At 45.1% G+C, this 576,716-nt stretch overlaps 2 protein-coding genes across 2 annotated transcripts; one reads left to right on the top strand and one right to left on the bottom strand.

Annotated features, from left to right (window-relative positions):
• Positions 1-449: 449 nt before the first annotated feature.
• Positions 450-50,748, top strand: GAP43 (growth associated protein 43). The gene is made up of 3 exons (XM_034060046.1): positions 450-550; positions 28,149-28,776; positions 50,483-50,748. Exons 1-3 carry the CDS (start codon positions 521-523, stop codon positions 50,569-50,571), a joined length of 747 nt encoding a protein of 248 aa, XP_033915937.1. The 5' UTR covers positions 450-520; the 3' UTR covers positions 50,572-50,748.
• Positions 50,749-77,195: 26,447 nt separating this feature from the next.
• LSAMP (limbic system associated membrane protein) lies at positions 77,196-375,205 on the bottom strand. Its single transcript, XM_013128443.3, has 7 exons — positions 374,705-375,205; positions 232,864-233,096; positions 183,397-183,522; positions 103,596-103,730; positions 99,721-99,841; positions 98,621-98,769; positions 77,196-78,786 (listed from the first exon to the last, which is right to left on the bottom strand). Exons 1-7 carry the CDS (start codon positions 374,857-374,859, stop codon positions 78,689-78,691), a joined length of 1,017 nt encoding a protein of 338 aa, XP_012983897.1. The 5' UTR covers positions 374,860-375,205; the 3' UTR covers positions 77,196-78,688.
• Between the last annotated feature and the right edge of the window lie 201,511 nt (positions 375,206-576,716).

Consider the following 576,716-nt stretch of genomic DNA (forward strand, 5'->3'; position numbering starts at 1 on the left):
CCGGGATGTGTGTGTGTGTGCGTGCCTGGGTCCCCTCCTCACCCTGCATGTCCCAGTCACACCCCCCAACCCCCCGCAGGCTGCAGTGTCCCCTCTCCTCTGTGCGGTGGGGAAGTCGTTGGGTAATTGGGTCCAGATTGGAGGTTTTAATTATTCATGAGGCTGGCAAGGGACTTGGGGGGGGGGGGGGGGGTGATGGGGAGGTGGGGGTGGGGTGGGGAGGTGACGAGTCAGGGAGAGCTGGAACAATTCTGGGAAGGGTAGGGAGGGAGGGAAGGAGGGAGGGAGGGAGGCAGCGTGTGCATGTGTGATGAGCAATAGCTGTGGACCTTACAGTTGCCGCTAACTGCCCTGGTGTGTGTGTGAGTGAGTGTATGTGTGTGTGAGCGAGAGAGAGGAGAGACAGAGAGAGGGAGGGAGGGAGGGAGCGGAGAGGGTGGGGGGGAGAGATAAGAGGCAGAAGAGGAAAAGGAGAGAGGAGAAGGAAGGAAGAAGAAGGAAGGAAGGGGACAATACGATCATGCTGTGCTGTATGAGAAGAACAAAACAGGTAGAGGCGAAGATTCCTTTTTGTGTGTTTCTTAAGGCATCTCCCGGTTGGCCGTGGGGTGCGTGGCTGCCTGAGCATGCGAGGGGCTGGGGCAGGGGCTGGGGTAAGGGCTGGGGGAGGAAATTCCAGCTGCTTTCAGCAGACAGGCGTCTCTTTTGCGATCCTTCAGCATCTTGCGACTGAAGGCTCCTTTCACACCCTGCAACGTGACTGTTCTGCCTTTTCGGGGCTGGTGATGTGGGGAAGGGGGGTGGCCTACGTCCACATTTGGGGAGCTACCAGGATCCCCCCTCTATTCTTCTTATTTCTTAATAGTGGGCACTTGTATTGCCTGAGGTTTTCTGTCTGTGGGTTCTGAGGGTGTGGATGCTGGGGGGGGGGGGGGGGGGGGGGGCGGCTGGCAGGAAACGTGATGAGATCTGGCTCTACCTTGGAGATAAAGGAAGCAATTCTTCATCTTATGCCAAAACCAAGGAAAGGATGCCCTGTGAGCCTTGATCCCTGGTCAGCACACTCGCTATTGCTCCTGGCTCCGATGAATGGGAGATGCTTTATGTGCATGTGCTCGCAGCACAGGTGCATTCCTGTTTTGTGTTACAACAATCCAAGCAAGAATTAACCCGAAGCTTTCATTTCCAACCTATGCTATAGTGAAACATGCGATTAATTCCTAACAACAGCATTAGCCAGGGGAGGGGGAGAGTCACCCCCTTTGCCATACCCTTCGTAGTACAACCAGTTAGACAACTGTGCACCAGCTGGTAAAGAGACAGAGGACCACGCCTCTGTTAGCTCCGAACTCGGGTGGGATAAGTGCAGCTCTGGTGTGAACCTGTTGGAAACCGGTTCATTCTCTTTAATGGTACCACCTGGCTTTTGCTGTGAGGGAATTGGGGTGATGACAGGGTTTGGGTGGTGGCTAATGTTCAGTGCCACATGTTTTATATGCAAAATGATCATGAAATTGATAAAAAGCTACTTGGATCATTCCTCCCTCTCCCTTCCCCCTTTTATTCTGTGTGAAAACCCAAACCTGCTCCTGATTAAGAGAGCCTATTTTGGCTGAACCTCTTGGACTTCCTTGGGAGGATGCTGGATTTATGCAGTTGGAACTTTGAGGCAGGAATATCTTTGTAAGGCATTTTGGCAACTTCCCCAGATTGCAGATCTGTGGATAGTGACAAGGAGCTTTGATTCTTGTTCTGAGCGCAAAACTTAGGTACAACACAGTATTGGTTACTTTCTCTATGTGTACGTGTCTGTATCTCTTACAATATAGCACTGCAGTATGCTGGAGCAATAGCCTAACACAGATGTGAGTAACTCCAGTAGAACAACACTGCGTTGAAAGAAACCCCAGGTTAAAGTGTGTTTCTGAATGGAGACGTGTGTGTTAGCAAACGAAGGAGCGATTCTGTACAATACTGGGGAGGGGCAGGTGAGCAGGATGGAATGAGCTCCTGCGTCATCCTCTGGTTTTTCCCCCATGCAGGTCTTTCAGATGCTTTACAATTAACGATACACAAAATCAGGAGGGAGGTGGGGATGGCTGGAGGATGGGGGGGGACAACACGTTGCAGCCAGCCAGCAAAGCACGTTCCTCTGGCAGATATGGGATGAAAGAGCAGAGGAGGAGATGGAAAGGCAGACAGGGAGGCAGTGACAGAGCAGTGGGTGGAGGTGCACAGCACATTTTAAACCAAGTAGGGAGCTCTGGGATTCTTCAGTCAGAAGAGAGCTATTGGGAAAGGGGGATGATTTACCCCATGCCACCACAGGTTGAGCATCAGAGCTCCTGAATCTGTTCTTTACACCCTCGTGGGGTTTACTCCTGTTGTTCTGTATTCTGACACATGTAGAACTGCATGGCATGCGGGTCTCTCGGTCGCACTCTCTTCCCACTCCGCACGTTAATCCACCGCATGGTACACACCCCTTTGCGTGTGCATGTGCAGCACGCATCCCCCCTTGCTCGCATCGGTACTACACATACATGCACACACAGGCACTGCTTCACACATGCTTCCTGATCCTTACTGCAGCCGTGCAACCTGAGTGTGCCAGCCCGTGTGTGGATGCTGCTTGGGCTCAGAGCCCCAACTCCTGCTCCTGTACCTGAACACACAGCCCAGTCACCAAGCTGGCTGCATAGCAGTTGGCTCAGCAAAGCTGGGGATATACCAGAGGAAGCTTGAATTTGGAGAGGATAAAAGGACCTCGGTTTTAAGCTTGTGCTCTTTCTCTGTCCCCACCCAGACCTTTCACAGAGAGAGAAGGATAGAATGGGCTCTTCAGCACAGGCAGGAGTTCCCTTCCCAAAATACAGACAGCTCTACTCGAGTTATTTTGCAGGGGAAGCCCCTGGTATCCCGCCTTTCTGGCAGCTAAACAGCAAAATGTGGTAATTGCAGGCTTGGGTGTGGAAGGAACCTCTTCACATTGGTGTCTAGGTGTGCCTGTGTGCGTCTGTCCTCCCACCCCTCAAAGAGATGCGTTCACACTCTCAATACCTTGCAGATTATGTGGGTGAGATGCCAACGTGAAGAATGAAGTAACTGACTGTGCCCACCCATGAGAGATGTAGATAGCTTGGTGGTGTCATTTCTGCCTACAGCTGATTGCAGCTCTGAATCTGGACCCACAAAATGCTCAGCTAAAAGGTGCAGAACCGAAAGGCTGGGTCAGAATTGGGTTTATTGGATGTACTGGCAGTGAGAGATGCAGTCGGCAATACGCAGGGCTGGGTCGCTAGATAGGTGGCTAGAGATGCAAGTGTTGCATGCACCGCATACTAGAACAGATGGACGTTATGGGGGCATGTGCTCAGTATTGGATTGCATGAGTGATTAAACAATAACCCGCAAGCAGGTTTCCCACTTGTGGGTGAGATGAGTCCCATTCATCACCAGCCATATCCGACGGCTTCCCTCCTGCTCCGTCCTCTCCTCCTCATGCCAGCGGCTGCAAAGGTTTGAACCTGCCACACCCAGCAAATCAAAGCAGGGGAAGAGGCAGTCTGCGTTTCTTTCCCCTTCCACACGAGCAGCATGAATAAACAGGGCTGTACCTCTGAAGATGTGGTTTAATGCAAGCAGGGAAGGAGGAGAAAGCATTAGGGAACTATTGTAGCGATTACAGGCAGCCAGTGAGGTGTCTTGTCATGCCAGGAACTGCAGAGGTGTGCAGGAAGGAGGAAATGGAGAAAGAGAGAGGGAAGATGCACACAGAGTTAAAGGTTTTCCTCGCCTCAGGATATTAAAATGTCTCAGACCTCATTCAGTATAACTTCATTATGCTGCACAATCCAGATGCTTCAAAACTTGAGAGCCATACCTTTAAACAGGGAGAGAGGAAAAGGGGTGTTTTAAAGGAAAGGTGTCCATCCACACCCCTCCTCCCTCCACTTGCCAGCGTGGCGTAAATCACCACAGACCATTGACTGGAGGGCAGAGGCACTTCATCTGCACCTCGGGAGTCTCGCTGCTGCCTCCGTCTTTCCTAAAGGCACCCAGTGCTTTTTGTGCTTCTTCCAGTAAGCAATTGCTGCTGCATGGAAGTTTAATTACCCCAGGTCCTTGCTCGTGCTCTTCCTGCAGCCATACCCTTGGGGTTTCTCCTGAGAACCGTGTCTCCAGAGAAACACCCATCTCCCCATCCTCCTCTGCTGCCTTTGCAGCCTATTAGAGACATTGATTTCTCCTAGATCACATAATGTAACTGTTCTTAATGGCACAGACAAGCCCCCTCCTAGGGAACTAATTGCAGGCAGAGTTTCCAGGAGGAGAAGGACAATGGTAATGCTTAGTGGGAAAGAAACCAGTCTGTTGATCTAAATTGCCTATTGTCACTTGCTCCTGAATGAGAGTCCCAGTAAAAAACTCTGTCAGGCAGCACTCACTAGTATGCAGAGACATCCCTGGTGAGAGGGATGCACTGAATCTCATATCTGCTGGGTACCAGGTGCAGCCGAAGGAACCAACATGTATTGTCTAGGGCTTGTCCTGGCCCAGTGCTGAGGAAGGCCAAATGATCTCAGAGCTGCTTTTGCCTCAGGGTAAGAAAACGGGCTCTAGCTCCAGGTTCTGCTCATGCCCATGCATGAGAGGATGGCCATTGCTTGGGGATGAGGGATGAGAGGGACCCATTCTCCAGGCTTTGACTGACTTAAAAGGAGAAAGCTCAAAGAGGTTTCACCTGAAGTCTGCTCTCATTTCAGGCCAGCTGATTCTGTGGTGCCACCCCAGGATCTAGTAGCCATATTTCCCTCTTCCCTTTTCCCAGAGAGCAGGAATTCCCCACTGCTGCCAGCTACCAAGTTGCAAGGTCTTCTTGTGCTATTGGGAAGGTGAACTGGGTCCTTTGCCTGTTGCAGATGAAAGGAGGCTGATGGTCTTACATGACGTACATGTGGGATGTGTATACCTGCTGGAGGTATGTGCTCCTCTCAATGACCCCCATCTGCTCCACATGCAGAGGACATGGGGTATGAGGGGGCTCTGCCTACTGTGTACCAAGCAGGCATGCATATGCCTAGGGATTGGTGTTTTAACAGGTAAACCAGCAGGCATAGTCTGAAGTTTCCCTCTGCTTCTGGCTGAGACAGTATGAAGCAGAAGCACCACATGTATATAACTTGAGACCTCTGCATGCTCCCAGTAGGCTGGTGCTGCATTACTGGCTGCCACTTGTTCATTCCATGAGTTGCATGGACTACCTTCTCTCCCCCTCTTCTGATGTCCCCTCCTCCTGCACGTAAATGACTAGCATCTCTTTCATTGCATTGGGCTTCTTCCCTTCAAAAGGAGGGCTTTATTTGGATTTGAAAATGAATGATAACTCTGATGACAGTTCCAGGCTAGAGACATGAGGATGGGAAACCTTTTGGTGGCAGATCTCTGTGTTAATGCCTCTTGGAAGTCACTATGTAACTCCCCTATTTGCTACGAGTCTGACAAGTCTTAGCGATAGATTTGGCAGCAGTCCCTACCTGGCTGCATCTGCATTTTGAAGACCCAGTGTTCACCTTTAAGGAAGCAACCATAGCCCAGTCAGAGCCCATAGGAGAGGTCAATCATCCAGAAAGGCCCAGTGGAAGCTGCACATGCTTTGCTGGTGAACATACTAGAATACCTTGCTGTGGGAATACCAGAGCAGGTATGTGATTGAAACACCTTTCAGCATCTGAAGTCCAAAGCCGAAGTCTGGAATCCATCCACATTCATTTACTCTGTAATTCTAAGTTCTTCCTGAGCACACCGGGAGGTGACATGTAGCCTCAGAGCTCTGATGGCCTCATATGGAGAAGGTGTTTATATTTCCTTAGGGCTCTCTCTATCACCTGCCGAGCGTGTGTGTAAAACTCCATGGCTTTTCATGGTTGCCAGCACCACAGGCCAGTAGTTAGTGGGTAGGAATTGTTTTCAGGAGAGCTGGTTTCTCTTCTTAGCAGTGCTATTAACCTGCTTTCTGACTTGAACTAAGCACAGTTTCTCTGCCTGTCATGGCTGCCTCTGCAAGATGCTGCTTCAATCTGGAATCTAAAAGTGTGTGAAATAGAAAGGATTCATATGCCCTCAGGTGAGAGGTGCTTTAGAAAAGAGAAGCATTGCTTTACCCATCCTCAGTCACTCCTGCAGCGCTGGGATGTTTATTAGCCACTTGAGTTCCTTTAACAGAAAACATTGATTTTCTTCCCAGACACAGGCTTTATTACTATGGGCCCGAGCCTGAGAGTAGGTCTACAACTGAAGTTTTCTCCCAGCTATCCACCACTTTGCTAACTCCTCCCCTAACATCATAATAATCCAGCCTGTAGCAACCTACAATATGTGTATGGGTTGTAATGAAAAGAGTGGTTTGTTTTTACTATGACAAGAGGAATTTGGAGTTATGGAGTTATGCTGATCCTGCTCTCTCTGCCTGTTACTCATTTTGTCTCCTTTGCCCATCTGTTCTGCTCCTCGCCTTCCTCCTGCTCCCTTGACCATCCAATCCTGCTGATGCTGCTTCTCTCCTTCAGCTGGGTACCAACCCTCTTTTGGGCTGTGCTTCTTGGGGACTCCTGCCAGCAGCATCAGCCACTACCCCTGGGGTCTGACTCCTTTCACCTTTCCTGGTGCTGGTGTCAGATGGGAAGCTGGAAAACTATATGGGTTCTTCCTTTGTACTTCCAGTTGCTTTTGTGACTTCCTCAGTTCTCCTCCACTTGGGCAGCTGTTGCACATGTGCACCTGTAGACTGAGACAGCAAAGTGGTGCATCCTCACCTATCACCTGTGGCTGTTAGCAAAGGTAAAAGGTTGCCGAGCCTTAACTGGGGAAGAGTATGGCTGCTACAGGAGTGATGGATGTGGTATAGACTAGTATCACCATTCCTGCTTTCTTGAGTGGCAGATTGTGCTTCAGCCATTTTGTTGGTCCAATAGAGGATGTCATGAGCCTGCCTTCCTCCCACTGGGGTTGCTTGGCTTCGATGCCTTGAAAGGGGAGCCAGGATGTACTTATATTCATTTGAATTATAACCAGTAAATGTCAGTCCCATTCATTACTCATGTTCTGAAATTTCTTGAATTAATTCCAGCCATAATTCCAGGATATCTCTATTTATAGAGAGCTGGGACATCTCACAGTATTTAAACATTCTCTTAGTAGGAGTGCACCTTTCTGTAAGGGCTGGGGAATAGCAAAGCTAATGGGCCATAAGAGAATCCTTCTCACATGGTTTGAATGCACCGAAAATTTAGTGATGCAGGGGAATGTGCTTGGATGTGAACCTAGCTCTGAAGCTAGTTTTATTCTACTCTTCCCATAATTGCCTGAGAGTGAAATTGTGGTCTCGGGAACTTCAGGGTGTTTTTATGAATGGGGGTGGTTTCTAACAATGGGTGAGGTCTAATTTATAGTTTCAATTACTCTTGTAATTGTTAAGACTATTATCATTCGGCATCCGGTTCATCAGACTATTGAATGGTGTCTAATCCATTTCTTTTATTAATAGTATCCAATGACCTTATAAATCTGCAATGTTAAGTACTCAAGGGCAGGCAGGTTGGGGCAGCATGGTACCATGCTTTGCTCTTTTGCACAAGATGCCAGCCATTTATATAAGTCCAAATTGAAACCAGCAAGAGGTAAACCACAATGGTTTTCAACTGACCATTGTTCTCCTTGTATCATCCTTTCTTCTGCCTGCTTTAGCAGTAAGATATTCAGTGGTGGATTTATAAACAGTGATGGGGAACTAAGGCAAAGGGGCTGTTAGAAGCTGGGCCAAAAGGAGGGACACTCAAGAGGGACACTTCAGCATAGGTTGGAGAGCTACACTGAAATGGTGTTTCTGTTCCACAGAACTGGGGGCACCTTTCTTAGGGTCAAGGCTTTCATTCCTAGCTTGTTATACTAGCTTGGAGTAGTCAGGCTGGCAGCTTGCAAAGACCTGGATTGCACAGGCTGAGTTGGGATCTGTCAGAATAGACACTTTGCCTGATCAAAGAGGAAAACCAGTGGTTTTAACCCTTTTGTTTCCCATGTAAGAGCCAGAGAAGCTTCAAGCCCTACACAGAGTTTTGAGGACAGACACAATTGGTATTTGATATTTGCCATTAAGATTGCAGTCAAAAGCATGATAAGGATGCAACCAGTCCCACCTAAAGCACAGGATCTTGTAAATGGCCTTTCCTTAAACTCCAGTCAGAATAGCAGCCGAAATAGATTAAATCCTAAAGAAAGGACAAATGGAAGAAGGAAAAAAGATCCCCACCCCCAATAACTGAAGAACTGAAGCTGAGAACTCCATGAGGTAAATGGAAAGCAGATAACTTCCAGAGGATAGTTAGCAAAGTTAATATGTGAATCAATACCTGAAGCTCCCTCTTACTTGATAAAACTACATATGCAGCAAAAAGAACCCTCTATTATGATGCTAGTGTACAAGACTCTGTGGAAGACAAAATAATGGACAAATTAATGCAAAATGAGCCCTAATGACTTACAGGAACTTTTAGCAACTCTTCCTTTAAAGGTTCAGTTAATTCTTGCTTGTGGTCTTTGTTTTCTTCATATGATTTCACAGTTCAGGAAGAAATACCATAAGACAATGCGTTATCTTGTAGAATTCCATTACTTTTAATTAGGGTATGACTGACAAGGAGTCTGAAAAGTATCACAGTATTTTACCATTGCTCTGAGCTGAGAAATAAAGGGTTGTTGGAAGTTGAGCTACCTTCTTGGAGGTGCCTGTCATAGGCTGTAGAACTTCCTTCCTTTCTAACTGTGGAGGTGCCTAACGTCACCTGTAAAGTCCCCTAAACATTTAAAGGCTGCTTTTTGGCATGCCTAGGTGATCCTTAGGTTGGTTCACAAGCAATGGCCAGCTCAATACTTCCTAATCAGCTAAGCTACCATGGGATCCATAAACCAAGTGTTTTTCCAGTTGCTTTCCCTGTGCAGCCAAAAGAGGTGAATTTGTCACAGCACACAGGTCAAGTGTCTGCACAGAATGCATCCAAGAGGAAGGGAATGTACTAGCTTCCTTTTATCTGGAAACATTCTGATTTGAGTATTTACCCAGATATGTGATGAATATATATATATCTTTACCCCTAAAAAACAATTAATAGGAGCCACAAAGGAGGAAGGGCAGGATCTGGGGAAAGGGCAGAACAAGTCACAATGTACTGGTGTCAGAACAGGGTTGTTTCAAATCATCCTAGCTTATTTACAAAGCTTATGGAAGCAATCTCTGTACCATGAGCTTTGACTGCTTTGAAGACTCATGAGGGCTGGATGAGGTGTCAGAAGGCTGAATAAGAACAAGGAGAAGATAAGAAATTGCAGACTACTTCATTTCTGGGGAAAAAAAATGGTGGAAATAATCAAATAAAGATGATTAGGAGCCAGCACAGATCTGTCAAAAATAGATCATGTCAAACTAATTTAGCTTTCTTCTATAACGAGCCTCGTGGGTACAGGGGAAGTAGTTGTCATACCTTGTCATTTGTAAGGATTTTGACATTATCTCACAGGCTTTTATCATAACTGAACCAAAGAAACATGGTCCAAAGGAAAACATTGCAGCATTGATGCAGAACTGGTGTAGATAATCCTACTCAATGGTTTTCTACCTAAACAGAAGATTCTATCGAGTGAATTGCCACAGGTTTGAGCTGTGTCCTGTTGGTGTTTTGTGTTTCCATTAAATACATTGTACTTTACATTTTAGTTTCAACCTGATGGCTGTCTAGAGAAAGTGCTTTCTGAACTCTGCAGGTGGCATAAACCAGGTATAGGCTGGTGGAAATTACTGGAATTCAAGACAAACTTGTCAAGCTGAGGACCTGGTTTGAACAGCATTATAGCGAATGTTAAGTGCTCCCCATGGGAATGATTAATGGAGCCAAGAGGTCAGCTAGCTGTCTTTCAGAAGGGGAGACAGTCCCTGGAGGACCAGAAGTTCAGTGTTAGTCTAGAACATCATTCTGATGTCAAAATGGAAAATGTCCTCTTACATTTGTTGTGCAAATGGGAGTATAGTCTGTAAGACACATGTAATAAGCCTTCAGCTCTGATGAGCACATGTAAGTCTCAGCTGAAATGGCATGCCTTAGTCATGTACTGAATGTCATGCCTTAGTCTCGTACTGTGCTCTAAGGAAGTGTGGTCCAGTGAGATAGAGTGGAGACTGGGATAGTGAGAATTGCTGGAGGTCAAAGGAAAGGCTGAAATAATTAGGGTTGCTTAACATAAAAGGAATAAGACTGAGAGGGGTCAGATGCTAGTGTGGCAACTGCAAGAAATGGGAATAATCTGTTCTTCCTGCCCAAGGGGGATAAAACAAGTAGTGGTCTTTAATGGGATGTCAGAGTGATTCAGACTAGAGTTTAGGAAGAGTCTAAAAGGATTGTGATGGCACTGGAATAGATTGAGGAAACTATAGCAGCTTCAATCACTGTAGGGCTGTAGGATGTACTTCTGGAGCAGAGGATGGACTAAGTAGTCTCTTGTATGCTCTTAACACTATTTTGTGTGATTAATATCAAATATTCACTGAAGCAGGAACTGGACCCAGTTTGTCCTCTTGAAGATGAGTACTTAACCAGTACTCTACAAAGCTATATTTACTTCTGTGCTCTCTCTTAAATAAGCCTTGTACTTATTTAATTCTTCCATGAAAAAAGCCTAAGAGCTTAAGCAGGAAAACCTAGGAGCAGCTTACTCTAAACAGTCTTCTGTGGGAGGAAACTGAGACTTGAGATCTTTTCAGATACAGGAGACAACATCTCCCATAATTCAGGGAAGCTAGTGTCTCCACTGAGATACTAGGTGAGTAACTACCTACTGCATGCTGTCAGAGAGGAACCTCAGTTGTCTCCTTCTGGGCAGGGGTTCAGAGCTTGGAGTCCAGAACAGAAGATGCCTCTTTGATAATCAGAACAAGATGCCCAAACCCAAAGGGTTTAGATGGTGCTCTGTCTTTGGTAAATGCAGGTTCAAAAGGCATTTATTTAGTGTATTGTGATGTTGAGGTGCCTAGTTTGCCCCATGTTTTCTAGTGGACTTAAGACTATGGTTTCTGCAAGGCATCTCACCTTCTTCCTATACTTAGCTCCAGCATCCATCTTCCCAACACAGACATCTGCTGGAACTCCACACTGAGGTTCCTTTATCATCATACTCAGGAGAGAATTATTACAAGGGATTTATCAGTTGGTGGTTTCTTCTACCTACCTCACAAGAACTGTCTCAGCGCATTTATATGGCAGTCACTCAGAAATTCCCAACTGGAGTACTGTATCCCTACCAGCACTCACCTTCAGTGCTTAATCCCCTCTGCTCCCATTATGATGTGTCCCAGCGGTTTCTGGGAATACTTGAATAAAACATGCTGGGATATAATATTCACCTTCACTGGATATATTTTCATGCAGCAGAAGAGCTATTGCTGCATCAGAATATAGAAGAACTAAAGCTGACCCATGGTATTTTCCATTATCATGTGCTGAGTCCATACAGCTCTCAGGAAGATATCTTTTGTTTGGTTATTCCAAAGCCTTTACACAACACAAAAGGGGGAACAAGACACCCTGCCTATAGTAAGGATTACCCAACTTTTGGGGGATGAGATAAATTGTAATAGTCAAAGGCAGTCTTTTCAACTGAGTCAAATTTTGCTGAGCTTTCCCTGTTTGGACAGGAATTTTCTTGGTAGGGGTCTTCTTCAAATAGATGCTGTGGGGGTTTAATTTGTTATTTGACTGTATCTGTTGAGATCAGAGGAATAAAGCTTTGAGTGGAAAGAGTTTAACGCCATTTAATAAGCAACGGTTGTACCTTTGTAATGTAAGGAAAGAGAATGCCACTTCAATTTCAAATGATGAAATTTCCTATTTTCTTCCTTTTTAGTTTATGTATTTAAAAGAAGAGATTGAACACTTCTGTTAAGCATACATTGAATTTTCAAAGTCAAACACTTAAAATACAGAATTAATTAAGAGTTGCCTGTTCATTTTTAGTTTATCTTCTTTCATGTATAAGCAGAATGATGTGGTCCTTAATTGTAAGATCAAATGCTGGTATATTTTCAATAGGATCTCTGTCATTCATTGCACAGAATGGAATATACTTAGGGACTGAATGAGTTTTGCCATAAACGAAGGTGTTTTCTATAGGTCTCCTATTTCATTTACTGCCAGTGATGAAGGTTATGTATTGAATTAGGCAGGGGACTGTTCAAAACCAGAAGAATGGTCTCATGTTTTGGCAATTGAATGCTGCCTTGAAGAATTAGGCTTTTTCCTGCCTTTTGCCATGAGTTCCTATGTGATATGAAAAAGCCACGTAAATGAGGTTTTCCATGGGTGGCCACTAATTGGTGTGTTCTCATTTTCTGGGTTCGCAGCCTGAGCCACCTGGGGTCTGACTTGCACAAGCGCAGAGCTGGTGTTGAATGGAGTTCTGCTCTCAATGCACACAGAGCTGGGAAATGCTAATCTAAGGCATTGCAAATTAGGGACCAAAAATTAGTGGGTGCTCTGGCCATTGGGACCTTAGCCTCTTTGTGTCTGATTTCACTGCCTGTAAAATAGAGATAACAACCCCACCTACTTCCCTGGCAGAACATCCATAAAGACTCCTGAAGCATGTTATGGCCAAATAACACCATGAGGAAATAGTATTCCGCGTTCAGTGGTGGGTTTGAATGATGTGTGGCAAGTAAGGCACTTTGCCATGCCTGAAATTAGGATAATGGAAAATACCAAGTCGCTACCCACTCAGTGAGCTCTGTCTATCCTTTATAGTAACTGGAGTGCGGGAGACTTGCAATAAAAAGGAGATACGATAAAGGCTATTATAAGGCATATACAAGGAAGTCAAAGCACAAGGTTTCAGAGGTAGTCTCCATTTTATGTTTTCTGCTTCAGCCTTTACCATGAGCCCAGAAAGATACTTGTAAATTGGGCTTTTTATGTAATATGAGTCACACTCCTTTGTACTGGTGACTATGAACAATGGGTTGCAAAAGAATTGGGCATAAAGGGGCCAAATGTGTTATCACTGAAACGACTACTACACTTGTCACTGGTGTCGGAAGATGTCAGCTTAGATCCTTAACAAATCAAGCCTACCACTCTTGTTATTACTCCCTTTGTATGTGAGGAAACTGAGGTACAGAAGAAAGTGGAATTATCAGCTGAAGTCATTCTGCTTGTTTTCTCTACATACAACCAATAGCTTTTAAACCAGTATTCACATGATAAATGAATCTAGAAACAGCAGGAAAAGTACAGATTTGTTCCTCTCTTCTTCCCTTCTTGCTCCTCACCTGGAAGAAACAGCTTGACAAATGCAAATAGTTTGCTTTGTTTGCCAGTTGCTTTGTGCTTGTGGGAGTGCATCTGCCTACAGGATTCCATGGGAGTTTCTCCCAAGGAAGGGCTGAGCTGGAGCATTGAGGGAGCAAGCGGGGCTGTGGTACCATAGGTCCTTATGTCCTGAGCTTGGTGTTGTTCTCTTGAAGGTTAGGCTCTTGGTTGCTGCCTTGAAGGATCTCCAGGTGGGGAGGTTGTGTATGGGAGAGGCAGTCTGGAACATAAGCTCCAGACCAGGATGGGCTTAAGAAAGAGATCGAGGCCTTGAGATTGGGCATAACAGGGAGCCTGAGAAGAGGCAAGAACATGGGTGATGCGGAGTCATACACCAGAGGTTTCTCCCTAGTCTGAACACACTGTTGTTATTGTGGACACTATGAATGTCTGTGTTGCCTTCCTCAAACCTCCTGTGCCCAAAATGGGTCACAGTTTTCTGGCCAAGCACGGCTGGGAATTTTTCCCACCATTGCTCCATATGTTCTCTGCTGATGAACTGGTATGTTGACTCCTAGGCCTCTGTTTCCATGAATTACCTCCAGAAAACAGTTTACTACTCCCAGGGGGGCACAAAGCAGTCTAATATGCTCAAGGGAGAGTTTTTCTTAGCAGAGCCTGAAATGGAAATACAGAAATCCCAGTACAGAGATTGAGAATTCTTGGGGAAATAAAGCAAGAGCATTCTGTAAGCATGGAAAAAGAGTTGTGCCTACATCTGTTGTTCTGAGGTGTCCCAGCATGGAATGACACTGTAAACCCACCAAATCTAATTGTTAGTTATGACTTGAAGCCTATGCCTTATGAGAATACCCTGTCTCCTATTTTGAGGACCTTCTGCTGAGATCGCCCTCCATGACAGCTTAATAGACCTTCCTCCTGCTCCTCTGGAGTTCAACATCTGGCTGTTTGATGCAGAGCTGATGGTCACAAGGTGATCCACAGAGGTACTTCATGGAGGTAGCCAAAAGAGGAGGTCCTGTTGGCAGGTCTGGAGGAAGGATGCTGTCCCTCTGCCAGTTAGAATGGAAGTGGAGAGGCTACAAGTGTAGGGAAGAAAGAGACTTCATTGCAAAGCAAAGGTGTGCTCAAACCTGGTGCATGTTTGGTAGTGGAAATGTAGGTCTTGTGTTGGCATTAGCGATGTGGTGGGGATGCTGTAGTCCCTTCTGCTCCCAGATCAGATGGGGTTTCAACCTACCCCTGGTCAGCCCTTACTTCTGGCTTTGTTACAGAAGAAGTGCACGCTGCTACAGCGCAGGGCTTGCTTTCTTCTCTTTATCTTCTGTGGGTTTGACCTGTCCCTGCAGAGAGCAAAATGTGCTCCTAATTCCTCTGCCTGCTCATATCCAGCCCCATTCAGTTCCATCTTTCGCATGTGAGTCACTGCATCTCAGCTTCACATAGTATCATCAATGCTGATATTCCCAACCTGTAATTTTTCACCTTCTCTCTTGCATACTTGCCTCTCAGCTTTTCTTGCTGTCAGGCGCAGCAGACAACAGAGCGTGCTGAGTACCTCTGAGGATACCATACAGAGCGATTCTGCTGCTTGGGAATCTGTGTGTGAGCAGCACAGAAGTGCCTGGAGAAGCTAATCAGAATTGGAGATGGGCACTGGGTTTAAACAGCACAGGTTTCAAGTACTGGGGTGTAAACAGGAGGCCAGTTTGCTGCCAGTGGCAGTGGAGCAGCATGCAGTTACACAGAGCATAGCAAAGTGCTGAACAGGATTTCTGTCATTCCTCTGCTCCACTTTTACCAATGCCCTGTGCTTCTGCCCTGCAGCAGCCCTGCCATCCCAGCTCTGATGTCTCAGGGTAGCCACTGAGTTACTTGAAAAGTAGGCGAGGATATAACTGATCCTTTGAACAAAGTAGTTCTCTGTTCAGTAGCTTTTTGTACATATTAAATGATTAAATCTTTAGGGGGCTTTTCCCTGATGCAGTAATTGTGCACTCATTAAATTGCCAGATAAAACTTACCTTCTATTAATCTATTTTTGCTAAGAAAAACGTTTCATTTTCCACTGATAATCCTGCTTCGCCTAATTCAAGGATGGCCAACTTGTGGCTTTGAAGCCACAGGCAGGTACTGAGTGATTGAAGCATGACTCCCACAGGGAGGAACATCATATTACAGACAGCACACTGATAATGTTGGGACTGCTTTTACATCAGTATCTCCATGTGGGAGGAAGATCTCAGGGGTAAAAGTTGAATTGTCCCACATTACTGCTCTAGTGGAATGTGTTCCTCCTGCCCATGGCAGGGGGCTGGAACTGGATGAGCTTTAAGGTCACTTCCAACCCAAACCATTCTATGAGTCTATGATTTTATAAACTATATTTATGCTGCAGCTAAACATGTGGTGGTGTATGTGTGAAAAGGACCACAGAGAAACTAAATTAGAAGGAAGTTACTAAGGCTGCTAAGTCAAGTATTAAACAACTAGCCAGTGTTGGAAATGCAGTTGCCAGTGCAACCTGTGGTCTCTTCTAGTCAATGTATTTCCATACACTTCTAATAACAGGAACACATCTGATTTTATTTCCCAAGGAATTTCTACTTCATTTAGGGCCACGGAATGGACAATGTTCACTTAATGAGCAGTTGTTCAATATTTTGTTCTCTCATAATAAGTCAGCGTGTGACCCCATCGTTTCATTCAATAAATACTATTCAAACTGCTCTGAAATCAGAAATGCTCATTTTCTCCTGGGCTTTTTGTCATTCTGAGCACATCCCTAACACTACTTAGTAAATCTTTGCAACACTCATGTGGAGATAACTGAATATGTTACTCTGGTTTTGCAGATGGGCAACTGAAGCACGAAGAGGGGGTTTGGTGAGCAGGACTCCCTATTTTTATGTACTGAATTTGAGGAGGAGAGGACCTGACTTTTATGAGTAGTATTTTATGTTCAATTGCACGTATCTGAAAACATCTCCTGTTACTGTCAGCTGCAGCTCTGAGTCCTCAGCACTGCTCCAAATCAGACTCGAGGTGTCTGAAGGCAGCAAAGATGTAGAACATTCCACAGGAAATCACGCTGTGAAAAGTATGGGCTGGGATGACAAAGGAATTTGGCAGCAGAGGTATGGCAGTGCTGTAGGACAGGTGTCTGTCAGCTGAGATCCTCTGTTCTCTTTCACCAAGCCTCTCCCCTCCTGCATTTTAACTTTTGAACTGCAGAGAATTGGGCCAAGATCTTAATGTAATACCTTTATACCCCTGAGTTTCCTAAGCTCCAAATACCCAATTTCCTACTAACACTTTAAGTCTTCTTTAATCTCCTTTATTTTACTCTTCAGCGGATACTTACAAGCCTAGTTCCAAACAGTGGCAGGGTGGTATCACAAAATTTACAGAACTGTCTTAACAAATCAGATTTATATAGGCAGGAGCCCAGCAGCATTTTCCAAAGAGCCTTGCTGCCTAATTCACACTGCTTTCAATAGGATTAAGGCAAGCAGGCATTTGTCAAGATCCCACCATTCGTTCCTTAAAACCTAGCCCTTTAATTCCTCTTTCAATCAAGTTTTATGTTGAGCCACTGGAGCTGAGGCATAGGAATGTATACTGAAATGTTAATAATTCATGAGTGTTTGTAAAGTGCTGTGAGAATACAATCTAGAAGGCAGGCATCTTGGGGGAATGTGTTATATTTTCTTCAGGCTGCAAAATAATTGCTTCTGCAGCCAAAGCAAAATACAGGTGGAAACCTTTTTCCTCTGCTTTGCACTGAGATCAAAATGTTAGTTACCTGAAAGCCCCAGTAGGTGCTCCAATTCTACACTGAGTACTCTCAGATATTGCTAAGGCTTAGGCAGATCCCAAAACCTTGAGTTAGTGACTGAATTTAGAGAGCACAGAAAGTGTCTGTGGATTCATAACCCATTCTTTCTGGAAGGGATCAAATGAGTCCTGTTGGATTTCATCTGTTTGAAAATATTCTGTATCTAGGCTTCGCTTCTGCTTTCTTTTCAGCAGGATTTAGTGAATTGGTTATGCAAACTAACTTAAGGCAATGGGTTTCTTGCAAATTGCTCACTTACTCCACTGTGTTTATGACACGCAGTTTGTGATAGTTCCACAAGATGATTTCCTGTCTCTGACTGGGGAGAACGAAATAAAGAGATACTGAAAAAAAGAAAAGAAAAAGAAATCCACACTCCTGGGCTAACATTTTAGATACTTCTAAAATCATTCATTGTAATGGAACATGCATGATTTGTGTCTATTTTGGTGGCTGAGGGATCGGTTCATCTGAAAAGTAGAGTACAACTAATGGCATAACCTGGCCACATAAAGTTCAAATTTGCATACCATAATCTTTGCTTCATTTGAGCAGACCTATAATTTGCTTAACTATGTGTTTTATAAAGGACTTATTGTTTTATTGTTAATGGGTCAATAACTTGGACACAGGAAGTCCTGTGACTTCCTGAAGAACCAGGAATTATGTTTTCCTGCAAAGAAATAGCTGTCTTTTAGATGGTGCTAGGAGAAAGCTTTCTGGTTCCCGTAAGTATCTGAACTGTTTTTCCTGTGTAAACCAGTGTGCTGCATGTGCTTTTCCTTGTGTTCAGCACACTCCATTGTCTTGAGTCCTATTGCTTGCTTCATTGCTTCCTTTCCCAGCACCACAAGGGAGATATATTGCAAGGATGTAGAAATAACAACGGTTGTCATCATCATAAATCCTCATGCATTTGGCTCTTCCTTCATCTGGAAGCTCACCATTAGGAGCCAGATGGAAACTCTTGGGGAACCTCTAAAAAGTGTTTGGGATCCTTCCACTCCATCCTTCTCATCCCACCTGCTCCAGCTACCCAACTTTTTGACAACCCCAGCTAACTCCTAAATGTCATGAATAACATTTGGGGGATGCTGACAGGAAATGGAGCAGACTCAGGACTCTGTTCAACAACCTGTGTGGATTGATGTCAAGACACCTGGCCATCCCTAAGGTCCCCTCATCTTTCTTTTCTTCTTTTTTCCCCTAAGTGCTCAGCTATTTCCAGCACCATCTAAGTTCGTGGCTGCAGCTTTTCCTACTGCCTTTGGGAGTGTGATCCGCACATTGATTTATTTTTAGCTGTATTGCTAATTATTATTTTTGTGAGTATAGTGTTTCATTATTCATTAAAGCTGGGGAGACGTTTTAGTCATTCCTCTGTAGAGCGAATGTAAATTCTGTAACCAAAGTAAGATCTCTAAGTAGGGCTGAAGAGAGCTGGGAAGAGTCATCTGGCAAAGAAGGATGGTATGAGAGCTATTATATATGAAGGAGTGTTACTAAGAGAGCGGAAACAAGCTGTTCTCAAGATATATGATATAAGGAGGAAGTTCTTTACTGTGAGGGTGGTGAGGCACTGGAACAGTTTGCCCAGAGAAGTGGTAAATGCTCCATCCCTGGCAGTGTTCAAGGCCAGGCTGGACAGAGCCTTGGGTGATATGGTTTAGTGTGAGGAGTCCCTGCCTATGGCAGGGGGGTTGGAACTGGATGATCTTAAGGTCCTTTCCAACCCAAACCATTCTGTGATTCTATGATTCAACATGGATGAGATGCAGATGGCTGGCTGAAAAACTCTTCAGTTCACCAAAGGTATCAACTGCCAGAGAAACCCAGAGAATCAGCTTTGGGGGTAATGTCCACAAACTGGTTACAAGCAGTGCTCTTGCAGGGTGGGTTAGATGGAGGGAGTCAGCCCTGCTGCAGAGCACAGGGAGAGCCTGGAGGACCCTGGAGTTCTATAATGATTTGCTTTTCAGTGGGTGACAAAGCTGTGCTGTCTGAACTGGCCCTTGGTAACTGCACATTGTCTGGTGTTAGGTCATCTCTGCATACTTCCCAGTGCTTTCTGCCTGGCTTTGCATGGCATCCTGAGGGAAGAAGGTTCCTATTCCAGAGACACACAAGTCCTTCTCAGGATGAAAACTCACTTTCCATATCACATCTGCAGAAGGCTATATAGAAGTGGAATAAGCTTTGTGCACCCTGCCTGCCCACCCATTCCCTCATCCTCACCTTTTCCCTCTCCTTCTCTGCCAGGAGGGCTGCTGCACAAAGCCCTCCACAGGGGGATGTACAGTATGGCTGTGCTGCAGATGCAGCAGATATGGAGTGGTCTAAACTCTGTGCCTGGGGAAGAAGCATTACAATGTGCAGTGCTTTAAGGCTTCCTGACTGAAGAATGGGATAAAGACTTCATGACCAAGATGTTTGAAGCTTATTGAAGCCCCTTTTTAATAACAACTTAAAGATACAACAGGCAGCTTAGGAAAAGCTCTGGGTGACTACTTAAATGTGGCTGTGATCTACTAGCCCTTATAAATGGTGAGTCCAAACACTTGTGGCTTTTTTTCTCCTAGTGCATCTATTCAACATGCTCTTTTTGGCTGGAGGTCTTTATAACATTAAGTTAACAGTGTCCACAAAGGGTCTACAGCAGCATGTACTGCAGGCTTGCCTCCCCTCTCCTGCTTTTTCAATAGGGCTGTATACATTGGAGGAGCAAAGCAGGAAACAAAACGGCTCGAAGCCACATGTGCATTTCCCATAGCTCAGTGCCAGTCTCTAGAATAAGTGATTAAGCCCTGAGGCTACTGGGTCTTGTGTTCAGCTGCCTGTGGCCCCAAAGGATCTTTCCAATCAAAGCCATGTCTGTGCTTTGGTGACAGCCCTACCTGAAGGATGGGAGGGGGGTATAGCACATTATGGAGTGGCAGCTGAAATCACAGCCCTGATTCATCAGTTTTATGGTGCTTGGAAAGCACTGAAGTTATACAAACAGGGCATGGTTTCAAGCAGCCAAGCCCAGGTTCTTGGGTGAAAGAAGCTGTGTCATACAGGTCTTCTCTGGAGAGCTTCTCACGTTCTGATAGACACTTATGCCTCCCCACTGCTATCACTGCCAGCCCAGTGCTCATGGAAATGACAGCTAGGATGGTGCAGTGAGGTGGCATGGCACTGCCAGCACCACTTTCAGCTGTGGCACAGTCAGTCATGCAGACCTGCTCACCTATTTAGCTGCCTGTTTTGGTATCTCCTGCTGTCACACTCTTCAGATGTGGATCAGTAATTTTCTCTCTCCTTTGCACAATCCCTTCCTCTGTATCACATCTTTGTTCTTGTGCCTCTTATTTATTTGCCTCTCTTCCATTCAGTGCCTTGGCTTTGCACAGGTTTTACCTCTTTTGGTTCATTTCTTCCTCCCTCTTTTCTACTTTCATTCCTTTCCCTCTCTGCTTTGAGCTCTATCTTTTCCTTCCCTTAACCTCATACATTACCAGACCTCTCAGTGTCTCTTTTTGCCACCCTGGGTTTCATTCCCACATATGCCCACCTCTGCAGTGGTCAAGCCTGGGGATATTCTGGGTGGGAAAGGTGCAATAGCAGAGCAGCTTTCCAAGGCACTGGGAATTAGTGGCTTGCTTTCCCTAGTTGCTGGGGATGTTTGACTCCAATGAACTTGCAAATGCTTTCTCAGAAGATAAATTGCCCCATTTCCAGTGACAGAAAGTAAAATGTAATAATAATAATTACTAATAATAGCATTAACAACAATAGAGCAAATACAGCCCTGAGCTTACCATCAAGCAGGGAGGGAGTTGATACTTAGCTCTGTCATCACTAGGTTGAGAGATTTCGTGGTGTTTGTTGGCAGCCATTACCAGAATGAGGTACCAGAGGAGACTCAAGGTTAACAGGCAGGTTAAAAAGAAGGTTCAGAGACTGGATGGACTTGGGGCTTGAGCCTGTCATTGTTATCCTGCTGGCTGCAAAAACCCTGGGCAAACCAGCAAGGAGCACAAGCAGATACTGAGCTAGTGACAGGGCCTCAGTCTAGTTGCCCATGGACTGATGGTTCCAGCACAAAATTCCTCATAATTCCTAGGTGCAATAGGGAAAGATCAAGGTGACCACAGAGACCAGCAGTGGAAGGGCTTGCAGAATCCCTGCCTGCAGTTTACTCTGGCTGGGGAGAAGTAGGGATGTTTCCCATAACCTGAGCTGGGTGTAGCTCTGTGTTCCCAAGGAGGGAATGGGGCAGGACCTGCAGGACACAAGATGCTGTTTCTTGTGGAAATGGCTCCAGAGACCTTGCATAAGCCTGGACTTTGGGGAGGTTCTGCGCCAGATCTCAAGGAAGCAAGTCTGGCCCTTGGCTGCAGCAAGAACAGAAGCAAATGTGTCCAGCCCCCATGGGGACGTGTTATTAACCTCTGGAGCCACTAGATGTGTATCACAATTCCTTGAACATTTCTGTGGAGTTCAAAACTAAGCAAGCAGGAAAATAGAGCGAAAAAGAAAAGGAGGAGTGGGAGCGAGATCAATAATTCAGGGTTCCATTACCTGCCCATGGGATTCAGACTCTCAAACTGTCCAAACTGCCCCAAACGGGACCACACAAACCACATAGTGTGAGCCTAGATAAACCTTCTCTTTAGTGCAGTGATATCCAGACTTGTGTTTCTGTCTGAGCCCATCTGCAGCAGAAACCATGTATTTATTGAATGAGCTTTTCTAATCAAAGCATAGTTCAGTGGAAATTTTTCACCTGGTCCCTTTGCTGAATTTCTTCAGCATGGTCTATTTTTGGGAGTGGATGCACACTGTCAGCTTGGATACCTTCCTGCTTCATTTCCAGGCTTTGGTCCCTTGATGCGAACGCCTGCTGGCTGGCTCCTTCTGGAGTGACACAACTATTTCCCTCCCAAATGGAGACTAGGCACAACTGACAGCACAGTATGCACCAGGATCCAACATGAAGCAAAAGCATGGATGTTGATTGTGCTGAACACCCAAGGCCTACAACACAGCCCACACAGACCATGAGCACTCAAGTGCCCTCACATGCTCGGGCCATACCCCAGGATATACACATGCTCTTGACATTAACTATAAAAGCACTGCCTTGGCATACTGCAACCCTGTCCTGCCCCTGAGACTTTGGGTGCTTTGAACGGAATGACGAGGGGTTGGAACTGGATGGTCTTAAAATCCTCTCCAACCCAAACCATTCTATGATTCTATGTAAAGGCAGCACAGGGAGTACTGGGAGCCTTTCTCCTTTTAACCACTGCAGCTTCACGATGTAGAAGGCACCCTGGTTGATCATCAGCTTAGCAGAAGCAGGGTGACAAATAGAAGGGAGAGTCAGAAAGCAGGTGAGGAGAATGTAATGGATTTATTGAGAATGCCTCCTGAAAATAGCTAAATAGGTCTAGCTTAGATTATTTACTACATCTTTTCTGAGTCACTGTACACAAGTAAATAAAATCCATCCATTTGCCTGACATCAGGAGCTGACTCCATTCCAGGCCCATAAAATGGAGGGGAAATTTCCTACATGTGAGAGGATCTTGTAGAGGAAATGGTGGAAACTCCAATGTTACAGGATTTGAAACTGGAAAGCTGAAACCCTGCTGGTTACACTCTGGGGAACCACCGTGCACAAGCCTTCAGAGGGTTGAATTAACCTTTTTTCTCTTAAGGGTGTTTTACTCACTATCACCATACTCATCCTAGGAATAAAAAGGAACTCTGTTTGCTTCCTCTCCTCGCAGGCAGGTTGTGCTGAGAAATGCCATCCTGCAGCCAGGTGTCTTCACACCATTTAACTGGGTTACAAAAAGCTGTTCTCTGTGCTAAATCACTTCCTCACTTCCCAAGGCGTGAATGCCTTTTCTCTCTCTCATGTGTCCATGCTTTACTCCTTCTGGGGAGACAGCTGGTGTAGTTTACTTTGATGCATTCTGCTCCTTAAATGCCTTCTCTGAGACAAATCAGGTCACGTCGAGCTCACAAAAGCATCCAGGTGACTCAATCCTGTGAATCCAATGGGAGTCAGGTGCCTACATTTCTTTGTGACTTTGAGTAACATCAGTAGGAACATGCATTTGCTGTAGTCAAGGTTAGAGTATGGGCTGGGATGCACCTTAACCTCACAAGTACCACAAGTTGATTCAGTGCTAATTCACCTAGCTAACTGAAGGAAAGATTTCCATACCTTAATGCATGTGTCATGAGAAAGGGATGACTTTAGGTCCCTATGTCTTTGCATGGAGAACAAGGGTTGGTTTTTTTATCTTAATAGTTGGGTATCATTGGTTATGAAGTTGGGTTTTGAAGCGGCTTATTGATAACTGTCACTGGTCCTATGGATGTCAAGGCCCTGGCCAATGCTAATGCCTCCTCTGGTAAAAGCTGTGTAAATCCTAAATCTGGAGTTGTGGCACACAGGTTTCAGAATACCAGGAGACAGCAATGTGAATGGAAGGGATGTGGGATTTGGTGTTACGTTAAAGAGGAGCTCCTAGATAAGGACAGAAAGGAGCGGGATATCAGTGATGACTGAGTGTACAGCAGCTGGATCCTGGGATGAACATTAAAGGAGGTTGGTACATGCTGTACATTGATAGGCAGAGAAACACCAGGAAAGGAGATCTATAAGGACAGAGGAGATAAGATAATACTGAAAGACCTTTTAATGGAACAGTCAGTTCTTTCTTGATCTCTCCATCTCAGCATCCCAAATACAAACCTATTTAATTATTTTTCCAAGGATGGGCAATGAGGTACATCACAAGAAACAAGTATGCAAACAACAAGCAAAGACCAAGCAATCAGTCCCCTTCCTTCTTTCTCTTTGCCTGTGTGTGGCTGAAAACATATGGAATATCTGGAAAATATCTAGTTTCTTCATTTTTCCTTTCCTGATGTACCAGTAAGTGGGACATTTAGAAGGGCCTGAAGGCTATAGTAACACTGTCTTCATTCTTTGCCATATTTTGACCCCTCTGTAAGCTGTGGGCTTGGAGATGGAAGGTGGAAAGGTTGCCAGAGATCAGAAGTCTTCTTAGGGTCATGGCTTCATGCCATTTCTATCTTCCTGGTACCTAAAACCTAACTTGTAAACACTGATGTCGTATCTCTTACTCTGCACTGTGTGACAGCAAAGGGAAGTCTCATAGGAGCTGTCTGCCTGGGAAAGGGATGTCCTAGAAACCTGGAGGTGTGGCAGACAAGCAGATGGAGATGGTGAGGGGATCATCCCTCTAGAACTGGAAAGATGTTGTGGGCTGTGTAGACAGAGACATCAAAGCTTAGCAGTGTGTTCATGAAGGCAAAGCTTTGCACACTGGCTTCAATGGGGATGTGGAGATGCTCCTGAATACATATGTCCATTTATACATCCATATAGCTATGTACCCACCCACCTCAGTGATTTCAACTCTTCTGCCATGGAAGAGTCTGTGATTTGTTCCACAATAAATGAAACAGAGGATATTTGCTGCGTGTAAAATGACAATACATTGAATACAGACTCACAATATCATGAATATGGCAATGCTAATGACTAGCATGAATTTACTTTACACATAAATGTGTAAATGAAGGGGGGGGGGGTGATGAAATACTAGTATATAAAACTTAATCTTACCAGATCTGATTCTTGGCTGGGAGCCCTGGTTTCTGTACAAACACTAGTAATAATTGTCACTTGATTCCAGCCACAGTACTCCAGCCAAGATGTCATACACGCATGGCAGATAGATAAGACAGGCAGATTTCTTGTTTTCCACTAAGATGCTTTTGAATACACCCTGGCAGGGCTGACTCACCCTTTTAGCTTTCCAAGGAAGATAAATCGCTTTCTAGGAGCTTCACTATATATACAGGTTATTTTTGAGCAGCTTCCTTAATTAAAGCTTATCTAATGTGTGCATAATCCACAGATGAAGAGCCTTTGTCTGTGTGAGCATAAGTTTGCCTCTGAAACAATCTGTTTCTCACCCAGCCCATTGTTATACAACATGACACACATACTGAAAGGATACCATGTCCTACCCCAGAAGTAGATGCAGGCCAGTAGCCTGAAGTCATTTCAAATGCTTCAGTGAGGAAGGACTGAATAGAAATGGGGCTGCTGAGGGCCACAGTTGGCACAGACAAACTATTAGTACATTTCTTTCATCCATGATCTTAAACTCCACCTCTGCCCCAGCTTCATATTTCTTATCTTTTACATCTGAAATTATGCTGAAAGTGCCCTGTTGGAAATCCATTTTATAGCTGCAAACCTTGTGATCTGGCAAGGACTCAAACTGATGTCATCCCAACTGGGATAAGAGGACCATGATGTCATCGGAACAGCAAAGGAGACTTTTAGCTCTATAATGCAGTAGGTGTGGGTGAGAGGTTTCAGTCTGGCCTCCCTGGAGGGAAGGAATGCTCTCCCATTCCCTGCCAGGTACAGGGCTGGCTGGCAGTCACAGGTCTCTGCAAGTTCAGCTTGGGTAGCAGGATGCTTGGTTCTTGCTGTGCTTCTTCCTGTGCCAAGGCCTCCTGTTAGCAGTGGGAAGCAGATAAACCTCAGAGCTTCATAGCCCAGGTACCAGGTAACACCTCTGGAGGCAGAGGCTTGAATTCAACACTTCATAATAGCTTCCCTGGTTGGCACAGGGAGGTATGTGGGATGTGAGAGGTACAAGGCCAGTGGCAGGACAAATCTCCCTTCAAGTCAATGGTTTTCATTTTTACTCAGGAATTAACAGTTTTGTCACATTCACTGATGGTTTTGCAGGAGGAGAGCATATGAGCCTGGACCTTTAGGGTCTTGCAGTCATGTCTAAACTGTCCAGTCTCCCAGTCCTGCTGCTGTTTGAAACTGGTTACAGTCCTTAGTCAAAGCTAGGGGATCCAAGTGTTACTGCCTGGAAGTACCTAGTCTGTCTCCAAATTGCTATGGCTACAGAGCTTTCCTTAAACCAGCTAGTCTGGGTATTCGTAGTTATGTTGGCACAGCAACACAGGACTTATTACAAGCTGCAAAACTCACCTAAGGAGCAGGATGGATGAGCCTGTGCAGAGCTGCACTACCCTGGCTGGATCACAGCTCTTCTGTGAACATGCTGGTTTAAAGGTACTTCCAATTAGTTTCCATCCCCTTGTACTGAAATAGGCTGGAAAGCTTGCCCCGCATGCTGAATAATACAGTGCAGAGTTAGCTGTGTAAGTAAAAGATGTACATGAAGGGTTACAGCATGCCAGCATCTGCATTGTCTTTACACATTACCATCGTCTGTTTCCTGACATGATGAGATGAACATGAAAGCCTGCTTTCCATACCATGTCACTTAATACACTTGGGGAAGTGCAGACATAACTGCTTGTCTGTGCCCCTTTGATAGGTACAACAACCATTTTGTCCCTGGGCATGGTGAGGAGCATGAAACCTCCTTGTGCTGAATTCTGTGTATTAATATCAGTTGCATATTCACTCACATTCTTTACTGTTAGGGTGGTAAGGCACTGGAATGGGTTGTCCAGGAAAGTTGTGAATGCTCCATCCCTGGCAGTGTTCAAGGCCAGGTTGGACAGCACCTTGGGTGATATGGTTTAGTGTGATATGTCCCTGCCCATGGCAGGGGGCTTGGTTGGAACTGGATGATTTTAAAGTCCTTTCCAACCCTAACTATTCTATGATTCTATGAATTCATATATAGCCTTTCCCCTCTCGCTGCTCTTCTAGTCCTGGCCCTTTCCCCAGATGGTTCCTCTCAGTTGTGATGGCCTAAGGAGTGGATTCCTCTTTCCACCCAGGAGTAAATCCTTGCTGTCTTTCTCAGCCAGCTCTTCTCCTTCTCTTGTGACCTGAGCCAGTATTGGAAACCAGGTGCAGACAGCAAAAAGGCCAGTGGTTCTGCTTCCCTGTATCTCCTTTGAATGCTTCCCAATGGGAATATTAATAGAACAGTGTCCTGTCAATATGCAGCTGAACTGTTGCTTGCCCAAGGGCTGCTAAGTTACTGGGGTGAAGCATAGTATGTCCTGTAGATTCAGTGGGGGTTGGCAAGCTGAAAGTTATCTAACTGCAGCAGACCAGCATGAGGAACAGGCTCTGCTTTGGTTCCATTTAAGACTCTAATGCATGGCTTATGTTTAAAAAACGTGGCGAATGCCTGTTCTTTGTTGCAAGGCTGAATTCCTCCAACAGAGAAATAATAATCATCTGCTGAGATTGGGAACACTGATATCCATCTGCCTATTATTCCCTCATTGAAACCATGAGCAGGGAGTGAAGTGCTTGGAGTGCTTGCAAAGCAGGGTGTTTATGAGGAGTATATGCTGTGAATATGTGTGTATGTCTGACAGCACGCAACTGCAGTGGGGCAGGCAGCAATACTAGTCTCTGTTGGCAATCCCAAGCCAAAAAGCTATAAAGGACAAAACACTCAGTGTTATTAGAGTCACACACCTGTGAAACAAGGTGTCATTAAAAAGAAACCAAGACTTGAAGGCAAATCAAACTTGGTTTGGAAGGACCATGTGAATTCCCCTTGGCAGAGTGTTTTGTAAAGGAGTAGGGGATAAAAAATCAGTGTATTTCAAAATGGATGGGAAAATAAATCATGGGGGTAAAGACAAGGGAGCTGGTACAAGCCTTTCCACAGAGCCAAGGTGCTCTCAGCGTTGCTGGCAGAAATGATGATGTGCTTTAAATCCCTTTTACAAACCCCCTGTGTCTGTCCAGCCCTAGGATGGAATTAGAGCCACTTGGCTTCGAACCCATACCAAATAGAAGGCTGCTTTGAAACGTGTCACTGGGTAGCAGGAGGAGAAGGTGGGACATTCCTAGTAAAACCAGAGCCTGAGCTGCACCTGGAGAAACCTTAACTCATCTCCCTGTTTTCTTCTTTGCTCTCCTCCCTTGTTCTTCTTCAAAGGTTGAAAAAAATGAGGACGGGGACCAAAAGATTGAACAAGATGGCATCAAACCAGAAGATAAAGCTCATAAGGCAGCCACCAAAATCCAGGCCAGCTTCCGCGGACACATAACAAGGAAAAAGCTCAAGGGGGAGAAGAAGGGAGATGCTCCAGCATCCGAGACTGATGCCGCTGACAAGAAGGAGGAAGGTCCCGCCGGTGGAGCGGCTGAGAACAAAGAGACCGAGGCTCCCACTGCCACAGAAGCTGCCACTGCTGACAGTGCCCAGGTGGAGGAGGGCAGCAAAGACAGCAGTGCACCAGCGGAGGAGAAAAAAGGGGATGGAGCCGCCGATACGGGCTCAGAGCAGCCAGCCCCGCAGGCTGCCGCTCCTGCTGCCTCCTCCGAGGAGAAGCCTGCTGCTGCTGCTGCCGAAACGGAAAGTGCCACTAAAGCTTCCACTGATAACTCGCCGTCCTTGAAGGCTGATGAAGCCCAAGACAAAGAGGAGCCTAAACAAGCCGACGTGCCTGCTGCTGACACCACTGCCACCACCACCACCCCTGCCGCAGAGGATGCTACTGCCAAGGCAACAGCGCAACCCCAAATGGAGACAGTGGAGAGCAGCCAAACCGAAGAGAAGACAGGTGAGTGGATGTCTCGCTTAGGGAATGGGGATCTTCACAAATGGATACCTCCCCTGGTCTCTTCTATGTCTGGTATGAGACAGTTCTCATACTGCAAGAGGCTATTTAGTCTTGCTGGTGGGATGATCAAGTAGGGTCTTTTTCCTATCTTGTGAATGGATGAGATTCCTGGCAAACCATATCTTAGTCAGGAATGTGTTGTTATCAGCATTGCTTATAATTCCATCCACACAAATACTTATAGTCTCTGCACTTGAAGTAGCCCATTACAGCCATAGTTGCATGAAGCTTTTAAGACCTGTCAGCTGGGTCAGACCCTCATGGTAAGAGGATAAGTTATGGAAAGGGAAGATTAAAGGCTCTGACAGCTCAGTGAGTGAGGACAGAAGAGAACATTGAGTGCAAACAGTCACTCTAGGAGATGTTTTCAATACTTTGTTCTTGCCTGAGTGCAATGCTGCTTAACTAGTTCCCCTGGGAAGAGGTGGAAAGTTTTGAGAGGCAAAAGTGAACATTTTTGACAGAGGCATAGTGTTTACAAACCATAAAGAGCTTGTTTTGAATTGCGATACTGAGCTGGGTAGAAAATGCATCAAAGACTTGAGGATACTTTTGCTCTTGTTTTTTTACCTTCCTCACATTGTCAAAGAAAGACAAGGTAAACAACACAATAACATCAAAGGTAGGCACCACATGTGCAGAGGCAGTGTCAAGTATAACTGGCCTCCACATTCATGAGACATTCAGCTGTATAGGTCATTCTTGCATTTATTAGCTTGTTGGGGTAAAAATGGGATATATCACCTTGATATTCCTAAACAGCCTGATGTAAATATTACAGAGCCTTAGCATCCAATCTTGCACTTACTGGTGTTTCTCCATTATTTCATTTGGTCCACCACTTTTTTCCCCACAAATAACAATTCCTATTCTCTAAGCTTCATAGCTAATTTGGGACTTCAGGCGACTCTGTTCCTGCTCAACAAAGGGAACAGATAAGAAAGAACAGTTATCCAAAAGGACAGATAAGTACTACAAAAGGAGTTCATGTAGAACATTTATGATTTAATATATGGACAAAGGGAGCAGCCATCAAGAGCATGAGTCTGAACTGAATGTACACAGTAACAAAGAGTTACTGGTTTTACCTCCATTCATGTAAACATCTCTAGAGATAAGCCATGAAGTTGCATTGTCCAAGTTGGCTTTTTGCTGTCCAGGTCTCCAGCCCTTTGTTCTTCCTTTGTATGATGAGCTGAGTGGCAAGATAAATGCAGTGTGATTTGTGAAATCTAATTTGTCATGTTGCGTGCTGTACTTGCATTGTTTTTATACCTGGGCAAAGGTATAAACATCAATGGCAAAAATAGGACAGAGGGAATCAGTGCTTTGGGGTTCTCTGTGAACAGGATAATGAGTGATAATTAACTGTTATTTCAAACCTGGGATGCCTTATTCCTAAACAGGAATAGTGATTCTGCTTTGAATTAACATTCTATTTTTATTCAGGTTTATGTGCTCTAATGGATAGAGGTAGGAAATTCATAGTAGCAGCCTATTTAATTTGCTTAATGTTACCTCGTTTGAGTCACCAGTCATCAAAGAATGGTTTAGTTCTATGCAGTAATCTAAATTATTTGCAGGTATTTTCCCCATGCTCTTGTTGGCTTTAAAATCATCTGAAGTGGCTGACCATTCATGGCCACATCATTTGAAGTAGCTATTTAAATGCACGATTTCACATGCATTTGCACATGATACTGTTACTTATGTAAATATCTGGCCAACAGAGTTAAGTTGGAAAGTCTACAATCAAATATATATTTTAAAATGAGTTTTCAGTGATTGTTTGAGTGTTCAAGGCCAGGATGTGCATCTCTTTATACTTATTCAATATGCATGCAGGGATACTCAAGCTTGCCAATGTTTGCAGAAGGCAAACATGGCAAGTGTGTGGCCACAGTCAAACTGATAGTCTCTTTAAAATGTTAATGGATATAGATTTTTTTCCTATCCCAGTATGATACCAGCCTTCCAATCACAAACTCAGACAGCTGGGTAGGTGCCCCCAGAGCCATCCAAGAAAGGAATGCAAAAAAGATTGAACAGGCCTTCTTGTCCACCTGAGGATGCTGGGTTGTGTTCTGCAACACACTTAGCAGAACACACAGCACAATGTCCAGAATAGTAAGAAGCTGCTTTCTCCTTAAAGAATATCTCACAATAGAGCATCATCACAGTACAGAAGTTCCCAAAGAGAGGAAATATTTCCTGACAGAAAGGCTTTATTGTCTTTTCCCTATCTTAATCCTATTTCTCCCTCTCATCTCTTTAAATATCCCTGTTTCTCTTTTGGTACTTCCTCTTCCCATAGACTAAAAGATGTATCCATGTCTTGACCCTTCTCCCAGTCAAAACACAGCACTGGTGGTTGCCGGTATGACCACAGTGATCAACCATAGAAGAGGGAGGGCGACCAAGCATCTGCCACTCCAGTGGTCCTCCAGCCTGGGGGCAGATCCTCTTTCAGCTCCATCAGTCCCCTTGGCTTTCAAAGGTCACCTCTTACTGTTCCTGTGATCGAAGACTGGCACAGTAGTATGCGGTGTCAGGATGCCAAAAATAAATCAAATTGGCTCTCATCCAGTGTCATGGGTTAGCTGATTGCCATGGCATGCTTGGCTGCTACACCCATGAGGCGTGCTGGCCTTGCTACTTGAGTGCAGTGATGTTCATTGCATTTACTACAATGGCTCTATGGTGTTAGCCATGGGTATCTTTGGTGCAAACACAAGCAAAAGGGCAATTCATTTCTATTCAGAAGAGATTCTTGCCTTCATCTAAGGGTGGGATGAAAAAGAAAGAAGAAAAGAAAGGAATTACTAACTAGATAGAGAAATGCATGATTTTTAATGGTCAATATTTAGTGTTCATGGAGCTGGCGAGAGGCTGGTTGATTCTTTATACCAGTTGCTAACTGCCCTGACAGCCCTCAGCTCTCCTTGTTCAGTTCCACATACTATACCTGTCTGTTGGTAATATCTTAGGAAACCAGTATTAGTTTATCTGGAACCTCAGGCATTCCCAGTTGTACAGTAGGGCAGATTCTAAGCCATCCTTGATGTATCAAGAAGTAGATGGGATAAGGGTATGGATTCCAAAGTGGGCTTTCTTCAGTGGCAATGAGGGATTGATGTAAGAAGGAAAATCTCTTCATTCTTTTCACATCTTTTGAGTGACTCTATGCCAGAAAAGTGTTCTTTTATCTGAGCATCCACGCCAAGACTTAGATTTATAGGGTTTCTTGTTACGATCCAGTGTTTGCCCCTTTGGTGTTGGTATTCTGCTCTGAGAGGCTCCTTTAGATGTCAACCTGCTCAACAGGACAAAATTCAAAAGTGGCAGGAGGGAATTTGTACGTCACGTATGGATGAGGAGGTATGATTTATTCCAATCTAGAGTGCATTGGCTTAAATCTGGAGAGGCTCCATCAAAGTCACTCTAAAGAGTCTACATTAATGTGGCTTTGAAGTGAGACTGGCATCCAGCACAGCAGACTATAGAAGAAGATGGGCTACTGTGTTCCTTATGGGCAGGAGAGGAGGTAAATGTCACCCAGTGTTAGATTCTCTTTGTACTTCCCCAGGTTATCGAGTCTCACCTTCAAATTTGGCTAGCTCTCACATCAAAAGCACTCTCAGATTGTCAGGTAAGAATACAACAAAGCCCAGAAATGTGAAAGAGTAAATTGTGCCTAAGGAAACAAATGGATCTTCTTTTGTTGGGAAATGAGGGATGCTTTCTCCCACTTGACGAAATAGCTTTACAATGGAGCAGTTTCACAGATGAAATGAAAAATCAGCCAGATGACAATTGCTTTGCATGTAAGCGGGCCAGCAGTTCCCCCAGGGCCCTGTATCCTGCAAGCGAGGTGCACTGGAAGGCACCATCTTCTCTTTGCTTCCTTAGAGGGAGCAAGTCCCTATGGATCCTTTTTTATGGCTTAGAGTTGAATCAGCTCTTTGTTTTCAGTTCAATCAGCCTATTGATGGAAGGACAATACTTGCTTCACCTAGGGAGCACTGGTTGTATAAAGATTTGGAAAGGGAGACTGTCTATTGTCAGGTGCCAGCCAGACGGTACAGCCTGTGCTCTGGAAGAGGACTGTGGTTGTGTAAGTGGAATTCTAGCCTTGGCCCATGGGTAGCTGGCGTGAGGCAGAACATCCTCACTGCCATCCCTGCTTCATAAGAGCTTATCTCTGTTGCTACACCTGGCAGCTGAGGAAAGCAATGCAAATACAGTACTCTTCCCATGACTGCCCCAGAGGGAACAACTCTAAGCAAGCGTGCCAGCAGTTTCTTGTCTGTAGTACTACTCCAGCAACAAAGTAAGACTATGAATGATATTTAGGTTACCTGCAATGTGCTGAAAAGTGTCAAAGTGTGTGCTCTGTCCTCAGTTGCTCTGAAATTTTTAATCTGTGCATTGTGTCTGCAAGGGAATAGGAGCCTCATGTCTGAGTCCAAGTGTTTTATATCCAAAGACCATTGTGACTAGCAACTCACCTAGATAAACTTACCACTTTACCTTATCTGCATCAGCCAGGTTGTACTGGGCTTTGAGCAACCTGGTCTACTGGAAGGTGTCCCTGCCTATGGAAGGGGGTTTGAAACCAGATTTTTAAGGACCCTTCCAACCCAAACTATTCTATGGTTCTATGGGCATAAGCACTGCATGTGTATTTCACAGCCTGCTTTGCACACGAGGATCAGGGGGAGGAAAGTGGAACGTCACGGTTTTCCAGAGAACAGGAAACTTACACCCTACCTGCTCCAGGTGCAGGATTTCTTCCTCTGTTGCAGTGAAATAATGTCTCTGGCCCCATCTGTGCATCAGGACTGCTATTTTCTAATGAGATGCAGTTTGCCCCATATAGTTGGGAACTGAATTAGTGGGCTAGTGGTGGAGCAGAATCTGACCTCTTTTGGTGAACTCTAAGGTGGCACTAAGCATATTTACCAATGATTTACTGACTCTGGAAAAGGCCTTTTGAGGAGAACAAGTTAACTATTGGTTTGCACCAAGGAGGTACCAGTTCTTAGGTGATTTCAGTAAGAAACTCATGGACACTCAAGGCTGGCTAAGTGGTTTATTTTATGAAGGATGGAAATTATAGGAGAGGTGACAGCAATCCCTTCTATTGCTGAGAACCATGGCTGCTGCTGTACTAACCATCCCCTCTTCATTGATCTCAGCACACTGCACAGGGTTCCTGTTGATGGGGAGTTGGCAGGCCTCACTCTTCTTCATATCTTTATATTATTCTTCCAGCTGCACAAAGCTATCAGTCTTGAACCTGTACAATAATAGATATACCAGGGTTCACTGAGAACATTACAGTCTGACATATCTCTAGAGGACCAAGCTCTCACAAGCAGTACATACAGGTGTTGTTTAAGGACATGCATAGTAACATCGTGGTATGTGCTCATGTTGTAAGGTGGTCACTCATGCTAATACATGGCTCTCTACATCCAGTACTGATAGTTAAACTCTGCCTAGATTTTGCTTAAAATCACTGTCTCCTTGTTACAATATTTTCCATAGTGGCCCACTACAAGTGTACTCAGGTCATCTTCACCCAAATTCCCATATGGAAGGAAGGCTTTCTGCTGTAAATGATAACCAAATCTTCTACTGAGAAGGGCTCACATATAGCAGACCAGGCAATGAAGTTTAAGTGGCAGCTGTTTGCTGTAGCTGTGCTCTTCACCACCACCAGTGTCATCTCTTTACACTAGGATCAAATAGGCTGAACTTTTCAGGTAGATATAAGCTTGCAGAGTATCAGCTGGGATTTACAGCTCCAAAGAGCAGTACTTTGAAGGCAGCAGTGCTGACTCTGTGGTACAGATGACTGCCATGTGCAGAGGGAAGGGATTGGGAAAGTTCATCAGGTCAGCACAATCAGATTAGTCAGACATTCCTCAGGAGCTGTGTAATAGGTGCATTAATACTGGATTATCAGTGGCAGTGCAGTGATCACTTCCAGTCTCTGTGGCAGCTCCATGGGCTCTGGCAAGGTAAAGTTGTACTCCCAAGGGTCCATGCAAATAACTAGTAGAGGAACATAGAAATTGCCAATGCAAGTCAGATCTAACATCCATTTATTGTACTTCTCACAGAGGCTAGCACCAAATACTGCTATGGGCAGATTTGAGGTAAACTGTTTCTCTACTAGGACTCATCCCTATCCTAGGATTTAGTTTAACAGTTAGAAGCATGATGGATTATTTCTTTTGATACTAATTGTAACTGTGGCATTATATGATATGTATATAAATGCACAGTATCTGATTGACTGTCAACAGCTTCCCCAGCTCCAACCAACTGTACAATGATCAGAAAGTTCAGCAATAAATTGGCCACCACTGCCTTGAGTATCTTTCTGTACTTGTGTTATGTTACAGAGAGAGCAAAAGCTTCTGATAGCCCTACTTTATGCCACTGATTATTGTATATAGCCTCATATAGTATAAACATATTAACAGAGGGCATAGTACTGTAGCCCTTGGTGATCATCTCTTTCCTGAAGAAAACACAAGCAATGCTTTCAATTGCTTTTTATATTAAATGATTCCCATGCTTTTTAGCATCTATTACTTTTGCCTGCATGCCTTTTAAATCTGCAGATGTCCTTTATGAGACAGGGTGCCAAACACTGTACACATTAGTCCAGAAAAGGCTGTACATGCCTTTCCAGAAAGGCAGTATTTCTTCTGTTTTGCTCCTCATCCCAGTCCTTACGCACACCAACATCTTTGCTTTCTGAAAACAGCTACCCAACAAGCACTGATGACTGTAGTGACATTCAGGTCCATTGTGGAGTTGGGAGTTCTCTTTTTAAAGGCACTGCACAAATACCTTATTCAGACCTATGATGGTTTATGAGACTGGCAGTGGCTAAGAGAATTAAAGGAAGCATAAGCAGTAACAGGAGGCTTGCAAGGCAAGCATCAGCTCTGTGGGATAGGTTCCACCTCCAGTTCTGGACCTCCAATAGACCTGTGAAAGACCAACTTGCACAAGCCCAGTTTGAACAGTGTCAATATATTTCTCATGACTAAATTAATGCTGAAGCATGCCTTAAAGGAGGGCTCCCTCATTCCCTAGCTTTCCTCTCTGCTGGCACTGACTGTCTTTCAGGGAGAAAGTAGAGAATACACTTGACAATAACGTATGGGGGACACTGAACAGTTCTGCTGTTGTGTGCTTAGCTGTTCTCTGAAGGGGAGTCTGGCCTTGTTTTGCAGTTTACCAGAGCTGTGACTTTCATCCTAGTTCTGTATTCCTTGCTAAGGGCTCTATTTGCATACCCCTAGGTCTGTACTGTGTAAAGACCCTTGCCTTTATCATCACCAAATATATACATATAGATGTGTGTGTGTATATATATATATCAGGAAGAAGTTCTTTACTGTGAGGGTGGTGAGGCACAAGCACAGGTTGCCCAAAGAAGTGGTAAATGCTCCATCCCTGGCAGTGTTTCAGGCCAGGTTGGGCAGATCTTTGGTCAATATGGTAAAGTGTGAGGTGTCCCTGCCCAAGGCAGGGGATTGGAACTGATGTTAAGGTCCTTTCCAGCCCAAACCATTCTATGGTTCTAAACATGAATGTGATCTGTGGAAGTGTTTCTTTTTTCTCCCTGTGTCTTTAGCTACATCATGTTCAGCACAGGACACTAGAACAGAGCTGAAATCTCAGCTGAGGTCCTGGCAGCCAGGAGCCCATGTTGGACACCTGCCCTGTGCTGGGTTGCAGGGTAGTCAGGAGAAGAGCTACATAAACCTGGACAGAGTCCAAAGATGTAAAGGAAAATGCTTTCCTCCTAATCGCAAGAAAAGTGAGACTCAAGGCTTCATGTAAATAAGTCTTAGATAAAGGTCATAAAGTCCCAATTACCCAGTGTTCAAAGGACCACGCATTTTCCAGCTGTATCTTGAGGCAATAGCAAACGAGTCCTCTTTTCATTATGAAAGATAGCAGAAGGTGGAAGACACTATCCAACCTCTCCATCTTCCTTCAGCAAAACACAGTAATTGGGTATGTTAGTAATGATAACCGGACATTACCTGTAACCTACAGGGCTTAATGAAGAAGAAAATCTCTCTGACATTTGGAAGAGCATCCAAATCCCAAGGCTAAAAGTGCAGTGCTGCAGAACCATAGCTGATAAAGCATTGCATGTACAGGGAAAGGGATGGGAGGGCAGGAGCGAGAGCTGTGACCAGCTTGCAGGAGCATTCCCCAGTGCTGCTTGCTTTGGCAGAACCATCTTAGCAGCTGTGAAGGATGATTCAAAGACCTCACTGGATAACCATTTGAAGAGATGGATCATGGAATGAAGTAAAAGCATTTTAAAGTTGGGGTGGTGGAAAGTACTTTTAAAAACCCCTTTGCTTTGTTGTTGAAAGCTTTGGACACCCATTGATTTGGAAATGACACAAGCCTCTCAGAGGGAGGTGTGAATGCAAGTTCATGTGGACTAACTCCATAACTGCTGAGATTTTAGATAAGACCCCATCCCCTGAGTGTGGGCTTAGATATGAAAGGGTATTTATGCCACCTTAGACATCCTGTGTTACCTATTCCAGAATTTCTCTTCCAAATTCCCCTTCTTCCTCCCCTCTTTTCCAGTCAATTTGAAGGCAATGTTTGCCCTTTAGCTGAAATATAAGCCTCACCAATTTATGTAAGGCTAAGATTTCACCTGTGATTTCAGCATCAGTGTCATAAGCAATTCAGAGTAATCTTCAGTCAACAGTGCTGAAACAAGGGCTATGCCACAGGAGACCGAGCCATGGGCTGGAGCCTGCCCTGCTGTACTTCAGAAAGATGTGTGAGTTGAAGAGGTCTGTGGTCCTCATCTTTGACCTGCTCACAAATTGTCTGTATGTTTCTTCCCCTGTGAGAGACTCAGTGCAATATTGTAATGTTGGTGTTTTGCTTTCCCTTGTGGTCAGAAGGGATGGAAATCTGCCTCATTCACAGGGTCTGCTCAGAGGGCTGCTCTGAGGTTATCTTCAGTAGGGCTGCTACAATTTACACTTGCAACAGTTCTGTCTGGCCCTTTGTCTGCATGCTGGTACGCAGGGAATTCAGATGATGAAAACAGAGGGAAAGGAAGTAAATTCTCTATTGCCAATCAGTGATCAGGTATGAGTGCCACCTGCATCTACTGACCTGGTATCACACCTTGGTCCTACATCTGTCCCGGGGTACAGATATAGATTAGACCTAGACATTAAGGAGAAGCTCTTCACTGTGAAAGTGCTGAGGGGCTGGCACAGGTTGCCCAGAGAAGCTGTGGCTGCCCCATGCCTGGCAGTGTTCTAGGCCAGGTTGGACACAGGGTCTTGGAGCAACCTGCTCTAGTGGAAGGTGTTGATGCCCACAGCAGGGGATTGGAACCGGATGAGCTTTAAAGTCCCTTCCAACCCAAGCTATTCCATGATTCTATGACATGCAGTGTGCTGCAGATTTGCAAGTCAATAGGACTGGTGGGTTTTTGAGCCATCGTCAGTAGTGTAAACTGTTTTGGCATGTGCCTTTAGGTTTATTTTTGAGGATCAAAAGACCTACCAGTGTGACCAAATAAGGTGCCAGGCACTGGGACTGAGCTTGAACTGTTGTCCATGATACAGCCTCTCCCAAACACACCTGAAGCCCAGGAGGAAGGAAGGGGAAGGAACTGCACGGCACTGCTGCTGTGCAGCATCACTCCTCTGAATGAGCAGCAGAGCTTGGTCTCAAGAGATACTAAGCCAGCACTGTTCGCTGCACTCAATAGACACAAAATGAGACAGAAAACCTTTCTTTGTGCCTCAAGCTAGAAGCCTTCTTCATGGCTGAAGCAAAATGACTGAGAATGATGGATAGAGTCACTGATTTTCACATCAGTGGGAAAATTCCAGCTCTTCCTAACTGATGTAGCATGCAACTACTTCTTGTCCTTATTTCTAGCAAAACACATACACGTGTTTCTACCAGAGGAGTCCAGCCTAGTTGCAGTTCAAGCCACCTCCATAGAGGGCTTTGAGTCCTGCTCAGCTGGAATATTTCTGGGAAACTCTCTTATTCATTAAAGAGCCTTTTAATTTGTCAAACCCAAACATAATGTACCAGTACCAGCAATAATGGGGTTCGTACATTAAAGAAGTAAGAGAAACCTTTGCCAGCTTTTAGAGCAGTTAGCACATGAGGGTCAGGTACTCCCTGAATGAGACAGAAAACAAAATGGGCTCTTGCCTTACCCTAGGAAGCTGAAATCCAATGAGCTTTGCAAGCAAACCACTGGGCTGCTGGACAAAGTCTCCTCTGATCCCTCCTGCTGAAGCTGTTCCACTTTGTATGAATCATTTATTGCTTGCTGGAGCTGGAATGTGGAGGTTAGTCTCCCCCATTCCAGATGAATGCCCTCACTGCTGGTCTACAGAGTCAATGTTTTCCTCTGGCCCAATGCATATTTAATGTTTTATGGAAGTGGAACAGCTCCAGCAGGAGAGGAAGAGCGAGAGGGACATGTTCATTCATGTGAATATCTTATGACATTGCTCTGCAACCAGCAGGCAAGACCCAAGCCAAGGACCTTAACAGCAAATAAAGTCAGTTGGAGCACCAGGGGAGACAACATGAGCATGAGATGGTGCAGTGCCACTTCCTGTGCCGCAGTGCAATTGTGGAGCAGCTCAAGCCTTGGGTTCATGACTTAGATAAGGCTCTATTCTGTGACAGCCATTGTCAGATAATCATAGAACAATTTGGGTTGGAAGGGACCTTCAAAGCTCATCTAGTCCAACCCCCTGTCATGAGCAGGGACATCTTCATCTAGATCAGGGTGCCCAGAACCACATCCAGCCTGGACTTGAATGTCTCCAGGGATGGTGCATCCACCACCTCTCTGGGCAACATGGCCACATGCCCCCATGACATGACCATCTCTACACAGGGCATGGGACTGCTTTCCTGCACCTCTATGAGTTCTCCCCAGCATTTGCAGCTAACCTGCCTGGTGCACTCATATCAAGGCCAAAATCATTACCTACCTGATTGAATTGGAAAGTGCCTCCAAAGCTAGGAGAAGTCTGAGATTTAACAAATAAATAGGTAACTAAATCCCAGATTTGAATCAAAATCAGAATTACTTTCATAGGGAAGACTGCCATTGGCAACAAGAGCACTAATGGAGGGGTTTCCAGGCAGCTCCCTCCTCCCTTCCCATTATGCATCTCAGCTCTCTAAAGCAGAGCTCTCCTATGCCCTCCTTTTCCCAAGGGCTGAGCACTTACTGGGTAAACATCATCACACCTCTGGTCAGAGAGGTTTCTTGGGGTGGAATGAGTAACTGTGCAGTCAGACCTCACACTTTAAGTCAAGCTGGCACTGAAGGGATGCGGTGACAGACCAAGAAGGCTCTGGCCTTTGCAGAATGAACTGGGGAAGGTGTCCAGCTTCCCACTCCATTTTGCAGGATGGGTGCTGTCACTCCTGATCTTTCCATCCCTTGGAGGGCTGTGATTAAGCAGTCCCAAAGAGGGGACTTCAGGCAGGGCTACTTCGCACCAGCAATGCCACTTCATGTTGTGATCATTTCCCCATAGTTCAAAATGCCTCTTCCTTATGTCTGTGCGGTCATAAGGGCTCTGTGATGACCTCCTCCTGTTGAAACAAAAAGCAGAGGCACCCAGGAGCTTTGGTGGGTACAGCATTAAGCCTGACCTGCTTCCTATGGAGCAGCAGCTGTGTTTCAGTGCTCACTTTGCACAAAACACATTGGGATCTACTTCTGTGCACCCCATCTGTGCATATGGGAAATATTAGTAGTATCTTTGATGCAAAGAGCTGGTGGTGTTGATGTTGTCACTGCTGGGGACAGTTATCAACAAGATGGCTGTGGAAGGCCTGGCAACAGGCACTTGATTTAGTTCAGTGTCCAATTTGCAGAGCCTCAGTGCATGATGATGGACAGAAACAAATGTTCTCTAAATGAGATTTCTCCTCCATTTAAGCACAAAACAGGAGGATGGAAAAGAGAAAGGAAAAGAGACATTTTATATCTCCTCCTTGATTGTAATTCCCTGCCTTCAGCTAGATCAATATCATTTCTGCTGGAGATGGAGGCTGCCCCTGGTTTCCATGGCAATCTGGTTGTTGGAGGCTTGCAGGCTCCATGAATCCCCAATTTATCAGCCTTCTAGGCTTTAATAATGGAGACCAGCAGTCAGGCAGCTTATGAATGGCACATGTCTTTTGGGCTGGGGGAAGGGAGGTGTGTAGTAAGGGCTGCAGCAATTTGTTTTCCTGCCACTGCCATCTGAAGGGGGAGGAGTACAAAAGGAGAAGCAGTGCATCAATCCTGGAGGCACTGATGGAATTCCTACACCTTTTTGCTGCAGTTATGGAATATTCCCTCCCATGGCCTCTTTTTCCTGGTCAACTTTGCCAGTGCAAAGAGCCTCGGAGCTGGTCCCGTGTGGTGAAGTGGGAGCTGTAGATGGAGAACCCAAAGGTTCTAGCACTCTGCGTGTTTCCTTCCTCTCCGTAACCCTCTGTGTTTCAGGATCAGCACTGCATAAATGCCAGCAGTCTTCCATGGCTTTGGGTTCATTTTTATCCCCCTACTGATCCTACCACGATTGCCAGGCTGGAAGATGGGCAGACCTCTGAGGATCTGATCTGACCTTCAGACTTCTGTGCATCTGCCAGGCCCCTCCAAACCCAAACCCCCATTCCCAAAGTGCTGTAAGCTTCATTCCCTGAATTAATTACTTTGCCAGAAATGTCCTGGCTGTACAGGAATCACTATCAGTCACTTCAATAAGGCTGCATTTTTCTCTCCTCAACAGGGTATTTCCATCTCTTCCTATCTTTCCTCTGTTTTCTCCCCACCCTTACAAGGCTAAAGAATAAATGGATGTGTCTTATAAAGACGTTGTTCTGCTGTACTCTCAAATGGTCTCTGTTTCTAAACCATCTTCCAGAACTTAACCCAGCAAAGATGGGAAAAGATAGGTGACATGAAAGAATGTTGTTGCATGAGATGGAGAATTCCTGTTTTCTAATGCATATGCCAAGAGCAGCTGCCAACCGCTACACTCCACAGCTGGAAGCAAGTAAAAACCTCTATATTCAAGCTGTTTGAATCACAAGGTATTTAAGGAATTAAGAGTACCCTTTCTGGTCTGCAGGACCTATGTGAAATCAACAGGGGCAGAGGAGAAGAGTAAAGAACAACTTGTGGGATATTTCTTCTTAGTTTTTCCTTGGGTGATGAAATGAATGGGTTTCTTCTACCTGTGATGGCTGGGGAGGAGGATGAGGTATTGAGGAGATTGCTGGATTCATGGAATTTCTGTGTGCAGAGTGGCTGGTTGAGATGCTGGAATGAAAAGCCAAGGGAACTCATCCTTCTGGGTACACCACAGGCTTTTGTGTGACCACAGCCCAGGTCTTTATACTTTGCTCAGTATGACACCTCATATGCAGATTAAAAGCTCTTGCTTTCTTCACTGGGATGTCACACGGATAAAATCCCTCCATGACTGTGAGTTAGGCCATTGTTGTGGTGACAAAGACCAGATAAATACGTTGCTGGCTGCCTGTAACAACTGTGGAAAGTCACAATGGAGACAGCTTTTGATGTTCACAAAGGGTTCATCATAAAGGTCTGGTCTGGATATTATATCCATGTTTTATCTTATATATCCAGTACAATCTGGATATTGTACCCAGAAAGACCAGTACACTGCCCTGCTGGAAATTCAAGCAGTGGACAATGAAGAACTGTGTGGTCTGAGTGTCTGCAGAGGCATCTTTGACTCTGGTTCACCCTCACTGGGGAGATGAAGAGGCCGGTGCTTGGAACCTCTCCCAAAGGGAGCTTTTCTGCTCCAGCAGGCAGTGAGCAACTGACTGTGAATCAGAGCATCTCTGACCCCAGCTCATAGCTGGGCAGACCCTGCACAAGTCACTTCCCATTTCTCCAAGCTTCCTGGCTATAAAGACCAGGGAGTCTGTCGAGGTCAACACCTTTGACATGGTTAGCAGGAGGCCACTCAATACCAGTGCGAAACATCTGCCTCCAAAGCATCCTCATCCCAAAGGGGCTCTTTCACATCCTGTTTGGCCACTGTACTACACAGCCCACCACTTTCTGGTGCAACAAATCATCCCCGTGGAAACACCATGACAGATGACGCTGCTGCCAGTTGAGAGCATCCTGTCGTCCCTGAGCTGCATTTGCATGTAGCAGTGATGGTGGCCAAGAGAGAGGCATTGTTAGAGATCTCACTGTCTGAAAACCTAACCACTCTAATCCATTTAGGCTTCTTCCAACCCTAAGTGGATTGCGCTTACCCAGTTATAGGTACTGTACACAGGAATTCTGGGCCAACAGTGGTGGTAATAGGCAGGAATAAATGACCAGCCAGCAGTTGGCATGCCATTTGTCTCAGCCTTCAGGGCTGGCTGCATCCATAGGTGTGGGAAGGAAACAGCAGTGGAAGAAAGATGGAGAGCAGCTTGTTTCCCATTCTGCAGGAAGGAAACCTCTTTGCAAATGCAGCTGTAACAGGGTTAACACCTCACCTTCACAAGAAACATCCTCATTCTTCTCTCTCCACCCTCTTCCTCCACCACTCCCATTTCTCTGGAGACCTCACTGCTCCCTCCCATCAGCCAAACTTGGGGAGTTTCCCTGGCAACCCAGCAGCTGGTGTCTAGACACCGTGAAAGATGCTTTGCAATGGAGCTACCAGCCTGTCTCCCCCCTCCCCACCGCCACACACCCTGAGCATCTCTCCCACCACTCCCTCCCTTTCCATCCGCTGCACATGCGGATGCCGATGCAGGATGCGGAGAGTTCTGTGGTGATGCTGGGGGAAGAAAGGCATGGGGCAGGAGGTGAGGGAGAGGAAATCCCTAAGCTGCTGGCTTTTCAGCTTGACAAAGCGCAAAGGTAGCTGGGGTGACAGAATTGGGGCTTGCTGTCCTCTGAGGGGTTAGCAGGATCAGTAAGAGAGACCACAGTCCAAGCTTGGACCAAAGGCACCAGCCATGGCATTGACAGAAGTTGCTTTTTTTCATCTCTGCTACAGCAGCTGAGGTTGGCACTGAAACAAAGATGAGGTAGTCAAGTAATAGGAGACTCAAACTACCATATATTGTGGCTGTACCCACCTTTTTATTGTCACCTTAACAGGCTTCGTTGCCTGCTTCTTTCCACTAGTTACCTGGCATCCTCCCTAGACCTCCTGCCTACCTCTTGCCATGGGGGCATCTCTCTGCGCCACCCTGTTGCAGGGTTTGCCAAGGGTATGCAGATTTGTAGTGACTGAGGGCTGATACAAGTGAGTCCCCTGGAGCAGACACAGCCCCTCACCTGAAATACCCAAATCCTTCATTTCTCAGTGCTTTGCTGGGCCAGCAGAAATCTGCTGGTTCTGAGAAGCAACGAGTGGGGAGGGCGTAGGATTTTAGCACTGCATATGATGCGTCATAGGGCAGACTGCAATGGGCTAACTTGGATCAGGAAGAGGACTGTGTAAGCAACAGCTCTGAACCTGAAGTGCATCTCATTTCAGCAGTCTCAGACCTACCATCGTCTGCTTGGAACTGACTTTTGGCTGCCTAGAAGGACAGATGGATTGGGACAGATGAATCAAGCTGTGAAGCCTGGATCCAAATCTGGATCCAAATGTCATTATAACTAGGAGAGTCTCAGGTCAGGGATTTTAAATGGGACCCTCCAGTGCTCCTTACGCTCCAAAAAATGTCTCTAAATGAAGTCATCTATGGGGCAGACGAGCTCTGCTTGTAACAGTGAAGGAAAACCTGTATTAATATTTGGGAACTAAGAGGAGACCCAGATGAGGCCCAAGTTTTCAGTTCCTTCTCTGACCAAGCTGTAGTTGGCAGAGGACAGAGGGAGAAAGCAGTGAGCACAATGAATGCTAAAGAAAAAGCAGCTTTATATGTAGGCAATACTTTAGCATGAAGGCATGGGAGAGCTGTAGCTGCACAAGCAATATTAGCAATAATTATGCAAACAGTGGGAAAGCAGCAAACACAAAATCCCTGCATCTGTAGCAGAGTCCCAGTGTTGTGCAATTTCTCTTCTCTTGGCATTGGCCGCGGTAATTTAAAGGTCTGCAGTGGAACAGAGACAAAAAGGAAAACAAAACCCAAGCCACCAGCCACAAAAGAAATGATCAGCAGAGAGGTTGCTGCTACTGCGGTCATAAGCTGATGTCTGCTCTGATTTAATTAATCTTGGCAAGTCAGACGGGAGCTGGGCAGGTCCCAAGAGGCAGTGTTTTACCCGGAAATCCACTCAACCTAATTTCACTAATGTAGGGCAGTGGAGAGCCTTGGAGATGAGCCTGCACGCTCAGCCATTAGAGCACAGCATAGGCAAAGGCAGCTGGAAGTACCACCATCCAGCAAGGCTGCTGCTTGCGTGTCTGCTTCAGCTTCACAACAACCAGAGCTGCGTATGGTCAAGGTGTTTGCTCCGCAGCAGGGTTCACAGACATGAGTCTCACCCTTTCCAGGATATAAATGGAGTGCTGAGGGGCAGGAGCTCTCTAAAGACCCTCTTTCAGCAGGGATCTATAGTTCACTTCCATATCGTTTCTCTTACATGGGCAAGGCAGTTCATTGCAAGTACCAGTTAGAGCTGCAGGTATAAAGCACGTCTCTGATTCTTCAGCTGGGAAGCAAACATCCTTCAACCTCTCCCACCACGCAGATGTATTGCTATAGCAATCCTGCAGCCACAGCTTAAGGTTTGTCTGGGGCTGCCCAGGTTTCTCAGCTTGGCTGCCCCATCCAGGGTGCTGGATTGAGGTGAGGTGGTGGCAGTTTGGCTCACAGATGCCTGTCTTCTAGGCAGAATTATCACATGCTATGGGATAATTTGGATTGCAGCAGGGATTTCAAAAGACTGGAACAAAAGGCAAAGCTGCAAAATGAACTAAAATCTCCAGGCTGTGTCTGAGGTGGGGACAACAGGGCTGGAATAACCAGGAATAGTGCAAGTGATAACTGATGTGCATTTAAACAACTGTGAGGATGATGACTGTAAGCACAAACTAGGTGGGTTTTCTTGTTGGTCATGTTTTGGGGGAGTTTGGAGGGGGTTTAGTTATTTGACCTTATCTTTCAAGACAGATTTCATTTTGGCCCCTCCTCAAACTTCTTCTGCTTCATGTTACAGCCCACTCTCCCCTCCTGTTCTGTTTCCTCCATGTATTCATAGGCTGTGTTCTCATTCTGGGAGTTCAGGCCCTTCCTTTTGCTCTGTGGCTGGAATGCTCCAGAACAAATGTGGATATCTCCACTTTGTCTTGCTAAAGATGTAGGTGTTCCCATGCTGCAACTCCTCGTGTCCTAAAGCAGGCATTTAAATAGGTCAGGTTAAGAGAATCCTAGAAATACCATGTTTATTCACCCTACTGAGAAGGGGAGCAGAGGGTGAGGGATCAGCTGGAGATACTTCTGCTTAGGTGAGATGTCCTTGCACTCCAGCTTTCCCTTTCTGTCATCTCTTCACATGCATTTCAGTGCTGCCCAAGTCCAGGTCCCTCTTAAGCAATAATTCACTTCCTCCTGCTTGTTCCATCCATTGCAAGTGCACACGGGGACTCTGATCTTGCAGGGGGACATTTCACTGTGCTGCCACATTCACAAGGGAGGCAGCTTTGGAGAAGTGGAAATTGGCCACCCAGGATGAGACACTCTTGTTCCTCAACCTTTTCACACCTATTCCAACAAAGTGCAAAGTGAATGTTAAATGCCAAAGCCTGTGTAGTCCTATCTGTGTAACTGTATCTGTCCACTACAAACCAATGGATGCAAGAGCCCAGAGTTCAAGGAAGGGGGAAATCAAGACTAGTGCTGGGTAAAAAGCAATGTCAGAAATATCCTGTCTGATGTATGGAATCCCCAGGATAGAGATCCACTCATCTCCCCAGGGATACATTGCCCTCCTTTGCTGAGACACTGAAAACTAGGCTGGAGAAAACCCCAGAGAACACGCTGCAGACATAGCCTGTATCAAACAAACTGGTGACGACTGAGTGTCACAGAAACTGTCTCACCTCTCCTCCTGCATCAGAACCTGGCCCTGATGTCAGTAGGGTTCAGCTGCATCGCTCCCATCACACAGAGAGAATCCCCTTTTCATTGCTGTGGTTTAGCAGTGCCACAGCTTGAACTTTATTTATTGTGTTGAATTTTTTATGCTTTGTGATATTACTTCTTGGTGAAGTTCATTACTGTACAATAACACCAGGCTGCTTTCTTTTCCCTCATCTCAAAGATCAATGAAATGTTGTTAAAGCTGCTAGGGAATATGACATAGCTTAGCAGGGTGTAGCAGTGCATGGAGTATTTCCTCTTACTGCTTCCACACCATGCAAAGAGTAAAGAAGGAGAGTGGCTGGCTGAATTTTCTATGATAATTCCTATTCAGAAAGGTTTGTATATATCTTCTTTATATCCAGGACATCCACAGCCATGAAATTTTGCTCTAGTTTGCCATGTATCCAGCATCTGGTTTGTATTCCTCTCTGTTGACTTGAATATGTAATGAAGTGACTTTAAAGCCTTCCTGCTGCTCCATGACCTCAGAGTCAGCCCAGGCTATTTCAGCCACGCCATGGCAGAAATCAGTGCAGTCCCTGGGCTGCTTCAAGCAGAATTGTCTGCCTCCCACTAACTGCAGGCAGTGAGGGTCCCTCTGCCAGCCAGGGATGTCTAGGCGCCACAGGCACCGACTGGAATTAGATTTGCCACTGTGGTCAGCCAACAAGGAACAGAACATGGCAGAAAATTGTGTTCCAGCCTGCCTGATTATCCTAAGAGCAGGAATGGCACGGGAAACATCAACAGCATGAACCCTATGTCACTGAGGTTGCCAGTCCCCCCACTTTGAGTGCAATCAGATTGCCTGCACATCTCACTATGGTAACTGTCAAGAGGCCACTGTAGGAGCCAGCCCCTGCTTTCAGGTAGTGATGGGACAGGGGGGCCATCTGTGTGACTTAGAGGTTTGTATGTGTTGGCCAAGGCACTCAGTATCACAGCAGGTATGCAGGACCTCCCTTTGTCTATCCCTGCATTACAGGCCCTTCTGTTGTGCTGTCCTGAGGAGGCTGTGGGACTGTGGGCTAAAATCCATGCATATTTTCAGGACGAAGACACCGAGTTTTAAACATAATTAAATATAATGTCAGGACTTGTGTTCCTGAAGTTCCTTTGTTGCTCTCTCATTCACCTTGCATTTGCTCTGCATTTATGTGCAGAAGAAGGCAGAAATTCTGCCCTGCTAGCAATATCAGAGCATTATAGAAAAGCCTGCTTTGCTGCTGGCTAACAGTAGTGTTTTGACTCAAATATATGGGTAAGATGGTCAGGATTCTACTGTCAGCTTCATAATTCATTGTGTCCCCTGCTATAAATGCATTGGAGAAGAGCAGGATTGAAAGGACTCCTTTCACAGTGGACTCTGATCAACTCATTGAGGAAAATAAAACTAGGCAAGTTTGCCTGCTTTTGCCTTGCAAGGATACTTGCATCCTATTGTAATCAGTAGTCTGTTTTGTCTGGTTCATGGTTGTAGCTGTACAGGAGTCCATTCATACATCCACACAGCCACAGGAAGAGCAGCATTCTGTTTAGGTATTCAGTGTCAAGGGAAAGAAAGTGTACAGATGTTTCTGCTGGCAGGGGGCTGCAGATGCAGGAGCACATGCCATTGGGATGTTCCCACAGACTTTTTCCTTTAGGAAAATCAACAGTCGGAGTTTACTAGGACAAGAAGTATTTGAAGGTCCAGAGGCAGAACCTTTAATGAAGATGATTCAGAGTAGGAAGTTACACACATCTTAAAGGTGATCCATATGGAAGTGGTGCCTGGGAGCATATTTAAAAGACAGGCTAAAGAGCTGAGGGGGAGAAGGAAGCAGGAATGCATCATCTACTGCCAATGTTGGAAGGAAATACAAGTCTGCCATCTGATGGCATCGAATGGACCAGGCCAAAACACACAAACGGTGTCAGGAAGGAAAGTTTCACATCCCAATTCGCATTCTCATGAACGCTAAACATGGGTGTGAGGATGCTAAAGCCTCACAAACTAAACATTGTCTTGTGAACATCCATATTGTTAAGCTGACAGCCTGGGCCATGGTGTGATTTTGAATACACCAACTAGCTTTGCCCCAGACACTGCCACCCTGTTCTGGAGAGTAAGAGGGTTTAGCCATATGGACATGAGCTGTGTGGTGCCAGCTGGCCTTGGGGCCAAGAGAGCAGTCCCTGGCCCATTTCATTTGCTGGTATAACATAATCTGATAGCTCATCAGAGACACCAGGAACGGTCCAGGGACCCACAGTCCTCTCTGGATGACCACTGGAGATACAGCGATGCTATGGAGGTATGGTGAATGCCAGCACTGAGGTATGTGGCATAGCAATCTTGTGGTCTGTTCCACATCACCCAGCCCTTCAGCACTTGTTTCTTTTCCCTCTTCTTTAGCCCAAGTCTGGAGTGATGCTGCTTGCTTGGCCTCTCCATAGTCAGTACCATTCCTACAGTGTGTGCAGAAGGGGGACATCAGTGAGAAACAGGGGGAGATGGCAATGGAGCAGACCAGCCACTACAGTGCACTAAGACCTTGTGCATTAATTGACTTAAAGCCCTGCAGCCCTGGGTGAACCACCACCTTCTGTAAAAAGCAATCCAGAGGATGCATAGACCAGTGTACCCTGATCTAAAGATGATGATTGCTGGTCAGCAGGAACTCAAACACAAATCCATCCTGCTGCAGTCCAGGGGACATGGTGTCTCAGGCTGGATAAACCCTACCTCTAGCATAAGGGCTGCTCCTTTCATGTGCCTTGGATTTGTCTTCCCTCCAGTTCTGATCCTCTGTCTGACTCATTGTTGTGGGATTGTTGCTAGCATTCATTTTAAATCCTCATGTGAACAGTGTGCCAGAACAAGGTGTCTGATCAACAGACCCAGACTCCAGTTATTACACTCATTACTTCCCCTGCTGCCTTAAGAAGGAGAGCCCGGAAAACCAGAGATGTGACAACCTCCCATATGAAGGTTCCCATTCTTGAAGGCTAGAGATATTTCTCTAGATGTCTGTTCAGTGTAAGAGAAGTCCAAGTTACAGGTTATAACATTTTCCCTTTGGGTCTTGAAAGCTTCACCTGTGTGTAGAGCTTTTAAGTCTTGGCTGGGAGCATCTGTAGTGGTAATTCAGGGCAACAATTCAACAGAGGCTGGCTCAGTCAGTGGGTGCAGTAACAAGGTGTATGATCTAGCTGGTTAGCCAAGAGCCTCATCAGTGCACCAGATGAAGTGAATGGTGGTTACTTGCGACAACAGCAGCGAGCTAGGCACATGCTTTCTGATGGGAATGGAGGGGTTTTGTGGGAGCCACACACTTGCCTGCTGGGTTGACCCCTGGTATGTTCCTTTGTTCATCAGGAATGGCAGGGACTTTGAGACACGGGTAACTGGGGAGAGGCAAGCCTGAAGCCATGCAGTCCATCATGCAACGGCTGTATGCGCATGCAGGATGCTCTAGATCGTGGCTGACTAACCCTGGACCATCTCTTTCCCCACTAGATGCTGTAGAAGAAACCAAACCTACTGAAAGTGCCCAGCAGGAAGAGGTGAAAGAAGAAGAGAGCAAGGCGGACCAAGAAAATGCCTGAACATTAAGAAATGACTCCCCATTGCCCCTCCCTCCCTCCCCCTATCCTCTATCCTTCCTTCCCACCCCAATCTCAATCTTCCCCCCTCCCGCTCACATCCGTGAGCCTGTCCATCCCTTTCCCATTCCCACTGAAAACCCTTTTTCTCTCTGTGTGGCAAACATTTAAAGAAAAAAAGAGAAAAAAGAAAAAAAAGAAAAAAAAATGAAAAGAAAAAAAAAAGGCAGGAAAAATCCCAGTCAAAACAGTGTGGCTTAAACATTTCTTTGTTCCTTGGTGTTGTTATGGCGAGTTTTTTGGTAATGATGATCCAATCATTTTGGGAAAATTCTTGCACTGTATCAGAGTTCCTTGACCTGGCGCGTGCGTGTGTCTGTCTGCCCACCGCGAGCGCTCCCTCTCTTTCTCTCTTTCCTCTCCTTCTCCCCCTCTTCTCCAAGTGTGTGTGCGTGTGCGTGCAATGTTCCGTTCATCCGAGGAGTCCAGACTTTACCGAGTGAGTTCAAACAAAAGAGGGGGGAAAAAAGAAAAACCAACAATAAAAAAAAATCCTTTTCTTCCTTTTTCAATGCGATGGAATGAACGAAAAAGACCAAATCCAACCAACCAAATCGTACTAAAACCCCAGTTTGTTTTCAGAACTAGAACAACAACAAAATAAGCAATGTGCCAACTAGCGTACTGCTTGGCTCCAGGCTCCTTTTTCAAGCTGAACAATAATGATAATAAATGAGAATAATGAGAATTAACACCACCGTGTCGCATTTCTATGCTGCCGTACGCCCTGCTGGCCTCTGCAGGCTTTGGTGGGCCACTTCTGCGTGGCCCCACTGTGCTCCTTGGCCACTGGTCAGGGACCAACCGCTCTCCCTTGGCACTACTGAAGGGAATTTTAAGGGAAGCGGGCTTGGATTTGGAGTGAGGCCTTAGCATCAACTGATATAATAATGAAAGTAGCAAAATCAGTTTTAGGAAGGAACTAAATAAGAAGCCTTCTAGGAGACCTCTAAGCCCTGATTTGGAGAACCATGGTGACCTTGGAGGATGAGCCAGCAGAGGGACCAGCTTTGGTCCATGCCGAAGGTCCAACCCCTGCCAAAAGGTGCACTAAGGGCCATGAGGGGATGGACCTGAAGCAGATAGGCTGATGCTCACCCCGTTGGGCTAAAGTTGAATAGCATAGCATGGCCCTCCAAAAGTGTTCTGTTTGGCATAATAAATTGGGCCAATGCATTGAATAAATAGCCAGTAGTGGGCAGGACAAGGTCTGGTAGTGTAAGACCCAGTCAATGGCACTTTGAGAAATACCTCATTCCTGCTCCCTGGAGAAAGCCGGGATGGTTCACCCAGAGGCCATGGCTCTTAGCTGTCATTCATGGCCTTCCTCTGTAGCTAAAGCTAAAAGCATGGTGCAGGCAGAGCACCACTATTGCTTTCCACGGGGTGCAGGATGTTCCCTGGTGCATGCCAAGTGGACACCCATTAACCCCAGCCTGTCCTGATGGAGGACTGACAGTCATTGGAGTCTGCTGCTCTGTTTATGAGCTGCCAGGGTGAACAGTTAAAATGTATTCAATAATAACTGGGCTTTTATGAAAGCTTTTTGCTCTTTCACTGCCCAGATTATTATCCTGTGCTTTCCCACCATGGTTTCCTGGCCGCACTGGCAAGGATTGCCATATGATGCTGCACGGCCACCACTAAATTGGCCTCACGGCAGTAACACCAAAAAGATGGGTCTGCTGACAGCCCCAACATCCCTTGGTGGCTGATGCTTGGAGTGGCAGCCCTGTGGCCTTCAGAGGACTGGTTGCCTTTCCCTGCACTACGTGTTTGTTCTCCTCCATCTCTTTGTTGGAAATAGGGAGAAAACGGTGTCTCCTCAGAGATGATCAGTTCGAACATAGACCGCTCACTGGAAGTGCTGTCAAAATGCATCAGGATTTGTTTCCGTGTGCTTCCTGGTGCTGTGTAGGAAGAAGAGAGAGGGAGAGAGGGAGGACTTTTAAAAAGAGGGGGAAAGAGAGAGTGGGAGAGAGATTGGACAGAGGTTTTTAAAAACAGGGATTACAGAGAGGAGGGGGGGAAGATTTTCGAGTGGATAGATGGATGATAGGGAGAGAGAGGGGAGTATAGCTAGAGTAAGAAAGAATAGAGTGAAAAAGATGAGAGAGAGACAGGAAGAAATTAGCTAATATGGAGCAATAGATGATTGATAGAGATAGTGAAACGTAGCTAGCTAAAGTAGATTAGACAGACTAAATAGGTAGAAAGATGGGCTGACTGACAGATAGGTATTGTGTCATACTTCATAAACAATATATATGCTAATATTCCCATGTCATGATGGGTGGTAAACCCTGAGACACCTTCCAGCCTGACCTCAATTCAGCAAATGTAGCGCGGACATCAGGCACTGCTTGGACCGTATGTCAGGTCTCACCCCCCTGCCTGCTTCTGTGCGGATGTGGCAGGGGGGTGGATGGTGTTTGGGGAGGGAGAGCGCTCTGATGGACACGGGGATGAGGTGTAGGTAGGAGAGGTGTAGAGTATGTTTGCTGTTCATAGCACACAAGGTGCCCAAGCCCAGCTCGGTCGCTGCAGACATCTTGTGTCTCTAGCACGGAGTGTAGAGAACTAGTTCAGTTCTCAGCATCCATGGGAGAGGTGTTTGGGAGGAGGCAGGAAGGAGGGAGCATGGTTTTTGTTTGGCCTCATCTCCTGTCATGACCATTCACAAGAGTTTTCTTATAAGGGCTGTCTCACCTGATCCTGCACAGATCGCGTGGTCTCCCTGCTCTTCTCACTTCAGACCCAGAGCTTCTCATCTTCCCTCCACTTTACTAGTTTTAGCTTTATAAGGAATACAAAACTGCCTCTCATGTCTCCTGGACATAGGCCTTCCTCCCTCCTCATAAACCAGAACCATTTGTCTCTCCTGGGGATGTTTTACCTTTGTGTTTCCCATGTTGCCTCCCCTTGGCTGATGGTTAGGGCATCACGCGTGTGTTTTGTCACCGTTCGTAACAACATACTCTGCCGTGTTGCTTAGAGAACAAAGGGTTGGGGTTTGTGTTTTGGTCTTTCCCCCCCCCCGAAGAGAACAGGGTATGTGGTTACCAGCTGCAAACCTAAGTAATCTAAATACTGATTCCTCTCCCTTGGTTCCAGTTTAAAATTACTAGCTGTAACCAGGCACTTCCCTATCTTTCTTATTGTGCCGTGTCCTGATCCAGCCAGAGTCAGGGCAAAGAGAGCGTGAGAGAGAGTAAATAGGCAAACCCTGCCTTGAGCAGGCACTGGTTTAATGTGTAATACACAAGATTTGTATAGGAAGCTGGGCTGTCTTCAGGGTACAGGAAGGGAGCAGAGAAAAGCGTTTGGATTTGCTTGTGTTGCCTCTTCAGCCAGGTTTGAAAGGCTAAAAGGATGTAGCATGGGACGGAAACTGGAAGGAGAACAGGGGTATTTGAGGAACGATTTTTCTAGCAGGATACCAAGTGAGCTGAGAGCAGCACAAGAGGCAGGAGGTCCCAGAAGTAAGGAGCGGAGCAAAGAGTATCCAGTAGGGTAGCTGGAGCTCCTGATGCAACAACCAACACCAATTCGCCAGGGAGTATAGATCTAATCCTCTCTCCCTGAAGGGGATAGCTTTGCTCTGTGGTTGTTAGTTTATATCTGGAGAGGGAAGGGCATGTCAGAATGACTCACGCTGGGAATATGGTGCCTGACCTCATGTACAGTGCTGTGGAAATTCAGAGTCCAAGGGGATTTGTTTTCCATGCCCCTGTACTAAGATACACTTGCGATCCACATCTATCCTGAATGCTCATACCAGCTGTAGGCCAGCTCTTGACGTTTCACCTCATCTAGACTAAGCCTTGGAAAAGTGCAAAAAACCCCAACCTAACAACACCCCCATCAATGCAGTAGATCGTTTGCATGGATCCAGTCTGCTTTGCAACTCTTGTGGCATCCCCAGACTCTGCATTGGTAGCAAACCCACAACCCTTGTGATAGTTGCGTCAGCCGGGATGCTCCACCGTGAGCCACATTCCAAAGGGAGGGGAAGGGCATCCTGCTGAGATCCCTTCAGACCCAATGTTTTCCAGCCCCAACCCCTAATGCAGCCCTGTGAGAAGCCTTAGCAAGAAGGAGCTCACCTGTAGTGACAAACGCTGTCACTTTGGGAACGTGTTAGTCTAAAGGAAATAAGTGGCCAGGACTGGAGAAGAAGGGTTTAGGAAGACAGGAAAGAAGATAAAATAGAAAGAGGGAGTTCATTCCAAGCTCCCCATGGGAGTGATTTCTGGCTTTTCCGAGGTCTCCGAATGGCAAAGTAGCACGTGAGGCTTTCTGTACTGAAGGTCTGGTGTTTGGCATAGGTGTCTTAGGAAGCAAACAGCGTGGCTGTGGTTTGCAGAGGTGGAGGGAAGGGTCTTGAATGAATGTTGTTGTGGCCCCTCTTGGCTCAGATGCCCTCTTGGTGGCCACGTGCAGCTCAGTGATGAGGGGGTTGGTGTGGTGGGTCCTCTTCCAGGCCTGTGCTCAGATTCCCTCTGTTCTGCATTGCCACATTAGCACTTTCACTGGATATTTAGAGCACCTCAGGACTGGTTCTCCTCTCGCTCACACCGGGGTAACTCAGGAGTCGCTCCACTGGAACCAGTGGTGTTAATCTGGTGTGAAACGAAGGCGAGAGGAGGATTCAACTCCTCGCGGGGGGGGATTTTCCAGGTCCCCGAGGGGGAAAGCAAAATCAATGGGAGTTACATGTCTAACTGCCACTTGTGCCTGTGAAAGTCTGCCCCTTATCTACCTATATGTATATAGGGTACAGTTTTCAGGATAACCTAAGTGACATGGGCACATGAGAGCACACACGGCTTTCAAAGAGACGTAAGCTCCTAAGGCCCAGATGCTGAAGGATGCTGAAGGATGCCCAGACTCCTCTCTGCAGCCAATCTGGGGTCTCAGGCCAAAATGGGACTGAAGACCATGTGTCATTTAGGTGGTCCTGAAAGCGCTACCCTCTATCCATTCTTCAGGGTGTTGATCTCAGGTCATGTGCGAGCCTGCATTCTTACCTACAATGCTTTATTACTACATTCCTCTGTTGAGCAATACTTGGAAGAAGAGGTGAAGGTCGAGATTTGCAGAACAGGCTATAGTGACCCCAGTGGCTCACATCTGGAGTGCCCAACTTGAGAGACACCTCGCTGGGGCCCAATCCATAGGTCCTCTCTATACTCTGACCATCCAGATTCATGTAATACACACCCAGAACCACTGGTCACTTCCAAAGTAAGATCCCAGCCTGAGACCTAGACTACTCTCACTAAAGAAAATCCTAGGTGAACCGTTCATCCAATAGCTTGTTTTTTCTGCTCATGCCTGTTCCCAATGAATGAAACGCATCCCTGTGCATCACCTAAGCCCTATTTTGAGGAGTTACACTGGCATACAGCTGAAGTAACACAGTAGTAAATTGGGGCCTGAAGAAGGTGGCTACAGCCTAGAGAGTATCAAGAACTGTGACGTGTCTGGAAGCTAAATGAGAGCAGAACTTGACGATTAGAGCGGCCCATTTCCGATGCTCTTGTGTGAGGATCTGGAAAGAGTCTCTCACTCATTGTACTTGTGCATTATGAATGTGTCCATCTGCAGAGATCTAATGTACACATATGTCCTGAATATTGTCCTAAGGTTGCAAGCTTCAAAAATGAGCAGAAAACATTCCCGAGAAGTGAGAATAATACAGATGTCTGTATCTGAAAAATTGGTTCAAATAAAGTCTCTCACTTATAGATACGTGTAGTTGTGTGCAGTTATTTGCTCCTGGAATGGAAGTCTATCCCTTGTACTGTATTTCAGTGCTTTTAGGAAATAACCTCATTCGCTTCTCCCTTGACCTTCTCATTCAAGTCCTATTACTGTGGGAAGAAACACTTTCCACTTATAAGTCCCATTACTGTAGAAAGAAATACTTGTTACCTCTTCTGTCTGGGTGAAAAGCTCTGTTAGAATGAAAAGGTGAAGTAAAACACCTCATATGCTTTTACTGTTGTTAAATACCCATTGAGGTGGAAGGCACAGGCCCGACGTGGTCGCTCCATGCAAAAGTGCTTGGCATTTATGCTATAAGTAACAGACTTAACATAACCACAGATGCTCTTGACCCAGGCAAGACTGAACAGTAGCTCACTGGGGCACTCCAGAAATATTTGAGATAGGAATATATATTTCAGCACCTAAGGAATCCCACCATTTGCCCTCAGTATCAACTTGGTGCCCACTGCAATGAAACACACAGCAGCACTTGCTGCCCAAGCTGTGCTAGGCTGCTGACTTAACGCTGTGCTGTATCTATGAGCAGCTCAAGAGCTGCTCTGAAATCAAGCCATTTTAGCACATCTATTCATCCCAGGAAGCTCTGCAACCACTATTTAGCAATCACTTGCCACTCATTGCTGAAATACAGCAGCTGGCTTAGCAAGGGCCCAGGAAAATTCCTGATGAGGCTCCAAGGAGCTGCTTGGGAAACAGAGCAGACCCCAGCACCTCGCATGGGCTGCGGACTAAGTGCCAATTTACAACTGAAAACGACACAATTAGATGGCTGTATCCTTGCCTGTAATCATCCCTTGCCCCGTGGCTCCTCCAGAAGAGGCGTGGGCTCCAGCTTGTGTGCAAACAAGTAGTTAGCATTCAAAAATCAAGTGGTTTCAATTAACCACGTTGTTAGATTGCAGGGCTGGAGCCCTGGCAGGCTGGATGCGCTTCAATGGGGCAGAGCACCTGTAAAGGGACCAGCCAGGGGCCTCCCTCCCAGGCTGTGTTGGGGTAGCAAGGCTGCCTTGCACTCTTATCCCCTATGGAGAAGAGAGGAGCCAGGAGGCTGAATGCTTGTCCCATGGCACGCTGAAACACCCAGCCCAATTTAATCTCTGCCAAGGCTTTCTTAGCAGGCACAAAACCAAGCTCCTGGTGGGTGATTTCCAGTGCCATGTTCTTGACACTGGGAATACACTCACACTGGGTGTCTGCCCCATCACTGCCTCTCTGCCCCCATGGACTCCCTTCACATTGCACTCATGGGATGCACTGACAGCCTTTCCCTAGTGAGTGATGTGCTTCTGATTCCTATGGTGGTCCATTGGCTTAGTGACACTGTGCTGGGGGAAAACACAGTGGGAATTCCAGGTTTTCCTGGTTTTTGACAGCAGATTTGCCACCTTCACTGCTCTGCTGGGTTGCTGGATAAAGACCGGTGCTTCTCATACCCTCACTCAACTTTCTAAGCCTGCTATCCTCTATCCAGCATGAAGTACCCTGTAATAGCCCCTGACAGTCTCCTAATCTCCTGCACTTTGCCCTGTTTTACTGTATGCAGTCTGATGGGCTGCTGCCCTCTGAAGATGAGCAGACAAAGGAAATGACACACTTCTGTCCCTAAGATACCTTCTGTTCATGAAAAATGAAATGATTTTTCTCCATTTAGGGCCTCTTTTGTTTATTAAAGAGAAAATAGATTTCATTTTGCTCATCACAGAATGGTGAACATGAGTAGTAATGGAGGCAAAGAAGTAAAAGCCCATTTCTCTCAGAGGAGCCCTGCTGGCTGTAGCTAAGAGGTAGTGGCTTGTACAAGACAATGCCATAGCTGCAGAAACAGCCTTGGGGTACTTCAGCCTCAGTAGATGAACCAACCTACAACCCAAACTATGAGCTGGGTACAGGTAGAAAGGTGCTGCTCTGTGCTTAGTTTAATTATGGCAGCTGATTAAGCACGTTATCACTAAATGTAATTAGCACTTTGGGAGCAGTGAGAGGATGCTGAGCCAAGATGATCTGTGGTGGGGGAGAGGAAGGGTGGTATAGGTCAATACTGGCTGGATAACAAGGATGGGTTAATTGGGGTGAACTGAACACTGATGGTGAGGTCTCTACTGAGCCCATGATTATCGGGTTTTCGTCTTGAGACAGTCATGTTCTGAAGGGTTTTGTGGTCATCCTCAGGACCCAGGGAGAGAAAACCAGTTTCTCTTATTAGAGAAAAGGTCTAATGGAGAAGATTCCATTTCCCCCTCTATTGGTGTTCCTATTCTTGGCCATATATCAACCCGCAGTCTGTGGTTTAAGTTTCAGTGAGTCCCATTCTACTCCTGCCTATGCAGTGGCTCCTGTTTAAGCTCAGGGATGAATTCAGTGCAGGTGCTGTGGGGCAGAGTCTTCTTCCTTGTGTTTGCCCAGGGTCTGAGGCTTTCCTTGTGGGGTCTTTCATTCTGAGACAGACCTGAGTGATTTAGGAACAACACAGCCAAAGCTATGAGACTGACAGATTTAATGATGGCCTAAGCGGGTGCTGGTGTCTCACAGGGGAGACTTTGATGACTTCGGATGTGGAAACACCAGCACCCAGTGAAAGGTTGAGCATCAGCACTTTGGCTTCCTGACCAAAAGAAAAGCAAAGAGATAAGAGATCTAAGGCATGGGTTGCACCCTCAGCATCCTCCCCATGCAGACAGTGCCAGACACCCCACAGGGCATGTTTTGAGGGTGAGGAAGGTGCCCAGCCTGTGGTGGGAGGATGCTGGGACAACTGTGCTGTGGGTGCTGCCTCCCAGCCCCTTGCTGGCAGAGAGCCCATTAATAAGGCTTTCCAGCCTGTCACTTCCACGCTGAATCCTTTGAAAGCCACGCTCCTCTGGGCCCATTAGAGGGAGGAACTGTCTCTGCTGAAACATATGGGGCTGTCAGGCTCTGTCTGGCTGTTGCTCTGAAAGCTGCTGCTGATGTAGCTGTTTGCTGACAGCAGGCTAAAAGCCGTCTTGAGGAGGCTGTGAAGTAGGATGGGGGCTTGGGAAGGGGCTGGGAGGACATGTCAGGTGAGCTGGGAGGGATGCTGGTCAACAGAGTGCTGGTATAGGATGGGCTGCAAGGGGTTAAAAGCCAGCCAAAGGGCTGCTGAGCTTAAAGATCCCTGTTCCCAGTGTGTGACAGTGGGAAGAGGTACCTCTGACGACAGCTGGAATAAGCTGAGTGGTGAATATTCCACAGCAGCAGAAGCCAGGGCTGACAGCAGAGTTGTTTGGGCTTGTCTGGGGAAGGGGGGGATGTCAGCAGTGCTGGGTAGCTCTATAGGGATGGTGCAAGAAGCAAAGCATCATGCGGTTGCACAGCACTGGAGTTTCTCATTAGCAACCCCCCCCCCCCCCCCCAGCTCCATTTGCAATGACTGAAGAGGATTTAATGGAGTCCCTTGACTTTTTCCTCTGAAATATTCATAGGTTTTAGCAGCCCATTTCATGCTCACCTCCTCCTCCATTAGAGAGCATCGAAGAGGGACTGGTGGGAAGTGCCCTGGTGCAACTGGGGAGGCAGATAAAGGGACCTGTGGCTCTGGGGAGTGACCCACTCCTGTGCTGCTCCCTGTCCCCCTTGCCAGCCCTGCAAACCTACTGGGCAGCATGCACAGGGGGTGATGAGCACAGTGGGAAAGAAGGGAAGCCAATTAATCAGAGAGCCCTATGTGGAGCTGCTGCTCCCACCCCTGTCACACACATCCACAGCACGTCTGCCTCCCTGCCCGTCTGCATCATCTGCAAGGGCAGGAGCTCTGTGTGAATCCCACAGGCTGATGAAAAATGCCTGGAGGCAATTGATTTCCTCCTTGCTTTAGCACTCATTCCCTGTGCTAGGATACAGGGACAGCCCAGAGCTTGAAAAGACTGTGTGGAAGCATGCTGGGTTTTGGATGCTCTGTCTGCAGGGCCTGACACAGCAAAGGGCCTGCTGGCAAGCGTGGGGGAAAGGTGTAATAAATAATGCCATTGCATTCTGCTGTATGGAATGTCCCTAAAGATCAGGTGGATGTCAGAGCATCATCTGCATAATCTCTGCTTTGCACAGAGTAAGAGCAATGCATCAGGGCAAGCCTCCCATGCTCGTGGCACATCCCACCACCTAAAATAGATGCTTCTCAGGTATATATATTTCTATTTCCTTGTTTTCTGTCTCTCCTGTTTGACACTTCCCAAACCTGTTAGGTACTAAACCAGGGCTCTATCAGTCTAAATAATGGACATGTCCTCACCAAAGCCCCAGAAACAAACAGCTCTGAGATTCCGGGTGTGGGCAGAGGTGCAACTCTCTGCTTCAGCTTCAAAACTCTTCTGCAGCAGCCACACTCCCTAAAGCTTGCAGCTTAAACTTGTATCAAGGACCCCATGGACTACAGTGGGATCTGGATAGTGCCCTAAGAAAACAAACTGTTCCTGTGGCAGTGCTATCACAGTAAGAAGGATAAGAGATGCTCAGCAAGGGGCTCCCAAGTCCACTTTGCTCCTGTCTGCATCAATAGAATGTTTTGGATGAACCAAAAGAGCAAAATCTTCATGCTAACAAGTTATTCACTCTGGCTGACAGAGACAGGAAGGGGGGTTATAAATGTACAGACTCCTCTGGTTTGCCCTGCTGGGTTAAAAACCAGAGCAAAGTCACAGATGCAACAGCACCTATTTGTTCTTACTCTCGAAGCACTTGTCAGGCTGCTTCCCCTTCCTCCCCATCCACACACACACACATGCCCCAGGAATCAGATGTTCATGTAAGTGATTGAAGGATGCTCCATGCCTCTCTGAAGTGATAATCAACATGCCCAGAATCAGCTTAATTACTGAGCATTCATCACACGCCCACAGGCAGCTCCATGCAGCATCTCTATGAATGAGTCTGCTGGTTCTGCCTCTGCTGCCAGCCCCTGCTCATGATCAAGAACTTGGGTCTTTACATCTGAGCTGTTGGGTTGTCTGCTTGGATATTTCCAGAGAGGGAGAGAGAAGTTCATAAAGAAGCAGCAATATGTAGGCAGACATATGTACATAAGGTCTTAGGGTGAGACTTGGCCAACTATGACTTTTTCAGCATTCTCTATGCAGGATAGGCACGAGTGATCCTAGATTTAACCAATCCAGGTCAGAGGTTTAAACCTATCAATCATGTCCATAGTCTGGCAATTAACTCTATCAAGTATCTAAGTACCAAGAAGGGTGAAATTATGATGTTTTGCTTTACATGCATTGCACCCTGACACATGGAGGTGCTCAGCAGATAGTTACTTGCAGAAGAACTGCTTGGTTTAGCTGGGGCAGTCAGAAAACACACTGCTGAGGGAAGGAAAGACAGTGCTTTCTGAGGCAGCAAAGTGCATCTCCTGGGGGAAAAAGCACCATCCATGGCTCATCAGAGCTTCCCTGAAGGGTCTTCTGGACTGAGGCTGTGGGGATCTGCAAAGATCATGGTCGTGCCTTCACTTTCTATTCAGTGCCACTTTATATCAGCCCCACAGCAAATCTCATTCCTATAACTTCTCAGGGTACTATATGCAGGTAGAAGTAAGATGAAGGCTCCCCATCATCTCTCCGTATTTACCATCTGCCCTTGTTAGCTTGACAAGGTCTGGGCTCTTCACACAACTATAGCTGTCTTCATTTGCTTTGCTGTATCACTGCACTAGTAAAATCCAAACGATGACCCTATCCCAGTGTTACACAGACTGTTACCCATGCCAAGACTAAAGGACTGTCTCACATTGCTGGGGATGCTTCCAGACCTCAGATGTCTGACAGCCTTGGTAGCATCACAGTAGTTCTATCACTAACAGTGTCATCACAACCCCTGGAGCACCATGCAAAGGATGAGCATTGCAATGAAGGGTTGTGGAGGCTTAGACCCTCCAGACAATCTGTGATACCTACCTCCTGGTTGTGCAGCCCAGGGGCGCAGGAAGAGGCAGAGCACACGACTGAGCTCATCTCTCAGCACTTCATGCAGATCAGATCAATAACTATTCTGCTCCCAAGTATTTATTCTGCAGGGAAGAGGATGGGAATACGACTCCTTTAAGCCTTGTTAAAAATACATGCCATGAAGACAGCTGTCTTGTAAGGGTAAAAGCATCTCCAGGGATGCTCTCTGGGGGATGCTCTGTAAGCAAAACACCCAGCAGGGAAAAGGCTTCCAGGACTGCCTCTGTAGGTGAACACTCTGCTAAGGGGAATGCCTTGGGAGAGCACACATCCGCGCAGGCTCCTACTCCTGTCTTTTCCAAATAGCACTTCCCATCCTTATGGCTCTGAATAAACCTGCTGCAGTCACACAAAACCTGCATGTGTACGCTAAGGGTTTCTGTCAGTTCATCCTTACCAAGCTTGTAAGGTCACATTATAAACTGGAAACACCTTTTCAGCTCACTCAGCTCCTCCTTGCCTGGGCAGCCTTTGGCATGTGGTGATACGATAGCTCGTGTGATAGAGAAGGAGAATGAGTGTTTTAGGAGGCCTTTGCATAGGATCATATGGAAACAACCATAGAAGGCATAAGGAAGGCAATCAGTGACTGGGGGTGTACCCCTTGCATCGTGCTGGGGTAAAGGGGACTTAGAGGTGGCAGCACTCCAATAGTGCTGCAGGGTTTGGAGAGCCATTCGGTCTGCATGTCAGCCACAGCAAAGCATCCCTGTGCTGCTCAGAGCAGATCAGCCCTGCTCTCTGCTGCTCTGGAGGCTGCTGGAGGGGAAAATTAGATTTGCCTTTTGTTCAGCAAGCCTCATGGAAAGGCTCAGCTCAGCAGCTGGTTGAAAAGCAGAACCTGCCCATGGTGCATGCACACGGGTATTGGGTTGAGAGGGGCCCCGCGATCTCTACCTTCTCCCCATCAGCTGACTCTGATAGCTCATGCTGGTGTAAAAGCGTTGTATCCCCACCACAGAGACATCAGCCTCCCTCAGCAGCTGCCCTGCTTGTATTGGAGAAGACATACTTTTAAATGATGGAAGAGATCCTTGGGGTCCATCCTTTGCTAAACCAGGCTCAAGGCCCTTTGTGCATGCATGAACAGCCTTGGCTGACTGTGGATGCCCCTCTCCCATTCTCATCCCACCAGAGAATGTCACGGCACATCCTGACAACACACAGCTAAAGAAGGGGCAGGTTGCCCTCCTCCTTTCCTCACACTGTATTCTGGCTGACCACCTCAAAGGCAGCTCCTGTAACATCTTCTGTCTGAAGGTTCTGATGCTGGAGCAGCATTGACATTTGTGTTCCTATAAGATACTTTTTCCATGAAACATTTTTTTTCCTAATCTGTGGGACAGATTGGAATCTGACAGGTTCAGCTGTCACTGGATGAAGGGAAGAGCAGAAGCATCAATTTTTAGGAGAACTATCTTAAACTCTGTGTAGGATTCTGATTTAGTAGTAAAAGCAAAGTGCTGTTTGAGCTGATATTCCATTATCCTGTTTGCAGTACACTCTAATAGCATCTTTGTTCATGAAACAATTCAGCTTCAGTGTTGAACTATTTGTTTTGCTCTAGAGCAGCTTTTGACATGCAATGGTTTTGCCTTCCTGCATACCTGTGTGCACCACTTCTCCAGGCTGCCAGCCATGTATTTGTGTGTTGGCTCCTTAGGATGTCCTGTCTCTCAACAGTGCGTTAGTTCATTGTGAACACTTGTTTCTTTTCCATCTTCTGGACTAGCAGAGGGCAATGTGAGCAGTTGATAGGCAACGAAAAGAGAGAAAACACATAAGGCTAGGAAAGGGTGGGAGCTGGGATGGAAACTCATCTTCTGTTTCCACCCGACCAGGTCCCAGTGACCCATTACAAGTGCGTGACTTGCCTGGCTCTGCAGCAACCACAGCATGCAGTCTCACTGGAGACAGCCTGACTTCAGCTAGAAACCCTTTGTTCTGCCCTCACCCGCAGAGCCAGCCTGTCCAGATGCACAGCATCTGCCTGCACACGGTGAGGGTTGAGCTTCCAGCCCATCACAAGCAGAGATGCAATGATCCCATTGCACTCATTCCTGGAAATCACATCCATTCTTGTTGGAGATGATAATAAAGGGCCTCATTCTCTACTGGTATTTTCTCAGCACCTCTGCAAGGTGAATGCAAAGCGCTGTCAAATCCCAAGGGTATCATTCCATCCCTGCTCTCCAGTGGCATAATAGATAAATCACCCTTGACAGTGAGTTCAGCCTGATTTGTCTCCCCTCTCTACTCCCTTCCTATCAGACACTGCAGCACCTCCCTGCCTCCCAGCTCCCCCAAGATGCGCAGCTACTTCTAGACAGCCTCTTTCTACACCACTGTTAAGTTACTGAGCAGCTGAGATAAAAGGTTCTCACCTTCATAAATAATCAATGTGGGCCAAATGGCTCATGCTTGCTCGACAAAATCATGCACTAGAAATGGGAATGGAAGAGACAAACACTAAGGCTGCAAGGAGATTAACTACCTAACAAAGGTGGAAAGGAGATTTGAATAACAGAATAACAAGTGAGTAAGAGTAGAAAACAAGGGAGCTGAGCACCCATCAAACGCTTCATATGTACCCACGGTTCTTTTATCTACATGGGTGAATCCCTCCTGTTTGGTAGGTCCTGCATGTAATAACTCAGATGTAGGAGGGGACTCAGTGTCAGTAAATCAGTGCTGATTTTCACCATGTGGGTATCTGCCCCTTAAGGAGGTGTCTGTGCCTAGTACCCAAATTGCACAGTAATTGCACTAATCCTTTCAGGTGACAGAGATGCTGGGTGAGCACAAACAGTGCTATTGTGTCGTTTCTATTGGGGATATCCACAGGCATTGGTAATGAGCATACACAGAAAAAAACAAACCCAAAAGACTCATGCTTGATTCGCCACTAAATAACCTCTCACACCAAGCTGGCACTGTCCTTCTGAAGTGAGGCTGAAATGATGCAGATCTGGCACAGTTAGCTCAGGAGGTATCCCTAAGGACTAATCTCTGTGTGGTATGAATCCCTACTGTTTGTAAGCACCGTACAGAAGCTGCTACCACAGCAAGAATCCACAGAAGAGGCTTCCCACTCCCTGCATCACTGCACTGAACACACAGATCCAGGCCTGGTGCTGGCTGCAGAAGGATGCACAGGGCAGTGCACAGGCTCCCTCCCCATGACACGTGCCTGCTCCCACCCTTGATAAGCTTCTATCTCTTAGGGCAGGGGGGCACAAGGCTGGAAACAAACCACATGTCACAGAGTCAGAGCAGGAGAATGCAATGGCACTTGCCTGTGTTTCAGAGATGGGCAGGGACAGAGTTGAGCAATTCATTAGGGGAAATTGCCCAACCAGCTGAAGAACAGGACTGTTCCCTCTGGTACACATGCAAAAACCATCTTACACAGCTGATGTCCTTGTGCCCTGAGCCAAAGCCTCTCTGACCCTAACCGTGGTCGGTCCATCCCAGTTTCTCTGTCACATGAAGCTGAGCACATTGGCTTTTGGCCGCATGAGTAGTGATGATTCCCTACTCCTGTTCACCTTCACTGCTGTTTGTTGCAGATATGAATTCAAAAAGGTGAGAGGGAGGATAGCATCAAAGCAAAGGCACCATCCTGCTCTGAATACATGTTTTCTCAGCTCTAGTATTTACTTAAGGGGAATCACTGAAGCGCAGGGGGGAGAGCTCCGATGGCACAGTGAGCAAGGGAGTCTGTGACAGCCCATGGACTCCTTGGGAGATGAAGTTTCATTGCTCCCGAGTTAACCTCCTGAGCTTCTCATTGCAAATCTGTCTCATTCAGTGCCTCTTGAAATGAGTTTCCATTTGTCTTTCTGATACTAATTTTCCCTCATTTGCCACATGGCAACCATCATTAGGGGCATAAAGTGCTTCCGTTGTCCTTTTTCCCTTTCTTCACTCACTCTCTTTGCTGCCTCATGGTTTGTTAACTCTGCTGTCAGTCAGTTGTAATCAGCTCCTCTTGTTCTGGTGTGGCTGCCTCAGGATGTCCCATCCCTCCACTGCCAAAGGACACATCGCTTGCCTGGGGCAGGGGGCCAGGGATGTGCTTTAGAGCAGTTGCAAGCCTTTATTTGAGTGTTACAGCCCCTTCTCAGAGGTATTTGGTCTCTTTCCTTATTCCATTTCAGTTAGCTGGTGGGGGTAACAAGAGCAGCACAGAAAGGCTTTGGACAACATTTAAAATGCCCTCTGATTATATGCTCATTGCTTTCATGGTGATTTGGGGTTCACTTGGAGCCAAGACCTGGCCCTCAGCTGCATGCTCCTTACAAAGAGGGGATCAGCTGTGCCCCCTCAGGAAGTGAATCCCCTCTGCAGCCAGCAGCACACCCAAAGCACACCAAGAGGTGCAGCTTCCTGTGGAGATGCCCTGCTCCATCATCCTCAAGGAGACGGCATCCCAAAACCACACTTGCACATCCATCCCTCCCGCAGCCACTTGCTGCCAGATCACTTGGCAGTAAAAGGCCTGATTGGGCTCAGGCATATGATGACATTTCTGTCCCACTAGCAGAGCACACAGCACTTATGGTGCCGGGTAGCAGGGCCATGTCAGCTGGAGCCCCATCCTGCAGCGTGGGAGGCTTGCCCTGATGCCTGTCAGCAGCTCTGCTGTGCCAACCACCACCCTGCAAAAGCCTGGCAAAAGAGCAATGTACCACTATGAACAGGAGCAACTCGCTCCAAGAGCACAGCACTGTCCTCATCCCCACCCTGTGAGGGGATGGGAACAGCAACACTGCCTCAGATGCACTGAGAGAGGCCCCATGCATGGGTACCAGGGATGGAGCTTGGGTACCACTAGCAGCTGCCTTCAGCAATGGACCTATGGACATCTGAGCTTCTGTGCCATGGAGAAGAGCTTTGAGCAGGCAGAGGTTGTGCTGAAGGCTCTGTGGTGGAAGGAAGGTCTCAGGCTGGGTAAGGTAACATTCATGGAAAGATATGATGGGCTCAGCCCTTTCTTCACAAGCCAGACAACCAACACACAAGCACTGGTGGTCAGCAGCCAGTACGATGGTCTGGGAGAGGTTCTTCATGGCTGGAGAAGTCCTCAGGCCACTCTACAAAGGGGTGATGAACCCACAGACAGGCACAGCAGCCTTTATTTGAGAAAGCTTCCCAAAACACATTGCACAGAGGATGCATAGTGTAATCTCAAGCTGCTATGGCTGAATGTAGTGTCTGTGTTTTGTGTTACTTGTGCCAACTGAATCTTCCAGTTCAGTTCTAGAGATCTTCCAGTAATGATAGTTGTGCCACCCTTACATCCAGAGACCCATCTGCCTTCTTTTATGACCTAGGTTATGCTGCTACTTTGCTGCAGGCTGTGCCACCTCTTTGTATGCTGCTGGATGGTGCTGGCTGCCATACAGCCAGGTAGAGGCAGGGCTCCCATCATCAACCTCAAAGAGGAACTCCTGCTTCTCTGCCAGGATCTCTGATGGCTCCTCTGCATAACACTTAGAGAAAGAGGGTTTGGACATGGCATATGGCTGAGCAGGAAGGGATGGGGAAAGCCCAGCTGGACTCAGAGGTTCTCCCCATGGCGGTGTCACCTTGCTTACATGCCTAGGGCATGGGGAGGGATGGGTTGCAAGGAGTACACCTGGTGACTCTTTGGTGGAAGATCCTTGCAAGATCCTTTGGCCTGAAAACAAAATAACTGCTCTCATAACTGATCCTGATTGTTCCACTTGCTTGTAGTGGGGATTAGGTGATTATTCCCCTTAAAAATGTCAACGTTAGATAAAGTGCATAGCTCAATTCAGGGATCTACCAGAAACAAGCCTGCACGACTATCAGAGGTACAAGTGATCACATAGAGCTGAATGCAGGAGTGGGACTGGAAGCCAAGTATCCTGTGAGGGACTGAAGCTTTGCCTTGTGCATTCCCACTGACGCCCATCTTGGCAGCATCCTTGAGGGATTCAGGCCCTGGAAGTGATTTCTCCATTGGTAGGACTGGGTTGCAAGCTAAAGAAACAGTCTTGGAAGCTGGGCTCCAAAAGATGGAAAACCCAGATCCATATGCTGGGCTGGTGGAAGTAGGTGGGACCATCTACTGCTACCAATGACTTCCACAAACTCTCCCATTGTCACCATAGGCATCAGGTCCCAGGCACAGAGCTGGATAAAGAAAGCAGCACCAAAGGAAGGGGTAAGAGCAGGTCAATGCAGAGATGTGATTTCCAAACCACACCTAAAGGGCACCTTGCTGCCATCCATCCCATTTTGGAGCAGCTCACATCTGGCAGAGTAGCATCATTTCTGCTCAGTGTTTTGCATTTTAGCTGTCATATTTTAAAGGACATAAATCAGATTTATGACCAAGGTTATTGGAATGTCCGAGTGCTCTATTCTGCATTTCAATTAGCATCTTCCTCTCAGAGACAATGCTTCCCACATTCATTCCTGTAGGTTCCCGGTCACTCCAGCATTCTTAAGCTAACCTGGAAAGGCTTTGAAGAGAAGTAGTAAATGTTCTCCTATCTATTTCATATACTATGAAAGTATTAACCATCAGAAAGCACTGTGTAAAGCTCATACTCTCCAGTGTGATCCCCAGTTTTCATGGACATCACACCTGCCATGTGTGGACAGTGGACACAGACAACAGACCAGTAATAAGGTTTTAGGTACAGGAATCTCTCTGGAAGCAGCTCATTGCAATTTCCAGCTCTCCTATGTACCCCATGCCTTTTAAATACGCACCTCCATGCTCCTGGGATGCTTGGGTCTGGATTTTGTGGTAAGTTAAGTTGTGACATTTGCACTGATTTATAACCTAGCTCAAAGTGCCACATTTTGAGAAATCTTATTCAAAATAATCCTCATTTCACATCACAAGGATCCAAATACAGGTTCTCTGAAACAAATACACTGCTTTGGGATTCCAGCTGCTGCTGGACACACGGATGAACCCTGTCAACCTTAATAGTGCCAACAATCTGATCAGGTGTTTTGCCCATTGCAGTTTATGTCTCTAAACCCAGCTCTTCTCCTGTTCTGACAGTGCCTGCTTTGCAAGCAAAACCCAGACTTGGCTGAACTGTGAGGCAATTTTATGGCTGCACATTTTCCTGTGGCCTTTGAGCACGATAACCCTGAAACTCATTTCCAATTGCAACTTAGCTGCGTTTGAGCATAGTTTGGCAGAGATGAAAGATGAAGAACACAGTCCCTGGAACACCTCCTCACTTTTCATACTCTTCCAGAAGTTCTGACTTACCCTAAGTGCCAAGAATTTAGCTCCTCATTTACCAGTAGATCTGCATCACTGCTAATATTTTCCTATGCACCTTTTCCAGTGACAAGGGGGTACCTCTGATAACTCCTGCTACAGATAAAGTTCTTCATGGTAGCAAACACAGCAATTAATGCTAATGAGTCTGCTGTTAGCAAGCCATACTATTGGTGTTATGCTCACACCTCACCAAATGCTAAGCTTCAGTTTGTTAAGCAGATGCCAGTGTTAACAGCCAAATTCTCTTCCCATGGATAAGCTAGTGTTAGTTAAATGTGCCATTAAAGATGATAACCATTGCAAACGTTAATGAAATAGAGGTTGTGTCTGCCAGGGGTTTTCTTGTCTTTTTTAGTGTCGGCTTTAAGGTGGTGGAGGTGAAAAGGCACAAGCAGCTTTTCCACCTGTGTTCAGAGCAGAATGGAGGTGGAACTCTGTAAAGCTGATGACATCCATGAAGAGCACAAGCAGTGTGGTTTGTTTCCACTCAGCAACTGGACAGTAAAGCCTATTATTGACCTTCATACCCATACAGAACACTGACACCCTAGTCTGGGGCTGCCCCACCAGCTCTGCCTGTGGTCCCCCTGCTCCATAAGCCCCTGGCTCTCCCGGTGCCATGGAAGAGAATGGTGATGACGGAAGAGGATTCAGTTTCAAATAGCAGATGTGTGACAAGTACTAGCACTGTTCATGTTCACAGTCCTGCTTATGCCTAGCACTTACTGATGTACCTCTGCTTAGCATGCTGGTGGTGCTGGGCTTCTGAGAGCAGGCTTTATTTGATTTCATGCAATGTAAGAAACAAGTATGTACTCTACTGAAAAGCAGGCTCTCGTTGTCCTATGTGTTATGTTCCAGAAACCAAATGAAATACACTTTTTCATAGAATATACTTTTATTTTTATGTAGGTCTCAAGTCTTCACCCCAGCAAACTGTAAATGGGCAGTAGAAGAGAAGGTGGAAGGTGAAACAGAGGCAGTGAAGCCACCACACAGATGCTGGGCAGAGCAGACCCAGCAATAAGAAGCCCTGTTCTTTCCACCCCAGCAATGTGTGAGGATGAGACCACCTTGCTCACAGAGCTGCCCTGTGTAGTCTCCTGCTGCTGCTTCAGTGTTAGGGTTGTTGATGTCCTTGGCTCTCTGTCCCTCATACGCACCATGCAGAGATATCCCAGGTGATGCTTCCTCCTTTCACCAGACTCCCTAGATCCTGTTTCTTGGTTTCTTCCCCTTTGGTTGTGTTTCCTTGTAACACAGCCCTGGCTACTCTGCTGCTCCTTTATAGAATCATGGAATAGAATCACAGAATGGTTTGGGTTGGAAACAACCTGAAGATCATCCAGTTCCAAACCCTGCCATGGGCAGGGACACTTCACACTAGACCAGGTTCCTCCAAGCCCCATCCAGCCTGGCCAGGGCCTTGAGCAACCTGCCCTTCTGCTAAAATCTTCCCTTCAGCAGCATCCTTCCCTTCTCTCTTCCTCCTAACCTATTCTTTTCATGCCTGCCTGTGCCCGTGGTATTATTCCTGCCCCTCTCTCCCTTGCCCTGGCTGCCCTTGTTCCAAGCCTCAGGCCCTCTCCATTCCCGTTTTCCCTTTCTCTCAACATTAAAACCTCTCCAGTGCCGTGTCCTGCTCTGTTTTCTTGGCCAGCATTTCCTGCCTCCTTCCCCACTTGCCTCCTCCTCCATCACCACCATTGTGCTCTGTCTTACAGTGCTCTTCTCCCATGTGCTGCTCAGCCTCAGACAACCCTTTTCATATTCCTCCTTGCTCTTCCCTTCATGGACCTGCAACCCTGATCTCAACCTCTTCCTGCACACACTCAGAATTACACCATTTAATTAAGAACAAGTGGCTAATTGCAAGAGCTAAAGGCTTCAGGGCTGGACACTGCAGTTTCACCCATGCCACCAGCTGTGAACAGCCTCTGTATCCCTCCTCTCCCAATTCACACCAGTCTGCTCCATTCACCCCCAGGAACCAGTCTGCTCAGGGTGACCCAAACCCAAACCCCTTCCCCCTGCCCTGCTTGCAGCCCTGCATCACCTTGCCCCTCCAAGGCAGGTGAGGGAAGGGGCAGCCTGGCCCACATCCCAGAGGTAGGCTGGGAAGTCATCACTGGGCACAACCAGAGAGGAGACCAGGCAGGGTGTGTAAGGAAGGGAGGAGAAATGAAGAAACAGGACGTCCTTTTCACGTTTATTTCATTTTTGTATTTTTTTGTTCTTTTTTTCTTTAAGATCACAGAAGAGCAGAGCATTCATACATGTAAAGAAACAGAAACGAGAGAACAGAAGTGAAATACATTGAGAAAAGAACAAAATAAAAAGCTTCTTTGTTTCTTTGATTTCTCCCATCGCTGGGTTTTGTTCCTCCATTTGTCGGGTCGGTTTTGTTTCTCTGATTGGCTCTTTTACACACACACTTGCGCTTGTTTCCAGTTTTCTTCCACAAAAAACCAAACCAATGGCGAAAAAGAAAAGGGCCGTTTTCTCGTTTCATTAAAGAGAAGTTCAGCTCATGTCTACAGTGCTGGGGAAAAATATATATAAAGATATAGATATATATATATATTTATATGTATATAACACTGTTAATGAGGAGAGTTCTAACCACCCCACCGTGTAGCAAGAAGAAGGGACTGGCCTTCGTTCTCAAGGTCTAGAGAATGGAACTTGGCTCCAGCTGGGAAAGTTGAATGACTTTGGGAGGCGACGGTGGCACCAAGGAGGCAGGTTCCTGCTCTTTGCCCCCTCCTCCCTTTTCCTGGCACACACCTGTGCTCCCTCAGGAGGTCCCCATGTAGCTGTGTGGGCAGGCAGAGCCATGGGAGCAAGTGCAGGAGCATGTGTCTGGCTGTGCGTGTGTGATGGAGGGCTAGGGATGGAGAGCACCTGTATGGTATCCATGAGGACTCCTGTAGCGTGGGTGCAGTAGAGGGTGTGCGTGTGTGCCTGTGTGTAGCTGAAATGGGGAGCAAACACCGTAAGTCTGGAGGACAGCCCCACCTGGGAGGTGCTCTCCTCACTGGTTGGCTCCTCGGTGGTCTCGGTCCTCATCTCCATCCTATATGTATGGAAACATCCACACTCCTATTCCCAAGGCATGGCTGGGGACACCTCAGTCTCATGCTGCATTGCTCACCAAGGCTCCTCACAATGTGATGTGCACATCCCAGGGGCAAGGAGGTGAGTGCCTGATGCATCAGGAGCATGGGCAGGGAAGGGAGGCTCTGCCCTCTCTGGGAATGGCCTTTCTTGGATGTGATGTCTGCCCCAGGGACCCCTGCTGTGCATGCAGCCCTACCACCCCTGCTGTGCTCATGTCCTCCTGTCCTGCACTGCCCCTTCTTCCTCCACTGCCTGGGCACTTCTACAAGGCTTACAAGCTGTGTTAGCTGTGGCACCATCTAACCTGAGCCTGCAACAAGTGAATGACCCTTTGCTTGCCATCTGTCTGGGCTAATTAGAGCTGCTCCTCTTCCTCAAGCGCTGCCTTGGCTGGTCTCCTCACACACATCACCCCAAGCCACAGAGACACAGAGGACCATACCAACATACCCTCACCAACCTGACTTCTGCTTTCCTGTTATGGTGAGTGAATCAACAAGCAAACACCACGTACTGCCCTAGTGGGAGCCAACAAGCAATCACAATTCAGGGAGGCTGTAGGAGCTGCCTGAACATCATTCTATCAAGTTACAGGAAGGAAAAGAGAAAAGGGTTTTAATGGTGTGACACAGCTTAGTCAGCAGGAGTCATGCTGTTAATAAAGGTCTTCTGGGCATCCCATTGGAAATGAAGCCATCGTAGGACTAGCATTGAGAGGCCATGGTCTCCTTGCTGGTGAACATGGGAGTTCTGTGCGTGGGTGATGGACTGCACTTATTCCTACCCTTTCCCACTGGCATCTTGGAAATTACCATCCAGTTTCTCCATCACTTCCCTGCCTGAGGTTCTGTTCTTTCCATGGGATGGTTTGCTCCCAGCATCCATAACTCAATTAAGTTTTGTCTGCTGGAGTCAGAGAAGCAGTAAGATTGTGCAGAGAGAGACTGAGAGAGAGGACTGGTCACCCCCGAGCATCTCCTCTGTAGGACTGTCTTGGTCGGCCATCCTTGGTGTCAGTTGCTACATCACATCAAGCACCATGATGATTTGGGCTGCGGGTGAGTGTGCTTGGAGGAGAGGAAGCAGAGGTGTGAGAGGGGTTGGGGGGAGAAGAGCTGTTTCCCTGTGCCTGTAGGTTCCCTCTTCAAGGAAGGGAGAAGTGGTAAAGCACTGCACAAAGATTGAGCTGAAACATCTCCCGGTGGCAGGGCTGCAAAGGACTCTCAAGTAGCTCCTCCGACTTCCCAGATCCTCTTCCCCAATGCTTTTGACTCATGAGGACTTGCTTGCTGCTGCTCCCTCATATTCCTTCCAAATGTGCAGCTCCCACTCAGCCTGGAGACCATGTGGCTACTGATGGTGACTTTGTCCATGCTATGAGCTTGCACTTTCACGATGCGATTGCTCAGAGGGGTGGCCTGAGGGCATGGTCTGGATGCACCTGGAGCTAAGAAGAGCTGGTGGGGCTTGGATATACTTGGACCAAAAGTGGGGCAAGCAGCAGTACACGATCTGCCCAAGCGGTGAACAGTCAGTGGTGTGAGAAAGGTGCGCGGACAAAGACTTTAACTCTCGACACGATGCATGTCACCAATGAAATCTTCATGAATGGCACGTTAACATGCACTTGGTGCTAGCATGGGGCGACACAACTTCACTGGTGAAGGAAGCAGGAGGGGAGGAGGAGGGGAGTGCATCACTGAGCAACATACCCGCAACTGCAGGGCTGCAAGCAAACAGAAATCAACACAACTGCCAAGATAGATAAAGGTGCCGGCTGGAGCGTCCCACGTCGCCCTTCCCAGCCATTCAGAGACAGGCGTCTGCTTCGATTTCCATCTGACCAGACACACGCTCCAAGCAACATGCTACAGTCATGCATGGAGTTCATGTGGCTCAGGGTGGCTGCGTTTCCCCTGTCCAGATCCTTTCAGAAGGACTCGCCTTCACCCCTCCTCTCGGCCATCTGAAAAGGGTTAGAAATCTGCTAGCAAGTATGGGGCCATATATTAAATCTAAGTCTTTGTTCCTCTGCTTGGACATTACCAGACATTTCATGTAACTCTTGTAATATTTACAAACCAGTAGAAGAAATACAATTATTATTTTTTTTCCATTTTGTTCATTTCTTTTTATAACACTAAATGTTAAATCTCCATCAACCAAACACAATTACACTTACAAGCTCAAGGAACTGGTGTCCCGTTCCAAACCCCCATCTCCCCCAGTCCCTAACCAGCTGAGAGGCAGCAGGAAGCAAGAGCCAGCTTTTGGGGAGGGTATGGGGAAGATAGGTAACAACATGAATGCAGAATAGAGGCGAGGAGGAGAAACAGCATCAGAGAAAAGGGCCTGAGACATGAGAAGAATCTTTGCAACATCTCCATCAAAGAAAGAGAATGGGGAAAATGTGTGACCTTGCCTGTGTTTCCTATGTTCATCTGGGCTCTCCTCTGGAGAGATGCTTTGGGTGATCCCTGCCTGTGTTCAGAAGGAACAGGGGGATGCTCAGAGCATCCCATGATACAGGATTAGCTTCTCAGAGTGAGTCAAGCTCCATCCTACCCATGATTCCCCCAGCCCTGCTACAGGAACAGACATCTCCAGGAGCTGGGCTCCCAGCACTGCTGCAGATAACAGGCAACACTTGCACTGGTGGCTGTTCTCAGACAGGTCTGCAAGTAACTGGCTTTAACCCTGTTTCACAGTGATGTGGCCAGGTCCTGCAGGCAAGACCAGATCCCACCACTGGGGTTGTGGCTGTCTCCTCTAGCTAATAAGCAGATGGCTTCAACAAAACAGGTGTCCTGTTTCCAGCAATACATTTCCCTTTAGCCATAAGTGATGGGTAAAACAATATCCCCCCCCTAGATTCTTCAGGACAGAAAAGAGGTGGGACAATGAGGTGCCAGAACCTGTGACCACTAACACCCAAGGGCTCTGATTTGTGTGAACCCACTGCCTAGGAGGGACACCACAGCAACAAAACCACATGCAAAGGATGACACACAAGACAGACCCTGCAATAGCAACCAGGCTGACATCAAAGAGAAGCCCAAACCTAAAGAAGATGGTGGAAGCCAGCATCAGCTCATGGCTGTGCCAGGGGGATAAGAGTCCCTGTTGCAGCAGGAACCATCTGTAGTTGGTACTAAGACACTGAATATCATGACCCTCTTGAGAAACAGGCACAAGGGCTGGAGCCTGAAGGATACAGGCAGTTTCTTCCTGGTCTGCAGCATGACAGCCTCCAAAGGAGATGCTCAAGTCCCATCAATGACTGCCCTATAAGGGGGGAGCTGCCCCTGGATACATTGGGTTTTCATATTTCAAGCACCACTTGTCCAGCTCTCCCCTCTTGCACCAAGGCACAAACACCCCCAGGTATGGCTTTGGGGCCTGGAGGAGCAGTGGGGACACAATTTACCACCATCAACCCACAGCAGATCTGCATCACCCAAACTTCAGTGTCTTGTGTCAATCTCTAATGTTTCCTCGCCCATTCTGGCTGCCTGTGAGCACCTCTTGACTGCCTGCTTAATTGTGCACCTGCTGCAGCCCAAAACAGCTGAGCTCAGCAGAAAGAAGGCAATACTGCAGCACAAGGTGTAGGGATAGGCTCACAGGCAGCAATTCCCACTTTCCTTCCTGGTAGGAAGGAAAACACCCAATGGGCATCTCCTCCCGCAAACCCAGAGCCTTCAGGAGCATGCGAGAACCAAGTTTGATGGTGCTTGGAAGCTCAGTAGTGCCAAGCAGCTGTAAAACACCAGTGGGATGGTCACTGGGTTTGCATGAGCTAACTCAAGTTCCTCCCTTCACATCCTTCCCCCCAAATCCAAGTGGCTGCCTGATAAACCCTGTGTTTTACTGTCTTTGCTGATGTGGATGCTGGGGCTCCTGGCTGGCCAGGAAACACAGGAGTCTTGCACACATGCATTGGTGTGTATGGGTGCTGGCTTCTCCTCTCCCACTGTTTGCTCTGGCTTCTAAAGCCAGGAGCCATCACCCAGCATCTTAACCCTGTTTCTCACAGCCTGTTCTCTCCCTCTCCTTGCTGAGAAGCCACTGCAGCATCTGATTCTGCTATGGGAAGGGTGATGGCAAGAGACAGACCTCCCAGCAAGACCAGCACCCTTCAGAGGAGAAAGACCAGGGGGAATTGTGCTGCCTACTTCTTTGCTGCACCACTTTAACCTCCTTCTTTATAAGCCCAGGATTTCGGACCTGACATTTGTTTTTCTTCTTACATTCATGGGTCCTGGACATTTTCTGACCCCATTTGTTTCAGATGTGAAATCTGTGAAGTGAGTAGTGGTGTACAATACACACACACATACACACACACACTCATTCACCCTTACACAGCATATATTCCCTTTTAAAACAGGAGAGCAGTAAGAACAACAACAAAAGAAAGGGTATCAGCTCTATTTCTGCATGACTACCAAAATGGTTAGGAATGACCAGATTGTGGTTCTCACGCTGAGGCATCATTCCTATGCACACACTACACCTAAGGAATGGCTGCTCCAAGGTCTCATCTCTCCCATCCCACCAACCTAGCCTCCCCTTCCCAGAAGGGTTGGGTGGCTGCATCCTGTATTCTGTTGTGCTGCAGGCCAGTCCTGGTTTCTTCTGCTTATGTGGACAAATGCACAAGTGTGCACATCCCAAGCGCATGTGCAAGCACTCATGTGTAGTTGCTATGCTGGTACTTGAAGGCTGAGAGTCAGGCAGGTTGCAGGTGGGAGAGAAAACAAGGCTAAGCAAGGGTGCAGCCTGACTCTTGCAAGCAAGGTGGCCAGGAGTCTAAAAGCCAGTGAGGATGCTGGAGAGGCCACAACATGGGAACCTGTGCTGGAGCTGCCCCTCTCTCCTCACCCTTCTTTGCCCTTCTCTTAGCACCTTGTCTCACACTCACAAGGCAGGACATTATCTACAGCAGGATGAGCATATGTACACGTGGACTGCTCCTTTTGCATGCTTGGAGAGAGCAAGAGAAAGAGAGAAAGAGGGAAAAGAGGGAGTGAGAGGCACACATACACTCATGCACACACGCACACAGGCAGGCATACAAGGGAGAAAGACACTTGGTTGAATTGAGGCAGAGGGAGAGGAAGAAGGTGAAAAGCAAAGTATGTCATCAGTGGAGTTGACACAGCTTTAGTTCAGGCCAGCAAGCGTGATGGTGCATGAAGGAGGGGACAGGAAAGGTGTTTAGCAAGGGCTGGGTGCACAGGAGCGCAGGGTGAAGCGAGGAGAGGAAGGGGTTTTTCACAGGACACCAGTGTGCAGAGAGCTTCAGGTGATTTGCTCTGGTTTGTGGCTTTTTTTTGTCACTTTTTCTTGTTTTTCAAAAGTATGAACTGGCCGAGCATCAGCTCACAAAAATGACCCAGGGCATCCAAAAAGTGAAGTGGCTATAGACAGCAAAGCATAGACCTCTTTCCGCAACAGAAAGAGGAAGGAAGGAAGGTAAGGGAGTATGGAAAAGAGGGAGGAGGAGAGAAAAGAAAAGGGATCTTCTGTTAGACTGGCTCTGTGGGTGTCGTTGGATTGTTTTACATTGCAGCATCCTCCAGCGGCACGATCCTTGCTGGCGCTCTGCTCTCTGCCTTGCTTTGTGTTGTCTCCGAGGTGGTTGGTGACTTGACAGCCGGCTTGTCAGGTTTGGGGTTAAATGTTGCTGAGTCTTCTTTGCTGTGATTTTTCCTCTCCCCCCTCTTCGCTCCTGAACACACAAAAGTTGTGAAAGAAACAGTCCTCTCTCTCCCCCCCACCCCTTTTTCTCTCTCCCCTCTTCGCTCTGTCTCCTGTTTTGTTTTGTGTGTTGTTGTTGTTGTCGTGTTGTTGTTGTTTTGTTTTTTAATTATTATTATTATTATTATTTTAATACTGATTTGTATTAACATTTGCTGAGTAGGCAGAGCAGGGACGCTGCCAGCAGCCACAGTGGGACGGCCAGACTCATGGAGCCGTTGTCTACTCTCCCTGTGCCGGGTCCTGCAGGGTGCGAGAAGGGAGAGAAAAGAAGACAAGATTACACATGGGGCTGGGTGAGATGAGGTAAAACAGGATCACAGTGCTTTGCTCCTGTGGCTGGGGCATAGCACCTTCCTTCTAGGTGAGGCTCCATCCAGCCCATCCGCAGGCTCTTGCAGCCTCATCATCCTCAGTCTTATGCTCCAACCCCCCCTATGTAGCACCCAGGAGGAAGAAACAGGGCCTGGAGCAAGCAGGAAGGCTCAACCCTGGCTGTTCACCAGCATCCATTTAGAGACACTGTCCTGCACACGCAGGGACACGGCTCATACCTTCACATATCTCATCCCCTGCCACCAGCCCTGCACCTCCCTGCTCCACCACCTTCCCATTGGGATGCCAGGGCTCGTTGTCATTCTGTGCGGTGGCCAGTACCTGTCTGCAGTCAGACACGGGCTCCACAGGGGCTGATTCATCACAGCGTGCCCATCAATAAAACATGGGCCCTAGAACTGGCCACCAACCCTCCCAAGGGCTGCACCGTAATTATCTGCTTCTCCATCGGGGTGGAGGAAGGCTTTGCTGTTGTGTGTGTGGCCCCTTATAAGTGGTGAGGGTGCAGGGTGTGCCAAGGTGGGTGGTATTCCTAAGGACGGGAATCACATACACTGAGGTCTGTCAGAGGGGGCTGGGAGTAGCGCTCTGCCGCAGCAACAAATAACACAGCCTCGCTCCAGGAATATTAAGTGCTAACACTCCTGACATCTTCTCATTCATCCTCCCATTTATGGGTTCCCTTTTCCGGATGGCTTTAAAGGCAGCGATGCTGTTTGACATTCACCCTGCGATACCAAGCCTCAGCAGCCTTCTCTTTATAACAGGGCTGGGAGGTGTACGTGGCCATGGTTTTGTGAATACGTGCTCACTGTGTGTATGCATATACACGGGTGTATGCACATATGTACATTTATATGTACTTCTGTAGGTGTGGATGTATGTATTTATGTGTGTTTGTATATGCATATGTATATGCTTATATACGTGTGCATGCACATGTATACATAAACATCTATCTATATGTGTACATATATGTGTATGTGTATGTATATACTTATATATGTATGCATGTGCAGTGTTTTACACAAAAGGAGTGCAGGAAGATGCTGAAGTTTGGAGATGGAGAGATTTGGACTGACCCAGCTCTGGAAGAAAGCAGGCATGTTTACACCAAGAAAAGCTACTCCTAATGGTAGTTGGGGCCAAAATGAAGAGGCCCTGTTCTGGAGGACCCCTTGGGATGGAAATGCAGTTTCTCCCTCTCAGAACCTGTAGGGTTTACAAGGCAAAGAACCGCTCTCTGCTGGATGCAGCGCTGGTGCTTTGTGCCTTGCTCAGCAGCACAGTGGTTGTTAAACTCTAGCTGGTGACTAAAAGGCAGCAAATCCAAGCAGGGTGTCCCCAGAGCCCCTGAAAATCTGTAGTGCTTTCATTTGTGGGATTCCTTCCTAATGTAGCCCATCACTTACTAGATTGGCTGTTTGTGCCCCCATTCTATTCTGCCATTAGTAAGTATGTGCTGAACTGTGTGGAAAACTTATATTCCATCTATGGCTTCCTTTCTCAGTCCCTGCTTGTCTTCTGTGGCCTGTCACACACATCCTACAACACTGTTTTCTCACTCCTTGTTTGGGTGACAGGAACTTATTCACCCCTCTGAGCTCAGGAACCAGTTTAAATTCAGCTACTACAGTTACCTGACCTGTGCTTCAGAGGAAGCATCTTTCATGGTCAAGTAATTGGAGGGAGGTTGTTTGGGACCATTTACATCCCATATTGGCAGTGAAGTCCCAAAATATGACTCCTCTGTCCCAAAATATAATATGGGTTCAGCCACCACATTTTCACTGTTTGGCTGAAATGCTATTTGTCTATCACACACATGTATGTAACATACATACATGGCAACCATCCCACCCTTTCCCACTTTTCTTGGGTACATACATGCAGTCATAGCAAAGACACATGTACCTATGGAGGCAGGCAATGCAAACCTAGCACAGCACAGGGAGGGGGTGTTTGATCTCGGTTGGCCATGGTTTGGGGATCAGTGTGCTTGGTAAGGGATAGAGGTATGGTATGGTGTGGGATGGGATGGGATAAGATGGATGAGATAGGATGGTAAAGAGATGAGCATCTGCAATACCTACATATAAGAGGTGGCATGGTGTGATGAAGGGCCTGGGGACCACAGGGGACCACAGTGGTTCAAAGCTGGTGCAGCCCTGCACATAACCCTGGGGGGGGGCTGCATGTAATCCCTGCTTCTTACAATAGAACCAGCTAACATATGTGCCACATGTGCTATGGTTACTGTCATGTGTGCTCTAAAAACGTGGCAAGGTTATAGTTCAGTGACGATATAAAAACCTGTATACTTTGAGAATTAATTCTCAGGTGGTTTGGGGGAAACCTGGTTGCTCAAACCTGAGGGAAAAAACAGCAAACCCAAGAAAAAAGGGTGAAAATGCTTGAAGTAAATTAAATATTCAGCAAAGGGCAGGAGCACCTCTCCTGTGAAGCCAGGCTGAAGAGAGTGCTCTGGGGAGACCTTATAGCAGTTCCAGTGCCTAAAGGGGGCTGAAGAGGAGCTGTTTAGAGGGCATGAAGGGACAGGACAAGAAGGAATAGCTTTAAACTGACAGAGGGGAGACTGGGATATTGGGAATAAATTCTTCCCTGTGAGGACGCTGAGGCGCTGGCACAGGCTGCCCAGCGAAGCTGTGGATGCCCCATCCCTGGCAGTGCTCAAGGCCAGGTTGGACACAAGGGCTTGGAGCAAACTGGCCTATTGTGAGGCATCCCTGCCTATGGCAGGGGTTGGAACTGGATGAGCTTCAAGGCCCTTTCCAGCCCAAGCCAGTCTGTGTTTCTATGACCTGTCAGTACGATCTCACGCAGCAAGTACCATCCCTTCTGAACTCCATCTCTTTCAGCCTCCCTCCCCATCCCCACCTCTGCACTACCACGCTGCGACAGCCCATGTCGGCGCGACGGCTCCTGCGCGCGTCCTGCGCGTGTGCACGTGTGCGCGCAAACCCGCGGCACGCGCGTCCACCCCCGCCCAACGCGCCGCGGCGGCGCGCACGCACGCGCGCTCCCGCCAGCACGGAACCCGCATCCCCGCCGCTCCCGGGGCGCGGCACCGCGGTCTTTACCGCCCCCTGGCGGACGCAGCCGCACAGCCGCAGGCAGCGCTCATACCGGGGAGACACCCCCGGTGCGATATGGGTGCCCCCCAGCACGGTCCGGCACCTCCATCCAAGAGGAGACCCCTTCAGCTCCCATAACCCGGAGCCCGTGCCCTGGGAATGGGCTCTGCGCGCTGGGGTCCCCGGCTAAACATCCCCCCACGAAGTGCGTGAGCACACGGTACCTTTAAGGGTGTCTCTTGCCCTGCAGCCAGAGAAGGAAGTTTGGTTTATGATAGTGATGAGTTAATAGGGATATCTGGCAGCTTTTCACTATGGGGCCCTAGACCCCACAAGTCACATCACATGAATCAAATCCAGAAGGAGCAGGCTGAAAGTTGGCAAGGGGAAAAACAACTGCTCTTTCTCATACCGTCCGGTATGGATGCAGGTGGAGCTCTGCCACGGTGCCCAGCTGTGCTGCAACAGCCTCACGGGACACTGCGCCCATGTGTCCTAGGGTTTGTCCGTGCCATGCATCCAGACCGGGTGAACTGAGCTGGTTCCTGGCACCCTTCACTGAGAGCTGTGGCTCTCTCAGGGCTGAGGGGGCCATGTGCAGGGTAAACCCTTCCTTCCACTCAGCATGAAGCAGAGGAGCTGCTGCATGGGCTCATGTGGAGCGTGATGCTGTGAGAGCTTCACCAGCCTCATATGTTGCAGCCAAGGTTGCCTGACCTTTCCTATTGTAACTCCCTGTGGCACTTCACAGCATCAACAGGGAGGGTGGAACCGTCCCATTCTTGGGATGGTTTGATGTGCTTGGCAGTACAAGAGCTGCAGCTAAAACACTTCTGGTGCATCAGAGCAAGGCTTGAGGAGGGGGAAAATGTTTGTTTCTGTTGTAAACTAAAAAGCAAGCCAGTGACTGTCCCTCAGAACACTTCTGCTGATGCTCTGGCTCAGCATCTTGCAGCAGTGCAGAGATTTGGTCTTCCAGAAGGGGAAATGGCTACACAGAGCTATCTGACTTAAACACCCTATGGGGAGGGGGTCCCCACAGGCTTCCCAAGTCTTGATTGACTTCCTTGGGACCACCTCTGGGTTAGGACTTGGGCCCCTCACAGGTTTTAGGCACCTCCATACAACTGGCACAGCACTGCTGGGCTTGTTTCACTACAGAGGATGTACACTGATAGAATGGTCTGGGTTGGAAGGGACCTTAAAGCTCATCCAGTTCCAACCCCCAGCCACAGGCAGGGACACCTCGCACTAAACCAGGCTGCTCCAAGCCCCATCCAACCTGGCCTTGAACACTCCTTGCTCTGCAGCCTCCTCTGCTGACTACAGCAGAGCCAAGCTAAAGGAACTGCTCAGAGTGGGAGCTTTTCAGGTCCCTTCCAATCCAAACCAGCCTGTGATTCCACATAAGCATTCAGGTAGGACAGGCAATGGGAAGGGGTCCTGGAAGAAGGGGAGATGAAGAGAGGAAATTAAACCCTGATCAGGCATAGGGAAGCAGGGATGGTGGGAGAGAGGCAGGTACAGAGGAATAATGGTGTTTATGGGAAAAGGGAGTAAAGAATTGCCAGGAATGGAATGGCAAGGAGCCAGTGCCAGCCCAGGCCAGACCTGCAAGAGGAGTGGGGCTTCCGACAGAGCTGTTTCAGCACGATGTGGTGCCAGATGAGCCTCAGATGCCAACAGACAACAGCAGGCACGGTGTGAAGGGGTGCTGCGAGCTCTGCAGCATGCAGGCGAGCCACACTCACCCCGGGGTGCCCTGTTCCAGCTCCGTGCCTGGCACCCCTCGGTGCTGCGGGGCAGGGCAATGATGGGTATGCAGCCCCACTCGGCCCTGCCGGGCCTCGAACCCGCGGCCACGGCGCCGCTTCCCCGCGAGGTGGCAGCCGAAGGCCGAGGAAAGCGGAACCTCCCGGCGCTATCGGACCCGCTGGATGGGGCGGGGATAGGCACAGTGTGTGCCCCCCCCACGGGGTTACAGATGGGACTGAGGCCCCCAGGAGGCAGGGACAGGTTGGGGGAGCTTGTTTGTGAGCACAGGATCCCAGACTGGTTTGTGTTGGAAGGGACTTGAAAGCTCATCCAGTTCCAAACCCTGCCACAGGCAGGGACACATCACACTTAGAGCAGGTTGCTCCAAGCCCCAGCCAAGCTGGCCTTGAGCACTGCCAGGGATGGGGCAGCCACAGCTTCTCTGGGCACCCTGTGCCAGCGCCTCAGCACCCTCACAGTAGAGATTTTTTTCCACGATACCCAGTCTAAATCTCCCCTCTTTCAGTTTAAAGCCATTCCCCTTGTCTTAACATCTCCTGCCCTTCTAAGTCCCTTTCCAGACTTATATTCCCCCTTTAGATAATGGAAGGCTGCTGCAAAGTCTCCCCAGAGCCTTCACTTCTCCAGGCTGCAAAAATCCAGCTCTCTCAGCCTCTCTTCATAGGATAGGTGCTCCAGCCCCCTGATCATAGAATCATAGAATAGCTAGGGTTGGAAAGGACCTTAAGATCATCTAGTTCCAACACCTCAAACTAGACCATGTCACCCAAGGCTCTGTCCAGCCTGGCCTTGAACACCACCAGGGATGGAGCATTCACAACTTCCCTGGGCACTCTTGTGCCAGCACTCACCACCCTTACAGTAAAGAACTTCTTTATATCTAACCTGAATTCCCCGTTTCAGTTTGAACCCATCACCCCTTGTCCTATCGCTACAGCCCCTGTGAAGAGTCCCTATCCAGCATCCCTGTATGCCCCCTTCAGATACTGGAAGTCTGCTCTGCATGGCCTCCTCCGGACTCACTCTAACAGCAATGGGAAGGCAGGAATGATGGCAAACCAAAGCAGAACTGGCCTAATGATCTCTCAGGTGCCTTCCACCCTGGATGGCTGCAGACTCCACACTGTTGACAGGCTGACTCTACTTACAGTGAGGGCTGGAGTCCTGCTTCTTGAGCAAAAAAGAGGCCCCAAAATGAGGGAGAAACAACAAAAAAAGCCCCCAGACCTTAAAGGAGAAGCTGCAAGGGGAAGGGGATGTGCACCGTATGGGTATCTCCATGCAGTCTCACTCCTTGGGGCCTGGAGGGGTCTTGGGTTTTACATTTGCCAGCTCCTCCATAGGAAATCATTTTTCCATCCCGTTGACTCTCTTGCCAGGGCTTCGGAAGATGAAATCTTTATTATCATGAAGGCTTAAAAGGGAGGAATACTGTTAATTCCATTTTCAAGGTCATACTTTGAAAGTTATTAATTTCTGCCTTCCAGGGCTTTGCACTCTACTCTGAGGCTTTAGGGATTACCAGCTTCTACTTACTAGGGTTCATTTGGGGCTTTACTCTTACTACGTTCCTGTTCTCCCCCCTTCCCTTTGAGGAGAAGTCATGATTTTTCACTCGCTGTTCTTAATGTTGAAACTCTTCTGTTCATTACCTGCTCATATCCCATTCTTACTACAGGCCTGCTCCTGTAATTAAAACTGAGCTGTGACTACAGTGGCAAAAGGTTGGCTTTTCCAGAGGTGGAAGCACCACTGTGTAAACTAGGGAGGATGCCCTCCAGCAACTCTCCAACAAGATTAAGGAAACATCTCTGGTGTCTATCCATCTTAGCACATGGCTTAATGTATCTCAGCATTCACTCATGCTCTTTTCTTTTAGCGCTGAACAGCTCTTCCCCATGTTTTGGAGCTCATTCATGGTGTACTAAGTGTACTCATCCATCATACCTCATGTCTCAGTGAAGATGCATGCTCACCCATCCTTCCCTATGGTTTAAAGAATATCCCTCAATTCGTATTCCTTAGTGTCTTTCTGAGAAGGTCACTGTGTTCAAGAGCTGGCTGCTTGCACCACTTATCCCAGACACTACTCCTAGTCTAGAACTGAACTGTCATCCTGGCTAGTGAGGCTGGTGGTGGCTAGGAGACCATCTATGTTTCAAGGTTAAACAGATCTTTCATCACCATATCTGTCCTGTAGATGTCAAAACGTGTTTTAAAACACTTGCCCAACTACCAGTACAAAATCAGTCACTTAAAACTGCTTTGTTTTCAAACCATTCACTGAAGACTCTCAATATACAAGTAAAACCACCAAGGAAACACATAGCACAGACTTTTCCAGGGGCCATCACAGGGAAGATCTGAACTTTTGTGCTTTGCACTTTCCTAGGACAGAGCAATCCCCCCCCCCCATCACATCTCCAGCACATGCAGGGCACAGCAGACCAAGGGTGATGCCAGCACATAGTGTGGTGTCTCAATAGGAACAAACAACACAGCCCCCCTCACTCAGAGCACACACAGCCCAGGGAAGCAGGTTTGCTAACTGGAAGCTTTGGAACCTCTTGAAAAATTACTATTTCCATCAGCTTTCTGCCTGTGTGTTTCCCCACTTCATCCCTGCCATGGTTTTCCACAGGCTTTGCTGGGTATTTGGCATGGGAAAGATGTAAATGGCTGTGGACAGCAATGAAGAAGGAGGGGATGCACCAAGGGGTGACTGGAAACAAGACTGGAGCAGCAGAACTGAACTTCTGAACAATACATGTATCATGGCTATAAACAAGCCTGTGTGCTTCTCTCAGTGTTCAGTGAATCAGAGGTGTCATGAGACTCAAGCTGGGCCCACGTACTGATGTCTGTCTCTAAAGCATGTAGTGTAGGTAAATACTACTTTGTGTCCATACCACAGCACAGATGTATGTATGTGCAATTCCCAGTCATCCTGCAGAGCAAGCATGGCTTTAATGCCTGGTCCAGGCATGGCAAAAGCCGGAGCAGAAAGCCACAGTGGCTTCCCGCAGTCCCTTTCCCAGATTAGTAATGGAAAAGGGAAAAGATAATAAAGCTTACACAGGCAGCTGGGCTGGATGAGTCCGGGGGGTACAAAAGGTGATGTGGCTCAGGAGTGTATTTGTGGATCAGTGTGCATGTAACACCTACCATAGAGGCTGCCCGACCGGACCAAGCCGAAGCTATGCTGGTTATGGAACATCCTTCTCCATGGCCTGAGCCCTTGCTCCTGTCCATGCATCCATGCTCCGTATCACAGAGGGACATGCAGGTGATGGTGGGGAAGGGCCAAGCACTTTTGTCCTTTGCTCACCAGACCTTTCCCTTTTACAGGGGAGCTCTGCTGACAGACCTGCTTGCCCACAGGAGGGAAGGCATGCCAGGAGCACTCTGCTTTTCCTGCAACCCTGATTTCTTTGGAATGGTTGGAGTTTATTCCTGTGCACCCTCTCCCTCCCCAGTCCCGCACCTCCCTTCTCCCGGCTGTTTTTGTTTTTAAGAGAGAGCGCTTAGACAGCTGTATTAATCATGCAAGCCCAGCCATGTGTAATGTGCTTTATCAACAGCAGAGCAGACACTGAATGGCAACCGGTTCACAAGTGGGCCCGGTGCAGTGCCTGAGCTGGGAAGATAAACCTGCTGCTTCCCAAACCAACTTACCGTCATGGGTTAGTGGATGGAGAGACTGTTCACTTGGGACAATAACCAGAGGGGAGGCCAAGTTGTTAGGCACATTCTTGAGTGGTTTACACTGGAAATGGAAGGGGGGGGGAGGAGGAGGAGGAAGGTGGGAATAACTCTTTGGTCGTTTTATCTCAGGGGTTGGAGCAATTTTTTTGTGTGTGTAAGGATTAAATCAAGGTAACAGTGGCTATTCTCCATCCTCCTCCTTGCTGCCCTCCACACTTCGGATCCAGTCAGCAATGGCAGCTCAACACACAAAGGGAGGAGAATGAGAGCAAGAGACCAAGGATTCAGATACACCTGCTGTGCAGTGGGTATAAGTTGCCTTCATCGCCTCTAAGAAGGAAGGTTTAGTTGATGGCTTCAGAAACTCATCTGACCCAGAGATGATATCAGGCTAGGAGTGTCCCCTGGGCTGGGCATATCTGGCTCAGGATGGTTACAGCCTGCCTGGGCTCTGCTCTGCAGGGTAATCTGTCCATGCTCCAATGCTGACACTATCAGCATCGCTACCGGACAACTGATTTTCCACGGCGGTTGCTCTTCCATGGCTTTGTTTCTAATCTCTGCAGTGCAGTCGCCTGTTTCCTCTGCCACTGGTCTCACCGGCCTCCAGTCTCCCACCTCACTGCTGTGCCCTCACCTCTGTTCTGCACGCATGCAAAGTGACTGAAGAGACCTTGGAATGCATTCCCTATCCCAGTGCAAGGGCCCAGCTTGGAGGAATGTCTTTCTGGGACACCCAGCCTCTGTTCTGACCCTCTGCTGCTGCTCTTCCTCACCTGCTGAATTCTCCACAGTATTGCTACGGGAGAGGGTTATGCAAATCTATGCAACCCAGGGCTCATTTTGGAATAAATCAATCTAAATTAAAATTAATGAACAAAAAGTACAGAAACAGATCAAGCAGTAAAACCATTCTCTCTCTTCCCCCTGTGTCTCTCCTTCTTTGAGAAAAATGGTTTCTTTTATTTACATTTGTGTTGTTTTGTTGTTGTTTTTTTGGGGGGGGGTGAATTATGGATTTTAATTTTTTTAAAGCAATCTCAGCAAACAGAATCTGTTGCTATTCAGAAAACCCCATTGAGCAATGTTAATAGCTGTAGTAACAAACAATTCTTGCTATTTCTCTTTTCATGCTGTTTCCAGCTGCATCCTTACTACCCCTTTTGGAAAACACTGTCGTCACCTCTGGCTTCAATTTGATTCACTTTAAACCACACAGTCAAAATAAGATACATCACCCCCCTTCCCTGTTACCTATGAAATAGCAAGAAACAATATGCTGTTGGCCTTGTGCCTTTACCCTCTCTTGTCCTTCCTGTTCCCTTGGCCTGAACCCCCACTGTCTGTACCCAATGCAGTCCCAGCCCTCAGTGCCTGCAGACCTGCAGAGATGGACACTGACCCAAGCAGCAAGAGAGGCTTGGCCTGCCTGAGCATTGACCCTGCTCCTCACCCTCCCCTTCACTCACCAAATAGAGAATGAGCTCTTTGCAGAACCTGGCTTGGTATCACAGGTGGAAAAAGCAAGGAGAGCTGTGAGTTATGCTTCCCATTGACAGCCAAGGGAGTTATCAGATGCTGATGCTCAGGGCTCAGCCGGCTCTTGCGGAAGAGAGGTGTGCTACAAGAAGTCAGACACACAGCTGAACTATGCCCCCTGAATGCCTCAGAATTTATGGACATACCAAACTTGCACATGGCTCCAAACATGCCCTCCTGCACTTGGTCCCTATGGCCATTACTCTTCTCTGCTAGTAGTTTTTATATTAGGATCACAATAGAACAACATTGGCTATTTTGGGCTCTTTAGGTTGCAGTTTCCCCAGCTCTGCTGAATAGTTCACAGGCTGCTAAGACTTGGGTTTTCACCCCTTCCTGGAGCCCATTTGAGAAAGCTCCCTCTGGCCTCAGTGGAGTCCAGAGATGGACAGGTTCTTTAGTTGGCCATTAACTAAAGAACCTATTGGTCCTTTAACTGGCCACACTATACTGCAAGGGCTGGTTTCTGTGGACTGTTCCTACACCCCTGCCTAGTCAGCAAGCCTCAAACCATAAAAAGTTAATCCTTTATAACCTGTCCTCTCTGATGTATCACCCCATGCTCCTCTCCTTAGTTTCAAAACATTCATCCTTTTGCCAAAGTGACATGGGATCTGCCTGCTCAGCAAAACTGACAGGGCCATGCACTAGGGAAAGGGGAGCAGAGATGGATGGAGGTGACCACTGCAACAGATGAGCTCTCTTCTCCAACAGCTCGGACTTCCATCGGAACGGGAGAGGACTGAGAAGGTATTAGAAAGAAAGATGCTCTCTATTCCCCGCTCTGGTCATCAGACCCAAATGAACATCTCTTTTCTCCCTTCCGCCAGCTCCCACCCACCCGGTGAAGGCATTAGTGACAGTACAGGCTACGCAGGCTACAGCTAAATGGAGACTAGCTACAATCTACAGCCATACAGGGTCATTCTCCGATCAGTGTGTGTTTTGGCAGCAAGACAGGCCTGCTCATTCTCCTTTTCCCTCCCCCTTTGCTAATTACTAGCACGGTATTGTTATAAATCTTCTTGGTGGCCCCAAAGGTTGGCATGCTTGATGCAAGCAGTTCTGGATATGCTGGGAAACACACCATCCCCATTTGCAGAGCTCTCAGGGCATTCAAGCTAAGCACACTGAGAAAGCTCTCATCACAGAACTCCTGTGAGGAAGACTTACGGGTTTTGAAGCCCAGGGGTCTGGCTAAGCCATTCTGGTGCTGGCACTAGGTGTTAATCATGGAGAAGGGAGTCTGTGTTCAAAGGGCTGAGGACAAGCGACAATGAAGGACAGAGATGGAGCTGGTGCCATAACTGTGACAGACTCCTTTTGAGGTTCAGCAGTGATCCTTGTTGGCAGGTATGGTGTGGAATGAGCAAATTTTCCTTTTCCAAAAGAAAAACCCTTGTGAAAAGCCACCTGATGATGCAGTAAGGCCCCCTGTGTGAGAGCCGGCTCTTGTGTCATCCCATTATAACATAATGTTACAATGCAGACAGGGAGATGTGATGATGTAGCATCATCCCAGAAGACATTTCAGGGCATTTTGAGTGCCCTGCTGCAAAATCAAGGAGACTGGAAAATGTACCAAGGACAATTCAGTTGAGAGCTGAATCAGCTGGGCTCCACTGGCCTTTTAGGAAACTGCCTCATCAAATTCAAGCCCCATGTGTTTAGTTGAATGGGCTGCTTCTGAGTCTCCAGCCTGCCTGAAAGCAAGATGTTTCCACAGCAGCTAGCTAATGATAGCAATGCTTAGGCTGATTACAGTGCTCTTCATCCCAGAGCACCTTCCTTTTAAATCAATGCTCAAAACCCAACAGGGCAGGGAGGTGTTACCAAGGCTTAAGAGAAATGGAAATTGAGGGAGAAAGAGGGTGGAGGCTGTGATTCTGGTCATTGAGGAGAGGCTTATTTGGAGCTGAGGACTACATCTCATAGGGAGAACAAGGTTTGACAGGAAAACTTTGTGCCTTAAGTTTCTTTGAAGGGGGACAGCAAAGTAAAAGGGAATGTTGAGGTAAGCACCAATGTCTGGCAGTTTGATTAGGAGGGGTATTTGGCATGGAAATCCTGCCCTTGCTCACTTGCAGGCTTTGCTTTATCATTTAGCTTAATGGGCTGCTAATTCAAACGCAGATGTAAAGAGGGCTGGCTATGAAAAAAATGAACACTGCCTGCCTGGGGAATTTAAGGATATATAATAAAAACCATCGTAAAAAAAGGGAGCCCTGGGTTTTCCATCAGACATATCTGCCATTGAAAATTCTGCTTAAAAAAGAACACCCCAAACTGGACTCCTCCTCAAACCCTTACATCCCAAACAGCCTCAGCAGCTTCAATTTCATATCCAAGCACAAGTTTCATTTGCAAAACGCATGATAATGGTGTTTAATTGGATTTATTTTTCCACACTATGGTCCCAATGGCCTACTTTACTCCTTTTCTCAGCTCCTTGAATGTTATTTACAAATCACTCTCTGGGATTTAATTTTAATGGTAGCTTGATTTCTCTCTTCTCCCCCCCTCCTTTTTTTTGTAGGTACTTTTCTTTAATTGTATTTGTGGATTTGCCTTTTAAAGAGGCAATTGTGACTACAGCATGAGCCTGAATAAGTTGCCAAGAGCTGAGCTGGATTTGCAAAAGGCGGAGTAGTTAAATGGAGCTGGTGTAACACCCAGCATTTATTGTTCTTTTCATGGGAGTACCTGCAGGTGCTTTACTCAGGCAGGTGCTCTGGCAACACAAAGTGGGTTCCTAATAACACTCTACCTCAAAGCTCTGCACAGACATTAACTGTTCAGGCCTCTGAACATCCCATGAGTTGAGTGCATCTTCATCATATGGCAGTGAAGCAAAGATATGACAGGGCTCTAGGCCAAGGTTTTTTAAGTGAATACAGGGACTGGCTGCCTTGTTGTTGGTTTAGTGTCAAACATTGCTTTCAGACACTGGAGCCTGCTTTTTGGACGTGCCCACTTCTCCATGCTCTTGCAGAACCTCAGTGTTGCATCCAAGCATTTCAAGTCATGCTGCATGGACCAGAGACATGCTTGGGCATCACAGAGATGGGAAAAATACTCAGACCCTGTTTTGCCTTCTTGCCTTGAAATAAAGCAGACATTAACACCTCACCCGTGTATCTCTTTCCATACTTTCTGCCTCAAATGCGGCACGATGTGACTGGCAGGCTTGGGGGGGAATGTGACAGGGGAACAGGAAAGCAATGTGCTTCACTGTGAGCAGTTTGTACACCTAAAGTGAGAAAACCACCTGGCTGTGTTTCAGTTTTTACCTTCTCATTTGTCCCTTCCACTGTCTGCAAAAGTTTAGGTCTGCCTATGCTGTTGAGCCAAATACGTGAGCAAAGACAGCTTAGGACAGGAACATGTACTTGGAGTAGGTCTATGGGCAAACTGAACCTCACTGAAGACTGTCCAGACCTGGTGAGGACACAATGTCATGGCTCAAAGCTTGACTAAAGGTTGTTGCCGTTTAGTTGATTGGCTTTTGAAGAAGAAAGGGGGAAGGATGAGGGAAGTGAGCAGAAAAGACCAAATGACATGTAGACAAGGGAAAGCTCTTATTTCCCTGCATTTCTGACCTGTTTTGCCCATCGCTAGCTCTGCGCATTTGTCAGGATGATGGAGAATGACCCGGCTAACAAGCTACTTCAACATAAAACAGATACTGACCTGGAAAAGGGTTGGGGAGTGTGGGTAAAACTCGCTCTAAGGGGGGAAAAAAAACCAATAAGCAACATGCAGGAGAAAAGGACAAGCCACTCTTCACAGCAAGCAAGCAGCAGATACAAACCTGATGGAGTTGTCCATCCCTGAATTAGATGAACTAGGTTTTATATACAAAGCATTTTGCTAGCAACACACCTAATACACATCTACATCCCCTGAGACTGAGAGTCAAAGAGAAGTCATTTGAAAAACTAAACAAACAATATCCACACAGCTAGAGGGATTAAGCACCTGCAGTGAAGGTAATTGGAGCTGATGGGCCATATCTCCCCTCTGACTTTCAAGACCACTCATGTCATCACACTACAGCTCCTCTTAGCTACACCTCTGGCTGGAAGCTAGTCTTGGCAGAGGTGACTTGTGGAAGTCCTCCATGGGGAGGTGCTGCCTCCCTAGAACGTTATCCACAATGGATTCCTTGCCCCTGAGGATCTGGTTGTGGGAACAATGAGGGTTCCTCATTGAGACTCCTCAAGGGCACCCTGCTGCTTTCGAGCTGTTGTCTTGTGAGAGGAACACAGGTTTTGCAGACTCATCAACCTCGAGTTGCACTCTGCCTGCTGTTTTGTTTATAGGGTTTTTGCAGTGCGTCCTTGTTACACGTCACAGCAGGACTTTGTTATACATCACTGCTGGCTTCACGCTTTGCTTCTTCCACACAAGGATCTCAAAGGAATTGCACAGACACTGATGGAAACTGGTGTCAGAGACCTCAGTCTGAGGCTAACAGTAGTGTTAACTCCATTTTACAGGTTGTGCAGTTGATGCACAGAGCAAGGAAGCAATTTGCCCAGGGTCAATGCTGAACTGTTGGCAGAGCCTGGTGCAGAACCAAGACTGACTCTCATCACTGGGTCTCCTTTCATTACCCTCAGAGCTTGCTGGATGCCTCGTACTGACTGAGACAAGTTCCTAGTCATGGACTGTTCATTAGGTAGACATTTAGCTGTAGGCATATGCCACTATGCACCAGCTGACAGGCCTGGGGCATAGAGTTGTCTGCTGGCTTACCTGTAAGGAGTGTGCTGACTGCTGATGGACATAGGGGCTTGGCAGGATACAATGGCAGTTTGATCAAGGCCCAGCTATTTGGAGGCCAATGCTCTTTATGCAGCATCCTTGGTGCAAAGATCTCATTTCTGACTTAATGGGGATGTAACAGGTCAGGCCCACCCCTGTGACACTGGCACATCTCCTGCCCTCTGGTCTCATGGTGGTAATGGAGCTGTTTGAATCCACAGCAGGCACCAGAGGAGATTGTCTCTTGCCTAGGAAATACACAGCTAGCCTGGATCTCTGTGTTTATGTAGCAACAGGGGACTATTGTTCTGCGAAAGCAGGCTGTTGTGCTGACATGACTTCCTTGTTATTTAGTTTGTTTAAATAACTCAACTCCCCTTTACCTTCTTCCTGCACAGCAGGCTGCAGACTGCACAGCATAAGCAGTTAAAGCAAAGCACTACGGCCTCATTATCATGCTGCTTTCTATTCAAGGACTCTGCTTCTGTTCCCTTCACCTGCTGCGCTTTGCCTTTATTGCTCCACCTTGGCTCATTAGCTGTGTCTCAGCCTTGCCCTGTCTGGCTGTCACCCCAACCACTTGCCCCCTTCTCCTGGGTCTCCCCCATTACTGACAGCCCTGGAAAAACATGGGGGTTGCACTAAGAGCAACTAAGAGAGGTTGTGGCCACAGGGATGATCCAAACCTCAGCAGCAACCACCATAAGCAAATGCTCAGGTGCCATGAAGCATGGGCAGAGAGTTAGGAGAAGGGATGGAAGTGTGTGCTGTGTGCACCAGGGCACTAAAAGATGATGACAAATTAGAGGCAAGTGCCAGCTCTTCTTGGGAACATGTCTCTTGCTGCAATCAGAGCTGTGGGATTGTAGTGATGACTCTACCTGAAGCCTCTCAAGGAGGAAAGGGTGGCATCCTGTCTGCTGTTGTTTCTAATTGGCATGGGCCTTGCCAAATGCTGCTTCACCTCCACGTTTCCTTACTCCCTGAAGGGTGCAGAGGATGCAAGCCATAGAGGACACAGCAGGGGACCTGCTGAGGTGGCAGTCTCCTGTAATTGAGACAACTTAGCCAGCAGAACTGCATGAGGATGTGTGGCACTGCTCTGTTGTCTTCCATCTTATCCTCTGGGATAGGCTAGCTCTGTGGGAAGCAGGAGTCAGCTCATTTGGAAAAGCTTTCCTTTCTTTTCTCTGCCTTGCTAGTATGCACCAGGTGCTTCTGTGATGCTTCTATGCCTGCTTCTATAGACCTCTGTGTGTGTGCTTGTGCATCACACGGGTGTATGTGCACGTATACATACTTACACACCCATAAACCTGTATTTCTATCTGCTTGTACAGCAGATGTATATCTGGTACATATATACACTTCTTTGTAGCATGGGTTAAGATACAAATTGTGACTTGCAGTCACATACATTACATAATGCTTTTCACAGCACTCTGTCAGCTGAGTGGAATGAAGAGAAGCAAGTTCCCTCCCTCCTAAACACACTCAGGAACAAAACCCTTTCGCTTCGGTTGTGGCACTACTTTTCACCTCTGTTGCTCTGCAATGGCAGCCCTGGCTTGGCTTTTCTGTCAGGTAATCTGTTTTACTGCCCCTTTCCTAGGGCTCACTGTGTTTTGTGCTCTTGCAGAACTGAATCAACCCATTCGCTAATGCTGCAAACCACGGGCTTGCCTCCCAACTCCTTGTGTGAAATGACTTCCCTCTTGCATGGGCTCTGGCAGTTGTTGAGCCTGGCCATGAACTAATTCAGCTCATTACAGCACAAGAAAATGCTTGGTGGCATTTTGGGCAGTGGTTTAGCAGGCTGAACTGGCTCAGTGCGATGCCCATTGACTACCAGAACAAGGGAAACAACAAAAGCACCTGGCAGAGGGGAGGGTGCACAAAAGGAGTGAGGAGGAAGGGATGGCAGCAAGCTACTAGATCACTTGTATCACCAGAGTGTGCCTTAGTACCCTCTGTGCAAGCATATTCCATATTGCTGTTGGAGAAGGGTTCCTGGGTAAGACAGGCCTTTGGTATGGCCATTTTTATGTTGTTGTAAACTCCAGGAGTGAGGGGTATAAATCTCTCAACCTACAGCAGGCAATCCTGCAGCTACATCCTTTAAAGAAGATCACTAGCTATCTATTCATACAGCTCAAGGGAGCTGCTTTTGTATTTTAATGCATCTCCTATCTATGGCATTGACATCCAAGGCACTCAGTCTCTCCCAGAGTTTTTCAGTGCTGGCTGAGATTTCCTGGAACAGTAGTTGCCCATTTTCCTCTATTGCTAAACTGTTCTTTACATCATTCTGCTACCCCCCCTTTTGTCCTGCACCTCAGGCAAAGCTGCCAATGCCTCCTTATTAAGTCTCTGGTTGTTCCTTTACTCCCGGGTGACATTCTTTTCTGTGCTCAATAGGACACTGAGGAACCATCACTGTATCTACCTCCTTAGTGGGATGTTGCCCTATGGTGAGCTTGCTTTTTATTTGGAAAAGAAACAAAATCTCTGGTTCTAAGGATGAAAAACACTCCCAAGTATCTGAATGTCTGTTGTACCTTGCAAACACTTGGCACTGCTTTATTTTTCTCCCTAGGTGTGTAGCTGGGGATGTGTATTACCTGTTATTTCAGCTACTGCGTGAGCACTACAGCATTTTTTCCATCAGGGCTTATGCTGCTTTCTTTATGAGGCTGGATTCCCTTCACTTAGGTGATATCTTAACCATAGAAATACCAGCTTCAGTCTGCCTGAATTTACTTTCATTTCTCTCTCTTTCTTTTTTTCCACACTAACTAGAAGGAGAACAGAGATTTCTGCAATAACAGGAAGCAATTGCACACTCAAGAAACACGGATTAACTAAGGAACAAATATAAAAGTTAGGAACAGTCCACTGAAAACCATCAGATTTCTTTGCACCTCCATTCTTCCGGCTCTTGTATTTTCCAGCATAAACAGGACTTGAATTTCTTAGGTGAAAATGATAACCAAAATCCAACAGCTTGAAAGGAGGAAAGTTTTCTTCATACACATCAAAAGGGGACTAAATAGGACACTCTCTGTTGCAAGTTATCTTTTATAGTTGCCACATTTCCTCTTGGAATAGTCAACAGCAACTTGGCAAGATCTCCCTGGGTATCTCACAGGTTCTGCCGCTCATTTTACAACCATGGGTAAATCACTTCTTCACTCTGTACCTTCGTTTCCTACTGCAAAATGGTGCTAATAACACCCCTTTCTAAACAGCTTCTGATGTTAAAATATTCGTTGCTAGCAAATCCTTTGAGATCCTTTGAGGTGAAGTTCTGAAGTCATGCAAAATGCTTCTCCAGCAAAACCAGCCCCCCAGCTAAAACCATGTGTGCACACATACATTATTGAATCTCGTCTCATATTTTGTTTCAGTGATGCATTTCAGCTCATCTGTGTAACAGGAACCGAAAGAGAGGGCCAAATTTAGATTTCAGCCACAAATAATGGATGCTAAACTTAGCATTATATTAATATCAGCAAGAACAAATCTGGAGTAGTTGAAAAACTGTGTTCCAGATTGCTGCCTGAGGATTTTATTTGAATCTCACGACAGTCACAAGACCAGGGTGAAAAGACTTTCAAAGTCTAAATTTGCTTTGTGTGCTGCAGTGCTACAGGAAATCAAATATCTGCTCTTTTATGGTAATATTTGTGCTTTAGAAAAGAAGTCCCACCAAATACACCCAGATTTTGCAAAACTTCAAACTGCCATGAAATGAATCCAGAGGTGGTAAATAAGGAATGACAATGAATTTATCCCTTTGTGCTACATCTGTTAAAACATAACCAAACCAAACCATTGTTTTTCTGATGCTTAATCTGACCACACAGAGCAGAAACTGGACTAAACTGTGTCACATACTAAGACTGCTTTACACAGCTTAGCTGTTTTCCTGTTTCAAAGGACATTCACGTCATGGCCTGAGTGTTTTAGTTCAGCCCTAACACAGCCCTCAGTCACTTTTCTGACTCTATGTCCATTCATGTGAAGGGGTCATTCCGCTGCAGTCTATTTCTTGTGGCAATAACAACGTGTGATCCACGTTGAGCCCAGGTTTTGGACCTGGAGTTGGGAACTGCGTCTTGAATACACCACAGTGTGTACCTGTGCTTGGTTGGTAGGTGAGGGGCTCCTTTAGGGTCAGGTTTGAATCAGAACCAGCAGGTAACTGCTCTACACTTTGGTCTAGTCCCAGCTTCTGGCTGTTTACACTTACTATGACCAACTCAGTAATTGAAAGGTAGCAGAATGAGATTTTATTCCATATTTCATCTGCTGATTACCTTTCCCCCCATGTTCCCTGCGGTATGCCCTGTTAAATCATTCTGTCCTTTCCCACTTCTTCCCCTTCCACTTTCAAACTCATTTCTCTTTTCCTTGACTCTCTCTTGCTCTCCTCAGGCTCAGTGGCTAGTTCTCTCAATCTCTCTGCATTACTTGTCATTTCTCAGCTCTCACAGACCCTCCGAGCCCTGACCTTCTGTCTCCTTATTAAAGGGGCTGTCATTATGAAGGGGTTTTTGTTTCCAGTCTTAAAACAAACATGTTTGTATTATTTTAATGAAATCTCATTTCAGCAAAGAAAGTCAATCAAAGGGCTTGACTGTAAACCTTTTAATTTGGCTGTGTTTGTGCTTCATGGCATGTATGAACATGTAGCTATCTGAAGCAGAGCACTGAAAGCCAGTTCAGTGCTGGTGGTTTAGGGTAGAGTGAGGATGGCAAGCAGATGCTTTCCTGGGTTTTGGTCACTGTGTGCTTCCTACACAGCCTGGTCTTTGTGAGGGCAATTGGAACCTCCCTTCACCCTCTCCCATACTTACTGTAAAGGTATAGGCTGGCATTTGTGACTCCCAGCTTGTTGGCAGCCACGCAGGTGTAGTTCCCATAGTGTTCCTCAGTGACGTTGGCCACCATCAGCAGAGACTGGGTCCCCGTGCTCTTTATCTCCAGACCATTGGCGCTGTTTATCCTGGGAAGGCAGGAGAAGAGGGATGTAGTGCAATGGCAGTTGTGTGTTGGGAAGGAAATCACTGCTCAGCAGGCAGTAAATCAAAGTCATTCAGCTTAGCTGGCAGGTGTGCATGGAGGGAGGCAGGAAGGAGATGTGAGAAGGAGGAGACCAAAGAAGGCACTGATGGAAAACAGGAGAAGGGAATGAAAGGAAGACAGAGTGCAGTAGGGTGAAATGCTACCAGAGGAGCAAGAAAAGACAAGGGAACAGGAGGAAGCCTTTCCTCAGCACCAACTTACACTTGGAAATGAGCACACAGCATGGCCAACTAAGGGCTAGTCACAGCTGGCCAAGGAGTTTTTAGTGGAACACACCAATTCACGTGTTCCAATATGTGCATATACCAAAGCTGAGTCACCCCTGAACCTGTGCACATTGGTCACGCTAAAAACCAGAATAATAATACAACCTTCTTAATGCCAGGCAGATGCTCAGGTACAAGGGACAGATCCCATTTCTCTCTTCATTTTCTCTCATAGACAAACCTGGGTGGCTCAGGTCATATAGATGGGAGAATCTTCTTACACCTCAGCAGCTCCTTCCCTTACATGAAGGGCACCTAGAGGGGCATTACCTACTTGGAGACTAACACTGCCTAGTTTCTGTCTGTATTATGGTCCATTTAATACATGAACATCATCAGGAAGAAAGAAGTATTGATATCTTAATTGTGTATTGGCCTGTAAGTGACTAAAGACACGAGCTCCATCCTCTACATACATTTCCTTCAGCATCCCTAGCACAGAGAGGGATTTCCTCCTCTTGGCTCTGCTGAGTCTGATGGGACCATCGTGACTTTCATGGTTTGTGAAGAGTAATTTGTTTGAGGAAAAGAGCTGGTGAGGACCATAGGTAGTTCCCTAAGGATCTGAAAAGGAGAGGGGAGGAGAGGGGAGCTAAAGGTCTTACCTGGTATCATCTCTGTACCACTCGAAATCAGGTGTGGGCACTGCTGACGCCTCGCACCGGAGTAAGGCTTGTCGTCCTGTGGCCGCTTCATTGCTCTTGGACTCTGTGATGGTGGGAGGGTCTGCAGGAAGGAAACACACGGTCACATCACACACTTCCATGTGGAATAAAACACTGATACTGTGAAAGGGCTGGCTTCTCATGCAGATTATTCGGGCCACTGGAGGCCCATGGATGCTGCTTGCAGTGGCGGATGCTTCCTCTGCTCCTCTGTAGAATACCTGCTCTTTGAACTGTCTCTAATACACCACCTTAGCATCACTCCTTATGTGTGCTTCCCTTCAGCAATGCTGAATAAAGTGGTGTCATAAATGCACAGGCATACACAGGTACAGTTAAGGTTAATGATGGACTTCTGCAATTTATGAATATTCACCTATGGATGTCTGGTTCACATGTGCTCATCAGAAAGAAGACTTCATCAAGGGTAAAGGAAGACAGCAAAAGTAAAAGCAATAAAGTAGGAAGTTAACACTAGCTTGCAAAATGTTTTCCATACCACCTCTGTTGTCTAATGCAAAAACTATAATAAGAAAGAAAAGGGCTGAGACAACATGTATAAGATAAATACATTCATGGTTTCAAAAGGAAGAGCTTTATTAGGATCGGTGGATGTGCCTTTGAGAGCCAGACCACTTGTTGAGACATTCTTCTGAGGTGTCTAAGGTTATAAAACCTGCCCATGCTTCCTCAAAGGCTCCAAGAGGGCTTGCTTGTGGTTGCTCTGGGTAAAGCTTGCCTTCAGCCCACCACAGTGCTCCAACCTCTTCTTACTTTGAAGCCTGGTAGCTGCTCCATGGGCAAATATCAGTGTGCTCCTTTGGAGCCAAGTCTCAAGGCTGGCTGGGTGGCAGGAAGAGGAAGCACCAACACCTTCACCCCCAGCCCCACATTCAAAAAGTTAAGTGACAAGCTTTATGTGTTAAAATGCACATTCTTTAATACCTGTCTGCTGAAAGGGATCACGGAATAAGTGCCTTGTCTCTCATCACAAATACTTGCATACCCTGAGATTACGGGGTTGCAACTCAGACAGCTACAGCTGAGCCCCAGTTACCATAAAGCACACTCTGCATTTACAGAGCACAGCTCTGCTCTTTGTATCCGTCCCAGCAATGAAAGGCTGAATAAAGGAATCAAAATGGATTGTCTCAGTCAAAGAAAAAAATAATTCTGTCTGGAAAATATATGGGAAGAAGTTTGTTTGTGAGCACATTAACCATCTCAGTGTGATCCCTTTCCTGACCTTAATCGGGATTTTATGCAGGGCTTTAGGGATATTGCAGTGCGCCCTCTAACATCATAAATATTAATAAGTGTACATAAATAGGATCCTACATTCACAGGCTGCGGGTTCACGTAAATATTTTAATTTGGGAAGGAGGAGGGGTGATAAAAGGATGGTGAAGGTGATTTTTTAAGCATCTTTCTTCGATTTTTTGGTTCGAGCTGTATATCTTCTTGCCATCTGCAGTGAGACAAACCTTTTCCATTTTACTGGAGCCAGCACAGAAGTGAGTCACTACATGAACAGGCACCTTTCTATGGGCCTGCAAAATGACCTCAGCAGGCCCCTTCCTCTTGCTCATCCATAGACACCCTGCTGGGATGTTTAAAAGACAGCCCACAGGGGTAGCCAGGGTGCACCTCAGCCACCACCGCTCTTGTTAGGGCACTGCTGCAGCCCTCTCCCAACAGACAAGCAGGCATTGACCTGCTCTCAGGAAGCAGCCACTCTGTGTTTAGCTGTGTGCTGCTGGGGAAGCCAGGAGTGGGTTCCCTTCAGCTCTTTCCCCTCTCCAGGCCTCAGTTTCCCTGTTTGTGATGTGCAAGGGCCATTACTCGGGAAGCCTGAAGGTGGTAGTGTGAGACCAAAGCAAGGCGAGGATGCTCTCTCCTGCATTCCTGGCTGATGAGCTATGTGCTATACAGTCAGCCAGTGATAAGAGATGGCCAGGCAGCTCCTGAGGTTGGGTAGGTCCCATTTTTGAATCTTACTGTAGTTTTCCCACTTTCTGCTGCTTGTGGTGTAGTTTGAGGAATCAAGATAAGGAAAGATGTATGCAAATACCTTGTTTCATTCCCCAGACAGAACTGATTCAGTTTTCCTGTGTGTGGCCTCCTGACCTCTCAGATATTTCCCCTTTGTTTTGAAATAAAAGCTTTGTCCTGAAGGAATCTCTAAGTTGCTGACAATACAAAGCAGGCCACATAATATTACAATACCCTCCCATATTATATTTTCATATATTCCAACAGCAAAAACGTTTAAGATCTTACTGTAACATGGTTATTATGAGTTGAAACTAAGTCAAAATCAAGCATTCTGACTTGATGCAAACAATCTGTTTCAGTCCCGTTAAAAGCATCATTGAAATTATGTTTCACAGAAATATTTGAAAATATTAATTGGTTCTCATGGAATGTTCTTGGGTTCACAAACTCAGCCGGTTTTGACAGGAAAAAACCTCTCAGCAGTTGTAGTGCAGAAAATCTGTTACTACAGTTTCACATCAATGCCAAATCTGGCCCATGAAGCAGCTGGTATTAAATCACTGCCACCCACTATCTAAGGGAGTTGTAACAAACTCTGTGCATTCTGAAGATGCTGCAGGGAGCCTATAACCTTGACTTCTGAGTGAGACAGACAAGTTGATATGATGTGATGGCCCAAAGGGAAAGAACGAGACAAAGAGCAAGACTGGTATTAAAAGGTGTTAAATTCACCTTTTAATGTGCTAGCAAATTAGACTGGGATGGGCTGAAACACTTGCTGCCATTAGGTGTGTGCCCTAACCCGCTCTCAGGAGTGCTATTCATGTATCAAGGCCATGCATATGTACCCTGAAACATGTCTGTAACCATCTCCAACTTCAGTTTAAGTTAATACTCTGGTGTTTAAACTGAAGAAGGTCAAGAGAGGATATACCTCCCATTCATCCATCCCTGCTGCAGTGGTATTAGCCTCCAAGCAACGAAACAGAGAAGGGAGATGGGGATATTCACTTTAAATCACTCCAGTGCTAAATATGAGCAATACAAATATGGAGGTGGACATAGACACATGTAGGATTATAAGAGTAATGGCAGTCTGAAATATTGTGTGTCCATGTGAGAGGAGCACACCAGCAGAGGGAAATTAAGCCCATATGGGGGATGGAAAGAGTGCCCTACTCATACAGCTAAGGATCTAAGCCACATAGCTAACTGTGCCTCTGTGTGGTGGATTGCCATATCCTTTAGTCAAGCCCCTTTCTGCATTGGTGCACAGAGAGTCTTTTAGAGGGCTTTATGCTAATAACCTCAAACCAGCATGAAAGTCAAGTTTTTTGTACCCTCTCATTAACACATGCCCCTTCCACACATGACTCCAAACCCTGAGCTATGATACCGTTGGGCTGTGATACCCCTGGGCTGTGATCCCCATGCATGCACTGCTGAGATGGCTGTGTTCAGGCAGGCATGTGTTCACTCTGAGCTGGCTGAACCCTCCCTTATCTCTCTTTGCTGCCTTGCTGAAGCTTCTTTTCACGCTACTGTTCTCCCAAATACCAGTGAGTGAAAACAAGGCATCGCCAGTGTTTCTGAGGGGAGAGGCAGGGACAACTCACAGCTCCTCTCTTTTTGTGTCTCTTTCTCCCCTTTTCTTTCTTTTCTTATATATTACCAGGTTTAAAGCACAAACTATCCCCTATGATGTGTCTGACTGCAGATAGTTTCTTTAGCATCCCTCTCTCCCAGTTCAGATCATATAATATAAACCCAGATAAGGTAAAGCTGTCCCTGCTGACCCACTCCAGTTGTGATGTACTCACAGTTCACAGTGACCCGGACTTGCTTGACGTCTGCTGAAGCAACCTCATTGGCAGCTTTGCATTCGTACTTGCCCGATTGCTCTCGCGTGATCCCTAGGATCTCCAGATACTCTTCCTCGCCTTCAAACTCTCTGCCTGATAGGACAGAAAAATACAGATGGTAGCACTGTTAGGCACTGAGATTTGGGAAGCCTTCTGCTTAATCGCTATGGAGGAACAATCACAGCACGGATTCTGCAAATACATAACAGTTATGAATGATTCTGAAGTTATTTCAGAAGCTGTATCAGCAGGATAATAGTGTTTAATTTAGTTATGGAAAACTTGGGTTCTGGAAATCTGGAAAGAAGCACATATATGGTACCCAAGCTTTTCATCTCACAGCCTGGCCAGGCCAAGCAGCAAAATCTCTACTGCGTAAGAGTAGGTTCCTTGTTGTGACGGCCAAGAACTGGGGACCAGAAAGGCTGGTTTAGGGCCAGATGGGTCCTCAGATGTGATGGTGTATTGTCAGCACCCTTTTCTCCATGGCAAAGCTGTCTCTCAGAGCAACCAGCACCCTGATGTGCCATGGATCAGATCCTGTTAAACACGGCCAAACTGAGAAAAACAAAGTGTACACTGATCTGCAGAGAGTAATAATCACCATGAATCCCTGGTCTACTGTACATATGCAATGACATATTTAAGCCTTGCTGCCTCGCTAACGCAGTTTTGAGAGCCGTGGCTTGACCATCGGGGTTACAGCTCAGGGCAGCACTCAGGGGAGGGCTGTGGCCTTGCCTTTAATTCACTGTGTGACCTTGGGTGAGTCGTTCCCTCGCTCTCCCTCTGTCAACTGCTGCTAATAGCCCCCTTCTCCTATCACCTCCTGGTCAGAAAAAGGCAGTGAGATTAATGCATGTAAACCGCATTAGAATCGCTGCATGAAAAGCGCCAGGGAAGCGTGAAACATTAGGAGCAGTATATCTACCCTATTCCTTCAGGAAGCAAAGTAAAGGCTTTTCCTGGAAAGAATGTGAACCACATTAGCAGCAGTGCAAAGGGAGATGCTTCTCTCCGCCGGGAGGGCTGCAAGCGGTGGTCTGCAGCATGCAAAGCCACAAGCCCCAATTGCATGCCTGTGTATGTTCAGAGAAAGCATCCCCTAGTCTTCAAAAGGCTTAAAGCCAGATTTCAAAGCAAAACAAGAAAAGGTCAGCTCACACCGGCTCCCATTCAGGTTTCTCAGAGAGTGGTCAGGTTTTCCAAAGCAACTCTCTGCCCAAAAGACATTTTCAGTTCGATAGGTGCCAAGCACTTCTGAAACCCTGCTCATTTTGTGTATGTGCTTAGAGTTGATAGATGGAGTTCAGATAGTGCCTGTGAATACAGGACTGTTGCCTTGGCTCTGCAACACTGCATGAAAGCAGTGGGTAAGCCCCGTCTCTGGAGCTCAGGCTGCAGTGAATCCCACCACACAGGCACAGGCTTGCTGCAGTGCGCTGGCCAGGTCAGGCTGGTGATGCTCGCAGCATGCATTTTCCTTCTGCATCAGAGGCAGGCACTCCAGCCACTTCAGAATCTGCTCACAACTCTGTCCCTTACACAAGTATTTTTGCCTTTTCTATAGTTTTTCTTTTCCCCAGGCAATTTTCAGAGCCATTCCAGGGGAAAACCACCCGCTGTCATGGAGGCTCAGCGTGAAAACAGCTGTGTACCTATTAAACTTATATAAAGACAATAAAGACAATGTTTCCCCTCTCTTTCAGTGGGGCTGTCCAGCAGTCCCTTTTCCAGCTCCTACCCAATGTTCAGGTGAGTGGAATTCTCATTGCTATGTCTAAGCCTTATAACTTTTGTGATGCAGTTCTCACATTCCCTAACAGGCTTTATTGAGTGATAGCAATGTATTTTACAGGGTAGGGAAGCAAAGTTGATTACTGATGCCTACCCTGTGCTCCAGGACACAGGTCTGTGCACTGGGGCTGACACTATGGAGTGTCAGTGCGGAACGAAGGAGGGTGGGATTTTCACAGGTACTTTTATCACTGCAACTCATGAATATCTTAGGGAATCTTCATCCCTGTAGGAGCAGGGTTAGGTGAGTCACAGTACTGGAAGGGACTTCAGTCACCATCCAGCCAATTTCCCCAGCCTCAAGGCTGGACACATAGGTCATGTCAGGGAGACAGCCATCCTCTGCCCTGCAGCCGCTCCAGACAATCTGTTCCTGTGCTTTGCCGTCCTTACCACTGGAGCAGTTTCCCTGAAGTTTGACCCGAGCCTCTCTTGCTGCAATTTAAAGCTATTATTTTTGTCTTAGCCACTACAGACAAAAAGAACAAATCATTCCCTCCTTCTCTGCAATAGCCTTTTATCAACTTTTAAATCACTTATGTTCCTCCCTCAGTTGTCATCATTTTTTTCCCCTCCTTTCTTTCTTTGGCTGAACATTGCCAGGGTCTTTCAACCTTCCTCTGTAGGTGAGGTTATTTTAGACCGTAGATCATTCTTGTTCCTTGCTTTTAGACCTCTCTGACAAGTTCGCATTTTTCTGCAAGTGCAATACCCCAAACTGAACACAGCGTTTCAGATGAGCTCTTATCATGGCTGAACACAGGTGAAGGATTGCATTGTGGCTTCTGCACTGTGCCGCTGTCTGCACAGCCAATATATTGTTTGTGTTCTTGCCAGAGCATGATTCATTTTTGGTTGGGAACTCTTAATTCCCAGATCTTCTTATCACATATTGCTACCTGCTAATAACGCTCTTTGAAAATCCCACTCCCAATTTGAGCTGACAACCAACACTTCCTTCCTTTCACAGCAGCGCTCCCAGTTGGTAGGTCAGCCAGTTGACTGGAAAGTTAATCAGACATCAGGGAAAGACTCACAAAGAAAAGGTTAAAACATAATTTGCCTCTGCTTTGCAAATCATTTGCTCTGCAGTTCTGCCTTGTTTATACACAGGGTTCATTCCAAGTGGGACTTGCTTCTCCTGCAATTTGCCCTTGTCACAAGACTGTCATCGTAATGAAAAGAGGGTTGAGGGTGACTTAACCAGCTCTAATGGAGTGGCACCCTCATTAAGGGTGCTGTTAATTCTGTCTGTCAGAGAACCACATCAATGGAGCTCCAAAGTGTCTTACAAGGGTACATACTTTCCTAAGGGAAGATGTTTTTCAGCTTCTCCCCTGCATATGTACATGCACTTAAAGTCTAAACCATGTACCATCTCCAGCAAGAGAGCTTTGACAGCTATGGGCAACCCTTCTCAAGGCATAGAATCACAGGATGGTTTGGGTTGGAAAGGACCATAAGATTACCCAGTTCCAGCCCTCTGCCGTGGGTAGGGGTGCTTTGCACCAGACCATGTCACTCAAGGCTCTTCCAGCCTGGCCTTGAACACTGCCAGGGATGGAGCATTCACAACCTCCCTGGACAACCCCTTCCAGTGCCTCACCACCCTTGCAGTAAAGAACTTCTTCCTTATATCCAACCTAAACTTTCCCTGTTTAAGTTTCAACCCGTTACCTCTTGTCCTATCACTACAGTCCCTAATAAAGGGTCCCTGCCCAGCATCCTTGCAGGCCCCCTTCAGATACTGGAAGGCTGCTCTGAAGTCTCCACACAGCCTTCTCTTCTCCAGGCTGAACAGCCCCAACTTTCTCAGCCTGTCTCCATACAGGAGGTGCTCCAGTCCCCTGATCATCCTCGTGGCCTCCTCTGGACTTGTTCCAACAGTTCCATGTCCTTTTTATGTTGAGGACACCAGAACTGCACACAATACTCCAGGTGAGGTCTCACAAGAGCAGAGTAGAGGGGCAGGATCACCTCCTTTGATCTGCTGGTCATGCTCCTTTTGATGCAGCCCAGGATTTTCTGGGCTGCGAGCACACACTGAAGCTGGCTCATGTTCATTTTCTCATTGACCAACACCCCCAAGTCCTTCTCTGCAGGGCTGCTCTGAATCTCTTCTCTGCCCAACCTGTAGCTGTGCCTGGGATTGCTCCGACCCAGCTGTAGGACCTTGCACTTGTCATGGTTAAACTTCATAAGGCTGGCATCAGCCCACCTCACAAGCATGTCAAGGTCCCTCTGGATGGCATTCCTTCCCTCCAGCATATCAACCGAACCACACAGCTTGGTGTCACTGGCAAACTCGCTGAGCTGCTGGTTTGCACAGCAGAGCTCTCTGGGAACGAGTGGAAGGGAGGACTTCTCTTTCCAAGGGCATGCCAAAGACATGAATAGGCCTATTCAGCTCCTCATTCCCCTGCTCCAGGAGACACATACAACCTTAACACTTCAAGGAAAGTTTCTGTGACAGTCTCTTGCTGAAACAGTGGTAGTACTATTCTTGTCCCTGCACTGGTGACCTGTTTCAACCCTGGGCATCAACATCTTGCTACACGACCTCAACTACTCTTGCGTGCAAGAAAGACCCTTTTGCTTGCAGCCCTAACTAACGCAGCCCAAATGTACTCTAAGAGTACATTAACCATTTGTAACAAAAAGCATTTATGTGAAATTGAGGTGTCATAGTACAGACCAGGGAGAGGAAAGATGTATCACAGCGTGTTAGAAGAATGTCAGGTTGTGATATCTTGCACAGCGCTGTAGAGATGTTTTCACTAATTCACCTTGGCAGCCAGATTAGGTGAGTCATATTAACTGTAACCTCTAAGAAAAAAGTGGGGCAAGGGGAGTAGGAACAGGGCTTTATACATTGAGCAAATTCACTAATGTTTCTGAGCAGCAGCCAGCTTTGGCAGGGAGCTGATGGCTGTCACTATGCAGTTTATCAAAGCAGAGAGAGAAAAGGCTTGGACAATGCCCTTTGGTACAGATAACAATGAACATATTCTATTAGGTGAAGAGAGGGACTGCGAGCTCCTGGCAAGCGAGCCACTCCATTTCCATTAAGAGAAGACGTTTGCCTTGAGCATGCTATCCAGGGATGAAATCCTGACCCTACAGCCAGACCTTCCTTGATGACAAGGGTTATCTCCTGCCTTGTCTAGCCTGCTTTGTCTGGTTCAGTACAACTCCTTCCTAGTGAAGGCCTTTCCAGGTTTCCTTAGGGCGACAACTCCTCGTGCAGCACAGCTCTTCTCATCCCAAAGCATCCCTTCCCATAGCAACCTTCTTCCCTGCAGGTTTTTTTGCCTTTCACATGTTCATAGCTAGAGCTTCGTTCGCTGCTGCAGCCCCATTAAACACTGTCTTGCCAAGCTGTAGCTCTTTAACTCTGCCCCAGTAAATCAGAAAGAGGAGCTTTCTGCTCTGGAGGCTGGAGATAGAGACTATGAGCCTTGGAGGCTTGACAATCAAACCAAGAGGGAACGACCCCGAGCAGAGCGAGCCAGGCGCCTGCTGCTGCTCCGAGCTGGCAGAGCCCTTTCTGCAGAGGGATCTGCAGCAGGCAGCTTTGATGTGTGCAGGAGGAAGGCTTTGAAGGTCCGCTTGCCTCAGCCACATTTCCCATCCCCTGGCTTCCTAATTGGACACAGTCAAGTAAATAATGAACCCAATCAGCAAACCTGCTTGGCAATGCTTGCCTGCTGGCAAGAAGTCCCTCTTTCCCTCCACCCTTTGGAGATAGCCTTGTACAACCCTATGGGCTCTGTATATCATCCCCTGCTGACATGCACACCTGCCCATGCTCAATGTATATATTATATATATATGTTTATATATAGATACATATTTTATATATTATGTATTTTATGTATATAAATCCCACTGCTGTGCAGAAATAGAGACTTACACACACCCATATTTATGGGTCTTTCCCACCTCCACTCAAACGGCCCATTCACTGCCACACATGGTCACTCTTTCCTCAAAAGCTAAACTCTCCTTTCTAAAATGACACACAGGCAGATGAAACACCTCTTGTATTGTGTGCAGACCACTCTTTCAGGTTGGCAAGGGATCAACGATGCTTTCAGCCTTATGCTCTACCAGAGGGGTCTTTCTCTTCATGCTCTGGTTCCTTACCATCTCCACGTGGAAGTTAGTCTGCAGGGTGGTAGCTACATTCTATAATCCATAGAATCATAGAATGGTTTGGGTGAAAGAACCTTAAAATCATCCAGTTCCAACACCCTGCCATGGGCAGGGAGGCTTCACACTAGACCATGTCATCCAAGGCTCTGTCCAACCTGACCTCGAACACTGCAAGTGATGGATTCTGCTCCCTCCTCTTCTGTTTGTGCATCCATCACTGTGCTCCTTCTCCTGTAGAAATCCCTTTAGTTCTCTTTTATTTCTTTTTTTAATATTGTTGTGGTCTAAACTAAACTTTAGTTCAGACTCACTGGAAGTATCTGTTTGCATTTGGTATGTGGAGAAAGAGATCAGATAACCCTGCGTCTGTGTTTGTTTTCCCTCTAAGCCTCTTTGTAGTTGTGGAGAAGGGAGAGCAGAAGGGGTTATGCATCTTTGTTGGGCCCTCCCCTGTCTCAAACAAGATGCAGGGAGATAAGAAAGATTGCAAATCAATAAATGCCATTTGAAGTTTTTTGTGTGTAGCAACTTCCAGTGCTGAACTGCAGTTTTTGTTCTCTCTGCGCTCTCCATTTGTTGTTTAAGGGTTTGCTCACCTAACTTTCTTCCTTCCCTCCTTCCCTCTGCACCTTACATTCCCCAAGAACAGGCTTCTGAAAGACAAAAATAGCTGAGGGAGCCTTTCACATACTTGTTTTGTTTTACCTCCAGCTGGGATCTTTATTTAGTTTTTTTAATTCAAAACTTTGAAGATCTCATTTATCAGCCTCTGTCTCTTCAGCCATCACAGATTCCAATGAGCTTGGCATTTTTTTTCCTGTCCCTTAGTTGAAGAGCCTTGTTTTTAGCAAAGAGATCAGTGGAGAGCAGCAGATGGTGGATGAGCAAAGGGAATGATACAGTGAGGAAAGAAGGCAGATAAGCTAGTGTGGGGCATGGGATGTGGTGAGAATGGGGAAAGCTTGAAAGCAGGAGGAAAATAGATGGAGGATAAATAGAGGGGGGATTAAAAGAGGAACGGTGCTGGGAGAGAGAAATGCAAACAAAGTGAGATTCTTCAGTGACTGAGATAAAGAGTAAATGGTAGTGAGCTACTGACAAAGAGAAATGCACTGAGACAGAGCAAGTAAGAAAGACGGGAGGTGAGACGGTGGCAAACAGAGAGACGTATGGCATGGAAAGAGGCACAGACGCCCCTTGTGTAAAGGGAGCCATGAAATAACAACTGCCAGAGGGACAGGAACAGAGGGGTCACATGCAGCAAGGCAGTAATTACTCTGTTTAAGCAGCAAGGCACAGCAGGGTATTTATTGTTTAAGCTGGCCTCATGCCTCCCATGCCCTCAGGTCTGTAGCTATTACACATAAACCAAAAAACTAGTGTGTGCCAGGGAGGGCTCTGGCCCGGCTCTGGCTTCATGAATAAGAATGAGTCAGATCAGGAGGAAACACCCTGGCATGGTTTCCCTTGGCCTTCACAGGACCGTGCTCATCCTCAATCTCATTTTCTCCTTATGTGCAAAGCTGGCTGCTGTGCCTCCCGAGCCAAGCACTGTGCCTAAGGTGGCCCACAGCACGAGTGACTGTTGGCATGGACAGGGTTAAGACAGACTGGGATCTTTATGGTTACTTTTCCCCCCCCCAGACCCACACATTTAGCATGCAAATAAAACCCTCCAGGTAGAAAACACCCTCCCCACACTGAGCACCCATCACTGTGCTCTCTCTCGAGGGACATCACAGACCGCTTGGGACCACTCACTATCACTGATGTCTCTGCACAGGAGCTGGAGGCCAAGAGCTGACAGGTCAGACACAACTTGCATCCTGGCCATGGGTGCTTGAAGCAGCCACAGAAGGTCTGCAGCATCTCCAGATTTCCATTCCCTCTTCACTCATATTCATAAATGACCACTGAATGTCACCTCGCTCTCTCAAATACAGAGTGTGGGCATGGAATTGTGTGCAATATACTGCTGCATCTCAGGAACTGATTAGATTTCGCATTCCAAATCCACATGAAAGAAAGGGAGCCACTCCCTATAATAAAATCCAACCTTGCTCCAGGTCAAAGGCTTCTGTTTGACCAGTGGTTTTCTTTTGCTTTTTCTGAACCAGAAGAAACAATTAATGTTCTGCCTCAACTTCTGATATAATTGCAGAAAAATTATTTCATGACAAAGAAAATTACTTTTTTCCTTTTTTTTCCCCCAAATTACTGACTGAATTTAACCCAGATTTGCTAACTCCTTTTTAATGAACACAAACAGCATGTTCCGGATAGATGAATTGCTCTTGAACAAAACTTGGCTGTGATGCCAATGTGTAAAGTAAATTATGAACCATGAGGAAAATTTAGTCATCTAATGTCACAGCTATAATATTACACTCCCTGAATGCCACAATGTCAGTTGTCATGACTATGCCACCAAAACATCAAACCTTCCTTCTACTGCCAAGAAAATGACATATAAACATGAACAAACCAATGCTTGAGGTCTGCACCCCCAAATTTCTGTCTTCTGAAAGTTACTCTGTGACAATGTAAGGAGAAGGTATCATCAGCTAGATGAGTCACTAAGATGACACCAGGTCTTTTGAGTGTCTTAAGAAGGCTGGGGTTGGTAAATACTCAATGGCCCCATGCTGGAGCAGCAGGTAGAGCAGGTTGGAAGCAGGAGCTCTGACAAAGCATCACATCCCATTCACTGGGGTTGTTTGGTGTGCACACATTGAAGCAGCACAACAATCCCTCGCTCCCAGCACTGTGGTCAGGGAGCTGTGGCATCTTCCCCCACCACCTACCCAGCTGAGAGGGGGAGCAGAATCAATTGGTGTTTGTTTCTCACTGTGTTCAGCTGATAGCTGATGCTTAGGACTAGGTTTTCTTTCATGTCATGGAAACCTATGAAAGGCAATTAAAATACGACAGCAAGCAGTCAACCGTTACAGTCTTCGGTGACTCTGTCAGTTGATTTCCCTCATTAGGCCTCATATACTCCTTTCCCTTCAGATTCTCACATTTTGGTGCTATCACCATTGCATTTGAAGACAAGTTCTTCCTCACAAATGCAAGACCAAAGGAAAGAGCAATAGTAACAAGCTCCATTCGAGGCAAGTTCCACAAGAAACCTGGCTGAACCATACTGCTTCTGTCCAGCCGATGAAGAGCAGAGAAGGACTGCAACGTAGTACCTAGTTTAATTCCACAAATCATCACATCACCTTAGGGAAACCTCATGTGATGATGCTCAGTGGTACCAACTGTGTCTGTTTGTCTATCTAGGCACTATAGGGTTGGTCTATGCTTGGTGGCATCTTTAAGAATCCTTGTTATGTTCCATACAAGAGTCTTGTGTCTCCCATAGAGCAAGAAGTGCTCAATATACTACTGAGCAAGAATCAAGTGGCTCACTTCCATAGACATCTATGAAAATGTTGCCCTGTTTTTAAAGATAATGGGTTTGTTCCCTTCTGTCTTATGTCCAATCATACTTCTTGGGATGAGGAGAAAGAATGAAGCCAGAACTTCAACCCGACTTAAAGATTTAGAAACAAAATTAAAGAAGACCCCAGAGATTCAACTTAGCCCATAGAATTCCATCCGTTCATGTTTGAAACCTGGGAAAAGGCTTTAAAAATTACAAATGGGCCCAAATTTACTTGAAATGGGTCAGAGCAAAATCTTGGAAGATTGCACATTGCTGTGGCTCATCCTCTGCAAGCTGGAGCCGAACATTTCATGGCCAGATCACACAACCCCTCAACCTCCTGTGCTTCTGCAAGACGGCAATTCCTGCAGCTCATCCCTGTTTTCAGGGAGGCTACCCTGAACACCATGTTCACAACTAACACCTAAAGACCAAGATTTCCATATCAGCCTGGGCCTTGCCACTGATCTGTTCCACAGCTGTAATTTTCAACTGAGAAAATGAGGTCAAAGAGTTAAGCCACCCCTCAGCAAGATTTACCCTTTCAAAAGCATGTCAGTGTGTTGTGATGCCTGCCGCCAATGTTTGTATAGGTGGATTAGCTCCCTGAAAGAGCATTCTGTTTGCTTTTCTGTTGGCCCCTCTCCTTGCTGCAGTGCTTCTCAATTAGGTCCAGCACAGTGGACTGCCTGACACCACCCCCTTTAGCTGCTCCCAGTGGCAGGAGCAAAGGGATATACTCCAGGGAGCCCAACAAGGGATCAGGAGATGAGGCTGAATGCCTGGGTTTAGGATTGAGCAGGCAGGAAGCATTGCCAGGTATCAAGGTAAGGATCACAGAGGGTTTGAGGCAGGATGGGGTGTGCTGAGAATATATTGTATTGGCTCACACACTGCAGGGACTTTTGATCAATTGGGCTGGCTCTTGTGATATTATCATCTGAGCTATCTGAGGTTGATTCATAGTGATAGTGGTCCAGATAAATGATTGCTTCAGTCCAGGATGTTTAATTCCTATGCTGTTAGCCACTCCCTTGCTTTCCAAAGAATAAGGAGACTTGCAAGGCGCTGCCTGCAAAGGAGAAGGAAGGCTTTTCCTCAGTGACTAATATTGCAGCGTGTAGAGTCCTACAGGGGAGGTACTCAGAGAGGAAATACAGGCTCTGATTTTGAGCTCTTTTAGCTCCCTGGTGCAACATCTACTATTGCAGGTGCAGCTGCTGGTCACCAGCACTATTGCAAACCATGACTGTGAGGCAGGGTGTCTCCACCAGGGATATGGAAAGAAGAGAGGGATCATCAGAAAGGGAGAAGACAGAAAATGATGAGTAGAAGAAGGGTTCAAAGCAGCTCCTTTCTGACTTCTTCCAGCTTACTCCATGAGGAGGGGTCTGAGGGCAAACCAAAACAGTATTTCATTGCCTTTGTCCTAACTCCTAATACTCTTCCTTGTGATGCTTACAGAAAACTTCCAACAGCTAACACTGCTTGCATGAGAAGACCATGGCAAAACATGTAAATCAAAAGTGTCTCAATGGGCTTTACCTCTCTGTATCTACCTGTTACTGTCATGGACAGGAATCCACTTACTTCTGCCCTCCTGACTCCCCAGATACATGTATCTTGCTCTGACAGGAGCCCCTATCTCCTATTGGTAGCTCAAAGACCCAGGAAAGCATGGAAAGCCATCTATTTTATGTTGAGGACTCATTGGCTGCTATCTACAGAGCTCCTGAAGAGACAGGAGTTTCTTCATTAGAGCGCCTTGGCGACTGCACACTAGTGAGAGTTCTTCTGTAACTGAAACAGCAGTTGTTCCAATTAAGTCAACACAGAACAGGCCACCTTAATCACCAGCACGATTTCATCTTCCTTAAGGAGAGAGGGGAAAGAGGAACCTCTGATAAGAGAGAAGGAAGAAGAAGAGAAGTGCCGAGTCCATTTGCTCCCGGTTCCTCAATTTAGAGCACTAAGGGATGTCTCTCATCTCTCTGTAGAGATTAATGTGAGCTTCCGAGGGCATATTTTATTAAATGGTTATATAATAATTAATGCTTGAAAGCAGGGTTTCCAAAAGCCACTAAATGCTTTAAAAGGACAAGACCCGGTGGCTTTCAATGGCATTTGTGCTTGCGAGTCACTCAGGTGCACTGGAAAACTTCACCTCTACTCCCTTATTCAAATCAGTGCCTCATTTACTCCATCAGCATGACCTTGCCAGGCTATGTGAAAGAAACTGGTGGCAGAGGTGAAAGCCATGAGCCCTCTAAGGAGAGGGTCCATGTTTCCTCAACCCTGGTTGGAGGGAGGGCCTGAATGAGAAATCCATCAGCTGAGGAGCAAGTACCCAGACACCAAGGACGCATGAAGAAGTAACAGGATGGTAATTCCCATCCTGCCTGTCCCAAAGCCTGCAGCAGGGATGCACACCCAGCCCTGAGATGAGGCATGCCGGCAGGCCAGGTAGAAATGCTGCTGGCAAGCTAGGAGGCCAGTGGGCCAAAGCTTAATAGGAAAACAGCAGTGATTTGTCTTCACCACTATTTATGTTTCAAGCACGACAGCTTGTCAGTGGTAGTGAGTGCTGCAAAATTTACTGCTCCTCCGATCTCTGCCACAGTTGCATGCTTGACAAGTCACTTCATTTGAAGGGCTCGGTGTTGGGCTGGGCTTTCCTCCCCCATGCTCTCCTTCAATGAAAGCCACAAACCAACTGCTTTTACACTGCAAACTCTTCCCCTTGGGGGCTATATTATCAGGGTGTGAGTTTAGAGGAGAGGGATGTTCCAGTGTATTCATTTTTAACCCTGATACACACCAGCCATTTTCCAGGCCACTTCAGTGCAGACATGTGTCTGACAGACATGACTGAACCAAACTAATAATAGCTGGGCTTCAGAGCTGGGCAATTGGAGAACATGGGAGTGTGCTGAGCACCAGTGGGTACCAGCAGGGCTTGTGGGTGAGAGCTGCTGAGCATCGTAAAGAAAGCAATGCAAGAGCTCACAGGGATGTGAGAGGAAACACAGGTGCGTGAAAGACTGCACAAGCATTGCATGTGTGCGTGTGTATGGGTGGTGGGGGAAATACACATGGACACACGGGTGTGGAAATGGAGGTATGACAGTGCACTAAGGTGAGGATGTGCACTCTCAGGCACGGAGAGAGGACAAGATGATGAGTACAGGGGGATGCCTATGGTCTTGTATACAGGCAGCAGAGCTGCACATCACACAGGAGTGGGTGCTTCACCATTTCCTCTCTCACTTTCAGAGGACTGCAGTTCAGAGTCTCATTTCCCACTGCTGTCCCAAGTGTTGCTTGGTGCCTGCATCCATGCAGCCTCTTGCACGTCTGCAACAGAACACCTTTCGGCAGGTGGAACAAGAGAGGAGACCTCATTAATGGTGAAAACCTATAAAGGCTGGTTTCAAACACTCCTGGAAAGCTGCAGAAGGGAACTGAGGCTGCTCTTTGATGATGTGGGCATATAAAATGCCAGACCCTCCCTTTTATTTCATAACTTGTCCTCACTGCACTATAAACACCTTGTTGAAGGGCTCTGGTCTCAGTTGGGTGGAAGCTGCTCTCCATCATGGGCAGCACAACATCTCAAATGCTCTGACTCTTCCTTTGGCTACAGATACTAAGATAAGGTTGTCAGGAATATGGTGCTATGAAAGACAGAGGTGACTGGACACATCCTCCTACCCCAACCACTCCTTTCCTTTCTTCTATACTGCTTTCTCCCGTACATATTCTCTTGATCTCATGCATAAGATCCTTTCATTTTGTTCTCTCATGTGCACTCAGTAAATCACACACATGCATGCACACAAACACATACTCTACACAGACTGCTATGAAGAAGGAGGACACATCCTCTTTTTTCCTGTCACAGGGGTGCAGGACCATTGCGATTCTCCACCAGCCCTTTAGGAATCTGTTCTCCTCACTTTTCCAATGGTGCGAGCTAGAGGCCCTTGTTCTGCAATTGTGCCACATAGTTTATACGATTAAATATAGCATCTGCAGCTATATCAGCTGGGCTAATAGTGACAAGTGCTATCAATCCTTATACTTTAGTGAATTAGTGAATAAGCAGATCACCAACTGGGGACAGAAATCTCCCCTTGTCTCTTATCAGCATAACATAGAAACTGCATGTCTTCATGTCACCGTAGCACAGAACAAGGTTGCAAACAGGCCAATTCTCTTTCTCTGGGCAGTTTACAGTGCTACAACACAGGGCTGTATTGACAGCAGCCATATTGACCGGCACCACATAACCTAGCATCCCTCCTTTACTGCAGCACCTTCTCCTCTTTATCAGCTTTGCCACTGGAAGCATCTGCAATGGGTTGTCAATACTATGTCCTCGCCCTGCTGATGTGTGGATCTCACTGACACAGATTGCCTCTTTAGAAACCCAAGAGTGGATGAAGGGAAACAGAGGGAGGTGGAGTTTGTGAGTTAGAGACTGACAGATAGTTTGGGGTATCTTCTATTCTTTCTTTGCTTCACTGCTTTCCAAGCAACATAACAGACATTTTTATGAGCGGCTCATCCAAGGCTGCTCTAAATTTTACTGTGGGTGGGGGAGAAACATGGCAATCATGCCCTTCCATCTGGCCTCCAAGGACCAGGAATTCATCCACAGTAATCATCCATGCCCCGTGGATTGAGATCCTCTGACACTTTTACTGGGTAATAGCCCCTCTTAATAATCCAGCCATCCAATCGAATTCCTTTTTATCACCTCTCCAATACCAGCACTCCATCTGAGCACTCTATAGGAGAGGGCTCGGTGGGGAAAGAAATCCTGCCACTTCTGACTGTAAGGTATTGAAATAATATCTATATATATATAAAGGTTTTCAAATCCCCTCTCCCCAAACACTTATTTCCTTATTTCTCAGCTGCTCTCAAAACTGCTGCCCTTGTATTTCTAAGTCTGGCATTCCAAATGGGATGCTGGGTTTGATTAAAACAACTTCCTGGCTTATAGGTTATGTCAATATCCTGGTGGGATTTTATGCCACTAATCTCAGCAGTCTGCAATTGCAGAACAGTTGAAGGAGGGGAGGAATGTTAACTACATTAAAATGGCAGATTCACCTGCAGACTGTATTTTTCCCCTGCTTCAGGAGCAGAAGGTCCTGAGATAATTTTCAGGCAGTATGAGCTTGCATATACAGGAGGATTCAACAAGCAGGAAGGAGAGGGAAGAAGAGAGAGAAAGAAGGAGAATGGAGAATAGGGAAAGAACTGGCAAGACAACAGTAAAACCCTCCAAAAAACAGCATCAAGAAGATAGTTTGTGAGGCACAAGTCTTCAGGAGGAGGACAGAAAAGGGAACAGATAAGGAAATGAGACATAGAGCATGAGACATAGATGAAAGGTTGATTAAAAAAAGAGGTGAGGGGATGCAGAGGGTTAGGGCAAGCCAGCAGAGCTCTGTGCAAGGTGAATCACCATGGGAAAGCAGTGGGGAACGTAGTTAATGTTGGCTGGGAATGCAAGTGGTAACTGAGGCCCGAGTCTTTCAGATATATTACAGTTATATTGATCTGTGGTAAACAACTTCCCTGCTCACAGGCAATATAAGGCTGTTGGCAGTATCACTGAGGGTATGTACACTGCATGTGTACACACCATCAGACACTTAGATGGTAGATACACATGCACGGGACACACAAGGGGGAAGAGAGGAAGGTTCCCATGACCTTTGATAGTGAGGGCTTGGGACAGAGTGGGAAAGTTTGGTGCTGACTCCTCCTTACTTGCTGCCCTCGTCATCTCATTAAAGGCAGATAAAACACACCATGAATTACCATCACAGTTCTAGATAAACAAGTGCTTTCATTTCTACCTTCCTGAATACAGAAAGTCCTCTAGAAGGTGTCAGTTACTAAAATGCTCCATGTTATGATTCAGCCTGTGTTTCACAGAGGAAAGCAACACTTTGAGCCTCTCCAGTAGCTCGTCACTGGGGTCATTCGAAGTTTCAGTGCCCTCACTTGCAAATCTGTTCTGGCAGGCAAAGGCTCCTCATGTGTTTGAGCTGCCTTAGCTTGTCACGCAGGGCAGGGACAGAGCCTGCAAGCAGTGAGGGGATGGGGATGAAGCCCACCCTGCTGCAGACCACAGGTCTGCTCCTTATGCAACGTGAGAAATGGTCTTGCCACTCTGTGACCTCCTGAACTAAGGCAGTAAGTAATGAGAAGTAATGGGAAGTAATGGGAAGGCCGAGTTCGTTACGAGGGGGAAGAGATCTCCACTCGGATCTGAAAAATCCTGATGTCTTCTACAGCCCTTCTCCTCTTCCAGCTGGAGGCACTTGTAGGGAGTCATGGGAGAGAGCTAGAGGGATGAGAAACTGAGATACCTATTCAGGTATTTGTTTACTGCGTGCAAAAGCCTTCCTGAGCTCTTTGCAAACATAAATTGTCTGAAGGTGACATATAATAAATACATTCTGAATCTGAACCTCCTTGGGGCATTTAAGTGTGCTGCCCCTGGCAGCATTCTATGTTAACTCATGTACCCCTTGCATAATGATTCAGGGATTTTACTGCTTTAACTTGGAGCAGGCACCAAGTTGAAGGCAGGAACATTTGACTCCATCTGTGTTTCTGTACACGCAGTCATCCACAAACACGGTTGATTTCTGCACTAGCCCAAAGGCAAGCCTGGCTCTTTCAATAACAGAAAAAGGGAAGAATAGACAGTTAGGAGCCATTGGGGACACACAGTTGGGTTAATGCTGGCAGAAAGCATCTAGCACTGCTTAGAGTCATAAGCAGGGAGATGGTCTTGCTTCTCTTTCTAGGTGCGAGCACTAATCCCACCTGCATCACAAGCCTTGTGATTTGGGACAGGAACATGGGTGGTTGAGATGCTCACCTATATTCTCTTGTCTGTTTTCTGCATGGAAGTGCTAGCAGGCTTTCCAGTTCCAAGACTGCAGTCTAGGTGATAGATTAAATCTCAGCTTAGGCTAGAGTCTTTCTAGGGAATGAGCCTGAAGAAATTCCCACTGAGTTTTCTCAGGAGAAATGCAGTCTAAGTTAGATGCAGACTAATAGCCTAACACTTGTTCCTCTCTAAAAGCAGAAAATGCTCAAGGCGTTTTTCTTGTGCTTGTGCAAAGACACTGATCACAAACCTGTATACAGCACCACATTCTGGGGCCTTTCTGCAGGGAAAAATCATTAAGCAAAGTCATACATATACCCAGCAAAAAAGGCACGAGATGAAACACAACTGTGTGCAGATGGAACAGTCACAGCTGTTTCAATTTATGAGACAAGAACTAGTATTCCAAAGACAATACAGGAGTTTTCCCCTTTGAGAAAGTTATTAATCAGAATTCACTCTAAGTCCTACTGTATTTATATGTCCATAAACTGAAGAGCCCCGATAGAGGTTATCCTGCATTCTGCAGGGCTTTGTCCTGCCAGGAAGAGCTCACAAGCCTCAGGCACTGCCATCTCAGAGGTCTGAATCACTTCTGCTTTTTGACCCACCACCCCTCTCCTTCCAGCTTCTTGACCATTTTTTCCCCTTAAGTTCACATACCTATTTTGTCTTCCTCTTCCTACCCTCTCTCCCTCCTCCTTTCCCCTATTTTTATCTTTTCTCCTTCTACTCATATTATCTAAAAGACTGAAACCTAACCGTAACTCAGTTGAGTTACTGCAATGACAGAGAACATTCATGGAGGAATAGTGTATTGGAGAAACATCTAGGAGAAGAGTTCTTATACTTGCAGCTTCCTTTTGTTTTTGTAGCTGTCTCTCAATGGCAAACACATGTGGCAGTTGTTCCAAGAGAGATGATGCCATATCACACCACATCGCTTCACTTATGGAAGCTGGTCTGCTGGAAATTCCCTTGAATATGACCCACTGAAGATGGGTTTGGTTTGAACTGATGACGACCTGTGTCTATTTGTACTTGAGGTGGAAAGTTCATGGCTACATATATTAGCTTTGATGCTTAGGATATTTATCAAGAAAGCAAGAAAACAACATTAGATATCATGGTGGTGTAGAAGAGGCAGTAAAAATAGAGAGATCAATCCTGCAGTCCCATGCATACCTGCTCTTTAAAATGGGAAGTTCAGTGTAGCATGGAACATACATCCATGTTTCACTCTCAGTCACTAACAAGGAAGTGAGAAACTTAAGGAGGTGGCACTTTATCCAAGAAGGAAAAACAATGAATCAAGCAGCTATATAAATAAAGGACACTATCTTCTTGATGGAGGACAGACAATGGCCTGGGTGGACCACTGCCCTTTTCCTGGGCTTAGACTACTCTTAGACACATCCTCCGTGTCCTGTTGTTTTCCACTTCTGTCTTACAGTGTCTCCACATGCACTTTTCTATACATATATTTATGGATAGTCAACTTTATATAACAAAATTTGTATGCAGCAGGCCGGAAATGAAAGTATAACAAGCACTGCGGAACTGATCTAGTCCTCATTAAAAAGAGAAAAACCTTCCTTCACCAAGTATGACCTAGTGTCTGTATCTCCCATTTTGGACAATATATACTGTGCTGTACATACAATGGAAGCAATAAAGAAGCCATTATGTAAAATAAAACCAGGCTTCCTAATAGGGCAGTGAGTGTTTGGCATGCAGTCATTGATTTAAACATCAGCCAAACAGGTAATGATTAAAAGATGAGAAAATGCCTGGTCTCACTCAAGAGCCCAATCAACACATTGCAAAAGCCTTCCACAGCCTTTACACAATAATTCTCTGGCTGACTCCTGCTAAGTCCAAGGTGCAGGGGGTGGAAGCATTTGATCCTGCTGCCCAAACCCTCCCCATTTGGAAAACAAAAGGCTTCAGCTTCCAGTATTTTCAGTGTTGTCCTCCCTAGCACACGAGCCATGATATAAATTAACCAAGAGCTTGGTCTTCTACAGCAAGCAATGGTCAATATCCACACCAACAGACAGAAGGTCCTAGAGGACAAAAGCAGCAGCAAAAGCATCTGTTATTTAGTACTATAAAAGCAATGTTCTTCTGTTTTCATTGCATGTTTCTACCTCAACCAATACTCCTTTGTGTCCTGAGATACCTCCTTGTGCCCATAGGCTCATAGCCAACCCGCAACCCAGTGTTAAACAGGCTTATGCTGAAACACTCAGGGTTTTGAGGCTGAACAAAAACAAATTGGGAACAATGCAGCATACTGGAGACAATCTTTAGAGTGAGAATTATATGAGCCTGACATGGAAATAACTGAGTATCTCACTGATTTGTACAATGCTGCTTCTCTTTCATTTCACTTGCTTTTAGCCAGCCGACTGAACTGTCTCAGGAGACACCCTGGTTCGGGGTTCATCTCCACACAGCTCTTCGTGTCCACCTCCTCCTAGTAACCAGCCTTTCTCTTCCAATTCCCGCAGTATGAATAAGAATATCTCTGCAGGGAAAAGTCGTCTTTCTCTGCAATCCCCAGTTTAATACCCTGACATGGCATCAATATCTTGCTGCTATCTCTTCTTTTTAATTAAGTTCTACCTCTGCCTTTTATGCCCCTTCTCTTTAAGCTGTTCAGTTTTTCCTCTTCTCTCTGCCTTGCTTCACCCTTCCTGGTGGGGTTTGGTTGTTTTTCTTCCCCCTTTCCCTTTCCTTCTCTCCTGGAAACTTGCCAGTCATACAGCAGAAGGGAGCACACCGAGAAAGGTTAGGCAAACACAACATTATGACCAGAATCAGCAACATATTGCTCATTAAACATTTAAAATCAACAGTTGCTGGCTTGATCTGCCAATACTGTGAGAAATGCCAGTTTTAGCTCAAGGTGCCTCTCGTTTCCAGAATGGCTTTATTTATGATGTGGGAGTAAGAACAAAACCCTACCTCCAGTGGCCAACAACACCCAAGCTACAGGCGGCTCCATGGGAAGTTCCCCAGTGAGCACCAATAGCTTCTGCCTCCGCATCACCCCCGCTGCTTTCCAGAAACAAATGGATGTGTAAGAGCACAGAAATGTGTTTGCAGGAGATAAATTATTTATCTGAAATTTACTGTTGTGAAGTCAGCGTAATTCTCAAATCCATAGACATATTTTGTGTGCTGATAGGATGTTTCGAACAGGGGGCATTTGGACTCATTTCCTCCCTCCTCCTGCAAGTATTAACACGATAATGCCTCACCTGGAAAAGGAAAAAGCTGGTGCTGGAGCTGGGAAAGCAAGAGGATAAGAGGCTTGTAGTTTTGTGTTTTGTGTCCCAGTAAAGTTGTGTTTCTTGATAAACAAATCAGCGTTAACACTCCTTCTCCTTCCCCTCCCTCCAATCTCTGTGATATTTGCCAGTATTTGCCAGTGTGCACTCACAGCCCAGAAAGCAACTGTATCCTGGGCTGCATCAAAAGGAGCATGACCAGCAGGTCGAAGGAGGTGATCCTGCCCCTCTACTCTGCTCTCGTGAGACCTCACTTGGAGTATTGTGTGCAGTTCTGTTGTCCTCAACATAAAAAGGACATGGAACTGTTGGAACAAGTCCAGAGGAGGCCACGAGGATGATCAGGGGACTGGAACACCTCCTGTATGAAGACAGGCCGAGAAAGTTGGGGCTGTTCAGCCTGAAGAGAAGGCTGCGTGGAGACCTCATAGCAGCCTTCCAGTATCTGAAGGGGGCCTATAAGGATGCTGGGGAGGGACTGTTCATTAGGGACTGTAGTGATAGGACAAGGGGTAATGGGTTAAAACTTAAACAGGGGAAGTTTAGACTGGATGTAAGGAAGAAATTCTTCACTGTTAGGGTGGTGAGGCACTGGAATGGGTTGCCCAGGGAGGGTGTGAATGCTCCATTCCTGGCAGTGTTCAAGGCCAGGCTGGATGAAGCCTTGGGTGACATGGTTTAGTGTGAGGTGTCCCTGCCCATGGCAGGGGGGCTGGAACTGGATGATCTTAAGGTCCTTTCCAACCCTAACTATTCTACGATTCTATGATTTTTTTCTCCCTAGGTGCAATGTTGATGCATTTGGTATGTGGAAAAGACAAGCTTTATACCTTATCAGGTGCAACCATCACTACTGCGGGAAAAGCCCAGAGCCCTCCCCCTCTGTCGGTGTCCTCCCTTCTGCCCTGAAGCAGTCCTTGCTCTCCCAAACCAGGTCAGAGACAGATCAGTCCTACACCCTATGCCACAACCACAAGCCTACCACTACATGGGCACTCTCCTTTCTTCTGCTGGCTTCTGGGGCATGTCTGCATTGATGAAGGCTCATCAAATGTCATGCTCTTTTAGATGTCCCTTGTACAGAACAGGGTCTCTAAAACCATGCACTGACAATCTCATAAACTGAGATGACTTCTTTGCAGAAAACGATTTTGGGGAATTTTTGCCAATTAGTTGGAAAGGAACAGAGTGATTCACTCTGAACTGTACTTGTTTGAAACATAAAGACTATCGTCTGCTAAGGCAGGAGAACAGAGGTCGATTATAAACCACACAGTTCACATAGCAGATAATCAGCCCAACATTTCTGATAAGCTCTTGCCCACTGAGCAATAACAAGTCCCACAGATGCTCACAGGCACGCTTCACTTTAAGTCAGTCAGCATGGAAATTAATATGGCCCAGTCATGTCTTTCCCTTTGTTCTGCATGAGTGTATTTAAACCAGTACATGCTCAAAGAGAAGCCAATGGCTTGCTCAAGGCTCTAGTAAATCCGAAAGGCAGCAGTAAAGACTGCAGTTTTCCAGGCTATAAGTGAGTATTTGGAGAAATCAGATGGAATGCTTCCAACAATCCAGAGTTCCCGCAGAGAAGTCCCAAAAGCTCCTCACTTCAACAATAATTCCGTAAGTAGATGCGCTCCCCCACCTGCCTCTTAAGAAGCCTAATCACATACCAGCTCCTCCGCTAAAGCTGGCCACTGCACAGCAAAAGGGAAGTTGGCAGTCATTTACACTGAAACATGGCCTAAGCATCTTGAAAAGCTGCCACTGGAGTTTTCACAGGGAAAAGAGAAAACAAGAGTCCTTTTGATTTCAAACCAGTTACTCTTCTCCTTGCATCTGGCATCCTTTTGTTTGTTAATCCAAACAAACACCTGACCTATGGTCAGACAAAACATGCTGGATTTTCACAGATAGGAGCAAATCTCTGCCGTTGCTGAAGGGCTATTTTTGTGCGCTGTTTGGTATTCAGTTGGAAGGATGAAGCCCCTTTTTCCACCCTTCCTGAGCTAATGACCAGCCACTGGTGCTGACAGGTCAGCCCAAAAGACCATACTCTTACACTTACATCCTCTAACAGCAACTGAGAGTGAAAAATTGCTGCTGCATTAACCCAGATACTCAGCAACCACCAGAGGTCTCGGACTACAGCCCCATTATGGTACAGCCGCACAGATCCAGACAGACCTGGGCCATACCTGGCAAGGAACCCTCAGAGTGGGGCAGGCTGTGACCCACCTTCTTGTTCACATAGAAAGTGCCTGCATTAACTGAGATAAGGAAGTGTCTATGGGTCACACTCCAGCTTTCTGAGCCAGAGCTGCATCAGAACTCTATTTCTTCATCAGAGGCATCAAAGCGGCAGCAGTTTTTGTTATGCAGCTGATGACTTGACTCACTATAATGACTGCAAAGAAGTACAATTTACAGAAACACACCTGAACCCAAAAGCAACCCAAACCCCTCTGTAATGAGAGCAGGGGTGATCGAAGCTCCAGGTATGCCAGGTAATTTAAACAGAAACAAAGCAAGTCCAACTTCCTACGCACAGTACTGTGACCTGAGGACTGAAGCGAGAGCAGCCCCACACAACAGCAGTATACCCTTGCTAGAAACCCAGAAGTGGCAAAATGGTCTGCTCACCTTGCAATATAGTTGTTACTTTGGGTGGTCAAAAGATTTAACCATTTGGTTGTCTGGAATCATTGGCCTAAAATGAGTGTTTAATAAATATGATCCTCTATTAGGCCAGGAAGCTTCCCTGAGTCCCAGTGGGTTACAGGAGCCAGCAGACCCTCGTGCTCCAATGCAATGCTGCACTGCAAAGCTCTATCAGTGTCACAAGCATCCCACAACCTTCCTCCCAAGAGGGTTTGCTGAGGGCTTGATTCACCAAGCCACAGGTCTTCATAGATGTCTTCGTTATCTGAGCAAGGAGTGATAGCTATGAAGGGTTAACTTTTCCTTCTTGTAATTAAAGAGATGCTATACCCATCCTCTGGCCAGTGTTCTCATACAACGCCAAGAGTGTTGTGTTTCTGACAGTGTAGGCAGATTCATAGTAAATAATAAGCCAGCCATGTGTACCTCTGTCACAGGGTCAATTTTAACATTACACCTTCTGTTAAATGGGTGCAACTTCCTCATGTAGCCAAGCCCCAAGCTGCTTTCTTAAGAACAGGTAGTACACCAAAAGCTATTTTCTTATGAGAAACCCCAGAAATAAGTTTCAGGCCTCAGAGAGAAGGATTAATTTGCTAGTAATGAAAGTGACACACAGGGAAAATGTAAAATCAATCTTGTGTTTAAAGGCAGAACAACACTGGCTCCACTTCCATTTTTTTCCCCTCTCTCCCCTTCATCTCCCCCCCTTTCCCCACAGTGGCTTGTTACCACCGAGCATACATTATGCACATTACCCACCAGCCTCTGCTCTGTTTAAATTAGAAAAGGAAACGGTGTTTTTAATCAATCTATTTGCACCCTTCTGCCAGAACTCACAAAAGCAGTTTGATTTCTTTTCATGGCTCTCGAGAGAGCCGAACACACAAGACTAAAAAATCACGGCGAACTAGTAATAATCATAGCAATAGTAACAATAATAGTAGTGACACCCCACAGCCCCCAAAAAAGCAAGGCAATAATGGAGAGGGACAGTTAACCAGTCCTTCAGTGAAACACAGACTACATAAAGAGTAAGAGGTCAAACCTAACCAGACCTCAGTAATCTGGCTTGTTCTGACCTTGGACATCTCTCCCACCAACAGCTAAGATTAACTGCAAAGCAACAGAGGGACTTTTCAAGCCTTTAAATATCAGATTGACTGTCTGCACCTTTTTGCCAATTCCTGGCAGTTCTGCTACGTGCACATTGGGAAATGAAGTTGTTCCCGAGAATTCAGGCCCTATCTTGGATTTCATACACTCTACGGTTCAAATGCAAGATTAAAAATAGCAGAGAAATGTTTAGCTGGTTTTGCCCAAAATGAATCACAGCCATAATTAATTTTACCCGTCAGATTGAGAAAGTGCTAATTCTTTCCTTCATTCTCCCGTAAGGCAACAGGAAGAAAAGCAGACCATCACTGAACAAGACTACCATGCTGAGAACTCCTGCTCAGTTTTCTATCAGTAAACAGTTTTACACAGTGAAAAACCTTTATCTTTCTCTTTCTTCCATAGATGAAAAGAAGAACAGTCTACCCAAGAACAAGCATTGAAACAGAACCAGGATCTCCCCATTGCTGGACCCCTAACAGGAGGAGACTTGTAGCTACAGAAGATTTTCCTCGCTGCAGATGCTCTTCTACCTCCTCCACCACCCTAAGGCAGCACCCCACTTCTATATCTGAAACACTTCACATGATCTATATACCAATCTAGGGCAGCTACTGCTAGATGTATGTACATACTTTATACTTCCAGACCTTAAATATTCCCCAGGTCTCCTGCGTTTTAGATTCCTGGACTTAGTGTTCCAGCGGTAAAGATCCTGTCAACACGATGATATGTCTTTGTGCTCCAACCCGGATACATAACTTGTCCCTTTCAGCCATATCAAAGACATACACGGTACATTAATGCTAAATTATATTCACAGTTCAAACTGTGAAAAAGATTTACTATTCAAAGAAGTAAAGCCAGGGATCATATCCAAGATACAAATCTCGATGCTAGTGCAAAACTGAAACACGCAAGTATTTTGGGTTGTCAACACCTTAGGGTTGGGTTTATACTTATCTTTAACCAAAATACTGCCATTTCCCCCCACAGCTTTAAAAATGGAAGAGAGGAAGGAAAGATACTGGTTATCTTCCTAATTGCTTCTTTGTAGCAGCCATCTGCATAGGAAATAACACTGGGATTTGCCATGGGCTTTAAGAGAATTAGATGCTCTCTATGCACAGAAAGTCACTGGCTCTGGATGGCTAACCCCATTAGGCTATCTGGAAAATCCCAGCTATGTAGCAACTCTCAGCAGTGCTGGGAAAAGGAAATGAGAAAGAGTACAAAGGTGTAATGGTGCCAATAAAAAGCAACGCCTGCCCTCAGTACTGACGGGTCCTCTTTGAACTAGAGGAAACACCATTTCAGAAGCAGCAAGGGAATGGATGGGCAGGGTGGGTGCAACACACACAAGCGCATCACAGGGTATCCATCTCCCAGTCCTTGCTATTGGTGTATTTGAGACCACAGACACCCACTTTCTGGCACACACAGAGAAGAAAAGGAAGTGTGTGGGGAGGTTTTGGGCCTGGCTGTGTTGGGACACGTGGATGAACGACCATCACTATCACACAGCAAGGGCTGTGCTGTTTTCCAGCTAGGGGAGCAGAAGGTGCTGTGCTGCAGAACTCTCCTGCTGAAGAGCCCTAGACAGAACAACTTCCTGCAGGCAATCAGGAAAAGCATCAGCCTCACCATCTTTGGAGCACACTGTAAGAGGGGTCTCTTCACGTCACCTTTTGTCACTTAACAGAGCTAAAGCACCAGACTCTACCAATATGCACTGGGGAAGGAGCAGCTATCAGATGATGTACGGGAAGTGGGGAACACTGGGTCAACACTAAGCACTCCTGACCCCCAGGCAGTCAGTGGGTGGTCAGTTTAGACCACAGTGCAAACCACATGCAGGTCAATAGTGGGGAAACTATCAGATGGAATGTTTGTGTGGCCAAGTTCCTGTTTTCCAAGATGGCTAAAACTGCACCAGAAAGTACTTGATTTTAAGAGGCTCAGTTCCTGACCCTCAAACGTCCAGCCCAGATACCCCTGGGTCTATGCTACCAACACTGCAAAAGGAGAAGATTTATAGAGCAAAATGGCACTGGATAGCTACTGTTTATACACCACAGAGGTTTACTTGGGAATAGATCTATTCAGGCTCCATGGGCTGGCCACCATTAGCAACTGTTGAGTTTGTGCATCACCTGGTTTATCTCCAACTGAAAGGAAGCCAGCATACACCTAGAGACCTTCCTGCAGTAGGACCAAAGCAAAGAGATAACTGGGAGATATGCTTCCAAAGCACTGCTGGGATTCAAACTCAAATGTGCACTCCATACCATGTGCTGCACTGCACTTAATAAGTGGTCCATCTCTACATATAAACCGTGATTCAAAATCAATTCCCTTTGTAATTATTTACATCCAGGGTGTAGAGTTCATGGCAGCTGTCAATACTTCACTCTGCCAAGTGCAAAAAGAAACCTTACCACCTTTACTTATGAGCAGTAAAATCAGATTGGTTTCCAAGATCCTTTCTTTTGTTTCTGGACATCTTCAGTAGGACTTCCCTCACTAACTCACATTTCACATGCCCACTGCATTCCAGTGCTGTTAAAGTCTATTCAATTAGAATACACATTGAGCACCCCAGCTCCATTATTCTGTGTTCTCCATGTCCACAAATCATGAACTTCATTCCCTCTCCTTTATAAACCCTGATTATAGACAGAAGACTGGTTGTAAAAGTGAGATGGCAGAAGAGATTTCCTGTATGATTCACGAACTTTTCAAGGCAAAGAATGCTTTTCTCAAATGCCAGGAACAGGAGGTTCATCAGAGAATACTCCATTTACCTTGTCCACCATTCCCAACAGTCCTGCCACTGGAAAAGGGGTTATTTCTGCTGCTGATGCACAGAGTGAAAGAAAATCTCTTTCACCTTTTGTTCCACTTGGTCTGTGAGGCTGAGAGAAATAGGCAGTTGTTTACATCTGTAAGGTAAGGGGATGGGACTAAAAGACAGAGAGTCTACGTGCTGCTGTCTGACTGTGCACTCACACCATGAAGAAAGAGAATAATGGATAAAAATCACACCAGCTACTATTAGGATTTCCTATCAAACAGAAATCCTATAGGATCTCCAAAGCAGACAGAGCTCCCACATCCCACACAACCGAGGTTTACCACTGACTCACTGACAACCACAGTGGGCCCCTGTTTTGGTAGCCTTAATCCAGCCTAGCATCCCCAACAGGGTCCAGAGGTGACTGGGAGTTTGCCTTCTCTCCTAGGAGCAGAAAGAAGCCTGGATGCTCCTTGTATCCGGGTGCTGGAAGCCTGGGAGGAAAGGCTTCAGTAGTAAAGAGCTTCAGCTGCCTCCTCAAGGCTTTTGAACAGCAGATAATTCAGACTGCTCAGCTCTGAGGCATCTGGTGTCAGGGCTGAACAAGAGGAGGAGAAGAAATGCTCTTCAGTGCATGGACATGTGAAGACTTTTGAAATCACACAGTATTTTCTCCCCTGCTGGGTTTCATTTCCTACTGAGGAGCTATAATTATATATATACATAAAAATACCAGCTTGCATTTTCACCCATCATTCCCATTTCTAAATTCCCATGCCTATTGCACAAATACTGCCTGCTGACACTTTTCACCACCAAAACCAGATCCAAGAGTGCGCTGCTGATACAGGATGCACAGAATGGGCAAAACCCTTCCCAGATGATACTGTTAATCTGCTACTTCCCCATTGATGCAGTGTAGTGGATGGAACCTTGCTGACATGCTCTGGAAGGGGAGCCAAGAGCTAGCCTTAGAGAGAGGAGCCAAAACCTAGTGAGTTTCATTGTGAAGCTTTCTGATGCTCCAGAAGCTCTTCTGAGTACCACAAGAGAGCTCCTTGTACATATAAGTACATATGCATGTGTGTGTGTTTCTACATGTGATAGATGACTTGGCTGTACATGGGAAGGTGAGGAATATGCCTTCCTTATCTTCCTCTTCCACTCAAAACAGTTTAAGCAGTTGAATTTTACTTTCTTTTGCATTTCTCCTACATTTCCTTGGTTTGTGATGTCCATGGGGCAACAGCTAGAGCTCTAGAGCATAGCAAAGCCTATAGCACTGGGCAGAATAGCTTGATCAGCCAGTACATGGTGCACAATACATCTCAGTCTCAAACTGTATCAGCCTCTGTTATCTCAATCCTCAGCTTCGTACAGCTTTGGCAGTTTTCCTCCTCCTTCTATTTACATCTTTGTTCCTAAAGCTGTATCAAGGCACCTGGGGCTTCACCCACAGTGCCCCTGCTCCCTGAGCTCCCCACTCCAGCTCTGCCAACAGTAAGCACTAAGGAGACAGAGAATGGAGAAAACCCTGCTTTTATTTTAGTCTTCTTTTATCCCCCCCTCTTTTTCTTTTCAGGATGCTCTCCTGGATGTGTGGCTAACTGCCTGGAGCAGCTCTAACTCCTCTATGGCAGCGCACCACTCTGCAGAGCATTATACACAGGGAACAGAATGAGGCAAACGTGGAGGGAAGGCGAGTGGAGAACAACAAAAAGGAGTCAGTAAATGACTGCAAACCAGTGGGTGCCAACAGATGGGAGAGCAGGGATGTGCAGGGTGGGCCCTGGCTGAGGTGTTTATCCCTTAGTGCAGTTGTAGTTACCATGCAGCTGGGATGGGCAGAGGGATGTGGGGGGTGCTCCTCCCTATGGAAGCTGTGAGCACCATTGCTCAGCCAGGCAGCTTCAGGGACAGCACCCTGACACCACTACCTACCCCAGCCCAAAGCACTCCTCCACCTGAATACAGTGCATATCCAGGCACTGGGATGCACTGAGCCCTGGCACCCAGGCTGGATGGGCATTCCTTTGCCAGAGCCCTGCAGAGCTTCTGGAGGCTCAGGCAGGGAGCAAAGCTCTTCTAAAGTTGTAAGTGGTGCTGTATGTGGCACCCCAGGCAGAGAAAGAAACCATCAGCTAGGATGGAGGCAGGGGACTGGTTTGGTTTCCTTCTCCCATAGGCTGCAGCACTGTTGAAGTGGGAGGCTCTCTTATTAAGGGCTGGCTGCCCTGTGCTGGAGGATGAGGAGTGCCTCTCAGCCAGGCACATTGGTGGGATGCAGGATGGCTGTCGGGGAGCGCTGTGCTCCCCATGACTGGTTTGTGGGTCCAGCAGCCCAGGGTGCAGGGAAATCCCACAGCACAGCGATGCCATTTGCAGAGACAAGGCAGAAGAAACAGTTCCCTTTGTAGCACAAGGCAGCCAGCGTCTGGCCTCGCACAGGCCAAATCCACAGCAACAAGATGCCTGCAATGCTGCTGTGAAAGCCATTTCCCTGTGTTAAACAGGCTGACACCACCTCCCATTTACAGCTGCTGGGTGGGGTGGGGTGGGATGGCTTGCCCCACATCCAGCCAGGAAGCTTCTCAAGCCTATCTCCCTGTGCTTAGCACCCTTCTCTGTTGCAGGACAGGCTTCCAGCCACCAGCCTGCCTTCCCTGCCTGCAGGAGATGGGGGATACTGGCTGTAATGTGCTGATGCTCTTTGCATATATACAGCTGTACCTCTGTAAGGATGCCCTGAGCTCAGGCTGGGGTTCCATCGGTGCTGTGGGGCACACAGGCTTGTATGTGCCTCACCTGGTGCTCGGTCTCCCCCCACCCCAGGGCTGACAGACAGTCAGTGTTGAGCCTGAGAGATGCTCCAGCCGCAGAAATGTAGGACACAGCGGGGGGCTGACAGGCAGGTGGAAGAAGAAACAGATGTGGAGTCGATGCAGTGTGAGGACTGTGCTTGACCTGCAATATAGCTAACATCAAAATCAATCTATCTGCTGTAGCTGGTCTTCCACCCCTTCGCTACCTCTCCCCTCGGACACCTGCAACAACATATTATGCCTTCCTTCCTCTGCCAGACTCAACTGCCTGTCCTTTTGCTCTGTTTACCCATCCTCCTTATTCCTTACTCATATTTCTCTCCCCAGTATCTTTCCCCATTGTGCTTTATGGTTTCCCCATCTTATTTCTTGCACACCCACACGATGCCCTCTTATCTTCCTCTGCCATCCCTCTCCTCCGTCATCATACTGGTCTCGTGTTCCAAGCCGGCTAAATATCTACCCATCCTTCCATCCTTTCACTGCGGTGTGTATCTGTGTGGCATATCTATTTATTAATTTCCTATACAGCAAATATCAGCAGTTTTGTTGGCTTGCTTCTCCCTCCTGCTCCTCATCATTATGAGAAAATAATGAGCTGGTTTGTCTGTGTTACTGGTCAAAGAGAGGAGGAGAGAGAAAGGAAAGGCATGTCGGAGTAGCAAGTACCCTGAACTGCTCGCCCAGGAAGCTCTCTCCTCTTTGTTCCTTGCCCTCTGTGGCCTCATTTATCAAAGGATGTGGCTGCTTTTACTGTATATTATTAAAAAGCCTAAGAAAGTAATCATTCTGCAGAAGAGGAGGCAAAAGAAACCACTAGGAACGCAAGGGCTCTCTGCTAATCATTACCTGAGCCTTGCCCAGGGCTGGCAGCAAGGAATTAGGGTTATGATTCCCTTCCATGGCCCATGGTGTCTTACACAGGGATTTCTTAAATGCTTCCCTGGTTCTGGACATTCGGAGGAAATAAAGCATTAAACTAAGGGTTAAAGTAGGACATTAAAAACAGTAAGTTCCAAGATGGAGAGGAAGCCCCACTACCTCTTCCAGCCTCATCGTGGTCCCACTGCATTACTCACTCGTTTATTACTGCTGCCAGCCTTGTAGCCTCAGACCCTTCCTACCCATGTTCCCAAAGTGATGTCTATCACAGCAGTCACTGAGAGCCCACTTCAGCCTCACCCATGCCATCTGTGCTTTGACAGTCTCCTTTAGCTGTCTGCAAGTGCTAGTAAGCACTTGCCAAGGAGAACAGTAAGCAAGACACCTCAACACGCAGCGGTAGCTCAGCAGTTAACTTAAGAGTTGACCAGGCAAAACTTAAGATGTTAAGCAAAATGTTTTGTATTCCCTCCCCTTAAAATTGGCCTGAAATATCATGACAAGCATTATTTATCTTATTAAGTACACTACATTAACCTTGCAAATATGCTAATGCACAAAAAGGCGCTGCCTTAGCAGCTTTTTAGAATAGGAAATTAACTATGTTCATCAGAAAGCTTTTAATTATTATTATTTCTTAAATGCTGGTGTAATGCAACAGTGCTCCTTCTGCCAGGGGCATCGGAGGAGGAGGACGAGGGACAGCTGCCCCCCTTCTCACAGCTGCCCCCCAAAAGGCCATGTGGGTATTCCCACCTGAGCTATGCCCCTCAGGGGAGGGAATTGCTCCACACAAGAAAGAAGGGAAGACTGAGCTGAAATCCTTCACTGAGACACTGCTCTAGCACTGAAGAGGATGTACATGAAGTGCTGGATGCTGGGAAGGGCTTGCAGACAGCAGAGGGAAGGGGCTGCCTCCTTTGCTCCAGTAGCTCCATGAACACCTTGTGCAAGCCCTAAAAGAGCACAGGGAGCCTGACAGCCACCTCACTTGGCCTCTGCAAACACCATACTTGGCCTGAACAAGTACCATGGTCCCTGTGCAGTCAGTGGAGAGGGAGGAGTGCCACAGGGGACCACTCATCCCAGTCTAGGACCAGTACTGGTGCTCCACTCTGCCAGTGCTCAGAGCACAGAGCCAGGGCAATGCCTGGGTGCTTGAAATGGGTGGTCAGGGTGACAGCAAGATGCACTCCTGCACCCTCTCAGCTGCTGGCAGGTGCTTGAGTTGATGCCATCACAATCCTTTGTCCAAAGGACATGGCCACACTACATGCTGAGCCTCGCACAGGCCAAGTACATCTCCTCTCTGCCTAATGGCACTGAGCTGTGGGCTGTCACAGTGTGCCAGAGCAATGGCATCACCACTGAAGACCTTCCTGTGCGTCAGTGAGCATACACTGCTGTTTCACAGCCCTTTCCCTCCTCATGGTCCTCCTGGATCCCTTTGCCATAGTGACGACATACTCCCTTGCTGCCTACACCTCCTCCCTGATGAGGAGCAATGAGACCATTTACAAGGCAGGCTGGATAAAACCTACTCTCACCATCAGGAAAGCTACAATTCTCCCAGCTCATCCTGCTCAGGGCCTGATCCTGCTTCTTCCTCTACCCAGACAGGCCTTTCTGATGGGTTTCCAGTGAGACTTTGCTTCTGCATCCCTTACCATGTGCTGGCTGCCCTTGCCTCCTTGCTCAGCTCAGCTGGCACAAGCAGTGCAGTCACAAATGTGATTTCCATCATTGCTGGGTTCTCTAATGGTGGTGTTAGTGTTGTAGGCTGAGGGCAGCTGCTCCCACAGCTGCCGCATGCAGCTCCCTAGTGCACTGCAACACCCAGGAGAAAAGGCAAAGGAGCACAGCTCTGCAGTGTTGTGCTTACTATCTCCCTAAGCTCTTTAAAAGCTTTTACATTGGGTTTTTTCCCCTAAGTAAAATCTTAAGAGGGCTGATTTAGCCCAATAGACAATGTCTTTCTAGAGTGTGCTCTGATAAAGCAGAAATAAACCATCCCTCAAGCAGCCCAGAGGTGAGGGAGCTTATCCTGTGCCACTGCATGCGAAGCGTCGCAGCAGGATAAACCAAGGGGAATCAAAAGCTCAGAGATTTACCCAGACACAGTGAAAAGGATGATACTATCCAATATGACATTACACGTTCTTTCAGGAGCACAAATCAGCTTGCATCGGTCAAATGCTGCTCTCCTCTGACACGATAGCCCTCCTGAACAGCCTGTGCGGTGCTGCAGGAGCTCTGAGCACTCTTCTTCTCAGTTTGCTTGTTTCCCTGTTATAATTTTCTCTGTAGTCATCACTCCAAGGCTGCCTTTCTGCTTGGAGAGGCTGAGGCAGCACTAACTGGGCACAGACCCACAGATGGCTCTCTGATAGCGTCTTGGGCTGACATATGGCAAATAAGGAGTTGCGTGCCCTTTCCTCAGTCAGCATCAATGCGCTGCTCCCTACAGTGCTTTGTGATGGGTGATGCTCAAGCAGCAGAGGTTTGCTGGTCTTCTCAAAGCTGGTGACTGCACCCTCTTGGGATAGATCAGCATTAGGGCAAGTATCTGCTTGGCTCTGATGGGTTTGAAATGCAGCTCCAACACCTCCCATGATGGGAAGCTTTAAAGGACAACTATTCAATGACAGCCTGCCATGTGCTGCACAGACTTGTGCCCAGTCCTGGTGTTTCAAAGGCAAAGTGAAGCCAGCCATCAGGAACAACCCTGACTAAGCTAAAGGAAGTCTGAATCCATCCCACACTCATTTTTACCTACTATCCTTTGCACACCCAGCCTTTGCCATGGCCTCTGAACCTCTCTGTCAGTGACCTTGCTGCTCCAACACAGTTTGCAGGAGATGAAGGGGAAGCAGCCTCCTCCTTCTGAGTGCTCCTGTGCTTCCGATGGGGAGCCCCAAGGTGAACTCCTGCACCCAGACACATATGGAGCTACATGAATTACATCCTCAAGGCAGCCGTCTCCTTAATCCACAGTCACATCTATATCCAAGCACATTGGGTTATTTGAGCCCAAGTTGCACTTGGTTGCACTCCAAGACTCACTTTGATCTTGAAGAGGAGCAGTTGTACCACCAGCACTGTGGGATGGATCTGTGGGAGGTGTAGGGAGGGAAGGGGGAATTTGCATGGGAGTGCGTGCAGAGACAAAGGATAGAGTACACATGTAAGATAGAAAGCTTCTTGTTCCCATAGTACAAAAGGTGACAAAGGCCATCTCTGCCCATGACAGTGTCTCGTCCTCTTGGAAATAATTGATGTCAGGATAGGAAGTGTGAGCGGTGCTGGAGGCAGAGCTGCTGGCATGTCCCCTTTCTGGACAGGATGGCATAGGTCACTCCAGGGAGCGGGTCTGATCTCTGGCCCTTCAAGTAATGAGTCACAAATCACAGCCATATGTTTCTCAGTATGCTCAGGTGATGCTGTAATGGAGTATCAGGCAAACATGGAAGAGGTTTCTGGAGAGATGCAGGGCGAAGGGGGGAAGGAAGGGGCTGTGGTTGCAGAAAAAGGTAATTTGCTGACAACAACACAGTAATTTGTTTTGAGCTACTATGACTGATCAGTGCATTCCCTTTCATCTCTGACTCATCTCCCCCTTTCTAGCACAAACCGTGGGCAGCACAGGGCTGCTTCTCCCCTTCTGTGTCAGTGGATAGTGCTGATTTGGGAGCTTAGAACAGGGCACTATTAACAGCAGGGCCATCATCTCCATTCCCTTCTCCCCTGACAAGACCAGCAGCATCCCAACTCATCACCAGAGAGAGCGCAATGCAAAGCCTGTATCTATAGCCAAGCTTTCAGTGAGAGGTGTTAGGTAGAGAGAGTCTCTTTTTATCTTGAGACTCAGCAGGGACAGTTTCCTTTCATCCCAGTCTGCTGATAGTAAATGGGTGGTTTTGATTCCTATTTATTAACCTCAGATTTTATGTTGTTTGGGGTTTTTTTTCCTCCTTTTTTTCTAAGATCCCTGGCACTCATGTTTGGTACTGTAAGAATGCAGGCAGACCCCTGTGCAGTGCAGTGCACACTTACATATGGTTATACATCCCTCTCATCCTGTTCAGGGAACTGCTCTAGAGGTAAATGCTTAAGGAAATGACTGAATGGACAGAACTGGCTCAGCCCTTCAGCCCCTTATTTAATACTCTCCCTGCTTGCTCTGGAGAGGGATCGCTCTGCTCACAGGCCAACCAGCAGAAAAGCTGCAGAGAGGTGGTGGGAGCTCCCTCAGGGTTTGATTTTTCTACTACTCAGTTGAAAGAGTGGTCTGAAAACTTTTCAAAGCAGACCCGAGCACTCGGGGTGCAGGGGCTGGCAAAGGAGCTTGGATAGAGATCCTGGAAACGGGAGAAAAGGAAAGAAGAATAGAATGTTGATAAATAAAATATTATCTAATCCATTTTTCATGCAGGAGCACAGAGTGCACTGGCTTACTCTTTCCTGATGGTATAGCATGTCAGCTGGTATGGTTTCTCCGGGGGATGCCTGCCGTGTGTGCAGTACCTACCACTATCTGCAAGCAGGGCCAATCTGGCTGGGGAAGGGTAAATGCAAGAGCATGAAGGGGAGGAAAGCAAGTGGGATAAAGAAAACCCCAGCCCCAAAGCCAAGGAGCTTTTCAGCCACTGCGTCACAGAACCATAGAATGGTTTTGGTTGGAAAGGACCTTAACATCATTCAGTTCCAACCCTCTGCCATGGGCAGGGACACCTCCCACTAGACCATGTCACCCAAGGCTCTCTCTAACCTGGCCTTGAACACTGCCAGGGATGGAGCATTTATTGCCTTCACCTTCGGCATTGGAAAAGGGATTCCCAGAAGAACACAACTCTATGGTAGCAAGCAGGGAAGGGATGGGTAAGACTGAGGTGAGAAACTGAGGCTGGAGGAGGAGGGTTCCCAGTGGGAATGACATGCAAGCAGGCTATGGCTGCTACCTCCCCTTCTCACAGCAGGAGAAGGGAAGCCAGAAGAAAAGGTTTAATGCTTGGGAAGCTGATGCTGCCTGTCTGCGTGTCGCTCCATCTCCTAAGCACCTTTCCTGCAGCCTAGGGGGAATGATTTCTGCTCTCCTGTTGGTTCATTAGACACTTATCCAGATGTTTCTCTCCAGTTTAGACACAGAAACTCATTTTTATTTTGTCTCCCTCTCTCCCAGACATTTCTGTGCAGCCTGTTGCTGGAGGACACAGGCATACACTGCTAGTCCTGCTCTTACACTCCCTCTTCACCTCATTGCCATGATGCTAGGCCAGAGAAGTACACATAACAACACAGCCAAGAATTACACTCCTCAAAATACTGAGGGCTATCATAGTCCTCTTCCCAGTGAGAGAGAGCACAGGCTGACACCACTTTGCTATTTAGTGCACTGCAGTAGGATAGAATAGAATCACAGAATGGTTAGGGTTGGAAAGGACCTTAAGATCATCCAGTTCCAACCCCCTACCATAGGCAGGGATGCCTCACACTGGACCACGTCGCCTAAGGCTCTGTCCAGCCTGGCCTTGAACACTGCCAGGGATGGAGCATTCACAACTTCTCACAGTAAGTGCCTCACCACTCTCACAATAAAGAGTTTCTTCCTTATACCTAACCTGAACTTCCCATTTCAGTTTGAGCCCATCACCCCTTGTCCTATCACTGCAGTACCTAATGAAGAGTCCCTCTCCAGAATCCCTGTAGGCCCCCTTCAGATACTGGAAGGCTGCTGTGAACACTACATTCTGCAGTTGACTCCATTTCTTCAGTCCCACCAACTGGTTTGGTGGCAGGAGCAGGGAAGAGGTTTCAACCAGCCCAGCTCACAGAGGAGGGCACCTTCTCCAGAGCAGCCCATTCTCTGAGTCTCTACTGTGGTCACACCAGAAGGTCAAAAAGGGCAGCACAAAATGGTTCCTTTTGGACTTGATGATCTTAAAGGTCTTTTCCAATCTAGCTGATTTTGTGATTGGTTTGGAGCCCAAAAGGAAAAGGAGCTGCTCTGGAAAGCCTGAGTCCCATGACCTGAGCTCCTTTAGAACATGTGTTCGAGCTGGTTTATCTTCCTCTGGATCCAATCTGTGTCCCAAGAAAGAGTTAGTACAGTACCACTAACATGCTGCACTGCTCCAAAAGCTATGTTTTCATTCAGTCCATCTATTCTATTTCAAATTACATGCCAGTGCCTGTGCCAAACACCAACAGACAATACAGGACTTAGATGGTAACAAATGTAATGTTAATTGCATGGTTATTGTTGCTCAGTTTTTAATAAGCTCTTTATATGTAATCAAGTAATAAAGCAAAACTGAGGCTGTTTGTAAGCATACTGTTCTCTAGGGAGCACACAAGAAGCCAGAAGAGTCTCCAAAAATGGCTCCAGATACTGGGGTGAGATTCCTAACATTGATTCCCCAGGTGTTCTGACACTGCAGCCACAGGAGCTAATCCAATACCCTGGCAAAGGCACTGGCAAAGATAGTTACTAGCAAAGAGTAGAGCTATATGTAAGTCACCCAAACTCCATCTCTCCATAACACCCCAGCCCTGTGCTCACAAGTAGTTTGAAACCACTAAGGAGAAGCAAGCAGCTCTCTAGAGGAATCTCTTTGCCTCCCCACCAAAACCCCAGAAGTTCCAGTTCCCTGCACATTAAATCGTTATGCTGCAGTATTTCACACCATGGTAGGAACAGAAGCCTTACCCATAAGGAAAGGGAAAGAATTCCCATTCCCCCTTTTGTATCAACCTCGGCAGAGTCTAAGACAAAACACATCAAAAAGCTGTGATCGTTTTATATGCAGGAAGATGGCATTATTTTAGAGGATTCCCTCTGCCCTGTAAAGCTGGACTTCAGATTAGTCAGACACCTGGATTTATTGCTGAAGGCGTGGAGACAACGTGACTGGTACAGTGAGCTAAAACATCCTAAACCACTTCTGAAATACTCCATAATGCCACACACAATCATATCTTTAACAGTAACACACAACAGTATAAAGAGTTTACCAATACCAATTGCAATATATTGCCTTATTCCTGCATGACAGGGTTACTGTACGGAGCTTGTTCCCAACAACAAAGCTGATAAAGCCAGATGCCATCCCTGCCAGTGCACATCGTGTATCTGGGGCAACTTAGGGACCTGCTGATTGAAGGAAGTCCTCCTCCTACCACAGACTGGCTGGCAGCAGAAATGCTTCGCAGCACTTTTTGCTTCAGTATTTAACATCTGCAACAGCTTCTGCAATCTTTATAAGGGAAGTGGACAAAAAGGAGACGGAGATGGATTGTCATTCACCCTCCTGCCACAGTAAGAAAGGAACCGCTCAGTGGGATGTGTAGGAAGCCTTGGAGAAGGGAGATAAGGGAACGGAGGGGAGGAACATGGGCTTTAGAGATACACCTCCCAGTCTGCATATTGGAGTCTGAAAGAAAGTATCTCAATGCTGATCTTAGTATGTCTGAGTGTTAGAAAAGTCTGGCTTTCTGTCTGAATCTTTCAGTGTTGAATGCACTTCCAGTAGCCAAGCACTACTCACAACCAAGCTGCTTTTTCTGCACTGAAACTTGGCCACCAGCAGGGAGAACACAGCTCAACAGGGCCAGCACAACAACATCAGCTCTAGGATGCAGACATCAGTTGTTGGGGAAGGGTTGGGGTCAGTTCAAACTTGTCCAGTTTAAGGACCTGATGCAATGGGTCTCATTTATGCACTAATTCTGGAGAAGCATTTTGGTGGGGTCCAACTGCAGGCACAGTCTTGTAGGGCTGCCTGTCAGGAGCAGAAATGCTGCTTGGAGAAGGAGACACATGTGTCTTGAACTTTCCTTATCTAGGGCTTTCCTTCCCCTGTTCTTAAAAGCATCTGTCTGGTATTGACCTCAAAACCAAAACCTTCATGGTCTGCAAACACAAGCCCACAAAATGACTCGAAGCAAGTCTGGTACAAGGCATCCAGAATATGATGAGAAGGGGAAAAAAATTAAAGGGAAGAAAAAAAAACATCCAGCCCAGCAAATGGCATTTAAGTCCCTCTCTTCTTCCCTCGTTCCCTTGTTCAGTCATTTCTGTCTTGCTTTGAGTGTGCTGTTTTTATCTTCCTCACTCTCATATAAAAGCCCAGCTCCCCTAGCGAGTGTGCAGATGATGATTTGGCATTGTCCAGGACCATTATGCTGTCAGCTCTCAGAGAAAAAAGGGCTTGTAAAAATCCTGTAGTCAGACAAAGGCAGAACATGCGGCTCAGGACAGTTTGTACTGCTGCCTGCTAATAACCTTTCTGAACAATAGCTTACACGGAAAGATCTTCCACAGAACATGAAATTCCTCTTTTCAGCTTCACCTTCACTTACTCCTAATTACTGTTCCGCTCTCAGCTGTACGCATGCTACATATGCAAATCCTCTTTCAGCCTCTTCGGTACAGAAACAGAGGTGCATCTCCCTCCCCCTGTTCCTGTTCTAGTGCCATACTACACTTACCCTTACACAATCCACTGCGCACTCACTACTGCTCCCAGTTCAGCCCTAGCCACAGGCAAATTCATTCACATTATGTGGTGTTTGCTGCTTGCAGCAATTTGGCTCCTGCTCTGCTCTCAGGTATATGGAGCTCAGATTAACATTTGGTATTTTCTTCTTCGCTTATTCAGGAACAGAAATTTGAAAGAAAATGAAGAAAATGCCCAAGAAAACCATTTATGTTAAAGACCTAAAATCGAATCAACAGCTTTTTCTAAAGCACATAAAATCAGCAAGTTTTCTTAAAGCAACTTGAAGAGGGAAGAACTGCCATGTGCATCAGTGGTGTGAGCTGATAATCGACCCAGCTTCCCCTGAGCACCAGTGGTGTTGGGTCCATTGCAACCCAAGCTATAGAAGCTGGTTCTTCTGCTCAGCTTGTAGACACTCGTGCCTTGACAGCAGAACTGAGGTGACCCATCTATCTCAGATAATTTATGACATGATGGTTTGTCTCCAGTGTTTGCTCTGGTGCAGATCACCAGTGCCAACAGGAGTCTGTGTATTATGTGCCAGTGCCTCAGCTGTCCCTGTCTGCAGCACTGGATCACTGCTGACTGTGGGTTTGGGCTAAGATGCTGGGCTGTGGGCTTAAGTGTGGTCATGGATGGCTTTCTAGCAGCTGAGCTCAGCTATAGGGGAAGTTACTCACTCCTGCCATCTACACAGCAGCTACCAGCATCTCTGCTTTCCTGCAATGCCATACAGCCAGTTCTGGGGATGCCCTGGTTTACAGGAAAGATTAAAATAGCTAAATCTGATGAGCACAGCCTGCCCTGTCTTTGACATAGCCCTCAAATGATATGAGGATTTGGCAGTGTATAATGGGGCTGAGAAGCTGGTACACAGGACCACAGAATAGTAAACAAAATGGCATAGCAGGATCTGGAAAAGAGACTAGAAATGGACTTGGAAGTGACCAAGACACTTACCTAAACCAAAGTCAATGCACAGTAACTCAAAATACAAAAGCATGGGCAGGCTCAGATCTCTGCTACGCCTGCCGAATGTCAGATGCACAGTATCACAGTTGATGGTGTTAACTCTAGAATTACATTCATCTCAAAAAGACAAGGATGTGGCCCAGTGGGTTTACAGTGGGGTGAGCAAGAGCTGGCTCCAGGCTTGTGGGCTTTCAACAGTGGATTTGCTGAGCTGGGACTAGTTCCTGTTGATCTAATGAAAGCCATGTATCTAAAGCTAGGGACAGGAAAGCTACATGGAATCCCAGGTTTTGCGAGTGACCTGAACAATAACAACATGCACAAGGGATGAAAACAACCCTGAAAACTAGGGCTGCCAGGAGGAGCAGCCTTCTTTAAGCTCTGAGCTCTTATCTGAGCAGGGCTGTATCCTGCTGTCTGTTACCAGGATGCCTGTTCCAAATAATGCTGCATTTCTTTTAGTTGACAAACATTTACCAGTGACATAAAGGCCCAGTGCCTACCAAGACAAGAACCTTATTCAGGCAACACAATAAGATGTATCTAAGATGCACATCAGGCGCAAACTGGCTGGGAAACGGCTACATGAGGTGAAAACCTGAGTCTGGAGGACAAGTTTTGTGCTTCCTGGGTGCTCTGAATGAATAAAACTTCACCTGTGGAGCACTGCTCCAACCCCTTTATCTCTGCAAACAGCTTAACCTAACCAAACCCTGACTGCAGGAAACACAGGGAGTGAACCATGGTCCAGTGGACTCACTCACTGGGAGGTGGAATGGGAAAGACAGGGCAAAAGCTCTTTGGGCTAGAGCTGGTCACAGGGGATAACACCAGTCCTTTGGGGATGCTGTGATGTACACTAGCAGCCAGGCCAGGTGGCCAAAGTCCCCAAGCAGTCTGTATAGCTTAGGACATGCCCTGGTGGTACAGGGAACCCAAAGTGAAGCTCCATTCACCATGCATACTCACTGAGTCCTGCTTCAGTGAAACAACACCCCATCACTCACCGAGCCTGTGTCAAGGTCACTGTGTATGTAGCTTCTGGCTTATATTCTCTCTTTAAGGCATGTTTTTCTTTTTCTATCTCTTTTCCCACTTTCTTCTTGTGCTGCAGGATCATGAACAGAATGAAATCCTGACATACTTTCCAGCCCAAGATAGTTTTACCCTCCCTAGATAAATCATCCCATAGTTCTTTGGAAAACACAAATGCATTTCTCTATGGTCTGTAACATCTGAAGTATCCTGTCATTATCAAGCAAATGAGAGCCCTCAAAAGCTGTAGTGTTGTCTCCAGGTACTTCAGAGCACAGTGTTAGGAGCAGGGCCTATGCAGCACAATGTTTTGCTCACAGTTAACACCACACATTCAGGTCTCTCTCATTTCCAGCAGAGCAGAGCCCACTTGAAGAAATTCATGGTCTTGCCCAGGAGTGCAAGAAATGGGCTCTTTATGGAGTACGAAATCCATTTTCCCCACCTCTTCATTTGGATTGTGCTTTATGACATCAGAAGATGCAGCAAATGAATAAAGAACTACATTCTTGCTGGGTGACGGACAGATGATCCCAGCAGACTTTATCTGTATCTCCTCCATCCCATTGTTGTATATTTACTGACCTGTCAGTCTGAAAACTAAAATGACTTGGGAGCCTGCACTTTCCAAAGATTTTTTCCCCCTGCTTATTCCAGACAAGAAGCTGGAAGTTAACATAGGAGTGAGGACAAGGAGAGGGAAAGATACCAGCTTTGGCACCTGTAAAGTTTAGATAAGAGAAAAAGTGATGAGTGAGGACCCTGGACTCAGCTAAATTGCAAATGCAGCAATAGAGCCAAAGTAGAGTGGCTGCAAGAGAGCATGTACGAACTTCACAGCAATACCAGACAGCAGGGATGGGAAACTGCTTACTGAACACATTCGCTTGACATCCAGGAAGATGGACAAATGGAAAGTGAGGCAAGGTGGGACAACGGTTAGTTGCTAGAGACAGAGAGAGCCAAAAATAAGACTACACTAAAGTTATTCCCTAAGCCTCATGTCCCTAAGCAGAACATCATGCAGGAAGGAAACAAATGTGAGAGACAGAAACCCCATGAGTTACTCAGTTATTGGAACTATGACAAGCAGCTCTAGGAACAGCTGCATTTTTTCCCTTTCACTCCAAATAGAAGTTAAAACAAAGGCACTTTTCTTGCCTTCTTTAACAACAAGGATCATCTGCTCTGAGAGAGGGGAGCATTTGTAGAGCACTCCTTTTCCATAGACTGTCTAAGGTGGGCAATGCAGTCCCTTCAGATTTGAAGATAACCTTCCTCTCATGGTCACGTTTATAGCTGGCATCACCCTGTTTGCTTTGAAGGCAGCCAGAGCAATTCACACCAGTTGGGAACCTCACCTACTGTATTAATGGGTTCCCCTGGAGATGCTGCTTGGTATGTGGTCCCCTTACCCACCTGCTCTGCTCTGCTCTGCCCAGCATGGGATCCCAACAGCACTCTGTGCTGGTAACTGAACTGAGGCCCCTGCTCTGCCAGAGCATCCTGGCTAATTCTGCAGAATGATTTGGGTTCATCACTGTACTCCTCACCCACCAGCTAAAATGTGTTGCTTGCATCTCCCAGATTGTTGTGCCCTCCTGCACTTGTGCTTTCCCAGCCACCTCTTTCCTGCATCCAGCATTGCTTGTTTGGGCAGTCCAGCATCACAGACAGACAGGCTCTTGCTCTTTCCTTCCAGACCCAGCTTCTCTCAGCTGCTTTCACCCCTGAGTTTTCTTATAGTGAACTGTAAGATCCCACTGATGGGAAGAAATCGACCTGCCAGATCTTATTCCTACACAGGGAATGAATGCTACTTCCCTTCCTCCCCAAAATGCACAGATGACCTGCTCTCCAACAGCATCATATATGGGTTTAAACAGTCAATACTTCCTCAACAGAAATGCAAGAAAGGAGGATGAAATGCGAGAGGAAAAAAAAAGAAGGAAGGCTTATCTTCTAAAAGCAAAGCCCCCAGTCTAACATCTCAGTGGTACACTCTCAAACACCATTAAAATCAGGCTACAATGAAGTAGCAGCAGGGGAACTGTTATAAAACCCCCTCTCTTTCAGGAAATACTTGACAATATTTGGCCGAAGTTCAAGGAAAGAAAGTTGGGATGGAGCTGGAAAAGGAGGGGGAGGACAAGAACATGTGCAGTGTGAACAAGCTCCAAGCAGTTTGTCAGACCCGAGGTTTCTTTTGCCAGCTTAAGCTTCAATGTGCAGATGTGCTGACAGGGGTGTAGATAGTTCAACATGAGCGTAGTGTGGAGCACAGGCACTAGGGCCAGATCAGTCCCTTGTATAACTGCCAATGTGAGGAGGAACCGTTGAGACACCCTGACTCCGGTGCAGCTGTGTCGTGGTGAACTTAGGAGCTAAGTGCATGTGTGAAGATTTCAGCTGGATCAGTTTTCCCAGGGCAGAGAGCATATGGGAGTGAGACTTTTGTTCCCCCTTTCCTGCTTTGCCAAGAATATCCTTGGAATAGATGGAGATTTGTTTTGTAGTAAATAGAGGATGACTGGTCTTGCCATGTATCTCAGTGATGTGTTTGCAACAATCCCTACACCCTGGGTGGCTCAGCTTTGGGGGTACTTTATAGAGTAGAAGCAATAGTGTATACTAGTGATGTAATAGTGTATACTAGTGGTGAAATAGCATTTGGAACACTATTATTATTATTATTATTATTATTATTACCAGCAAAAGTAAAACTAATGCAGCCCACAAAAGAATTGTTCCAGTTACAGTCAATCACTGCTTGTGGCCTAATGGCTCAGCTATGGAGTAGCATGCAGGAATGACTTCCACGGTTGCTCAAGATGATGGGGACAGATGGGAACTGCACTGGCAGCAGCACAAATCCATCTGTGGCCTGGCCAAAGGCAGGCACAGCTGGTTGCATACCTGTTTCCCTCCTACAGCTGAGAACAACTGGCTGCCAGGCCAGCTCCAGGTTCAAGCCCCAGGATGTGGAATCAACAGGTATCTGTTGATTTGATGGGGTCATGAATGCCTTCCCCTATTTGCATTACCTATAATTAGACTGTGTCAATCAACACACTGCTAATGTATTTATCTGACAAACTGGAATCCCACTGGAAAGGCCAGAGGAAAGCAAGTATGGAGGAGTGAGGGCAGGAAGGATGTGGCCAAACTGAAGAGTCCAGAAAAGAGCAGACCATGTATCTAGAACACAGGAGCTAGAAGGAGAGACAAAACCAATAGGATTTGCTTACCTTCAAAAAGACTGAGGAAAGACACAATAAAAGTGATGAATCATGGGCAAGGCCCCCACAGAATAAAGAAACTAACAGATGATTGCATCTGATTCACAACAGACAGGTCAAGAAGGCATGGTCTCAAACTGCAACATGGAAGATTCAGTTAGATCTCAGGAGGAACAGCAAGGACAATGCAGCACAAGCATAAATTGACCTGGGAGGGTGTGGAGTCTTTCAAAACAAGCTAGTTACTAGGAATGGCTTGGGAAGAGCTGACCCTGCCATTATGCAGGGCTATGGACTAGTTATCCTGTGAGGTCCTTTCCAGACCTTTCTTCCATTCATCCACTATAAGATGAGCATTGTGCCATGCTCCATGATGTATTGAACACAGCAGGGTCTAGCTGTCTGCAGCCAGCATTTCATGGAAGGTGAGTGCACAACAGGGAGGAGGAAAGGAGGAGAAGAGCACACAGGACTTGTTAAAATCACAACTGCAACAACACATCAATGCACTGGATCAATCCAACTCGCACATGAAGGATGTTCTTGTTACCATACCAAACTGCTATGAACCTGCACCAGTGTTTCCCTCACCTGTGGCTCCACAACCCTATCCTAGCCAGGCAGAGGGACTCGTGCCATGATGAAATGCTATGGGACTGCCTCCAGCATCAGCTGCACTAAGTCACAGGACATCACCCTGGGTAGCTAGTGACTTCACAATTAACATGGAAAACCTCCTTCCCAGATGGCATTTTACAAGCAGGGGAAGGGAGAAGGACTAACCCCATTAGAGTATGTTGTAACTGAGGTTGTGTGTAATATAGCTAAAAGGGGAACAGGATCTTAATAAGATAAAGAGCTAGGATGGGCCCTCCCTACTTTGTGTAGTAGCTTGTTGTTACATTGTCCGCTGCCATAGGTCGAAGTCTTCTCATAGATCCCAACCAAGTAGATATACCCATTTTCACCATGTTATGACCTGAGTTTGATGATCAAGCAATCTCTGATGCATTGTGCATGAAAAATCCTGTTTTTTAAAGCAAAAACCTCTCTGCTTTTGAAGAATAGGGTGCTGTTTATGGGAGCAGCACCTTTTTCAGAGACAGACAAAGGCTTCTTACTCTTCAAGATGGCATTAAAAAGTGAAGCTCTTATTTCTGAGATGAGAAACTGCATTTGCTGACCACCTGCATATTAAAGTCACTGCTGTCTAGGTCTTCTTGTAAAAGCAAAGGGGTTTTAGCTGCAACGTGATGGCCAAGTGTCTAGGTAAGGGTGTACTTTCTTCCTCTCTTAAATTGAGCTCAGCAGTTTAAGATGGGCCATGGCACACATCACTGAAGACAAACAGCTGCTGTGTCAGGCAGGGGAAATGGGCAAAGCAAGCCCTACACAAATGGCTTCTTTAGTGCCCTGCCACAGTCAGCCACATGCCAGGCCCTAGATTGGAAGTTATGAGTCAGATCCTCAAATGGAGCAACATGACTGTGCTCCAAGTCAGCACTGATTTATACCAGCCAAACTCTGGCCTCAAACTGGATCAAGTTATTGGAGTTTCTGGACTCTCTAATGCCCGTCCTAATCTGTGTACAAGAATGAGAAACAGCATGGTCACAAATATGTCAGCTCATGGATACACACAGATTGCAGGGACATCTGGCTGACAGGAGCTTTAGGGGATGTAGAACTTGTGGTAATGGGAAGAAATCTATTGTGTGATTAAAAGGTTAGATACTGTAGGAGGAAAAGTACTTGCAATGAGCCTGTTGAACAGAGGTTTCCATGAGGAGGGTGCAGAAGCTCAGCATTAGCCAGTTTCTGTTAATCAGTTTTGATATAATTCTGCCTGAATGTGCCTAGTTCTTGCCACAGAAGCTTGATCCATACATAATATGAGTAAGTGCTGTGGAAGCTTCTCTAAAGCCTCCATTAACACTACTCCCTCCTGCCCTGCATTCCCCTGGATCCCTATATCACCTCTGCCCCTGTCCGCCAACTCCATCACTACCTTATACCCCCCATCACACTGAAGCACTAGATGCTCTGCTTACAGCTACAACATCTATACCAAAACACAAATCAGAGCCACAGAAGGGGAGGTAGCATCTGATCCCAGTGACCTAAACTTTCCCAAAGGATTTTGTACAGTTATCACCTTTCTGGTTAAGTCTGGCTGTCCACTCAGTCCTCAGTGCTTATATGCAGTTGATGTGTGTAAGTGAGCAGCTGCTTAAAGAGAAGGAGTTAAGAATCATTTAAATCATTAGGTTTTCATCAGTTCTCATTCTGCTGCTGGAGTGCCCTGGAAGCATCTGTTAATAAAGGGGTGGGGGGAATAAAACCCCTTTCCCTCGTGTTGAGCTATCTTTTTCTATCCAGCTGCACCCAGAATGAAAGAGCTATCAAAGAAAGCTCCCCCATTAGCCATCAATTCAGAGCAACTTCAATCAGTCAGTTCTGCTGGAGCCTGTGGGAATATCTCCCCAGCATCCTCCTACATGCTGCACTTGAGTGCTCAGAAAGAGCCACATTAAACCTGCCTGCCATCAATCCGGGGGCCTCCTCCTCTGTAGCTTAATGAGGCAAGCCAGTTGGCATCACTGACAGGGAGCCGAGGAGTTAAAAGGAAAGCAGGAGTGCAAGCCACCTTAGCTGGAAAGATGTTCAGGCACAGGGAAAGCAGCTAAGGCACCAGCCCTCCTTTAAGGGCCTCTCTGCAGGACTATGGGGCTGTTTCTGAGCTGCAGCAGATCCAGGGGAGGTTGAGATGGATGGGGGCATCATCTACCTGGGGCAAGCCATGAGCCTTTCCCCTTCCAAGGCTGACAACCCCTGATGACATGGCCTGTCCTCCCTGCTCCTGTCTGGACACTCTGGATGGGGAGAGGTGATGTTCTTCCTCATCCCTATGATACAATCTTCTCTCAAGCCTGTCCCTTTCACTGCTGACATGTGGCGTTGCCTGGTGATCTAGGCTGGCGTGGAGAGGCCATTCCTGTTATCTGCTGCACTAACAAGGGGGCAGGTGGCTGTCTCTTCACATATGCTGCTTCCCCAGCTGGCACAAAGCCTCCCTGTTTGTCATGCAGCTGGAGGATGGCTGAGCCATACAAAACCAAACAGAGAAACTGTGTCTTTCACAGACATGTTTAAAGACCAGGAAAATACATGGCTTGAGGCACAGGACTTCTTCTCAAGGTCTTGCCTCCAATCATATTGGAAGGGACAAAACTAAAGCAACTTCCAAATGCATCCAACAGACAACCATCGCTTGATCGAGGTTCAGTTTATGGACTGGACCTGCCCATCACCCATCCTGGTGACTCCTGGTAACAGCCAGCTCTTCAAGAGCAATTTTACTGCTGGGATAGTTTTCTCTTCCTTGTCATCTTCTAGAAAAATCTATTTCCTCTTCCTTTCCTGGAGAGGAGCTGATGTTGCACAAGGGAGCTGGCCCAAGAGAAGAGCAGCTCCCCTTCTCAATGCTACTTGAAAACTGCTCTTCCCATGTACTAAAGTCTATGCTGCCAAGTGGGAGGAGTGTTCTGATATGAAAATGGTAAGTTACAGATGGAGTATGGACCAACAAGGTTGCCTAGGCCTGCTTTGTGGGGTCGATCTATTGCTTCAAAACCCCAGGAAGTCTCAAAATGATATCTGATGCAGTATTATCTTCCTTGCCTGGATCATAAGGTTTTCACCTTCAAGATAAGTTGTCTGAGGCAAGAAGCTCTGTATGGCCACCTCTACAAGCATGACAGCATATTTTCCTTGCTGCTTCTGTGATCTGAATGCTCAAGAGGTGTTAAGCAGCTCAGCATGACCAGCAGGAGAGGGCCTGCATTGATAGCTGGTAGTCAGATGCCTCAAATGATGGTGAGATATGTTGTATAGTGAGTATGCCCCTCCTGTCAGAAACACTTCTGTCATCTCTGTGCATGGTTGGAAGTAGCAGCCTTTCTCCAATCTGCTTCTTTCCTCCAGGCAGGGAAGCATCTTGGTGAGGCTGTCAGAGATTGCCTCAGTGGGGAAGGGTATGCAGAACTGAGCCACGTCCATGTGCTATTGGCAAAGCAGCACATTGTGTCACATCTCAGTGCTCTGGGCTTGTGTGTGCACAGAAAAGAGCAGAAAGGAGGGGGCAATATTGACCCTGCAACTTGCCCAGCAAACATAAATGGAGCCACCCCTTTTTGCTGGGTCCCTGATGCTGCTCAAAGAGTTCTTTGATCAGTAGCATCAAAGGATACCAACGTATCAAGAAGCACCAGCATGGAGCCTTGACCTCCATCCATGCCTAGAAATAGGTCATCCCTCAAGACACACCTTGTCTATGCCCGTGTGTCCCACACCTTATCATGCTGTGGAGGAGGTAAACCACTGGATGTACTTAGCTCATTGCTCACCTTTCCCTAGGCACTCAGTCTGGAAGCTCACAATGAGAATAAGGTCATATTTGAGGAGCAGGCTGAGAAAATCCAAAGCTCTCAGCTCAGGCACTGACAAGGAGCTCTGCTCTTAGCTCACATCTTCTGGAAGTGGGGCAGGAACACAGTTGAGTTCTGCCCTCCCTAACCAAGAGAGGAGGAAATCAGCAGGACTGCTCCATGCACTGGCTGGAGGATGCAGCTGAATGCATCATTTCACTACCCAGAAAAAAGGGGCACTTCATAAACATGCATACCAGGCCCCTTCAAGAAGGTTCTCTTCATAGTAGTAGTCCCAAAGAACCCAATATGGGCCGTGTATAAGCAGTCTGGTGGGCCAGAGGGTGACTTACTATGGATGCAGTAACGTGAGAGTGCTTAAGGTATTTGTGCAGAATCAGCCTTAGCAAAGTACCCTGAAACTCTTGTTAACAAGTCTCTGATGAGGGAACTCCTCCCTGGTACCACATCTTGGCGATAACAGAGTAGATGTGCCTCTATAAAACATCTGCAGAGTAGATGTGCCTCTATAAAACATCTGCAGAGTAGATGTGCCTCTATATAAAAGTGCTTCAAGAGCCTCAGAGATTCTCTCTGCCTTATCTAGAGCTTCCTTTGACTTCTCATTTCACCTCCCCTCCTGTACTGCCTGCTCAGGGACTGCAAGAGGTCTATTAACCATATTCATAGCGCTGCGCTTCCCACTGTATCCCTACAGGTGGCAAACTGAAAGGAGGCAAAAAAAAGGAACCATTAGCAGGAAGCCTTAGTACACAAACACAGTCGTGTTTGCTTGTCAATGGCATGTTCTACAGAGGACATTTCCTCTCCTCCCTGCTGGCATCTTCACCTTCCTGATTGTTAAAAGAGGGTTTAACGCTCAAAGTGCATCAGATGAATAAGAAGAAAAGGCTAAAAAGTGATTCCACCACTGCCAAAGTCCACAAAGAGAAAATAAATACAACACGTTTCCCCTCTCCCCTAAACATCTTTCACAGCTCATGGGATCTTCAAGGTCTTGTAGTCATGAAAACGATTATACCGCTGCTACCACCAGCAATGCCTCACTGGTGCGTTTCACTTGGCATGCATGCAGATGACTGTTGGAGGAATATCTCCATGCTCACACATTCATTTACATGCAACAGTCTGTTTTGTTCGCAGTTCAAGTGCCCGTTTACACACAGGCCTTTCGCTGTGCACAGCTTTCTGTTTAGGGTGTATAATACAACTCTTTCAAATGTGCAATAACAGCTTATGTTACTGTCAGGCTGGATGGATATACTCATTGATGTCTGTATTATTTGTATCGCTTAGCTTACATGGAAATGATGCAATTAGGGGTATCAGGCATGGTCTACAACTAAGTTGGGTGTCCTCATAGTAATAGTCTGGTTAAGATTAGGAGACTGTGTTCAGACAGCTCCAGGCCTAACATCTGAAGACACTATCCCTTCCCCATGTTTACTCTTACCTCTTAGCCAGAGGTTATTGTGCCCAACACTTCTTACTTAAGGCAAAAAGCCAACAGCAACCTCAGCTAACTTTACACAAAAACAGATGAGAGAAGTTTGAGACTACCCCCTTCTCTGCCTATACAGAATTGCAGTCTTCAGCAGGGAGATGGTTAAAAAAGAGAAATCAAAAAGACAGATGAAAGAGAGGGCAGTGCTCTTGGACCCGATGTTTATAAAGTTAATGTCTGGAACATATATGTGTATATACTGGGATAGTCTATTCCTGTTCCCCTTCAGCTGTGCTGCTAGTGCTGCACAGTACAATGTGCATTAGGTGGTGATAAACTGTTTTAACTACAGCTATGCAGTTAAAGTGGTGCAACTTTATGTGCTCATAAGGCCTCAGCTAATGAAGGCATTAACGACAGCTGTAAAGACTCGGTCCATACTGCTCCATCTCTCCATAGCAACTTCAATTCCCTGATCTCAAAGCACAAGACAAATGCAACAAATAAACCTTTCCCAACATGCATCAGTGCACGTGAGGTAGGAGAGCTGGTTTAATTTTCAAGGCAAATATCTTACATGAATAATGAATCCTTTTATGATGCTCATGAATTATCTGTGAGCTGGCTGTGAGCTTTATGAACATGTCTGCTGCTCAAAAACCTTTAATGAGCAGTTAACATTAACAAATATCAGCGTACTGGAGTACACCAAAACTCTTTGCCCCAGCAGTCTGAGGTTTGTGACTGGTGACATGGGTCACAGGACAGCATTTAGCCTCCCAGGTGGAAGAATGGGAACCTCACAAATGAGGATGATTATGGATGGACCAAATTTGCTCACACTTGTGCCCTGGCTCCCAATCTCATTTCAGTAGGTGAATGAAGAGCGATCACACAGCAGCCTTAATGTGAGCAAAACCTCATACACCCTAAGTACTGAGAACAGGCAATAAAAAAGGTCATGAAGAAAAGTAATTAGTTGTTTGAGACATTATTGACTGTCTTTAGACAACAGTCCAACCACTGTTCCTAGTCTTTAGCAACTATCTGTGTTTTACAGTGGGAGTAACAGGGAACACAAGTAACTTCCTCGGGTGACCTGTTCAGACAGTCTATTTAACTCCCTATCTACCCTATATCATGCCTCCACCTAAAGGGTGAGGGGCCTCAGTTTGCAAAACAAAGCTAGAAATTTCAGTTGAACGAGCACTCTAAGGGGATTTCTTGCTTCAGATGATGAAGAAACACCTTGCGGTTGGTTCTGTTTCCTTCCAGTCAAGCACTTCCTTCCCCTGTTGAATCTGAAATCATGAAGCATCTAGGCATGTAAAAAGGAGCGATCATTGTAAGAGAAACTAGCCCCCAAGCATTCTAATCTCCTAGAAGATTTGTGCTTGAAATCACCAGCTGTGTCCAAGTTCTGACTCAGTTCTTCAGTCCACACCTGCTCACTGTATCCGAGGTAGGATTAACTACATTACCCTACTGAAACTCAGGAAGAGTAAAAAATGAGCATACCATTTCTCAAGTGAAATGCAATGCTGCATTCAGCAAGAACAAGACCAGTTCCCCTGAAAGATGGATTTTACCTTGAACAAACAATACCTGCCTAGCCTCAGATGTGCTCACTGAAAAGGAGGAAGAGGGCCAGCAGAACAGTTAATTAGAACCACTTTGGTAGAATGGGCTGGAGCATTTCCTTTAAATCTAGGTCCTTATCTATGTCCCTATGTCATGCCTACTTGCGGTTCATCTATTGTTAAACCCATCCACCCTCTTCCAGCTCTGTTGCAATTAGAACCAAGCACTGCCTTTGAATTAGCACATCAACACTCCCCTGCCCCAACTAGAAACAGCTTTGCCTTGGGGCACTGAAAAATACTCATCAGCAGCAGCACTCTGCCCTAGGCTTTACCTTGCTATTTCATCCTCATCACCCAGCTCTATTTAGTTTACCCAGGGCAACAAGCAGGCCCAATGGAAAACCAGAGCTATCCATTACCAGGGAAGCCCATCTTTCCAGGTCTTTGGGAGTAGGCTCCCCATACAAAGTTAGCCTTACACATAGAAAATGAGACACTATTGACCCTTTTCTTTGGCCCCTGGTGTCCAGTTTTTAATCTCTGCTCACACTGAGAATAGAAAACATCACACCAAATGAGGCTGTGCTGAACCAGACTGCTGGTGGGAACCCTCATATATGTAAAACTCCCAGGGCAAGATTTCCACTATGGGAGATCCCACTTCTGGCATTAATGCAACTTCAGATTGTGCTTTGCCTGCAGTTGCTTAACTTTTAGTTCACAGTGGATCAAGTCATGTTGATTTCTATGAGAAAATAATCAACCCTCCAAATCAAAGTGAAAACATTCCAATAGCTCGTCGCACAACCACACTCCAAGGACAGAAGCGAGTACTAAAAGCTCATGGAATGAAGTACAACTTACATTCACAAGCTAGAATTCTGGCTGTTTCTGACACTGGCCGGGTGCTTCTGCCTGTAAGTAATCTAACAGTGTGTACTGCCAAGGGTAAGCATTTTCATGGGGCTTTCATCAGACTTAGATGAGGAAAGCTAAAGATATGTTTCTTCAATACTTAACGCAGAAGTAGCTCCTTAGTGTAAAGAAAATGCCCTTTATCATAGTATTTCATCCAAATGCATACCCTCAGTCTTGCCACCTCATTTGTCCTCGGACGACCTCGAAATTGCTTTTTCCCAAATCAAGCTCTGATTGAACTTCCAGGTCTCCAAGCTTTCATCCTCACTAAATGAGCACATTCTCAAACGGAACAAGAGCATGAGCAATTTCGCTTGAACACCGAGACTAAGCACATGGAAAATGAATCTCTTCTGTTCTTCAGTAAATTAATCACAGGATATTTTATTTTCCAGTCTCGCCGTTTACTCTGCAAGGAATAACTCAACCCCCTTGCACTCGGCGGCTAGGCAAGGCTATTAGGAACCCAGTTTGATTCAGTACATAGCTATGCCAATATCAGGATAGTGTAATTCCAGCGTCAGGACTCCTGGTGAGTGAGTCCCGTAACTAATTCAAAAATGAAAGGATACCTGCTCCTCTGCTTCCTACACCCTGCTGTCTCTAAGCAATTACTTATGTGCCAGCATCATTGTAAATCTGTGCTTTAGTATATTTTAAAAGCAATTCAAGTTATGCAGCAACTTAAACATAGAAACACTTGTTAATGCCTGCACTTACAGTGAAGGGACTTGGTTCTACTCTGCTGAAGTGATGAGATCATTTGCAGAGCCTTCCAGTTAGAGTTAACCTGACTGACAGGTCACTTTGGTTTTCAATTCATCTCAGCAGACTACCAGTGTGCCTCATCTGTTCCTTGGTTTTACATTTTCTTCTTGCCTTTGTGAGGCTGGTGTTTGGACAGGGAGATTAAGGCCACCTCCCTACAACTCCTGCCAGCTGAAGAAAGACTTTCACATGAATTATGCTGGACTTTGGTGAAAATCTGAGATGAACCTTTTATTCAGTTCCAGTTACCCATCCTAACCAATGTGCAACCACAGGCTCGCATGCTGAAACAACTCCAAGCATCAGGTAAACTGTTCCTTGGGCACATTTCATATGCCTGTAGGGCTCTTTTCCTGTTGTGCAGGGACGCACTACCCATACCCCACTTAGTTTCACAATGAAGTAAGGAGGTGTTTTTGTAACATTTAGCAAATGAGGAATGGAGGCAGAAAAAGATGAAAAACCATATTCTGACCAGCTACCAGGACTTGAGGGTGTGCTGGGCATCGATGTTGAGGAAAGCAGTAAGCAAACCAGAACTCCTGTCCTCCAGGGCTGTCATGCATTGCTCCCTCCACAGTCAATGGGGAATGCTGCTGCCACAGTGTGTACAAAGCCAGAGTGTACTGCACGTACGGTGATTTAACAACACACAGCCAGAGCAACAGTGCAAGGCAGCTCATTTCTTTAAGTGACTCATATTTCCTAACAGGTAGAAGTCTCCTTATGACATGAAACACTGCTCAACCTTCTCAGGTTAGTACAATGCTTTCCAAAGTGCTTTATGTTATTATAATATTGACAGTGTCCTCCTTTGAAAAACCTTATATGCTCTGGTGAAGAGCGACTCACAAGCTGTAGGAACATAACTATCACCAGTGTATTTGGCCCTTTCCCTCAATAGCAACTGGTCAGTTAACCCTTCGACACAATAAGTGCAATTAGAGTTATTTGCTGATAGATATCTTGTGGTCTGGACTCTTGAAGCAATGGGTTAAAGATTCTAAAGGATCTCCTTGAAATGTAAACTTGTAATGGCTGCAGCACAGTGCAGTGATGTAAAATCAATGCAGATGCGAGCTTTAACACAAAGGTAATGGGGAGGCAAAGACATAAATAAGGAAAACTACAAGTGAAGAAAGGGTGGGTAATAGAGGAAAGCGTGAAGCGAACACAAGGTGCTGTCATTTAGGATAAATAATGCTTGGCTCTTGCACAAGGCTTTCCAGACATGCAGCCCGAAGTGCTCTAAAGATGAGTTAACACCATTTTATGGTTGAGGAAACTGAGGCACAAGAAAGGGATGCTGCTTACATGGGATTACATATTCCTTGCTGGATGCAAAAGCAGACTTCAGGTTTCTCGATTTCTTATTCCCAGCCCCACCACACTATGCTAAAATGATTTGTTACGCCATTTCAGCTGCCTTTCTCCAGGTACACTTTGTTGGCTAACAATAAACCCAGCTTGCTGCTAAGGCATGGGTTTCCTTACTCAGGAGTGCTTTGTCTGTGTTGAGGGGTTCCTTCTCCACGGTCAGCATTCACATAGGAACAGTAAGGTTTGTTACCTAGCTCAATACTGGGTACCTTTGTGTGATGCACGAGTCACAGCTGAATGCACCCTGGAAAGGCTTAGGGATGTATTCTAAAGAAGGAACATTTAAGGTAAACCATAATGTTTGCTTCTGTCCTTTCACATTTTTGAAGACATTTTGTTACCAAAATCACTGCAGCCTCTCGGACAGGAAGGCCATACATACATAGTGCTCTATTGCTCTTGATTTTCCCCTTCTACAGCCAGACAAAATACACCAGCTGAAGTGTACTCCTGGAAAACCTGATCTAAAACACAGCTGATTCAAATGGAAAAATATTTCAGGAGAAAAATTACTTAAGTAAAAATTTAAACATACTTATTTTAAAAAAAATGTAATATTTTATCTCAGTTGCTTATTTCTCCCTTGCCCTTTGTCATAGAATCATAGAATAGAGTTGGAAAGGACCTTAAGATCATCTAGTTCCAATCCCCCTGCCATGGGCAGGGACACCTCACACTAAACCGTATCACCCAAGGCTTCATCCAACCTGGCCTTGAACACTGCCAGGGATGGAGCATTCACAACCTCATTCATTCCCCCATTCTATTTGATGCTGAATCCATATATAGTTTTTTCACCTTTGCTTTTCCCTATAGCTTAACTTTTCTATTCTAGCTTTATAATATTCTTAACTTGAAGTTTCTGTGCAATAAATGGACGGTTATTAGCTCATTTGAAAATGGAGATGTTCCCTAAAATTAGAAAGTGGGAAGTGTAAACACACACACACACAGAGCACATATGACATTATCATTTTACCACACTCAACGATGAGTAATAAAAAAGATGTACAGGATAATGAATTCTTCAAAGTTCCCTTTTAAAGTATTATAAACCCAAAGAATCCGCTCCAGTTTTCATTTTGCAAACCAAAAATAGCTTCCAAGAAAAGAAATTAATCCTCTTTCTGGAAACAAAATAATAAATAACAACCTCTAATGTCTAACCTGCTTCCCTTAACCTAAAATAAGCATAAGCACCACTTATCTGTCATCATGCATTGTATCTGTTTTCAGCTTGCTGGCAGCCTGCTGCAAGTCCCTCTTGGGATTTTGCTTCTCTCTCACAACTAGGTAAGTGTTACCCTCCTGCTTCTCTTGGCATCTAATGCCTTATTTCTGGATTGAGGATTTTATGCTTTCCTCTCAACACCTGTCAAAGGCATTTCCTCCTCCAAAGCCACCATCCTCTCTTTTCCAATTAATCACTTCCACTCATTACCCAATCAATCAACAAATCAATGCTGATCGCTTTCCTGGGGAGATGGTGGTAGGAGTTCAAGTGGTGAGAAAAGAAGTATCTGTTTGAATATAAAATTCCATATCAAATAGTAAAGCCTCTATTTGCCTGGCTCTCTAGGATTCCCTAAAATAGCTTTTCCAGGGACAGTACTGACACTTGTAGAGTTTATAGTCTACCCACAGCTTTAGAAAGTTATTGTTAGTGCCTGGAGAGAGGGTGACCATTCGAAAGGAATGCCCTGCTTCCTGACCCAAAGGGTCTTTCTGATGCTGTCTTACCTTTCAAACAGCTTCTGGTGCAATGATTAGGTTCTGAGTGGTTACACACACCTAATTCTCACATGGTGACTCTGCTAACACTGAGAATGCTTTTAAATCACCAATTACTTCCATGAGTCTTGGGACAGGCCCTTGTAGGATGCTCCTGAACAGTCTGGAGACCTCTATAGATGGACTCCGTGCTGGAGTATCTGTAGCCAGGCAGGAAAATATCCTCTGGTGGGAATACAGACAGGCTTCTCCCATGCAAGCTTTTGAGCATTCTCCATCACTCTTCAGTTATATGATGCTATTTGTAGAACACGCATTTAACATCTTGGTTCTACAAATATTACTTTAAATCAGGGCATATGCCTCAGCCATTTCCTCTTTTTATGTGAACAGTATAGTAAGATTATCTGAGGTCCACAAATAATTTATGATATTTCTTACTACTCAGACACCTCTCTCAAAGTCAGAAGAAGGTCTGGGAGACAGGGAATATACACATTCAATAGCTGCTGTCTGGGTTGTTGGTATGGTAACATGCATCTCTCCTTGATCACCCTTTTCTACTTCTGACTTTGAAGATCATTTGTCTAACAAGTGACAAGCCTATCCTAAATCCCAAATTTTAATAAGCTTGGAGTCTTCAAAAGACATTAATTCCCAAATTTGCCAATACCCCTTAAAGATTCTAAATTAAATAACAGCTTTGTGTTAAGTCCATCCACTAAATTGCGTTGCCATACAGAGGAAAAAAATTACAGAATAAGACCTGAGATTTGAATCTGCTTAAACCAGCACAGCTTATATATTAAATGTGCCCATGTACCCTATTAAATGTACCCTGACTAGACCTATCCAGAACCATTTGCTCCAGTTCACTCTTTGTCCTGTCAGGCTGCCCCAGGGATTAAACTTGCATAAATCCCAGCCTCATTGCCTCCCACGAGGGAGCACTCCTCAAACCCAAGGTACAATTGTAAGCACAAGCGCACTTCCATGCTGGCTACAGGCACCTCATTCACATGCTTCAAGCAGAGCAGCTCTTTTGGAGCATCTCAAGCTCCAAAGGACAGCCATGAGATTCCACTCATTTCAGCTATTCATATTGCTTGCAAGGTAGCTGTGTGTAGATATAGAGAATACATGGAAGAGGTGGGGATTTCTAATTGAGCAGTTTCCAGCTTCTCCTTGCTGTACTAGGTAGGAGGAACATGTCCTGTCTAAAGGACTTAGTAGGCTGTGGACAGATGTAAGAGCATCATCCCTCTTTGCAGAGGCACTGACAGAGGAAGAGGCTTGTTGGACAGACATGCCAAATTTGGATAGAGTTGGAAACAGTATCAGCAATAATGACTCCCTGTCTCATGGGTTAACAGCCAGACAGCACTATATTGTAAACCACTCTGAGGTCCTTGGATGACAAATAAATAAGTAGGCGCAAAGTATCAGCAGTAAACCCTGACAGTAGTAATTTCTATCCAGTGAGACAATAGAAATCCAGCCAAGAGATTTTGCTCTGCCTTCTAGTGGTGATCAACCCAAAGGTTCAGCAGCAAATCTGTAGGGATTTTGATACATCAGTCCACTTCACAGTGTCAAAGTGTTCCCTTTTGTAGGTTACTGTGAGACAGGGAGATCCATCAGATCTTTCTGAGTACGAGAGGCTGCACTTTGCTCACCACCATCCCACAAGAAAAGCAAAGAGCTCAGAGAGGGTAAGCAGTTGAGCAGCTCTGACAGATACAGCCAAGAATAGCAGCCCAGTCCCAATTCTGACTTTCCATTACCAAATACCTTTCAGTTGCCCATTTCTTTAAGAAAGTTAGAGCAGGTATCAACTACATTTAGTTACACACAAAGGCAAGAGCCTATTTCAGAAGGTCTGACATAAGAGGTTTCTCCCCCACTTATACAAAGTCTTCCTTTGTCTGTCCCCTTCTTGACAGGCCTCTTGTTTTGTGTCTGATACATTTTCCTGTGCACTGCCTGGTCACTGGCTCTTCAGGGCTCAGCACACGTGCAACTGCATCTGCCTTTCCAATTTCTATCTCATTGCTCCTAACAGATAGCATTCCTTCAAAGTTAGGATACATGAAGACAGAAAGTCAGACCCTCAAAACCCACACACATTGATGTGATGAAACAGCCTAAATTGCAACCAGCTATTTGCAGCCCTTTGAAGTGTCTATTCAGTGTTTGTTCAAACAGCCTGTGTAACCTGCAGAACACAAAGTGTTCTGTTTCCTGCATGGGACACTCCTCAAGGGCAGGATCTCTTCTCCTCACTTTTGCAGTGCTCTCCATTTCCTCCCTTGTTCACATTCTCAAACTCAAACCATTCCCCTGAGCAGGCAAAATGTGGTAGGGTGTTTCGGTCCCCTTTGAGACCATGGAGAGAAAGCTGTCTGCACTTTAACTGAATGCAAATACTTTCCTTGGGTGAAGTGGCTCCTCCCCAGTCCTTCAATTTGACAATGATGGCCTAAGTGCAGCGAAGTTGTTATGCTTCTCTCACCTAAGGCACTCAAAGCATGAGTATTTCAGTGGGGGAAAGGTGTGCCAGTATGAACAAGTCTGGAAGAAAGACAAATCACAGCCTATCCCCAGAACCAGATCTGAGCAGCTTGTGAGCTTGCAGGAGCACTATGATTGTATTGTTCTCATTAGCTTTCATTCCCCTTCTCCTCCATATATCCCACAGGCTGTGCAAGGTTCTCCATGGGAAGGAAACCTTGCTTGGAATGGGGAGAGGCTGTGCCTTTGAGACATCAGGTTTATTGGAGCCTCTTGAGAAGGGATATAGTGCTTGGGTGCTTCAGAGAAGCACACACAGATCATGGAGAAGGACCACAGCGGAGCCACCAGCATCCTTGTGAAGAATGAGCTGTCGTTCCAATGGATGTTATAGACTTGACAAAGAAATTACCATGCCAGGTTCTCTGGACTGTGTTACGCATGAAATCAAACTACATGATCCCTCTGGCCTTAAAATTTAGCTACAGTAAAATCTTATAATATTTCCCTTTTCCCTTAATGTAAGAAATATTTCTTCACGAAGCCCAGCTATATGTATTTTCTTCTTTCAGCTCAAGAGAGGCAGCTTTTTATGCTGAGAAAATTCAGAGGTCACTTCTCTGAGATTTACTGCTTTTTGTTGCTTGGCCTTTGAGCCATGAGAAAAGAAAGTGTCTGTCTTAAAAGCTGCTCCGACTGACTAGAATACAGCTATTCTTGGTGCCTTTGCAAGAATGGCTTTTTTTTCAGGCAGCTGTGTCCATTTACAAACCAGAAACCCCTCCATCTGTGTCTATTGTCTCCCTCTTTTTGAACTCTGTGGTTTGACACAAGTGAGGTTTGCAGCAGCCTAAACAATGCTGCCGGTGAGATCACGTAGATGATCTTTCAGACAGGGGCTGGCATCACAGGCTATTCCTCATACTAGGGATCAGCAGCAGCAGCACAAACGCCTGGGAAACCTATTTTACAGGTTGATGTTAATGATTTATAGCATTACCACAACTGTAGTCTCTTTGGAGCAACCAGCTGGAGTATGCTTTGCTGAAACTTTAAACACAACTTCAGCCAGTTGTAGTAAGTCTCCATTTTCATGCTCCCACATGGGAAGGAGTCAGCTCATTTAGTCAAAGGTCAAGTAAAGGCTGACTCTTGAGAACATGTGCACTACTCTGAGAGGCAAAGATGACTGGATTCAAACCTTTGGTAGGCTGAAAAGGAAACAGCATGCAGATGCCCAGCAGGAAACCTCTCCTAGGCATGTTAGTGACAGGAGCAGGACAGGCAGTGCCTTTCTTCCACCCCTGGGAATCCAAACACACTGGCTGCAAACACAACAGTATCTTGAGTCTCATAATGGAGGCCACCATCTCAAAGGGCTAAGTAAAACAGTAGGATTGAATTCCTCTATTCCCCTAACAGCAAATGGGACAGAACTTTGTTCTCATTTCGGATGTGCAAACACAACCCAGACCAAATATGTGCAATAGTGTCCACACACTCAGTATTTTCCCTGGGAGCCAGATGGTTGGCTAGGGAAAGTTAGGAGCCATGTTACATGCCCTCTATTTATTTTATGTATTTATTTATTCATTTTATATGGAGGACATACTAATTTACCAAAATTCATCTTCTCAGAAGAGGCAAAATACCTTTATCAGTCTCACTGACCCCTTGGCTTTGTGGAATCACAGTCTGATATATTATCTGATAATCATCTTACATACCTGAATGCTACCTTTCATCCATTCCCTGGGGCTAGATGGTTCCAAGTCACAGGGAATGAATACTGACTGGGTGGCATTTACACGCTGTGCATCCTGGCTGGCTACACACGTGAGAGCATGAAGGTCACCCACTGAATTGTTTTGTGCTTTAGTCAATATTGTCCCATGGTCTCCAGCAGCTCCGTTTCCAGAGAGCATTATCTAATTGAAAACCAAATCTCTGCATCAGAATGCCAGCCAGACACCTCACCCACGTCCCTCCTTTTCCTCTGAGCTACAACCACTTACATTTGATACGAACGGCTCTCATCTTTACCAGGAATAAAAAACATAACAAGAGCTTATTTGAACACTCTACATGAGATAGGTGGAAGCTGAAATGGCAAAGATGGGAGGGTTAAATGTGCTTTCTAAGGAGTGGGAAAGAAGCTGTGGAAAAGGTAGGAATAAAAAATAGTTCCATGAATATTGATGCAGATGTTTAACAAATACTTATATATTTTTGTGTTTGTATTCTTCTTGTGGCTGCTTTTCAGAACTTATTCTCATGATTTACCCTGAAATAGTCCCAGTGAGTCAATTGACAAATGCTATGGAATATCTTAAGTCTTATAGCAATAGAACAAGGGGTAATGGGTTTCAGGTTAGATATAAGGAAGAAGTTCTTTACTGTGAGGGTGGTGAGGCACTGGAATGGGTTACCCAGAGAAGTGGTAAATGCTCCATCCCTGGCAGTGTTCAAGACAGAGCCTTGGGTGATATGGTCTTGTGTGAGGCAATCTTGCCCATGGCAAGGGGTTCGAACTGGATGATCTTAAGGTCCTTTCCAAACCAAAGCATTCTATTATTCTATATTCTATGAGTAACCAAAATCCCTATTTGTATGTGTATTTGCAGCTGTAACTCAACCCTAAACCTTTTTTTGTGCTCACCGTAAATGCATACGTGTTCCATGCCATCAAAAAGGCCAAAAGGGCCTTAGAATTACATCAAACCTAAAATTCTCCTGGTCAGTGTCATGGAAACATTCCTTTAAGGGAAAAAAAAAAAGATAAAATGTGGGCACAGAAAGAACCTTGGCTTACTCAGTGTTGCACAGGAGGACAGGGACAGAGCAGGGACACAGAGCCCAGGACGTGAGTGCTAGCATTTCAGCGGAGGACCATTGAGGATCGCTCTCCAAATGGCCATCAATTATCGAGCATGTGAGCAACTAAGATGAGTGATGAACCCTGCCAAAGATCTGCCCACACACCTCTGTCTGGGCAGCCAGGGCTCACCCCTGTGCTTTGGCTGACCTCCTCATGGCACAGCAAAAAGCAGTCCTGGTCCAACAACTGCCACTCAGCTTCATCCCAGCTACAGCCAGGGGACAGGAATGATGGAGAGGAAATGTAAGCATCTTCTCTGATTTCCTCTGTGTGGGGGTAAAAAACAGTGAGCCAGAAAACGCAGATGATCACATAATTGGTTGTCGATGACTGCCAAAGGCAGCAGGAACTGTTTGCACTGAGAGAAAAATCTCTGATGGTGCATGATATCAGCATTGATCTGCTTTACCAACACAAGGAAACATCCTTCCTGCACAGGGTCAGGCACTAAAGACAATAACCCAGCAAGCAGGGAGCGGGGAAGTGGCTGATCTACCCAACCAAAAGATGCCTGTTGCTTTCCTTGCTGGTGCTGTTTTATTGCTATGGAGATAATACCTATCAGAAACCTGCCTGCTCTGTGCTATGGGTGGTGGGGCTGCAGCGCAAGGCCAAAAGCTTTTCCATCCAATCAAATCCTGCTTACTCAAAAAGGAGGAGCACTTCTCAAGAGTTTATGCTCAGATCAGCTGATGGGGAATGGTGAAGCTCTGGAGGAGGGAGCAGATCAGGTGCTGTGCTCCCAAATCCTGTTCTTTGTGCCTCTCTGGTGAGCTTTAATGGCACAGCCCTGTGGCTCATCAATTCACTCTTCTTTAACTCTTTATCTCCCAGTGCTTTGTTCTTTTCTCCCTCTTTCTAACCCCAATACCTTTTCCTCCTCTGCCAATGCATGGGTCTCTTCCCCACCTCCCATTCTGTATCCATTTTGTTAGCTCCACATATGCCATCCCATATGTTTTTTCCTTCCACTTTCTGCATGCACATCTTCCTTCCTCTATGCTCTCTGCCTCTGTCTTTCTTCCTCTCTCTTTGCCACCTGCCAATTGCAAGCCTGCCTGTGCTTTCCAGTTCTTTCCTTCCCTGATGCCATTTCAATTATTGGCTGATTCTCTGCTTGCTTTCCTCACTCTCTCTCTTTTCCCCTCTGCTCTCCCTTAGGGACTCGAGCTTGTCTCTCCCCATTTGTTTCAGGGATGCCGTTGCTGTGGGTTTTTAGAGATTTGCAGGTTTGTTTGTTTTTATCATCACACCCCTCTCTTGCTGTTTAGTTGCTTGTCACTTCGCTTCCCTCTGTCTGCCTACCCCAGCCAAGAGCATCATTATGTCCTTTCTCTGTCTCAGCCCATCATTTCCCACAGAGGCCATTATTATTAACCATGCTGGGAGATGTACGAGCAGCGGTCAGCAGGGCTCTGTTTCAGATTGATGGGAATCAGAAATGGAAGTGGCACAGCAGGCAAGGGGAAGCGCCAAGTGGAAAGGAAGCAATGGCACCTCAGCAATGCAGAGGGAGAGCTGGCAGCTGAGCTGGAGGGGTCTCCAGCACCCGCACCCTGACAGCTGCACCTTAGTGAACATTCCCCATTGGAAAGCTGGCTGCAGCCAGTGATTGTGAAGGATTCTCAGTGATCCAGACGCTGCCTGTTGCACTGTAGATCAAGCCCCATTTTATAGAAACATGTCTCCATCAGTGTTCTGACATCTCCAGGCCAGGCAGAAACTCTTCCTGATTAAAGAGCCTTCAGGAGGATCCCAGTATTGTGGCAAGTACCTCAAGAGCAAGAAGGGGGTGGAATTGCTGCCAGCACTGAGCAGGAGAAAGGAGGGAAGAAGCTATGATGTTGATATAAGGAGAAGAGTCAATTCCCAGTGCAATGTGGTTGTGGGAAGAACGGAGAGCACCTGTGGCATGGTGGGGATATGGCCTGTGACAACCTCCAAAAGCGATGGGAATGTTTTGTGTCTGCAAAGAGGAGGGGCTCGCTCTTAACCTGCTTTGGGAAGTGTAGAAGAGCAAAGTGCGCTAGACATTCAGTCTTGGAGGCTCGGTCTTGAGACCTGATCATCCTTAAGTGCCAAAGCAGTGCTTATTTGATGAGCTGAGCAAGCAAAAGCAGCAAAAGCCTCAGTCTTGGTATCCTCAAGGAATGCTGTATGTGAAACACCAGTATGCTGGGTTCCTGCTTGTGACAGACATCATGTAGGGCAGCCTTATTCTCCCTATGGGCATCTGCTCCAATCTCTCTATCAGCTACCACTCTTTCACTCTCATAGCCCCCTGACTTCCAGCAACACTCCTGTGACAAGCACCACTTTTTTGGGAAAACACTTTGGAGACTGCCATACTATGTGAACAGCATCTTGGGACAGCAAATCTTATCTTCTGGAGCAACACCTCAGCACAAGCTGCACTCTCCTTCAGATACTTTGAGGGGGATGCACGATTTTAATAACCCTGCTCCTTCAGACTTTTGCAAGTCCAGGACTTTACAGTTACCTCTTCAGATGTCTTTCAGAACACTGAAAAACGCATATGGGAAAGGATTGCTTCAAATTGCTCAGCCAGCCCTGTCTCTGCTGCCTTTCCCCACGGGCATCATTTAGTTATTGCCTGCATATAAATTAGGCAGGCTTTGAAGGAAGAGCTATTGACAAGGGTACCTCACTCCACTTTCTTTTCTTGACCTGAGGGATTCTGTAGAGGAAAGAGCCTATGTTACAAGCAGTCAGAAAAAGGCCAGTCAGGTAACAGAGGGATTGCTTTGGTACATGGTTATTTGCCATATCCTTATGTCTAGTAGGTTGATGGGCTGATGTCTAGAAAACAACAGCTAAGTAAGGTCTTTGGGTTTGCAGCTAAATGAGAAGCCTTTGCTAACACTGTAACTTTGACAGGACAACTCTCCTGAACAAAGCTGTCTTCTTGTGAACCTATATCCATCATCTTAAAACATGAGGCACATCATTTGCCACAGCAATGTGAAGATGGATCCAAGTGATTTCTGTTTACAAGCTTATATCTGAATTTCCAAGCTAGGATTTGAGAGAGGAATAACAGGGAATTTGCAACATTCCCTCCTAGATTTACTGACACTGTATAACCACTAGCTTAAAATTAATTGGCAAAGGGAGGGACCAGATACAGGCAAAATGAAGTGACATGACAAAGACCAGCAAAACAAGTAAGACCACAGTCACAAGGCAATGTTTGCCACTACTATATTCATTTTTAGGCTGGAAATATGCAACCTCCCTGTTTAGGCACAATTCCCTGTACAATATTCAGACACTGACATTCTGACCATGACTGCTGTAAACTTTGAGGAAGTCTGGAGGCCTTTCCAAACTATCTGAAATCAATGTTGATCGTGTAACTGAGTTTTCCCCCCTGCCTCTACCCCAGTTCCTATTGCCAAAGTCACCCTTGTCAAAAGCACCTGATTAAAATGCAGTTGGGGCCTATAGACCAAATTATAAGATGAGAAATCACTGGGAAAAGGTTCCACACTTGGAAACAAGCTCAGGTTTTGACTCATTATCTCCTCCAAGCTCTGTAACGAACACTTCCCTGAAAAACTGTTCCCTGAGCACAAATTAAGGACTTTGAGGCATCTAGGCTGATATTTTTTTCCTGCAGGGAAGCATTTAGAGTGACAAAGCTTCATCCTTGAGTGATCTGGGTCCTGATACACACACCTGCATTGACAAGTCCACAGATCACAGCAACCATAACCCTATTATATTTTAGCAGGATTGAGGACAATAATATGGGAAGTCTTAAACAAATTTAGTCCTCATTTTGGATGAATTTTACAAGTTGACATTTTTTAAATGCCTACAAGCTACTGTGGGGGCAAGGAACTTTGTAGTGCTCACAGTGTTTCATGGAAGGGAGCTGTAATACTGAACTGCTTCTGCATCCCCCTAACCAGAACTCCTGAGAACCAGAGAATAATCACCCTTACCGAGAATAATCTTTTCCAGTAGAGCTGAGGATTTAAGCCAACAACTACTTACAAATTACAAGAAGCCATGAAAGAAGTGAGAAAAACATGTAAGGAATGAAATCAATCCTTTTTCACAAGCTGTGCCCTGTCCAACACCTCAAGCGTGGTCTGAAACTTTCCAGGATGCTTCTGGTTTGGTTTGAATTGACACAAGCAGCTTTTCAGACAGATCAGGTTCGGCTGAGCAGCCCAGATACAGAGGTAGGTGCCAAGAGGTGTGTTACAAGTTTGTGAAGAGTGCAGTCTCTTCAGGAGGCAGATACCTGTTTTTCCATTTAAGACATGGCACATTTTAACTACAGCAGCCACAGGTGTACTGGAGGAAAGACAATATTATAAGGCAAATCAGCTGACTAGATGGCTCACACACTCTCACATACATATGCAGATGCCATTACTTGTCTTCTGGGATATGAATAATGCCATAAATGACACACACACACACAGAGGTTATTTTCTTAAAAGTGACTAATGCCCTAAATGACACACTGATACCAAGCAGTGTCCAATCATCTTTTAAAGGCATTTGATTTACAAACAAATCAAGTTCCTGAAACACCCTTGACATCATCTGTGGCATGAGGAGAGCAGAGACAGACGGAGAGATGAGGGAGATGAATGGTCAGTGGAGTTTCAGGTAGGATCTGCTGGTACATTACATATCAGATACAGGAGAAAGTGAACGTAAATACCAGAATATCCCTCGTGACCACTTAATTTCAACAACAGAAACAAGGATCTGGGCTCAGTTACTCAGCTAGTGCTCACCTAGAGAAGTGCAGCAACCCAAGGAGAGCAGAGGGCCCCAGGGGCAGCACATAACTCAGCACCACAATTACTCTTTCTAAGGAGGTTATAAACTCTTCTAGGGTTGGGGCGGCACCAAATGGGAGAGAACTAAAAGGAAAGTAAAATGAATAAATAAATAATCTGTTTCTGCTGAAGGTCTGTGCAAAACAGGAAGGTGAGGAAGCCTGTGTTGGCTGAGCTGTGCCAAGGAACCCCCATGCAGGTATTCTGCTCTGTGCCTGGTCATATTCCAGCCTTTTAATGGGAGAGCAACATATGAGGGATGCTCCAAAGTAACAGTGAGAGGTATTGGCCCAGCTGGGAGAGCAGGAAGGGTGCAAAGCACTGGTCTCATCCTCAGAGTTGCCCAACAACAGCAAGGAGAGCTGTGATCAAGGCAAAGGGTTAGGGTTCTCACAGGCAGAACTTCACAATGCTTTCCCCCAACACCCTTACAAGCTCAAATACGTGTAACTGCTCTGCAACTCTCCATTCAAGCCCCTTTCCCACCTGTAGAGTTTCATGGGTACTTGGTGCCCCTGCCCTCTTGTACACAGTGACCAGAAGCCAGTGGCGGAAGATCTGACACTTCGTTTCTGCAACAGATATTTGTTAAACTGCCTCCTAGAAAGCTCCTCTCCATAGGACATAAATCCTTCCCTCCCAGATAAGGCAGGGGTACCTGATGTGCCAGGGGGAGCAAGCAAAGTCATGCACTGGACCTCACCTTAACAAACAAAAGAGAGTGACAGGCAGAGCTGAATTTTCTTGGCACTAGTAGCATCTCAAGGCTTTCCACAACAGTTTCCTGCTGAAAACACCACAATACTGTGTTCTGAACCCCTCAGTCTGCTAAATATGCCAATGTCTTACTGCTGTAACACTGATTTGCCAGAGCTGCCCTGAGTAACCTCCTTTGTCCCCCTCACTGACATATGCTGCTTTGCTGTGGCTTTAGTAGAGCTGGCTGTGCTCTCCCTTGTGACAGGACACATGCTCACACCTCATTGCTCCACACAACTGTATGGGTTAGATGTATCCCATGGCGCATTACCAAGGCATGATGACTTCCTCTGAGTTAAAGATCATGTGAGGGACAGCAGGCAGTCAAAACCTCCCCAACAAGGGAGAAACACAATCTTATGCACAGAAGATGACTTGGGATGTTCAGTCTCCAGCTCTTATATCAACTAAGGGTCTGGAGAAACACACTTCCAAACACATTCATGTCAGGAGAAAACCAGACAAGGGGCACCCCTTGGCTGCTTTTAAACCATTTCTGCATTGATTCCTCCTTGAGATACAAAGCGGTGAGTGAGATGAAATCTCCTCTTACTCAAGCCTTATTTTTCATAATTATGCATCTTTAGTGTTTCATAACGACCAATTTAATCATTTTTGCCGTTTAGAGGGCTACAACAGCCAATCATGGTAATGGGCTTGGTATTTGGTAGGAACCATTTAACGCCCAAGAGCCCTTGTTCTGAGCCACTTGATGCCACTTAAGTTTGACAGACAGACTCTCATTAGCGCAAGTTGCAAAACCTCTCAGATGAAGCTCATTTCTTTTAAACAAACTCTGCTCAGCGATCCCCAAAGTCTCTGAGCAAGGAAATTTTTAGCTCACTTCAGATCCATGCAGGTCTATGGAAATTAATCCGCATATTCCACTGTGCTGGGGGCTTTCTATGAAATCCTCCTCCTTTCCTCCTTGCGCTTGTTCTCTCATACTGTGCACGTAGGCTCTGTTCCCCTGTGGTTAGCTGGTGCCTGTCTCCTGGAGGGCCACCTGGGGTTATGTGACCTTCTCTTTTCACACAAAACCCTCCTGATGAGCTGCTGCTCCACACTGACCTGTCTCCTGCCCCTAAGGGACAGCTCTCACAACACTGTTGTTTCTTGTTGGTGACAACCAAATACACATTTGGAAACCCTTAAAAATATTTATAGATCTCTGGCTGCTGCTAAAATTGTTGCCTTTGCTGTTCCTCCTACCTTATCCATTCTTTGGATAGAGATCCACAATGCAGAACAGAGCTAAGGGCATCTAAACTGCTGTAGAAGCTTTCAAACACACATGCAAGTCTGCACCCCAACTCATATGATGCCAAACAGATTTGGTGACACTTGCAGTCTAACACTGCTGAATATTCACTTCAAATGCAACCAAACCAGGCCTCTCTACATGGCTGCAAGGATGAGCAGTGGGATAGCAAGGGGTGCTGCAGGTTGTGTTTGCCAGACACAGGGACGGAGGCTTGTGAGAAATATAAGACTACAGCAATAAGGGAATGCAGGGAAGGACAGAGGTTTTTACTCAAGGACTTACATAGCAGAAGGGATGGCTTACCCTCAAAAGACTTCATGTTCAATGGGCAGGCTAACGACTCAGCGTTTCTATCAAGGAAGGACATCAGATCTACGACGTGTAGTTTAAACCCACTGAATCTGTTCACTTCTGCAGTGTTCCCCAAGAACAGATTTGCCCTTTATATTTTCTCTCTTATTATATCACAACCACTGTATATGTAATGAGACTGAAAGTTGCAAATGTAGGAGTGCTAAAAGGAAAATACATTGCTGTGTTAACAATTACCTCCTCAGCTGACAGAAGAAAGATGTGTTTTGTGGTACAGTCTGATGGGACAGTGTAACATCTCACTGTGTGAGTAGACTGAATGCTTCAGTAAGGCAACCAGGTAAAACACACATTCTGTTGAGCTAAAGAGTCAAAACTAATCCTTAGAAAAGAAAGCTCCATATTCAACACTGCTTGCAGCTGATGCCAACATTTTCCATGCCTAGTGCTTTCTGGCACCTGAAATGGGGACCTGAGAAGATGGATGGTGGGTTGCCCTGTATCTAAATAGTCTAGATGGACCCTGTGTCTAAACCACTCTGTTTGGTTCAAGTACAACTAATGCAGTATTCTCAGTGTCATAATTAAAACGGACTCTGCGTTTCACCACGGACAAACCCACAATGTTACAAGACACAGTGTGCACCTGAAGAGAGCATTAACCAGTGTTATGCTATATTACTTGAGAAATAGCCTGATGCCCCTTAATTAGAGGTTTCCTGCTAAGGTACACTCAGCAGGAGAAGAGTTAAGGTTGTATTCGTAACCTTAAATCTCACCTTACCTGGCTTGCAAGTGCTTAACTGTGCAACTTTAATGTGTTCTTATCAGAACACTTTTATTGAGCCATTATTAACATCAGTTAGATACAATCTACCATTCCCCAGATCCCCTTGCTCCCCGGCTGCTACCTGAGCCACACATAACACAGGATTCAAAGGAAGCATTTAACTCTGCTATCATTCTCCAGACACCCAGCACCACTAATTCCCTTGCAGCTTCCTAAGACAGGACTAGACTTGTGGCTGCTATCCTGTGTGCCCTCGGCCAGCCTGCACTTTGAAGGAAATCCTCTACTGATAATTAATAAGTTCCCCTGACTCTGGCTGCTCATTAAACTATTATTTTACTCTTCTAATTACTTTTGTCTGTTTGAGTTAACAGTCTCCTTCCCTCATCTTCCCCTGGTCTCACACACGAGATGCTGTGTGGCAAAAGTGACTTCTCTCTGTCCCCTAACCCCTTGCAGCCTCTGCTGTGTGCATGGACTCCCAGACCCACCCTGGCATTTCCTGAGGCGCAAGCCAGCCTTTCACAAGGAGCGACTTACCTCTCCATGTGCCTGTATTTCACCCTAAGTCATGGTACATGCAGCTCCAAGTCCTCTGAGCTGAGGCTTGCTGAAGGAACATCAAGGGAGGCATTCATTATTGCATAGTTTGTTTTCCATAGCAACCGTTACTCATAGTGAAGCCTTACTTCCTGGGAGGTGGCTGGACATCATCTGATGATGGGTAACAGAGAATAAATCTCTGTTTTCCTTTGCTTCTGCATACTGCCTTTAGTTTGGGCTTTTTTTTAACTGCATCTATCTTGATGCACAAGGGGTTTTCCATCTTATTTCCTCCTCCTCCAGAGGAAGGGAGTGATAGAGCAGCTAGGTAGGTACCTGTGGTCCAGCCCACCAAGTCAGCTCAAACCAGCACATACCCAGAGACTAACAGTCAGCACAAATTAACTTTAAGTCCCATGGGCAGAAGGGGAGATAGAAGCAGGAACCAATTATTTATTTGCTCTGAAGATGCTCAAGTACAGCAGAGATAAAAGAAGTGGATACAAGTGAACATGCCAGAGAGAGATTGGAGTTGCAAAGTTTGGAGCATGATCTGAGATTTTCCAGTTCAGGGAATTTATGAAATCATGCCTTTTATCATGATTGTCACTAAAATGACTTACTCTCTGTCCCCTTCATGCATCTGTACTTTAGGCTGTACAGAGAGGCTTTGGACAGCTATACAGAGCTATGCCCACCAGTAAAAGGATGACAGGGTTGTATGACTCCAGATTATGTCTTCTCCTCTGCTTTTATTTTGCATACTTACTGCTATGTTTCACAATTCTACCATTAAGGAAATGCAGGCCTTTAAGGTTGGTGAATAAGCCTGGTAAACATCAAAAAGCTTACCCGTGCAGCAGCAAAATGCAAGCACAGACACCTGCATGGTGAACATATAAATGAACACATAGTAAAATGCTCACAAATAATGCATACCGCAGTGCGCACCTGCATACTCATATGGCTTTTACAGATCTACAAGCTGCATAGTAGGTAAGGATAGTGGTAATGACATATGCTGACTATTATGGTACATGTACTAAGATGACCCTGCCAGCAGTTCTCAGCTAGGCACATGCAGTGACTGCAGGCATCCTTTATGAGGAGCCTTAGCACCCCCTGAGTGACTGCATTGCTCATTGCTCTGCCTGATCCAGAATGGAACATAAGCCAAGACAAGTCTTAGGCTCTATGAGCTGCTCGGTAAGGTGTGCCATGGATACGGTCCTGTCCTCACTCCATGACCCTTCCAATCTGCTACAGCCCTCCATGAACACAACTGAAATCTCTTATGATAAATGTCTTTCCCAGGCCACCATCACCTGCATTACACTTTCCTCGCTTACAGCTTGTGCTGATGCTTTGGCACAATATGCTTATGCTTCAAATGGTTCAAGTCACCCCAAACTGTGTGTGAAATTCAAAGGCTGCATCGGACAGCAGCTTTTGCTTCCCTGGATGGGCCTGCACTCAGCATCCCCTCTCAGCCTCCCTGCTGCTGCCTGCATTGCTCCCATGCTGCAGTAACACTGCGGGGGGCACTCACTGGGAGTTTATGAGAGGATGATTTGTTCAGCCAGTGCATGAAAAACTACATGAGAAGAGTCACATTTTCCATATTTTTCTGCTATTCAGAAGGAAAAAGTAACTGAAGAAGAAGTAAAACCAACACTTCTGTACCTGCACCCCCTAAACCCCTCCATAAATCCCTGAATCATATTTTCAGTCTCTCATGGTTTTCTTCAGACAGGAAAGGGAAGGACGCTCTAAAGACACATTTCTTGAAAGACTCTAGAAAGGAGGCTGAGGAAGGAAAGAGAGCATAATTGTTCACAACACCAGGGCCTGCTGCAGCCTTTCGTTACCAAAATAGCTCACTGCCTTCAGCTGGGAGCCTCCCACTTCCACTACGAGTGTATTCAAAATGGGAATGAAGTTCCATGCTGCAGGAGGCTGAGTGATAACTGACCTTGCTATGGTCGTCATGGCAAGCAGGCTTGGGATGTCTTGCCCCCAAAGCTGGCTTTTGCTTTGCCCTAGGTTTATCTCTGTACAGGAGGTTCTTGCAAACAAACCTGCTTGTCCCTGCACACCTCTGTCCTCTCTGTCTCCCCCTCACTATTTTCCAGCTACCACTAGAGCTGGGATACGTAAGCCAAGTGGTTTCATTTGGGGCTTAATGGGGGTGTGGAGGCAGAGGCAAGAGGCAGGTGATTATGAAGGAGAATCTAGAAAGGGCGAAGGCTTTGGGTCTGTATGGGAAGCTCCCTCCAGACATCTCTGTGCGGGCAGGACCCCATGTTCACTTGGATCCCTAGACGAGGTGGAGACAGTAGTTCTAACTCCAATGCAGAATGTGTCAGTCACTGAAGCCATTGAGACCAGTTGAAGCCTTGTGACAGCATAATAACAAAAACGGTGAAGTCACTCTCTTTAAATGAAAGAAAAAATGCAGGGAGCAGCTATAAGCTACTACCTTAACTTTCCCCTTTTATTAGTGTGTCTCCCTCCTACTGTGAAGAGAGAGTGAGAAATATGCTTGCCTAAAGTGAAAGTACTTATAGATTACAGCTACAAGGGGGGAAAAAAATGCAGGCTCTCCATTTTCTTCCTAAGGATGTTTGGATTGAAAGTATTAAATTTAAAATGCTGCGATTTTTTTCCTCTCTTTAATTCACACTCAACCTCTCTGCATCTTTACAAGCACGTTTAAATCCTCAGACGCGAACTACAGCTGTAAACACGGAGCTGCCAGGGGGGAATATGACCTCCAGATGGCAGAGGAAATAAGACCCAATCCTAAAACATCGAGCAGTCTGCCCATGTGAACCCAGAGAAGCTCTGCCATCAAAAGAATACCTCCAAACACAACAGACCCAAAGCAGACTCCTGAGTTTGGATCACTAGAGGGAGACACGATAACACACACAACTGTCGGTGTCCTGAACTCACTAACATTCTCTTCAGGTGATTTCTTTTGCTGCAGTTCACTTATAGGTAGGATACAAGAGTGCTCAATGGAAGGTTTGATGCACAAGGGAAGTGGGGAAAGACAGACAGACAGACAGAATCCACCACACTGAGCAGAGTAGGCAGCACACCTGTCCTCTCTTTGTCTTAGTCACGGCAGAAAAGCCCCTTGATTTCAATGGTTTTGTGCTGGTGGGAATGATGGAGAATTCGGTGAGGTTCATTAACCTGCTACTGAGATCCTATTATGGTAGCGTATGGCAATTCCTTTCCCTGTCACCATTAATTATGGAAGATTTACAACTGTCATCTTCTGGGGTGCTCAGTTTCACTGAACACCCTCCTGGCAACTCTGACTCCAACATGCTCTGAAGGACATCATTTCTATGTGGCAGGAAGGCCACCAACTTGGTGCTCAACTATCACATCTTGCACAGAGATTCTTGACAGAGATAGAGCAGCCGAGCACTGACCATCAGACTCCAGATGCTCCTCTCCAATCACTGCTGATTGCACAAATTCCACCTCACAGCAACCTGTTCCACAGAAATGCCAGAATACTTGAGGCCTTGCTCTCCCTCTTTGCCATAGGACAGGAGAGAGAAATCAAAGCTGTTAAGAACATGAATGCTTCATACATCAACAGTGTATGTACCGAAACAGCACCACAGACCACAGCAACTGAATGGAGCACTGTTACAATAGGAGGGATCTCTGGGCATTGTATATGTCTCTGAGCACAGAAGGAAGAAATCAAAGCCCTCCAGTGTGTTGGGGAGAGAGCATGTCCAGGACTTGGGTTTATTACAGGACAGGAATGGGGCAGGAAGGCTTCTGCTGTGGGGCAGGCACTAGGAAGAGGGGACTTCTAAACAAGTAAAAAATGTGGAGCCGGCAGAAGTGGGAGCAAATAGAGGTTGAAACAACTTTGGATGCCTTCTGGAGAAGCCCTGAGAAAGCTGAGACTTTGGCTTGTTTCCCAGGCTCTTTGCGAGCCAGCAACCTTCATTTTCCCCTGTAATTTTGGGTAAAAGGAAGACCAGACAAAAAGAGACATCTCAGAAAGAGTCCTAAAACAAACTGGGAGTGCATAAGAGGCAAAATGAGATGTTTGTGTGGAAGATGAGACCACATTTTTTTTGCCAGAGTATTTTGAGGATGCAAGGAAAAACAAAAATAAAAAAATCAAAGCCAAACCTAACAACAAAACAGGAGGAGAAAAAGAGACTTGGTTAAAAACTCGTCAGTTGCCTCCTAACATCCCAAACCGCAAGGTCATACAAGTATCTCCTAAATCTTTGATTTCCTGATCAGGCAAAGGCAGTTAGAGGGGGAGAAGGCTGTGACATAAGAAGAGCTGGCACAGTAACATCACAAGAAAACCCCACCAAACCCAAATAAGAAACCCCAAACACTCCAACATCCCAAAGCAACACTCCACAATTGTTTTACTGAGGTTTTAAGTGTGCAGCAGAGAGGTGGACTAAATCCAAATGGTTTAGATAACCAGAAAATCCACTTCCAACTCACAGAATCATAGAATAGTTAAGAGTTGGAGAGGACCTTAAGATCATTCAGTTCCAACCCCTGCCATGGGCAGGGATGGCTCACACTAGACCATGTCACCAAAGGCTCTGTTGGGCACCCTGTGACAGTGCCTCACCACCCTCACAGCAAAGAACTTCTTCCTTATGTCTAACCTGAACTTCCCCTGTTTCAGTTTGAACCCATCACACCTTGAGCTATTCCTACAGTCCCTGATGATGAGTCCCTCTCCAGCATCCTTGTATCCCCCATGACTACTTGGTGCCTACAGGGTTGACTTGTGGTGACTCTGGTTGAGGGTTTTCTGTTTGTTACTGTCTTCAGGTATAAACTGGATTCTCCTGCACAACACAGAGTGCAGTAGCAAGGCTTTGGACTTAGCAATGAGAAGCAAACAAACAGCACATAATGACTAAAGTTGTCCATGTCAACAATACGGCCTTCTTAAATCACATGCCTTCAGACAGCTCTCTGCTTCACTCATACTCAGCCCTACAAAAAGACTGGCATGCACTGAAGGAAGACACATGAGTAAGCGGGGGTGTGAGATAATCTGTCTCTTTCAGTTTAGGTCTCATCCCCAACTCAAGTAACTGAGCCCCAAAGCATGAAGTTTAACATCGTTTTCAGTATTTTTGTTATGAATAACAAGAATATCCAGATTTGTCACATTATCCCCAGGAACACCCAAACTGTTAAGAGTCTTGCCAAGTTCTCGTCTTTAAATAACTTTCCATGGCAGTGAGTTCTACAGCTGTTGATAAACATATTATATGTATACCATCTCAATTACACAGAGCATGCAGGCACTCTTCTGTATTCTCTATCCTTTCTAAACTTCCCAGGCTATAGTACATTCTCTAAGACTCAATAAGAATTTCTAACACCCTCTAGGGAGAATCAGAATGGCGTATTTGACAAGCCTTCCCATCTCCTTTCATTTTATGCTGTGACATGAAACTTGGGTGTTGCAATCAATACTTATCTGCTTTGCTCTAGAATGGTGTTTATGCTGTGATTACCACTGTAATAACTAAGCTCCCTTTCTGAGCCAAAGTGGGTATCTTCAGACTGTCAGATGGAATTTGGGAGAATCCAAGACTGTTCTCTATTGAATGGCCTTGCTGGGCTGAGGCTGGGTAAGCTGAATCAGGAATGAGATATTTGGTGATTTCATGCATTTTTCACACTCCATAGATGCTTTAGGAAACTAAATTGTTTGCTCCCCAGCCAGTTATGCACAACCAGTAAAGCCTCAATTGTTCAACCTTGAGCTGAGCCCCATAGGGATGAACATAGCTTTTTCTCCCTGCCATCACCTCTCTGATTGACACCACACAGGTACCAATCTCATGACACTTGGCAGAGTACCCATGAGCAAGGCCCTCAGGAAGGTGTCCACCATTGATGTCTCTTGGGAAGGGAGGAGAAATATGAATGGGACTGCTCCTGTTAGCTTAAGCACAAGCTCCTCAGGACAGGAACTGCCTTTTTCTTCTGTGTTTGTCTGCCTATCCAGGACAAAAGGATTGGCAGCAAGATGCCTGGTAATGCAAAGACCTTGCAATAACTGTTCACATTCATATTGCTGCTAACCCAATTCACAAGAAGCTACTCTTTAGGGCTTCTGATGAGAGGGTGTTTGTTGATAAGAATGTGAGCATATATGCATCTATTTTTCCCAGGAAGCTCTTTTTCAGTCAACCAGGCATCTAGCATAGCTCTGAGTAAGATGGGGAAATGGAGAATGATAAATGATAAAGACTCTGGACTGTGATCTCATCAGCTTATGCGTACAGAGAAGTCACATTAGCCTGACTAAACTTAGTCAAGAAAGATGTGAAATAAAACTAAGATGAGCTCAAAAGTAGGCATTGCCTACCATCTCCAAATCATCCTGCTGGATTCTTGGCTGTGTTAGTTGTTACCTTGGTGCATGGTACAGGTAAAACAGAGCACCTCTTAACATAACAAACCAGAGATGGGTAGACTGCCTCTGGTAGCCCACACAGAATGTGTTAACATTCGTAATACATGGCCCTGTACTGAGACCTTGTCCAGGCTGTGGCACAACTACTGTAAATTTGCTTTCAGTGATGGAAAAATAATCTATACCTTTGTGGACACGGGTCATTTAGGTTATGAGTTAATATCAAGCAGAGATAAAAACAGAGTAACATCTACTCTTTGTACAAAGTCACAGAGGGGACAATCTGTGTCTGTCCCTTTCAAGAGATGAGAGACTATAGCATATCCCCATCTGAAGTATTTGTAATGCTGACAACTGCTAACTGATGTAGTCTATATAGAAAGTCATCAATACTTGGTCCCGCTCAAACTGAACAAACCAGTTTCCTAACAAATCCAGTTCAAGGGTTGCTGTGGTCACTGCTGGCTTGAAGAGAAGAGCTAATGAAACTGAGCACCCAGGCAATGCCTATTGGACTATCCACAACTAGTTAGACCAGGTTACCGAAGTCCTACAGCATACTGGATAAGAAAGAAAAAGGTCTGGTTGACTCCCTCCACCTGCTCAAAACCCAGTCAGTCAGCCACCTGAAGAGGCCTGGAAGTGGAAAGCAAGGACTTATCTCACAGGATAAGAAGAGGGTTTTTATCTATGGGTTGCTTCAGGACTTGGGGACTTAGTCTTGGTGTAAGAAAAATGCCTACTTCAACTGTTCACCGAAGGACCAACAAAGGAAGTGATACAGCATGACACAAGTCAAAGGTTTTAACTTCCTAGATAGGCAGATGAGCTAGCTATGATCACTCCTGAGACCCAGAAGCATTTAAATGAACTATCACAAGCATCCCTGCCTGCTTTGCATAAGCAGCAATGCTGCTTTCCCTTTACATTTGTGTTTTCTCAGGCAATAAGAAAGAAATCGTTTCTGTGGTCCTAACTCAGGTAATTAGCTGAACACTATTGATGAAGTCAGTGAGTGAAAGAAGCAGCAGACAATTCACTAATGAACTCCTTGAAGAGAGTGCACAAGGAAAAAGTGATTTGGCCTTCTCGCCCCCCCAGTGCTGGTTTAATTTCACAACCTGTCCATTCAAAACCTCCTACACAAGCTCAGTAATGCTCATCCTCCTCATTCAATGGTCATGAATTTAACTGTGAAAAAATCCAAGGAGAGAGATATATTTTGGGAAGCTTTACTATGATCTAAAATAACTCTTTGATACATAGCATGATGTCTTCAAAACTAGCATAAATGGAGCCAAAATGTCTTACAGTTCTGGGGAAGGGATTCCAAGATAAGATGTGCTTCTAACCGCAGCAGCTATAAAATAAGTTTGGAATCTGTATTGTCAACCTCAAGGAAAACATTCCAAAGTAGCCTTTCTGTCCCCATTCTGGGACAAGTGCCTTATTGGGCTACCTGCTGCTCAAAAGACTTGATGTGTGCCTGAAAGCAGTTTCTCTGTACCGGTAAAATATAGCAGATGGGTTGAGATGGGAAGAAAGAGAACAACAAGCAGTGAGACCTGGAGGTGACAGACTGGGATGCCTGCCCTTCATCCCTGGCTCTAGCTGATTGTGAAAGGAGTGCTTGGCAGGCTTCAGTCCAGCAGGAGCTCTGAGAATGGATTGGAAGGGGGTCAGTGAGATGGTGCTGTGGGGTGCTAAGAAGGCAACACCTCTGAGACACTCAGCACAGGAGGAAAGATATGAAGGGGCATGATGCAGAGGTGAAAACCAGACCCAGGAGAACTGACCCTGGAATCAAAGCAGCGATGGGATTCCTCAGTCCTGCTTCTCACTAAACAGGGATAGAGCAAACCATCGTTCTGGCTGAGGAGCTGTTTTGAGAGGGAGAAAAAAGTCTGTGTCTGATACAATGGAGTAGGTGGTACAGCTGCAAACACCCCACAATGTACAAACATGCAGCCAAAGTGATGAGTCAGGACAGAATCTTGTTATTTCTGCTCTGAACAACACATCCCATGTGTTCCAGGCCTTAGTTTTCATTGGGATTTAAGCAGGTATCCTTGTCATGCCCTTAACTTGGTCAATGTTAGGCTGTGCCCATGGAATAGCTAGGGAGTATCTCTTACTTGAGTACAGAAAAGTGTTAGATGGAGGACTGAAAGACTGACACAGAAGTAAGATTGAAGATCTTATATGAAATAAATTTCATGAGCATAAATGCAAGAGCTAGAAAATTCTATATACGTAATTAAAGGTAAAAAAAGTATGTTCTATTTCCCTACATAAGCAAATGGAACAGTCATGCTTAATACTGAAAACAGCAGAAGAAGAGTATCAGGTAGTGACGCTGATACCACAAAGGAGTAGCGCTCCCTCATCAGCTCTGCTCCTCCCACCTCTTCTTGGCAGTCTTTCCCCATCTTCCTTCTTTTGGTATTGCTAGCAATGGGCTGGAAATATAAACCGTGTATCATACAAACACGTATCTGGCTTACTGGCTATACCGAAGGGATGAAACAGGAAATCTGAGTAATACAATCTGAACCATAGGCCCCAAATGCACCCTGTGCATGCAGCACCTGGAATGAGCTCTTCTGCAATGTGGCATTTTCTCTTTCTCTCTCCAACCTGCTTTCTGCAATGCTATCCCCTTTTATGTCTGCTGAACAGTAGCAGATAGTTTGACTGTCTATAGCACATGCAGGAGGCTTGCACTATGATTGCCTTGAACAGTCTTTAACCCTTTACATATATGGGAATATCACAGAATACTATTCATATGGAGCTAATCAATGCTTTCCCCACACAATTTACATGAAAGAGTATCTGACAGCAAAAGAAATCAGATCAAGAGATCGTCTCTTCTCAAAGGACATGACACAGAGGAAGGGAAACATAGCTCTTGTTCCCATCCTAGTGATAGATCTTTAGGGGGCGAAGGTTTCCTTGCAACCCAAGGTGCTAACCACCCCATGGAGCCTGACTACTGAAAGGACATTCTCCTTCCAAGCTTGCCACACCCCTGAGCATGGAAAGCACAGTTAGATAGCAGAACAAAGCTGGTGAGTTCTTCTTTATTCTATCTCCACCCTGCTCCTCACTCCTCTTGCAGATCAAATGCCTTCTTAACTCACCTCACAAGACACACAAAGACTGTCAGCCAAAATGGACAGTACTACAGAATAATCTGTGCCACTGTTTGCCTCTCTCTGGAAACCTTTCCCTTCTCTCTGGCACCAGCAGTGTTTTGTCTAAACCACTGCGTGCCGCATTACCAGCAGTAGAGATTGGGACAACTAGATGAAGACCAAAGCTAAATAGAATTACAGGTCCAATTCTGTAGAGTACCTACTGAAGTAATTTAATTTGTTCCCTCAGGCAACCTAGTTATTGTGCCTGGGAAACCACACTGCAAAACAAGCCTGCAGTGCATTTAAGATCCTTACTACTTTTCTTACAGCTGCCTGTATTGCTATTGATGTTGGAAGAGAAGGAAACTACAACACAGTTGAGTCCGGTTGGGTCTCTTACCTGTTGGGGTGAGGTGCCTCCAGGTGATGACAGGCTCAGGACGCCCATTTGCCATGCAAACCAGGGTTACATTGCTGCCCTCATTCACGGTGATGTCCGAGGAGATATTGGAGATCTTTGGTGGAACTGTGAAGACAAAAGGAAGTTGGACCTTGTTAGTCAGGCTTCTGGATGACAGCCTGTCCGACTCATTAACCTACCTACCTATTAAACAGGGGCAGCCACAGATTCCCCTCACAGGCTGCACTCCTCATTACTACCTGGGTTTCTGAACTTAAATCAGAATAATATGTACCACTGCTTCAAGGATCTGCAGGTAGAAATGGCCTTTGCTGCAACTGCAGTGATTTCTGTTTGGGCAGGTTTGGAGGCCTTCATCAAATAACCTTTAAGAACTACCCCAAGGCTGCATAGGAGGAATTAGCAGGCTCCAAGCACTCTCCCAGCTAATTTTACACACCAAACAGCCCCAGACACAGTTCCACATCCTCGTGCAGCATGCTGGACACCAACTCAGAAGCTGTATTAGTTATTGGTCCCTTGCATTGGCTGACAGAACTCATGCTGGTAGACACGATGCTGCTCTGCTGCTCACGCAACCGAACACTCACTGGGCATTAAACGGGGGAGCTTTTAAGCTCACTTCACTACTGTGACAAGGTGAGAACTAGGAACACACACCATGGGTAATGGGAATTTGCTGAGGGAAGGCACAACGGTGACAGTAGGAAGGTTTCTGCAGCATCTTTCAGCCAAAAGAGATCCCCTGCAGCAGGCACTTCACGCAGTGCAAATGCACGATGGAGCCTTTAAAGATTCACAGGATCAGCCATGGCTTGGGCATTCAGGATCCTTAAAGACTTTCCAAGTGAGTTTGTGTCAAGGGACCAAAACAACACAATGGGGCCTGAACAAGTACGTCCAGGTGTGGAGCATGGTGGTCTATCAGCCTCCAAGCAGAGCAGGCTGTTGCAATCTGCCCTCTCTCACATCCATGCCTTGCTTCCACACTTCACACCCTGGATGTGGTGAGGGAGTTTGATAGAAGGGAATCTTCTAATTTATTATTTTTTTATAATATATTTTCAGCTTCCGAATTTGAGTGTAGTGAGGAATGAAACAACATCATTTTCTGCTTTGCTTACCACAGAGTAAACAGACAGCAGCCTCCCCTTCCCCCTCCTTGGCAAGAGAGGCTGATGGTCCTTTTGAGGCAAAGCTGCCTAAGAGCTAGGTGGGGAAAATGACATAAAGCCTAAAGACAGCAACTCATCAGTTCCAGCTGTGTTGCTGGATTCATAGGGATATTCTTTACAACCCACGGATCTTTAGCCCCCAGACTCATGGACAATGTTTTAGCTTCTATGACCATGGAGCCCACCTAGAGGAACCCAACTCTGGTCAGTGAGCTAGCATAAGGAAGTCATCCCTGTTGGCTGGTGTCTGCTGCCAGCCATTTGATTAAGCAGAGGTAGTGGATAAAGACTGCTTTAGGCTGACAGAAGAAGCCTCACGATCACAGTCCCTGTGAGAGCCTTCAACCACCCTGATACTTGCTGGGAGGATGAAAGTGCTGGGCTCAAGCAGTCCACGATATCTGGGGGTTCAGCATGAATTTGCAGTGTGCCCTTGCAGCAAAGATCGAGCATCCTCGGTTGTATTAGCAAGAGTGTTGCCCCATAAGTGGGGGGAAGTGATTATATTCACCCTGCTTTCGTGAGACCACACATGCAGGCAGCTCTAGGACCTCCAGCTTAAGAAAGATGTGGACCTGTTGGAGTGAGTCCAGAGAAGAGCCACACAGATGATCAGAGGGCTGGAGCAGCTCTGCTATAAAGACAGGCTGAGAGAGTTGTTCAGCCTGGAGAAGAGAAGGCTTAGAGGAGACCTTCTGGAGAGAAGGAGACCGGGGAGACTGGAAGGGCAACCTGCCATTACCTAAAGAGGGCTACAAAAATGCTGGGGGGAACTTTCTACAAGGGCATGTGGTGACTTTACACTAAAAGAGGGTAGATTTAGATCAGAAATTCTCACCTCAGAAAGCGGTTTGCTACTCAAGAATTAGAACTGATGGCTGATGAGCTCATGGTGAAGCAACCAAAGCAAGGCTGGGGAATGACTGACTGCAGCTGGAGAGTATGTTCCTGTTCCCCAGAGAGAAGGATCTTCAGAGCAGGGACACTTCCCTGGCAGCACAATGGTGGGTAAAGCAAAATACAGCAGAAAATCAACCCTCTCCTCTCAAAGCAAAATCCCCTGACAAATGCAAGCCCTGCTACATTGCACATTGGTGATTCACTGCAAGCCACCGGCACTGTGTCTGTGCACGTAGGAAGAGGTAGGAGGCATCAGAACAAAACTAAATAAGCATTCTTGGAGAACGCTGATATTGTCAAAGAATTTGATCCCACCATATCGAGGGGTACATGAGAGTTTTACTAACTACAGATCCAGTTTGCGCCTCCTCCCCCTTTAGCACGCACCCGTTCTGCACAGCAAATACCTGGCAGTGCAAAACAAGTGGTCTTGGAAAGTAAGCAAACACCTTTGCTAACTAATACATCGAGAGTGCATAAAGGGTAGCAGAAAGGAATTACCCCAGTTGGGAAATGAAATACCCTGCCTCCAAGAGACTCTTGGGTTTCATAGATACAAAAGCAGAGAGGCAGCTTGCAGGATCACACTGAGATCTGTCTCAGCACTGATTTGACAGGACTCAGCAGCACTTCTCCTTCTGTTTTCTGTCCTATAACGTAAGGGGAGTCCCCTGTCTCACAGCTCAGGACAGACAGACCCACTGCTCCAAGCAGCAAAGCTGTAGGCTGGGAGAGCCCTGTAAATTCTGGTGCAGTAATCCAAACCACTAATCCTAAGGGAACAAAGCAATTCGGAGGGCCACCTCAGTCCTGTAGTAGCACAGCTACCTGTAGTATATACCATGTTTCAGATCTGAGACCAACACACACTGGAGGAGACAGAGTGGCTTAGTCTGGGAAGGAACAATGGAAGCTGCTATTTCTGCAAGTGATGTGTCATAGGTGCAATGTCAGGGGACACAAGGACCATGACTTTGGAGCATCCTCAGCACAGCTTCTCCATGGTGTGCTGGCAAGCATGGGTAAGCAGAGCCCAGGAGTAAAACCAGTGGCTAGACCACATTCTGGGGACTTTATCTTAACCTCAAGGGGTTAACATATGCATCAAGAAAAAAAGCCACACAACAAACCAAGAAAGAAGAAGCTCAAACCTGGCTAGCTGATGGAGCTGCAGAGCAGTCTGAGGACCTAGCACAATGGTGCAATGCCAGTCAAAATGGTTGAGGAGAGAGCAGTGAAAGCTACTATGGGGCACGGGCAGCAGAGGTGCAGTTAGGACATGTGTACCCTGCTGCTTCCCAAAGCCGTCAAGTCATTTTAGTTCACAGAGGATCAAGTCAACTTGGCAAACACAAACAGATCTGACCATGCTGACCAAACGCCCAAGAGAAGAAGCGTGTGTCCAGATGGTCGTATCTGGCTTGCCACTTTTTCAGATGAGGGAGGAAAGGGCATCCAAGGCTGAAATCCTGTTATGAATATAATGGCTGGCTCTCTTCAGCTGCCACCTTGGTCAGAGGGCAAGGAAAGACTGAGGAGGGGGCACAGGACAGGAATAATTTCCCTATGAATATAAAACCTCATTTGGCTTTGTCTTCTTTGACTCCAAGGCCAGCTAGCATTAACAGTGACTGGATCTTGGTGGACAGTAATTTCACTCAGCTAAAAAGTCAGAGACTTTTAATTTTCAGGGTGTCAAGCCAGCGTGTTCAAATGCCACAACTGTCAGCACCAGCAACAGTTAGCATTGCCTCCTTGGCACTTGTCATTACTTTGCACACACCTTTTTAGGACAGTCTTAAAATGAGAAGCTTTGACCTTATTATTTTTCCCCATGTGTGGGCTCTGTCATGTTTTCACAGCTCCCAGGCTGCTGGAAGAAGGATTGCTGAGAATAAAACCTTCTGGGACCACGATCCTCTGGGTGTTGCAGCCTCCTTTGGTTCAGCTGTTTCTTGACCCTCAACTGGAAAACCCTTCTGTGTCTGTCCTCTCTGAAGCATTAACAGAGGCAGAAACACAGCAGAACAACAGAAGGGGAAGCACTACAGCTAAACAGAGCTTTCAGGTGTTCTCATATTCAGCCTAACAACTTGTCCTTCCAGGGGTTTACAGGCTGCTGCTGGACCCTTCTGTCTCCACAGACCATGGCAAAGCATTGCCAGGCTCTATGGTATTAATGGGAAAGTAAAAATCACCAGGATTTTTCTGCCCTTTCAGCATAAATGTAATATGGAGTATTCATTACCCTCTGCATGGGGTGAGGAGCAGATGTCAGTGTGAAGGGAAGCACAGTTGGTACCCCACTGCCCCATCCCTGGGGAAGTAGGATGCCCTATCTATGCCAGGGTTGGGTTCTGGAGCAATGGAAATAAGCTCAGAGAAGAATGGCTCGAAACTCATTTGTTTCTTCTACATTTCACATCTACAGAACAAGCCTGATGCCAGCTCAGCATCTCATCTTACATGTCACTGACAGTAAATTACAACCCCCAAAGTAACCAGTAGCCATTTTCCTTGTGAATCATGCATTAGAAGAGCAGGGGACCTGCAAGGCAGGAGTGGGGAAAGGGCAGAGATGCTGCAGGATGCCCTGGGCTGGGAAAGCTTGAGGGGGGCTGCAGGGTAAGAGGGGTGCAAAGGCAGAGCTGGTGTAGGAATTCTAGTCCCAGGCAAGATGCAGTGATGAAGCTAGGTAGGACAAGTTTACACAGAACCTGCTCGCACCAAGCCTGTTAATTGCCATCAATCCTTCACTTTCATGACAACTGCAACTCACATTAATTTAAATAATAAGGAAGACTGAGACATGAAAAATAGAGCACACTCCCCCAGCGCAATCACTGTTGCTCTCGAGATGAAAGCAAGTGATTTGTTTCCACAAAACATTATCGTGTCTCAAAAACACCCACTGTAGCAGTTATTACAAACCAGGGGCCACATATGGGAGGCAGCGAGGAAACTGCAAACAAGAGAACACCCAAACATCTGCTGTTGTTATCCTTGCTTTTTATGACCTAAACCCTTCAGAGCTTAAAACTCCTCCCGAGATATTACCTGGGAGTAATAACCAGCAACACTCTTAAAGGTCTTTTCTTAATTTATACTGGAACTGGCTGTGCCACAGCTCCCAAACAGTTCATGTATCCATCTTTTGATCAGAGCATCCAGATACAACACAAGAATAGGAGCCACTGCTTAGCATTAAGTGGTATTTCTATGCAAGGGGTACTTATAGGCATGCGGCAGCAGTTTCTGCCTCCTGCATTGGTTGCACTCTGTTTTCATGATGCTTCACATAAGGCCTTAGTGCAGAAGGAGGATGGGTTTGCAATACAAGGGCAGGAAGCACAGGACTAGGAACTCGGATCAGGTATGGCAGGATGAAAAGTGCAAACAGGAGAACACAGAGATGTAGTTGGAAGATGGCTCTGAGCCCTACAAACACACTTACAGGAAGTTCACAATCTGATTGGTCCCTTTGGGCAAAGAGCTTTGCATAAGGCCCTTGGATGCAGCAGCTACAGCTACACCCCTATCTAAAATTACAAGCCTGCTTAACAGGTATTTTGTCAATAAGTCACAAAATACATTAAAAAACAGAGCTTTTATTCCCACTCTACAGACATAAGATGCAGCAAAACCTATTTAATTCCCCCAAGACAAAGAAGTGAAAATTCCTAAGAAAGCCCATAAGCTTCATTTAAATGCTCTAGCTGCTTGCCCCAAGAAGGGCACCTTGGATATAAATGGAGAAAGTCACTACAACCCGGTCCATACACCCTCATTAGTTAGTTGCTTCCTACAGCCTATTTACCTGTCATGTAGGACCCCCACTTACTAATCCATAGAAGCTTTCAAGGCAAAAAGAACACCAGGACTTCTCTCCAAAGTCAAAGGAACCTTGTAGCCACTAAAGCCCTCTGCAGGTGCCTATCAATTAGCCTCCAGAGTTCTCATTTCCTTATTCCCAGTTCCCAATTAACAGCACTTTGCAACAAATGAAAAGGCACTAATAAGCCCCCAGGCAGAGGTAGGGGGGAAGCTGACCATCATATGGCCCTTGAATGCTTTAGGGCAGCCACCTTGCTCACCACAATTAGGGGTCCTTTCCTGGGGCAATTAATTGTCGGCAAATTGGCCTCATTAGTCATTGTTTAGTTAAAGTGTGTAGTGAGGAGAGAGGGTCTAAAGGAAGGGGCTGAGCTCCTAAATACACCTAAATGGTTTAATTTCCCTCTTATGTGTGCAGCAGGCTAATCACAGCTCTTTACAACCATAACAAGAAACAGCTTGCTGCTGCTTAGGTCCGCAAAGGGAGCAAGCTGAGGGCTGGAAAGCAAAATGCAGACACCCTTTGGGATGAGGGATGCTAATGTTTCTGAAGCACTTTGCAGACAAAATGCGACATGGGACCCAAGATGTGTTTTTTACAGTCTGATTCGTGCCACAGCCTCAGCCAGGGGAAGACAAAACTGTCACCAGGGCAGGAGGGCAGAGAGTGAAGTTGTTGAACTTCATGAAAGAGTGGACTCTGAAACATCTTTATGACCTTCTGCTCTGCTAGGCTTGTTTCACCCTGCAAGTTCCTCTCTCAGCATTAAAGGTTTTGGTGAAGTAAGAAGCAAACATTGGAGGCTTGGGTTTGGGTTTTAATCTCCTGGGAACCAAAAAACCTCCCAAAATACACTACAGGGCGTTTACAACATGCAAAAATGGCTTCTTTCTATTGTCTGAAAGTATCTTCCCACATCCATATCTGGTGGCCCTACCCTAAAAGGAAGGGCACATCCCAGCCAGAGCATGGAAACCACTTCAGAGATCTGCAGTTCCCAACCTGTGTGTGCCCGCACATTTCTCTTCCCCAGTGCGGCAGGCCTCTATCTGAGCATCACTGCTGATGCCAGGAGAGAGCAAACCTCACCCATATGGCAAGCCTCACCCATAGAGACACCACAAAGGAAATTACTCAAATCCAGAAGGGGATTGCACATTTTGCACTGACTGGGAGCAGAGAAACAGACTGGATGCTGTAAATCAAAGCCATGTGGAAAGCCCTCACAGTTTGGTGAGCTGGATAGCGTGTCAGAGCTTGCTGCATTTGAGGCTAAGAGCTGACAAGCCAAACCATTTTGCTCTAAGGAAGGCCTTGTCTCATCCAATAGACAGTCAAGTGAATGGACTATTCTCCCACATAAAATTGCATGGGAAACTCTTCCAGTACACTGTTTCTTAGCAGAGAGCAGCGTAGGGTGTAAACCTGTTGGACTGTCCCATCCATGAGCTGCTGGAAAAGTCAGCACAGAAGTGAGCTCTACTGTGTATACTCATTCCCACTGATTTATTTTCATTTTTTAAACTGTCTCCATGAAGTTCTCATGAGAGAAATTATATCATTTCCTGACTGAGACAGAAACAGAGAGAAAAGAATAGCTTAAATCTCAAGCCAACCTTGGGCTTAAGTGCACTAAGGTGATGCTGTGCAACAAGGACAAAGGGAATCCCACTCTTGCTGCTAGCCCAACATCCCAGCTGTAAACCCAAACACCAGCCTTTCATTCTAAAGCAGTTCCAGCTCCAAACCTGAGTTCCAGCCTTAGTCTGATGCTGATAGCATTTCACCACCTCTGGCTTTTCCATGTCCTCCCATCAAGCACCAGGTCACCAAGTGTGTGGAGCTCAGGAGAGCAGGTCAGCATGCTTAGCATGTAAATGAAAGCAGAAAGCACAAGCAAGGCATATGCCTGATATCCCTTTATCATCAGATTTAGAACTATGGATATGAAATATTGGTTCTTTGCTACAAACCATATATTTCTTTTCTATTAACATGTCAAATTTATGCTGGGACTGCACTGAGACACTCATCTGCATTTCATGTCTTTAAAGGACAGCTCTGTGCATTTCCCATTTGTGTTCCCCTGGTTCCTTATGTTTGTAAAAACTGACTGCAAACCTTTATGGCCAGCCCTCCTAGAAAGCCCTGCTATGAAACCATAGCCTACTTTGCAGGACATGTGTAAACAATAACACCATGCTAATCCTTAGGGATTAACCCTTGGAATGCCGCCTAATCCCAAACACTTTACAGACTACAGATGTACACAGCTTTCGGTCTTTATTTCAAGTGTGTTTATATATTCCCTTAGACCGTAATTTAAATCTGGGAAGTATTTACTTATGGGACTGCCATAAAAAAAGCTTTTCTTCTGCAGATGTAATCAGCCATGGAGGAAGAGAAATCCTGTTGTCCCTAGTGTCGTGGTCCTCCAAAGACATCTCTGACAAAGTTTTCCACAGAAACATTAAGCATGTTGGATGTATAGGATGTGCAGCTGAGGCCTAATATACTTGATTAGTATAGTATTAGGCCCAGGGAACCCCTCCTTTGATGTTAATGGCCTTTGGGCTAATTCTTATACAGCAAGAATGGGCGATGGCTTCAAGGCAGTGCTGCAGCCAGAACAGGGATGCTTCATCAACCGGTTGAGAGAAAAAAGCATGATTATGATCTAACTGAGTCCCAGCAGTCCTTTGCTCCTGCCTGTTAACCCTTTATTTGGGAAGTAGACTAGGAAGCACAAGTATGAGAAGAAAACACAGGGAAAAGCCTGTATCATTCCAGGGCAAGAGGTACAGATTCAGAGAGTGCCAATGCGTTAGGAAGATGACTGGGATTTTCCTGTTTAAGGGAAGGAAGTCAATTTCAGTGAACACCCCACTCTACATGAAGATGAGGTTGTCAACCACAGCTTTACAAGCAGGAGAAACAGAGCCAAAGCTGGTTGTTTGCCTGTTTTCAGATCTTAAGCTGTGGTTATGTTCAGCTCGTTAGGGACCCATGGTACAACCAACAAAACAGTCTTCACCTGGTGGACATCTGCACACAGGCTGAAAACAAAAGGCAGCTCTCTCCAGACCCTGTTCTGGGATTCCTTTGGCTGCCCATGGTTTATCCCACAGCCTCTGCGATAAGCCACAGGGCTGCAAATACAACACACTAAGTGTCTTGTGTACACCACATACCCAAGGATCTGGCTCAGTTTCAACCAAGACAGCTTCTCAATGACAAGCCTCTCACTCTAATCAAATGCATGTGGTACATTAAAAACATCTTTTCTTAATGGGCTTTCTTTTTTAACACATCAAAACAAGGAAAGTGGAGTGGGACACCTTACTGTAATTGCCTTTTAAGATTGTTTCAAGGCTTCTAGGGGAGCAGAAAGCTAGCGTAGCATTTTGGAAATGCTGGATTTGCTTCCAAAGGTATGAGGAATTAAGCTAATAATCCCATACTCAGACCTTTGCATGCTTTGGATAAAATTCATTCTTGTGCAAGTGCACGGATTTGGAGAAGAGTGTAAAGCACCGTACACTGTCCTTGACCTATAACACTCCAACCCATGGCCTAGGACAGCTGTCTGTTAAGAAAACACTGCTGTTTCTCTAACAAGACGATTCACTTTGTTCAATTCAGCAAGTGATGAGCAATCTGTAACAAGCCACCAAAGCAGCTTCAGTGAGCAGTCAGATCAGCAACCACAAGACTAACATCTTAACAGAGAACAGCTGCCTCTTCTGATGCCAAAAACCCTACTAAAAACATCTGAAGCAAAAAGTGAACATGAAACAAATCCCCATCTCCAAAAAGAATCACAAATTTTGAGTGTGGAGAAGGCTGAAACGCCACATTTTTTCAGCTTGGGCTGCTCAGCACATTCCTGCATTGTCACCATTGTCACTATTGCAGATGGTGGCCTTCCCCAGCACAGACAGTTATGAAATACCAGCTGTGAGACCTTCAATTGTTAGCTATTGTTGAGCTTGCTGATAGCTGCAGCAGCGGGTTTTCTAAAGGCCAGGGTGTTATCATCAGCCATCTGAGAAAGGAAAGCCAAAGAATTCGAGGCAAAGAGCCCCTTCTGTCAGAAACGTTCATCTACATGAGCCTGATCCAGCAGAAAAGAGAGAAAACCAAACAACAGTGCTCCTGAAGTAAAGGCGCTTTCAAACAAAGCAAGCAGCTGCCTAGGGCTGAGATGTGATTGTGGTGACCTCCTTCCCACAAAGCAGCAGAGAGCCAAGGTTTCCTGGGCAAGAGAGTTCCTGCTGTCCGAGTTTCCCTGCCAAAAGAGAGTGCTCTGTTTGGGTTCAGCCACGTGCAGCAGAACCTTGGATTCTTGGAAGTTCCCCCCTGCTTCCTTTCCCAGGCTTTGCCATGTGGTGATGATGTGCTGTGTAAGTGCAGACAACTGCAAGGGAGGGGAGGGATGGATTCCAAGAGCTTTGCTCTTTAAACACCCTACTGGTGCCATTTCAGTTAAAGGAGACTCTCTCCCATGGTGCCAGGCATGATGTTTATTCCCTGTGGCCTGTAGCTTTATAAAGCTTATTCCCTTATAGCCTGTAGCACATAAATCCACTGGCTGGGTTTCCCTCACTGGGGTTCAAGTCTGCCCTCTTCAAAACAGACATGTTTTTTGCTGGTCTCTCAGTGTTAGCAAATGGGGGAATTAGCACATTATATGCCCAGTTTGCAGGAGACAAGGGCTTTGGGTATTCAGTTTCCACCAGAGCTGAGCAGGTTTACACAGTCAAATTGCTCTGAGAGGCCAGGAGGAGGCTGGATATCAGGGTTAGCTATAAATGAGGGTGCTTATAAGAAAGAAGCAACAAAATCTTGTCAGATGTTTTGGAACAGCGAGTATCAAACTGAGAAGAAATAGGTAGACATTATCCATTCAGGAGGATGAGGTCGCATCCAGAAAAGGTCATCAGCACCTTGTGCTGAGTGAGAAAACAACTTTACAGACAACTTTCATCTAAGGTTCTGCAAGTAAATATTCCCCCCTCCTGAAATCCAGTGCTCCTGGCTAGAGAGTAGGAATGAGGTGATCTCCCCTGCTGATCAGCAAAGGGCACTAATAAAAACCTGCAAATATGTCTACCACAGCAGGGGACCAAAAACTAGTTCCAATGGAAAGCATAAAGCCATGTCTCTCTGCTGCAACAGCACATCCACGTCTGTAATATCACAGTTAGCGGGGTAAGCAACAATACCAAAAGATGAAGGGAGAAAGGACTTGGTGTAGGTCTGGTGCTCCAGGTTCAGTGATTGATCTGCTATGTACTGTGATATAACCTTGAGTAAGTCACTGCACATTTCTAAGCCTCAGATCCCCTTCTCATTCACTCTCAGGGTACCACTGTCTGCAAAATTTATAGTATCCCCAGTGCCTGGTATCCAACTGCTGAACAAGGGGTATGATGCTTTGCCATCTACAGCTCCAAGGGGTGTAAGAGAAGAAGGGGAGGAGTATCTACAAAGCCTCAAACTGTCAAAGGGAGCTCCTTATGAGGAAATATCATGCTGCAAAGTTCCTTGGCACAGCAAAAAGGGCAAACCCAAGGCAGACCTATACACATGCAGATGAAACAGACCTGATTCTTCACTGCTGGTATAAAGACAAAATACTGTTTTACATGAAAGGGAATGCAAAGTAGGAGAAAATCAGCTCCACAATTCATAAACCCAAGGGAAAAAAGCAGGACCCACAAAACAATGTGGAAACTGAAAAGGAACAGAAGTGTAATCAATATAGTTAGGGATGCTGATGGATGATAGGGATACACTCATACACTTTTCTGATGGTCATGATATACTGGAGTTTGCAAAAATGAGTCTTAAAACAAATAAAGAAACTTTGCATCAGAGCACAATGATGAAAACTCTGCCAAAGCCTGAGGAGAAGCAGAGATATAACCCAGATGGCATCATGCTATGGATCAACCTGCCACTGGATAGGGCGCAGACACTCATGACAAATAGGCACAGGGGATGCAGCGCAAATACAGTGTGACACTATATCCTGGGCATACGCTTGATGTATGGAGGATTTAATGCCACACACACACTGTCCTGGGTAGATTGTATCTAGTGCTGACAGATACCTGAGGGATCTGTCTCTTTCTTTATATACTTTGGCAATTGCCATGTCAACAAGGGATTATGGGATTGGGGGGGTGAGAAGGAGAGATCATTTGCTACTCTTCTTAACAGAGAATTTATCCTCTGGGGGGGGGGGTTGTCAAGATGTTGGATTTCTTCTTAAATGGTATTTCTACCTGCCTATATACATTTGGGGTTGACGGACTCCTTTCCTCTGTCCCTCTGACACAACGGCTCTCTCTTCTGGAGCCCTAAACCAACCCAAAAGCAAATGTGGCTTCTCTAAGCTAGTTTGAAGACTGTTGCCCTCAACCCCTGCACCCATGGATGCTGCAAAGGCAAAAAAACAGCCAACATGCGGTAAAGACCAATTCCACTCCCTCTCTGGTGAGATCTCTGATTGACGGCTCTGTTTGTCAAGAGCGACAGACTGTCTCAAGTGTGAGATAGCTATCACCTAGGGAGGCTATTAGAAGGAAAAGGAAGGAGAGTGGGAGAGACAGACAGAAAAGGATAGGAAGACGGAGAGAGAGAAAGGAGAGCTGAGGAGGCAGAGGGGGAAGGAGCAATAGAAGAGTGTAGATGAGAGAAAAACAGTACCACTGGATGAATTAAGTTGTCAACTTTGGCATCACCTGTGTACCTTGTCATGAGGATAAATTCATTGAAGCTGAAGCTACACTACGAGTCAAGAGTGAGAGAGTGCTGATGGAAGGAAGAAATAACAGCCCATTTAAAGACTCTGAGCAATTTGTTAGTTACCTTGGGAGGGAAGTAGTGACAACAGAGGAGGGGTGCTTGCCCATCACACTGGGCAGGGAATCATGTAATAGAATCACAGAACCATAGAATGGTTTGTGCTGGAAAGGACCTTAAACCTCAACCAGTTCCACCTTCCACTAGACCAGGTTGCTCAGAGTCCCATCCAAACTGGCCTTGAAGCCTGTTTTGGATTCAAGCTGTCCACCCAGTTGTGCTGCAGAATATAAAGACATCAGCAGAGAAGAAATGTGGTTTAAGAAGAAGAAACACAGGGAGAGGCTCACCAAGGTCCAAAGGGAATGGGGCAGATACATGCCTTTGTGTAGTGCTGTGTGCCTCAGGCCATCCCTTGAGGTGTTGAAGGAAGATGTTGATAATAAATACCCCCATGTGAGAGGAGGCAAAGGGCACTGAACACAGTCAGCATCACAGGGCTGAGGGAACATGAAGGAAAGCAGAGCTGGAAACTGCAGCTCTGGCACAGAGGGGTGCCGTGATGGAAAGCCAGGAAGAAGACAGAGCCCTCTGATGACTTTGAAGTTGGAAGCATGGCACTGAGATGCAATCAGCTTTGGCTGGCTGCACTGCACCAAGGTGCTTTCCTGCAGAGCAAAGGAGGTTGTCACCAACTCAGTAAAGGCTCCTATGCATCTCTTACAGGATGAGCTCACTGTTTCCTGCTGTTCCCCAGAACTCCAGTGAAGTCTGTCTGGTGTGACTGAGGAATGGAAAAACTAATGGTATGATGCACTCACCTGCCACCAGACAAGGGGTAAGTATATGCTTTCTCTCCCCTTACTATTAAAACTTCCAAACTAGACAGGATTTGCCCCAGATGCTTGAGAAATGCATCTACCTCTTCACTTTCCTTTCTTCCCCACAACTCATTATGTCCCACACAGGAACTTCTGCAACTCTTGTGCTCATAGAATATGGTCAGCTCCTGCCAAAAATTCTCTCCTATCAGCCATGGAGCCTCAGAGCTGCAGAGGTTGATATCCAGAGCAACATGAGACCCCCTGTGCCCTCATTTGTAGCCATTCAAAGACGTTTACATTTATGTGATGAGGCATGTCCATTGACCCTTCCTTGCAATGAGCTGATCTCAACCAACCGCCAAGCACTACACCAAGAGAAAGAAAGACACGACCTGCTCCAAGGCCTCTGCTGCTGTGTGCTCCATTGCTGCCCCAGGGTTGGATAGAGGGGAGGGAAGGAAGGAGGAAGGAAAAACCTCGGATTTCCACCTCAGGCAGATGCATTGGGGATATTGTGTTGAGCAGGGAGAAAAGCTGACTCAGCCACACAAATGGAGAAGCTAATCTTTTCAGCAGTCATTACAGACTTACAGACTTGGAGAATTTGGGCACATCTGTATCCACATGTACAGCATTTGACAACTCCATGCAGGGAAACAATATGTATGGCATAAAACTATCATAAGCAGATATCTGTGTGTGTATACACATATAAAATATATACCTACTTAGAATGTGTATATATGTATAGATACTCATCTATGCACATATACACATACTCACACTTGCTCCTGAAACTCCTGGCCTCTTCAAGAGCTCTCATTTGGCTGGTGGTTTGTTAGCTGCCAAACAGGCACAACAAAGCTGTCCTGACTGGGGTCCCCTGAGCTGTGTGATGTAGCTCTGTTGGCCGCCTTCAATTTGATATCAAATGAGAACAGGGATCTCACTGAGCCAAGCTCCATTCTGATCTGACTGGTCCCCAAATCAGATGAGCTGTAGTGCCCTCAGGCTGTGGCACCGCATTAAAGTTGAGGGCAGCTTTAATCTGCTTCACCATTTGCACAGTGGAAGCTCTGCTTGGCCTACTGGGAAATTACTGGTATGTCCCTTATTTGAGTACAGTGGTCATTTCTTTTCCAGGAGTTGTGATCTTTGGGTTAGTGTAACTTAGTGAAGGAAGTAAGAGAGAGAAGGCAGCCAGGTGCTCAGCTGAACATGCAAGCAGCCTGCAGCATAGCTGCAAGAGGCACAGACACCCATCCACATCCATCACCCTCCTTCCAGGGAAATACCACGTCTTCCCCTTGAAATCACCTCTAACGACATGCAGGGTACTTCAAACACAGCATCACCAGCTGGTCAAACAGGTCATTATCCTGCTGTATTCAGTGATGGTGAGGCCTGACCTTGAATACTGGGTACAGTTCTGGGCTCCACAATTTAAGGATGTGAAAGTGCTTGAATGCATCCAGAGGAAGGCAAAGCTGGTGAAAGGGCTGGAAGGCATGAGGAATAACTAAGGACTTTTGGCTTGTCTATCTTGGATAAAAGGAGGCTGAGGGGTGACCTCATGGCTCTCTACAGCTGCCCGAGGAGCGGAAGTGGAGAGGGAGGTGCTGAGCTCTTCTCCCTGGTATCCAGCAATAGAATATGCAATGAGATATGATGGTGACTTTCGGTTATCATCACAACACCAATGCAACAGCCCAGATTTTCAGATTCACTGCCCTGCAGTCTGACCAGGGCTGTGCTTTTGCAAAGACCAGTCCTGTACTGTAGCACTGTTTTTAGGAAATCTAATTTACAGACATGAGAGCTTGCAGAGGAAACCATGTTAGCCAGGAAAAAAACCCCTTCCTCAAAAAGCTGTCTAAAACCAGCCATGACCAACTTGCTCTCCTGGGAAGTGCTGAGGAGCCCAGGACACCTCAGAGGTGGCTTGCCTTTATCTGTGTCTAGCCAAGGAACAGCTCCAAGTATTGTAAAGTGTGATGGTATCATGCTAGAGGCTACAGAAGGGAAGAACGATTTTCATTTGTAAAGACCATTCAGTAGTAGGTATGCCAATTAATAAATGAATGAAAAGAAGTGACATTCATTATGACATTTAAAAGACTGAAGTGCCATGTGCTTGTTAAAATATCACATATTCTGGAAGAAGGCAAAGAAAGAAACAAAGCTTGGACAAGCAGTGCAGAATGGAGACCCAATCAATTTGACTATTGATAAAACACAGGTGAGGAGATGTGCAGGAGAAAAATCTCTGCAAATCATCAGCTAATGGATTAAATGCATCTGAGGGGGAGATGGAAATTAACTGATCAATTCACTCAACAGCTGCTAATTATATGTGACAAGGCATGCAGAACTCCAGAAGTATATGGAGCTCAGAGGAAAGCAGTGCTGATGGAAATAGTTGAAGGCTGCTTCTTGCCACAATGGGGTAAGACATTTACCCCAGTAAGAGAAGGTCACTGTCACAAGCTGACGTTGAACTCTGCAAATGCTGGAAGTCTGTATTTCCAAAGCATGGAAAGAGGGTTTCTTTCCCACTGCTTTGTAACAATTTGCAGCATTAGGTATAAATATATGGTATCAGAATTAACATGCCAATCTAAACAAAATTAAATGTAATGGTGCAGTCAAAATGAGACCTTTTTGCCTCATTGCAGCTAAACATTTTGACGTTAGTGAAATGAAACTAGAAAGCTAAAATGATGTGTTGTGACACTCGTCTGTCAAAAGAATTTCTTGCATCACCACGTTCCTGTAAAATGCTTTGACGCCGAAAGAGCTGATCTTCCAATAGGAAGCTATCCCATGATTTCTTACAGCTCCTTTCACAAGTTCATTTTGAATCATCAGTCACAGTAATATATTCCTCACCACTTCCATTTTGGCTTGCACCATTTAAGAAATGGTCACAGGGATATCAACTAGCTCTTCTCTCCTCATAGGCTTACTCTTATCATGCAATGACCCCTTGAGACTTCTTTGAAATCACACCCTTAGAGAGTCATCAGATTGTATGAAATATAGAAAATAAATAAATATTAGTGACAAATTAACTGATCCCCAGGGAAAAATTAGTACCAGAGTGTGATTTTTTTCCTGAACAAGATCAAACGGGACCTTCACTGATGCGATTCTCATCCTGTAGTAGTGAGTTTGGAATCCATTTGTGGAACAAGGATAAGTGCTAAGCACATGTTTAACTTACTGCTTATACCACTAGTTAAATCATTAATTCAAAGGCAGAAATCAGTGTGGCTTATAAATCAGATAGAACTTCCAAATTCGGATAGTTCAGGCCTGACATTACAACACAAGGGATGTCAATTCTAGACATTATGTGTCCTGAGCCATCAGTCTTCCAGATTCATCATGCTAACAATATGTATTATCTAGTCTCAAACCGCAACTCTGTAACTTGTGAAGGTCCAGTATGTTCTATGCATGGCCTATGATGCTATTTTTAGGCTGTTTTTAAAATTCATGGTTGAAGTGAATTCAGAGGATGCAGTGTTTAATACAGTGCTCCACAAATTCCTGCTAGCAGATTTAATTCAATCTGTCTTGGTTTAGGAGCACTGTCACGGATTGGCAATTGCCTGAAGAACCATAAACAGAGCATAATGACAAGGGGCATGTAAGTGCAAAGCTGTAAGCAGGTGTGTAAGTGGGGTGCTGTAGGAATCCATGTGAGCTCTGCTTTCAGTTAACATCTTCATTAATGAGCCTGAAGAAGTAGCTTACTAATGAAAGTGGTGGATCATGCTCAAGTGGGAGGAGCTGCAAACATCCATCAGGCTAGATAAAAATAAAGGGGTATGCAGGGATTAGGCATAAAGGCAGAAGGAAAAGAACAGAACAAGTTAATTAATTCCACTTGAGAAACAAGGCACCTTATGGTTAGTCAAAATCATGGAGGTGAGAGGACCTGCATTTCTTTTGAGACAGAATGGGTGTGAAACTTTGGGTCAGATTTAGCAAGGCACTGAAGAATGTAAAACCACAGGGTTGTTTAAACTTAAGACAAGAGTAAATGGTAAAGCAGTGTGGCAGGCTATTAATTAGATGGAAATGTCATCTAAGGCCCAATCTAGAATACATCTGTACTGGGGATAACCCATCAATCCATATCTATATTTACAGATGGGTTAAAGTATATCAGCTTGCATTTCAAGTATAATGCTTCTCTTATTTAGTGTGAAGTGTCCCTGCCCATGGCAGGGGGATTTGAACTAGATGATCTTAAGGTCCTTTCCAACCCTAACAATTCTATGATTTGAGGCAAAATAAACCACACTGAAGAAGAGGGAAGGAGAACTGTCCTTCATGTATTCATGAAGGAATGCATGCATTCAATATGCTTAACAGTAGAAGTAACAAACTCCCTAGGAATTAGACTCAGAAGAGTAAAGTTGCAGACAAATTATGAAGGCATGGTGGTGGAAGAATGGTCCTCCTTAGCATTGCTGAGATTACATATTCAACGGAACAAGTCATTCTGGTCTGCTGCAGGACTGAAAAGATGTGGAAAAAAGGAGGGACATTCCTCAGCCTGCTAAATCTAGACATAAAAGAGGACAGATAGCAACTCTTGCACAACATCTCATTTAAACACAAAGACCAGGCTACATCAGTGCCTATTGAACAGCATTTCACAATATGGCTAAGCCTTCACCTAAGACTGATCTATACCACTTTATAACTAGAGAAAAGATGGCTATTTAACTTCCCAACTAACCCAGTGCTCCTGAAAACTTGGTGAAAATTGCCCTTTCTCCCTGTAAATTCAGAAGGCCATAAGGCTGCGTCTGAAAGAGTTAACTGTTTCATAGCTGTGACTCCCTGCAGCTTTGCATTCCCATTACAAGACTACGCTACTTGAAAGAATACCTTATGCCCTGTGGCAGCTCTGTTACTTCATATTTAGTAAAAACAGAGTAAGCAATCCAAAGAGAATAACTTATCAGGAGTGAAAAGAAGTCATTTTGTCTTCCCATCACCTGTGGTCCATTTGGGCCTACTCCAACCCCTTAATTTCAGGTACTCCAAACTTAACTGGCCCAAAAGAAGCAGAAAATGTATGCATGCTAAAAAAATATATGCTTATATATGCTAAAAAATTCTGAATGGACAAGGGGTGTCAAGGGACAGAGAAGACAAGGAAGTTATCAAAAATAGAACATTCTACTAATTACAGCAGTTCAGAGCCAGGCCCTGCCACTCATTTGCTCTTATTATGGGCAAGCTTCCATATGCCTCAGCTCATTGGGAGCAGCAAGGCTTTCTTTGTACCACTCCTTATTTATCTGATCCATTCTAACTGTAGACTGTCCAGGGCAGAGACCATCTCTCAGCCTTTGTTCACAGCCCTGTGTTGTCTAAGGACTTATTTAGAGCCTGTGGACTGTGCGCTAGTTTTAGTTGGAATAAGCAAAATGAAATTATGTTCTTTAGTCTGAACCATACAAGTGCCAAATATTAAGTTAAAAAGGAAGTCTATTTTTTAGCTAGCTAAGAGCTAAATAAGGAATCTGAACTATTAGTTCACTCACAAAAGGATGGATTTAATTCTGCATAGTGTTGATTGCAAAATGGCAACATTAAATATTAATCCCTTACTAAAAAAAAAGCAACTGGGCTTCAATAAAACATGTATTATTTTCCTTCAGAAAATGATAAGCAAGATGCTTAAAATAACATTATTTAAGGTAGGTTAGTGTGGTTCCCTTTTTAAAGATGATGAGGTGAAGAAGAGAGAAGCAATTGGGCCCAGAGAATGTAAGGGTCTTGCTGAAAACCTTGAAGGCCATGAGTGATTTTGTCAGCAGGCCCCATATTTTCCATTTCGGGCTTAGATCCCAGGCTCAAGGGGTCTGAGAAGAAGCACTTTTTGCACATGAAATGTGTGATGCTGTGAACCGAGTGCTTTAACACACACAGAATGCCCGCTAACAAATTCAGAACCTAACCCGAGAGGCCAGATTTCAGGTACATAAACACTCCATAGGGCACCTGCCTGTAATAGTGCTGATTTTAATACCTCAGGTTTCCTTCTCCTCTTTCTTAAGCTAGATTTCTAATATAGCAGAACAGCTCTCCTTGTCCTGACAGACAGATGTGTATTGTCCCTTTTCCCATCACTAGCTGAGAGCGGGAGCAGGAGACAACAGGGTTCAGATGACTTCCTGGACAAAGGGTGTTTGTAGCTGCAGCCTGATGAACATCAGAGATAAGAACAGCAACAGCAAACCAGCCCCAGTGGGAATGGTACGAGCAATTTCTTCACCTAAAGGCAAGCCAGCAATTATGCTTGCAGTGCCCAGTGTTTGTCTGTTCCTTTCCTGCCCTCCCACTGCTGTCCCTGTGCTCCCCACTCACAGACTGGATGGTGCTCAAGGCTACTGCTACAACATACGCAGCTTGAAAACATGTTCCAGTCCTTTCTCCTGCTCATGTATCTGAAGCCAGAGCTTTGATTTAGCCTTATTGTGTGGATAACAAACTGGAGAAGAGGGGTGATGTGCATGGTTTTGTTCCACCTGGGTAGGCAAACCGCATGGGAAAAGGCTGTCCCAGCCCTTGCTATCTCAGGGGATGCTCTTATGCCTCCCTAGAAGCACAGCTTGTGGAGATCTCACCCTTTAGCATAGTGCCTGCCACCAGTTTAGAACATAAGGAGTTCAGCTTCTATCAGCCATGGGGAACCAGGATGTGAAAATGGGAAGGAAGGTGTAATTCTGAAAGCCCAGCTTCCCTGCTCACAAATGACCTGAAGGAGATCAATGGCTTCCCAAGGAGCAGTGCAACCATCCAAGATCTCTGACAGCAATACTAGAGTAGAAGCAGCTTGGGAGCACTCTTCCCCCAAGGCAGCAAGACTGCAGAGTTTGCTGACAGAGGACTGAGATGCTCAGGACCTAGCATCAGCTCCAAGGTTGGCTGAATGCCTGTAGTGTCTCCTCTTGGCACACAACAAGTCGATAAGGAGATTCTCAAAGTGCTCTGCATGCTGTGAACCTCCTCGGAGCTCCTTTTGTCCCAGCTCTGTCCCTTATCCTGAGTCAGCATGGCTCGTAGCACCTCATTACAGAAAAAGGGCTTAATAGGATAGCTGGACAAAATTAAAGGGGTGTTATTAATTTGACAGGTGCTGCTGCCTGGTGTCATGTCCCAGGTTTGTCCTATAGCTATGCTGATTATTTTCTCTCCTTGGATCAGGGACATTTCATTTATTAGCACTGAACTTCCCCCTCACTGCCTGCAGCCACTGCTGCTCTCATCTCCCCAATTCACTCTGCAATTAAATTCTGTCCTCTTGCGAAAAGACTGTGCAGCAAGGTCTTGTGTTGTGTTTTGTTTGTCATCCCCATCTCCCCACCCCAAGTTCTACCTGGTCAAAATAGCCTCTGGAAATCTGAGCAGAATTCCAGAGTAAACCTGGCTGGAAACAATAATATATGGAAAGGAGTGGAAAAGCCATAACTTTTTGTACCTAAACCACTCATCTCAACAGGAAAGAAGCAGCTGGGTCATAGGAAGCCACTAAGTCTTATGTGTAGAGGTATAAATCTGATATAACCATGGAGTTGATGGAGACTTACATGGAAGGAGACATAAGGTATTTTATGTGGGAAAGCTTGAAAACAGGAGCATCAAAATCACCATGCCCTTCCCTTTGCAAAAGCTGGCAGTCAAACCAAGTGATGGGCAGGAAGACTGGGGAGCACAGCTGCTCCCATTTAAGTGATTTACTTTATTGTCACTGCTGCAAGCACCCTTCTCCTTTTTTTCCCCCCCAAGAATCACATTACCAGCTATAAAACTGCAAATTTAAATGAACTCTGCTCAGGATTTGGTTTTGCTCCATAAAGCCCTAGAAATCATGAGGCTTTTTGTTTGTTTCTTCTCCCACTCCTCCTCTATACACCCATCCCCAGAAACCTTCAGATCAGTAATAAATAACCACTTTTGCTGCTTCCCCTTGTGAAGCCAAATCTTCATGCCTCCCTTCTCTTCCTTTCTACCCCAGAAATCAATACCGTCCTTTCCTGAGGCACTCATGCCAACCCTTATGTCCATTCCTAGGACTGCCCACGAGCACATACTGGTCTGACATTCCTGGTTTTGTGGGACTGGACAGCCTCTCATAAGCCCTGACTGTCTCACAAGCTTTAATTAAATGCAAACACTTTCCTCTAGGCTTCCTTGGCATTCCCTAAGTCCCTGTTCCCTTTCCTGCCACTGAATATGTCAAAGACTGGAGATAGCAGAAGTGCTATTACCCTAGGAATGAACACTTTTTTCCCAGGACTGAGCTGGCCTGTATTGATGCCAATTACACCAGCTTTTTATGGCTTCATTACGGCAAGAGTCACTATAAAGCGTAGCATCAAAAGGCCGGACCAGCCTTTTTAAGTGCACAGTGATACCAATCGTTGTGCTTTTATGTACTTGAGATGTTCTTTCTGCTCCTCCACTTCCCCAGGCCGGGAATAGCTTCCCATGTAGGCACAATGGAATGAGGAAAAACCTGGGCATAAGTTACCTCTCTCTGGAGATCTCCATATGAGAACCACAAAGCACTTTGAGCTGTTTTAAGCATGACAGCTGGTCAAGCAGCAAAGGTCAATACAGTAAGGAAAAAAAGGAGGAGAGAAGTCAGCATGAAGGATTTGCAGAGCATTACAGGATCTATTTCCAGCACAGTGATCAGTGATTTGGCCGTTCCCAGAAGGCAGGGCGTCAAACTCTGTTCTTATCAATAGCAGCATGAAGAGAGTTAATTTCCCTGACTGCTGCATATCGCAATACTGAATAAATGCTTGGGTGCTGCATTTGGAGATGAACCAAAGGAACAGTAGGGGATTGCTTTATGAACTGGTTGAGCTGGACAAGACAGGGTAAGAGCTGGATAAGACAAGCCAGGGTGTCTGATGCCAGCTTCCCTGGAGAAGATGAGAGCTGAGATGTTTCTCAGACTGGGAGGTATCCCCAGGACACAAGGATATGTGTCCTTCTGAGCTGGGGGGGATGTGAGCTGCCCCTAGAAGCTGTAAGAGATGATGCTCCTTCTTCAGTTGACTGGAGCTGCTGTAGCTGAGTTTGGCCAACCACAGAGGAGGCTTGAGTGAGGTGAGCTGTTGAAACCAACCTGTCACAGAGCGAAGAGTAGCCTGGTCTGTGAAATGGGGTGTTGGGACAGAAAGTAGTGCTGGATGCACTCTCGCTGGCATGGGTGATTGGCATGGCAGTATTGCCATGGAGGTGCAGCTCTTTCCTCCCTCTGTTTCTCTCCCCACAGTGTGCTGATGGCTGCCAGCTATCTGCCACTCTGCTGTGGGTGACAACATAGTGCAGTAGCTCTCAGTTCGATGGTAGCATGGTACATACCCACAGGAACTCATGAGAGCATGTTAAGCCTTTTCCAGCTCATCACACAACCCTGTGTACCTTATTATAAACCCACTGGAGGTGCAGTTTTGATCTGGGGAAGGCAACTGAGCTGGGACATTTAGAAAGAGCTGCTGGGCTAGAGTGATGAACAGTAGGATGCAGGATCCAACACATAGGAACTTGCACCCAGGAAAGGAGGAGGATTTCAGGAGACTTGTGAGCGGGGAATGACAGAAGGATCTCTGAATAAAAAGAGAGACTTCCTGACAAAGGGGTCAATAGCATGGGAGCATCCTTTTGGTTTTACACCCTGCCTAACTAACCTTCCAGCTTTCCTTCTCATCTCCATCCTGAGTTCACCTCCACTCTTCTCCCCTCAGCTTTTATAGCAAAGGGAGCACTGGCTTTCCCCCTGCTTTGAACCAGAGCTGCATCAGATAGGAAGAAGCACTCAGCCTTGGCACTGGAGGAGCACTTGCCACCACGTCTGGGGGAAACAACTGGGGCACTTGGCATATGTGTGTCCAGCTGCTTCTGTTCTGTGTCCCCTCTGCCAATAATTTCACTTGCCCTATTAACTATTCCCAGCAGCCCCACTTTCTGTGTGAGTGCTTGTTTGGGTAATTCCTGTTTCCTCCCATTTAGCACATAGGAAAAAAAGCATTAGCAACACTGTTGGGTTTAAATGAACTCTATTAATATTCGACTCTGCAAGGAACTGTGGGATAATTTTGATAAATGGGGCTGGGAAGCCCAGCTGACAGAACCCAGCACCACACCAGTGTGTTCACAGCCCATCGCAGCACACACAGAAGGGGGCAAGAGACAGGCACAGCATGGGGCTGGGGCTGAGCCAGGCTGGAGGGAGTGCAGAAGCAGGGGGTCTGTTGAACAGAGAAGATACAGTGGTGTAAGACAGACTCCTCAAAAGATCAAGAGGAAAATACACTTTGTGAGATATGAATGGGGAGAGGAGAAGAAAAGCAAGATGCGGTTTGGAAAAAGCAAGCTAGAAGGACTAGGGAAGCATCATTTGAAACCCACTTAACTGTGGAGTGGGGAGAGAGAAGAAGAAACTAGCAAACTGTGATAGCAAAATGGAGTTAAAGGTGAGAATAGGCAGGAAATCAGATGCAAGCTTGCAGAGAAATGAAAAAGGGGCTTGAGCAGGACCAAATGCACATAGGCCACAGCTCAGCAAAGCACACAAATGATTTGAAGGCACTTCCTTTGGTCGATGTACTCACTCAAAGTAAATGCTTCTGTGACTCACTGATTGGTAACCTCATGCAGCACAGTCTTACAAGAAACCTATTGAAAAACTAGAGGTAGGAGTGAACAGAAATGCACTTGAGGGGTATCAACAGCTAAGATGAAGAATTACCTGTGCCAAACATTTGCTGTAGACCATTAAGGACTATTTGTTCTCAAAAAGCAGGTGTAGCTAAAGGAAAGGTGGCTGAAACTAGAAACAAGTTCAGAAGGACTCCTATGAAGGGGTTGGTAAGTATATAATTATTCTTGATAGCATGTGCTTTTAGACAAATCTCCCAGAGGGAACAATTGGAGCCCACTGCTTATTTCTATAGATGACTGCAAGTCATGCATTTCCACTTGATGCATGAAGTAAGTACAGCCTGGAAATAGATTGCTGGGCTTCTTCATAAATGTGGTTTAGCCTTCAGGAGCACACAGCAGCAGGTGCAATATCCCATAGTCTTTGGAGCAGTGAAAGAATATACATACTGCTACTGAACTGCCTTCAAGTTAGTACAAGGAGCTTCTATGGATTTGACTTCCCTGGCATTTTCTATGCATTACAGCTAGATCTGGTTTTAAAAGATGTAGGCATCACCCAAGGTACACTAATTCAACAATGGCTACCAAGAAGATGGTCTAGATGGGACTGAATGTTGGAATGACCAACAGTCATTCCTACCTATCCCTGAACTGATTTCTGTGAGCATCCCAGCATTCCACTTGCAAACAACATTGTTGATGTTGTGCCTGTGACTAAATTTCTTTGACAAGCAACAGGATAAGCCTGTTTAATTAAAAACAAAGGTCAAACTTCTATAGGGCACCCATGACAATCCATCGTGAGCTTTACTGTGAAGTCCTTGAAAGGATAAACTTCTATCACAAGACACAATAAAGTTACTCAGAAGCATGCCTCTCAGCACCAGAGCTTCAGTTAGAATCATAGAATGGGTTGGGTTGGAAAGGCCTTTAAGATCATCCAGTTCCAACCCCCGTGTCATGGGCAGGGATGCCTCACACTAGACCATGCTGCCCAAGGCTCTGTCCAACCTGGCCTTGAACACTGCCAGGGATGGGGCATCCACCACTTCTTTGTCCAAGACGTGTGGGACCTACACTTCAGGATTCATGTCCTCTGCTTCCCAACATCTCCAAGAACCTTTCCTATGCTGGCTGAGCCCCAGCCATGGTTTCAAGCACCTGTGAGCCAACACATCTATGTGTGCCACAGCCTGTTTTGAACTCCCTGCAAGATGCTGCTCCACAAGTGGTTGATCCTGTAAAACTAATTTGCTTTTCCTGTGAAGCAGGCAAACACATGAAAACCGCCAGGATCATTTAGCTGCCTCTGACGTGCAGGCTGTACCCATGCTGTGAGGTTCTGGAGAAGCATCTACCTCTCCTTTTGGAGAGCAGCTGCTGTTTGCCTGCAGCTGGTGGAGCCAGCTCCATCTGGAGAGCAGATCAGAACCCATTAAGCACAGGGGTAGCCGACTGCCTGGAAGTGGAGTTTGCAAGGCAGGGAGGCAGGAACAGGCTTGGCTGCAAATTTTCACCTCTTGTAAAGAAAAGAAAGGGAAAGGAGGGAAAAAACAGCAACCCACACAGCCTATTGAGCAATTGTTCCTGCATAGCCTCTCCAGTCTAATTGACTTGGACACCACAGCTAATTTTCGCTCAGACATCTGTTAGCACACATTAGCGCATGTCGTTAGACATGGAAGCACAGATCAGATGGAGGGGCAGAGCTCAAAGGCCCTGCTTTGGGATGCTGGAACAAGGGAGATGAAAGACAAGAGGGAGATGATATTTGTGTAGGGCTGGGGTAGTTGGATGAAGCTTGGAGTAAAGGGTAAAGATTTGGCTGACTCAGAGCATTCTCACCAAAGAGTCACATATGTTCCATCCACTTACCCAAGCACATCCCTTTCCTTTACAGGCATAACACAAAGGTCCTGGTCCTCACTAGCACAGAGGCAATAAAGGCAGAGCTCCCAAGAGGAACCCTAAAGTGTATTCTTCCATGTTCTTGCAGCTTGCTGCTGCTTTGGTTATGGTTAGCAGTCTCAGAGATAAAAGGACAAGAGAAAAAGAATATGACCTTTCTCCCCTCACTTCACTCCACCACAGTGTCAGATTGCTCTGGAAATAATCTATATTTAAAGCTTTACAGACATGATGAGTCTTTCCTCTGAAGCAGCAGAACTATATGAAAGGTACTGCTAGAAGGATGGGACAGAAAGAGACAGCATCTCAACAAACCCAATAACCAACAGTCACAAACTTCCTTGGGGCTATTTTGCAGCCTTCGAGTGGCTGCAGTTAGTTTTTACCACCCCTGACACTAACAGGTCAGGGAGTTGATTGTTTCAGTCTGCCTGGGTCTGGGTGTACACCAGAACCACCACTTAATACAGCCTCATTTATTCACTAGTGAGAAAATGTCTGTTCCTCCTAGCCAACTAATTCTCTTTCAGGAGCAATGCAAACCCTTTGTGCCTACTGGCACTGCAGCACTATGGAGGAGGTATGTGCTCAAATCCCAGTCAAGCCTACATAAGCAATTCCCCAGCTGAAATCCCACAACACAATGTTCCCATCAGAAGTGGCTGCTGATGCAGTCAGCATGGGTTCTGCAGCACACAGGTGACTCTGCTGGCAGCACACCCTGTCTGCACCAGGGCTTTGGAAAGGAGTTATTTGGAGTTACATCCGTTCACATACATGGAAGCAAAGGGAAAGATGAAGAGCAAAATGAAGTTTCTCTGAGCATACTTCTGATATCCCACAGCTTTCCCATTTAAAGTGGGAGTTGCTGTATTGATTTGCTGATGTCTGGAAAAGGGTTGAGCTCATTCTTTTATGTTTTAGCTCCATGAAGGTAATAAAAGAGCTTTTCCTTCCTTTTGGGTCATACTTTGCAAAAAACATGTGGGGAGCCCTAATAGCCTTAAGGTTTTTACTCCTCTACCAACTGTGGTGGAAATTAACCAACAGGCTTTTGGGTTCAGAGGGCTGACAGCCACCACAACCATGCAATATTAATTTCCTTTGAAACAATGTGCCAAAAGTTGATGAAACAGCCTTGTTTTGCTCTAATACACTGCTTGGGAAGGAGGGAGAGGCAGGACTTGTCAACTGAAACTCCATTGCTGGAGTGAAGAGGTCAACATCTATTATAGGGAAGAAAAGATGGAGGTAAGCCTGTCAGTCAGAGGGTGAAAAATGAATGGTCACAATGAGACTTATCCTCTGTTCCCTTGCTTTTGCTTTGGCATAGCACAGCTGACTGCAGTACAGTAGCTCCCACATCTTCCCAGGGATCATAGCATCACAGCATCACAGAATCAGCTAAGTTGGAAAAGACCTTTAAGATCATCAAGTCCAACCATTACCCCAGGATTGTGTTCTGCCCCACTGACAGGCATGCCATTTCCAATTGAGAGAGGGACCAACACATAAACATCCTCACAGCCCTCTGCAGAACCACCCCTCTCATGCAAGCATCTGCCAGCTGAGAAACTCCAGCCCACTAACAAAGCACTGATCAGGGTGATGGCAAGAGGGGAAAATACAAGCCGACAGAGCCAGCCCAACTGGGTGACTCCCTGGAAAATACCATGCAAACAGCCCTCAGGTCAGCAAACTGACTTTCCAGAGGGGAAATGTGATAAGAGAAGGAGGAGACATGGGAGGAGAGGTGAGGATGCATGAAAGGAGACACTGGAGGGGACAGAGAAGCAGATAAGGAGGATGCACGTGGAACGGGACATGGCTGGGAGCAGCTCTTGTAGGGAGGCACACTGTGCAGAGGGGTACCTCTGAGGGACTGTGGGGACCTATACTGGAGCAGGGACACCTAAAGGGGCTGCAGAACATGAAGGGCCCAGGCTGAAGCAGGAAAAGAGTAAGAAGGGAAGAAAAAGGGGAAGAAAAGAGTAAGAAACAGGAGCAGCAGCAAGAAACCATCAAGTACCAGGCCAGTCTCCTGTACCCCCAATGTACAGGCAGAGACTGAGGTCAGGACATGTGGTCAAAATTGGAAGACAGGCTTGGAGAGGGAGAGGTGTTGGAGCAAGGCTGAGCTGGGGGAAGCAGTTGGAAAGGGGTTTCTTCCAGCATCTTATTTCATTGTTTCTCTTCTTTGTTTCTCAATAGCCAAACAAACATGAAAAGTTTGTGTTAAAGGGAAGTAAATCAAGTGAATTTCCTGAATTTCCCCACAACAACCTCCAGGCTGGTCTCCGAGAGGCAGCCATAGTGACAAGAGGAAACATTCTGTGGCTGCTGAAAGGACAGTAAGGTGAGGAAAAGACTGGGGTTTGTTCCTCCCCCTTACATTACAGGTTGGTCACCGTGGCTACCAAAGTCTATGAAGTCCATCATGAAAGTGAAATGAAAATAGGGTTTGTTTTAGTCTGTGCCAGGGGCAGCCTTTATTCTACTGTGTGTCTTCCCACAGCCTGACTGCATGGGCTTCATTATCAGTGCGTATCAAGGACCTCAAAGCATGCTGCAAACATCATCTGTTCAAGCCCTGTAATTCCTGTGCTGGTGAAACACCTAATTATCATCCTAAATACACCCATGGAGAAATGGAGGCATTAATGAGGTAGGGAGGGGGAAAGTGACTTACCATGGGCATTATGAATGACTGACACACCAGGAAGGGTACTCAGCAGCAAAGAACATTCCACCCCAGGTCGTACAACAGCAGAAAGGAGGGAGGTGGGGGGAGGAAAGATGGACAACAGGAAGTGAGAGAAGGAAAAGGAAGAAATAAATGCAAGACAGAGAATGAAAGAGCACAGAGAATGAAGAAATCTGTCAATGGAAACAAGGGCTGCTTTAGTGTATGCCAAGCAAGAAATGGAAGCGACAGCTGAGCTGCAGAGTGAAAATGCCCCAGACTAAATGGGAAATAGCCAGATTGTCCTTCCGTGACTTCCACAGTAGAAAACACTTTGTATTTGGGATGCGTGTAGAGGAGGAAGGAATCCCTCTGACATCTGCATGCCTCAGGGCTTCCCTGAAGGGCATGTTTCCATTCGCAAGGAGAGTGTTTGGGACAGTTGGATAAGATGTTGTGAACAAGGCTTGCAGCGTTTAACCTCCATTAGGAAGTAACAGTTTACTCACCCGCTACCAGTTACCAGGCACCAGGGTTCAATTACACAGGAGACTTTAAAGGCAGGAGCATCCATACATTATCACAGCAAACAAGTCAGCGTGACTTCCTTCAAGGGTATCATCCACCCTGGAACCTATTTCACATCTCGTTGGCTATCTGAATGAGAACTGATTTTACACGCTCCCTCGTTCCTGTGTGTGGGTGTAAGGTGGAGGAAGACCCCGATTCATTAAAGGAAACAGAGCGAGGTAAAGAGCTGAGCCTCTCCCTGTTAACCTCCTCTGGAAAAGCACATTCCTGCATAGCCAGAAGTCTCCTAGGCAGTGTTTGCATCAGCAAGAGAAGGGAAAGCACTTTGCTTTTCCTCAGTCTCTCCAGCATTATGACACAGCAGTGACATCACAGGATCTCCTATGGAACCCCCCTCCTGCTTAGTTAAACTCTGTGAAGTACAGAGATTTTCTCCACTGCCCTGGTGCACTCCAAGTGATTCCCCATGACAGGGGCTTTTTGGTGCACAAAGCAGATTAGCCCTCCACACCATCACATAGCATCTCCGTCCTGTTCCCACCATCCAAGTAACAGCCTTAGTACCATTAGCACTACTTCCCTGCAATATTCCTTCACTGTGATTCTCTCTGGAGATAAAGGATAGAATGGGTCAAAAAATAATATACCACAAGGCAGTATTTAGGCTGAAATCAGGAGGAAGCTGGCAATCACAGCCCTTGGCTTCTGCTGCAGTCTTCCAGTTAAGGCAGAAAATTACACCTGCTTGTGCACTGGAGCATTCATTGTAGTTCATTACAGCTGCCTGTGATAACATGGGATCACTTCTGATAACCTGCAAGGCCTGCACCCAGAGTCTACAAGGCTTCTGCATGCCTTGAGGTTCAGAGAAAACACTCCCACCATTGCTTGGAAAGCCTGACACACAGCATAGGATTGGATCTAGATACCCCAGTAAGGGGTGCCCTTCCTCTCCAATGAGCCTCCTTTACCTCCTACCTCCTTTGCACCTCTGACTCAGGTGATAGCCATTCCAGATCCCTGATGAGTATTTTAGCCTGTTTGCATGCTGCCTGCCACACATGTTTTCAAAGAAGCATAGAATGGTTTGGGTTGGAAGGGACCTCCAAAGTTCATCTAGTTACAACCCCACTGCAATGAGCAGGGACATCTTCATCTAGATCAGGTTGCCTAAAACCACATCCAGCCTGGCCTTGAATGTCTCCAGGGATGGTGCATCCACCACCTGTACCAGTGTGGTACTTTATCTTTCAGTATAAAGAATTTCCTCCTCAGGTCTAGTCTGATTCTTGCCTTTATTTGCTATGCTCCTATCCTCCTTTAGTGATGAGACCCACAGCTGGCATGATGGGATGAGCCAGGGACAGCCCAAGTGCCACAAGAGACCTGTCCTCACCTTCACGCTGCTGAGAAGGCAGTGCCAGGCAATAGGAAGACAACAGCAACCAGGAGCTGCTGTGTGTGATGCTCTTCTGGCCAGCCTGGGTTTGCTCTTCTCCAAATCCCATAGCTCACAGCAGGCGGTGTGCAACCATTATGAGACATGTTATATTGTGTTGCCTTCAGGCACAGAAACTGCCAACAACCAGCTACTTGCTCTGGAGGAACAGGGACAATGCAACTTCTTTTTCTTTCCTTTTTTCATGTTTTGCCCTGTGGATGAGGTGCAACCTATTTTTTTAACCTATTTAAAGGCTTTGAATCTGCCATAGTATTTGACTATCTTCCACAACAGTAACACGGAAGGCCCCAGTCGTCTTCTTGGGGCCCTGCACAGATGAAGGCAAGTCTAACACAAGGAGAGATTTACTTCTCTTCTTTATATGTTGCTTCTGTGTCAGTATGTAATGATGAGAGCAAACCCAAATATGACTGTGCCCTTTGCATCCCAGACAAGGAAGAAATTCATCACCTTGGGCAGTCCAGCTCCAAAGAATAAAGAAACAGGACTGAAAGCTTTGTATTGTCAAACCTCAAAAGATCTGGTTTTACCAAATCCAGATCTCCTAGGGAAGTAGAAACATGCTGTAGGAGCTGCTTGGGGAGTTATTTTCCTGATCATTCCTGAGACTTACTGCCTTACTTACATATTACTGTATGTAGGTGGCTCCAGTTAAGGGTTTGGTTGACTGTCTGAAATGCATCTCTTCTTTTGGCCATGAGCTGCTGACAGGTCCATTGCCTCAAAAAAGGGGATCTTTCTTAATCTAAAGAGCCCAAACCCTTTCAAACTCAAGAGAGAATTACAATCCTAATTTCCACCCTGGCTTTCAGCAATGTAAAAGTCAACCACTGAGTCAAGTCTCAACAGTATGCTAGACTCCCTTCCCTGTGGTGAATGTGCACTGGAGAAACCCTTGAGGACAGACAACAAGCCAGAGCAAAATGCTTATATTAATTCCTCATCATATGCAGTGCAAGCTGCACCTCTATACTTGATTCCCCTGATGCATAAATCAGAACAGGTATTTTTAGTGCTCACCCAAAGAAGGACTGGGAGACCCACGAGCACCTCATTAGTGATAGACAACAATGAGGAAGAATGTGTTTTGTCTTAGGTTATTTGGGAACCCTTAATGCTGATCCAGTTCTCCTCCTGCTTACACAAACATAACCCTGTTTTCTTTCCTAGTGACAATCAGATTCAGGCTGTTGATAGAGGCATAAACTTAATTTTCTTAAGAAAACAAACTGGAGTACAACTTACACATAAAGTTTAAGCTGCTGAAGGTGGCAGTGGCAATTCACTTCAGTTAATTTACTCTCCTAAAATTAGGCATTTAATCTAAGTGCATTTTTTAACCTAACCCCGCAGTCTGTGAGGAGAGTGATTTTGAGAGGTTCATTCATTCCAAACATTCCAAGACTGTCTTGTTAGATACCTATTAAAAGAGTACAGTTCAGTGAGATGAGTTCCACCCAAAATTTGCACAGTCACATAGGTTACACTGACAATGTGCTGAGGAATGCAATGTCCTCATCAGGTAGACGTAGTCCCATAGAACATTGTGGCCAAAGTCAGGTGCTAGTATCGTGGTTCATCAACAGTCCCAGACATAGTGAGATGGTGAAACATATATAGGGTACATACAGGAAACAAGGCCAGAGTCAAGGCTAGACAAAAGCATTTAATGAAGAAGTAAAAATGTCTCTTGGTAAGGAGGAAGATGGTGGAGCTGTCCAGAAAACTAAACAAGGAACATGACACCTCTAACACTAAGCCAGCATCAACTTTTCTGTTAGTAAAAATACCCAGTGGGGATGTATTTAGTTATACTAATGTCTTTCCACACTATAAGTAGAGTGACTGCAAGCATTTTGTATGCAGAGTGACTAATTGGAATAAGCTGTGCAATTTTCAGCTTAAACCAGCTCTTTTGTGTTCAACATCCGCCCAACATCTAATGACACAGTTTATATTTTCATTGAGGATTCAGCATCCGGGTGAAAAAAAGAAAGCTTTATGAATCTTCACTCTAAGTCAATTACAATTTAAATATAGGTCGAATGCCAGGGAGCACAATGGGACCTGCAGCAATTCAGATCTCAAATGTTCATGTACTCTAGAGACAGAAGAATCATTTACACACTTACTCCATCTTCCAGAGCTGGGGGCATTCAGAAAGGCAGGCTTGTTCTCTGCTGCATATCTAATAGTGTTTTGGCTAACTAGTCTTTAAAGTTGCTGGGGAAACTTTGCCCTTTGAAAGGCTATTTCACACCTGAATACATCCCATTCCTGATCTGCCCTTGTTAGTCCTAGATATGACCTCCATGGAGAAGTATACAACTTCTTTAAATACTTTGAAAGTCTGATAGTTATTTGCAGGATGCTTTTGGCACCTAGATCAAATCCAGCGAACCCCTAGCCTGGAATACATCAGGACTAAGTTCTGTGAAGTTGCATTGATAGAAACCATCCCTCAAACACTACATCTTACACTGCTTTATCATTTAACCAAGATTCACAGATCTCCCTCTTTTAAATGTTAGCATATTTGTCTTTGAAGTTCACTACAATTCTACTTGTATTGATCAGTGTCACTGAAGAACAGAGGGAAGCCATTGAAGAAAGAAGGGCCAGGATGCAATCACTCGCATGACAAAGTTCCTGGAAAGGTCTGACAAGCCGCACAGCTATAGCTCATAGTTTCGATACTTCTCCACACTACCATGGATACACGCATGCACACACGTATGGACGTCATCCACTACCAAAAGTATCACTTCTAGTCTAAAGGATATTCTTTGTTCTCCCTCTCCACTCCCTCTGCTGCTCATTAAAACTCATCTCTCCCACATACAATGGTGAAGAGTCAGCAGGCTGCCCAGGTAGCAGTAGCTAATGGGAAGTGACAGCCCGCCACCTCTTTCCGAAGGCTTATGTTTTTGATACCTGCCTGTCTTCCAGCCTGACTAATTCTATGGAAGACTTTCATCACAGGGCGATTGACTTCAGGCAGGAGACATTTTGTGTCACTGTGAACAAGTGAAATGAAGACACGATGGCAATGGGGAGAACTCACAGGCAGCAAAAGGGAAGGAGAAGAAAAATGATGTATGACAAGAACACCTGCTTTACCATGGCAGGCAACTCAGTGATTAGTCCTCTAATGAATAAATTCACTGAAGAACCTCAACTAGGGCATACTTTGAGACCCTGCAAGAAGCACTTTTAATTGGTGATAAACTAAAATACCAGTGAAGTTATGAGAAGTATTTCCCCACTGATCTATAGCCCTCTGGATCCAGTTAAAGTGCTCCTTCCTCCCTCTCCTTACTAGTGCCTCATGAAGTTCATAGGCTACCTCACAATGACTTCTGGGGACACAGTCTGAATTTTGCTGTAGTTGTGTTTTTGGCACAGTATTTTTTATTACAGAGATGTGGAAGTAAAAATAAGGTAAAATGTTCCCAGCATGGATACCTGTTCATACATACAGAAAGTAAACAGTGCTATTACTGTATTTCCCTGCTGTGGTGCTGTGCCTCACAGGATCTTTAGTCTGGGGGACTCACTATTCTCTTTATTTCCCAAGTTCAACATCTCTCTCGCTGAACTACATTTCTCAAGACCCACTCAGCCTGCTCTCCAGCTGAATGGCAGATCCATCCCAAGAATCACAGCTTCTTCCCACTCAAGGCTTCTGAGGCTACCAAGAAAAGAAACAGCCATTCATCCAAAAAACCCTACAATCCTTCTCTCCCTGCATGGTGTCAAGTGTGCCCCAGTTATGCCTTTCAAACAAATCAGGTCACTCTGCTGTTAGCTCTACAGCACTGGGTTGGAAAGCTCCTGAGAAAGCATGACTGCACATCCCTGAGTTTTGCACAGTGGTCTGAGCTTCCACTTCCAGAACAGGACAATGGATGAGTGTATCAGACACAGGAGGAACATAAGCTACAAAAAAAGGGAGGATTAGCATCCATGACCATTTCCTTTCTCATGTCAGGGACCATAAGTTCATTTTGGCCCTGAGTCCCCTTTACATCCTAAAGAAATCTTCACGCACCTAAAACTTATGTGTAGTCAAGCCACTGCCTCTCATGGGTAGCTCCAGATCAGAAAGTTCAGTGAGGATGGATACAAGGCTTTTATTTCCCCTGACTTCTCTGCAGACAGATGAACACTACCGCCACTTTCCTTCCACTTGAATGTGCCTGCACTGTGTTTAAACCTTACATCCTGATATCCTTCTCCACATCAATTATTCTGCTTTGGCCTATCTGCTGGATACACTGCATTCCCAAGGAGATACAATGCCTCTCAGGCAGGCTCTGGCAGATATGTATAAGACATTACCCTTACAGACCCTTTCCCTCAAGTTTGGTGGTGAAGTCAGCAGTCGCACTTTGCCCTCATTAGAGGCTGCTGTGCAGTAGAAACCATCTGAGTTTGCAGCCTTCCATCAAGAAACAACTTGTATCATGCATCAAAAGGTGGGATTTGCTATCTTAAAGAGGGCTATCACTCAGAATGGGCTGTAATGATCTTTGAAGAGGTCCAGTGCCCTGTAGCAGTGATGAATAAGGAATAACCAAGTGGTTGGGTAGAGTTGCAAAGCTGCGATTCAAATTCAGGTGATGCTGAGGCCTATTTCAGGAACAGTGGTCAGAGCTCATATTGAGATGGGGAAATTAGGGCTAGAGCAGGAGAGAAACTGGATTCTTTTTCGTATTACCCAACACTGTTTGCTCCTCCCTGCAACCATCCAACACGCCCTAATTGCTTCAGTATGTCCCTGCAAAACAGAAACTGAGAGTGACTCGGTATAAGGGACATACAAAGACACAGATCTGAGATGTACACAGAAGCAGTTGTCCAATAACCATGACCAGCTGTCACAGGCAGCAAAAACCTCCTGGCAGTTGGCAATGGCAGATCTTCAAATACCCGCTGGTCACTGCTACCCCATTAATTGTGGGCACTTTGCCCAGTCCACATTCCTGAACAGCTTTTTGCTTTCTCTTCCCCCTCTCCCTTACTCACAGTCTTCTAACACAGTTAATAAAAAATTTATCAGGGCAATGAAATAAACAGCAATTTGATTTGATCTGGGAGCCAAAGAGTTTCTGCTGTTCAGGTGCAGACTGGAGTTTCTGCAAGGGCTGGCAGAAACGTGCCCACAAAACCCACAGGATTAGAGAAATGAAGATGTAGAAGGTTTGGGGTTTTTTTCCCTTGGTTTTGCAGGGGTTTTATTTCTGTTTTAGTTTCTGTTTGGTGCTTTTTTTAAGGGAGTGGAAAGGGCTGCCAGCAGTGCACTCCTGAGCACCAGGAAGCAGGGTGATACTGTGAAATCCATAGGGAGAAACGGACTTTGCTGCACCAGAGATGGAAATAGGCATGGCAGCACTCAGCACTGATACGCAACAGTCACTGCAGCTCCTGGGAACTAGAGATGCAAGTGATTAAGAGTTCCTTTTTCAAATCTTATATAGTTTTCCTTTTGGGAAGAAGAAAGGAGAGAGGAAGAAGCACTTGGGTCTAATCCTAGTGATGTCTCAAAGGAGTTCAAGGACTGGAGAGACAGGGGCAGCATGAAATCCAGGAGAAAAATGGAATACTTTGGGATAGGGCAGCATTTCTCATCTAGTGAAAAATTAAGCCTGTGCTTTGGGGCTTTGCTGGGCAGGTGGCTCTGGGAAAAGTATTCTTTAAGGGTAGTCCCTTACCCTTTGGTTCAGTGGGAAACAGCAGGCAAAAGTATTCAGAGAAGGAGATGGCAACCTTGCACAAATTGGTGTCAGGCTTAAAGCTGGAGGGGAACACAGCTGCCGATTGCGACACTGAAGTACGTCAGGGATTATAACCAAAAGCATTATCCAGTGTAGAACAGATTACAGACTAGAAGAAAGGGTATTGTTAGACTATCCGAAGTCACACAGTCCAGATTATGGAAGGAGGAAGAGTCAAGGTCAGTCAGTGCTGCTGAGGAGACAGTACTGGATTGTGGGTAATGCTGGAGTCTTTAGAACTAGTCTCTTAGAGTTTCATCTTTCCTGCATAGACATGGCAGGTAGATTCATATAACCAAATTTTAGACATTGAAAAGTTTGCTGAATAAATCTGTGTAAATCTTCCTGTAATCCAGAGAAACAGGGACTTCGGAGGATGATCCATCACATTATCTCAAGGCAGACAGCAGAAAGAGTAAGATGCCAACTTCTCTCAACAGACTACAAATGAGGGCCAGCTGACTAGCTTACATTTGTGCTACTAACACTTAGATGTCTAAGATTAAGTGTGATGAATCTCACCTGTAGAATACCACTTCTGTTTGCATGACTAAGTGTCCATACAGGGAAGAGATGCAACACCTTAAGAGAGTTACACTTAAGAGACTAAGTGACAGAGATGTATGTATCTGGACTTGTATTTTAGTCCTGCCTCTGATAGGACACCTGTGCAATTTATCTAGCATGTACACACACTGGATTTGTTAAAATGAGGCAAACCTTTTATGACCTTGGATGGCTTTGTCTATACTGTCAGTGTGGTTTGTTTCCTTTTGCTCCAGAGAGCAGACCACAGCTTCTTAGTTTTGCTCACTCCATGCACATAAACATGAGGTTACTCCCAGGCGTTTTCCTGGAATGAACTAGTGCATCCAGTCTCAGAGGAGGAGCAGGAACAGCTGACATTGACAGCCCATTCCAGACACATAGAAAATGACAAGTTCATCTTCTTCAACCTGCCAAAGTCCTCCAACACCAACTCAACAGGCTTTTAAACTCCTCCATGTACTTTCATGCCATGTAACACATGCTCTTGGCATCAGGTTATAAGAACACCAGTTTGCCAAAGTGTGTCCCAGCCTTCACATCATTTCAGGTGCTTTTAACTGGAAAACATAACAAATCATTCAACCAAAAGAGAAGCATCTCTCTGGGCCACAGGGGAACCACAGGGAGCATGGAGAAGACCAGGCTCCCTACCAATGCCCAATGCAGTGTGGACACTATTTGTCTGTTTCAAAAGACAATACCACAGCATCATAGAATCAGCTAGCTTGGAAAAGACCCTTAAAACAAAGTCCAATCATTACCCCAAGAGAGCATGAACATGAGGCAGTCTATGCCATATAGGCTTTCTCTGATACTATCCACTGACGAGGTATGGGCATAACCAAGGTGTCAACCTCAATTGCAAAGACAGTTCACAAGCTTTGCACAGCTGTTAAGTATTCTTCTGGAACACAGGCATGCCATGAACCATGTGAAACATTCACATTAGGTTAATGAGGGGTGGTCTCTCTATGAACTTTTGTTCTTAACCTCTTTCCAGCAGGTCACCAAGTGGATTAACCTCTCAGGTAAAACTGTGACTTGGGAGCTCTATGCATTCATAATACCAAAATCATTGCTGGATCTGTATAGTCAAGGTCATAAGACCTCTACCTTGCAAAGTCTGTTCTGTGGTTATTTGGTGAGATTTATCCCACTTCATTTCAAAGCTTTTTTTTCCACATTCAAAACAGGAACATACCCACATGTCACGTTCCCATCAATCTAACAAGGGGACAATCAGTTTGAAGAGACTCTCCAGACTACAGCTGCTGATGCAGCACCTGCGTGAGGGCCATGCAGAATTCAGGTTTAGGATCTTGCTTTTCGGCTTCTCTTCCTTTGAAAGGCTCTTTGTGTGTTTTACTTTGCCTGTCTGCACTTAACACACTAATGGATATACTCGCTGCCTATCAAAGCTGAGAGCTCAGTCTCCCAGTTAACAAAACAAGAGTACATGTCCCATTCATCCACTAACTCAAGAGTTCAATTTACAGTCTTCTAGTCCTTAAATACACCTTCTTCTGGTGATATAGCTCAAACAACTTTGTCAATGCATCCAGCAGCCAGGTCGTGACCGCCCTTCCAGACAGAGCTCTACTAACCTCTCTCATGCCCAAGTCAACCATGGACAAATGCCCCAGGCCCACCACATCAGCTGTACCCTGTGCACAGGTGAGTACCTATAGGCCAGGATGCTGTGAAAACAAACTCACTGGTCTTGCAGCCTGAGTGGCTCATGAGCTGAAGGCACCCAAAGGTGAGATGCCATTATGTTAAAATCACTGCATCTTCAGAGTCCCTTCCTCACACATCCAAAGGGAGTGCCTCCTTACCTTATTAAAGGCAAATGGCTTTTCTTATACTGCTGACAGAGAAGACTCAAAAAGGAATAAAGAAGATAATAGGCTGCCAGAGGCCCAATTTGCGCACCCCAAAATTAATGAGTCATTCCAATTAAATTATTTGCCCTAAATTAAAACTTATCACCAAAATCCAATTCTCGTTTCATTAAAGAGGACCTCCCTAGTTATCAGTTTTTTTCTTCCACAGATTTCTTTCCTTTTAAAGGTAACCTTCATGGAATGGGAAACAAAAATGCAGTTGCATTTGTTTAAGCAGCCCAAATGTCTTATTTTTTAAGACCTGTTCCTCGTTTCTATGGATGTCCACATAATAAATTAAGACATTAGGCCAGGCAGAGCCTTGAGCAACATGGTCTAGTGTAAGGTGTCCCTGCCCATGGCAGGAGGCTGGAGCTAGATGACCTTAAGGTCCTTCCCAGCCCCAACCATTCTGTGGTTTTGTGTTCCCAGAAGATTCCCTGGAAGACCAGAGAAGTACAAGAGCATGCCATCAAGTAGAGGATGTAAGGGGAATCTGGCACATGAAGAAGGAGGGAATTGTGAAAGTAGTATTGCCCAAGCCTCAGCAGCCTTTTGATATCAGAACAGAGAAAGCTTGCAGCTCATTTCTGGGGATCTCCAAAGGGCTTTCAGCAAAAGACAGGCAACCAAAGGATGGCAATCCCAATGTGTCTGAAAAACAAACCGACTTTTTCATTGCATTCACAGGCCTTCACACTTCACTACTACTTCTCACACAGGGCTTGGTTCCTCCTACCTCTGTGAGAGATCCAGTGCTGCCAATGACTCTCATTATACAGCCATGTACTCTCACTCTTTAGCCAACCTTTGTCTCTTTCCAGGAGCAGCCTTCCTCCTCTTTGCTGTTGGAGATTAACACTTTTAAACCTAATATTTGCTTTTTTTTAAAGGCATTTTCAAAAGCTGTAGCTGGGTTTTGAGCAAGTGCTCCTCGTCTGAATACTCTGTAAATGGAAGCCATATGTCGAAGTATCTGCTTCTTTTTTGTCTATTTTGTTGTGTGCACATTTGGCAAGTTATTTTTTTCCCCTTAACTATCACATTTCAGGCTTTATTAAACCAAGCTGCTATTCTGTTATTTTGGAGGGCTTTTTTTTCCCCTCTTTCCCAAGCAACCAACCACTGACATTTCAGCAGCTCTACAGCAAATGTGATATTAAGTCATTATTTTTTCCGACTGTTTCTTCACTTTCTGGTGAGTAAGGAGCTGCTTCTGGGATAGCAATTCCTGTGTTTCTAAAGATAAAAAGAAGAGCTGGAGCTCTGAAAAAGGCATCAAAACCCAAACCCTGAAAACCTATTACTTAATGCAATTTATCATTTGTTGTTTTTTGTGGAAAGCAGCTGGAGGCTCAGTCTGTAAGGCATAGCATGCATATACACCAGAACGACAGACTATGGATCCGTTCAGGAGTGATGAGGGCCAGCAACTGGATAGAGACAAATCGCAGGGACACAACGGTTACCGCAAGGGTCAATATGCGCCATGCGGACACAAGGATGCACAGCACAGAGCCTATGCCTACCTGCCTTTCTCCACTCTTCAAATCCTCAACTTACTTGTAAAAAGACAAGTCTCATTTTAGAAACGCTATCTCCTCTTTCCATTTCCTGACATGCCAATTTCTTTCTTTCTGTAATTAATTGCTATAAAATAGCAAAATGGAAAGCTTTTAAAGTAGGAAATAAATTTGCTTCTTTCTACAAGTCTTGATGTTGTTTTTGAGCTGCTGGCTCAATTTAGGTTTATTTTAAAATCTGTTTCTAGCCAATTCCAATTTCAGTTGAAATCTTGGCTCCAATGAAGCAAAATTCCCTTTAATTTCAGTGGAATCAAGAATTTGATCCAGGTTCTCGTCCATTAACACACAGCTACGATGAGTGTAGACAGTAATACAGCAGCCAAAAACACAGAACATGAGCTGATGGACCCCAGGAATCTGGAATTTCATCCCATATGGAGTTTTGAGCACGGCGGATTTGCGGTATCGACTCCACTGGCACCAGTGAAACAAGAAAAAACAGGCAAAAGGAACACGCTGTTCCATGATGCTGGAATTAGCAAGGCTTGGTTTACTGCAGCTATGTGTTCCAGGTCCTGTTGCCTCATACCTTAGAAAACCTTGTAAGATCTTCACTAGTTTTAGTCAGGGTGATAACCTGCTAGCTGGCATCCATGTGTCTCCAAACCAACCTGCAACCATACAGCCTTCTATACATCCCATTGGAAAGGGGTGCACAAGGAGACTGGGGTCCACTAGTGAGAATATGAGGACAGGAGCTCTTACTGGGGTAAGGTCATGGAAGGTATGAGGGGTGCTGGAGTGAACTGAGCAAAGCAGTGCCAAGCAGAAGGGCAGCCAAACATCATAACCATACAAATAAACACATACACACTTTGTTTCCTTAGGAAGCCAAGCTACTCCCAGTATCTCTAAGGTCTGGGTATAATAAAAGCTCAAGCAAGCGAACTGCAAACCTGGCTAACCTCAGCCTGGCAGTATTTCTTTCAGATGAAAAGAAGAAAATAAAATGGACAGTAAAGATAGGGAAAAGGTTGGTCCGAGACAGAGAAATGTGGAGCATGATTAACCTCAGCTTTCATCCGTACCGCCAAGAAAAAGACAAGCTGATCCTGAAGTTTCTAGTGGAGCCCAGCTATAAATCTTTTCTCATTATTTCAGGTTAGAAATCCAAAGCTTCAGATAAGATTTTTAAAAAACCCAAACCAACACATCTTTTCTCATTTTCAAGCTACTCAGCAGCTAAAGGCCTGCTATGGACAATGAGTAAGATCATTATTCCTGTATATCCTAGTACTTCTTTCTGCAAAGTGATCTCAAGAGGTGGTAGCAAAAAATTGTTCCTCACTTACAAGACACTGGACATATCTGAAAGGGGCCTACAGGGATGCTGGAGAGGGATTCTTCCTCAGGGACTGTAATGATAGGACAAGGGGTGATGGGCTCAAACTGAAACAGGGGAAATTCAGGTCAGATATAAGGCAGGAGTTCTTTGCTGTGAGAGTGGTGAGGCACTGGAATGGGTTACCCAGAGAAGTGGTGAATGCTCCATCCCTGGCAGTGTTCAAGGCCAGGTTGGACAGAGCCTTGGGTGACATGGTCTAGTGGGAGGTGTCCCTGCCCATGGCAGGAGGTTGGGAACTGGGTGATATTAAGGAAGTTTCCAACCCAAAGCTTTCTGTGGTTCCAAGGAGAGAGCAAGCAATGAGAACCAATGACTTAAGATGACCAAGGGGCTATACCCTGTTGTAGGCAAATTGGGTCAAATCTCAAGGCTTGAAACAGGTCAAGGCAATTCTGTTGTGCTACCATGGCCACTGCTGTTTCAGCAGTGGGAACAGGAACGCACTTGGCTTTATAACAAATGGCTATTTGCACTTGGTGGTGGGACTAGGTTTTTGCTGTGTTTGGAGCCGAGAGCAGTATATTGTCCCCACTCCACTGTCTTACAGTCCAGGCTAAGACCTGGGACAGTCAACTGAGACAATCACAGTGAGAAATAACAAGGCAAACCCTTTCACAGCACTGGCCTGAATCTGGATCACACAAAATCAGCTGATGCCACTCTACAGAGACACTCGAGCTAAGCTGATTTATATCACTATGGAGCTGGCTTATCAAATCAGGATCCTTCCTCCTAGCCATAGAAAAGCATTCTGTGTATTTTATGTGCTACTTCTTTCTCCAAAATGAGTAAGCATTTTTGAAGTATTCTGTTTTTGTCTCCTGCCTTGCACCTGCAATGCAAGCACCAAAATATTTCCAGAAAAACCTCCTGATTTATGCACTAAGTGCTGAGATCCAACCTATATAACAGAGCCAAACCCTATGCTGCATAGTAATATCCCAGCCATGCCTGAAGATAAGAAAACAGAAGAGGCATGAGGACACTACGGGGAGGCCATAAAAATACTAGATGGGGAGTGTCAGGATGTTCCTTGGGAACACCAGGTGCAGTTTCCTGTAATTTATGACTTTGGGCAAAACAAAGCAGCTCAGAAAACCTAGAAAGACTGTCACCAGTACCACTGTGTGCTGGAAACCCTGGAATTATTTTGCTGGTAGGAAACCACAGTCTATGGTAACAGCAGAAGGGAGGTAGCAAGACCTACTGTGCTTCAGTTCCCCAGGATGATTCCCTGCTCTCTCAGCTTATTTTCTCCATCAAACTGATCTGCTGTCACTTCCTTCTGAGCACGCTGGTCCTGTTTCTCCCGGTCCCCATAGTAATCTGAATTTATCTCCTCCCAATCTTTTCTTCTTCTCCCTCACCGCTCCCAGTAAAATGATCTCTTTTCTTCCTCCAAGCAAATTCATACTCCCATGTTATCTCATTATTCTTTGCAACAGCATGCCAAGTTCAGTGTCATTTTCCCATTGGGGCTATGTCCTGAAAAAGACAAAGAGGTCTGTGCTTGGTCTTACCTACTGCAGACTCCGTGGAATTGAAAGCACTACAGCGTTAGCACTCAGAAAGATTCCTTCAAGTTCTGGGCTCTGCGCCGACAAAGCAGGGAAGCAAACAGCATCTAACTCCCACATCCTTATTATCTGGCTCAGCAAAGGAAAAACAGCTTCAGCTCTCTTCAAACCGCTTTGCTTGCAGTGCTGGCTGAAGAGGTGGAAGGCCAGGAATGCTAAGGGAAGAAGGGCTTGCACCACAGCTCTGCTGAGCTCATAATCAGCCCATCTCTGGTGTCCCAGCAACCTGCTACAAGCACTAACAGCCGCCAACCCTGTATTCTGGTAGGGAATAAACTCCAGCGGAGATTGGCAGAAAGGGGTCTGGAAACATTAAAAAGGATGCATGGCACCCTAAGGACTGCTCACCTTGGGCTTCCCATTACAGCCAATGGAGGGACACTGACATTGTGTCTGATGAGCTCTGAATTACTGCTTCAGCATGAGCTGGGCTGTGTGTGAGAACAGCCTGCTTCTCCTCACTAACGACAAAGGGAGTGCAAGGTGACCCACTCCAGTGGTAACACCTACATTTGGTTGGATGAACCCCACTCTAGTTCATTGGCTCGGGCCCCAAGCTGGTGACCAGCAGAAGTTACCTCCACCTGATATGTGACTTCATGCTTGTACAAACCACACTCATGTTCCTTGCTGCAGTTCTGCTTGGAAAGCCGTTTTGCAGTCATAATCATCTCTGTCTTCAGCAATGAGGCCAAAGAGCTGAGTGGATGGTGCAAATCCCTTCCTTCCCCAGCCCTAGACCCAGCTCTTATAAAGGGCTCACTGGCAGAGCATTGCTTACACAGGGGAAGCCAGACTGGCTTCAGCTGCCTTCCTGGGTAAACAGTTTCTCACTGCAGTGCTTTACCAGTCACCAGCACAAAGTCTGATTTCAGGGGAGGGGACTGAGAGGGGGCACAGCTAATCTAGCACATAGAGTTAATAATAAGTCTTCTATGGTTAAATTCCAGCAACAACAAATACATCTTTATACCACTTTGAAACAATGCATGGTCAGCCTGAACCTTTGCAAGCAAGGAGCTCTACAAAGGCAATTCACAATGGAGAAAAGCTACACCCTGTGGTTCTTTTCATACACAAATGCCTATCAGTTTGAAAGGAAACTGTAGGATTTGGCCTTTAGCTGCTATACGTTTGACTTGGAGTTTGTGATTAGGGCTGGGCAGTAAACAAGAATTCCTCTTTGTGAACATTTGCTGCTGACAGTTCCAAATTTGATTTCATTTGGGCCAAAATCACAAAGCCCTTTTGATTTTTGTTTCTTGTCATGAAATAAACATTAAAGCAAGGGAGAGCCCACGTCTTTGAGCAGCCAATAACTGGTAATCACAAGAAATGTTAGCGAGCCTGCAGGATTCCCAGGGTCTGAGCACAAACGCAAACCTGAGCTCTTCATACTCAGCTGAATAATCTATCTTTCAGATAGGCAGTGGCAATGCTGTACATTTATCTCTTCCCGATTTTGACTAGAAAAAGCACCTCAGACCTGTAAAACCTTCCCTATTAAATTTTAATCAAAGCCCAAACCAGTGAAATGCTTTAGTTTCACTGAAAAATTCCCAACCATCTCCATTCACAATGCTGCCTTGCTGTAAAGGCTCTGGCCTGCAAATACAGCAGCCATCTGCTTGCTCCTAGTTGAAAGAGTTATTCCTTTAGCCTGACTTGGATAGGCCTAAGACTTTATCGCAGAAACCTTTTAAACCCCATGGCTGCTAAAATCGCTGTGCCTTTTGTGTCTGTGACCCTGACGAAACAAATAAGGGGGCTGTAAGTAGATGATCTTAAGGTCCTTTTCAAGCCCAGCCATTTTGTGATTCTATGATTATAGGAATTTCTCCACTAATATTCAATACCTGAGAAGGGCTTGAAGATAGAGCTCTGAAAGAATAACCCAAGGTGATGCTGGGAAAGGGCCAGTCACCACATCCTGGTTACAACTGATTCTCCTGGAACAAGTCACTCAACATACTGGAATGAGCAATTAAACATCTCATTTATAAGGATAATAATACAGTAATTAGTAAAAAAAAATAGTAAAAGAAAAAAATTAGCAATGTACTTTTGGTAAACACATATCATGTCATCCCAGGCTCGTTCCCTTTTTTTTTGTAGGATATCTGACATAAAAGATAATGAAGGAGCAGTGTATATGATGATGTGATATATTTTGACTTCAGAAGGTCCAACAGTCTCTTGAGCAAGCTAACAGAATATGGAGGATGTTAAATCACCATCAGGATACTTCAAACAGCTCTAATCACCAGACTGCTATCCACCAGGGATTTAGTGGGTTGCTACCACAGTCCACTGTTGTGCCCTGATCCCTTCAATACTTTAATTAACACCTTCATAATAGAATGGAAAGAAGGCACCTGACTTTCTTTGATGACACCAAGTTGGGGGCATGTGCAAGTTCTTTGGAGACCAGGATCTCCAATGGTCTCCATGGAGAAACCAACCAGATGGCATCCAACTATAGTGAACACAAAGTGCTATGCTCAGGAAGTGGGGGGGGAAACAACTAATGCCTAAATACAGGAGCGGGGAATGAGCTACAGACTGTGCTGCAGACCAGTAAGAGAGGCTTAGAAAACAGCAGAGAGAATGAATAAGCAAAAGCAATGAGGCACTCATAAAAAAAGAGTAAATCTCATCTCATTCTGTGGTTAGGTAAGTGAAGTAGGGTACAAAAAACACACCTGGTACTTTTATCTGCACAACTTCATCCTGAACTGGAACTCTTGCATTGGTTTGGACAGTACACTTAAGGAAACACGTAGACAAACCAGACGTTAGTGAAATACACATGACATAAGGGTTGGAAAATATGACCTGTGAGAAGCAGTGAGACTGTTAAGATGGACTAGAGAGGTCTGCAACACAAGGATTAATGGGCTTCTAGCAGATAAAAGGTAGTCTGGAGTAAAAGGAGAAATTACCACCACGTGTCTTTGAAGGGCCAGAAATAATTGGCAGCAAAATCAATTTGGATCATAAAAGCTTTCCAAGTCAAAGAAAGTATAATAATGGCCATGCACTGGTTGTGCAGGCACAGGGTGTCTTCAAAGAATACATGTTAAGGGCAGCTACTGTATAGCTGATCTTGGCTGACTGCATGGAGAAGGGCCAGACTAACCTCTTATGGGTCCTTCCAGCTCTTTGCTACTCTGATCAGATGCCAACAGGAATATCCGGGGTAGTAAACAGCAAGATTCACTAATAGCCATTACACTCCAACTGAAGCAGCACAAAATGCTTTTTGAGTGAGGTGGTGATTGAAAGCAGCTTCTCCATGCATTAACCCCAGTGCAGAGAGCGCAATACAAGCATCTGGTAGCAACTGAGCTGGGCAGAGACAGATGCTTCCAATCCAATCTACCCTGCAAGCAGTGGGTCAGAAAGACAGAAGAGATGGCCATGGGATGCCTACTTCTACCAGCAGAGTTGGCTTCAAGGTTAAAAAGGAGGAAAGACTTAAGAAGAATACTTTTTTGCTGTTCTTTCACTACCCCTCTTCTAGACCTCTGCAATATGTTTCAGCTGAGAGCAGACATACAGACTTAAGAGAGGAAAGGAGCAGACTGAGTAAGCTGTCTATGCAGAGATGGGTGCTGGCTGACAAGCTGGAATTGGCTCTTCCCTTGAAAATATAGAAGGACATGGGCACACACATTAGAGAGGTGATGACCCTCTTTCTGAGGCATGCTGAGTTCACTGAGCAGAGCTCACCTCAGGGAAAGCTGACTTCCTCAGGTTTGGAAAGGACCTTCTCTTAGAATGCAACTCCATCACCCTGCAGTGATCTCAGGATACACCAAAGCCCATCTATTTCAGCTGGCACTGTGGACATGGAAGTGGTCTTCTCTGATTAAATGGGCTCTGGCATCACTTTAGTACCTTCCTACCTGTTTGTTAGTCTGTGCTATAGCTATCCCATTGTTTCTAGGGGTAACAGGGGCTGGGTTTTCACACTGGCTATACAGATAAGGGAGTTCAGCTGGGGGAGATTAAGGACACAGGCACACAGCACAGTGAGGAGCAGAAATACCCGTGACAGTGCTAACTGAGCAGCAGAACAAGAAGCCCCCTATCACTGCCAGGGCATGAGCAGCTACCACTGCAGGATCTTTCACTAACAAATCCAGGCATCACCAATGTATGCAAGGCTAGCAAGGAGACTCTGACCTTGCTTTGGTCTCCCTGGGCTTGTTCATAGAGAATCATTGACCATCATTCCAGGAATCCTCCTGCCAGATTAGCAGGCACACCTGTTGACCACCCTGTTATTTAATCTTTTCAGGAGGTGTATTTTCTTTTTCTTCCTTTTTACATTTGGGATGCCCAGAGCTTCACATAGCCAATGGTTTTAAATGTATGAGCACAAAAAGAAGTAAATAAATACACTGAATAAATACAACTAAAAAGCATAAACTCAATATCCAAACTCCTTTCATTTTTACTAGCGGCAGGCTATTTTTCAGGCAGACAACCTCCAAATCTGAGAATAATCATAATCAATATGAGAAAATAATAGTCAGAGAGGAAAAAAAGATTATTTTCTAACAGATACTGTTCTGTAACAAATTAGTTTTATTAGTTCAGGTTATTTTTAAAGCACGGTTTTGAAATGATGAGTATAACTCTTCCAAATGGAAAAGGATTTTTGGAGTTATATTCTGCTTGGGTTTTTTTTGGTTTCGTTTTTGTTGGTTTGCTTTTTTTTTTACCAGATTAAATTTAATTTTGGGAAAATCAAAGCTCTGAGTTTCACCTAATTACAGGGTTACAGGACCTGGGGCTTTAAAAGGAAGCATGATACTGCAATGAGTTTGCTCTTTATATCTATGGTGGGCGTTAGAACAAAGGTTATCCACAGGTACCTTGTTTACAGGCACCTAGAGTTTAGGTGTGCCAAAACCTGTATTTTCTCACCCTCAGAAAGGTGACAGTCATTTAGAGCTGGACTCCCACATATTTAGGTGAAAGCTAAGCCACAGAACTCAATTTTCCTGCTTAGGCCCATGTCTAATAGGCACAAATGGAATTAATAATACATGTTCATGGCTGTAAAATTCATTTGTACCTATGTTTTTTCTTGGCAGGTAAATGGAAATGGTGTGCTGTCAGATTTTACCAGCAATAAAACACCTACAGCCAGTTAGCTATGCAGCAAGGCAGGGTACACCTCCAGGGCTTGGTGAGTGCATTGCACGCTCCAGCAAACACTCAGCCAAGCCAGGAGAGCTGCTATTCACACTGCTGGGGGAGGATTCTGTGCAAGAAGACTAAGCAGGAGCTTTCTGTCTCACTAAACTCACATGTTAAGCATCACCTCTGACCATGCATCCAGACTTCACCTTGCAGAGAAACACTCTGTATGCTACTTAGCCCCCAGCTTGCCAAGTGATACCAGCAAGAGTCCCTTCATGCATGCATTTATATCCAGAGAGATTCAAACCCTTGTTGAGGGACATAAAAATCTGCAGCCTTTGGGGTTACCAGACAAAGCAGAAGAAAAAACAAACTCCTGCCTGAATGATAATGTAGAAGCTGAATATATCTGTAATATGTATCAAACACATTCATACACAACTATCTATATAAGCTGCTCTATAAATATTTTAGATAAATAGGCAGATAGACAGAATGGTGTGAAGATTAAAAGCAAAACAAACCAAAACTGAGTAAATTCACTCATTTGGTATTCTGGTCTGGACAGGATGGAACAAACAAACTCCATAATGCCCTTACCAGTATTGGTGATCTCCTTAGTGTGTTTATTCTGTTATACCATGAAAGGATACTGACTTTGGGGTTTCTCTAAGATAGATACAGATCCCTCCACCCACTGTGTCTTGCTCTTTGCTTCTCTTCTCAGGCATGTTGCTTACCTTGCACGATCAAGTAAACCTGGGCAGTCTTGGGGTGATGCTGCGTCTGCACTGAACACGTATAGGACCCTTCATCGTAGACATCCACTTTCTGGATCCGCAGGCTGTATTCCAGGGGGTTTCTCTTCTCCAGCTCTACTCGAGGGTCCAGAGACCACTTGTCCTCTCCAGCAAAAATGATACCGGAACGGTTTAACCAGGCTACCTTGGAGTTTCTGTCTTCTACATAACACCTGCAGAGGACGAGAAAGACGAGGGGGAGATTGACAAACCTCTCCATCATCTCCATTTTCCATTTACTGCTTTGCTCACAAACTCCACAGTACACTCTTGTCTTGCCAGGGAACCACATCATCTCCTCACCATTGCTGCCTCATGGTCACGTATTTCACAGTGGTTTTTGGGAGGGTTTCAAAACCCTTTGGTCCATGGGATCTGTAGTCTACACCTGCACCAAAAACAACTTTGAAAGGCTACAAGAGCTCCTGGTCATTAAATCCCTTCTAGCCCTGCTAATGGGAAAGGTCAGAAGGAGTTCTTCCCATGCTTCTCCTTCACCTTCAAGTATACAAGAGTGTTATTCCCAGACCCCTGCCAGCCTGGAGGGCAAAGGTTCAGGGTTGTGTCAGACAAGGGCACAGCCACTCCATCCCTCAGTTTCAGCAGCACAAGGGGAAGGAGCTCTAGCATATGTCCCCTCTCCATCCCCTTAGCAAGAAACAGCTTTGTCAAAAAGGAGGTTCATTCCTCCAACACCACCTTCCTAACACACACACACACAGTCTTGCCAACACACATCTGCCCACTTGTGCAGGCAAGTGCATATTTCAGGGTGCAAAGGAGAGTTTGAAGGTGGGTCACTGCCATCCTTTGACACATGCAGCATGTCCCAGCTGAGACAGGAGAGGAGGAATAACAGCAAGGGGCAGAAGGCAGAGGAGCAGCAGCAGGACCAGCAACTGCTATAGCCTTGGCTGCCAACCACTACAAGGCAGAGGGTAGGCTAACCCAGTTGGAACTGCATAACAAGCATTTTGTTCCTTATTAGAAGGTGCTGTGAAGACAAATGCATTTTGGGCCAAGGCACCTGCTCTGTACCACTTCCCACCTCCAGAAGTTGGCTTGCACAGAAAAGGAGATGCCGATGAGAGGTCTAAGGCTGAAGAAGACATGGGGGCATCATTTGTTTTTCACCCTAGCAGCCATACCCATCCAGGGCCAGGCTCAGACAGGCTGAGAGGGTTTGCCCTGCAGCAGCACACACCATGTTTGCTCTGCAGATAAAGAGGGAAGCTTAGCCTCCAGAGCTGTTGCTCTTTCACCTCTCAGAGCTCTGCCCACAGCCTACCAGCATCCAAATAATCCGGCACCTCTCCCCATAGCTAATCATGCATGCGGTGTGCTTGCAAGAGCAAAGAGAGAGGATAAAGACTGTTGCTTCAAGATAAGACAAGTATTTGACAGTAGGTTTTCATACAGCCTCTTAGCACAGGTCAGACATTTTCCAAATTCCTCTTTGAATGCATTTCATTCATGCTGTGCTGCAGCTGCCATCCCCTGTGACATGACCCTACCATTCCAGCCACCAGCTCTCATCCCTTCCCTTTAGCATGCCCATGGCTCCTCTGGTGTTACCTGTGGGCAGCAGGAAGGCCAGGCTGTATGCCCATCAATGGGAGGCATGCCATACTGCTGGGCAAGCTGGATGCAGCTCTGATACAACAAACATTTGCTTTACAGAGCAGTCCAAAAGGCCCAGTCAGTACTGGCACCATCCAACCAAGGACGACCAGAGCCCACGATCCTGGCCAGGCAGGCACTTGCCCTAAGGAAAGCTCTCAGCTGTGATCTATGTTGGTTTTAAAAGCTGTGCTTTGGCAGGGCACTACCTGTACATGTAGAAACCAGCACCACTGTGACACAGTTGGACAGAGCCTTGGGTGACATGGTCTAGTGTGAGGTGTCCCTGCCCATGGAACTGGATGATCTTAAGGTCCTTTCCAACCCATTCTATGATTCTACGGCACTGCCCTGGTTCAGATGGGCACCCCAGACTGTAAGAACACTGAACCCCAGACCCGGGAGCAGGGACCCTGTAGGCACCTACAGAGTGTCTCCAGATCCAGCTGCATTAGAGTCACTAGCCTTGCACACATTTTAGAGTCAGAATTGGGGGTTAAGTCTTTTCCAAAGGTGTTCAGAGCCCCTCTCTGGATTGTGAAAGCTCCAAGGGGGTGGCCATGAGCGGCTAAGCAGATTAACAGCTAAAGTTTCTGAGTCATCTCTGAAAATCCCCCAGCACACCAATGCATTGCACCAGCCCTGACAGGATGCTTTCCAGACCTACACTGCAGTGCTACGTGGTACAGTGCAACACACTGTGGCTCTGCTTGGAGGGAGCAAAGATGACCCTGCAATGTCAGGAACAGCTCAGTGATGCAGCTGGAGCAAAGCCTCATCCTCCCTCTCCTATGGGACACTCACCCAGGGACCTTCCTTCCTCTTTGCTGAAGAGAAAACATGTCATGATCTGTCCTTACACCCCCTGAGGTCAGCCCTATGGAGACGGCCAATAGCTACGGTCAGATACCTTTGCAAGGAAAATGCCTGTTCCAATGCCTGACCACCCTTTGGGGAAGAAATTGTCCCTAAAATCCAACATAAACATCCCCTGGCATGGCTTGAAGTTGTTGCCTCTTGCCCTATCACTTGTTACTGGGGAGAAGAGACTGATCCCACCTCCTGGCTCCATCCTCCTCTCAGGCAGTTGTAGAGAGTGATAAGGTCCCCCCTTGAGCCTTCTCCTCTCCATATGATGCATCTCAATATGTCTATCTGCACACGCTTACCCTCTTAGTCTGCTAAAGATGCCACCCAGCTGTATGGATCACGCTTTAATAAGGATTTATGGTGATGATTTTCACAGTGTAATAAGTGCTAATTCAATACTAATAGAATATTAAATGGCACGTTAACTGACATTCTAACTACAATGCAATAGGAGTATGGCATCAGCAAGATATCAAATGACTCTTATTGTTCACTAATAATCAATAATCAAGTTCACAGAGACAGTCAAACACTTTTCATTAGGCTTATTGAAGGCATTAGCACCAGCATTAGTGAATGCTAAAAAACTACTTGCGATCTATCCATTTTGCTTTTCCTTAGAGGTTCAGGTTTAATTTGCTGACATCTCTGATGCAGGTAACAAGAGGACCAGCTAGTGGTGATGGTCATGACTTGAATGATCACTGCAGGGACTTGGTAATTATTGATCTTAGCACCAATTCAGACCACAGAAGGACACAAAAAACCTGCTGCCCCTTTAGCCATCCTTGGCACCTGGGTTTTTTTAGTGATGGTGCCATATTTAGCTGTTACAGGTGGGTTTCCGGTTCTCCCACAGTAGATAACAACCACACGACAACCAGCCAGGACAGGATGGCTGGAAACTGGATGTGGATTACCCCAGCCTCAGTTTCCCCACTTGCAAGATGATGGGGCTGAGCTGTGCTGGAGGAGGGTGAGAAGAGGAGGGGTGATACTTTTGCTGCAGGAGAACTCTTTAGGACCTTTAGCAGGAACCATCACTTCAAATGGGCATCAGTCAGCAACTGTATTGTGCACCGCTTGTGTTTGCTGGTCTTTTCCTTTCCCTTACTCTCTTTTTGTTATTTCCCTTTTCATTATTATTAGTAGTAGTATTAATAGTATTAGTATTATACTTTATTCTAGTTATTAAACTGTTCTTATCTCAACCCACAGGTTTTACCTTTTCCCCGATTCTCCTCCCCATCCTACTGTATGGGGAATGTGAGTGAGTGGTACTTAGTTGCCAGCTGGGGTTAAACCACAACGCTCTCTAACAAGCAGTGCTGGGGCAAAGCAGCACTAGTGCAAGCCTGCCTTCATAGACTCTGAGATAAACTCCATCTGGGTAAAGAAGATGTATTTTTTTCCCTCTTGTTGAAAGCATTTGGCTTTATTCCTATTGATAGGTGGGAAAGCAAGAGAAGAAAAGGAGAGGGAGGCTCAGCCATCCACAGTTCGTCTGATGAGCACCAAGGCTGAAGGTCTCACTACCCCCTTGACTCCTAGCCCCAGGGACTCCTGTTTCTCCTCCCATCAAGGCATTCCCACACTGTGCATTGATTTCCTAGCATGTTGCTGTAACACTCCTCGCAGTTGATGTTGTGTCTGTCACTCCAGCAGCTCTCGGCCCTAAGCTTTCCACCTCCCTTCCCTCTAGGGAACAGATGGGCACGCTGCTGAGAGGCGGCATTTGCTTGGAAAGCCCCAGAACTGTGGGCTGGAAGCCCCACTGCCAGGGTGGGAGATGCAAGAGGTGAGGAGGAGGATATAGGAGAGCTTGGGCTCACCAGCGTGCTTACTGTCCCGCCTCAGAGAAGCCAGCACAGCAGCTACGGCCCTAGGCTATGGAGATAGACTGAGAGTATATTATTGCCTTCAAGGGGGTCTTTTCAGGGTAAGTTTAATGGTGTCTGGAAGGGGTGGATGATATTTAGAGCCTAAAGTGATGAAGAGGCAGGAAGGAAGCCCTCATAAAGTTGCTGTTTAAATGATTACTTTAACATGGCAGGGATTTTACAGCATTATCAATGATGTATTGGGTCACCCTGAACCTGGGATAATTGTTTTGGGTTATTTAAGTGGTGTTGTCATTCCGAGTAAGTATTTTTGTTCACAGCAGACCCAATCCCACCATTCTCTGCCACAGCCCCACTAGTGAGAAGTGACCTGCTAGGATTAATGAAATACTTTGCCAGCAAGCTACAGCTCTTACCTCAGATAGGGGAAGAAATCAACAAATAGTGTGGTTTTGGACTGTATTTTCTACCCTCTTTCTCCAAAGCACATTGTGGCAACAGCTCTGTCATAATTCCCACACTCCTCTTTAATCATCTCTTCACCATTAATGCTTTGATTGGCTCTTCTGTAAGACAATCTCTGTGCAGCAGGCCAAAACTTGGTGCTGCACATGCGGTGAAGCACCCGAAACCCACCCCATTGCACTCGCCAAGGGAGACGACCCCTTTTTGCCAGAGGATGTCACAGCCCGCCCTGGATCAGATCTCCTGCCTTCCCCTCGGCTCTGTGATGAGCCTGCTCTAATCTTCTCACTTCACACAGTCGCAGGATCCAGCTAACAACTTCTCCTGCTGCCCTCTACCCCCAGCAGCAAAGTGGCAATAGGGAAAAGAGAGAGGGATCAAACACGGCTTGTTCGGCACAAAGCAACGTCAGCTCCCGGCTGCCAGCTCTGAACGTGCAAGACAAACTCTCTGTTGTGTTGTGAAGTATGATCCTGGAAAGCTAATGTGGTGGTTAAGCACAGTAACAGCAGCCTTGTGAGGAAAGCTCAAGAGCAAATCACGCTCACGCTGTTCAGTCTTGTCTTTTTATGCTGTTCAACACTTCCCAGCATGGCAAGCAAGACTTGAACACAGCAATGGTCAACCTGGGGGGATAGTAAGACCCCAGCCCTACTGCTGTGCCCCAGCATGGACATAAGCAGAAAGGTCTAGGGACAGACCATGGGCATGCCAGCCCTGACCCACTGAGGCAGGGTGCTCAGAGGACGAGTCCATCCAGACCCCGCAATGACACTGCAGTGCTGGACCCTGCAGCACATCAAGAGCAAGGCAGTGCTGCTGCTGCAGGAGCCTGTCCCTGGTGTACAGTCCCCAGCAGAGCACATAGGAGCACACAGTCTGGAGGGCTGATGTAGGAGCTGTTGGTTCCCACTGCTCTGGATCAGGATCTCCTCAGCAGGAGATGCTACAGAAGACTCTCATAGCTGAGAATACCTTCCTCTCTGCAAAGGTGAGGGCCTTCTAAGTGGATGGCAGTGAGATACTGCATCAACCAAGCATCTGAAACCTCCTTTCAGCCAAGCACCAAAAGCCTCATTTTACCAAATCTGAATGCACACAGGTATGAGGTATTGCTCAAACTCCTCCTTCTTCTCCCTGTTGCCACTGCTTCTCTCTTTCCCCAGCCTAGTCCAGCTGCTGCTCCTCTCCTGATGCACCACAACCCACAGCAGGGTCACTGAGAGTGAATGCTGTGTCAAAGCAAGATGGACTTCCAAAATGTGGCATAAATAACTCCTGAGCCATTACTGCCAGCGTGATAACATGGGCCCTCAGAGGGGTTTAGAAACTACTGCTTAAAGCCACTCTTGCACTGGAAAATGGAAGGAGGGGGATACTGTCCGTGCTTTCTTTCAGCCATATGATGCTGTGACCTTGGTCATTATACCTGTCTTCAGGTATGTTTGCACTCAGGTGATGATTTAGGGTCATTCCTACTTAAGCCTAGTGTGTTTGGCATGGGTACCTCCCCTTGCTTCATATGGATGGCTGTTCAAAGTCTTCCTGCTCTGCTTATTAGAAACCTAAGTCTAGAGTTATTCATGGCTGGTTTATAGCCATTCCCTCTCATACCAGCACCATCCTTTAGCTTAAATAGCCTTCCTCTCTCCCCAGTGCTTATCTCCCAGCGTGTTCACAAAGAGCAATCATATTCCCTCTCAGCCTTCATCTTGCTGGGCTCTACAAGCCAAACTCTCCTAGTTTCTTCTTGTGTGATTGTCCTACACATCCCTGTAGCCCTTCTCAGCACCTGCTCCAGTGTGAATTCCTCTTTTGTGACCAGAATTCATACCCAGCTTTCTAGATGAGGACTCCCCATTGCCTTGTACAGAAACGTTCCTATCTCACTCTCTCTCCCATCACCTCCTTTTAATGAAAGCAAAAAAGAATGGCAACTGGTGAATATGACTATCAGTGCAGAACTGCTCATCTGCTGCGAGCATCCTCGTCTCTCAGTCCATGTGATACACATGGAAAATGAAACCCAAGGAAATACACACAAAAAAGCCAACCTAAAAGGACAGTTAGCTGCATGGGCTCTCACTAGCAAACACACAGCTGGCCTTAAAAGGGTTGTATTTCTGTTAAAATGACTATTTAAGAGTATAGGTTTGTAGAGAAAAAAAATACCCAGAAATCAAGCTATTATAGCAATTGTAATGCCAGTACTCTCCTACAGGGAGATGTAACTATATAACAGGAGGTGTATGTAGCTGTATCAGAGTAAGAGAACTTCTACTGGCATGATTTATTACTCTTTCCATCTGCTGGGGATCAGAATACCTGCATCAACAACTTCATTTCATGTCGGTTCCAGCAGAGGTACCTTCTCAAAAACACCAGTATGAGCTGCTATGAGCAAAGTTAACTCTATCCCAGCCAGATCCCAGCACAGTTTAGAACTTAAAAATATAGGAAAAGCCTCAGACTATATCCCACCAGACCTAGGAAAAACCCTCTGTTTTCTTACAGCATAGCCAGGAAATCCTTAATGGCTCTTTGCCCAGTCCGAGGCACGTATCTGGAGCGACTGTCTTCAGCTAGAGGACTCCTGCCAGAGGATACTTGCTCCCCACGTGTTCTCAGGGAGGCTGAACTGCTCTTTGGCTGATGCTTGTACAAGTGCCAAGTGTTCTGACAGCTTGCATCAGGGTCTTGCACTGAGATCAGTCAGGAGGCTGAGATTACTGAGGAGACCCTGAGCTCTCTCTTTCCCTTTTGGGTTAGCTGAGGACTCCTCAGTGTCCCTTTTCAGCCCAGCCAGAAACCTGGCTCTGATCTTGATCCAGCATGATGAGGTGATGCTCATCAGCTGTGATCACACAGCCACAGTGAAATGTCCAACCAGGAACATATGCCTCACTCTGCTGTCTGCAGCTCCCTGTAGCATCACGGGGCTCCTGTAGCATCAAAAGGGGAAACCAGGGAATAGCAGAGATGATACAGGATGGCAGTGGAGAACATTGCCAGATGATCTGCCCTTTGGTTGCATTGCACTTACGCTAAAGACTCTGTTTTTGCTATCGCTAAGACATGGGCTGACATTTAAAAAGTACCTGCAGTCACTTAGGAACTGAAATTCACTGAAAGACAATGACAATTAGTCACTTATGTGAACTGAATATTGGCTTTTATGCCGAAGTGGTAAAAGGACCTGAAATCAAACAGCTACTGATGAGTCTCTGCATCATTAGGGCTTTTTCTGGTTGGGGGATACACCAAGAATGAGAATGGGAGTACTAATAAGGCACCCACAGAGACTATCATCCCCTTTATTTTCCATCACAAACTTCAGTACTGGAAATCACCTCTTTCTTCTACCTGAACCTCCAGTATCCCACAGTAACTTGGATGTGGGCACCATGAGGTAACTCCAGGAAAGCTACTTCCCAACTTTTCCCTTGGTTTTCTCTAAAAAGGAATGTGTTTCAGAGATGCTATCCCCTTTTCTGGCAGGAGGAGAGGGAGGGTTTGGCTGCGAAGTCCACGTGCCTCTGTATCTGGTAATTATCCAGCCGCAGAGGCAATGTGAAACGTTCTGTGCTGTCGTGGAGAATGACAGCACCTGGAGCTCCAGCACCCAGATAAAAAGCGGAGAGACAATCGGGCAGATGGAGAAAGGCAGTGCTACATCATGGGGTGGCAAGGCAGGGGGAGAGAGAAGGAGGGGGAGAGGCAAAAGCTGCTGAGAAACATCAAGACAGCTACTGGAGAATGAGATAATGCCACAGATTAGTAATGCAAAGGGCAGCTCTGAAACAGTGGGGCAAGGAGAAAGAACCAGAGTGAGGGCAGGTGAGGAGAGAGTGGGTGCAGAAGGGGGGCAGCACAAACACAAGAGAGAGCTTAAAAGTGTTTTGCATGCTCTCGGGTCCCTTCCTCCCACCCCAGTCACAAGCTAAAAATGCAGGAGGTGTCACCAGAAGCTGCCACAGAGTAAGGGAGAGATTTGCAAATCAGCTCATTGCAGCTGACGATAGACTTGGCACTGCAAACAGCTTGTGGATTCCAGTGGCTTGCTCGGGGAAGGGGACTACAGAACTTAAGACCAAAATAACTACAGCTGGAACTTTGGGGCATCACCTCATGTATTTTGTAAGTGGAGAGATGAGAGGGAGGTTCCTCAACTTTCCCCCTCACAATCACATATGCAGAGGCACATGTAAGCCTGACAAACAGTCCCTGTGATTGATGCTGTGGTGCCATGGCCCAGTTCCAAAAAGCAAGGTGCTATACATGCCAAGCCATGCAGCAGTGTGACAGCATCAGCATGTGCTCTCAAGGCTGCTGCAAATGAGAGGCATGTACACAGGATTGCAGAACCTTCGATGGGTGAGAAAGAGCTGACTGCCATGTGGCCTAAAGCCATGTACCTCCTCTGGGAAGGTTTCTGACATGGAAAAATACAGCCAAACAGATTAGGACCAAAGGCTTGTCAGGGACTGATGCTGGTCACCAGCCTTAATGCTTGCTGAGGTAGTGATCAAGGTATTGGCAGTGACCAAGAGGTCTGCAGTGGCAGCACCTCTCCATGGAGAGGAGCAATTAAGTGCCCAGATATCCACACCTGAATGTTTAGGGAAAGAAATGGGACTGGTAGCAGCAGTGAAAGGTATTACAAGGTCAGAGCACTGGGCTGCACAGTCCAGTAACACCCTCCTATGATCAGTGACAGATGTTTCAAAGGATGGTGGAACACCTCCTGAAAGGACAATATAAATCACCAGCTACATAATTTCATGATCCTTCCCAACCATAAAAGTCTATTAATCCAGCCCCAACCAACTCACAGAATCACAGAACAGTTTGGGTTGGAAGGGATGTTAAAGACCATCCCAGTTCCAACCCCTCTGCCACAGTCAGGGGCACCTTCTGCTAGACCAGGTTGCTCCAAGCCCTGTCCAACTTGGTTCTGAACACTGATAGGGCTGGGGCAGCCACAGCTTCTCCTGACAACTTCTTCCAGTGCCTCACCACCCTTCCCAGTAAGAGCTGCTTCCTCATATCTAATCTACATCTCCTCTTTGTGTAATCTGGCTTTGTCTCTGAATGACAGCTTGCATTCTACCTTGTAAGTTTGTACTGTGCCTTTCTTATCCCCCGGGCATTTCTCAAACCTCTGCCCCTTTTCCCTGTTTTTAAAACTCATTAATATCCTCATCCTGATGATACTTTCTGGCTGAGAATTTTGTCAGTTAACCATTAATTGGCACACAAATGAAAGAATATCGGATTAAAGTGTTATGTGAAACTAGCAGGTGTCTCCTGTGTTTTGTACTATATGAAATAGTTCCTTTAATAGCGGAGAAGCGCGCTACTCAACATAGGAATATGCTTTCTATTTCGTGGACCCTAAAGTCCATTTCATCTCATACTTTCCCAAAAGGGAAAACAGAATAGCACATCTGAAACATTAGCTTTCGTCCTGGGGGTGGTGGGAGAGAAAGACCTGCACCAGTGAACTCTTTGGAGAAGCAAATCAGAGTGGGAATGGGAGCAATAACAGTGAAAATAAAGACTTCAATTTCCCTTCTTTTCTGATCTCATGAGAGTATCAGAGGTGGCTCAAATAAGTTATCATCTTCTCTTCCAGGCATTTCCCCTGGGCTGCTAGCAGTACAAGGGTGGCGTTTTGGGACGAATGCGCAAGCGAGCCCATCCTGCCTGCTCGCTCCCTGCTGCTGCATTTCAACAAGGACACCTCCTTGATGTGCAAACACTCTAGCTATTATTTACAGCTGACCTTTTCCTTCTCCAGCTCCCGCTGCTGCAGCGCGGCTGGTGGAGTCAGGGCTTGTAGAGATTGTGGAGACGATGTTTAGCGAAACACGTTGGCTTCCCTGCCTGTGCCAGAGCTGTCATCGGTGCCACTGTGGATTGAGCTGTACCCATGCAAGCAACGGTGGGAAATAGGAAATAAAAAGCCTAACGTAGACAAAGCCTTTGAGGAGCTTAACCCCTCTTCCCCTTTTCCATCTCTCTCCCACTTGAAAGCAGAGAACAGCTTCTGAGCAAGACACACACACTCATTTCCATATCTAAAGCCAGTCCCGAAATACCATTGCAAAATAATGCTCTGAGAGAGGAGACCACGAAGCAGATTCGCTTTGAGAGATTCTGCTGCTTCCCTTTTTCAATCCCACCAAAACAACTGTCACCAAATACTGAGCACACCTGGACTGGTGCAGTCAATCCAAGGCACCTTGGTACCAGAACGATATGGGGAATTGGAGGGAATTCAGAGGCAAGCAACAGCAAAATCCATCAAGGGCTGGAAAGGGATCAGCATCTAAAGAAAGCTTAAAAACATTAAATATGTATAACTTGACTAAGAGAAGACTTAAAAGGGACATGTTGACAAGCTATACCTCTTTGAAAGCTGAAAGCACCGAGGGAAGAGAGGAATTATTTAGCAAGATGCCTAGGGGTCTAGAAAGGAGTAATGGGTCAGAAAAAGAAGAGAACTAAGCCTGTTCGAACTTGAGGAAAAACTTCTTGTCATCTACAAGTGATAATCTTGTGAAGAGGCTCCTAAGGAAAACAAGGAAGTCCCTATTGTTTCAGACATTTACAACAGAGTTAGGCCGAGCATCAGATGATGTGTGGGGAGCAGCTTCACAGTGGATGCTGAGAGACCAAACTACAGTGACCTGGTCTTACTGATTTTCCCCCAACCTATCAATGCTCAGCAGTATGTAAGGAGCAAACAGCTCCTCTCACAAGTTTCTTTCAGACGAAGCAATGTTTTTCGCTGTTTTCACTTTACATGCAGCTAAATGGTTCTTGTCAAGACCTCAGACCTCTGTATACTGTACTGGAGTTAACTGGCACAGGTACTGTTTTGTTTTCATAAACAGGATCTGTTAGAAGTCATCCATGACCAGGTTAAAACCTACTGATACAAAGACTAGAAGTGTTACTATTCCCAAAAGCCATTGGCATCTTGTTGTAGACCCAAATACCTTAGGAGTAAAGCTGTCAGGTACTTAGAAGTCACAAGTGAAACTCTGCTTAGCATGGAAATTAGGATTTGTCAAACTGCTTTTGGGTCTACCAGCTCCCAAACTAACATCCAAACCCCACATTTTCAGAGCAGCATTTGTCACTGTGAGACCCTTTACCAATATAGCCGTTTCTCTTGCTGCCTGAAATTACATACTTATGAAAATCTGTCCAAGGGGTGGTTTACAATCATAGAACAAAGCATTGCAAACTTCAGACTCGCATGTTGTATATATGTTGTGTGTTGAAGGACTCCTTTAAGTGGCAACCATAGCAAAGCTGTGACAGCTAAGCAGATGCTCAGTCCACTCTCTTTCCTTTATTTACTGCTCTGCTAATCTGTGCCTCTCCCTAATGCTTCACTCTTGTCCACCACCAGGCCTTGCAAAAGGAGGCATCTGAAAAAGACCTGCAGGGGAAATAAAGAGAAGCTGCTGGGAGGGACAGCTCTCAAGAGCTTTGATCTGAGCTTACCTTTATCCCCACATTCACAATATGCTTTACAGAGGATGACATGTTTATGAATAAATAAATAGCAGAGGAGAGGGGTAAGAGTGGAAAAAAGGAAATGTCAAGATATATTTGATGGGAGTTTCCACTGTTAGCATGAAAGGTAGGAGCTGGCTTAAAACCTTTATGATCAGAAACAATGGGAAGAGGTATGATTCCTTGAGAAAGGGGGAAGGAACAATTCCCACAGCTAGATCTCCTTGCCATCAAACTAATCATAACATCATCTTGTGTTGCCTTTCCTCCAAGACCTTTGCAGGACTTGGTCTTGCAAGGCAGCACATGTTGAACAGCAAGCAGCAGTTCTGTCGAAGAGACTAAGTGCTGTGGAACTGGAGCTCTAGTGCTTTGTAGAGAAGGAGTATTACAATGCCTGTCTGGCACATATAGGGAGACACTGGAGAAGGAAAGGATGCAACAAAAATGCAAAGTCAGACAACAGAATTATTTTATAGCTGGAAACAAAACCTGACAAACCTGACCTATCTCATATGAAACTATTTGGTATGCACTGGTTGCATGAGCGTAGGGACAGCAGGGCAGCGATGGCTGCAAAACAGCCTTCACAAACCCAGATACTACCTCCAGGCATACCTATCTCAGTGCTACAGTGAGAGATCATGCTTGTCTTTCTTGCTAATTGGGATCTGCCCAGGGACACATAAACAGAGCAGACAGAACTTGCTGAAGCACAAGCTCTTCCTCCCCATGGTTTGAAGGCAACTGTCTTGGGTCACTTGGCTCTGTGCTCTGCAGCTTGAACTCCAGCCCAGCTAGTGATGGCAGCACAAGCACAACCACAGGGGATGCTCTGACTGCTTCTGCACCTTCTGACCTGCAGTCTTCTGCCATTGGCAAAACAAACTGCAAATTGGCTGGAACACAAAACCCTTTTCATTTCTTAGCAAAGACAATGATGCTTATTCCAACTGGAAGCATTTACCCAGGGATATCTTATCTGGATCCACCGACATCCCTGCCTCTTCTCCCAAGAGCTTGCTGTGAAACGGAACCTCTCCCCTGTGCACAGCTTATACGCAGCACAGATAAACCATTTCCCCACAGAGTTCCCTTCTGCAGAACTGGTAGGTTAGCTTCTGACATAGCTGGGCACAAGGCTACTCACGTGGGCCTTGGCTGAAGCTGGATTCCTATTTCTGACTTGCTCTAAATAACTTCCAGAAGTCCACTACTGCGCAGAGAGATGCCAAACTGCGGTTTCAGCTGGTATAAATCAAGGGCTAAGAAGGCACCACTGAAGTAAATGGGGAAGCCTGGATTTGCACTAGATGGGGATCAGCCCTGCTTCCTTATACCAGGCTCTAAATGTATTCATTAAACACAGCACTTCAGTCTGCTCAGCTAAAAACAGCTCCAGTTGGCAGGAGGTTTCGGACCCAGGGAATGCTTAAAAGATGAGGATTTGTAGCCTGCTCTGCATTTACACTTGGCTAGAGGTAGGCTCTCATCAGCCGCACAGGGCAGGACGCATCATGCCCACCTGATGGGTGGCTGTGCATCCCCAGCCTCTGTGCACAACATGACATTTACACAGGACCTCACAGCCTTGGGGTGACAACCTACACTTAAATTCTCCAGTGAAGGCACTCAATTTAGACAGCAGCAGGGCAGCAGAAGGGAGGTCCTGCAGCTCCTCCAGCAGGCTGATGGGCTGAGTTTTGTGGGGTTTTTATCCATTCTGTCCGAATTCCACTTGGGGTGGAGGTGGGGGACTGCACTGAGCTTCAATCTGCTGCAGGGGAAAGCACCAGCACTGGGGCAGGGAGAGCAGTTAGAGATTTGTGAGATAGGAGTGAAATGTTAGTTAATTTTGACATTAAACCCTAAATGGGAGGATGTTAAAGTTATTCTTAGCTGATGAAAAAAGAAGCTGTGCTGTGATCATCTGGCCCGCTCTCATGTATTGTACAGATCTCGTGATTCCTGCAGTTTAATCCCTTATCTGCTCACTAAAACAGATGGTGTTGCAGGCTCTTTGCAGGCTCTGACAAATACGACTGCACTGGGAATGCTGTTCGTATATCCACGCTTGGTGTACAACCCTCAGGACGACATACACTGGCTCGAGATGAAAGTTCACATCCAAAACACTATCTGCATAAAGGAATACATAGATCCTTTTCTCTTTCAGCATCGCTGCTGAGGCCTGTAATATGCACGGTCACACACAAAGTATCTTCCTGGAGACACATATAAAAGTAAAAACAATGGGACACTTCAACACTTCCATCCTGAGCTCCCAGTCAAGCCCTCTCCCTTTGCCCAGGGTACATGTTGTGTTTCCTTAAGGAACAGATCTGCCTGCTGAACAGCAATGACACCTCCAATAAGCTGGAAAATGGACCTGACACCAGCTCTTCTCCGACTTTACACTTACTATTCCTTCCTTAGACTAGGAAAAGAGGGTCAGTCTTGGCCAGCCACTGAGAGGAATGTAAAGCACCCAAAATCATGCATTCATGCTAGACTATTACAGGTCTTCTCTCCATGATGCTACTGTGTGTATGTGAGAGAGAGAGACCAGCCAGTACTCAGAAAGACAAGTGAGGTTAACCGAGCTGCATGCATTGCTCCCACTAGAGCAGTATAAAATGGTGATAAACCACAACTGGAACCACTCTGCAGTAAGTATCTGGCCAGAGGTGAAGCATGAGGTTATGGCAGCAGCTCCACTCCCCTGTCCCCCTCCGCCTTATGGATCCTTGGTAATAAACCACCCTTCAGCCTTTCCTGTCTTAAACCCAAACTGCTGGGATTCAGGGAAGATAAAGATTTCAACCACATTTCAGAGAGCCTTCACAAGAACTAAAAGCCCCAGTCGGCATAAAAGGAGACATGTAATGGGCTTTCTCTGTCCCTGAAAGTAGTTTAGCACTGCACGAACATGCAGTCCTTTTAGCACTCTTCTGTATTTAACTGGAGTCGTTAAAATAAACTGATTTCCCAGCCAATTAATTATCAAATATCTGTAACAGCTTTCAAGCCCTGCCATTACTCAGTCTCGGAGGCCCCCACAGGCAATGTTAAGCTCCACTCTCCTTACCCGAGTAACCGCTGCTCCTGCAAGTCTGCTCCCTTGTGCTGAGCTGACAGCAGAAAAGCAGCACAGGGGCAAGCAACACCTTGGAGAACAGCTGCCAACAACCCCAGCACTACCTAAGCAGTGACTCCAGCTATGCACAGACCCTGAGCCAGGAAGCTTTACTGTGCCCTTTGCCCAAGACTCAGTTACCAGCCACCTGCACACAGACCCAGGCCACACTGTGGGAGCAGATACACCCTGTCAAGACACTGGATGCTGCCAATGGGATCAGCTGGTACCTGACAGCAGACGCAGCCAGCAGAGATGAACCGCAGATACCACAAACTCAGCTTAGTGCAGGGCATGAGCTTCAGTTCAAAGCCTGTGCCAGGAACCAGCTGCTCGCCCAGATGTGAATGGAGACAGCTCCTGCCATCGCCATGTTACCTACCGAAAACCAGTCTTTACCTCTCTGTTAACTGGAAGGTTGTACTTGCCACAGCTACATTAGCAATGCCCCTGCCATCTATTTCATAGGCAATAAACTGTACTCATATGTGGTTTCAATTAGGCGATTTCAAATGAGATTGAGGATAATGCATCCTATAATTACTCACCCTTCTCCTTTCTAGAAACTCAAAGCAGAATCATTTCCAGGCCAAAATGCAGTCTCTCTTGATTGATGACTCTAATAAAATGGCTTTATTGTGATATAAATAGCCTAAAAACGTCCTGGAGAGTCAATACCAGTGCTTGATGGCCTTACACAAGGAAGGTCCTTATCTTACAGTGTACTAAAGTTTAATGACTGATGCTTCTGAGAAGTTTGTTGTCAGATCTGAACTCTGGCCTGGGGAGCTACAGAAAGGTATAGCTCCTGAATTAGTCATTCAAAGTGGAAACTGTTTAAACACCTTTCCCCTTCTTTGCATTCCCTATTAATAACCTCTTTGCTTCCTAGCTTGCCTGGTGCCAGTTCAAACACAAGCACCGGCTGAGCCCAGCAGGAGCCACAGGAACACTGTGCTCAAGCATCCCTTTGCTGGAAGGGTACCAGCCACTGCTACAGTAATTGGAAAACCTGCGATGCCTTCCGAGTCATGCATGCCCCGAGCTACCCACAGCTCCTATGGATGCACATGGCCATTTCACAGACAAAGGGACCATTCCAGCTTGCTCTGAAGCATGTCTTTTGCCCACATCATGGTGGACAATATGTTTTCATTACCCCCTTGTCAGGAGAGGCCATGTGGCCATCGCCACCATGCAGCTGGAAACCTCAGGCTGCACTGGAAGCTTGGAGATGGCAGAAAATGGAAGTGATTGTAAGAAAGATGAGATACTATTGACTGTGCCTTCTGGTAGTGCTGCCTTGGCTCAGATCTGGAAGCAGACTGGGTGCTAAAGAGCTCTTCTGGAATGACAGAAGCATATATACCTGTCAGAAAACTTTGATATCATATCAGCCGTGACAGTGATGTGATCAAGACCTGACAGACAAGCAAAAAGGAGGGGGAAGGATGCATGAGAAAGGGCAACTGAAAAACTTTAAGGGACCGCAGTAAGAGTCTGCATGTGAAGGGATATGAATGAATGATGCTCAGTGCTTGCCTGTGCATGGGAGAGGGAATGAGGACCCTGGGACTGTGTTCTCCCCCCCACCTGAGTAGTGCTTCTTGTCTCTGTAGGGCAAAGAGATTAAGCAACTCCCCAGCCTTGCCTTGCTCTCCTCTCTTCCCATCACTGCCGTAGTTATATCCATACATACATCTATATATTCGAGAGCAATTTTCCTCTCTGTAATGTAGCCTTTGGGAGCATGTAGGTGGCTGTGCATGTTTCGTCTGTGAGGCTGTGCAGGAGCTGGGGTCTGCTGAGATGAGAAGGTGGTTTTGTGTACATGGCAGAGCAGGCGTGAGGATGAGACTATCGACCATGCGTGCGAGGATACGAGAGACTGTGCTGCACAGGCAATCAGACAGCGAGAGTGAAAATGAGAAGGTGCTCGTACGAGGCAGGGTGTGCATGTCAGAGAGGAAGAAAGAAAGGTCTTATTCACAGCCTTCCCGTATGTGTTTGATGAGTATCACAAGTTTTAACCAAGAAAAATATGTATGTATTCAAATCAAACACAAAACACCCCTTTCGCCTGGAGCGCTCCTGCCTTGCTTGTTTGTTCTGTTGCAAGCTGCTTGTTAGAGGAACACAGGAAACAAGAAGAGGGAAAATAAACCGAGGCTGACATATTTAAACACAGCCAGCTACTGAGGCAGTAAAAGAGCGAGAAGGAGAAAAGTAAGTGGGATAGTTGGAGAGCTGCTGAGACAATCACAGAATGAGAGATGCCCCGTGAAAGCTCCTGAAGATGATCCCTCAAGTGGATTTACACTCACTTCTATTGTACATATATTGAGTTGATTCTGTAGCTACCTACAAGGAATCACACTCAAAAGCCTATCCCTTATAACCATTTTGCATCAAAGAGTCAAAAGGAGCACTGGTATTCTAGTTCAATCCCCTGCAAAGCCCTCTACACCGAGTCTAGACAGCCCCAGTTGTCAAAACGTGAACTGAGGGACAAAAGGGCTTGAGCTGGATTTAACAACAAGAAGAGAAATAGTAACAACAGACTGAGTCCCAAATCTCTGAGGGCTAAAGGCCTTTCTAGGACTGCAGGTCAGACAAACATGGGTACAGAGACAAGGACAGCTCTGAAAGTGTTTTTCTGCTGTTCTGTTATGCTTTGTTCTTGCTGGTTAAGTTTAAACATCTTTATATATTTATGGCTCTTTAATGTTATCACAATCCACAGGCCTACGATGTCCACAGGAAACATCCACCAATACCCATGCCCATGTGCTAAGCAGCTTATGAAGCCATGGGCAATGCCTAGAAAGGGGAGGAGCATGCCAAGAATTGACCTGGTGAAGCCACCAGACTGGAGACATTATGTTCAAGAGACCCAGGAAAAGGGTCAGATGTGTGGGTGAGCCTGTACCCCGAGGCAGCCCACACAACCTTCACCCAGAGCACTGCGCATCAGGGCAAGACTCTTTAGGATAAAGGTGACTGTGGGATTTCTCTCCATCCCTTCCCCTTATAAAGTCAGGGTGAATGGCTCAGATTCACAGGTGGAAAGCAGAGCTCTCATGGCACCAAGGGAGGAGAGCTGCTATCTTGATATGGAGGCTACAGAGCTGGTGCAAGAGAAAAGTTCATTACAGAGAGTTTGAGCTTGTGTGTGGCTCTTGCAGCATCTCCCCTCCAGCATCTGACCAAACCAATGCCACCTTTCTTTGGCTACTGAGACTAAAGCAACCAGGGCCAGTGCTGCCTCCTGCTTTTGGGCAGGCACAGTGGGTCTCTCCCGCATGGGGTCCTTGGGATGCTACTGCATCTTCAGCGGTAATGGTTATTATTGTTCCAAAAATTACCCAGGAACTCAACAAATCCTTCTGCAGTGTTTGACTCTCTGACCTCTGGAGGCAGTGTGGATTTCACAGCCTGATTACCTGCTGTGTGAAGAAGTGTCTCCTTTCATGTGATCTAAATTAAGCCACCATTAGCATCTCCAAGTGACCTCTTGTTCTAGTATTACAGGAGGACAGAAAGAGGACTGATCAGTTTTCACTGCATCCTTCATTAGTGTAAATAACTCAATTATAAGCCTTTAGCGTGTCTCTTCAGGCAGGCTGAGGATTGCCCAACGAGACATGCTACAGGCTTATTCCTGTGGGAATGGGTTGGGAAGCAAGCAGAGGCAGTGTATGCTTGGGGACAGTAGAGAGCACGGCAGTAGGGTGGGAGACAGCAAAGTGATGGGAGAGAAATGGTGCTTGTACAGCATTTTGAGCTTGCTACAGTGAGAAAGAAACCTCTGTTCAGTCCAACTGCCTGCCTCCTTGTAGGTGAATCTCACAAGATTACTAACCATGCTTCACAGCCCTCTGGTAATTCCACACTGTCGTAAATGAGGGTGTAGCCAGCGTTCAAGATAATGCCATTTTTTATAACATTGTCCCTATTGTTTTCCTGTCCCTTAAAGGCAACCAAGCATCTTTTACGCTTTTGGAACTGATGGAACCCACTGAAGAAGCTTTTATCGAGTTACTCACCATGACTCCCAATCTCTTCCCTCCAAGGAGCCCGGGAGCTCAGCACTCATCACCATACAGCTCAAGTGGAGACTATTTTTGCAGCCTGTATTACCATATGCACAGCCACGCTGGAGCATATCCATCATCCTGCTGCCCTATCCCCACAGTGTCTTTAAATCCTGCTGACTCACAAAGGCAGCAGCCCATGCCCCTCTTTGGTCGGCAAGATAAGGGAAAGCTCCTATGGAGATGAAGGGTGTTGGGCAAGGGAAGGGACTTGCCCCAAGGAGAAGAGCCTTGAGCAGCCAGGCCACGACCTAGGAGCAGGTCCTGCTGCCTTTCCACTCCTGTGCAGTGAACCCACAGAGGATGCGATGGGGTGGCCCCATTCTCAACATCTCCTATGGCTTTTGGTGACCCCGCTGTACTTCAGCCAAACAAGTCATTGCTAAGGTACCAAGACACCAGCCGCATAACACAAGGCAGACGAGACACCTCCACAGTGTGTACTGACTCCCACTATTAACTTCCATCTACACAAAAGAGCAACTATTCTTTGCTTATTAACTTTTGACTGGGTTTGAATCCGTGACGTGACCTTGCCTCTTCTCCAATGGTTATTTATTTCCCATCATAATTTTGTGTGAAAGGTCTTATCAAAGGCTTCATGAAAATCAAAGTGCATCACGTCTGCTGGGGAGCACCTTTATCTTATTAAACTTACCAAAAACCCAGACCAAAACAACAACAGCAACAAATAACCCCAAAAAACTACTTGTGGCTCAAAAAGGCACAGTTTTCTTTTCTAGAAGCCACACTGGATTGACCCTGTCACGTTATTCTTACCTGAACATTGTACTAGTCCTTCTTTAATTAGCTCTGCAATCAGTTTGGCTGGAACTGGAAGAGAGCTCAGAGATCTGTAATTCCCAGGATGTCTTTTGATTATTAATAAAATAATAATAGCACTTGGAATGCCTGGAACACTCCCTCTCCGAAGATCTCAAAGCACTACACAACAGGCTGCAGGCAGAGCCCTTCACTACCTACACCTTGCAAAGCAGGGGAAAAGGGAGAAAAACTTGCCCATGAAGTCCACATCATAACTGGATATACAGAGCTGCTGCTCTCTCAACTATGATCCCTCTTCTAAAATCACTCCCTGGGCCTTGGCAGTGAGGAAGGGTTGGTGTTTGCCATCATCTCGCCTGAGCACGGAGAGATTTCAACATTCTTCTCCCTGAATCTGGCCCTGCTATTAGCAGCTCTGCACTCGTTAGAGAGATGCTGTTTATAAGGATCCGTCAGACACAGACACATCAGTATATTTCATGCATTATTTACTTCAGAGCCCTGAGACTAATGCTACCCCAGTCCTGGTGATTTACTGCATGTGAGTTTCTCAAGCTGATCCATAACTTTGGGTAATAATAACAGGAACAAAATACTTTGTATGCATATATCATACCCGTCAGCAAAAACCCACACAGAGATGAGCATATGATGCCAAAAGAGCTGTCTCTCCAAGGTACAAGAGCATCAGCCATTTCCAGGTATAGCTGCCTCCTCACATAGATCTGACCCCCCACACCCAAATTTATTGCCTTAATATCAGTGCATACGGACACCTCAAAGTGAAGTCTGTACTGAGGGGGGTCCCCCCTTGCCAGTGAAGGCTCTACAGCACACCCCCAGGCAAGTACAGTCTTAGGCAGAGGGGCCTCATAGTCTGTTTCAGTCCATCGATGGGGTCCCTCTGCCTTGGCAAATGCAAAATCCCAGTGTGGGAACTGAGCCAGAGATTCAGCTCGTTGGCTTTGGCTCAGCTCTTTAATTGCATCTCCCACTTGTGGCTCCCCCCATCCTGTTCCTGGCACTGCACGGACACAAGCCCCCGCACCATTCCTCTGGCTCCCCTCAGCTTCCTTCTCATTTACACCTTGCCTGCTCTTTCATCTGACCCTCAACAGTACAGCTGTCCATTAAAAGCTGCTTGATGAACCCCACACTCCACTGTGCCTCCCGGTCCTCTTTCCACAGCATGCTCTTCTGTTCTCCTTGCACACCGAGGCAGGGATAACCTCCAAGCCTAGTGCTTTTAAGGATTACTTTTCTGGTTTGTTTGCTTTAATTTACTTTGCCCTTCAGCCCAGCATTTGCTGTTTTTCTCCTCAAGAGCTTTCCTGCTGCCCTGTTTGAAGCTCACCTATGCTGCACACACCTTGCAGGGGGCACCTCTAATGAGGAGCAAACTCCTCAGGGAATTTATGTGCCTGGCTGCTACCACCCATAGCACCCTACCTGCTCCATGATGTCCCCCCTGACATTACTGAAACCTCGAGAATCATAGAGTCATACAATAAACTAGGTTGGAAAAGACTTTTAAGATCACCAAGTCCAACCGCTACCCCAGAACTACCAAGTACACCATTAACCCATGTCACTTAGGGCTTCATGTGCATGGTTTGTTAACACTTCCCTGGGAAACGGAGTGCTGAGTCCTGGCTCTTAACATGCTACCAGATCTATAATAATAATACTAATAGAATCCACTAAGAGATGTCCTCAACATAAAAAGGACATGGAACTGTTAGAACAAGTCCAGAGGAGGCCACGAGGATGATCAGGGGACTGGAGCTCCTCCTGTATGAAGACAGGCTGAGAAAGTTGGGACTGTTCAGCCTGGAGAAGAGAAGGCTGCGTGGAGACCTCATAGCAGCCTTCCAGTATCTGAATGGGGCCTACAGGGATGCTGGGGAGGGACTATTCATTAGGGACTGTAGTGATAGGACAAGGGGTAATGGGTTGAAACTTAAACAGGGGAAGTTTAGATTGGATATAAGGAAGAAATTCTTTACTGTTAGGGTGCTGAGATACTGGAATGGGTTGCCCAGGGAAGCTGTGAATGCTCCATCCCTGGCAGTGTTCAAGGCCAGGTTGGACAGAGCCTTGGGTGACATGGTTTAGTTGAGGTGTCCTTGCCCATGGCAGGGGGGTTGGAACTGGATGATCTTAAGTTCCTTTCCAACCCTAACTGTTCTATGATTCTATGTCCTCTCATCCAGGCAGGGCTCTAGCATGGAGGCCAACTCCTACCACTGTGCTGACACAAAATCACTGAGATCAATGAGAACCCCACCTAAGTGCTTCAAAGAATGCTCTTCTCCCTTGCTTTTCATATTTCACCCCTGCAAAACCAGCTTGTTTCTAGGAGTAGAAGTAACCCTTCCCATTAGTTTCACAGCTTTGCCTAGACCTGAGCCCTCATGCTACCAGGGTAGGAGAGAGCTGGAGGGATGCACACTCATGTGGTTGCCTTTGAGAAGCACCAGCCCCAGCACAAGTCACTGTAACAGTGTGGATGTTTCCCCTGATGCCATTCAGGGTGCAGGCATCATGCTCTTTCAATGGCATAGGCTGTAAGAGACCACACAGGGACTGGGGGGCTTGGGACACAGAACAGAACTCGCCCCCTTCCACGAGGGATGCCCCAGGAATTCTGCCGGGAGAGCAAATACTGCTGAACAGAGTCCTAAATCAGGAGTTATGTTTTCCCACATAGGCACCAAAACAAGTTGCTCAAAAGAGCCATCATTTATGGTGTCGATAAATCGCCTCTCCAAATCATGCCCAGATGTGCATTTTAGGGCCCAGTCACCTCGCCTTTTTATTTGCACCTGCAAAGTGCTCTCCTTTCCCACAGCACTCCCTGACTAATAAATCACGCCAAAACACATTAAAAGCACCCATTATTGTTATTAATTACTGTTAGTGCGTTAGCAGATTTTACTACTTCTTTAATCTCTCTCACGGCTGAAGCCCTGTGCTTACTGAGGAAGAGGCCAGTGGATTGGGATGGGGATCTTGGGATGGGGCTCTTCTGCCTCTCCTCAGGGCAACTCTCAGCCATGCACTAACACACATAACCCCTCCATGGAGCAGGGTTGGGGGTGACTGACAAACCTCCATCCCAGACATTTCTCTGATACAAGTACATGAGGGGTTAATGCTTTCTGAGTCCAAAAAGCCAAGTGAGGGGTGTGGGAGAAAAGCAAGTTGCCCAGCTTATCTGCAGGCTAGATAATATCCCAGCACAGTGAGCTGGGCAGCCAGGGCATGTTTATCATGTTGTCCTAATACTCAGCAAACACACTTCTACTCTCAGCACTGCAACTGCTGAAATGTCAACTCAAGCAGGCCAAAACATCCCTCGGTCTCAATTCTTTTCCTGCTCTTTCTCTGCCTTGTCTATTTAACTTGTATCCTCTTTGAGACAGGAATCTTGTTCTGTTTCTGTAGCCAACAGGAGAGGGCCTCTGGCTTTCCATACTGTAAATCACGGTAGTAGAAACAGCACAAAGTTCTCTACTTCTTCTGCACAACAGACCAGAAAGAAGGGTCAACCTGGACGATACCCTCATCAGCTTCAGGAATCAAACCAAATTCAAGGGATGGCTGACTCACCAGAGGGCAAAGCTGCCATTCAATGGCCCTCAAGGAGAAACTGGATGACAGGAACCTCATGAAATTTCACCTATGGAAATGACCCCCACGCAACATTAAAGGGATGAGGGTGAGCTGGATGGGGAGTACATCTGAAGAAGAGCAGAGAGTCGCGGTGAGCAAAGGTTGAAAATCAGCTGGCCAGCGTGCCCTTGCAGCAGGGAAGGCTAAATGCATAGCTGGCTGCAATGATGAGTGTGTAGCTAGCAGGCCAAAGCAAATTATTATTCCCCTCTACTCAGCACTTCTGAGGCTGTATCTGGAGCAATTTTGGGCTCCCAGAATGTTTGGTTGGACATAAATGGAAAACATATTCATAATAATAATAAGGGTGGATCAGCACAAGAACTGGTGCCAAGACAGGTTGAAGAATCACTGTCCTGGGAGATATCCAGAATGTGACTGAGCAAGGTCCTGAGCGACCTGGTCTAATGTTGAAGTCAGTCCTGCTTTAAGTAATGAGTTAGATGAGAGATTTCCAAAGCTCCTTTCCCACTGAAACTATTCAGTGATGTCAAGGAGGTTGTTGTAGTTCCTTTTTCTGTCTGGAATATCTACAGTTTGAAAGCTGAATTTGAATGGGTTTGATGGGAGCTTTGCCCCACATCAGTGTCCAGCAGCCTCTCAGCAGAGCTCTACCATCTGCCAGCACTGAGTGTGCAGGAGGGACAATGCACAGCCCAAGCAGCTCTTTTCCACCCTGCCTCTTGCCTTCTACCACACAACCTCATCAAGGAAGCTGTTGTGAATGAGCTGGAAACTCCCAGGCATGCATCTGCTCACACATCCAGAGGATTGTGCACCTCTGAAGGTACACACTGTGTTCAGTATGTGGCAGGATGCCCCTCTAACATGCCAGGAATCTTTCTGGTAAGGAACTGCGATGGGCACATAGGAACTGTGGCAGGTGCACCCATAACAAACCCAGAGAGGTTTATGTCTATGTTTCACTCAGCATAGAGTAGCTACTTATAGGTTAGCTCACAGCAGCCATATAATGTATTTTGATTCAGAAAGTGTGACCCTAAAGCCACCAGAATGGGACTGACAAGTAGGTCAGGCTGCAATTAGCCACTCTGAATATAGACCTGACTCTTGGGACAACAATCTGGGATTTAAAACAAACTCAGAGGGATTTAATAGCTGAGAGAGGCGAAAATGTTGATTTTACATCTCCTTCAAAACACAGCTGTCTGTTATTTCTTCCTTCAAGTCATTAACTCTCCTTTTATTCCCTTTCTCTTCCATTCACAAACCTGAACTACTCCTCCCTCCCCAATTTCCTCTGTACTGTCCCCTCTTCCAGCTGATTTCCGCACATTGCTTCCTTATTGCTTCATCCCTTGCCAACTTTTCGGCACTACCCTTGCAGCTCAGCAAACAACCATGAAGCTACTTGCAAAGAGAGAGATTAGGAGGACCACTTGACAGGAGCAGGGCCAGCGTTCTCCCCTGGCTGCAGCAGGGACATGTGGCTGGACTCTCTAATGTGATGAATAACATATGAAGTGTGGAGCGCTGGCCATATGTTGTTGTAATTCCTTTATACACAATGCCCTCTGCAGAACAAACAGCCACGATGGAGGGCAATGACAGAAGTACAGGCTCATGGGTTCCCAGTCTCCAGTGATAGATGGTAGAGAAAGAGGAAGGTAAAATTAGGTCTTGGATGTGATTTACGATCATCTCTGGTTAGATCAGACTGCAGGTGCATATGTTTGGTACAAGGAAAGTAACTTAGTGAGCTACAGGAAACATCCACTAATAAGGGCAGATAGAGAAGACCCTCCAAAATCCCCGAGCAATCACACAGTGTGACATTTCAAGGGCTCCCGAAAGCTCCCAGGCCCATACCCACATTTTGGCACAAGTGCTGTGAGTGACAATTACCTCTGCTGCTATTGGCTTGTGAATGACTGGCAGGGACCCAAAATTCTCCTGAGTCACCTTCCCCAGCAATTCGACAAGCCAAGGATCAGAATAAGCACTTGATGTAGTTGGGATTTCTCTGGTGACAGCAGGCAAGGAGAGGGAAATAGAGATTCTAGGCAGATTTCATGAGCTGGACCAGCTCCAGTTGTACTTGGAAGTGAAGGGTATTAGGGTACATTTTCTGTGCTGCATAAAAGAGAAGAGTCAGCACTTCCAGCCAGATGCTCAGACCCCTGGGCCAGGCAGAGAGAAGACAGCTGCTCTGCTTCATGCCTGGGCTTGCATAGAGAAGGAGAAAGGTAGAAAAAACCCTTGCTGAAGAACACACAAGGAAGGAGAGAAGATGTGTCATATGGAATAGAAAAGTAGAGAGTGAGTGACTCAGAGAACCATGGCTTAGTTATCTCATGTTAGTCTCAAATTGCCCACAGTGGGTGGAAAGTCACTTTAACCTCTCAATATGGCATGTAAAACTGCTGTTGAAATAACAAAGCTGAATAGTGTTGAAGGAGCAATGGAAATGAGAATGTTACAAAGCTGACTGTACCAAGCCGGGAGTTGGAAGCAGATGATCTTTAAGGTCCCTTCCAATCCAAACCATTCTGTGATTCCCTCATTCTAAGTTGAGGTCTTCTGGTGAGAGGTAGGTGAGAGACTCCGTATTAACCAATATACTGCGATGGGGACTGAGGACCCTGGAGCTGAAAAGCACCCACCACTGTAGCTTGAATGCTTCCCCAACGACTGCAAGAAGCTCACATCCTGTGTGGGGAGGAGGCAGAGGAGTGCAAGCCATAATATGGTTCCTTAGTCATCTCTGGAAGAGGTATTGCAAGGCAGCAGAGCATACAGAACCCACCTGCCTGCATGGGGTTTATTTGATCAGATAGCTTTTGATGGCCCCTAAGAGATCCACATCAGCAAGGAAGGAGGGAGAACGGGTATAGGAGGTTCTCACAGAATCAAACAAACAGGAAAGGATGGTGGGACTCCACCAAATGCATTCCCCAGCTGTACAGCAGAACCAGCTATGCATAAACGACCCTGGGGAAGAACTTCTCCTGATCTGTTCTCAAACATCACCACCAAAGGGAACTCCACACTCACAAGAGTACCACACTGCTGTTCCGCTACATGATCCAGGATGTGAGGGACTGATGTGCTCACTGGGGCAGGTGAGGCTGCTGTAGCAGTGGGTGATTTCAGTAAGGTATTACAGAGACAATTCTACATATGAACAGGAGAGGCTGTGTGAATAAAGATGTCTTCAAGTTTCAGACTGGTTTGTGCCTTCTCATTTTATGTGCTAGCAAGGATTCTGTGGTGAGCTGGCAACAGGAGATAAAGTTGTTGACAACAAAGCCTTCAGCTCAAAATTAAAGCTAATTCTGTAGTTGTAAAAAAAAAGGAAAAACGTAAAATAAAAAGATGGCAGGTTAATTGTGATAACATCATTAAATTCATACCCAGCCCTCAAAGCACATCATAGTTATTTAGAAGCAAGTGATCTGGGGAATCAGAAATGCAAATGATTGCAACATTTCACCTCTTGGGGTCTGTTTTGCAACAAGACACAAATAAACTGAGTTTGGCAGTCAGAAATATTCTCTGACAAAATATTCTCCTACATCCCCGAGCTGATTAAAGGAACAAGCTGGCAGAGAGGGGTCAGTGGGTAGGCACACAGTTAAGCGATAGATAAGATGAGAGAAGACAGTGCTTGAGTGTATGTAGTCAATATCCTGGAGCTAATAAAAGTTCCTTGCTGCAGACAGTTTCCTCCGCATGGCTTTTCACATCAGATCACAGCAGCCAGCGCTTATCTGTGACCACTTGTTAGATTAGATCCCATAGCAGGTAGCAGGCAGAATCTTGCATCTAATCCTCCATGTGGACCCAGACAGATTCCCTCTGGCTCAGAGTACAGGTAGGCAAGAACAGGTAGGCAAGGAAAGACTTCTCCACCCAGATCTTTCCTCCTTTCTGGAAGCTGTGAGAGAGCAGTGACAAGATTTCTGGTGTAAAAAGGTGCTGAAATCCCTGTGCTGTCTGGATAACATACAGGTTTTATCCCTTGTCAGCAGCTGTAATAGTTTTTCTATGGTACACCTTAACCAGAGCTGTTCCCAGAAAAGAATGGGAAGAGGAAGATATTTCATGTAGTCACAGCCTTTGACCCTCTCATGCAGGCTAGAGATATAAGAAATGCACCTACACTAATGTAACAATTTGCTCCTGACAATAGATTCAACAGTGACTGCATCTAGGTCCAATTAACTGGTAATAAGAACTGGCTGCCAGCACAGGAGGGACTAAATTCTTCTCTAACATCATTAAACATGTAATACATGATGCTTCACCAAGCATCAAGCTCATGTTTGGCCCCATGCCTGCTTCTGCCATTCAAACCATTCCCAGCAGCAGTGGAGGGGTACAGCGTGGGGTCTGCTGTTGACAACCACTATCACGAGTAGGACATTTCTCTTGTGTGAATGGACTATATATGTCTCTTCCTGGCTTCTTACCATGAGTGCTTCCAGCCTAGTTGAGATGATACGAAAAGGGAAGAGGGCACAGAGCCAAATGCTGTGCTTTAGCAACTTGCCAGTTGCTAGGGCTCACTCTAGCTGAGCACTTCAAAGGCACTCTTTAGTTTGGTGGAGTTTCCAGCCATTAGATCCTCTTTTCAGCATAGCATATGGTAAGCACTGACACCAAGCTCAATGGGCAGTGTCTAGAATCCCTTCTTTCCCTTGTTATGGGGAGTGGGGTCCCCAGAGGGGTCTTCATCATTATAAGCTTTGCATGCATGGGAAGAACAGTCCCTGCAACGGACAATGAGATGGAGGAAGAGTAGAAGGCTTAATAGGGACAAAATGCCATGTCCAGCATGGCAAACCAAGCCTACGCATAAGTGAAGTGGTCCTCCAAACATATGAAGATGCCACCTGACCCCTGAAATGGGCAGGAAAAGTGGACAACCTATGGGATAATGCAAGGTAGGTTCTGAATGCAGTCCCTGCCCACAGGATACAACGGTGCCAAAGGGAGGTCTTTAAGATCTAGCACCAGGAAGACAGCCCTAAATAAGCCACCCACAGACTTACCAAGCAAATTACACCTAACCATTCCTTCTGCCTTTCCATTGCCATGCATGTCCTCCTGGGGACCAGCCACTCCTTGCCAGCAAGTCACACAGGGACTGGTAGCAAGCACCCCTGGCAGAACACAAAGAGAACAACGCAAGATGTCCAATATGCTGGCTCCACTGCTGTGTTCCCTCTTGTTTTAAATCAATAGTTTATGACATCTACAAGGGGAAACTGTAAATTTAATTTTGTCCCCTGCAGTGCGATTCATATCTTGTTTGCTGGTAACATAATGAATGTGTTTGCCCTCCAGACCCCCTGCCCAGTAGACCAATTTAAGGATAAAGGGAGAGAAAAATAGCAAAGTACAATTAGGGAGGTCGATTAATGCTGGATTAGCCAGTAGCTTGGCTAAAGATAGCTTTACAACATTTATACATAAGGGGCAAGGGAGAGAGGGAGACAACAAGCTTGCAGAAGGCATAGAGAATCAGATCATTTTTCTTAGCAATAAAACCTTACAGATGACTTGAAGGTGTGCACTGCTTGCTAAACAACTGATAGAGCCTTGCATCACCTGCCAGCATCAAGCCACAAGACTGCTGATGCCTCGCCCTACTTTATGCTCATTGGGGGTGATCTGCAGCATGAGCCCAAACTGCTCCAAAGGCTAGAGACACACAAGTTAAACCTCGCTGAAGCCTACAGGCTTAATTGCTCCTACAAAAGCTACTTGAGGTTGTCACCATAGTAGAGCAAGCATGAGATGGAATTGCTAAGGAAACCTTGTTAAATATGCAAATGGAAACAAAACAGTGAGGGTAGAAAACGTGACAGCATCCTGAAGCTGGCAGAGGGGGAAGCACTGAAGAGTGATGGAGATGACCCAGCAGATGGGAGCCCAGAGAGAGGGTTTCTCACAGTGGGGTGTTCACTGCAACCAAGTTGGATGAAGAAACCAGCTCTGACTGCATGCTCCCTGCTGCACAACAGAAAGCAAGACTTGATATGTTCTTGTGAACAAACAGACCTTGCCAAAGAAACCCGAGTTCCCTGCCAGTTTCTTTATCCAGCTGGCGTAACCAGCAAAACTCCAAATTAGTTTGGCTAGGTAGATGGGGCAAAAGGAATAACAGTATTTTTGGCCAAAATCTGGTGCCAAACTTTGCAGATAGGTGAACAAAGAGGAGAACCAAAAAAACAGAACCCACACAAAACCCCAAGGAAGCCCCAAAAGCACCAACCGACTAACGTGCAAACAGGAGACTCAAATGCCAAAGGATATGGATCTGTAAATGCACAGGCTAGAGCTTTCAGTTCATGCCTCTTTACTCTGTGATTGCAAAGGAGCTGCTAATAACTGTGTATAGGAGGACTTTAGTGCTTCTGCTCTTAGAGTTAAAACCAAGAAGTACAAAATTGTACAGAAATTAAACAAAATTAATTAAACCCTCTGCTCTCAGAGAAGGCTTAAGGTGAGGGGGTGAGGACAGTCTGGCTGTTTCTGAATTGATCTACCCCTCTCTACTTTAAAGTTCTGCTTTAACTACCTCTTTAAGATACCCTCCCACATTCCGCTTCAGAGGCAGCTCCCTATGGTTAGGCAATTTTAGATGGATACAGTATGATCTTTACCAGTTGCTGTAAATTGGCTCTGAGGGCACCTTTATATGTCAGTTCTGCTTATTTTCTTTACAAACAGAGACACAGGGATGGAGAGGATGAGGGAAAAGGGCTTTACAAATAAAACAAACAACAGGCGAGTGGAAAGCAAAGTCACAGCCGAGTCATGCATTCAGATCTGAACCCGGGGCTCCTCATCCCAGCACCATAAACAATCTCCCTGACATCAATTACGGATGCTGATCAGACATGCATGTAGGGAGCTACATTCAGACGCAGATTTGCACTGTTTGGGAGTGAACGGCTTGTGACACTATCCCCTCTCCAGATAGTAACTGACAGCTAACAAGCTGCGGGGAGGGAGCACATAATAGAGCATGCAAAAAAACATGGGCATTACTCGGTTCTACTTGCATGTAAACTAACCATGAGCAAAGCAGCTCAGGTCCAGTCCCTCCAATTCATCCTGGTTTCCACAAATTCACCAGACTTTGTAGACATCATATAGAACAGGGAAGAATGAAGGAAAACTACATCCACATTCAGACCTGCAACACCACTGTATTCTGAGTACAGGTATCTTAACCTGTGCTTTACTATATCGTTTGAAGCAAGACTAAAGGGAAACATTAGGGTTAGGATCAGAGAGAACAGAGACGGAAAATCCTTATCAGTGCACAATGTTAGTAATTCAAAACATAGCTCAGCTCTACAGAGAAACTCCCTGGTTTCAGCTTACTTTAAGTGCTGCACATCAAACTAGCCAGTGGATGCCATCATTGTCTCTGGGCCTGGAGCTAACATCACTGTCCAAGAGAGTGCTACAGTAAAACTTGGATGAACAATACAGCCTTAGCCTGTGCAGGGGCTTCTGCTGGACAACATGGACAACAGTGAAATGAAGGCCCCAAATTCTATATTCAGTAGCAATGCAAAGTCAGGTATTGAAACACTGAAATAAGTTGGTATTGAAATAAGGTATTAGTGTTGAAATAAGGATGGAGAACTAATGATTGTGTGAGGAAGTGTCATACTGCAATGCCACTGCTGCCTTTGGAGCTCATGTTGAAGCTCTCCTTCCCTTGTCTACAGAAGGAATGTTATGACTGTGCAGTCAGAGTGCCAGCACCATATTTATACATCCCAAACTGGCAACAGTGGAAGTTATGGGTTCAGTTTAAGGACAATTGCATGGAAAGGATTTAGGGGGAACATGACTTTTCTCTCTGCATGTATTACTAGGTGGAAAAGGCAAACTCTGTTGGTTCCTCCACTGCCTGCCTGTCCAGCTCCTGTCCCTCATGTACCCACCTTCTTCTGTCCTTACACTACAATTACATTCTGTAGAGTTTTGTCCTTCCAGAGCAATCTGTTTCCTGCCCCTTTCGAGAACGAGCCTAACACACTGATTAAACACTTCTTGGTCTTCACAGTCCCATACTTTCCAGCACTGACAGTTTAATTTACAGAGTCCACGTTTTTCTGATTCAAAAAATGCCAAGATTGTGCATTGTCGTGGCTAAAATCAAATTGTTCCCATTTATTTCCCAGAGTTGGACAGCTGTCTCAAGACTGGCTTTTTTTACCAAGACCCAAAAGATTATTTCCTGTTATCCGAGGTTGCAGTTTGTAACTACACTTGACATCAGCAGATGCTCCAGAATTAGACGTTAAAAAATAACAGTATTTATTGTAGTTTGTATTTCTTTTTTCTCTTAAGAAGTATTCAAAATTGCTTCCAAACTTCTCCACCTCACTGACATGCGATACACAGCCACTTCTTGTGCAGAATGTGACCATCAGCCATTACCGATATGGTTTAGTGTGAGGTGTCCCTGCCCATGGCAGGGGGTTGGAACTGGATGATCTTAAGGTCCTTTCCAACCCTAACTGTTCTATGATTCTATGATTTTAAACAGGTTAAGAACCCAAACTACCAAAGAGAAGACACAAACAGGATACAAACAAAAGACAAACATTACCCTGATATCCTTTTGGGAATGTTTCTGAGATCTGGTAACAATTGCAGCGGGCAAGAGCTCCTATTTTACTTCTCTTTTGATGGATAATATTGTATCTGCTTGTATTAGGTGAACAGAACAGTAAAAGAAATTCCTTAGCAGTTTCAACAATGAAGGAGCTGTGATTCATGCTCTCGCGACACTTGTGAGCATCTGACAACTTGCTGGGTGGCACTGAAAATTTGTGAATTGCCAAGGTTTCATGCTTTGTAACACCAAGGCTGATTCATATCAGACAGCAAGCTGCTTGGTATTCATAGGACTGGCCAAAAAGAATTAAAATAGATTCATTCCAGTGCATGCTAAATTCTGAAGTTCTGGAATTTGTTTATATATATTATTACTGTCTTCACACTTTATATTATTGCTTTTTTGCAAGAAAGGGCTACTCCTGAGGAGACAACAGTCTTGAGTTTAAGTTATTTGGTATACAGAATCACAGAATGGTTTGGGTTGGAAAGGACCTTAAGATCATCCAGTTCCAACCCCCCTGCCATGGGCAGGGACACCTCACACTAAACCATATCACCCAAGGGTCTGTCCAGCCCAGCTTTGAACACTGTCAAAGATGGAGCATTTACCACTTCTCTGGGCAACCTGTGCCAGTGCCTCACCATGAGAGATACAGGCACAAGTCACAAGGATGATTAGGAGCCTGGAGCATCTCTCCTGTGAGGAGAGACTGCAGGAGTTGGCCTGGTTAGTACAGAGAAGAGCAGACTGAGAGGGGATCTCATCAGTGCAGACCAATATCTCAAAAGCGGGTGCCAGGAGGATGGTGCCAGACTCTATTCAATGGTGCCCACTGACAGGAGGAGCAGTGCCCATAAACTAACATACAACAAGCTTCACCTCAACATGAGGGACAACTTCTTTACTGTATGTTCCTGTGTAACCTGCTTTAGGTGGCCCTGCCCTCATAGGAGGCTGGAGCTGATGATCCCAGAGGTCCCTTCCAACCCTAATTGTTCTGTGAAGCGTCTGCCTGATTTCCATACAAGCCTTTGGCCAGAGTTTTCTACGTCAAACAAGACTTCCCCTCACCCCATCAAGTTACAGGCCATTTTACCCATCTCCCTTGCCTTTTAACTGGAAATTTAAATACTAAGCCGGAAAAGCTGAAGATCGCTGCATATAAACCCCACAAGTTCCTGTAAAATGTTTCCATTTTGGCACAGAGCATTTCAGATAGCAAAAATTATCCCAACAACCTAATTAAAGTAAAAAAATCGCACCAAAATTTCAGTTACCCAGTTGAGAAAGGCAACAATTAGCACGATATTTACTTAACCAGTAAAAACGTGCAAACACTGCGCAAGTACTGATTCACTGGAGCAAACATTTTGTAAAGAACAGCTGGAGTCCTAAAAATGACTCTTTTTAGTGAGCACTTACCAAGCCCTAAAACACTGGGAGAAAATCTGAAGTCGCTTGCAAACAAGTTGCTTATCACACAGTGACAATGCTCCAACACCCTCGGCTTGTCTCATATCCTTATTCTTCCCACCATCACGTCAGAGTGAAAACCTCCCCTGGTATGAAGTGCTGCAAGCAGAAACAACAGTAGAACCTGGCCCTGACAAATCTGATTTGTAGCTAATATTTCAAGCTTCTTTAGCACTACAGGGTCAGTAGCAGCTTGTAAGGACGCTGTGACACTGCTGAATCAGGCCATGCATTACCCTGTCCCCAATGATCCAGTCTTACAAGCAGCATTGCTCTTGCCAGAGTCTACCGTAACAAATGTCCCCCCATTTGTTAAGAGAAAAAGCAATGCAAGCCAAAATGGGGCTACCAGTGAGCCTGTGGGCATAGGACAAGGGACTGTTATCAACCTGCTGAGAGAAGAGTATAACCTGCTTGCAAAGATGGGAGTTCTCACTTTGGAGCTCATACTGGAAGATCATGCCTCATGCCATAGCCCCCGACCACCCAAAATGAAACATTACTGTCCATCAGATGCCAGGTAGGGTTTGCAGCACTTTGCACCTGAACTGTAGTAAGTAAATCGAGTGAACTACAAGTAACACTGCTAATTAAGGCTTGTGCAACACGCTGGAAGGGTGTGAGATGCTCCAGTTGTACTAAGGCACTGCTCTGCAAACAGATTAGGCTCAGCTCCCTACTACCTGTACACACCAGGCTTTGTTGTTTGCTACTTCATCCTAGTTGATGGGAATGAGGTCACTTGTTATCTAAGGCTGGCAAAGCTTGATTCTTTACTGAGTCAGAGAAAAGAAGAGGCTGTCCCATGGGTGCAATGAGAGGGCCTAAGGGAAACACACGCTTCTCTGCAGTGACTGTGTAGGGATCCAGGATCTGGTATAAGTCTCTGGTTGGCTAAGCCTGTCACAAGATGCCTGGGCAGGTGGGCATCTGAGCAAGGTCCCAGCTCACACAGGATGCTTGTAAGAGCATGCAAATGAATTCAGATGTCCCAGGTCTCAGGCTACCAGTACAACTGCCACTCCTGAGAATGTCTTCTCAAGGATACTTGTTCTGTACTGCATGGCACAAAGCTAGTTTAGGGGCATTATCATCTGCTCTCTAAGGCTAACTTCAAACCTGCTTTGGAAGCTTAGCCTTCCCCATACAATTTGAGTTAGGCAACTGCCTTGCTACAAAATGCTGAACCACCCCTATGGCAGCATATATGAAAGTACTGGTTCTCCAGAGGTATCCTGAAAGAGAAAAAGCAGTGATCTAAACCCTGGATAGCTAAGACTCCAGGGAGACCTGTCTACTGACTTCAAGGAAATACCCTGAGGGTATAAGCCACTGCCTAAATGTGTAAGTGTCCAAACTTGAGACCTCCTGCTAGACAGGCAGTTTCAGTGGGGAAGTCAGTAGTCAGACAGGCTATAGAGTATGGGCCCTCATGTCAAAGCAAAGTAGTTTAGGCAGAAAGCAGCATAGTGAAGATGCTGGCTAGCTGCTGTCTTCATGGATAATGAAATGAGCTCTTTGGCATTGCTAATCTAGTTCTGGTCAGGATGAAACACATTTAAATGTGATGTGGGGATTGCTGAGAAAGCCACTTGGTGTTACATGTGCCATCACTGCCTTGGACTGATTGTTCATCTCCTATTCAGCCAGAGGTTTGCAAAACAAGTGATACATGCGCAGGAGCTGACCTCCAACAGCAGGGGAATGAGAAAGACCACAAACCTCAGCACAGGAGCTGCAGGAAGAGAACAGTTTGTTAAGTTGCCACAGCCAGAAGAATTCAAAAGGAGAATCTTACTCTTATGTTTGCCTGTGGTTTCTCCTTGAGTAGGCGATTTATAGCACTCTGCCAGCACATCTGTCTTCCTCTTTATTCCTCTATTGCTTTCCTGGTGATTCCCTGCTTCTTCTCTGGCCTTGGAGGCAATTAAACTTCTCCTGTTCTCATCAGCAAAAGAGTCGGCAGCACATGTCCACACTTTCACAGCTAGTGACTGAACCCAGAGCTTTGATGGGCCAGTTTTGGGAACAGAAGAGCAGTGTGGGAGAGGAGGAGACTGCATTTAGGTCCAGAAGGAAATGCCATTGAAGGTGATAATCCTGGGACAGTGAGTAAATCAGATTTGTTCCACTTATGGTGCGTTGAGTCAAACACAAGAACAACTTACGCTCCTCTCAGAGCCCTTCTCCTTGTTTAAGCCTGTGTCCCAGCCTAGCTAGCTCACCATTCCCACTGGCTGAGCAAGCCAGGATGGGAGCTGGCTGGGTTTAACCTCTGAGCCTCCAAACACAGTCTCTTCACCCAGCATCTCCAATGCTGGAGTGGACGAGCAAGTTCTCTTGTGCTAACAAAAGCTCTGCCCTGGCAGCAGCCCCCTCCTTCTTCCTGCTGCATGACCTCTGTGAATGGCTCACAGCTCTGTGTGTCTCCTTGGGGGGGCCTTTCAGAAAGGAATAGAGAGGACATTACAACCACCTCTCACTGCAACTGCTGCTGCCATGTAGGAACAGCTCATTTTAGTAGCCACAGGTTAATAATTGTCATGTCCTCCTTGGTTTGCCTGTGACCACTGTGAAGGAAAACCCAGAAGTGAAATCCCCAGGGATGGCCATCTTGTGTGCATAGGAATAAATACCAGGGAAGGGGAGAGGACAGTGTGGGTGACTGTGTCTCAGAGTGCTTGTAAGCAAATGCAGATGGGGGAATAGCAGCAACAGAAGCACACTGAGTGGGTGAGCTCAGGGGTAGTGCTGGGATGATGCTCACGGACAAGTCACTAAATTCAGGTAAGGGTATTCCTGTAACCAACAGCAGGAATTGAAGCAGATGAGGGTGATGTGTGGAGAGTGCTGGCTGTGGGGGTAAGATGGTTGTGGTGGTGTGAGAGGGAAGCTATGAACACACAGAAGGATTTTCTTCTGGCCCTTTCGCCATAACCACACTGCAGTGAAGCACAGGTTAACCTGTTCATTGTGGGCTTAACTTCTGAAAGCATTCTTTCCTTGAATATACCCAGAACACAAAAGCTGATGTAAAGAAGAAAGAGGATGGGGTAGAGCAACAAAGCTCCAAAACATGCAAATTCTGAGAGCAGTGCAGAGCATCACTCTATTTGCAGAATGGTACCTGGAATGCTTTGCTCTGCAGCTTTACTCTTAAACACTATCCTTCTGGAGGTGACCCTAACCTCTTTAACTCTCTGCATCTGGTTAAGGCAACAGCTGCACAGTACCTGTGAGTCTAGGGATGGCTGAAACCAAGAGACGTGTCCTACACTTGTTTATTTCCCCCTACCATGGGGAGACTCAGTTTGGCCAATTGCTGGGAAACTGGATTTGTGTCTCAGTACAGCTGTGCAGACAGCATGGTCGGGAATGTGACATTTGCTGTTAACTCCCAGCATGCCATATGGATATGTAGAACTTGCTTGTCCTGTTGGCTGGGAAAGGCAACACATGGTGGAGAGCCACAGGCAGCTGCACTACATCATTCAGTTCTGGCCCTTCAGGAGGTGACCTTAAACACATGCCTTGTTTTTGAGTTCCTGTTGTAAGACACCATGGGCTTCAAGCCCCTTCCATGTCAACACACCTGCTGACATAAGAGATCTGACAAGATGAAGGTCTCCAAAGAGGAAGACCAAGACCAAATTGACTATAATGCATTGCATGACAGGCTTAGCATATATAGGACATGCATAGACCCTTTTTCATGGAGCACATCAGTCACGTTGGGGTGTCCCATAAGTCTCATTTGCATCGGTAAACTTGGAGCAGATCTTGATATCCCTTTTTTCTCACCTGGTACTGCCTGCTGTCCAGGATAAACAAGCAACTACCAGTACTATAATGCAGGGGTTTATGTTAGGAGGTAGCTCAAGAAACCCTCTCAGCAGCATTGCATAGCAACTGTGGGATAGTATTGCTGAGAAAACAATGATATGACCACAGCCATAAGAGACTCTGCATTAGGATGTACCAAAATTGTCCTGTCAGAAACATACAGATGATGCACTGAACCATCTTGGAGAAAGGAAATGAAAGGAATGGACAATTTCATGTAATCAGCTTCCTTGCAGCATTTTCCTTCTCCTTATTTATAGCCACTCTGTGATTCAGTCAGGCTGGAACTGAGAGTGCAAACACGCTTTCTCTGCTCCAGGCTCTCCTTGGACTTCGTTTGCACAGCAAAGCATCACCTAGTGCCAGAGATTTATGATACGCTCAGAGCCCAAACACTCCTGATCTGAGCAGCCACACATCCTCCAATTTCATGGTGGGAAACGTGCCCCCAGTGGATTCCCAAACAGCCCATGGCAGGTTCAGTGATCCCGACTGCAGTTGTTGTGTATGTGAAGCTGTAGCTCTGTCTGCTCCGAGGAGGAAAGGATTCAGCAAACTTGAGTTTAAATACAAACCTAGGAAAAACTCCTAGATGGATATAACCTTTTTTCAGCAAAACTCCTGGGCCTGGAGACTTCCAAACTTACACAGCCTCAGATCCAGTGCCAAATTCTGTAAATCAACGCTTCATGCTTTATGCTTGTAATAAAACATTGAGCCAGAAATCATAGGGGCCATCTGGTCTCCTCCTCAAGGTGTGTGAAATTCTTGTCCTGGACTCACAGTTGAAGTTGCTCTTCATCAGATGATCCCAGTTTCAGTATTAGTCTATAATCCCAGTTACTATATGGTATCACCCGCTAAGCGTTAGCCCAGACCATAAAGTTATCATCCTGGGGCCTGAATGAACATTCAGCCAAAAGATGTTTCCTATCCAGAACTAGATATGGCACTACCTTGCTCTAAGCTTAGAGTCATTCACAGCTTCCTATACTGCAGACACGAGTCTCTCTTTCCTCAGCTTCTCCCCACACCTACCGCAGCCCACGAGTGATAAATGAATTTGTAAGAAGAGGAATCTGTCCATCTCTTTTTTTTCAAAGCTGGAAAGAAAAGTAATGATCTTGTTCTGGGAGAAAATCAAAGGCTGCCAACAACAGCATGAAATGTCAGCTCTTTTAATTTCATTTATTTATTTATTTTATCCAGTTGCTTTAATCCTTGGAGTTTAAAGGCAAAGAATGAATGCAACGTGCTGGAAAATGAAGAACATGTGACAGTATCAAAGACGGAAACCAAAGCAAAGGGGGGTGTATGTGTTGGGGGAGCCTTGTTAGGAGACACATTAAGGCAATCCATCTGATAGATGAAGCCTTTTATAAATGAGGAGTAAAGTCTTTATGTCACTAACTTTATCTTTCTTTTCCTTCTAGCTGTTCTCTCTCTTTCACCTCCCCTTGCTTTCCTATCGTGCCTCTTGTGTTGTGGCCTCCTCCCACAGGTTCCACTCACAAATGAGCTAAATGATTGCTTTGGCAATGGCATTCCAAAGTCTCCCTCTGCCCTGTGGAACACAGCAGTCTGTGCTTCTGCAAACCATGATGGCACCTGCCACTATGAGACCCTCCAAAGACACTAAAATACACCTTATTCCTGTCAGGCAAGGATGCTGGTTCATCTCGGTCTCTCAGAGCTATAAGCAAGGCATGGAAACTCAATCACAGCAACAGGAGCCTGGTCTCCAGAGGATTTTGGCACTGAGGTGGGATAAATGCAGCACAGAAAAGTTGCTGTGCTCTATGTAGAAGTTGCAATAGAAAGATAGGTAGAGCGAAAGCAACCCAGAACTGCCTTTTATCCTTGAGAGAGGAGCAGAAAGACAAGGAAACCAAATCACCACATTCTTCTCTTCCTGCCATAGTTTTGACAGCCCCGAGAAACAACTCCAGCGGAGAAACTGCTGTTGGGTATTGTTTATGATCAGATTCAGCAGGAATGACTCAGTTCTCATTGTCTCTCACACACAAAGCTTATTATCTGTGATCTTTCTACCTAGCACATGTAAATGTCAGGCCTGCCTCCTCTGAAGCCTCTCAGGCTTGGTCAAACAGGAGAGTTCTACATAGACCCGATTTCCACCAGGAGGCTTCATGTCCCAGTGTGGCTTCTCTCTCCTAGCAGAGGTTGCACAGCCTCATACACCAACACACACCTCTGGCTCTGGTGGTGTCCAGACTAGGAGTTCAGACCCCAGCAGAGACCAAGCCGTGATGGATGTCTCACTGCTTGTTGGCAAGCAGAGTTGGAGGGGAGTTCTCTCCTCTCTTCCTTCCAGAGATTAATGCTTCAAGATCACAAGACAAAGTGCAAATTTCACCCTCTGCCAACCTGACACTTACTTGACCCTTATCACCAGCAACATTCCTACGAGGTCTTAAGGCCACAGACCCCTTGTATGGAGACATGTGGAGCTGAGTCTGTTGAGTGATTAAGTGCATGATGCACGGTCTCATGTTGCAATGAGACCCATGGGCAACCACAATTCCTCCCTCTCCGGAGCAGCTCTTGTGATAGGGACTAGAGAAGGCAAGAGGGTTGGCACCCACAAGGCAGGTGCTGTACTTCTGTCAACAGTGGCCACTATTATACACACCTCTGTCTTTCCTACAGCACAAGGAAATGTGATTCTACCAGCACAAGTGGGAATGACTGGGATGAAATCAATGGATGAGCAGATTCTCCGTGGAGGCTACTGAGCTCTGACCAATCTCTCTGGTTTTCTAGTTCTGGGTCTATGTTGCTTAAGATCTTTATGCAAGATATCCCAGTCCTAAAATAGACTAAGTAGACTTCAAAGAGACTGCTAATTTCACTACAACAATAATAAAACTGGTCAGCCTCACAGAGCGAGAGCAAGCTTTAGATTATTAATTCTTGTGAGGTGCAAGAGATCTGAGATCTTTGGATGAAAAGAGTTGTAAGAAGGCCCTGAACATTTATTATTGCAAGGTGCAGATTGCCCTTCTTTACCCAATCCTAAAGGAAAAGGGAAAAAGGAAGAGAACAGACCTGACTACGAATGCCACAGAGCAGACACAAGTCAGGTTGGACTTAAGATGACAGAAAGGGCCACTGAAAGCAGAATGAAGGGAGGAAATTGTCATCCCTCCCCAAGATTGGAATGGAAACACAGAGTGGACCAGAGGCATGCAAATACATGGCAGTAGGACCTGGGCACTGGTCCTGGACTGCAGGTCACACCGAGATGTAGACAGAGACGCAGGATGGACACCATTTACGTGTCTACAGCTTTTATCTGTTCAGTTCTGATTTACAAAACAAAAAAGGGGAAAATGAAATTTCAAAACTCAGTGACTGTCAAGCAGGAGTCTGGAACAATTAAATGTGATACTTAATTAAACATCTATACACCCGTGGAATGCAAGATTTACCTCCTTTCTCCTTTTTACTACAGCAAGCCCAGAGATAAAACCTTCAAGTTATGAGTAATTATAGCCTGCTGAGAAAAGTGATGGAGTGTTACACTCCAGAGAACTTAACCAGGCCCCAGAAAATGTGGAGTTGACACTTAAAGAGTTTTCTTATTGTTGTTGTTGTTGTTGGTATTATTATTACTACTATTACTATTTTCCCTGACACTAAAACTCTTCTCGGCTTGTTCCCAGAGGGAGATAAACAGTGTGTGCCTGCATTTTAATGGAAACAAATGGGGCCACTCTACTTTCTTGACGCATGGGTTCAAAGGCTTTGTGCTAGAGGAACTGTTGAAAACAGGCACACTTCAGTGGATGCTCAGGGAGTCTGTAGGGTCCATGGATTTTGTTCAGGAGAGGAACTTGAATATAGGCTTTTGGGCTGCATGAGCAGGGCTTGGCTCTGCTACTGACTTTGTAGATGAGCTTAGGTCACTTGGGTTCCTGTCCTCTGGTTGCTTCCATGTGAAACAGGAGTAACAGCATGACCCATGCTATTCCAGGGGCATGGTAAGAACAAGGGCCTAACGTATTTCAGGCATGGTGATAAAACGGGTAAGAGGGTGATGTAAATACTTTCTACAAGGTGGCAAATGAGATGGGGAGATTTCCTGTTATTACCTGATTAGATGAAGCTGCAATCAGAGACTACATGCAAAAATCAAAGGTGAGGAAACAACCTTAAGTCTTCCAGTCAGTATCATCATTTACTGTGGTCAAGTGAAAAAGGCTACCAAAAATTGATGAGAAAGCTGTGCCTTCCTCATCTGTATTTTACTGCCTTGATGTGAATACACTATTGTGCATGGAATGGGACACTGGAGTAGAGAAAGATGTCAGGCATAGCCCAGCTGATAAGAGAGCCAAAACTCAGGTTGTGGACTTCAAGCTTCAATGGTTTTAAATGTGATTGGAAGTAACTTTATCCTTGGAAGAGGGGAAGCATTGATAACATCCCTGTTGATGTGAACAGGGATCAAAGATCCATTTGCTTCCCAGCAGGGCATGAAGACAAAGCCTGACATAGCAGAGAACAGAAAAGCTGTTGTACAGGTTAAACAAATAGTCTGTGCAGCCTTGTGTCTTGCCTCCCACAGTGACCAAAGCTGATGCCAAGGGGAAGCCTAGAAGAAAAGGGGAAGCATGCATGATACTGTCTTTGAGTATTCACCCACTGCCAGCTACTTTCAAGCTCACTGAGATTTACATACATTTATTCTCACAGAGATCATATTGCCTGTTTAAGGGATTTTGGTGGGCACACTCCAGATAGACAGCAGTGTAACCACTGCTTGCAGTGAGGTCAAATTCTATATGGTTTTGGGCAACTATGGTACAACACAATTTTCTAAAGCTGTATGTCAAGGTTTGCTCTCAACTTGCTTTGTGTTGAGGTTTAATACAAGGGTAGCATGAACCACCCATGTAATCTTACAGGGCTTCTCTTATGTTTTTAATACAACATTCTTTACTGCAGATGCTTTTTGCAGCTCAACTGACTTCCCTGCCACTCTATCCCTTTGCAGTACACTGGGTTTTGTAAACCAGGAAATACCTGTGTATATGTACCTTACCTTTATGGCAAACCTCAAGCCCCTGTGAGCTCTCTGGAAGCACTGCCCATGGGATACTAAAAAGGCAGAGGATAAACTGGATAGGCTATGTTCCCCTCCTCCCTTTTGCTCTATGATCTCCTGTCACTTTGCAGGCTGTGGCAGCCATAAGCTGCACGTTCAACTGTAGGACTTGGGGCATGGGATGAAGCAGAAGAAATCTCTCCTCCTGGGCTGCAGCACAACATCCTAATATCCTCTGCTCTCCAAAAGCCAGAGAGTGCACTGGGCTTGTCCTTGGACAACAGTATTACTTGGGAGCATTCCCAAAGCTGTTTGCTGCACTAATTTCTGGTGTACACCAGGAGTGCACACTATGCCCAAATTCACCTTTGTGAACGAGTGCCTGTGGAAGTTGCAGAAGGACTGTGTTGAGTTTCCCTGTCCTCTGAGACAGAAGAAGTCCCACCCGCTCACTATGTTCCTGTGTCACACCCCATCATATCCACTGACTTGTCTTCAGCTGTGGAAAAAGAGCTGTCTCCCTCCTCTTGGAGACCTGCTCTGCTACCAGGACTCTAGCCAATCTCATCACAAGGGCACTTTAGCATAGCTTCTTTCTGTAAGGACACCTCATGTCTTACAATTACACAGTCTGGCACCCCCCAGTAAGAAGCTCGTGTCCTTCATGGTGTTTACCATTTGAATGCTTACTGTCCACAGTGGGAAGCACAGCACTCAAAGGAGGTCTGCCAGGCATACAGGAAGCGGAAAATGCTTTTCAGGAGAGTACAGAATGCAACTTTTGTTAGATAACTATATTAATAAGGGAGGGGGAACCAGCAAAAACAGCAACAACAGAAAAGCCTTCAGGCACTACAACTGGAGTAACGTTCTTCCCAGCGTGCTTGTCTAATCTCTGTCGATGCTAGTTCAAAACACACAGAAGGCACAATCCTCAGTGGTGCTGAGCAGACCGCGAGAGCATCCTTTGCTCCCAAGGAACACGAAAGGTACTCAACTCCTAATAGAAATTGCTCATAATGACTGGGGCTCTGAAGTACACCAGCTGCTCTGATGGGAGCAAAGCCATTTCCTTGCCGAGTTTGAAGCTAAAAGCTCTGTCTCTTTGGCAGCTGCCATTCAGGTCACAGACCAGCTCATTAAAGCACCCAGCAGAGTGTCCGGAGCAACTCTGAGGAGGGAGGGAGGGGAATGTGGTGCAATCCTCAGTTAGTGCGATGAGAAGAGGAATGACATTCAAAACCAGGGCTGTGTAAGCTGGTTAAGCAGCAAGTCAATGTAGAATAGCCACTAAATGTGGCCAACAGTGAGCAGTTACAGGCAAGCTAAGGGAAGAGATGAAGGGGACCAAGGTGAGATTGTAGCCACAAAATATTTCCTCTATCTGTCCTGAATGAAAGAAGAAACGGGCATTTACTTTTAGTTGTCCTGGGATTCTGTTTCCTTTTTGGTTGTTTTCTTGCCTCCACAAACACGGCTTGGCTGCTGAACTCCACAGCAGATAAATGATGGAGAGCTGGTGGGAACTTGTGGCCTTATTTAAACAAAGGCTAGAAAGAGTTATCCGGATCGATTGAGCCAATGCTTCCTTGAGCACTTATTCAGGCCAAACAACTGCCACTAAGAATAAGCTCAGCTGACCTTGCTGGGAAGTGACCAGGCAAGATGGAGACATAAAGAGCAGCTTTGGACACGGGTGCCAATGGGGACAACTCTGCTTCCACATGAATGCTACTTTACATAAGCAAAGAGTGGTCTCAGACCAGCAGAATTATCTCATTACAGCCCTACCTAGCAACTTGGCTCAAGATCAGCCCTATTGGCTTGGAACAAGGGCCTCCCTAATCCTTCTTGTGAAAATGGGCAGTGAAGCATGCTTAGGGTAAAGGGGTTATCCATCCCCAAAACATCCCCTCAGCTTCCAGCAATCTGCTCTGAGGGGTCCTGCCTTCATTTTAGCTCATGCAACTTGGGAAAAGGTTTAAGCTGAAGCAAATCCTCCCGTTCACCCACATACATCAGTGTATGAGACTACTCTGTTGCACTGCCAGATCACCCAATTATCTCTATCCTGTAATACTTCCCTGTGTGCCCCCATGAGCTGGGGAATATACCCCATTAAGCCACACTTTCTTAACTCCCTTTCAGTCATTAGTGCCACTTGGGACTTGGTTTGCCACTTCTGCTGACTGTTTAGAACAAGTGAGCCTGAGTCACTGCTTCTGATTCATGGTTTTATGCCAGTGTGACTCTGGGTGTAATGGAGCAGCGGTGAATCAGGCCCACCCTCTGCTCCTTCCCCTCTTGGGCCCTGCAGGAAACACAGAAAATGCTAAGCTTGTGTCAAAAGCTAAGCAAGTTCAAAGCAGGGGTGACCAACCATATCCTAAGGAAAGGAAGCACAACTACTGAAGAAACACAGGGTGAAGCTTATTACCAATTATGCCATTTTCAGAAGCCTACATTTGTACCCCAGGGTCTGATCCTTAGTATAATTACTGGTTCAAAGTACATTTTCATAGAATCATAGAGTGGGTTTGGTTGGAAAGAACCTTAAAGCTCATCCGGTTCCAACCCCTGACATGTGCAGGGGCACCTTCCACTAGACCAGGCTGTGCAAAGCCCCATCCAGCCTGGCCTTGAACACTACCTCATCTACTAAACAGAGGTCAGTCCAGCTTTCCAGTACCAAGACAATCAAGATCTACAGCCTCAGCTTAGCCCGTCTTTGAATGCAATGTAAAAATCACTGCCATGGCAAAATAGTTCAACAGAATAATCCTCTCCTGATTCCTTCATTAGATGCAAGTCTAAATGAAGGAAGAATGGGAAGTCCTCTTACAGAAGGAGAAGATCTTTAACTGTAGATGAGATGGGAAGAACTCACACAAGATGTTGGCATAGTTAATAAGTCAAAAATCCCCTACGGACAGCAACTGACTGCAACTTCACCCTTCCCCATGCCCACACACCATCCTTGAAGAGCTGTGAAAGTGCAATCACAGGTTCAGTCACAAAAGCCATTTTTCCTAAGCATAATAAGGTGCTGAGCTACTCTTTTAGACATCTGTTTCAGATGCAAATTCATCACATGTGGCAACCCCTTCCTCTGAATCCCCTGTGCTAAGGAAGGCAAGTGAGAAGCCCCTCTGCCCCCTGCCCTCAATGGTGTTATGGGACAAGTAAGAAGGAGGGATGCTTGGGGAGGGAAGGGTGGCTTGGTCACAAAGCCAGTGTGTGTGTGTGCACCTGTGTGGCTGTCCATCTCCTTCTTGCTTTTGTTTTTAGGTAAACATGCAACCAAAAGCTTGTCTGAAAAGTAGTCTGTGTTCCTTCTGCCTTGTCAAACTCTTCAAGGGAAACATTATCGCCTTAATTGCTTAATTCCAATTTGCATAATACGGCGCTCTGACAACTGCAAAAACAGGGATGCAAAAGGAAGATTAAGAGCGACATATGCACGCTGCCAGGCTTTCACAGCTGGCAAAGCAGAGCTGAGGACCAGTGATGGGACCAGCAGCCCTGCAGGCTCACTGACTCCCACCTCCCCACTCCCTCTGGGCAGTGTTTCCCATCCCTATGGCACCCAGACACCCAAACACACAAGGTTTCTGCTGCACTCTGATGTGGTTTCCAACCCTACTTTTCCACCCAGGAGACTTCATCCAGGGACTGTCTGGTCCAGAACCTTTCAGAGGATACCACTTGGATGAGCTGTCCTTCAAAACCCAATGGAGCAAACAGGCATAGTATGCTGCATACCTTGGGCACAGAGACTTGCCTTGCAAACCAACAGAGGCAGAACACAACAAAATCTAAATCTGGACAAACCTTGTATCTCCTATTCCAGGGACCAGTCCTGATATTTTAAAGGTTTGATTCATTTTTCACTTCACATGTCAGTGCCTTTCTGAATCCATGACCAAGTATTAGGAGCTGGACCTCCTATATACTTCCAAGCAAGTCTGTTTTCCCAACACTTCTATCTTGACTGGGAGGAGATGCAGAGAATCTCACGGCAGAGCAACCTATTTCGAAAGACCTCCAGAGCCACAAGGTTTCCACAATTATAAGCACAGGACATCTCCTCTGAGCCAACTCACTCTCACTTACAAAATAAGGAGTGCTTCAATTGTAGAAGGCAATGAAACCATTTTCCTACTTCAAAAAGCCAAACAGCCCCATCTTCCAAACCCAACTCTGGCAAACACACAGCAGCCAACAGGGAGGCCTGAATTTCCAGCATTGATTCTGGCCATTTCTCATTTTACCTACAATGTCCTTACACCTTTTTCCAAACCACAGTGCAATCTTAGAGAAGTTCTGTGCAGATCACAAGCTATGGTTTGTGTCTTGTGGTTTTATTATTCCCTTTCTTCCCCCAAACAGTAGGCTCAGTTACAGCTTAAGATTTATGTTGAAGTCCACAGAAACAGCACTGATTTCATGGAAAGGAAATATGGGATTGATACCTCTGTGGATACAAATGGGATAAACCCCATAATTTGGACTTTGGCTGTGGGTCTGTGTTGTCTGCACTAGAGGCTGAATTTCAGAGCACTTAAGTTCATACACTAACTTTGGAGGCAGCCTGCTTTTAGATTTGGCACTGGTAAAGCAGCTCTGAATTGTGTGGAATAACTCTCCAATGTGGGCACAGTAATACTCCTACATAGGTATTTATCGCTTATCCTTCATACATTGATATAGTTGTTGTGGTACACAAAATCAAGGCAGACAAACCCTTGGGATACAAACATCCACATATTTCTGATCTGAATTTGCAGCTTGTGCCTATGTACGTGTAATTGAGACACTAACCGAGACTGTAACAATACAGAACAAAGCTAAGAAAGGGAACATGTTCCTGGAGGCAGGATTTTGGTGCTTCTTGACACAGCCTGTTGAAAAGCTATGTAACAGCCAGAGGCTATTCCTGGTCTGGGGCACCTGGGAAAAATGAGCCATGTATCCTAGCTGATAAATTGGGCTCAAAGTTAGGGAAACATCTCTAGTAAGAGTCACCAGCGGTGTGACCTCTGGACTGAAATAAAACAATAAGCACACAGGCAGGAGTAAGACAAATCGGAAGCCTGCTGGCTTAGCTGTTTGGAATGAGAGCTACGCTGTTTTAGTTGGAGTACAGAGGAATTTGCAGTAGCAAAGCAGAAGATGCTCATGGAAGAGGTGCAAACACTACTCATTTAGCAGCCAGCTATGAAAAATCAATGAATGGAGACGTGAACCAAGCTGATAAGTCAAGATATACAGAGCAGGTAAGTAGAGGAGTTTTAACAACAGCTAGTCTCAGAGGAAGGGAGAGGATCAGCAGACACTTGAGAGTGAGCAAAAACAAATGGGAGGGAGATAATGAAAAGACCAAGCAGATAAATGTGAATGTCAAATGGCAGCAATCACTCTGCATCACAGCAAGGAGACTTTTCTCTCTTTCACTCTAAAAGGCATGGGGAATAAAAAGGAAAATTGGACCCTTAATATCTGTGGGCAGAAGGGGAGAGCTACCCTCGGCAGGTTATAAAAGCTGCAGCATTAATCCCTGCCATGTCAGAGTAGGAAGGAGTCATTCTCTCTTTGCCACTAAGTCTCTTCCAGGAGTCTGTGGATGAGTCAGGATCAGGAGCCTGGGTGGGATTGCTTTTTAGGATGGAAGCTTTTCCAGACACCATTCAAAGAGCTCATAGGTGCAAACCTCAATAACTGCCTCCTCTCCTCCTCCAGCCAAGGCCCAGAAGAGCAGCAAACAGCACCAAAATGTGGACAATACATGGACAATACGCATACTAGCAGCCAAAGCGCTAAAAGGAAGGTTTAGGGTTTGCTTCAGCCTGGAGTGAAAGCTCCTCAGCTCCTCTAGCAGGCAGCAATGGCCCTGAGAAAGAGCTGCTAGAAACATGCCTCTCAGTGACCAGCCTGCAGCTCATACAGCATCACCAGTTTAAACATTAAATTCATGAGGTGTCCCATGGGCTCTGAGTAATGAAGAGGCTTTGGCAGGCTGGAACCGAGGAAGGGCACAAGTGGGGATGTGGACTTTCAAAGGCTATGTTTAATTACAAAAACAGGCTGCCAAGAAATGATTCCCATGTTAGAATGAGAGCAGAATGAAGAAGACGCATGGAAAAACACTGCTTAGAAGCGAGGGCCCGTAATAGACACATTCTCACCCTTTGCACACAAAACTATTACTGGCCCTAATGCTGTTGTAGTGTGCCTATGGGGAAGATGGGTTTTACAATGCTTGAAGGACCTGTGCTCAGTCTAAGGGAGCTCTGTAATTTCAGGAAGCCACTCGAATGCCCTGTGAACATCCTGAAGTCAATCAGTGGGTCCTAGCCAGACCACTGTGGTCCAAACGTGCCTCTAAGGCTGGGGATCTTCAACCCCCTCCCCAAAATCTGCTTTCTCCCTGGCATCTTTAACAAGCTAAAGCACAACTCCAGCAACAGCCCAGCCACCTCTCCCCTTCTCATTCACACAGACACGTACACCTATGGCTTTGATCAAGCTCAGAGCTGATGATTGCAGATCCTGCATAAAGCATGAGCCTAAGTTATTTATTTCTCTGCCTCTTCTCCCCTCCCTCAAGCGCTGTCCTCTCAGGGGTATGGCAGATCTACGATACGCACCAGGCTGTGATGAAGTGGATGGCTCTCCCCCACCCCTCTCTCCTTCCTGGCTTGGTTTTTTCTCAGCCCTCATCTCCAAGGTGCCCTCTCCAGATTGCTCTTCAAAGTAAAATGCTTTCCTCCCTGCCTCTCTCCTGATGCAAGGCATCTTAAACCCCGTTACAGACCTCGCGTGCAACGCTTGCTTGGCTGTAACTCACAGTGAAAAATGCCCCATCTCCAGCAAGAGTCTCCCTGAGCCTTTTACCTATCTCAATATGCTGCATCTCCACCACCCCCCTCCCTGCTTTCATTTTCAATTGCATGTAATCAGTTTTCAGCTCTTTAACCTTATTCTGAGTACTCTCTTTTTTAACAATTTGCTATTCCACCCTAAAGCACTCGGAGGGAAAAGAAACACACATTTTAATTAAATTTCTCTCCTTTTTTTCCCTTTCATTTGCATATTTATTTTTTTTCCCCCCATTTCCATCCCTGGGGGAGATAAATAAATAAATAAATGCAAAAGGGAGAAGGATGTGGAACAGAAGCAGGAAGGTGACTGGGATGCAGATCGCAGGCACAGGCTGGAGGGGAGGACAGCAAAGGGGAGAGAGGGCAGGGACAATCTAGTAAGCAGAAAGTAAGGTCAGGTATGGCAGAAATGTAAGGGTGCCCATGAAAATACTTCTAAGAAAGGAAGGAACAAATAGAGGAGAAAGTTGAGAGTAATATGTTGGTGTGATATGAACCAGCTCCTTGGATTCTAATCTCTAACATGGGTCCCTGACTGGTTTCTGCTCCTCCACTGGACTTGCAACACTTTGGGATGCTGGGCAGAAGCCATGCGAGGCTCCTGGCCTACTGAGCAATGGCTCTTGTTTGGGAAATGACAAAGGAAAAGAGCCAATCAGCCCAAAGTCTCATGTGAGTGACAAAAAACTGATGTTTCACAGTGGGCAGAACTAACAGAGATAATTAAAAGGGAATACCATAAGTGATTAAGATAGTACAAATGAAGACTTGATCATTAACAAAAGAAACAAAGATAAAGAACAGTGAACTATGCCCTAGCACAATCTTTCTTCTTTTCCTTTTTTCTTTTTTGATGAAAATAAACCCATGCAACTTGGTATGTCACTGCACTTGTTCCTGCTTCCTTTTCATTTCCAGGTTTTGATTTGAGTTCTAATCTGGGAATACAGTACAACCTCCTGCGAATCTCATAAGGGAAATCTTCCAGTAGCAGGCTCCCTGCTGGTTCTACAGGTTCTTATTTCATACCTGCTCTTTTCAAGTTGCTTCTTCCTCTACACTCTGCAGTGAAGCTGTGGCAATACAAACTCTTCTATGGAGGACCCTAAGCCAAATATGAGATGTGCCGACATGGAATACCTTTCCAATAGCCTGGAGAGCTGTTACAGCTCCATTTTGCATGTGGTTTTGCTGTTACTCACACATTACCCTAGGACAGTGTCATCTTCTTTTCTCTTCAAAATGCATGCTGGGACATTCAGGGTTCTCTTCTTCTGTCTACTAATGACCAAGCTTTTCCTGCAATCTCTATTCATCCTGATTACCTCCTTAACAGACTCTCCCTGGGGCTGCCTACTCTTGGTATGTAAAGAAATTATTATTATTGGTTGTGTTACCTTTGGCTGTTTGTTCCTCAATTTTTTTCTTAATCTCTATTTTACATCTCTGTGCCGCATTTTATGTTCCATCCTATTAACATCACTTGGATGGAATACCCAATTTTTAAAGGATTCCTTCTCTGACTTGAATAAACCCACATAACTTGGGATTTAAGTGCACCAGTTCCTCTTACCTTTTTGCTTCCAGGTTTTTATTTTGATTTTCATTTGGTGCTATGGTGCTACCTCCTGTGACTCTAATAAGGGATGTTTTTTAAAGTGCTTTCCCTGCTGGTTCCTTGGGTTTTAATTTCATAACTTTTTGCCTTTGGGTTCTTTCTAAGGTTTTGGTGGTTGTTATTTTTTTTTCTTTTTAAGTCCTTTTTTTATGTTCTGTGTGACAGAATTTCTGGTTGGAATAAGAATATGATAGATATTGCTTTATTAGGGTCATTTTTACTCCTTAGAACTGTCCTTTTACAGTGATGGTCTGACTGTAGGTTACTGAATGGCAAGGCCATACAAAGACACCTCTTCCCACCCTTCCAGGAAGGGTTAGAAGGAGAACATTTTACAGCCTAGCAGAGGAGGTTTACTGTGGCAGGAGCAAACAAAACGTTAGCCAGAAACAGGCCAAAGTTCAGGAAGCCCATCTGAGAACTTCAGTCTGGGGCCCTTGCTGTTTTATCCCTGACATAATGGAAATAACAGCAACAGAAGCAACCTTTTTCACACTCTGCATCATCTCTCCTGGCCCCATTAGACTGCAGAGGTGTCTCTCCTGTACCACCCTTCCTTTCCTCCAAAGGTCACTCATTGCTTGGTGAAGGCAAAGCTCCCTTCATACTGCAAGTACCAGTGCAACATGGGCTCATCCAAGCTTTCCCTTCCTTTTCTTTCAATTCTGCATCTTCTTGGAGCACTCAGAAACGTACCAGGCCAGATGCCTCCTAATAGCTGAAGATGGCCAAGAGCCCTTCTCTAACTACTGTCAATGCTGTTCACACCTCACTCTCCAAGCCCAGTTAACTGAGAAAGCAGGTTCCCTTGGACCCATCTTCTGAGCCAGAATCCTTATGTCTGTACACATTTGTCAGAGGCACAGCTATTTCTTCTCTTGACTGCCCTTCCCTGTCTGCAAAGGGTGTCCTTCATAGGGTGGGCAATGCACAAAAAACCCCAGGAACATTTTTTAACTCTTATTTTTGAGAAGTGAACATGCTTTTAAATGGGAAAAGATCTCTGCAATGATGTGGTTCCTACTTAGTGGGGACTTCTCCCACATTCTCCTCCCATACTTGACATTTTAGTTCCTTTCTTTAGCCAGAGGGTCTCAGTTTCTGAGTGCTTGGGAACACTGAAAAAGACCTTGATTTCCTCCCCCATTTCTTAATTTCACTTCAGATACAATAGGTTTTTACATCACTTCATCTGAGTCAGTAATAGGCTAAACCACAGTTTATCAGCTAGAATGGAACCTGAGTTTGCAGTTGAGGCCCTCCTGCAGCAGAAAAGCTCTCAGACAAAAGAAGTAAGGTAAGACAAGCACTTCATCAACCAGTATGACCTCCTCCTCAGGGCACAGGACCTTACATAGAATCATATAATCAACTAGGTTGGAAAAGACCTTTAAGATCATCAAGTGCAACCATTACCCCAGCACTGCCAAGACTACCACTAAACCATACCACTGACATCTGTACATCTCCTCCCATACACCTCTGCAAGGATTCCGAGGCAGCCTGTATCTCATCCTTACAGCATCACATTTGCCCAAGCCCAGTGTCACAACACTGATATGTCTCTTCTGAACCACCATGAACCTGAGAAGAAAATGCAGCCCTTTTAGAATCACCCACTTCTTTTTAACACAGAATACTTGGGTTTATGCTTCTTGGTCTGTCCTCAGGGTCCAGGGCTTTCAGAGTTGCAGCAAAGGGTCACCTTCACCTCCTGGAGGAGGGTTCATGTGCCATGGCTGGTCAGAGGTTAGCTCCCCTCCTTAGCTCATCAAAGCTCTGCAAATATTCCATGCCACAAGGATCCATTTAGGAAACAAGGGTGGAATTAGGCTGAACTAGCAAACGAGATGGACTTAGACCTTGTGTATACTGGAAGGGGGAACATTCATTACCAAATATGAGTATTTCTCCAAGTCTTTCAAAGTGGATTAACACCCATCAAGATTGAAACAGGTCTAATGGCATATGCCTTGGAGCGAGGAATGGACTAAATGGTCTTTTCCTGTCCCTTCCAGCCCTAACCTTTAAGGATGCTCTGTTGCATCCCTTCCAGATGCCATATCCCAGTGGGTGGCTGGAGCTGGCTTGTGGCTCAGAAAATCTCAAGCTGTTTTTTCCCTGAAGTAAGGCTCTTCTGTCGTGAGGCTGTTAAACAGAAGAGGGGGGAAAAAAACCACCCAACAAACCCCTTTGCAGCTGTCACGGCCGCTCGCTGCCTCAGTACCTCCGAATGGCACTTGGCTCCCGTGCGTTGATGCATTTACTGTACTGGTAATTAATGCCGTTAGCTTTGTAATTAAAAAAAACAACTTTTTGCCTTTATACTCGGGGTGATAACGCTGCAAGTAAAAATTAATTAAAACGAGATGAATTGCCTTCAGTTAAACGAAACGGAAAGAGAGGGAAAGGAGGGGGCATGGAGGGGAGAGGGTCGTGGTGGTAGCGAAGGGAGGAGGAGGCACGCGGGAGCCCTGCTAATGAAGCAAAATGATGCTGTTGGCATTTGTAAAGATTCTCCCCTTGGCTGTGGTACCTTCTGTTGGGTTCTGGGTTAATGGAGCCTAAAGCTATATGCCTGGCAGGGAAACTCTATGAGTCACTATTGCCCCAGCTCTTTCATAAGGTCCGCAAACGCACCCGCCCATGTTTCTTCACGTCCCTCCTCCTCCTCACCTTCCTACCCCCTACCTGGCTACAAGAGGTAATGGGCTGTGAAATTGGCTTTTCTATTATTATTAATTAGATCTGATGTCAGGCTTTTTGTTTTGGTTTACGTCTGTGGGGTTTTTTCCCCTACTTAAAGTAAGGAAAATACCCAAATCCCTACAGAAGAGGGCAGACCCCTTACAAAGCTGATGCTGGGAACCAGTCCTAGCAACTGGAGTACACTTTGGGTAGAGGATGAAAGTCCCTCTCCCTCTTTTTAGCCAGATCACTTCTCTGTTCACTGCTTAACTCTTTCTCTCTCTCAGAAGAGTAACATCTCTGTAGACATACTTGAGTGAGAGCTGTTAGCAGAAAGGATGAGCAGCAAGCAGTGTAAGAGATGGAGGATGCCCTTGGCAGCAGAGAAAGCAGCCAGCCTTGTTCAATGCAAAGGAAGAGAAACCAAAAGCCTAGCATGAGGCAGCAGAAACAAGAGCATTTCAGCAAGTCTTGGATAAGAGAGAAGAGCCTTCTTTTGATAGACTCAAATGTTTCAGCTCTAGATCAACATCCATCTTTGGAATTTAGAATTTCACTACTGTTCTGAACATCTCATTTCCTTACTCCTAGTATGCAGGAATTTAGTACATGAGGGAATAGGAAATGTCTAAGACTATAGGATTAAGAACATCTGCCTACCCACTCACTTATCCTGTAGCACCCGTTGCTTTTCAACCATTTCAGTTTGGGAACTTCAGAAGTTTCTCACATATAGAGTGCCTCACTGCAGACAGCAACCTACTTCTCCATCCATCACAGCTCCCTAAGAGTTATACACAGATGCCCATGGGGACTCCTGACTCTAGACAGCAAACCATAAATCTCCTTCTCTAGATTGGGCTATCTATCAACAAATACTTGGCTATTCTAGAGTTAATATTATAGCATTTAAGTGCCCGGGGTCAGGAGGAAATGTTGTTGTTAAGAAAGAGCAGCAGTACCTGGAAAGTTCTCATGAGACCTGAATCAACTAAGACCCTGTGGGCCTGGATTTAAAACTCCTGTTGTGTAAAGACCTCTGCAACTTCACTGCCCCTCTATTCCCCCATTTCTCCTCCAAAGTAGCTCGCCACTGTTATGGCCTCTTTCAGACTTCTTCAAGCTCACCAAGAGCCCAAGCCTGTGGCACAACTCAAGAGCGATGTCCTGACTGATTGCCCAGAAAAGCCTCTGCTGCCTTCATGGCCAAAATTCAGCTGGATTTTGAGCAGCAGGAACCCTGTGGCAGAGGGAAGGACTTTGTTCCCAAGTAACCTTCCCTCTTCATTCTGGGGTTATACCAGCAAGACCCATCATGAAGATGCTTCTGATTCTGCCATGGGTGATGGGAACAGAGCACTTTACATGCCTGTTCATGACAAGAATGTATTCCCTTAATAAGCAGCAGCCACTCCTGCTCCATGGGTAGGGGAGAGATGAATACATGTGCATTATCCTCACTTTTGAGAAGGATGCTGGAGTTGCCATGTGCAGAGAGCTGCTGGGACTGAGGAAAAGTGAGACCACCACCCTTCCATGAAAGCTTTTCCTCTTTTCTGTTCCATGTTCTCTTACTTACCTGTAAGCACAGCGAAAAGGGTTGGATTTCATGGTGAAAAGGGATGGACAGCTGCCATGTCCTCCCTTAAAGACTTCAGAGCTAAAGCCTTAGCTTAACACCTGCTGTGTCTGACTCCTGGTGGCATCAGGGCAGCTCTGGAGGACAAACTGTGCTGCCCCACCAGTTCCTACCCAATCGAGTTCAACATGGCTCGATTTTTATGACTGTACAATGGGAATGATGACTGTCACACTGCTTTTGTAGGACCTGGGAGATCTGCTGGCGCAAGAAAACATACCAGAGCTGGTCTTTGGCAGCCTGGGTAGCTCAAAGAAAACCTTGCTCCTGCTCTGGGCTCCCTGCCTATGAAAGCAGGACAGTAGCACACACTTCACGGCCAAGGTGATGCTGGTTACTGATGGAGAAGGTGTAGCCATAACCTTAAGCCGAATTCATTCTGATGTAATGCTACTGAACTGAGTGAAATCATGAGTGACTTTGGCCCTTCACTAGAACTGAGGTAATGCTTTGAACTTTGCAGGCTATTCAGGCTGTTCACTTCAGGTTACTTCAGACTTTCAGGTGAGACCTTATGGGCTGACAGCTTTGAAAAGACAGTCATGCAAGCGGAGCAGATCCACGGGGGGGTGGAAAGCAAGAGCTGAGAACATTGTTCCTGACCTTTTAAATGTGACTTTTCAGCCATGTTTTGGCTGAACACATACCTGGGGCCTGACCGCTGCAGTGCCACCAACTTCTGTCAAGTTATTCCTGAAGGGCTGTGGTATAAGCAAGAGCTAAAACCAACCCCCCAGGACGTACAACCGAAGCCCCAGTGTGACACACACGAGACCAGAGGAGATGGGGATTTACGAGCACCATAAGGAAGGTGAAGGGAAGGAGGATGGTGGACCAGGTGTGAGTTTTGAAGTACACAGCCTGGGCAAAAGGGCAGCTCTTTTCACTGGACTAAGTCTCTCAGGTCACTGTGGGATTGTCCCTTACTGTTCAGATGGGTTTCCTTTTAAAGCACTAAAGGAAATAAACAAAGCATGATGCTTTCCTGACTGTCATGGTAAATCAGGCATCACTTCATTACAATCAATGGACTTCCACCAGTGGAGAGTTGATGCAAAAGAGACGACCGTTAGCCCCAGTATATCCAACCTGGCACCTATCCCAAATCCCTTCCAGATCCGAAAATCAGCTGTAAAGGTCTGCTGTCTCCTAGTGCTTCTGTGATGGTTTACAGGCCCCGGTAAGCTATCCCTGAGTTTGCTTAGGCAAAAACTTCTGTCCCAGCATCCCTGTGAGCAAAGCCTTTAACCCCTTCCTCATTAGTGGCACCAATGAGGATGGAGCTCCTTAAATGAAGAAGCCAGGTTACTGCTGATAGCAGTCATCTGCTGTGTTTCACAGGTGAACCATCTAAATGCTCCTTAGGAAAACAAACACTTGCTGGAGTGGTTCAAGGTCTGCCATCATTTTACATGCAGGAAGATATTACCAGTGAAGAGACTTACAAACAACACTGGAGAAATCTCCACCTTCCACACCCACTTGTGAGCTGAGTCCATGCAGGCAAGCAAGTTCCCCTCTTTCCTGAGAGCACCATTGAGACCCATCTCTCAGATGTGAATTACTCAGCAAGCTGGCTACAGGGCAAGTGGATGTGGGACACCTTAAACACCATCCATAGTATCACAGAATGGTGTGGGCTGGATATGGATCTTAAAGATAATTTAGTTCCAACCCCTGCCATTGTCAAGGACACCTTCCACTAGACCAGATTGCTCCAAGCCCCATCAACCTGGCCTTGAACACTGCCAGGAACTGGGGCAAGCCACAGTTTCTCTGGGCAACCTGTGCCAGTGCCTCAGCACCCTCACACAGGGAAGAGCTTCTTCCTTATATGTAATCTAAATCTCCTCTCTTTCAGTTTAAAACCATTCCCCCTTGTCTTAACACTACCTGCCCTTGTAAAAAGTTCCTGCCACAGGGCTTAAATTCCCAGTTCTGAGGTGCTATAGAGCATGATTTGCAGGGCCCTCAAGTTCTGCTGCAAGTGTGCAGAGCCCCTCTGGTGAAGGTACTCAGCAGGCTCATAAATGCTTCCACTTCAGGGCTAAACACAGCAGCTGCTTAGAGCAAGCAGCACTGAGGGAAGGAACGAAGGAGGCTGCTTTAATTAAGGCCAGTGGGGGACACTAAGGGAGACAGAAAGTAGTTCTTTATGCTGGAATTTTCCAAAGTACTGGGGCTACGCACGTTGAGAGCCAATGAGTCTCAATGTGGCCAGGACCTCTGCAGCTCGCCATAAAAGCTGCCTTCACTGCAGCTGATCCCTTGATGGCATCTTAGCTTACTGCTGAATGAGAGGAAAAGCACTGCCTGCTGCATAGCCACCAGCACCCTAGATTGGTGTTATAGATCTGCCATGCCAACACACCACCAGCCTCACGCTGTTTAGAGCAGAGATCACTGCCCTAGGACATGCACCTCCTGTGAACCCAGGACCTGACACACTGCTGCCCTGCTCCCAAGCCAGCAGCAATAAACAGGAGATGATGCTTTAAGGAACAACAAATTCATCCTGGTTTTCATCTTGTACTAACTACCTCAGCCTCCACCTGCCTGAATCCTCTGCTACCCTTGCCAGGAAGCTGCTGGAGAGGAAACTAGAAAAAGGAAGATGAGGCAAAATAAAGCAGATTGCCAGGGGAAAATGTCCAAAACGCTAGCCCAGAGGACAGGGGAGAATCGAGGTCTCCACAGATGAGTGCTTTTAATTAGGAAGAGGGCTGAACAGCAAGGAGCTTATGCTAATGAGGAGTCTCTTTTAATCAGCTTATTTAAAAAAAAAAAAAACAAACCCAAAAAAACCCAACATTTTTTAACAGTCAAAATAGTTCTGAAAAATGGTAATTACCAGAAACGTGTTAACATGGAGCGGGTGGGCCAGCAATGGGGGAGGCTGCTGTCTGACTGAAGGGGACAGCGTTGTCATGTAGGGCATCGCAGGGATGGGGTTGGGAGGGCTCCTGCGGCTGCCACCCTGGGATGGCTTCCTCTTCTGACATCCCCTTTCCTCCCTGGTCTCAATAATCCTTTCTCTCTCCAACCTGGTTCATTCATCAGTCTCGCTCCTTGGTGTGTCCTCTTTGCACATGGAGATATTCTTGCTCTTTCTTTGCTTCTTTACATCTCCACCTTTCCTCCTATCTTGCTCCTCAAAGGACTGCTATGCAGGCAGGTGGTGCAGAGGCCTTATGCTAGGGTTACAAACCCTATCATGTTGTATCTTATAATGTACCTGTAACTGTGTGTTTCCACCCCATAACATCTTCAAGAGGTGTCCAAGCTGAGTCCATGTGTGACTCCTCCCAAACAGAGACCCTTTATTCTTGGCCACCCTTTCTGGAGATGAGCACACATTTGCATGCAATTGAGTATAGAGAAATCCCCCTCTCCTTATGACTTCCTTCTTGTGACATCCTGTCCATTCCTCTGAAAAGTGACACTCAACCAGAAATTGATTCCCACCATCTATATGCCCTCATACACTGTTCCAATATGAGTCTTTGTAAGAGCCTGCCTGCTTCTCCTAATGGTACAGCACCCACCAATACTTCAAGTAGATGTTACCAAGTGAACAGTTTGCAGTATCCTACTTTGTCTGAGGAAACAGATCCAGGCATGTGATGCCATCTGGTCCTGTAGGGCTGCCATCCTCATATTTCTCTGTACCATGTGCAATGAAGAGCACTACCAGACATCACTCTCAAGCTCACAATAACCTTGGGGCAGAAAACAGGAGGAGGAAGCAGCACATCCAATGTGCCACATATGGTGGGGTGAAAGGAGAGAGACAGAGAAAATATACACCAAAGCATGCATAGAGCCATGGGCTGCCTGATTCTCTCATGTGCAGTGAAAGATGCTGTGGTTCTGTTTTAATGCTAAATGGTGTTCCAAGATTTCCGCAGCAAAGTAGAAAAACAGCTCACCCCGGTCTTCTCCTCTTCAGTCCCATTACCAGAATACAGACTGGAGCCTCTATAGATATCCCTGTCCCATATGGAAAAGGCTTTCAGCCGCCACTTACAACCATGCAAAGCCTCCTTAGTGCCATTTGGTTCACAAGATGCCCATGAATCAGACACATGTGGCAAGTCTCTTTCCAACTGAGCAAATGCCACTTGGTGACAGGACAGCTTCAGTGCTGCTCAGCATAGATTCAGCACCAGGGTCAATGCTCTGCTCACCCTCTCCAGTTTCTCAGATGCAGGCTTCCAAGTGATGGGAGCTAAGGGCATCTAACTGGATGTATGTAATTCAAGGAGCTCCCCCCCTTCTGGGAAACAATGCTATGGGCTACGAATCTCATGGCAGCAAAGTATGAGGCTGGGCTTGTGACTGGTCTTTACAGGATGAGCCCTATGAGAAAACAATCAAATACAGTTTAACCCAGTCCTAAAAGACACTGGTTTTCTAAACAATCTCTGTTACAATGTGCAAGGCATTAGCATAACAATTCCATGTCACAGCCTGAGGCCGTCAGTGTATATTTGTGCATGGCGTATCATCTTCCCATGTAATCCCTTGCTCTACTTTCTCGCCCCCATGTTTGAGGGCAGGCATTGCTTTGGTGAGAGGAAACAACTCTAAAGCTGATTATTTTCAAGCTCCATCTGTAAATTCTGGTGTCCAAAACCCAACAGCTGGGGGCATGACATGGTCAGATCCCAAAGGCAAGTTCATACAGACCTACAGCAACAACTTGTGCCAGGAGACATCCAAAGAAAATGGTGTTTTGTACCATTGAACTATGTCCCTCCACTGAGGTCACGACATTGCTCATCCCCTTTCTGATATGAGGAGTGTGTGATTTAAGGACATAAGGAGCTGGAGAGGTGAAGAAGATAACTGCGATACAAAACCAATACTATGATCCCTGTGACCGTTAAGGATCCCATATCACGTTGCATTTCTTTCCTTCTCAACACTCAAATTCCTATCAATTTTCCATACCATATTAGATGCATTGGTAGTCATGACTAATAATGTAGCGGTAGGTTTGGATCAGGCTGCTGTAACAAGAAGAAAAAGATGACCCTCATGCTGAAAGGCTACAATCAAAAGAGTGAACTAAATGCTAGAGCATATAAGGTTAAACATGTTAAATAGCTGCCTCCCACTGATAGGTGATGAGATTGCTATTAATCCAGTGTAGATATAGAAAGCATTACAATAAATGTTAAAATAAATTATGTGCTAAAATAAATTACACCAACTGAGCAAATTAATATGCACTAATAGACACTGTTGCTAAAACAGGACTCTTTGTTCTGGAGCAAAATGCCTCAGTATTATAGGCAGGCCAAAACAAAAGTGCCTGCTGCCGTAGTGAAAGATGGACTGGGATTATAAACAGGCTTTTCGAAGCAGAGGAAGTTGTGCCTTTCAACAGAACTGTGCTGCTGAGACTGGTTGGACTGGTGTTGCAAGGCTGAGCTGCTCTCCACTTTGAATGGATGGACAAAAGCTTCATGTTGAGATATCATCTCCTATATTATCTGATGGGAGTGCATGCGCCTGCTGTCTGCCTTGGGCAATGGTGCAGGCTGAGCGCAAAGCAGCACCATCTGTTTTGGGCTGCCAGCTTGTGCCCCAGCACTGGAACAGGGGTTCTGCCTGCGCCAGGGAGGGAAAGACAACCTCATTGCTTCCTACAGTATGGGGAATCAGCAGCTGTGCTCTAAGCCAGCAGCAAAGAAACATCCCCCGAAAGCAAATTAAGCTGCGGTACTTCTTTGGCATCAAGCTGCGGTACTTCATTGGCAATGGCAGCTCAACCCTCCTCCCTGCAATTGTCTCAGCTCTGGGCTACAATCTGGACAGTCTGTATGCAGGGATCAAGGAGCACCCAGTGCCTGCAGGTCCATCTGGCCTTTGGCCTGTCTGCTGAGATATGGGCCAGGAGAGGCCACGACTTCCACCAGGAGCTCAACCAAAAGCCAACTATCAAGAGCCAAAGAGAGAGACAACAGGAAGGTTGAAGGGTCAAAGGAGCTACATCAGTGCTGGTGCTCAATGTCTAAATCCAAGAGAGTCAGGAGTGAATTCAGCCTCCTACTACTCCAGCTACCGACCCTAGGTCCTCACAGTCCATGGAGAGAAAGAGCTGAGGAGGCTAAATTTGATGCTTCTTGTTGGGAGCCATAGAAACTGATGCAGTGAATCAAGTGGGAGTAGAGCAACATAACAGCAACCCTGTAAAGTTTTATTTCTGAACATTTAAAGTGTGTAAACATGTCTATCTCTTTTTCTTTCTTCTTTTAGAGTGAAGGGAAGTGATCTTGCATAACACAAACCAAAAATGACACCAGTGCAGGTGTTACCATGCATCCCTGTAACCACAGGCAAAGGTCTCCCAAGTCTTCTCCACAGCCTCCCTTTCCTCCAGCTCCCAATTAGCCAACCTTACCAGGTTTGCTCCGTTCCCTAATCATTCCTTCTCATTACTCCGCCCCACATGCTTGTGTGAGATCTAAGCAGACAATTAACAAGGTGCCTGCTGCAAAACAAGCAGGGATTCTGGCTCCACTGCTGTACTGCTGAACAAATAGTCTCAGTGATAAATAAATAAAGCTATTCACAGAGGATCCTCACTTCAGCTTAGCTGGGCTTTCACGATGTCTACAAACCTGCCATTGTCTGAGATACTTGGAAACGCAGCTTCTTGCACTCCCCTCTATTTCTCAGTTTAAAGCTAAGTAGGAAATGCCATTTGTTTGTTAAAATTTTATAACTCAAAGCTCACGTCTCCTTATTCTGCCTTTAAAAGCACCCAGCCCTTGGTGAGAAATGACCAGCTGCAGGCGGCCAGAACAGGCCAATGTTCATTAAACATCTTATTCAACCCCAAACCTCATGAATTGTTTAATGTATAACGGAGACAAAAGCCTTATTTTTTCACGTGTCAGCTCTTGTTAAGCGGCTCCCTGCCCATCTTGCTGCTGGCTATAAACAGGATTAACAAGCCCTGTAGTTAGATGCAGGGAATGTGTGCGTGCTTCACACACCGGCAAACAAGGACAGAGGATGGAGTAGCACATCCCCTGCGCAGCCCTATGCCTGTGTGCCCATGCAGGAGCACCCCCCTGAAAGTTGGCCCTTCCAAGTTGATTTACTCCTCAGGGAAGGCAGATGTGCAAATCTGGGCATGCCAGCACGGAGAGCCTAGGGTGCCTGCACGCCGCAGGTGACAAACACATCCATGCCAACTGCTGTGCTTCGCTCATCCGCATGGATTGCTTTTCTCCAGCTTGTGTATGTGGGAAGGAAAAAACACTAGCTATCCTAGAGAAGATGATGTGTTCTCTTGGCTATTATTGACTGCCTTCCCCAACCCTCACACCGGATGTCCAACATTAAATGGCTTGAACCTGAATTCTATGTGGAAGTCTACAAGGAGCTGGGTACCACATTGCAGATAGGATCCCTAAAGAGACAGCATATACCAGACACTACTGGAAATACAGCCAACATCTCCCAGTCCCCTGTTCATCCCCTGCCAAAGCACAAGTGCCAACTGCATGAGCTTGTACACACAGACATGGAGGCAAGCACATAGGCGAGCACACAGCATCTTGATCCTGTTGGAACCCTTCAGGACACACATCTTCATCCAGCGAGAAGCAACCCTGTGCCACTGGCTTCAAGGATGCCATAGCCATCTCAGCCAGCAGCCCTGGAGGATGCCAACCACCCCAACTGAAGGGAGGAAAGGGGAGGAAAGATTGGCAACTTGAGGCTGGCTGTACCAACAGTGCAGGGACGGTCCCTCAGAGAGCACAGCAGAGGGCATGTGTCTTTAATACAGCTTGCTGCCAGGGAAGGGGAGATGCCAAAGTCGTCCTTCCTCCCTGCCCATCCCTATTGAGGCAGAAATCACATCTATGGTGAGCGGATGCCATCTGGAGAACATTATTGGTCTTCCTGGACAGATATCACAGGGCACTGCAAAACCTGGAGCTAAATAGCACTTGAAACTCATGTCAAATGGCTCCTTATGAGGCAATAGCTTATAGAGCAAGCCTCGATCCAGGTTGTTTTAGTCTCATTAAAATCAGGAGGAAGCTGTACTGCTGACCAAACCCACTTATGAGTTACAACGTAAGTGAGAAAATAAAAGTCCCTGATGAAAGCCAGCATTTTTTGTGATAGCAAAGGAAATAACCAACTTTCACGCTCATTTATTATTCGGGATTATTGATGTATTTTCTGGCACAAAATAATCTTTTCCTGACACATTACACATATTGTGAATATTACAGCAGCTGTAAAATCCACCATTCCCTCCTACGTACCACCGGACTGTAACATCCGCATTGCTCACAAAAGCAACACAATACAAATTGGGTACATGATGGAAATACTGGAAAATGTCCAAGTGTGTGTACGGATTGTGGCTGAGTTTAGGTGAGTGGCTGTGGGAATCAGACCAGCCCCACCAGCGCTTCCCAGCATAGCTCGTGGCCTGGGTGATGCACTGAGTAGCTGCGGAAGAACCCTGGTCAGATTGTGATTAAAGAATCAGAGTCAACTCAGTTGGAAAAGAGCTTTAAGCTCATCAAGTCCAACCATTCCCCAGCACTGCCAAGACCACCACTAACCCATGTCACTGAGGGCCTTGTCTACATGGGTTTTGAGCACTTCCAGGGACAGTGACTCCATCACTGCCCTGGGCAGCCTGTTCAAAGCCCTGACTACCCTTTCAGCAAAGAAATGTTTCCTAATATCCAATCTAAACCTCCCCTGGTTCAGCTTGAGGCCACTGCCTCTTGTTCTATCACTCGCTACTTGGAAGAGACCAGCTACCTCCTTACTCCATTCTCCTTTCAGGTACCTGGAGAAAGAGATGGGCTGTGGGCCACTGAAGGGTTCAGGTAGGTAAATGGGGGTGTGATGTATCCAACTTGACTCAGCTAACTAAGGGCCAGGAAGACATAAAACCTGTGACTCAGACAATAGCTGGTAGCACAAAATGTGGATTTCCACATGGAACAGACCATTTCAAGTTGGTCTTTGACGGAAATATTCATAGCATACATTTCCTCTTCACAAGTATTCCTTCTGCCCAAGCTCCCATGCTTGCAGAGAGGGATGGCAACAGGGTTGCAAACATCATCAAGTCAAGATTTGCTTTTGAATCGCAACAAAATAATGCCTCAGCCGCCTTGGGAACCACCAGTCATGGTCTGTACCTCCCTACCACCCTTCTCCACATCCCTTTCTCCACCTCTCATGCTCCATGAGTCTGATTATCTTCCAGCCTCCTCACTGCACAGCCTCCATCACCCGTACCAGCCCTACTCCTATGCGATTTCTGGCTCCCTCTAGCCTTCAACATACTCCAGTGCAGCGCAAATCAAATGGCTATACCCTATCCGAGTGACAGGAACCACATCCCTGTGAACACAATAAGTATGTTCCCAGGGCTATATGCATCTCCCTCATGCTATACAGTAATGTTGCAGCTCCATACATTTCCACTGCCCCTTATGGCTGTCTCACAAAGCCTTGCTCGAGCAAATAATCCCATTAAACTCAATGGGCTAGCTGCCTAAGCACAGATTTATAGGATCATGCTCTTAAAGGCTAAGCTCTTCAGTGGAGGGACCTGAAGAGTCCCCTGTAAATTGCCCACAAAGCCCTACATCCACCGCTGGCCTACAGAAACCTGGTGTTCTTTTCAGGAGATCAAAGTCCTGTCAGGTCCTGTTGACTTCTGTTAATGGAAGCTGAGATGCTCAGCTGCACTTGTAGATGTCAGGCCTGTAAATAATGAACCCTTACTGATGTGATTCACCTGGTGGGTTGCTCAGAGAGCTGTCAGTTGGCACACATCAGAACTCAAAGTAAAGACCTATCCGCCCAACACCCTGAGGACATCAAGTTTTCCTTCTTTGCTAGGCTTTTGGGTATGCTGAGGCAGGATATACATACTGGAATGTGTCTTCTCTTTTAAAGTCTTTGCATCAATACAGGCCTTTTCAGATGACAGAAGGACATGGGGAAATGGGAACAAAATGTGCCCACTCTTCATATTGAAGAAGGCCTGTTATAATAGTGTAATTAATAAACCTTAGCAGACCTCTATTAATAGCTCCTGGAACCTGAGCAAGGAACACAGCAGTGGTTTTGCCAGGGTTCACTCTGCAAGGATGAGCATTTTGTGGTTACTGTTTTCACATCAGACATTGCCATGCTCCATCAAGCTTAGCGCTGTAAAGGCAAGAAAGGAAAGCTGGGGACCAGAGAAGAGAGGAGATGGGGAAATCCTGGCCTGTGGCTGAATGTGTTTTGATGGCTTTACAAGCACAAAAAGTCGTGTTGCAGAATTACTTGTCCATTCATGCATAAGGCTGAGAAGGAATCCTATATAACTAAATTAAATTTAAATTATCACATGCCAAATTGACATTAATATTCAGGGCAAAGCATCGTTTTTTCAGGCAGTGCACTGGTTTAGTTTTAAATACTAATAAATTTTTCCTGCCTCACCAGATAGGGATGACACATTCCCCCTTAGCTCCTACCTTGCATAATATTGGCCTTGCATAATGGTGCCCCAGACTTAGGGCTTGGCTTTGCAAGGCAAGAGTCAGCATCCCAGGAGGAGCATATCCAGCAGCACATAACCCACAGCTGGGAGGCTCGTGGAGCTAGACACATTCATCCTCACCCCATCAAGAGAAGGGAAGACCCTAAACTTCTCCTCACCGAGAGGGTCCCTGGGACTGTGCATGGACCCATCCCAGCAATATAGGGCTGCACAGCCTCAGGGATGGCAGGCTGGGAGGCTGCCACCAGGCTCCTGGCCCTCTCGGTTCAGACCCACTCCCCAGCAGTCCCTAAAGATTTCATTACTGAATGCCTCATCCCCTGGAGTACCACAGTAATTTGGCACCATTGCCTTAGTCACTTAATTATTCCTTTCAAAGGAGCCTTTGCATTCCTGTTTCCCCACCTTGCCTCCTTTCCTCTCCCTTCCTTCTCCCTCTACACATTTTGACTCAATAGTTTCTCCTGAAATTGTCTAAACTCGCTGTTTATTTCTTACCATTGAGCACACTGTGATCTATCTTTTATTGTTAATATTCTTTCTCTGCAGCATCCCTGTTGCCTGTCTCCAAGTTCACTCTGTTCCCTCTTTCAGCAGCACTATATTTTTTTCTTCTCAGTATTTTTGCTTAGCTCTATTAACTTTTATTTATTTTTCTTTCACTCCTTCACCATGTTTCTTTTCTTAGTTGCCATGCACCATCTGTATATCTGTTCCTGCCTCTTTCATGCTCCCACAACTAGATATAGGCTCCAACAGCTTTTCATCACTACAGCCCCTTGACTCCCTTCTCCATAATCCCCTCCCTAACAAAAGCTATTTAGGACTGGCCATGGCCCCTTCTTGGGTTCTCCTCTCTGCTTCCCAGCTGTTACCTGTGAAAAATACCTGTGTAGGAGTTTTGACATCATGAGCTCTGGCAAACCAAAGTGTTTCAGTGTGCCTGAGTTGGGAAGTCTCAAGATGCAGTAAGAGATGATGAACTCAATGTGCAGTTTTCCAAGTCATGGATATTTTTAACTCTTCATTTTCTGAGAGAGGCAGAAAAACAACCACCAAACCACCACACTTTTCCCCTTGACATCTTTTATACCTGCTTTTGAACATCTTGCTATGCAAACAAATTGCTTTATCCTAACAAAAGTTAGACAGTGAAAAACAAGCCTGCAAATTAAGCTTAGCCTTAACTGAAGATTTAGACTTAATGACTCCAACACCATCTGAAGAGAGATGTGCACCAAGAAGGCACAAATGACCTCCTTGTCCCCCTGTTCCTCCATTCCCCAGTACCTTGGCCACCTCCCCACACCTCTACATCTCTACTTCATGCAGCAAGGGGAGCAGCACTAATCAAGCCCCAGTTACTGTCCTTGCTGTGAAAATAGGTGCCAGATGAGGATCCTGTGAGCCATGCTCCAGAGCCCTGGCCACCAGCTGCTGATTATGTGTGCCAGTGTGTAAGGGATGGAAGGAAGCACAATGGAGGATAGATAATGTGACTGCAGGGCCAGTGTGGCTGGGGCTGCTGGGGGATGAAGGGGGGGTTTAAACTGGCCTGAAGCATCTCTATTTCTGGCATGTGGGCTTTGCTTCCTGTTGTGCATGTCCTCCTACTGTGGGGACGGTGCAAGAGATGCCACAGAGCACACGAGCAACCTGGTCCATGCACATCCTGACCTGGAGAAAAGGCTTCCCAGCTGACAGGTACGGTTATAGGCACCCATGATTACCCTGCCCACACAAAGGAAATGAGATGGCAGCAAGAAATGAAGTTCATTTTCTTCTCCTTCCCTTTTCCAGATTCAGACTGAAACTCATCAGGGTCACAACTACATGGATTGCAGAGAGAGGTTATTGATGTGCCTCTAAGAAATGAAAACACAGCTGAGAAAAAGCCAACCCAGCACATAGGCAGCTCAGCTGGAAGTAAGGAGAAATGCCATCCACGCATTCCAGGTTAACAGGAATGAACCCAAATCTCCTTCCAAATGTCAGCAAGGTTCAAACCAGGACCCAGAATGAAAACTGCATCATAAACCTAGATGCTTAGTAATGCAATTCTGAATCATAATATCCATAAATCTTGCAGTGTACAAGCATGGTCCATTAGGACAGTAGATAAAACTCATGTGCCATTTTGGTTCTCATCTGCTGTATTTCTTTTAGACAATCTTTAGCAAACCATGAATGGTTTCTCAATTTGACACCAGGGAATATGAGAACACGTTTGTATCTACACTTTACTGTGAGTGTGGTGAGGCACTGGCACAGGCTGCCCTAAGAAGTGGTGAATGCTCCATCTCTGGCAGTGTTCAAGGCCAGGTTGGACAGAGACTTGGGTGACATGGCCTAGTGTGAGGTGTCTCTGCCCATGGCAGCGGGTTGGAACTGGATGATTTTAAGGTCCGTTCCAACCCAAACCATTCTATGATCCTATGCTTACAACATGTGCAGCTCCATCTATGCACATACATACATAAGAAGTTTTCTTGCCAGATATATATGTTATGCATTGGATTTCCCCTTGTCCCAGTCTGCCCATTTGTGCCTCACAAGACTTCACTGGTTCTGTACCTCACGGTGCATTCAGACATCCCATATTCTCATTATCCTTAGGCTCGCAGCACCTGACTATCCCCCTGGAGGCTGCTCAGCACACAAATTCATGCTTAGCTGAATTTTCACCCTAGCTTTGCAATTCACCTTTACAAAAATAAACTCTCCTCCGTGGAACTCTCACAATCAGCAAAGAGACCAGAGCAAACAAACAGGCAAAACAGTCCCGTCAGCGATTCTCTTGCCATACAAACTGCACTCTTAGAGCCGGTGGAGAAACCAGCTCCCATCCCAACAGCGAGCCCCTGTGCTGCTGCTCGGCTCTCGCTCAGCCGGCACTCCCCTGTTTATCCCATCTAATGCAATAAAATGCGTAATTAATTCCTAAACGCTTCCGTTGAACGGTGCAATTTGTCAAGTCGGGTTGTTAATAGAATTAAGCTTTTTATCAGCGATTAGCAAAAGAAGGTAAAAAAAAAAAAAAAGAGAGAAAAAAATAAAAATTAATTACGGAATTGTATGCCTCCCTGCTTCAAAGCCAGGTTTGGGATTAAATGGTTGATAAAGGTTCCCTGGCAGGGTATGAAACATTTAGCAAAAGCCGCTTTTCCCCATGGTGTTTGCTGCAAACCGGGCTCGGTGCAAAGAAAGGGGGAGGCAGAGGGAGGAGGGTGCGAGGAGTATGCTTGATCATGGGGGGGTGGCTGGCTTGAAATTGTGCAGAACTTATTGTACAGAAACACACCCCCATATTGTATTGTGCTGGCGCTGCAGCCTGCCTCCCTCAACCTCCTGAGCATCTCTCTGGTTTTCATATAGATAATCTATACTGACAGAGAATTACAGCAATATTGACTATATGTGCCTGTGTATCAATAGGTGCCCCGAGCCCTCATCTCAGCACAAGGACTGTACTGCACCATGCAATAAGGAAGCACGTATAACACGGGCTGGTTAAATGGTAGGAAGTGGTCTTACAGCTCTTCTAATTTCGGTAAATCCATCCCTTGTTGGAGGTCTATGTAGACCTAGAGATTACACCGAGATGTTGAACCAGTACTGTCCTCTGCAAGACACGGGGCTGGACCATCACTACAGGGGAGGGACATGCCTGCATCTGCATAGCTTGCACCACAGAGAGGAGGAGAGGAGAAATGGGTCTGAAGAAGCCCCATCTCCACAGTGGAGAAAGGAGGACTCAGGAGCATCTTTTCCAAAGATGGATGCTGCACAGAGAGGAGCTAGGAGAGCACTGCTAATCCAAGAGTACTACCAGGAATGCAATCTCCTCTAGGCCACATGCCACCTATTGCTGATGACAGAAATACTTCAACCTCCCTATTCCCTGCAAAGGATTCTTGGCTCTTTATACCCAACCACCACAGAGGCTCCTGAAAGCTGCATCTAAGGACCCCGTTTTGGAATACAGTCCAGCCCAGCCATTTCCCTGCCAAGGCCCAGCTCTCTGGTACGTTTCCAAAACACATGGATTCATTTCTCCACGGACCCAGCTCAGGTTTAGCAGTGGCAAAGCAAGGGACCCATCCAGGAAACAGCTTTGTCATCCTTACAGGGACAGGCTAAGAGATGTCATCATTGCACATATGGAGACTTTGCTAAACAAGAGGGGCACAGAGCACCCTGATGATGTGCTTTGGGGGAGAAACTCACATACACAGGGGGATGAAAAGCAGCAGTGGGGGGAGTCAAGGGTGATGGCAAGGGAAGTGCTGGGCGAGGAGAGCTTTACATCAACACAGCTTTAAGGCGCAGCACAGGATTAAATGCTGACAACAGTCATGTTTCCGTGCACACCAGCTTAATTAGCAGCACGGAGCTTTCTGACACCTCCATTTCACGCTGTCTTTATAGCAAGATTTTCAGCACACAGAATTGCTGGCAGCTCAGCACATGCGCTGTGCAGCAGCCACACAGCTCGCAAGGCAAAGAGGAGGAGGTGAAATCCTTAACCTGATTCCTGATCCTATTGGCAAGATAAAGTTATGAAGCTAAGTAAGTACTTCACATCCCTACAATGAGACAGGAAGGGAATGCGGGTGCTCTCGAGCAGCCTCCTCACCCCGTGTCATCAGCTCAGTCCCCCTTTTCCATTCCTAATACATCTGGCCTCAGCAACAATGGATGTGGAGTGTCCGGCACAGACATCTTATTCCAATGCTTACATGTGTTCACAGCCATGACCTGAGAAGGAATTACTGACAGCTATAGAAAGGACTGTAGTGCTGATGGACTACAGCCAAGATACAGAAGACTACTCAAGCACACAGCTCAGTTCTTACTATACACATCTATATAAATAGAACTTACAGTTCAATGTCTATTATTTCCTTTAAGACACCCATCAGCTCTCTGGGATTTTGGTTGGGATTCTTTTGTTTGCTTGGTATTCAACTTAAATTATCATACACACAGTCACTGTTCACCCTTTGAACCAGACTTGTCAATTCCTTACTTTTTTTTCCTCTCATTCCTAACTGCTTGCATCCTTCAAAAGCTGGTGGATTGTTATCATTCATGTCCTGTCTTAAGCTGCCACTTAGCCAACCTAGACATATTTAGTTCCTTTAATCTTCTTCCCTAATAAGTCAATCCCTCAGCCCTTTAATCATCCTAGCTGCTGTTCTCCAGATTCTCTCTGATTTGCCTGCATCTTCCTGGTGTTGAGGTGCCTAGAGGGAAAAGCAGGGTTGTGAGCTGCTCTGAGCAAGCTTTCCTATGAGCATGAGGGCAAGAGGCCACAGCCCAAGTTCCTCAGGGTTTGTTATTCTCCCCCCCTCACTGTTGTGCCCATTGCATTATCCCAAAGTTCCTTGAGGAAAGCTCTCCTTGACACAGCTGCAGCTATCACATGCTGGTTGTTAAAGCCTGATTTTCCTTTCACCTGCTCCACTGTTGTCAGTGGGCTGCAGCTGATTCACCCCATTTTCCATGAGAAAAACAGCCAGCAAATCCTTTCTGCTCCCGCGCGTTTCCTTTTGGAAGAGTTCCACTGAGGGCTGCCAAAGGGCTGTGTGAGAAGAAAGGCAGGCCCATCATTCTCCCCTCTAACTACTTGTTCTCTCCCCAGTTGGGCTTTTCTTTCCTATGGCATGAGTGTCATGCTGCAATTTCACCAGTTTGGGGTCTTGTATGGAAATGCATCAACACTGAAAAGGAGGAAACAGAGGAGGAGCTGGGAGCCTCAAGCTGGACGCCAGCCTTTTGAGTCAGCTTGTAAACCCTTCCCTTCCTCTGCACTTCTGTGCCATGGAAGTGGAGTGGTACTTCCTTACCCATTCAAATACTTGAAGAAATCAAATACTGAGAAACGCATTCAGCATTTGCTTAATAGCTACACATACCAGAATAATTTGATTCACAGATTTCTGCCAAATGTAGCCAACATTTTGATTCAAAGCTGCTAAGTGGTTTTATTTCATTTCTGCTTCCATCAAAAGAACCCCACAACCAAGTTCAAGTATCCTTAACAATCCCAAGTTCCTTTGCTTAAACTGACATCGTTCTCAAGGAGATACCCTAGACAATACCCTATTTTGATTTCCTTTAAGCCTCTATCTAAACTCTTCCACAGCAGTAAACACATGTTGCAAGTGTCTCTACACGAAAGCTTATTATTCTCATTAGTAAAAGAAAAAGTGCTTGCAGAGGCAATAGACAAATTGGGAAGTGAATGCAAAACTGTGTTCCCCCAGGGAAGTTTCATTGTCAGGCCCCTGGAGCCCTGTCTGCCAAGCAGACGGATATGCTAGCCCGCACACATAGGAAGGGCAGAAACTATATTTTCTTGTTGATTTATACTGGAAAATATACTGGTGTGTGTCACATTGATTTAAACTAAATTATCAGAATGAGAATAAATAAATAAATAAATACATGCTCCTCTGACAGCTCTGCATGGGAGGTCTCTGCCCTTTGTCATTTAAACTTAGTAGTACGCTCACATAGGTGCACAGCTTAGTAAGACGTGACTCACATACATTTTCAGCCCAAAGCTCTCTCTGGAGAGGGGAAAGGGCAAGGCAAGATGAGGAAATCTGTGGGGTTCAATTCCCTGTTCTCTTAATAACCTTCTCTATGGGATAGGGCAACTCTCATTGTCTCTCTACAGCATGCCCAGTGACAAGACTCCCCCCCAAGGAAGTCTCTCCATGGAAGGAACAGGCTGCTACAACCATATGTCACAGTGATGTGCCACATGAAGGCAATAGCTTTGCCTCATGAGCATGGCACGATGCGCAAGCTGGTGAGCACCGTGCCTATGTGGCATCACTACAGTGCTTCCCACTGGGACATGAGGGCAGCAAGGTTCCAGCTCAGTATGGAAAACAGCTGTCTTCTTCTCCAGGGTTGCCAGGATAGGGAATCCAACATAAATCCCAGTTGCTCACATGCCAGGGCAAGCAAATTTTATGCGTTGGCTATTGAGCACTCAATCATTTTGCAAGGCAGTTCTAGTAGCAAGTTTCAGCACACCGAGAAAGATGCGGGTGTTCAATTCATGTCGCTTCAAATATTTAGGACATGGTTTCAGTTCGAATCACATAAGGTTCTCCTCACACAAAAGCCCTTTCCCTGGCAGCTGGGGAGGGCCAAGGGTGGCTGAAAGAAGCTCTAATCAGATGTTTCAAGAGAAGCTGGCTGATAGGCACTGTGGTACAATTTATAGCTGTCTGGATGCAGGTACTGTAGTTTTGCAATCATGCCAGCTATCAATCAAGCTCTATTCTATGGTCTTTTATGTCTTGTACTCGAAACTCCAAGCCTAGCTTCATCAATGGAAAAAGTGTTCTGGTAATTGCAGATGATTCTCCCACTGGACGCTTTGATATATGGTAACACATCTGGACAGGAGTGATACTCTAGGGGTAAAATAGGTTCAGGGCTGAGAAAGCAGAGCAGGAGTGAGGGGTATTGCCCCAGCTGGGAGAGCAGGAAGGGTGCAAAGCACTGGTCTCATCCTCAGAGTCGCCCAACAACAGGAAGGAGAGCTGTGATCAAGGCAAAGGGCTTCCCACTTTTGACAGGCAGAGCTTCACAATGCTTTCCCCCAACACCCCTACAAGCTCAAAGATGTGTAATTGCTCTGCAACTCTCCATTAAAGCCCCTTCCCCACCTGTAGAGTTTCATGGGTACTCAATGCCCCTGTCCTCTTGTACACAGTTACCAAAAACCAGTGGCAGAAGACCTGACACTTCGTTTCTGCAATAGATCTTTGTTAAACTGCCTCCTAGAAAGCTCCTCTCCATGGCATGGAGAAGAGCCCTCTGGAACAGCTGTTGGCCACTGCCATGGACAGACAGCTTTTTCCCCTATGGCGGCAAAAGCACAGCTGTCAAAACAGTGTCACTTACAACACACATCCTACCTGCACATTCCAAGCTGCCCTGGAGAAGACATCCCCTCACCTGGTTAGGAACAGACTGGAGTGAAAATGTTTAGCAATACCCACTGATAGAGCACACACTACCATCTGCTTTCCTAGGAGGAGAAAATGTACCTGTGCCTCAGCACCTCTTGAGTGTGACACTTTGAGGACATAAATCCTTCCTTCCCGGATAAGGCAGAAGCACCTGATGTGTCAGGGTGAGCAAGGAATGTCATGCGCTGGACCTCACCTTAGCAGATGAAAGCTCAAGGGCATGGTTTGGCAGTGATCCCCTAATAGGCCTAGGAGAGATTTATGTTGCCTTGTCAGTCTGAGGACCGCTGGATAATTTTCCAAAGGTTTTCATAGAGCTTATTTCAAAGAGGCATCACAATCTTTGCTTCTGCATATCTTAAGAGCAGATAAACCCACCTTATTGTAGGGTTCATTTTCATTTGAGTTTCCAATTGGAAGTGGGAAGACATTTAATGGAGACAGCTCTGAACTGACTAAGGGCTGGTACAGATGCCAATATGAAATGGCACTTTATTTCCTATCTTAACAAACTTGCATCTGCCTCTTCCATGATGCAGTAACTCTTTGAACCTCCATGTATGTCAGGATGCACAGAGCTCACAGTTACTGTATATTTCCCTATCAGAAGCAGCCCAACGGCATGAACACTACTGAAACAACAGGCTGCTTTGGTAATAGGCTTTATCTTATTTCTGTCCCTGCTTTGCATGGATCAATTATACCTCTTTTGGTCTCCGATAAGAGATTTCCTGCTGAGGAAGCCACATGTGCCCTGCTGCAGCTGGGCACCAGCCCTTGCTGTTCCTGATGGTAGGAAAGATGTTTCCCCCTCCTATGTACATTGCAGAGCCAGATACGACAGAGTTGATGGCTCAGGACTTATCCCCCAGCTCTGGCCCTGCCCTGGCCTCCCTACATCCCACTCTGCCATATCACCATGAAACACCTTTCTTATTATTCCACCTTTGCTCCATGTGGAACCCCCAGCTGCATAAAAGCCTGTGATTCTCCCAAGCCTGAGCTTCCTACTTCAGCCTCTTCCCCTCTCCCTAACAGTCCCGCAGGTACAATCAGTTGTCAATCTAGCTCTTCCTCAACCCACCAGGATCTGAAGGTGCACACATTCAGCTCCAGGGAACTGTTATTACCCACTGGGTGTTTTGCTGGAGAAGTGAGGGTAAGCCCATGGTGGTGGGAGCAGGAGGAGAGATGGGAGAGATCCCAACATGGGGCCCCCACTGCTCTCCCCAGGAGAGCTTGCGTTTCACTTCTGCTCCTCCTTGGGGTCGCAATTCCTCGCAGCGTTAAAACAACCTCAACCCCTAATCCCAACAGGCACCGTCCTCCTCCCCTCTGCTCCACACAAGAAGGAAATTGTGGAGAAATGCTACTTAATTATCACACCACGTAACTAATTAAAAGCTGGATGCTTGTGTGTGGTATGCTAATGGGGCATTAGAGAGCCAGCCTGCTTTGGTAAAGAGACACGGGCTCCCTCCTTTCCCCCTTCACCTTGCTGTGGGAGCTTCAGGCTGACAGGTGCATGGGATGAGGTGGGAACTTATTATGCTGCCTTCAAATTCACAGCTTCACACAGGGCATCAAGGTCAAGGAACATGATGGGTACAAAGGGAGAAATCACCTGGGCAGGCACAAGGAGCCATCTATATAGTGTGGAGGGCTTGCTATGGAAATTACATACACAATGAGGCTCCTCATGCAGCCTAAAGCCCATTTTATCCTTTATGGGGTTCTTGGTAGGAAAAAGGAGAGTTACTGAAAGAAGATAAGTGTATTGAGTATTGCCCTTACAGACAAGCACACTCCAACCTTCCTTTTCCTACTCTGTCAATACACCAGCCAGCACCAAGTACTAACCATCTCTTTTTAGTTGATGCTGTGCTAGAAGTCTACACTTGCTTGTCCACTCACAGCCTGGACCACTGAATGTGCTTGTTAAGGAGGAACTATTTGGTTTTACTGGGTTTTCCTTAACCACCGTGGCACTGTAATCCACAGCTCTGCTCTCTGCAAAGAGCCTGTGGGATCTGGGGTGGCCAAGTAGCCATCTCACCATGGTCTAGGGACAGAGAAGGAACCTACAGGGTAGCTGCAGCAGCACACTTTATCAGTTCATCCAATGAAGTGCAGGACACTTCATTCAGTCTAAGAGCACACTGGGGCCAAAACCTACTAAGGAAGATACTGTGCTTCACTGAGATCCCTTTTCCTCTGCTCTGAGATTCAAGCTCATGGCAAAGGACACCTTGGTACCCTGTGCTCTGAAGATGAGCATGGCATTCCTTGTGGCTAGCCTGTCCTTGCCCATTAGATCCGCTCCAGGAAAGGATCTTCTCCATCCCACCTCCATTTAGTCCCAGCAGCTCCCTTTGGCTAGCTCTCTCCAGCCACCTGTGTTCCCACTGTGCACAGCATGGAGCTATGTTCTCATTCCCTGCCATATCTGTCATTTCAGAGCTGGCAGAGCACACTCAAAGTGTGCCTCAGCTGATGCTTGACCCTTTCTCCTACGCCACCCAATTTGGTCCCAAACCATCAGCCTTACTTTATGGATCACCCCAAAGCCCCAGACTGTCAGAACAACTTCAATTACAGCAGCGATGGGCCCTGTGCCACCAGCAGCATCCGCGGCCTTCCAGCGGCTGACAAGGACTAATTAGGAAATGAAACATTAGTTAAGTCGCTCTCAATTAGGACCGGGATAACATTTTCCTGGCAGCACTGGGGCGCTTTAACTGCTGGTCCCAGGATGACTGTGAGCACATCAGACTTGCTGAAGGAGTTTTAATGTTGAACATATGTTGGAGGATTACAGAAACCCTCTCAGCTGTGACATTTCTGTGTGCTCCCTGCTTTTGCTTTCCCCTGTAGCATACAGGGAACAGCGAATGCCAGTGCAGGGAAGCAAGAAAGCGGCTCAGAACAATTAGCAGTGAGACACGTATGCATGCACACACATATGTGCACAAATGATATACTCGCCTCTGAATATACATTCCAAGTTTTAATTAAAGACCATGCTCCAGCCATATTCTTCCCTACCTCCAAAACCAGCAGAGATGACAGACCATCATCCAATGGCAAAAGGCATCGCAGAAGCCCAAGAGCTTCCTGGCTATGAAAACCACATACAAAACAATCCAAAGAGAGACCCCAGTGAGGTCAGGAGAGAGGCAGGCTTGGACTCTGTTCAAATATAAGCCAGGTGCAGCTAAGTCTTGTATGGGAGCCTCAGCGGGACAGAAAGCAATAAACAAGAAGGTAATTCACCAAACCAAAATGAAAACCTAAAATTAAAAAGGCTCATGTGCCCTGGAGGAAAGCACAGCAGGAGGAGGAGGAGGAGGAAGAGGGTTAAGAGGGTATTGTAAAGAAAACATATATCAGTATAGTCTGCGCATCATCATTTTAGGTGGTGAAGCTATCATTGGGGACCAGCTGCAGCACACACAGCTTTGCTGGGATGAAGGGACAGGACTAGAGTCTCAGGTGCTCCCTTTTCTAGAGGGAGATGTATGGCAGAGAGGGTGGGAAGCCACTGCCACTGGAGATGAGCGTGTGCCACAGTCTTTGGATTCCAGAAAGAATGGATGTGCATCTGCTTGAAAATTGGCTTTTCAAACACTTTTTTAATGGAAATTTCAGTATCTGAATAAATGAAGAATCTGAGTTTTCTTTCTCAAAAGAAAAGACTTTTCAGATGGAGAAGCATCTTCCAGCTAGCAAATGGAGAACCTTTTGAGTACTCGAAATTTGCTAATGGAAAAGTTTTGCAAGATCATCACTTTGCCATTTTTGGGGAAAATATCCACTTTTCCAACTGGTTTGATTGTAGCCCTTTCTGTGTTTCCATCTCTTCAAAACCCACTGGGAAACCTTCCACTGAGTTTGCTAGGTCAGGGCTTTGCTGCCCTATTCAGAACCAGAGTGTAAGAGAGGTCTTGTGGCTCATGTAACTGGGATCCCTAAATAACTGATAGTTGGGGCTGGTGTAGTCAAGACTTCTGCATCACCAGTTGATGAAATACACCCTTGGCAGGACAGCTCTTTCTAGAGGTCACCAGATGCTCCTAATGTATCACCATTTCAGCTCACACAGGCACATGTAAAAAGCCTGAAGAGAAATTAAATGGGCCTTTGTCTATTATGGTTGCACAAAAATATGAATCCTAAGCCAGAAAGAGATATTACCAAGCTACCACAAGAAGCTGCTCTCTGCCAATCCCCACACTGCTGTAAAACCCATCTCTGTATTAGTATGCACATACCCTCCAGTAGAAGAGCAGAGTCTGGCTGTGATATGCCAGTGGTAAACTCAGAAACAATAACTATTCTCACATCAGCTTTATGCTGGTGATACCAAGACCATAACTGGGTTTTTTGGCTTGCTTGAGGTCTTAGCTCTCCAACAGCTTTTACCTTGTTCTGTCCTTCACAGCTTTGCTGCATAATAGCTCCCAGAGGAGGATAATGGCAAGGTTTCTCTTAGTGTGCCCACGCATGCCCACACACATTGCTAAGCTGTACCAAATCTCATTCACAGGCATGCTGTGGGAGGCCCTGGAATAAGGCAACTTACACCTTCCTAATCAAGAGTACTATGTGATTTTTGCCTGATTTGGCTACTTTCATGCTGCTTACAAGACCTAGCAGAATAAAAGGAAAACACCAGGATGTTCTCTTTGTTTTGATCTTATAAAAGCAAAACTCATGTTTTTTTACCAATTCTACTTTTTTTGGAGGTGATAACATCTGAACGTAGACACACTTCCCACTGAGTCCCTGTTCTGCCTGAAACCAGTGACTCTAAGGGATGATTTCTTTTGATGGAAACACCTTACAAGAAAGTGTAAAGATACAGCTTTGAAGGCCCATGGCTCCTTATTTCATACAACAATAGCTAAATGGTTCTAGTTTTGAGTACATCGCCTTGACCATTATGTTAGCCAAAATGGGGGGTACCTCTAGGAACTTCCTCTCATGCAAACAATACCATCCAACTAGAAATCCAATGAAAAAGTGGTTTTGCAACTTTGTAGGGATGTTAGTATGCACTAGAAAGTATTACTGAGGAGGAGATATGAAGGGATTGACAAGCAAGATTGAAGGAAGCAAAAGGACACATCCAGTACTGTAATCTTCACTCATGTAGAGTCTTCCTTGGTGTTAGGAGAAAGCTGAGCCTTTCACATAAGTCAAATTTGGGGTGGTCATTTCGATACAGTCATCTGTGAGAACTGTCAGCAACTGATGTGATGCTATTCACAGCACAGAACATTCAATAGGTGCTTCAGTGTTTACAGGATTGAGCCTTGTGTGTCATTCACTACATGGAACCTGCCTTCCTTACAATGGAGACAATCCTAACTACTAGCCTGCTTGACAAATTATGGCAAAGCCATTCAGAAGTGTGACCCAAACTCAGCCCAGAGGCTGATGTTGCCTTAGGCAAGCATCTACCTAGTCATCTATCTATCTAAACCCATTTGTGTTGACAAGGAAAAAAACTACCAGAGACATGAAAATGATGGCATTTGGTACCCACATGCAGGAACATTCAGCAGCTCTACTAAGGCAGTTTTCCTTGGGAGCAAATCTCAGACTCCTGAAACCTTGAGATGGTCTTTTCATGTGCCTGTATTTAACCGAGTTTGCTCCATAATAAAATTTCTAAGGGACAACCTTGCCACCCATGCCAGCCAAGGAATACATTACCTGGTGGGGTTAACAGGGTTCCCCGCTGCAGAAATAAATACATTAGGAGATGAGACACAAAAGGTTTCACAGCTCCTGATTTTCCTTTAATAATATTCCATTAAAAATGACTGAAAGGCAACTCTTCTGCTATAAATCAGGTACCTCACTGATGCCTTATAGTCCCGAGATGGGCCTTCTTTGGCTTTAATAGCTTCCCTTCCTTCCCTCTCTGTCTGTCTGTCTCCAGATATGGCTGATTTACCTGGATTAGCAGAGACATTGGCTTCACATTCTTCAAAAAGTGCTGATTGGGCTGAGCTGGTAAAAGATTAAAAGTCACACAAATTGCTTCTACCACTCAAAGAGCCTAATTGATTTTTTGGGGGAAAAAGATCTAAATCATCATTTCCTCTCTGCCCACTGGAGCCTATTCTGCAGGAGGGACGTTAGTTTCAGATGGGCAGGAAGAGTAGTATCCCCCTGGACCCACTGCAGTGGGAGAGGCATCTCCTTCCCTTCTCATGCTTGGCTTTCTTTACATTCAGCTGGTGATTTAAGTTGTTACTCACTAGGTGTAAGGCAGGTGGCCCTGCTGAACTGGGAATTGAAGCATCTGTAAATCCAGTCCTGATACAAACTCTCCCTCAGTCTCTCTACCTGGAAACTGCAGGGTGAACTGCTCATTCCATTTATGGTAGGTATTAGGAGAGCATCACAATGCCTTCCCTGGCCAGGGATTAGGGACAGAGAGCCAGAAGATGCCCTAGAAGGCAGGTTAGTGGAATAAACTTCCCATTGCTCTGACAGCAAAGACTCTTATTCCTAGGATAAGAGAGTTGATGTTCAACTCCTGGTGCAAACAACCAAGCACAAGGTATGCTGGTACCTGAGGATTAATTGATATTTGTAAAGCACTTAGGAAATATAAAGTACCGACCAAGTGCTAGCTAGGATTAATTCCTAGTAAGGAGATGGCTAAACATTCCTCTATCACTTGGGGCAGACTTAAACCACAACCATTTATTCAAATACTTAAAATTGTTTTTTAGGCCAAGCTTGCCCGATGGGAATTGTAAATGTGTGCTCCCAAGCAGCCACAAACCCTGCCAGATGGGACACTGGGGAGTGAAGGGAACACACACCCACAGAAACATGTGTGTCATCATGGAGAGATGTCACAACTGCAGTGAAAAACAAAGGGATATATACACACATATATATATGTATTTGTATATTGTGTCACACCATGTTGCACAGCTGACATTGACATGTGGGGTGGGTTGCCTGGATTTCAGGTATGCAGTTGATGGTTTCTTCTCCTCACTCTGCTAAATGAGGGAAGTCTGTGTGAGTTTCATATGAGGAAGAAACCCCCCAAAACATATGTGCTTGTTTGTCCTGGAAAATAAGACCAATATTTCCTAGTCTTTTCCCAAATCATGAATTATAAGATGGGAGCTGGATTTGAATCAGTAGTTGACAGAAGAGAGGAGAAGATGGGTTTTATCTTCCAACATGCATACCAAGGAACATCCCTTCATTCCGACTAAAGATGTCAAGAAAGGCAAGGCAGCACTGCAGGCACAGGGATAGGTTTATGCATGGTTGGCACAAGTGCTTATCACCATTGATTTGAGGGAGAGTGGATATGGATATATAGGAAATGGGAAGTTAGCACAAATAGAGCAGGTAGTGGAAGATGTCACATGCTTAATCTGTGTTTTCATATCTTGCAAAGGGGATCCTGACCCCTAAGCAGGGTCCTAAGCACAATGGGTATGGCCATAAGACCACAGGGTGGCATGAGGAAGGGGAATGCATGCCTGGATGGAGAGGCAACTGCCCATCACAGGGGCCAGCCACATCTCAAATACTGCAGGAACACAGGGACACTGCAGCCTATGGCACTACCAGGGCTCCTTCACTGAACAGCTATCAACAGCTCACTTCACCTCAGTACATTCAAGTGACTCACAAACAGGAACTGATTGATCCTCAGAAGTCCCCTAACCCACAGGCTGCACCAATGCATCTACCCTATGTTCTCATAGGAAACCTGAAGCAGAAGAGAGCATGTAAAACACCCACAAATGAGTCAGAGGCAGAATCAGAGCTGCAAGCCAAACTCTTCAAACAGACAATACTGCAACACTAACAGCTCACCTCTTCCACATCCCATCTCTGCAAAAGGCTTGTAAGGGGAAAAGCTACCACAATATCCCGTTCTGACCTCATGCGCAACAGCATGTTGCAAAGGAAGATCAGCCATAGGGTGATTATTCGTTGTCCTAGAATGGGAAGAGTCAAGATCCCTTGCATCCTCCTATCTTAGTTAATACCTTCTCCATGTTTTCAGATCTTCAGAGCTTCCCTATTTTATCTATCAATCTTCCCAGTACACAAATAGGAGTCTGTTGAAAATGTTTCTGAGCTTGTGCTAAGTGTCTGATTTCAGAGGTATCTGGTGGCAGCAAGTTCCACATGTTAATTGGGTATTTTGTTAAAGAGTATTTCCTCTTCACAACTTTAAAGTGTGGGGCTTCTTTTCACATAACTGCTTCCCCTCTTGTTCTTCTAATAAAATGAAAAGTAAATAGGAATGGCTCAGTGAGCTTCTTTATTTGTGGTGCCTATTCCTATACCTTTGCCACAGTGCTCCTTATTTGTCTTTTCTCAGGCAGTGTTGCTCTTTTTAATCATTCTTCATGAAGAAGCTATTAAAAGACTCCAGTCATTTTTGTTCCCTTTCTCCGGTCATTCTTCTCCTTCTGTTATTCCCTTTTGTGAGGCGGGGTGAGCAAACTGAATAGAGTGTATGAGGAAAGCACGTACCATCAATTCATATAATGGCACTGTATTATTTTATCTATTATTCCCTACCCCTTTCTTAATGCACTCTGTGATCTTGCACGCTTTTATTTCACCATCACTACAGACTGAACAAATGTTTTCACAGAGTTGCTCACAGCCCTGCCTTCTTTCTCCCCCCATTCTTTCCTTTTGAGTGGTTACAATTAGTTTAGAACCCAGAAACAAGCATGACTAATTCTAATGTGTTGTTTCCTGAGCGCATCACCTTGCCTTTGCCATACTGCATTTCATTTATGATGCTTGGGAACTGCCTCAGCGAGCTCAGTGCCAGACTTCCTCAGTGTCTTTTCTGGGCTTAGGCAGCCTAAACATTCCTGTATTATCTACACATTTTTTTCCTCCTAAGAATTCTTCCCTTTTTGGGGTTATTAATCCATATTAAACACCAGACATAATACTGCTCAGTGACACATCCGCTGAGCTGAGGCATCTTTTCATGCTGAGAATCAGCTATATATTCCCTCTCTGTTTATTTGGTAAATTTCATTTTTCTTATTACTTTATTTATGATACAGCTTTATCTCATATCCAGTGACAAGTTTGTTCCTTAATAATCTGCTAAAAGAGACTGAGTGAAGAAACAAACCTAACAAGTATTTAGAAGTTTGCTTATTACATGAGATTTCCTCCTTCCCTGTTATCTATTTCAGACTCAAGTCATTTTTGCAGGGTGGAAAAAAACCAGACACTTGGTTTATATGGAAGTCAGATTGGTTTGACCGTGTCAAATCATAGAAATCACAGCAAGGTAGAACCAGAAGGGACCTCAAGAACATCACACAGTGAGACAGGATCAAATACACCTTCATACCAACTCCTGGAGAATAGCTACCCACACAGCTTGAAGAAGCTCTGATGAAAGAGGCTCCACATCCTCCTCCCACCTATGCTGTTCCCTTCTAGTAGTTTGCTAGTCCCAGAGTTGTTCTTAGTATTTAACTTATTACTTCTTGTCCTGGGGGTTTGCAGCACAACAGATCAATACCACCCTTAAGGGAACAATTTATAGGAACAAAGACTTGCATTTCTCTTTGTCTTCCCCATTTAGAGTAAGGAAACTTCTGTTAACTCTAGGTCTTTTAGCCTTCCTGTGCAGGTCCTGTTTGCTGAGCCTCACAGAAAGCTTATTGCTCACCTCTGGGCTCTTTCCTGCTTGTTACATCTTCCTTAAAGCATGTTGCTCCAAAACACAGGCTGCACATCAGCAGAGCCTGCACTGGGGTTGGGTATGGCTGAGCAATGACCTCCTGCTCCTACAGTACAATACACCTGTCCATGCGGCTCAGAAAGACACAGAGGGACTTTTTTGTTCATCATAGACCTGAAGTTTCAGAACTATTGGTGATTTCCCAGCTTCTTCTAATTCATATTTCAACCAACTTGCCCAGTGCAAAGAGAAAAATCCCTCATCTTCACTGATTTCCTAAGCTCTTACCTCGATTTGAATGATTGTCTACAAACACTTGCCAGCAACTGATCGGCCCCTTCAAAAACCCTTGCTCATCCTGGTGATATACAGCAATCGAGGGGTCTGGCTCTCTACACCTCAGTGTAAATCTGCTCAAAGTGACTGAAAAATAGCAGGCTTTTTTCCTTCTACTCACTCAGGAAAGCACAGAGGGTCTGAGAGTTATTTGCTCAGACAGAGCTAAGCACACACGGTAGGGGAAGGCTAAAATTAGTGCATTCTTGACCCATTTGTTCTAATACCTTTGATCTTGACACTGCTTGAAAAGTGTCAGAGAAGCTGGGACAGGTGAAGCACCCCCCCAAACATCCACTGTAGCAATTATAAATGAAGCCAAGCTGCTTAGCCTTCTCACCATGCCCTTAACCTTCTGTCATCCATCTCCATATTTATGATGAATCTATAGAGCGAGGCAGATACAAGTTCACAGCCAAGAGACAGAGGTATGTGGATATATTTAGAAGGAGGAGAGGAGGAAAAATAGGCAGGATTATCAATCCAGTGTTTAGTTTATCAAATTAAAAGGGGTAGTCTGATGTGTATTATATGGGTCAAAGCTGCTTATTGTGGGACACGAGATTCTTTGACCTGCCCCACTTACAAGATGACCCTCTTACATAAAAAGATGCACTCCCCAAGCATGAGTCTTAATTTACTTTACTCAAACCCTCATGTCAAACAAGGGGTATGGAGAGCATCCTGAGGACTCCTTTGCCACTCGCTCTGTGTGTGCCCACATGCTATTAGGAAGAGAAAGCTTCCAGGTCACAGCAGGGATGTTTATTTCTGAGTCTCTGTATGTGTGTGTGTACAAAGGATATCTGGCACCATCAGCCTGCTCAGACAGAGTGAGGGAGCAGAAGGGAGATGAGTCTGAAATAGAGCAATGCACAAATGATACCTTCAGAGAGCAGCAGCACACGCAGAGAGCACGGGAGCTCTCAGAGCAAAGGGGTCTGCTTGTGTGTGTGGCTTCTCTTAATAGTTTCATCCCAGACAGAATGAAAGCTCACAGCAAGCAATCCTATCATCATCACAGCTCTGCGAAGCTGAAAAAGTATTCCCAGCCCTTTTCTTTGTTATGCTCTCAAGTTATTCCAAAAGTGAGCTTCTACACGGCTCTTATAGTTGTTATCCGCCTACTGACTGTGTTCTCCAAATGCAGGGAAAAAGTCCATAAATGTTACCATTTTCCTATCCAAATGGAATTGCCTCCTTGCTTCAGCTAGGTTTGATTGATCCCTTAGGGACAAGGCAGGTTATGGTAAAGGAAGAGTTCCTCCATGGCCATATAATAAAAATCAAAGCATACAGATTCATGGAACAGTTTGGGTTGGAAAGGACCTTAGAGCTCATCCAGTTCCAACTCCCTGCCACTGACAGGGACACCTTCCACAAAATCATCCTAAACTCATTTGGTCCCTGTATCTCAAGCCTTTAACCTTGAGCTTAAACACTTGTGGCTGGTTCCAGCAGGAGATACTCGTTGGCTGGATTTCAGCTCCAGCCTTTCCCAAAGGGGATCCAGCAGGATCTCTGCAAGGGTCTCTTTGGATAAAGGACATTTTATTCACAGCCCAGTTCTAGGGCTCTGCAGGCCAGCATCAAGGACAAGCATTGTCAAAACCCCCCTGGCCCACAGCCCTCAATGAGAGATGCCTCCTGACATGGCAAAAATAGACAGCACGTCTCAGCATCACGAACTTCCATGGCTCCAGGGAGGAAAGCGGCAGGAAGAGTTGTACAGGCTGAGGAAATATGGAGATGAGAGTACATTGCTCATCTGGAGTTCATCCTTTCTGCCACTGGAGGCTTTTTCAACGGCAAAAATACATCCCCATCATGTGTTTTATGGAGACCAAGATAATCCATTACAAGGATGAGAATGACACACATCACAGTATAAGATGCTGGGCAAGGAAACTAGTAAATAATCGTTTAAATTATGTATTTAGCTCACTCTATCCATGCCCCTTGCTGGGACTATGCTACTGAGTAAGTTCACTGGCCAGAACATTTACAGGAACAGTCAATGTTAAGTGAATAGCAGAGAGTATTTGCTGAAAGTGCCTTTTAAACCTGGAAACTAGAATAGATGCCCTGGAAAACCAACTCTGAGTTTGTAAATGTACATTAAGATGTCGCTGTGCTGCTCTGCTAATCTCCTAGATGAAAATTGCTCTGAAACAGGCAATGTACAGCAGGCTTTCCTCAAAGCAAATGTGCCTTTACATGCCCAGAAATTTGGAGGCCTGCTTAGGGAATGAAAACGAGAGATGTACTCAGCCATTTAACAGCAGTTTGCTTGGAAACAGCACAACCTATTGATCCTAGGTCACAAGAAAAAACACAAGCAGCCCAGACACTACACAGGCTCCTGAGAACAGCTCCGAGATATGGGAGGCATCTTCTCTGGTATCCCAAAATGCTGTACACAGGGCAAGAGAAGCTGCCAAAGAAGACAACAGAACTCCAAGCCAAATTATGGTGATCGTGGTTCCTGCCTACTCCTGTTTCTTTTTAATGTTAGAAACGACATTGAGTCCAATGGGAGAAAAAAATACATCACTTTTAGAATAACTAATGCAAAGTAGTTGTCCAGGTATCAGCCCTAGAGCTTGAGATGGAAGGATGCTGCACTGAGTCAGGGATTGCCAGCCTGCACCAGGACATGCACAAGATGGCTTTGCAGAGCCCACCTTAGCCAGAAGTGTGGAAGGCAAGTAGATCATATTAGACTTAACAGCTTCCACCTTTTCCTTCAGGATCTTTGAGACTGAGCAGCCCCATCCCTGCTATGTTTGTTAATGCTACAAGGAGAGAGGTGACCCCAGAACAGCTACACACAGCCCCATCTGTGGGGAGGACATGGCTGTTTGCAGGGCAGGCTGCAGAGGCTGTACTAATCCCCGGTTCTTTTTGGGAAATGAAAGTCCTTGACTCAAGCATGAATGATACTGGCAAAGATCCCATTACTGTAAAGCTCTCTGCCAGCCAGCCACCTCTCCCCCTCCCCCTTTTTATATCTCTAAGGTCACTAAACTGCAATTTAGTCATCATTCTTTATAGAGCATGAGCAGATATGAAACATCTGGAAACTGTTGTAGTCACACTTTGAGATACATGTCTCAGGGGAACAGAACTGCATAGGAGTGGGATGAAGTATTCTTTTACCTCGAGGTCACTGCAGCTGATTGCATCCTCGATAGCTAGTTATTGAGAACGAACAGACTAAGATGACCAACTATGAAATGAGTTAGAAGCACTCAATACAATTCCCAGTGAGATGAAAACCTCAACGCAAAGACCACCTCAAAAAGTCCATTACACATCCTTCTCCCTGGCAGCACCAGTGAGGAAAAGTGGGCCATAAAAATTTCACTCCTTGTTTAATTCCAAATGTGGTCCCTCGAGGGATGAACTGTGGCCTGCTGCTGGGAAGGAAATTTGCCCTGCTGCTACTTGTGCTTTGTAAGTAGGTAACAGCAGTCCCCAAACACAGAGAAATATTCCCAACCTGATATAAAAATGTATTTATGTAAAAAAGGAGGAGATTTTCTTTCAAACAGTCAATTACAGGAGACTGAAATCTCTTACCTGACCCACACTAGAGAAAGTTAATTTAAACTTTATCTTTAATAATCTCTCTTCTTTTTATTTACTTCATTCAGAGGGTGGAGGGTTAAACACGAGGTGGTTTTGAATAATTAAATGAAGGAGGAAGCACTATGTTACTGACAAAGCTCCTAATCTTCCTTATTTATTAATAGGAGCTGCGTTAAGGCTGCCTGTCCTTAATCCCAGCTCTCCCCATGCAAATTCAGAGCATTAGAAATAGAAGAGGCTAACTGAGGCCCTAATACCAGGAACAGAGACCATGTCAGAGTCAAAAGCTATAAAAGGCCAGATCCGATCAGTGCCTTCCTGTCAAAAGAAGCCTTGTTGGCACTGGGAGGAAGGCTGCTGGACTGGCTTTTTCAGATCCAAGCCTTGTCCTGGATGATTCAAACAACCCCCTTTTTCATGTCTGGTCCCCAGAATGCTGCATTTGGCACCACACTGCATCCAGGGATAGGTGTTCTATTTGGTTTTGAGGAGCCCAAACCTTCTGAGCCATTCACTGCCCATCACTGCAGCAACCACCCTTGCTCTAGGCAGGGACGGGCTTCTCAGACATCCCGTTGTGTGGGGACCCGAGCATCCTGGAAGCTGTGTGAATAGGTCCTGGCTGCCCTGCAATGAATCCAGCTGCAGGTATTGATGAGCTGGAGGCTTCACTATGAAAGAGCCTAAGCTTTTCCCTCTTCCCCGACATCCTCCCCAAAGACCCAGCCGCCTAATCAAATTCTTTGGCTCAGCTTATGAGCTCTGACAAGATCACAGCCCAAGGAGGCTTGACTACAGACTCAGCAATCCTTACTACATCCAACCCAATTTAGCCATGCTCTCGGTGCATTAGGCGTGCAGTAAAGACCTAATCTAAAGGTAATCATTAATTCGTTACTGCCACAAGGATACGGCAATCAGCAATAGGATGTTGATTGTTTAGGGGAATCAAATCATTGATCACTCAGGACAGATTTCTTTGTTTTGGAAGCAATAACCATCCTTCCCAGTTGTAACCTCTTTATGGATTTACTGTAAAGCTAATGCCCAAAGCGCTCATGAATTCTTTTTTGTCCAAAGACTTTTTCCACATTATGTAAAAATGAACTTTTGGGACATCCTGGTGCATATTATAATAAATAGATTTAAAATTAGGAAAAAAATTGAGCAAAGAATTTATAGCAGCAACAGAGAGGCAGCATCTATGTTTGATAAAGGACTATAAGCCCTCATGCTGGCAGGTGTAAGATAGTCATTAACCTCATTCAGTCAGAAAGAAAATGCCTCCTGCAAACAAGGTAATTCCATCATGGTGTGGTACAGGCTTTCCTGCACCTGAGTTATTTGGCAATTCCTGGAGACCAGATATTACATCTGTCTAACCAAGACTGGCCACTCCTGTTTTCCTGTGTGGAACAAATCATGGAGGTGTTGGACCAAGCAGTGCCAATGGCTCCGCCACTACATCTGCTGAATTCTGGGTGCATAGCCCTGTCTATATACCCTCCCAGACAGCCCATGTGCAGAACCCAATATGCAGTACAGACAGGGGATAGGAGAAATAAATCTATATTACACTGGCTTTCTGCATTCCCTCCTGATTCACAGGAATGTAAGCTGCAGAGTTTACTCTGAGGATTAATACAGTTCAGCCTGTACAGATGATCTCAAAAAACAAAGCTACTGAAGATGGAGAGCAGGGAAGGTCAGATACTGGTCCTTTATCTTCACCTCCACCACACCAAAAAAGAAGCATAAGCCCATGAACCCTCTATCTGTAACAGAATTCCCCCTTCATTCCTGTTTCTCAGGTTAGTGTTTCACCTGGATCTTCATATTCCCTCTAAAGTACCTTATCACAGCCTTTCTCCAGTGTACTGAGCCAGATGTACCTATGAGACATACCACTTCACAAAACAGAAGTGAGTTTTACCCCAGCTCAACACCCTTTTCAGCTCCCCCTTGCACAATGTCAGCTCATGTGGAAAGCCAGCGCAGTGCAGCTCTGACTATGAACAACAAAATAGCTTCCAAACCATTCCCTTCATTTCTCAGCTCCTTTAGGACAGGACTGACAAGAGTATTTGCTCTGTTTTCACCAGCTCATCTCCAGGGCTAACTGGTTAAACCTAGTACCTTTTGGCAGCCAATGTGTGCTCCCAGGATTGGTGAGCATCACAAGCATCACTGGCTGCAGCTCAGGAAAGTGCTGGAAAACATGCAAACCTTATTATGAACTACCTCAAACTTATCTGACAATGCTGAGATATAAATTCTTAAGAGATTGGGTTTCTTTCTGGGCTGGAAACACCCTCAGAGCAGTCCCCTGTGTCCTAGTCTGGAACATTTGCTTCCAACACTGCTTATTTTGTTGCTTGGTTTTCTCCAGATCATCTGTCAACACAGTTATGATGGGCGAGGAACAGGCAGGGGAGACTAAATCTGTGTCATTTCTCCATGTAGGCCAATACAACATAGGGAAGTAGGTATCTGCAGAGCCAAAGCTGGAAGTAGTGAGAGCTTAAGAGAGAGCCAGGCCTCCCTGTGGAAGGCTGCAGCAAGCGTGCATCCCAGTGGATCAGGCACAACATGAGACCAATGAGACCTAATTGCCACTAGGCTCTCTAAAACTGCTGACAGATGAGATGGATAGCAGCTTGAGCTAGTACCTCGTTAGGCATCACTGCCCCTCCAGAGACACGCAGGCAATGCAGAGGGACATGGCAATGAAAGGTGGACAGAGGGGAATGTCTGGGGAGGAGGGATCAGCTACATCACCTCCCTATTGACCTCCAAAACCTGCTCTAGCAGGGTAGGATAAGCCAGAAATGTGGATGTGCATTTGTATCCAGGCAGGGATCCCTGAAGGCTGTTAGTGATACGGTCTCACGCTCCCCCCTCAGCCCTGCACCACCTCATCCCCTATCCAAATGAAGCAGGGAGAAGAAGCCAGCAGGCTGCTGCAATCACAGCCTCCTCTGTGCAGCGAGAGCTGGGGCTGACAGCCCAGCAAAATGACCCACTTCTTGCCGACTCAGACAAAAAAAGCTCCACTTAGGCCCCAGGAAAGTGTCTCTAATAAGGCCATCCGTTAGCTGTGTCGCCCGGACCCCTCTCAGCTATCGTTCATCCCTGCCCTCCCTCCCTGCAGCCCACCATTAATGCAGTCAGCACAGAGGAGAATGAAGCCGTCGGGCTCAGTAAATATTGCCGAGCTCTGCACGGGGAGCACAAGACCATTATTTAGACTCCCAGGTCCTGGGTATGTTTAGATCACACCAATTCAGCGAAGAGAGGTAAATGACTGGTGAGTAGCTGGCTGCAACCCCTGTGTGTGTTCTATCTAGGGAATCCCAAATCCAGCCGGACCAGCCAAACCATTGCATGCTTGAGAGACTGGGAGTGCTGCTGGCAAACCCTGGGGTGAATAGCCCAGTGGGGGCATTACTGATTCAGTTCCCACTACAGGGTACTTGAAATACTGCAGGCCAAGACTCACCACTGCTATACCAGTGAAGCCAGTTGTGTCTAGCAGCTGTGGGGAGAAAATGTCTTTTCTTCCCCTGAAACCTGCCTCTTCAGGTTCCCTCACATGTGTCTGTATGAGTCTACTTCAGTCTCTCCTATCAGAAATCATATGATGCTGCTCTGCAGCTTGAGCTGTTCCTACAACCCCCACTCTATAACAACATACACTTCTCAAAACCATCCACCCCCTGCTTTTAAATCTTCCCTGCCTTTGTCCCAAAGGACTTCCCTGGCATCTTCTCCTGCCCTTTCCCCACAACAGCCTCTTCTTTCCCCCTCCACGCATGTCTTGGCTCAGGAGTTGGCTCCTCCTCAGCTCCTGCTGCATACAACAGCCCTGCTGCTGGCTCAACCATGCCTGCTGCTTCCTGTCTCAGCCCTCATCCAGCTCCAGGCTGTTCATGGTCTCCTCTCCCTGCTACTCCGCTCTTGGCTCTTTGTCTGGAGGCTCCGATATACTCATTTACCCACTGTTGTGAACTGCTTTGCTCTGTAAGCACTTGAGGTACAATTTGTGGGGAAAATCCCCATGAAAATCAAGCTGTGCTACATGGTATTCTGAGAGAAAGAGAGGTGAGCAGATCTCATGAGAACCGGGTATGAATTTACCTTGCACATCCCCACAGGCACAGCGAAGTGCAGACTGATAAATCCCTTTTATTACCTGCACTGGTATCTGAAGGCAGGAGAGGCTTTTTAAAGTCTGGCCAGTCCCCAAAGTGTCAAATCCAAGGGCACCATTTGAAATTCAGTGGTGACAGAGTAAGACAGAGACAGAGAACAGTGACCATGTGTCATCAGCACAGAGTATGTGCCAAAGCCAGAGAGACTACACATCAAAATAGCTCATGGAGCTCTTGATATAATTAAAGAGTCACTAACATCTCATGGAGCACTCTGGGGATAAAAAAAATAAGAGGGGGGAAAAAAACTGCTCAGCACAAGCGGATGGCACAAATGCTGAGGCAGCAGCATGAAGCTTAGTTCCTCCCACACCAAGCAAAGCTCTGCATCCTCAAAACGCAGCTCTGCTCAGAAAAGTGACTATGCAGGAATGCTGGGTTTTCTGCACACTCAATCTTTCCCCTGGGTTGCTCAAGGAGAGCACTGCACTGGACTAAAATAAGCATTCGCTGCTTTCTGTTCCTGAAGGAGCCAGCACAGCTCTAAAAGTAGGAGCTGTTTTCCCAGCAGTACCAGTGTTAATGAAAGCTCAGCCTAACTACAGGTTAGGGAAGCTGCAGCACCATTGCAAAGAGGCCAGTCTGCCTCTCAGATTTAATTCCTTCCCAACCTGGCTTTGGTTGAGAGGAAGAGATGAGAGAGGGGCTGGATGGAGGCAGAACCCATAAACAGGCACTCCCCTCGGAAAGGGCTCCAAAGGGACAAGGAAAACCATGTTAAGGTACATTACTATGAACACTCACCATCACCAAGGCCGCTGTCACCATCCCTTAACCAGCGATCTTTCAACCTGACCTCAGCACCCTCCCCATTACTCATACTCTTTTCACTCATATGGACACTGTCAAAAGGCACTGAGAAGAGTCTACATCATTTCAAAGCAGCTTCCCCCAAGGTCCAGGGAAAGGGAGGGAGGCAGTGACTGAGTAACAGACCTGAGCCTGCATTGTGCTAATGGGCTGCGCTGTCTTGTACCTTGGAGAAAGAGTTGGGACACAGCCCTTTCCTCATTCCTAGGGCAAGCAGTACCTTCTTTTCTATTGCCTTACCACCTAGCCTGCTGCCTTCTCCTTGAGGATTACCCAGTCTCCTTGGCTGATAACACAGATCTTCTTTTTATCAGCCAAAGGACCCGAGGAAAAAGGGCAGCAGGGAAAGATCATTTAATTTAACCCTCTGAAAAGGGAAAAGAAAATCCTTGGTCCAGCTAGAAGCACCTGCTCCTTCCTCAGAAGCACTGGCAACAATATCTTAAGGTCAGACTGTAAATAATGTAAAACATCTTTATCTCCTCAGACTGCTCTTTCTCCCTTTTCATTTTCTCCCTTTGTATTTAGAAGCCAGGCTATCTGAGGACATTGAACACTGACACATCTCAACTTTGGTTTGTAAAACCGATGCCCTATGTGGCTACAACCTTTACTACATCATCAGCTAAGATGCTTTCCTATGTTAACTTACCGAACACTGAGTTCCTGAAGTGGAAAGTCTTGGCAATGTCTCTGTAGTCTCACCCACTCCAGAACTAATATCTGCACCAAAACTAGTGCCGACTGTGCAGTAACCTGTCTTTGCAGTAAGCAGCTAGGGAGAGACATTAAAAATTGCTTGCAACGAAGCAAAACTGAAGACTATTTTTCAGCTAATTCAAACTGCAATAGCCAAAACATGTGAGATTGGGGCAATGCTGCATTCAAACATGCTCATGAGTGCATACCCACACCAGGCTGGCAATGTTGGTATCTGCCTATACCTTCCTATGCTCCTATAGGTATGAAAAAGGCACTCTTGATGAAAGAACACAGCAGGATTTTGGCTGAAGTGACCCAGTTTCCTGTGCTGCTGTTAGTTGAGATGTGAGGTAGCACGATGGGAAACTGTCAACAGACCCTGTTGATAACCTGTAGAAAGCCTCTCCGCTGCTCTCATCCAACATGGTTTAATTCTTAATTCAGCAAAGCAGTGACAAGGACGTAGGCTGCCAAGGCCAACCAGCAGCACAAATTGGCCAGGACAGCCTGTATTGATCTACAAGGAGGAAATGAAGACACAGCAGAAACTTTAGGCTATAGGTAGCAATGGGGCAGGGGGGTAGAGGGGGAAGAAGGAGACATGATGAGGGAAACAGAGAGAGAGAAACAGAACAAGGACAACACCTCAGGAGGGGAATTACCTGCATTTGGACAGCAATGGGAGCTTAGCACCCAGTGCCTTCTACCCAAAGAAAACCGGCTGGCCCAGGCGGTATGGTACATGGACCATATAGAGTTCACTGCTGGCATGTGACATCCATCATGACTGTGCCAGAAGCAGGGTGACAAAGGGATCTCGCCACTACACTTCAGCTAGTCCTCCGAGAGTAGCAGGGGATGCTCAACTCCGAGCTCTGGCTGTTTTAGCCAAAGGCAGAATGTGACCACCCATCCAATTCCCTGGCATACTGCTATCATCCCCAAGCCAAACCCAAGGAGCAAAAGCACAGCTATATTACTCACTTTCCACTACAACTAAAAGCAAGACACTCAATACTATTAATTGAAGGCGGTTTTGCTATCACTATTAGCATTAGTGTTTATCATCATTAGGCTGAAGACTTAAATCTAGATGGAAATTACCAAAGTGGCCCCAGCGTGACTGAATGCACACAGGTTGGGGGCCACTCCGACAGCATGTTTGCCCCAGTGACAAGAGTAGAATGGCTGTACATATCACGTGAGCAAGCACAAAAAGTGCCTAAACACCTAACACAACCGCAACACACTGCTGAGAACACTTAATGAGCATGCAGACTGACACTTTAGCTATTCAACAAGTAGTACACTTAGCTGGCATTTTTCAGTGGTAGCTGTTACTATAGCCTTTTCTGCCAACAAATAACTTCAATGCTGTTCTATAGTGTCAAAAAGTTCTCAAAGTTGCCAAATCATTTCTAGCAAATAGCTCTGGAGAGCACAGAAAGTTTCCAAAACTGCAGAAAACCCCCACAAATATTCTTCTAATAAGGCTATTTTGCCAAGTTTGAGCCTCATTTTGACCAGTTTTGTCTAGCATCAGGGATGAGCAGAACTTTGTTGCTGTCGTGTTTAATGCTTGCAGCAAAGAAAATGCAAAACCAAGCATAAGCTGACTGTACTCAGTCATCCGTCTGTCACGGGGCTGAAACTGTGCTCAGATTCATTAGGCTGCTTTCAGCAATTCTGAATGAATCTGATCCCCAGTTTGAAGGAGAACGGCATCAAAAATGCTTCTGTGTTATGACTTGATGAAAATGTTTGTACAAGCTGAGAATCAGAATATAATCATGTAATAAAGCAGAATGCAATCCTTGTAAAGAAAGGCTGTCGAGCGAAGTGAATGCCACACTATTTGGAAACAACAGCAAAACAGTATTAGTAATACACCGGTAAGACGTAAATCAGTCAAAAATTGCTCTGGAAATGCCCTTTTCTCTGTGTTTTGTGACAAGAAATAACAGTACATGAATCCATGGTATCCTCCATGCCCAGTACTGAATGTAGGCAGCAGTTATTGTACTCTCCACTAAAAGAAATAATTCATTTTACCACACACACTGCTCTGCACAAAGGGGGAAAGCCTCCATCTGGAAAGTGAAGTATGAACTCTTATTGAGCGTTAGTAATATCGAAGCTCACAGCCATTCACCACAACAAATAAATAAACCCTCTCATCTGTACAAATATACCACAAAACTGTAATTGGGAAGCACCTTGCTATGTTTGGTCTCCGCTTTTTCTTGCTTCCCTTGCAGAATCCAAGATTCATGTAAGCAGCGCGTACACATTGCAATGGGAGACAGAACTACAGTTTATCTACAAAGGTATTAAAGTAGCTGGAACCATTGCCAACAACAGCACTAAAGGCACAATGGCACAGACTTCAATGAAAAACAATCATTCTGGACACTTCACAGGCTCATTCACATGAGCCCATGCCAACAACTTCTGTGCTGACATCTAAATGCTATCAGCAGCTCTGAAATTAGGTTAGGTCAGGTAGGGCTAACCCAGGCATCAGCCACACATGTGATTCTCAATAGACAAAGCTTCCTCAAATGCTTAGATGCTTTTGACAATTCCATTCCACCCACCATATATAATAGACCCAATGTAGTCAGCTTTTGATATGCAAAATTGGTATGGGTGAAAACTTTGCATGGGCGGAAATAAATGGGTAGAAACATCAGCAAAACATGAGCAACATCAGCAGAATTTTCCCTGTCTATAATGGAAGCAAGAACATAGTTTAGTCACAAGATAATATAAACTACACTTGTAGTCCAGAAAAAACTGCAAGCCTTAGATTAGTCAAAGGAGGTCTTCCTTATTGCTCCCTATAGCAGCAAATGAATAGGATCATAGAATGGTTTGGGTTGGAAGGGATCTTAAATATCACCTAGTTCCAACCCCCCTTCCATATGCAGGGGACACCCACTAAAGCAGTATAAAAACCTTGCAAGAGGCAAATCCTTTTATTCAGACAATTATTTACCCTCAACAACAGCTTGGCCTGGATCACCCTAAATACATTGAGGGTAACAAAGGAGAGCATAAAGGCTCTAACCTCATGTTGAGTAACCCCAGCTGAAAGCTGCTGTTGTTTCACTAACTCTGGTGAAGTTACTTGAGGCTAAAATAGGTTTAGTGGCAGCTGAGCTACATGGAAAGGGACCCCATCCTCCAGGTCATGCCCACTTCTGCTAGTCTTCACCAAACCCAGTGTTGTGCCACATGGGGCCATTGCCTTTAACACAGCAGCCCACTCAGTGCCTGCTCTGACATCCCTTGGAATCCAGGCCACTCTGATCAGCAGTGCCCTGTGTTATGTTTTGCTCCTGGAAGAGCTGTTTAAATATTTTCATTAGAGGCAGAGTATTTTTGGATGATAAAGATAATGAAGTGCCGAAAGTGTAGTGATCCATTTGACACCAGCTATAAGAGATATGAAGTATTTCTAATAAAACCAGAACCCCCAGTGAGATTTGAACTCACTCTGTGTCGTTCCAATTTGAGGCAAGTGCTGCATCCACGACGAGGCTATCACAGTCTCTTTGCTGGGTCTGCAATTTACTGGTCTTATATTGCTTACATTGAGTGTCCCCTGTTGTTCCCCAAATGCAAAAATTACACAGTACTGAACGCTGCATGTAACCATAAATTAATTTGTTTAAATGAACACAAGAGATATAAAGTTCAGGAAAACCTGTTTCCTAGTTGGTGCCAACATCTATAACCTGTTCCTGCATTCATTACCGCTGCTCTCAATTTCCTGTGTGTTTTGCTTCATCAGTGAATTAGAAACAAACCTCAGCTAGACAATCATGATGATGATGGTGGTGAAGGAAGTGGCTCACGTTCGTTAGATGCCTGCTCCCCCATACGTACTGTCAGAATGATTAGAGCTTCTGATGTGATGAGAGTGATTAGATCTGTGCAAACACATACAGAGGAGGAAAGAGGTTGGCTTTGACAAAGCACTCAATTACCCAGGTTCTCCCACCACGTCTGGTCCTATCACAACAGGAACAAAGCTCTCTCTGTTCTCCTAGGAGGGAATCGCTGCCATGCCTTTCCGCACCACCACTGTAAATCATGCCATGCAGTTCTGTGCCACACAGCTATAATTTGATAAATACCAGAATGACTCAAGGCAATAAATCTGTTGGGTTTTGATTATAAGTGTGGGGTTTTTTTGTGGGGAGGGGGCTGGGTTGTTTTTCAGCTTCTGCCAATACAAATAATGTACATCTGCTCCTTTGGCTCCACCTCTATTATTCTTTCTTGGGAAATCCTTCACTACTGCCTTACTACCAGGACTGTTCTGGCACAGCAATAGCTGTCACAGCAGCATAAATATCCAGTGAAAAGGGAGCAACATTCTTCCCCTTCCTACTGCTGGGTCAGGAAGCCCTATCCTGAGCAGGGTTAGAAAACACAATGGAAGGAACATCAGTCTGGAGAGTTCTTTGACATCTTGATTTCCATTGATATTGTCTATGTTTGCTATTGTATCAGTGCTCTGTGACTATATGGGCAAGGTTTTTCCCCATAGTCCCAGCCTCTAAAGTTGGATGATCAACCAGACGCCTTTCAAGCTTTTCTTTCAGATACAAACAGTAATTTTCTAGCTGTTGTGGCTTCAAATGAAAGCTTGTAAATGCACACTAACAAAGCAGGAAACAGAAAGACAGAGCTCAAATACATTCTGCCTTTTAATATTTTAAAAACACTTTTGCAGATCATGTTCCTGCTTCTGAATAATTGAGGATAACTCTACAGATTGTATTAGGAGAACATCTGCTAGAAGAAAAGCGGATGGAGGTGTGTACATAGAATCACAGAATCAACTAAGTTGGAAAAGGCCTTTAAGATCATCAAGTCCATCCATTATCCCTGGACTGCCAAGACCACTAAACCATATAGAAAAAAGAATAACAGCCACAAATGCCTTCATATGTAGTCATCTGTGAAAAGACACATGTGTGAGAGCATGTGGCAAAACAAGTGTGTTGCATGGACATGAAGCAGTGTGTGTGTCAGCAACAGGAGCAGGGAACAGACTGAGGGAATCTCTAGGTGTGATCATGCCTCTGCTCCCAAAGGTCAACCTGCTCTCCTCAGATTTAATTCCCTTTCTCACTGCTACTGTTCACAAGTAAATGTTCGCTTTTTATTAAAAATCAAAAGCAGAGGAGCTTGTAATCCTCCTGACTCCAGTTTTTCTCATATAAATGGAAAGTTTAGCTTAGAGCAATAGCAGGTAAAAATCAGACTGAAAGCAGGGGCTAATTCCCAGGAGATACGGGGAAGCTAAACAGCATTTGAGGATTGCTTTGTTTGTATCTCGACATTTCTTGTTAGCTAAATACTCCATTCTTACTACTGCTCTTTTTTAAATGGAGAATTTGGTAAATCCTCTCACACTGCAGCATAGTTTTGGAAACTGTTTTTGCAGGGGTACCCCAAACCAACTGTTTTCTCCCCTTGCAAAACCGGTTCTGTTCTAATCACTGCAAAGAGATGGCACTGTGCTAATTTCACTGATCTCACTTATTAAATACATTCTCTCTGTACTCATACTTCCCATATAGCCGTCTCCCCTCCTTGTTCCCACTGCTAATACTGAAAAGCTTCCCTTTGAAGCACTGCTCTGGTTTTAATGATATTTCCCTTTTTTAGTGCAACCTTCAGAGCAGGGACCATGCTAAAAAAAAATGTTCTCAGCAATACCACCAGCTTGAACCAGCAGAACATGTGAAGTGGGGAAGGTGGGAAGAAGGAGGAGAAACAAAGAGGAAGAGGTTTCTAAGACTTTAGGTTATTTAGGGTGATAACTTGAAGTTTTCTTCTGCAAGCACAAACAAACATAAAGGTGATGGAGATTCCTTCCTACAAGCATACTCCTCATGCTCAGGTTTCAGTTAAAACATCAATTAAGATCTAGTATAATACTCACATCTGGCAACATGGCACTATTCCTCATTCCTTTTCCTTCCCTGCCCATGTTAGTTGTACCAGACTGAGACCCTACCCCACATTTCATCTGTCAGCCAAACCATGAATGAAGGCTGGAGTATATCAAGAAGCAAAACTCAACCTATCTTGATGCTTCAGTTTTCCTAACCCCATAGTTTGATGTGTTCTTACTTTGGGGTTAAAACAGAGGAAGAAGTGTGCAGAGAAGAAAGTACTTCTGAAGTTAGAGGCCCAGGTATAAATGTGAGTTTGGAATGATAGCTGGCTGTCCCATCCCTGTATCACAGATCTCCTGCTCCTGGTAGCCAAGTCCTCACTGTAATGAGGTTAGTAAGACAGAGCTGAGATTAGGTTGGTGGCCTACTATCAGAGGGTTAACATAGTCATTTCTTGCCACTCTGCTTTTGGACATGGGTCAGAGCTATGTTAAACACAGCACCAGCAAGGGGAATAAATGAGCAAGTGCCTTGGATAGGAGACAAGGGGATATGAGACAACATCTTGCATCCTTTGGTTTTCAAACACATTTTGTGGCCACTCACACTTGGTCCCAGTGCCTATTTCACCAGGTATAATGGAAGGGAGGGTGGCTCTGCCATGGGGTTACACCCTCTATGTTTTGGTCCAGTAAAAGGGCTTGGAAGCTTCGAGGCACTACATGACCACCACATATTTCCCTCACAGGACAACTCCAAGGTGTGTGGAAAGGATTTCACTGTCTCTTCATCAGCTGCATCTATGCATAGAGCACAAGGATGAAGACCTGCAAACATCTTTGCTCACTAGGGGAAGCAATGAGTGGCAAGCTGGGAGCAGACCTGGGGGTTAAATGGCTGATTACTGACCACAGAGACCTCAAATTTCTTATCTGCTTCTTTCAGTGCTCCTGGGAAAGCATTTGGAAAGACAGGCAGAGGCAGTCCCAGGGCAGGTTTCTGGCCTGGGAAGCAGCACACATTTATAAGACATAAGGAGGAATCATTTGTTCTGTTTCACACAGTGAATGCAAATTCATCACAGAGCAATGAACAGGTCAAGCCCTTTCTTTGTGCCTCAGTTTCTCTATGACTTTGACTGTATTTGCCCCTGTTCTTGAGGGCCACTGGGCAAATCAGATCTTTTACTCCAAAAATACCCCTTGAAGTAAAATGTACAGTTGTGATCATACATTTTAACTACAGTCATAGCGAGCGCTTAACATTATCTTTCCAGCTCTACTCAGCTTGGCACAACACAGATAATCCTACCTGTGCCATACCTTTACCTCCACAGGTATAGGCCAGAAAGCTCCTAGCTAGTAACCAAGTAGTTTGCTTGATGCTAGACCATCCATCTCCTCATCTATCTACTCCAGGCATTCCCTGTTCCCCTTGGGATGTCCTTTTACCCATGCTATACTGAAGCTCCTTCTTGCTTCCCTCTGTCCCAGTCACCCATAGGTTTTGTGTGAATAAGCCCTGTCAGATCAGCTGAGCTGAACTCATTTCCTTTGCAGCTGCCTGTCCTCTCCCTGAGCCAGTCTGTGAACAGTAACATGCCTTGGCATTATCTATACCATTTAGGATTTTACACTCAATTAAATCCCCTCTTAACAGCTTCTCCTTCATCTTCTTCATAAGCTATAAAGACCTCGCTTTTATTTTTAGCCAGTCTTGTTAGCTCAGGGCTCGTAGTCTCTCACATATTTTCTGCCCTTCTTCTTTACATCTTTTTGAGTTCTCTCATGTTGAGGGAGCCAAAGAGATAGAGCAGCTGGTGTAGGAGCTATGCTATGGTGTCTCTGTCATACTGCACTCATCTGCCTCAACCATCCACCATTAAACTTATGAATTGCTTCATTGTTTTCCCTGTCTCTTGAGCTATGAACCCACTCTTGTTACCTGCCGACTTACCTGCCTGAGCAGGGCGAGTCTCTGGATAGCATCTCTTTTAGAGTACTGCAGTAGCTACTGCATTATGTGACTAAAGAAGGATGCTGCAGAGGTGTTAACAATGGAAATGGGGTGGGTACATAAAGAGGAATACTGCACATATCAGCCTGGTAAGTATTACCTGTCTCTTTGGCCAAAGCACTCAGGGAAAGAAATCTGCCCTCTCCTGGAACAGCCATAGTATCCCAAAAAGAAGACAAAGGAAGAAGTGTTTGCTCTCAGCCTCCTTGTTGTATTATAGCTCAACAGCTCAAGAACTCACCAAGGAGGTAGGTCTAATTCTGTTTTCTGTCTGAGACCGTTCAGTGCATCCTTTTCCAGGGGAATGCTCATAATCTCCACTGGTGTTCAGAAGACACATTAATAAATATTAACTGGAGAAGAGAAAGGAAGAAGAGAAAGGAAGGAAGGAAGAAGAGAAAGGAAGGAAGGGAAGGGAAGGGAAGGGAAGGGAAGGAGAAAGAGAAAGAAAGAGAGAAAGAGAGAAAGAGAGAAAAGAGAGAAGAGAGAAAGAGAGAAAGAGAGAAAGAGAGAAAGAGAGAAAGAAAGAAAGAAAAAGAAAGAAAGAAAAGAAAGAAAGCCTGATCAAGGCACATGGTCCCACCTCTGCCCTGATGTTGAGTGGCTAAGCTGCTCAGTCTTACTAGAAGTGGGGTTCTTCTGGGCTTGGACAGAAAAGCAACTGCAAGCTTATGGTTAGAAATGCTGGGAAACAATAGAAAACTGCATATACTTCTCTTTGTAGAAATGCGCATCCAGGAAGAAGTAGACTTGGATTTAAGAGCCAAGAGTAGCAGTTAAGCAGGACTTTGGTATCTGTATCATTCTGAGGGTTTAACCATCAATTTCCCTGTTCCCCATCTGTGAAATAGAGTAATTTTACTTCCTTGCACGCCTGAGGTGTTCTGACAATGCATTAAAAAGATTGAGAGGTACTCATATACTAGGGCAATGAAGGCCACACATCTGCTTAAGAAAGCTTACTGACTACCCACTATCAGAAAACAGATCCTTAATGCTAGTGCATGAGACCACCAGCCTCACATCAACTTCCTTGGAAAGTACACATCATAAAAGGACCCTATGGAAGATTCCCTACCACATAACATGTCTTCCTCATCTCAGCATAGACTCATCTGACCCAAGTTCAGTTCAAGATGGGAGTCTTGAATTGATTACAATTGGTTACAAGCAGATTGTAACAACCTAATGTGCTAATTCCTCTGCTCAACACAGTACAGTTGTTGGAAGGGAGCCGGGTAATCCCATCTCAAGTTTCTTGTCTTGGGGAAGTAAGTCAAGGGGTCTTCACAGCCACTGTGAAGAACTCCCAGAACTCCACCTGTAAGATGCCCAGCATATACAGTCAGGATAACTGAGGACTAATTGGCACTACAACAGGTCACCTTCCATTGACAAACATTGCCCATAAGTACCTGAGGTTAAGACCTCCGCAGGTTCCAAAAGAATAGCATCATAATGAACCACTTCACTTCCAGCTCTCAACACCAGGACCATTTTCCCATCAACTCTTTTAAGAGCAAGGCCCCTAAGGCAGGTTATCACAAAGAACAGGAATATCACTAATTTCCTACATGTGAATGAGCAGCGCTGGGCCACCTGCTAGCCAGAGACATGGTGAGAATTGGATTGTATTCACCTGCTCTTCAGAAGATGCTACAACAGGATTCAGTCACTGGCCTATGTGGCAACAGCCCATTAACTCCTTCTTACAACCCTTCCCAGCCAGAATGGCACTGCTCACCAGCCCCTAACCATCTGCCTGCCTTTACTAACTTTTATGACCAATTTCAGGCTTTGCCTGTCTGCCACTGCATATGTAGACCTGATGGATTTAAGCAAGGACTAGATCTAACAAGATCAATGTGCTGTTTGGCAGCTGCAGAAGCACAGCAGTCAGTTTTACGGATGAAAGCTAAGCACAAGGGCCTCACCACTTCTTGTCTCTAAAGGTCCTGCAAGAGCCGATGCATCTGAGCTGCTGGTAGCCAGCAGCTCCAGCAGTATAATTGCACACTGCAGCTAGGAGCTTGCCTCTTCATTGTTACAGGGAAGTAGTTGTGTATACATTTCTCCAGTGTAAGGTAATTGTCTGCTGTGAAACAGCTGTCCTTGTCTACTCCAGCTGTGAGCCTGGACATTTTGTCAATCCTTGCATTCTCTTTAAAGAGTGGGGTATTACTACACATTTATCAGGCAATCAGTGAAACACAATTTCTTAAAGGGAGAATTCTGTCCACCCACTCCACCACCTAAATTAGTTTAGCTCCAGCTTAATAGCATTTGTGCAGTATATTTCCTGTATGTGTAAGCAAGAAAGGTGTCACTTAAGGGTGCTGAGGGATTCAATTATATGTAACAAGACAGCTTTCTCTCCGTCTTGCTCACTCTGTTACTCAGAGGCTTATTTCTGTGTGTGGCTTTTTTCATAAGGTATTCTTACAGATGGAATCTGGGCTCCTCTGCTGTGCCAAGAGCTGTCCAGATCGAGATCAACGCTTGATATGAAGGGACAGCCACTGAAAGGATTGCGTGCCTGTATGCACACATGCATCTGAGTGTGGGTTTCAGGAAGACAAGGCAGAGGAGGAGGAAAGCAGAAGTAGGAGAGTGAAAAGGAAGACGGCTTTTCATCTCATTCTGGAAGTCTCTTCTCCAGCAAGATGTATCTCCAGTTTTTTACCAACACTACAGTGCATGACCTGCACAAAGATGATGGGGTGGGATGGGGGACAAGAAATGCAAGGCAGAGGGCCATCTCATTCCACAACCCTGGGATGTGCTCTTATCCCCATGTGTCTTAACTGATGTATAGCATCTGGGACGCCCTTCTGAGAGCTGCTACTCAAGCTCATGCATGACTTTGGAAAATACATTGTGTTCTTGTGAAACCCTGAAGGACAATAATAAATAGAACGAAAACAAAACCACCCCGACAGCTCTTTAGCAGGTGTCCTTCACAGGCATACCAGTGTCAGCTGCCCTGGGATTTCACCTTCACCTGAAGGGAAGCCTGTTTAATCATGCAGTACTAAAGGAGAAGAGGACAAAACACATTCCTTGAAGGAACAAAGGAAGGCCAACTTGCCCCTGTCCTCACAGTGTTGCTAAGCATGACCAAAAATAACATGCTGCTTGAAATCTGCCATATGCTGGAACATCACTGTGACAACAAGCCTTGAGGCCTGCCATTACTGTAAAACAATAGCTCATAATAATGCTCTTTGTTGCAGAGACAGAAAATGCTCACTAATGTGGCTCTCTTTTGGGAAGAGTAAAAGTCAGTGGGTCAGCTGGGCTGCTGGAAGTGAGGTTCATCTAAAGTCATCATGGAAGAGCTGTCCAGCTTTTGGTTTTGTGGCCTTTACCACCTGGCTGTTTCCTATCTTTAACAGTTCTGTATACAACTGGTTTCTTTTCACTCCTTTCTGTGTGCTTTTCATTTCTGAGTTATATCCCCAAGCAAAAGATGGGCACACATGGATATTCTCATAAATTGCCTTTCAAGAAGTCTTTGACCGAGTATTAATAACAAAACTGTTACAACTTCAAAGGACTCCTGGGTTGGAGATGTAAAGTTCCCTCATGAAGAACATGCCTCTACAAGACAAAACAGCAGAAAGGAAAGAAGAATGGATCTTCTGTTAATACGGTGAAAACTTAACAGCAGGGGTACTGCTGAGGATTTTGCTATGACCTGCATAGGCAATGTATCAGCTAATGCATTGAGGAGAATGAAATTGTGAGCGACCAGCCTCTAAAATGATCAAATCTGGACTGTGAGGACTAGAGGGTCCTCAGAGAGCCCAGCTGATAAGCAGCAGCCCAACAGACCACGGAAAGAGTTCAACCTTGACGCAGGCAGTATGTATAGTGAAAAATAAACTACACTCCTCAGACAGCTTCCTGGGTTGTAAAACTCAGTATGACCAGGCAAGAAAAAAGCACCCTATAGTTACGGTAGGCAGATTGATTAAGACTTTTCTCTGAGGTACCTCAATAGTAGACCAAGAAGTAAATTGAATGTTAAGATGGAGAAATAATACCTGGTGAAAAATCACTCCTGTGCAGAGGCTCAGTGAGAAGCCAAAGCTTCAGCAAGATCTCATCGAGGCCAACAAAATACAGCTTACGTTGGATTTAAGTGGTGCCTAGACCTTGCGTGAGTCATTTCTCTCAGGGGTAGGTGAATGTCACCCACTGAGAAAAGTATTAACACTTATGCCAAGCATATGCTAAAGGATACCTTCAGCTGGAATACTGTGGTGGGCCAGCTCTGGAGCTTATCTTAAGGATCAGAGTGAGAAGCACAAACAGACAGTGCAAATGATTCGAGTCCTGGAGAGATTTGGGGATGGGAAAGATCTTGGTAAAACAGTTTAAATAAGAAACAAGTGGCAAAGCACTTGACTAAGCAGCAGAAAGAGCAAAATTTGGCTTTCTGTGTATGTGCACATTAGGAACAGTCCCTGTGTATATTCTCTGATGGCTAATACGTGATGACAATACATTGTACTAAAGGGCATTAATTATCTGTATAAATTGTAGAAGAATTTGAGGTATTAATTGGTACCATAATTCTCATCTTCCAGGCTGTAAACTCACTTGTAAAAGAAGCAGGGAATTAGACACAGCTAAGCAGCATCCTAGTACTGAGCTTTAACCCCATAACCATGCCTTCATCACAAAACACATCCATTCGACTGCCTTGGGGAAAATCAGGCATGACAACAGCACAGAGGATGAGACCTGCTCTCTCAAACCTGACCCAGCCGACAGCTAGCCTAACATTCATCTCTATGGGGCATCAGCAGCAAACGTGCTATGAAGAGCAGCATCCATGGTGCTGTCCTCCAGCAACTTTTAGAAGACCTTTTGAACAAGGTTCTGGTTGTTACTTCCTATAAGAAGGAATTCTATATTGTAACTATCCTATGCTAGAAAAAAGAACTCTTCTTCAGTTCATTCTGAACTCATTACTAGTTCTTGCACTATGAGTACTCAGTGAAACCTCCATAATATTCATAATGTTGTAAGTGCCCATCATATCCCTCCTCTTACTGTCTCTTTTCAAAGCCACAGAGTTTAGGCTATTGCATCTCTCTCTGTTGGGAGACCCAAAAAGGGGACCAGCATGTCAAACTTCTACACACATACACAGGAACAGGTAAATTATGGGAGTGGATGAGCAGCAGAGAGAAGTCACTTTCTAATCTCTCATCTGAATGCATGCCTGCAAGGCCTGTAATTGGAAGCACATTTCTGAGGGGAAAGCTGTGCTGATCCCCATGCTGGCCTGTGTGTCTAAATGCATACAGGAGGGAGCAGGAGAGGGGAGGATAGGCACAGAGGCTGATCAGTAAACAGATAAGACATATAGTTATGCCCTCTAGCTTATGCATTTCAGTAGTAAACCTAAGCTGCCTAATCTTGTACCAGAGTATTTTTCTGGTTTGTTGTGCTTTCTCTTTTCATATTGTTTTTTGAGCCATTCACACAGTCGGAACATGGGTACTTGTTTTTCCTTCACTCTGGAAATACAGAAGAAACAGAGCTCAGTAAGCTAACAACCTCTAAAAGGGTTAGAACAAAACACAGAGGGTTTCAGAGCAGTGAAACAGAAGCAATATCTCCATCTTTTGCGATGGCAAGAGAAAACATGGACAAAATGTGTCCGTGGGCCAGATTCACAGTCTTGAGCTGAATGATAGCAAAATAAATGTGAGTCAGCTCTGGGTTGCTTACAGGAGGAATGCCTTTTAGAAACAGAATTTCCACAGTGCATTCAGGCAGGATTTATCCAAATCTCAGTAGATTTACATTCTGCATTTGCTTCCAAAGTACAAGAGCATCCACACTTTACAAAAAGCGATATAGCAAGTAAACATGAAGAAGGCTTAAGATCAGAGCAAGTCATTCTCAAGAGCCAGGCTGGGTCACAGAAAGGGAAATAAAGAACTCAGCTCTTAATGTTAAGCAGTAGCGACACCTTCTCCAAGTCTCTAGGGGATGGCAAAGTTGTTGTTGTGGAAGCAAATGGAGATAACCGGGGCTGCCAGTGCTAAGAAGGGGAGCTGTGCGGCTAGGACAAAGACCCAATGTGACGCAGATCCTTGTCCTGCTTCCTCATTAGAAGCAGGCAATGCCTCTGAGGTTTCCTGATGATGAAGGATGAGTGTTGGATTTGTGCAACCTTTCTAGGGAGCATGCAGTTGTGGGAGGTGGTGGTTTTCAGACTGGACGATCACTAAGGAACCCAATAGAAGTCACCCACCATAAGCCACATTCACTTCAGCTCAGTACTGGCTGCAGCCTCAGCCTGCTGAGCTGAGATCCAGCATGTCTCACTACAGCAAGGATCTTCAAACCTTGTCCTAAACTTTAGTGTACAGAAATACCACTGCAAGAATGGTGACTTTGTTCCACCTCAGAGCTGACTGTGTTTCATCAGTGAGCCAAGCGGTTTGGGGTCTTCTTGAATGAAACTAAAAAGTGTTATAGAAACATCACCTATGAGTATAAAGCTTGTGTGTAACTGTACAGCTATTCTATAGCCATGTGGTCCTCTTCAGGGTTCCCACTGACTGGGTCTCCCCTTTTGGAAAGCTATATAAAACACATGCAAAACCTTTACATAATATAATGGGGTGTATCATTAACGAACGTGCAAATAGGTCACTCTCCACTTGTTCTCCCACTCACTTCTTTTCCAGCTAACTGCAAGCTTATGTAGCAAGAGCTTAAATGCAAGTTGCTGATATTCCAGATTTAGCACAGGAGGGAAAATACATGACTTTCAAAGGCAAGAGGGATGATCAGAGCACAATGTAACCTTCCTTTCCCTAGTAACCCCAAGTTACATTAAGAAAAACCCGCCTGCAGCCAACAACCCATGGGCAAGTAAACCAGGATCAGTGGTCTAATGTCACCCATTAACTGCAGAGAATTCCAAGAGTGAAAGCATATCCATGTGATTCACAGGAACCCCAGCACTGGGCTTAAATCACATACCAAGAACTTAAATTAATGTAGCATGGAGCTCAGACTTACATATACCAAGCAGCGGTGGACTGCAGAGCAACGTCGGGGGTAAGGGATGGCATATGCCCTGGAACCACATAGCCTGGTGTGTATTTGTGCACTGGGGATTCTAGAATCTCACTTATGACCTCACCAGTGTTCTATGACATCAGAGGACATGTGTGGTCCTCAGCTACATCAGAAAGGCAAGAAAAAAAGACAGAAGCAAAGGAAGAATAACAAAGAGCACTGAATTAGTACTCTGCATGTTCTAAGTGTTGTACAAACATTAACTAATCAATCAACTAATTGCCTAAGTAAAAGGGAGACCAGAAAAGGGAGATAGCAGAAGAGAAGCAGGAAGAAGTAGGGAGAACAGCAGTGCGCTGGGACACAGGTCCCAGTATGTGCTTCCCTTCAGCTAGACCCCATTATCCCAAGCAAACCTGTGCCAAATTGCCATGACAATAATTAGCCAGAGTTCCCTGACAGATCATTATGAGAACATTAACAGGGCATTAGGAAGAATTACCCATTTTTCACACATTGATTAGGTGCCATTGCTGGTTCATTAGAGTATTGGCTTCTAATAGCCCTGCTCCAAGTAGTGGCAGCCTTTCCTTCCCTCCCCTGGCCCCTCAGCACAGATCCAAAGCTCTTTAACTCTGAGCATGCAGCAGATCTGGCCTGCGCTGAATCGCACAAGCACCTGGCCATATGCTGTGGAGAGGCAGCTCCTCATTAATCTGGCAAGGTTAGGTAGAGCAAAGTGGCGGCTGTGCACCATAGGCAGCTTTTAATCTTCCTCCTGAATCTATACTGCTAACAGAGGGTGGCACAGGGAATAATCCACTCCCTGCCCAGAACAGTCACTCTCCTATGTCAAGCAAGGCCAGCTCTGGGTCTCTTCCTCTCTTCCAAATCCTCCTCAAGCACCACACTGGGAGGGATGTTTCCCTGCCTTTCATTCCCAAGACCTTTCTGCCTACCTCCTGATCACAGAATCACAAAATGGCTTGGGTTGGAAAGGACCTTGAAACAATGGCACATAAGCCCCATCCAACCTGGCCTTGAACACTGCCAGGGATGGAGTATTTACCACTTCTTTGGCAGCCTGTTTCAGTGCTTCACCACCCTCACAGAGAAAGACTGGGGTCCCTGCTTTCCCAACTGCTACCTCTCACTCCACACTTTGTTTCTACTGATAAGCAAGGATATGCAAGTGGTCCAAAACTTGCTACTCAGACTTATGACTGAGGAATCTGTCCCCTCCCTTTCCTCTTGGTATACATCACCTGTCCACCCACATCCAAAATATGTTTCAGTTGAGTCATGCTTAGGAAGATACAGCAATCCTCTTAGTGCTATTATACAACTGATTAGGTCTCCCTAATCCAGCCATGTCCAGCACAGACACCCTACCCAGACCAGGAGCACTCCACCACTGCTCCCCCACCTTCTCTCTGAGGCTGTGCATCAAAATAAGGCATGCTGCAATGTGCATGATGGGTTACTGAGCTGTCAGGAACTAAACCCTTTGCAGGGATGGCTGGATTATAGGACAGCCGAGTGGGTGTATAAATCACTGAGTGCAGCCCAGCAAAACTGAGGGCAAAGCAACCACGTTCCAGTGCCAAAGAAGTGGATAAAGCACTGAGCAAAGAAGGCAGGAAGGTTATCTCATTTGACACTGAGAAAACAAAGAGGAAAGTAAATACTTATGTTAGAAAGACAGGAGAAAACACAAAGAAAGACCAGCCTCAGAAGGGGGTTGTGATTCTAGAAGTATGTGAGAAATACTGCTGGGAGATGAATGGGATGTTGCAGTTTACAGAGACATAGGGAATAGGAGGGAAGGTGAAAGCTGGATCAGAAACATCAGCAGGAGTCTATAAGGAGGGCTGTATAAGGCACAAAGGCAAGGACAAGGAACTTCCAAGTCCAAAGGGGATCAGACAGGGCAATGCAAACAGAAAGACAATGTTTTCTGCGTGGGAGAGGAAAAGGGGAGGTTTTAGCATGCCTTTTGCTCTGGCTAGAGAAAGACAGCTGGCTTACAAGCAAGTAGGAGAGGCAGAAGATGTTGCAGTAATCAAGAAGGAGGAGGGCTAAGACATGAACAGGGGTCTAGGTGTTGAGAAAAAGAAGAAGAGATGGATTTTCTGTATCTGGTAGAGGAAGAAACAGGTTGGAGAGAATACAAGGGAGAAGATAACTAGCCTCTGTATTACAGGAGTACATGACTGGGAGGATTTTTTTATCATTAGGAATGATAAAAAGACCAAAGCGAAGAGAATTCAAAGGAAAAGACAAGCAGCTTTTTAACACTATTCAACCTGAGCTGGAAACATCTGTTGACAGAGACAGTGTGTGACAGGTCAGGGTGCAGTATGTCTAGAAGTTGCTTTAGGTAGTTGAGCCTCAGTATGACAGTGTGATCATCTAGAAAGCAGACATCAAGGACAAAGCCCTTTTGAGATCCACAGTACTCAAGGAGGTGATCCTGCCCCTCTAACTTTGCTCTTGTGAGTCAGTAAGCACTTGTAAGTACTTGGAGTATTGTGTGCAGTTCTGGTGTCCTCAACATAAAAAGGACATGGAACTGTTGGAACAAGTCCAGAGGAGGCCACAGGGATGATCAGGGGACTGGAGCACCTCCTGTATGGAGACAGGCTGAGAAAGTTGGGGCTGTTCAGCCTGGAGAAGAGAAGGCTGCGTGGAGACCTCATAGCAACCTTCCAGTATCTGAAGGGGGCCTACAGGGATGCTGGGGAGGGACTGTTCATTAGGGACTGTAGTGATAGGACAAGGGGTAATGGGTTAAAACTTGAACAGTTTAGATTGGATATAAGGAAGAAATTCTTTACTGTTAGGGTGGTGAGGTACTGGAATGGGTTGCCCAGGGAGGTTGTGAATGCTCCATCCCTGGCAGTGTTCAAGGCCAGGTTGGATGAAGCCTTAGGTGCCATGGTTTAGTGTGAGGTGTCCCTGCCCATGGCAGGGGGGTTGGAACTGGATGACCTTAAGGTTTTTTCCAACCCTAACTGTTCTATGATTCTGTGGGGCAGTGATATATGGAAAACTACATGTGACTCAAAGTTCAAAGAGGAAATGCGATAAGGGAATGTGCTATGTAAAAAAGGGAGCACCAGGAGCCCCCTGCCATTTGCCATGAAGAAGCTGGCACACATTACTCATAAAACACAGAGGACAAATTAAAGAGGGTTTGAGGTGGAAGAAGAGAAGAAAAGAATGAAGCAATGAGTGACTATACAATCAGTTCAGAAAGAAATTAAAGGTAAATATCAATACACTTGGATCCTATTTAGACTCCGACGCAGCCCCATGGTTCATGTCAGTATATGCTGCCAAACTTGGGGAGTCAGAAGAAAACAATTTGGAGCTCAGGGGAAGGAAGCAGAATGCTAAACATGAGTAGTCCATTACTGGAGAGGTCTCACACTGCTTAATGGCACAGCTAACCAACTATATGGCCCAAGTTAGCCACTGGACAAGTGACTGCAGGCTGTTCTGAGGCCAAAGGCAGGCTTGCCAGCTGCTTTGTTCCTCCCCTTTGAGCAATATTAATCAGGAACTTACCTGCTATTCATTAGGATCCTCTGGGTACTACTGGACCCTCACAAACAAAAGCCCTGCTTCCATTTCTTTGTATGGGATAGAGTCTGTGAAGCACAACTGTGGAGCACCACTGCAAATCCTTCTTCTCTGCTTCTGCTACTTAGGCAAAATGTAGGATGGGGGTGAGACATACACTCAGCACCTTTTCATTGTTCCTTGCAACAACTCAACCACAACATAGTGGAGCAGGATCCAAACGTCCTTTGCAAGTCACCAAGGCAGTATGTCGAGAAGGGCTGATGAATGCTGAGGCTGTTGTGCTGATGGGCCTGAGCACAATGTGTCACTTAAGGTAAATCAAGGCTGACAGACAGTACTTTTACCTTCTCCCCCTTTTCCCACAGCCTTTAAACGGAGCCAAACGGAGCTCATGCAGGAGGACAAAGGACAAGCAGAGGGGTGAGAGCAAGAGGGTGAGCAAGGGTGAGGAGAAAGGGCTTGAGCATCCCTCTGGGATAGCAGGTAGGGATCTCAGGGGAAGCAGCAGACGGGTGGTGAGCTCTGTGTTGAGTGTAAATCCATGGGAGGCAGCAGGGCACCAGGGCTGAGATCCTGACCTTGGGCCAAGGCAATCTGCTTTGTAACTGGCGGCAACTGTAATCCAGTCTGCGAACAGATGGTACAGGGAGGAAAAAACACAAGATACAAACGTAGGCTTTCCAGTATCTGTTCCAAACCCAGCCAACCTTCAGCAGGAAGGTGATTAAAGCAGCAAAGAAGTAAGGAAAAGCCAGGCAGACTTCCTCTCTTTGGAATGAGTGAAGTTGGATGCTGCAGTTCTGGTCCCAAAGGACTTGATGACTTGGGGCACTTTGGCTGCAATGTAGAAGCTGTCTCTTAGGCACTTACTGTTTCTAAGGGATGACAAACAGAGAGGGGTTTGGTTGCTATTCTGGCCAGTCCTCAGCTCCTGTATTGACATCCTGAACAACTTCACTCACACTGTTGCTTCCTGTCCTAAAGCACTCTCAAGAGTCTTTTGCTATGACAGCTCCACACATAAGGACATCAGATATCAGCAGGGAAGTGACACCAAGCCTTAGCGTGCAGAACAAAATTTGCAAGGTACCATTATACTCTAAGCAGCAACACACCCAAGAAACCCTGAGAAATGTGACAGAAAAGTCCAGACCTGGCACAGAATTTTGTTATGTTATGAATTATGTTATGTTATATGTTTGCATTTTGTATTCTCTCAGGAGGAGGTGAATAGTTAGTTGGTATCCTTGCTTACTGGCCTAGGTCATGGAGCCACTGGTTGTTAGACTGAGCCAAAACTGCTATAACTCAAACTACATCACTGGTTTAGCTCAGATTTCAATCCTGGAATCCACAGTTTGGACAGTCTGAAGTGCATTTCAGAAATAAATAATCAAGTAATAAAAGATAGATGCGAACTACTGTAGTTGCTGGCATTAAAACACTGACACTGCTATACGTCTGGGGACTATTGCCATTACCAGAGGAAGTACACAGCAGCAAATATATAAAATCTGCCTACTATAAACACTTAACCAGCTTGTACATCATCAGTATCCAATAGCACTGTGATATGTGAAGCCCTGAAAACTCAATTCTTCATAATACTAATGGACCCACTGGTTTCTAATGAGTACCTGGTGTCCTTCCACATTCACTGCAGAGTCATCCTTGTTGAAATGCCCAATATGCTCTGCAGGTTCATGCTGACAGGCCATGAGCTCTAAAGTAAGGTATTTTTCTTGTAGCTTTTTGAATTTATGATGCTTCAGCACTTGAGACAAATTGGGATAAGAAATGCAGACATAGTTTCCTGTGTAGTTTCATGACCCAAAGCTCAGGGAGCTCTTCACCCTTTCCCACTACTTGGAAGAGGCTTGGTGTTCAATCATAGCAATTCATTCCCTGCCCTGATCTACAAATGTATCTCCACTAGGAGTAATATCATTCCAAGTAGAGAGACTTGTTCTGAAGAACATGTTTTGCTTTTCTGCCATATTTTTGTTACAGTGATCTCCACTAACACGAATGCCTATGGATGAGCTGTTCTATGAAACAGAGAAACCCTGTTGCCTTCGTATGACTGCAGAGGAAAGTAAGGCAGGGAGAAAACACAGACATTTAACTGGGAATATGGAGGACAGCACTGATAGTTAATCCCTGGCATAACCCCTCTGAACTCAGAAAGGACAGCAACCCCTAGCAAGAACAAAAGCAGGTGCTGTCTTGCTCAGAGTGAGCTGTCTCAACACTGTGCTCCCTGCATGGCAGAGCGTGTGCCACCGTCTCAGATGGGGAAACAAAGTGGAATTCCCAACTCCCATAAAGGAAAAAATGGAAGTGCATATGCATTCTTAGGAACAACAATGACACCAGTGCAGGAAGAGATGTGGTAATGCTTTAACATAATCCTGCCAGTGCTCTCCTCCTGCCCTGCAGCATCCGTAACTCTCCCAGCCCTAGGTTTCCCAAACCCCTTGTTCCTGCCCTATGGCATCTGGACACGACAATCACATGAAAGCTCTTCCAGCACAAGACTGGACAGTGCTCTGACAATGCTCCCTCCTGGAAAATGACACTTCCAAAACAAACACTTCTGCTTAATGGATGTTAGGCTGCTGTGATTCTCAGTCATTAAACTTGCACCTCTGACAAACACTCTCAGTATGTTCTTTCTAATTACCAGAACCAAGCAGGTTTAGGCAGGGCAGATACAGCAGGCTCGTCCATCTCCTTACTATAGCCTGACTTCTTTTCCATTTCCTCTCTCCTATCGCGCCCTAGCTCTGCTTATTTATTGCACTAGCGTGTGCTGTTTTGCCTTGCAAATCCTTTTGCACAGAGACATCCCCTCTCAGCCAGAGTTTTAACCGAGAAATTCTCCTTCCCCCATTCCTCATTCTTTCCCTGCTCATTAGCTTTGCTAAGCCCCTTTGGCTGTGAATGTACAGCAGCATTTACACTGACCGACAGTGACCTAGCGAGAGGACACTGACTTTATTGCCTCTCAACTTGCTGGGATCTAGATGTCTATCCTTCTGCTGTTACCAGGCACTCTATCCATCTTAATTCCCACTGACTTTACAGTAGCATGTTTGTGATTTGAGTCTCTCTTCCTTATCTTCATTTTCTTCCTCTCCATCTGCTTTTATTTCCCCCTCTCCGTCTCTCATCAATCCTGAACTTTGCACTCCAAACCCTCTGAAAACACCCCTTCAAAGAAGCTACTTGACAATTGGCTGTGCTGGTAAGGTGATGCAAACACACAGGCACTTGAACATTGTTGGAACAAGGACCATCACTCATTCTTCTTGCAAAGTGCCTACCCCAATGGGGTCACATTAGACTGCTCCTTAAAACATAGATGTGGAGGGACCACAAAGAGCAATGCATCTAGCTGTATGTGACAACAAGCAATGACATGGCAACCTTTAATGCAGAACAGTCTCTAATAACAAAAGATGTACAATTAACCATTAGGCTACTGTGCTTTTCCACCCCACTTACTCCATATTTTTCCTCATTTCCAACAGGCTTTTTATGTTAATATCCTCTTTCTCTCTTCCTTGTCTTCATCCTCTCCCTTCTCCTCCGCTTTGTTCTCTTGCTCTTGGAACCTACCTTTCCCCCCTTTGGCCAAGTACACATTGAATTTCATTGTCAAAAAAGAAAATAAAGACCTCAAGGCTTATGAATTATCTGTCCTATTTTAATAATTAAAGATGAATATACAGAGCCAAGGCAGCTTAGGCATTGGTCTGAACAATCACATTATATCAGAAATGTCTTGTGTTGCCCCTAGTGAAATACATCAAAGAAATTCCCACCCCTGTATATAAGGCAGTTGTCCTAGTCCTGCCCTGGGACCATAGAGCAGCCAATCAACCTGGATTTGATTAGGAGCTATATATTTTTAGTTTCAATGGATAGAGTTTGATGGCTTTTGATAATTTGCATCTTACAGCTAAAGAAAAGCAGCTTATTACTAAATGCAAATAAAATGAAATGAAGTCCAGCTGTCTGAATGCAGATAGAAATTACATAAAGCCCATGAGGCCCTCTGGAGATCTTAACTTGTCAAGAGAACATGGTCTGAGAGAGCAAAAACCCCTGCTTCAGAGGAGCTGCAGCCAGCAGTGTCTCAAAAGAGTGATGCTGATTATAGTATGACTTAAGAAAGCATGGGCATAAATGAAGAAAGAACTGGGAGAGCTGAGAGGAAGGGATGGTGAAAAGGTTTGTAACTTGAAGAAAAGAGCTGTCTAGTTTTTAAGAACACCCTGACTTTGGTTGACAGCATTCTGCTCCACAGAATGACATGGTTAATCAGAGGTGCAGGAGAGAGCAGGACTTGTCCCCTCTAGCTTCTTAAAGCATGAGTGGAGCAGGAAGAAAGGAAGGAAGGAAAGTTATAATGAACTTTCAGTCCTTTAGAGAGGAGAGAGAAGCAGTGACTGCATGCCCTGACTGGAGCTGAGGCTGCCTCAGAAAGAAAGAAATACAAAGGAAAGGAGAAATACTCCTTGCAACCTTCCAATTACACATGGACCAGACAGAATCTATCTTTACCCAGGGAAAGGGCCAAAAGAGACCTTCACAACTCTGCTTTTCAGGTAGAGATAAGTGCCATATGTCCTAGTGGTGCCAAACAATCTAATAACTTGCCGGTAAGGGCTGCAGGCTGCAGCCTACCATGAAATGAACTGACTCTAAAGCAGAGGAAATGATGCAGTCCTTTCTCCTAATCCCTGCTTCCAGAAAGGCATTCATGCCTCCTGCAAAACTCAGGCTAGCACAGCAGTGGAGCCTGTATGCCAGACCTCATGGACCGCATGTGGGTACTTAAGCCATGCTCAGCTCTCCCCCTGCTACCTCTCATCATCCCACTCTCTGACAATGCATCAGAAGCCATTTCATAGCCTCCACACCTTTTTCTTGTGTGACATGTAACAAGAGGAGGAACACTTAGGCTTCACTATTACCAGAGGTGAGAATACTTTGGATGCATAGTTGAGTTCATGCTGAGTAATGGAGAGTTTCACTCTGCGCTAACAGCTTCGTTACCAGGCCCTGATGCTGTACTCTTGCTAGCTTCCCTTGTGCCATTATTTTCAGAGGAGAAGCAGCAGATTAGGCGTTTGACCTGTTTGGTTTAATTCATCCAAACATACTAAACGTGTGCCATGGTCTGGGTCACTACCTTCTCAGTCCAAACATACTTTACCTGTTCCTTGCCTTTCGATTACACAAACCAAGAGCAGGATTGAAACTGCCCAAGTGTTCAAAGCCTCAGATCTGAACCTGCCTCACAAGCTGTTCAGGAAGCAGGTGCCTGCACCTTGTCCTCTCTTTCTGTCGCTCTCAGCAGGAGGCAGTTGACAGTAGGACACTGAGCAGCAGGGCCACAAGGGAGCAGGTGAGGTAGTCAGTGTCAAGGAACAACTTCCACATTACCAGGTCCCTTCCACCTCTGTGTCTGTGGTGCCTCTCAGAACCCTCCTGATGGACTCAGCCACCACATCTCACCCATTGTACCTTCCTGTTCCAGCAGAGCTGCTGGGGTGATGCAGTGTTAGTGCATCCCTCCGTTCAGCCCTTGCAGAGCCCATTCCTAGACTGAGGAAGGAGGGGAAAAGCTTTTGTGGGGTGACACAGAACAAATGAATTTTTGTTCAATAAATCATTTTACAGAAACTATTGACCCTAGGGCCCTTGAATGCATCAACCCATTCATAAAACTCTCATCTTCTGTGGTACCCTGTATACTTGCCTTCCTTTCCACTGTCACAACCACTACACTTCATTTTCTTTTCCTTTCTTTGCTGTTTCTTTTCTCTCCCGTTTTTTTCTTCATTTTGACCCCATAATCCTATCTTAACCTTCTAATCCTCTCTGCAGTTCCCTCTTCTTTCCCTGATCTCAGCTCCATATCATTCACAGGCTGCCACACTGACAGGAGAGAAAGAACAGCAGATATTTACCAAAGTATTACCATAAAGATTAAAGCTAGCAAATACCACAGCTCGCTCCTTCCCTCCAGCACTTGGCCTAATGAAAACGCTCTGCACTCCTTCCCTTTTCTTGGAGGCAAAATGACAAAGCCCTATAATCTCTAAGGTGGAAGAAAGAGAAGACCCAAAAGTGATTAAAAGGATAAAAAAGAGAGCAGAAAGGGAAAGAGAAGTGGGAATAATATTATTTAGCACTTCTGTAGGACCTGACGGTATTATGCCAACCCACAATACCTTGTGCTTTCTGTGTGCTTGCTTTCTGTCTGTACTCATCTCTTATCCCCAAGACTTGGAGTGTAAGTTCCCTGAAGGAGGATTGTCCTTTTTGTTCTCTGCATCCTCAGGGGTCAGCAAAAAGGGATATGATGCACAGTCCAGGCTCGCAGGAATAAGCAGACCTCAAGACACATTATCAGGGAGGTGGCTATCAGCAACCCTAAGCTGCAAGAAGGAAACTAAAGCCAAGCAAGGTGGGGTGATTCATGCATGGAGATGGTTAGGGAAGTGGCACTACCAGAAGAATAGCTTGGACAATCCGACTGCTGTCTGTCCCATGGCCTCACTGCAGCCAGGATATCAGCAGAAGTGGATGAGGGGAAACCACCAGAATGAGAGAGGGAAAGCAAAGAGAGAGGTAGGATAAATGAGAAGAGAGAAATGGGAAAAGAACAAGAAATGAGAGGTTAAAAGAGAGCAAAAAGGTTGAAAAAGAAAATAAGTAAAACCAAAGGAAACTGAGGATGAAAGGGAAAATAAGAGGCAAGAAGTAGAAAAGAAAAAGCCAAGCTATATAGGGTCAAAGAGTAAGCAAGAGCTTCTCCAGCACATAGAAACAGACTGCTTGCAACAGGGGGAGGGAAGGATTTTTGTGAAAGCAGGAACAAAATGCACTGTACAACCTGAGGTGCAGCCTTTGCAAAATAGAACTCAGAAATACCGAGGCACTATAGACCAGGTAACTATATGTCCAGGAACGATATACGTATGCATGAAGTTCAGCCTTCTCCCTCACTCAGACATGTTCCTCTTCTACTTGTTTCACCATTCATCCACACATGCAGGCAGAAGGGGTGCTGTGCTGAGGCCATAGAATTTATTGGTGGAGCAGAGGCACTGAAGTCCTGCTATGCACAGAGCTTTATTACAGAGGTAGAATTATGAGGACTGCACAGAGGACAACTGTGCACACAAAAGCTCAGCTCTGACCAGCTCACAGCAACAAATCATGGGCTGTTTGGAAACCCAGTGTTTTCTGTGCGTCAGGCACAGCCAGCAACAAACAAGCAACCCTCAGTTCAAAAACCCCAAACACAACCAAAACCCCAAATCCAACTCTCCTGTCATAGATGTAGCCAACTCAAACAATTAGAAAGAGAAGCTTGATGTAATGAAAACTTCATCTTTCTTCACATGTAAAAGGTCTGCAACAGTGGTTTTGCTGCTGGACTCCTCCATTCAAAGAAAGGGGCTATTCACTGCAGATAAAGCTGATCGGTGCAGTGGTGGATGTCACCCTCCACTGTGCAGTGAGAATCATGCATTTGGCTGGACTGCTTCCATCCCAAGATCTCAAAGCACTTGATGAATAGTTCATTAAAGCCTGGCAGCACCTTTGGGAGATAGAGAAGGAGCAATGAATGATCACTTCAGTCATCGGCACAGGGGCATCTCCCTTTAGAGATGCTTGTTAGCAGTGCACAGATGCACTGCAAGACAGTTTCAGGAAGCTCTGAAGAATACCTCTTCCAGTTGAAAGTCCAGAGGCAATTAGATAGCTAACCAAAGTGAAATTTGGCCAAGAGACAATAAAGCAACCCTGCTTTTCCTTAGCACTATTTAACACCTTTCATTCACAGAGCTCAAATCACTCTTTGAAGGTCTAAGTATTTTTATCCCTGTCATGTACTCAGTAAGGAAAACCTAGGAAGAGGAACTGGTGTGCCAAAACACATACACAATGAGTCAGAAGCAGAGTAGAGAACAAACCCTGGGCTTCCCCGGCTTGCTATAGCATGTGTCACACCATCTCCTGCACTATCTCTGTGCTCACTGCATCTGGACACATCTGTATTTAAAACTTCTCATTGAGGAAGTGAGGCTCGTACATCCAGCTGGCCAATATCCACCCCAGGCTATAAATCCTCAGATAAGACTTTCAGTGCGTTCTCACTGCAAACCACAGATTCCTCCATCAATCATCATCTTGCTCTGTATCTCCACGTAAGGCACAGTATATGCTTAACAGACATCTGTTACCAACACACCAGCACTTCCGCTTGCAAAGCTCTTAGCTGAAGGATATTGTAAAGAGCAGAACCTAAGCCAAGTGCTGCTTAGGCTCTGCTCCATAGGATGCCCTGAGGCAAAGTGTAGAGGTGCTCAGGGGCAGCAGCACAAGCAGCTTATAATAGCTTGGCTTTTGGGAACAGGAGCACTGCTAGGAGGACCTGTAGTCTTCCCTAGGATTTGACTGCTTGTCCAGAGGAGAGGGGGATCGCAAGTAGCTTTATGCTTTGATGGCAGTGCGCATCCTGCTACAGAAGTCTCTTTTGGACAAGGCTGGAATGCACCTGAGGTCATAAAAATGTTTTTCCATGATGCCTATTGCAGATAATGACACAAAAAATGGATTGCCTGGCAAAGCTGCACTTCATGTCAGACTTGGTTGGGCAAGCTCCAAGGTGCCCCTCCTTCCCACTATTTAATTACTGCAAACGGAGGTTTTAACAGAGAGAGATGCTATTTGAGACAAGGCTGGTTAGAGAGATAGCCAGGTCCTTAGAGTTAGTAATTAATTACCAGGCATTCTCAGCCTTACGACATTAACTGCTTACCCTTTTAAATAGTAGTAAATTGGAGATACGTGTCTAATTAGAGAGCTGTAAAATGTTTTGGAGGATTGAACAGAGAGAGACAACTTACAGAGATGGAGTGGGAGGTGAACTGCTCTCTGGGAGGAAAGGAGATGATATTGTTACTATGAAAAGCTATTGTATTTTGTAATGTACCGGCATCCTGGTTATCTGAAAGGACTTCCAGCTCTGCCTGGCTCCACAGCTGCAAGCTCCCTGAAGAGGGGAAGCAAGTTGTGTATTGGATAACAAAGGACTGATCTCATCTACAAGGCCAAAGACAGACCTTGAAGTCCATTACTACTATCAAGCTAGCAGATTTTATATTTCATGTCATTACAGCAAGCATATCCCCATCCACTCCACACATTTTTGGGAAGTATGCACCAATAGGCTGTATTAAACACACACTATCCTTTGCTAGGAGATCAAAAACATAAGGGGCTGTTACTACAGAGTAGATCTACTGTTCTTCAGAAACACAGATTTAGAATACCAACTTTTTTCCCCCTCTAATTCAAATAGGGGGAAAAGAATAGCAAATCAACTATCCAATGCTGGATTTCTGGTGGGTATCATGTTATCTCAGTCCCTGCTACCAGCAACTTCTTAAAGCATATTTCAGGTCAAAACCACACGAGCAGTCTACCAGTATTTTGTGCAAATGCTTTTCATTTGCACATCTGCATTGTCCAGTGGGAGCTGAGGTCTGCCACGTGGTCTAAGAATTGTGTTACAAGGATTTCCTGTTCCATATGAAATAACACAGCTCAGATAAAGTTCAACTGAAATAATCACACTGATCTAGTAAAGAACCAAGTAACAGGCAAGCCCTAAAGAGTTTGCTCTAAGGGGGAGAGTATTAAGCATTACTCCTTTCTAGATCTGATTTCTATGACTACATCCCATTCACCCAGCCTCCATGGCCATTTCTTCCCATCTGAATACTTCCTCACCTCTAAAAATCTAATGATCTTTGTAAGATAACAAAAAGACTTTCATGCAGACAGTGTGTAGAGCAGCAGAGCTTTGGGGATCATGCTCTGATGCAGCAAGAGGATGGGTCTCACAGACTGTCATCAGGTGGCTTTGGGTTTCCTCTGCTAAAAGATGCTACCTAGTATTTTCTGTCTGCATGGGACTAAACATTGGAGATGTGTTCCTTGGGCAACATCTTTTGTATGGTAAGATTATAAACCAAAAGACCACTTGGCACTTTTCAAAGGCATTGGGTGCAAAGACAGTAGTTGTGTCTGAAATCCAATTAGTTTAATTACAGTCTGGCTTCCCAAACTGTCCTTGAAGTTCCAACTGGATACTTTCTCCTTTGCTTCTTGCCTTAAACCTGCTGCATTTGCTGTTTAATAATCATAGAATAGTTAGGGTTGGAAAGGACCTTAAGATTATCTAGTTCCAAACCCCTTTGAATGACTGCAGGTTTCACCTCAGAGGTGATCGTGCTTCAGCTATGAGCAGAACACAGCAACCCCTCCACTGGTATGCTCTTACACCATTACCAGATGTGACACCTCACCTCAATGATTCCATGGAAGGCAGTAAGACTGATTTAAGAAACAATGAATTTTCAGGGGAAAAAGTAGAGCATGACTCCATACCTGTCTTAAGCAGGAGCACTAATGTGATGCCATATGATGCATGTTCTAGAAGGAATTATGTGAGCTACCTTGTTGGCTTCTAAACTAATTGCAATCATTCACAAATAAAGACTCATGTATGGCAAACTCATTAATACCCTCTGTTCAGAATGGGCAAAACCCCAAATGTAATGATAGGATGTACTGAGATGAAAAGACAAGGCCAAGTGCACTACTACACTGTAATGCAATGTCCACATCAGGTCATCCTGTGTGAGAGAGATGCAATGGAAACAAAAGGGGTTCAGGGACAGTTGACAGCAATGAGTTAGGGGTCTGTGACAATTTCTGTGAGAAGGGAGACAGAAAACAAATCAGGCTGATAGTGTAGGGATATATACAACAATGAATGTATAACAAAGGCAAACACCTTGATAAAGCTAGGGAGCATCCTGTACAAATGAAATGCTACTTATTTGAGTCTGGATAGTTGGTTGTTGTTTTCCTGCTGTGTGCAATAACGTGTGGAGCTCACTGCCACAAGATAATATCAAGGCCAAACTATTCCTAAAAGGAGTGTAGCTATCTGAACTGCAGGAATATTGATGGTCACTTTATACAGCATGAGAAAAACCCTCCTCACAATCCCTTTCCCCCAACATCACCGCTATCAATCAATTCTCTCCCTTCAGACTACATGCAGGAAACAATCTGTCCAGGACACAGAAATTTCTCCTATCAGCAAGTTTTTTCCTATGATTTTGCATATTTGCCCACTTAGGAAGGTTTTATATTCTGTTCTATAACGTAAATTAGAAAATGCAAGATACTGATGTAAAAGGGTTCTGCTATCATCTGCTGTTTTCTTAAATTCTTCTGTTTAGGAGGAAATTCATATATGCTAAACAAGAGCCTGGTTGAAAAGCACTCTCTCTTAAGGATTTTTAAGTGTTCAGGCAAGAGAGAAAAATGATCATCTTACCCATTTTAATGAGCTCATGGAGGACCTGAAAAGAAATTTCCTTTTCAGATGGCTTGTGTCCCAGCAGCTAAAATTCCCCCTCTTCCTCCCTCCCATATCACATCATCCCTAGTGACTCCGAGTGATCTCTACAAAATGCTGGATCTGGCATTGACCCATAAGGAAATGCACTCATTCTCAGTAAACTTTTAGGGAACAACAGACAGCTCTTTTCAATAGATTTATAGTATCAGCCCCTGAAAGGACCTGCTACAGATATAGCTCTAAGATTTACAGGTCTGTCATTTCATATGACCCTATCTAGGTCTTCCCAACAGAGTCTAGTGAGCAATTACACACTGCAACCAGCTTTTTGGATATCCTGCTTTACCCCTTTCTAGAAAAGCAAGTACGTACAACCAAATTCAACAAAGCACTTTGCACTGCTATCTGTAGGATTCTCTCCTTGACTTCCTTACTGCCTTTACAGACATGGATTAATGTAGGTTCCTCCTGTACCAGGATGCTCATTCTCTGGACCAGAATCTCCTTTTCCCAGACATGCACACTAAGGTGCAAGCACCAGTCACTGATTTTCTCAGGAACACAAAAGCAGCTGAGCATTCCCTGCACACAGCTTCATTTCCACTGAACTGGAATCACCAGCTCCGGCCTTGCTAAACACAACTGAGATTATCTCCTGCTTTTGCATTACGACATTCATGTGACATTCTGGTCCAGCAGCCACTGAGATAGCCCAGTTCTGAACAGGACACATAAACTGGGGTTCCAGCCTGCAAAGATGTTGGTCACCTATGTCCAGCTACTAATCTGCTGAGAGAAATCTCCTTTTTGAGCCTTAGTTTCTCACACTGCAAAGTGGGGAGGACTCATAGTGATTTGCCTCAAAGGAGAAATCAACTGAAGTACTTTGGGATTCAGAAATGGCAGGGACTGCTGAGCTAAATAATCTCAAAGTAATTCCATGTGCTCTGGCATAGATCTGACAACAACTTAGCGATGTATGCTTTTAATAGAGATGAACATTTTCATTTTCTCTGAGCTTATTTTAGGCTCCATCACATAAAAGCAAAGTCTACACAAGGCACCACCAAAGCAGAATGCACAATCATTAATTCCTGCAAAGCAGCCTTCGTGCCTGCAAAAACACTCCAGGTAACTCAATATATTAGAATGATAAACATAAAGGAAACCAGAGAACAAGCAAGGACGGGGCAGAAATCACAAACAGGAGCCAACAGCATAATATATGGTACAACTGCAGTCCAAAACAGACCTCTGTGAGGCACTGGGGAGCTGCTGGGAGTCACACGTGAGGTGGAGGATATCCAAGCCGTTGTACTGTTCCCTATTACTCCTTGGATCTCATGTGAGCAATTTTAATTCACATATCACTGTGCATATGCCACCAGGACCCCTATGTGCGATGCCTGCAGGGAGATCTTCAGCTGGCAAGCATAGCACAGCCCCTGTAGCCACAAGCAAAGGGATATTTGCTGATGCAAACACGAGCCCTGGCAGCAGCACGCAGTGCCGAAGGCTGAGATGGTGCTGCAGCAGGGGATGTCCGGCTGCTGTCAGCAGGATGGAGCCTGGTGTCAGCCTGGGAGAGAAGCTTCATCTCCCCACAGGTTACTTTCTGCCTATGGGCAGAAAGGGAGAGGGAAGATGGACAACTGTGCCTCTAAATAGGTTGCTTTTGTCTCCTTTATGCAGCATGTATTTCTGCAGAAGCAAATCAACCCCAGAGGAGAAGGAACCTTTAGTGCTAGGAAAGCATATTACTTTCTTGCAGGAATATTTGCTTGCTCTTAACGTGCCCGTGTCAATGTCTTATGTGATAGTAATGGAAGCCCTTCTACCCCCCTCACCATTATCTCACCCTGGGGCTCCCCACACCGGCTCTGCCCCTGCAGCACTTCCACTGCTCCAGAACTATTTCTTTCCCCAGCACACCAGGCTCATGCATCTTTAGTGCTCACTTCCGCAGCATCTCCTATTTCAGTCCCAAACCTCTTCTGAACAGCAAGTAATAAAAACGACGAGGACAGGCAGAAAGAATGAGGCTGTGAGGAAAGATTTGGCAAACTTGCTCCATTTTCTGCCTGGATCAAGACCTGAACCCACAGGAAGCCTCCAGAGGTGCTATGTGCTGCAAACACACTGTGACATTTCAGAGACCTCCCAGCAAGTGCTGGGAGCAGAGGGATGGACTTGTAGGGGAACATTTTCTCTTTGCTACGCAAGGAACTGATGCTATTTATAACAATTCCTGCTGTCCCCAACTGGGCATGAAGACAATCAGCATCTGTCCAGACCCTGAGGGAGACTGCAGAACTAGGGATGTTGTATATGTGCCTGTGCAGTGCCCGCTGCTCAAGCATGAAAGTGGCAGGATGGGTACTTGGCACAGGGGAGCTGTGAAGGGCTGGGGAAGGGGATGGTACCAAAGGGAACAGGTTTTGCATGTTACTCAAGATCATACAGATGGTTTCCCTTTAGCTGCAGCTTTGAAAAGCCCCCTGCCTACTCAGCTGGAGGCCCTTTCCTGCCAGAGCCAAACCTGGAGCTCCCAAACAGAGAAGGAAAGCTCAAAGGTCTTTGAAAACAGAGAGTGCATTATGCTGGGGAGCTGGGAACTGGAACTCTATACAGTTAGTATCACACACCTTTGTCTGCTTGTCCTGTCAGGGCAAAGCCCAGGAGCAGCACTCTGACCTGTTCCCCTGCCTGGCAACTGGTTCCCCCCCGGGTGGCCTGCCTCCAGCATCTCCATCTGCAAGCAGCCCCCCTTCCTTCTCCCCTGGCCTGCACAGTATCTCCCTGGCTATAATTCCTCTGACTTGAAGAAGGAGCTTGCCTGTTCCCCCCCACTCCTGCTGCTCTCACATGTTTCCTCTCCCTTGCTTCCCCCTCTGACACATGCAGGCTCCCCACATGGGGAAACCCCCAGGCTGGGACATCGGCCTCCTGCTCCTCTCCGCTGCCGCAGCAGCAGCACAGACAATGGTTTTCTTGCTCCGTTAAGCCAGCAAATGAGGCTGGCTTAGCTCAGCACCATGAACCCAGGATCTGTCTCGGCACAAGAAGTAACAGTGATGTGAAAACAGGAGCGAAGGAGGGATTTGTGAGTTTGGCACCACACTCTTCTACCTACAGACACGCAGGAGAGAAGCTTCTTGAGACTGAATCAAGCAAACTAATGTAGCCTGTAAATGCTTTGGGGCTTGGCCAGGTGACCATGCTGCCTTCTTTGAGGTCATCCACCCTGCTCCAGGAGATGATAAATGAATGCGAGGCCACATCTGCCAAGATATTGACTTTGGCTCTGCTCACGGACTGCCTGCACTTCAGAGATGGGTAATATTCAGCTTGATTATCTCTCACCGCCAAGAGGAAGTTTCTCTCTATGCTTAAAATCATTGGGATGAGCCAAGGAGGAATCGATCTGTGGGAGAGAAATGCTGACAAGAAAGCACAAGTCGGAGACAGGATGAGAGTGGACGATGGGTGAGCAATGGAGACAGCCTCTGGCAGCTTGCCTGCCCAGGTTAGCAATGGCCTGGGTCACTACAGCTGGAGGAAGATTAAGACCAAACACATTCATCCAAACTTTACAGTAGCCCCCTGTATGCCTTTTCCTTCCTTCCCCAAAGACCTCTTCCTCTGTTACCTTGCTCCTCACATTCCTTTCTCTACTCTTCCGTTACATCCCCACTGCACAAGAGTTTTCTGTTTGCTTTATGTGCCCCTGTAAGTCACCCAATTCAGTGCTTAAGGAATGAGACTGAGTGCTTGCAAGGCTCACTGCCTGCCCTGCTCTGTATCACACATCACCTCCTCAGTGGCGAAAAGCCCCAGTAGCACTCACACACTGTACCACGTACACCCCTCAGGGGGAATATCTCATGGGCTGATATCCCAATGCACAGGGTGATGTCACACAAGGGGAAGGTGACATTTCATTAGCAGAACATGCTGACAAAGCCTCATGAGGTGAACAATCAGCAACATCATCAAACTTGCCCAGGATATAACACTGAGTCCTGAACTTGGTTTTCCTATCGCCGTAGTGGTAAAACATTGTCTAAAATCCTGTGGCCTTCGAAGAGCAACAGATGGGGAAAAAAATCTGAGTCTCCCCAAATGAAAATTGGGTTTAGAGGGTCTTGATACTGATTCCTCCTCCTCCTGTTTGCCAGGCAGGTTGTCACATGCTTGGGCAAGAGTGGAACTGCCTACAGACTCCTTGGAGCACACAGTGCTCCAGGGGTGGAGGCAAGAAGGGCAGCCCAAGCAGAAGAAATAGGTAAGGACCTCCCATCCCAGCCAGGGTCACTTGGCTTCTTTGCTGAGGCATTTCTCTGAACCTTCCAGCTGTGTTTCTACCCATGCTCCTGCAACTCTCAGAGCCTGAAGGATGCACAAAATCAAGCAGCAGAAGTAGAAGAGACCCAAAGGAGCCATCTAGTCTGCTCTCTATGAAGGATGGATCAGTTCTACTTCGTCATTTCTGGCATCTGTCATTCCTCGTACATGTCTAGTCTGTCCTTAAAGCCCTCCGGTGATAGAGCTACACAACCTCACAAGGCAGTTGGATTCGGTGTTTTGCTTCTTTATTGTTAGAGAGTTCTTACTGACAACTCAGGCTGTCTCTCTTGCTACAGTTAAACCACTCCTCCTCATCTTCTCCTGTAGAAGACCCTATTCCTTTCTTTTGTATCTCACATACCTGCATGCTGTTATTCATCCCTCACACTTAGTCCTCTCTTCTTCAGACCTAACAGTCCCATTTCCATCCCTCTCTCCTCACTGTCTATTCTGTCTAGTCTTCTGATCATAGAATCATAGAATGGTTTGGGTTGGAAAAGACCTTAAGATCATCCAGTTCCAAACCCCTGACATTGGCAGGGATGCCTCACAGCAGACCATATCACCCAAGGCTCTGTCTAGCCTGGCCTTGACCACAGCCAGGAATCCCCACTTCTCTCTTCTCGACTAAACCCAACTGGTCTTCATCTCCCTAAAAACACAAAGTACCCCAGACAGACACAGGACTCTACTTCAGTATAAGCACCCAACACTATGCCCGAAGCAGGGACACAGCTAGAGCAGAACACAATGTGGCATCCAGTAAGACACTGAATCATAGAATCATAGAATAGTTAGGGTTGGAAAGGACCTTAATATCATCCAGTTCCAAGCCCCCTGCCATGGCCAGGGACAACTCACACTAAGCCATGCCACCCAAAGCTCTGTCCAGCCTGTCCTTGAACACAGCCAGGGATGGAGCATGCACAACTTCCCTGGGCAACCCATTCCAGTGCCTGGAATGATGCTGTGAAATCTGTTGCATGCCCTTCCTTCTCTCTTCTCTGGGAGATGGATGCTGCTCCCACTTTGAGCTCCATGTAGAAATAAAAAAGGCATTTAAAAGCCTAACCAATCTATGCCCAAGGTCCTTGAATCCACCTGGCCTGTATTTAAGCACCACTTCTCAACTCTGGTAAGAAGCAAGCTGCATGTGCTCCACCACCTTGGGACACACTATTCAAATGGATAGACCTGCATGCTTCTGACTCATCGCCAGCACTGGAGACTGGCCAGGAGAACAGGAAGGGAAGAAATGCCACTCTAAAGGCCAATGAATACGCATGAAACGTGTTATACAAGAACCCCTGTGGACCCCCTTGTCCTGGTAAAAGTCCTACAGATGGCCCACCACTAAGCACAATCGCTGCAGTGGGGAGGATGTGTGGGTGGACAGATTATTTGATATTTAGCTGAAAGAACTAAAATGGGTTTAATGCAGTGCTAGGAAGACAGATTGCCTGCAGCACCTTCTGCTCCTGATTATGGATGCCAATCCCAGGTTTACCTTAGGTGCAAAAGAAGCCAGGATGAGTGTGTTTGCACAAAGGCTTCAGTCTCACTAAAAGGAAGTACCACAGGAGGATGATAAAGGGTGACCAGTGCTGAGGAACACCCCTGCTACAGTGCCAGCTGTAGTTTTAGTTTCCTAAAGCATCTTATGGTTCCATATCAAACATGGATGAGGCTGCTTCCAGAGTTCCTGGAAAGCCTCACCTGCAATGGACAAGTCTGGCTGAAAAGATCCTAACTCATGAGCTAAAGACCTGCTACTTCTCTGGTACTCTGAACACCGATGACTTTCTGTAACGCTGCACCATCACTGTATTTCAAATGCATCTGCCTTTGCACCCCAGCACTGATCCGTGTCATCCCACATCAGCATCCTGCAGGACTGTCAAGCTCCTCACCCAAAAGAGAACTACAACAGGGGAAAAAATTCCCCAGCTGCCCCCTTCCAACTTCCAGCAGTAGAAACACAGCGTACCAAGGAAGCACTGCAGCATATTCATCTGCTGACAGCAGCAAGGCAGCTTTCACACCAGCCTGCAGTCTCAGCTCTTGCCTGTCAACCACCTCATCAATGAACACTCTTCTTCCACTCTTATTTCCAACTTGGGCTGCAACTGAAAGCAGAAGCAGATCATTGGGATGCAACAGGCATCCAACTATATTCCTGTTAGGAAAAGAAAGAGGTTTACTGATGGCACAGCCTCCACTTTCTTATTAGCCCCCACACACACACTTTCCTGAAAGCTTGGAGGACAAATAGGCACTGGGCATTCTGTGTAGGATCAAATAAATACACTGGGAATACTCTGCAGGCCTGGCCTGAATACAAAGCACTGACTGAGTGGTTGAGCCAAGCAAGAATGCTTAAAGTCAGAGATCAGAGCTGAGCAAAGAGAGAGAAAGAAAAGACGAGGAAGAAGGGCCTGGAGTAAGGACAAGTGTTGGGAAGGGGTGAAGAGTGAGGAGAGGATGGATTGAGACAGAGACAGGAAGCAAAGGAGGGGGGAGGAGATGGAGAGGGCAAGAAGGAGATGTGACAGACAACTTCGTCAAGCAAGGTGACAAGCTGAGTGGGGGAGTGTGCCAAGCAGAGGGAGCTGGGTGAGATTTGCAAGAGAGAGACAGGAGGGAGATATTTCAGCTCTTGTCTCTCTGATGAACTTATCCATCCTTTCTCTCTCAATGGACAAATCTCTGCAAGCACACTCTTCTCTTTCCTTGCTGGCAAGAGACAGCCAAGGACAGCAACAGAGAAAGGCAGATGAGGTACAGCATGTGCACAATCCAAAGGCTTTGGGCACACTCCAAGTCTCAGCAGTAGGTATAATGACAACAAGCCCTAAGGAGTGGGTCTAGCTGGTGGAGGAAGTAACTCCTTTTCTGTTCCTGATTCACATGAGATATCCTATTACTGCTGCCCACACTTAGCACATGTTAAGGGGGTACTGTCCTCATATGCTGCTCTGAACTGCTTACTGCACAAAACCATGGATGGTTGCCTTCTGCAGCATAGAGATGAGAAAGGCAATCTAACTATGCATACTTCTTCATGCTTTCTGTCTTGGCTTGGGTGTTTTTGGTTGGTTGGTTTGATTGGAGTTCTGTTGGTTGCTTTTTTATCTTTTCAATGGACATGAAGCCAGCATTACCCAGGGACTGCCTTTATCCATATCCCACATCAACAAGTTGATCCATTTCAGCCAACTGCCTTTAGTGGGAAAGTGGAGGGGGAAGTCATTACAAGGGGGATGCATTAGCTTCCTATCACAAGGTCTGTGGTTCACAATACCCAAAGGCAGCTACTCACAAGGTACTCACTTGTGTAAGGACTGTTTCAGTATACAGCCAGCACCCCCAAGTCAGCCCAACTATACCCAGGAGGGATTTCAGTTAAATACCAATATAACCCAAGAAACAGACAACTAAGCCTGCGTGAGTATATGGTGGGTGCATGCCATCAGCTGTGTAGATGTGTGTCATTTTTCCATGGCATCCCAAAATACTATGGAAAGCAGCTTGCTCCCTCACCTTTCTCCCAGCTGCAACTGCCTCTCTGCTGTGCTGCCAGCTACCCCAATGGCCAGTGGCACAGGGTAACTGGGTGATGACAGCAATGACTGGCATGGGAAAGTTAGGCAGTGCATCCAAAAGGATTAGTTACAAAGAAGAGGAGTGATCCAGTGCTGTCGTGAGGTCCCTACAGGTTCTGCTGCTCATGGAGCAAAGAGGTGATGGTGGGAGATGTCCCCATGGAAGGGGTGAGGATGCCCAGTAAGCTGTGAGGTCCTCATCGCACTGGCAGGAATGAGAGCCCTGCTAAGTCGGACAGCCAGGATAAGTCTGTGGGGGCATACCCAAGGAGCTGAGGTGGAGGACAAGAGTCTGCATGAGGAGTGATGAGGGGCTGTGGAAGGACCATGCCTGTTCAACCAGTGCACCAAAGGCTAAGAGGGGTAGGAGACAGGAAAAGGGGTCGGTGGGCTACAGCAGTCCCTCCACATCTTCTGCCAGCTTAAAAACTCCCCTGTCCCTTCACTCCTTTAAACCTGCCTGCTCTGAAGGGACAAAACAGGCTCCCCTGCATTGTGGTTTGCATGTGCCCCTGCTCATATGAGGAGGGGGGCTCCAAATGCCCCTTCCCCAACAAAGCCCCAGGAAACAACTGCCTCAGCTGGCACAGGCTCCCTGCTCTATAGCTGTAGGGAGAGAGACTACCACAGCTCATATTATATTGTATTTGGCAAAAGGGACAATAATTTTTCAGGGAGTAATAACTCTGATTCCTGCTTTTCTCCAGGCTCAGAGAACACCCGGGAATAGATGGGGGTTTCCTAACATCCCTGTGCTACCTGCAGCACTCAGTAGGGTTGCTGCCTTATCATGAAGCTGTTTTTCTCCCCTTTTGAGCATTTCCAATTCCAGCATGCTTATCTATGCCTGGTCCTCTCTATCACAGGCTCTCCTTTCTGTTCCCTGACAAGATGAGCACAGAGCCTGATGGTGGCCAAATTTCTGCTGGGAATCTGGGCTGGGAGTGGGAATGGCTCTCACTACTAAGGAGCCAGTGTGCAGCAGTCAGCTAGGCTTTGCCACTGTGGCTCTGCTCCTCCTAAGGAGGAGAAAGAGATAATGATGTTGGAACATTTTAACCTTTCTTTTTCCTGAGCTTGATAGGCTTGGCCTGAGGCACCTTTCCTAGCAAAACCAGGCTGCTCCAAGATTGATTGGTCGGATGCTGAGTTTAAAGGTAATTTTCTCTTGTCATGTGCACATAAATTATTGTGGCTCAAGCTCCACATCTCACTTGTTTGACTGCTTTTATGCCCAGGCTCTGATGAGAGGTAAGAACCACTTCCAGTGCTCCCCAGGCGGCATCTTGTATAAATATATATCAAGAGTGCCAAGAGCATATACATGAAGTTAGTGTCTGTGGGGTGAGGGAGGAGGAAGGGGCACATGCAAATCTGCCCTAGCTGCAGAAGTAGCAACTCGAGCCTTGTTTGCTCATCTATGAACACGTTTAAAATGTTCTGTCCGCGAACACCAGGACAAGGAAAACTGATCCACTCGGATTATTCACAAGGGGGAGAGAAAAAAAGATGCACATGCACACACACACAAAGGAAGCACAGCTGCAGCCCAAGCGAATTCATTTTCAACATTCATGAAGACATCCACAGAACACTTCAGTGCTATATGCCTAAATTTTGCTGTTTGGAGTAAACACTTGAGTCAGTGCAGGCAGTACGCTGTAGGTGCAATACTGCAGCGAGGATTAGGGGTGGCTCTTGGCTTTAAGTCACAGATACACACCATGTCCCAAAGTACGTGGCCCCCTTACTCACAGTCTACTGCTGTGTAGTCCCTACTATTGTTCATTGCAAAACGACATTGGAAGTACCCGCAGTCATCACATTCCCCATCCATCACACAACCTTATGCAACAGAGACACGCATGCTCTGACAAATTTAAACACAAAACCAATGACAAGCAACAGCAGCTCTGGCCTGATGTGGGGAGCAGACCCCTTTCCCCCTGTCTGCTTCCCTCTTCTTCTCAATTCATCCCCTTCATCGGTTTCTTTCCCTCTGCATCCTAAGCAGCTCACACAAGGGAAAATGCTACAGAACACGAGGGAGACTCAGCTGAAGCCCTGAAGACAAGAGCTGTGTGCGTTGTTTCTTCCTCCTCCATAAATACAGCTGAGACGACGACTGGATAATTGGCTAAGTGCCTGTCAGCTTAATAACAGAGAGAGACACACAGAGAGGGAGAGATTTGTATTTACTATTCAAAGTCATGGATGCTGCCTGCCAGTGGATTTCAACATGGGTTTTGTTTGCACAGAGACACACAGAAAGTGACTGGATGTGCAGCTCTGAGTCATGGTCTCCCTCACCCAGCCTCATGTGAGGATGCACAACCAGTCTGGGATGGAGGCAATGAGGAAGCAGAGGTTGAGGTAGCTGTCATGCAGGTGCCATCCTAGTTATATCCCTGCATTCCTACACTGGAAAAGCACTATCACCTCCCCTGGGGAGGCACTGTTGCTACTGATATACTAAGTGACACAGTATTAGGGGCAATGACAGCGGTTCATCTCCCACACGGTCACCCTGCTGTCCCTGAGAGGAGGGAGTGCTGTGGCACTGTGAGCTGTGGGATCACCCCTACTTTGCTTTGCAAATGCACAGGGGAGGATTGATGCTTTGGAGCTGGAGCTCTCTTGGCCTTTCCCATCCCTTCATAAAGCAGGGAACCCATCTAAGGAGAACACTTGTGATGAGAAACCACTTGGGCCTGTCTTGCCTCTCACAAGCATGTATGTGTGAGACAAGCCTCCCTGCTCTGCGAGTTTTTACTACTTCCCCTGTGCCACAGAAATGCAAATTACAGCAGTGAGAGTGGTTCAGGTTGCTACTTGAAAGGGACAACATTGGCCAGATCTATCGCAGTGTTAACCACCAAGCCTCTGGAGAGGAAGATGCAATATACTCTTTCAGAAAGACAGAGATTTATGCTTTTAAGTGTGAGTAAAAGGATGGGAAACAACATCTACTGTGCCCATTACTGCTTACAAGGGAAGCTATGTCCCTGTGTGTCAGATTTCATACGTTTTCAAAAGGATCCCGGCACAGGTTGCCCGGAGAAGCTGTGGCTGCTCGATCCCTGGTAGTGTTCAAGGCCAGGTTGGATGGGGCTTGGAGCAACCTGTTCTAGTGGAAGGTGTCCCTGCTCAGGGCAAGGGGGTTGAAACTGAATGAGTTTTAAGGTCCCTTCCAACTCAAACCATCCTATTGTCCTGTTTGTTCTTGCTTTTTTCCTGCAGCAACTGAGGTACACTGAAGCAAAGGGACATTTCCATCATTAGCAATAGTTACTGAGGCACAGGAGCCAGAAAAAGCCACACAGACCTCCAAACAAGCAGGCCATTATCCCATCCATTAGGTAGTGCTGCCTCTCACTCATACCATGCTTGCATCTTTACAAAGTATATGAATGTACAACTACATGCAAGAAAACACTTCCCATTTTTAAACAGGAGCAAATGTAGGGAAACACACACTTGATTCCAGGCAAACAGCCCCCTCTCCAGCCCCAGACCTTGTGTAGGTGTGTTATTGCAAAGCATCTGCTAAACTCCATCCCAGGCTTGATTCCATCCATTGGGAAAGCCCACCCCCAGTGAAACCAATAGAGCTGCAGCAGGGCCATTTCTCCTCTCTTTGCACAGGGCCGAGCACAGCAGGGGCACATCTGGCCTCTTCCACAAAACCAAGCTACTCCTAATAAAACTCTGCTGAAATATACATGCATAGGAGTTCAGATGATTTTGAACTAGCTCTTTTGTAGGCAGAGGTGAAGCTTATCATTATTAGTTCCCATTACTTACCATAAAGCCAGGCACGTTAGAAGTGCCTGAAGCCTGAAGCAAATGCTTTGGTGTCAGATTCAGCTGAAAATCACATTCGTTTCTTCTTTGGTGAGAGAAAAGAGAACTCAGTAAATTCCTGACTTCACCTCTGTGCCCTCCATTGCACTTACTGCAGCAGAGCAGGAGTTCACACAAGCCAGAGTGAATTTTGATGGACAACAGAACTAGGGACCTTCAATGGAAACAGCAATATTCAGCCTCACTGTAAGTCTGTTGAAGCCCTGCTGCTGCATCAGCAGCAAACCTTGGCCCTACAGCTCTGCCAGAATCAGATGCCTATGGGTCTAGGTAGAAAGGGCAGGTATGTGTGATATATACTTTGAAAACTTATGAGATGGCAAATTCCAGTAACTATGAGCTATTTTAAGACTAGGTCTTTCTTCATGACCTGCTTGGGAGGGGAGGGGAATGGAAGAGGTACCAACTCTGAGACACTCCAGGTTAACACGTACTACTGTATAAATTTTAATGCCACCTAAGTAGGAAAACATATGGTACTTAGCTGCAAACTGAAGTGTGCGTGCAGACTCAGGGGAGGAGGTTAAAGACATACAGTTTGATACCGTCTCTCCTCCTCCATCTTTCTGAATGCAAATTATAGATACGGTGTTATTAAACATACCCCGTTTCACCAAAGAAAGCCTTTTCCTTTGCTAATTTCCACTCCACCTTTGCTTGTGATGGGGTATTCCACTTTCAGAAAATGCAGTATCACAAAGGCCCCCACTCACCTATGTGTGTGTGCATATATGTATATATGTATATACGTATATACATATACAGTGTGTGAGTATAAGGAGAGATGCTAATAGCCACCCTGTAACCGTATACACATTGCAACTTGCTTTATCATATGTATGCACACACACTCAAGTATCTATGTATGCATGTGTGTCTTCACATAATGGCACCACCTGCTGCCAGACCTGCAAGTTCTGCATCATCTGTTACTACATTTATTTAAGAGGAAAGCATCAACAGAGCACAGCCCCTTTTACACAGATCCCAACCTACCCTCTCTTGACATGCATATGCTAGATTTGATAATGAAGGCTTTGTATATACCAGAGAAAGAGAAGAGCATTCGTGACTCGCAGTCAATACCAGCGCAGATGAGGATGTCCTCATCATAAGGGGAACCTCATGTTGTCACATTTGCTGGGTTGTTGCGTGGCTGAGCCAAAAGGCAACTGAAGCTAATGGATAGGTCATGATGCTGGGTGTGCCTAAGCCCTGCTGCACAACCCTGGGCGAGTCCCCTCACCTCCTGCCCGTCCCCAACCTCTAACAGCCTTCACACCCTGCAGAACAAGGGATCTCTCTTACTCTCTGCTCCCATGGCACTTAATACAAAGGGTGCCTCAATGTAGTGGTGGCCTTTAAGTGCCACAACAATGCTACTAATAATCAAGGCTACAATTTTACTGCCAAGACTGTATTATTATGTAGCATTATACCTTTGAACATGCTTATTCTCATTTCTAGCAAAGGGTTCAAGCTCAGTGCTCGCTGTTATATGCTAATTATAATTGTAATCTGAATAGCTTTTACTTTTCTCTTGAAATAACTATATTGGGCATAAACTTGGTTGTGATGCTGGCTTGCTACTTTGCCTGAGGTGCCTCTGTCCTCTAATATAGCTTCATGTGTAGGACGTCACGAAAATACTGAGAAACCAACAGCAGAGTTTGCATAAGTTGCTTATATTGCAGGATTACACCAACAGCGCTATCATTACTGCTGATAATTTGATTTAGCCCATCCTTTGACGCACGTAACTTGAAGAAACTAAGTACCCATAGGATGGAAGTTCCTAAATGTGCTATCAGCCTGAACCTTCATACTATTTAAAAATACCTGGTAAAAATGGAAACTGCACATTCTGTTAAATGTTGTGTTTCATCAGTGAGCAAGCATCGGATTGATTTAATTCTTGATGAAAAGTTGATGCTTGGAAAACCTCAGGAACAACAAGCCAAATTCTGGCCTTGGCGAGATCCCAGTTCTCCACCAGGCTGAGCATCATCTGAGCAGCACTCAGCAGCTTAAGCCCTGTGTGAGTCATTTGTACCTCTTTATTAGCAGTCCCCAGGAATCTGCCCCAAAGACAAATGTGGTATTTCTGGCAGTGCCCTTGGGCTTTGGTGGATTTGTACTGGTACAATGGAGCAGATGGGAATAAGGATGTGACCCATTTTGGCTCCAGCTAGTCATGAGTTCTGTTTCAGAAATCATTAAAGGCCAAATCACCCCTTGTGCCAGGACTACTAAAAGCCCTGGGCAACCTGCAAGTCACAGTGATGCCCTCAGAATGGTGCTTTGAAGGCATTTTAGAGTGATGCTGTAATGGTTCCTGAGAGGAACCTGACAGGCTGTACAGGTACCTGGATCCCATAGCACTGACTTCATCACCACTTTGCCCCTAAGCCATCTTAAGGGCCAAACGCAACACAGAGGCACAGTTCCCTCCCTCCACAGTTTGCAGTAGCTGCCCTTCACTACTGCACATGTCCTGGCTTAGCCAAGGTCCTGCTATTTCTCATCTCATCCCTATGTTGAAAGCACGTAACAAAGTACAGGGTCCCTGCCTTTGCTCACCCAATGCTCTCAGACAACGAAGGTAAGAAGGGATGCTGGAGGTAGGTAGACAGAAAGAGGATTTGGGGTTGGGGCTTGTTTTACTTTTCCCATTTTAAATAGTTTTGTGTGTTTATTGTTTGGAGACTATTTCTTACCTAACATCACGCAGGGAAGTTGCATACAAAACCTGGCAACCTCACTACCATAATCTTGCAAGCAAAACATGGGCAGGAATTATAGCAAAGAGCCTACTCTCAATGCACAAAATAAGGGTCAGTGGCTTTCTTCACTTGCTGAAGACAAAGTTAAATAATGAAACCTTAGTACGTCTGACAGGCTCTCTGATAGATGGTGAAACTCTGCTCTCTTCTCTTGGCTCAGCCCTTCTCACTTGTTGCAGGTCTCAGACCCCTCCTCTCTTTTCAGCCTTACTCTAAGGATCATTACCCTTTTCCCTGTGGATAGTCTATCATGAGCTATTTTTGTTCTCCCTGCAATTCCCTGACTCCCCCATGCCAAATACTCACTAAAAGTCATCATCCTTCAGCAAGGCCAACAAATGAATCAAATCTGCTGCCAAGTCATTTAGGAGATGAGCCAGTATAAAGTTAGGAGCAGTTTTTAAAAGTCTATAGGAAGACAATAGTTGAAGTGCTATAGCTCCAGAAACTCATATCCAAACTCCTCAGAATAATTCTGTTCTGAATAACAAGCTGTAAATGATGCTCCAGAGAAGTGGCTTCCTTTAGGAACATTAGGGCTTATAATCAACTATTTTTCTTCACTTCATAGATCAGTCCACCCACCCATTCTCCCACCTACAAGTGTAACGCTATATACAAACCTATAAGGCCCGAAAGGAGAAGAATAATTCAGAATACCCTGTCCTTGGTGCTTTGCTGAATGATTTGCACCTCAATTCACATGAACAAGATGTTTTTTGTTATCTTAATCACTATGTACATGTTTTGATTTCTCTCCAACTGCATATCATTTTTTTTCTCTCCCTCCTACATTTCCATTTCTCTTCAAGCTACAGAATGGAGCTACTGGGCACCGGTAAAATACTGCTGTATGCTTCCTCTTCCCCATGAAGTAGATACATGGCAAAGATAGGTGATATTATCTCCATATAGAAATCTCTTACCTACCTCTCTGTGGAGGTAAACATCTGCTCTAAACACAGTTAGTATAGATCATCTAATGGTTTTCCCCATCCAGCTCTTTCCCTTGCATTGTCAGTAGTGGATCTATAGGCAGCAAGAGCGAGATGCTGGGAGTTTTGCAAACCCAAGGCTGTCTTAAAGTAAGTTATCTTTAGGAGGGTCAGGGAACAAAACCAGCCCTTGCTTTAAGAAACTGAGGAAGTGAAATGCCATCCTGCAAGAGGTGTATAGGACACAGGGAAACCTCTCCCCCTCCAGCCTCATGTTGCAGTTCTGTCACTTAGCACAGCCTGGCTTTTGCTTGTCCTCTGAAAGAGGGAGTGAAACATCCCAGAAACCTGGGGCTGGTGGCAGGGAAAGGGAGATGAGACAACCGCCTTTCATAGGAAAGGTGCAATGCACATAGCCAGCCAGAGCTGCCTAAAGAGTGTGGGAAGGCAAAGCCTGTGCACTCACTTCAGAAGGAAGCACAGCCTGCTAGGGACACATTACATTGCTCAGGGCAAGCAGTTCCATGGCTGGGTGGTGTGCTGCTCCTAACTGTGTCACTTGGCACACATCTGGCTGACACAGCTGGATCACCTCACCCAGGTGTTCTGTTTCAGTGCCTGACATAACACTGGTAAGCTGCACACTATCATGGAAACCACTCTCCCATGCAGCCCCGTTTTGCCTGCTGACAAATGCTTTATACACAGCACATGCAGGCACCATCTCCACCATCCACTCAGCCCTCTCTGCTGCAAATGCAGCTTTAGCACACAGTGACTAGATAAACTCCAAAGCTCCAAGGTTAAGTGGGAAATAGAAATCCAGTGACCCCTGTCTGGGCAAGTGAGCTTAATGACTTGTCTGCTGCTGCATATACCAAACATACACCGGCAAACATCTGCCTGAGCAGCCCCTCCGAAATTAATGATTGATGGAAGTGATTTGCCTTTAAAAATGGGATAAGCCAGCTGGGAGTTCCGCTAGAAAAGGGTTAATGGGGTATATGGATTGCTAGTGAGTGGAAGGGAGAGGAGAGAATCCGGGAGTCGGAGGCAACACCCCTTGTTAGGTGTTTACCATGTCGCATCTAAACCCCTTCCATCGCATATGCAAGGCAGATGAATTACTCTGTAAATCCTATTACTCTGTGTGGATAAATCTTATATGAGAGTTAACAAGTCTGGAAGGCTGGGGAATGGTAGCTGCTGAATGGATATTCCAGGATCAAAACAACCCAGCACACGGGAGCTGAGAGAAGCAATACGCACATATACACAAACACACAAATCCCTCTTCTAGCATCCTTCTGCCCTGATCCCACCTTACTAGCTCACATACCCCTCTATCATTAAATGGGAGGGATGCAGGACACGGGGGATCACGCAACAAAGCATTTGGTGACATGTAGCAGGATTTATTTCAGAGAAAGGAAAAGAAAACTTTACTGCTGCTGTTAGCTTTACTAGCGGATTGCTCCCTTGATGTTTCAGGGTATGTGCACTACCAGCTCCTCATACAGATTACACACTTATTTTAAATCATGTCCAGTAGTTTTACAGCCATGACACACAGTGTGTGCACATGTGCTGGATTTTCCTTCTGTAGGGAAGTTACTGCAGGTAGAAAAAGGAGCCCATAGGAAAAAAGATGAGTGCATTTCAGCTAGTTGGGACGCTCCTGACTGAAAGTAGCCTCAGAACTACCTTTAGAAAGCCTGCACAATGAACAGAGAGACATAACACTCAATACTGCCACTGAACAAGGCTTCATGTGCAAAGACCCCCTCATCACAACAGCTCAGACATGCAGGCACAACGTACGCCTGTTTACTTAGCCCTGCAAAGAAAGCGACACAGGGAACCAGATACAAGCCTCATAAACGCTGGAGCTGTTACACCATTTTTGCACCAGCTTCTTTTCAACTATTGTATCCATCCCCCCTCCTTATAGGGCAGGAAAATGCATAAGTACAACCCCGAGTTTCCCAAAAGAACTTGCCTGTGAGTTCTGGCAGCACCAGGGATAAAGTTTTTGCATGGGTACAGGAAGAAGCATGGGAAGATCAATGGAACATCTGGCAAACACAGCTGGATCCCTTTTCGATTTCTCTATTGATACTGCAGGGCTGGTGGAAAATGTATGTTCACGAGAGCTGGCTAACACCAGCAGATCTTTCCCCACTGAAACCCTTTTGATCCAGAGCACTATACAGAGGAGAGTGGTGGCAAGAAGTGCTCAAAAGCTTTTCATTCCTTTATATATATACTAAAGCATAAACACACACACAGAGCTTGTTTGTAGCAGCTGCTGCTGCTGCAGTTGGAGAGATAAAACAACACACATGCTCCCAGAGACACACAGGCACAAATCTGCACCGCATCACATGTGTGATGGTGCATACATGGCAATACAGTGCACACATAGGAAAGGAAAAGTTGGCAAAATGCCCTACCTGAGGATGGCTGTGTCCCCCTGCCTCACGGTGATGTTATCGGTACCTCGGGTAAAATCCACGCTGCGGACTGGCAGCCCTGTAGGGAGAAGGCAAAGCAATCTCAGTAGGACCAGCGGTAATTGTTTCCGATCAGGCTGAGCCCTCGCTACCATGGCTGGTCTCGTCGAGTTTCGCTGCCTGTACTTGGCTCTCTCTGCCTGGTGTATGTGGATGGATAGACGCAGAAAGAAAAACAGTAATAATAGTGTACAACTCTCGCTCTGATCGACAGCCCCTGAAAGGGGAGGTGATTTTACAGTCCTCCTTAGCTGCCACTTTCTCTTGTGCTTTTCAGTCTCTTGCAGGCTTCTTCCCCGCTCCTTGCCTTCTGTTTTAAAGCTTCTCCCCCCAAAAAAGTCTTAGTACAACCTTCAGTTGAAACAAGGGAGGAAAAAATTAAAAAGCCAAGAGGAAAAAAGTCAGGTAGCAAAATAATGTTAAAATAACAACAATTAAATCGACCCGTTTGGAGTGATGGAAAAGGGGGGGAAAAACCACCACAGGAAAAGGAGCAGTACGAGTCCTGTGCCGCCGGGCTGCGCAAGTGGATGGTCCTGCTCCAGTGCGCGGCTGTGCAGCCTCCCAGCCCCGAGCTCCCTTCCTAACCCACTTTCCCAGGCGGAGCGAGGCAGGGAGGGAGGGAGCGAGGGAGGAGGAAGGGAGGGAGGGAACGAGGGAGCCTCACTCGGGAGACGGCGGCTCGGCAGCACCGCGGCAGCGGGAGGGGACCCGACAGCGGCGCTTCCCGTCCCTCTGCCGGGGGTACCGCCGGCCCCGGGGTCCCCGGTACCCCCCACCCCGTACAGCGAGGCTGCCCCGAGCAGCCAAGGGCAGCGGATGGGGAGGGACGGACGGAGGGGGGCACTGCAGCAGGGAGAGGGGCTTGTGCAGGGATGAGGGCTGGAGGGCAGAGGGGGGAAGCGCCGAGGGAGAGGGGGTGGAAAGGGGAGGAGGGAGAGGCAGAGAGGGAAGGGGGTGGGGGAGAACGGCGCTGGAGAAAGAAGGGGAAGGGGAGCGCAAGCAGCGAACGGGAAGCAGAGCGGGAAGAGGAGAAGGCTGGAGCAGCCGGGAGCAGGCAGCACAGGCAGCAGGGCAGAGAGGATGCAGGAAGATACGGCCAATATCCACAAGAGGAAAGACTGAGGAAGGAGGGAGCGGGGGAAGGGAGAGAGCAAAGAAGCTGTGGCCAAAACTACAAACAACTTGGGTTTGTGGCCTGAAGCCACGAGCTTGCTGATTTACAGAGCAGCATCCTTGGCAACTGCCTCGCCACCCTCATCCCTCGCTTCGCCGTCGTCGTCCCCCCCCATCTGACTTTGCCCTCAGCACATCCCTCCCTCCGCTCAGCCCTTCCCGTCCCCCACCTCGTTTCCCAGCCCCGGAGGGCCGGCCCGGACACAAAGCCGGTATTGAGGCGGGCGCTGCGGTGTGAATGCCCGTGCTGTCCGCCCCGGCTGCCCGCAGCTGAGCCCCGAGCCCGGCGGCAGCGCTGCCTGCCCGGCCGCGCTCCCACCGCTCCCGTACCATCACCAGCGCTCGGGGAGGGACGTGGATTAACGGGCAGCAGTAAGTCGTGTGCTTGCTGATGCCTGCCTGCCATTCCCTACCCCCCCGAGCCCGCTCTCCTCTGCCTGCAGGAGGGATGGGGAGAGCTGGTGCTCCAAGGGATGTTTCGCTTAACGTAACCGTTCGATGGCGACAGCACGGCGGGGAAACACAGAGGGAAGGAGGGGGGAATGGAGAAGCAGGTGCAAGGAAAACCAAGGGGAACTCCACTGATAGTGGCTGTCTTGCGTGGTCACAGGGCTGCTCTGTGTGTGTGTGTGTGTGCGGGAAGGGACAAAACAGGTCTGGAATAGAGCCTGCTTCACCTCTGCTCCTGGAGCCTTGTGGGGATATAGACGACCCAAACTAGAAAGGCTCTGTCATACAAATAGCCACATGGGATCAGATCAAAGATCTAACCCCGTTGTCCTCTCTCTGACCACAGCCTCAAGCCCATGCCTACAGAAGGGCACCACCAGCACAAGGCAGGCGCAGTGCTACTGCCCCAGGGCACTGCTCTAATTTCCAGTGATCTGTGGCTAAGGCCTGTCCCCAGCAGGGTCTTTGTAGTTAATGGCCCTCGATTGATTTTCTTCTTCTGAGGAATGCATCCAGTTGCCTTCTGAGCCCCTAGACTGGCCCCTGCAGCCTTGGTATGGAAAGGCTGTGCTGTCTAAGAGTACTTAAACAATCCCCACATGTGTTAAAGGCCCACAGAATAAGGGCTAAGGTCATGACACAGCTGCTCCAGTGCCACACAGGCAGCGGCAAAAGAGATGATGGCTTTGTATACAAGCCAAGGAGGCAGCTGATTCAGATGCTTCCCTAGCAGGAGGCTTGGTAAGGATGGCACCAGAGAGGGGGAGCAACAAGAAAAGGGTTAATCCACACATTGGATGTTCCTAAGCCACGACTAGTAGCCACTACTCTAGGGTAACAGACAGCACAAGGGACAGAGGGATGCCATCAGGCTGCTGGCATCCCAGATGATGGGCATGACCAAGAGGAAACCTCTGTACTCTTGTGATGGAGTTCCAGTATAGCTGAAAAGCCTGGTCCCATATGAAGTTAGCAATGACAGAAACACACCCCTTTTGTATGTGAGAGTGCTGCATGGATCCTTTCTACAAGGGTCTCTCACATATGTTTCCTCTACATTTAAGTAAGAGCTATGGTATGTTAATTAAATGCCAGTTGAGTAAGGAAAACATATTTGTCAAAGATTAACTATTATGCAACGTAAGAAGCATCTGCCACCCGACTGCTAGAGCTCACTAAATATTTCCTTATCTCAGAGTATTTACTTAGGAGGCAATAACTATCCAGTTAAATCTAAATTTAATGCTTAGTTAAATATAGTTCATTGAAAGTGGCACCAATATGTTTTATACAGAGAATAACAGAGGGGGTTTCAGGGATGGAGAAGAAGGAATCCTGTTCCCTGACTCTGGTAGCAACCTCACTTGAGGTGGGACTGCATGTGTCTGTGCTTCTCGACAAAGTGGGGCGCATTGCAACCCATTTGGAGGCCCCTCTCTGCCGATATGGAAGTACAGGGGACGTCTTCATCATCTTACTTATTCACATAATCCTCATTAGAACCACCGTAGCATAACTACTTAATAATAATAATAATAATTATAATAAAAGGAGAGATGAGGAAGAAATTCCCTTGAGGGTCTTGTAAGCCTTGGGAAAAGTAAAACAAAAGCACACTTTAAAGCTGATAGGTCTTATTTGCTTTTAGAAGCGTACAGAAGCAAAAGGAAGGGGTTGCCTGGGTGTAAAAGGCCAAACGAGCAGGAATCACACAAATCCCAGGAGAAAGCCTCCTGAGTAAAATAAATAATGTTATTTTTGTACGTGTTCCCAGAAGTAATAACTCTCTGGACCCATCTCCCCCTGCTGGAAGCAGATAAGGAAACAGCAGCTCTGCTTCCTAACTTCCCTACCTTCTGGAAACTTGAGGGAACATGCAGGTAAGCAAGCGGAGCATGGACACCACAACTCCAAACTGCCATCTTTTAAGGCCATTCCCCAATACTTCTGGAAGGTGCAGGACTGACTGACCAGTTTCTGTCACTATGCATTTCAGGAATGGATGGGGCTGCATGAGCCCTACAGGTACCACATCACCCTCCTCCAATGCAAAAACACCCTGTTCAAAGGCAACATGGCCTAGAGCAACAGCCTTTGATGAGCACAGGCTGCACCACAGCACCAAAGCCATGACAGAAATGCTTGGATGAAAGCTTTATGGAGATGCCTCTGTTTCCATGCTATGGGTGTGGGGTGGCTCTGTGTGCAAGCTGGAAGGAAAAGAGCAGCACAAGTGGACATTGCCCTTACTCTTCCTGGCTTTGATGAAAACATGCTGAAGACATCAATGTCTGGGCATCTAAACCAACCAACAGAGGGACTTTCCATGCTGGCCCTGGATAGGCAGCCTCCACTGAGATATACAGCCAAGATGCTCCGGGACTGGAACTCAGGTCACCTCTGCCTATCCGTGTGGCAAATCAGGTTTAAAGTGACTCAGGAACCGACACTGTGAAAGCCTAAAGTGCCATCTGTTTTTCATGCAAAGCCAATAGACACTGAAAGCGTAGACTGTGGCCACAAATAGGGATGGCTGTGTTTTTTGCATTTGAGGTGTCTAAAAGCAAAGAGCAATCCATGGGCACTTCATGCAATGCCAATTGCAACAGCCATCTGTATGATGTGGATGGCTGCCCTCTAGGAGCTGGAATGAAGTTCATCATCTCACACCACGAACGGGAACAGAATGGCAACTGCTATTGCTTGACTGTCATTGACTACCAATCACTGGTGACCTGTTCCCAAATATTGCTGGGATGGGGGAAGAGACATTGCTGATAAAGCACAAACAAAACTGCTCACACAAGTCTCCAGACCTTCTCATGACCAACACAGTTGTTTTAAGGGGACTGCATAACTGCTCTGCCAGAAAAGTCCAAGCACCGAGGGACTTTATTGAGGCTATCTGCAATGATGAGTGAAAACGTATGATGCTTTGTGAGCTATAACATGTTTAGTCAAGATACACTGCTGCACTCAGCAGCAGGGCCAGGTCAAAGCTTTTCAGCCATGCAGAGAAATGCAGCTTTGTTGCATTGGCAGAGGAGTTATGGAGAGGAACAGGGAAGAGCCAAAGGGATTTCAGCACATGGGGAGGAAGATTAAGGGACCATGGCAGGGGAGTGATGAGCTGTACCTGCTGTTCCTGTACCTGCTGCTGCTACAGGCGCATATTTCTACCCTGATGTGTAAGAGTAGCATCCCACTCTAGGTTACTAAGCAGCTTAGTTTCACTCTCCTTTGGTTCCTAGGATGCAGGGAGCCACGGGAGTAAAAGAGAAGAAGGAAAGACAGGACTAGGAGAGGGGTGGAAAATGCTTTCAATGCAGTAGATGCCTCTAGAGACAAACGGAAGAAGTGGACTTCCAATGGTAAAGGCCCTTCTCAGACTTCAAGAGAGAGTCCCTGTGGGCCATACCCTGTCCATTCCTTCAGTAATACCTGCCCAATAAAGTGGGCTCTGTCTATATGAGCTCCCAGCCTGCTGGAAAGAGAAGTACTTTATGTGACACAACTGAAAGGAAGACAGTGCTAAGGACAGGATGCTGTCTACCAAACTTGATCCCGTACACACTGGAACATCAATGCCACTTATTCATAGCCCAAAGGCACTTATGGAAGACATGTTATAGGGAAAAACTCTGCAGTTTGAAAAAATACATGTGTATGATGGCTCTACTACTAAGACTGTTCCAGCATGTGCTTTATTTGAAGAAAGACATGGGGTTTATGAACATTTTGCAAGTCTGTAAATTAAACTGGCTTTTGATGCTGAAAATCAGAGCCGGCTTAGGCCTGAGGCTCACAACAAGACATGTAATGCAACAAGACCAAGCTTCATCTGAAGTTAAGAAGTCATTAGGTAGAAGGATTTACTGCATCAAGAGTACTCAGATGGGTCATAACTATGGATGATAACGTGCATGCACAACACCTCTAAGAGCGGTCACTGAGCTGCAACAGAACTTCCTCCTGCACAAGAACAATAGCTGATTTTCACCAGTTTGTAACTTTCTTACCATGCAATCGATCTAGTTTCTTAATTGATCACCTCGATGTGGACAATTTAGAGGCCAAGGGCCAGGTTCTCCATTGCTGTAAGCTGACATATCACCACCACTGTCAAAAGAGCTGTGGTGATTTCCACCAGCTAAACACGATGCCTTGAGATTTGAAGTTCATCTACTTCTGTGTTGCACGGGTAGAACACTGTGCTATCTATCTCCTTTGAAAGGGAAAACCTTGTTCAACCGGATGAAGAGATTTTGTGCTCAGACTTTCCAGAAAGATTCACCTTTAGTTAAAGACCAAATCTGAGTGTTCAGCAGGAGGAAAATAACAGTGTGATGATGCCTTTTTCTTTTTCCAGCAGGATATGACCAAGTGGGATTAGAGAATTAGCACTGCAGTTGGTTTGTGGCCTTAATTACTGGTTGCTGCCACAGCAAGTGCTTGTAGAACTACAAAGTCATTAGCAACAGGTCCTTTCTGCTTAAGAGGAACAAGACAGAGAGAGAGCTTCCCTGTTAGCTATGACTAAACTTGCCCTTCTGGCCTTACAAGTGAAACAAACACAAAAGCAATCAGTAGTATTAAGAGCATGACACTGCCTTTTCCCATCCAGCCTGGCCTTGAATGTCTCCAGGGATGGTGCATCCACCATCTCTCTGGGAAACTTGTGTTAGTGTCTCATCACCCCCATTGTAAAGCCTGAATCTCACCTCTTTTGGTTTAAAATCATCACCCCTCATCTTATTGCAACAGGCCCTGCTAAAAGGTCTCTCCCCATCTTTCTTATAGGTCCCTTTTAAGTACTGAAAGGCCATGCAATAAAGTCCCCCCAGAACCTTCTGCAGGCTGAACAACCCCAATTCTCCCAGCCTTTCCTCATAAAAGAGATGCTCCATCCCTCTGATCATTTCTGTGGCCCTAATCCAGACAAGCAGTCCATACCTCCCATAGAGGAGAGCTTCAAGATCTCTTTTTATATTTGGGAGTGAAATCATTGCTTTACCAATGTCAAGTAACACTTAATGAGAGAGGCAGAGTCAGGGTTCAACCCTAAAGGTCTTTAAATAATTCACTTCCCACAGGAAGGCAACAGCTCTATCTGCTTAGACCTCCTATCCCCCAGAACCTTCTTCCCAATGCTGGGGAGTATTTACAGCCCTCAGCACAAGTCATTAGGATTGACTTCACAGAAGGAGGTTAGAATAGTTAACAGTCCCTCCTAGCACACAAGCAGAGAGACGACCTACAGGTTGGGATGTTCTGGGAGGACTGGGGAGATATCCAGTCCCAATTTCCTCTGTGAATTTGGGTAAAGCTCTTAATGAAGCCCTCACAAAGGTGTTAAAAACTAATCTCCTCAAGCTCCCTCTGCCTTCAGAGAAATAATCTTCTCTTGAAGGCACTTCAGATGCTTAATTTAGCAATTTGAAATTGTCCCGTCTCTCAGGTGATGTCAGAGTTTCCAGCTACATAACAGAGATCCTCATATATCCTCAGCTTCCAATAGCATTCCAAGGATGAAACACCAGAGACTGCAGGGTGATCATACACTCCAATAAAGAATGACCCTACAAGACACAATCTGCAGAACATGCCAGGTATGATCTATTTCTAATGCACTCATTAACAGACCCCAAAACAACCTCATGGCATTTGTAAGGGATATCAGCATTGCTGCAGACAGGAATTCTATACATTTAAGAGGTGGTCAAACCCATCCTGCTGAGCCTTGCTGCATATTCAATGACCTGCTCTGGCATGAAGTTCTCAACACAATGCTAATGGATGAGAATAATCATTCTGACAGTGATGATTTGGAAGGGAGCTCCAAAGTCTTGCTGAAATGATACATGCTACACATTCATCACCAGATGAATGTCACCAGAGGACTAATTTTTGTGTGTAGAACAGAGTGCAGCAGGGTGCTGGGCTGTGAATTTTCTTGTCCATTACAGAAGCTCCAACACAGCTTTTATGAAACTTAAAATGAGACCTTCAGCGAGACAAGGAAGACACTCAAGACTTGTGATGTTATCAGGAGACCAGTCACTGTCAGAAAGCTTCATGCACAACAAGCTGACAGAGAAATTTGTATGCTGGAATTTGGAGAAAGGTCCCTTTGGAACTATGACCTGCTTGAATTAAAGCTTCTGGAAACACTTCCAATCATTTCAGGTCTGAAAATGAGGAAAACGCTTCTTTAACATGTCCAGATTTTCAAGATGGCAAGTCGGGAGGACCATCCCACAGATGCAGGCTCAGTTAATACCATTCTTACAGGATACAGGTCAGTGACATCTCTGCATCAGCGTTTGGAGTTAGTGCCTGCTAATGTTTCACATCTTCTCCCCTTTCCCACACTACTTCTAGAATCATAAAATGGTTTGGGATAGAAAGGACCTTAAGGTGATCCAGTTCCAACCCCCTGCTATGGGCAGGGACACCTCATACCAGGCCATGTCATCCAAGGCGTTGTCCAGCCTGGCCTTGAACACTGCTAGAGATGGAGCGTTTACTTGTTCTTTGGCCAACCCATTCCAGTGCCTCACCACCCTCACAGTAAAGAACTTCTGCCTTATATCTAACCTAGACTTCCCTTGTATAAATTTAAACCCATTCGCCCTTGTCCTATCACTACAGTCCCTGAAGAAGAGTCCCTCTCCAGCATCCTCACAGGCCCCCTTCAGATACTGGAAGCTGCTATGAGGTCTCCACGCAGCCTTCTCTTCTCCAGGCTGAACAGCCCCAACTTCCTCAGCCTGTCTTCATACAGGAGGTGCTCCTCACCCCGCTATTTTCAAGTTTCTCTCCCTCTCCTAGGTTGCCCCCATGTCCCATTTCTGTCAGGCCCAGTCATATTCATACATTTTAAAGCTAGGAGGGACTTCTCAGATCATCCTGTCCAGCTGCCTACCCCAAGCCACAGAAACTTACCCACTTCTTCCAGCAAGAAGCCACAACTATCACCTAAGCCAGAGCACCTTGTGAAAGAAAGGCTCTCAGCTTTGGTTTAAGCAGCCCCAACTGCAGAGATCTACCCTACCCTAATTGGGTTTATGATTTATTACAACCCTAGGTTAAGAATTTTTCATGTTTTAAGCACAATTATTATTTCTTTTATTATCCAGCCACTGAATCAAACCATGCTTTTGTCTGCTTAGGTTAAATGGTCATCTGTTGTTAAATGCCATCTCCTTGAAATGCTGTACCACGTTGACTCTCACTTTCTACCACTACTGTCCCTAATCCAACACTTTGCCACTAATGACCAATACCTGATGCCAAACAAGGTTTTTCCAGTAGCCTCTAAGAGAGCTGGCAGATGCCAGATGAATGGCACTGATCCGGGGATAAGGCCAGACAGCACAGAAGCAGAGTCAGGAGTGGGGATTTTAGGTCCAAGTCTAAACATGGGGAAGGGGGAAGTAGAAGTGTCGGGGGGAACAATTAAGGATGTGAACACCAAAAGGTGCAAGAATAAAGTGGCTTCACAGGGAGAGGAGGCATTTTGCTGGAGGTGATTTCAGCAGCTGGTTCTGTGAGACAGGACTGAGAAGCCTCCAGCAAAGCCCTATGCTCAGATGCAGTGGCATCTGTATGTCCTGCGGGCTTCACTGCTTGCAGCAGCAGCAGCATCTCAGCCCCATCCCAATTCAGTCTCATCCCATCTCACATTTAAATCAACTTGACCAAGGCAAAACAAACCTGAGTGTGGACATGCTTACTGACTGCCCAGGTGAAGCAATACCTCTCAAGGGACAGAAATACCTCTTGGAACTGCTGCTTACAACCCTGCTAAGGCTGGGCTGGATGAAGGATGCACACATCCTGAAACAGCTCCCTAAAGCAGAGGTCTGGGGGGCATTTATAAAATGCTTATAGAAAAGCTTCTAGGCAAAAGTAAGAATAAGCTGATGTTCTCCTGGATGGGTGTAAAATCCCTATGACAACTTGTCCTGTCAGCAAATACACCCCCTTTAGATCCAACCTGTTAGATCCAGCACCTTGCAGTGCTTTACAAAACAGAGTGGACAATCCAAATAGGAACGGAAGCATTGCTTCCTGTGAAATCCCGGCGGATTTGTGCATAGGCCTGGTTTTCAGCAACACTGCATTACCTTCCTAATTTATACAACACATCAGTGTTTTCTGCATAATGTAGTGAGCCTGCTAGCTTCTTCCAGCAGGCAGAGATCAGGGAAGGGCAAAGAGCAGGTTGGTCAGAGCACCTTAGCATCTGCCTGAACAAAGGCAGGGAGTATGAAAACATCACTGCAGCTGGATCAGACTGGAGCAGGGTAACAAAGAGAAGCCCAAAGAAAACCTTTGATGATGAGATGGAGCTCTGAGTAAGGCACTTCCACACATCATTACTTGCCCTCTGATAGAGGAAGGGACTGGAAAATGAACTCCAGATACCAGACATATAGCACTTGTGTCTGTCTCAGGGGATATCTATCACTGATTACTTTTTAGTCAAAGTCATTGTCTGTAAGACCTTTTCACCCTGTTCTTTCTGCCTGTAAGGAATCATCCTGTGTTTGCCAGACATAAGTGGGAACTGGGGGAAGAAGGGAAGGGAGTGTGTGTGAACGTGTGAAATGAAGGGCTTGGAGTCACTCACACCTCTGCTTCCGAACTTTTGGTAGGACAACCACTTTCACATATGGTCAGAAGAAGGAATGGTTTACCAGAGCTGCTTTTCAGAGCAGTTTACCAGCTTTACCAGAGCTGTTGAGTGTATAGCACAAAGGAGCTGGCAGGAAATCTTTACAGACTTAGGATGATAAAACAGGGGTTCCAAATGCAGTGAGTACCTTGAACAAGCAAGGCCCTGCAACCTCCTGACTCCATGAGGGTCTGAGGGAGAAGGAGCCTAAAGCTCAAAGAATTTTCCCATTTGCGTTTCCTGTCAGTGTCTGAGATGCCAAAGGCAATCCTGACAGGCAAAAGCCCCTTGGACAAATCCTGACCCTAGTAAAATCAAGCGGAGCTTTGCCACTGATTTCAAAGGGGCTTTGACTTCCCCTCGATTTTGCCTCTCGCCCTCATTCCCTTTAAATTCCTCATGGCTGGAGGATGAGTGCCACACAAAGAACAAAGCAAACATGGAAATTTAAGACGTGCCTTCAATTCACATCCATTTAACTGAATTACAACAATTTTCCAGCAAGCTCATTGCTCGTCAAAGTGAGGAACGAACAGTGAATCTGACGGGCCTCAGACAGACCCAGCATAAGCAAATTAAGTGCAAATGTCTCTTGCTTCCAGCCCTGTCAGGACACCCCTGTTCTGTCCATCAACATGCCCTGGTATTCCTACCAACTCTCCCCATCTGCTGATGTAGCTGAGTCCTGAAAAGACGAAGCTGCTATTGCCCATGAATTTTTAATGTAGCAAGGGAAAGGCTGCAGGAAGAAGAATATTTGGTGGCATTTACTCCTTATGATCAAAGCCATTTCATGTCTCTTGTGTGATATTATTAGAACACAATATGAAGTGAAAGCGGCGTTCAGACTAAGGTCCCTATTCAAGAAGCATTTTCTGCAGAGGACAATGCAAGAACTGATGTTAGCAGGAAGCCAGTATTCTTAAGAGCATTTCTTTGCCCATGGGTATCTGCAGGAAATTATATGACAGAAAGAGTCAAGCAGGTATCCTCAGTCCATTCCCCTCTTACCACAAACATGATTTTCTGTGGGACATCTGCACTCACCCCTGAATACTTCCCAACACCCAAAAGCACTTGTATGGCCAGCAGTAAGATACCCAAGTCTAAAGAGATAATACCCCACAGAAAGAGCTGTATTTTAGGTTTCTGCTGTTACTGGTATCTGTTAAATAAAACATCTAGGGGATGACAGGAAAAAGTCTATGTACCAAAAGCAAAAGTCAGCTACTAGCAGGAGTACCACGTAGCTCCAAGTTCTCATGTCCCAAACCCAGCAACTATTTCTGTTCTGACCATGTGCTCGGGACATACCAAGCAACCACCCAAGACAATATAATGCCAGAGAGAGAGCAGACATGCCCTGCCTCTGTTCTATCACTAGCTGGGCCAATCGTCTCGTGCCAAGAGGCAGATGAAGACCATACAGGAAGATCTGTTAAGCATCCAGCAAGGAGAAGAGGAATTTTTAGCTTGCAGGAAAGAGGATACTGGGGTTCAAACAGATTTGGCTCCCTGGGAGTCTGGATTAATTCCAGACCTTTCCTTCCCTCCTGTCTACTAAAGGACACAATGGAGTATATGCACCAATGCAAGTGCTTGAGAAGCTTTTTCCTCTGACTTCAGACAAACTCTCTGCATACCCCTGACAAACACGGACACACGGAATATTTCCCTGGGAAATATCTGCACTAGCTGAATATGCTGTTATTACAAATTCCCATGTCTTATCCCCATAGAGTCACAGCATAGTTAGGGTTGGAAAGGACCTTAAGGTCATCCAGTTCCATCCCCCTTTATCACTCAGTCAACAATAAAACTCAGACACCAAGAGGCCAAGCTGATCCTAGCTGCAAGCAATGTATCCCATACGGATCACAACACTGTTGTTCGAGACCTTCCTGGAACAAATCTACCCACTGCTGGTGTTTGAGGACTTCTTAATGAAATCCAGTGCCTTGTTCACATTATATCTCTGATGATGCATTACTCGTATCAACTGAGACTTTCAGCCTCTGTTCCATGGAAGACAAATATCTGTAAGCAAGGGTCAAGGCTCAACAAGTAGCAGGGATACCTGTGCCAAACTATTTGCCCACTGAGTCACACTGCTGATAAAAGGCTCCTGATAGCTCACTGTAAACCATGATGGCTACACATTTGCACTAATATCACAAAAGCAAAGTCAAGGGAAACATAGCTCAAGTGAAATTTAAGCATTTTGGTAAACGTAATGGCTGGAAATTAATGCAGATGGCTGTCATGGAGATGTTTACAGGGGTAACAGAAAGCCTCTGAATGGCCCCTGCTGCCATTATGTTACTCTGAGCTGGACTATGATGAAGGCTCTGTACTGTACAGCTCCTTCTATGCCACTGTGAAAATGAAGCACTGTTGATTGATGCAGACACATGAACACTCAAAAATGTCCAAAGCAAACTTCAAGCAATCAACACTTAATATATAGCATGGCTGCAGTCCCTTGAAGCTTTGCAATGAGAAAGCTCCGTGAAGCAGAAGTTCTGTTCATACACGGGAAAGCTGCAATAGGTTTATAGCTTAAACCTTTGGACTGAAAAGATGGTTTGCTCTTGCTGGCACAGAGAATTGCACACAGAATTTAGCTTTCACACAGGATGACCTCTTCACTTCCACAGCACAACAGGGCTGCAGGTGATGCACTAGACCCTGCAAGTCCATAGGGAAAGAAATTGCTGAAGGAGGGGAAGGGTACAGTCCTTTGTGAAAAGGAGAATATGACACCATTATGCTTTGTGTGTGTGTGCAAGCGAGGTGAGACTGACATATGTGATATTCCACCCTACTGAATGACCAAGTAGGAAAAAGATGAAGTTGTAAGCAACATGGTCTTTTTGTCGGGGAATAATGCTACTGACAAGAAAGGAAACCAAATCAGCCCAGACAGAAAAGGCAGAAAACCCATTTCATCTGGAGAACAAGTCTTCTTATTACTTCCAGTATGGCTCTTCAACTTTGTAACGATCTCCTCACTCCCAGAAGCCAATCCTAAAGTACACTTCTTAAGCACATTGACCAGGGTTGAGTCAATGTCCTGATGACTGAAGAACATACAATGTACTTTTAGTTTACTAGATGTATTCAGTTCCCAAGAGAAAGATTCAAGATGTCACCAATATTGGACAGATGACCCTTAGTTCCATACTCAAGAGCTTTTAGGATGTTAAACTGGGATCCGTTATTTCTAGTTCCTGTAACATGTTTCCATAAAGCTGCTGAGTGTTTGGATAGCTGTATGGGAGATGGATGAGGCTGAGTATACAGAAAGAAGTATTTTGTGATTGGAATATGATTATCAGGCTAATGAAGCTCTAATGGCAAATCCAAAAAGGATGCACAAGCTGCTGAAGTTTGTCTTGAACCGCTGGAATGAGGGAATCAGACAACCTTCCCCAGCAGGTTATAGCTCTCATCTTCCTCAACTATTCTGCCAGTGTGGAAGGTTGCTAAATTCTACCATGCAGGATGCAAAGCTGTTCTGATGGCTCATCTGGCAACCACAGCAACTAACCCATATTAGTACTAAGGCAGAAAGAAAACTTTGGAAAAATAAGGTAAGGGGAAATAAAGGTTAGAACTAGGAAGTGTTTCAGGAAAAACACCCCAAAGCATTCAGTGGCATTTGTAGATTCTCTCCTTTTGCCTAAGACCAGCCAGAGAAATAATTAATGCTTTCTGCTTATTTCTTAACACCGCTTGGAATATAAGCAATGAGAAAGAAAGAAGAAAAAGCAGTGTAAAACAATTTAGTCTTACTCCCTCATCAGAACTCCTCAACAGGAGCCAGAGGAAGCCTACAGTAAGTCTGGTGTTCACATAAAGAAAGGAAATCAACGGCTGCATTTAGGATTTTAACTTGGTATAGATGCTCTTTTAAGAAAAATTACTGTTATATGCCCTGTCCATAGTGGGATTTGGGAAGTGCAAAGAACACGCATTTAACTAGCTAATGTGTATTAACAGCTTAGCCCAAGTAAGGCAGTATGCTTCCATAATGGATTAAAAAAACATCAGTTAAACCTTAGGCTACTACTTGCCATTATGCTTAACATATGTTAAAATCGCACTGCCTTGTTTTCATTAAGCTGTTAATACATGCCCACAAAGACAGCTTCGCCTAAAAGCTCCCATGAGAAAGACCTCACGGTTTAACTATGTTGGCAAACCCATCCAACATTGACATACAGCTGATGCAGCTGTAACACACTTCCTATCTCTTCGTTCCCCCAGTAAACACTTGGCAAGAAGATTACGAGGCCAGAGAGCTGTACCTGCACTTTGGCTCGTGTAGTGTCATGTTCAGCATCACGTCTCCTCATGCCTACGATTATGTATAGCATGAACCTGATCCTGGACACAAGGAAGTTCAGGCCTGCTGGCAGGTTGACAGAATTCCAACTGCTGCATGCCAATTCACACAGGCAAATGGAGGCTCATCCTGAAATTGTCTTGCTTTGATTCATGACGTCTAACCATAGGGGAGGAAAGAAAACAGTATGTATCCCAATACCTTTGTGAATCCAGCCTGACTTCTCTTTTCTGAATGAAAGCATTTGGTAGGATTTCCTCAGGTCTACACAAGCTGCTTTTACATGGCTCTAAATCAGTTTTTTAACACTAATTCCAAAAGAAAATCTCAGCCTCTGCTGAACAGTAACACTTTAAAACATACACGCTGCCCCTTCGGAGTAAAAGCTGTCCCCATATATTCTTCTCTTCCCTTGTGCTGTTTCTCTGTGCAACTCGCTAGAGAAGAAATCATAGTCTTTCTTCAGCCTTTTTCCTAGCTCAGACAGAACAGTCACCTGGACAGTCACTAAGCCAAAGATCTAGTTGTTAGGTACCAAACCACCATCACAGAATCTAAAAGAGGCTCTCGAGACCCTGATGAAACACTTGCCATGTGAGCTTCCTCTTCTTTACAGCTGTCTCACACAGAGAACCACCAGGCTCTCTCCAGGACAGGAAAAATAACTATATATTACCCTTTTAAAGCCTCCTAATCCTTAGGCAACAACCGAGTAGTAACTGCACTGATAGGGCCAATCTTTCTGCTTCCTATTAATAAGCTCCCATGCTTGCTGCAAAGGCTTTTACCTAAATGACTTTTAATAAAACAAAGAATACATGTGTGGAAGGGCTTGGATGCTTAAAGCTTTGCTTAGGTTTCCATTTGCTGCATCATGTTGGCATTGAATAACTAGACTATGTCACTGGAAATAAATGGAAAGCCAGCAGAGTGCAAATGGGGAAAAAGCAAATCACCTCTGTGTTTTAATGATCAGATATATCATTTGCCAGGCCAGGGGGGAATGTCTCTTCGCTAAAGGAGTATCATTCTTACATTTTAAGGAGACCAGCTGCCCAGCGTCAGTCTTGAAGAGTCATTGCTTGCCCTAGATATCTGTTTGCTGACACAGAGCTGTGACAGTGAGGGAGTGACCCACTATTGTCAGTTGTGTCTTCTGCAAGTTCTGTTTCTTGAGAAGGTAGAGTACAACTATGGATCCTGCACAGCTCCATCTTATTCCCATAAACTGCACAGATGAAAAGAGCTGACCCCAAAATGCTGCACTTTCAAGAGCTGAGTTACACACTCATGGCCATTGATATCCTTTCTACATGGCAACTTCTTGTCCCACAGGGGATAGTTGTGTAACATGAACACCTTTAGTCTATTTCCATAGGTGTCCTGGTTCACACTTGGCTTGTAGCTGACTAACAGTCAGTCACTTCTGGTCCTGCATGTTATCAATGAAACCATGGCACTGTTACTCCTGCCACTGAGAACAGAACACCCTACTTGTGTATATTGTTGCCTGGTCCCTAATCCTCTCTTAGGATATGCATTAAGCTTCATCCTGCACTTACACTGCTCTGGCTATGTCTCACCAGGTACTCTGTCTTCGCTGGAGTACCTTAGGTAAAGCAGTCATATTTTTGCTGGGTAGCTTTGTAGGGATTGTCAGATTCCTCTAGTGTAGCCATGGAACTCCACTGACACAGCACTAGCCTTGGATGAGGCAGTGATGCCCTGGGTGGGCTGTAGCACAGCCAGAGAGAACAGTTGGAAAGAGAGGAGAGCACTGAGGCATTTAAACTATGGCTCTTGTGATACTGAGGTTTATCTTTGAACTGCTTGAATTAAACAGTTCAGCTGAGTCAGTTTGACCTGACTGGAAATACAGGCCTTCATTTAGAACTTCCACAGAGAAAGAATAGAATGTACTGCAAAAACATAACAAGAACAGCAATAATAAGAGGTAAAGATCACACCTTTCCCAAAGCTTTGGAAACAGCATTTTTCCATTTTAAGTTACTGTACACAGCACATTTCACAGTGTCTTGCTCATTCCCACTGTTTTCTCTCTAATATCTAGTAATTGGAGCTTCCTATCTCCCTCTCTTCATTACCATACTGTCCAAATGTAGGCAGATTTGAACTTCCATCAGAGAACTGTAGCAGCTGTGGAGCGTGGAGAAGGTTTTCCTTTTTTACTTTCTTTTAAAACAATTAAAACTGAAGTATCTGTTTCTATGAAAACTGTGGAGTGGACAACATCTTGTAACAAACCATCGCTGGCTGAAAACTGGCAGTCGCTCCATCAGCATGACAGAATAATTAAAACCAGTATGACAATAATTAGCACTTCTATAGTTCTTTTCATCCATGGATATCAAAGCACTTCACAGAAACAAGTGCAGCTACCTCAACTTTTAAAGCTGAGCTCAGAGAAAAACCCAAATTAGGGTATTTTCTTTGTGGAAAATTCCAACAACTTCACTGGTTTTCATCCTGAATTAAAGAGTTGAGATATACATATGCACACGCACATATATATAATATATATATAGATATATATATATATTTAATTTCCAAAATGAAAAGAAGTGCCCATGTTGATGAGGAAATTTTGGTTGTTTCAATGGCACCAAAACGTTTTGCTATTCTGCATTTAGGGCATTTTGGTTTGAGTCTCTCAACAACACACTGTATCCGCCTCTGCAAAGGGAATGCCTCCTAGGAGCAGTTCAGGTTTCCCTACTGAAACTTGATAACTCTATTAGTTAGGCACTGCCTGCCCCCATCTTCCCCTAAGCCTGTCCTACTGCTTTGCAGAAAAACTTCATCAAACTATTCCTTCCTGCCCCTACTGAGCTCAAGAATGGGAAGCACTGACTGCAGCAAGGAGGGCTGGACAATTTAGCTAACAAGTAATTATAAACTCCATCAGCCCCAATGGATAATTTCATGCTTTAGAAACCAGCCTGGCTCTCCTCCTATGAGTCAGTAAAGCATCCCACAGTAGGTCTGACTTTTTGGATGAGTTCTTTCAGGTCAAGCTTGTGTCCAGGGAGCTGAAGGAGCAAGTTTCTGCTGCTCCTGCTGTCCTGGGTTTATGCCTGCAACCAGTATGGCAAACATACCCACTTGTTTGCAGCTCACAGATATGTTCTTTCAAGGAAGTGCCTGTTTAGAATTAGTGAGGAAGAAGTGGAATAGTCGAGACTGCTACTTTCAGATGTTTCATCTCAAACCAAAGCTGCTAACATCACTTCACAGAAGCTTGTTTGGGGTTATCTACCCAGATGCTTACCTATAGGCACCCTTCTTTATGGGTCACATAGCTTTAGTACTGTCAATAGCACAGGACTCTTCTATGCTACCGTGGCAGGTCCCACAAAGAGCTTTCTCTCCACATGGGAAATGTGCATGGGACCAGAGGGAGTCTGAACAAGCCGGTGCTTTTCTAGGAAAGCCCATTTAACTGCATGTGCAGAACTGGCCTTCATTTACACTCCAGAGCGATTTCTCCTGATGGTCCCATCTACTAGGTTACTGAAGGGGGGCCTTTGATGACTAATGAAACACGACTGAGCTGATGAAACTTTTGTTGTTTTCTCTGACTGTTCCTTTAATAATTTCAGAGCAACAAACCACAGGGAGACTGTGGGTTCATGAGGGAGAAATCAAGGGGAAGCAGTTAATGCTACTACCAATTTAGCTAATGTTACTAAAAGCAAAGTAGATGCTTGCAGGCACAGAGCATGAGGCAACTGAATAGTATCAGGTTCAGCCTATTACTCAGGATCACATACAACCCAGTTAACTCTTTAAAGCTGATCTGGTAAAACAAGATAGCCAGATGTAAGCAAACATCACCCTGGGGAAAATCAGGTCCAAAGACTACCCTTACATGCCTTTTACCTGTATTTTAGTGTGCTTTACAGATTTGTTTGGGGTTTTTTTCCCAGATGCTTCTGATACTTTCTCTGACTGTAAAACCTAATATACATTACAGCACCTCCCTGCCAGATTCTTACCATATTAGCCATTTACATGTATGCCAGATCTATATCAGTACTCAACACCTGGCTCACACACAAAGCACAGCTGAAACTCACAGTGTTACTAACCAAAACCAATTCCAGCAAACAATCAAAACATAATAATAATAATAACAATAATAATAATTTTCTTTTACCATTTTAGCTCAAAAGGATTCTGTTTCTTTTTTCTGGGTAGCTTGTGATAGGCCTTTTAGACCCGTATTTCCCTATATTTGCACAACTGAAGAAAGAAACAGGACTCTCCCCTGCTTTACCACTAACCAGCAAAATCACTTCAAACGCTGACAGTTGCAAAGGAGCAGAAGATAAAGACAAAACTTCTCTGATGATCTGGGACAATAACAGAGACTAGTCTGGCATTTTTCAGTTATAGGACAAGGTTCTCTGACTACTGCGCAGGTAGGGATGGATTGCTCCTCTTTTTAAGGCTATATACCTTGTACAAAGGCAGTGCCTACATGTATTGGGGGTAACCTGAAAATCTCCATTTCTAGATTTAACAAGTGCATGATGCCGAGCTCAGACCTGTCATTCCCAGTTAAGAAACAGGTGCTGATGCTGAGGCACAGAACCATCATTTATGTGAAATGCATTAATATACACTCCTCTGTCAAAACATAAATAATGTACTGGGACAGTGTCACCTTGTGGTTGTTTGCTGACATAGCGGCCAACTGAGGGGATGCTCCCTGTACCTACCCCCTCGTCCCCATAAGCCTTCACTTAGAAACGTCAGCCTTAAGGAATTTCCTTTGGGGTGAAACAGGACCTCCCGAGCTACCCAGTCTGCAACTTCCATTCAGGTATTAACAGCTTTTGCACTATTGTATCCTAAAACCTTCACAGAAGAAGGAAAGCATTAAACGCCTCAGCCAATTCCACAACTCGAGCTGGCTACAAAAGTCTGGGAGGGAGAAATAGGTGAAGTTCGTAAATAGGAGCTATGAGGCTGAGCAATCAAATTCCACTTGTCCCTTTGCGCATCTCCTGCCTTGCAAGGTAAATTCCAAGTACTGGCGCATCTCTTTGCTCCTAATACTCCAGCCCCACGGAGGAAAGCGGATTTTGAACACTCTGTTGTGTACAAAGAGGAAAATAACACAGCCCTAATTCAAAGTTAGTACTAAGCAAGGAAATTCAGACACCAAACTGTGCTCTTAATGGAGAACTAATGGATGTTAATTAACCACCAATTGACAAAGAATATATTTACTGTAGTTTAACAGCTCTACGAATAAACACAAACTCATTTACACATGTTTAAACCTTAATAAATACATTTGTAGTCACTGGCTGCTTATGTTGTTGTTCAAAGTGTCCCCTATAGTAAATCTGAAAGGCTACATTTGGTTGCAAAAGTTGCTGCACATTATTTAAACATTAGCTCATTGCAGAAACCCAAGTAAATTAATGGTAAATGACCTCTTTCATCAATACTGGTTTATTACGCAGCTATTAAAAAGCCATATGCAAAGATGAAGGAAAACCACCATGTGAAACGGCTTTCTCGCTGCACCATCATTGACACCTATGCAAAGTAAACGTGCACACAAGGCCTCCTGAGAAGAGAGATGCTGCAAGTGTGAGGAGGGCCAGGGTAGCATGAGGAAATGTCACTACAGGCAATACACTACAGCAGGTTCCTTAGAGTGACTTGATTGTGGTCAGCATGCAAGTGGGTTTCGAAAAGCCATCATGGGCAGAAGGCTTGGAATAGAAGAGCATGTGGTGACAAGGAGGAAAAGTGGTGGGAAGAATACTCACGTTTTCACTCTTCGAACTTACTTCAACCAATAACATGAGCCTTTCATTTGATTCCTTTCCTAGCTTAATGTTTGTACAATATCATCTTCCCTTCCACTACTACATTTGTCCATTCAAAATGGTGTGAGAACCTTTTCCTCTGCAGCTCTCACTATGATCCCTTCATCCCTCCTCCTCCCATCCCATTCTTCAATACATCCCTTCAGGCTGCTTCTTGACTAGGTCCATATATTTTGCTCTGAAAGCACTCCACTTGCTTCCCAAAGGTCTGTGATAAGGGTTAGCTGCTTAGTGTATGTCAAAGAATCATAGAATAGTGAGGGCTGGAAAGGACCTTAAGATGATCCAGTTCAATTCCATAACATGAGCAGGGACACCTCACACTAGACCAGCTCACCCAAGGCTTTGTCCAGCCTGGCCTTGAACACTGCCAGAGATGCAGCATCTATCAATTCCTTGAGCAACCTGTGCCAGCACCTCACTACCATCCCAGTAGCAAACTTCTTCCTTATATCTAACCTGAACTTCCCCTGTCTCAGTTCAAACCCATTGCCCTTTGTCCTATCATTACAGTCCCTGATGAAGAGTCCCCTTGTAGCATCCCTTTAAGCCCCCCTCAGATCCTGGAAGGCTGCTCTGAGCTCTCCACGCAAGATCCCCTCACAGAAAATGCTGGACTCCAGCAAAAGAAACACTGCCTCCCTTTTGCATTCTTGCTATAGGAACACACAGCATAAATGTTGTTGCAGAAGCCTCCAGTGGAGGGAGCTTAAAATAACTGGAAAAAACCCCAAAAAGCTTTACTTTGAGAGACTGCATTAATTAAGTCATCGTTCCATACTTCATACAGATAAGAAAAAACCTCAGGAAAGAAGAAGAGGAAATACTCAGTGTCCATGAAAGAGGAAAAGTCCACATGAAACGGTGAAGAAGCATTTCCAGACTTTGCGAGAATACAAACAGTGGGAAAGAGAAAGCACACAAATTAAATTAAGGATCCTAACATTTTCCCTGTTTGCACAGCTCAGGCAACACTGTCTGGGGCCAATTTATTACCAGGCTCAACAACAAATAAGCTCACATGATTCCTACACTGAAATAACCTTTACTCACTTCACAATAACACTACCATAGGGGTCTGGTAAGTAAAGATGCATTATAGCTGCCTATCAGAAATAATGATGATAATCCTTTCCACTCCCACCGCATCTGGGGATTACAACCATCTTAGCAGACAATACAGCAATCTCGAATACACAATGTAACATAATGAAAGTATGTCATCAAGTTCACATGGAGAAACTGAAGCACAAGCAGAGGAAGTAAATCAGTCCACAGTCATAGTGCAACCTCCATCCCTGTTCTCATCTTGGCCTTCATCTCACTAGAGTGGATACAACTCCACTGACTTCAGTGGGGTTCTTTCATTCATCATCTTGGATGATGGACTGCAGCAGCACTCAGGCTCTGTGATTATGGTCCTCTTGGTCCATGTTCCGCACAAAACAAGCTAAAAGACCTGAACAGAAAGGGATTTCCCTGCCCCACAGCCTCCAATAGAGATAAGATCACATCCCTTTGCATTTGACATGGTAACTGTGCTTGGAAAACATGGATCTGTTGCTATCCAGCAGTCCTCATGGATTTGAGGACCCTGATTGCTGGAGTGAGTTTATGTTGAGGGTATACATTGCATTCTTGTGATTGAACCTAGGGAAGAATGCATAGTCTAGGCTATCTCCTTCAAGCTGAGCAGTTTGCCCTTCAGCTTAAGGGGGCAAGACCCATAGTTGTGGGAACTAAAAATGGCACAGCATACAGCAAAAGCTTATTTTTAAGCTTTAGGTGCATGTTTGTGAAGGGCTTTGTTGCTGGTTGAGCCTTAGTGCAACAAAATCCTGGCTAGTCCACACCAAGTTCCCTCCAGGCAGCTGCAGGCTTGGCTGCAAACCTTCCTCTTGGATAACCAGCATGCCTAACCCAAACCCTCCTTCACTGTGGCCCTATCTCACATCCAGCTTTGCTGCTGAGGCTGTAACATTAATTACAAGAAGGAAGCAGAGCAATAGCAGTACATCCAGTAACGTCATACCTCTGGGTTTCTTTGAAGGCACAAAGCTTCACGAGGCACAACACACATGGTATCTGTCAGCCAAAGGCATTCAAGTCAGTTGTTCCAAGATGCCTTTTTCTTCCAGCTACAGGCAATGTGAAGTCCTCCTTTCTTTTGCCCAGATGTTCTTGCATGTTCCATCCCAGAAAATAAAGTGTCTGTCAAACCCAGCCGTGCCTCCTCCCAGGCAAACAGTAGCCAGGGGCAAGGTGTGTGTGGAGGTCCTTTGCAGAATCTGCAGCTTCATTAAAGTAATTGGGATCTGGAATCAATTTTGAAAACTCAGTGCCAAAGTGGCTGATGGGGTAACTAATGCTGCGGAGTCAGAGCCAGAAACCTGCAGAGCAGGCTATTCAATGTGGTCTCTGGCAAGATCTATGCAATGAAATGACATTATGGCTTTGCCATACATTACATGCAAATTAGAAGGGCCTGGCAGCCACGCAACTGGCATAGCAAAGCAGCAATCATCCTCACAAGATGTAGAAGGCGAGGCTTATTCATCCTCAACCCAGCACAGGGGCAGGAAAGGCAATGACAGTGCTCTTGCTGTACAACTGTTTGTTTCCGTTTCCCTTTGAGTGACCTAATGGGGTGGAAGCCTTTTCCAAGAACCCATTCCTTCATTTTCCTACCTTATTTCTCAGTTTTGCCTATCCAAAATTCCCTTCAAGTGTCTGCTGTTGTCTGTCTCTCCTTCTGCCCAAGCTCCCCATCACTGAGCAGTGGTAGATGCAGGCAGCTAGATGGCCAGCCGGGACTTCACCTGCTTTGCTGTTGATGAACTACTCTTTCTGTATATTAATTGCTTTTAATGCTTTTTTCCCCATTTATGCAGCCAACTCCTCTTTAACCTTTCTGATTTCCTCTGAACTCTTTGGTCTACAGAGTCTGCTGCAAAACTCCCCAGGATCACATAGTGTACTCTGATGACAGAGGACAGATGTCAACCTCCTGGCCCCCTATTCTCAAAGTGATTAGTACTAATAATTTGGGGAGATGCTAGTGAAAGTAACATTCATCCTTGCTCTAATTTATTGTTCTAGCATCCCTGTGACTGCAGGGACTTATGATGTTTATGGTGCAGAAATAAACTGAAGCAAAAATACACAGATATGCAAGTCAGCTTTTGCCACTAGATTACAACAGAAACCCAAAGCCAAATAGCATCCTGGTGTCAGTCATGAGGCAAAAAGGATGGTATGCCATGCTCATCTTCTGTACTCATACTATTGGTAGATCAGCCTGCTAAGCTTGATAGTGTCTCTTTCAAACAGAGAAGGTAGAGAGCATTATTAAGTGACTTAAACAGGCATAGGTTTGATACTTCTAAATGCCTCAAACTCAGTTTTGAGTAGACTTTGGCATCAGTCAAGGTCTGGTCAGAAGCTGTAGAATCATCGAATCACAGACTGGTTTGAGTTGGAAAGGACCTTAAGATCATCCAGTTCCAACCCCCTCCCGTGGGAAGGGACACCTCACACTAGATCACGTCACCTGAAGCCCTGTCCAGCCTGGCCTTTAACACCACCAGGGTTGGAGCATTTACTATTTCTTTGGCAATCTGTTTCAGTTTGAACCCATCACCCCTTGTCCTGTTGCTACAGTCCCTGATGAAGAGTCTCTCTCCCAGTCATTCCTTTCCACTGGCAGCACATGGGCCAGCCTTGTGGTCTCCCCTCCGAATACTGTCCATGGCTGGATGTGAGGGTCTGACATGGTTCTAGCAGGGATGGGCATGGGGCATAGGAAATGCTCTGCAAGATTCAAACCTGCTCACAGCTTTCCCGTGTGCTGCACATTGTGCTGGCGGCTGAGTCATCATTTACAAGTGTTATCATTTCCACAGGCTGCTGTTTTCCAACTGACCTCACCCTGACTCCTACTGCTGCACTAGATACCCATACAAACAAAAGCTTTGACAGGCACGCAGAACCTACCTTCCTTATTGCCCATTTCACATTATTAATTACAGAACCACATCAGCTAAAGAGATGAAATTGCAATCAAGTTCCTCCTCTGATCCAAAAATTCCCCTGAAGTTCATTAACATTTGTACTGTAACTACTGTTGAGCTTGCCACATTTCCAGTCAAGATTTCATACCAAATGAGGTTACCATAATGACTTAATAGCAAAAGCAGGGTAATTTGTATATTGAAATTAAAGATTAAACCTTAATCTTAATTAAATCTCACAAAAGTTCAGTAAAGCTGCCCAAATTATAAAAAATAAAAAGATGTATTGATTATTTGAGAAATGGAAATCACATTTAATAAATACAGGAGTGAGCCATTAAGGGAATGGGGAGACCAGAAAAAGCACTAACGGGTGATTAAAAGAAGATAAATATTTATTAAATGTTGCTGTGATTTATTAAGCTGTGTTGGGCTAAACAAATGTAATTTGATATCTGAATCATATCTCATTCTGATACAGCCTTCATTAAATCTGAAGTCCTGGCTTTAAATGGATATCATATGTTCTCTTCAGTTCTTAATCTCTTTGAAATATCAGTTTGATGCCATGAAAGACCTTGAAAGTCACACAGACCGAAGTCTCCTGCGTATCAATGAGCTTGTTTTGCACTACAGGTGAGTAGCCAACTTCCCATTCCTCATTGCCTCCTTATCCATTACCTGTTGTAACTTTGCATTGTCCCTTTGGTGACAAGGCAGTGTTCAGATTTTAAAGCTGTTCTGTCAAAAGGCCAGACAGGAAAAGCACAACATCAAATTCCAATCAGTCCTCCAACAGCCAGTGCAGAGGTCTGAGACAGAGCACTCTTCCCTGGGTTTAAAGCAGGAAAACTGACTGTCATGCTAATGCAGTTCATGGAGGTTGAGTATGCGAAAACCATCTACCCCTTGTCCATACATAGTAATTAGTCTAGCACCAAATAGCTCTGTTGATGCAACTTTCCAGCTGAGTTTTTAGGCATGTAGGAGCTGAGAAATCCATTCCTCCAAGGTTCACAAAGAAACCTTGTCTCAGGCCCCTTGCAGAGGGAGGTAAGGGTCTGGTAGAGTATGATATTCTATGTGCATGAGGTGTTGAATATGAGCATTTCTTGAGGTTAGACAGCAAGTTTACTCTGTCTTAAATGCATTCTCGCACTCTCTTTTCAGCCTCTATTTAAACGGGAACTTCTTGTTGAAAATTGCTAGAATAAACAAACTGCTGCTCATAATTAAGTTTGCACAGAGTTCAAATGAAGTTACAGCACTCTTTCCTAGTGCTACAAGACTGTGTTATAGAATGCTGGTGAGTCGCATTGCCTGTTACACTATGAACCTGAAAAAAGGCTGTATTGGAGAAGTAGCATCCAGGTTTGCAAGAAGTCTAGCTTCCCTCCCAACTCCCTTGCTCCCAATTCTCCTGAACAACAACAAGAAGAGAAAGAGAAAGGAAGAATGGATGTGAAGTCCCCATAAATTGGAGAGGAGAAGCGACAAACACATACTATTCCTTTTGTCTTTGCAGGAAATGAGGGACAAAATCAGACTGAGCTGTGCTATGTGATCAATCACACTGAAATTGAAGTTCCACCTCTCACATCCCTAGCGTCTTCTTTTCTGCAGTCACGTGAGTGCAGAGAAGTGCAGCAGTGGGACAGAAGAGAGCAGAGAGTGCCAAAGCCACTTCAAAACATCGAGTCCTCTCAGATCTGATGGGAAAATCCAATCATTTCTTTTGGAAGCGGTTCTTACTCTTTACTGACATGGGCACCCTGGTGAAAGCCAGTGTCCAGCCCCAAGGGCCAAAGAGATTCATTAAACCAGATTAAACATCTCATTTTATTAAAGAGCAGCTGTGAGAGATGCCTTTGCATTGTATGCAGTTTTTCCCGTAGGAAATTCATGATGGCAAACTCCTGGCAGCTCCTCTCCCTTGTGCAAGCAGGAGTTGATCTAGCACAAAGTAATTATTTTCAATGTGTTTAGCCAAAAAAATAAAAGCCACAGCTTTAAAATCCTCACTGCCATCAGAGCCAAGCAGATTCTTCTTCTGGAACTCACTTTTGGGTTGAAAACATGAGCAATAAGTTCAAGTCCCTGAAGCAATTGTCTTGGAAAGTTTTGAGCTACTGAAGATAGCGAGTTTAGGACCATAACTACAATAAACACAGCAAATGAGTAAGAGTCTCCCGGCAAGAATAAACCAGAATTGCAGAGGCTGATGTTGCCAGTGAAAGGAACATGAAGGTAACCAAGTGAAGAAACAGCATGAGGAGGATTATCCTTATTTGGAAAGGATCCATTCCAGCAATAAATTAAGCCAAGGATCTCTGCATTGGAAAACAGCAGGGCAACTTATTAAGCTAAAGGACAATCTGGTTTTTCTGTCACCTTTGAGCCCTGACTGAATGGCGAGAGAAACAAACATGCTAGAGACCAAAACCTATGTTATTTCAGTGGCAGTAATGGTCGGCTGGAGGTTACAAGACATTGAAATTCCTTCCCTGCACATTCCTAGCACGAGCGCCTGATCTTCAGCAACAATATTGCTGGATTGCAATGGTCAAAGATCAACTCACGGAAGAGGAAGAAAACGGAAGAAAAATGATAATTTGTATTTTATGTCAAAACCATAGCATTTCTCACCCCAGCTGCTGGCATGGGGTGGGACCGGGTGAAACACTCACTCAGTGCAGCCTGGTGAATCATTTTTCACAGTGGTATTAGAAGACACAAAACCCAGCAACAAACATCTATCCACTTTTAGCTCAAAGGGATTCAGGATCTGCAAGCTGCAGTGCACAACACTGTGTGCATGCTCGCACGTTCTAGGGCTACGTTTACTGCAGGGAAGCAGCATCCACAATTAAGGGATTTCAGGGGCAAACACAAGCTCTGTTTCACAGGGCTTTAAATTACAGAGAAGGAGTCCCTAAAATGAATACACTGTACAGAACATGGAGAATACAGCTGAAAGAAGAGTACTATCAAATCTTAAATGTACAATGGTCATATATGCATGTGATGATCAAAAAGAGAAGGATTATTTAGGTTTTGGATAAAGTCCCTCTACATTTCCAATGAGCTACTGCAGCTATCAACAGGACTTCTTGCAATGCTTCTTACTCCCTTTCTGAATAACAGCCTGGCTGGTGCATTTTCATCTTTACCTCCCCACTACCAGCTGCTCTTCAAATCAAAAGGCCCCAAGAGCTGCGCTGGGAGCCAACATATCCCTCCCTCTGGTCTCCCAATTTTATGCTTTCCAACAATCCCAAACCATGCACATTCCATTTGGTGATGAGCAACACCAACCTTTCCTTGGCAAACACTCAACCATCTCCAGCTTCCTCTAGTTCCCACTGTGATGCTGATGCAAAATTCTTTTCCTAAAAGAAATTAGGCTGACAAACACAGACTGTGAAAAGGGCAGTCTGTCAAAAAGGGTTCCTCTCTTTTAAACAACACTGATGAAACAAGTGAAGTAATTCCTTGTTGTAAAGCTACCTTTGAAGTAAACTCTCAGTTACACAGTACTATGACATCTTTTCTTAGCTCACTTTAAAGTCCAGCCGGCACTAGACAGTGGTCCCAGAGATGTTGCTGGTTGCTCCTTCTCCTATCATAAAGGGGACCCAGACTCAGTTTGTGCTCTGCTGACAAGGTCAGACCACTTTGCTAGTCTGCACTGTGTTGCCCACAGAAACTATTTTGAAGGGGAGATGCTAGCATCAGGTGAAGAAGTCATACATAACCCTTGGCTGTGTTATCAGCCCCCTCATGGAATATTTCTACCAATGATAAAATGTTATTGCTGCCATTATCGGGCACTTGGTCTTTATCTGTCTACCCATGACAGGCCTCTTTACTCAGGCAGGTCTTGGGACACCTTCAAGAGATCTACTCATCTAATGCCAAATACACCAATTTTTGACTTTCTGACCTTGCTTTTTCTGTCAACCCTTCCTAAACTGGCTTGCAAAGCAGATGCATGCAGCCCCCATTCAACTAATCTCAGGAGGAGAGCTGAAAGAACCCTGTGTCTCATCATGTGGACTTCCAGAAGACTGCTCACCTCCCGAAGTGTTCAGTTTAGGTTTTCCAGGGCAAGGGCAAGTCCCTGATCTTTCCATACTGGTCTTGATAATGACACAGAAGAAGGAGACATTCTGAAGTTAAGGAAACTGGGCAAAACCACAAAGCAAAATAGCTGAAGGAGGTGCCTTGGATTTAGACTTCTACAACCTAACCATATGGACATCAATTCAAACCAGCAGAGCAGTTACACTTGTCTTCTTCATGTTACTCAGCACTTTTGAAACCTTTGGCATCTCAACGTAACTGGTGTGTGATGACTAGTGACCATACCTCTTTTAGCTGGCATGTCTCACCTTCCCTCAGGTGAGCATATGAGCATCACTGTCAGAGTGCTGGTAGCAGGGTTACAGGGTGCCCTGTGGTGGAGGTGTCAGGAATTGCCCTGTGCTGGTCCTGCTGCCACTATACCACAATCAGTCAGAGGGGCTTCTGCCCTGTCAGGGGTAGGGCAGGGTGAAAACATGGAGGGGACTCTGGAGGGGACACATGGGAAAACACAGGAGGACACACAGAACAAAGTATTATAAGAGAAGATACACCTCTGAGGTAGCTGCAGCTATGGGGGGACCAGCACCAACCCCTGAGGGACCATGGCTGTGGAAAACCATGGCAAGCAGGGAACAAGTGAGGAAGAAGAATCAGGGGAAGAAAAAAGAAAGCACACAGGAGCAGCAGCAAGAAATCATCATGCACCAGCAGAGCCTTCTGTACCACCCATCATCTCACCCAAAAGACTGGCAGGGACTGAGCATAATGTATGGCAAAAACAAGGTGAGGGGCAAGAGGACTGAAGCAGAGCCTAGGGAAGAGAAGAAAAGCATCTTCTTCCAGTGTTATGTCTCATTGTTTGCTTTCTTTGTTTCTTCATAACCAAACCAGTAATTAAAGGTCAATGTTAACTTGCAATAAGTAAAATTCAGTTGAATTCACCAAGTTGAAACTGTTCTGCCCATGACAATGGAGGTAAGAAAATGTATTTTCCTTCAGTGCAGTAAAAGAGTCCAAGTAAACATGGAGGCAGGTGCCAGTGATTGAAGGTGGCAATATAGTGGGAGCATGGTCTCCAGCGGCACAGCTGCCTTCTTGCTCAAGCTTAGCTCTAGCCAGAGGCTTTACTCCAAGTGCTGATTGCTCACAGAAAACACAGTTACGGTTTTGCTTTCAAGTAAGCAGAAAAATAAGCTGCAGTTGGTTGGCATCCACCTTACACAGGTTTCTTCTCCTCAAAAATTTCTCTTGGGAACTCATTTCAGTAGTTTGGAAGGACAAGGTGCACTTCAGGAAACTCTTTAGGTAAGTATTATAGAGAAATATCTGCTATTTTTATTATGCTTGACCAGTACGGTAGGCCCCTTACTGTGTGTTTCTCCTAGGTCCTGTTCTGTTTTGTGAGATATGATAGTCATACTTTAACTTCAAAGATCAAATTATAGAACCAACCCATCTCCTTGCAGGTGCAAAAACATATGCCAGTGTCATGTTTTTAATAGCAATATCAGACCCCTGAAAGTGAACTAATATATCTAAACCCCAAAATAATGACAGGCTTTCTGGACTTGAGCATAAAATAGAGAAGTGGCAAAATGCAGTCAAGGAGGCACCAAGCGGGGTGCAACACAGAGATCATGCATCTGCCCATTAGGATGTTTTTATTACATACACTAACATTATTAATGTACAAGCCATGTGGGTTACAGAGGCATCTGGTCCTCTCCTGTTCATTCTAGAAAAGCCCACTGACATTCTTCAACCCTACTATCTACTTCTGACATACTTCAACCCAACTACCTAAATAGGAAGCACCCTAAATAAAGCAGAAAAAGGAAGAAATTTTACTTCCAACATGTTCTTCCTTCCACATGCACCATCACCATACCTTTAAGGCTCTCACTATGCCAACTCCTGCTCTAGGTAAGTTTAGACTTTACTATTATACTCATTTTCAGAGCAGAGAAACTGAGGCAGTGATAGATGAAACAAGTCATAAATATTAAAGAGACAGCCTGGACCAATCTACTGAATGCCCCAGTCAAAACCAGGGACTCTTAGAATAGGTTAGAAATATCTTGAGAGTTAGGGTGACAAAAGAGGGTTGTAGGGAAGACATTAAAGAAACCTCACCCTAGCATCACCACGCATAGCTGGGAAAGAACAGCTATACCATGTAATGATCAGAAACAGAGATGCTCAGAAGCTACCAGAAGTCAAGTCCTAACTGGGGAAGGGTCAGATCTTGGGAGTACAGCAGCCAGGTTTCTGATCAAAGACTGAGATGCTGTATTTAATTAATGCATTCCTTAAAATGCAGGCTGTGCTTTCAAAGAAGGTGCCTCTCGTGACTTAAGTACATGGGCAGCACGAGGTCTCCCAGCTACTGCCGGAAACGGGACAGCTTTCCCCACATCACACTGCCTGAATCAGGAAGTATCAAATTCAGCCCTCACAGACACCAGCTGGTACCTGCCAACAAACACATTTTTCAGAGAAGAACCACATTATAAATAATACATTAATTGTCTTTATACACTCCACTAATTATTATTCTCATTCCCTCATAGGCCCATTAATCTCTCCTTTATACCTGATGCCAAAGCCCTCTGGCATATGCTGTTGGCACTGCTGATGCACTTAGTGTATGATTGCCCTTGATCGCCTTGTCTTTCTCCCTCCTCTTTCATAAAAACACAACCTGCAAGATCCAGTTCCAGGTTTGGAGACCATTTAAAATTCATGGGTGTTCTGGCTAGTCTCTTCTCCTTGCCACCTCTTGTATATCCACGCAGTTTCATGTTCTCACCTTTACTCACAGACAGAGAAAACACCCTGCAGATACTTGATAGCAGCCTGTTAACACGCTTACAAGCCCTTGCTGTTCAGAACACACTGAACTTGGGATAAGAACTGTATTTCACCTCTAGGCGTTATCCTAACACTATAAATAATATACAAAGCACTGTAAGGATTTCTATATCCTCACTTCTCCCTCTGGACTCCTAAAACTATCATCCGAGTTTTTAATAGTCTACTTACTTGAAGTTTTGTGTCATGTCACTCTTCAAGTGATTCCCCTGAGAAGACAACAAACTTGGTTTATTCGAGTCACTCATGATTGAGCCACAATAGTCAACACTGGCTGGAAAAAACTCTTCTGGAAAATCCCCATAAATATGCCAGCTTGTGGAAATCAAAGTGATCTGCAGGTCTGTGTCCATCTCATCAAAGCTATGGGTGTATCATACTCAGTTTCCTCAGGGATTTTCCTAGATATTAATTCCCCCATCACCTGTTCTTGCCTTTCCAACCTTGCATCATGGTTTGTGACCAACTTTTATGCTTAAAAGCCAAAACAGCACAGTGGGTTGTTTTGTTTCTCTAGAGGAGGAGGAAACCAACAGGAAAATACACTCTAACCAGATACAACATCCTGTTTCAGAACTACCATCCAGAGTGCCTAAAATGGGAGCCAGTACTCCTTATTGTGCATTCAAGAAATTAGCTGCTGCAAACAACATTTGCTGGAGCCTGATAAACTGTTTCTCCAGTTCGTGTGCTGCTGCTATGTGCGTATTCAATTTCAGTTTGGATGATTCAGAGTAATCCTATTATCGAAAGGCACAAGCCACTAAATTCGGTTCCAGATGACATGTCAAAGTTCAGCAGCACTCATAAGCAGGACTTCTTATGACTTCAGAATGGGACTTTGGTCCCATTCTGGACTAATACAGATTTCAGTATCAAAAGAATAGCTCTGAGTGTCTCCTCGCCGTGGTATTTCAGAGGCTGACAGTTAACATGTGACACCTGAAATCTGTCTCACTAAAAGCTCTATCAGAACTAGTATTTTGATAGAGGCCACACATATCTACACAGAATGCTTGTGTGAGACCTTACCACATTCTTCCACACACAGAATTTATGGTAACCCATTGATTTTTCCTCATCCATTTTGATACAGAATTGCTGTTTACTCTGTTGTGGATTTATCTTTTTTCCTCCCAATTCTGCCTCAGTTACTTCTTTAAAAGATACTTAGTCCTGATACTGATGCTATTGATACTAGTATCAATAGCAGTCTCACAGAAAGAAAGAAACAAGTTTTCTTTTGTTGTGATTTAGTATGGGAATAACAAGAATACCAGGGCTCATTGCTAGGTACGCAAACAGGCTGAACAAATACAGTCTTGCTGGATAAATGATCATATTGTTATCCATATATTATATGGATATGATGAGTATATCATATCATAACTAGGGCCACCTTGCTCCCTGCTCTGTAATTTAACAAGAGGGCAGATAAAATCAATGTGAACTCATGCAAGAGGAAATAAACCCTCAGACTCCAGTCTTCAGAGCCTCCATACCTTGGTCCTCTCCTTCAGCTCTCCACTATCTCTTGTGCTTTGCAGGTTTCTAACGGCTTATTTCCAAGAGCATTTTTAAAAGGCAATATGTAGCCTGAGACAAGGGTTAGATGTGTAAAAATGTAGTGGGTTTATCCTACAAGCCCAGAGCAGATGTACCTATATTGATATAAAAGAAGGTTGTACTAGTACAGATCACTTCCATTCCTGCATGAAAGGAAGACATTCCAATAGACATACCCCAGATGGCACAGATGTGCTCCTGTGGAGGCTTGTAACACTTCAGCAGAGTGTGTAAGGCCAGGTGTTGCTTGGACTTCCCCAGGTGGTATCGAGTCACTGATAAAGTCACTCATCAATTCATTTTGCTGAAGTTCTGCTCCTGCATTGCACATTACTCCGTGACTACTCCTTCCTTGCTTGTTCAGGCCCCATACATTATTCTTGGTGATAAAGATTTCATTTTCAGTTTTGCTCCCACCACTGGATTGTATCACCTGGTCTGAAGGCTCCTCAGAATTTACTATCTTTCCCATGGCTCCACACCAGATTTCTTTTTTCCCTTTTGCTTCTAACTGCATGCAAGCAATAGTTTCCTAGAAACCAGCTCTTCTGCCTTCCTGCAGAAACCCTGTGCTATTCATTAAGCAGTGGTTGCGAGCAGCTAGAGGGAGAAACTAGCCAAAATCTACGCACTGGCTATAGAGGGAATGTTTGCCAGGGGGACCTCCTAAGCTTCCACAATACCCTGCAGCTTATACTCAAAAGAAAGAAGGGAAGGTATTCCTGTTGACATGATGAGTGCAGATGTGAGAGTGATTTCAAGCATCTCTAGCAGCAGTTCACCCCTGACAATGAGAAGCAAAGTAGCTTTTAGTGCCTTGAGCTCTAGCCTACACAGTCATACAAGCTTTACTCCAACCCTACAACAGCTTCAGAGGAAATCAGACATTAAAAACTAAATCAAGGCTACTCTGACCCAGGAAATTACTCGCCCAGCTTTTACTTTACCACATCAGCATTTCTAACAGTTAGATATCTATCCAGACACACACCACCTTTTACTCCAGCTCCACATAATGAGCATTAACCAGGCCCCTGTGCATTAGTCTGTGAAGTCCCCATGAGACTTGTGCTGTCACTGGTGTGAAGTTTCACTGGAGCTGCAATAGCATAAATAAATTCTCTTTGTCCTAATCCAGCCTAACAAAGCAGCAAGAAAAGAAAGAGTAAGGAAAGCGAAAAACAAGGAGGAATAAAGGAGGAAAGGTTTGGAAATAGCTGGGATTGTTCATGCTGAGCCATCGAGCCCCAAGATTTGAATAATACATGTTCCATAAATCTAAGTGTCCCTGCTTGACACATTTTAGAACAGGGAGCAAAAATAATAGCTACTGTCCACACTTATCACCAATAATAAATTACAGGGCTTCTGTGTGTGGCAGCGATTAATGCAAAATGCAACCCAAAACACGTAACTAAATAAATAGATAGTTTGACTTTCCTGGGGGTTCTCTCTTTCCTTTTCTATACCCCTTTCAGAATCTCCTTCCAGCCAAAAACTATACTAGAAAAGACCCATTCTTATACTGTATCCCCTTCAGACAGGGAGACTACAATATACACAGGCATGTGTATATTGATGGAGCATTGCACCTCTGAAATCAGGAGACAGCAATGCACTTCACAACCTTTTGGTTCTTCTGGGGGACTGCAGTCTTCTCAAAACATCATCTACACCTTAAAACAGGGAACACACTCATGGATGCACCTCTCCAAATGTTAGGTCCACTTTATTTCCCTAAGTTTGTATTCTGATCTACAGTGTGTGACTGTGAGGGACAGAGTATACACTTTCAGCAGCACTCTCTTCTTCACCTTCTGACAGCTAACTAGGGAAAGCTGAGGTGCTCTTTGGCACTGAAGCAGCAGTACGGTAGCAGGGAATTCACTGGAAAATGATGCACGGATAAGGTGTGAGCAGCAAAAGGGCCACAGGATGTCCATTACAGAACTGGCCTTTCCAGTGTAAGACTTCCCTGTGAGGGCTCTGCTGTGCCCTCACTTTCACCTGGTCTGGGAACTACCAGCTTAAGCAAAGCATTACTCTTCATTATCTGTATGTCCTCAGTAAGGATGGGTCACTTTATCCACCTCAAAGTTACAAAAAGTGACAGACAGATCTCAAAAGTGCATGCCACATCCCCCAAACCTCAACAACAAAGAAAACGTTCATTAAAGAAACTTATCTCCCTCAAATTTAAAGGGTTAAAATGGTCAGATGATGAAAACTGTGCTGGAATAGGTGGCCATTAGTAGTGACCAAGCACTTAAACAGAGCTGTAATCAGTACTACGCCAAAGCTTTCTTAGTGTTTTAACTCTGATGTGTTTTGCCAGTGTTTTCCCTCTGAGGAATGGGTGATGTGTGCCTAGAGAAATCTCTTTTAGTAGAGGCAGTTTCCCCTCAGAGAAGCCATCCCTGTTTATAATATGTGCTTTTGCATAGAGCTGCCCTTGGCTTCCTCCTTTAGCAACTGTGAAGCAAGAAACAGAGCTGAAAAGGTCACAAGGATCAGAATAAACTGCAGGAGAGAGGTTACCAAAACATTTATAAAGGCAGCTCAGATGAAGCTTGAGACCTAAGGTTCAGCACTGTTTTTTGACCTGACCAAACATCTATGTTATCTGTCATATGCCCTCTTTTCCCTATAAGAGAGAGTCCTGTGCTGTTCTCCATCACATCAATGTAAGACTACTTGCTAGATTGAATACAGTCTAGTTTACAAAAGCAAAATAAGAAAAACTGAGGGTGAGGTAATTCACACAGGCAAGAACAGGGGGAAAAGAGAAAAAAAGAAAAGAAAATGAAGCTCATACACAAAGCAGACACTGTTATTATTATTACTATTAGCTATTCATTACTCATATGTGGGTATTATAGCGGGATCCAAAAGCCTCATTCAGTATCAGGGCCCCATTGTGCTAGTCTCTATGCAAATACAAAGCAAGGCAGGAAGAGCTCGCAGCCTAATTTAAGGCAGGACCCAGCAGGTGAATGTAAGAGAAATTGGAGGCAGGGAGGGCAAGAAGGCCCTGTGATTTCACAGGCTAATGGTACATCATGAATGCTCATTCCTGAAAGATCTGAAAGGTTATGGCTTAATAACCCTCAGGGATGCTTCTTATAGCTTTAAACTGTGAAATCTCTGACCTCCTGGGTAACCACAGCACAATAGTATTTCCTTTAGTTAAGTGGATGTCTAAACAGTGCTCTATCAGGAGTCTATTAGCTCTTGTTTGCCTCATTAACATGTCTCTGGAGCAGGTAGTGCTGTCTCACCCCCACCATGGTTATTTTACATGTTGATTTCAAATGCTGCCATGCAAGGTGTAATGCCTTGGAATGCTCTCCCTCCCTTCAGAAGCATTTTATATCATCAGTCCATATGTTTTAAACATATGGCACTGTCCTGCTACAGGTTTTCTTGGAATTATGAGGTCTTTTCTGCTGTCTGCTCGAGCGTTACCCATTAACAATATATTTATTTTTTATTTTTTTTACATGACAGGCAATTTTATCTTTTCCCCTTCATAAATGGTATAAAGAAGCCAAAGACATTACTAAACAAAATGCCAACAGTGGTGCTTTTGGCAGGCTAAGCCTTCCCAGGCCTCTCTTTAGAGAGTATCTGTAGCATACATCCCATTCGTACAGCCTCCATGGTAAGTTATGTGCTCTCAATTAGATTAACAGAACTGTGATCTTGGCTACCAATAAAAGATTGCCTTTACAGCCAATTCACCTGTGCTCCACTTAAGATTCCACAAAAGGTCAGTCCAACTACTCCAAACAGAAGGCTTACCCACTCCTCCCACCCCTCCCAGCAAGTCATGTCAGCCCTAACCTTCCTCAAGCGTGAAGTGAGGATAATACTCACCCATCTTTCATAGCCATTAAAAATCATTCAAAGGCACACGTGAAGTAGTTTGGAACTGAAAAGCACTCGACATTCCAAAACATGGCATGAAGTTCAAAGCAACCCTGGTGAAAATAGTCTGATACACCTTTTGTTTTTAGGACAGTATTTTGACTTCTGCATCAGAAAGATGTTTACCCTCTAAGTCTGTGGCATACAGAGTGCAGCGCATCAGCGCTCAAGATCTAAAATGTAAATACGCTTTAACTGACAAGTATCTGGTGCTGTTTCTGTGTGGGTTCTCCTCGACCCTTTCACTGGGAAAATCAAAGAGACTTCCAATATTGAGGCAATGATGCAACAAACATCTGCCATGGATCAGTTTCCCTTTTCCTCATTTGCTCCCCTAGATCAACTGCAGTACATTTGAGAAGGAAGATGAAGGGGTTGCTTGGGTTTTGATTTTACTTTTTTTCCCTAGCAGCTCTTCTATGTGTTTCACTGATTGTATACATTCATAGAATCATAGAATAGTTAGGGTTGGAAAGGACCTTAAGATCATCTAGTTTCAACCCCCTTGCCATGGGCAGGGACACCTCACACTAAACCATATCACCCAAGGCTTCATACTCAGAGAGGGAAAGGCAGAGGAAAGCTATATTACGCTTGGAATAGAAGCTTGTGATTTGCGATGGCCATTTGTCCCATGGCTGTTGACACATGAACAGAAACCAGCTATCTCATACCCCAACCAACTCTGAACTTGTGAGAAGCCTCTGCTCTGCCTGAGGATCAGAGAGGCGAGATGCAGCCTAAACCTTGATACTATGGCAATCATATCAGTTCATCATACAGGACAATATCGACACCTTGCTTGTGACTGGTATTGTGCAGGAGAAGCAAAGCTAGGTTGGTGTAAAGCCAAGCTTACCTCAGCTGAGAGTCTAGGCACCTCAAATGATTCTAGAATAAAGAGGAAGACAGACCAACTGACTGCAGGATGAACCTGTCACCATTTTAAGATGCTTCAGAAGACCATCCTCCTAAACTGGATACTTTATGCCCAAAGCTTGTGTAAGATACCCTTTACACAGCTGTAAATTAGCATCAGGCAAGTCTCTGAAGCTCAGATACAGAGTATGGTGGGGAGAAAGCTATGCTTCATATTGGAGGTCAGGGCTTTGCTCACTATTTGGTCTGAAACAAATCTGAGCAGCTCCTTTTCAGCCTAACCACCATGTGTCTTCATGGTTTTGTTTGGGTTTGGTTTCTTTAGTTGGTTTTTAACTTTGTTTTTCCTTTTTAGCATTGGACTATCAAAACAGATACACCCACACAGAACAAGTGTCAGGACAGAGGCTAAAAACACTCTTTATCTTCACGAGCACGAGAAATAGATGGTTTCTCTTTGCTAGGCTCTTTCTCCACTATTTTCTTTGAAAGCCAGCCAGCCTCTTTAGTCTATGAATTGGATCTGCTAATTTGTGAGAGGTCAGAATCATTTCTCATGTTCAGAAACTCAAGATAAACACACTGTGCTCTCTTTCCCTTTTTCTCTTTCTTCATGGTTTCTTTAATCTGCAATATTTCCAAATGGAAGTCCTTGTTTTGAGCACAGAGACATTAGAGGCCAGGGCAGAGAAGTGGACTTGCTAGTTGGACACATGGCAAGTAGCCTGGGAGTAGAAGCTGGCCCACAGGAACTGGGCATTGAGGCTCAGAGGAAAAGGGAATCTCTGTAATGGGAAAGGAAGTTTCAAGCTTCCCTCAGTCTGAGGCAAGGGGAATCACTGCAGTCCAGAGAAGCCTTAGGGAAACTGAATGCTGCACTTTTATCATTGCCTTACTGCTTTTGTCCTCCTCACTTGCTAACCTTTTTGTTACTAACGAAAAGAGAGAATACATCTTGATGATAAGCCAACCACCAGGGCTTAGATCCAAGCAACTTGGAACTACAGGGAGAGGCAAAGCCAGACCTTACCCCTGGCTCTTCACTGCAGCTCCCAACTTCAGTATCCCTTGGTATCTTTTATCTTTGGGAGTACTGTATTCCTGACCTCTGCAACTCAAGCCCTTTTCCTTGTTTTCAAGCAATGGTTCTGGAGCAAAGCCTGGATCTATGGCATGCCTTGCACTATAGGCCTTCAGACTTCGGTGGCCTACTTGGGGGACCCATTGTGCATTGCAAAGACTTCAGCATTTCTCCTCTTTTTTTTGCTTGCAGAAGAGCAAGTGCTAGCTTGAAAGACACAGATTCCTATAAAAGCTCTATTGCTTCTGGATATACTACCCCCTGTCTCCAGCAGTACGAACAAATAAAAGAAAATAAATCAAACACACTAAACAGACTTCCTTGTCAGGAAACTAATAACGCAAAGCCGGTGTTCCAGGAAAATATGAAGTACTTTAATTATGTACATCTGTTTTAAGAGCTTTTCAGCATCTTCCATGTGCAACTCTGCATTCTCAACTTCTATCTCCAATAGCCTCATTACACAAATGGAGGTAGAGAGCTTGGTCTTGTGCCCTGCTCTACAATTGCTGCACAGGAGCAAGTCACACATTCATGGACCTCTGCTGGTATCAGGCTGCTCAGGGCTGTTTCCAGGTTATCCAGCAAAGGGGTTATAGAGTTTATTACAAAGATTTTTCCTTTTCCTCTATGGTAACTCATTTTTTTGTTCTACTTAGTGTATTGTCAACGTTGCCACTCAGTAACAGCATGTGTGCAGGGAATAACACAATAACACCATACATGTGCAGACTACAAGAGCAGAGTAAGATACAAATGGACACTTGCTCTATGGGAAGGTAGATAGCTGCACGCCTGGACCTAAGCCTTTGTGTGTCAGCAGGCTAGGATGTGTAAGAAAGGGAAAGAGCTACAACAAAAACAAGGAGGAACAAAGCAAAGCCAGGTAGGCTGTATGTCAAAATACACAATTAAAATAACGAGATTATGTGGAAAATACATTAGAAAAATTGAAGGTTTGGACTGCATAAGCAGGTGACAATACACTGGAGTACAACAATACACAGTAGCACTTAGCAGAGCCTAGAGGACTCTCCAGCTCTTCATTTAACAAAGGGATAATCCTTATGGCTACAAACCAGTTTTGGGGGCTTGGGGTTTTTCTTCCCTTTTGTTATTACACCTCAGTGCAGATCTACCTTATCCATTTGCAAAAGAACCCAAACAACATTGGTGATAAATACCAGCTCCTCTCCCAGGTCTCTGTGGATATTGACTTTGAAGCCTAATTATGTCAGTTTAAGTGTAGGTATTGTTAACTTGTTTTCAGCCATTCATTTCAACACAACCAGCTGCCTTCCCTGGAGTAATGGGCAGAATTACTGGGGACAGAGCACAAATAGAGGAATTGACAGTGTCCTCCCGCTCCAGCTTTGGGGAGAAGCCAAGATAGATGGGAGCATGCGTAAGGAAACCTAATGGTAAGAACACTGGTATGGAAACCTTTGCTACTTGGTTGTCATGAAGCATTAGAGACACTGTGTGGTTGTTCTGCCATTGTGCATGTGCTGCAGGCTGATGGCTGGGTCTCAAGGGAGAATATGGTGCCTGTTCTTACTGACATCTAACACAGCTTCCCTGCTTGTCCTAGTGCTGGAGGTCAGCCTTGGTGACCAAGCCATACATCACATGAAGCCTTTGTCCCTTCCCAGAGAGGAAGAGAAACACAAACCGAGCCCCAATACCAGTGCAGTAGTCTTTAACAGAGGAACAGTCCTGAAATTCTACAGGATGGTGAGCAGTCATCTTTGTGACTGCACACTGCCTAGCACATAATGGTGCTGGCCTCCTTCCTGCAGTGGTAATACAAACCTATTAATACATGATGCTACTAAAGAAAAGACAATCACTTCAGCTGTGCTCTCCTTCAGAGCACTGACTACCTAAAGCACATTAGACATACTCTTTCTGTTCTGCACTACAGTTAAGGTGTCAAATGAAGCCAAAACTGCAGTGGAAGGAATGGTGCCTACCTCCGTCCTGAAGCAGCAGGAGATCTCACCTCCCTTCTTTTCTACTCCCAGCACCAGTCCAGGTGATTAATGGAGTGGCTGGCACTAGGATGCTCTCCTCCAACTTCATGCCACATTTTAGATGCCTTTTAAGAGGCTATTATAGCCAAGGGCCCTGGGATTATCACTTACAGCAGCTATTCACTAGATTGGGAATTTGAGGTGTGATGACCTACTCATGCCAACATGATTCCATCCAGCAAAGAGCACACCCCTACATTTCATAATGGGCTTTACAATTCTGGGAGTGAATTGCAAAGCCCAGTGTCTGCTTCTGTGTGTAGCTCTGACAGGGGAAGAGGCTTAGCTGCCATTCTTTTCTGCCAGGATTTGCTGTGTCCTAATTTTTCTACAGGATACACAGGGTTTGTTTCAAATTAATTGCATCTGCAAAACACATTCTTTAAACTTGTAGATACGATGGAAATAACTTTCGTGCGTCAACAGTTCTGTTAGGTAGAGTCATCCATTGCCAATGACAGACAACTCTTGTATTAAATCACAGCGCAGAGTTTTACAGAGGACCAAGCAGAACAGAGATCAAGCACTTTCTTTATTGATTTATAAAAGTGTATGTTTTGGACTTACAGAAGATAAAAAATCATCTCCCCTGAAATTCAAATGGAGATGATTTCTCAGGAGACAGTACCTAAAAGTCCAAACCAGAAACCACTTAAAGAACAATCCTCAGTATCTTCATTGTGGGCAATGACTGCTAAAATTAATCTGAAATAATATCCATACTCTCATCTCTCTATCTAAAGCTCTTCTTGAAAAGAATTAGGCCACACTGGCAGGGTAATGACATGCCAAATGTCCTCAGATGGAGAGGACCCTTCTTGTAGGGATGCTACCAGCTGGTGCAGGGTTGAATCCAATGTCAGTGGATTCCCTCTGTGGACCGCAGGGTAAGGGGAGTGCAGGAGGTGAGATGGTACAACTGGAAGGATACTACACTTTGGCTCAGCTTACTTGTCACCAGGGGCCCCCATGTCCTAGCCAGATGGTGGAGTTTAAAGGAACTCACAGCACTGGTATTCTCTCAGGCTGATTTTAAATTATACATGGAGGTTAGTATAGAATTGACTCCTAAGCCAAGGAGCCAACCACCAGCTTCTCTGTTAACACCATTCTCAGCTGCTGATTCTGGCCAGGGTGGAAAATCTGTACGGATGAGCATCTCTGTGCAGCATGTCTGCCACTCAGGCTTGAACAGAGGGGAAAAAGCCAAGTTTTCATAACTTGACTAACATCCCTCACCAAGTCAGACTCAGACTGGTGCCTTATCTTCCTTAATTCCCTGTTGTATTTTCAGGCACAGAATGTTTTCCTTGCACAGCCACCAAAGCCACTGCACCTGCTGGAACAAACCAAACCCTTTCAGAGCTGCAGTCACAGAAGGCTGGATTTTATTTCCTTTCAGTCATGGAAAAACATTCAGGATCATCACAGCCAACTCCAAACAGATGAAAAAGTGAGAGTCACCTTTGCAACGAGGCAGTTTGGGTTTATTTGGCTTATTTGGGGGATTAGAGAAAGCAAATAATTTCCAATTCAAACATGCTGCAGTTATTGCCATGGAATTTTAATGCTTATATCAGCACGTCCCCTAGGTCTTTTTATTTAAGAAATAAAAAGGGGTCTTGAACTCAAAAAGTCTTCCAAAGATGGGGGCTAACTGGGAATTTTCTTTAGACCTCTTAGTGAGCTTATAGTTGTTATAGCACGAAGGACATAGAGTGAGCTGAGTTAAGGGAAATAACGGAGCTGCTCTCTTTCACCTTTTATCCCAATGGATGATATTGTCTCCTAGAGTAGGATGCAGAAATACATGCTTGTCTGGGCAACTGGGAAAAGGGTCCTGCTCCACCTTTACTTGGGCTGAAGAGTTAGTGATGGCAGTGCTAGGCATGGGTTAAGTGGGAAGAACCACTGCAGAACTGCTGTGAATTTGAATTTTGCCTTCAGAGCAAAGCGAGGTCACCCTGCGTAGATGGAAAATCACCTTTATGGCCTAACCTTTTCTCATTTCATCTCAACATTGTCCCTCTGCATCATTTTGCACACTTCTAAAGAGGAAACAAGTTCTAACCTAGAACCTATTTGCTTCGTGCCATGGCTCTTTATAAGAAGGGAGGTTGTATTAAAAGGGCCTTCACTGCAACAGGAAGAAGTACACACTTCCAGCAGGACATGTTGGGTGGCCAGTTATGGGTTTGACTAAGATCAGCCTGTGCTGGAGCTGTATTACCAATGTAGAGGGTCAAAGTACAATAAATGCCAGTTTTTGTTCTGCAGTCACATTATTCTCTGTACAGCAGTATACACACATATCTACAGGGTATCTTTGCAAACAAACAAAAATCTCATGCACAGAAGGTCACCTTCATGTGGAGTGCCTCATGCTTTGTGCCTGATCCCTTCCCTCACCTTGCAGATTTCAGCTAGCAGAGATGACACATTTACCCTTCTTTCCACACAGCAGCCTGGGAATGCAGCTCATTCTGAGCTCTACATTAAATCAGAAACAAACATGGGCACAGGGAACAAATATCCCAGAAGACAGAGAAGGAAGTAACACTCTCCATCAGTGAAGGAAACAACTTGGTCAAATATTCAGTTCTTTCTGCAAGCATTCCTTCCCTACAGGAAGCAAGGGGCAGGAAGGGACATTCAGCATCTCTTAGGAGATGTCAGGGGAGTCCCATGGACACACTCCTCTCTCAACACAGGACAAAGAGCAAGGGGCAGAGAGAGGAGACCTATAAAGTAGGTTCCTCCCAGGTGGCACTAACAGGGAGCATTTATTCCTCGGTGGTATTTACCGCCTTCCCACAGTGTTTGCACTGACTGGCAGCTCTGGCTAGCTAGACTGCTGTGTCAACATCTGTAGGTGTGAGCACGCAGTGATGTGCAGGGAAAGAGAAACAGGAGACGGGAAAGAATTAGAAGGGAAATGGTTTTACTTTTTGCCTTTTTCTCTATGTTTTTCTTGCCTTCTGCAGAGTGGAAACCTTTCTGTGCTCATACCAAGAGGAGATTCCCAGTGATTCACTGATTTTGCTGTCAAATGCAGGAAGCACATCTGCAAGCTGTGCTGAGGGACACTGGCTATTTTTTTCCTAACACTAAAACTTTTTCCTCCCTTTGATTCCCAACAACCTGCAAAAATCATGTGCACAAACAAGGAGAGGAAAAGAAGCAAACAAAGCAGCATGAAGCCCCCAGGACACCAGGAACGCAGCCTTCCCTGTCATTCTGGGGGAATTACACAATTTGCCTTGACCTTTACAGGTTTTCAGGCTTGAGTGAAAGGTAAAGGGTAAGAGCCTTGCAAAGCTTTGCTGCTGCCAGATTACAGCTTCTCCTTTTGCTCTTCTCCCAGCAGTGCTTCTGGTCTCACGCTGCCTCACACGTGCCCTGACAGAAACACCCTCTTTTTCATCTAGGACTGCAGAAACTTTAGGGTCAAAATGCTTCAGGGTCAAAATCCTATGTTGTTATCTCCAGCCACACCATGAACAACCTTTCCTTCATCATCATGGGAGTTCAAATGCACTATGCAGGATGGAAACATCACACTGCGAAGAAGTAACAGGATTTCTACTCTGTTTTCCTTCAGAAATATGAATGTTCAGACTCATTTTGCACACACCCCTGAGGAGCCAACCTGGGCTGATATCTGTAGGTATTCACAAGCACCTTCAACCTCTGGTGTCCCAGCAGTTGTGCACTGATCCTGATGATATTCCTAGCAGGCAGGGAAGAGCTAATTGCTAGAACCCTAAACAGACCTTGAACACTGTTTCTATTTGTGCTCATAAAGCCTCCACCTGGCTTTTCCTCCAAACCCAGTTAGAACCTGAACTAATTCTAGTGGTAATCTTTATGCTCATACATTATTGAGGCACCTGTATTTCTGTAACTAAGCACATGTATAACCATTTAAAGCTGGCAGATGTTCACAGCTTCCTTCACAGCCATACTCTGGATGAATGTGCATTCCCTGATATTCTTTCCCTGCCTCATCTTCTGGGTCTGACACAGATGCTGTGTTTCTAGCATAGAACCATAGAATCATAGAATAGTTAGGGTTGGCATCTTAACACATGCCTCCTTTCTTCATTCCCTCTTCCTCAGCAAAGGAGGTAAGGAAAACCCTGTCTCCATCACAGCAGCACCGTTATAACCATAATACAGGATAGAACAGGCTCAGTTTCAAAACCCTCCTTTGCTCAGTTTCTGGTAAGGATTTAAAACTAAACCTGTCTTCTGAGGAATTCAGCAGTTTCCCTGCTATTCAGCAAGTGAAAGGGAAAGCAAAAGAGTTTTCCTGCTGTCTTCTACATTCCCACCCTGCACTACTCCTCTTAAGAAAAAGGGGGAAAGAACAGACTTTGCTTAAGGACCGAGATGACCTTACAAACATCCTTTACAACATCCATGACTCCCTTAGTAGCTTACCCAAGGACATATGGGAAACCTCTGGCAAAATAGGGAGCCAAATGCTACTCGAGTGCTAGACTAGCCTAGTGTACTCACACAAAGATAACGTTCTAATAGTGGGCATAAGAGGATGGCTTCAGAGAATTCTCTGCAGAATGTGATAGATATATAGCTAACCAGCTCCCATTCCATGAACAGAAATTGGATATATTTGGGTCTTCTTCCACCCTACACAGCAGGCTTGACTCCAGCTTTCCTGAACAGTATTATCCTACTTTTGTATGTTATCAAACACAGTGAGATCCTGATTCCTCTTCTGAGCTCTAAATCTTTCTGTATTCTTTATGTGAGATCACCACTTCTAACCCTCTCTTGACCAGGTAATTCGAGTGTTCAAAAGCATGGTCACTTCAGAAACAGCTGGATGTTACACACATTCACATTCTGATCCTGCATCTAAGACTTTGATATAAATAAAAGTTGCTCCATCATCTCAAGAAAGTTGAAGACATTCTTTTACTTTACATGAGGACATTTCTATTTCCAAGGGTAGAAACAGGGATAAAACAAAAGGGAATAGAAAAAATAAGACCTTTTTCCACTAAGAACTCCGGTTTCTACATTTAGCTTTATCGTTCAGTAATGGGAGAGAGTCATTTCAAATGACATTTTTGTACTATCAGACTTGTTAAAAGGAGAATTTTATAATAGAGCTAACCCTAAGTAGCCAGGGTTTTGTCATAAAAAGGAGGAGGAAAAAAAAGACTTGGGAAATTGTCTTATTTCCTCTAATGGCATAAAAAAAACCCCAAACTTGATTCCTATAGAAGTAGCAGACAAAGATTAAATACCCTCAGCTGTGTCAAAAATTGACATATGCTGACTTCCTAAACTGAGATTCTAGATGAGATTTTCTGCTTCTCTAGAAATGGGAATTAGATGTCAGGTTTCAGCAGGCTCATTTCAACCTCTTATGCACAAGGTTTGGAGGAGTGTGAATCCAGAACAGAACTTAATTCCCAATCACCTTCCACACCCTTCAGCCAGAGCCATTCTAATGGTTGAAACTCTATGCACTATTACACTTCCCAGAATCTCAGACTCAGTAAGTCATATATGCTTCCTGCATCTCTTCTGATGCAAGATGATGTTACAAGCCTCACTTTGCTAACAGCAAGTTTAAGTACTAAAAGAGTAAAGGACTCATCTGAGACCTAAGAGTGTGTGAACCACAGTCTTCCAAATCTCTAACCATCACATTCTCTCACTCTACTACGCAAAGTCTCATATAAGCACCCTTACACCAAATGGGCAGTGACAGCACCTGCCTAAACATTTAGTGGACCTTCTCCTCAACTCCTTTCTTGTTTGATAAGTGGATGTCAAATTTTAATCCAATATAAATATAAGGATGAAGGGCAAAAGGAAGGGAAATCCTCCCCATCTTAAGATTCTATAAGACAAGAGCCACAGCCCAGAGGCAATGGGTCAGGCTAGGGAGGAACAAATAAGGTTTTCACTGTAGAAAGATGCCTAAAGACAGAGCTGCTTTGGGGCTCTGTGCTGCAGGGTCTGGGCTTTTTGGCCTTTCATGCAAATATTCTGTCTAATGGAGACAGGTTTCCCTTGTGGAAAACCTTTATGGAACTATCAGAGTGGCTAATTCCCCTTAGGGGAAAGAAAAAGGGTGGAGAAGGGAAACAAGCCATCCTCTCTGCTCTCAGCTGATGTTCTAGCTTCTAAGCATTTGCACTTGAAAGTCTTCCGGCACCTTTGAAGTTAGATGTGAGAGATTTTCAGACCGATTTCACTACCCATGGCTCTGAGGACCCCAATTTTGACAAGGCGGTTTCTAAAACACATACCTCTCCACAGCATCCTCAGTTCACCATAGAGGCATCACCCTACCCCTTACAACCCCCCCTCCCACATTCCTCTCCCAGCAGCTTTTGGGTATCCTACTTCTAGGATACAGGTACTCTATGCAGAAAATCCTTTTCACCCTAAAAGTCAGCAGAGGTAAATATGCCTTATCCTGCACTTAAGAGGTCTTGGATTTGGTATTTGCGATATACTTTCCTCTCTCTAATGAGTTACGAAAATACACAGACAATGATGTCTGGCTACAGAACAGTGGACACTGAGAGCCCTAAAGGACAAAATCAGTATGAGTGGAATTCAAGGCACAAAACTCAGGCATAAAGGTCTACACTTGGTTACTTATATAGGTAATTCTGATATAGGTTTAAAAACCCCTCATAAGGAATAACTTTTCTATGGGCACAGTGCATTCAACACAGCAAGTTATCGAATCACCAATTTTACTCCATGAACAATCCCACAGGAATCTGCATCTGCTGTTTCCCCACATGCAGACTCTTCTTCCCCTCCAACATCACAGCACAGCTTAGTTATGCAACACAAGCCTTCCTTCCCCAACTCCATCCCTAATCATCATCCTTTCCCTTGTACCACTACACACAAGCCCCTATGTGCTCATTTGTGCCAAAGTCCTACAGCAAAACAAATAAGTGAGCAAAAAACGGACAGGACATATATGAAATTATCCCACAGCCTGGAACACTTCATCCAGAGTCTTTGAATCTCTGGCCTCCTGCAGCACAGCAAATTCCACATGCCCTGGGAGCTCTGCAGGGAGGAGTATTAGCGTATTGGCAGGTATAGCCCACCGGTTCCTTTGCAGAACCCAGCTGTGCAGAATAAATAAATCACCTGCGGCCATTTATGTGCAAATAACCTGTGCCAAGAGGCCTTTTGGAAGGAAAGCTTCGATCTGTGTTCACAGCAGCAGTGTCATAATGGGAGCAAATAAACATGCGTGCTTTGCTCCCCTCCTCTCCCCTCCTACAGTGCTTTTGTAACACAGCACTTTGCCTCGCTGAGTTAAAGCTGAGAAGCAGCATTTTGCATTAAGTAGTCGGGCTGTTAGAGAGGAGAAAGAGCCACAAAGTGCACTTAACAAAACCCACCCTTCTACTCCAGTGCTGGGATGTTAAAACCAGAGATGAGTGAACATGTCTTATTTCCCCATCTGTAGCCAATTCCCCTGACAGGCCCCATTAAAAAGCCAACCAATTCTGGCACTTCAGCTCCCAAAGGAGCCCCACAACACAGTTATTAAATAAAGTACACTGCCTTTCATTGTGAATGGGGATTGCTTAGCATAAGTGCAGCACTTAGAGAGACAGGGGAAGCTGAGACACACAGGGCTTGAGCCTTTACATTCTTTCACTATGGGCACCCGCTCTCCTTCACTACTAGGGTCAAAGCACTTCCTTCGCACCTCTGTCTACCATCACAGCTCCATCAGCCAAAGCTAAGTGGGATAGTAAGAAGCCCACTTTCCATAAGCAATTCTTGCAAGTTTCAAAACCAGCTATGCTTTGGCTGTGTTTATGCCCCTTATGTGTCTGCCTGCCATGAACATTGTGGTGGGCCAACCCTGAACAAGTTCATTCCTGGGAACACCAATTACCAGAGGATGTGCAGCAGAAAGCCAATGCCAGTGCCCACAGGTAGCTGCTATGGCAATTTACTGCTCTGATTTTATCCCCTGAGTGGGATGGCATGAAAGGCACCCCGAGGCTTGGAGCTGCTTTTGTATCCTTGTAATGAATTGTTATTGTACCAAGACTTATGCAAGCGTTGACCAAATCGTTGAAGTGAAACCAATTCTCTTGGTTTCAAACCAAAAGAATAATCTAGGCAGGTTTCAATCTAATGGTGGCTATTTCCAACTGGTTATGTCTCATGCTGACCAACCTCCACTCCCCAGCACAAGCACCTGACAACAAACACCCTTTGGCAGTGCCAAAGCTTCCTTACAGACCTGGATCCCTTCCTAAGTGAGAAGTTCGGAGCTTGCTCCAAGTTGCACTGCATGTCCTCCTGCTGCTGTGCTGCTGTATGTGCAACATCAAACTTCTCCCTGCCTAAGCAATAACTTGGCAGCCCTAACTTGGACTTCCATCCAATGCAAGTCTGCCATCCTCTTCCACCCCACCAAGTACATAGCTGTAAGAGGTAGAAAACAATAGGCAAAAGAACATCATTTGCAAAAGCTTAAGGATCTCCATCTGCTCTACCCTCAAACACAGCCTGCCAAACCAGACCACCAGTACCATAGCCTGTTCAAGTCCGCAGTTCTTCCACTGCCCTATGCATGTACGCGCTGGGACTCTCTCCATGAAAGCAGGCTTAGCAAACTTGGAAGGGGCTGGACAGATGGGTTTCCCTTCCCCTCTCCCCCCCAAGGGACAAACCCCACTCCACTTGCTGTCATAGATTCATCAGGGTGCTCCAACCCCTGCAGGATGAGTAGAGAAAAAGGACAAGGGTATCTCTGGAATTTCTTCTTCAGCTAATTCCATATCCCTACCCAGGACAGAGAGTTTTCCAATGCAAAATCAGTACGGCTAAAGAAAAATAGTATATAAAAGTAAAAAAATATAGCTTTTAACAAAGTACTTTCAAACCTTATCATTGTCAGAGCTGACATTTATCCCAGGTTTTTTTGCCTTTAAAAACTGCACTAACAGCAGAGAGGTGTATATATGTATATATATACAGACATATACACACATATACGTATGCGCACACACACATATATGGAGATATGTAGAAAAATCAAAGCCCCAACACTGCATGGCATAAACTAGTAACTAACCCCTGGAGGGTAGCATGTGATGCAGTTGGGCTCCCCTGACTAATTCCCAGCCTAAGGAAAACTTAGAGAAGCCACAACCAATTGGCCTCTGCTCTCAGCTACAGAGGGAGCTGCCTGACTTCCCCAGTTCCCAGAACCTGCTCAAATTCTGCCAAGAGAGTGTTTTCCTAATTTGCATTATCTTGGTCATATACAATGCATCCAAACAGAGCTGGCAATTAGTGCTTGTGGGTAAACTCTGCTGTGAGCTCCAATCAGTGCTTTGCTGCTCTGGCTCTCCCTGTTTACAAATCCTTGTGGTTATGGGCATATTAGAGAACCAGTTTTGACAGTTTCTGTCCCATGAAGTTAAAGTTTTCCCCAATTACAGCAGATAATGAGAAGACCAAGCTCACTAAAACATACAGCCCTGTGACCTGAGGACCCGTGTGCCCAATTTGTGGGAGAACATCTAACATCATGATACGCACATTGACTGAAGAGATGCAGAGCCACCAAGCTGACTGAGCTGAGGCAAGGGGAGGATGTGGTGTTTCTTAGGGAAACTAAACTGCCTCTTTACTATAGGTGCGAAAAAAAACCTATCTTCAAACATCATGGGATCATTCAATCCCCATCTGAACTAGTTTATGACAGCTGGGGAGATCTATCAATAGATTCTCTTCTAAGCCCTGAAGCTGGAGGAGTTGAAAGGAAGCTGCATGATACAATGCAAGGTAAAGGGGGGGTGAGGCTGATGGTGCTCAGGGACTGAGATGGGAATGTGAGTTGTGAAGGGAGGGATCTGACGCATGTCAAGACATAAACCTAAATAGACAGAGCTCTTACATTATCTAACCACTGCTCTCCTCACTGTGCACTGTCTTGCGTGGTAGCCTTTCATTGCTGTTGCTCTGAAAACCTCTCTTCTGTGTGTCCTGCCTTTTGAACAGCCTTCTTGCATCTATCTGCCTCATTTACTGCCCTTCTCAGTTCAGTTTCTCTCCTGACAGCATCTCTTATTCTCCTTTGCCAACCATCCTGCAGTTTTCTCCTTTTGATCTCATTTCTCTCCATCAAGTATTTAGGATTCCCAGTGGTAAGAGGTGGACAGTGTAACACTACAAAAGAGTATCTCAGAGCATTGCATTTGCCTGTTCAGAGCATTACTGACTGAAGTAAGACTCTCACATACAGTTGCACAGATGTTTGCAGTCTTCTAGCTCAGAAAAGATGGAGGAATTCCATTTCCATCTTCCTTTACTCTGTAATTCTTTCACTTTATTTGCTGCCCCAAAATACTGGTTAGCATTGCTGTGTACAAGCCACCATTGCATCCATCCCTGAAGGAGCAGATTCCCTAAATTAGCTGCATATGCACCATATCTTTCATATTCAGAGGACTAAAAATAGAGGGTTTAGGTAAAACCTCTGACTGGCTTTATGTTATTCACCTGTGCTGTATCTGAGCAACCTTGCATTCTGATCTCTGGCTACCTGCAAACAAAGAGGTTAAAAAGCTCCGGGAAGGAAATGTGTTTGTCTTAACAGTGACTGGAACTGGACACAGACAGAATTACACTTTAATACAGAAAGCTGATGAGAAAACTCTACAAGGAACTGCATTAGCTGGAGTGGCTCCTGGCAAGAACATCACTTTCTTCATAGTCACAAACGGTTTGAAGCACCTATGCGGACTGCTGCCTCCAAGGCCACAATTCATTATTCAGTGAAATGTTTCATCCATTTCCACCATGCTATGAAACAAACGGAGCAGAGAGGTGTGGATCACGGTGGAGCCAGCACAGCACAGCCACAGAATGAAAATTCCTTAGATTATCCCCCTTCCCAACCTCCCTTAGCCTGGCATCCCCTGTCCAATACACATCTTAAAGAAAAGCCAGCACAAGCACTACAGCTGAGATCTGCAGCAAGACTTCTTTCACACCCAAAACCCAATGCAATAATACCCTAAGAGACACTGCTTATACAAGCCTAGAGGCCAAGCAATGCACTGGTTGTGGTTTGTGACCAGACAACACATGCCCTATAGTGATGCTACTCCACTGCCCACATTCTGCACGCCTGCTACCAGGAACTCACCCATGAGCTTTATCTGTCAGAGAAAGCAGAGGGTGCCTGGGACCACTGCCACCACCCCATGCCAACTCCTGGTTCCTACTGAACCCATCTTCCCTAACACCTTTCCTTAGAAACAAGGCACAAGGAAGCCAACCAGAATCTCACAGCTTTCAACAGGCCAGACAAGATGAGAAGGTTAAGGGCTTCCAGTCTTCTGTGCTTCTGGTGCAACTAATTTAAACTGGTCCAGGGGAAGGCAAAAGCTCCACCCTAATGGTCAGCTGGTGCATGAGGGAGAAAATGAGCCATTTCATGGTCCCTGTGGTTATCATCTGCCACAAAGCATAAGATTTGATTACCCCTATCTTAACACATAATTACAAATGGTCACAGAATTACCCAGGCCCTTTTTGAAATCCTTTTACAGTAATTGACTTGATGACCTCCTGGGGCAACAAAAGCTGCATGCAGTAAAGAACAAGTTTAATCTACATTAACATACCTGTGACGACTTAGTATCCTACCAAAAGGCTGTTACAGGGATATCCTCTTTGGAGTAAGATTAAAGGCTGGAAGAATCCCATACCAAGCTGCATAAAATCTAAGATGACAGTGCACAACTTGGTGGACCAGAAGTCATGGCAGCAACAGTATATAGCAAGGATTGCTGGAAAAGGATCAGGCACATATGTTTTCATAGGAAAAGTGCCAGGTCAGATGCCCCCCCCACCGCTCACCCCATTATCCTCCCAGTGAAAGACAGCCTTGATTTTACCATCTATAATATTAAGTGACCAGGCATACGCAAACATTGTTGTAGATCCCAGGGTAAATGCACTATTTCTGGCTAAGCTGCAGTCTCTGTTTCATTTGCCCACTCTTCATCATATCTTTAAAGTGGGAATTAGGGGAATTCCATTCCTCTGGAGCAGTGGAGTTAAAAAACAGCCTACAAGGTAATTACTAGTGATAGAGCTGTTCATACTCTACAGATGCAAAGTCATTTGAGCTCCAGCTGCAGTGGCTCTCTCTGCATCTTGTAGCATTTGTAGCTAAAACATCCATTTGTGACACCAGACCTGCACATTCCTCCCTCAGTATTGTTTTCCATGCACATTACTGAGATGTGATCAGGGTTTGCAGGGAGAGCTAAGACCGAACCACTGTTCCTGGGAAGACTGAGTGAGGACTTGCTAGGATTTCTGTATTTGCCTTCTGCTCCCTTCCTCACAGCCTCCCAAAGAAGAAAGAAACATCTCTTACTTTCTTCTTCCACCAACCCAAACCATCTCTCCATTCCCATGAAGTGTGCTGCTGCCCATTGCAAGGCAGCAAACAGGGAGAATCCAAGCCAAAAATGAAATCCTAAAGAAACTCAATAGACATGACAGTCCTCAAAACTACTACAAATGAAAGGTGTCAGGTATACCCCTACTCTATAGATCCACAAGCCTAATACTACAATGGCAGTAGCTGTAGCCACAACTGCCAGGTGTTATTTGCCCATACAAAAGACAAGAGTGACCCATTCTCAATAACTGAGCCTAATATCATCATCAGCATAAAGAGATACAGGGAGGAGATAAGAGACAATGTCTGAAGTGACACTGCAGTCACTACAAGCTTCAATTGGACTTCCCAGAAACCAAACACAACACAGGTGCCTTCTTGCTTTCCTCACCTGCCCCTCTCCACCTCCATGAGACATTGGTGTGAGTAGGTGACCCACAGTACTGCACAATGAAAGAAAGAGCATCCCAGCATCACATTTTGAGTGAAGACACAGGCAGAAACCCAGCCCTCCAAGCCAGGCACATGAAAGGGGCAAAAGAGTTTCTATGAGAGTGACACAAAATGATCACACAAGTCTTGTTTGGCCTCAATAAATCATTGACTCTCTGAAATTCGGAGGGATCCAGGAAAAACAGAGTTCCTGCTACCCAAGCCTGCACTTGAGCCATGGGAGGGAAACTACAAAACAGAGGAAATCTTCACAGTGACAAATGGGGACAGAAAAACCAAAAGACAAGTCAGATTCATCAAGGCAGTAGCTGACTGGTCCCCAATCCAATCAGAGAGTTAATTTGCTTTGTCCTCCCCTTTAATTTGTGTCCCCAAGGAATCAGCTGTCACAGTATTAAGTGTCTTAGTTTCACCTAACACCAGATTCTCCCAATTAACCAAAGACCTTTAATGGCTGGGCTTGATCTTAAAGGTCTTTTCCAACCTGGTTGAGTCTATGACACCTGGATCAGAGCAATCCCAGGCACAGCTACAGGTTGGGCAGAGAAGAGATTCAGAGCAGCCCTGTGGAGAAGGACTTGGGGGTGTTGGTCAATGAGAAAATGAACATGAGCCGGCTTCAGTGTGTGCTTACAGCCCAGAAAGCAACCGTATCCTGGGCTGCATCAAAAGGAGCGTGACCAGCAGGTCAAAGGAGGTGATCCTGCCCCTCTACTCTGCTCTCCTGAGACCTCACTTGGAGTACTGTGTGCAGTTCTGGTGTCCTCAACATAAAAAAACATGGAACTGTTGGAACAAGTCCAGAGGAGGACACGAGGATGATCAGGGGACTGGAGCATCTCCCATATGAAGACAGGCTGAGAAAGTTGGGGCTGTTCAGCCTGGAGAAGAGAAGGCTGCGTGGAGACCTCATAGCAGCCTTCCAATATCTGAAGGGGGCCTACAGGGATGCTGGTGAGGGACTATTCATTAGGGACTGTAGTGATAGGACAAGGAGTAACAGGTTCAAACTTAAACAGCAGAGGTTTAGATTGGATATAAGGAAGAAATTCTTTACTGTTAGGGTGGTGAGGTACTGGAATGGGTTGCCCAGGGAAGTTGTGAATGCTTCATCCCTGGCAGTGTTCAAGGCCAGGTTGGACAGAGCCTTGGGTGATATGGTTTAGTGTGAGGTGTCCCTGCCTATGGCAGGGGGGTTGGAACTGGATGATCTTACGGTCCTTTCCAACCCTAACTATTCTATGTTTCTATGAAACAGCCCAAAGCAGATCACTGCATAATAAATTCATAGATATAGGTTGATCATGGTTATATACTGGGAAGGTTGTAAAGAAGAAAGGAAATTTGAAGTGAAAAGCATGATGCAAAGAATCAGAAAGGTACTGAGCAGCTTCCTCCAGCTCATTAACCCTATCCCAGGCTACTGTGGGGGTCTGCTGGGTGCCAGCATGAAGTGTTGCAGCAGAAGCAGAGGGAGGGTCCCCTGCATGGCTGCAAGGACCTCAGAGTGACTGAAGAGGAGAGGCAAAGTTTGGTTTTATTTCCACAGGGAAATAAGTGAAGAAGAAGGAGAAAGTTTGACAACAATAATTTTCTAACACTTAGGAAGAGATGAGGAACTTTGCTCACCAGACACTTCCCACTGAGCTGTCTCCCCACTGTGAGGTTTCTATCTCATGCCTGACTGATTCTTCTCTTGATTTCTGGCAATTAGGAGCCTTCCAGCCTGCCCAGGAGAAAACCTCTGCTTGCAGCATCCTTCTTTTTAGGGACCAATTGGGTGCTGTTGCCTCACTGATTTTTAAAAGCCTGTGGCTGCACATCAGAGCTCTAGCTGGTGGGTCTGCTGTATTTGCTTGTCTTACCTCCATATATTTCCCCTCCAAATTCAGCCCCAGCAAGGAAACAGAACAGATAATAAAATCCAGAGGGAAAGAGATAGATCAGAGCACTTAATCATAATGCCAAGACAGGGCATTGCTCAAGAAAGAGGATTCACCCGCCCCCAGCAATGGGAGTGATGAGAATCACTGCAAGCACCCCGAGGAAGACTCTGCCTTTAAAGCAGTCTGTATTTTACCCATGTGTGTCCATGTGTGCATGTAATAAAAGTAATTGCTACTTGTCATCATTAGAGATGAGTAAGGCAAAACCTGTGCTTTTTAATAAGCCAATATGGATTTCACATTTTGCTTGCTGTCTGAGCAACAGCAATTGCTACTTCCTTCAGAGATTGATTTTGCCTTAGGCTTGGTCTTAAGAGGTTATCTGATTAACTTTAGTTATTTGGGAAGAGAGGGCAAAGGACAGGCCTCCCCTTGGAAGTGAAGATGATAGTGTCTGTGTGCACATCCCTTCTGTACGTTTTTTGGCTCTGTTTCCCTTGAGCCCTCAAAGCAGCAACTTGAAAGGAGGAAGGAGCTAGAGGCAGACAAGATGGGGTCACAAAAGGCACAAAAAAAGACAATTCTCTCCCTACAGGCCCTACTTTCCAGCCTATCCATGGGCATGTAATGGAAAAGAAGTGATGTTATAAGAGATAAGATGATGCTATCTCTGGGGGCCCAACCTATGATGTCCTGAACAGTGAATTCTGGATATCCAGGTTTTGCCAGTCTCAAATGCTGAGCACATCCAAAAAGTAGGTTACTTCAAGTGCTCCCTCTTCTACAAGGCTGTCAAGCCTGTTTCTTTCATGGCCATTTTGGCCTCCTAAAGCAAAGGTGACCATCCCCATGGCTTTTCCTGGGGCAGGACAGCATCCAGAATATTGCTCCCATGGAAATATCTCAAGAGCAGCACATGGGAAGGTTGCTAAGAGGAAGAGCAACCACAGGGTTGTTCCTTCTCATATGAAGACATGCACACCCTAAGCAGGGTCCAGAAATAATGGTGTTTTAAAGGTATGGCATGTTGCCTTAATTTCCTCTCCTCTTCCACACCATTCTCTCATATTGCTGCTGGCTTCTACCTGCTCATGCCATACTGAATCTTGAGTATTTTCCTTATCTCCCTTTGAATACATGCAACAGAGGAAATTAAGAAGTATGAGGAATAGAAGAAGAAAAAAGATGGGAGGGTGAGAAAGTCAAACAGTTTGTATATGCTTTGGTGTGAGAGAGTGTGTAAGCATGCCTGGAAAGAGAAGCAAATACCTAAGAAAGGCAGAGAGGTTATCTGTCATTCAGTCTGTCTCCCATTCATGTCTATCTCTCTCATCCTTCTGTCTTCCCATTCACTAAACTCAACCCTTTCCCTCCTTCCCCAAAAGACAAATGCAGGAGCTCTCTCACTGTAGAGGAGTGGGTAAATAAAGCAAGAGAGAAGAGGAACCCCAAACTTTCATTTAACCACTGGAGCAAAGAAGTGAGGAATAACGGCTCAACCCCTAGAGCTAACACCAGTGCTAGAGAAACAAATACTCCCACCCATAAGTTGCAGTGTCTCTGCCCAAACATGATGTACAAGTATGAACCATTTTCAATTGCCTCTACCTTTTCTCTTAGCTGCAAAAGCAGAAGGGAGAGGCCCCTGGCTGGTGGTTTGACTTCTCACCACATGACAAGGTGCACTGGCTTTGGTGATGGAATTGATAACAAAGGCGCTACAGAGGACAAACACTGTGGCAGCTCAAGCTTCTGCTATGATGAATAATCCCCTTGCAGAGTTTCAGCTCATTTATTTTGGCAAATCCCATTCGCAAGGACAACTGCTGTGCAGTCTGACACTGCACATATTGAAAACTGAAAGAACTGGCTGTGGCTGCTGGTGATTTTCTATAGTTCTTGATAGCACCTTCTCCTGGAAGCAGCTGGGACAGGGGAGAGATGCGCTCCTGGATCTAAAGCAGAGGATCCTTTGAGCGCAACAGTAATAAACAGCAGAGCTTTGATCACTTCCTTAGTGACACAGCTTTCACACTGTGGCATACGTGCTTCATCCGTCTGGGACCAGAGCATCTTTTGGGTGCTGTTTTTGCCTGCTCCCTAATACAACAGGCTATGAGTGGAATAGCTGTGAGCTCCCCACCAAATAAGTAGAGCACCATGCTACACCCTGGATGCCATAAGAGACTTAGAAAACAAATCCAGTTGCTAGTAAGTGTACAATAATTAATCTGCATGTTTTTCAAACTAATACTGATGAAATGGCTTCTTTATGCAAAACAGGCAAGTGTACAAAAATTAAATGCATCCCTAACCTACCTCTTTTCCTCTTGATGACAGCTGGTATGGTTTAGGATTATCTCGTTGGTACTTTGCAGTGGACATGACACCCGTGTGATGTAATTAAGATAATTTATTCAGTAATAAGCTTGTACTTGCAGTTCAGGCAGTGATGACTTGCTTATACTGCAAGGCAGCTTACCTTATGAAAGTATAACAGCCAACAAGGTGATGTCTCCAGCTACAGTATTTAATTTGTGCCACTGATCTGAAATAACAGGGGAGCAAGTTTTTAGGTTGAAGCAACTAAGTGAAACTAGTGAAAATACACCCCCAGGCTGCTACAGAGCTGTGTCAGATGATGGACAACCACCTGCAAGCTCTGATCTCAGCCTCTGTGCCATGTTAAACAGGCTGTCATCAAGTCCTAGGAGCTACCCAGGTGAGTAACACGGGTTAAAGAAACATGGTCCAGAGTCAAGCAAACTCCCATGTGAAGAGGACAGCTGCTGAGGTTTGTAATGTACTTAAGAATTTACTTGTGTTGCATATATAAGGACAGTCTCGCTTAGGAAGGGTCCTTGCACTGTTACTATTCAGCGAAAGAAGCAAGAAACAAAGGAAGAGGAAAGTGTGGAAGTGGCACCTGGGGAGGGAAGAGGAAAAGATATTATCTTTCTTGCTTTCCAGAGCCCAAGAGAACAAGCTTTCCTGTAACAATGAAGACTTAAACAGCCATCCCTGAAGAAAACACACATCCTTGAAACATTCATTTATATTTCATACCTGAGTGTTTACAAAAATAGAGGTGAAGGCCAGCATCCTGCAATAGCTTTGTTACTTGCTTCTTGTTATACTCCGTGGAATTGCTGCCTCCCCACACATGCCTTCTGGTGTCTGTCCCATGGAATAAGTAAGTGTAATGACACCACAACAAGCAGAGAAGACCGAGTCTTCTTCTTAGACAAGAACTGATTGTTTCAGGTACAAAGACGCCACATGCATGGGCAGAATAGCACTGGTATGTGCACACATTTTTGGTGTGCTGAAAAAGTCCAGGCAGTGTTTCTGAAGGGCCTAGATCTCTTCAGAGAACTTAGAAAATAACTCTGTCAGATATGAGTTCAGTGATCTGTTTGATGAGTATTTGGCCTAACTGTATTATGAAAGGGAAAAAAGTAGGGCTGATGCCAGAAATGATGGCACAAATAAGCATACAGACACACTGGAATGCTAGCAAAGGTAATAAATTGCTTCTTGGTCTGGCAGAGGACAAGAACACGATCTAGATCAGAAAAGGAGATGTCAAGGGCATCCCTCTGTAAAACACAACCACAACAGTCTTCATCACTGAATCTACTTAAGATGAAGGTACCGTTGTGTCAAAGGCTCACAGTCAGGTCTCATTCTTCTACAATCCACTGTAAGCCACCACTACTATGCTTTTCCCAGCATGGGAACATTTCCACAGACCAGGACAGCTCCACTGTCTTCCATGGATTACTAGAACCAGGGAAGCAGCTTGTTCCCTCCACAAAAATCTGTGCTGTGGCACATTCCCCATGACTGCAGCAGTCACTGCCTATGGGAAAGTCACATCCCACCCAAGCAACTGCTGTGTGCTCACACTCACAAGGCAGCTCCTCCTGTCAGTGTATGTCAGCTCTCAGCCTGCATAAGAAAATACAAAGTCACATAGCAAAGGGGCAGCAGTCATTAACTTGGAGCAGGGGGACACATCTCAAAGGGGCTGCCTAAATCACTGCTGACCTCAAGAGCAGAGCCCAAGGCTCCCAGGTGTGTCACTGCCTCACAGTCTATACCAAAAGCCTACAGTGAAAGTCAAACCTCCTGTTTAAGAGACCATAAGCAACATGTGGAAAAAGGATGCAAGATCAGGGGAAATTATGTATGTCCCAGCACTGGTTTAAAAACTCATTAAAACAAGAAGCTCAGGTTATCCCCTTATGTTTCAAACTGGTATTTTATTTCTTTGCATAAGCATGAAGAGAAACTGACTCCAAAACGCCATTCACTGAATCCCTCATTTGCATCTTAAAAGGGGCAAGTCTGTGTGCTGGGCTTATTCTGTTCTTTAATTATCCTAATGAAAGCAAATGTGAATCCCCAAGGGTTTGGTCCTTTTCTGACTGACTGCTTTTAAACTCAGACACAAGGGAGCAAAGCAGCCATCAAACCTCTTAGTTTTTAACTTGTACATCTGGGGAAGATTCCCCTGGTACCTTGTGCAACGTGGACAATACTTGTAGCAAGGAGAGAAGCTAAGCAAGAGCTCCAATTTTCTGCCATGTGGAAAGCACATGAAAAAGAGATTAAGCTCCATAAAAATTGAGAAGCCACTAGCTTCAGGCAGTGCAGTCCTCTTCATATTGTGCAATATATTACAAAAAGACCTTCCTTCTATCCAAACAGAGTGCTAGTTGTTTGATATATTTAAAGGCTCCCATTCAGCATCAGCTTAAATTAAAGACCTCATCCAAAGCGAGAGCAATTGCTTTGTTTCATATACCTGCTTATGAAGGGCATTGGTTAAGTCAAGAAGCCATGACTCAAGAGAGCTGGATCCTTTCCTAAGTTCTGCAACTGATTTGCTACTTCCTTTGAACACACTCGCACCTCTCAGGCAGAGTATTAGGAGACAAACTTTCCTCCTACAAAGGATCTGTGTGACACCTAGCACAAAGAGGCCTCTAGCTGTTACTGTAATATAAATAATAGATGAGTGAAATAATAAATAGGAATAAGGCATTCTGTCACAAACAAAGCCAACATATTAGTGAACGTGTTCAGATTTCTAAAGCATATCCAAACACCAGCTTAAGCTCCAATGCTAACACACAGCGTCTCTTTTAAAGCTCCAGAGAAAGCAACAGAAATGAGCAACTTCCTTCCAAGGTTTTATATTCATAAGCAACTTGAATTGTACATGTAACAGTACAATATCATACTTAATTGCTTCAAATTCCAGTTCTGCTGCTTAAACCCAGGAACTCTCAGCCTGCTCTCAGCATCACCCATAAAACTCAGCAGGTTTCACTACAGCTGTGGTGAATTCTAGCAGCAGAATTTGTCTCGTGCTGCTCTGAACAAGAGTACCACCAGCATTCGAGAAGCAGATGGTTTAGTTACCAACTGCCCTGTCCACAGCCTGACTTACATTAGTATCAGAGAAAGGAATGTGGTTCACTAGATAGGACAGCACTGCAAGCCTCAGGATGCCTGGGTTCTCATACCCATGCAACCAATACAGGAATACCAATAACCTGCATTATTTTTCTGTGTCCTCGTTTTCTGCTATTTTACTCAGATGACCTCTTACTACATTTATGTGAACAACACGCAGCGTAACAGGAATTTCACCTTGGTGGGATGCTCTAGGTGCTGTTGTGACACATACTCATTCCCAAAAAAACACTTCCAATCTGTCTGAGGAAATGGAATACACGGTAACCTTCCTGTACATAAGGTGTGTACCTTTGTGTACACACTGTTGTCCCATGTGATACTACAGAAACAGCCAATATTCTGACACCACCACTGAAAACACGTTTTACCAGCAGCTGGATGAAAAGCAAGTATGAAAAACTCCTGTATCTATCCCCTTACCCCCTCCACCAGGGCTGTGTTGAGTCACGATAAACCAGCAGCCATTCAAAGCAGCAACCTGCATTTCACTTGCTGGGAAAGAGGGGATGAGAAGAATGATTTCTGAAGTGTAAGCAAGCCAAGGATGAGACCGAGGGAAAAAGACCAGTAGGATTTATTTGTAGTGACAAGTGATCACCATAAAGATATTCTTGGAACAGAATCCTGCTAATCTCTGCTGTAATTCTAGTCCCAAATGGTTTGGCTCTGGCAGTGCTCTTAGAAATGATATATGTGAAAGCATTGGGGATTGTCAAGAAAGGAGTCTCACCCTGACAGTTACATTCTGGGCTCATTGGGTTTGTGCTTCCCCTGCCCCCCCCCATTCTTTCCCTACTACTGTTTTTTTAAAGCTAAGGTCAGCTGCAATTACTATTTAGAAAAGAAAATGTTTATAACCTCTTGCTTTTATCATCATTAATAATGCAACAAATGTATTGAATGTGGGCAGACTTTTCAGCAATCCGTAGCGCTCTCCCCCTCTGGCTCAGAAAATATGCACCTCTTGAGAGAAAATCTATTTCATTAGAGACCTGATAAAATGCCTGGAAATGACAACATAAATAAGCATTTAAGTGCTGCTCCCTCTTTCACTCTGAAGTCTTTTCCAGCTGAGAGAAGCGGGAAAGAAGCTGTAGTGGGATGGAGGGAGGCTGATGAATATTTGATCACAATTGTCTTAAATAAATGGTTCTCCCAGACATACCCTCTTGACATACTGACAGGACTGTTACCTCACCTCTCTCACATCGTCTTATAGGCAAGTCCATGGCCAGGGTATTTGGACTAGACAACATCAATTGAAATGGAATGCTTCCTTTCCTTTTGCTTCTTCCTTTTCCAGTGTGTTTTTCTACATCATTGTAATTTCTTTTCCTTCTTTCAACCTCTCCTTCTCTAAAACACTTTAATACTTTGAGTGCCCTCTTCAGAGCTACTGTCTGTTGTGAAGGTGGTTGGAAATGCAGGTTGTGGTAATGGTCAAAGCACTTAATCTGATATGGGTGTGCTTAGCTTGTTCATGGGAGGCTCTCAGAAGAAGACACCACTGTTGGAGATGGAGAAGGTGGGAAGCAGCAAACCAGCTAATGAAGGTTCTTACCTCAGAGCTCCACAGCCCTCCTGTGCCTCAGGTCTACCTAGTGACGGCTCACAGAGTACATTCAAATGTTAAGCAAAACTGGGCACACAACAAACTGCTTTTATTCCCATCTGTTCACAAAGCCCTTCCTTCAGGATCAGCTGAACCAACTGAGACAAGAAAGTAAGGGACTTTGCCCTGGGCTGAAGCACCTATCAAGGAGGCAATATGAAATCAGTCCTCAGATGAGAACAGAAACAAGATGACTCTCCCCGCATCAACAATCAAAACCAACCCTTATGGGCCTGTTCAGGGACAAGGAATCCCTGGAACACTTCCCCTTCCGAGGCACCACATTAGCCAAAGATAGACTTTACACATTTCCCCTTGTGTGTCTTAGTGAAGCAGGGCACTAACATAGAAGCAGGTGAAATAAGGTGACCAGGAAGACCAAAACCCCAAATTCACCAAGGAAATTCATATTTTCCTTGTGACTAAGTGGCAGTAAAGGACTCACGAAGGGTACAACAATGAGCTCCTTTGGGACTTCAAGTGTTCTTGAGAAGCCCATACATGATTGGGTTTTTTCAGTTAAAGAACGTATTACTTTTTCAAGTACTTTCTCTATGTATGCACAGGTTGGCAGCCCAGATCCCTATGGATTGTTTCATTAAGCAATCACAAAATTCGTTGTTACACCTTCCATTTGACCAAAACCACACAGAAATCTCTCTAAAGCAAGCAACCTAATACAGACGTTGAAATCCTAAACTGCACACCACATAGTTTGGGGCAATCTTCATCGCAGATGGTTCGTGCTGCTGTAGCCACACAAGCACACCACCAGGTTTCTAAATTGAAGAATTCAACCAAAGGAAGGAAGAGCAGTGTCTAAGAAGAGCTGAGGCCACGAACAGAGGTTTTGTGCAAGTGGTGACTTGGGAGAAGGGAGTCCATTTGTATGCCAAGGCCATGCCAGTCCTTAAATCTGTTTGAAGGGGGTCGGTTTGGCTAGACTATTCTGCTTTTCATGGTGGGAAGCCTGGGAGGAAGAGCAGGTTAGGGAGGTGAGCTAGAAGGTTACTGAGGTCTACCTGGCAAAGCTGCACTGTGGAAATTAATCAGAGGGGTCATGAAGGTATTACAGAGGATTCAGAGGCAGCAGCAAAATTGATAGGCTTTTCGTATCAGTAAGTCGGACAAGTCTCCTAGTTAACAGCAGGCTATGCAAAGGCCTCAGCTATTATGCAGTACAGAGAGCTACAGTCCGCAGCAGAAAGCTTTCAGGACATGCCACCCATCCAAAACAAGAACCATAAGAAGGTTTGGATTGTGGTTTTCAAATCCAGAAAGCATCCCATCTGAAATGCTGATGCTAGCTTAGCTCTTCTTGAAGCACAGAAACAAGCTAGGAAGCAGCAACTCAATAATGCTATTGACTATCTTGTCCTCTAAACTCCTACTTCTCCTCCTTAGCCCATTCTTCTGTTAAAAGACAGGCTTCTAACAAATCTGGCCTTAAGTGCAGCCTTTTTAAAGTATAAAAGTCCCAGTAAAGTTTAAATTAGACATTTATAGGATGCTAAGAAAGTTATGCCCCTGTACATGGTATAACAAGCTCTTCTCTGCAAAGTATACCTATATAATTGGCACTCGTTTATGGAAAGCAAGACTTCTCTCTCCCTCTTTTACCGGAATACTCAGATGCAAAAGCTTCACACTCTCACCTATTTAATTAAAAGAGAAAGAGGAGAGTGGGAAGTGTTTGGAAGGAATTGCAGAGGCTAGAGGTGGCGATTAGAACATCTCCACAGCCCAGCATAAACCAAGGTTGGCAAGACAGAGGCTCCAGCAACAAGCCAGAGGAGCCACACTGCAGAAGATGGTGTATGAACAGATGTGAGAGGGAGGAGGTTTTGACTGACACAGCCATAGCACAGGCTGGGGTGAGAGGGACAGAAAGAGGTGGTGATGCGACATCTTCCAGTGACTAGGCAGAGATGCTACATTTCTAGCTTCACTTTCTATTCTGATTTTCTTCCACTGCAGGCCTTTGTCTGGTATTCACACCCATTATATTAGCAGGGTTTCCTGGTCTGATCCTACCTCCCTCTGTAGTGTCTATTTTCTTAGCAAGGCAAGAATTTATTGGTCCTAAAACACAGGGTTAAAACCTGGAAGGGGATCTGGGGAGGGGATGACTGGTCTAAGTCAAATTGGACCACAGATTATATTTAGTCTGGAGAAAAGGCAGCTCCGGGGGGACCTTATCACTCTCTACAGCTACCAGAAAAGAGGGTGTAGTGAAGTGGGGTCGGTCTGTTCTCCTAAGTAACAAGAGGCAGGACATGACAAAATGGCCTCAAGCTCTGCCAAGAGAGGTTTAGGCTGGATAACAACCCCTCCACTGACAGGGTGGTCAGGCATAGGGACAGGCTTCCCAAGGAAGTGATGGATTTACCATCCCTGGAAGTGTTTAAAACCCATATAGATGAGAACCTTGGTGATATGGATTAGTGATGGTCTTGGCAGTGCTGGGGTAACAAATGGACTGGATCTTAAAGGTCTTCTCCAACCTAGTTCATTCTATGATCATAACTGGTCTGTGGTGAGCAAAAGAGAACAATTTTTTCTTCCTGTAATGCTGCAAATACTTGTTAGTGATTTCTTTATAGGACAAACTAACATCCTTTACCCTTTTCTTCCCCAAACAACCCCAACCGTGCTTGTTTTGTAAGTAGTGTCACTAAACTCCTACGCTGTTCACTTCCCCATTGAGAAAATCACTTAGAGGCAAAGGTATCTGCGGTGAAATTCCAGCCTTGCCAGTGGTTGAAAAAGCCCAGATGAACCTGGCCCATTATGTCTGCTCTAAAGGAGCGAGATAGGAGAAAAAGCAAGAGAAAGAAAGAGACAGAAAACCCTTGGCACAAGCAGCTTGGTCTTAGGGGTCAGAGCTGCACATTAACATTTCTACCGTAACAAAAGCCATAATCAAATCCACTTGGCATGAAAGGGAAAAAGGAAGAAAGTGAAAAAGGCAAAGCAAAAAAGAAACAGTTTTTTTCTTTACATGTTCAGGAAATATTTTCTCCAGCAGATTCATGAGGGTTTTTTTCCCCCTCTTCCCTGTAAGACAGGATTAAGCAGTGCCGCAGCATCTACTGTTGGCTTGAATTCCCTGACTCCCAGAATGGGTACTCGTAATTAAAAGCTTAGCTCACCTTATCCCTCCAGTTTCCCAGGCGAAAAGTCAAAGCCTGCATTTAATTGCATATATATGTGTGCATGTTTAAAGCCAAAGCTCTGAAGAGAGATGAGATTTGGGAGAGGGGAGGGGAACAGGCAAAGAGGTCTTTGTCACATTCTCAAACAGGGAAAAATGGGAATTGGGAAGAGAAAGAGAGCTGAAAATGGGAGCATATTTCTTTTCATCTCTTCCTTTAGGTCCTCCCACTGTCCTACTTCCTCCTTCATCTCTTTGGTTCCTACATGGGAACAAATGAGGCACAGAGAAGTCTGCCCCATGCTTACATAGCCTGTGGTTTGTACAACATGGTTTAGCCTATTCACTAGGACTTGGCTGCAGGAAAGACCAGATCACCTTTTGCTAATGCACAGCATGGGAAGTGTGGATTGTTACAGGATGAATCAAGTTTATCACTAGCTGCTCTACTTGCATGATGTGATCAGTCCCAGGCCATCCTGCTTTGGCTTTTTGGTGAAGGCAATAATCCATAGCGCGTAGACCCCCAGGCACTTCCAATTGTGCCAGCAGCAAATGCTAGACAATGTTTTAAAACAAGCTACAATGGAATTGTATATAAATAAAGGCACCTTCTCCAAAGTGGACATAGGTACTGGGTTAAAATTTCTATGATTCAACCAGGAAATAGCACATTTCATCTTCTAAGCAAATAGTTACCACTGCACATCAGTATTTCCAGCACTTTGGACCCCTTGTGCCCAATGGTGATCTTCAAAGAACAAAGACAGCAGTTGAGGATACTTTTGCATTCCTCCAGAGCCATCTGCCTTCCACCAAACCATGAGGCCACTTCTGCCCTCAGAAACCACTAAAGCATTCCTAAAGATTTCGTCAAGAAAGCCATACAGATAATTTTACAGAGCAATAATAATGTGACTTCAAGATGTACTGAACTTGGAAGCTAATTTGCACAAAGGAATTTTGTAAGAGGGCTCTGTGGGTTCCTGCAGCACAGGGTCTATGTACTTGATCCAAGCTCCCAAGCCCCAAAGGAGGAAGACTTATTTTGCAAAAGCAATAAACCCTCCAACCTTTCCAGTCAGCATCAGGAGAAAGTCTTTATTTCTGTAATGCCACCAATCCCGTGCTCCACTGAGTAATCTAATCTGATCTGCCACTGTTAATGCCTTTCAAGTAATTCAATCATAACACATACGCCTAAAAAGCACTCCATAGAAGCATCAGTATAAGAGACAATGCACATCATATCCTTGAGACACCTCAGTATGGCAGCTTTCACTGCCTGATAGCACCAGACACAAAGTTCACACAGATCTGTGCTACTGGAATGCTCCTTGGACCTCTGACACTGTGGCCATGCCTCCCACCACAGCTTTAATAGACCTGAAGCAGTTTCAGGTCCACAGTTAGTGCCTGACGTTGCTGCTTCCCCACAGGTATAACTTCTTGTTAGGCCATGAACAAAGGACCAGGTTTCTAGGCAGAACTACCTGTACCCTCCAGCATGGTCCAGGCTATGTAATCCTTCACCTGTGCTTACACTCCTGAGAAGGATTCTTTCTCTCTCTGAGGAAATCTTGCCCCTTTTTATCCTCCCAGTACACCCAGCCTATGGGTCAGCTTACCGCATGTGACGTCTTCTTCTGCAGAGCACAACTGCTTGAGCAAGAGAAAATCTCAATGTCCTCTATACACTGCAATCCGTGAGAAACAAGCTGCTGCCCAGTCAGCATAGATCCCTCCTCATAGGATTTCTGAATCTAATTGTCTCCTTCCTAGGTTTCTGCTGAGGAGGAGAGTCTTGAAATAGTAACTAGCCTCCCAAACAACTGCTTTACTCTCCCTGGCAGCAGCCCTTCATCCCAGCTGTAACTGGTTACCCACTTAGTACAGCTACAGAAGATCTTCCTTCCATTAACCCCTGCTTCCCTACTGTCCTGGGTTCAGCAGTAGCAGTAATTTTTTCTCCTTCTTAGCAGCTGGCACAGTGCTGTGTTTTTGACTTTCAGCCTGGGAACAGCTCTGATAACACCGATGGTTTTACTTACTGCTCAAATGTTTGGTCTGATCAAGGACTTTGTGAGTCTCATGCTCTGCCAGGGAGGAGGGGAAGCTGGGAGGAAGCAGAGACAGGACACCTGACCTAAACTAGCCAAAGAGGTATTCCATACCACAGCACATCATGCCCGGGGAGGTAACTGGGAGGGACCCAGAAGGGCACTCTCTTCTAGGTCAGGCTTGTTTCTGTATGTGGTATCGTATTCTCTCCCCTTGTTAGTTCTCTAATCATGATTACTATTGGTGGTAGCAGTAGTGATTTATGCTATACCTTAGTTACTGGACTGTTCTTATCTCAACCCGTGGGAGTTACATTCCTTCCATTCCTTCGATTCTCCTCCCCATCCCTCCAGGAAGGGGGTGGGGGGTGGTGAGAGAAACTGCATGGCTGACATGCCAACAGGGCTTAAACCACAACACCTCCACTTCTCCTCATCCACCTTCTTCATGACATAGTGCAAAGACATACAATGCTAATGGAAGTGGGAATCCAGGCAATGCCTTCCAAACACTGAGTCTGTAACTGTCCTGAGCTTCAGGATGCCTACAGTCTGCCATATATGCCTAAGTTTCTGCTGTAAGATTTAGCATATGTGTTCATGGGCATCTACTCGCCCAACCTGGTTTCTTGCTTGACTCAGAAGCAACGAATCTTGGCAACATGCAGCTGGTGGCAGGGGAATAGAGGGGGAAACAGAAGGGCTGAAACATGGCAAGTTAATTGCAGGGAATATGCAAAGCCTGATTACAGTAGGTAAGGAACTATACTCTTTGCTATAAACAATATCAGCATATTTACTACATGCAATACTGTTGTCATTAAGACTTCTCTCCAAATAGTTACTACTATATTTATAGTATTGTCTCATCTCTCTTTACACACAGGCTGACAGAACTATTAGCATAACCACTGTATTATCACTATGTAATCACTATTAATTATTACTGCAGAACATCCTATGGGAGCACAGACATGCTATTTAATAGTTGAGCAACCAGGTAGACAGCTACTGCTGTCGGCATCTTACCAAGTGTGACTGCTCCATGGATTCCACCTCCTTCTGACCACTTGCTGGAAATCTCTCACTGCTCACACAGAGGAAAGCCTGAAGGCTGTACTGTATTAGTGTAGTACAGACAATCACAAACACACGGACTCCTCAGGAGTAGCCCAACCTCTGCTGTACCTCTGATACTATACGCAACAGGCAGAGAAAAACAGGAACACCATTGCACTGTGCCCAGACAGAGAAGCCACAGCTGGAGATGCTCCACCACCCCTTTCATTAGTGCTAGATTAGTTAATGTGATTCAGATGACAAGTGGTCACTGCTGCAGCTGCAGCGACCCCACTCACTGCATGTGTGCTGCCCAGCAGAGAGCACAGGCTGAAGAGGCAGATGGAACACAGGACACACTTTGGTATTTAAAATCAAGCAGACATCTAAGACAGTATAGGGAAAGCAAGGCTGAGTGCCTTGCTATTGCTCTGAAAGCCACTGTTTTCTCAGCTGCATCTCCTGGGCTTCAGGCTACCAAAAAGCCTGCTTCCTCTCAAATCAGTCCTTACTCTTATGTGTATTAAACAGGGTGATTCATTTAATTCACAAATGGTTTTTCCTCCTTTACAATTAAACACTGTAATAGTTTTTACAATGACTGTTCCCTTTCTCTTCAGTAAACTAATTTCCTTACAGAGCATAGAAAGGCAGAAACCTTTATGGAGCTGGTAGGAATGAAAGGAAGGAGGAGGCCACTATGATGCAGGATGCTCTCTAGAGTTTGGGGGTGAATGCTGCCCGTGCAGAGAATGAGAGACTGTGGGGTTGACAGAGGGGATAATGAACGTCCCAAGGAAAGGCCTTCAGACTGAAGGCCCTTGGGATTCAGACAGCTCTGCAACAGGGCCAGCACCCAAGCCTTTCTTTTTTTGTCCTGACAGCTGGGAGACATGCCTGGCCGCTCATTACTGCTCACTTCTATGCAGTTCAGCTTCTCTGACACGTAAAGCATACACAATACAGCCATTAGCATTCTCCTTCCTCACCCTGAAATCCCATCATAGCACATCTATCCCGCTTCATCCCTCCTTCTGTTCTGAAGTGGTCGCTGGATTGAGTTTCAATTTCTTCTTCCCACTTTCAGAGACCTACAGCAATTTCAGCCTGTCTGTCCTTTTCACCTGCTTGACCTCACCTCCTAGGAGCCTCCTCCTTTCTATGCTTCCAACTACTCTTGAGCTTCCCCTATGCTTCCCACTCAGTTGTGTCCCACTGCCTCCTTCCCTGCCTCCTCTAGTGTGTGGGACTGCCAGAGCCACACCATTCTTCCTATACAGCTTAAATATACTGAAAGACCAGTATGTTAAAAGCTAAACACCTGGAATACTGTGAACTTGAACACCAAACTCCCAGTGTCTGTAACCCTTTCAGAATATACTAAAACTGAGCTACCAACACTCAGCCACCCTCCTGATCCTCCCTCAGAGCTCTACAAACCTAAAGCCTTTCAAGTTCGTGATTGTGTCTTCCGTGCTTACGTATAACCGAGCGCATTACCTGCACATGAAAGGGAATACCAAATGATGCACTGCTGCTTGAACTGAGGGAAGCCGTGGCAGGCAAAGGGACAGCAAGACTTTGTAAGCCAAGGATGTGAGTCATCAGAGTCATTAGAACCATAAAAGCCAAGCTCCCTAACGCAATGCTCAAGGTAGCTTTCATAATACCTTCCCATAGGAAATGGATCGTCATGATCCTTTAAGAGATCTAAAGAAGCCTTTGCTCAAATCACTTATCATTTCTGATAACCAAAAGTTGTCCCTCCCGCTGATGGAGATGAGGATACAGACCTGCTCCCTATGACCAGCCTTGGGATCCGTGACTCTGCCATACCTAAGGACGTGTGCTGTGCAAGTTGGAGCTGGGAAACCAGAGCTACCTACCCCTTGAAACGGTCCCACATGAAAAAGCCATGAACACAGAGAACATCAAGACTTCTCTGTTTTTTGAAGACGATACGATTCCCAGTATAAATTCTGTTTGATAAAAGAATAAAGTGCTTCAATCACAGTGACACATAGCAGAGGGCCCCCAAAAACCCTCACTGCAAGTGATGCTCTACACCAATCCTGACACAGCCAGCCCCAGCACGGTGCCACACTCTGCCAAGCAGGGAGGCTCCAGCAGTGTTAAAATGGGAAGCTTTCCTCTATTTGCCTTCCCCAGGTGAAATCAGGTCCTTTGAGGTAGGTTGACCCTACTCCTGTTCACAAGGGAAGCTGGCAGTAGGGATGGACCCTCTGCTGCCACCGTGACAGCTGGTAAAATGAAAGGGCTGTACCTCCCTCTGAAGTGACAGTCCTGTGTCTGTGGCAAGGGGAGAGCGGCTGCTCTGCCATATGCTGTGGGGAACTGGCATCACTGCCATCAGTTTTTGTGACCCTTTTGGGCTTTTTCATGTTAGTTTAATTAAACATTTTTTTCCTTCATGTTTAATTGATCACATTCCAAGTCTGAGGAAGCTTGGAAACCTCCCTTGCTCATAACACTGTGATCTGAACTCCTTCCCAGCAAAATCACAGCCTGCCTTGGTTGGTTTTAGGCTTGCAGAGCCCCAGTAGTGGGAAGGTCCCAGAGTGCTGGGTCCTGTGCAAGCAGCTCAACAGGGATCCCTCCTGATGTCCTTCTCTACTGGGGGATGACACTGAGGCATCACATCACCCCTATGAAGACTGCTGTGTACCCTCCAGCCCAACAGTGATCATCCCACCATCTTACTATTTAACAGCTCTGTTTGGATCAGTGTGAGCCCTGAAGAGCCCTGACCTTCACAATTGTCTCCATTAAAGGAAGTAAAGGAGGTGAAGGGTGATGTTTGTGCTGGAGATGAACGTCTGAAAATGATTCATTTGTCTTTCCAACAGGAAATCAAACATCAACAGTCACCAAACCCTAAACAAGACACTCCAAACAGAAATCCTCTGAACAACGTATCAGGAAGGGAAAGAAGCATCCCACTGTACACCCTCCTTCTTCTAGGTAAAAGAACTAGTAAGAACAGCTAGGTCAGGATCTCTGAAAATGCACATTCACTCCATGTTCCTTAATGATGGAAGGATGCATCCTGGAATACCGTATGCTATTCAGTCAGGAAGAACAGCTCCTGGTGCTCACTCTGCATTCACAGAGCTGCACAAGCCACAGGCTGGGAGAGAACTCTTGAATGAAGAGCTGGGAAGGGAGTGAGAGTGTCAAATAGATAACTGACAATACTTCTTACTGTCTCTTTCTGCATAACTCCTGTTTCCAGTTGTGCAGCCCACTGTTTTAATTTTCTCTTTATCAGGATAAACTACATTTGTTCTCACTCTCAAACCCTGTCTGGGAACAAATGTGCCACTTACACAAGTCGTGAAAGACAAAGTGCTCTATGGGAACAGTGGGTAAGAATTAGGGAATGAACACTGAAGAAGAGCACAGATTGGTCTGTGAAAGCTACATCTCTGAGACAGAAGACACTCCAGGGGTCACAACTGTTAGGATGCATGTTATCACTGACTTTTTTGGGGGGCAGTGCCAACTGCAGACAGCAAGACACAGGGTATTGCCCTCACTTATGCACCAAGGAAACAAGGGACAGCTAAAAGGCAGAATTACACAGAAACAGGAAAGCCAAAGGCAAGTTCCAAATGATACAGCTTAAACTGCAGGTGGACATGCTCTGGGCTTTGTTTGGCACCACCACAGGAGGCAGGCTGTTTTCTATCTCTGAGCAAAATACTACCAGCATGAACCAAGGCACAGGTATGGCAGAAACCCTCCTCCCCTGCTCCATGAGCACCTTTGCTGGATTTTCAGCAGCATTTTGTGGCTGCTATTGGAGAATGCAGCCCTAGTCACAATGAAGGTAAACCAAAATGGATCAGAGTTCATTGGATCCCTGCAGCAATGCCAGTTTTTATTATTACGTGGTTCCTTATATTAATTACTGCTTCCTTATAGGTTACTAGTTAGGGAGGATGTAAAGCACCACCCACAACTGGATCCACCTCTTGAGGAGAACTTGTACTGACTCGGCTGTGATGCAGTTTCCTCTTCCTCCCATGTGTCCTGTAACTTCGTCCTACTTCATTTTTTCTGTTTGAGTTCCTGATGTTACCAATTTGTAGCTTTCCCTATTTCTACTTCATGACTATACCAGGTATTCCAGCAGAAAAGTCATGATGTACTTTTTAATCTGTGATATGGACTCTACAACCAGTTGGATGGGGGAGATGATGGCAAGAGTAAAAGGTTATGCTTCCTGACTATCCAGAGACTCTTCTTTCTCCCAGTAGCCACTTCCCACAGGAGGATTTTTGCAGAGAGAGAATTAAATCCCCACTATATAGTACATTGGACCTGTTTCCTTCCTTCTGCAGCAGTGATCCCCAATGTATGAAGCAGTTTTCAGTCATTAGCCACAAGCCATTGGTGAATAAGCTTATCTGGATTCACGCTGGCTCTGCAGCATGCCACCTTGTGTGCCTCTGGAACTGAGATCTGGATAGGCAGCCAGGGCTGCCCTGGTGCTGCCAGAGTGGCAAGGAGGTAGAGGCAGCCACGAGGCAGGGGAAGTTGAGAAATGAGGCAATTAATCCAATGAGATGTAGCCCTTTTGATCTTGACACACTGGCTCTTGGGAGTAGTCTGGCTGCAAGCAGGAGCTTGGACTGGAGACTAGAGACGCAATGAGTGGTCGCCTCCCACCAATGCTTCTGTGATTCTACATGAGGCCATCAAACCAGCTCTTTCATGTCAGTGCCCAGGCAGCTGGCTAAACTGGATTCCACAGATGGTCTGGATCTCCACTCCCAGGATTTACCAAGCCCATTACCAATAACAGAAGTGTGATTGCAGCAAGCTACATTCAGTCTGGGTGTCCTGATTGCCAGCAGCTCTAAAGATGTAAAGGTGTAGGTTTTGCTTGCTAAAGCCACACAGCTCTGAATAGAAATACATGGCCAACACAGAAGCCTATGCTGCTAGAGCATCATTCCACTTAGAACCTGAGATAGCAATGGCAGTGTAGACACACATGGTCTTATCTTTCAGATCAGAGCTGAGATGAATTAGTGGTCTTTTCCGACCTCACCAGCCACTAGCACATGCATTGATATCACAAACTTCCCAAACTTAGGGGCATTTTGAGGAGGTTTTCTTGCCTGGGTCCTCATACATTTGAAACCAGCAAAGTGTTACCATTCTCTTTTTGCTTACAGAGGGAGAACATTCCATTCCTGCTCCCATTGTGTAAGAAGATGCTCTTCTATACCATTTCCTATCTAGGGTTAACTAATGGATATAATGACTAATCAACCAACAGCCCCAAGCTTTTCTCTGCAGGTCTGCTCTCCATCCAGTCTTCACCCAGCCTGTATTTGTGTTCAGGACTGCCCTGACCCAGATGCAGGACTTTGCACTTGATCCTTGTTGTTCTTCAGGAGGTTTGCACTGGCACCTCTCAAGCATGTCAAGGTCCCTTCCTTCCACATGTTGACCGCACAACACATCGTGGTGTTGTTGGCAAATTTCCTTGATATTTACCCATCTTAACAGGGAAAAGCCTCTTCTTGCACCTAATCATCAACAAACAGCAGCCTCTGTGGCTTTTATCAATAAGCCCATTTCTAGTTTAGTCTGTATAATAAATAAATATATATATATACAGCCAGAGAGATGCAGACGGCATCATTTTCAAAGGGATTTTTAAAAAACACATTAAAGAGCTTTCCTTCACTTTTTTTTCCCTTTTTTTTTAATTTAGTGACAGTCTTGGAAGGAGGAGATGAAGATAGAGGAAAAAAATGAAAAGAAGATTTAATGAGGATGAGAGAGAGAGAGACTGAAAGGATGCTTCCTAATCTGAACGACCAGTTGAGGAGAATCAGGATGGAGGGAAAGGATGAATCTGAGAGATAATTACTGGGGATGGGTTAGAGCAGTAAAGGTAAGAGAAGAACAAATGCAAGCCTACATTCAGAAATTCAGTCAACCCTTAAAGAAAAAGGTTCCTCCTGCTATCTCATCTCTGGGCAGGGCAGCGTGCCTTCCTGGAGCTGGGGGCACCTGGTGTGGAAAGCCAAGATACCACCAAACAGACAAGTATTGTCATCTTCCTTGAAAACAATTGCCTTTAAAGAGGGAAGCAGTGCAAATCTCCTGAGAAAGACCGCTCCCTTGGTGCCTGTAAGCAAATCTGGAGTTTCTGATAAAGCCATTCAATCAAATCCCTAGCTGTATAGCCGAAAGTCCATGCTGCTGGCCACAAGTAAGGAAAACTTGCTACTACTTGCAGATAGGAGGATTGCTCTGCAGTCTAAACAAGTGATGAAGATTCCCTCTGTCTTATTCCCTGCGTGCTGCAGGACATACCACTTTGTCTTTCCATGTCTGAATTTTCCTGCCTCTAAAATACAGAGCATTTATAATATGCTCGCATTTAATCCAGTTACCTTTATTAAAAGGGGTCAGAATCTTCTCTCTTCCAGAGACCGCCTGCTCCTAATGTGAACCCTCCTCTCCATCTCTAGCTGAAACAGGTAGAAGCTAATTTCCTGCAGCAGGAAGAAATGACTTCTATCCCTGCAGTGTCTGAGCAATTCCAAGAGCTGCACGTGCTTCATAAAGACCAGTGCTGGCTGACAGGGATCTGTGACAAACCTTCCCAACCTCTCGAGGGACACGCTGACCCTTAATTCACTCCCGTTTGCAAAGTACATTGAGATCCTTAGACGGAAGGGGTTATAAAATACCAAGTATTATTTGCTACCACTCAGTCCCTCCTCTGCTCCTCTCCATCCCCCAAAAAGACATTTCAGTCTTCTTCTTATTGTCAGCTCTATATTTCCAGATGGCTGAATTAGAGGATGGCCTGGAGGGGTTGATTTATGATGGCAGATTAAAAATGCTAGATACGTACAGTTTAGTTAAATGATGGACATGATAACTCCTTACAGGATTTTGGGTTTGGAAATGTATAGCTCTAAGCTTTATTGTGCTTATAATTTGCTTTTATTTGCACGCAGTAAGAGAGACACAATGGTTGTCACAAGGGTGACACAAGCCAGCAGGAAGAGGTATGCCAGGTTAATATAAAGCAGTTAAATTGCTGCATGAAGATAGTTGGCTGGAGAGGGATTAACACACACTTTAACACAGCTAATGACAGTGGAGAATGAAAATCTGGGGCCCAGATCCTGCAAAGTGCCCACACAAAGTAATTTGCAAGATCCAGGATTTAAGCTGAAAACAAATTAGCCTTACTTAAAGGAAATGAATCACAGGGAGCTGCAAGATCAGTAGTTTACCCAGGAAAAGCAGAGAAAGGAAACAACAGCTCAGTCAGTCGAGCAGAGATGCATGAAGAAATACCATCAGGAACCCTTTGCACAGGAAAAAAAAACTGGTAAGTTCTCTTCCAGTGGTTTATTCCTATGAGAGCTCTGCTAAGGGGATCAGTAAGGGCCCCAGATTGTCTAGAGAACAATCAGTATCTTGCCTATGTGATGGATAACACACTGTGGCTGAAAAACAAGAGCCCATCTCTCTAGAGGTTGCAGGCTCCCAGGACTGCAGAAGCACATGAGCTGCTGAGCAAGGGCCATAAAGGGCTTTTTAGTAGTGTGTCTGTAGGCTCTCCTATGAAGAACATTGAGAAGTCTTCTGGGAACAAGGGAAGGTGATGCTGGACTTCTGGGCATGGAGCTGGAGAGGGAGACTTCCATGATTCCTGCTAGGACTGCAAGCAATTAGGTCTGTCCTTGGACTACTCCTCACACTGCAGCACCATATCAAATCCTAAGCATTCATCACTGCAGAGTGATAAATTCCTCATATCCTCTCCCACTTCTGCCACCATGCAGATTTGCTGCAGTATGAGACCTGATGCAGAGCAGGGGGAACTCTCTCCAAAATGCCCCCAGGACTTTGACAGCTTCAATACAATGACACTGGGGAGATATCTGCAAAAGAAACCACCCTCTAGAAGAGAGGGGTCAGTTTAATGGAGAGAGAATGGATGGCATCAGGAGGAAGAGCAACAAAGCAGGAAAAGTCCAGGCCTAGTCTGAGTGTCTGAGTGCACCATAATGGAGCCCCATACTGATGTCCTTGTCACAAAAGGACAAGAGAAAATTGGGGTCATTCATCCTGGAGAAGAGAAGACTCCAAGGAGACCTTATAACAGTCTTCCAATACCTAAAAGGGACCTAGAAGAAATCTGGAAAGGGACTTTTTACAAGGTCATGTAGTGACAGGACAAGGGGGAATGGCTTCAAACTGAAAGAAGGGAGATTTAGGTAAGAAAGCCAATGAATCAGGGCCTAGGGGTGCACTCTAAAGCCATACCTTGCTGGTTCTCTGCACCAAACAGACCTATCTTAACAGTTGGCACAACCCCCATTGCAACAGCATCTATTTCATCTCTTTCCTGAGCAAAAATTATGTCCTGTTGTGCACTGAGAGTTGGGCATTTCTCTAGAAGCAACCCTCCCCCCCAACCAATTCCATAACAGCATGAGTCTCCAAGGAGCAGAGATGCTTCTTGAAGAAGCAATAGGCAGCTGGCAGGTAGAAGTGATCACTGCGTGGAGGATGAGATTCCACGGCACGCTGGAGATGGAAATATCACCTTAACAAGCATGGACAGCCCCCAATGGACTATAAAATTCATTTGGTGACTGAGATAATTCAAAAGAGCCAAGTGGCACAGCAATAAAAGCCGGAACACATAAATTTAAACTCAGAGAGCTCTGCAGTGCCCTGGCAATAAGTGACAAAACAACCCACACCTACACACACTTATCCAAACCTGTCTGAAAGTCACAGTCCAGAGCCCAGGGAAAGATGCACAGAAATTGTCTTTTTTCAAGGGGGAGGAGGGCCAAGCAGAGTAAATACAAGTAAAGTGCTTAAGCATTCAGAGTCTATTCATCCGCAAGTCCACTAAATGTACACATGCCGTGGCAGCTGTGCTGGGTATTGTGCAAACAGCATTTTATTAATCACATTACCCAGTCCCAAACTAGCATGTGTAAGAGGCTAAATACTGCTCTCCATTGTATCAGGGTAGGCCAGCTCAAGACAACAATTTCACACTCCCTGAGTGTAGCTGAGGGTGGATTATGGCAAACCGCCTTTATTCTGCTTTTATGAACAACACGAATTCTCTTGTCTTTCTTCTGTCCCCACTGGGATTCCTCCCCAGACTGCTTGAGAGTGCTTCCCAAGCACTTCCCTCCCAAGGAGTTAGTTTGCCACTTGTAAGATGAACAGCCTAAAATTGCCATAATAAAAACTTTATGGCCCTCCATCATGTTCATTCATGCTAATGTCCTCTCTCACTGTGGGTATGGCAGAAAAAGATCAGTGCTGGAGAAGAAACAGGAGGCTTCTGATGGCATCACAGGCATGTTTTTCAGTGCTGCAAAATCATAGCAGTACAATACACTTTTACAGCCGAAGTTGTCCATCAAGGTCATTTATGACTGAGAGAGGAGACACAAGACCAGAAAGCTGCTGATCGATGATGTGTCATAGTTTGGAGATGGAAACTGTGGTAGACATGATCCATACATCTCCATGTCCCCACAGGGAGCTGTCCTAATCTAATAAGACAGGTGTCTTCATGGAGAGGTCCCAAAGGCAAAAAAGAGATAGAGATCTGGCAAGTGACATCAGTTGCAACACAGGCAATAGGAGGCCCTGTGGGTAGAGCTGATCTCTTTGTAGTACCTCAGGGCAAAGGTACTCCTGTGGCTTGAAGGACCTAGGTGGTACAGAATGCTAATTACCCTTGATGAAGGAGGAAAGGGACACTGGCTCAAGCTAGCTAATTCATTATAGCTTGCCCACCAGTCAAGTGAGTCCTTTGTCAGGGTGAGGCAGACACTCTCACTGACATAACAGGCATAAGCATTTTGATTTCTGAGTGATGGCAGATACCACACCTGTCCCCAAAGCTTAAGAGCTGACATCTTCAGCACCAGCAGAATAAGCCTTCATCTTAAAGGAGTCATTTTACTTTTTAGCAAGTGGCAAGGGCAGACACTGAAAGAAGATGATGACTTTAAGACTGTACAGGAACATCTATGATTTGGGTTTAACAACCACTGTTCTTTTCCTCTCCCACAAAACTGGTTTTCCCAGAAGCAGACCTGACTGTGATTTATTATTATCTCTATTTTTTTTTGCATGGTGTCAGCACATGGGAGTTGTATTTGCAGAACAGAAATCCTCTACAAAGAGTATTACACACACAAAGACCAAAGATACAGCCCCTACTCCAAGCACATTACAAATGAAGTACAGATGAGAGACCAAGATAAATACTGCAGCGTGATTCACCTGGACTGGCTGTTGTTTGTAAAACCTGCCTTCATTAAGGAACAGAAAGCATTTGGGAGGATAGAGTTAAATAGATGTTTAAGGAATCACAGAGCCTTTTAGAAGCAGCTGAAGCTGCTGTGGGAACAACTGAAGACCTCTTTTCTAGGCTTTTTTTGCCTTGTATGTTCTGCCTTTTTTCCTTCCCTCTACCTTTCTCCATCCTAATAAGGGCATTTGCAATGGAAACCAAGCTCTTTGCTGCCTCTGAGGTCATTTGCTTTTGCTGCTTATTTCCCTCCCCACACATCATCAACCACTCTGTGAACCGAAGATGTTGTAGAGCAGACAAAATGTCGCCTCCCAGGAATGGAAATGGCACTGCATCACCATTCCTTCGCTTACAAAGTACCATTCTTGTCTTTTGTTTTGTATAGCAGGGTTTGGACTTTTAAACTGGCCCTCTGTATATGACAGCTACCACTGAGGTGACACGTTAAGAGTGTAGGTCAAGCTGGTCAACTTAATACTTTGCACAGGTCTGACTGTTTGAGTCAGTGCAATCTTAAGCAGGCATGTCAATCAGAGCAACTATTAGACCTGTATTGGGTTCTTTTACCATTAAAGCTTAATTGCTTAAGCTGAACAGAACAAACTACACTGGTTAAAGACACCTTTATACTAATACCTATTACAGACCTGGAGGCTGCACCAGCTGAGCCTTACAGAGTTCAGGCAAAGTTCTACCAAAGCTGTAGAAAACGTGATGCTACAAGCACCTATGTGTCATGAAGTCAATAAAGCTGTGTCATGCGTGACACATCCTATTCCTCCCCTGTTGATGGTGGTGAATTGTTTTACAGCACGCAACTGAAAGGGTCGTGAACTGAAGCAGATTCTCCTCAGCCTGCAGTCCCACTGAGCCTCAGCAGGCAACAGCCATTTGAGGGCTGTCTCAGGAGGAATGCAAGCTGCTAGGTTTTAGGGTTGAGTCAGCCTTGCAGATCCCAGAGACAAGGCCATGTCCCTGCTTCAAGGATGAGGAAACAGCACCTAAGGTGGCCAGCAAAGGGCAGGATGCACTCAGAGCATCTTTTGCCTTTCGCACTGCTGTAAGCATCCCTCTGCTATTCCCTCCGGCAACTAATCTTGATGGAGGTGTTTCTGCAGTGCCCACTCTGGGACTGTGCATTATGACTAAGCTTAATGGGATTCCACAGTCAATTACTCCCTACCCATTTTTCTGCACAAACACTGTTGCACAACTGCTAATAAGCGAATTACAGGAGAGAAAGGCCTTCACTTTGTATAGGCAGGAGATGTGTTATTTGGCTCTTTGAGTGTATGGGAACAGAAAAGGTTTAATTTTGCAGCCCCTCCCTTCCCCAGCTCTCCATCCACCACGAGATGAAATAAACAGACAGAAGATGGGCTTTTTGCATAAATTGGGGATGTATGATTGATAACGTGTTATCTTGTCAGCTGGAGACACCTGCATGGCAGGTATTTTTGCTATCAGAAGGGTTCTAGCTGGTGAAATACAGTTTGGTGCCGATAAGGGGACCCAGGGACCCATGGAGCCAGCCCCATGAGGACAAGGGGATTAATGCTGATATTTTGCTGCTTGCTCTTATTAAATTCTGATTCCTTTTGTGAAGTGAGAGAAGAAGAGGGGAAGAGTGATTGGTTTTAAGCAGATAAAAGACGCATGAGGGGTGGGGGTGGCTGGTAGAAAAGGGTTTGATGAATGGCAACACAGAAGGCCAGGAGATCTCTTGGGAATAAAAGGCAAAGTATTAAACAATTTTCTGATTGACTAGGTCTTGTCTGTCAGGCAGGGAATCAGAGGAGAGGGAATGGGTTTGGGGAGCTCCTGAGAGTACAAAGACACCCTTACATTAAAAGCAGAGCCAAACTGTACAGGAGGGGGAGGGGGAAAGAACCAAATTCCTTCTTTTGCTGTGATTTTAATATATGCAATGTGACTGATGGTCATGCATCCATCTCACTGCCCAGCCTGCTGCCATTGACTCTGCCTCTTGCCCTTGGTCACCCAGCATCTCCATATATACTCAGGATAAGGATAAGGGAGTCCCAAAGTGCAATACAAGGGGCAGAGCTAGTGTGGGAGGCGCTGGGCTGGGGGAACCAGCGTGGCTCCCATTCCTTAGCATTTCCAGCATAAACCCCTTGGGTCTTTGCTCATACCTGCATCTTAGAAAAAATAATTTGCAACACTCATGAAAGAAAAGCTTTAACAACTTCAGATAAGCTCTGTTAATCCTTTGCATTTTCCCTAGGAATTCCCCTAGGGCTGGAAAAGCAGCAACAAAAACCAGGGAAGGAATGATCCTATGCACAGCAAGCATCAGCGGAGAAGCCCACCACACTAACCACACACACTGTGTGCAAGGAGGGGTTTTATCAGCTGCAACCAGAATCAACATCTAAACACAAAAAGATACCAAGGAATGTGGTAACAGCAACACCCTGTTATAAGATGGGAAGGTCTGAAAAGCAGACACAGATGGATCCTTTTGCTTATGCAATTCTGTTTGTGGTTCTCTGGGCATGTATTATTAATATGCTACAGAGTTTTAATTAGAGCTGAGAGATTCATTCATTGTGAATAATTTACCTGATTAATTTTGCCTTGCTTCTGTTGCTGAATTGTCCACAAGCAGTTTGTAATTTTCTCAAATTTATTTGTCATTTGCAATTATTTGCTGACTTGTCTCGGTAAATAATTCTCAGCATATTGTTTGTCCACAAATCGTCCCCAGGTAGTCGATATTAAAAATGGCAGTCAGGTTAGATACACTTCTGTTAAATATATGCAGTAAATCCCACTGAATGGTGCTGTTTTCTGAGTAACCTTTAGGATCAGGCTTCCATAGAGAATACCACTTTTTATGAGTTCAAATTTTGCTTCCTGCAAATAGTCTCTAATATTTACATAAAATTCACTGTTCCCATGAACATTCCTGCCAGTCAATACATTCACTATAATACACACAGAAGAGACCACAAAAGGAGTGTTTTACAGTCGAAGCAAATAGTTCTTCTGTTACAAAGTGCCCCAGTGTGTTCGTAGGGAACCTGTCTCAAGTTGGGGTTTTTTTTCCTTCTGTTTTGTTTTGGTTTTCCAACTATCCCAGTCAAGAGTTATGTTTTTCCTAAGTCACCCTCATGCAAATAGTGCTGCTTATTGAATACATTGTCTTTGTGTACTACCTTTGCCAGAAGTCTCCACTAAGCATCATCCAACTGGAAAGACTGTCACTGCTGAGCTTGGCATGACCAAATGCCCTGTCAAGATTGCTCCAATGTGTGCTGCCATGACAAACTCGACCAGAAAGTGCCATGCAGCCAAGATCACTCATGGGAATGAACCCCACTCTGTGGCATCAAGAAGAGCTTGCTCGCTCCGTAAGACTAAAACGAATTTGTACAGGAATTTCACTTCAATGCAACTTAACATATTTTTTGGCACTGAAGAGAGAAGTTTCTCTGCATACAGTGCTCAAGAACCAGTGTGAAGAGTAAAGGACATCTTTCCGTAATTGCCAAGTAACCTCCACTTTGTAGGTTTGAATTATTAGCTTCTGGCAGGACACTGGAGAGACACATCATTGTCATCCAACAACGTGCTGCAGGATTGCTTACTTTTAAATCAAGTTCAGAGAGGAGAACTCATTTATTTCGGTATCCTGGAGCAACTGGAAGGTAAATATTACTGTGAAAGTTCCATGAGTGCTTGTTAACCAGCTTACTAGGATTTGTAAACATATGCAGTCATGACATAACCATGGATAGCACAGTCACAGTAACCGTTTATGTAACCTAGTCCAGCACTGGTGGAGCCAAGCGCATTCATTCCCTTCAGTGTTTTTCCTACTGCCTAATCCAAACTATTGCCAGGAGCAAGACTTCATCTTTTCTGGGCTTCATATGTTTCAGATTTCAGCATCTGAGTCCTTCCATACAATTTCCATCTTTTCTTTCTCAGTGCAATTGTGTGACTTTAAGTTAGTACACTCGGGAAAGGAATATACATGGCAAACTTGTGTTTTTGCAGGTACACTGTGGGTTTCATACCACTTTCTAGCTCAGCATATCAACACCTTCCACACTTCCATTTTGATCTCTGATTAGACACATGTCCATTATAAATCCTCATGCTCTCCAGTGCAAATCCCACTGAGCTCAGTGCCCAAACCTCTGGTTCTCAGTGGGTCCCAAACATAACTTCTCATGGTTACCACTCATGCATCTTAGACCTCAACAAGCCAAACACGGCTGTTTCCCTTGTCTCTCAAATCACACTCCTGATAATCCACCTGCTCCTGCTGCTCAAATATGAACTTTCTTCAAGTCTTCCTATGATGTTCTGCTGCCTGGACCAGAACGCAATAATGGAGACTAGAATGGACAGGGAATACTATTTCCCTGCTCTGGATTCACTATTTTCATTTCCTAGGACCTTGTGGGTGTATATTAGCATCCTATAGAGCACGATGGGTACGTGCAGTATTAACATCCTATAAGGTTTTGTCGACATTCATTATTAACACACAACAGAAGCTGTGTAGATGCATTATTAATACCCTCTTAGCTGGCAAGAGAATGGCGATATTTTCACATGAGAAATGTAATTGTTTAATATCAAACAGTATTATTTCAAGGATTTAATTGTGTAATTGGGGTCAGTAATCGGCTCGGTCGTTCCCAGAGCAAGATGAACTTGCAGGGTGAAAGATTTATTGTCCTGACAATAGAGAGACAAATTTTAATATTCCTGAAAAATTGAGAACTATTAATCCTGGCATGTGTTACTCTCAAGCACAGGGAACTGATGAAACTTTGATCTAATTTTCCCTTTGAAGGGGCATTGCTGGGGAGTGGGGAGGACTATTAACTGTATGCGGCCTGCTGCTGAAAGCAGGGTGAAGCACAAAGGCTAGCCACATTCGGCTCCACAGGAGCTCTCAGATTGTGCACAAGACAGCTACTGCGAGAACAAACTGTGCCAGTCCCTCTGTACTAAAAGGGGAGGGAAGACAGAAGTGGTTTCCATGACCACAGGCGGCTTCACTGTCCTCTCTCCAAGGGATGCTGTTTGCATTTGCACCCAATGCGCGTATGCTTTCCTGTTTCTGGGACTGCCAACCAATATTTGCGTTCTAGATCAAGTAATACATGCGTCAGTGGATGATGAAGTGCATATATGCCTGTTGCAGCAACCATTTGGGTAATTTGTCTGCATGAAGCTTAGGAACTCTGTTTGATCCTGGAGCTCCAGTATTAGTGGAAAACTTCATACTATGTTTTAATCAGAAGCTCCAATAACTTTTCTGGTTTTTGGCTATTTCCTGGTTTGGGGGTTTCTGCATCCAAGTTGAACTAAAGTTCACATCAGGTGACAATGGTAACAATAGAGACTGGTTAAACTTTGATGGTGTACTCTCTAATTACAGCACAAAAGAAAACCAAATGCTGTTGCCCAGGGCAAGCCAGTTTCCCACCTCAAAACTAAGGGTGGAAGTGGGAAGCAAGAAAGAAACTGAGCCTCTCTGACTTAGTGAGGCAGCAGTGGGGACAGCACAGAGGTAATCAGTTATAAAGACAAAGAGTATTTCCTTAGTCATTTGAAGAGGAAGACTAGTGAGGAAGATGGAAACCTAAAGGCTGCACAACTGTGATGGGCACAGGATCACAGTGTCCTTCAATGGCAGCAGGGAAAGGTAGCAAGAGGTGTATTATTTTGCCATGCCCATTGCTAGTAAAGGGAAAGAGTTCTGGGGATTTCTGAATCTTTACAGTACCTCTGTGTGTAACTCTGCTTTGTGTGTCATGGGTCCCTGGTGAGGGGACTGTAAACTCACTCTGCCTACAAAGCCAGAGCTCTGGTGGAAGTGGGCTTTGGCTGGGGAGCAGTAAGGACTTGGCTCCAAGGCTTGCAGGAACCAGAGCATAGGGCCCAGCTTCTGCAGGAAGAGCAGAAAGTACAGCAAGCAGGGCAAAGGGAGGAAAATAAATGAGACAAACTGCTTATGCAGGCCAAAAGAAGCTTATAAATACATGAACCCAGGATGTTTGGACACAGCTGCCGCTCTCTGGCATGGAACTACCTATGGAAACTATATCAAGGCTAATGTAACAGAGATGAAACAGCAGATAACCAGCTTGTTAATACTGACAGGCTGCTTAGCTTTTTGCAGATGTGGGCATTACAGTTGCAGCTGAGCCCTGGGATCTACTAAAGAAAACGGCTATCTAAGAGACAAAATATAATGAATTTATGATAGTGATCACCAGGCACTATGTTTTTCAGATATTAAAAAAAAAGAGCTGTCCCTGTTAATAATGTTTCATTATCTCCTTGTTTTTAAAGTATTCACCAAATTTTCTGAAAAATGTAGGAGCAGAAACAGCTTCTTTCTTGCACTTTAACCTTCCCTTTCCCATTCACTGTGGCCAGGTATGTAGATTTAGACCTCCACTTGCAGTGGTCTTGAGTTCCATAATTCAGTGACTGGCAGCCAAATTTGAATGGTCTCAATTCTGCCTAAGAGCCCTTGCTAATCACTTCTGGATATGAACTTTTGAAAGGCCAGAGCCAGCTAGGGAGAAACACTAGACTTCAGGCAGAATTTAAGCCATCTGTATCTGCTCAATATATCTAGCCAAGCTGGCTAGGCATGAAAGCCTTATCTTATTCTGAAAGGCAGAAATGCTGTTTTGCCCAGCTTGAATAACAAAATATATTAGACTTTGCAGCCAAGACATTTTGATGTGGGGAAGACATTTTGGTCATATAAAGATTGATTTTCTTCTTCTTATTATTATTATTATTTTTAAATTTTTATTTTTTTCACTCCCTGTGCAATAACATTGGATTTTGCTTCCCAAAAGTTACAGGAAAAGGAATACAGGATATACCACGGAAAAGGAACTAACGCTTGCAAAACAGGTCATTGGAGCCTAGGAAGGACATGTTCACGAAATCAGGCTCTATGAACCCAGGTTCAGTCTTTTCTGTGTACAATCTGCCCCGTGGCCCGTTCAGTCAAAAGCTGAGACATGCTGCTAAAAACCAGCTGCTCCTGTAAAATGCTACTCTGCCAGTTCAGCCTGGAGGTCTCGCTGCTCTTTCTTCAAGCAATGCTGCGATTTATTGCTTTCCGTGCGTACAATCACTGCCATTCTCTGCTTTACTGAAAAAGCTTCCTCTGGCCAATGCCAAAGACTGTGTTATTAGACCAGTAACTCATTCCTGAACACAGCAATCCAGGTACGGCAATCCCACAGTGCCTGCCTCTTACAGCAAGCAGTGAAACTGCAAAATGAGTTCCTCCCTCACTCCTTTCCAAATGGTATGAATGCTGGATCCAAATCAGAGAACATGGAGGAAATTTCCTCTTGGTATGTTATCTGAAAGCAAAACAACAACTAGCAAGGCATGCCAAAGGGATTAAATGAAAAACCTCTACAAATTGACTGTCGATCCCGATGCTGTTAAAAACACACATTGCATTAGGACAGATGGTGGCTTTATGCAGTGCCCTGCACTGAGGAGAGGGGTTCATGGAGCAGCAGGGATTCTTTGATGGGCTCAGGATGACTTAGCCCCATCAGAGCTCTGGTTTTGATTCAAACTGCTCCACCATCACTGACAGCATGTGGCTTCCACCTCCCCTCTCTCCCTCAACAACATCAGCTACAAAGGCAGGGACAGGAGACAGGCTTGGTTCTTCACTTTATCTCTATAGCTCCAATAAGGACCAGATTAATTCTCCTTTAACTGCTTCTCCCCACTTTGCATGTGGGTGCAAGGTGAATTGTTTCTGTGTCCTGGTGTGTGCAAACCCACTGCTGGCCACACACACATGCACGAGACTTATGCACACCACGGATACAGCAATTGAACTCCCTCATTCAGATGAACCGAATGTGCAAACCCTCAGAAGCAAGACAATTCTGGGCTCTTTCCAGGCAGATGGGCTGTAAAAATCATATCACCAGAGTCCTTTGAGGAGACAGAAGAGTTTATAGGAGACTAGGCTGAAATATTTTCTCTAAGACTCCAAACCCATCACTATGACCTACTTTCCAGAGTCTAGGAAAAAAAGCCTGCTACAAATTGCTAGGAACATAAAGGTGCCATCATCTTCTGAACTGTGGAGGATTCTCCATAACACACCTGCCTGCTCCCCAGCCATTAATCTGACCTTCCTTCCCTTGCTCCCTGCAGGCCAGCATAAGGGCATGTCACCTCACTCACAGGAGCTCAGAAGGATGCAGAATATGACAAGCTGGTAGAAAAGACAAATGGATGCATATTTCATTCCTCGAAGGAAACAAGAAGAGGTCTGTAGCAAAGCTGGGTAATAAATACATTTTAAATACTTTGCTCTAGTCCTATCGTTCCCACTTACACAAGCATCTTAAAATGAGGTGAGAGGTAAGGAGGAAGGGAAAGGCAACATGCCCACTCTATGGCAGGACCAGAACCCCATCAAACTGCTCAGGCAGCTCTATCAACATAGGAGAAAAGCAGGGAGAAGGGAAAAAAATGAGTGTGGGGGGGGAAAAAGGCAGGACTAATGGCAACTTTGAAGCAGAGAAGTAAAGCGATGGGAAACATCACAGGAGAGAAATGACTAGCTGACGACTAAATGTATTAAAGGAGCAGATTTATAGCCTAAGTGGTCACGCAAGCCTCTTGCGGGTTTGATAGTAGAGTAAACCTGTCATAGATACAGACTGGTTCCTTAGCAAGGCAATCCGTGGGAAAAAGCTTTGCTAATCCATCCAGGCAGTCCCCAACATGATCTTCAGGATGCTCTCCCAGCACCAACCCACCACCAAGCACAGCACAGGGGCCAAGTGGGGACCCTACTGGACCTACAGAAGCAATAATGATGGGAAAGCTACCAGGAGAGACAGGAAGAACATGCGTGCACTGCCTCACTTGCCAGGCAGGGACAAATGTTCATCAGCTGTGAGGTACATGGGTGTGCATGAACACATATGGATGCAGCAGCGACAATTCATGAAGTGGGTGTCATTCAATCCCACCTCAAAACTTCTCCTCTTCCGGCTGCTGTGTTTTGTTGCTGCTGTTCCTAACAATTGGTTGCCAAACATTTAGAGTCCACTTGTTGCCACTGCAACACAATTTATTCAGCACACTGGTAATCCTGAAGCTGGCCTAGCTTGTAGTTTGAATTCCACAAAGCCCAGGACGCAGAGTTCCCAGCAAATTCTTAATCCACAAACCAGTTTGAAACTCAGCTACCACCAGCCCTCCTCACTTCCTCCACAAAAACACCAGAGCTGGCTGATATTCCCAGGTTAGTTTTAGTCTGGTCCATATCCTCACTCAGCACAATGCATCAATGTGCTCTCCGAAAGCTGGCACCTCAAGCATGAAAACCAATTCTCCATGCTATCTGCATAGGTTTGGTCATGGGATATTGAAAGATTGAACTCAAACCCCACTGAAGCTATTATAGCTATAAAGAGGGAAGGGGGAAGAACCAGGGAGAAGATGACAGAGACAGAAGTCTATTTCTGACTAATGTAGGCACATTAACAGGGAAGCAGCCCTAAACATCCTTATGTCTGAGAAGGGAATACTGTACCCCTCTATTGCTAAGCCACAGGGGACATGCTATTGGATCTTCGCCATTCCCAAACAAGGTCTATCTTTAGAATCTCAAGTGTGAATCACATGCTGCTTTTCAATGACCCAAAATGGAGAAGTGTGAAAGCAGTGTAGTTGTATTAATGGTACTTGTATGTCACAGTGTGCATACTTATTAACATGTAGAACTCGCTGTTGCTTGGTAGTAGCAGAGCAAAGACCAAACCCTTTTTTCTTTTATGCTAACATATGAGAACTTTAAAGATATTTGTAAATAAACGTCTACAATAACTGTTGGGAGATAAAAGAATCAGGGAAATTCATCATGTTATTCTTCCCGAAAGATTCCCTATGAGATCTCTGTATGCTACCAGGGATTTAGAATTCTCTACCCTGACCATTGAGCAACATCACCAGCTCCTGCCTTGCAGCACTGTCTTGGCTCGATCATCTAGAACTCAGATCAGGGAGTACTACAATGATGGCACTGAGTTTATGTGAGTGTGCATATCCCCATTCTGGATGGGGATCTCTGCATCACCTCGTATTAGATCCACATTTATGTGGCAGATTGGTTCTAAGATGTAGGACTTCAAAGGGAAATGGACAGGAGAATCAAGACACAAGCATACAAGTGAAAGCACCACATTAAGACAGCACAGGGGACGCAGGTCAAGGGATCAGGAGCACAGATTGAGGGAATATTACACATTCTTACCTCTCAATGACTGCATCAGGCTAGTATATCATGAAGGAACAGTATGTGGCAGGGAGCTGCACTACATCCCCAGCTGTGCCCACATCATCAGTTGCTATGAAAAAGCAATTGCTGCTGGCCAGGAGACAACCTCCCCTACTGACTTGCCCACCAGGAATCCCTACTCCTGCTGAGCTCATCGGGGGCTATGATGCAGAAGATGTGTCACAAAGGCAAGTTGGGGCCAACCAGTTGCAGGACTGTACAGTGCTTTCCAGAGAAGAAACAGCTCCTAAGTCAGCGGGTGCTGGCAGGAACCTAGCAATAGTGGCAGCACTTGCTGAGATCATCAGAGCTCTCTGAATGGAGTTTTTTCCACACCCCCAAAAATGAGCAGATACCTCCACAGTAAAATAAAGAGCACACTTATCTAAACAGCTCATTCGAGCTTGAAGCAGCAGCTTCACCAATAAACAAGTGTGAACTCCTTAATTCTGCGCTTGCTTTGCACCTGTAAGTGACACTTCTCAGTGTGTGCTGAACTGTGCTCTTGTGGCAGAACCAGAAGTAAAGAAATCTAAACCACTTTGCTCAGAGGAATTTCAGTGAATGACTGTGTAAGAATATGGTAGCATCAAGGAAACAACCAAGAACAGGCTGTGATTTGCTAGGCATTGTTGAAGTGCTGAGCAAGAAACAGCTCCTGTTTAACTGCCCATGGTCATCAGGCTGGTTTCTGACACTACTGGGGTGAGTTACATGGACACATTTCATTGTAAGTGCCTGTATTTTCTTGCTTTGTTTCTGTGATACCTCAGTGCCTCGTGGTTAAGTATTCTTCCGTAAGGCAGATGCTATTGCAAATTGCAATGGTGAACTTAGGCAGTAGGAGACTAAATGACCTGTCCCACATCACACAGGCTGTGCGTGACAGCAGGAAATTAACCTTTGCCTCTCAAATGCCAAACAGCCTCCTAATTGCAGCTCTTCATCCCTGTACCTCCCATCTAGTTTATATATAACAAGCAGACAGTTAATTTCCTTCATGAAACATGGAAGCTTCCTCCCTGCACTCTCCATCCTACCCAGTGCATCCAGACTTACCTGAAAGATCCAAGCTCCTCTGAACATGTATACTCCTTGTCTAGTATCTGGACAATGCTGGAGGCCTGCTTTGATGCCTGTTATTGTTCAGATGAAGGAAATGTAAGAACAAAGAAATAAAATGCAACTAAACAATAATCTTTATACTCATTTTGAGAGAAGAATGGGTCTTACAAAGCAGATGCTTCTTCCAGGGCAGCTCGATAAGCTAAGGGAACTGTTTCTCGTATCAGTAGTCACTTTGCTCCTATCCAGACCCATGTTTTTTCAGTATTCTAGACACTCAGGACCCATGGCTTATTTGAGGTTTGGGTTATGAATGAGCAGCATGGCTGGAGGCAGGTTTCTGGTCACTGTTTGTTTTCCTCTTGTTGTCCCACAGTAAGAGACTCTAAAGGGTACCTCCCATAAGCCAGTGAAACAGCAGAAAAGCGAGAACAGGCCCAGCTCTTTTTAAAGCAAGCAACCATCAGCATCTTTCATGAAATGCATTAGAGCTCAGCTTTCCCCAATGAATAAGGAGGGGAGTGAGGGGGAGTTACGCCATCAACCTCAGTTCTCAGTGCATTTACCCAGGCAGCCCAAGGTATCTCTTCCTATCTTTAGTGAAGCCATTTCCACCTACCTGTCTGAACAAAATTCTTCCTAATCTTTTTGGTCAAAGGTCCCAGCTGATGCTATTGGATTTGTTTTCAACATGCACCTCACCCTTAAACTGCTTTGTGCTCCTTTGCACTGTGCGATACAACAGTTACTGGCACACAACGTTCTCAGAATCACAGAATCATAGAATAGTTAGGGTTGGGAAGGATCTTAAGATCATCTAGTTCCAACCCCCTGCCATGGGCAGGGACACCTCACATTAAACCGTATCACCCAAGGCTCTGTCCAACCTGGCCTTAACACTGCCAGGGATGGAACATTCACAGCTTCCTTGGGCAACCCATTCCAGTGCCTCACCACCCTTACAGTAAAGAATTTCTTCCTTATATCCAATCTCAGCTTCCCCTGTTTAAGTTTTAACCCGTTACCCCTTGTCCTAGCGCTATAGTCTCTAATAAAGAGTCCCTCTGTCTCCCTCCCTACTTCCCTGATGCTGAATGTCAGAGATGGAAAATAAAAGTCACAAGGAATGGTCATCATAGCCTTCATATCTTCTCAGTGCTTGTTATCGTCATCTCATGCAGGACCACACTGCAGTAGATGGGTACCCACTGCTTACACATGCATCCTAGCTCTCAGAAGTACAGGCATGTTTGGATAAACTCCCTAGTCTCTTCAGACAAACACAGAACTCATGTGGTGTCTCTTCCATAGTCTCAGATTTACACACCCATTCCACCCATGACTGTATCACTCACACCAACTTCCACACAGCTGCCCAGTCACACACTCATACCCCCTCTCACTAAATCAGATGTGCTGTTGTCTTATCACACACACATTTGCACCACACCATATGCACAGGTCCCCAGGAGACACACTAATACCATCGTGCCAGCGGAAGACTCCAGCTCACCCTTGAGCCTGAGCACTTTGTTTACACTCACCACCTTCTAGCACCTTATGGTATTGCTCAAGCCTGGTCTGTGCTGTGCTATTAGTAAGACAGAAAGAAAGAGTCTGAGTTAGGAGGAGAAGAGGGATAGTTGAAACTCAAACTCTGCCGATGCAGTCAGAGAAACCTGATGACCATGTCTGAGCTTGTGCTGAGCCACAGAGTACAAAGACAAGGACTGATGGAATGAAAATGTCTTGCTTGCACATCTCATATATTGCTATCGCTCCTTTGCTAGTAAATATGGATTTACTGAGGCTCCTACAGAATGTCACTTGCCTTTAAATGTCTCTTGCCAGTACTCAATCTCCCATCTCTCACAGTTAGATAGGAATGATGAACAAGGAGACACACTCATCTCTGTTCCAGTCCTACAGTGTACTGTAAGAGGGAAGCAGATGGTTTAATATATTCTCTGTTGTCTTCTTTTCAACAAACCCTGGTGCTTGAAGGAGTGTTCATCTGCTAGAGCCCTAGGGGGTAACTTTTTGTCCTGCCCACATAAACAGTTCCTATCCCAGATTTTTCACTGTCCTCACACTGTTCTTCTTCACCAACCCTCCCTGGAGAGACCAATTCAAGAGGAGAAAAATCAGCCTCTGGTGACACTGTTGTGTTTGGTCTCTCCAATGAACCAGTCAAGAAAGGAAACCAGTCATCAGTGGTCCCCTTGCACAGGTCCACCCTGACTAATAATAAAGAGAAACAAGCAGACTCCCCTAACAGTCCCATGTACCACCTCCTCCCGTGCAGTGCTGCTGTACAACATGCAGCTTATCACAGCAAACAGCACGTGTGTTCACACAGTTCTCCCCAGCCAAATCCACAGAGCCACAGTGACAACAAAATTACAGAACAGCCTGGTCACTGAATTACCAGCAGCTCTGAGATGAGCCTTCTGAATTGCCTTGTTATTATTTCCCTAATACAGTCTGTTATAGCATCTGGCAGTATGGGGCGTTTCATGGCTAAGCATGCAATAAAACTGTGTGATGAGATAGTTAACTGTCTTGTGATAACAGGGTAGGGATTTGCAACCAGTTAAAAAAGGAGGGATTCTCTCTAACAGAGCAAAATCCAGCCATGAAAGCGCAAAACTCTAGGTTTAAAGACAGGATTACCCACTATAACACGAAGCCCCCATGCACCCTATTTCACTAGTGAGTGGAATGTATGCGTAAGAGTTTTTCTTTTCTGTCTTTTCAATTTTTCCTTTTTTCTTTCTTTCCCAATGTTAATTTCCCCACACCAGCTGGTCAGTAGAAGAGCAGTGATTACCTCTGTAAGGCAGAATGGGGAGAGCAGCTTAATGCGCTCAGTCCTCTAAGCCAAAGTCCTGGGGACCACCCCTGTTAGGGAGCCCTGTATCAGATGCCTCCGGCTGTGCCATCATCACACATGTATCTGCTGGGGACTAGGCACACATGGGTTGACTACAGATAGAAGCCTACCCAGCCTGGCTGCCTTCTCTGCTCTCATCCTCAGAGATGTCAAATCCCTCCCAAGGGTGAAGTGGAACAGGCGGTGCCACAGAAGAGCGCAAGTCCCGTATGTGAAAGCTGAAGTCAGTCTCACATAAATTAACCTTTACAAAACACTTTCAGATTCTAACTCCCCGGCAGCATGAAGGACCAGGTAATCACCATGTAGTTACAGGGAATTTGCCATGTAATTTGCTGTGTGGGCAGATACTTGGGGATACTTGTTAGGTAATTACTATGTGGGTGAAGGGGGACGTGAGTAGGTGTACCATAGGTGGGAGATGACTTCTACAGCATGAGAGCAGGGGGCTATCTGAGATCTCACATCCTTTCTCTACCTGCCAGGAGGCATATGCGATGTCCCCACAACTGTCCCATTTGTTGCTCTTATGATGGGGCATAGACGGAGAATGAGGTGCTTTCATAATGGGACGTAGTTGGAAAATGGTGCGCTTTTCTGCTAGCATCTGTGCAAACACCAAAAATCATGGTTCCTACCCCAAGGAACTCAGAACTCAGCTCTCATCTAGCCCAGGCTATCTCATAGACAACTTAAGAGCCAGATGCTTCACAGATGTGCCCCAGCACAGTATGATTTGAGACTGGGCTGGGCATGAGACCTTTTCACTCATAACCATCTCCAGTAGCAGCTTAACACCCTTTGCCTGGTATTTCTCTCCTAACAACTGTGGATTTTAGTTCTCACATTTGATATAATCAGTCCTTTGATTTCTCTCCCTGTTCCCTTCCTGTGGCTCTGTTAACCAAGCAGGTAGGCAGAGCACACACAGTCATTTACAGTTATTTCATATGCAGCTCTGGGACAGCTCTGACCTTTTTCTGTTTGTGTACAGGCTGTTTGCCAGTGTCCAGCAATATGCATTCCCCTGCACCTCACACACACACACTACAGCTTTAATTTTGTTCTCCCTCTGAATCGCCCTATGATGACAAATAAAACCAAACACATCCTTTGTATTGTTAGGAGTTTGTCCAGGTTGGCTGGACACGGTGCTCTTAAGAGGAAAATGGGTTTAAATCTTTTTCTCCAAACCCAGTAATTTTTTCCAGCTCACATTTTCAGACAACTCTCAGACTCTGTTACATCTATCATAAGCTAAGTCCCAGTCTTAGACATCCTGCTTCCTTAAGGCTGGGGTAGTTCAGTGTTTCTATCTCCTCCAAGCATCCGTATTGCACATCCCTCCCAGGAGAGAGATACTCATGTAGGATCTCCACATCAAACCTGCCATGGGAGAGCTCAAAACTAGCAATAGACAGATTACTCATTACTTACAGTTTATTTAGTAGATTCCATCCTTCCCACCCACTCCCCCCCCCCAAGATAGATGTTCTATGAACAACTTTTTATGCATTTATTATTGTTTATGATTTATTTATGCAAAATTGTTCAACGAATATTTTACATGAGCAAATTTCAGCCTGGGTGTTTGTAATGAGCTTTCATTCGATTACAGATTTCTGAATATTCATGATGTCTAATTGGCCATCTCTGTCACATGTTATTTTTTGCTGTCCCCTTTCCTGGGTAGCTTAACTTTTATTAACTACTTCTGCCCCAAGGACATTTTCTCTCTGGACTGAAAGGATCAAAGTGAGTGGCCTGAAGCTGTCTTCCTGAAACACAAATTGTTGCAAAAGGCAGCACCATCCACCAAAGGCATGAGCCAATAAATTAGGTTTAGAACACACAACAATACAAGTAGATGATCCCATCGCTTTTAAACAGCTAAAACAATTCACTGAAGGAAACCAGTCAACTATTGCTACAGGCACAAGCAGAGTTATTGCTCTGCCACATATACCCTTAAGCTGGGATCCATGTTGTATGCTCAGCTCCTGCTCCAAAGGACAACTACCATTCCTACTTACTTCAATCAGTGCTAGTAGCCAAGAGAGGCCAGCCAAGTCTTGAGGACTGGTTGCTTCCAACACAGAGAGCCTTGATTTGCAATTTCCCATAACTCCCAAGTAAGTCAACATGGACACCAGCTCCAGGTTCTTTCCCACATCTATTCCCAGATTTACATGTCCTTTTCCAGCAGCATTAACAACAGATGAACTTGTATTTTCACTACTCCAGCAGCCAAGACCAGCTTCAGCTAAACTCAAATTCATACTAAAATGTCATGTGATGATTAGAAGTGCTTGAAAATGTGCCAAACAGTGCAAACCATACTGAGTAAAAGATTTGATCCTGAGGCTATGTCTCTATGGCATAAAGCAGAGCTTTGCCAAGATCTGCAAGCTGGTTTTGGTACCAGAAGCAATGTCTTTGCAGCCAACCAGCACTCCAGCCAGGATCATGGAGCTGTTTTTCTCTGCAGGGTTCAGTAGACAGTACACTAGGCTAGCATATAGTGAGGTTGTTAATGTCTTGACTGTGTGTCTTTGCATGTTATTGCTATCTGCTTGTGGATTACTAGGACTAAATTTGGTCATGTTCAATGCAGAAGGCTCCTCTTGACTTTAGACCATACTCCAAGAGGTCAGTATGGACTTCCAAAGCCTGAATCATCCCATTCTATTGTAGACATCTGTGAAAGCATCAGATAAACTGCTTCCTAACTGTGGCTATCTCTCCATTTACTATAGAGAGCCTTTAGCCAACATGGCTGTATGCATTTGTGTTGTAAGTTGTGGATAATTAGTAAGAGGCAATTTCAGTCATGAGAGGTGGGAATTACCTACCTGATACTCAGGAACAGGCACAGTAGAAGGAAGACATATTAGAACTGTAAAGAGCATAGTGAAATCTCAAACCAGCATCCCATTCACTTGATGATATGCACAGAGTACCAGAACATGTCAAGAAGGAAGGAGAAGTGGGTTTGAAGAACTGGGAGAATCTGTGGTATTGTCCTATATATGGCTTGGTCATTTCAGCCTTCCTATGCATCTGGAAGGGCCACATCACACACAAGGGAAAATTACTTGCCTAAGGTACTAAATCCAGACTATCTCTTTCTGACCATAGGTTCCCTGCTGCATGACAGGATGCATGTGTGTATGCCACTGTCACAGGGCACATAGAAGCACCTGGAGAGCAGCAAAGGATGGCAAAAGCCTTCAAGTTTGTAAGCTAATGGCATTCAGAGCTGCTGCTCTTTTCTGAATGCGGTTCTCCTGCTCCAGTTCTTTAGTGTGGGGCTGGTAATTGAACCCATTTGGGTTGAACATGCAATTGAATGCAGGAATACAGACAATAAAACACTCCAACTCTCTTTCTTCAATCAAGGAAATGTCATGCTAATGTAAGGTAGCTTGAGGTTGACTTTACCTGTGTAAAAGCCAGGGAATTTAAGAAATGATGGTTCCCACAGCAACCTTAACTCACCCATGTTGCACATATAAAATAAGGCAGAGTTAACAGCATACACATGAATATAAAATACTACTCAAGCAAATCTCAGCCATCAGATTGCATTAATATTGATTTGTTTCATTTAATAATAGATTGTCCCATCATTGCTTTCAAGAGAGCTTTTTATGAAACTATTTTTTTTTAAGTTGAGATTAAAAAAAATAAAAAAGAAAAACCCAACATATTTTATTCACGTTTGGTATTTTAGAGAGCTGACATTGTTTCTGCATGTGAAGAAGCTGACAAGCAGTCAGATAGAATTCAGTCCTCGCTTTTACAGTATTACAGATATTGCAGCTATGGGGATTTTAATTAAAAATGGGAAACTTAAGTGTGATGACAGAAGGGACATGAACAATGGTATTGAAAAATAGCTTAAGTATGAGATATTAGCCTCCTCCTTCACACCCTCTCTTCCCTGTATTTCTATCACTGAGCCGAACCCTCTCCTAGGGGTAAGTCACCTTCATTGATGGGTACCAGCCTAGATACAGTTCATTCAGGGCTATGGCAGACTCTTCTCCAGACCCACAGGATCACAAAACCATAGATTCATGAAACCAAAAAGGACCCCAGGATATCACCTGATCCAGCATCTGGCTCAAAAAAGGCTAACTGATGTTAATTCAGGTTGCTCGAGATGTGGCACCTGTGTTGAAAGTGGCATTTTGGTACAACCTGGATCAGCTCCAAAGTGCCTTGCACACTGAAACGGAACTGAAATGCAAAAGCAAAGCTGTGTGGGGATTCTTACCCTAAATAACTGGAGATGTTGGAGGTCAGGATGCTAGTTGTGATATAACCCAAGACCACCCAAGATATAAATGACTGTGCTTCAGAACTTGAATTACAATGGGTCTAAACCAAGTGAAAATGAAAGCAAATTGTACCAAGAGGGGAGAACTCAGTAGGCACAGCCACTTGGTGCTGTGTGGTGCTGCAGAGCTGCCATAGGCACCCCATGGCAGGGGAGCACTGACTAAACGATACCAAACCAGGCAGTTCACACAGCTCCTGGAATCCCTGGTAGTTCTCCCTAAAGGCATGAGTGCAAAATGTGAGCCACAACGCTTACAATCCTGCAACCAGATCTCACCGTTCTCCACAGCACCCCTATGGAGTCAATGCGGCACCTACCTCTTAAAAAAGAGCCTCAGGCCCAAAGAGAAATGAATGAGTGCCAGGAATTCAGCTGGTTCCTTGAGTTTCCTTCAGTCAAGGTAGAAAACCACCTCCTTCTGCCTAGACCCTGACACCTGACTCTGAAATGAATCATCAGAGAAGAAAAAAAACCATCCCAAGACAAACAACATCCTAAACTGCATGTTTCATTTTGCCTTTTTTGGTTAGAGATAAATAAACCCCTTCATTCGATTCCAAACTCCTTGTAGAACAAGCTCCTCCAGCCTCCTTGCTTAAACTTTACAGCTCCTCATTTAAATTAACTTGCTAAGTGTTTGAGTCCCTGCCTGGTTTGAGGCCGTATCTGGTCCATCAGAGGAGCGTGGCTGGTCACGCGGCAGCTCTCATTAGCGAGCGGCAGGGACTCAGCTGCGCCGGCTTTGATAAGCCCAGCTCCACTCTCACAAGTACGCCGCAAAGCAATTAAAACAGCAAAGGGCCCTTTTTTCCCCACCATCCTTTTTCTTCCTCCTCCGAAGTTGAATAAAAATGATTTGATAAATTATTCTTTTCAGAGCTAAACACTCAGGAGAAGGAAGGAGGAGGAGGGGGGGAAAAAACCTACACAGGGGAGAGAAGTTGCTCCAGAGGATCCATTATTAGCCTGTATCCCCAGTTTGCTGGCAATCAGGACACATTCTGGTGTTCGGGGTGGAGCAGTGCCACAGGGATGCTCCTCATTCATCTTACACTGCTGGATGTGCATTGCATGTGTGCGTCCCTGCCCATGGCAGGGGGTTGGAAATGGATGATCTTAAGGTCCTTTCCAACTCGAACCATTCTATGATTCTATCTGTGTTTGTAACAGATGGTACATGGGGCAGGCGCTCAAGACCTAGTACTGTTATGCTGCCTACTTTTAGATGCAATGCAGGCATAGCCCAATCCTGGGTCCTTCAGCATCATCTGGCCTATTCTGACTTGCGCTTTGGGAAGGAAGCCCTTAGGAAGCTGGTGATAGACACAGTTTGGAGGCTCCAGGCTATGCCACCACTGTCACCACAGCAGGACCCAGAATTGTGTGCTTGAAACAGCCCTGAGGTTTTGCTCTCTGTATGCAATGCAGCACCACTACTGTGCTTTTTTGGTACTCCCATATACAAACAAACTCCTATTTACAGAGAAGCAGAAAAGATGGGAGAAAGCTTGGGTACCACCTAGATTAGACTCACTGAAGCGAACTGCCTACTGATTAGTGTGGAACTAACACAAGAGCTCCTGCAGGAAGCAGAAACAAAGATGGGACTCGGGAATTCAGGAAGAAAGGAAGGGTTGGCATGGCAATAACGTAGCTCATAGGCACAGACCTGCTTCTGCAAACTGGGCTTGGCAGTCACAGAAGGGAGAACCTGATGGTTGGCGATTGAATGGGAAGGCTTAACTGAGACTGCACCACCCAAGAACAGACACATTAAACCAGTGGCCAGTATCTAGGCTCTCTACCTACATTTTCCAAATGTATCTAGAATATTCCTTTATTCATAGGATTCTGGCAAGTGCTTGAACTTAGGGGCTGCTCAGCAAATGAATACTGCTGGGGAGATTGGCCTGTCACCTCTGAAATTCTGTGTCTCTCTTTACTTTTACTCTGATCATAATCTGGTCCAGGGCTTTCTGTACCCACTGTGGCCATTTTCTGCTATTTCTCTTAGCATTAGCAAAAGAGAGATGCAGAGAAAGAGTGCGTTTGGAAAACAAGCAAACAAACAACTACAAACCAACCGCAACAAAAACACCGCACACAAAGGTTTCAACTTGGCAGCACATGCCCACCACAACCCAAAATGAAACCTGCAAAACCCTGCTTCTTCTTCCCCGTACCACAAACCCATCTGATTTATAGCAGGATGCTCAGTGAGTAAACAAGCGTTAACATGCAGGATGTTCTATACGATGCATCCAGTGAAGAATTCTCTCTCTGTCACCTACAGAAGTACCAGCAGTTCATCCATTTAGGTGACAACATCTCTGACTTAGAAGAGCAGTTCAGAGAAGGGGAAGTATGTCAGAACACCTTGGAAGCTAAAAGGGAGAGAAGCTGGGAACCAGGAGTTTCCTGGCAGCCGCAGGTGGATGCTACTGCAATGATGCATGATAAAGAGGCACAGAGAGAGAGGCGGAGGGTGCAAAGGACACAGCACAGTTTCCAAGTGATCATCCATCACCGGTGGCTCTGCCTTCTCCTCTTCATGCCAACAGGTGATGGAACCTCATCCATAAAACATTTCCTGGGTGTCACTAACTGGAAGACGCATTGGAGGGTTGTATTCACTCTGCATAAGAAATAACTTCCCAGATGAAGGAGAGAGCTGCCACTTTTAAACTCCCTGTGCTTTCCTCTTCCTCACCCCTCCCTTCATGCTGCACCCAGAAACCATCTATCTCTCTCTGCCAGCATCTCCTCTCCTCACCAGCTGCTGTTATGATCTGCACCACAGGCTCCTCTTCCACAGGTACGTTTTACATAAGCATTGTTTATGTGTATTTTACATAGGTTTTATATGCCCTACCCCATAGGCTGTACACCATAGGGGGATATAGACCTGAAGAATCTTCTCATGCTATTAGAAGGAAAATCAAGTTTCCAACATATCCACAAGCCCCTCTAGAGAACTAGAACTAGCTCCTCCCAGCTCATTGCTCTCTTCTCACACACTTCTGAACCCATTCCTACCCTAATATATGCTCTGCACATTTTAACCTCTCTTGCAACAGAAAGCTCCCAAATGTGCACAAGAGTCAGTAAAACACAGCAACAGCATCACTCCTCTGGTTAGCTTAGATAACAGGACCCTACTGACTACAAGAGTCAGGACTACCGTATCTTTGAAGGTTCTGCACCCCACATAATTCCAATGGGAAGATCTGGGACGAAAAGTGCTCAAGCTGGGCAAAGCCATTAATTGAATAATTTAATTTACATTTACAAACAAGAGATGGCTGAGTGATTCTTTAAGTACTTTGGATTCAGGATCTGGAATATGACTCAGGCTCCACGTGATGGGAATCGGCAGGTTTTGCTGTAATATTCTGGAATGGAATGATGGTTTTGACAAACCACTGCATGCATCAGAAACACTGGCAGGCTCCACAAAGGGGAATTAAGCTCTTAAAGAGGAGGGAGAGTGTAGGGAGCTGCAGGGAGGCTGGAAGGGCACTGCAGAGCTGGTGTGGGGAGCCCAAGGTTGAGGATAGGGGGTCTACAAGGCAGGAGGGGGCACTGGCAGAGCTGGGTATAGCAAACGATGTGCAGCAGCTGTTTGCAGCCACCTCCATTGCTCCGTGTTTTTCACTAGAATTCTAATTCAACCGTTTTTAATACCAACTCCTGTGCCATTTACTGCCTGACTTACCAAACCCAACTCCCTTCTGCACTTGTGTATCTGCATTAGCAAATTGATGGCTCAGACTGCCAACCTTCGCTGTCAGCCATCCAAGTGTTTCTAGAAATGTACTGCGCTTGGTGTTAGACACTTAACTTGTCTCCTGGATGAGGGGTGGAGTATCCAGAGAGTAGATGAATCTCACCTGTAATTAAACGCTCCTAAGAAATAAAGTGGCTACAGAATTAGGGTGGGCATATGTCTTAGAGATGGATACGTGCTCTCTGAGAGGGCTGCCTGCAGTTTGGAGGATTAAACAGCATAAAGCCAGGAGAAGATGAGAACGCAAAAGGGAATGAGGATGAGAGAGAATAAACAGAGAAAGAAGGTCTAGAGACAGCAAAGTATGGCAGTGAGGCAGAGGAGACCACCTGAAGAAAGGGAAGCTTGTGGAATCACTGAACAAAGAAACAAAAGAAAGGAAAGCTTTATGGAGTGTCACTGAACACAGTACCCTGCCTTCAATCCCCCCTGGAGGAATAAATGCTGACCCTACTTCTTGCCTGGCTTGTCAGGGGCTGTTTGGCTGAATAAGTCCAGCCCAGCAGCCCTCTCCCGCTCTCTGAGCATTAATATATTCATTTCATTATTCAATTATTTAAAACATTTCTTATGTTCCATCTATTTCACACAGATGGAGGTGGGGTGGGCTGCTCTCTCTGTAAAACCTGCACCACAGGAGCCTCAGGGAATGTAGGGCACAAAGCACTCTTTGGCTCTCCTCCTCCAACAGCTTCACCCTGGCTCCAGCACCAAACATTCCCTATACCTGCACCTCACATATCTTAAAAGGAAGCCCTACGAATGACTGCAGTAGCCCCTGCGAGGTGCAGGGTGCTCTGTGCTGACGTAGGAAACTGTGTGTCAGAGGGAAGCAGATGCATGGCAAGCGGCTCTCCTGTCAAACTCTGCTGGCCCCTGCAGACAAGCTGCCTTCTCACGCACGCTGTGCCAAATGTAAGGCTGCAGGTTAGATGGAGGCTCTTTTCCCCTCCATTTGTCTACCAGCTTTTGAGGGGCTAATTAGCTTGTTAGTCATGGTGTCTCTCTCAGGCTTGCAAACCACCATAAATCTCCTTCTCTCTCTCTCCCTGTTCTAGGGAAGCATTAATTCACATTCTTGGATGGGAGATCTCCAAAGACAACTGAAGGTGCTGAAGGCAGCAGAGTTCATGAGTGAGTGGCTGTCATTCCTCCTACAACATCATTAGTCCCCATGCCCCAGAGGAATGCTGAAAAGAGCCACCTATAAAGCAGAGTTCATGACCATTTCCAATCACAATAGAGGCAACGGCACCCTGGGTATTACACAGCCCTACCCCAGAAATTACACTATTAGAATTATATGAATTAAGGCTGCAAGACCCCTGCTGAATTGCCGAGCTAACCCCTATCCCCAAAAGCATCACCTACATTAAAATCATTCCTGAAAGCCATTTGTCCAACCTATTTTTCTATACTCCCAGTGATGCAGAGTTCACATCCCCCCAGGCCCCCTCCTCCAGTATGTCATAACAGCCTCTGAAAATAACTTCATTATCACTTCAAACAGAAGTGGGAGTTTTCCTCCTCTCCCCTTAAGAAGTTAAGTGTTGCTGTATATTCTCAACTCGTAATTTTGACTCACATTAGACTTTGTCCTAGATCACTGCCAGATAAACCAGTTCTCAAGGGAGGCTACCTAACTAAAGGTATCTCGCCCACTGAGAGATTACACTGTCCTCTACGTGATGTAGTCCTTGTTTGCTGTACCTTACAAACCAGCCAGGCCTGTCTTCTGCTCTGCTGTGTGTCCATACTACCCTGTCATGGGTTGCTTGTTAAGTGGCACTGAGGAACAGCAAATAGAGCTGTCTTGAGCAATACCATCAGTGTGGGGTTTGCCTAGGGCTTCCTGCTGCTTGTCACTAGAATTGGTGGGTGGATCCAGCTTCAGAATCCTCATTTGAGGCAGAGCTGGGTAAAGATATTTCAGGGAATGAACCAGGTATTTTTAGTTTAGCTTAGCTATTTTTTTCTGCAAGAAAGAGATAGCAGCTATTTGACAAGAGTTTTGCTGTACCTTTCTTAGCAGCCCTTATTGTGTTATGGGAACTCTTATGGGAGAGTTCCTCAGTGCAATTTCATTCAGGCAATTCTGCTAGTAATCTGCATGGTTACCAGCGCTAAAAGCATCACAGCAGATAAGGAAGGAAGAGCACCTGGGTAATGCAACCCTCCGCTCCACCACGAGGATTTCCCACAGTGTCTTCTCAGCCTTTTGTCCAGTTCAGTGATAACTGTTCTCAAATGATGGAGTGTTCAACCCTTCCCTTTGTAGGAAGGGTTCCTGAGCCAAGAACAACTCAGTGACACAGAGTGAATCTGGATAATCAGCTCCATTTGCATTCTTTCCCTCCTGATGCTGGCTAAAGCTGGGTAAACAATTCTGAATGAATCATTTATTAGCTTAATTCTACCTCCTCCAATTCATGAACTGTCCACTAGCACTTCCCAGGTTCGTTTCCTCCAGCCTATTTTCTCTTCAGTCATTTGGGTATCTACACACAATCCACTGAAGTCAGCAGGATGATTTCTTTACATGAAAGTGAGCTTGTGCTTTAAAGCTTTTGCTGAGCAGGGCTTGATGGAACTGTTTTGATTGGGGATTCTTATTGTGTTGGGGTTTTTTTCTCTGTACAAATTATCTTTCGTTTTCAACTGACTTGTTAGCAGTGAGTTGAAACTATACAACTATTCTTCTTGAATACAAGAGACATGTGGTAAGTTTGCATATTCTTGAATGGATGAAAGCAACTCCCAGAGCATTTAACTTCCTAGGAAACGACCACAGTTCACAATGTGTTTTCTCAGTGCCCTATTGCCAATACAGCAGTACAAAAAAGATGTCAGGCCCTCAAAGCTAAAATTCACAAGGTTTTGGGGGTTTCCAAGTAATGAATGTTGGGTTCTTTTCATTAGTCTCCTTGCTTTTAAACCTTTGAGGTCTATTTTCTTCATCAAAAGCAGAGGGGCCAGAAACATGCTGCTTCAATGAAAGAAAAAGGTATCTTGACTCCAACAGCAAGGCTTTCAGAAATACAGTGACTATTACAAGCCTCACAACAAAACATGGGTGCTGGCAACACCTAACTAAACAATTACGCACTAATAATACAAACCAAACATTAGTTTGCAATGCTGAATTAACTAACTGTCGTGTTTTCCACAACAGTTCCAGCCAGGGGACTTCTTTCCTGAGATAACCACACAAATCAAACTTGAAAGGGGGAGAACAGAGTCAGGGCCAAATGGAACATGCAAAGCCAGTGCTGGAGGAAGGATCTGGGCTCCTAAGCTCTATTTACTCCCTACACAATGTTGCCCTAAACAGTAATTTTTGGTCCTGGGTGTCTTCCTCTCTATGTCAACTATGCAAACATCTCTTATCTTCATTTGAAGGGTGGTCCCTTTGCTTGCCGCAACAATGTTATTCCTCTATCAGATCAGGAGTATCTTAGGGACCTACCAAGGACCGGACTACTTTTTCCAGGAGCATCTCTAACTCATCCCTATAGCTGCTCCCTCTCCTTGTGCCTGCTTAGAAAGAGAAGCATCCGTATCCCTGCTCAAGAGTGATGCGAGCACTCCCTCTGCCGTTAAAGAAGGGCTTCAGACAGGTGTGGCCATAAGCAGCTCTTTGCAGCTGATGTCTTCCACAACTAATAGCTATTTAGCTGGCATTTGTCTCACAGTGGAAGGGTTACGGCAGCACATGCTGGGAACGTCTGGCCACAGGAATCTCAAGTGATGGAGTTGTTTCCAGTCCTCTAGCCCCCATCAGGTCCAGCGATTTCTAAACTGGGTATGTGCAGGCATTGCCTGCACTCTGTGAGATTCAATTTACATTGGTAGGCAAGAAGTCAAGTTCATGACCCCAGGACAGGAGAGCAGATGGCTTTGTGCTCTTGATTTGTATCAAGTGAAACCATATGGGTAATTCTCTGTGGCTTGTGCATGTGTGTGTGTTAGCAGAGAGACAGCCTCTTCCCTGTCAATGCTGTGCCTGCAGTTGCAGGGGAAAACATTTGTTGGTCTGGAAAGGGTCCTGTTCATTCAAACCTCTTCAAATAGGGAGGAGGCACAAGCATGGCTTTAGCCACCAGCAGATGAGATACGGCATGGATCTGCAGTGTTACGGCCCCTATAGCCTTTCCTTGTTTTCCCTTAAAACCAAAGCTTGCTATGGCAATTCCCACACATCAACTAACAGGTCACGAGCCAGGAGATCTCACCCTATTTACCACAAAGGCTGAGAAAGAGTGCATTGCTCTCTGCCCAGCATTCCCTTATGTCATGCTTCCTCACCTTCCCGTCACCATAGTCTGCAAGCATCATTCCTCCACACAACACTCTTGAGGGCTAGGCCAGTGCTGCCACCTCCATTTTACAAACGTGCTAGAAGCCCAAACAGACTCCTCTGTATCAGGTGGAAATACATGACAGAGCATAGCAATGAGCTCGAGCCTCACTGTACCTAGCTCAGCTCCCTAATACAAGAGATGGTAAACACTTTGAGAGTCTCCTGCCAAGTCTGTTTACAACAAATCAACAAGCAAGCTTATTATCACTGTTTCCAGCCCAAGACTTACAGAGAGCCTGACTTGACACTGCTGACAGTGGTCTGCTGATACTGCTGTATCCAGTGGACCAACACTACCACCATGACAGAAAGCTCCTGAGCTCTGTTCCCACTTCTGGCAAGATGCTGCAGTGGTTGATACTCAGCCTCTAGAAAGTCTCCTGTCAGTATGACCATAGAATCATAGAATAGTTTGGCTTAGAAAGGACTTTAAAGCTCATCCATTTCCAACCCCCTCTTGCCAGAGGCAGGAATGCCTTTCAGTAGACCATGTCGCCCAAGGCTCTGTCCAACCTGGCTTTTAACACTGGCAGGGATGGAGCGTTCACAGCTTCACTGGGCACCCTGTTCCAGTGCCTCACCACCCTCACAGTAAAGAACTTCTTTATATCTAACCTGAACTTCCCCTGTTTATGTTTAAACCTATTACCCCTTGTCCTGTTCCTATGGTCCCTGATGAAGAGTCCCTTGTAGGCCCCCTTCAGATACTGGAAGGCTGCTATGAGGTCTACAAGCAGCCTTCTATTCTGGAGATAGAGAATACTCAAAATACACTGTCCCATGAAGCACCTGCAATAACATGGTATTTCCCTGTCATGGGCACATCACCCTACCACCCAGGAGGAAATGTGCAGATGCTGCCCCAATGCAGGGCCTGTTTTTCCAGCCCATCAACCCATCCTGTGGGACCAATCCTCTTCTTGTGTTTACGTTCAGGTGTTATGGGCCTTGGGAATCCTGCTTCCCATTGAAGGCAGGCTCAGCTAATCCCACCTATCCCTGTGTTGTTTGTGCAGCTTCCTGCCAGCAGCAGAAAAGCCTCTTGGATGATCAGGCAGGTCTACTCAGAATGCAGACAACAGTATCCCCAGTGGCTACAACACTGAGTCACTGTTGAGATAAACCTGCTGGATGAGCGATGTACCCTGCACCAGGAACAGAAAAATGCCTCCCCTGCTTCATTTTACTGATCCTGAAGCAGTCAGAGCTCCTGTTTGCAGCTGAGCTTCCCAGAGCAAATAGAGAGCTGGCTGTCTATGCAGGATTCCTCTCTAGGAGATGCCCGTGCCTGGGGCCACATGTCACTCTGGCACAGAGGGGATGGTGGGTGAAGCCCTTGGGTCTCACTCTGGCACCCAAAGCCAAAAGCATGGCAAAGGAAGCTGGTAGCAGGTGGATAAGCAGTCACTGGGAAGCACTACGCACTGGGCTGGAATTTAGACAGTGGATGCGTGTAACTATGCTGCTCTCTGTTGGCTGCAGCACAGGGAACAGATACGGTTTCAAATGCTTGTACTGCTACTTCTATTCAAGAGGACCTTTAAAGGGGTTTACAGAACAAACAGGTTCTGCGAAGTGTGCTGCAGCTCCCTACATTGTGATGTGAAGCTGTCAAGACTGAAAGTGCATGAGTTCTATCCTTTGTACTGGGCAAAGAAAAATCAGCTCTTGGTGACTATGAAACCACTACATTCACAATCAAATGTAAAACAGGACAAAGACATACAGACCAAAAGACTTCCATTCCCTTGCCCTACCAACCTGTTCTGTCACATTCATTTTTTATCTTCCTTTTTCCATTTTCTGCTAGAAACTTCTATATCCTTACTCTTCATCTCTCGTTGCCAGTGCTTACAGCATAGCTTCTCTGCTGAGCAGTTCTCTGCCTGAAGCATGTAGGTAGCACAGGGGATAACGGTGAATGTGAGGAGGCATTTGTTCATGAATTAATGATGGTCAGAGCCAAGGACAGAAATAACAGAAGAGTCCCCTAGTGCCAGTAGCTATTAAAAACGTGGTTCAGCCTTTCTCTATCTACAGGTGAGAGAGTTCCTCACAAAGAAGCTACCATCTCCTTCAGAAAACTCTTACCTATGGATCCTGTGCACTTGCAGCTGTGACTCACCATTGCCAGATGCCATGACGCACACATGCTGCTCTGTCCTGCTCTGCTCAGATGAGTGTGGGTGTTTCCTGATGCTTCTGGCTCCACCTCCATGTCCTCGCCTACCAAACTGCCTCTCACTTACAGCTTTTTGTCCCACGTTGCTCTATAGCTTGGGAGAGTTGTCATGTGTTGGACAGCTGGGTTGCTCTTTGCCCACTGGCTTGTGAAGGCAAGGATGGGTTTCAATGGGAGAAAATGTACCTAGAACTAGGTTCTAGTGGTGTTCCATAGCATTGGATGGCTGGTAATCAGGAATAGCCAGAAATCATATAGCCAGAATCCTGTATCATGGAAAGATAGAGTTTTGGGATGTGTTTTGACACCATTGTGAAATAAAGCAAAGTTTATAAGAAAATATGTGTGAAGAACAGCATGAAAAAGATGAGAGAATGAGCAGAGGCACAGATGATGCTTTTTGTTTCCAGGACACCATTCAGTCTGCTATTGCCTTGCCTTCCCTACACCAGAAATTCCCTATGGATCTGAGAATGTTTTCTCAGTGAAGTTTCAGCAAATTTCCACCAGTTGTCTGGACAAAGAGCATTTTCCATGAAAGCAAACAATCCTTCCCCTTCATCACTTCACCTCTCCCTCCCACCATGACCATTTCTGAAGCTCTGAAGGAGTAGTCAGTGTGCATCCCCATGTGCCTCATGGACCCTGCTTGTTCCCAGCACAGGATCAAATACCTGATCCATGGTCAAGGCAAAAAGCTTATAAGAAAGGAGATGGAGATCCTGGTGCCCTCAACTTTCATTAACAGCTGGATCTGAGTAACAGAGAAAAGATGGCTCAGAGTTTTACTCTTGGCTGTGCAGAACAGTTGCTGTGCCATGCTGCATGTTCCTCTTACCTGCATTTTCCCTTCAAAGGGGCAGGAGATTGTGGAAAAGGGTATCGACTGTACCTTCATTTTTCTGGGGTTAGAAGGGCCAGGACTGATCCTTTCTCACCCTTGGCAACTGGTGAGTGAGAAAAGGTCACCACGCTTCTAGGACCACTGCAGAGACAGCAGCGTGAACATCAATGTGCTCCTCTTCTGCAAGGGCAAAGGCAACTAACTCTGTAGCTAGCTAGAGAAAACCTTTAATCCAACACTGTGAATGCACAGGGACTATAGAGGATTTGGTCTACTCAGTTCTCTAAGGACAGGGATGTTTGTGAGCATTTCAAAGAGGTCTTTATAGTACACGTAACACCAGCTGCTCTGTGCAGAGAGGAATATAGTCCCTGTGGTTGCAAATGAGGTTGCAAAGCTCATTTTCCCGAAGCACTGTGGGGCTACATCTTCTGTCCCACCTGGACATAGTGGTACCTATAGGATCTCTGAGAAAGACCTTTAGCATGCTATGGAATGGGAACAACTATGCTGATGCCAGGCCAGGGATGCAAACCTTAACCCCGCTTGAGAATGCGGGGCAATGAGACCACTATGTACAAACAAGCCATCAAATCAGAAACCCAACATCACACAAAATCACACCAGCAGACACCCGGGATGGAGGTTTCCATGGTATTCCAGCAGCTTTTAAATTGGGGGGAAAAGAGAGACAAACCAAAACCCCACCAACAGGCAGCCTTCCCTTTCGCCAGCAGATGGCAATGGAACTCCACTGTTTCCTCTCCATCCCGTTCCTGGAAGAAGGGCACATGGATGCCATCTACAGAGCACTCGGGAGAAGCAAACTCTCCCTAAAAACCGTCTCAACTCTGCACAACGAAAGCACTCCAGCAAAGCGTGGGAGAATAAATAAGGCCATTTCATGTGCAAACCCATCGCCTAGAAGCCTGGATGCGATGGCAGATTCTCGCTGCACAGGACAGACGGTATGGTTTTCTCATTCACCCCCTTTCATTTTCCCTGTCATAGAAATTCAGTCTAGAATAGTAAGGGAACACTCTTATTTATTTATTTATGCCTTTCCAACTCTCCTGATTAAAGAGACAGAGTTTTCCCTCTCCCATGCACATTAGTCTGTACAGAGAGGCAGCAGTAGATCCGGCAAGGATCAGACAATCCCAAGCAATAGTACAACAGCAGCTTTTCTTCTTCCTGCCTGTAAAGCCATTCTCTTTCTCTCAGTTTGGAATGAGTCCTTGAAATGCCCTTGAGCTATAGTGCATAATAAACTAACGTTTATACAGACATATGCTCAGCAGTTCAACCCATTCAAGTGGAACCTGTGACACTCAACAGTGAGCAGAGAGCTAGACCCTAGCACAGTCCCTTCTGCCTTCTGCCCCAAGAAAGACTCAGCACTGTGGGGCTGCTAACCTTCCACTGGTTAGCATCTGCAATGATGGATCATTGTGACAAAGACAGACCTTGTGAGGCTCCAAACTCCCACTGAATAAGAGGGATAACTTGAAACCTGTGGGCTCTCACTGGAGATCCTGGTGCTGCTGCAGGCAGGAGGGGAAGGAGTCATCAGTGTGACACAAAGGACTGCAGGCAGAAGGCAGCTTAAATGACAGGCAGGTACAAGAGCCTGAGGGCAAGTCCCACTTGCAGGAGGTTGGACTGGCACCACAGGAGAAAAGGTGCTGGAACCCAAAAATATAGAGGATAAAGGCATCCTGATTTGGATGGCTGAGCACAGCATCTCTGAAGTGAGTAATTATGCTTGTCCGGACACTGCAGGTCCTCTAGCAGCCATCACAGCACAGAGTCACTGGAAGATTAGGCTGTTTAATTAAAACAGGTTCTGGGGAAGGGCAACTTGCCCAATGACAGCATGGACTGTGCAGCTTCTCTGGGAGAGGAGCTGATTAAAGAGTAAGAGGCATCTCTGCCACAGGAAAGGACACTCATCTCTCAAACTGCTCAACCAGGTACTTCATGGCTACTTGTCTCATTTGCAGGAATAAAAGTCCCATCATAAGACTTAGCTGAACTGGACATGCTTCAAGCTCCTCTCCAGCTGATGAGACATTCCAAAGTGGGAGGAAAGATGCCCTTGAGAGCTGGTTTTTCTCTCAGATACTTTCACCAGAGGCAGAAATACATAAAGCCACACCAACCCTTTTCACTTGGGTTAACAACCCACACTTAGGCAGGTAGGGCTGCCCCCTCTATGGCTGCTGTTGGAAGACACAGGGCCCCATGTGGGTTATGTTGACAAGTTCAAGGCACCCTGAAGCAGGAGAGAGCAAGGGAGGGAGAAAAACAAACCAGAGGTAAAACAGATCCTTAACTGCAACTTGCTGCCTACCTCCACTGTGTCTGCAGGAAAAATGGAGCAATCCTTTCTCACTTGCCTTCCACTTCTGAGGACCACATAATGAGAAAAACCCAAGGATACAGTGAATTACTGCCAAATGGTGAAGATCGGTGCTGTAGTTCAAAAGGGGAAAAGCCAACAGGTCTTTAAATGCTAGCAGGTTGTGAGCCTTTCAGCCTTTACAGAAATGGTTATCTTAGATCATAAAATGGCCCATTTCCTGGATCACAGACAGGTCACTCTGTGGGAGGCCAGCAAAGGAAGGGAAAAGGGGAAAGGGAGAGGGTTTATCCCCAGACACATTGGTGCTCACAGGGATTACCCAGTCTCCCTGCTTTATCTGTCAGCAGGATGTCCTAAATATGGGATAGGAGAATTTACTGCTCCATAAAGACCAGAATAAATTAAAAGGGCATTTCCCCACAGCAGCTTTGTCTGTACTCCCCTGCAGCCCCCTCTTGCCCTAGTTCCTACTGGCTCTCCCAGTGCCCTCCTTGGCTCTGTAGCCCCACAGATCTCCTAGCCCTGAGCAATCCCCTACAACAAGCTGACCAGTGCCTCCAGGCATTAAATACTGCACCTGACACTCACTTCTCTCAGTTGCCTCTTCAGCAGGGAAGCTGATGGTGGTGTAGGAAGTCTGGTGTTGTGACTTTTAATGCAACTGAAGGGACACTTATCCAATACTCACTTAGGATTCCATCCTGAGCATCACAGGATAACAGGCACAACTCCAGGTACACAAAAGGAGTGTCTGTCACCCTGCACGATGCTGCTCTACATGCATTCAGCTTTAAATCTGCACACCCAAAAGAAGAGCTTCTCATAGTAACCTACATCAGAAAAGCTAATCCCATGTGACAGGTAGTCCACACCACATGAGGAGCCAACAGTTGGCTGGCGTTTTCTTCTGAGAGGTTGATACATTCACAGGCCAGGAAAGCCATGCACATACACACACACACAGAGCACTGAGACTGTAGAGCATGAAAGACAGTAAAATCTTCAGAGCCTATTGCATAGGGGTACATTTGAGTCAATGCATACACTTCTTACATGCTTTGGCAAACACAACTGAATCTTGAGTATGGGCCCATTCACAGATGGAGAACCAAACAATGCAAATTATAGCCAGACAGATGGAACACCCAGTGACCTCCACTAACACAACTGCAAATCACAAGAAATCCCTTCACATACTACCAGGAAGTACAAATTCAGCCATGCACTTTGTCAAACAGGAATGAAGCAGGCTCAGTGGTAGACACACAAATGTTTGTGCACCAACACATAGCCTCTCTGAAACAGACATTGCCATACAGCAGCACAAACTTGAAACAGAAGGTTACACAAAAGCAACCCCTAACCAGAACTATATAATGAATTAAGGTGGTCACCTAGCCTAGACACTCTTTTGAGGCAGGAACACCAAGTATAACCAAGATGTACTGACTACCGTAGCAGCAGACACACCTGGAAGCAGCTGTAAGCAGTATAGAGATGTCTAGGAATGAAAGAAGCAACACAGGTAGGTACAGCACTGGGAAGAAGAGTACACTCACAGCATCATAGGATAGCAGGGGCAGAAATGGGCCATTCTCAGCTGCTTGCTGCATTGATTTAGCCCTGTATGGCAAGGATGAGAAGAAGCAGATGCTCTTTCTTTCCACCACCTCAGGATGATAGGGGCTCCTGCCTCCTGCCGAGTTCTTTGAACTGTCCAACAGCACACTGGCTGTTCTCAGCATTTTGCAGATTATATTATCGCACTGTCAGCCTTCACAAAGCCGATGGGAAAGGGCCGTGCAATCAAGTGATGCAAATCAGTTTAGCTTTGCTGAAGCCATCAGAACAATACCAGTTCCCACTACCTAATGCTGTCATGCCAGTGATGAGTCCAGGACTGGAGCTGAGCTCTGTTGTGACTCTTGCTCAGTATCCTCTTAGGTAAGTTTTGCACAAGTTATTATGACACATAGTTCTACACACCCCCTTGGCACAAGTCACAGCACTGTGTAATTCTCACATCATGCAGAATGTGAGCACTAGTCACTGATTTTCCCAGAACATTTTGGTAGGAAAATAATACTTTTGAAGGGAAAACTCTCATTCTTCTGGGGCCAGTATGTGCTATGTACCCCATGCAGCAGCACAGCATACTGCAAAGCATGATCATACGCTCACTGTCATTCTTTGGGACCATACCTTTGTGCCTCAATCAGAGGGACAGAAGGAACAGAAGACTGAACCTTCTTTATTTTCATCGTTGACGCTTGATTTTCCAGAAGTTTTCCAAGAAGATGGAAGTATTTGTACACAGAGAATCTTAAACCTCTGAAATGAACTGCAAGAGACCACACTAAAACCAAAGGCTGAAGGTTATTACCATCCAGGAGGCTTCTACCATGGCAAGTGAAGGTAAGAGTGGCTGCAGGCAGAAGACAAGTAGATGGATGGACACACAGGTGAGTGTGGATACACAGAAATGAACAAAGGAGAAAGTCTGACCAGTGCAAAGGTTCTTGCACTATGAGAGCAAATGGGAATTTTAATCTGTCAGGTTAAAGGAATGCTAAGGCATCACCAAAAGGAATGTGCCTGAAGCATGGCTAGGATCTTACCTTCCACTTTGCTCTTCTATCTACAGATCACTAAAACTCTGGTTCCTTCCTGCTACTCCTACAGAACAAAAGGAGGAAGGAGAAAAGGAGAAAAAGCACCACTGAAGAGGCCCTAACTTATCTCTTACTCCTGGATAAGTCCAAATTTACAGCTCTGCCTGCCTTTGAGTCTGTATTATCTCCTTAAGTGGCTAGCTTTGTACACAATTTATTATAAAAGCCTGGAATCTACAGTCAAATTACAGATCAATTGAAAACTACACAGAAAACAATTAACATCTGGCAGCAGTTTCATCTATAAAGCTGCCAGAGGCTTTCCCAACCCCGAATTCCTCTTCTGACATCCATATTTCCTCTCCCCAAACCCAGGCTCTTATCTCTGCATCTCATGATTCTGCAGGAGAGCTGAATAACTTCTCAATCCTGTGGCTGCATAAGCTGGTTCTGTACCAGGAGGCCCCTGCGTGCAGTATGAAAACTAGGTTGTATAGAGCACAACACCTCTCTGTCTCCTCTATAGATATAACTTCCATTAGGAAGCTGTTCCATTGTGCAGAAGTTTCACCTCCTTCAGAGAACATGGAAGGCAGGAGGAGGCAAAGATCCCTGGTCTCCATCACTGCTTATTGAGCTGCATCTCCATGTCATCAGAAGCCTACTAAGTTCAGATGCATCTCTGTCCACTTCCAGGAGCAATCCTCTGCTGGCAGCCATGTACCATTGGGAAAGATCAAACAAAGGTGTGACAGAACTAACATCATCTGTTAAAGAGAAGATTACCTCTCATAAGGTCTTTCAAAGCATTTCCACTGAAAGTCAGCTTCTCCCTTCCCCTCATGTTTCCTGTGTTTTGTGTTAGTGAGAGAAAAGCAATGGAAAAATGGAGATAGCCAAAACTTAGGGTTAGGGTTAGGGAAAAGCAGTGTAACATTTGCAGACAACCTATCCTTTTAAAAACATTTCCATCATTCATTCCTGAGGATAAAAGCTGTCTCCAGCAGCATGTGCCTCCAACCTTGTTGCCTACGTGTCATTTCCTTACCATGCAAAGTTTCACTGCTCTTTGGCAAGGCACTTGCATTTACTGGGGGAATATGAGGGAGCTGGAGTTCAATGATCTCAAAACCCCTTTGTTCATTCTCTCTCTCTCCACAGATCTTCCACAGCTAATTCCTACTTCTCCATCTCATCTGCACATCACAAAGACTCTGCTAGCAGAAAGCACTTCAATGGGCACCAAGGCAGAACACTGAAGAAGCAGGTAATACTAGTTTCAACAAAGTACAACCAGCTTGGCTTCCCATTATGTGACATGAGGGGAGTAGAAGAAAAAAGGGTATCTGCTGAGCTCATGCATGCTTCAGGTTGTAGAGCTACTATACACTTTTGAGGCACAAGCTGATGGACTCCCATCCAATGGGCCAAGCACTGCTCACAATGGGGTTAAAAGGAGCAAAGGTAAGGTCAGTGAGGGGACTGACTGCAATGTTTTTAGCCACTACTGTTTAATGGAACTGCTGTAGAAATAATCCACTTTTCTGCTGTGAGTTTACCATAGCTTTTATCCCAGCTGAAATATTACAGTTGATACAAACATACAACTCAGTGCAGTCAACATGAGCCTGCACTCATCTTTTTGGAGCAGTGGGGCAAAACACACTTTGGACACTTCACCTTTCCACCAGTCCCCAGATGTGTATCCATCCTTAGTGAAATGACAATAACTTGTTGGGGAAATTAACTCTGGGCAGCAGGAGCACTGAGCTGAGAGTGGTTGCACAGGAGCAGATCTGGAGATGCTTTGCTTATGGATAGCTGGAGAAAGGAAAGGGATGAGTGGATGGTGCAAGGGAAGCCTCCGCCCTTCAGTGTGCTAAGAACAGCTGTTGTTGATGATGATTGCTTCCTAATTAGCTTGCTCTGGTATAAGCTTGATAATTGTATGTACCTCCAGAGGAGCAGATTAGCTCTGAATTCACATTGTAGCCATTTGTGAAGAGTACCCTATAAATTATTTACCTAACTCTCAAAAATATTAGATCAAGAAGACTCTAAGTACTTCTAATTAAATGGCGAGAATAGCACTGGGTAGAAAGGTTTGCTGCATTCACAAGTGCATAGGAGGGATAAACTTCTTTTAAAAGTTACCATGCATACCCCATGATGCTACAACATACTATGGTTATGCTCTTATAACTAATATTTCTCCAAAGCAGCTCTTGCATGGCAGGAGCACATAGAAATCTCAGCCACAGATTCGTCCTTCAAGAGGCAAAAATAATACAGAGACCCAGAAAGTCACTGTCGCCAAACATGTAAGGTTATCATGGCCATAATGAAACAAAATTAATTTGAGTGTATCCTGGTAAATGGCTCTAAACTTCATAAAGCCTCTAACAACCTCTCCCAAGTTGCTGGCTCCGATTCACTACTGGTTTAAGTAGAATAACACAGTGATGAATCAGCTATGCTATAATTTTCACTCCATTTTTTGCTATGTTAGTAAATTGTCACTTCATTACTATTGAACTGCTATATTTTTCCTGTGCTTTGCAACCAGCATTCTGTTAACCCACAGTGAGCCTGCAACCGTTGTAATAGAGCTAATACTGAGTCCCGTGGCAGTTGCACCCCAGTTCTTATTCAAAGATGAAAGGAGACTTAGCACACTGCAATACTTACAGGTCTATTGTCCTTATTTCAGGGCGAAGATGACATTCAGGTGAGAGAAAACAGAACAGTATCAATTAATGCCAGCTCCAATTAGGAGAAAGAAAATGTAACAGAACATGAAATTGATACAGGAGAAAAGGAACTGGAGAGAAACAAGCCCACAAAGAGGGCACTATGAAGTGCAATGGGGACATCCTTCCCTATCATTGTACGGAGGACCTTCCAGCTTATACGTCCAGTATGTGGGAGACTCTGGCCTAAATACATCTTGGTCCCTTGGGCTTCTTTTTGCTCCTTTGGTATTAGAAAAACATTTTGTCTCTTGCTGGATTCAGGCTACTGAACACAACAGATGTTTTATCTGGTTCAGGACCACATAACTAACAAAGGTGCAACTCAGAGCAGCCGCAGTTCAGTCAGCAGCTCTAATCTGTGTTTATTCTCTGAATGTATAGATCCCTGCCAGGTATTGATAAAGCTAAATGGCACTGTCAGAAACAGAGACAGGTATGACAACAAATTTGGTTAGGAATATGGGATGTGGCAGAAATGACCAGGAAAACAAAGACTTTTCACATGTAAGCAGAATACCCAAAGCATATTGTTCACATGTTTCACTTCTGGAAGAGAGTGCTGGGACCAGGCTCTGTGAGGCACAGTCCATAAGCTATTCAAAACCCACCTCTTCTACTGTTTCAACTGCAAGTCCCCCAGTCTTGCCCTGCATTTGCCAAGAACTTCTCTCCCCACACTGCTCATCCTGACTCTTCTGAGCAAGGACTACTTACACTCCCTTTCATTCAAGTAAAGAAGAGCTTTGGTAAATGTACCAGCAACACTGCATCAGTGACCCGCAAGGATGCACAATCACCTGTCAACAGATAGTGGCTGCCTGTCACACATAGGAAGACAACCAGAGCTTTTTAGAACATCTTCCAGGTTGGGTCCATCATAAACCAGTATCTCCCCAACCTGATGCCTGGGAAGAGGAATCAGGAGATTCCTGTTAAAATGGACACATGGATCTTTCCAAGACACACAAGCAAACTGTGGAAAATGTAGAAGTCCAGTGGCACTAACACTCTGTACTCTTTGCCTCATGCTTTTACAACAGTGATTAAGAGGGGACACACGTACCATAGCAAAGGAATGTTTCACGGTTGAAAGGTTAATTCTTGATTTGATTTGTTTCAGAAGTATTGGAGATCTGATGGAGGAGGGTGATGGGGTGGAGGATTAAGAAGGCTCCTGATCGGGGAAGAAAATGATTGCTGAGATAGGCACTAATGTGCAGGGCGAATTGTGCGGTTCCTCCTGAAAATGTATCTGTTTGCTTTTCTTGTGATGCTCTTCTGTAGCTAGCTCCAATCAGTAATTCTCACACCTCTGCATATGCAGCTTGTGACTGCATTGCCCCCTTTCTCCCAGCCCAACACCTTTCCTGAGCCACAAGTCAGCTAAAGGTGGTGTGGCTGGATTTGATTTGGGAAGGTGGTATAAAAAGGGAAACAAAAAAAGGCAGGGGAAGAGTGCTGAGAGTGAGGGAGAGCAATAGAAACCAAAACCCAGAAGTTGGATCTCTCGTGCTGAATGTTAACTTACAGAAAAGCAACCCAACAACCTTGAAATAGAGCAAAGCCCAATTTAAATTCATTACATTTAAATTAAATTTAAAGCCCATGTAAATGATTGACTTAGTTAAGAATATGTCATGTGGAAGAGAAAAAGTGCAGCAGTGACACGCCAGGCAGCTTTGGCTAATTTTACAATTCACAGCAAAATCTTTATACCCTGATTGTGGTTTAAAAAAACAAGCACATAACTTATTAGCACCAATATTAGAGCCAGTATTTATACCTCTTCCCAAGATATCATAGCATGTTTTGCAAATTCCACACACTTCATCTGTTGAAATGCAGCTACTTTGCAGGGGCTAGAAGGACAGGGACGTCCACAGGGGGTATAGAACGGGAAAAGAACATCAGAATAAATGCAATTATTCCTAAGTGGAATTTTCCTTCTCTCTCAGGCTGCATGCTCTGAAGTGGGGAAAAATGCTCCAGGATCTTAAACTACCATGACCTTAATTCCAATGCAAAAGAACATTTCACGTTTATTCCACTGAGAGAAGAGTTACTGCATTTTTGAACCTTTGTTCAAACAGTTAATCTATTGATAGGCATCACCAACACCAATAGGCATGAAGGCACAGTCTGAAGTACTGTGTCACTGGAACTTCACAAAACCAGGTGATTTGTAAGATTATTAATGTTAACATTAATAAATGGAGTCAAAACACACTCTCTGCCTATCTCTCCCCTCCCTGCTACCTCATGCAATGATTTTATTGGGTTGGTTTTGGTCTATTGCACCAAAATTGCTTTTGTTTATTTATTTTTTTTTATGAGAAGAATGGCTGTGTACAGACATTTATAATCTCTGATGTGTTTCCAGCAAGCTTAGAAACAACAAAATCATGACACTGTGGAGCCCAACTTTTAATCTGTTAATAATATAATATGTGGTCAGGTCAGAACAGGCTGGTTAAGTAGAGACTGAGCAGTCTCAAAATAAGACTATTCAGGTCAAATAGCTCAGTCTTACAGTCTTCACTTCGAAGATCACTTCTATTTCCCCACGTGAAGTGCAGATGAGCACCATGGCTGAGTGAGGAGTCCTACAACAAGTTTGACCCCAATTTGATAAATAAGAGATTGCTCCAGTGAAGTGCCTTGAAGACATGCTCTACCATAAAACTGGGAATAGAAAATACAGGTGTTTGGAAGGGAATGGGTTAATACTCAGACAGAAAAGCAACTATTTCTGCTGGAAGCCATACATTTATTCTTTTTCAGCAGCCACTCCAAAAGCGTTATTACCTGTGTACAGCTTTGTTGCTTTCCTTGTCATACTTTTTTCCAAGACAAACAGGAGATGGGTATATCTTGTAAATAGAGTAAAAGAGAACCGCACATGCTTTCCCCTAAATGCCACAAGAAGAGACATGCTTTATAAATACAATTGTTTTGCTTCATTTCATCTTCTTATTGGTGCTGGTTCCAAGCAAGTAGGGCTTCAAGAGTTGGTCAATTTAGTGCAAGAGGAATGAATGATGCAGAAGCTCATGAGCTCTGAATCTAATCTAAGCTGTGCTGCTGGGAATCAGTGGTAACACTGCTGAAAGCAAAGGACAGGTCCTTGCATGAAAACAGTGTGGAAGCAGAAGGGGCACATGTAAGTCTCCATGTTGCTCCCTTCACCGTAAGCCAATGCATCTCCCTGAGGCTGCAGATGCTCCCAAGTAGTATTAAGCAAACAAGAAGAGAAAATCATTTACTTGTAAACCACGTGTCCTTTCTTAGCAACAGAATGGTTGTTTTTTCCTTGAATAGTCTTTCTTTGTCCTTTTTTTTTCTCTGATTTCTCTATCATATAGCACATAGCAAATCTTCTGCCATAGGAGGCTGCAGAGGCAGACTGTACCAGCAGGTTAAACAATAGCACAAATTCATGACAACAAGGCCAAAAGAGATATGAAAGCAGAAAGGCAGGAATGAGCCTCCTAATGTCCCCAGTCCTATGACTGTGTATGCTGGGGGAATACGAGGGGAGCAGACTGCAGAAACTGGCTAGATGCTTTTCTGAGAAGCATCTTTTTTGCACAGGATGCAGACAAAACACTAGCCTAGACTAACATACTCACCCCCTTGAGGACATTGTTCACACTCATGTATATAACCTTATCCTAATGAAAAGCTGCATCACAGGGCTGCTTCAGGACTAGAGTCTATGTCAAGGGCATCCATCCTTCCTCAATGAGTGGCATTCAGAAACCCTAGGAGCACAACCGTGCATTTTCTTGGGATGTCAGTGGATGAATGGGCTTGAGGAGGAGGTCACAAATGGGGAATAACTTAGTTTCCCCTGGGTCTCCATAGCTGCGGCCCATGGTGGGGCTGTGGATGCAGATGGCTTCCAGCATGACCCAGGACTGGCATAGCATCTGCTGCTAAGTTGTTTCCTCCTGCAGCTGGAATCTGGATTATCCAGCAGCCTTCAGCACTGTGTTGCTTGTTAAGTGATCCAGCCCTGGCCTGTAAATAGCTCTTGAAGCACAGCCAAGCAGTGCTCATGAGGAACAGGTTTAGGCAAGCAAAGAGCTCAGATCCCTTCTCCTTACTCTCTATAGGTCAACCCTGAAGTGTTTCCTCTCATGAAGTCTCATGGCAGAGTCGAAGCACAGGACCCCTTTAAGAGAAGGTAGTGCCCTACTGCTTGAAGAATTGCTCTCAAAAGTAATAAACCATCTCACAGAAAGGGGTCTTGAAAGCTAGACACACCAATTTAAAGATTTAGCTAGAAGATTTTGACTAAGCTCCTTTAAATGGAGCAGATATTTGTCTCAGTGAATGGAAAAATACAGCACGAATTAAGTCTGCAGAATGAGAACATTGAAGGAAGCGACCTGCATTGACTGGTAGCCGATACTGCACTCCTCATGATGTGTAACTAATAACAGCACACCAGACATTCAGCTTGCACATTAAATATTAATAGCAATTTTCTTCTGACTCATCATTAAGCTAGAGCCTTGCTGCACAGCACAAACTGATTTACAGATCATTTGTAGCAGTCTCCCATGCTGCCCATGGCACTCAGCTGAGCATCTGCTATCTAGAGGTTTGCTGAGGGACCAGCAAGATAGCTAGGTCAGAAATGGCTTGCAAATGGAGAAAAATAGAAGCCTGGGCAGGTAGACAGGCGAACAACCAACCCTTCTAACTGCACCTCTGTTCACAGAGAATGTGCTGCATATGAAACTGTTTTCTGCAGGGAGCCAGAGCTTTGATCTGACTTTTCCTCTCTGAAGATGCTGCAGATGCAACTGGTGCAGTGTACCCCTCCCCACTTGCTTCTTGCATAAATGTCATGCCACCTCTAATCCTTCCACAAGAAAAACATTTACAGCCTCCCCCCAGAACAAGACTATGACTGGCACTATTTAGGCAATGAGGAATGGGACCTACTCTCTTCTTGATTAAATGGTAGTCTTAGACATGTTTGTACTGAAAGAAAGTCTGGCTGCTCCTCTCTACCACTTTTCTTCCCAGACCTGGTGGTTTCCAGTTCAGAAACTTACACTCCCTGGGGCTAAAGAGAACTCTTTGCCTGATCCATAGAAAGCATTTTGCAGGAAAGATTTAGACAAGCCATTTTTGTAATATGGGACTCGGCAGAATACAGATGATGTATAACAACTGGAAAATGCTTTCAGTGATTCTTAGTAGCACCCTATCACAAAAGCAGCTTGTCTTAGAAGCTTCAAATGTAGTTTCTTTGAGAGAACCTGGTGAGTTCCAGCAGTATGGGACCAATTTTGAAATGGCAAGAAAAGAACTTAAGAAGTGAGTCAATGATGGGCTCGAAACATCAGAAGAGTGTGTCAGGTTTTTAACAAAGGTGCCAAACATCTCCTGGAGAACTGTATTTTCATTTAAAAGACTAACTCAACACAAAAATAGTAGCTCTCTAGTACATTTTCCCTGTGAAGGTTTCAAAACATAGGTACATCACTAGTGGGGCTTTTACACACAGGGAATTTTTTAGAGTAGGACAGGAGATTTATTCCAACCCTAACTATTCTATGATTCTGTATTTTCATTCTAGGGCCTTTGGGGGCCAGGGTTGGGGTGGGAGAGAGGTGTGTGTGAGAAGCCCATGCTAACACTTCATACTTTCCTCGTGCTAGGTAGCGGTACTCTTCTCTCTCTTGCTGGTATGGAGGGATCCTAGATTAGCTGGCAGTGTTTCTCCATGGATATTATACTGGGCAAGGATTCAAAAGGCCATACTCCTATTGACCTGTTTGGGTGATCTTTAATAAATGACTTGAGAACTAGCTATATCCAGCTTTCTGGATCTATAAAGCAGAGGGGGTAAACTACACAGACCTCCTCTCTAACCCCTCTGAGGTCTCAGAACAGAGTTTGGGTTTGTGTACACATATATGAGCTTGCAAGTATGAAGCATATGTGTGCATATGCATGCAGACATCAACATTTATGACTGCCCCCATTATGTTCATTCTTTCTTTCTCCAAGTCACAGAGGATAACTGCACACATGCACATCCTCCATCATTTTCCAAAGCCCACATTTCCTTTCAAACATAGCACTCTGTTCTGCTGCACACAGCAACTGTGTCACTGGAATGAACTTCCAGTGTTCCTCTCTCACCTCTTTTTATATGCAAAAGACTCATTAATACATTTTACATAAAGATCCTACCTACAATAATATTGCTGCGCTACTCAGCAAAGATTGATTCTTACAGGGGAGAGATGCCATATTACCAAAGGTTTATTACTCTTCTGAAATCTGCTTCAGAGCATTAGAAAGGTATAGGCAATTAGCAATTTTCAGAACACGTGAATAAAGTGCATTTTGTGATTCACTGTCTTTGCTCTTTATTACCATCACCATCATCTCTAATCACTAATTTGCAGAACTGTGAGCAGGTCTCACTGTCACACAAGAATCTCTCAGATTTTCTCACATCTCTCTTCGATGTTGCCCTTTCTTGCTCAATTGTTTTGATGCACAGCAATGAGACAGCTCTCTAAAGTGGTACTTTTGTAATTGCTTTCTGAACAGGAGCAGGGGATAGGTCCTGTACCTGTTGGCACCACTGCTGAATCAAAGCCTGCCAGCTACACAGCCCTCTCCCATATGAAAGCATCACGTATTTATATAAAAGCACTGCAGAGGTTTGGATCATTACCCAGAAACAGTTGTCAATAAAACAGCATTAGAAACAAATCAAAGCACCAATAAAAGACATTCATTTCCAGATGAGGTCTGTGTGCCAATTAAAATACCTCGAGACCTATGTAATAAGAGATCAGTTGACCATTCAAAGTACGTAAGAAAGAAAAGCAGGACAGAGGGGTTGAAGGAAAGGAATGTTCAGGGAAAACTGATCTCTGCATGAGATTGCTGTTCAGAGGAACCAATTTGTGTTGATGAGTTGGACATTTAAGAGCTGATAGCATGTTGTGCTGTCTGATATGACATTGGTGGCTGTGGGATTTCTTCAGCAGCAACTTTATTCACCGAGATCCAAGTACCAGATAATGAACTGCATCGATAGGTAGCATTTCTCTGTGTCAGTGTTGGAGGCAGCATGTTGTCAGCTTAGTTTTTACTGTTCCCAAGGCTGAAGACTGGGAGGTATCTGAGCATACTGGCTCTTTCAGGAGCCTTCTCTAGCCTAGATACCCTATTGGCAGATACTGGGGCTCACAAAGCATCCAAGCCCTTGTGGGCTATTTTGTTCTGAGATAATTTTGTCTGTTACAGCATGACGACTGACAGCAGCCCCTGCTCCTCAGGAAACTAATGGAGCATTCACCACCATGCAGTGCTAGGGGAGGGCTCACACCTCTCATTGCCTCCATGAGACCTTTCTGTGCTGTCCCAGTGAAAAAGTGCCGGACACTGAGCTCAGTTTCTTATGAGACTCAGGCCTCCTCACAACTGCTTACTTCAGGCACATCTAAAAAGCATTCACATCAGGGAGATGAAGGTGCTGTATCTTCCAGATGCCTTTTTTTCTTTGATTGTCATTACTCTCCTGCCCCCTCATCACCATTTTCTTGGGTTTTGTTTATTTCACAGACTTTGCTTACCTGTAATGGCTAAGCCAGAGGGGAAAAACACATAATCTTGCTAAATCATTTCAATCTATCTACCTGCCTCCTACTCTTAGGGTGTACAGCGAGCATTTCAAATCACACAAGGGCTGGGAAAGTGTAACCAATAATGCCAATTTCAGGAGAAGAAAGCTTCAAGAAATAAAACCCATACCCCAGCACATTAGGAGGAGGAAATTGAACCATCTAATTGCCTACACTGAATAAACTGTGAAGCAGGACCAGCGGTGATCATTTCTAAAGGCTTTAGCTTTAAAAATGTCAGTAATACAGATAAGGGATTAACACGTACTGTAGGTGACTAATCTTGACTGTGCCTTTTTAACAACAGTGTTGCTCCCACCATCGTAAAGGAAATTAGCACTGATAATTAGATCAAATCCTTTATGTCAGTAATCCCACTTGAAGATATTTTCAGAAGGTTGGAGGTTTAAGGCAATTTCCTCATTAATTAATATTGATATTTAATGTGTTCCGGACTTTCATTTCTTGGTAATACTCAGAGCTGCGTTCAGCTCACTCATTTGAGACAATAGTTTCGTCACACCAGAAAGTAATTGCCCATTCAGCACCAAAGACTATCAAGTAACGAATCAGAGACCTTTAAAATCATCTTACGTATCAGGGAGTTGGGGTTCTCTGTATCTGAGTAACTTAATGCTATTTCTTTTTCCTTCCCATAAAAATGCCACTAAAACCCTGCATTTGGAGGAAAATCAGTCTCATGGTGGATCAATAGTCTCTCCAATGATTGATACTGCTTATGTCATCAAGATTTCTTCCTTAAAAACCCATCCCTGCATTCGTGAAAATAAATTCAGTGTCATTATTTTCTGTTTAATTTGAAAACACTTCATGCTCTATAGCAGGAGAAAAACAGGAAAATGCTCCAAATTCCCAATTAAATAGTAATAAAAAAATCCAAACTAAAAAAAAACACCAAACCAAAAAGCACAAACAACACAACAAAAAAAACAACCATAAAACAAGTACAAGTATATAACTTAACTTCAATACCACTGAGGTCAACTGTATGCTTTTGGGGGGCATAACCAACTATTTTCCATGGTGCTGGTTTGCAATACTGAGCAATGCCTCCTCCCCAAGAGAGGCAGCAGCAGAGTCAGATGTTTGCTGGTAGCAATCAGCCCTGCCAGACTTAGGAATGTGTACAAACCATTTTGAACACTTTAACTCTAGTGCACGCATATGTCTCCCTAGCATTCCTCTAACAGGCACCCATGGAGAATAATGCGAAAGGAATCAGAATATGCGAGAGGCAGTGCACCTGTATAAGCTGGCCGTATGTTTGGAAGAGCTTTGCACAGCCGCTTCCCACTGTGCCAACAGCCTTTCATATTTCTGTTCCTAGCGGTTGAAGATCCACGAACAATCTCTCCTGTTCACTAAACCTTTAGCTCCTTATTCCTGGGCACCTCAGTAAGACCAGACTAAACCATGGAAACCAAAGGAGAGGAATTATTGGTTGGCTAAGGTTAAATCCCAGTTCATCTATCTGAGACCTCCTGCAGAGGTGCTATACAAACTCAGATGAGGAAAATACATCACGGTGCTTCGAAAGAAACCATACCACAAAGAGTACCTTTGAGAGCTGAGGCTTGCTGATTGTTCACCACCATAAAACAGGAATGGCCACTTACCTGGAAAGAAAAGAGAGAAAGAAATACCACACTTATTAGTCTTTTTAAAAACAGAAAATTACACTTTATATGAAACCAGAAAAAGTAAAATGATTGTGATACACTGGCAGACGGGGTGTGAGATGCCCATGGCTACGAAAGCAGGGAATCAGCCTGAACATACAATGACAGAACAGAAGGATGAAGGTAGAACTGAAACAGCGAAAGCTATGACTGGAAGAAACAAGGTACATTTGTTTAACCAATAGCAGGATTTGTGGACATTTTTCTGCCCGCAGAGGATGTCCCAAATAAAGGACCCAGTCAAATTCTCTGAGGCTTCCTTTCTATTTTCTGCCCTTCTCATATTTTTGCTATGAATTAGTATGGAAAACTTTCTTCCAATGTGCAAGTTGAATGTGGCCCTTTCCGCAGACTGAAGAATTCATCCTCTGCAATAAACACTGAGTTCAGTGAAATAGTTTCTAATTCCTTCCACAATATTCCTCTCTTGCCCCCTCCACACCTAGAAAAACAAGCACGAAAGTCTATGGAAGCTGCAAATTAATTCCTTTCTGTGCAACATGTGTGTACAGCCCCCTTAGCAGTAACACAGCAGGCCATTGACTGGGGAGGGGTAAATGGCTTTGTTTATGGCGAAGGATTTTGAGACTCCTGGTAACAGTTTCTTTAGAAGGGATTTTTGCAGAGGTCATGATTAGACTGATGGAAAAGCCCATAATTGGCTGATTCTAAAAGGGGTGGGGTGAAAACACGTGGCATTGCTAATTTGTCAGAAAATATTGTTATTGAATCGTTTGAAATGCATTGATAAAACATGTCTGAGACTTACACTGCTGTAATATATAATACAAATTACATTGCTATTGACAAACGGCATCTTAATCCAGTGATTAACTGCAACAATATGAATCCTCTGTTGCCTTTTTATTAGACATAGCATATATAGCACATGAAGCATGCTACGTGCTGGGATCACCAGTTGCTGTGCCATTGCTGGCCTCAGACTTACTTTCTGCCTCATATCCCCAAAGGGTACACAAATGGGAGTAACCTAACCAACTCGCTTACCATCTTTAAGTATGGATCAACCTTGGGAAGTAGATACTCGTTCTGCATAAATACTTCATTTCAAGTCAAGCAGTCTTTTTGGCATACAAAAGTCATCCTGTCTAGTCCCACCCCAAGAAAATCCTCATAGGGAACATAACCCAAAACAAACTCACAACTTCCTTGAAATTAATTTACCTATTTGATTTGATATAGAAAAGAGATCATGATCCTGTACTTGGCACATCCTTAAGGAACAAACACTTGGTCTGCAGGATCTGTGCTGTCTATCCCTTTGCAGATACATCCCAAGATGGATGCATTAATCAACTTTGAGATGCCAAGCCCTTTGCAACAACACTGCAAAGCTACCTGCTGTAATGGGATACTGGGAAATCAGATCACCCTACATTTAAACTGATTTCTATCACTGATACTCTTTGCGGTACAGAAGTAGCGTTAAATGCAATAACATGCTGTTGCATGGTCACTTAATTCTAGAAGTAAATTCAATATTTGCTGGCATCACCTATCCAGAGATACAAAGTGTACACATGTACTGGAGCTGTTACTTAGAATTACCTTTACAATACCTCCCTGGGGAAAACCAGAACAGCTTAAGCATCTGTCTGGGAAGAACAGGTTGTCATTCTCACCCTGTACAAAACTGTTTACAAATTTCTCTGCCTCTTGCTTTGCATTACCATTATGGCCCTATTGCTGTCTTGGACACGCATGGGGTTTGCTACAAGAAGTAAGAGGAACTTATTCCCGTTGCTTTTAATATTTTCAAAGAGCTGGGGTAGAACCATGGAAACAAACATGTTTGTGACACAACCTGCATGTAGGTAGGAGCAATAAATGTAAATAGCAATGCCAATGTTCTTCTGATGGGTCAGTGGAAAAGGATATGTTAGGAGAGCTGTTTCCCAATCCACTACACAGAGCCCCATTAAGAACTTCGAAGTTCTTCCTTTAATACACAATTTTATCCTTGCATTTTGAAGCTGCTGCTTCTGGCTGAAGGAAGAAAGGGCAGGGAAAGATGAATATGAAAAATACTGCAGACATGAATTTGGTTTTAAACCTGTAAATGGGTTCAGTGAAATAAAAGGTAAGAGAATTGTGGATGGAGATTGTTTGATAGACGTATCTTAAAAAGCAGGCCTGGGTGGCTGAAGACCTGGGACTTGGGTTTAACTCTTGCATTGGCTTATTTTGTGACCTTAGCTAGGCCGGAACTATTTTGTGCCCTCTCCTGTTAAACAATACTGATCAGTGTAGCTCCACCATTTGTTAAATCCATTATGATGTTTCAATAGAGAATGTTTTCTAGCACATGGCAACACTGATTGGCAAAAATCTACTGCTATAACTGGACACTGTAGACCCAGGAAAGAAAACACTCTCTAACTCAAGGTAAGGATACAGACTTTGGTTGTATTTGTTCTGAGAAGCATCTCCCTCAATCTCTCCTAAGGAATCTGTCCCACTCCACCAAAAGGAATATTACCTGCCCCAAGCAAGACTGAGTGTTTCTCTGTTGTAATTAAGGCTTCCAAGTTCTGGTTTCAAGAAAATGAGCAGGAATTTTCCATCTCCAGTTACTCCCCCCACTTCTACAGTGAAAGATTCCATAATTCAATTCAACCTCGCAGACGTCTGCAGGGTAGGCAACGTAAATGACATTGTGTTTTGCAGCAAATACATGTCAAAAATACTTCCTCCAACTCCTGTTCTGACACCATCTGTGGGACAAATTAACCGGATTCATCCCACCTTTACAGAAATACCAGTGGCTAAGCATGACCGTGGCTGAGATGCACTGACATAGAGTGGACCCCAATGCCCCTTCTGCAAGGGCAAGGCTTTCCTTGAGGTTTCCTCTCTGCAAGCTGACCTATCCTTTCACTTGCTTAGCTTGAGAATCTTGATGAGGAGAGAGCCCGCGGTGGGATGGCTGCAAATGTAATGCAATCAGAAGATAATGACTTCAGAAGGAGAGGGGAGGGAGGGGATAATCAGCAGAGGCAGATGAACTCCCAAGATATAAAAAAAAGACTGTTTTCATGCAGATGTACCTAGTAATGAAGAATGAGGGAAGAGGAATACTGAGAAAGAGGTGAAATGGAAGCTGATTTGTTTCTAAATGGCACTATTTCAGAGTTTTCCATAGAGTGTAAGTAGCTTCTTAAACTAAGAGTGTCTGGAAATACCCCAGACAAATTCAGACCTCTCAACCATCTCTCTCTCTCTCTCTCTTTATTATACACATATCCATGCCACAATTCAGAGCTAGTTTTGGTGGGAATTGAGGATGGGAATATAAAATATGCAGGGAACATCCCTGTCTCCCTTCAGGCTCAGGTTGAGCTAGGTGTCTATGAAAATATTATGCAAATGTGACAGTGTTTTCTTTGGGCGAGACATTTAACTGGAGCTTTCAACACTTCAGAAGCCTAGGGACAAAGGGTGCAGGTAATGATAAATGCAATTTATTCACAATGTGCATAAAAGAGAAGATTTAGGTGGCTGCTCCTACAGGTGGTCTCTGCTCATCCTACCCACTCAATCACAGACCGCCCTTCCCTCAGGATGCCTGCCTGTTTGCTAGGGCGAGGGGTTCCTAGGGATCATTCTGCTCAGAGGTTTCTCTCTCCCTGCTCAGATTCTGCATTTTGTATTCAGGTATGTGACTACGACAGGCAAGAAGCTTTAACGTCTAAAACCAAAGCAGGAAATGACCTGACCTTGGCAAGCCTTGCATGGATACTGACCCAGGGTTCAGACCTGGAAGAACCAGGGAAGATTTTCATCCCCTTTGAGAAGAAACTAGATACAGCTACAGTACATCGCTCTGCTAGAAATCCTTCCTAGCCTAATGGTATCAGTTCTTAATGGAAACAGTTCTGAGTACTACACACACATTGCAGGATGTGAAGCTACCAAATCTAATAACAGACCCAGATCACTGGGGTGACACAGGAGATTGCTGTCCAAAACAACACTGAGCCAAAATGTCTTCTAGTGTGCATTGCTATAGCCTGCACTGTGGCTGAGATAAAATCAGAGACCTTGACTCCTCAAGCGGATATGTATCTCTTCCTTCATCCCTCCCATGTATTTAAGTATAGGTGTTAGCATCAGTATCCCAAACAAATTCCAGCAGGTGTCTGCATGCTCCAACTCTTTCCAATCCCTCAGCAGATTAAGCAGCTAAACTCTTCTCCTCTTCCAGCACTAAATGCCTGTTCTGCTAGAGAACGCTGCCGCACTCGCATCAGCCAATTAAGTTGGGATGGCTGAGGGCATTATGGCCTGTAGCTCTCCATCAAAACTCTCTCCCAGAGATTTCAGCTCCCACATAAGGGACAAGCAAACAGCTCCTGGGTCAGCTGCTGCACTTTACAGCTTACTCGATTAGCATGAATCAAATTGATGTTGGCTTACTTTACTAGGCTGGCTGTAAAACTGTGCTAGAGATGGGGCTGCTTCATGAGCTATTCAGCTGTCCCTGCTGTGGGGTGGTAACATCTGGCAGAAGCTTGAAGCTGAAACCACTTGCACCCCACAAACTTCATTAGTTGCTGAGTGAATGTAAGAGAATGCAGATTGTTCCACCCCAGAAATGGCTGCTGTACAGGAAAAATAGCAGGCGAGGTGACCTCTATAAAACCATGCTTCCAAAGGATGATCAGACATAGGAAAGGTGTAATGAAGTAAGTTATACTTTATTATCATTACCCCAGAGACACAATACCCTCTAAAAAAAATCTAATCCTTTTTAATTTGTTCTAAGTAAAACCATTACTTATAAGTATGACAACTGTATTAGTAATTCTGCAATAATTTTATGCCGAAGCACTAGTAAAAATGGCTTGAAGTCAAAATTAGGCCTAATAAGGAATTAATTTAATAAAACACTTGGTCTCCAAAAATTATTTACTTAAGATTACTTTGCCGAAAAAATCTCGTATTACTTTTTATTAATGCCACATAAAGTAATTGTGTAATTAGGAATTAACTTACAAGGTGACACATTTTACTCAATGAAGATGCACTGCATTCATATAGCACTTAGCATCCAGAAAGACCCCAAAATACTGCGTTAACGACTAATGCCAGCATCCGAGTGTTACTCCACTCATCCTAGGACTGCAGCCACCTCTGTGCTGGAAGTGGGCTACAGCTTATATCAGCACCCTGCAGCAATTTAAGAAGAACCCCAAAGAACACAGTGCTCAGCTGAAGGGGAGAAGCAAACTAATATGATTCCTCAGAAACACCATCAGGACATAGGGTTTGTATTGTTTTGTTCACCAAAACTTATTATAGCTTTGTACAGGGCTGCAGAGTATCATTACTTGCAGCCTGAGCTCTGTTAGTGATGTTCTTCTCTCCCTTGCCAACCCAGCCTATCTTCAATGCTTGCTCCAGCACCATTCAGGTACTGGGTTACTTTGTGGAGTTCCTTATGGCAGTGCATTCCTTGAAAGAACTGTTAGACTCTGACTAGGCTCAATCTCATCTAATTTACAGTCTAATTACACTGGACACTGTTAAGATTCACCCAGACAGGGTGCTGGGACATTGAAATAGGTCATGCTTTGCCTAGAAAGGTTGGACCAGATGATCCCTGAGGCCCCTTTCAACCTGGTATTCTATTATGAAATCAGAAGCAGAGATAATTAAATCAGAAGCAGGAGTAATGACTCTCACAGAGGGTGCACTTCCTTGCTGATACTGTAGAGGGAAAGTGCTAGCGTGAGAAAAGCTGTCTTATAGGTTTTGGGGTCCCTTTCTTCCCTTTTAACTTGAAGTGTTTCATACATTGTCATTTATCAAGCCTGTGTGATGAGTAAATTTAACAACTGTCTATTCTGACTCCACTTTACAGAGACAGACACCAGAAAAATCAGTATGTTTTGGAAATGAAAAGGCAAAAGTACCTCATCCTTCCATGAATTTTAACCAGCAGCTCACCTATCACACATGAAAATAAGAAAATTTACAATGGATTTTATCTTTCCTAGGACAAAGCGCATCTTTCAAAGGAAACTAAATAGTCAGATCACATAAAATGCACCCTGGACAAGTGATGCTCCATAGCGTCGGGATTTCTCTGGAAGTACCTTTGTCTGTGTGTCTGAATGGGACAGTCAGGAAATGATTTCTTGTGGGTTTTACTGAAAAGAACGGGTGCTGTGAATGATGTCCCTGCCTGCATCTGAAGGATCACAGGTCATTCCCAAACCACATATGTAAGAAAGGAAGAAGGCTGCAATGGCTCAACAGAAAAAAAAAACAAAACCAAAAGAAAAGGAAAAAAGGAAAAAAAGAAAATGAGAATTACTTAGCCCTGAGATGAGCAACGTGGGCGAAAAGGGGAGAGCCTGAATGGACATACAGCTGCAAGCGATTCCACAATACTTCAGGGTTTTTTTACAACTCATTTCCATTCCTTTTTAAAGGCACAAAATGAAAGAAACAAAATCTATTTCATCAAATATGTCAGCTCGCAAACTGGAAATAGATTACGCTAGCTAAAATTAGTCCTTATTGAAACTTATTTTACTATGATCTCCATCAATAGTTTTGAGAGCATGATTTAAATGCAAGAGCCTCTTGGCAGGATATACACTGTAAAAGCTTGAGCGGTTTGGACAGGACTTCTGGGTCACCTGCCATGTTTATTCCCACCCCTGCCTGAATATTTGACAGCTTAAAGCAAATTCTGAGCGGAGATACTGCCAGTTGTTAATTCCACATTTGTTTTTGGTGAGCTTTACCTGAAATCTATGCTTCCTACAAACCTTCCTCATCATAAATGTGCTCACTGGAATAATCACAGGATGTGGATGCTAAGAGAGTGTCAATGCAATCAAGAGAAATTGGCGAAAGAATTGAGAGAACTACTCGACAGCACTCATCCAGCTTGGATGAAGACTACTTACACATTCGCTCTGTTTTCCTGCACCACAGGAGGTCCTTTGACACCAGGCTGCTCTGCTCCATGCTGTCAGGAGCTCAGGGCCCCCAGTGCCTCTACCACCAGCCGCGCAGGACTCGCCTACCTCAACTAAAACATCTGCTAGCTGGCTACAGCTGGAGGCTTTTATCACAGCTGCACACCAGACACGACAGAGGGATGTGGTACACATCTCTCCAGCATGTTACATCCTTTCACTGTCATCCCACGTGCACGGAAGTTCAACTCCCCCAACCACCTTCCATTCTGCAGTGGCATCAAACATGGGGCATCAGAGCAGATTCAACACAGGAAGCCTTTAAGGGGTGGGGGGAGTGTGCAAATGATAACAGGGACATTGTCATGAATCAGCTTAGGATTGATTAAACATTGTGTCATTCTGGGATGCCTCAGCCTCTGGGATACAGACTGCCAACATGAGAAATATGGACTAAAGCCCGAAAATTTGCTGTAAAGTGAAGCTGAACGTAGTTATGAAGGTACTGAATGATGCAGACACCCGGGACATTTTAACCTCAGGCCTGTGACAGATCTTTTACTGTACTTATGAGAAAGCCAGGTTACAATGCTAAGTCCTTTTCTTGAAAATCATAGAATCGTAGAATAGTTAGGGTTGGAAAGGACCTTAAGATCATCCAGTTCCAACCCCCCTGCCATGGGCAGGGACACCTCACACTAAACCATATCTGTATTCTGCCCATTTTTCTATCACCCTACACACTTTCCCTACCTACAACACTGTGATATCACATCCTAACCTTAGGATCTTAGAGGAACCCAACATTTTCTCTCCTATTTCTGAGTACAACAGCTGCTAGTTATTTAGCAAGCATCATTTTTAAATGATCTGGAAGAAGCTGACTGTTGCATCTGGCACAGTGTGAAACACCAATGGCTGAACAGCTATGGAAGTTCTCAGGATGAGTGTAGCCAAAGCTTCTGTGCACAAAACCTACAACACTGCAAGTACCAAAGTAAGTCCAGTTTGATTTGGCAGGAGATTACTACGGTCATCATGTCTACAACAGGACCTTATAGTCATCCACTGTGGGATGAGCAGCAGTGTCAGAAGCCACATTCAGCACATATTTGCTTGCTTGTTTCAATGTAATGTGCAAGTTGTGATAAATATCATTTATTTAACAATGAGATGTGTTGCAAGCTCTACTGCTACAGGAAAAGAATTTCAAGCAGGGCTGATGGAGCATTTTCAACTAAGTATTTTCTGGTCAAAATGTGATGTTTAGTGGAAGCCAAAACATTCCAAGTCTAGGGCAGACTATGTGAGCATTTCCAAGGGGCGGCAGAAAGACCCAAATCAAAATACTTCACATTTTCATTCCAAAAACAGAGCAGACACTTTAGCACAATTGTGCTTCATTAAAATGCTTGAAAAGTTTTGGGTGAAATCCAACATGGATCAAAAACAACATTCAGAAACTTGGAAGTTGTCATGATACAGAATTCTTATTCTCCAGCCTGCTCAAGTTTTGGGGTGGTGATGGGGGGGTTGTTGTTGCTTTTTAGAACTGACAGTGCAAATGGATTGATGCCACAGAAAGGAGATTCTAACTTCAAATGTGACAAAGTTCAGAGGTACATGGGCCTAAGTTTGTAGTCTGTGCTGTTAAAGAGATAAAACACACAGGCTTGGAGCCACTTCTAAAATTATCCATAAAAATCAGGACGTCTCCTTCAGAGACAGGGTGCAAGTGTGATCCCTGCTGACAACAGCTTTGAATTCAGCTAGTTAGGGACCATCTCAATGGATTCCCAGCTATGCTGATGAGCTGGCACTTGACAATGTGTGTGTCAAGGATAACATTTTACTACATGTATATGTGATGGCATTTAATTTCTGCATGAATTTCTTGCATTTATTTCCTCTATGAAAAGTGTCCAGTCCCCTAAAGAAATGAAATGCCTGTTAAAAGAGAGAGGTTGTTTGATCTCCCCTTTGTGGAATTTCAAGCCTCTGACTTGCAAATCTTGTTCAACTATCATCTTTGAACTACAGCGCTAGCCTTCTGTTTGCATAGAGGCTTATGCTAAGTTGATGGATTCCAGTGGCCCAAATAGGCTGCTTTCTTACTGACGGCACTGTCCTAATGGTACAAGCAATGAGAATTAGTTCTTTAAATTTTTAAGTGGGTTCATGTTGAGAGAGAAGCTCTCGAATCCTGAAGAAATGATAAAGCTGTATAACAGCACAAGGAGGAGAGGTGTATGCACTGATCTGATTCCACGTCCAAGCCCCCAGAACTTGGCTAAGTATCACCCATCTTGCTGCTGGCTTTGTATTTAGTTGTAGAAACGTGCCCTCTGGGTCTCAGTCTACACAAAATATACTACATGTAGGCTTTTTAAGTGTAATGTTAATACATGGTAGCTCACATACTCGGCAAGTACAGTGAGAAAAGGAGGCACAGACTTCAACTTCCCCCTCCTAGTTCCTCTCAAGGCTTACATTCTCTGAGTTGAACAGAAGCTCAAGCACACCTTCCATGCATTTACTAAAGGTTTGGAAGACGTATGCTAGCTTGATGTACCTCATGTGGTTTGCCATTTACTTTTACATCTTTAATTAGAGACTCTCTTCTCAGCAGTGAAGATTACCACCTGGGGCATAAATGCTTCCTCTCTTGCTATTCTAGTAATAGTGACCAATATGTCAGAGTAAACAAATTCCTTCTCGAAATGGTTCCGTTCTCAAGCTGTTGAAACACCACCTTTTTTGTTTGGTCAGGATTTTTCCTATTGTTTTCAATCAGCATTCACAGAAAGGGGCAAGGAGAAGGGCAGCAGTGAGATAGAAGAAGATAGATGTGATGAAATTTCAGATCCATCTAACACTGCTTTTTGCATCTCTGCCTGCATTGTAACAGTGTCTGTACAATACAGTTCAGTGGCAGAAATATGATGGCAGAGGAGAAATAAGCAAAGCATTTCCAAGAGACACCAGGTTTGGTAGATTCATATGCTTTAAGGACTGAATAGAGGTTTAAACAAACCCTCCTGGCCTTTTATATGTCACAGGGCTTTAATCTTCACCCAGCTATCCTTGTACTCAGCTCAGTGACTCTTCCCTGGTTAATACATCCTTTTTTTTAGCGAGGTATCTAAGTCTTGAATTGAAGGTGATGAAGAGTTAGCATGTCCTAAGGGAGTCTGTTCCAGTATTTGATCACCTTCACTGTTAGAAGGTTGAACCTAATTTGAATTTGTCTGACATCAGTTTCCATGTCTTGGTCCTTGCTATGCCTTTCTCCACTAGATTAAAGCATTTTGTAGCACTGAAGATACTTATGCTCTGAAATCAAGTCTTCCTCCCTCACTTTTCAGATAAATTAGACTGATCTTGAAGTCTCACTGCAAGTCCAAGTCATTTCCTCCAACAAAGTTACTATGAAGACACTTTTTCTGCAACATGCTCTGAAAATGCAGATATCAGGAAAAGACATAATATTCCTGAACTGGACTCACCAATGCCATAAGAGAGAGAAAACCAGTTCATGCTAAATTTCATGGATGCTGCATTTATGAACCTATAATCTTTAAGCTGCTTTTTACTACTGCACCAGTTGGAAATCTGAGATCCACTTGTACAACACCTTACGCTTTCTTTCCACATGTAGTCTGTCCATCTGAAAGCATGATGTGTTGTTCTGTGTCCCTAAATACCTGATGTAATTCTGGGTGTGCTACATACCTTTATATGAAGGTATGCAGCCTCTCTGAGCAACCCAGGCATTATATTTTTTTACTGTCATTATTTTTGGTACCCTACTAATCTTTGTGTCATCCATGCTTTTTATCAGCATACTTATTCCCCGATCACTGATGAAAATGCTGAGTAAAAGGGGGCTTTGTACTGATTTCTCAGAAGCCAGTCTGGAAATGCTCCCATTTGATGATAATTCCCCACTGAGAAGTGCTGTTTGAGATCTATCATTTAGCTTTCTCTCAACTCATTTAATCTCTGCTTTATTGGTATTGTGTAGTGTTAACATTTTATCAGAATGCCATGAGGTATTATATCATGTTAGAAAAGCCCAAATATGAAGTCATCTTTATGAACCAGGCTTGTAATTCCACAGAAAAGAAAGCAAGATTTGTTTGAAAAGGGGTATTTTTCCTTAAATCTGGGTTGACTAGTGCTAATGACACTCTTACTGTCTGGTTCTTTAGCTGCTGGATTCTATATAATCATTTTCATTCTTTATTCTGGAACAATGTCAGAGTAACTGCCCTACTCTCACTTAAGTCACCCTGGTTGTTTTGCTTTGAATCCAACACAACATTAGCATTCTTTTAATGCTTTAAAACTCCTCAAAAGAATTTAAACTTCAGATCTGTCAGCTGGAGATCCCTCAACCCGCTTTTTAAGCCCTTTGGCACAAGTCAACAGAGCATACCTTTAGTGAGCATTGCTTAATATCCATCATAGCTCTTAGCAAACTGAAAAACACCTCTCCATGCCCATAGTAAGGGAAGTTACTATGTTCTAGCCTAAACCACCTGCAACAGGCTCCTAAAGCCTCTTCCACATTTGGGACTCCACTAACTTCCCTTCCCACCTTGGAAACATTCCAGTAACTTTCTTCACACCTTGGGAATGCCCCATATGGAACATTTAGGAAGAAGCTGGCTTTACATGAACATGATGCAATTTTTTTGCACTTCAGCAAAAGACATGCAAATGAACGCTGAGCTTGAAACTGGTAGAGATGGTTCAACATGGACAAAAAGACAGCCTTCCTCTAAAACACTGAAATGCTTTTTCAGTGCACTGTAAGACTATACCGTCAGCCTGGACAGCCACCTTTCTGACCTGTGTGTTATATTCTATTCAGACTTCTTTCTGGGTCTTTGTATAAATCACAAATACTTTCGCTAAAAAACATGTCTAAGACATGAATTCCTGATACATTTTCACTGCAGAAGAACTGGTTGCCCAAACTCACATCAGCCTACCCTTTCATTACTACAACATCCTTTTCCTGGCCTTACCACTGCAAACTTGCCCAGCTCAAATCAGTGCAGAAAGATAAAGGTCACATTCCCTTCCTGTCATTTTGAGTATGTTGCACATTTCTCTAAATGCTTCTTTTGGTTTCCCCTCTTCTGCTTTATAAAAAACAAGCTGTTTGTCTTCCACTCAAGACTTTTGTAGCCACCCTCCTCCAAGCATCACACCTGAATCCCTGCTGAAAGGTTAGCTCCCATGTCTGACGGGCAGTGTTGCCAGACACGATCAGATTTGAAATGCTTTCAACTGCACCTCTGAGCTTTCACCACTAAACTTTAGCAAAGCTGCTTCATTGTCCTCCTTAAAGCTCTCTTTATACTCCAACTGCAATGCTCACAAAGGAGCAATGATGACAGCTAGGCTTCAGGTGCTCAAGCATCTCTGTCTCTCAGGCTAAGCCATAATATTACCTCTCTTTTTCTTGTCACCCATTCATCTCCTCATCTGTGTCTGCCTTTGTCTCTCACCTTATATTTAGTTAAAATATATAATCTGGGCTTTTTTAGAGACAATAATAACAATTGTGTAAGACTTTCCATCAATGTTCTGAACTAGCATCTTTCCTAACACCCCAACTGCTTTGCATGCATTCTGATATGCATGGCGGGGAGTAACATTGTTTTCTGGTATGACTGGGTGGGCTGTCAAGGTGCAACTATATTCATAAGTTAAACAGTGCCTGCAGGTGATCCTGGGAATGGAAAAATTATTGGTTGTGCTGTTAAAAACAGTTTATCATCACCCCAGTTCATCTCCCAAATAACTCCCAGGTACAGCCTGGGAAGAAGCACATTCTTGGGGCCAGTCTTAACGCACAGTTTACATCCAGCCCCCCTCATTTAAATGGTAGGAGCATTTATCAGTATGGGAATGGCTATTCTGGCCCATCTGTCCTCAGTGCACAGGGATATTCCAGGACACTTTTAGCTTATTTCTACAGACATACTCTCACAAGTTGACCTCCTCTATGGCTTCAGTACTTTGCTGTTTCCACACATAACCCTGCTGCTTTGACTTATCAATAACCATGAAAGGCTAAAAGCAGCTTTATGCTGAATATCATTTCAGTCCTGTTATTCATTCTCTCACTCCTTAATGGCCATGGTCACAATTTAAATATTACAATCAAGTGCTTTATCCCACCAGATTTTAATCAAGTCAGCTATGCCAAAATTATTCTCATCAATGAGTATGTCCTGTGCCTCCTCCTCACTGCCTGCAGTCCTAAGGGAATGGTGCTCATCATAGCAAAAGAACATCTTTTTAATGCCATATTTGCTGTATTAGTTCAATTTAATGTACCCCCAATCTGAATTCATGGTGTGGCTGCAGCCTGAGCAGTACAGTGACATCCCTCGCCACTCACAGGAAGTACTGGGTATCAAAAGAAGCCCAGAGAAATTGTTTGTTGTTCCCTACTTTGGAAGAGATTATATGCCAACTCCATTATATATTAGACCTGAGTACAACCTCAGGACTGCCCTGGATTTTGCTACTTTATAATGTGCTCTCAAGGCCATTACATAGGAAGGAGTTAAATACACTCTAGAGCTCTTTTCCTATGCTCTAATACACTGCCAGCTGCATGCAGCTGGTACTAAACTAATTAAAGATTATCCTAGACCAGTAACTCCCATAATTTACCATTAAAACTGCCAGAGATGAGATTTTATAAGGGAAGAAGTAGCACAACACCCCAGTGCAATTGGCTACCATCTCTCAGTTTGATTACTGCTGGGGTAAAGCTGGGGGTGTTGAGAGAGGGGCAGAAGAAACATGGAAATGTGAGACATGATTAAAGCATGGTGTCATCCTATCCACACAGGCAATGCCAAATTTGGCCAGTCAAAAACCTCCTCATTGCACCAAAAGCCCTCAGCAGAAGCAATTCTGGAACAAAGACATTTCTGTTGAGACAAACTCAGAACCCAAGATTTCAGGTCAAGGTGAGCTACAGTATCTGACACCTCTAAAGGGCAATTTGTCCTCCCCTGCCAGAAACCCTGGAATCACTAAATGCACAGAGCACACTGACAACTCCACCTCATCTCTTAACTATAGCTTGACTTACAGCTGCTCTCATAGCCTCAAAGAGAAATACATTCTTGAACAGCCTCAAGCACACAAATAAAGCATAGTTTTGTTTTTGCTTCTCAAAAAGCCCTTTCAAGAACTCAGGCCTGTGATTCCTTGAAGTAAGTGTGCTTTCAGAAATGAAATCTCCAGTCCAAGATCAACAGGGGAAGGATCAGGAGACTGGAAAATAAAATCAGCTCTTAGCTCGAGGAGGATGTGCTCAGTGAAAGAACCTGACTGGATTTAATAAGGGAACATGGACATTAATGGCTTTCAGAAGATTATGGTTTCTGGTTTGAATGAAGGAGGCTTTTGACCTTTGGTACAGACATATTAGGCAACCCCTTGATGTTCTTTAGTTAGTTCCTTCCAGGGACAGCATCACCTGATGAATCAGCACTCTACTTACTCCTGATTAGCACTCAGAAAAAGACTTCTCAGAGAATAAGTCCTACTCAGCCCACTCAGGGTAATGGATGAAGGAGTTCACTGTACTGCTGAAAACACTGTACTGTTGAAAACAGCCCAAACTTCCCTTAAACAATAGTAAAATTCCTGCAAATAGAAGAAAAATTTCTATCAAGATGTGTGTCTGACAGATAGTGACAGAGTGGGCCCAAGGCAGGCACACCATGAGCAAAGGCCATGCGAGTGATCACCAGCCAACCTATCAACATACCCCAAACCTTACCGGGGGAGCCACTAACTAGTATTCTCATCCTGTTTCCCATCACTACTCTGCCTGAAGTGAAGCAACTGAATCCACTCAATCCCATCCTTATGTCTGTGTTTTCTCCAGAGGGTACTGACCCGTGCAGTCCTTTCCTACTCCAATTTGCAAGGGCTGTACACAGGTCCTCCTGCAGCTCAGGACACTGAGACTCTGGCTTTAATCACTGCCATGTACACACACCTCTCCTTCTGACTGGCAACCACTCTTGTCAGCACAGACACTCGGGTGTAAAAATCACTAATCATAACACAATGTGTGATGGTTCTTGACATAATAACAAACATAGGCTACCTATGACAGGTTAAGACCTGCCCATGGAAAAAGAGATGTCAGCCTGGTTTTACAGACTCGTAACTTTGACAGGCTACACTAGGTGTGGAGAATGCAGATGTGGAGAAGGGGGTTTTAGAGAAGTAATTACAGATAGCTGAGGACAGGAAAAAATCTTGTAATTCCTTTACCTAAGAGAGCCAACCTTCTGTGTGGAACAGAAACAGCTGAGCTAGTGCTTTTGGGTTTGATCTGTTTTCCCCCACCTTTAATTGTGCATCGTCAGTGACAAGCTCATGTGGAGCTAAAAGCTGGATCTAGGCATGAAGCTAATTTTTGGAGTTATTGGCTGCTCACTACCAGGAATAAAAATGATTCCTTGTCTTCGTAGATTTGGTTTAAAGAGCAAAACCGCTTTGTCTCTCCATCCATATTAGCTGCCTACAGACAGCTCCATTTTCCATTTCTGCATTTAATTATCCCTTCCTATGTGAGCTACTTTACATTTGTGCTTATTGAATCTCAGCTTATTGATTTCAGCTCACTTCTTGAATTCATCATAGTCGGACTCTGGGCTAATCCTATTCTCCGATGCATTGGCGATTGCTTCCAGCTTTGTGTTGCATATGAATTTGATTAGCATGCTCCCCATTCCGGTCTCCAGTGAAAATCCTAATGAAAACATCAAGCAGTATCAAATCTAGAGCACATACACATAGGACTCCATGCACCACTGCCTAACTTGACTCTAAACCTTTAATAATACCCAATACTTTTGGCGTGCACATGGACAACTATGGCTAAGTGATCCACAGTAACTCAACTGAGTTTATATTCTGCAGGAACAACTCTCAAACCTGGATCAAATGTAGGAGGAGAATCAAGGCAACTGTATCTGAATTGGGAAGGTGTATGAGTTTGATGCTCAATCAGAGTTAGAGTTCAAATTCAAAGATTCCATAACAGTCCCTGAAATTTCAGCTTCGAAAAACAACCTGAAACCTCAAAAGGCACGCTTAGATATTTGGCAAGTTTACTGTGATCACAGGCTTCATTTCACTGGTGCGGCTCTGGTCACATACTTTAAAAGGATGCCAAATGGCAAAGTAGGCTGGTTCAGTGTGGATCTAGCTTTCCAAAAATAAAAGGATTTAAGAGTTATTTCAGGCCCATCTCTAATCAAATACTTCACTGCAACCAAGATACATTGGAACAGACATAACTCTTTTTGTATTCTAACACACCTGAAGCAAAATGGAACTGCTCACTTGTACCGGCAGAGTTAAACTGGGATATCCATGACAATTTCTTAGCCATAAGGATTAAAGGGTTTGTCTTTTTCTTTTGGGGAGTGTATGTGGGTGAAGAATCTACATTATTTCACATCTTAACTTCCTCCAGACAGTTTCACATGGGTTGCTTATTGAGCCAGGTATTCAACAGTGTTTAAGTTTAATATACCTGTACTCAGTTCCTATGTTCCTTCTTGTTTACAAGTTTAATGCTGCCATTCATTCCCCTCCTCTCTCTCTCCTCCCTTGGAAGATGGTGCTTTTTCTCTTCTCTAACACAGCAGAACCTCAGCACTCCTCAGAAGACTCCCAAACACTAACTCCTGAATGCAATGAGGAAGCAAGACACACAGAGTGCAATATAATTCTGTTTATGGTGGGATTAATCTCCTTCTGAAAACCAACGAGCAGCCCCTGGAAAGGCTGGCTTAATCCTGACTCCAAAAGATGCAGCCAGAGAACGCATTTTTGGCACAGATGGCATAGATTTTTAAAGTATCCTAATTCTTTTTCCAACTGTGCCCTCGTATTTCTGTTTCTCCCAGAACTGCGTTGATGCAGGACACCATCACTCTTACTGTACTCTTACAACCGCTCTTTGGAACAAGCAGCGATGTCCAGGAGAGAACACTGATCATTCATATCCAAAACCACATGCACCTAGCTGAGTTAACTGTTGTTATCAATAGTATATGTTGACATCTATGATATCATAACATGATGATTTCTTCCTGAAGAAGGCTCGCAAGTGGCTGTAAGCAAACATAACCAGAGTGGAGGTGCTATGAAGTTCGTTCTATTTGAGCAATGGGTCTTTCTGAACGAAAACATCAAAAAGACCTACTCCAGCTTTTGAAAAGTTGCCCTGGAAACCAGATATATATGGTGCTACCAAGTATGTATCATTGTCCTGTTCTTTTAATCTTTTCTGGCAGTTATAACTGAAACCTATTCTTGGCCTTCTCTTACTTGCTTTCACTCTGTTCAAAGTTCCATATACTTATAAATCTAATATTAAATCTTTATATCTGTATATAAATAGTAAGTATTTATAGAATATCTGCTAGCAAAGAGCACTGCTTAGATATCAACTAGCACTCCTTCTGCAACCTCATGTGATGAAAATCTCTCATATGGGCAAGTCTATTGACAGTGGTAGTAGGCTCTTCAGTCTGCATATAGTCATTGTGACTAAAGCTGGTTGGATACCACAGTGTTAGAGCAGCAGCAGGTTTTCTCAGACACCACTACATTCAGATGGTTTGTGCAAGGTCAACTGGTTCCTCCTGCTTACTTGCACGTGAAGTGAGGGAAAAATGCATGAAGTGCTTGTTTAATTTTAATGTCTCAATATATCCAGAAGCAGCACCTAGGATGTCATTCAGTCAGAAGTCATGGAGGATGTATTTAGCATCATTCTGAGTAGACAAGAACAGGTGTTAACCTGTACAAGCTCCATTCTCCAAAGGAACAGATGGCCTGGAATATACTTGTCCTTTCCCATTTTTCAGCCACCCTGTCTAGTACTGTTGACTACTTTCCTCTACCACTCTGCAACACCTTTAAGCCCAGTAGGCAATTCTCATAGCTGCTACAGAGAGGCTTTTATTGCACTCTCATTTAAGAGGCTTTATATGACCCTGTTTATAACTCACTGATGTTGGGAATAGAGTAGCTAGCAAAGGAAAGAAAAGCTATTGTCTGAATTGCAGAGTGGAAATAGAAGCACAGACAAAAGCTTCTCAAAGACTTAAATGATGCCTAATGATGGCGGTAATCACAAAGCAGTATTTCCAAGGCACATGAATATCTAATCCGTAATGGTTTAATTGAAAGGTAAACAACCTAGTGAAGGTTTCTTTAGCTTTTCACTATGGATCTACCCTGCATCAAGATATGCCCAAATACCTTTGAAAATCTGACCCTTGGTCTCTATCCCATTTCAAGAAAGTGAAGTAAGCAACTAGAAATGTAAGCAAAAGGAATTTGACCTCCTCAGTGTACAGATCCTTCCTGAAAAACAGGCGTAAACTCTGACTTCATTAGAAAACATGATGAATAGTTAACTTGGAAAACCCAGAGCTATTATAACTGATCTGCTTGACCTCACCAGCCCACTCGTGAATTCATCCTTCTCATTCCCTACAGACTCATCAGCTGGGTACTATTGGTACTGCTTAGATTATGCTTTAACGAGTGCTGAAAGCTTTGCATTTTCTTAATGAGAATTGAAGCAAAATTGAAAACTATGGGCTTTGTTTAAACAAGAACAATGTGAATCTGGCAGAATTCAAACCCAGCTACAACTGAAATACTGACCTATATAAATGCCAAGAACAGAGTAAGAACATGTCTGAAAGGCATTCCAGCAAAATACAACAAGGTTTAACTGAACGGTGTCATACAGAAACAGTAGCTACACATTTGCAAATATTACACACTTACTAGTGCACAGAATTTACCTCTTACTGTCTTACAATAAGCAAAATAAATATCAATTTAAATTTGTAACAAAAGGCCTAAGGAAATCAAACAGCTTAACACAGGTGGAACTGTAGATAAGTGAAAATCTAGATGTGAAACTCTTCAGTTATCCTTCCAGGAAGAAATGAGCTGGAGAAAGAATAGAAGAGACTATGAACAGCGACTAATTCATTGTTACTGAATTAAAATACTCTGCCTGGCATCTCATCAGCTGAGCTTGGAAATCCAGGGCAATCATTCCTCATCACTTGGCTTGAGTCCTTGGCTTCTCTAACCCTTTTGTGCTATTCCAAGCTCTGCTGGACTATATGTCTTCTATTGGAACTAACAAGTTGGTGAGACTGAGGGTGGAAAAGAAGCAAGGTACATTAGAAAGCAGAATATCCCAAAACATAGAATTAAGATTCTCCCTGCTTGTTCACTTCTCCAGTGCTGTGTGGGCTCCACACTGAGTGGGTGGGTGACTTTATGCCCTTCTCTTCTTATAACCCTCTTTACCTTCTAATGAAACGGATACCACCATCTCCACTCACAGCTTCCCATCATACAAAGGTCTCCATTTCCACCTCTCCCAATCTGCTTGCCTCTTCCTATCACACTGTATCTGTGCAAGTGTTATGCACAGGCCTCACATGGTAACAGAACATTATCATTTTTATGGGCTTGTCTGCCTTAATCTCTGGAAGTGTTCACTGCAATCGTTCTCTGGGGAGTTCATTTGTTAGATCATTTCCCATCTGGGTGAGCTGTATTTAATGTTCACGCCATGAAAAAGATCACTGGTGAGTTTTTCCAAGCCCTGCTCTAGTTGGTGGACTCTGCACACGTGGCAGAAGAGGAGCTGGCTGCACCTTTTTGGCTGGGGAAAAAAGCAGCATTGCTTTTTCAATAATTCCATTCTTGCTTTAACATAAAAAAGAATAAACTAGGCAGAATGGGTCAATTTCAAGATTACCCCTCCATAGATGGAATGGTTTTAAGCAGATCTGTTCTAGCATCAAGCTGCAAGGGTAATTTTCCAGTTATCGATCTCTTCCCAGCATAATTTCGTTGTGATTATTTTCCCCTCTCCATTCTTGCCTCATCACTCCTCCATAAGGACCCTCCAGAGGAGTGGTGATCTATTCCCCTTTTCCATCACAGGTACTCCAGCCTAGCTACTGTAATTGCAGAAGCAATGCTCAAAGAGTACCAGAGGTTCAGGGACACAACATTTAGGGAAAGAACAAAAGAATTCTTTATGCACACTGTTCATTTTCTACTTTTCCAGCCATAAGGGAAACAACCATCCCAAATTCATGCTGATGAAACTTTTAGATCCCACTATGAGTGCACTCAATAATAGCATGTGACATGAGCTTCACACAGCACCAATCTGTTCTAATCTTTCCCAACAACCGCACTAAACCAGCAACGGCAGTTCCACCCCCACAAATGCTCACAGTGATGATGCTCTCAAGACATAGCTGTCTAACGAAGACAGAGCTGCCTTAGGAAAGATCATCATCAGAAAAAGAATAGGCAAGGCAGGAAAAGATGACCTCATAAAGACCCAAAATAAGCTTCCTGTCACTAAAAAAATCCTTTCAGAACAAGCCTCAAGGCTACACCTTCTAGATTCAGTCCTTTACTCACTGCAAGGAGACCAGCAGATTTATTCAGCTCCCATGCTAGCACACCTAAGATAGTCCTGAAAGTCCCCAATAAGAAGACTCTGCAACTCACAAGGTACCTCTGGCAGTGCTGCACCAACCCCAGAGAGAAATGCTTTTCCCAATGTCCCATCTGAACCTCCCAAGCCATAGCCTGTGGACTGTTGACAATGTCTGCTGCTATTTAGAAGAGTTTAGTTCAGTTGTCTTTATAAGCACACTTCAAGTGCCATAGGCTTCTAGCTCACCTTTTATCCTCCACTACACTAAACAAGCCTAGACCCTACAACCTTTTTTTCACAGGACATATACCATAGGCCCCAGTCATCTTAGTAACTGTCTCCATTAGACCCTCTGCATTTTCTCAATACTCCTATTAAATTGTTGAGCCTAAAACTGGATACAGTCTGAGGTCACTGGGCTGAGGGAGATGATGACTTCAACATGAATCAGTTCCCATGATGAAAACATCGAACGGGTGCACTGGGTTACAGTAGGTTCAAGGAAGCTCTTAGTGGCACAAACAAACTGAGCACAAGTGTGACCTACTTCTCTAAGATTTTGTGCTTGGCAGGGAACCTTTCCTACTATCTGAGAGTTTCTATGGCTCACCTACCTTGTGAACAGAATAGTGGACCTAAAGGACAGCTCAGCCATCTGATTAGGTTTCTGTTACTGGAGGTTAAGGACTGCGTTCAGGTATCTTGACACACACAGGAAGGCCTGAAGCTTAAGAGTTCCCAATTCCATGATGGATATTATCGCTGTCTTAGGGGGCTGTCTTACCTACTGAGCTTGAGTGAGCTGCACTTGAACATGGGTGTTGGGTCAAGCAGTGCAAGGAAGACAGCTCACAGCTCTCAGTGCAAAACTAGTTGTATGTGTGCTGTTTCACTGAGAGGTTATGCAGAGAAGACTCAACATCCTTACGACTACTAGAGAGGCAGGGGAAGAGCTGCAGTGCAAGTTGCAGCTGCGGGCCCATACTTTTCCCTTACATATACAGTCCACTGGCAGAAACAAAGGTGGCCAACACACCATGTTGTTGCATGTGAAAATAAACAGCTTCATGGATTCAGGTCAGCGTTATGTGTTTGCAGTAAAAAGTGCAGGTAAACGTATTAGATAAGTTGATTTTCTTACAGCCTTCCTACCTCACAGGTTAAGTCACTGTCAAATAGAGGAGCCTTTCTCTTTTTGTTGCTCTAAAGGAAACAACAAGAGATGCAGACTGTTTTGAGATTCATGCTGGGAACTGGAATTAAAGCAGAATGAATGTACAAGATGCAGATGTTGCTGTGTACATTAAAGTCTCCACAAGCACGTCTGTTTATGAGTGGTGATTCTCACAGAAAGAGTCATGCAGCTAGACTGTGTTTTGGAAAGCTTTGCCTTAGACAGACGAACCCCTTGCAGACATCGGATAGCACTCTAGAAAATCTCTTTGTTGGAAAGAGCCAAGGCCATTACCCTACAATTCAGCAATCCATAAAATAGAAAACAACAGCCTATTTTAAAGCATTATACCCACACACATACACACTTCACACACTCACTCCATTTACGCACCTACATAGTGCCTGGGTACGTTCAGCTCAGGAGAATATCACTTTCAAATACAGATACAAAGACAGCCTAAAAAGGGCTTCTGGCTTTGGATGGAAGAAAATAAGTCAGAAAGCAGATTTGCATAATCTTGAGAGTCTGGTACTGCCAGTTTCAGAAAGTCCTGCAAACTTCTGAATTTGCAGTGATTAAATAATATCCCATTCTTTTATGGGATCTGATTTTACTGCATAATTTAGCATTTCTGCTTTAGGAGTATGTTTCCTGGGATTCTCTGCAACGTGAAATAAGTGGGCTGCAGACTTACAAGGTTTGGCTAAGATAATACCAACACTTTTTAATTTGTTTTCAGATAGTTGTTTTCTAAAACACATCTCACGACAAATATGCACAAAGCCTGTCAAAGCAGGCTCCTGACCTGCACTATGCTTCTGTTGCAGTCATTTTGTGCTACAGATACATACAGTAGGTAGTAAAGAGTAATTGTTTCTGTTGAAGACGGAAAACCCTGAAATTGCACCAATCTTGTATAAAGTCAGTGGTGGTGCATCTAAAAGGCTGCTCAGAATTGACAGGTCTTAGGAATCACATAGACCAGCTCCGAGACTGCCCTGCATGCTCCTGGCATGCACCCTCAGGTGTTCCCAAAACCATAAACGAACAACCAAGAAGGATTCTGGGCCAGAAGTCTCAGAGGATGCCTCCAAACAGCTTTTTTCTATGATTCTGTACAGTTACAGTTCAAAACCAGGAATGATCAGCAGGAATAACTAAGTCCCCAGTAAGTTTAGAGTAAAGGCCATACTCCTTCAGTCACCATTTCCTAGCATCGACTTCAGGTGCCTTTCCCCTCTACATTCCCATTTTCCCAAGTCACACTTCTGTACATTTATTTGGTCCTAGGTGGCAGAGGACACCAGACTGTGGCATTTTTAGGTGGAAGCCATCATACAGGCAAGCATGGCCGCAGGTAACCCAAGGCACCTTGCAAACCAAGATGCTACTGCACTATGCGCTTGTACTTCCGCAGATTAAATTCTTGTCCACAGTGCTTCCCCAACAATATCAAGAAGAAAACATTTTCCTTTAGTATTACCCCTTTAAAACACAGTCTACACTGCTGTGTATACTAAATACCATATATTTGGTGCTACAAAGGCCACAGATTCTGAGCTAATGATGATAGGGAACCTTTCACCTCAGTAACCTCATTCCCCCACTGTGGAAATGAAGGTGCCAGCAGCATTTTGCCAGGTCAGTGACTTCACTTGCAGATATAGATGAAAGGATGAAGAGCAAAGAGTGGAGACAAGACACAAAGTACACATTCAAGTCTCTTTCTTTACCAAAGTTTGGGGAGAAAGAATTGGCTCAGGACCCATTTTCAAAACCCAAATTGCCTTGATAATTAGCAAGTCTATTGGAACATGCATAGAGCCCAGGCATAATAGAGAAAGCAGATGATAGCATGTCAAGAATTCATATTTGATATAGATTAAAATTACTGAAATATAGGGAATTACAGAAAAAAACACTATCATTTTACAATTAAGTTTAGGACCAAAAAAGGATTTGCATTCGTTGTAACAAGCAAGACCAGTAACAACTAACAACCACCTACAGAGATGGAGCTATTAACATGCAAATGATCATTATTCTGACCGAGGTATTTCTACAGAAAATGTGGCATTTATGCAGATTTCGAAGAAATTTTTGAAACAAGGTATGTAAAGATAAAGAGATGGGAATGGGAACATGGTCTGTTTATTCAAGAAAACAGTTCTGCTTGCTACAGAAGAAAACCAAGAAGCACAATTACTGAGTTGGGGCTGGAACAGGCATAGTGTGGGATTCCAGCAAGCCTCCCTGACAACCTGATTACAAAGAAGAGTGAGCTTCAGGGCCAGAATGTTAATGTAAGAAATGCAAACCTTTATTTAACAACTTAGACTAGTATAAACCAGGGAGAAAAGAGGATGGTAATGACCTCAAGGTAGGAAAGAAGAAGAAATAGGATTTTTTGTTGAAATGGTACAAACCCCTGAGCTATTCAGGTATAAGCAAATACTGAGTTTATACCTGTAACTGCGTGATTGCATCTCATAAGGAGAAAACATTACCTCAAGTTACACTACATAGGACTTCTTCTGCTACCAACATCGAGTGTGATTACTACCCTCATTTTAGCGGAGCTTTGACTCCTTCATACCTTAAAGGTATTGACAAATTCATTGCTGTCCATTCTCACAGACAGGGAGAAAGGACCGCGGAGTCCTTAGAGGGAGGCAAAAACAAGCAAAGAGCTCATTCAGGGTACTCAATGAATGGCAGGGAGCACAAGATTCTTTATGTTGCCAGTGTGGTGTCAAGACCTCGGCAGAAGTCTGTAAATAAGCAGAAAAGACAAGTATAGCAGCTACCAAAACTGATGGGGGAGAGAGAGACATATGTTACTGTGGGGAAGATTCTACCTTTAAAGATGATAGAGGAGAATGTTCTTCTGCACACCCATGGCAGTGCCTTTGAGGGAAAGGACACAAGTGAATTTCACTGCAACTCCCTTTGGCATTCACAGGATTCTGTAAGATTTCAAGCATCAGAGAAATTGGCCACTTTACAGAAGTCTGGTTTACAAAAATGTCTAAACATCCTGGAAGTCTCTTTTGTGACTCAGGTTGCAGCACTGTGTTTTAAAACTGCACTGTATGGTCCTACCATAAAGCCTTCAAAAGACGCTGTAATGAATGGTTTTGACCTATGTGGTAGAAAGGAGGTGATGGTGACAGCCAGAAAGTGCAAGCGCTAGGGAAGAGTTACATCAATTCCCACGTAGCAGGCTGCATTGATCTTGCAGTCCTGAGTAATCCAAACGAAGGGAATCTTAGAGAAGCAGTTGACTTTGCAAATGTCAAATTTTAATTCCATATTACAAAATGCACATTAAGATTCTTCCAGCTCTGCAAAGGCTGATTCTCAAAACCTGCTAAGGCAAAGAGAATCACTGCAAAAAAAACAAGCTACCCACCTGCTGATGAGACATAAACAGGCTCAGCTGGTGGGTCTAAAATCAGCTGTGCCAAAGGCAGTGAATGGACATATTACACTATTGCTTTTCTGCTGGGAACTCTGGCAGTTTGTCTATTCTAATGGGAACACCATCAGATAAGTGCTGAATACCCTGAACACTGTTCCCTCACAGGGAACGTGTAAGAGGTGAGAATGACATTTGAGGATTTTCTGCCCCACAGTGAATGCATGAACAGCTGTTGGAAGAAGAATTTGAAGAAACTTTTTTGGCCAAGGCATGATCCAAGTATTTTCAAGTGAAAATCTCCTAGATCCTTGGATTACACCTACTCTTGCTTTTCTACAGCTGTCAGAAGTATCGTACAATCCCTACTGATGATCAAGGCATAGAAATTGCCATAGGGGATTAGTGAACGGTTCATCTGGCCACAATCCAAGCTGGTATTAGCTTGGATGAAGCGAAGACACAGAACTCCTACGTCCTATTTCTTTGCGTATTAGAGAACTGACTGCGAGAGAAACACCCCGCATGCAGTTTAGAATAAGCTGCCCATATGGGATGATTCCACAAACCCAGGAGCAATTTAATGGAAAAGAAAGATAATGCTTGGCTAACACAGCAATTATTTAATATTACTTTTTAGCCTTAAATCACATTTTGTAAGTCAGGAAATTTCATTGTCTTCATTTTACAGATACGGTCCCTTGATTGTCCCTGTCTAAGAGAGGGACCTAGCCAGAGTGCCCACAGCTCCCTTCAGGCCAGGCCATAGAACAAAGTCTCTTTCTGCTCAAAACAAAGGACTGTAAAAGGAGAGAGGAGGTGGTGGAGTTCCACTTCTTGCCCCATTAAGGGTTGGAATGTTCTCTCACACTGTCAGCCGAGACATTAATACAGCAGATAAGGCTGGGATGTACCAGTAAATTCAGATGGGCCCAGGAACATTCCCAGATGCAGTAATGTTGTTAATCTGTAAGCAAGTTTGCTGGCATAAGATTTGCCTTGTTAAAATCTGCACCTACCCCAAACAATTCCAGGGATCATCTGTAAGTAGAAAGGGTTGCACAAAGCTACACTGTTTTGTGCATTACAGATGCTTATTACCTGGCCATTCCATGCCAGGTAGCTTTACTGGCTTAAAAATACTGCAAAGTACATTTAATTTATTAGTACAGATATAAGTTGCTTGCTGGAGGTCACCTAGGAAGTCCATGACAGAGCTCTGACTACAGCTCAAGTTGTATAGGTCTTGGTCTGGCTCATAATGGCTAAGCCACATTTTCTATATCAGTACTCTCTTGTTCAGGCACAAGCTTTTCAGCCTGCACAGTGATGAAGTGGGGAAGATAGATAAATAAGTTACTTGTACCAACACTTATCAGCTTATGTTGGAATGAGTCTGTGCTCCTAAATCTTGGTTAGTAGTACACACAAACTTCCCAGCCCACGGATTCCAAATGCCATGAAAATCTAGCAAGTATTCTGCAATGTACACTTAGTCTTCACAATACAAACACACTCCATGCTTCCTCATCATATGCTTCCTCATCAGTACAGCTAAAAGCATCTTAGCTCCTGTAAACTCAAATAATCAGTGCAAAACACTGACTCAAACTCTTACAGGTGCCTTAAAACTGTAGGTGTATAGTCCTAAATTCAGAACAGAGACTCCTGCCAACTGATCCTCCATATGGATAAGTATGGAAATATACCATACACTCTTCAGCACTAGCTCAGGATTGTACATACATCCATAAATATGGTACCACACAGATACAAAGCAAAGACCTAAAAGGACAAGCAGCAAAACACTCTGCCTTCTTTTGCCTGGAGCAAGTAAAAGTGGTAGCAGAAAACCAATTTGCATTGTCCCTCTTTAGTTCTCCCTACTACAGGACAGTGACAATGAACAGAGCATGATTACTACTGCAAGGTGAAGGACATTTTGGGACATGCAATCTTCTAAGGTGATTCCTGCCTCTCAGTCAGTTTCTATAACTCTAAAAATCTGATCAAATATTTTTATTTGGTCTCACCAGATATTATTTCATTCAGCTCTGTCTCATCAGTCAAGGTCTATTTCACTCTAACAGACACTTAGAACCCTACTCTAACACATCTTTCTGTTTTACAAAAAAGCTTATATTTGTCAAACCCACCAGCTTTTAGCAGGTAAATAAACTTAAGCCTGCTCTGAGTGATCTATGACACTTGAAACCCCCTAATAATTAACAAATAGCCTTTCTTTAGAACTGGGAAAGATTGCATGGTCTTAGCGAGTAAGCCACATACCAGATAAGCTTTAACAAATAAATAGGAATAAATATAATAAACTGCCTTTCTGAATATCTCACTTTTGAAAGCAATCCTTATGCAACCCATAGAGAAACACTTGGGGTAACCAAGAAGAGGGGACTATTTAGATGAAAGGACCAAACTGTGGAGTGAAAGGAACAACTAAGGAAAATGAAAAAGCTATAAAAGCAACTTCCATTCATATCAGCTGCTCACACATGAAATCCACATTGTTATTTCAGAATTACATACTTACTTTTGAAGAGCTCCTGCACCTACTCTTAAAACTGGATTTCAGCAAACGCCTCTCTCCAACAGAGCCAAGCAGCTATGAAGACCTATCTAGTTGACATTACATCTTTGTACCCAAGCAAATTTAGCCAAAGAAAAGAGCCCTGGGGCACATCTGTAGAGATATTTGAACAGTGATGACATGGAAGAGTAATAATTATAAGCATCAAATGCTCTTTGCACTGGTCCTCTTAGAAATAGGGCGAGCTAATTCTCCATCTGTAAGGATGTTGACAGTTTGAAATAGATGTATGTCAAATCACTTCCAAATAATTTAATGTGAACAACATCTTCAGCAGTGGCCAAGGAAATGCCTGACCTTGTTGAAAGCTTTTGTTACAGATAGTCATCGAACACAGATCTAAGCCTCTTTAAAGTTCATGGAGGTCTGGATGCAGCAACTGCTTAGTGTGTCTATGAACACTGGAGAGAAAAGTTGTACTCAAATACAGAAAGCCTTATCTATTCACAGCCAGAACATCTAATTTCCTTTTTGATATTGGTAATTTTAATACCATCTATAACATGGATATGAGACAAGTGACTGGAAAGCAGCACTGCAATGATCTTGATGAGCAGACAGTTCACTTTCCAAACAAACTCAGCTGAGGAACAGAGGAGGGATCAGCTGTCTGCAGGACTGATAGTGTCTTTACTCAAAGCATAAAAACCCCATAGGGTTGTGGTACTCTCAAGAGGATTTCTTCAGCTGCAGCAAATTCAAGTTCAGCTGAAATGTTCAAAACCCCCTAGCTTGGGAATGGGTTGTGGAAGCTGAAGATCTGGCTCCTTAAAGATAAAGGGTGTTTCATATTGCTTTCCTAATTGTTCTGGGGGAAGCAAGCCATTTGCAGCACACTCTGTTCAACCTTGGGACTAATAGGAGGCATGAAGGAGTCTTGTTAACAAACAAGAGGCTTTGAAGTTTTGCAAAGGGAGAAATTCTCCCTACAAAGCTGAGTTTTACACCAAGTTGGTTATTTTTCACCTTACACAACTGAGGGAGACATGAACAGTGACAATACAAAAAATACTTAAAAATACACAAGTATAGTTTTCATTTAACATTATAATTAGTTTTTTTGTAAGACAAAACTCTCACAAAATCCCTCATTAAAGAGAGGAAAACGGGACAAGAAGAAGCAAAGGGATCTGGTGGGGTGACAGAAAGTCAGTGGCAAAGAACTATTTCCCATCTGTCCATACGTTAGGACTTTTCTGTAAGCACTCAAGGGAAGCAGACTGACTGTTCAAAGAGAGATTTAGAACTCCCTCTTCCCCTTTTACAAGGGAAACTGTACAGAAACCTAAATGTATTTCTGACAGAGGAAGACTGCTCAGAAGACCCCGAGGGCTTTCTTCCAAGCTTTAGCTTTCCTAGCATTTCAGTTGCTTTTGGGGCTGAAACTCTGCTGCAAACCTTGCCCACCAATCCTTCCCACTAGCAAAAAAGCAATGTATCTCTCAAATTCCATATGGCAATACAATTCTACCAAGGAATGGAAATTTCTTCCCTCTTATGACCTAATTTCCAAAATCCTTGAGGCAATTTTCAGCCCAACAGTGGCAGATGTTGCACATTAGACGATTGTGTTTCGAAGTCAGGATATTTACCTGGATCATAGTATTTATGCTGTTCTCTAGCTTCCTTTGCAATACCCATCATCATGTTATTCAAGCACTTCTGGTATCACTGTATTGATATAAACAGGACTGATCACACTCATTACAGATTATAAAACCACTATCACACCTTTTTGCAAAATGTAACAGAAAATAAAGCAAGTGATAGTACCTTCTCTAACTCTCAAAAGTCAGTATTTTTGCAGCACCAGGTTACAATGCAATAAATAATCTTACTGGGAAATGGCAGACCTTTAGTAAACATGGAGTGAGGTACTTTTCATTAAGTACAGCTCTTCTAAAGATCTACAGATACTGACAGAAGGAGAAAGCATCGTTTGTTTTTGACATTATCTACAGCCTTTAGTCTTCATCTGAAAGGGTCAGCTGGCTGACTGAGCTCTGGACATAGCTAGGCCTGCAACCAGTAAATGAGTTAAAAGAGAAAAGCTTACATATATGGCTAGACGTGTGGCAACAGTAGATGTTACCATTCTGAGTCTCTTTTCCCTTTTGCTGGTGTATAAGGTACGAATGTGATTGTGGACTTAGCCCATACAATGGGAAAGTGGCAGCTTTCTTCTCAAACTCCACAGAACATACATTATCCCTGGTTCTCCAAAGAGCCATCCCAGCTTTCGCAAGCTCTCAGCTGCCAAGGTGCCTTTTAGGCTGATGACACACCTATTGAGCAGTTGATTAGAGCCAACAGCATGAGCAGCACCTTGGCTGAGAGGGGAGGTAGGAAAGAAGAGTAACTGCGTTCCAAAGCAAAGAAATGAGTCCCACTTTGCGTCCCAACTTTCACACACCACCAGCCACCATATGTGGGAAGCTTAATGCTGAGAGGGGGGATGGAGAGAATGCTCATCAGACTTTCATCTCTCCCCTTTGCAAGCATCATCCCTGCTGCTGTTTATGCCTCCCAACCCCAGGGACCAAAGCGCCTATTAGACTCATCATCCTCCCTCTGCGGATGTTCCCCCTGAGAGGTTCATTAGGCCTTGCTGCCTGCCAGCAGGGAGCCATAGAACCAGGTGGCCACCTTCTTTTGCAATGCCAGTGTTATTTCCGAGGGGTTAGATTTGCTGGGATGAAGCTTTTAAATTTCCTGTTTTCCAGACACAGGGAGGGCTCCATAAAACCCTCCCCGCACAGATGGATTGAGGAAAGGCATTATGCTTCGTACACTCTCTGCAGGAGTTCATTACCAAAGGGAAAAAAGAAGTGTGAATCCCTTGGTGCCTGTAAACAAGCTTAGAAAAGCAGTTTGTGCTTCCCCTCCTATCCCAGGATCACAAAGTGCTTTATGTGCACCACTCTAATACACTTCACATCCATCATGTAACAGTATGGCAGTATAGACGGAGAGATGAGGCTGGTGTCCATTCACCCCTGAAAGAGGTACAATAAAAATGGGAGCAGGAAGGACTAGCATAAGCATCATTGCAGCAACTGTTCTTTCTTCCAACCCACCCTGCAACTTTCAATGCTTTATCATCTTACTTTCTTTTCAATCTTCAAATCTATTTTATAACCACACTTAAGACTTCATGAGCTGCTTGGATTTTTGGGCACAGTAAAATAAGGAAGGAAAATTTCTGGCAATATCAATATTTTAGGAAACATCAGAAAGAAATCTGAAGGGAAGGATTTCAACAGACACTTTAACATGCAACTTAGAATAGTAAACCTACTCCCACCCAGCTCTATGTTTCCCTGCTTACACACAGATGTTAGACTCCTTGTTCTTGTCATGGAAACTTCTCCATGTGTCTGCTTCCATATGTTACAGGGGAGTTATCTTCACCAGGTAAGGAAAAATTACCTTTCCACCCTGTATTGAAGTGGGCTGCAGGAGGATTAGCTCAGTGATTGCCCTCTGCACTTTCTAGTTTGTACCAGTATGTTTAATTTGGGTCTTGTTAGGTGTAAGTACTCTTCCTTCCTAGAGAGTAGAGGAATGGGTAAGGTAGCTGCCTATTAAGGGGGGCTTCTCTGTGATAAATTAAAAACCTCACAATTTAAGGAAAAAAAAGAAAATAATTATGTAGTCACACTTTTCTAATGTGTGATTTTGAATAGAAACTTTATTTTTAGAGCAGCCATTTAACAGAGAAGTGTGGGAGTCATAGCAGCATTTCAAATGCATGTCAGGAGGGAAACTGGCCCTGTAGTTGAGATAAGTGACAAGAGGAGAAGAGCTGAATGTTAGGCTAAGAAACAAGATGACCTCAGGCAAGTCATTATATCTCCCTCTGCCTCACTTTCCCATTCTGTTAAACTTAGATTTTTAACAATTACCTAGCCTGACAACTGTAATCAGTATGTAAAGAGCTCTGAAGTGGACCTGCACTCAGCTGATCCTCACACAACCATCAGTATGGGAACAGGCAAGCAGGAGGTAGTGAGGTTCGGTGGCAGTCTGCTTTCCATTGCAGGCACTGGATGTACTTGGGAATCCTGAAGACTACGTGTTCAAATACATCCACAGCTTAGTTCAAGACTAAAACGATGGCATAGAACAGCTAACAGTAGACAGAAAGGGTCAGAAAGATCACAAGGCCAAAACCAGGACGTCAGAAGCACAGAAACATGGGAACCATCATTTCCATTAGGAAAAATGCAGTTCAGAGGCATGCAGCCTGGAAAAACAGACTGAGACTCCTATGCCAGTTTGAATGGGGTGGGTGTAAGGCCACACCATGTCAGGTAAACTGGCTTCATTGGCTGATACTAACATGGGAGATTAAAGTATGTTTCAGCTTCCATGATATATTCTGCTGGGCAACATGAATAGGGGAAGAGCACAGATACCAACAGTGCATCACTCATGCACATACACAGTTCTGCAGCACATACAGCAAGTACAACACATCAGCTGGGGCGCCAAGGACTTCTGGAGACAGAGTGCAGGCAGCACATCAAGAGCTTCCAGGAAGAAATATTATACCTGAGCACAAACAAGACATGCATACTTCAGGGAATCCTTCCTGCTCCCATAGGGAGATTTGCTATCAACATTACTTATGCTCTTTGGAGTAATCACCAGCTTTCCCTTGAAAGACATTGGAACCACAAGGGAATATGAGCTGTTTGGAGCAGCTGTTTGTCCTCCAGAGATGCAGAAGGTTTTAGTATGTAGCATCCAGTTGAATTTTGAAGATCAGGAAGAAGGAAATGTGGAATATGAGCACATAAAGGCCTGATTTGGCTGTATTCTGGCTAGATGACATACCACTGACTTGGGAGTGGGGTATGTTATAGACAACTTGGGAAAGTAAATTTTAGAGGCATGAGCTGTAGGGCAGAACCACAGGGAGAAGTTCTTTATAGCTATAATAGACAGATTACTTGGAAGGAAGCATGCTCTGAATTCAAAGGAAACTGAGATAATATCAGTAACTTGAGCCCTATGCATGCAGAATTCAGCATAAAGTGAGTTTCTTTCATTATTTTCCTGCAGAAATAAATTTGCAGGCACTTCTGCTTGATGAAAGAGACTTAAAAACACACGGATAAGATGAGGTACAACAGAACTGTGTCTATGATTGGAAAGACTGTGCAATCAACGTATAATTAACCTGTGAAACTTGTTGCCAGAGGATATTATAGAGGAAAACAGATTAGCAAGATTCAGAAAAGGATTAGACCTTACAAGAATAGCATCTGCAGCTAGGCATGCTAGAATAAAAACCATATGGGTTATTAGTCTTCCCACTTCAGGGTATAAAATGATCGCAAGTTGGGGTCAGAAAGCAATGTCTCCCTATTATGTAGCATTGTAAAACTGGGCACGCCAGGGGGTTGTTACAAGTCTATCTAAAGCATCTAGCACTGGCAACGGTTAGGACAGAATACTGGACTGGATGGGCCATTAGTCTGATACAGACGAGCAATTTCTTATACCATTCTGCCCTCATTTCCTGGGAGAATTAAACTCCCCAAACAGATATGCACTCCAAGCAATTGAAATTCAAGTGTAAACATGTTATTGCTTGAGCAATTTGTGGACATGCAGAGGTACAAAATAGCAGTTAGACCCCAAATAGAGGTGTGTTGTAGAAGAGATTTTTGTATTATAGCTTTGTGATCACCACAACTTCATGGCTGTTATTCAGCCAGTCAGCATCAGTGGGAATGCAACCAAAATCCCTCTTGTGCAAGCTCTCAGTGTGAAAGCAGCAGAGAAATCTGAAAGGAAGATGGAGCCTGTACCACTTGCAGCTGCACAGCTCATCCATCCAGCAGAAGGAAGAACCAACCTGCAGCAAAACAAGGCAAAGGAGAGCCCAGTATTCCCTTTTCTCTGATGCTGCAGAGGTTTTTCCTTTCCCTGTCTCACTGTGGGTAGCAGCCACAGTCTTCCCCTAGGTCCCTGATGCATAGAAGGTTAGGCAATTAGTATATCCCAGTGCTACTGCATCACATAGGAACAAGACTGAGGGGGAAAAGGGTGGGAGGTGGAAGATGTGATGAGGCAAGAACAGAAGACACGCAGGGATGTAGTAGGGTAAGTTTCAGGAGGTAAGATAAAGCACAGGGCTATGAACATGTGGCACATGTGTGAGAGGCACGGGGAGGAGGCTGCTGAGGGTGGGGAGATGCAGTGAAGGAAGCAGGAGTTGCTAAAGAGGCAGGGGATGCAGGTGGATGACTGCACAATCATCCACAAGGTCACACAGAGCAGAAGCTGACATCCATGGGGTGCAGACAGGCAGGCAAAGACAAGGAGAAAAGGAAGGTCCAGTGGGAAGGATGGAAAACAGTGTTTAATAACTCCACCAAATACACAAAAACACAGCTAAAAGCAAAGCAAAATGGCAGTGGTGTCAGAGATGAAAACATATCATACACAGATGGGGATACTCTGTCCGTGATGCTGAGAAAGTCCATTGCTACAGGCACCCGCTTAAAAGTGGGTGGCATTGCCGTTGTATCACTTGGAGTTTGGACATCACAGTCTAAGTGCTTCATCTCTAGCACGATTGCAAGGGGCAGAATGGACATGAATCTCCTCAGTTCCCCTCTCCTGCCCCAGAACAATGATACAGAATTAAAATGGGATACAAAACTACCAGACCAGTAACAAAGACAACTTTGTGCAATGCACTCTTCACACTATGTTTGACAGATGTGAGTTTGCACACACATTTTAATGGGATAGGGTCTGCCTTTCATGTAAATGGTAACTCCTGAACTTCACTCTCTGACTCTATTCCCAGTTGATCCAAGTGTTATACTGAAGAGAAGAGCTTAGAGCCCTTTACCTCTTGTCTCCTTGGACACCAGCCGTAGACTTTTACAGCAGAGACTATAGTTCTGGGACACATCTAGCACAACAGGGACTAGAAGCTTGTAGAGATCATTCAGTTTCCTGGAAAATTCAGTTAAATGCATTTCATCTACACCACCAGCATCTCTCAAGCCCCTAGCTCGAAGGTCAAGTGTCCACTCTGCATCAGATAGCCTCATCTTTAGAGACTGCATTTACTCTTGTAAAGGTCAAACTAGTAAGAAAGCTATTTTCCCTCAGATTTTGCTGTGATCCTGTGTTACCTCTGCAAATCGAGAAGTCAGCTCTTTCTTTTTTAAGCTGTGGCCTATTAGACTTGGCAGTTGTATCCTGCCTTACATCAACCAGCCCCTGAAAGGTTTCTCTTGTTCCTAGAAAAGCCAGGTACCCACATTCACGTGAACGCACACACAAACACACACAGATGCCAGGATTCACAGATGCATGCACAGCTTCCTAGCATCGCACTGCTGTTCCCAGCAAGGACCACTCCGAGTGTTTAGCCCAACATGCTGTGATGATGATGTAAACCGAAAAAGAAAAGCCCTTCACCTGTGAAACTAATTAATAGTCAACAAACTTGCTTGAAGGTAGGAGACCTGGCACTGAAGGCGAGAAGCTGTCTCGGAGCCCGGCAGGAGCTCATCTCAGCTGCTAGGTGGCAGCATCCATTCACTCACCCGCACAAACCAGAGCTGGGGCTGGCCAAGGTGTCTGCTGGTTCTAATACTGTGAGACTCTGATGCTCATCAAAGTGAGCGATTGTTACAGTCCCCAACCTCAGCCAAAACGCTCAAGGCTGTTGCTGTCGCTGCCTATGATGGGAGCATACATAGACATGAAAAGAGACACGTCCTAGCTTTTAAGGTCCACCACAACTGGGGTTGCAGCTTTTTAAGGGAATGTAGATGGACACCTTTCAGTGACGGTGATGAGATCATGCATTATCAGTAGGCAGATAGGCTGTGTCCTCCTCCACACCTATTTCAGGGCCCTTTATCACCATCAAGGTGAACACTTATCTTCCAAGGGCTTTTCAAATACCAGCTGATAAGTCCCCCTAAACCTAAGAGTAAGCAGGGGAGCCAGAGCCTTGTGCTCTGTGTAGCAAGTGGGACTGAAACTCCGTGAAGGGCCCCAAGTTAAAATAACCTCCAGTGCAGCACGTGGGAACGGCTGCAGTAGATTTAGGGGCACTTTTAAGGATGCCAGTTGAATATTATATCCTCGTTATTCATAGAATTAATACTGCAACTACTCCTGAATTCCCTGTGTTATTTATAGAAGCATTATATTCCAGTTATTTTCTGCAGCTCTTGTCTTTTTGACATGCAATAGATTTTCTTCTGGAGTCTGTGGGCCTGCATCACTGAGGACCCATGGGAAAGGCAGATTTTCAGCAGAGTATGGTTAAGTATTCTGGCCCCAGGATCCTATTTAACAACGAGGTGCTGTTGAGCACAGCTTGAAAACTGAAAGGTGGAGATCTAAACTGCCCCATATGTCAGAAGCTTCCACAATGTCCGTTCACTTGATGCCAGGCACCACAGACAGCAGTTATAGATAAACCTTGACCCTCCGTGTTTTTGCTGGCATGAAGAGCAGGGAAACAGTAAAGATCATTGATATTAAAATCAAATCATTACGTTTCAGGGTTAAGACCAAGCACAAATGATTGGAAGCAGATCAACTCTCCCTCAGTGAAACTGATTCAGGCAAATATTATGTTGTCTGGGCTCAGTTCACACTTGGAAAGTCTTCTTTGAAACTACAACAAGGGAAAAAGAGGGTTTTCAGAAGAAAAAAATACCACCTTTCTTTCTCTGCAGATAGGGAGGAAGCACTCTTGGCCTCTGCAGGCAATTTATCAAGCTCAGTATAAAGGTGGCATAAGTGTTGGTTGTGCCTGCTCTACTTAACAAGAATAGTCATACTTACTCCGAGTTGCTAAACAATCACACAAAATGAACACAGGAAAGTGAGGTGCTGTCCTTCCCGGCCTAGAAACACACAATGTTTGCTTCAGCCCTCTGATGCAGGGAGGAAACTGGACCAAAATGATGTTTCATATTGCTGAGCAAAACCAGAGCAGGGACTGAAATCAAGGTCTGCACCTGCCTGTCCATGGTATTTAACAGTTACCACCCTCTCACTGAGTTTTACATTGCTCCGACTAGCACGTTCTAGAACCAAAGCATCCTTCTAGAACCAAAGCATCTTCTAGCACCAAAGCATCCTTCTAGAACCAAAGCACCTTCCCAAAGAGGCATCTAACCTGAAACCTAAGCAATGTAGATGAACACCAGTCTATGCCATCAGCCTCAACCCTGGATCTCTTCTGTTTAGCAATATGAGACACAGAGATTCCTTTACTGAGTGCTTTCTTTAATTGCTACACTGGTGGAGGCTGCACCTCTCACTTCAAAGACCCTGCAGAAAAGGCATTTCTGTTCAGGAGAGTATAACCCCCCAACAGGGGAAAGCATTTGCCACCCCTCAAGAAGGAAGTGAGTTTTAAGTCCCTCTTCTCATTGTTAATGATTAACAACATTAACAGAGAGCAGACCCATCCATGCACTCCTGTGAGTGATTGCCATTTGAGATCCTCAACTTCCTACATGCAATACATGGGAAAACCTGCATGGGGCTTCAGGCTTATGCAGGACCAGGGCAGGAGGGAATGTTTATTCTCAACTGTTTGGCTTTTGCAGAGTGAATTCCCTTGCAAAAAGCCATTGGTCTGCTCCTTTGCAGAGTGATGGAAACCACTCCCTGTCCCCATGCAGATATTGTGAGGTGCCATTCCTCGAGGACTGAATGCATGGAGACACTACCTCCAAGGAGACTCTGTCTGTGTTACCCACCCTCTGCTCTCCCGTCCTTTCAGCACAGGATAAACTTAATATTCAGGTCAAAGCACGAGTTCACTTAGCTGCATTTAGTATGTCAGACTTCCAAGTTACAGGTTGGAGCCAAACAAGAAAGCTAAGGGTAAAATAACTATTAAACACGAGTTAGGAACATGGTTCCCATCTAGCTGTAGAGACCTTGCCTTGGTGTCCTCTGAAAAGGCCAAGCTATCAGAAGAGCAATGAAGGGTTCATACAAACTTCCTCTGTAGTAGCCCTCTTCTCATGAACCAGGCAACAACCTTCAGCCCTGCACATATAAGTCACAGAATGGGTTTAGCCTCATCCTCCCCATCAGGTGCTTGCTAGTTACCACTTTTACAACCAGAAATATTAGCCACCAGGTTGGACAATGCTAAGATCATCTCTTTGAGCATATCCCTTATCTCTAAATCCTCAAAATATGTGTGGAAAACTGCTGACTGATGCTTTATGCATCTGCTCTGGTCTGGGCTGACAAAACTCTTTCTGCCCCAGTCCAAACCACTCCCAAAACCAATAGTCTGAGGTATGTTCCTAATTCAAATGTAGATGAGTTATGGAAACTGGTAGCCCTGTAATGTGAAACAGTATTCCTCCACTTGATTCCTGCCTAAACAGAACACAATCTGTGTAAATATGGTTGCTGTCTGTTCCTAAGACCCTGCAGTTTGTTCCTAGTGAGGCTGTCAGTTAATTTTCTCCACCCAGTCTGGACTGTTTAATTTATAAATTACATTAAATAAAGCTAAAATCCTGTTGGGGCTATTAATATATCATTCATTAAATATTATGTAAAACAGCAGAGATACATCTTTTCTGTTAAGCCCAGGCATGTTACTAACTCCCTGTAGAGATCATGTGTGATATCTCTGGATGCAGGCACGCTGCCTGGGTCCTCCCTGAGGACAACTCATCCGTCCTCCCACCATCTGTCGGCATGCTGGGGTTCCTCTGTCACACCTAGGCAGCTAGCTCTGGGCTGTGGATTCTGTTCTGTGGCTCTGACACTCGAAGTTAAGCAGGCCTTAGTGCCCCCCTCACATGCTGCAGAGGAGCTTGCACCCCTAGATTTCTAAGTTTCAGACTTCTTCATTCCACAGACTTGATGCGAAGTCCCTGGAGTGTCATTAAACCCACACTTGGAACAGATTAAAGATGCACCTCCATGCATCCTTCTCCATGTTCCTCTGCAGGGGAACTTTCCTAAAGAGCCGAAAACTTTACAAAGTGAAGTGGAACTCATCTGCATCTATCCCAGGTAACCTCTTCCATCCTGTCAAACAGCTCAGCTGTCCTAAAAGAACAAATGGAGTAAGGGGGGCAGAGAAATGAAAAAGAAAAGTGTCTAAACTCTAGGCAGGAAGTTTATGTTGTTATTTCTGAAGTGCATTTAACATGGAGACATATTGTACGTTTAGTGCAAGTCCCCGGGACCCTAATGAGATCCTAATGTACCCCATACTTCAAGGGTTTTCCAAAGAGGCCAGTAACTTAGCAACAGCAGCAAATCCTTGACAGGAATAATCAGTATTTGTGCTGCAGCTTTAGGCTTCCCCTCTTCTCTCCCACTAAGTGGAAGATGGTTTTGGCTGGGATTTCTTCTCTGCTTTGTCATTGTTCTTATTCCTCTTATTGAATTTTTGGGGTATTTTTTCCCCTTTTTATTCTTTCTGTTCAGTAAAGCGAAAAATCACCATCAGTGGCTTGTAGGGAGCAGAGTTCTTGGAGCCTGGAGCTAGCAAGATTCTCCCGTGAAGAGTTCTGTTGCACTAGGGAGGTACAGAGGTGGCTCTCTAGGGATGCCAAAGGCAAGCCAGGGCTGGCAAAAGCAGTGATTTTCACATCATAGCAAACTAAACAGGAACCAGGGCCAGTGGTGGCTCCTCAGGGGCACCAGCTCCTACACACAGCTAAAAGCAGATGAGTGATGACAGTTTGCTGCTGCTTCCATTGCTCTCAGCTACAAGAAACTGAATCACTGAATTCCAAAGACATTCTCTTAAAAACACAAATATTATCAGCTAACTGTACTTCTTGAGGTCATATGAGACAGCATGCTCCAGAGGAGCAGGAGTTTCTTTTTAGGCAGTATTCCCAGTGGAATGCCATTTGGTGGCACCATATATAAAGCATACACCTCCTCTGCCTCTGTCTTTTTTGCCTGCTGTAGGCATATCACTGGGTTTGGAAGGAGGTTGTTTTCCATCTTAAGCAAGAAACATGAACAACTGAGAACAAGAGCTATTTAGGTGATTGTCCAGCATGAGAATTTCTGATATTAGATGTTTATGATGCCAATCCATTTTAATATCACTAAGAAATCTCAAAAATGGTAATCTGATGTGCAAAAGTGGCATAAGTTGTCTGGTATCACAGAAGACCTGAGAGCAAGAGACAAGCTATCTTGAAATAGCTTCTACATATCCTATTAACATTCCTTAATAACCACACTGCAAAACACAGAGGATGAACAATCAGTTTTGAACTAAGAATCACTGAATCTAGTTGCTCTGGTCCTTGGCTTGTATACTTCCAGCAACCAAAGGGACAAACCTCACCATTTCTGTAGGTCCAAATGTAACTGGAATTTCACAGACACAGCTTATCAAGGCTTCTATTCCCCCAGCATTGAAAGGATGGAAGGTTGATGATAGTGAGAAATAGCATTTAACAAGGACTTCCTGACCCAGCCTTTGCAATGTGTAAGAATGGTCAATTCAGGCTAGGAGGGCCTCTGCTATACAAAAAGCATGGCATCATACCTGCATATGTTACATTTATAGCAAGAGAGGCAGCCTAGGCTTATATATTCACCTTGTGATTCTTAGGGAAGTCAGAGGAATAAATAAAATTCCAGCTACTTAGAGCCAACCAATCTTATTTACAAAATATCATCAGACTGAGCATGGAAAATAAATGAAGAAACCTTTGCCAGGAGGAGGCAAAGACTTTCTTTTAGGTGGCTGTCCAGGCAGTAAATTGGAAGAATATTGTGGGCTAACTCAGCTGAAACGCTCCTGAAAAAAGCATAGATTCCTCTACATCCAAAGCATGCTCACCACCATGCAGCAAAGCACCCACCAAGCAGGCTGCACACCACACAGATCTGAAACTCAGCACAGTACAGAGACACCAGTCCGCTGCTGCACCCAGCTAATGGGATCTTCTGCAATATGTTGTATAAACCCACCCCAACACTTATGAAGTAGCAAGAGAGATCCAAGGCAGAATATAAGGATTAAATCTGCTATTCTAAGCAGTGTTCGAAATCCACTGTATTACTTCAATTACTCAAACTGCCTTCACAGACTCAGAGACAAAGGAGGGGCACGTGAAAACCCTTGACCCCTGTGAGAAACCTACTGGAACTGCTTGAAAATATCACAGGCATTTGTCCTTTCTTGTTTTTCATTACAGATACGACAAGGTAAGGCAAGCCCCAGACCTGCCCACATTGTAACTTGGCCTACAGCATCAGTCAGTTAGGTCTCCACAAAGCGTGAGAGAATCACTAACAGCATCACTTTCTCTCAGAGCCAACCTGGCTTTACCCAACCAGAAATGCCTGCAGGATAAGCCATTAATGGGGATAATGATGCTTACCCCCTGCAAAAACTGCTTTGATATTCACAGAGGGAAAGTTTTGTTAGCGATAGATATTTATTAAATCGTTTTAGTTTCTTGCATCAAGGATGCTGCAGTCCTAGACTTGGACACAACTTCTCCTACCATTAGAGACTAGCCTCTATAGACTATAAAATAAGTCTGTATCACATGGTCAGAGATGTATGGCTGTTATGTCTATCCTATAGACAAGATGTACATCTCCTAATTGGACCATGCTCACACCTTAATGAGCAGTGATCTTTTCTCACCTTTCAGAACGTGTCACTTTACATTCTGGAAGGAGACAGACAAATCCTAGTCCTCAGGTGAAATCTAGGCCCCCTTGAAGTCAATACCTTGACTGGTCTCTCTGCCTGGTCTTTCTGATGTAAACAGGGACAGGATTTTGTTCCCTGCCTGAAATTCTCTTTGATATGAAAAAGCACCGTTAGGGTTTTTTTGTGTCTGACTTAGAGAGTTAGTCCTAAAGCTAAGTGATGAAACAGCGCTAAGAAGTTGTGGGGCTGCTGTCACCTGGGACCAGCTGCCCCAATTCCTGTAACCAGATAATTTGCTTATTTGACATTTCTGGGGTCTCGGTACACTCCCTTATGATAGATCTCCTCCTCCTCCTTGAATAAAGCTCAGTAAAAGGTTTGACCTTTTCCAGCCTTTAGAGTTTCATTGTGTTTTTAAAAAGGAAAGCAAAGCATGGGAAAACATCTGCTGAAGAAGAGAACTTTCTCATTTGAATAGCACACTCCTATTTAGTATAAAGAAAACAGGCTCAGAGAGACCTATGCCTGTGACTTCCAATCCAGGACAGAGTGCTGTAAAAGTGACTTCATTAGTAAATGTATGAGCATCTCCCCAGAGGAAGACCCTAAATCACAAAGGACCATAGGGCATCAGTTGGCAAACCATTACCTCATTTGGAAACTGAAGTTCACTGTCTGGTTTCTATCAAAAGTGACAATGAATTCAGAAGGTTTCACCCTAGACCCTCTGCAAAACCTGCTGTGCAGCTCAGCATAAGTTTCAGTCACTAATCAGGGGGCACCCAAGCCTGCAGTATTAAAAGGAAAGCTGAAGTCACACCAGAAATGGCAAGAACTGGTGAGGGGTGTGAAGGGGACCAGGGGAGGAGGAATTATTAGAGCAGGACATGGCGCAGGGTCAGCATTAAGGTGTATTTAGCAGAGCTGTACATATGCATGAAACTTGCACTGTGCTTGCATTTAGCCTGCAGTAGCTGTCTCTCACTTTTTATGAGCACTAGAATTCACTAAGCCCAGAGAGATAAAACTGGTGAATTAAAAAGCAGTTCTCTTTGTTTGGTTTTGAGACAGGATATAACACACAGGTCTTGTTGGAGCCTTACGCTTCTTGCTGCTTGGGAGGCAGTCATGTTAGTCTCAGTGCCTTTCTGATATGCCATCAAACTAATTACCTGCCTAATGGGACTGAAATAGATTTCCATTCTCTTGATGTATAGGAAGATGAGGAGACATGGACAACATCAAGAAGGGCATGGGGACCACATTGGATGGTAGAGCCCTACAAAAGAGCCCTAAATGCAAGAAGCTTTAAGGGCAACATGGGAGGCAGGAACCCAAGACAGACACCTGATGGTTCTGCCCATTTGGCAGCAATTAAAGACCTAAGAGTAAGACATGAAGTTCTGCTTGAGGTATCAAGTTTGAATCCAAGATTTTCTTCAAGGACCATCTTTAGCATCAATCCTGTCTTTAGATACATGACTCTAAATTCCTTAGATTCTAATGCTCATGCAGTAGGACACTTCTGGAAACAGGAGTTGTATCAATAAAGTGGATCATTATTGCAATTAATTTCACTGAAAGACAATTGAAACAGAATGTAACATCAAATCCCCATCTGCTCATCGCAAGAGGCTAAGCCAACCCTAACCCAAACCTACAAATAAATACCTGCTTACAAGCCGAGGCAGCCACAATTACTAGAGGGTGGAGGGGAGATGGGGAAAAAGAGAGTAGAACATATTCTTGAAACACCATAAGTTTCTCTCTTTATCCTGTCTCATTTTCCAAAGCATATTCTTGAGATGAGAAGGGCTATTTTCCATTTTGTTGCTTCGTGATTAAGTGGAACAAGCACATTTGCTCTCATTGGTTAATTAGAAATACCTGCTATGTAGATGCATCTTTTTCCAGTCCCTTGCTTCTTAGCAAATAAAAAAATCTATTTTGGCTTCCCTGCGTTGACCCTTTAATTGAACTAACACGGGTTTTGTTGCTGTTCTTTGTTTTTAAATAAGCAATTTTGTACTTGCAGATTTTAATTTCCCACATGGCAAAACACTTGTGAATGTTGCCAAATCCCAGGCACTGGGGCTAGAGAAAGTGCATCTCTGGTTTCCCACACCCAATTAGGAAAAAAAGTTATCATCAAGCATCCCTGCTGACCAGCCCTTTGCCATGACATTCTGTTGGTTTCACGTGAGAGATCATCTTGATGTGCTGTGCTAATCCTGTCACTAATTCTGTTGTTAAAGTTAGACGTGAGATCAGGATCCTGCTACCTGCATGAAGCCCAGCAGATATCCCTCTCCCTCCCCTCCTTGCAAAAGAGAGAAGAATCTTATTGTATGCACATAAGCTATTTATACTAGGCTTATAGAATTCTACTCAACTCTCACTGGAAGATTAGTCCTTTACTGATACAGTATTAGATGGGGGATTTTTAGCTGTATATTATCTTCACCATCACGGTGCAGAGGGAGAAATCTCTGAGACCGAAACTGGCAATTTTTTTAATGACAGTTTCATGTGTTCATTACTCTTGTGTTTTTGCCAGGTTTGTTAAGCAGGAAGTAGGTAACAACTTGCAATCTTGTCCACTGGCATGCATACACACATTAATGGGCCAGATGGAGCTGCAGTGATTTTAGCAGCTGAGGGCCTGGACTATTATGTTTATACAGGTCAGGGGAGAGGGGGAACAGATAACTAATTTAATGTAACTGTAGAGCCATAGTCTTCACTAAATTGGACATAGGATGCAAAGTGAAGAAGAAAGAGAAAATCTGGCTCTTATTCTTGGCTCTGCCACTGATCTAGTTTGCAATTGTAAGCAATTCTATTTACCCCATCTGCAACACAATTGGAATGCTTCTCCCTGCCTCAGTACAGAGTTCTGAGAGGGAAATGCATAAACGATTTCTCAAATTAGCTGACTTTTCCCCTAAAACTTCAAATGTGTAAGCTGCCCCTTCCATGGGTTTTCTTTTCATGGTTGACAGCATGCTTAGTTTATTACTCTTGTAGGGTTGCCTGTAATAATCGACAGATTTTAACAGTAAATTACCTTCTCTTTAAGGTATGTATTGTAATAATTTTGCTTGCACTGCGCATTATATTTTAAACAAAAGACTTAGGTTTCTTTATTTTCCCCTTGAGATTATAAACACTTCTGAATAGTAATTTATTACTGTAGAATTTCATAATGGTAATTTGTTACTGTGGAATTTCACCTGCTATTTGCTAGGTTAACAGATGCACAGAGTTGTATTAAGAGTGCCTGGCTGTGACACCTTGCCAACCTTTTCTGCAGAAGCATAAACTAATTTGAGGCTTTGACATAATTTGTTACCAATAAGCTGTAGGTAGTCTATGTATGTGATACATCCAAACAAAGCAAAACAGCATCAGCTATTTCTTTTTCAATTGCTAACAATATTCTGTTTCTGTGTGCCTCCTGGTTCATAGCTCTCAACACTGTTACCCAATACATATTGCCCAGGTCATGTGCATTCACAGGTTTCCACAATCTATTATCTTTCCCTTATTGCTGCTTTCAATAAATCTATAAAATTGCATCCAAAACTGTCCTTTCTTCTGTTCCCTCTCACCACTCGTCTTGACATTGAGAGGGTAGAAGGAGAGAGGTGGTCCTTCTGTACTATGGATTGCAGCCAATAAGCCTATGACATATTTGATGTAGCCTGAAATAATTTGTGCTCATTGCATGAAATACTGATCTTCTTTATGACAATTTTCTGAGTGTGGATGTTGATTTAACACAAGGACTGCTGCTTCCAGGAAGAAAAAGGTAATACAGCAGATGAGGTGACTTAACCTCAAATACTAAAGGATTATGAAAGGACCATTATGCTTGGTCCTGGCTGACCCCAAACCATGCTGGTCCTAGTGAATTTCTTTAAGAATAATAAAGCACTGAAGCTTCCATCACAGCAAAAGCAAAATGCAGTTCAGCAGAAAGAGAAAAACAATCCCCTTGAGAAAAGGAACAGACTTCAGAATCTATGAGAAAATAGGCCTTTCTAAGGGCCCTTTACAAGACACGTCATTTCAGGTTAGGCAGATATACATATTAACAGCTCATGATTTACATCTTTTTTCCCTCAAAATACTCTGCTTGCTTGTATAAATGCACAGCATTTTTGCTTGAAGAGGCTACTGTCACTGTGAACACAAAAGAATCCTGAAACTCCCTGGGTTTTCCAAATAATCATTACTAATATGAAGGACGCTATAGCCCAGAGCCTGGTTTGATAGTGGTAAAATCAGCAGTAGGAGGCTGATATGTGAAATGTGCGACTAAGTGCAGAGAGATCAGAAAGGGAACAGAAATGCCAACAAGCCTTAGAAGAAGGCCTATCATACCCAGACAGCTTTCCAGCCTCTTGAACAGCAGTCTTCTGCCATGAAGTGCTATGCTAAAACCAGGGAAGCCCAATGCGTGTAACTGTATTAAATGCTGATAGCAAAATTACAGTGGAATACATACATGAAGAACAATGCCAAGTTACAGGGCCATACTTTTGAAACCAAAGTGATATGGACAGCAATGGGAACAAGACTTTACCTGTGTCTGTAATGAGCTCATTTTGCAATTGATCTGCAAAATTCCATATGCGTTAGCACGCTTTCGACTATAATGGCCATTATAATATCTCTTCATCTATGATGCATTGTTCAGATACTTTTCATTAGGCTGTTTGTCTGAAATAGCCAGAATACTGAACAGCTGCAGGATCCTGCACGTTTATCAAAGCTCATAGAAAACTATGAATGTCTTACGTTGTGTTATTTGAGAATTTATATGTTATTATACTGTCTTTAAGGGCCTTATTATAATGCATGGGTACAGGAAAGGAAACTTAAAACTAACTATTCATTCTGAATTTGGGGATTTCATTTAAGCTAAGCTGTGCAATGCTCAAAATAGGTGATTGCTGCCATTTCCTTCAGTGATCATTTAGGTGGGTGCAATTTATATACTTGTGGTTTCATGGGCATAAATGGTGGGTGACGTGAGCTCTCTGCCAGGAAAACAAGAGCTAAACGAATCCTGGGAAAACTATAAAGTTCATAAAAGCAGCATTCCTCATTCCCCTACTTCATTTTTCACCCTCTCGATACTTTTTTAGGTTGTCTCCTTTGACTGAGTGGTGTGCAAACTGTATTCATTCTGCAGCTTATCAGATGCCAGATGCACTATATTACCACTTACAACTGTTTTCTGACCAAGTTAAAAGAACATGTGAGCAGCAAATGGGGTTTCAGAAAAAGCAAAGCTCATACAAACAAGTTATTCTGACCTCCAAACATGCCCTTGAAACCATCAGACTTCCAGCCCTCGGCACTGCATCACCCAGACCTACACCCTTGGAAAACCAAGGTGGGTTTTCTCATGTTACTGTCATGCTCTGTGGCAGAAAGAATGAAGCAGAAAAGTCTTCCACATATCTGATGGTCTTAGTCGCCGTAGCACTTGCCATTCTCCTTGTATTTCTGTTAGCAGAGCTTTGGAGAAGCGAATTCGGTTCACACCTCCCTCCTGAATCTTCAATATTTATTTTGATTCTTTATGTTAATAAATAAATAGAATCCATAGCCTTAGTTGCAGTATAAAACAGCACAATTCACTGCCGGCGTATAGAATTGATATACTAGCTATTTCTCATTTATTAGCTTCATTCCTTTGCCTCGTCTCCTACAGTAATGTTATTATTTCCCATGAGGGTCACACGAGATTTTTCTCTTGCTTGCTTTGTACGTGTCTTTGTGTGTGCTTGTTTATTTAATAGGCATTTCCCCCTTTTATCTGCTACATATTTAAAGCTTTCACTATACCCATTTGATCTGAATACATTGGCTATGTGTGGCCTGTTTGCAACCAGGTCTGCTCTTAATGGTGTATTTACACCAGGTTTTCACACAATACCAAAGAGATCCATAACCAAAGTGATTTAGAAGACGATTTCGATGTTCCTTTCCCCAGAACTGCTCTCCCTTTCTCAACAAGTAGGAAATGACACTGAAGGGAAAGGATTTGCTTGCAACTCTGCTGTAAAAGCACTTTTCTCTTCTTCAAAGCAACCTTCCCAAGGGGCAAAAGTTAAACCAGGTTCTCAGGTACTTATTTTAAGAACAGGCCTTTTTTGGCTCTTATCAGACACACAGCACATGGACTGTCTTTACGATGTACATCCTCCTCCCTCACCTAGTCTACTCTGAGGAAACACAGATGCCCTATGAGCAGCAGCTCCTCTCTCTCCTTGCCCTGTCCTGGAAGGCAATGGAGAAGGTTGTGCATGACCAATTTCCAGCCATCCCAACTCTCTGCTCTTGCTGTGTGGGGCTGGGATGTAGCCCCAGTGTCACTGCCTGGTACTTGACTGAAAGCTGGCATTGCAGATATTACGATGTCACCAGCTCCCGTAGATTTGGCATTGTTATGTGACTGTGGTGACAAGAAATCACGGGCAAACCTGATTAGGGATACCACTGATTGGGAAACTGCCCATACGGCATGTCAAGTGCTGAGGGCAGCATTGCAAGGAATCTAACTCAAGACTCTGGTGTTCCCTGTTTTCTGCCCCCTGCACTGCATCACTGTCAACATGAGTACAATCAGCAAGACTGAAACTATTAAAGTCTTTGTGTGATGCAATGGCCCTGGGGAGCAAATGGGTTTATAGGATTTTATAGAATTGACACATCCTCACAGTTCTGTAAACTGGTATATAAATGGAGGCCTCTAAGACCCAGTCAACTCAACCATCACAGCAAAATGCTTTCTTACATAGCACTCTGTCTTATGTGGCTGAAGACTCAGTTTTGACAGGCCTTAAAGCAGTTCTGTCTGAAAAGCTTTTATAGCAGAATCTTTGCTCCAACCTTTCTGAAAAGGTCAAACACTTTTTCTTTACCTCCCTGCCTTTCAGAGGCACTCAGGTCTAAACCATAGAGATCTCCATTTCTACTTTCTGCTTGCCTCATTTAATAACATTTACAACTTTTGTCAGCTCAGGAAATTCTTTGGTTTTCAATAATGAAGGAAGACTTCGAAACAAAGGCTAATCTCAGCCCTGAACGCAGCTAAGATGTTCTCAAGGGAGTCTTCTATCCCTTTTAATCTAGAAGAAATTAAAATATCACAGATACCAGCCTAATGGTATTTTAAAAGAAATATCCAGTCTAACTAATGTTTTGCCCTCTTTCCCATTTCACAGGAAGCGTTCAGTCAGTCAAAAAGAATATTTAGGGTTTAGGCACAATCCCAGCAACACCTCCAAACTCTTCCACCTAATAGCCAAAGTCAACCCCTCTAGAAGAGCAGGCAGCAAGTCACCCCATCACAGCTGGAAACCGTAGCAAAGCTGCACAGATAGAGCTGCTACCCAGCTCTTCTTGGCATGGGACACTCAAAACTCCCTTTTCCTTGTTTTGGTCTTCAAACCATGACATGGAAACCACCAGCTAAGACATCACCTCCCACCACACAGGTCAGGAGGAAGAGAAGTTCTTGGACCATGGGAAAAGTATGGGCACCAAGCTTCTGTTTAGGTACTTGACATCCATTAGCATTACCCACTAACTTTGTAGGTTGTAGCAATCTAGAGAGCCTGCTTGTGAGGGACTTTATCAGTAGCTGTCAATATAGTCTAACAGGAAAAGTAAGCTCACTTCTGAGAGTCACCTCTGACAATGTTTTTCCCACTCCAAGTTAGAGCAAAGTCACCTGCAGGAAAACCTAAGAAGCCTATTATCAGTCTGCTGACACATGTAGCTTTTCACCTGCTGCTTCTACCAACAGACTATATTATAGTCTTTACATACCTTTAAGTCCTTCAGACAAAATGGAAAGGAAACACAAGTTAGACCCATTTTGCCAGGCTTGGAAGAAAAGATTTCCATCACTGCAATGCCTGTAATCAATTCTGCTTTCTGCAAGAACGCTGCTGTTGAACACTATTTTTCAATGTGGCCAGAGGCTCTCACTAATTACAAAGCTGCTCTTCAGCTCCTCAAAGCTCCTCCTTTCCAGCCCTAGGAAAGGATTATCAGCAATTCATGGAGACAAAATGCACCTCCTATCTCCCTACTATTTACATAGCTCTTCACCAACCGTTCGTGCCTCAAACTTTGTATGTGACATGCCAGATAACAGAGGCAACCCAGAAGGGAAGAACATCCATAGTATTTGCTAGCATGTTGTCTTTTATTTCCATTAGCCAAAAATCCTGTGAGGCAGCTGTATGGCACATTAGAGACAGCTTTGTACAAAAGGCCCTTCTTTTAGAGGAGGTTTCTTTGAGCCTGTCTTGCAGTTCACACTGTAGACCAGATCAAAAGATGTTTTCCTCCATTTTAATAAAGAAATCTGAGAGTGATAGTATCAGAGAAGAAAGGGAGTAAAAGAAAGACTAAGAGGTTACTTGGCAATTAGGCAATCTTGATTATTTCCTTCTTGTCATGCTAAGTCTTTCAGCTGGCTATTGGGAGGAAATGATTTTCTATTCTATTTGACACTGGCTTCACAGCTAATTTTGTTTCCATCTATCTGCCTAATCCATTTTATCTATCAGTTCTAATTTGGCCTTATCCTCACTTTTATTTGCATGCTTCCCATAAGCATAAACAACAACAACAACAATCTCTTTTCTTATTACATGGGGGGGGGGGGGGGGAAATAGCATGTTTTTCAGGTAAGAGGCATAAGAATGAGAGCAAAGGTCCACTATTTGGGAGTCTACTCAAAGATGTAGGTGCTACCTTTGGCACCACAAGGATTTAGAAACCTTTTCTTCATGCACCAGAGAACTCCGGTGTGCAGATCCAAGTCACTACTGGGTCATCTGTCTTACTCTACTTGATCAAGTGTATGATGCAGCTGTATACGGAAGTGATACAGCCTCACAGGGAAGTTAGTGGTTCTCTCAGGATTGCAAACGTCAGATCAAAGCCTTTGAAATGGGCCATGCGTCCAAGGGACAGCTGGAGAACATAGAGGCAGATAATGCTAATGTGTCCCTCGATAGCTGTTTTTTGTGAGCAGCTTTGCTGCCATGTTCTCAACCAATAGACATTTCTTCAGTTGTGGGGGCTCACTAGCAGATAGGGGAATTGCAGTCCCCATAGTGTATCCATGACAAAACCATGAATCACAGTGCAGGCAATTCAGGCATCTCATCAAACATTTTTGTCGTTACAGGGAAAGTATTCTTGCCAACACAAGGATTTACTAGGTTTCCTCATAGAAGCCACCTCTAGACTAGTGATAGGACAAGGAGGAATGGTTTAAAACTGAAAGAGGGTAGATTTAGATCGGATATTAGGCAGAAGTTCTTCCCTGTGAGGGTGCTAAGGCACTGGCACAGGGTGCCCAGAGAAGCTGTGGCTGCCCCAGCCCTGGCAGTGTTCAAGGCTAGGTTGGACGGGGCTTGGAGCAACCTGGTCTAATGGAAGGTGTCCCTACCCATGGCACGGGGGGTAGCACTAGATCTTTAAGGTCTTTTTCCAACACAAACCACTCTGCAATCCTATGATCTTGGTCTATACCTTGAAAGAAGCATCCAAGCTTCAGGACAGAAGAAGTGTCAAGCCCGTAGTCGAAACTCTGCTGTGATTAACAGCTTGCTTCTCCATGCCCTTGTTCCATGAATTAAACCCAGCAGCAACTGAACACCATGCAGCCACTCACCCACTTTTCCCCTCAGTGCAATGGGAAAGACAATCAGAAGGGCAGAACTGAGAAAACTCCTGGGTTGAGATGAACACTTTAATAGGTAAAGCAAAAGTTGTGCATGCACACAAAGCAAAACAAGCAATTCATCCACCACTTCCCATGGCAGGCAGGTGCTCAGCCATCTCCAGGACAGCAGGACTCCATCGCATATAACAGTCACTCATGAAGACAAATGCCATCTCTCCGAATGTACCCCCTTTCCTCTTTCTTTTCCCTGCCTTATATGCTAAGCATGACACTATATTGTCTGGGACACCCCTTTGGTCAGTTGGGGTCAGCTGTCCCAGCTGTGTCCCCTCCCAACTCCTTGTGCACCCCCAGCCAGCTCAGTAGTGGGGTAATGAAACAGAAAAGGTTTTTGTCTCTGTGTAAACACTGCTCGGCAGTAACTAAAACATCCCTGTGTTACCAATACTGTTTCCATCATCAACCCAGAACACAGTCCATCTGCTATGGAGAAAACTAACTCTAGTCCAGCCAAGACCAGCACACTTTTGAAACCCTGTGACTTGCAATGGGCAGGGGAGCCAGGATCACAAACCCCTTATTTCAAATCTGCTGTTGCTGCAGTGCATCTGCCATTCAGAACCAACTATAGATTAATCACTTCCTCCCTTTGGTGTGAGAAGCAACCTGAGGTCCTCAGTTTGAAAGAAGGAGAAGCACAAGGTATTACATTAAAGCTTTGATTTATAATTAAGTAAGCATTGAGGCTCAGCTGGGAATTTTGCCAGACAACTTTATACATTAGAACAGGGACTTTGAGAAGCCCATTTATGGTGTCACCCTGAAAACTAGAGGCATGTCCAGGATGCAGGCTTTTCTTCTGTGAAATGACCTCTTTCTTATAATGGCAGCTAGCCACTGATAGAAACACATGGATCAGATCACAGAAAACAGCCAGAAGACTGGTATTGTTTCTATCACTGTATTAGCTCCAGTGCATCCCTGAAAACCTCAGGAAGGGACATGCTGTGGCCACCATTTCCCCATCCCCTGATAACCTGTTTTTTGAGTTCTCCACCTTTCCTGTTCCGACCCCTCATTCCTTAAGTGCTCTCTCTCTGTTTTGCTGGGGCTGCTGCCTTCGTTAGAAAGATTTTCAGCTTTGATTAATTATTGAGCCCACACTGCTGAGGGTTTTCTATTCTCCAGTTCTCATTACTGATGCCTTGCAGCCTGTGTGCTTCACTGGTCCCATTGCAGGATTTGATGGATGCACCCGTGAAGTTTCCCTGCCTGCAAAAGCCAGCCTTGCCTTGTGCTGATTTTGTTTGGTGGGCAGGGAATTTCGCTCTTGGCTACAGTGAGCAGTAAAGCATACGCACTGGGCAAAGTAGTATTATTATTATTATGGTGGAAGCAGCACAAAATTCTTGCTTCTTTGCTTTCTGCATATTTCCTCTTTAAATCTGTTTTAAAAACTCTCCCCAACGGCCATTTTAGTCTCAAAGTTGCTGCATCTTCTTACGGAAGATTCACCAATACATTGTTCTCTCATGGGAGACCAATATTCTTTCCGGTTGTTTGCTTTAATCTAGAATGAAAAGCTATCCGGAGTGAAAATACGTTTTGCTTTGTTTATACTCCTTGTGCTTGGCTGCACAACCTTCACTGAGGCTGACCACAACATTCTTCTTTGTTTTGATGAAATAAAACTCTTTTCTGTGATAACCCAGACTTAAAGGAAGGGTCAAAAGCACCAAGGAAGAGGCAGCCCAATGGGAGTGCAAGGCCTAGAATAGACATCGAGCATCCTATGTCACAGCTTCCAGAAGGCTCTGAGGAGGCTTAAACCTGAAGCAAGTGAAATGTTTTGACATTTATGAGAGTCTGTTTTCCTTGATACTCATCATTTAAAGACAAATTTCTTTAAGCTGACTTACTTGCCCTAGCTCGATATATAGGTGAGCACTCAAATATCTGCATTTGCCCTAAAGGACACCTTGTGTTTATGATCAGCTCATTATTAAATGAAATCCATGCCAAACCATGATTTATTTCACAGGACTAAAGGCCCAGGTGATGGTGGCTTGTGCTCCTAATGATTTTATCCAGTTGGGTATCAATCTTCTGTCCAGCCATAACAGTAATCTATTGCACATTACCTTAGTTATCCTTTCACAAGCAACACAGTCTGCTCATGATCAGCCTGGCTCTCATTTGTGAGGCAAATCAGTCAAACTATCTCAACACCACTCTCATACAGTCCTGAACCCAGCAAGACAGCATGTCTGAAGACATGTTATGTCTGAAGACCAGGGCTGTGAGTTTGCCTTGGCATACTAACCATCATGTATGTAATCGAATTTGGGTTTAATTCTGTACCAGCATCAATGTGCATCTTAGGCCCTAATAGCTATGTGTTCAGGCACCATGAACAAAGAATTGACAGTCAGAATTTGGCCTGGAGAAGAGTACCTAGGGCCAGATATAGTCCTGGGAAAGGGGCTGGGATAGGCTGAGGTCAAGCCAGAACACCAGCATGCATACTGGGGTCAGGATCAGTTCCCGTGAGGGTACCCAGGGTGAGACATAGTCCTCTGATGGCTGGAAATAGCCACAGTAAAGGAGCTGGGCTGTGGGCAGGCCAGGACATCAGCTGCATGTCTTGACCAACAGTGTCCATGGCCAGCCATTGCTGTGGCTGAGCTGGAGACTAGAACTGGCTCTGAGCCCCAACAGCCAAACCCCATGAGGAGGGATGCTACTAGCATCCACTTCAATCTCCTCCTGTCTCTACTCTTTGTTATAAAGGTCCTGGAGCAACTGTCCGTGGTCAGCTTAAAAAACTCATACATCTTTCACTTCACAGCAACAATGGGAACAAGAAAAGAATTAGATAAAAGGCTAAACTAAATAGCTTTGACACACATAGTCAGTTGACTGTGCTTCACCATCAGCTGAAGTTGTGTAACTCTGCGGGCATGATCATAGCAAATACAAGGGACTAAAGCCCAATTTGACTGCCACTGTGGATCAAGTCCTTACCCCAAGGCAGGAAAACACATACAGACAGACAGAGCTGTGACTTCTTAAGCCACAGAAACTAATTAGCCCAAGCAGATAATACGCACAGCCAGAAAAGCAGTGGGTACTCATATCCTCTCATTCAGACATGTATGTATCCTACATGTATGCATATCCCACATATAAATGGACTATTTTCTCTCCTTGCTATTTCTCCATTCAAAAATCCTCCCCCCTTCCCACCCCCCCCCCCCCAGTTATCTTGTCTGCTTTTAATCCACCCTGGAGTCTGAAAACAGAAACATCTGCCTTGAACCTACAGTCAAGTCAGAGAGGGTGATTAGGTTATGTTTTGTTTCCAAGGCAGAAAAGGAGTATTATTAAAACATTGCAAATGCCAAAAATCAGGCTTAGCTCCATCTGATACAGCACATCTCCAATCTCCCTCCCAGCACTTGCTAAAAGCGTACATGAGAAGTTCAACAGAACTACAGAAAACAATAAATCCATGATTTCATTGTGGGTCTGAACCCTTCACAAAATCTGCATTAATGCTATTTATTCGAATATGCCAGCACCCAGCGTGCTCAGCACAACACACACTGCCTAGCTGCAAACACCAGAGACATGGGCTTATGCCACACATGCTCTAAGCACAGCCTGATCCACATGGACAACAACAGCCACCAGGATGCACAGGGACAAGACTCAGAAAGCAGGCCCTATGTGGCAGAAAACTCCCTGTCATCAAAGCAACAACCTTCATTTTGGTTGTACCTTGTCAGGTTCAGAGCAAGGCAAGCCAGTATGGCTGACCATGGATGTGCACCTGATGCCATGAACAGGCTCAGGGGTCTGCACACAAGCAGCTCCCCTCTGCTCGAGGACGGGTGGGAGCCCTGAGGATGCTCTGCCAGAGTAAAAGCTTGTAAATCCCCTGCCACCACCATTCCTGTGCTAAAGCCGGATGCCTGTTCCCTGCAGCTGCGTGCTGGCAAGGATCAGCATCTTTATTTTAAAGGCACATCGTAGCTTTCATCTGCAAGTCAATATTGGTGAGAAGGTCTGCTGGGATCTGAAATAAGTAGCATAGCTTTTCAGACACAGCAGCATTCTGATGGCATATTAAAAACCTGTGTGAATCATAAATCCCCATTTCTTTAGGAACAGAGTCCCATCAGGGCACAGGGCTGAGGGGGAAATGGGCTATTCTGCATATAGCTAGGAGATGATGAAGATCTATGTAGGTAAGACACAGACATTGTGTTGTAAGTTGTGACTGGGGTTGCTTTTTAAATAAGAATTTAAAATAATGGCTTAGGCTTCCCTGTCACACACCAGAGACACAATTCTGCTTGCTGTTAATAAAGGTGCAAACAAATCTCTGCAAGCTCTGCACAGAACTGCCTTCCCTCACCCCAAGAATAAAAATGAAGAGAGAATTTCTTACAAGCAGGATAGTCACATTGCTGAAGCAAACACCTCTCCGTGTTGTAAGCAATGAAACAAGCAAAAGGTATTTAGCTGAAGTGTGTGTATGTGTGCGTGACAGAGTGTGTTAGCATGACAGAGATTGAGTTTGTGTGTGCCGAAAAGCGGGACAGGAGAATAGTTGATCCGATCCTTATGAAAGCAAGCTACAAAAGCTTGAGGGAGTCAGCCTGCTGGCGTGCAGGAGTGGGAACATTAATCCCAGAGTGTAGGCAGTGATGGACGGCAGGTGAGCAGATGGGGAGGCAGGTTCTGAGTGCAAAGACGACGGCTCGGAATGAGCCCTGTTTGAGCTCTGTGCAAACGCAGCTCGGCAGAATAGGGGCAGCAGTATGCAGGGAATCAGCCTGCAATAGCTCACTTTCAAGCGAGTTACCCAGTGTTCCTGAGTGCCAGCAATCTCACCCTTTTCACTCCTGCAGTTTTGTCTTCTGCACTCCTCAAAACAAAAGGTTTTGAGCTCTATGCATAAGGTAGGACATCTGATGTGCTCAGAAACTTGGATCTCCTTCAGCTTGAAGTGCAGAGGGAGCTGACAGCCCTGCTACAAAGATAACCTGTATGCCAAGATCCTCAGGCTGAAGTCTTTTCCCTTATTTCCCTGTGCACCATCCTCTCTCTCCCACCTCACAGTTAGTTTGGAGAGTTATTATCCCACCTCTTGGACCCTGATCAGATGCTGAGCTGGGGACAGGTCTTTACCATCTGTACAGGTGCCTCCTTTGCAGCAAGATACCATCCCATGTGTCCTCTATGTGTGCATCAGATGCAGACCTATGCCAGCTTGGCTCTGGGAATGAATTGCTGCGCTCTCCTTATCTGAAAGGCAAGCTTGCGCCAACCACTCCGTGGTCCTCTAGGCACATGCTCTCCCTGAGCACCAGCTACTTTGGCAGTTACCACAGCACTTATGGACCACTGCACTCATCTGCATGAGTTCCTCGGAACTCCACTCATCCTGGTTCCCACTGCAGAGTATTTTAAGCATAACACACAGGGAAAATACTTTCCCTGTGTCCACAACCTGCATTTTTAACTCCTAGAATCCTCTGCAGTGAAGTTTCAAGTGACCAACAGAAGAGGAAGAAAAAAGCCTTCTGCTTTTCTTCCACATACTAATGAAGAAAGTCTCACAATCTTCAACCTGACAGAAACATTCCACCATTGGAATGGGGAAGCCCTTCCCTTTGGAAGAAACATGCAGAGCAGTCCTCTGCCTTACTGTATCTCAGGGAGAGAAAACCAAAATAGAGAGATATCTTTTTTCCTTGCCAAGTCCCTAGATGGGGACAGCTTGCTGCATATTTTCTGTGAGGAGGAAGATAAAAATCTCACTTATTTAAGCCTGCACGCATTTGTCTTCCACACAAAGCTGATAGTACTTTAGCACGCATGGCGCGTACGACTGTATCCGCAATTAATGAATACTTGCATCACAAGTACATTCAATAGGAAAAAAAGGGATCCTCTTCTCCACGTTGGAGACTGGGGACTGAGGGGGAGGGTGAGATGAGGGAGGGCATAAGGAAGAGAACATGCAGTGTGCCGTGTTAACTGATTGGCTTCAGACCACCAGGACAGTGGAGCTACACAGTGAAGACTTTAACGTGTGCCTTCACCTGACTATAGCTGTGGTCCATACTGAGAAGAAATGACCAGGAGGCTACCAAAGCTTCCTGTATGGGCTGGCCAGGGAGTAGGGCTGCTCTGCTCCAGGCTGAGGCTGGATGCTCCTTCCCTAGCAGGGCTGTCCTAGCCTAAAACAACAGAGCTGTGTGGAGAGCTCATCCAATTGCTCTCACTGTTCCTTGTGCTGTACCTTGCCTCTCCTTGCCAGCCCCCTGCCTGCCTAGCATGCAGTTTGCTCATTCACCTGCTCACACTCACTCCTTCCTCTCCTCCCTCCCACCAGCAGTGTCAGGGAGACAAGTGAAGGTTACTGTTTGGCATGTTTGTTTTTGCATTATTTATGTGGTAGAGGACAGAGTCAGACATCTAGAGGACAATCTTAGGTCACATGTGAATCCTTCCAAATGGGACTCAATAGCACAACCAGCCAAGTAGAAAACAGGCTTGGACAGCCCCATGGAGGGAGGCAGCATTTGGAAAGGGATGTTGTGCATCTATTCAGCCAAGATACCTGGCAACACCACAGGTCTGCTTGTGACTTCACACCTTTCCTCATTCCTTTCCCTTTTTCTGACACCCCATAAGGTGGGTACAATCCTTTTTTTCACCCCAGAACTAAGCAGTGTTGAAATACTGTACATGCTTCGTAACCACAGGGCTGCAAGGAACTGGAATCTCCCCACCACCCCAACTCCTGCCCCTTTCCCTACAACACCCCATATACAAAGCTCCCCTTCCCTTTGTGGCTGCCCATTGGAAGGACAGGTACTGGAGTACCCCACAAGCAGTGCCCCAGTGCTGGCCCCCCAGCACTGCCTACCTGGGGGGCCCAGGCACTCACGTTAGCAATTCTTTGCTCACACTTCTTCCAACTTTGTTTCTCTCTGACCACTAGAGTATAACAAAACCCAGCTATGCTGTACCCCAACAGAACAGAGATTTTCTGCTATTTATTTTCCCCACAAACCTAAGTCTCCCTCAATTTCTTACTGAAAATGAAATGGGGACAGTACTGCTTATGCAGCTGTAGATAGTGATCACCAGTGTACAGAGACTGACTTATCAAGCAGATTCCTAATGCCATAAAATCAATGGGTTTAGAAATTCTATTATCTTGCCTGTGATAGAACATGCCAAACTAAAGAAACTTCTTGCCCTTTTTCTTTTTTAAAAACATACTTAAATATAACATTACTGCTGTCCCGAAACAAGCATTTCCCATGGTCCTTTAGCGGATATGACACCAAAGCAAAGGAGCAGGCTGCACGGCAAAACAAAAAGGCCAGTTTCTTTCTGAGTCTTACCAGTAATTCTGTTACAGTGATCTCCAGATCTGACAGCAGCAATCATTCCACACTATGAAGGGTGCAGGACTCTAAGAAAATTACTTTAGCAAGAGCAAAATGCAACAAAACCAAACATGTGGGTAGTGCAAACCAGAAAAAGCTGCATGAATGCCTGTGAGAACACTACAGTAGATCCAGATGAGTGGAGTAAGTGTGATATTCATGTTCATAGGTCCAAACACACAAGCAAGAAAACATGGAAAGGAAGGTTTATATATGGAAGAGAGGTCACAGAGATCAGGACACTGGCAAATAATGGGAAATGGTTGACGCTTTCATGAAAATCAAGCAGAACATAAATAGGAAACAGATAAGACATAAGGAAAGAGTCAGACGGGATGCAAAGTAAACAGCTGCAGCAGCTGGATGGGATGCTAAGGACAAATCAGACATGTAGTAAAATACTACTTGGATGAGAGCCATTCAATGGGACACAAAGGACTTGAATTTTCCCCAGATTCAGCTTCCAAGTATTGACTTTGCAAACCTTAAAAATTTGTACTACGTCCTTTAAGTTCCCCAATGCATTGTAAACAGATCTTAATGTAAAATTAAGTCTCCCCCTTCATCCTCTTTTTTCATCCCCCTCTTACTTTTTCCCCCATCCCCACAAAAAACTGCACCAGGACAGGTAGGTGGTGCCTTGGCATTTGAATAACAAACATGCAAACCTGGAAATTATTTCTTTTATCTAGTTTAGCGACAGAGATGAGAACCTGAAGAATCATTTCCACTCACTGTGATCCAGTATCGTCATTTGCAATATGTGGTTGCTGAGCCTTGCCTATCTATAAGTGTCTATGAGTGAAGTGCTATCATCCTCTATGTCACCTGAAAGAAAATAGACTCCAGGAAAGCAAATGGATTTACTATGGGTCACATCAGTGGAGCCCCATCATGCATGCTCCAAACGAGTGTGATTTAATCATGGAATAGACCCAAAAGGGAGAGTTGGTTTTAGCTGATTAGCCTATCACGGTGGCACACAGCACTATAAATTGTTCTCAGGCAATATTGCAGCAATGACTTATACTGAAACATTGGCTACTTTTAGCTAATGAAGGAGGTGTGCAGATTTGAAGGCTGGCATTTCATGGACAACCAAGCAATCAGCCAAGGAAGAAGACAGCAACAGACTGATCAAAATACGTTTTCTGTAGCCTCACAATCAATACATACAGAGGCAGTTTCTGCAGACAGCTTGTGGAGTATCACTTGTATGTTATTTAGCTTTGATGTGTCATGCTGCATCTACATTAAAAATGCTTTGTGATCATGAGACCTGATTTCCACTTCCCATCCAGCCATGCAAATGTTTATAAAGGAAAGCTTTCATTGCTAGATTGCTCTATAGTGGAGGCACCTGATTGAATTCAGAAGACAGGCAGTTTGGGTGGGGGAAGGCTAACACAGAAACCATGTGCACTCAGAATAAAAATCAGGCTGTCTCTCAAGACTTAGGCTTGTTCAACCGAACTGAATAAAAGCAAATTGGGATCCAGACACCTCCCAGGCTTTGTAGAAAGCCAAGCCCATGTCCACTGAGATTAAATCCATCCCCTGCTTCTTCCTGGAGATGTCTTGTGAGCTAAGATCTGAGGGAGAAACCATTCCCTTGCATGAAAAACGTACAAGTTAAAAAGGGGCCTTTGAAGAAGAGAATTAAAAGTGGTGGAGTCACTTCTAAAGCAGCAGCAGTTGAACAGCAAGATCATTTGTTCTGGATATAGCACTTTGCCTTCCCCTCCATCATCATCAAAAGCTCCTGTGTTTGTGGGAGAAACTCTCTCCTCCACCACCACCGGCCCAGTCCTTCCTGCCGTGAGGTCACAGCCCTGTCTTTGTGACACTGCTGTCTGTTGCCATGGAAGTGTTTGTGCTTTCACCAGATCAGCACAGCAATGACTTCACAAGCAAGGTCATGGAGGAGCAGATGGGCTTGGGAGGAGGGAGGGAGGCAGACCCCTTGTTTAAACACAAATAGCGGTGAGAATTAATTAACCAAAGTAGCAGGGGAAATGATGAAAACCATGTGAAAGGTAAATGGATTTCTGTTTAGCTGTCTTTCCCAAGAGGTAAAACGTCTCAATTGCATAGGGGAGAACTGTACAATGAGCTAGTGAAACAAGGACATTTCTTCTGGTTTCTTCAAATGGATGCTCTTGGAGAAAACCTTACACTTTGCCATCCTTCTGCCTTCCCTTCTCATCACCTCTTGTTGGCCTCAACCAAAAGATCAGTATTTTTTATCAGAACCTCGAGTCCCTGTAACTTTTCAGCATGCAAAGGCTGTGGTGGGAATAGACAATTATTTAAACAGGGAGTTTATTGTTCTGCAGCGGCTTAACAATAAACATGCTCTGTTTATAAAGGAAACTGTTGCGTGTTTGTTCTTTTCCTGACTGCCCAAGCCAAAAACTTGTCTTTGGATTTGACCAAGGTGGCCTTTTTCTTTCTTCTTTTATTCGTTTCTGATGTCTCAAACATAACATTTACATGATAAGGAATCTGCAAGCCCAACTACACCCTTACTGCTGACTAAGCTTTTATATTTTGCCATAGCCATGCTGGTTCTTCTATACACCTTCATACTGTTGCCTGAGTCAACAGATTTCATTCCAAAACACAAGAGAGCAAGCTACTCAGGTAAGATCAGGGGGATCATCTCAATATGCAAGTGGAATACTTCTGAAGAACTTGGTCAGCATTGCGTACAAGAACTGCTCTTTCTTTATTCCTTCTCTGGACTGCTTCAGCATCACACACAGGGGTCAAGATACACACATTCATCCAAGGTTTAAGGGGAAAGCGAGCACCTTGTGCATATTCTCTTCATTTTTTATTCGGTGAGCACACAGTTCTCCCTTTTTACCTTTCAAGTGGGAGCTGAGATACTTAGAAAATGGAAATTCCATGCTTACAAGAAGAGTACGAAATCTTAACTAGAAGGTAAGGTGTTTTTGTGACTAGCAGGTCTTTCATGCCAAAGAAGTCATAAAACCGAAACAACTATGAGATGCTATTCAGGGACTTTTAACTGTGTACAAGAGAACTTCTACAAGAAAGGTGAAGGTCTTGGTAGGTTTTCTTCTACATACAGGACTTTGTCCATGTAGCAGCTCCACCTTTGTTCTCTACTTAGAGATGTGAACCTAACACAGATGTTGTCACGGCAAACAGAAGCACCCAGATTCATAAGACAGTTTTTGAGACTGGAAAGTGCTTCTCAGTTGTCAAGTCTTTGCTCAGAGCAAGGTCAACTAGAATAGGTTGCTCAGGGCTATGTCCAGTTTGTAATGCCTCCAAGGATGAGGACTCCGTAACTCTCTGGGCAACCTGTTCCACTGCTTTAGCAACTTTGGAGTAAAAATAAGGTTTTTTCTTATTATTTACATGGAATTTCCTGTATTGCAAATTGTGCCCACTGCTTCTTGTACCTTCACTGGCTGTCACTGAGAAGACTGTCTCCAGTTTTGCAATATACTTGCCTGTCCACTTGTGCATACTTCATCACTTTGTTAGTGAGAATTTCATGGGAGACTATCAAAAGGTCAAAAGGCTTTCTAAAATAAGAACAATATGCCTTGCTAAGATCACCAGTATACACTCATCCACTGAACTAATAAATGCATTGTAAATCCATGCTGAATACACACAATCACCTTTCTTGTCCTTCAAGGGTCTGGAAATGGTTTCTGGCATTATTTGCTCCATCACATTCCCAGGAACTAGGATGAACATCCTGTAGTATCCTGGACATTCCTTCTTGAAGCTAGGTAATACTTGCTTTCTTCCACTCTTCAGGAACTTCCCTCAATTGCCAAAACCTTACAGGAGTAATCTAGAGTAGCCTTGCAATGTCATTGGTCAGTTCCTTCCATAGTTATCAGTACATCCTGTTAGGTCTCATGGACTTATTTGTGTCCAGTTTCTTTAAGTAACCTGGTCCTGCTCTAGCAGGGGAAAGCTGTCATTGTGCCAGAGTTTCCCACTGCTTTTAGAGGCCTTGGATTCCTGAAGGCAAATCTTTGCAGTAAAAGCCAAAGCTGCATTAAGTACCTCTTTCATTTGCAGATCCTTTGACACCAGGTCCTTGACCCCACATTTTCCTACATTGTGCACACAGAGCTTTTAGAGAAACCTTGCTGTCTGCAGGATTAAATTAGTTGTGACTGTTGTTTCAAAAGGAACCCCACCTTCTACATATCATGGTGAGGCATGCTGGTTTACAGCTGTCTTTTTTATCAACATTGCTGAAACATGGTCTGGGGGTAAGTTACTGTTGCCTCCTATCAGATAATTAGTCAGTAAATCATTCAACCAACTACAAGGTATAGAGCAAGGACAATGTTTCCAAACCGTATTATCATTAGACATTTATATTGCACCTTATCGCAAAGGATTCGGAAGATTTACATATACACTGTAGAAAGCTGGCCCTATTTTATGCCTGCTGCTAAAGTGCAGCCATCTTTGGATTTGGATTTCTGGGGGTTTTTAAGAGTCATGTCATGGAATAAGCTCATCACAGGCAATTGTGCAAGTGACCTCTGTATCTACTTGTAGTTTTTAGAAGAGTTCAAGGAGGATGATGGAATTTCACAAGGAGTCTAAAAACCAGTGCTTCCAGCTGTAAGATAGTCATCCCAACTTAGAGTAACATCCTGTTTTACAGGCTTTTGCAATTAAAGTGGTAGAAAATACAGTGTAAAAAGAATAGTTTTGTTATTTATTAGAAGTATAATAATGTAAAGAAATGCAGTCAAATGAGATATATAGATTTCCATCTGTGCTCGAACAGGTGCTTAGCAAGGGCAAACATATTAACAGTGGCAGTCCCACTGCTGACACCAGCAGCATGACGGTGCTGCTCCTGTGCCCTCTCCTGCCTACAATAATCTCACTGAAACTTATTTTCCTGATGTTAAAAAGAACAATATGCACTGAGAGAAAGATAGATGGTTTTATGTTCTGCTTACAGAAAATTATGTCTCCTCCACTGGCCTCCCTCCTCTGCTCTCTGCCCACTTTCCCTGCTGAGATATACCTACGCATATGCACACTTCCTCCTCTTTGAAGAAAACCTGCTACCCCCTCAAGCCTTTTGCTAGCCTAAATTGAAGTTTGCCAAGCAGAACTAACACTACGTATCTGTAGACCGGTCCTGCTTCCCTTGTGCCACTAATACGAGGGAAGACAGAAGGAAGAATGACCAACTAATTATGACTGCCACAGCTACTTAAGCTAAGGAGAAACCCCACTTCCTTCCATCAGGAGCTTACTGTGAATGACCAATGTATTGGGATTGAATCAGATGTCTTGAAATGACAAGAGACCTGCAGAACCATGGTTTCACAGCTGATGGTACAGTATATACAAACCCTCTTTAGAAAGAGGCAATGGAAGAACACTTGTTCACTCCACCATACAAACCCTGCTGGCAGTGGGCAGTGATAATAGCAACCACAGAAAAAGTGCTTTTAAGAGATCCAGTAGAAGCTCTTTGGAAAGCTAAATGAAAATGACACTCCAAAGACCCGAATTCTTTCCTCCATCAGAAATTACACAGTAGGAGGCATGAGAGTCCACCCCAGGAACAGATGTTACAGATCTGTTCTGTATAAACATAACCCTTTCTCTTCAAGACAGAATGCTTCTCAGAGACACTATAGAGCGGTTCCTGTATTTGATGTGATAGAATAGCTCAACTCCCTCTAAAGCCTGTTATTCCCATTCACAGAGTCCTGGTGGTGACTTTTCGCATGGGCTGGTGCCATTCAAAAGCAAAGGAAGCTGGTGTCAGCCAGTGCACCCCTGAAGTGTGATGAGTGCTGCCGAGTAGTCTGCACTGGACATCTACTCCTCAACTTCTCAGTACAAAAAGGCATTAAAACGATTTCATCTGTATGTGCATAAGCTTCCTCCAACCTCCCAAAACATGGTAATATCAAGCAGTGATGGACTTGTCACTGCTGCACAAGGGGTAGCTGAAAAATTCCCTTATCGCAGCTCCTTACAGCCACACGCACCCAGTGCTTCTGAGATCAAGAATAAAGCTCCTCAAAATGGGTGGAAAAGCAAATAAACTGGCACTGAAGCTTGAGACTATGAAATAGCATTGCTATAAAGCCCTGACATGCTCAAATCAGGAAGATACAAAACCTGGTCAAAATAATAGCTGTATGTGCCCTTTTTCTCTCTGCTGTTAAAAAGTGTAGAGAATAAAAACAAAAGAGAAAGGGAAAATGCATTTAGATAATTAGCCTTCAAATCCTGTCTGTTTGAGTAGCTTTTATTGCAGTTATAGGTCTGTCTCTTTGCAAGGACAGGTATTGGGTGTTAACCCTATAATGCATTTTTGACTGCTGAACACTCAGGTTTTGTTGCGATCCAACACTAACCTGCTATACTGCCTTCTTGTGAATCAAACAGGCTGTGATTCAGTTTCCTAAATATAGACAGCTGATGCCATCTTAGGGACTGTGGGGTATCCCGCTTAGATGCCCTAAGGAGCACCAGCCATATGTTGTAGGTCTTCAATGGGTATCTTGGATACTGTGGAATGAGTAAATCAGTACCAGTTACTATACATACGTAGCACAGCCACCCACATACTGACCCGCTTTTGGGACACATGCTCCAGGACACAGCTTTTTACCACCAATATCCTACACTAACCATTCATTATTTAAGGAGAAGAGAATAATTACCATTATGCTTAGTAGAGCGTGAGGGTTTGGTCTCAGGGAGGGGTGACAGAAGAAGACAACATGCCCAGGTGGGTTCAAACCACTCCATGTGCAACTGTGTATGTATCTTTTCATGCTACAGCTTAAAATTTAGATAGTCCACACTGGTTTAGAAGGCACAGCTCTCTAGCAAACTCCTGTACCCTCAAGTAATCCACAGCCTCACTAAATTCCAAGGCTTATGGAAGAGCAAAGAAGTAGGGGATGAAGAACTGCAGAAAGGTAGACTACTTGGGCCAGAGGTACAGGGGGTAGCTTCCCAATCTACCTCCTTTATTGCTGTCAAATCTGTTTTCTGTTCTTCAGGTACTCTTTTTTTGCTGTTTAAAAGGGTAGTCCATAGACAGTCAATGTGAAAATACCACCCCAACACACTGGGATTTTGGGGTTTTTTTTGCTTGAGGGTGTCTGTATGAATGCTTCCACAAACACAACTGTCTGTACAGGCAGTGGCTGCAGGTACTGTGATAACTGAGGGCTCTTCTATTAAATTCCGTGTTTATGGACACCTGAATGTCTATATGCAACCACATGTGCCCTACTTCCCCTGTTAAGATAAATGCATGCATTTAAATTGGGAATAAAATTACCCTCCTCATCTATTGGAGTGTTGCACAGACCCAATCTGGGCAGCAGCAGCAGCAGGATGTGGATTCCCCCTGCCTTTCCTCCTCCTCGTACCTTTCCCTCCTGTCACTCAGACAATAATGATCTGTGTTGTAGGCATCTGCTGGAAAGCTTTAACGTAACCATTATTTTTTAGGTTGCTGGAATTGAGGTGGGCGTCAAGGACTCCAATGAATACAAATCAGCTCAGATCCAAGCAAACTCCATCTTGTCTAATCTTCAATACGCAGTAATCTGGGAGGCACCTTGTCTGCTCTCATTCCGTATGGAAGGAGAGCAAGGGCACCACAGTGCCAGGTATTACTAGGTCTGAATTGATCTCACCTGTTCCCATCCTGAGGTCTCCTGATCCTTCTCTACCTCAATAGCTATAATCTGTCCCAGGAATATGATTCACAATGAGACAACTCCACCCACCCATTAGTGGAGCAGCAGACGCAACATTTATTTCTACCTTATTTGAGTCTGCAAGTGCAGGCTCAAAATAGACGTAAATCCAAGCTACAAAGTTGGGAATTTTGCTGGAAGCTCCTCCGAGTTTCAGATGCAGAAGCTGCATCTGAACCCATGGTTTAAGCATGCTAATTATAAAAAGAAGTGTAAGGCCTGTTTTGAAAACAGATGAGGTGGAGGGAATGAAGAGTTGATGAAAGTTGGTGCTGGCTTGTGGAATGGGAGAACCCACCAGGAAGAGAAGAAAGAGCTGAGCAATAAAGAATGTATTTGCTCCATGGTCAAGAAGTGTACAAATTGCCAGACTTACTACAAACAGTAGAAATACACTTTGGTTTTAATCTTTGGTATTAATAAAAGGACAACAAAGAGAAAACAAGCAGGAATGTCATGCAATGGGCATACAGCAGAGACTAAAGATAATCCATGAACATGTCAAAAAATGAATGAAGACTTAGCCTAACTTTTTAATAGCAATAGTGATAGTGTAGAACAAAGGCAGTGTAGCTAAATGGAATGAGAAAATTGAAATGACAACATTGCAGTGGAGTAAACTCCAAGATCATACAGCACTCAGTGAGGTGGAACAAGAGAACTTTCACCCCAGAAGGTTTCAAGAACTGATAAAGGATCTTGCAGGATAAACTACCAGAATCTCAGTACACTTATCAATAAAGAAGACTATTATATGACAACAGAATACCTGATTTAAAGCACACAAGTAAGTAAAAAAGAGTGATCTGGGCAACTACTCATTTAGTTCTATGACGCCAGCAGGATGCAATGCTTTGGAATACATACAGAAGGAATTAAAGACATCAAGGTAAGCAGAAAACAGGATAAAATACAGTGTGGCTTTTCCAAAATCTCCAAATAAACCAACTGCCTTTTCAGATAACTGGGTTTTTCTAAACAAAAGAAATGCAGTAAAGACTGATCTATCACCACTGAAGTAAAACATTGGATATAGTGTCTTATAGGGGATTAATAGTTAAGATGCAGTTGATGGTATTAATAAAGACATTTAAGACAAATAATGAATTGATGAAAGATGACAACTGGTCAGGCTGAAAGAAGAATTTATTAATAGAGCTCCTCAAGGAGTAAGATCAATTTTATTTAATATTTTCATGATTGATCTTAGCATAAGAGTGTGCTGTTGAAGGGAACTGATGACACGTACTTGGAAATCACTGTCAATGCAGAGGGACACAGACAAATAAACAAAGAACTGTCTCACCTTGAGGACTGACTGGACAAACAAAGGAAAAAAGCACAAAGTGCAAGGTCAGGCACTACAGGAAAAGCTTCTCAAGGAAGTGGGGAGCTTGTTAGTTGGAAAATACAGTGCAACAAACTTGAGAGCACTGGCACCTCATGAGGTCACTGTGCGTACTGACAAAGAATCACAGACTGAGGTTAAAGAGATCTTAAAGCTCATCCAGTTTCAACCCCTGCCATGAGCAGGGACACCTTCTACTAGAGCAGGTTGCTCCAAGTCCTGTCGAACCTGGCCTTGAACACTGCCAGGGATGGGGCAGCCACAGCTTCTCTGGGCACCCTGTGCCAGCGCCTCAGCACCCTCACAGTAAAGAACTTCTTCCTTGTATCTAATCAAAATCTGCCCTCTCTCCACTTGAAGTCATTCCCACTTGTCCTGTCACTACATGACAAGTAACTCAGGACTTTCATCTAGCCTACCACCACAACACTTGTTGCTAGGGATGAAGAGACAATCTCTGCAAAAGCATCACTGGAAGAGAAACCCTTGGTAAACATCTTTTTGCATGAATAGGAGAACATGTAGTTCTCATAAAAATGGTAATTAGAACCCAGCACGAGGAGGCTGTTTTTTTCATCACCATCATAATAATAAAATCTCCAAGAGAATTCATTCAGGGGGAAGCTATATTTGCCAGCATTATTACTATTATTATTGTATTACCACTAATAACAATGCTAAGGCTCTTGCTAAGGGACAGGACCTACTATGTAACCAAGTAAACATGCCTAGAAAGGGCTCCCTTTAAGCATGTCTTCAATTAATACAGACAACTGACAGATCTGCTTATGGCCCACTGCAAGGTACCAACTGATTGCTTCTCTCTAATAGCTGTTTAATTTTCTTTCCCCTTGCCAGCTACACTGCAAAACCACTGGTATCTGCCATGCAATGACAAAGCAGCTGGCATTTCTGTAGGCAGACCTTTGCTGGCCCAGTCCTATCTTCTCACATACCCTGTCTTCCTACCCGCTGTGTCCTCTTGTCAGTTTACTTGTCCTCTACCTCACCCCCAACACAACACCTGCACAAGGCACTGCTGTTAAAGTAGCCAGAAAGTGGTTTGATGGTGATGGGAAAATAAATTGATCAAGCCTTCTGAACAGCAGCCATGGGAAGCTACAAACACCCCTGGCCATTCCTCAGTGACCTCTCCCTGTGCTTAAAGAAAACTCATAAGCTCTCCGCACGAATTAGCATGGCCTCATTATAAAAACAGAATTGGGGTCAGAAGAAATTAAGATTGGTAAGAGAAAAAAAAATCCCATCAAAAGCAACATCTGAGACAGAAATGCCCTGACTGGGGAGGGCAAAAAAGTGAAGCAACAGAGGAAGAGGCCAGAGGCAGAAGAGAAGCAAGCACAGCTTGCTTTTAAAAGCAAGAAAGGCAAAGCCCCACAAAGCAGCAACAACCTCTGTGTCAAACTGGACAGTCCTGTACACAACTGTTTATGTATTTGCATCCTCTACAAATAGCCATTTCCAATCCACTTGCAGTCGTTGCTGCCAAATGGCCTGGTCATGTCATTGCTGTTTGATGGTCTGTGGAAAAGAGAGGGATCTTGAAAGCTACAGTTGCACAGCCTAGTTTCTAAGGGAAGAAGATGTGAATGGCAACCTCACTGCTGGCATTCAGTGTAGGAAAGACCAGTCTCTCCATATCTTCATGGTGATATCAAGATATCACCATCACATCTCCACCATATTTATTTCACAAGATTGACATCAGTCAGTGCTGTAATGGTGCTGATCCCGAGCAACTCTGGAACTTCTCTGTAGGGAAGCAAAGCATCCCAGTGCTGGCATCAGTCACCAGCAACAAAACAAGCATCTACCTCTACAGCAACATTTCTTTATGCTGCTCTGCCTGCACACTTAGCTCCAAAAGAGTGAGCTGATGGTAGCACCACAGGTTCTTGCCGTCAGTTCACTCTTTGCCTTGCCATGGAGAGGCAATGACTCAGCTGAGGTCCCCGGTGAGGGGACCTGTCTTGGAGGAAGGTATGTACCTAGGAAAGGAGTCCTTTCTTATTCTACGTGTTCTGAGGCTTTCATCATAAGAATAAAGCCCAGAATTCACCCTGTTCATTCAACATTCTGAGAAAGAAACACAATAGTTAGGCATTAGCATTTCCCCCTATCTCTACCACAGGCTTATGAGCCCTTCTCCTGCTAACTTCTTGGCCATCCAGCCTCTTTTCCCTTCTTCCATGCAGAGACGGGGCTGCGGCATGCTGCCAAGCGGATAGCACAGCTCTATTTGCACCGGGCTTTGTTGCATTGCCTTCCTCCTGACAGGTGGCAGGAAGGATAGAAAGAAGCCGGCAAGGCAGGAAATGTTACAAACTAATCAAGTCAGCAGCTTTAGAGAATTTGTTGATTCACATTTTCTTCCTCCTTTAAATAATTTTATCAATTCTGCCTTGATGAAAAAAATATATATAAAAAAAGAGCTAGATGAAAGAAAAAATAAATTGGACCTTGAGTTTATTTACTCCGATAGTATCCCTGATCATTCTCACCCCTAAATCACCCTGCTGCTGTGCAGCAGGGCCTTCCAGCATCAATATTAATGCTCCCTGCTCCTGGCAGCGGCTAGTGGAGGTGGCATTTCATAATTCAGATGCAAAAATTAAAAGGCAAATGTGAGAGAGGAGGAATAGAGCAGCTCTATTTGCCCAGTCTGCTGCCTAAAGACCCCTCGGTGAATTCTGTAACTGTCTCCCCATTAGCAAAGGGTCAGGACTCTGATGTGATTTGAGAACTGCCTCCTGTACAGAGCATGGGTTTGAAAACTAAAAGCCAGGACAGGCAAATACTTGAACCACTGTCATCTAGTCTCAGCAAGGACTAAATACAACAATCCATGGGTTTGGTGGTGGTTGCTGCAGGACACCAGAAAGAAAATAGTATTGTGGAGTAAGTGCCAAATTATGGCGGTTTTAAATACACCAAAAAAGCACATCACATTCCTCCAAATTCAGGATGTTTGCCTAAAAAGAAGTCGTCTTTTTTAACAAAAAAAAGGAAAACATTGTACTATTTCTTTTCTTCTCTCCCTTCCTTTTCATATAAATCTCTTCTGTCTACCTTTTCACCAAGCAGGACTAGAAACTTCCCTTTGGAAATAACAGTAGGTTGGATTTTCATGTAATAGCATGTCACCAGGAGCTGTGGCTTTAAGAAATATGCCAAGTATAACAACACTCTTGGAAAAAAAAGCCCTAAAATTGGCAACTTTACTGGATCTGAGTCATAGGAGCAGACACAACAAGCACCAACTCAAGCAGGTATTTCTGCACCTGGTCCCACAGAGCCCCCCTCACCTGTTACTGGGAAGGGGTTGCTAACCCAGTTCTGAAAGCAGCATTAACCGTTAGCATGGCACTGCCCTAGCACAGTTAAGCAGTGCCTGTTTCAGAGGCTACTGCTGCCTCTGACACCTGCAGAGCAGACCTGTGGGGTTGGGACAGAGCTGGATGTGGGATGGAAGGACAGAAGGATCTGGGAATTGCAGATGATAAGCAATTGCTGGGTTGCATGTGCAAGCCAAGGCAGAGCATCAGAGCACTCTGCAGCTCACAATGAAGGGGTCCTGCCAGAGAAATACAAAGGCAACAAGGATGCTGGAGGGAGGTTATGATAATGTCTTGCAGAGGAAGTTCTGTAAAACATCATTTCACGTGGAGTAATGTTTGGATACCTGAGTGTAATCATGGAGTTAACAGCCCTTATTTGCACAACCTCACATACAGACACAGTGGTGCATAGGACACAAATCAAACCTCTGTCTACTTACAACCAGGATTCAGGCTATTAGGACACAGCAAGTAGCAGGCCAGCCAGGATCATACAAAGGAAAACATTTCATCTTCCAGCTCTCTATATAGTACCAAGAGACATGTTTTCATGTTTTCCACCAAAAGACTTCCTCCCCTTTCATCATTTTCTGTTTCTGCCCTTGCTGTCAGTGCAGTCTGGCCCAAGAGAAGTGACTTTTAGTACTTGCTGATGCTTTGTTGTTTAATCAGATGGCCGCTGGAATCAGGGTTTGCTGGTTGAAGAGGCAGCTGAGCAGGGACATTCAGAGAGCGGAAATGTCAGCCGATCTCATGGGAGACATCCCTAATCTGTCTGGAGCTTCTTCAGACACTCTTAATTATTGTTTTGTATTTTAAATTGCATGGGGAAAGCAGGGTGCCTTTTAAATAAATAAATAAGTCAAAGCATCAGAATGAGATAAATGTATCTGTTAGGCTGCTGACAACCCATCTGTATGAATTCCACCTAGCACTTAGCACACAGACCTTATTTGCCTGGAAAGGTTTCCAGAATACAGACAGAGACATCACCAGATTGCATTCTGCTTATGGTTTCTTGAGGTTTTTGAAGGAAAAGGGAAGCAGTGCAAAATGCATTTAAAATTTGAGACTCAGTGAGATGTGAATAGATGCAGATACTGAGAAACAGCCCAGATGATGCTCTTCCTTACCAGTCTCATTTCCAGAAAGCACACAGTGCTCCTGAATTAATAGCATACACTCTTCTTCCAACCCCCAGTCATCCCCAGCTGCTTCAGTGCACCTCTGCCTGGCTTCAAAGCATTCCTGCTGTCTCAGTCCCTGTTGAGCCTCTTCTCTGTTGCCTCTTCTGGTAAAACAGTTGTGCAAAATGGGAACTCACTGCAAACAGAACTCACACCAGAAAGACCTTCCAGGTCTGGCTTAGAACAGTATCAAAGTAAGGTGAAAACAAGCCAATATAACCCAAAGGATAACTCACTAAACCTCTGTGTTGAAATTTCAGTTTCATTGAAAGCAAAGAATGTGGCAACTGACTTCCCTGGAGCTTACAAACCAAACTCTTTTGTTTCTACAGTAGCATAAATTTAGGCTGGAATCTCATTTGGCCAGGCCTATAAATAAGAAGTGGCATCAGTCATGCAATCTGTAGCACTTCTCCTGCTAAAACTATTCTGGGTTTAGATCTCTGTATACTTATCATCTACATTAAAGAAACCCTACTGCCCTAATAATTAAACTAATCATACTATCTTCTAACACAAAGCTGACAATCCCTTTGGACACTGCTTTCTAGCCACCTTTTCTCTGCTAATATTACAAATGCAAAGAGTTTGCTTTTATGAGAGCAGCTGAAAAGAACATTGGAAAATTAATTCAGGGCGGCTCTGAGAAACAGCAGACGGGCATCGTGATTCCTGTGCTGCCAATGGAAACTGAGGCTCCACGGTTTGTCAAGGCATATACGAAACCTCTGTGGCTGCATGTCTTAGCCACTGGAATCAATGTTCTTCCCCCTTATGGCTTTGTGTATGTGTTGTGTCACTGGATGTGTTGTTTTCCTAATAAAACACAGAGTCAGAAAACCCTGCGTTCTCACTTATTAGAGGACTCTGACCATTTTCTCAGTCTTGTGGCCTAGTTCTAACTCACTGAATTGTACATTTGTGTCTTTGTTTTCTTTGACCCCATTCCCCTTCTCCCCTTGCGGGAAGATGTGGTTTCAAAGGGACCTTTCTTTCCACTGCTCAGTAGTGAGGAAGAGCAGTGAAGAATATCACTTCAGGTAGCAGACAGGACCAAGCAAAATGCCATCCAAAATGGTACCACCTGAAAGCACAGGCAGGAAGACTGAATTAACAAGATATGAATTCAGCTTTTTAGCTGTAACCAATGGGTTTCAGGGACACGAATTTCAATGCAACTCCATGCCTAGTTTTACATAAGCACTGCCCTCTGCAAAATAGCAATCAGAGGAAGAGCCGGGCTCAATTGTGGTCCATGCAAAGAATCCCCCATGAACAGACAGCCTCCTGAAAAGCTTTGAGAGAAGACAGCCGGCGAGTTCATCTCTTTACAACCCAGTGGCTCAAAGAGACATCTTTGCCTTCAGTCGGCACTCAGATGTACCGCAACGTTTCCCTTTGTGAAACAGAATAGACGCCTCCAAAGACAGCGAGCATTGTCCATGCAGGCATAAAGCAATATTTGGACATGTTGAATGGCTCCCTAAGATGAGGGAAAAGTGCTGAAGAAACACTAAATTATGACAGATGGGTGCCCTAGAAATCCAACTACCCCCAAACTGGAAAATGAAAAGCCGGCACAAAGGGCAGGCATAACAATAGAATTTAGGCATAACGAAATACACGCCATTTAATGTGGAGTGCACTGAAGCTTCCATCCATAAGTCAAAATCCTAGCCATTAAATAGCCTCATTTAAAAAGTTTTAAAGCAATTAAAATAAATTAGAAACTTCACAGGAGGACAAAATCGCTGGAAAGGATAAGAAGCACTTTATGCCAGGCACTGCTTCTGACAGTGTCATGCCCATGAGGCCACATTTTTATTTGAGAAGAGCTCAGGGCCAGATTTTCAAGGGCTCTGCACCAATAATTAGGGACAGATTTTTTCCAAACTGCTCAGCTTCTATTATCCAAATAAAGGCCAGATACACCAAAGTGCTCAGGGCCCAGCAATTCCTGCTGTGACAGTTGCAGCCACAACATGGCCAGCTTTTTCAGAAACGTGACCATTTATTTCACTGTCTGCCTAAGGAGGAAGTGGTCTGTTTAAAGGCCATCTTCTGTTTTTCACTGGCATGTTGGAATTGGTGGATTTTTAAGTCCTGCTAACAAAGACAGGGCCCCAACTTCACCAAATGGTCTTAAAACACAAAGTGGAACAAGCCGCACTGATTTCATTCTGTTGTCCCTAATTCCTGCTCCGGAGACATCTATCATCAACCTCTACGTGAAGCACTTCAGAGCTCACTGTAGAAACAAACTTGTAAAATTATAATGCTGCCTGCAGCCATTTTGCAGAGCTATATACATCATTTGTGGCACACCAGAATAGGAGCCTGTCTCAGGAACAGAAAAATCCCTTGGCAGCGCTGCTAACAGAGAAGAGAGAGCACATCAGGAGTTTTTCAGCTTTTAAGCTGGTGATATCTCAACTTGGAAAAGAAACAAAGTGATGTGACCATGCAGCCAGATCCCAGCCTACAAGGCTTGAAAACTGCAAGGAGTTTGTTTCCTCTCAGATCATCCTGAACTGGATGTTGTGATAGCTCCTAATGCAAAAGTCTTATGGAGTCTAGCTGCTGTACATACAGGAGGTGGTGCAGGGGAACAATACTTTACAAAACCAGAGCATGTACTCTGCACTGCTTATTTGCCTCACACAAACACAACCCATGGGCTTTCAGAGAAGAACTTTAACAGAAACATGTGGGATTAATTCCCTCTGAAGCAACAACGGCTCTTTCTAGAAGCACACATTGGGGTACTTCTTCACTGGCTTACATGTGTGCCACTGCACTCTCAAACACTTGTAGAGCAAAACAATACTGTCACAATACTGCACAGCTGCTTTACACTGAACACTGTACCTACCCAAAAGAGTTAGTAACCAATGTCTCAATACAGACCACTGCTGTGCTAGAAGACTAAAGGTGAGATTTTAGCTCTAAGGGCACCTTTCAAACAGTGAGAGTACCCATCAGTCTATTGCCAAGCTAATGTTCAATGTCTTGAGCCCTCAATGGAGATGTCATGGGTGCAGTGAGGTGCCTCAAGTGAGTTCCAACCTGGAGAGACAAGCAGCTAGAATACACCACAGAGAACAAGGAACAGAAGACTTTTGTGAGAAAACCACAGTTACAGGCAGAATTACGACTAAAGGTTGGGCTGAGGCCCATGAATGCTTGGCAAGATGCATACAAAAGTCAATACTAATTAAAAGGTCAAGTTTGGACAATATGCAGTGTGTTCGCAACAATGTTTTTTCAGCTAAATATGCTAACTATGGGAAGTATTGTCCCTA

This window comes from Melopsittacus undulatus, chromosome 2 (genome assembly GCF_012275295.1).
Source record: "Melopsittacus undulatus isolate bMelUnd1 chromosome 2, bMelUnd1.mat.Z, whole genome shotgun sequence".
NCBI lineage: Eukaryota > Metazoa > Chordata > Aves > Psittaciformes > Psittaculidae > Melopsittacus > Melopsittacus undulatus.

Coding starts and splice junctions, on each gene's coding strand:
- GAP43 (XM_034060046.1), top strand. CDS start 521: ATGCTGTGCTGTATGAGAAGAACAAAACAG. Junction 551..28,148: donor GTATGAGAAGAACAAAACAG/GTAGAGGCGAAG, acceptor TCTTCTTCAAAG/GTTGAAAAAAATGAGGACGG. Junction 28,777..50,482: donor CCAAACCGAAGAGAAGACAG/GTGAGTGGATGT, acceptor TTTCCCCACTAG/ATGCTGTAGAAGAAACCAAA.
- LSAMP (XM_013128443.3), bottom strand. CDS start 374,859: ATGGTAGCGAGGGCTCAGCCTGATCGGAAACAATTACCGCTGGTCCTA. Junction 98,770..99,720: donor TGGTACAGAGATGATACCAG/GTAAGACCTTTA, acceptor CTGCCTTCCCAG/GATAAACAGCGCCAATGGTC. Junction 78,787..98,620: donor TGCCAGCCTATACCTTTACA/GTAAGTATGGGA, acceptor CGCACCCTGCAG/GACCCGGCACAGGGAGAGTA.